Genomic DNA, 576,716 nt, shown 5'->3' on the forward strand with positions numbered 1-576,716 from the left:
CGCAAGGATACTAACCAACTCCAGTCAAAGAGAACATATCACACCCATTCTCAAGAATCTACATTGGATTCCCATCAATTTCAGAATCCTTCACAAATCCCTCACCATCATACACAAGACCATCCACAATCAGTCCTCACTCCAGCTAAAAATACCGCTCCACCTACACTCCTCCATGAAACCAATCAGAGCTGTCTACAAAGGGACTCTCCACGCTCCCCCCTCTAAGTCTACGCTCCACTCCTCCACAAGGAAACGCACCTTCTCTACAGCTGGAACTTCCCAGTGGAACGCATTACCCCCAGAGTTAAGCCAGGAACAATGCCCGCTTACCTTTAGAAAGAAATTGAAGACATGGCTATTCATACAAGCCTTTCCTTAATCTGCTTCGGCACAAATATTGACTCTTGATGCAGTTATCGCTCAAAACATGCTGTAATAATGCTGTAATTTCTTTCCCTCATCCCTTCCTTAGTTGCTTTATCTCCCCCCTACCTTGCATAGCTCCACTACCCTGGCAGCCCTGTCTTTCCTTAAGATCAGAGTTAAGCTCGGAGTTAAGTTCCAAGTTATCTAAATCTTTATACTAAGTTTTCCTGTATTTATCTTGACTACCCCTTGTTAGTTGTAATCTTCCCCAGACTTGGTTCGATGCAAACTTGTTATATATAACTTTTCCCAGGTTTGGTTAGATGTAAACTGGTGTGATAAGACTTTTCGTCCTGAACATCGGTATAGTAAAAAGATGTAAATAAATAAATAAACAAATAGAGAGAGGAATATCTAGTAAGAGAAAGGAAGTGATGATCCCCTTGTACAGGGCCTTGTGAGGCCTCACCTGGAGTACTGTGTTCAGTTCTGTAGACTGTATCTCCAAAGGGACAGAGACAGGATGGAGGCCATCCAGAGAAGGGTGACCCAAAAGGTGGATTGTCTTCATAGAATGACTTATGAGGAGAGATTGAATAACCTAAATATGTATACCCTGGAGGAGAGGAGGAGCAGGGGTAATATGATACAAACTTTCAGATACTTGAAAGGTTTTAATGATCCATGGTCAATAACAAACCTTTTCTGTTGGGAAAAAAATCAGTAAAACTAGGGTCACAATTTGAAACTCCAGGGAGGAAGACTCAGAACCAATGTCAGGAAGTATTTCTTCACGGAGGGTAGTGGATGCCTGGAATGCCCTTCCAGAGGAAGTGGTGAAGACTAAAACTGTGAAGGATTTCAAAGGGGCTTGGGATAAACACTGTGGATCCATAAAGGCTAGAAGATGAGAATGAAGAGAAGAGCCATGGGGGTGGCTTGCTGGAATGGAGGCTACTATCTGATAATTACTACCCTTACTCAAAAAGCCTTCACTAGGTTAATGCAACTCCAACATTGCTCTCTGCTTCAATGGCAAGGGGAAATGTGGAAAGAGGATTTGCATTCAGACAACAACCAACAAGGACTGAACTACACAGTCTAGGTAAACAAATAAGCATAGGGGTAGCTTGCTTATTGTGGCAGTTACTACCCTAAACCAATTAAGCCTGATACTTCACTTTGAATGCATATACAGCATTGCTCTCTGCTTCAATGGCAGGGTAAAATGTGGAAAAGAGGATTTACAATCAGATAACATCCAAGAAGGCATGGATCTATGCAGTCTGGGTACACAAACATCGGGGTAACTTGCTTGATGCGGCGGTTACTACCCATAACCATTAAGCCTTATGCTCACCTTTGATATAACTCCAACATTACTCTCTGCATCAATGGCAGGGGTTGGCAGGAAATTTGAATCAAACAGTTACCATCAAGGGCCCTGAACTTTGTGGTCAGTGAAACAGATAAGTATGGGAAAATAATTGTGGAAGCTTGCTGGGCAGACTGGATGGGCCGTTTGGTCTTTTTCTGCCGTCATTTCTATGTTTCTATATGTTTCTATGTTTCCAATATGAACTCCATAGAATAGTGACTTTGTAATGAAATTTCTTTCAGCAATGCTGTTCTTGTGCTTTTCTCCTTTACCAAAATATCCATGCATCAAGCTTTTTATCTGTTGGAATATGACTATCTGAGGTGATCACAACGTCTTCATTCTCTACTGAGTTGTGATCTCAGTGCTTTTCTGGTGCAATGAAGTTATAGTGTTTACTCAATTTCCAATGGTTGAGCCATGCTATCTTATTATTCCTTTCTCTATACAGATCTTCTGACATCAGTAGTTGGCATCCAGTGATGAGTTGTATAACCATTTCTAGTTCTGTTTTACAGAATATCCATATCTCACATTATTATTATAGATATCATAAAAAATAGACCAGCTTGTGGTTCTTGAGGACTGGAGTTGGCCATCCATGCACAGTCCTATGCTACAATTATCAATCTGTCATTCTGAGATTTAAGTTCACCTCTCTTTCACCATTCCTCAGTCAAGTTTTGATCCACTTGTGGTTTCTGATGTAACTATCTATATTTCCCATTATTCTGTATTTTTGCTATTTCCAATTGGTTTTCCTTTTTTGTTGAGATTTTTTCCCTTGTTTTGCAAATTCTGTTACGTCTTTCCCCTCACATGCTCACCTGTGCAGGGATAGCTGTATCTGGTAGAAAGATCTGGAAACAATGTTTTGCTCCACCTGAGCAAATGCAGTCTCTGCATCTTGAAAATTCTCTGATACAAATTTCCTGGCATAGAATATTTTTGAACTAAAAACAAGAGATTTTGGAACCCAGTCATAAACAAAATTTAAAAGGATAATTACAAAGCACACTCCCTGGATGAACTAGAATTCACAATTTCATGGCCAGGGACAGCTTGTGTAGTCAGGTTTGCCAGCTGCCAGCTGTTCGTTAAACAACTACTGGAAAGGTATGTAGAAAATATGAATCTTGTTAAAATCATTTCTGTTTTGGTATTTCCTCAGTTTGTAACATAGCTTAGAGTAGGCTTGTTGTGATATTTGTTCAAATTCTTTGAATGTAATGACTTACTTACTGATTGAGTTACTTAGCTAATCACTATGGTGATAAGGCAAGTTGTGATTTATTTTTATCTAAACACATTGGGGTAGATTTTGAAAGATGAGCATGCGGCTTCCATGTGTGCGTGCTACCCGGAGCGCCCATATGTACCCCTGATTTTATAACTTGCACGAGCAGGCGTGCGCAAGTTATAAAATCAGGGGTCAGCACGCACAAAGGGGTGCACAATTGTGCACCTTGTGTGCGCCAAGCCGCGCTGCCTTCCCTCATTCCCTTCCCCCTAACCTGACCTTCCCACCCCTTCCCCTAACTTTTCCCCCCAGCCCTACTCTAACCCCCCCCCCCCCCACAAATGTTTATCTTACCTTTTGTGCCTGCCTCTGGGCAGGCGCAAGTTGCGCACGCCAGCAGCCTGCCTGCACGTGATCCTCTGACAGAGCAGCAATGGCCGCTCTGTCGGAGGCCTCTGGCCCCGCACATGCCACACCCCCTCCCCACCCCTTTTTGCAAGCCCCAGGACTTACTCGCATCCTGGGGCTTTACACACATCGCTGGGCCTTTTAAAAATAGGCTCGGTGAGCGTAACCCTTTTAAAATCTGGCCCATTGGGTGTGCACTTGAGCACTTTGAGAATGTTGGTTATATATGTCTGTTTTTCATCTTTTATCTTCACATATAAGGTTTTATGACTAACATCACAAGCACTGAATGTTGCAACCGTCACTGCCTGATGTCTCCACTCTGCCCTCCTTACCTATTTGGCGACTCCCTCCTGGGTTGATGGAAGTTTGGCTGCCACGGCATCATCTTGCCGAACTCCTCCGGCATTCCCAGACCAGCTAGATGCTGCCTTCCTCAAGTACCAGCAGTGGCGAGAACCTTAGTGGCATCCCCCTGAGATGACGTCATCATCTTCGGATATTTAAAGGTCTTTCATTTCGCTAACTATTTATTTATTTATTTATTTATTTATTTATTTAAAAGTTTTTTATATACCGCACATGGGATCACTTACGTGTCCGTCTAAGCGGTTTACAAATTTACATACACAATAAAACAGAGTTTACATACTTAGTATAACCAAAATTTACATACATAGTAGAACAAAGTAATACCCAATAATAGCGGAAACAAAGGAGTATGAGAGAGTTCAGGGTGTTGATTTAGGTGCAGGTACTGTAATTGTATGCATCGTTAAATAAGAAGGTTTTAATCATCTTTTTGAAATCATTTCGATTGGGTGTCATCCGGATATGGTCTGGTATGGAGTTCCACAGGGATAGGCCAAAGACTGAGAAGGCTCTTTTTCTTGTTAGTGCTAGGCTGGTAGATCTAACTGATGGTATTTCTAATAGGCATTTGTCTGTTGATCGGAGTTGTCTTGTTGGTTTGTATGTGTGCAGCATAGAGCAGATCCATACGGAGTTGGAGTTGTAAAGCAGATTGTGAATGGTAGTTAAGATTTTGTATTTTATCCGATGAGTAATGGGGAGCCAGTGTAGATGTTGTAGTGTCGGGGAGATATGTTCTCTTTTTGGTAGGTTGAAAATCAGTCTGGCAGTAGCATTCTGGATAAGCTGAACTAATCGAGTTAGCAAAGGTTTTCCTACCTAGCTGCCTCCAGGTATTGTTGCGGATGGGATTCGCTCTCCACATACCTTGCTACTCTGCCTCCTCGGACTTTACCAGGGGTACCCGCTCCTCGGGGGCCTCGTTCTCTCTTTTACTTTTCAAGTCGCAGTCTGGAACCGGTACTCGCTCCTCGAGGGCCCACGTTCCCGGACCTGCTACTGAATACAACTTCTGCCAGGAAGTCACCGCTGCCTATAACACCAGTGAGTTACCATCTCTCTCTCAGAGCTTTCCCTGGAACCAGGTACTCGCTCCTCGAGGGCCTACTTCATTCCAGCTCCTGGGCTGTTCCAAGAGACTATTGTGTGAGTGTTACCATCAAGGTTCTGTTCCTGAACTCTGCATACTCTGCCTACTCACTATCTCAGTTTCTCTACAGCTCAGCCTTTCTGGGATCGCTGTTCCAGTGCCTGAGGGACTACAGCCCAGCCTGGCTCTTCCAGCTCACTACTGCCACCTCTGGTGGTTCTCAAGAACTGTTTAATAAAAGAACTTGTGTGTGTTTGTCTCCCAACTCTGAGCCTGACCGGTGGTCCCTCTCGGGTTCTTCCCCCGTGGGCGTGGTCATCTGCCACCGGCCCAAGGGTCCACCCATAACTAACACAAATAATAACACTGAAATTGTGCTTTTTATCTAAGCCAAGGAGTGTGTATAATGACTACATCTTCTTTGGCTTTTTCTTGCATGAATGGGAACTAAGATTTTTATACAGCATTCTGAGTACAAGAGATCATGATATCAGATGGCAGAAGCCTGGCGCAGGAAATAAGGAGATTGAAACAGGTGACTAGCATAGAAAGAAGGAGCAGGAGGAAGAGGATAGGGAGAAAGAGTATGGCATACATGCACAAGAATAATCAATACCATAAACTTCAATTTAAAACAGAAAATTATTTTTACTGGAATACTGGGAAAAGAATCATTCTCAGAATGGACAATCTTTGTAGGTCATAATATGCACAAAAATATAATAGACAACCAAAAGGAAACAAGTACATTCCACAACTTCAAAATTTGGTAGTGCTTGGGAAAAGCTGCATAGAAGAGAAACAGACTGTATGAATGCATAGAAAGTATAGGAAGTAGTAAAACAGTCCAGGATTTATAGGTTAAGTACCAAGCTTGACTCCTTATCCATCACCAACTATGACATGAATAATCACCTCAAGGTACACAAGAGCCACAGACATTATCCTTTGTCATTTCTGTTGGAAGTGTGACAACAGCAGCATATTCTTATCCAGACTGCAAAGGGTCAACTAATCTTCTGGCTACAAATGAAGCCTAACGTGAGTAAGTGGAACTGTAAGGGTTACCTAGTAACATTTTAATCTTCGTAAGCATGTGCATTCATTTGAAATGAATAGATAAAAGGCAATGAATGAGTCCATTTTTGTTTCATTTGTGGACCCCTAAACAAATTTAAATGAAAATGTAAACAAATTTAAATGAAAATTTTCATTTCATTTGTTTATGTTTCCTTTTCAAGTCTATGATCTATTCAAATATACAACTGCACTGAGCAAACAACAGGTACAGTCAGGGTCTAATTGGTACTATAGTAACAAACTCTCAGACGGCTTCGACCCCTGTGCCTCACCTTTTTCGCAGCTATCCCCGCTAGCCTTGCGAAGATGGCTACTGCCATGTCTGCAAGCCGCTCTCTCCAGCATCTCCGGAACAGCTACGGCGTTGCCTCCCACGATGTTCCTCCGAAGGGCCTCCTAGGGTGCACCTGTGCACGCTACCCACGTCATTATTCCAGCTATGGCATGAACCTCGGGGGCATTCCCCTCAAGTGACATCACGCCATCTGGGTATTTGGCCTATGCTTGTTTGCTAGCTCGTTGAGTTAGCAAGGATTGGATTTGTCCGGTCGACGCTACTCTGCTGCTTCCTGCTGCCGCTGGAAGCTCTACCTTGCCCTTCGGGGTATTCTCTAACCTGGGTATCCGCTCCTTGGGGGAACTCTGCTTTCCTTTCATGTGCCTTACTGGGATCAGGTACTTGCTCCTCGAGGGCCTGCTCTCCCTGCATCAGTGCCTGTTACCATCTACTTCAGCCTGGTGGAATCACCAACCTTACAGCTATCATCTAGTGAGTAATCTCTTTCTCAGTCTATCTCACCTACAGCTTTGCCATGCTGGGAAACCTACACCGGAATCACACTATACCAGCTTGGACGGGTCCCCTCTGCCGAGGGTCCCTGGACTGCTATCTCTGGATCACCTCACTACTGCCACCTTTGGTGGTATACTACAAGCTGTATAATAAAAAGATCTAACTCTGTGTTTGTGCATCTCAAGTCTAGCCCAGTACTGTGGCTCCCCGCGGGGCTCCTCCCTGCAGGCGTAGTCATCTGCCACAGTACCCAGGAATCCACCCAAACACGGCTAAACCATAACAGGTACGCAGCCTGAAATTTTTTTTCTGGTTTGGGAGGAGGGGTTGTTTATTTGGTGCTTTTTTCCCAATTTTCATATCATTAAATGTTTATTTTGTCTCTTTTCCTTAACAGTAATGAAATAAACATTTAGAAGCAAGAACAAACTAAACATGCCTCTCCTGACCCCATGCGCTCCTTTGCCCTCCTCAAAAAAGTCTCAGGGCTGGGAACCAACCCCACCTATCCCATCTGCAGGGTTCCCATCCAGAAGGGCAGATGGGGTGCCCCATTGCCTCCTGCCCAAGGTCACCCATTTAAAAAGCCTCCAGGCAGGACAGCCCTCCATCGACGCATTTGTAATACATTAAAAATGGTAATGGACAGCACCATAGAGTGATGTTCAAAATGGTGCCTTCACAGGACCTTCTGGTGCCATTTTTTTGTACAGCCCCTCTGGATGGGACCCTCATGGATGGAATCAGTGGGGGCCAGGGTGGTACATGGCCCTTAGGCTTTTTTTGAGAAGGGTGAGATGGTGCATGGGGGAATTGATTTTACTACTTTTAAAAAAAAAATTTCAATTTTCAAAACAAAACAGAAGTAAACTAACAAATAGAGATGTGAATCGTTTCTGGAATCGTTTCCGGTATCGGGTTCATAGAACCGTGGGAAATCTTCGTTTCCTGCGGTTCTGACCGCTATTTTTTTGCTGTCTTGAGCCAACCCCCCCCCCACCCCGACCCTTTAAATATAATTATTTAGAATCCCCCACCTTCCCGACCCCCCAAAAACTTTCCTAAAGTACCTGGTGGTCCAGCAGGGGTCCCGGGAAAGATCTCCTACTCTCGGGCCATCGGCTGCCAGTAAACAAAATGGCACCAATGGCCCTTTGCCCTTACCATGTGACAGGGGCTGTTGGTGCCATTGGCTGGCCCCTGTCACATGGTAGGAGCAATGGACAGCCGGTACCCCCCGATACTTGACGGAATAAAATATCGTACGATATTTTCATCCATCAGAAAAACGATGCACATCCCTACCAACAAAATTCCATCGGTTTTTCTTTTGTTTCATTTGGAAACATTATGAAATGAAATAGGAACTGTTGTTATTTCCTATTTTGTTTCCCTATTGGCAGCTATAATGGAGAAGCAGGAGTCTTCAGGCAAGTTGTATTGTGACAGACAGTGGGGAAAATATGATAAGGGCAATACAAGAATTGAGTTTTGGGGGGATTAGATGTTTTGTACAATTGCTGCACCTTGTGGTGAGGGATGGCCTGGTGCTGGGGCTCAAGGATCACAGGATTATAGTCCTGAAGGACCCGACAGAGACGTAAAGGAAAATAGCAGGATATTTTCATTGAAGTGAGAAGGGTAGACCACTTTTCCGTGAAAAGCAGGAAGAATTCAGAATGTCTCATAAGCGTCTGATTCAAAATGTTGTTGCCTACTGAAATTCCATCTGTACAATGCTACAGAAGTTAGTGGAGAAGCAGACATCTCTTCTTGATCTGTCTCTAGAAACTGAGTTGGGTGCAGTTGCCCCATGGGATATTGTAATTGGATAGTGATGAGGCAGCTCATACAAATCATGAAGATCTTTAAGAATACCACATGGGATTTGTGTGACAAAAGCACCAACCTGGGTTGGGTCATCCTCATAGCAATTATCATGGAAGAAATGTTAAAGAGTTTCTGTGAGTGAGAGAAAATGGAAGCAGAGTTGTTGCAGTTTGTGGACTCTTTGCAGCAGCAGGTGTAAATGAAACTAAAACCTCAAACAGAAAATAATACTTACATGCTTCCCACACTTTGTGATCCACAGGTGAAATAGAGACTTGCACTCTAGTCCCAGCATCTCATATATATGAAGGAGAGTCTGGTAGCTAGGGTGTGTGGATAGGAGTACCAGATAAGAGTGTGCAGATTTAAAAAAATGTGTTTTTGTTTTTCAGTTTGTTTTCTGGAGGTATTTTTCCCCACAATTTTCAGTTCACAGAATGCTCTATTCGTTTCATTCATGTAAAATAATGAATCAAACATTTTTAACAAACCCCCCCAAAAAGACACAAAAAAAGAAAATGGGATCTCCAAAGGCTACCCATCCTGTCCCCACTACTCATCACTCCCATCGGGAAAAATGCCAGGGCAAGGATCCCCTCTGCCTCCCACTCACCAGGACTAGTAGGGATCTGCCGGTGAGGTCTACGTCCAGGCTGAAGTCTCGGCCTTGTATAGGCCGTGGTCTTGGTAGGTTGCCATGACCTCTGCTAGGGCCTATGCAAGGCTGATGCCTGGGCCTTCGCCTAGGCTGGAGACCACGCCCAGGCCTGATGCTGTGGCCCAGACAGGAAGCTGGGTCCCAATGCCAGGGCCTGGCGCAAAAGCTGGGTACCAACATCTGAGCCACGTCCTAGGATGAGCCTGGGCCCAGGCCTGATGCTCTGGCCCATCCCAAAGGTTGGGTCTGTATGCCAAGGCCTTGGCTCAGATTACATACCCAATGCTGTGGCATGGCCCAGAGGTTGGGTCCTGATACCTTCGCCTCAGCCTAGGCCCTAGACAGGCCCAAGGCCCAATGCCATAGGCCAGTCTGGAGATTGGGTCCTGATGCTGGTGCCTCATTCCGAACACAGGCCCAACTCTGGGGCCTGGCCTGGAGACTGCATCCCAACACCTGGGCCTCAGCCAACGTCATCCCTAGGCCCAGAGCCTAGGCCTCCCAGCTTTGTTGATGTTATTCCCTTATTTCTTCTTTCTATTTTAAACTGAAGCCATGTGCTACAGTCACAGTGAAGTTAATTAATTTTGATGCTTTCACCACAGTGGATGGCACCATTTTTATGTAAGGCAATGCTGTACAATGCCATTCATCAATCTGGTAGATCCAGATTCCACACAGTAACAGAAGTTACTGCGCAGAAACTGTGAATTTAGGGGAAAACAACAAAAAAACCCTCCAAACCATTTTAAACAGAAAATACACTTAAAAATATCCTGAGTTGTGAATGATAAGAAAAAAAAAAACAAACAACCACATATCTATTCATTTTATATACTGGGTATTTTGTTCCCAAAATGAAAATGTGAAAAAAGAGAAAACAATTTTCTTCTCTCACACCATCTACTTTTTGGTTCACCACCTTACTGTTTTCTTTTATCCTTTTACAATATCTGTCTAATTATCCCCCTCTTTCTTTCTTGGTTATACTTATGTGTATCATCCTTAAAATGGACATCTGAAAAAAAACAATACAAGTTACTTGTCCCTTCTCCACCTTTCTTCTGGTTTTATGGCTTGGTATATAAGCCTGTCATTATTACTGCTCCACTTGCTCCTGGATCTCTCATAGTGCCTTGCTGAAAACCTGCCATTTTGGGTACAATTTTGCCACCATTGTTGGTACTATCCTTATTGCCTTGGCCTGTTCATACAACTACTATTGGTTCATTTTGTCCCTCTCATGTTTCCTTGGAGGTTTTGATAACTTTGTGCTGTCTGTGATTCCCCGCACTGCATGTCTTGGCGGTTTTCATGTCTTTTGGCTGATTGTGATTCCTCACATACTATGCCTTGGGGGTACTGATGCCTCTGTGCTCTTTCTGATTCCTTACACACTATACCTTGGAGGTTTTGATACCTTTGTATTGTTTGAGATTCCCCACACTCTACACCTTGGTGTAGACTAGGTTCTCTTTGTGATTCCCTGAAGCACACTCCATGTGGATTTTGATACCTATGTACTGTTTGCACTCTATTCCTTGGGTTGTTGGTGGCAATGTTTCCCTTGTGGTATTGGTACCTTTGTGCTGTTTGAGATGCTCTGTACTCTAAGCCTTTGTAATTTTTCAGTCCTTTGCTCTGTTTGAGATTCCCTGCATTGAATGCCTTGGAGGTTTTGATGCTATTGTAGAGTTTGTGATTCACTGCACAATATACTTTTGTGATTTTGATTCTTTTATGTTGTTTGTGATTCCCCACACTCTATTCACTGGGGTTTTCCTTGCCTTTTTTGCTCTTTGCAATTCCCTGCACTCTACACCTTGTGGGTTTTCAAACACTCTGCTAGTTAGTTCCTATGCCTCTGCTGCTGCACCTTAGGGATTTCCTTTCTGCCTTCCCACCATGTCCCTAATGTACTATCTTGGGAGACTTTATGCCATTTGGCCTTGCTACCATACCCCAGACTTTACATATTTGGTGGCATTCTGCCCCTCTGCCTTGTTGCTATACCCAGGTTTAAACCTTGGGGGTCTTGCTGTCATTCCATCTTGCTATACCCTAGACTATAATGTTGGGGTCTTGCTGCCACTCTTCCTTACTGCTTTAATCCACATGCTTTACCTTGGGGATCAATTTTATACTCAGCCTTGCTGCCAATCTAGATTTTACACCTTAGGGGGTTTTCTGCCACTCTGCCTTGCTTCCATACATCAAATTCTTATGCTTATGGTATTCTTGCCACTGTGGTTGGCTGCTTTGTCACTCTATCAGTATCTGGATTTTTTCTTCCACTTTTGCTGCTTTTATTCCCATTCATGATATTGGAGGATTTTTATACCACTCTTGGTGCCACTTTTCCTCTGGACTAGTGAGCTGATCCAGTGTTACGTTCTGTGTGTCTTGAACTAATAGTGGGCCCTTGGGTCGTGGTGAGTGAAGACTCCGCCCACAGAGAGGAGCCCTGAGGGCCCTTACCATAACAGGCAAGGTCTCAGCAGTGATGGGCAACAGAGGAAACTTTATTATACAGCCAATGATGATCTGAGGAGCAGATCAATAGAGTCAGTCCCGAGAGAGTGACCTGCAGCTGGTCAGTCTGAGTCGTAATCTCAGCTTGGAGTAGTCCGGTGAATATCTTCTCTAGGCATAGCTTGTCCTGGCAACTCGGTAGTGTTCCGCTGCGAGGGGTAGGCCGGAAGCTGATGGGAAGTTGCACAAGACTGGAGGGATCCTGTAGTGGCCCACAAGTGGGGTAACCCGAGGATCCATGCCACAAAGGTAGACGAGCAGGTTGTACTCTCGCCAGTACCATGGAAGTAGATGGAGGATCAGGCACTGAGGAGGTCCGAACAAGAACAGCAAGGGTTGTCTGAGGATGATGCAGGAACTCACTGGAACAGAGAAACAGAAAGTAATGGCTCTCTGAGGAGCAGATAGCCCTGAGTACAACAAGGCCCCTGAGGAGCAGGTACATAGGTCACCCAGTGGGATAGCGAGACAGAATCCCAGTGTGGTGGAAATAGCAGGACAGGAATCCTTGCTAACTCATCTTGCAAGAAGTTAGCTGAGTTTAAGTATGGTAAGCGGATGATGTCATGCGGTGGGAATGCCCACAAGGTTCCCGCCATGACACGTTTAAGAAGTGTCAGGTGTGCGCGCGTGCATGCCCTAGGTAACCCAGGATGTAAGATGGCTGCTGGGAGCACCCGTGCCGTCCCAGGCATGCCATGAGGGTTGGCGTGTGGAAGCAGTGGCTGCCATTCTCCCAGACTCGGAGCTGCATAGAGAAAGTAGGTGAGCAACAAAGGTCGCATGCGCCTGCGACCGACAGACACATCACTACCCCCATTCTTAGGGCCCCTTCCAGGGGGTTTCAGCTTCCTAGGATGAGCAAGGTGGAGGCGATGTAGAATCTCTTTGTCCAGTATGTTGGCAGTAGGTTCCCAGCTGTTTTATGCTGGTACGTACCCTTCCCAGGTGATGAGGTACTCCCAATGCTTTCCTCTTTTATGAACATCCAATATGTCATCCACCTTGCACGCAATGTCATCTTCAGCATTGGGTTGTGGATCAGGAGTCTTATGAGAAACCTCTGAGAGTATAAGTGGTTTCAGGAGTGAAATGTGGAAAGCGTTGTGTATTTTCATTGAGGGTGGCAACCTCAAGCTGTAAGGCAAAGGTCGCAAACATCGGAGGACGGTGAAGGGTCCAATGTACTGCGGAGCAAATCAAACTGAAGGTAGCTTGAGCCAGATATATTTGGTACTGAGCCATACCTTATCTCCTGGCTTAAACTGGGGAGCCGCTTGATGATGAGCATCATAGAATCTTTTTGCTCGTTTCCAGCCTTATGTAGAAGCTCCTTGGTCTGAGTCCAGAGTTGGTGAATCTTGTCAGCAGTAGCTTGGGCAGCCGGAGACGTACTAGTCAACGGTATGGGAAGTGCTGGAAGTGACTGATGGCCATACACAATCTGAAATGGCGTGGATCATGTGGTGGACACCGGATTCGAATTCAAGGCAAACTCAGCCCAGGGTAGTAAATCTGCCCAATATTTTGCCTAGAGTTGACATAGGCGCGGATGAACTGCTTAAGAGTCCTGTTCATTCTCTCCGTTTGTCCATTAGATTGGGGGTGATATGCAGACGTCAAATCCAGAGATATATCGAACTTTCGACCCAGTGCCCTCCAGAACTTGGTGGTGAACTGGACTCCTCGGTCCGATACAATGTGTTTCGGCATTCCATGTGAGTGAAAAATATGCCACACAAATAGCTTGGGTAATTATGGGGCAGATGGCAGTCCCAGTAGAGCAACAAAGTGCACCATTTTCGAAAACCGGTCCACAGTAACCCATATCGTATTGCTCCCATTAGAAGGAAGTAGATTGACTACGAAGTCGGTTACAATATGCATCCAGGGTTCATCAGGAATGGACAAAGTTTGGAGTATACCCCAGGGTTGACCCGCAGGAGGCTTTTGCCTGGTGCAGGAGATACAGGATTCCATGTACGCTTACACGTCTTTTCTCAAGATGGCCACCAATAGTATCGCTGTAGGGTAGTAAGGGTACGGGCTTGTCCTCGGTGGCCTGCTAACTTGAGTCATGAGCCCAATTCAACAGTTACTTCCTTAGAGGCAGTGGAACCACTGTTTTACCTGCGGGAACCAAATGGGTAGCAGCCAGCATTAACTTCTCAGGGTCAATGATGTAACATGGTTCTTCTGGGACATCATCAGGAGTGAAGGACCATGAGGGTTGGCATGTGGAAGCAGAGGCCGCCATTCTCCCCAGACTCTGAGCTGCATAGAGAAAGAAGGTGAGCAGCAAAGGTCGCTGCCGCCTGCGACCGACGGGTGCAACATCCAGATCAGTAGACTTCCAGAATGCACTGAGTGAGTTTTTACTCATTGTTATATGTCTACTTGTGGTGTATAATTGCAAAAGTGTCTATCTTGGTTATAGGAGGGGTAGTTTTCAAACTGAAGTGAAAAGGGGTGCTTTTTTCTAGGGCTGAGAGAATAAAAAAGCCTATTCTAGCAACTGATGAGTGTGGGGGAAGGGAGATCTGGTTGTGCCTGGACATAAGTCTCTGTCTGAAGAGAATCAAGGTCTTTGGACTTGGGCTGAGGAGACACAAGGTCTTTGGACTAGTGAGATACTCCAGATCAGTAGTCTTCCAGAACTCACTAATAGGGTCATTTATCAAATTGCTATAAGGCATTTTTGCATTCGTTAAGCCCCTTTAAAGCATGCAAAAATGCCTTAATGCATGGTGTGATGCAAATCAGAAAAAAGGGAGGAGTTTGGGGTATGATTTGTGACTGAGTTAACAATTTTGTGAAGCTGTATTGCATGGCTTTAATGTGTATTTGAACTACACCTTTTTCATTAGTGTTAAGGTGTGTAATAGGGCTTTATTGCACTTTGCTTGCAGATGCTGTTTTTAGCTCTTGGAGCCAGCCTAGCTGTCAGGGCCCTTCGGGGGGGGGGGGGGGAGGGAGGGAGAGGGAGAGGGAGAGAGAGAGAGAAAAGCCATAATGCCCTTACACTAGATAGGTATTTATTTTTCTATGGTAGGCCCACCTAGTAACTCGAGGTGAGGTTTAGGTATTAGTGTAGGGGTTAGGGGCCACTTTGACATTCAAAGTGAGACGTATGAACAGAACAGTGTTCTCTTGTGAAGATTTGATGACCTTTGGAGTGAGGAAACTCACCCAAAGATGAGATTTGTGCAATGTTCTCTCACCCTAGCTTGTTGTTACCCAGGTAGAGAGTCCATCAATCTAGGTTGAAAGAACATTGCACAAATCTCAGGTTTCAGTGAGTTTCCTCACTCTGAAGGTCAAATCTTCACAAGAGAGCACTGTTCTGTTTGTTCATCTCACCTTGAATGTCAAATGGGCCCCTAACCCCTACACTAATACCTAAACCTCACCTTGAGTTACTAGGTGGGGCTTTCCATAGAGATATAAATACCTATCTAGTGTGAGTGCATTATGGCTAGTCTCTCTCCCTCTCCCTCTCCCTCTCCTTCTCCTTCTCCTTCTCCCTCTCCCTCCCTCCCTCCCTCCCCCCACCCTTGATAGCTGGCGGGCTCTCTGGGAGCTTAGAACTACTAAATATGGTCTCCTCAGTGGTTGTATATAGGAAATGCAACAATTGTGGCACTTATCACAAAGTTTTTACTCATTGTTATATGTATACTTGTGGTGTATAATTGCAAAAGTATCTGTCTTGGTTATAGAAGGGGACAATTTTTCAAAATGAAATGAAAAAGGATGCTTTTCTCGAGGGTTGAGACGGAAAAAAGCCTATTCTTCTAGCAACTGATTAGGAAAGATGATAAAACACACTGTTAAGACTATTTCCTTTTCAGAAGTATTATTTGTTCATGGAAAGGGAAAAGAAAAGCTATGCCATATAGATAAATGAAATTCCTGGCTCAAAACCTGGTGTACAGAAAGTGGCTTTGGATACATTGGAGGTTTGGGTTGTGTATGGAGCAATAAAAAGCTTTATAGAAAGGATGTCCTGCATTTGTTTGTAGCAGTAAGGTGGATGCTAAGTGAGAAATTCAGATCATATATTAACAGACCTTTAAACTAATGAATGGCGGTGGCATGTTATGGTCAATTAAACTGATATATCCCCCCAAGCAATACAGATAGTGGGAGAAGAAAATAACAAAATCAATCAACTCAAAAAAGCAGAAAATGTGACTAGGAAATGCAACAAAACAAAAGAGAAAAAGTGGAAAATGATGACTACTAATGCTCACAGTTTGGGCAATAAAACCCCATACTTGCAGACCCTAATGATGGAGGCAGACTTGGACATTGTTGCGATCATGGAAAGATGGTTCACGGATTCTCTTGAGTGGGATACGGCCATACCAGGTTATAACTTGATAAGTATGGGCAGAGAGGTCAGAAAAGGAGGAGGAGTAGCTCTTTATGTCAAAAACAATATCCAAGTAACTGAACTGCAAGGAAAGTGGGGTAGAGAAGAAGCATTATGGGCCATCCTAAAAAAGAGGATGGTGCATTCATTTTTACTTGAGTGGTTTACAGGTCTCCATCTCAAATGGAAGAGCTAGACAGAGATTTGGTTGAAGACATCCAGAAGGTGGGAAAGAAGGGAGAAGTGTTGATTGTGGGAGATTTTAATCTGCCAGATGTAGATTGGAGAATCCCATCTATGGGATCTACCAGAAGTAGAGAGTTAGTGGATGCCCTGCAAGGGGCTTTCTTCAAACAAATGGTAATGGAACCCACGAGGAAAGATGCAATACTTGACTTGGGGACTCACAAATGGGGATAATGTCTCTAATGTTCTTTTGGGAGACCATCTCAGCATTAGTGATCATCAAACAGTATTGTTTGATATCACAAATAGGATGCAGAGAAGTCACACGAAAACCCAGGTTTTGAATTTCAAAAATGCAGATTTTGTTGAAATGGGGACATACCTGGAGGAAGAAATAGAAGACTGGGACAAAGTGGAAGAGCTGGGTCAACAGTGGGCCAAACTAAAAGGAGCAATTACAAAGGCATCAAATCTATATGTTACAAGAGTAAACAAAAGTAAGAGAAATAAGAAACTGATCTGGTTCTCAAAGGAAGTGTCAGATAAAAATCAAAGCAAAAAGAACAGCATTCAAGAAATTTAAAGGATCCCAAAAGGAGAAACACAGGGAAGAATATCTGGAGAAACTGAGGGAGACAAAGAAGGAAATCAAGAAAGCTGAAAGTGGAAGATAGGATTGCCAAAGAGGTAAAGAGAGATGAAAAATCATTTTTCAGATATATCAGAGAAAGATGAAAGGTCTGAAGTGGTATTATGAAATTGAAAGGTGTCAAAGATTAATATGTGTGGAGAGAGATGAAGTAATGCCAGAGATTTTAAACAAATACTTCAGATCAGTGTTCACTAAAGAAGACTCTGGAGTGGACCATAGGTGGAGATGGGGTAGATGAAAATCCATTTACAGAAGAGAATGTATGGGAACAGCTAGGAAAAGTGAAAGTGCACAAGGCCATATGGTCAGATGAGTTTCATCCCAGGATACCGAGGGATCTCAGAGATGTGCTGGCGGGTCCGCAGCATGGCCTGTTCAATAGATTTCTGGAAACTGGAGTGATGCTGACAGATTGGAGAAGAGCAGTGATGGTCCCGCTCCACAAGAGTGGTAGCAGAGAGGAAGCTGGAAAATACAGGCTGGTTAGCCTCACCTCGGTGGTGGGAAAATTATTGGAGGTTCTGCTGAAGGAAAGGATGGTGAACCATCTACATTAAAGGAGGATTGTTGGACCCCAGGCAATATGGATTCACTAGGGGAAGGCCCTATCAGACAAATTTGATAGATTTTTTTTATTGGGTGACTGTTATAAAATGTTATAAAATCCGGGGTCGGCGCGCACAAGGGGGTGCACACTTGTGCACCTTGCGCACACCTAGCCCTAGGGGAGCCCCGATGGCTTTCCCTATTTCCTCCGAGGCCACTCCGAAATCGGAGGGGGACTTTCCTTCCACCACCCCCCACCTTCCCCTCCCTTCCCTTACCTAACCCGCCCACCAGCCCTACCTAAACCCCCATCCTGACTTTAATCTTCAAGTTGCCTCTGGGCAGGCGAAGGTTGCACGCACCAGCCGAGTCTCTATTTCCTATTTCGTCACAAACAAATGCACATCCCTTGCATAACAACAACCTCAGTAAGGTTAAGCTGCACAAGTCTGCAAAGTTCTTGTTGTTTTATCGTGGTCCCAAGGAAGCTTCCCACCACCTGCATTCTTGAACCATTTACCTGGAATCCTCTTTTCCACTTGAGCCTGACATCCACACTGTCATTGATTCTGGGGGGGGGGGGGGGGGGGGTGTTTGATTTTAGTCATGGACTTTATCATAGTGGAGAAATATATGCATGGTCAAAGGATCTCAATGCTTTACTGCAAAAATGAACAGAATGCCATTTTTTTAAATTTTATTTTAGTGATGCTCAGATTTTAAAAAATTCCTGGTGAACATTTTTAAAAGCTCCCCTGCTTTTCTACCATCCACCATGTGCCTCACTGGATTGTTGCACTCCACTGGCTGGGAGAGCTAGGGGTGAGATGTGTGCCCCTTGTGGTAAGACGGACCTCGTCTAGGGTTGAAGCTGACCAGGCCCCTGCCGACCTGCATGCCTGGATGAGGCCAACCATGCAAGGTTGGTCTCTGAGTGGTCCTCTGACTACTCCCAGCCCTTTCGGACCTGCTGCAGGGAGCAGCACATGCGGCAGGCGGACAAGGGCTGAAGTTTGAAGGCTGAGACGAAGACATCACAGACGAGGCGAGAAGCTGGGAAGGAAGACATTGGCAGTGTCTCTCAGGGCACCCTACACACCCCACCTTCACGGGTGGACCACCCTGTCCCACTGCGTGCCCTACACAGCCTAAAGAGACTGGTCACCGACCACGTGGACAGCGGGACGAGTGCAGGAAAGGAATCCAGCTGACAAAGACTCCAGTGACCGGAAACAGGAACCGGACGGAACGGATTTACCCTCAGGGTGGCCACCTAGAGGACTAGGAGAGCTGGAACATTGCAGGAACAGACATCAGGAACAAAAGGACCTCTAGCCATCAAGGACATCAGGCCTTCAGGAACATCCAGAGGGCAGAGACAAAGGACATCCGGAACATCAGGATATCAGAGACTGGAATCAGGGTCAGCAGAGACAAAACGAAGAGGGATCCCTTGGAATACTGGAACACCAAGCAAGAGCAGGAACATGGAGTCCAAAAGGAAAGAGAAGCTCATCAAATGACTGGCTCAGGCTCAGGCTCAGGCTCAACTGGCTCATTGCAAAGGCAAAGCTGACTGGAAGTTGAAGTTCTTTTATAGGGCTGCAGACAGGCGACTCCCTGGGAGGAGTTTGGATGGGCCACACCTAGCTGGCCGTATAACTGAGGAGAAGTGCTGTGGGCTGGCCCCTAGGGAGAAGGACGTGACCCAAACCAGGAAGTCCATGCAGACCCAAGCAAGCCTTAGGCATGCCCCAAGGACATCGAGGCCTCCCAGGCCCTGGAGCAAATCCTGGATAGTTCGTAGGCAAGACCCCGGCTTCGGAGCGGCCTCTAGGAAGAGGTGAGGAGCCTCCCGTAGCACCATAACAGGAGGATTCATAACATGGATAGTCTTCCGTTTTGTTTTATTGGACCACTGGATAGTCTTACATTCCCCATAGTGCCCTGCTGTCTTATCTAGACTCCCCTTTCAAATACTTTAACCAGATAATCTCCTCTTGTTATGACTGCCCTGCAGGTGCCATTTATGATAATGGCACTAACCATTTGTCATTCAACAAATTAGCATAGCAGGGGCAAAGAGACACCTAACAAGGGCATAAGGGCATCTGATGTAATGGAACAGCTGTGTTCTTGAAGTCTACCAAAGCCATTTTGGAAAAGGTGCCACTTTACTAGGAAACCTTGGGAGTGCTCAGCCATCACTGCACCACTAGGAAATTGTAATAAGTGGATTGGGCTTAAAGGTGGGAAGGGTGGTTGAGGGTGTCCAGGGTGATGGAGTTAACGTTTTGCAAAACCAAGGGAAGGAGCTTGCAGAACTAAGGATTGAGCTAAACACCGGTCAATTATTTTTTCTATATTTGAAACATTTAGGGCCAGATTTTAAAAGGGTTACACGTGCCGGGCCTATTTTAAAAAGGCCCGGCAATGCTCGTAAAGCCCCAGGATGCATGTAAGTCCCAGGGCTTTACAAAATGGGCAGTCCAGGGGCAAGGCAGGGCAGGGGCGGGGCCAGAGGCCTCCGACAAAGCAGCCATTGCCTCCATGTTGGAGGATCGCGTGCCGGCAGGCTGCTGGCAGGCGCAAAAGGAAAGACAAGAGTCGAGGGGGGGGGGGGTTAGAGTAGGGCTGGGGGGGGGGAAGGTTAGGGGGAGGGGTGGGAAGGTTAGGTTAGGGGGAAGGAAACGGAGGAAGGCAGCGTGCCGACCCCAGATTTTATAACATGCGCGTGCCTGGTGTACATGTGCGTGCGCCGGGTAGCACACACACATGTACGCCCACGTGCACTTTTTTAATATCTGGTCCTTACTGTCTCAGGGAGGGCAGGAGGGTAGAAGAGGGAGTCTCACACACACAGATTTAAGTACTCAGAGCAGAGGACAGGACCAGGAGATGGATGACCACTTTAAGAACATAAGACCTTAAGAAATTGCCATGCTGGGTCAGACCAAGGGTCCATCAAGCCCAGCATCCTGTTTCCAACAGTGGCCAATCCAGGCCATAAGAACCTGCCAATTACCCAAACACTAAGAAGATCCCTTGCTACTGATGCAATTAATAGCAGAGGCTATTCCCTAAGTAAACTTGATTAATAGCCGTTCATGGACTTCTCCTCCAAGAACTTATCAAAACGTTTTTTGAAACATTTCTGGGAGGCTCAGGATGTTTCTTATCATCTAGGGAAAGTTAGCTACACCTCTTGAGACACAGCTTACTTTCCATAAAATAACATGGTTTGTGGACTTCACCACAAGCTGCATTGTTTATTTTCATATTAATGAGCTTATTTCCATGATTTGCATGCAAATCAGCTTGTTTTAATATGCACATTTTGACAGATTGCGAGGGGGGTGTTGGATAATGTAATTCATAATTCTATACATTATACCTATGGTATTATATTTACCATGCAGTAAATGCTGTGTACCACTCAGTTTAGGAAATGAGACCTTGGGACATTATGGGCAATATGTTGAAGTCCTCCTCAGCTCATTGTGTGGCATCAGTCAAAAAAGCAAATAAAATGTTAGGAATGATTTGGACATGAATGGAATATAAAATGTTTCATGTTACTTCTGTATTGCTCCATTGTCTGACCGCACCTTGAGTATTGTACAAAGTTCTGGTCGCTCCATCCCATAAAAGATAAAACAGAATTAGGAAAGATACAGAGAAGGGCAAGAAAAAATGGTAAAGGGAATGGAACATCTCCCTTAAGTTAAATAGTTAGTTCTGCTCTCTTATGAGGAAAGGCCAAAGAGGTAAGAACTGGAGATGTCTGAGGGGGGATATGATAGAGGTCTATAAAATCATGAGAGAACTAGAACAGGTAAATGTGAATCAGTTATTTACTCTTTCAAATAATAGAAGGACTAGGGGGTACTCCATGATGTTAGTGAGAAGCACATTTAAAACAAATCAGAGACAAATTATTTTTTACTCAATGCACAATTGAATTCTGGAACTCATTGCCCTAGAATGTGGTTAGGGAAGTTAGAATAACTGGGTTTGATAAAGTTTTGGATAAGCTCCTGGAGAAGAAATTCCTAAACTGCTATTAATCAAGCTGACTTAGAAAATAGTCACTGCTATTACTAGCATCAGTAGTGTGGGATCTAATTAGTTTTTGGGTACTTGCCAGGTACTTTAGCCTGGATTGGCCACTGTTGGAAACGGGATGCTGGGCTTTATGGACCCTTGATCTGACCCAGCATGGCAACTTCTTATGTTCAATTAAGCTGTGGAATTTGTTGTCGGAGGATGTGATTAATGCATCTACCTTAGCTGGGTTTAAAAATGGTTTGGACATATTCCTGAAGGAAATGCCTAATGTCCATAAACCATTATTAACTAAGATTTGGGAAAGCCACCACTTACCACTGGGTGTGAGCAATAAGAAATGGAGCTCCTCTATTTGGGATCTTCCAGGTACTTGGGGCCAAACTGGCCACTGTCAGAAACACTGTGATGGGCTCAGTGAGCCTTTGCTTTGACTCAGCATGGCATATTGTATATTCTTATGTTAAAATGAAATAGGATAGATGGAACTAAAAACATTCAGTTCCAAGTAGCAGTTTCTATCATGTCAGAACAGAATAAGTTGACTAAAAAAGAGAACAAATATAATTTTTAAAACGATAAGCAAGAAAAAAATTGCACAATTTAGAAAAAAGCTAGGCAGGTAAAAACCAGCAGGAGAAATTTCCAAAGATATAATCAGAATTGTTCAACTGCAGGACTTGGTTCTGTTCCTTTCCTAAAGTTAGTGGTAAATTTTTCACTATAAAGCTTGCAATAGCTATATATATCTTTATTAAGGAGAATGATGTGGCATCATTTCAGGGATATGAGTATGAAAAATGGTTCATGTACAGAGTATGGTAGTTAAAATGACTGAATGCATGGATGTTTTCAAGGAAGAGAAAGAAAAATGCAAAAATATATCTGAAATAAGTGAGATGGTGAATCTTGTATCTGTGGGAGAAATCTCAACTTGATACATTAGATTTTTCCACAGATTTGACAGATTAAGAGAATTTTGATGTCCTGGATTTACAAGTATGACATTCAACAAATGTGTGTTTTTCACTCAGGAGGGTTAAATCATTCATTAGCAAATAGCTGTAGCTCTGGGAATTCCACTCCAACCAATGTCTGTCCACTCAGACAAAAATAGTTATGGCTCAGCCTGGCAGGAATTAGTGTTTGTTGGGTGAGAGAGGAAAAGGGAAGGGATTTTGCTGTCACTGAGTTAAAGCCTCAGGCATTGTGGATCTAACTGTTGTGCATTGCCTCTGGCGATTTAACCAGTGGTCACACAATCATGCAGATTAGATCAGTATCTTCCACAATGCACGCCTGCTGCATAGGTTTGCAGGGAATAAATAACTTTGAATGAAAAAAATATATAGTTTAACAAATTTTAACAGGAAACCTGAGGCAATTTTAAAATATCTAATCAATTCCAACTAGTCTGTAATCTACCTGGTTCGAGTTTGACCTTAAATAGTTTATGCTGCATAACTGAAGGACAATGTCTTCACTAGTATCCCAAAGAGTTACAATAAAATACAGGAGCATGCTCCTTGCTGTATGCTATTGCACATTTCCTGTATGTATATTATCACTAGTTAATTCCTGTCTCAAATGTGGGTTCAGTTCATTGATTACCTTTCCATTCAAACAATCCCAGAAAATAAAACAATAATACAGTTTGCAATAGTCTAGCAAGTTTTGCATCAGGGCAAGGAAATGAACTTGATCTATGCTTGCCAGAAAGAAGCCATCAGCCTTTGTGTGTGTGTACGTGTGTGTGTGTGTGTGTGTATAGGTGATGCTCAGCTTTGAATGAATTTTCTTCAATTCAAATTCAGTTATTTCAATCCACTTTAATTTATCTTACCCAAACAGATTAGTGAAAGTAAGATTCAAAAATTGAATCACACAGATAAAACGAGAAACTATTTGTGCTGTTTACCCCAGAAGGCACTATAAAGGAGAATGAGTTAACTACCATCTAAAGATGGAGGCAAAATGTCTGTTCCACTACTTACTCAGATCCCTAAGAGTGTTTGCAGTAGGCAGTATTTATTTATTGAGTCACTTCAGTTTGTATATGGTAATCTCGCCCAGGGCACCATTCAACAATAAAACTAAACAGAAGTAATAGTGTTACAAAGTCAATGAGGAAGATGAATGATCATAACTATAAGGGGATGGAAAAGTCAGGCATCTGGGAATGCTTTTTTCAACAAATTGGATTTTAACTGGGATCTGAAAATGCATGTGTGGATTATAAACTTGATGCAGGAAATGGGTCCTCCATTCAACAAAGTTTTGCTATTAGCACATATTGGGCGAAACCCTTTAAAAAACAGAGGACAGTAAGCTTTTTGCCATTGTGCAATGTGCTGAAATGGATTATTTAGCTGATCCTCAGAACACTGTGGAGCCAATGTATTTATAAAGGAGTATATAGAAGGCAAGTTCAGAACACCTTAAGAGACCAGCTCCAGGTATCTGGCCTGGCCCACCTTAAGACATACCCCAGCAGGAAATCCTGTTCCCAAGGTGTTTCCCTTTGAAGGGGGATAAGTAGTCAGGCTCAGGAGAAGCAAGCTCAGGATATGTTAATACTACATACATTTGATTTTGCTGTGAGAGTTTTGCCAGACCACTGAGATAAGCAGAAGTGTTTTGCTTCTTTTTCTTTGGCCACATATAGTAAAATATTTTTGAAGAGATAGCTGGAGTCCAGTCACTCTGTCCTCTGGCAAATTCCCAAGCCATGGGCTGCTCCTAAGGTACCACAGTATTTATTTATTTAGACATTTTATATACCGTTGTTACATGTATAGATCACAATGTTTTGCAAAGTGACATTCATAGTTATAACAATGATTGGTTAAAGATGTAGTATTCATAGACAGGCATTAATATTTACCAAGTGAAATTTTCTAGTACAAATTAATAATTGATCTAGAATTTAAGGCAAAGAGTATTGAATAGTAAAACGAAATGATAGTTTTCACATCTTGGTCAGTGGGTTGTTTTGAGAATCTTATTTTCTCTCATTTGATTTATTCTTCATGATTCAATAATTATCTTTTCTCCTTCTTGTCTTTGTGGATCTGTATATTCTGATGTTTTAAGTTAATTTATATGTGTTTTTGAATAGCCATGTTTTTAGCTCACATTTAAATCTCTTTCTATCTGGTAAAATATGTAACATCTCAGGCATAGAATTCCAGAGCTTTGGACCCGCTATGGAAAACATATGATCTCTTATTTGTATGAAATGTGTGCTCCATATTGTGGGAATAGTGAATAGTCCTTTATTTTGAGATCTTGGTGTTCACTGTGGATTGTATGGTTGTAGTGTCACTCTTAACATGCTGGTGTTATTGGAATGAATGATGCTGAATATTAGTGTTAATGTTTTACTGTAGATTCTGGATTGTACTGGTAACCAATGCAGTGACATCAGTGAGAGTGTAATGTGATCATATTTCCTAGATTCTAATAAGAATCTTGCTGTGGCATTTTGTAATAGTTCTGGTGGTTTTAAGTGACATGCTGGAAGACCTAATAGTAGGGAGTTACAGTCGTCTAGGACTGAGAAGATTAGAGTTTGCAATACAGTACGGAAGTCCTCAAAACTTAAAAATGTGTTTAATGCACAAATAAATGGCTGATATTAATGAGATATAAATGAAGCATGCATTACCACATATGGTAATATATGTGCAGAACTGTATAAAAGTGCATGTGTTAATTCAGATGGCAATGCAAAACTTTAATACACATCACTGAGATGTAAATACACATTTTGAGATGTAATACAGTTTTTGTATTAATCTTTCTGTGTAACATTTTGTACATTTTAACATAAAATCTTTACTTCACTAAAAATGAATAAGCCCTATTGCATATTTTTGCATCTCATTACCTCATTAGCATAGTTCAGGGGTAGCCAAATCCAGTTCTCAAGAACCATAAACAGAACAGGTTTAAAGGATTTCCATGATGAACATGCATGAGATTGATTTGCATACAAGTGAGACAGTGCATGCAAATCCATCTCATGCATGTTCATTGTGGATCTCCTGCTTCCCAGGCCTATTTGTGGCTCTTGAGGATGAGAGTTGGCTACCCATGGCATAGATTGTGTAGACCGACATTAACAGAGATGTTACTGTGCATTAACCACTTGCATTTATTAATGCAGGCATAAAGGGATTCATTTTCATAATGTTTTAACTTGTAAGTTTGGAAGTTACAATTTTAAGCAGCATGTAGGGATGTGAGTTCATTTAAAAGGAAAGTACAAAATGTGATGAATAGGCTAATTTGTTTCATTCGGAGGGGCCCTGAAACAAATCAGGGGGCCCCCGAATAAAATAAATTGTATTTATTTGTTTCATTTTAAACAAATATATTGTGCCGAGGTTTAGGCACAGGCCTATGGCATAGGCTGAAGTCCAAAAGCAGGGGTCATGACATGTGCTCAGCAAGGCCCTGGCTTCAGGCCTAGGCCAAGGTGCCGGCATCACATTCGGACATAGGCCAAGGCCAGAGCAACAACCATGGCATAGGCCCAAGCATGATGCCTGGATCTTTACCAAGACCTGTGAAAATTAAAAAGGAAAAAAAACCTTACCTGATCTGGCAGGTATTTGTTGAAGCCCAGACCCAGGCCTGAAGCCATGACCCAACCTGGAGGCTGAGACCCGATTCTGGGGCCTTGGCATGGACCCAGGCCAAATGCCACAACCCGAACTGGAGGCCAGAAGCTCCTTTTCAGTCTTCCTTTTCTTTCTTCTTCTCAAAGCACAATGACGGCATCCGCTGGGGTCACGCAGGAGTTAATTAACTTTGGTTGATTCACCCCAGCAGATGGCACCATTTTGATGTATGGCAATTATAATTTTGAGGCTTCAGCCTATTCCAAACTGGTGGATCCCCACCGGACTGAGTAAATGGTAGCTGAGGGGATTCTGGCCCCAGAATTTTTATGGGAAGGTGTGAAGGAAGAGCTCTTTTTCATTTATTGGCCATTTTGGGAAGTTAATTGCTTGATTCTTTTTTTTTTTCCACATGAATGAAATGAATCAAGCAATCCATGAACCGAAATTCATGGGGAAAAAACCACCCAAAAACAAACCGAAAAATGAAACCAAATTTTTTTCATGCACATCCCTAGTAGCACGTATGCACATAAGTATTAGTTTGCAGAACCCAGAATTATGTAAGTATAAGCAGGGTCAAGTGTAAATGTTAAAGGGAAAAGAAAGTGGTGGTATTATAAGGACATTCTGAGGTGGAGTTTGAAGTTCATGCCCATTGTTCTAATTTGTAAATGATATAATGTATACGTTGCTAAACTTGTCATGCATTTTTAAATTTGCTAATTGAGTCATGTAAGGGTTGAAGGTGTGGGTTTAGTATTGGGGGCTCAGGGTGACGTGCTGGGGGGGTCTAGATTGAGTGGTGGAGTTCTGGATGAGCTATTGGAAGTATCGGCAAACTGGTGTTAAAAATATGTGCACAAGGAAATATTTTCATGAGAAGATTATGAATACATTTTAACACATATCTGTCTCCATGCAAAAACTGTGTTAATTATGTTGCTTCCATCGGTCTCAGATGGCTTCGACCTTTGTGCCTCACATTTTTCTCTGCTCTCCCCGCTAGCCTTGGGAAGATGGCTACCACCGCGTCTGCAAGTTGCGATCTCCAGCATCCTCGGAACGGCTATGGCAAAGCCTCACACCATATATCTCCTAAGGGCCTCCTAGGGTGCATGCGCACATGCCACCCACGTCATTATCCACTGCATGGCAGGAACCTTGGGGGCGTCCCCCTCAAGTGACATCACGCCATCCGGGTATTTAACCTATGCTTGTTTGCTAGCTCATCGAGTTAGCAAGGATTGGATTGGACACGTCCAGTCTAAGCTACTCTGCCGCTTCCGTGCTGTTGCTGGAACCTCTCTCTGCCCTTCGGGGTATTCTCTAACCTGGGTACCCACTCCTCGGGGGCCCTCTGCTTTCTTTCAGGTGTCTTACTGGGATCAGGTACTCGCTCCTCGAGGGCCTGCTCTCCCTGCCTCGGTGCCTGGTTGAATCGTCAACCTTACAGCTACCATCTAGTGAGTAATCTAATTCCCAGTCTGTCTCATCTATAGCTTTGCCGTGCTGGGAAACCTACACCTGGATCTCCCTATACCAACTTGGTGAGACGGGTTCCCTCTGCCGAGGGTCCCTGGACTGCTACCTCTCGATCAGCTCACTACTGCCACCTCTGGTGGTATACATCAGCTGTACAATAAAAGACATAATTCTGTGTTTGTGTGTCCTGAGTCTAGCCCAGTACTGTGGCTCCCCATGGGGCTCCTCCCCGTGGGCATGGTTGACATCTGCCACAGTACCCAAGAATTCACCCAAAAACCACTAAACCATAACAAATTGCATGCATATTTCAATTTTCATGCATAAAATATTTGTATGCACTTTTGTAAAATATATATATATATATATATATATATATAGTATGCATTAAAAATGTATGCATATTGAACATGCATTACTTCAGGGCAAAGAGAGAGAGAGTAAATTGCCACATAGTTTATAAAATTTAGGCAAAATTTAGTGCACCCTCTTAATGCATATTAACATTTGTGTTGCTAATAAAGCCGGTTAATATATTTTATTTATTTTATTTAATGAGTTTTATATACCGTCATTCGGAAACATCAAAATAACGCCATCATAACGGTTTACAAAATAAGGTTACAGGGACAATTAATATATTGTATTAACAATTATATTTTGGTCTTTATGATTCTTAAAACCTGAACTGCCTTTATAAAGGACTAAAATACAGGATTTCATTTTTGGTACAAATCAGCTACTCAATAAAAAGTACTTTGTGAAATTATCCACCCTCCTCTCTTCGGTCATTCTCCCATTGCCTTCCTACAAGCTGTTCTCTCACTCTTGTTGCCCCTTCTCACTCCTTCTAGGCATTTTCTTCTCCATCCCAGCATTCTCTCTCCTCTTCTTCCTTTAGATATTACCTCCTTCTTGCCTCTCTCCAGGCATTTTCCTTTCATATCCCGCCATCCATACCCTTCCCTCTCCTCTTCCATTGGCAATTTCTTTCCCTTTCTATACCACCCTTCCCTCCAGGCATGCTTTCTTTCTTCTTCCTTTCCATGCAGGCATTCTCTTCCTCCTTTCTCCTCCTTTCCATCCTCCAGGCATTCTGTCCTCCCTTCCTCAATATATTATACCAGCTTATTCCTGTGACTAGGCATTCTGTCCTCCATACTGACATTCTTTCCCCCTACTTTCTCCAAACATTCTTTCCTTCTCTCCTTCCTTAAGGCACTATTTCTCCCTTCACCCACCTTTCTTCTATACTGGCATTCTCCTTCCCATATCCCTCCTCACTACAGGTATTCTCAATCTCCTTACCCAACATTTCCACTCTACAGGAATTTGCTTCCTTTTTTGTCCATGTCTCTTCCCTCTTTTGTCTACATCTCCTACCCTATTTCAAGGCATTTCTCCAATAATAAGAACAAAAGAATAGTTATACTGGTTCAGTCCAAGGGTCCATCAAGCCCAGTATCCTGTTTCCAACAGTGGATAATCCAAGTCAGAAACATCTGGCAGGATTGCAACAAACAGCCCTAACCACTTTAGCATTTCCCCATAGAGGATCTGCTCCATCCCCTTTATCATTCTGGTCACCCTTCTCTGTAGCTTAAACAGCTGATCTATACCTTGTTAGAGATGTAGCAACCAGCATTGTACACAATACTCTAGATGCAGTCTCATCAAGGAGTAATACAGAGGTATTTTTATGTTCCATTCTTTTCTTAATAATGCCTGACATTCTGTTTGCTTTTTTTGATGGCCGCCGCACACTGAGAAGAAGATTTCAAAGTATTATCCATGATGATGACCATATCCTTTTCCTGGATAATCATCTCCTAATATAGAATCTAACATCATGTAACTAACTACAGTGTGGGTTACTTTTTCCTATGTGCATCACTTTGCACTTATCCACATTAGATTTCATCTGCCATTTGGATGCCCAATCACCCAGTCTCACAAGATCTTCCTGCAATTTCCTACAATAAACTTGTGATTCCACTATTCTGAATAATTTTTTGTCATCTGTATATTTTATTAAAAAGCACCAGTTTTAGTACAGATCCTGTTCCCATGCAGACTTCATACATTTCAAATTCAAACTGACCACCTTCCATTCTACTATTGCACTTGCCAAAAAAGACTACTATGTCCATCTGACAAACTCTCTTACATCCAACCCTCACTGTCTCTTTGCCATTCTCAATTCCCTCCTCAAACTGTCCTCACCTCCATCTTCCCCCCTCTCTCTCTGCCCAGACTATGGCTGACTACTTCCATGGCAAGATTCACAAAATTAGTTGTGAATTCTCAACTATTTCACCTTTAATTGCCTTTCTACTACTTTTTTCCTCTACTTTTCCCCTAGCCTCTGCCACTCTATTCTCCTTTCCTGAAGTCAAGGTGGAAGAAACTGCTCGTCTTCTCTCTTCCTCCAAACTCACTACTTGTTTCTCTGACCTTATCCCCACCCGATTCCTCAGCTCCATCTGCTTTGCAGTCATCCCTTTTATCTGTCACATCCTCAGTCTATCACTCTCCACTGCTACTGTTCCTGCTGTCTTCAAACAAGCTGTAAACATACCACTCCTTAAAAAATCCTCACTGGATCCTACCTCTCCTGCCAATTATCATCCCATCTCTCTTCTCCCTTTTGCCTCAAAACTAATTGAACATGCTGTTCACCACCACTGTCTTGACTTCCTTACATCTCAAACCATTCTTGATTCATTCCAGTCTGGTTTTCACCCTCTATATTCAACTGAAACAGCCCTTGCAAAAGTTCCCAATGACCTGTTTATGGCTAAAACGAAAGGTCTTTACTCTTTCCTTATTCTTATTGACTTGTCTGCTGCTTTTGACTAGGGATGTGAATCGTTTTTCTGATGGATGGAAATATCGTATATTTTCTCATCCGTCAGGAATTGGGGGAGTCCCTGAAAGTGATAGGAAAACCCCATGAAATTTCCGTGGGGTTCTCTTATCATTTTGGGGGGGACAGGAAGAAAGGGCACTCACAAACAACTCCCAAACCCACCCTGACCCTTTAAATTTAATTATTTAGAATCCCCCATCCTCGTGATCCCCCCAAAACTTTTCTATAGTACCTGGTGTTCCAGCGGCGGTCCCGGGCATGATCTCCTGCTCTTGGGTCATCGGCTGCCAGTAAACAAAATGGCGCTGATGGCCCTTTGCCCTTACCATGTGACAGGGGCTATCAGTGCCATTGGCAGGCCCCTGTCACATGGTAGGAGCAATGGACGGCTGGTGCCATCTTGTGACAGGGGTTGGTCAATGGCATCGATAGCCCCTGTCACATGGTAAGGGCAAAGGGCCATCAGCGCCATTTTGATTAATGGCAGCCGACGGCCTGAGAGTGGGAGATTGCTCTCAGGACCCCCGCTGGACCACCAGGTACATTAGAAAAGTTTTGGGGGGGTCGGGAGGGTGGAGGATTCTAAATAATGAGATTTAAAAGGTCATGGTGGTTTTTTTTTTTTTCTCGGCTCAGGACAGCTGAAAAAAACGCTCAGAACCATGTGAACGAAGATTTCCCGCAGTTCTAGTATGAACACTATTCCGGAAACTAATCTGGAACCGATTCACATCCCTACTTTTGACACTGTTGATCACCATTTACTCCTTGATACTTTGTCCTCGCTTGGATTTCTGGACTCTTTCCAGTCTTGGTTCTCTTCTTACCTCTCCAATCACACTTTTATAATTTCTCTGATGGTTCCTCCTCTACTGCCATTCCACTATCAATTGGTGTGCCTCAGGTCTCTGTTGTGGGCCCTCTTCTCTTCTAACTATATACTAATTTCCTTGGTGCTCTGATTTCCTCTCATGGCTTTCAATACCATTTTTATGCTGATGACTCCCAGATCTACCTTTGTACCCAAGAAATTTCACCAGAAATCCAGTGCTGTATATCGGCCTGCTTGTCTGATATTGCTGCTTGGATGTTCCGCCACTGCCTTAAACCCAACATGGCCAAGACAGAACTCCTTATCTTTCCCCAAGTCCACCTTCCCTCTTCCTCCTTCCTCTGTTTCTGTAGGTAACATGGTCGTCATTCCATTACCAACAGCCCATAACCTTGGATTCCTCTTTGACTTCTCTCTGTCCTTCTCTATGCAAATCCAAAATGCTGCTAAAATGTATTGTTTCTTTCTTTATAACATGGCCAAAATCTGTCCTTTCCTTTCTGAGCACAATACCAGAACTCTTATCTTCTCTTTCCCGCTTAGACTATTGCAACCTGCTCCTCACAAGTCTTCCATAAAGCCATCTCTCTCCACTGCAATCTGTCCTAAATTCAGCTGCATTCACCAAAGTCACTATGCTCACATACCCCTCTTCTGAAGTCACTACATTGGCTCCCTATCACTCCCTCATACAGTTCAAGCTCCTCTTTCTCACCTATAAATGCTTTTACTAGGGATGTGCAGAGGGACTCCATATGTTGCATTCGGAATTCGTATTCGTCGGGGGGCAGATACATTGCATTCGGCAAGGGGGGCCCCCGATATGTTAATGCATTCATTCTTATTCATTTCCCAGCTAAAATTGAATTAACTACAAACCCCCACCCTCCTGACCCCCCAAGACTTACCAAAACTCCCTGGTGGTCCAGCGGGGGGTCCAGGAGCCATCTCCTACACTCACGCCCTTGGCTGCCGGTATTCAAAATGGCGCCGATAGCCTTTGACCTTACTATGTAACAGGGGCTTTGACCTTACTATGTCACAGGGGCTACCGGTACCAATGGTCGTCCCCTGTCACATGGTAGGAGCAATGGATGGTAGGAACAAGATGGCGCCAGCCATCCATTGCTCCTACCATGTGATAGGGGCTGACCAATGGCACCGGTAGCCCCTGTGTCATAGTAAGGTCAAAGGCTATCGGCGCCATTTTGAATACCGGCAGCCGAGGGCGTGAGTGCAGGAGATGGCTCCTGGACCCCCCGCTGGACCACCAGGGAGTTTTGGTAAGTCTTGGGGGGGGGGTCAGGAGGGTGGGGGGGTTTGTTTAAATTCACTCCTTTAGACGGCCGAATAATTTGGTGAAGACTCATTGTATTCGTGGGGATTCGCAATACGTTTCGCTTCCCCACGAATACAACAAATATGGCCCTATACGTTGCAGATTACCAATACGTTAGAAATGAATGCACACCCCTAGCCTTTACTCTGCAGCACCTCACTACCTCTCCTCTCTTATATCCCTCTACACCCCTCCTTGTGCACTCTGCTCATCGGATAAGTCACTCCTATATGTGCCCTTCTCCTCTACTGCCAATTCCAGACTCCGTGCTTTCCACCTGTCTGTGCCATCAGCTTGGTATAGTCTTCCTTAACTGGTGCATCATGCTCCCTCTCTTGCCAAGTTTAAATCCCATCTAAAGACCACCTTTTTGAAACTACTTTTAAATTTTATGCCCAATTGCTTTTAGTCCTGTTAACTAACTTTCTTTTCTTTTTAAACATTGTCTTGCTTTATACCCCAAGTCTCTTGTCTTGTATGTTTGTCTTATTAGATTGTAAGTTCTAATGAGCAGGGACTGTCTTTTTGTATATTTGTACAGTGCTGTGTATGCCATGTACTGCTATAGAAATGTGTAGTAGTAGTAGTAGTATTAGGCACTCCTCTGTTTACCTAGAAATCCAGTGCTGTATATCGGCCTGCTTGTCTGATATTGCGTAAACTGACCATTTTTTCCTATTCTTTGAGTAAACTGACCATTTACTCAAAGTAAACTGACCATTTTTGAGTAAACTGACCATTTTTTCCTATTCTTTGTTTACTATTTTGTAACCAGTTTGAAATCCAGAATAGGACATTGCCTCCTTGCCCAAGATTTTTATTTTCCTCTGAAGTCTCACAAGGGGATCTTTGTCAAATGCTTTCTGAAAATCCAAATACACCATATTGACCGGATCATCATTATTAAAATGTTTATTAACCCCTTCAAAAAAATGTAGCAGATTATTGAGGCAAGACTTCCCTTGTGTAAATCCATGCTGGCTGTGAGTCATTAAACCATGACATTCTATATGTTCTGTGATTTTATTTTTTAGAATAGTTTCTATGATTTTTTCTCAGCACTGAATGCAGTTTCACTAGTCTATAGTATTCAGGATCACTCCTGGAGACATTTTTAAAGATCAGCATCACATTTACCATCCCCCAATCATCAGCTACAATAGATAATTTTAATGAAAGTTTTCAAAGTACTAATAATAGATCTGCAATTTCATTTTTTAGTCCTTTCAGAACTCTGAGATATTAACCATCTGGTCCAGGTAATTTTCTACTCTTTAGTTTGTCAATCTGCCCTAATACATCTTCCAGGTTCACCATGATTTGTTTCAGTTCTTCTGAATCATCACCATTAAATACTGTTTCTGGCATGGGTATCTCGCCAAAATCCTATTCAATAAACACTGAAACAAAGAATTTGTTTAAGCTTTCCACTATGGCCTTATATTCCCTAAATGCCCCTTCAACCTCTTGACCTTCAGTCCAATAGATTCCCTCACAGTGTTCCTATTTCGATATATTTTAAAAAGCTATGGCCAGCTTCTGTTCAAATTCTCTTTTTTTGTCCTGCCTTATCAATGTTTTACATTTAACTTGCCACTGCTTATGCTTTAACCTGTTTTCTTCAGTTAGATCATTTTTCCAATTTTTGAATTAAGTTATTCTGACTAAAATAGCCTCTTTCACCTCAACTTTTAACCATGCTAGCAGTTTGGTCTTTCTTCCACATTTTCTAATGAATAGAATACATCTGGTCTGGGCATCCAAGATGGTATTTTTAAACAATGTCCACTTAATGTAAACTCTTTACCTTTGTAGCTGATCTTTTAAATGTTTTCTAATTATTTTCAACATTTTATCCCTTTTGAAAGCTAAATGCTAGAGCAGTAGATTTAGTTAATGTCCTTCCTCCAATCATTAACTCTAATTTAATCACATTATGATCACTGTTTCCGAGAGGCTCTACTACCATTACTTTTCATACCAAATCTTGCAGTCCACTAAGAATTAGGTCTAAAATGGTTCTGCCTTTCTGTGGTTCCCATGCCAGCTGCTCCATGAAGCAGTCATTTATTTTATCTAGAACCTTTATCTCCCTAGCATGGGTAATTGAAATCTAAACACAACAGAGCACTGCTGCACTTAAACCAATAGCATCCAGAATAAGAGTGCAGATATAGATATTCAATCCCAATCAATTTCAATCCAGTTTTTGAGAAGCAAAGGTTGTTTATTATTTAAATGCGGCAACTCCACTGACTTAAAATACGAGCATCTTATAGGCATCCCCCGACACGGCCCGTGTTTCACCTCGGGCTGCATCGAGAGGGAGCACAAGCATTTCAAAGGACAGACTGTAAAAAACATATATACAAATCAGGACAAAAATAATGGACTTAGTACCGAACAAACTTATAGCATATCAAAAGTACATGGGTTCAGCCTACCTGAATGCAGAGTAATTTAACATTTGGCAGGGAGCGCGTTCATCCTAAATACAGACAGGTATTTAAACCCGGCAGAAAAGGCGCCAGATACAGGTGAACAATCAAAAGATTACATTTGACAGTGGGAACAAAAGACAAACCTTTCCCCAAGATCCCAAGTTCAGTGTTAGATAAAGTTCGTGATGACAAGTTAAACACTGCTGCTGGTTCTATTGCCACGGGTCTAATAACTGGCTGGTCGCTCTGGTGATTCGTTGAAAAGTCTGTGGGTTGCCACGGCCCCGGAGACGTGTGTTGCGGGTTTCCCTGGACGGTTGTCCCGAATCAGGTGGTTTCTGGCTGGAGTCCAAAAAAGAGGCAGCAATTGAGGCATATCGTGTAGAGGCAGATGAACTTGTAGACTGTCCTGAAGAATGTGCTATTGCAGGTTCTTCAGGGACGGGGACCAACATGATTGGCCCCCTGGAACCACATGACCTGTTCACCTGTATCTGGTGCCTTTTCTGCCGGGTTTAAATACCTGTTTGTATTTAGGGTGAACGCGCTCCCTGCCAAATGTTAAATTACTCTGCATTCAGGTAGGCTGAACCCATGTACTTTTGATATGCTATAAGTTTGTTCGGTACTAAGACCATTATTTTTGTCCTGATTTGTATATATGTTTTTTACAGTTTGTCCTTTGAAATGCTTGTGCTCCCTCCCGATGCAGCCCGAGGTGAAACACGGGACCGTGTCGGGGGACGCCTATAAGATGCTCGTATTTTAAGTCAGTGGAGTTGCCGCATTTAAATAATAAACAACCTTTGCTTCTCAAAAACTGGATTGAAATTGATTGGGATTGAATATCTATATCTGCACTCTTCTTCTGGATGGTAATTGAAATCTCCCATTATTAATGTGCTGCCAAATTTATTAGCTTCCTGAATTTCTGTTAGCATGTCATCATCAGTGTGTTCATTTTGTTCAGGCAGATGATAATATTCCCCCACCGCTATACTCTTCCCCATCACACATGGAATTGTAAAATTAAAAACAACAGACTTTGCATCAAAGCAATACTGGATAAAGAGAAACAGAAATATACTTTCTCATATAAATGACAAGAGGCGGGTGGCATTATTTAGACATCCAGATTATTGAGGTATGAACTGATAAAGTGGCCTCTGTCTTGAAAACTCATGCCTCAATAAGTAGGTTTGTAAGGTGCCATCTGCCTCTTGTCATTTTTGCTACACCAGAATAACACAGCAATTCCTTTGAAGATATTTCCTTTATACTATTTATATACATAAGACTTGTGTCATGTTAGTCAGTAAGTCACACTGTTGTGTCTGTTTGGCCACCAGGTAGTGCCTGGAACAGTGGAAAATGCACTGTGAAACTACAATATACTTATTCTGCAAAGCCCTGTCTGTCAAGATCCCCTCTCCCCCAAACTCACACAGGCACATGGGCACAGATATGTGCACACACATACATATACAGGCACACATGTGCACAAACACACACACATGGGAGCACACATACACAGGCACACACACACACACATACACAGGCACTTATATACATATACACAGGCACATGCACACACACACACACAGGAACACAGGCATCTACACCACATTTGGGCACAAACACGTAAACACACACGTAAACATACACTCTTAGACTCCCTGACACAGACACACAAGTTCCCAAACCCACACATAAGCACTCACATATGTATGTGTGCAAGAACACACACAAACCCAAGCTCACACACACACACACACACACACACACACACATACACAAACACAAACACACACACACACACACAGGCTCTCTGATATATACAGGCACATGCACGAGCAGGCACAGGCACACACATAGGCAGGCAAAGGCAGAGAGACACACACAGGCACAAAAGCCCACATTTGGACAGGTGCAGGCACCCATTTACATACAGGCACACACACATAGGTACAGTACAAGCAAGTATAGGCAGACAAACACAGGCCCAGACAGACAAACAGACACACACACATGTCAAAATAGTTACAAACATTTTTCTCTAAAACAGTGAAGCTGAAAACCTATTATTTCAGCAGTCGTCCTCCATGCAGTTTCATTACGTGACCCCTAGTTCTATTGATTTCTTTCCCATGGAAAAGGTTTGTTGTTGATTGTGCATCATTAAAGCCTTTCTGGTATCTGAAGGTCTGCATCATATCTCCCTTGCACCACCTCTCCTCTTGGGTATACATATTCAGGTCCTTCAACCTCTCCTCATAAGTCATTTAATCGAGACACCCCACATTTATTGTTGTCTTCTCTAGACTGCCTCAGTCCTGTCTCTGTCCCTTTTGAGATACTATCTCTAGAACTGAACACAGTACTCCAGGTGAGGCCACACCAAGGACCTGTACAAGGGGATTATCACCTCCTTTATCTTACTGGTCATTCCTCTCTCTATGCAGCCCAACATTCTTCTGGCTTTAGCTATCATCTTGTCATATTGCTTCACCATCTTCAGATTGCTAGACACTATCACCCGAAGGTCCCTCTCTTGCTCCGTGCACAACAGCCCTTCACCTCCTATCACATACAGCTCTTTCAGATTTCTACACTCCAGATACATGACTCTGCACTTCTTGGCATTAAATCCCAGCTGTCATATCTTCGCCCATTGTTCAAGCTTCCTTAAATCACTTCTCATTCTCTCTATTCATTCCAGTGTGTTCAATCTGTTGCAGATCTTAGTATCATCTGCAAATAGACAAACTTTATCTTCTATGCCTTCCAAAATGTCCTCACAAAGATATTGAACAGAACCTGTCTCAACACTGATCCTTGTGGCACTCCGCTTAACACTGCTCTCTCTTCAGAGAAGGTTCCATTTTTCAACACATGCTGTCTTCTGTCTGTCAACCAGTTTGTATCCACACACCATCTTGGCACTCCCTCCCAAGCTTCTCATTTTATTCACCAGTTTCCTCCTTGATCCAATACTTTAGTCACCCAATATGAAAAAATCAATAGAATTGTCTGACAGGACCTTCCCCTAGTGAATCCATGTTGCCTCAGATCTAGCAATCCTGACTGTAGATAGTTAACTATCCTTTCCTTCAGCATAGTCTCCATTAATTTTCCCACCACTGAGGTGAGGCTAACCAGCCTGTAGTTTTCAGCCTCCTCTCTGCTACCACTTGTGGAGTGGGACCACCACCACTCTTCTCCAATCACTTGGCACTCCCATTTCCAAGGATCTATTGAACAGGTTACTCATCGGACCTGCCAGAACATCTCTGAGTTCCCTCAGTATCCTGGGATGAACCTCATCTAGCGCATGGCCTTGTCCACTTAGAGTTTTCTAGCTCTTCCCATACATTCTTTTCTGTAAACTGAGTTTTATCTACCCCATCTCCACCTACGGTCTTGTCAACCAGCAAACGTCCTTTTCCAGGGTCTTCTTTAGTGAGCGATGAACTGATGTATTTGTTTAATATTTCTGCCTTTTCTTCATCTTTCTCCACAAATTGATCATTGTCACCTTTCAATTTCACTATACCACTTCAGACCTTTCTTCTTTCTCTGATATATCTGAAAAATGTTTTGTCACATCTCTTTATCTCTTTGGCTATCCTTTATTCTGCCTGACTTGATTTTCTTCTTCATCTCCCTCAGTTTCACCAGATAATCTTCCCTGTGTTCCTCTTTTTGGGATTCTTTATATTTCTTGAATGCTATTCTTTTTGCTTATATTATATCAGCTACCTCCTTTGAGAACCAGATCGGTTTTTTATTTCTCTTTTTTGTTTACTCTTCTAACATATAGATTTATTGCCTTTGTAATTGCTCTTTTGAGTTTGGCCAACTGTTGTTAAAGGTACTGCTTGGACAATACTGCTGAAATAATAGGTTTTCAACTTCAATGTTTTAGAATGTCCACAGTATATTTCTGATATTATTTGTATTATACTTGCTCATAGTGCATAACGTTGAATTCAGCTTATAAAAAGTTGAATCAAAGAAAATGTTTGTCTATGCAGCCTTTCCAAAATTAGAAGGCACATTGGCTATAGGGTCCCAAAAGGCCAGCAGTAGCTGGCCAAAATGTTGTATCTTTACTCCTACACTCATCAAGAGTTCTAAATAGCCTCCATATCTGCCACTTAATTATGTTACTATGATGATATTCAAAGTCTGTTGTGCATGGGAATAGAACCCTTGTGTTCCTATCTATATTTTCTATGGGGGCTGTTTTGCACTGAGCACCTTTCTGTGACATAATATTTTAGGGCTTTCTTAACACAAATACATTTTTTCTAACATTTTATGAAAACATGTGGGGCCTCCCCAATGCACCCATTACTTATGATGGCCCAGTATTAATTTTAATAATGTCCCCGGTGCTGACATATTAACTACACCACAAATTCACTTCTGGATTTGCCCAGGTGATGAAACATACAGCAGGTGCTTCCTAAAGTTCCCTTCCTGCTTGTCATGCCTTGCAATATCTTTATTTCATTTACATTTTTCTTTTCTACATGCAAGGACCACAACACAGTCCTTTTATAAGTCGTGAAGTCATCAATGATGTCATTGTCGGCCTAATCGCAACATTAACACAGCTAGTGTCAACTTCCACAAGGCTATGTATCCACAGTAGAATTGTAAACTGGATCCAGATTTTTAGGACAGATTGATCCCGTCCTGGTTTTACTCCACTGCATGCAGTATTTTGTAGTTTTGCTTTTCTAAAAGAATGCATAGGTAAGTCAGAACTACGAGTCCCTGAATACAATAGAGTAAAACTGTCATGAAAATCTGTCCTGTTCTGAAAATCTGGAGCCCGTTGACAACCCTATTCCACAGTGAGTTAAGAGTATGATACTCCACTGGACTGCTTCACATAATTGATTTCTTGATATTGTCAAAGGGTCATCAAAGCATGATTATTGTGTAAGGTTCTGGATCAAGCTTTGTTGGAGGTCATCACTGTTACTCATAATGTGCTACTACCACTTTTCTCTGACTTAGGTATCCTGTGGTATGAACCTTATATAGCATGGGTCTTGTTTCAGTGATTCCCTTCAGTAGGACACTATTAGTTCACAGTGGGGTGAGCCATCCCTTTCTTCCTATGCTTCTCCATTCCCTTCCAAAAGCAATTGGGGGAGAGGGGTCTCCAAAAAATCTTGCTTGATTGCTCAGTTAGTGGAGCATCAGTATTTTAATCTGAGGGACCATATTTCTTTTGTGTTCATGATAGAGGACATTGTCAGGAGCTTCCTAACTCCCCTCCTCATCACATCTCAGCTAGACATTTTCTTCACTGGTCCCGCATTTGAATAAGAGTGGCTTCATGATATTGCATATGGATTCTCAATGTGCTTATTCTTACACAATGCTAGTGTGATTTGGGCCTAATTTTCCTTTGTGCTGAGCATTTAAGTATATTTCTGCCCCTCCCCCATGTCACATGAATTAGCCACTCTGCCTAAGCCTAATACATTTGGGTTCAGGCAGATTCACATCTTCTTGTATCTTAAAGGGTCATTAGTACATAACCACACACCTCATGGCAAATGTTCTTTACAATATTGGCAGTGCAGGTGGGTGAACAAATGGCTAAGGCAGACTTCAAGTGACACAGACCTGTTTCGGGAATTGAAGAACTCAAGATAAGTTCAGATAAGATAAAGGCATTTTACTTGCAAATAAGAAAGCAATTGACAATTTTGGAGAGTTGAAGGTTACAAGATTTTTATTAGCAAAATAAAAAGACAACAAAATGACATTTGTAGACCTATGATTATACAATATATAAGGCAATTTGAAAGCCAAATGGCTGATAGTGTCTAGTATGAGTCAAAAACTATTATGATTTATATATCTAGTTTGTCATATGTTTGAGGTCTAGTTTGAGCTGTACTTTGATTCACATGGCTTCTTTATTCACATTGATTGACACTTGATTGTGAATTATAGACACTCTTGTTTTACCATAAGTGTGAATATTGAAATTTATCCAACTAATTAGCTCCTTTCTATTATGTTCCCATCCCATTCACCACTTAAATGGCTAACTACTTAGCCAGATTAGTAATTATCTAGCTAAGTGGTGATCACCAAATGGGGCCAGATAATGGCTAATTACTTAGCCAGATAAGTAGAAATTTAGCTAAATAGTGATCATTAAATAAGTCCCTATTTATGCAGCTAAGTGGCACTGAATATCAACCTCATAGTAATGTTGGCAGATGAAGATTAAAATGGTCCATCCAGTTTCTCCAGCAAGGTGTTTCAGATTGTAACTGCTGCTCTGTGTAGGTTACCCTAAGCATAAGGAGACACAATCCAAGCAGGTGGTAGCCAGACCTCTCTCCCAACTTTATTCATTCCTTCTTGAGGTACATGGAGAACCTGCCCCAGCCATAGAAGCAAAAGAGAAGACTACCCCTGCCCTACTGCCATCATAAGTAAACTTGGTCAAACTTTGTTGAAGCAATATAAACAGCAGGGAGTTGCTATATCATATATTTACTGAAAGATATGCCCAGATGGATCTCTTGAATGCACTACTGGTTGTTGTAACTGTTACTTCATGCAGGTTACCCCCATGCAGAAATGTTTCACCAAATGTTATCATAGATTAGCCAATGCATCATTTCCATCCTTTAGCTACTAGGAAACCTTTGTATTATTCCACTCTCTTTTGAATTCTGTTAACTTTCTTCTCTTCACCATCACTTCTGGGAGGGCATTCCAGGTGTAACTGGATGGTCACATAAAATGTTGAGATGTTCTGATACCTGTGTAGGCCACGTGCCAGTCTCTCAATTTTAGAGTTCAACAATGTGAGTCAAGCAGACAGTGTAATGGATTCCAGCTAGACATAGAAGGAATGCATTTTTTTCTTAAATTGGAACAGGAAAATCAACCCCTTAGTGAACCTCAGTCCCTCTCTTTCTGGATAGTTGTTGCTGGCAGTCATGATCCACACCAATTTATATTTCAAACAATTAAAATTTATTTCTGGAATTACCAGGATAGCAATTATTTGCAAGATGATTAAGCATTGTATAATATTTATTGAATTAATCAGAGTTCATAGACTGCACAGCCAAATATAGCTTCAAAAATCACTGTCACTATTATAAACAGATGTACAAAATTTCAAGTATTTTTCCCAAATCTCTATATTACTTTTTCTTCTTTCTCCTACTAGCAAATATTCTGCTCACATTTCTATTACCCCTCTTGAATCCTAAATTCATAATATCCTACCCTACAATCAGGAGGGGTACCTCAAGCTCCTCTGTACACATCAACATCTCCTTTGAATGAAACTAGTACTCACAGCTGCCTTTCCTTAGTTCCAATTTCTTTGTCCCTATTCAGTGTTCCTGGATTTCTTCAGCATCCCAGGTTAACTCCTCATTGTGAGTTGTTTCTCTACTTCCATACCTTATTCCCTTCTGGATGGGGACATACTGCACCTGATTCCTCCTCTTCTGGCAAAACCCAGACTATATCCCTGGTAATTCATCATGACAAGAATTCCTCTTCAGTCTGGGACCTTTCCCTTTGGGAGGGAATGCCTTTGATGGGCCCACTCCCCAAATGAAGGGTCCCTAGGCTCTCCACCCTTAGCTGGCTGTTCCCTCCACTCCTACTCCATGGTAGAGTCTCCTCTGGATTTCTTCTCCCAAACTTTGAACCCAGATTATGTACTATTTATTTATTTTGTAACATGTATAGCTGGCCAATCCACAGAACTTGGCAGGTTACAATAAACATACATAATAAAACAAGCTAATATTTAGTAGCTACGCGTGGGCATAGATTTGTGCACGCAACCAGTTGCGCACAAACCTACACCCGATTTTATAACATGCAGGTGCAGCCACGCACATGTTATAAAATCCAGTGTCGGCGTGCGCAAGGGGGTGCATGCCGAGCCCTAGGGGAGCCCCAATGGCTTTCCCTGTTCCCTCCGAGGCCGCTCTGAAATTGGAGCAGCCTCAGAGGGAACTTTCCTTTCGCCCCCCCCACCTTCCCCTCCCTTTCCTTACCTAATCTGCCCCCCAGCCCTATCTAAACTCCCTCCTAACCTTTGTTTACTAATTTGCGCCTGCCTCTGGGCAGGCGTAGGTTGCGCGCACCTGCCGAATGCCAGCACACGATCCCGAGCACAGCAGCAAATGGTCTCTGTGCCTGGAGGCTCCAGCCATGCCCCCTCCCCGCCCCCGGACCACCCTGCCCCACCCACACCCCACCCCTTTTTTTAAAGCCCCAGGACATATGTGGAACCCGGGGCTTTACGTGTGCCACCGGGCCTTTTGAAAATAGGCCCGACGCGTGTAGGCTTTGAAAATATCTTAAAACCCGCGCACGGGTATAGATTTGTTCACGCAACTCGGTGCAAACAAATCTACCCCTGATTTTATAACATGCGCACACAGTCGCACACATGTTATAAAATCCAGGGTTGGCATGCGCAATGGGGTGCACAATTGTGCAACTTGCGTGCGCCGAGCTGCGCAGCCTTCCTCCGTTCCCTCCGAGGCCGCTCTGAAATCAGAGCGGCCTTGGAGGGAACTTTCCTTCCGCCTTCCCCCACCTTCCCCTCCCTTCCCCTACCTAATCCGCCCCCAGCCCTACCTAAACCCCCCCTTACCTTTGTTCCAAACGTTTTGCCTGCCCGAGGCAGGCGTAATTTGCACGCACCAGCCGGCTGCCGGCGCGCCATGCCCCGGCACAGGCCGCTGTGTCAGAGCACTCGGCCCCCACCCCTGGACCGAGGCCTTGCCAACGGCCACACCCCCAGGCCGCCCCTTTTTCGAAGCCCCGGGACATACATGCATCCCAGGGCTTGCGCACACCGCCGAGCCTATGCAAGATAGGCTCGGCGCACGCAGAGGCAGCTTGGGGCAGCTTTTCAGGGGTTACACACGTAACCCTTTGAAAATCTGCCCCTAAGTGTTCTTCCCACACTTGCTTTTCTTCTTCATTTGTTATACTGTAGTGTTTTATCCCCAGAACAAATATTTGAAAAAAGTTAACAAAAAATGACACAGGTTTTTACTACCACAGCATGGCATCTATTCTATAGTCTCCAAACCCTCCACAATCTCAGCCTGGCTCTCCAACTCTATTTGCTGGTTGATTATAATGGGGCACTCTGTCCAAAAAAAGGTCCTCATTTAGAAGGAAGAAATATAGACGCAAGAGAAAAGTTGTTCAAGATTAACAATTTTGATATTCTGAATGTTAGAATAATGAGAAATCTCATTTAAAACCAGAATATCAGGAAACAGAACAGTCTGAGATCAGCTCAATAATATGGGGAACAATTTCTAAATAAAGTAGCCCTCACCACTTTCCAGTAAAACCACACCACACCCAATAGGGAAACTATTTAGATATTCTACAAGTGATAATATTCTCATTCATTTCTCAAGAACATCAAAATTCTACCCAGCAGTTTGGGTTTTTTTTGCCATTCATCCTTATTTCCATGCCCATACCTTAAACCTTAGAGTTCTTTTTGCCATTCTGCCTTGCTGTCATACCCCAAACCTTATACCTTCAGTTGTTCTTGCTAGTCTGGGGACAGTTTTGCACTTCTCATGTTGTTTTGGTGTCTTGAAGTCACTCTTTGTGCTGCTTGGCCCCTTTATCAGTGCTTGATTTGGAGGGTTTTCTTCCACCTTTCTGCTTCATATCCCCATCATGGAGCCTTAGGATGCTGATACCACTTTTGGAGCCAGGTTGCTACTCGAGATACCATCAGGGTTACATGCCACCTTTGCTTGTGCTCTCTTTTGAATCCTGGTGGTGTTCTTCCCACTTTTTCTGCTTTCCTGTTCTTCTCACAGTGGCATAGAGAACTCCTGTCAATGCTGGTATCCCCTTGCCTCTTAATGGAGCTTTAGACTATTCATGTCACTTTTGATGCCACTTTCCACAGTTTTTCTAGATACCTTGGAGTTCTCTCCCTCTTCTGATGATTTTTCCCCAAGTTCTAAGAAAATTGAATAGACCCAAATTGTGGAGCCCAAGTAGGCTGCAAAGCTTTCCCCATTAACTTTAATGACAAACATCAACAAATTTTGAAAGTAATGAAATGAATTTGGGTCCCAACAAAATAAATAAACAAACTGAAACATTTTTTTCTGTACATCCCTATTACATACTTAATTAATCACTTCCCTAGATGATCTTCTTTCTAACCCTCTTAAAGAACCAAAATCATTGGAATTCAATATTAACTTTATCTGGAACATTCTCATTGATCAACATACATGGATGTTGAACATTCTTATTGAATGTGTTAACAAACATGTGGACAAGGATTATTTGGTTGATATCATGCACCTAGATTTTCAGATGAGTTTTGGCAAAGGCCATCATGATAGACTAAATGGTAAATTAAAGTTTGGATCAAACTGATAGACACCAAGTAATGGGGCACAGCCAATGTGGATTTACTCAAGGGAAGTCTTGTTTTACAAATATGTTAGATTTTTTTGAAAGGGTTAACAAACATGTGGACAAGGGTGATATGGTTGACATAGTGCATCTGAATTTTCAGAAGGGTTTTGACAAAGTCCATCATGAGAGACTAATCAAGAAATAGTCATGGGATAGTAGTCAATGTCTTATTGTGGATTGCTAACTGTTTAAAGGATTGGCAACAGAGAGTGGGACTAAATGGTAATTTCTTTCATCAGAGAAAGGTAAATAGTATAATGACCCTTGTATCTGTACTGGGACAAGTGTTTTTCTATATATTTATTAATAGGGATGTACATTCATTTTGGATGAATTAGACAATTTCACTGAAATTGTCTAATTCATTCTGGTTTGGAGGACCCCAAAAATAAATGCAATTTTTCTGAAATTTTGGAAAAATTAGTTTTTCGGGTTAGTGCACCGGTTTGGGCAGGTCAAAACCGAAGCCCAAACCAAATGATTTTACAGCTGCACATCTCTATCAATGACATGGAAATGAGAGTGATGTGTGAGATGATCAAATTCACATATTAGACAAAATTATTCAAAGATGTCATATTACTAGCCGATTGTGAGGAATTGCATAAGACTTGCAAGACTGGGGGATCGGTCATCTAAATGGCAGATGAAGATTAATGTAGAGAAGGAAAGTAATGCAAATAGGGAAGAATAATCCAATCTAAAGTTACACAATGTTGATTTCCATATTAGGCAACATCACCTAGGAAAAGTATCTTGGAGTCATTTTGGAAAATACTTTGAAATCTTTGGCCCAGTGTGTGATGATGGTACAAAAAGCAAACAGATTGTTTGGTATTATAAAGAAAGTAATGGAAAATAGAGTATATCATAATGCCTCTGTTTTGATCCACTGCAGCTTTAGTATTGTGTGCAGTTCTGGCACCCCTTCTTTAAAAAAGATGTAGCAAAGCCATAAAAGATACAGAGAAGAGTCATCAAAATGCTAAAAGGAATGGAACAGCTCCCCTATAGTGTGAGGCTAAAGAGGAAAGAAGAGACAGCTGAAAGGAGATATGATAAAGGTCTACAAAATTATGAATGGGTGGAATGAGTAAACAAAAAACAATTATTTATCCTTTCAAATAGTACTAGGACTTCATTCCATGAAGATAATAGATAGCACATTTAAGCTAAATCAGATAAAGTATTTTTTCACTCAGTACACAGTTAAATTTGTTTCCAAAGGATGCGGTGAAAGCAGTTAACTTAGCTGGATTCAAAAAAGTATTTGGACAGGTTCCTGGAGGAAAATTGCATAAAATAATATTAGCCATGTAGGCTTTGGAAAGCTACTGCTTATTCCTGGTTATAATCATGAAGGATTGTTTATCCTTTGGGATCCTGCTGGATACTTGTGACCTAGACTGGCCACTGCTAGAGACAGGATGCTAGGCTCAATGGATCTTCGGTCTGACCAAGTATGACATGTGTTTATGCATTTCTTATGTGTTTATGTATTTCTGTAAAAAATAGAAATGCTTCATGTCATTAGATATATTAATACTCCTTCCACAAGACAACAGAAATAACTGCTCTGATCTCAATGGATATTCAAAGGAGCACTCCAAGAGGAAAGCCCCTTTGAATTTGTCCCTTCAGAAGACAAGTACCAGCAGCAAACTACAAACTTCCTTTTGCTCTCTTTTAATGCTCAGGTCCCTGTTGTCAATCTGAAGGCAGAACCACAGATACCAGTTCTTCCATAGTGAGAAGAGGGAGACTGGGAGACCAGAAACAGCTAGTTTAGCAGCAAGGGGGCTATAGAAAGTAATGCTTGCAAGTGTTCTTCCCTGCTTCTGCTGCCCATGTAGTTTTCACAGGGTTTCAAACAATTAAGTTCCTGTACTGTAGGCAGATCTACAAACTAGAGCTCTCTGAGTTGAAAATATAACATTATTTTTATTACTTTTTAAGTGTAAACTAAGTGATGTAAATAAGATATACAGTGGTCAATATTCAAATGGTTTGTTCAGCTATATTCAGGATAAAGTCAATCCATTGCTATTTATAATTTCTGTGCTCTAGCAGTCTCCAAGATTAATTTATCCTGATAACTTGGAGGGAGTCTGGGGGTTACTCCTACGTGTAGTTAGATTAGCTGGATTAGTCATACAGCCAACTCCTATATTCAGAGTTAGCTAACTAACTTACTCAAATAAGTCTCGTGAAGGACAGCAGATCTAAAATCAGCAGGTTAAGCTATTAGAGGTGCATATTAATTGTATTCCTTTTTGTTTATTGGTGCATATTCATTTTTAGTGTGAACTAAATTGAAATAGTGGATACTAAAAAACAAAAACAAAAAAATAATGAAATAAATAGAAAAAATCCCTAAATGAACCAAAAATCAAATTGATATTTTTTCTGGTTGTAAATCCATAAAGTGTATCTAGTCAATTAGGACTTATCCTGCTATATTGGTGACATAATTCTAGTGTCAAACATAACAATATAAAGCCTATACAATAAAACTCATGTTAAAAAATATAAAAAATATTAGTGTTGTCAAGGTCATGGGGACCACCTCAGATATTAATGACAAGTACCTTTTAAGAAAATACCTGTTAAATCATTACCAGTATAATGCAAAAGAATGCAGCCAGAAGCCTCTGAAATGAGACCTGGCTTAACTCCCATACAGAAATGTCTAATATAAATATAATAAAGTTTCTTATGGACACACTGCCAGACGGAACCAAAGTGACATTTCTTCTATTATAGTTCACTAGCTAAAAGATCTGGAAAACCCAGACAGCAAACCAAAATAGAATTTTTTGTGAACTGTTGATTAATTATGGGTTGCCAGAAAAGAAAAAGACTTTGGTTTATAAGCTAGTATTAATAACAGAAAAGCCCATATTATTTATGTTAGTACTTACAAACATAACTGCAATGAGGCAAGATATGTAGGACAGGATGACTATGCTTGCAGTCAGCTATGCATAACTAGAAAATGTAAGTAAATATGATTATATAAACACTAAGGAGTTGATTTTCAAAAATACACGTGGGCATCCATGTGTGCACAGTTTCCAGCACGTGCACATGGTCATGGCTAATTTATAACATGCACGCACATGCGCACTGGATTTTAATGCCCACGTATGCATGTGCAGACAGGTGGCCTCTCCCGTATGGAATGGGGGAATTTTAAAAAATACCCCCTAACTGCCCTTCCTACCTTTTTCCCTCTCCTCCCCAACCCCAACCCCTACCTAGCTAGCCCAAATTTGTTTTATTACTTATTGCTTCTTCTGAGCAGAAGTAACTTTAGCACACTGGCTGGCTGATGGCGTGCACTTCTCCGGGACAAGGCCTAATAGCTGCTGTCCCGGTCGGCCCCTGCCTTGCCCCTTCCTTCCCACACCCCATCCCACAGACTGCCCCTTTTTTATGCCCTGGCAGTTCTGCGCATACTGGGAGATACACATGTGGCCAGGCCATTTCTAAAATATGCTCAGTGCGCTTACAGCCCAGCTATGTGCATAACCCTTGGATTTTACGCACATGGGCTTTTCCAATTTGGGCTTAATCATATAAGCAAATGTAAACAGTAAACCAATAAACATAAACATCTCACTGTATAAGCTACTAAGCCAATAAATGTAAACATCTTACTTTACTTAGTAACATAGTAACGATGGCAGAAAAAGACCAAATGACCCATCCAGTCTGCCCAGCAAGCTTCCCATGGCAGTAAATGCTGCTCCATGCAGATTAATCCATGTTTATTTTTAAGGGTAGTAATTGCTGCTCCGTGCAAGTTGCCCCCATGACTCTGTTAAGGGTACAACTGCCACTCCATGCAGGGTACCCCGTGGCCCACTACCCCATGCTTTTTTCATTCTTTCCCATCCTCTAACCTTTAGGAATCCACAGTGTTTATCACATGCCTTTTGAAATCCATCACTTTATAAGCCACTAATCCAATAAATGTAAACATCTCATTTTATAAGACTATAAGTATATAAATTTAAACAAACTCATAAACATATGAATATGCTGATTATTGTTAGCCTTGAACTCTTGTCTTATCTTAGTTTCACCCAAGGATAGCAGACTATCCTTGGGTGATAGTAATATAGGTAATAGACTATATAGGTAAGTTAACAATTTATATTCATTTTTCTGTATCCATCTTACAAAAGATTTGATTCATTTTACTCATATATAATAAATAAAGCAAGTTCTTTTACTGAATATTTTTTGTCTGATTACTGAGTTCCTCTGTCTTTATAAATAATTATTACTTTCACTAATATATTATCTCTTAGGAGCAATGATGTGTTAAATATATACAACTCGGGATCCTGGAGAGAGAGAGTGACCTATAAAGGTGTTGCGATCCTGCCCGCAGCAGCGCTGCAAGCAGGCTCTTACCTCACGGCCCGGAGGCCACTCTGAAGCCTGGACCTCTCTTTCCTGCCTTGCTCCCATGGCACAGAGGCCGCGCCGCCAATTCTGCCATAGCGGCTGGAGCCACTGACGTCACTGTCTTGTGGCCAGAGGCCACTGCCGCCTTCTGTTCCCCTGCGGCCTGGAGGCAGCGGTCCTGGGATTCCCTTATGGCATGGAGCCGCTTTCGAAGGCCTCTTCTGCGGCATGTAGCTGCCTCCCATGCTGGGACCTGCCTGTGGCCTATCCAGCTCCTGCTCCAGTGAGCCAACATCCTGCAGGGCCACTTTCCGTGGTCCTGCAGTCCTCTGCCTGCTCTCCTTAGGCACGGGGCCTCCTCCCTGGAGTTAAAAGGCCAGCAGGGAGTGGTCCCTCTGGCTCCTCCTGCGAGCTCCACCTTGGGTGTTTCCTGCTTCACCCTATAAAAGGGTTCTTCAGTCATTCCTATGGGGCCTTTGCAAGGAGTAAGTCCTCCTTAGGACTCCATGTCTTCCAGCTCTTCCTAGGCACTCTGTTCCATGTAGGATCCCAAGTCTTCATCCAGATGTTCTTCGTTCCTTGGTCTCTTGTCTTCATCCTTGTTTTAGATGTTCTCCTGATGTCTTCTGTATCCTGATGATCTGTTCCAGTCCAGATGTATTGATGTTCCCTGATGTTCCCATCTCCAAGTTGTTCCAGATGTTCTCCTGATGTTCCGTTCCTATCCTGATGTCTCCACCTGTTCCAGGTGTCTGTCTGTTCCTAATATCTTCGCCCAGATGTCTTCAGCTCTGCTCTGACCCATCTCTCGTGGTCCATGACCAGCCCAGCTGGGTTGAGTAGGCCTACCAAAATGATAAGGGGAATGGAAAAACTCCGCTATGAGGAAAGACTAAAGAGGTTAGGACTTTTCAGCTTGGAGAAGAGATGACTGAGGGGGGATATGATAGAGGTGTTTAAAATCATGAGAGGTCTAGAACGGGTAGATGTGAATCGGTTATTTACTCTTTCAGATAGTAGAAAGACTAGGGGGCACTCCATGAAGTTAGCATGGGGCACATTTAAAAGTTCTTTTTTACTCAACGCACAATTAAACTCTGGAATTTGTTGCCAGAGGATGTGGTTAGTGCAGTTAGTGTAGCTGTGTTTAAAAAAGGATTGGATAAGTTCTTGGAGGAGAAGTCCATTACCTGCTATTAAGTTCACCTAGAGAATAGCCACTGCCATTAGCAATGGTAATATGGAATAGACTTAGTTTTTGGGTACTTGCCAGGTTCTTGTGGCCTGGATTGGCCACTTTTGGAAGCAGGATGCTGGGCTTGATGGACCCTTGGTCTGACCCACTATGGCATTTTATTATGTTCTTATGTTCTTATGTAGTGGTCCAGTGGTCTGTGACCACCCCACTGGGTTGTGTAAGGCGCTGGTGGGTCCTTCCATCAGATGGTGCTGAGGAGTCATCTCACCTTATCTGAGTCCCATCTCGGATCATCGTCCTCAACATCTGAGCCTTCGTCGTCCTCAACGTCTGAGCCTTTGTCATCTTCAACGTCTGAGCCTTTGGCGTCCTCTACGTCTGAGCCTTTGGCGTCCTCAATGTGTGAGCATTCATCTGTCTCCAAGCCCAAGTCTGCCTTTATCCTAGAATGAACTCTGTTTTGTCAGTCCAAGGTGAGGTCCATGCCTGGCCTTGGTTAGCTGTGGAGGGTACCCTTCAGTACTGGCCTTAGAGTCTTTGTCTACTTCCAAGTCTGAGTCTTCATCTACTTCCAAGCCTGAGTCTTCGTCTACTTCCTATTAGAGATGTGCTTCGTTTTTTTCTACCGGGTCGTTTTTTGACTCGGATACTTCGTGGTAAAATTCAGGTTTTCTCGTTTCGTTTTTTTGAAAAACGAAATGAGGAAACCCGAAACCGGGCCAAAAAACGAAGCGGGAAACTGTAATACAACCCCCCCCCCCTCATCCCGATCCCTCCCCAAGAGTTACGAACATCCCTGGTAGTCCAGCGGAGTCCCGGGTTCCATTTACCCTCCGTGCCCGGTGTGCTACTGCAAGCCGTGCTCCTCAAAATGGTCCCGAATAGCCTCTGAACTACCATGTCACAGGGGCTACCGGCTTGCCAATAATCCCTGGGGGTCCAGCGGTGGTCCGGGAGCGATTTCGTTGTCAGCTGCCAGTAATCAAAATGGCGCCGATAGCCTTTGCCCATACTATGTCACAGAAGCTTTCGGCACCATTGGTCAGCTCCTGTCACATGATAGGAGCACAAGATGGCGCCAATGGCCATGTGACAGGGGCTGACCTATGGTGCCGGTAGCCCCTGTGACATGGTAGTTCAGAGGCTATTCGGCACCATTTTGAGGAGCACGGCTTGTAGTAGCACACCGGGCACGGAGGGCAAATGGAACCCAGGACTCCGCTGGACCACCAGGGATGTTCGTAAGTCTTGGGGAGGGATCGGGATGGGGGGGGGGGGGTTGTATTATAGTTAATTTAAATGTTTGGGGTGGTTTGGGGTGATTTTTAATTTAAAAAAAAAATTGCGCCCCTCTCCCCATGCAAACCCGAAAAACGAAGTTTCCCCGAAGTTCGGGGAAAATCCTTTTCGGGTTACGGGGCCCCCGAACCACTACGAATTAGGCAATTTCGTTGTAATTGCCTAATTCATGATAAACGACTGCACATCTCTACTTCCTATGTCTGAGTCTTGTCCTGTGTCAAATGTCCTGTGTCTGACCTGCTGCTTCCCGCCGCTTCCCAACGGCAGTCCAAAAGGGCTTGGAATAGTCGGAGGACCATTCAGAGACCACCATTGCATTGGTGGTCTCAAGGAAGCATGCAGGTTCGGTCAAGGGTCAATGACGTCTTACCACTAGGGCACACATCTCTTGTCCCACACTGGGGAGTGCCATCTGGCACTCCCTTCCATCCACAGTGCAACAATAGGTACCCCTTGTTATTGATTTTCTCATTCAGTTCAACCTGACAGAGTATGAAACTGAGACAGTGTGCTCCAATAAGTAAATTTTAAAAGGCATGCACATGCACCCATAAACATATGCTCAATTTTATATTGTGTATGCAAGCATACATGTATCATTAAAAATGTCCCTATCATGTGTATGTGTGGAGCCTTTATGTGCATACTCACAAGTGACTGAGGAGATAGAGAGTGCGAGAGAGTGCTTCTTTTAGTGAGACAATCTGATATAATTATTTCCCACTGTAAGAGGTGCACTTTCAACTCAGGGTGTTTTTTTGTTTTTGTTTTGTTTTTTTTTTTTGGAGGGGGGGGTAGTGTCATAAGAGTCTACAGAACCTTGTGCCTTAGGCAGACCAATGTAACACTGTCTCCACCAAAACCCATCCTGAGTTGAAAGTGCCCCTCTTTCAGTAGGAGATATATAGAGTGTCAGATTCTTTTTTGCTCTCTCTCTCGCTCTCTCTCTCTCTCTCACCATCTCCCCTCCCCCAGTGTCCAAAATCTCCAGACTTGCTCCTCATCAGGACCAAGAGGTATAGTAAGAGTCTCTGGTGCCTGGGGGACAATTTATGTTTATTTATTAAAATCTTATATTTGCTACTTCCTTTCAGAAAGCATTCAGTGTTGTCTTCCCTGCAGAGGACCCTGTTTCTCCTCCCTCATCATCCGCCAGTGTATCAACACATGGCACCACCATGTGGAGTCTCTTCACTGGGGAGGGGTGGGAACCCTGCCAGTGCATCACCGCAGGGTGCTGCCATGCAGGAACAGTGCTAACTTTTCTGCACCCCTCTACAAACAATTACTGGAATGGCCCCCTCCTCATTCTTTTTTTTGTTTTGTAATATAATTTGTATTCTTTTACTAATCAGGTTCATTGTAAGAATAATTGGCACCCTAAGTCAATCTTATAGCTTTGTGCTCAGTCTTCCCTTACGAAGGTCCTCTCCACACACAATTTCAAGTTATGCTTTTATAATAAAAGATTTTGCATGAAAATCATGCTCAAAGTACAGTCTGAAGTAAAAATATCACAACAGCATGTATATTATATGTACTTCTATGGTGTCAATCAGAAAACCCTGCATGAAAGCCAAAAAGATACTTGTAACAAATATGGTATTAAAACTAATGTAACACATGTTGGGTGTAGGCTTGGTCTTTAGAAAGCCATGAGCAAACTAAATTTCAATTATAATATAATAAATCTCCCATTACAAAAACAGCACTAACCTCCAGCACTCAAACAGTTATAACCCTATGAAAAGGTGACCCTGCAAACCTTACACTTGGCCCTAAAACTTCAATATGCCTCCTATTTTGAAAACAGAAGAAACCAAGCTTCTATAGATCCCTATATAGAAACAACACATTAGCAGAATACTTAACCTCAATCACACATGCAGAACACAGACAGACCTTCACCAAATACAGAATATAGTGATCATAAAGTTATAATACAAATGTGCAGACAAAAACTGAACTATAAACCATAACAGATATATACATAATGCTGAATTATAGAACATGTTCTCACAGGGACGCTCTCGAGCAGCAACCAATATAGCTGCCTGAACTCACAGCTCCATGAGACCTCACCAGCTATTCGCAATGAAAACCTATCTACATGAATAATTATCGCTATCACAAGGACCTAATGACTTCTAGATATGGCTGCACCCAAGTTGGGGAAAACAGAGGTAGCTTACAGCTAATGAATCCCTTAAACTGCAACAACAATGGGTTGGCCAGGTTTATTTCAGACCAGCCATACAGAAAAAGCGGGGTACAGCCATACTGATCCTTAAGCGCCTGGGAGCACAGGTCATCACCAAGCAGCTGATCTGAATGGACGTTGGAATTTGATACAAATCATCATATCTTCTGAGAAGTTTACCCTTCTTAATGTATTCGCTCCAAATGCTGATGATCCGTACTTTTTTTCATTCCTCCTTTGCACAGCTTCTAATTTTTGATTCCTCTCAATGTATCATAAGGGGAGACTTTAACCAACCACTGGATCCCTTTCTGCATAAAAAAAACGTCAGTCAAAACAATGCTTTCTAAATCCACTACAGCTTTGCGACATCTGACTGCCTCTTTTGTACTGTCTGACCCTGGCGCATATTGCACCCCACGGATAAAGACTTCACATAAGAACATAAGAACATGCCATACTGGGTCAGATCAAGGGTCCATCAAGCCCAGCATCCTGTTTCCAACAGTGGCCAATCCCGGCCATAAGAACCTGGCAAGTACCCAAAAACTAAGTCACCATCTACTCTTTCCCACACTCATCCTATTCTAGGATTGATTTCTTTCTTAACCTCCCATACTCTGATACCAAGAATATTGGAGGCAAAAATCTGTCCCATCATTATCTCTGATCATGTGGCAATCACCCTTACTTGCACTTTATGGTCGACTATTTCCTCAGACCGCAGATGGCATTTCAACTCTAGTTTATTGGCGGAATGGGGCTTCTTTAATTTACTCCAATCCAAGATATTGGAATATTTTAAACTCAATACAACTACAGATGTCTCCACCCCCACTATATGGGTTGCCTTTAAAGCTTATATCAGGGGAGAAATAATTAGCTATTCCATCCATCATAAGAAGGCCCAAATAATTGCTTTGCAATCTTTGCATGATGATTATGGAACAAGTTCATATCAACAATCCTTCAGCCACCTCACTGCAGGACCTACTTAAGTTAAGATATCAATATAATCAAATGCTAAGCTCCCAAGTTAAAGTGGGCCTCTTCCAGACTAAAGCATTATATTATGTGGAAAATAACATGTGGTCACTTATTATCATCATATTTCAAAATAAAAAGTAGAGAAAAAACGGATTGTTAAAGTTCTATCTTTAACTCAATGCCCAGAGACATCGGATCCAGAGATACTTCAGGCCTTCTGAGACTTTTACACTTTATTATACCAGTTGGAAGTTACAATGGCTCCAGATCTCCTTCGCAAGTTTTTGTCTACTTTGTCACACCCTACACTGTCGGATCAACAAATGACTTTACTTGACCAGCCCATAATGGAAAATGAAATCAAGAATGCTATCACCTCACTTTCAGCGGGAAAAGCACCAGGGTCCAGATGGATTTCCTTCAGACTTTTATCAAGCCTTCCAAAAAGTACTTATTCCTCATCTGCACAACTATTTCTCTTCACTTCTCTCTCACCCTGCCGCTGCTGCAGCCTTTACTGAGACTTGCATTGTGGTACTTCCAAAGCCAGGAAAAGATGACACTGCTGTGGCAAACTATAGGCCCATATCCCTCTTGAATATGGACTATAAAATATTCACAAAAATTGTGGCTACTAGACTCTCCCAACCAGTATGTTCTATTATTCACCCAGACCAATCCGGTTTTATTAAACATTGGTTACTTGCAAATAATACTCGCCTTTTTTTACACATCCATAAACAAGCACTTTCCATTCCCGAACCTGTGGTAGCAATCTCATTAGATGCAGAGAAGGCCTTCTACCGTGTCAAATGGCCTTTTCTATTTGAAACGCTCCAGTGGTTCAGCATGGGCCCTACGTTCATTTCCTGGATTCAACTCCTTTACAAATCTCTGCTGTTTTATATATTAATAATTTGGCTTCCTCCTCCTTTTCTTTGTTTAGAGGGACACACCAAGGATGTCCCCTTTCTCTGCTTCTGTTCAATCTGGCTTTGGAACCACTACCTCTGGCCATTTGCCAAACCTCATCCATTAAAGGTATAGCTATTGGACCTGAAATGTATAAACTATCTGCTTATGTTGATGATGTTCTTCTTTTCTTAACTAATCCTACTATATCACTTTCCAATCTATTTGATCTGATCACTACATACTCCTCCCTCTCTGGATATAAGATTCATTGGCAAAAGACAGAACTCCTTCCCTTGAATTATTTGGGATCCATGATAGACCTCACCAGTTTCTCGGTAAAAAAAAGTAATGACTGGGCTTAAATATCTAGGGATTAAATTGTTCACTGATCCTATGCACACGATAACCAATTATGAAACAATTAAGGGAAGCTACTTTGCGGTGGTCCCCTCTGCACATTTCTTGGTGGGGAGACCATAAACCATTAAAATGGTTTTAGCACCCCAAATCTCCTATTTACTATCCATGATACCCATTTATTTCCCTAAAGATTTTTATAGACAACTCGATAGGATACTACAGAGATTCCTATGGTGCAATAAAATGCCCAAAATAGCTCTGGTCAAATTGAAAGCCACACGACAAAATGGGGGAGTGAATTTCCAAGATTTCTATGCTTACCATCAGGCATTCATCTTACAACAAAGTTATCACTTTTTCCAGGATACCTCTGACCCTTTGACTCAACCTAGATGGCTATCAATAGAAAAATATATCTTGGATCCATACCCCACTAACTGCTTTCCTGGAATGTCCCTATTTCCTAGGCAGGCCTCTAATCCCATTATACAAACCCTTCATCGTACCTTTATAGAACTTGAAGTTCTTCGACCGCCTAACACTCATACATGGCAGGCCTCTAAGATGGCCCCTATTTGGCACAACCCTCTTCTCAAGATTGGGGGGCATCTGATTAATTGGCCAATTTGGCAGTCTTCTGGAATATGGAACCTCTCTTCTCTTCTCCAAGAGAACATATTAATGTCATTCCAAGACCTCCAACACAAATTTGGGCTCCCAAAATCACAATTTTATGCGTGGTTGCAACTCCGAAGCTCTCTTACTCTTTTAACATGTCAGGAGCTATCTCTAGATAAGTCCCCTTATATTTTAGTTAAATACCTGGAGTATGGGACAAGAGGCCATCTTGCATCTCTTTTTTATAAATTGCTAAAGGAACTCTCTTAGATGCTCCCCAAAGCCTCTCCATCCATCCTCAGCATCCGACTTTATCCAGACTCCAACTACTGTTAATTGGGATTATATTTGGAATGTGTCTACTCGTATATCCCTATCCTCCAGCCTGACCCAGACCTCCTATTTCATATTGCATAGGGCAATTTGGACCCCTTGGAAGCTCTATCGAGCAGGTCTACTGGACTCCCATGCTTGTTGGTTTTACTCAGCTAATAATGCCTCCCTGAGTCATATGCTCTTTTATTGTCCTTTCATACATACCTTCTGGGAGCAGGTATGGGCAGTGATATCGGAAATCCTAAATTTACACAATCCAATTACTTACTCTCTGATTATACTCAAAGGGGCGGATCTTTCTCTGTCCCTTCCCTCTTCCCAATGTAAGTTAATAGATTTTTTTCACACTGTCAGCTTGCACAATGTTATGTCCAATTGTAAGAAGAGTGCTTTACTCTCTGAACACCTATGGTGGAATTCTGTATGCATATATTGTAAATATGAGAAAGCGGCTGCGATAAAATATAACAGATGCGCAATAGTCACAGGTGTGGAAACATTTGGATACATATACTGCCTCTAGGACCTAACTCGCACATACAGATTAATCCTTAACCATTATTAGGGATGCTCATACCTCTACCTCTCTTCTTTCTTCCTCTCTTCCTCTTATGATACCCTCTGTAGTTTTCTTCTTTTTTCTTTTACCCTTTATATTTCTCTCCTATTCTAGTGATATTCGTTGTCATATTGTTTCAATACAGAACAGTTATTCTTATGTTCATATGTATACCGCTATTGTACGTTATCTTAGCCCACTGTTTGTATTTCAGTTTTTTATGTAACATACTGTTCTCTTTTTCTCTTAAATAAAAAGATTTAAAACAAAAAAGAACATGTTCTCACATACACACAGACATGATCTCACAAACACACAGAGATAGATATGCTCTCTCACACACACAGATATACTCTCACACAGATACACAGAGACAGACATGCTCTAACACACACACACAGACATGCTCTCACACACATACATACATACACAGACAATCTCTCTCTCTCTCTCTCTTACACACAAATACAGCTATGCTCAGTTCCTCCCCCTTCCCCATCGGAACATTCACATCCTCCCATCAGAAGCAGAAGTCCAGCGGGCAGCCTACTCTTCTTGAGGTCATGGGGGTTGATGCTGCATTGTTGTTAGTGAAGAGAACTGTGCGTGCGGGGAGGAAGGGTGCGCCTGACACTGCCGCACTGTTATTACCACGGCCTTACAGGATCGACCCGTTTGTATGCACTGTTGCTCCTCCTGTGGTCCAACACTGTGCAGACTCAGATCTGATGTTACCTCTTCCTGCCATGGCATGGGGGACATGCTTTCTTTTCTCTAGCTGTAACTGCATGGCCTCTCCTTCTTTCCACCCGTGTAAACTCACCACTTCCTTTTCTGGGCTGCACAGGCAAGAAGGAAAGACCATGCTGTCACCACTAGGGCTGAGAAACGTTTTGAACCAGGACCTCCCCTTCCATCCATACAGTTTGTTGAGCCCCCCTCCCCCCGAATGAATGAAAAAAACAAACAAACATGGGGATAGTGGGCCTGGGGATAACCTGCATGGAGCGGCATTTATTATCCTTAACAGAATCATGAGGGTAACATGCAGAGCGGCAGTTACTACTATGGGAAGCTTGCTGGGCAGACTGGATGGACCATTTGGACTTTTTCTGCTGTCATTACTATGTTACTATGTAAACAGCACATATAATCAAATAACAAACAAAAATTAAAACTAATAAGGATAAAATAAAGCCCCTGCTGGCCATATCTGGGAACTCTTGATTTCCAGTCACCTTGAGATTGTTGAGGATTAGGGGGCTAGGGGGACACACAAACGTTGTCCTCTCTCTCTCATACACACTTGCATATTCATTGTCTTTCACACATACACTGTCACATACACATACATACATGCTCTTATACACCCACACACTATTATACACAGGCTCTAAGACAATCTTCTCCCCCCCACCCCCCCACACACACACAAAAGCTCTTATTTCCTCAGATTCCCACATACACACACAGCCTCTCACTCACACAGACCCCAGGCAGGCACCCATTCATTATCTCACACACAGACAGAAAAACTCCTAGGCAGGCATCCATTCAATCTCACACACAGACACACAGACAGAGCCCAGGCAGGCACCCATTCATAATCACACACACTCAGACCCCCAGGCAGGCACCCATTCATAATCACAAACACTCAGACCTTCAAGCAGGCACACATCATTCTCACACTCACAGACGATCCCAGGGAGGCACCCATTCATTCTATCCCCCTGCTCTAGGCAGTTGTGGGCCTCATCTTCTTGTGCCTGTTACGGCCCTGGGCCGTATCACGGGTCCCCTACCTACCCCGAGGTCGGTCCGGTCCGCAGAAGATTTGTCAAGGCCTGTTCAGGCCTCTGCCGTGGCTCTCCCTCCTCGAGGGAGACGCCGGCATTTTGCCGCGGCTAGCCCCACCTCCTAGGCGCGCGCAGGGGCTGGGGATTTAAAGGGGCCAGCGCGGGAAAACCTCTGGGCCGTCCCAGGATGACGTCAGATGCCCAGACTACTTCAGCCCTGCTTCCTGGTTCCTTCTTCGCCTTGCAACGAGGTTCCACAGGTCTCCTGTCTGCTAGTTGCTGCGTTCCTTGGACTGCTCTTCGTCTCCGACCCGGCTTGACTCCTGACTCTCCTCCGCCTCATCCCTTGGTTCCGGTCCCTTCTGGTTTTGACCCGGCTTCGCCCACGCTCCTTCTTCAGCTTCTGTCTTTGGCTTGTCGCCCTCCGACCTCTGGTTCTGACCCAGCTCTGTCCACGACTCCGTCTCCTGTCTCATCCCTGGCTTGGTTCCTCCTGCGACTCCTGGTTTCCGACTCGGCTTCGTTCCTGGACTCCGACTTTGGCCATCGTTGCTCCTCTGGTTCCTGGTTTTCGCCAGCCCCGAAGATTCGCCTAAGTCCCAGTGGCCGGGTCCCTACGGGCTTCTCCTGGGGGGGCTCCGGCTTCCAGGGTGAATCTCCAAAAGTCCCAGCAGCTGGACTCCTAAGGGCTCCTCCCGGGGGAGTACCGGTCTCCAGGGTGAAGACTCTTCAGTCACCAGGGCCCAACGTCGTCCGTCCTTCCTCTGGTTACCGAGTCCTTGGTCGCATAAGTCTCCACCTTAGTCCAGTGTCTCAGCTTGCTCCGAGTTCCCCGAACCGCCTCCTGGTTGGGACACTTGCTGTAGACCTCTTCAGCACTCCATCCTCTGTTCCAACCAGCCCAAGGGTCCACGATCAGAACAGTGCCGCCAGGCGGGATGAACTCCCCCAGCAGCCACAGGCCTCCTCTTCTTCTGCCCCTGGGCACCCCCTACTGCCTGGTACCCAGGAGCCTTGCCCCCCCCCCCCTAGTCCCTCCCCCTCACTACACCACTGTCAGGAACAGTAGTAAAGTTTCGCAAGGAATATGGCATGCATTGCCATGGTCAGCCTTTCAAAATTAATGGATTATGTGTGTAAGTCTTTGCCCCACCCTGAATGCTCATGCCCCAACCCTTTTCTGCCTCCTTATTCTTGACACACGTACTTCCTGGCTTTTTAAAATTTGCGTTGCTCGCGTGCAGCCCACATATGCATGTATGGGCCGTTTTTGCGCCAGTATTGCTTTAAAAATCTACCTTTAAGAGGATAATTCTCTAACTGCCCACATTGGTGCAAAGCCGTTGGATAGTATTTATACACAGATTTTGTTCCAATTTTCAAAATGAAATTATGTGCATCCTTTCATTTTGAAAATTATCTCAGAGAAACTACCAATACATATTTATACTTGCTAATTTATGAATGTAGTTTCCCTGGGAAAAATGATGTGCATACTTTTGAAAATTCAAAAGTATGTGCAAAAAATGCAAACCCTCCCTCACCTCAGACCTGGGAATGCCTCTGCTCACTGCAGGTACTTGGTACGTAGTGGCACTATGCATATAGGTTTATCTGCATACAATGAGGGCATTTAAAAAAAACAAAACATTTCAGCAGGTAAAACACTGGCTTTCAAAATTGCTCTCTAAAATGACACTTAACGTTGTGGTGTTTAGATGCTAAAATATTGCCCCCAGGGCTTTTACATCTTTATCTTTATTAAAATGTATGAATTGCTTATGCCTAAGGCCTATGTGATGTACATAAAACATGCAAATTCAAACATTACAAACATTACAAATTCAAACATTACAAAATAGAAAGTAGCACTGAAGTAGTATATTTGCACAAATTGACACAGACCTGTCTTCTCAAGGAATGCAATGTTTGCCTATTATTTCATGGTAATGGTGTGCACATTAATCTGAAAAGGTCTGACATGCATGTTTCTTGCCTCTGAAATCCCTTATGATAACCCTCCCAAAGTGAAAGTTTGGAGTTGCACAGGGATTTTTTTTTCTCACCCTATGCCCCTGCTTTAACAAGATCCTTCAAAGATCTTATGCTCCTCATTGACTGTCAGCTTTCCCCAACAGTCCAGATTTAAAATTTTCTCTTTTATTAACTGTCAATTATCAGCCATTTTGTTCCATTCTGGCTAATATAGAGCCCAACCAGTCAGTACAGGTGCCTCATTTCCAAAGTATTCCACCATTCCTAATGAGTCTAAACTCCTCCTTCCTGTACCATCATTTCATCCACTTATTGGGACTCTGAAGCTCAGCTTGTCTCGGAATACCGTCTGTGGAACCAAAAGCATTTTTAGAATGTTACCTTGGAATTTCTGGCCTCCAGAAACTCTTTCCTGCACCTTCCAACATCATTAATACCCACATGTACCATTACAGCTGGATTCTCCTCAACACTCTTTAAAATGCTATCTAGATGAGGATGTGAGCTCTACTACTTTTGCACCAAAGCTACTATTAATTCCTCTTAGCCATCAGAAACCCAACCATCTACAGTACTAATAGCTGAATCACCAATAACCATGGTTATCCTATTCCTATCCTCCTTGGCACACAGTCACACACCCCTTGAAACATATTCTTAACATGTAAGAATAACACATCATGTGGATGGCAGGTTCCAGTTATTAGATCATGCTCTATTATCCAAGTTGATGCTCTTCTTGGAAAATGGAGACTTTGCTTCTCCTAAGCAGCACAGAGGCTGCCTGAGTAAAGGTGCAAATACTCTTGTATTTCCCTGAAGGACTCCTCTATAAACTTCTCTGTCTGCCTTGACTCCTCCAACTCTGGCACTCTAGCTTTCAAACACTATTGATGTACTTCACTTTTAAAACCGCTTTTCAGATCCTATTGTACAACTTCCCAGAAAACTCCAGAAGACAGTGGAACTTTTAAACACAAGCACTGGTATTTATGCTTGCTGTGCCACTGAAACTGACTTTGCCAATAACATCAGCAGTTAAATAAAGGTGCCAGAGGGTGTTTGTTGTCTTGGAACAGGATGGGTTCAGACAGTAAATGACTGGAAATTTATCTCTATTTCATTCTCCTTATGGATGCTGCAAACAGTAATTACCACACTGAACACCTGTTGTTCCTGATAAAGAGTCAGAGTCTGGCAATTCTGCAACCCCAGATCATCAATTTAATATAGTTATCCTCCTATAAATGCAATATTCTGGATAATTCTGAAGATGTATAAGCACATTTTATCTGGGGTTTCACAGGCCCTCTACACTATTTGGATCATTTTTTCAGATTAAAAACCACTTGTAGCAGAATGAATAAAGCAATGTAGAAAGACTGATACCTTTTCATGATAAATGCTACATCAAGATAAAAATGATCTACCATTTTTGGATCTATCTGATCCCATTAACATTTCAGCTACTTTTCTCACCACATACAGATTACAACAAGTAATATTTAACTTTATTCTAAATCAAGGATAAAACTGTTTGAAATTATGTGATAACACTGGTAGAAATGAAACCGGAGGTGACAACAAATTTTTATTTTTATAAAAAATAATTCTGAAAAAAATATCACCAGGTGGTGCTTGAGCTGCCTAAAAAGGCCACCCTGAGTCATAGAAAGGTTATTAAAGTTGGTGACTACTTGATTGTACCACTAGCATAGTGAAGAGTAAACTTGTTAATTATACCAAAATCTACTCTAAATTACATCTGTATTAAAATATTTTTTAGAACAAAGTAGCATGAGGAATGGAAAATGTCTATTATAGGAAAACTAGAATCAGTCTTAAGAAAAAGTCTTTAAAAAATAGAAAGAGGGAAGACAAATCACTGGAATATCACAAAATTTATTGAGATCAAAACAGGCTGTAACAGTCCATACAGTTTAATAGAATTTAAATTAAAAATAAATTTCTATTACCAATGATTTAAAGAGGAAAGGATATCTCCTCCTCTTGTGGGAGCTCAAACCACCTGTAGAACAGACCAAGATGCTCAAAATCTTGGTAGTGTTGAATGCAATGTTGTTCCATTGGGGCTGTGAGGGTCTAGCAGCTGATTTTACTGTGATGTTCTCTGACTCTCACATATATAGTCAGAGTGGTCCTCCCAAAGTAGATGAGAGGACACGGACATTGTCTAACATAAATGTCATTCTTAGTTGTGAAATCTGAATAGGATTGATGAAAAATCTCCACTTTGGTTGTAGGATGTGTCCAAATATCACCTGTGATTGTAAGTGCATACGTCACAGTGGCCACATTGAAAATGCCCAGCCAAATCCATGGGGAGAGCTGGTTCCAGAGCTGGAACTGCTCTCACAATGTGTTCCATCAGGCTGCATCGTCCACTGAATGCAAACCTTGGTGATTGCTGAAAAACCAGATGCAAAGGTAAGACATGCCAATGTTTTTGAATGATAGATCTCACTTCGTGTGCGTGTCATAATGCCTCTGTATAAATGTCATAATGCCTCTGTATTGCTCCATGGTGAGACCGCACCTTGAATACTGTGTACAATTCTGGTCACCGCATCTCAAAAAAGATATAATTGCGATGGAGAAGGTACAGAGAAGGGCTACCAAAATGATTAGGGGAATGGAACAGCTCCCCTATGAGGAAAGACTAAAGAGGTTAGGACTTTTCAGCTTGGAGAAGAGAAGGCTGAGGGGGGATATGACAGAGATGTTTAAAATCATGAGAGGTCTAGAACGGGTAGATGTGAATCGGTTATTTACTCTTTCGGATAATAGAAAGACTAGGGGGCACTCCATGAAGTTAGCATGTGGCACATTTAAAACTAATCGGAGAAAGTTCTTTTTACTCAACGCACAATTAGACTCTGGAATTTGTTGCCAGAGGATGTGGTTAGTGCAGTTAGTATAGCTGTGTTTAAAAAAGGTTTGGATAAGTTCTTGGAGGAGAAGTCCATTACCTGCTATTAATTAAGTTGACTTAGAAAATAGCCACTGCTATTACTAGCATCGGTAACATGGATTAGACTTAGTTTTTGGGTACTTGCCAGGTTCTTATGGCCTGGATTGGCCACTGTTGGAAACAGGATGCTGGGCTTGATGGACCCTTGGTGTGACCCAGTATGGCATGTTCTTATGTTCTTATTTGTGTTTGATTGAAATTATGTGATGGCAACATACACAAAATACATTGACAATTAATTATGTCTGGCATTTTGTACTTAACTTAGGCCTGGATTTTCTAAAATCGCAGGCCTTAGTGAATCGCGCGGTACCCGGGGGTGGGCCAGCGAAAGTCGGCAGCAATTGCACCATTGTGGTGCTATCGCTGCCGGCTTTCACAAACCAATAGCACCACCGTGAAAGGTGGTGCTATTGGGCACATTACTGGCAGGTATAAGGGGTCTTACCTTTTCGCCGTCTGTGATGTCTTCGCTGCGTCCACCCCAGTGCCGCCCCGACTCCTCCCCTTCTGGTGCCGACTCCGGCCCGATCTAGCTATCACATGCAAAAGCTATAGAAAATGACCCCCTTAGCCTATCTGGAATTACAGTACTGAAATGCAATATATTACAGATCCCAGAGAAGATTACACTCTGCGCTGGAAATGCTCAATTACACTTGGCCCAACAGAGGTAGCAAGGGTCTTTCATCTGAAATACAGTGATCTGAATCTTTTTTTCCATTCTGTGTCTATGGGGAAAAGGGTAGTAAATCAGACCCTTTGTCAACTTTTATCCTATCTTTAGGAACATTTTGATTAGATAAGGCATGAATAATAAAGAAAGAATAATACATTTGAACAGTGAGTTATGCACTGTTTTACAAAATGGCAAAGACTCAAGAACACACACTGATTAATGCAATGAATTGCTCAATTATCAAATAATTTGTTCATCTATGAAATGCTATGAAACTTGTGAGTCACCTTGGATCTGTCAATTGACTAGAAGTCATTGGTTTTATCAGTTGTCAAGGCTGGCTTTTACCAACAACAAATATATTTGGAAGTTGCAGTCATTTATTTCAGTCAAGGAACTTCACATTGCCATATATCTTCTTGTCATCAAAGGACAATACCTTATATTTTACAACTGGTCCAGTTATACCTCTTTTAAAATTACTGACAGAAAGACTACTTTCTAAAAGTATAATCTCATGGCCACACTCTGCATATGCTGGCTATTATTCAACAGAGTCAAGTCAAAATATTAATGACACATTTCAAATTACTTTGGCATTTTTAAAAAGAATTGAAGTTGGCATATGTACCTTTATGGAGCTAAAGTTGACCAGAGAACATCTTCTATGCATCCAGTTTGATAATGGCCAGTCAAAGCTTCACACCTCTAGAATTTACTTCTTGGTGAGAGTCTTCAAGATCAAAGACTAACATTCTTCAGATTGGTAACATGGACATCCATGACCATTTCCATCACATCCTTTACTCCATACTAACAAACACATTCCTGCTTAGACAAATAAACACATCATATTTAATAGAAAATCAGCTGCAATTTTATTGCAAATATATCAGTTCTCAATTACAGACCAATGTCCTGTGGTTGTGTTTGATATCTTGAAACCAAACTTGGCTGTCATTTCTTCACACACACACACCCCCTTCCTTGACTGAACCGTGACGCCAAACAAGACTGAATCCAAAGGGAAACTGATCCAAGCACTTTACCAAGCTAGAGTGACTCAGTGCTATGTTCTGTAGGGTCTATACTCTATTCCATATTTACTCATAATGTATTCCTCAGTTATCAAAAAAAGAATACATATGTGGAAATTATTTAAGAATTGTCTCAAGCTTGCTGCTTTGTTGCCAACCTAGAGTGCCATATGTACGGAAGGAGCTTCACCCAACTCTCTTCCTGCTCATAGAATATGCCTCAGTGAGCGAATAGATACATGAGTAGGGATTATTTACCTGGCCCTTAAAGGAGCCTAACTAGTGATGATAAGAACTGTAAGCTATTCTTTCTCATAAACCCTACTCTGAAACTCAAGACTGAGGGGAATTCTATGCATATTCAGGCATGGATTAAGTCTAACTAAGTGGAAGGAAGAAATTGTCCTAAATGCACTTCAGTCAAGTTTTCTGTAATTGGAAAAATTAGCATGTGAAAATATCATTCTACCTGATGGTTGAATTTATATATAAGAAGCACTGAAATTTTACACATAGAGTAATAATGATTTGATTCGCTCTTAAACGTGTTGCTAAAAATTCTCCTTGATGTAGCCATGATTTAAGTCCTTTATTATGGTTTGTATTACAATACTACCTACATGTATGGGTGGAGTGATGTGATATAAAGATGATGGAGGTTTGACATTCAAAGAAGTCTTTTTTAGCATGGTTTTTGTCTAAATATGATTACAGGGGAGAGACTGCCACTTGCAGTTTGAACAAATATTTGGTATGAACTAGCTTTTTCACTCCATTTGATGTGAATTTTTAATAAAACCAGCAGGTTTGTATTACTTAAACCAATACTTTTGTATAAGATTTCAGTGAAGATGGGTATGGAGTGTTCTCCCTTTATAGATTTTCATTGAAAACACCGTCAGCAGAATTTACTGCCAGGTTATTATTTTTGTTTAACATTTCAAAAGCAATAATTAGCTAGGGTGGCAGAGAGTAGAGATGTGCAAAGAAGGTTCAGGCTTCGTTTCTGGCCCACCGCGGGAAATTTCATATTTTCCAAGGTTTGGGCCTTTGTAATTTGGGGGACCCAAATTTTGAGTTAGTGCGCACCAACTCTTGTTAGTGAGCATTAACTCCCATTAATGCGCCCTAACCCAAAAACCTAATTTTACTGAAATTTTGGGAAAAGTTGGCTCAGTTTTTGGGTTCCCTGAACCAGGATAAATTAGGCAATTTTGCTGAAATTGCCTAATTCATCCTAAACGATTGCACATTCCTAGCAGAGAGCACACTGGAGGGAGCTCAAGGTGAGAGAGAGCAAGAATATGGAAAGTTTTTCATGGAAAAAATGACTTGGAGATCAGGAACTCTCTGGGAAATGGATTCCAGAGAGATGGTAGAGCCAGAGAAAAGTTGAAATAAGAAAATTATAACCTGGAGGAATACCATGTGTGTATGGAGGCATAAGAAGCTAATTAAGACACAAATTTGACCTGGGAATGGGGGAAAGAGAAGTACAGATACACAGGGCTGGTGGATTTTCAGAAGGCATTTGACAAAGTCCCGCATGAGAGGCTTCTAAGAAAACTAAAAAGTCATGGGATAGGAGGTGATGTCCTTTTGTGGATTGCAAGTTGGTTAAAAGACAGAAAACAGAGAGTAGGATTAAATGGTCAGTTTTCACAGTGAAAAAATGTAAACAGTGGAGTGCCTCAGGGATCTGTACTTGGACTGGTGCTTTTAAATATATTTATAAATGATCTTGAAAGGGGTAAAATGAGTAAAGTGATCAAATTTATGGATGACACAAAATTATGCAGTGTAGTTAAATCTCAAGCAGATTGTGATGAATTGCAAGAGGATCTTGCAAGACTGGAAGATTTGGCTTCCAAATGGCAGATTACATTTAACATGGACAAGTGCAAAGTGATGCATATAGGGAAAAATAACCCTTGATGTAGTTACACATTGTTCGGTTCTATCTTAGGAGTTACCACCCAGGAAAGAGATCTAGGTGTCATAGTGGATAATAGATTGAAACTGATGGCCCAGTGTGCTGTGGTGATCAAAAAAATCAATCATAATGTTAGGAATTCTTAAGAAGGGAATGGCAAATAAAACAGAGGATGTCATAATGCCTCTGTATCACTCCCTTGTGAGACCGCACCTTGAATACTGTGTGCAGTTCTGGTCACTGCATCTCAAAAAGGATATAGCTACGCTGGAGAAAGTGCAGAGAAGAGCGACCAAAATGATAAGTCCACAGCTGCTCTATGAGGAAAGACTAAAGAAGTTAGGGCTGTTCAGCTTGGAGAAGAGACAACTGAGAGGGGATATGATAGAAGTCTACAAAATCATGAAAGGACTTGATTAATGTAAATTGGTTGTTTATTCTCTCAGGGGCGGATTTTAAAACCCCTGCGCGCCGGCGCGCCTATTTTGCATAGGCTGCCGGCATGCGTAAAGCCCCGGGACACGCGTAAGTCCCGGGGCCTTCGAAAAGGGGAGGGAGGGGGCGTGTCCGGGGGCATTCCCGAAATTACGCGGCATTTCGGGGGCATGCCGCCGGCCCGGAGGCGTGCTCGAGGCCTCCGGACCAGCCCCCGGGACCGGAGGACGGAGCGGGGCTGCCGGCGACAGGCGTAACTTTGCTGACAAAGGTAAGGGGGGGTTCAGATAGGTCCGGGGGGGTGGGTTAGGTAGGGGAAGGGAGGGAAAGGTGGGGGGAGGGCGAAAAAAAGTTCCCTCCGAGGCCGCTCCGAAATCAGAGCGGCCTCGGAGGGAACAGGCAGGCCGCGCTGGGCTCGGCGCGTGCAGGTTGCACAAATGTGCACCCCCTTGCGCGCGCCGACCCCGGATTTTATTACATACGTGCATATCTTATAAAATCCAGCGTACTTTTGTTCGCACCTGGTGCGCGAACAAAAGTACGCGCTCGCGTATTTTTTAAAAATCTGCCCCTCAGATAATAGAAGGACTCCATAAAGTTAGCAAGTAGCTCATTTAAAACAAATTGAAGAAAATTATTTTTTACTCAGGGGTAGATTTTAAAAAGCATTTACTCGAGCAAAACTGGTTTTTGCTCGAGTAAATACACTTTACTCAAGTAAGTGGGCTTTTCAAAATTGCTACAATATATGCCATTGAATTGTCCATAGGATTTACTCAAGTAAGTGCACTTTACTCGAGTAAATAGCTTTTGAAAATTGCTACGATAGTATGTCACATTTACATGCATAACTCCTTTGAAAATGACCACCATTGTGCATAGTTAAGATGTGGAATTATTTTCCAGAGGATGTGGTTACAGCAGTTAGTGTAACTGGGTTTAAAAAAGGTTTGAATAAGTTCCTAGAGGATAAATCCATAAGCTGTTATGACGGTAATTAATAAGCAATAGTAGCTTGTGATCTATCTAATATTTGGGTACTTGCCAGGTACTTGTGACTTGGATTGGCCACTGTTGGAAACAGAATACTGGGCTTGATGGACCTTTGGTCTGACCCGGTATGGCATTTCTTATGTTCTTATGCTCTTATCTAGAGTTTTTGCTGCCCTGTGTGAATAATTACTGTGCTGCCTATTCCCCCCCCCCCCCCCCCCCCCCAATTAATTCATTCATTCTCTGTCCCGGACCTACCAAAAAAAAGCCCAGCTCCCTTCAGTGATACAAAGTTTAAAAACTGACACACACACACACACACACACACTCACTCACACACACGTACCAATGGCTGGTGCAAGGGTATTAAGTGCTTCAGGTGAACCTTATAGCCTTACACAACGTATGACTCCTCTTCCCTCCATTCCACACACACAGTTAAGAGTTATGCATTTATATTTTACATGAAAAGTATCAAAGTACAATATTCTGAGATAAAAATATCACTTAGATTATATTATATTATATTTACATGCACTGCTGTGATGCCAACCAGAAATCCCTGCTAAAAAAAACCCCACCTGGAACCCATAAGGTATTAGGCCTATTGTGATGTGTGCTGAGTGTGGGCTTGACCCTCTGAAAGCCTGAATACACTAATATACTTCCTATTAGGAAAATGACTCACCTCAGTCACACATGCACATAGACAGACCTTCACCAAGTACAGAATAGAGCAACCATAAAGTAGAAATACAAACGCGCAGACAAAAACTGAACTGGAAACCACAAGAAGCCAGGCATTCTAAGCAGTCCAACAATGAAAAAACAGAACCATCACCATTCCTTAAACATCAAACAACAAAATCAAGAAATAAAATAAATATATAATAATACTAAAAACATACTAATATTATTTCAAAAAAAGCTAATGACTAAAAGATCAAATAATTAAAAGCTCATATACAAGTTTTTTTAAATGTTCCAAACACCAATAAAATATTTCAAAACTGCAGACACAGCAAATAACACCTGAAAAATAAAACTAAAAAGGTTTTTAAAAATTCACGCTTTCCATACCTGGGAACTTTTGATTTCCAGTGACCCTAGGATTGTCGTGGAGTAGCACACACACACATGCACACACACACACACACACCCTCAGACAAACCTGCAGGTGTCTCCAGTTCTTCTTTGGTTGGGATTTACCAGCAGCCATTTTAACTGCTGGTGGGTTGTAATCCACCTACACTTCCTATTTTTTATCTCTGTCACACACACTCACCCATCCCAGGCAGTCTCCCATTCACACACCCACTCATCACATTCAGCCTCCCATTCACTCACACACACACTCAAACACACATACATCCTCTACTGCTGCTGCTGCCTGTCTGTACCTTTTATTTTGTGGAGAGCAGCACTTCTACAGCTCCTCTTCCTGTGCTAGCACCATGATAATTCAACACTTGTGGTGCTAGCACTTCCTGTATTTTCATCTCACGAGAATTCATGAAGTTGTAGCACTGGGAGTGTTCAATATTAGGGATGTGAATCGTGTCCTCGATCGTCTTAACGATCGATTTCAGCTGGGAGGGGGAGGGAATCGTATTGTTGCCGTTTGGGGGGGTAAAATATCGTGAAAAATCGTGAAAAATCTAAAAATCTAAAAATCGCAAAACCGGCACATTAAAACCCCCTAAAACCCACCCCCGACCCTTTAAATTAAATCCCCCACCCTCCCGAACCCCCCCCAAATGAGTTAAATAACCTGCGGGTCCAGCGGCGGTCCGGAACGGCAGCGGTCCGGAACGGGCTCCTGCTCCTGAATCTTGTTGTCTTCAGCCGGCGCCATTTTCCAAAATGGCGCCGAAAAATGGCGGCGGCCATAGACGAACACGATTGGACGGCAGGAGGTCCTTCTGGACCCCCGCTGGACTTTTGGCAAGTCTTGTGGGGGTCAGAAGGCCCCCCACAAGCTGGCCAAAAGTTCCTGGAGGTCCAGCGGGGGTCAGGGAGCGATTTCCCGCCGCGAATCGTTTTCGTACGGAAAATGGCGCCGGCAGGAGATCGACTGCAGGAGGTCGTTCAGCGAGGGTTCCGGCGCCTCGCTGAACAACCTCCTGCAGTCGATCTCCTGCCGGCGCCATTTTCCGTACGAAAACGATTCGCGGCGGGAAATCGCTCCCTGACCCCCGCTGGACCTCCAGGAACTTTTGGCCAGCTTGTGGGGGGCCTCCTGACCCCCACGAGACTTGCCAAAAGTCCAGCGGGGGTCCGGAAGGACCTCCTGCCGTCCAATCGTGTTCGTCTATGGCCGCCGCCATTTTTCGGCACCATTTTGGAAAATGGCGCCGGCTGAAGACAACAAGATTCAGGAGCAGGAGCCCGTTCCGGACCGCTGCCGTTCCGGACCGCCGCTGGACCCGCAGGTTATTTAACTCATTTGGGGGGGGTTCGGGAGGTGGGGGATTTAATTTAAAGGGTCGGGGGTGGGTTTTAGGGGGTTTTAGTGTGCCGGCTCACGATTCTAACGATTTCTAATGATAAATCGTTAGAATCTCTATTGTATTGTGTTCCATAACGGTTTAAGACGATATTAAAATTATCGGACGATAATTTTAATCGTCCTAAAACGATTCACATCCCTATTCAATATCGCTCTACCAGCTCCGGGGAAGGGCTGCAGAAGGGCTTCCTCTGCTGTAGCCTCCTTTTCTTCTGCCGCCAGTGGGATAAAGTCCACTGGTGGCACCACGGAACTCCTTCCACCGCCAGGGGGATCAGGTCCACTGGTAGTACCACAGGCTTCTCTCTGCTTCCGACACCGCCCCACTGGGTGTGCCGCCTTGTGCAATTGCATTGTTTGCACAACCAGTGCTGCCTGGCCTGCACATACATAGAATATAGAGAGGGTTAAACTCAGTTCTGTCTCTGGAAATGGAAAGATAAGATAGCAATTTGCAGGAGTGGATTGCAGTTTGACTTGATATACTGCCAGGGTCATACAATGTCTCCAAGAACTGAGATGCTAACTGGAGTAGAAAGAGGAAGCCTGTTAAAGGGAGGCTGGTGACTGACAGTAAGTAGACAGAAAGGAGGCCAGCCCCTGTATGAAGTGGGAGCTAGGAGGATGTTGCTTCTTCTGTGGGATATTGCTTGACTGTAATGAGCAGTTAACCCTTGCTGTGGTGATAAAATAACTTGTAGGGTAGAGTGGGAGCAGGCTGAGTGAGGCCTCTCTACTTTGTAAATCAGGAAAGATTTTGATCCCTGTTGTAGAGTACTGTTTAAGTGTTGTGAGTTTTTTTCACAGAGGTTTGAGAATATCCAGCCACTTGCAGGTCTGTGAGGAACTAAAATCCAATTATCCTTTACAGTGTGCATTTATGCATTACCAATAGACTACGAACTGGCAAGTTAGAGGGAGGCAAGAAGGGTTGCCTCTGAGTTAAAACAATTTCACTGGAGATCTTGTAAAGAGAACAGCAAGGCACAACCACAATGGATAATTGAGAGGAATTGGATAAAACCAAATTCCTGCCCTGAAAAGTGAGTGAACTTACAAGTGACATAATGTTTGTTGATGTACCAGACACTTGGTTGTAAAACAAACCCTAGAAATCCAATGTATCTCTTTTAGGGAAAAGCAGATTGGAAAACAAAACAAGTTTGACTATTGATCACTGAACATACACTATCTAGGGTTGCCAACTGGCAATACATTTTCTGGAGAGGTTGATCAGCCTTCCTCTCTGTGTCATGTGTGATCTCACTACCTTGCAGAGCTAACTCAGGCATGTTGGTAAGGTAACCAAACACATGGCAATTTAGAGTGAAACTTTCCTATCACTTCCCTCTTCATCAAGTGATTCGGACCCATTCCAGCCCTGAGGTCTGAGGATTTGCAAGAAGTTGCTTATTCCTTCCTTGATTTTTGTCAGAGAAGGACATTGTAGTAGAAAGCTGTTATAGAGTTTAAAATCCATTTTTTTCTGGGCACTGGTACTGCTGCTAGTCTTCTCTGTGCTATAGGGGGCTTACGTATTGTGCCAGAGGAAGACATCCAGTAAATTTGCTGTTGTGATTATTCTCTTCACTGAGGAAGATGGCGGGTGGGAGGGAGACAGTGTGAAGAGTTGCAGCAGTGCTAGAAATATTTTTTGTCTTTGTCTGGGAATCAGTGAATAAGCAGTGCACACAGAGACTGAAGAGAATAGTGTTACCAGCATGCTAGTATTGTTTTGTGTGTGGCTGTGGAGTCTGTGTCAGCACTAGTGCAGACAGCAGAACTCACTGGGGTAGATTTTAAAAGGGTTACGCGCATAAGTTATGCGCGTAACCCTTTAAAACCCCCCTGCGCGTGCCAAGCCTATCTTGCATAGGCTCGGCTGTGTGCGCAAGCCCCGGGACGTGCGTAAGTCCCGGGACTTTGCTAGGGGGGCGTGTCGGGGGCGGCACGACATTCGGGGCGTACCAGGGGGCATGGCTGGGGCCTCCGAAATGGCTCCCGGGCCGGGGAATCACATGGCGGCGGCCGACCAGCGCGTGCAGGTTACGCCTGCCTTGGGCAGGCGTAACTTTCGCGATAAAGGTAGGGGGGTGTAGATAGGGCTGGGGGGGTGGGTTAGGTAGGGGAAGGGAGGGGAGGGGAATGTGGGGGAAGGCCGAAGGAAAGTTCCCTCATAGGCCGCTCTGATTTCGGAGCGGCTTCGGAGGGAACAGGCAGTGCACGCAGGGCTCGGCGCGCGCAAGATGCACAAATGTGAACCCCCTTGCGCGCGCCGACCCCGGATTTTATAAGATACTCACGGCTACGCGCGTATCTTATAAACTCCGGCGTACTATTGTTTGTGCCTGGTGCGTGAACAAAAGTACTCACGGGCGCACTTTTCTAAAATCTATCCTACTGCATACTGAACTCTGAGTCTGTGCATGTGTGTATGTGTGTGTAAGAGAGAGATAGGCAGCTCCCCACACACACACAGTAAAGTGGTCTGAGTGATGTCATGGTACAAAGGAAGAAAAAAACATTTGCAATATCTAAACCCCCAGTAGGCACTGAAAAATTCCATCATGTCAGAAAACGGCAGAGCAGAGAAAGGGAATGTTTGCAGGGCTGGAAGGGTAAGCAACAATAAGTCATATAGTCCTACACCTAAATAGAAGAAGCACTTCTTCAAGGCCGGAATGGCAGCTCAACCCAGCAGAATTTAAAATTTGGTGAGCATGCATCACTGCAGCCTACTAAGCCTGTTTTTCTCTCTCCTGTTTTGGAGAAGAGTGAAAAGGTAGGAGAGATATCTAAGGCAGAGAATAGCAAGGTAGCAGGGGTAGCAAAAGTGGAACACTCAAAGCAAGCAGCATTAGGGGTGTGCATTCGTATTGAACATAAATGTAAAACGCTACTTTTTTTTTTTTAACTTAAAAAAGTGATAAAACATAAACGATCGGATTTCCAACTTATTCAACATAGCTATGTTGAATAAGTTGGAAATCGCGATTGTTGATCCAAAATAAAAATTTAAGCCCCTCACCTTCCTTAATCCCCCCCCAAAGACTTACCACAACTCCCTGGTGATCCAGCGAGGAGTGAGGACGCCATTTCTGAAAGCCTTTCCGAGGAACACGTGACGTCGGCGCCACATCAGAGTGACGCGGCGTCACGTGATTCCCCGCGGGTTCGCGCCGGAACGCTCATTCGGCCCAAAAGGAACTTTTGGCCAGCTTGGGGGTGTCAGGAGGCCCCCCCAAGCTGGCCAAAAGTTCCTTTTGGGCCGAACGAGGGTGCCGGAGGGAACTCGCGGGGAATCACGTGACGCCGCGTCACGCCGACGTCACGTGATTCCCCGCGGGGTCGCTTCCGGGATCCTCGTTCGGCCCAAAAGGAACTTTTGGCCAGCTTGGGGGGGCCTCCTGACACCCCCAAGCTGGCCAAAAGTTCATTTTGGGCTGAACGAGGATCCCGGAAGCGACCCCGCGGGGAATCACGTGACGTCTGCGCCACGTCGCAGTAACGCGGCGTCACGTGATTCCCCGCGGGTTTGCGCCGGAACGCTCATTCGGCCCAAAAGGAACTTTTGGCCAGCTTGGGGGTGTCAGGAGGCCCCCCCAAGCTGGCCAAAAGTTCCTTTTGGGCCGAACGAGGGTGCCGGAGGGAACTCGCGGGGAATCACGTGACGCCGCGTCACGCCGACGTCACGTGATTCCCCGCGGGGTCGCTTCCGGGATCCTCGTTCGGCCCAAAAGGAACTTTTGGCCAGCTTGGGGGGGCCTCCTGACACCCCCAAGCTGGCCAAAAGTTCATTTTGGGCTGAACGAGGATCCCGGAAGCGACCCCGCGGGGAATCACGTGACGTCTGCGCCACGTCGCAGTAACGCGGCGTCACGTGATTCCCCGCGGGTTTGCGCCGGAACGCTCATTCGGCCCAAAAGGAACTTTTGGCCAGCTTGGGGGGTGTCAGGAGGCCCCCCCAAGCTGGCCAAAAGTTCCTTTTGGGCCGAACGAGCGTTCCGGCGCGAACCCGCGGGGAATCACGTGACGCCGCATCACTGCGACATGACGCCGACGTCACGTGCTCCTTGCAAAGTTGGTCAGCAATGGCGTCCTGACCCCGCTGGACCACCAGGGAGTTGTGGTAAGTCTTGGGGGGGGGGGATTAAGGAGGGTGAGGGGTTTAAATTTTTATTTGCACATATGGACATATACTCAACTCATTGAATTCTGTTTATGTCCATATTGACCACAAATGGGACCCCCTTTGGACATATGGACATATGAACTTAAACTTTTGCTCTGCACATCCCTAAGCAGCATGCTCTCCTTTACTTAGTACCTTTGAGGCTATGAAGACAGTATTTTTAACAATTGATTCAGAAGAAAAATCATGTCTTTGATGGCCTGAATCAGAAGTTATAAAAATAATTACCAGAAGAAGAAAATTTGAGAGGAATATATAATGGCATCTTAGCATGCAGTTCATTGTTAGAGGAGACAGAGGAAACTGAAGATGGTGAGGAAAAGAAGAAAGCATAGGTACAGAGAATGACTAATGCCTTTAGAATTGCTGCTCAGGATCCACTCTCTACCTCAACTCCGGTGCTAGGATCCTCCTCCAACGATGTAGACAAGGGATCATGGAAGAAATTCCTGATCAGGACACACTTCAAAGTGAGGGAGGCTCCATTTTCATGAAGTGTATTCAATTCAGAAAGGACATCAATTGAAGGAAGAAAGTTGGGCATCTCACAAACACTGGTATGCAGTATTACCTGCAGAATCAGTACCCTCTAGCATAGGCATCAGGGGAGGATGGCAGTTCTAGCTTGGTGGCCCCTTCTGCCACTCTAGGTAAAAGCCAGAGGAAAGGGGATGAAAAGGAAAAGTATCTTCCCCAAGCTGATCCTATCACCCCTTCCAGCAGTGAGGTGGCAGACTAGCAGCCCCTCAGCTGTGCATCCAAAGTGGCAACCCACCATGGAGGAAATAGGGTGGTATCTTCCCGGGGAAAAGACAGGCAGCATCAACAGTTGTAATGAAGAGCATCAGGGAAATTATTGCCCTGATGACCAGCCCCTGCCCTTGATGACCAGCCCCTGCAGGTAGTGGAAAATGTGAGTTTTAAATGTCTGCTGCAAGTGTTATCCCCGAATTGCAAAGTCCCCTCCAGGACTATATTTAGTAGGGAAGTCATCTCAGGCTGAATAACCAGTGCCATGGTTACATCCAAGTGCAGCTAGCTAAGGCAGAAGGGAGTACTTTGAATTTCTCCAGTGTTATCTGACTGCCATGAATGCTACACACTCTTACCTGTCCCTGACAACACACTGGTGGGATTCGACTGAGGAAGGGGCAGGCAGCAGCTCTAAGCGAGGACTGAGCATCAGGGTGAAGGTATGCTTTGCTGCACACCCAGTAGACAGATGGCCCCCATAGCTCATTGAATATTCTATTAGCCATAAAAGAGAGAGTTGGCAACTAGATTGGAAATCTAGGAGTAAAAATACAGGTTTAATTGTCACAGGAATGTTTAAAATATAGTAACGGCAATAAATGCTGGAAGTTTCAGGATATTCATTATTTTTCTCACTTGCTGCACCTGGCAGTAAAAGATGCCCTGGGGCTGGGGTCCAAGAACCACAGGAATGTATTCCTGCAGGAGCTGGTAAATAAGTGCAAGAAAATAGCAGGGCACTTCCATAAAAGCATGAAGGTGGGGCAGCTTCTCCGTGAAAGCTGGAAAAATTTGGCATGCCTCACATGCATCTCATTCAATATGGTGGCACCTGCTGGAGTGGAGTTCCACCTATATGATGCTGCAGAGGCTAGCACAGCAGCAGGCATGATGTCTCGGGAAATAGAGATAGGTGTGCGATGGCTCATGATTGGGCAGTTATGAGACAGCTGGTGCAAATACTAAAGCTGTTCAAAGATGCCATGGAGAACTTGATTTCAAGAAGTGCCTCCTTGAATGGGGTCATCCCTATAATAAATATATTGGAGGAAAAGTTGGAGGACTTCCATTAACAAGAATGGATGAGAATAGAGGTGTTGTGGTTTCTGCACTCTTTGCAGCACAAGGTGTAAGAGAAACTGAAACCTCTCAAAGAAGTTCTTATGTTCTTTGTCAGCTACTTGTGACTTCTATTGGCCACAATTGGAAACAGGATACTGGGCTTAATGGATGCTTGGTCTGACCCAGTATGGCATTCCTTCTGTTTTTATGAAAATATATATGTGCTTGCTATACTTTGTGATCCATGCTTAAAAGAGAATCTTGTCCTCCAGTACCAGCATTTCACATTCACGAAGGAGATTCTATTAACTAAGATTTGTGAAGGGGAGCACCAGAGGCAGAGAAGGGACAGAGCACAGAAAACAGTGACCACCTCAGAGAGTAACTTATTGGTTAGAGCAGTGGGCAGTGAACCAGGGAAACTAGGGTTTAAATCCCACTGCTGCTCCTTATGACTTTGGTAAGTTACCTCACCCTCCATTTCCTTAGGTACAAACTTAGATTTTAAGCTCTTCAGAGACAGGGAAATAGCTGCAGTACTTGAATGTGATCTACTTTGAAGTGTCTGAAAGTAGAATATAAATAAATAAATAAATAAATAAAAGAGTAGTGCAAGCAGAAGCAGCTATCATTTCCTACCCACCTCAATACACCAAACACATGTTGCCCACAAAGAACCATTGTTCTGACACAGGCCAAAGCTAAAGCAGCTGGCAAAAAAGGAGGCTCAAGGACAAATGTCTGTGACATTGCTATCTCATAGAGCCCATTGAGGAAATGGACATAGATGCACTGGAATGTTGGGAACACACGTTCACCATCTGGGAAGACCTAGCTAAAGAGGCTCAGTGAATTCTTTCCTGCCTACCAACCAGTGTGTACAGTGAATATATCTTCAGAATGACAGAGGACATTAAGAGCCCTCATTGTTCAAAGCTGGCACCACAGTTAATAGAAAAACTAATGTGTTTGAAAAGCAATCTACATGTGTTTGGGTTTCTACGTTTACCATAAGAATGTCAAGATGAAAGAAAGTACCTGGAAGGCATTGCTGCCACTCTGCCAACCTATCAGATATATCATTTTAGAGATATTGCTTCTATCACTCTGTCTGCAGGCCAAACCGCTTACAGCATCACAGGCTTCTTGATGCTACTTATCTACCTACCTGCCATGCTCCTTACACCATCATAGAAGTCTTACTACTATTACTCTGCCTGCCTGCCAATTCCCTTACACCAATATAGAGGCTGAATTTGGAGTTATCAGCCTGCTGCTAAACCATGGCTTGCCTCCAAGGTGACAGAGAACTCCAGCCATTCAAGAGGGTCTTAATATATATAACTGTGTCACAATCATACATGACTCTCTCCATCAACACTCTAGGACTCAGATTCCCCACCGCAAAACACAAGTGGGCCATCCGGGCTTGCTTGAGCTCCTACAAAATAGCTGTGGTTTGTAACTGAACACCCTGGTAGTTCTCATTTGCTCCCTTCTTTTTTTAAATAGAATCATCTGGGGCACATCTTTCTTTAAAGCACTGAGGATAAGAACATAAGAAGAACATAAGAAAATGCAATACTGGGACAGACCAAGTTTCCATCAAGCCCAGCATCCTGTTTCCAACAGTGGCCAATCCAGGCCATAAGAACCTGGCAAGTACCCAAAAACTAAGTCTATTCCATGTAACCATTGCTAATGGCAGTGGCTATTCTCTAAGTGAACTTAATAGCAGGTAATGGACTTCTCCTCCAAGAACTTATCCAATCCTTTTTTAAACACAGCTATACTAAATGTACTAACCACATCCTCTGGCAACAAATTCCAGAGTTTAATTGTGCGTTGAGTAAAAAAGAACTTTCTCCGATTAGTTTTAAATGTGCCCCATGCTAACTTCATGGAGTGCCCCCTAGTCTTTCTATTATTCGAAAGAGTAAATAACCGATTCACATCTACCCGTTCTAGACCTCTCATAATTTTAAACATCTCTATCATATCCCCCCTCAGCCATCTCTTCTCCAAACTGAAAAGTCCTAACCTCTTTAGTCTTTCCTCATAGGGGAGCTGTTCCATTCCCCTTATCATTTTGATAGCCCTTCTCTGTAACTTCCCCATCGCAATTATATCTTTTTTGAGATGCGGCGACCAGAATTGTACACAGTATTCAAGGTGCGGTCTCACCATGGAGCGATACAGAGGCATTATGACATTTTACGTTTTACTCACCATTCCCTTTCTAATAATTCCCAACATTCTGTTTGCTTTTTTGACTGCCGCAGCACACTGAACTGACGATTTCAATGTGTTATCCACTATGACGCCTAGATCTCTTTCTTGGGTTGTAGCACCTAATATGGAACCCAACATTGTGTAATTATAGCATGGGTTATTTTTCCCTGTATGCATCACCTTGCACTTATCCACATTAAATTTCATCTGCCATTTGGATGCCCAATTTTCCAGTCTCACAAGGTCTTCCTGCAATTTATCACAATCTGCTTGTGATTTATTTATTTATTTATTTATTTATAGATTCTTTTATACCGAGGTACGTATAGTTATACATCACTTCGGTTTACAGGGAAACAATAAATTAGCAACAGGCTTTACATATAACGGTTTAAACAGTATTTAACTACTCTGAACAATTTTGTGTCATCTGCAAATTTGATTATCTCACTCGTCGTATTTCTTTCCAGATCATTTATAAATATATTGAAAAGTAAGGGTCCCAATACAGATCCCTGAGGCACTCCACTGTCCACTCCCTTCCACTGAGAAAATTGTCCATTTAATCCTACTCTCTGTTTCCTGTCTTTTAGCCAGTTTGTAATCCATGAAAGGAAATCGCCACCTATCCCATGACTTTTTACTTTTCCTAGAAGCCTCTCATGAGGAACTTTGTCAAACGCCTTCTGAAAATCCAAGTATACTGCATCTACCGGTTCACCTTTATCCACATGTTTATTAACTCCTTCAAAAAAGTGAAGCAGATTTGTGAGGCAAGACTTGCCTTGTGTGATGGCTCACCGTCCGTGAAGCCTCGAACGCCGCTCTTCCGTCTCCAGTTCTGGGCCGCCAGCCGTTGCCCCGGTCCCTGGAGTTCGATGGGTTCACGAAACTCCCTGAGTCTGTGCCTCTGCTGGCCCCGGTTTTGCTAGGCTTCGGGGTTCTATTCGGGCAGGGTTGGGGGTAAACAGCCCCCCCAAGCCCCAGAGACAACACAGAGAGAGGGATAGTTCCTTCAAAGCAGTTTAATAAGTAACAACTGGCTGCATTACATGGAGTTTGTCCCCTCCCCCTCCAGCCCTCTGATTCCCTTACAAGCAGTGCTAGTGCAGAGCACTCATTTACCTCCTCTGTTCAGCACTATTACCAACCCCAACTCCACAGGCCCCTTTAGGGTAAAGCTTATACTTCTCCCCTCCACCTGAATTACTCTGTATCCATGCCTGAACAGGAGGACTCCTCTATCCCCGAACATACCTCCATCTCCCCCCCTCTGACTCCGAAGAGCTGGGTTTTTGTGGCCAGGCCCACCAAGGGGGCACGCCCTCTTCCTCCACCTCCATGGACTCATCGGTGTCTGCCTCATTAAGCTCTATGCCTGCCACCTGTTCACCTTCAGGCTTTCCTCCCCTGTCTGGTGGTGTTTCAGGGAAGCTGGGATTCGTAGTCCTTCTCTTCCCCTGCGCCCCCTGCTGTCTGGCTCATGCAGGGCACAGTTGTTTGTCTCTATCTTTCATTATGGGAGTGGGTTGGTGCCCCTCTCCCGGGCACTTTCGTACGGTCTGAAATAGGCCCTGCTGTCTGGCTCTGGTATTCTTGTTGCTCTTATAGTAGCTTGTCAGCTCCTGCCTGCGGCTGGGCTGCGCTACATCACACTTGGGTAAAACCATGCTGACCTTGTTCCATTAAACCATGTCTTTCTATATGTTCTGTGATTTTGATGTTTAGAACACTTTCCACTATTTTTCCTGGCACTGAAGTCAGGCTAACCTGTCTGTAGTTTCCCGGATCGCCCCTGGAGCCCTTTTTAAATATTGGAGTTACATTTGCTAACCTCCAGTCTTCAGGTACAATGGATGATTTTAATGATAGGTTACAATTTTTTACTAATAGGTCTGAAATTTCATTTTTTATTTCCTTCAGAACTCTGGGGTGTACACCATCCGGTCCAGGTGATTTACTACTCTTCAGTTTGTCAATAAGGCCTACCACATCTTCTAGGTTCACCGTGATTTGATTCAGTCCATCTGAATCATTACCCATGAAAACCTTCTCTATTACGGGTACCTCCCCAACATCCTCTTCAGTAAACACCGAAGCAAAGAAATCATTTAATCTTTCCGCAATTGCCTTATCTTCTCTAAGTGCCCCTTTAACCCCTCGATCATCTAACGGTCCAACTGACTCCCTTACAGGCTTTCTGCTTCGGATATATTTTAAAAAGTTTTTACTGTGAGTTTTTGCCTCTACAGCCAACTTCTTTTCAAATTCTCTCTTAGTCTGTCTTATCAATGTCTTACATTTGACTTGCCAACGTTTATGCTTTATCCTATTTTCTTCTGTTGGTTCCTTCTCCCAATTTTTGAATGAAGATCTTTTGGCTAAAATAGCTTCTTTCACCTCTCCTTTTAACCATGCCGGTAATCGTTTTGCCTTCTTTCCACCTTTCTTAATGTGTGGAATACATCCAGACTGTGCTTCTAGAATGGTATTTTTAACAATGACCACGCCTCTTGGACATTTTTTACTTTTGTAGCTGCTCCTTTCAGTTTTTTCTAACAATTTTTCTCATTTTATCAAAGTTTCCCTTTTGAAAGTTTAGCACGAGAGCCTTGGATTTGCACACTGTTCCTCTTCCAGTCATTAAATCAAATTTGATCATATTATGATCACTATTGCCAAGCGGCCCCACCACCGTTATCTCTCTCACCAAGTCCTGTGCTCCACTGAGAATTAGATCTAAAATTACTCCCTCTCTCATTGGTTCCTGAACCAATTGCTCCATAAAGCTATCATTTATTCCATCCAGGAACGTTATCTCTCTAGTGTGTCCCAATGATATATTTACCCAGTCAATATTGGGGTAATTGAAGTCTGTAAAAAACAAGGGCAACCAAATGAAATTTAAATTATAGCCTAAGTGACGGTGTCATCAAGCCAGATGTGATTTTAACCAAAACCCAACCGGTTCATCCAGAACTGCTGAGACTTCGTGTCCATCTTGAACTGGCAAATGCTCCAATGTGAATATTGTTACATGCCCCTGAGGAAGCTTTTCCTGCGAAACACCAGCCGTGTTGGGCTGTGCTTATATTTCGTATTGAGAGATTGCTTATTAACCATTCTTCACATTGTCAACGGAGTTGAATGTCTACCAAAGACTGTTTTTGAAAGTCTTTTTGACTGATTTTTTAACCCTATGTTAATAACAAAAAATTAAAAAATATATTTTTTCAGTTAATAAATTTAAACTTTTACAGTGATGGTGAATGATTAGAAGACTGGTTGGGTTTTGGTTAAAATCACAACGTCTGGCTTGATGACACCGTCACTTAGGCTATAATTTAAATTTCATTTGGTTGCCCTTGTTTTTTACAGTTTACCAATTGGGTTACTGTACTGACTCCCTTTGTTATAGATTGGTAATTGAAGTCTCCCATTATTATTGCACTACCAATTTGGTTAGCTTCCCTAATTTCTCTTACCATTTCACTGTCCGTTTCACCATCTTGATCAGGTGGACGGTAGTATACCCCTATCACTATAGTCTTCCCCGACACACAAGGGATTTCTACCCATAAAGATTCAATTTTGTATTTAGTCTCATGCAGGATGTTTATCCTGTTGGACTCTATGCCATCCCGGACATAAAGCGCCACACCTCCTCCCGGGTGCTCCTCTCTGTCATTGCGATATAATTTGTACCCCGGTATAGCACTGTCCCGTTGGTTATCCTCTTTCCACCATGTCTCTGAGATGCCAATTAAGTCTATGTCATCATTCACTGCTATACATTCTAATTCTCCCATCTTACTTCTTAGACTTCTGGCATTAGCATACAGACATTTCAAAGTTTGTTTTTTTGTCTGTATTTTCATTCTGCTTTTTAATTGATAGGGATAAGTTAGAATTTTTTAGCTCAGGTGAGTTTTTAGGTACAGGCACTTGGACTATTTTTCTAATTATTGGAACCTCACTGTCAGGATGCCCTAATTCTAATGCATCATTAGTATCTTTTGAAGATACCTCTCTCCGAACCATGCGCTGCTGAGCGACTTAGCCAAAGTCAGACAAATGAACTCCATCTGGTCGGTTTAGATTTTAACAGTCCATAGACATTGAATCATGCGTAATGTGGGACCTTTGGGGAGAATTACAAATGTTCCCATCTGTTGATTGATTTTGACTATTCCCCACTTCACAGGAGGGAATGAGTCCCATCAGCAGACAAGAACAATCTCAGACCACCTGAAATGGGTTCCAGGCAACCAGTAGGTAAGGAGTACGCGTGCCTAGGAAGGCCCAGAGTCGGTGTAGAGGGCTCATGCCGCAAGCAGGCCCGGAGAGGGAAGCAGGACAGTACAGGACGTGAGTAGACATGGTCGCAGCCGTCTGCGACTGACGGTCATAACAGTATCCCCCCTCTTAAGGCCCTCCCCGGGGGCTTGGGATTGCAAGGATGTGTGGCATGGAAATGCCGGATGAGGTCTTTGTCCAGGATATTGGTGGCAGGATCCCAGCTGTTCTCCTCAGGCCCAAAGCCCTCTGATGAAAAGGGATATTCCCACCTTTTACCACATTTTCTAACATCCAGGACATCTCAAACTTGATATGTGATGTCTGCTTCTCAGGACAGTGGTTGAGGTTCCAATGATTTCTTAGAAAATCCAGGTAGCACCAATGGTTTCAGTAGAGAAACGTGAAAAGCGTTCTGAATCTTAATTGAGGAAGGCAGCTGAAGTCTCTAAGACAACCCGGCATGAACAAATCTATGCCCGATTTTATAACATGCGCGTGCTGCCGCGCGCATGTTATAAAATCCAGGGTTGGCGCTCAGGGGGGTGCACAATTGTGCAACCTGCGTGTGCCGAGCCGAGCAGCCTGCCTCCGTTCCATCCGAGGCCGCTCTAAAATTGGAGTGGCCTCGGAGGGAACTTTTTTCCAGCCCCCCCCACCTTCCCCTCCCTTCCCCTCCCTAACCCACCCCCCAGCCCTAACTAAATCCCCCCTACCTTTGTTTAGAAAGCTATACCTGCCTGAGGCAGGTGTAACTTGCGCATGCTGGCCAGCTGCCGGCGCGCCATTCCCTGGCCCAGGGGCTGGTTCGGAGGCCTCGGCCCCACCCCCAGAATGCCCCTGAATGTCACGCCGCCCCCGACACTCCCCCGACACGCCCCCTAAGCAAATCCCCGGGACTTACGCGCGTCCCGGGGCTTTGCGCACGCCGGCATCCTATGCGCTTTAAGGTAGCATGGCATGGGAGATGCCAGTCATTCCACTGGTTTATAGAGATAACTATAGAGGGGAATGCCTCTTCCTGTTGAAGAATGGATGCACCGGGCTTATACACCAGTCCAGTAGGATATGTTTGTGTTATGGAATAAGCCATATACTTCTTAAGGAGGAAGAAGGTAGTCACCCAAGTGCACAGTACAGTGGAACTTCGAGTGGGCCATGAAATCAGTTACGGTTCATGGAGTGGTACCTCAAGTATACAAAAGAATGGATAGCCATGGCAAGAGCAAGAGATGACAAGATGGTGAGTACCATATATGAAGAATGGTATTAAATTCCTAAGGAGGGTTTCAGTAGGTTTACAAAGCAATGTATGGCTAGGGCATGACAAAAAGTTGGCAAGTACTGTAGGGAAAGGGGATTTGGCAAGAATCTTAAACACAGTTGGAATAGTAGGAAGGAAGCACCCTCAGGTACCAAGAATGGTTTGGAATTGCAGCGGCAGCAGTCATGCTGGTATATCTTAAACTTTGAATGGTAGGAGCAGAGCAATGCAGTGAGAAGGTTATCTGTATAATACCCCAAAAGCTGAGCATGAGATGCTGCAGCTAGAACTGTCATGCCACGGAGGTGATGGCTGCAGTAAGATAGGCTTATTCATGATACATCGGGCCTGAGTGGATATAGTGGAGCATGGGATGTTGAAGTGTCAGACCATGGAGGTCATGGCTGCAGCAAGAAAGGCTTATGTAGGATATGTCAGGCCTGAATGGATACAATGGAACATGGGATGTTGCATTTGGAAGTATCAGGCCACGGAGGTCATGGTTGCATGAAGAATATTTATGCAGGGTACGAAAAGCCTGAGTAGATATAATAAAGTATGGTATGCTGCACCTGTGTCAGCCCACAGTGTTTATGGTTTGAAAATGGTATGCCATAGCTGTGATAGGCCTCAGTGGTAATGGATGGAATATAGCATGCCACAGCTGTAAATGTCAGGCCACAAAGGTTATAGTTTGAAAATATCATGCCATAGCTGTAAGAGATAGGCCTCAGTGCTAATGGTTGTAGCATGGCATGCTGTAAGTGTCAGGCCACAGTGGTTAGGGTTGGAATGACTGAACTAAATTACTCTTACTCCTTTTCCACAAATGCAGCCTTCTAGGTGTGACTCCACTCAGTTCCTTGGCATCATTTTCCCCAAATACAACCTGTAAAGCATGACTCCACTCAGTTCCTCTACTTCCTTTACCCCAAGAGCCACCTCTGAGGCATGACTCCACTGATTCTGCCTACTTTTACTCAAATGCCACCACTTAGGAAGGATTCCACTAACCTCCCCTGCTTGCATTGCTCCAAATAGTTGTTGAGGCGAAAAGGGCAGGGAAGGTCAGTGGATATGTCAAGAGTAAGCAAGAGGAGTGCAGCCCCAGTGTTGTTGTTGGGGACATTTCAGGATGAAGTAAGCTAGGTCAGACCCAGAAAGGGGCATGTCAAGAGGAAGCAGGCGGATTGAAGTCCCAGTGTTGTTGTTGTGGACATGTCAAGTGGAAGTAATCTAGGTCAGACCCCATTGTTGCTGAAGGAGACCTATCAGGAGGAAGCAGTTGATTGAAGCCCCAGTGTTGATGTTGGGAATGTATCAGGATGAAGGAAGTCGAGTCAGACAACATTGTTGTTGAAGGGGATGTGTCAGAAGGAAACAGGAGGATTAAAGCCCCAGTTTTGAAGTTGGGGACGTGTCAGGAGGAAACAAGCTGAGTCAGACCCCAGTTTTTATTATGAGATCAAGCCAGGAAGCAGTAGGGTTTGACAGGCCCAAGTTTTCTGAGGGGCAAGTCATGAATCAGCAGAGTGAGACAAGCTCCAGTTTTCTGAATGGGGACATCATCAGGTAACATATTGTAACAGGACACAGTTTTCTGAGTGGGGACAAATCAGGAGGTAGAATGTTGTAACAGGCTCCAGTTTTGTGGATGGGGACAAGTCAGGAGGTAGCATGTTGTGACAGGCCCCAGTTTTGTGGATGGGAACAATTCACGAGGCAGCAGGGTGTAACAGGCCCTAGTTATCTGGATTGGAACTAGTCAAGTGGTAGAAAGTTGTCACAAGACACAGTTTTCTGGATGGGGACAAGTCAGTAAGAAACATGTTATGACAGGCCCCAAGTTTGTAGAATGGGATAAGACAGCAGGGTGTGACACCACCCAGTTTTCTGGGTGGGGATGACAGGAAGAAGTAAGCTGACTCAGACTCCAGTTTTCATCATGATGTCAAGTCAGGAGGTAGCAGGTTGTAACAGGCCCCAGTGTTCTGGGTTGAACAAGTCAGGAGGCAGAAGGGTGTGACAGGCCTGAGTTTTCTGGAGGGGACAAGTCAGGAAGCATTAAGTTGTAACAGTCCTCAGTTTTCTGGGTGGGGACAAGTCAGAAAGTAGCATGTTGTGACAAACCCAGTTTTCTGGATGGGAACAAGTTAAAGGGCAACAGAGTGTGGCGGCTCCAGTTTTGAGGATGGGGAAAAGCAGGGACAGCAAGGTATGACAGGCCCCTTTTTTTTTTTTATGGGAAATAGGAGATAGCAGGATTGTTCAGACCCTAGTGGGGTCAACACTAACAGGGCAAGGCAAGTAGATTGTGTCAGTGCATGTTGGACCCTGAGAAGTTGGTAAGGGCAAGGCAGGCAGATTGTGTCAGTGCATGTTGGCTCCTGTGATGTTTTTGGAGACAGGAAGAAGCAGGGAGTGTATGGCCCAACTGGCAGCATTGGGGACACAGCAGGATTCAGCGTTATTGTGTGATGACCCTTGGATTGGCTTCTTGGGCCAGAGAGGCAGCAGCTGTGTGGTGATTGAAGTGTGGCCCAACTGGCGGTGTTGGGTACACAGCAGGATTCAGCATTACATGTGTTCCAGCCCTGGACTGGCTTTTCAGGCCTGGGCAGCAGCATCAGCAGCAATGTTTCTGTAGAAGCATGGCCCAGCTGGCTGTGGTTGGGACATAGTAGGACTTAGCATTGTTGTGCTCATTGGGGTCACTGGGGGATGGGAAGAGGGGGGATTGCTCATTTTGGGGGCCGGGAGTCCAGGGGGAGGAGGGTTTGCTCATCTATGGGTGAGGGGAGGGGGGATTGCTTGTCAGGGGGCTGAGGTGCCAGGGGAAGAGGGAATTTTCATCAGGGAGACAGGAGGTTTTCTCATCAGAGGCCACCGTTGCGCATACACTACACTTTTCATTTTTTGGGAGTCGGGGATGCCTCAAATTGTGACCCCGAGATGAAATGGGGTTAACAATGACCCCCATTGAACCTCCCTATTTGGGCACGGGTAATTTTTAGGGTGGCTAGCAGCCCTTTACGATGATGGTGGTCCCATGAGATTGGAGCCACCATCATGTTAAAGTGCCGCATGCCGCGTTCTTTTCTGTCGCAGTGTTTGGCCATATAGCCGTGATGTGTTTTCAGGGGAGGGGGTCCCGCTATTGCGGCTACACATCCTGCGATAATGGGATGCCTCCTGGAGAGACACATCACAATTTGATGAATCTAGGGGTCGAATGGCTATGTTTGAATATCTACCCCAGGTGTACTATTTTTCTATCTCGTTTATTTGCATCTAAGTCCCAGTAGAAAAATAGCGTGCCTTAGATTGCCAATAGTGTGCAAAGATTTTATGTTTAGTACATGCCCTCCTAGTATGGGTGCACTTTCTTGATTTGGCCATGCGACCCCCTTAGACACAAATCGTATCCTAATCATGGGATATATATTGCAAGTCTTTATTGTATCTGGCCTGGTAGGAGAAAACTGCAAACCATTTTTTCTCTTAGCAAGACATCAAATCATGCTGCTCCAATACTGTATTACCATTGTTGGCAGAGTATTTAATATAAGAATTTACAGAAGTATTCTTCCTACCCTTTCAACCAAGAGGGGAAATAAGTAGTGCTTATATATTACAAACTATGCACAAAATGGATGCTCTGCTTCACTCTAGTTACAGAAAAATGAATATTCTAATAATTTAGCTGAAGGCTTTAGACATGTACTTAGACAACTTGGTTCCACAAGGAGAAAAACCTGAATACAGAAGTTATAACAATACAATTCAGAATCAAGGAAATGTGCAGGGGTACTTTGCTTCTCTGCTTTAGTTCTGTCCTCCCCTCCCCTCCCCCAACCCCTATCATCACCACCACCAGAATGCCTAGTTTTAGTATTGAGGAAAGTACCCACATTATAATAGGTAACAGATAACTTTTGAAAATGTAACTCCTAATCAACAATTAAAATATTTATGGATTTCAATGCAGGGCTACATTTCAATTAATATTCACAGCATGCTGTTTCTTTCTTCCATGAGAAAATCCCAAATTGTTAAAATGGGATGCAATCAACATGTCATTTCAAACAGTAATGGTCACATTCATATTTTGAAGCTCTTAGTTTCTTTGTCCTCAAAATGCCATTCTGATCAACATAATTACTTATCTTTACATGCAATTATGGAAGCAGTTCATCAGTTTAAATATTTCTGCAGAATTTGTTAAGCTTATTGTACTACCTTTAGCTTTAAGATAAGCTCCTCTTATTGCCTATCTTTTTAAAAACAACTCAAGATGACATTTACTGCCTTGTTTTTAAAGGCAAATGTCTATCGGTATTGTAACCTCCCCAGTAAATGATCATAGCACACTTGAATGTTCAGACTGTGATAATACTTACAGTTCCAGTAGATGGCTTTCTCTACTTTTGCAAAAATCAAACCCACAAGAGTGCATTTGACATCCACATTCATATTAGGGAAATTAGCTATTTTATTAGAACCTCCTTATCTCCCTTCTCTCCTGCTTGGTACAGAGATTCTAGATATAGTCAGGCATATAGATAACCATGGCATCCAGAAAGGAGTTGACATGCAGAGACAGAGGACTGATTAATGCCAGTCCTGTCTCCTGCCACAATCTGGATGGAACCAGTGGCCATATAACGTGAATGTGTCATTCCTTTAACCTCAAAGGACAAGCTGTAAGCATGCTAAATTAAAAAAAAAAAAAACCAAGGAGTTCAAAAAACAATTTGCACAGCTGTAAAATGAAAGGTTTAGTCAGGCAGAACTTTATCAGGTATTTTCTGTCAGTCAGTTCTTCCAAAGCTCTCCTGGATAGTAACTCAACAATGAAAACCGTAACCAAGTCATTTTTTTTGGGGGGTTAGGGATCGTCACGAGTTTCTTTAAAGATATTTACACACAGGTGTAGTCCCCACCCCATGTCCTGTGTGAGTAAAGAACTCTGTTTCCCTTTTCAGCTTTCTTTGGATCCAAACACTGGAACTGGTTTCCAATAATCTTGGGTAAAGGGAATAAGGCAGAGTTATTCACTAATGGAAGCTCTCCCAAAATATGTAATACAAAAATAGTGAGTGTTCCCAAATTTAGTCAATAAACTTTCCATCAACCATGATGTTCCATAATTCACTTTAAAAAGAGTAAAAGTGGCATATTCATTTGAAAAAACATTCATACTGCTAGCAGGCAGATTCTCAAATAGTGTAATTATGACATACCGTGGAAAACATTCCTAAGATAATGGTTTTTCCCAAATGTTTAATTCTATGTATGACTGAGGTTGCACCAAAATGGGTCTAGTTATGTACAGAATATGCAATTATATTAAATACCAGTGCCAACTTGAATCATTCTTGTTGGAATAATTCTACTACTGAAAATTCTGCCAAATTTTTCTCTCTTTATATTAAAAGTTCAAATATAAAAAATAATACAGCCAAAAACTCCAACAAAGGATCTTTGGTTTGCCGGTATTTGGCTTTCTCAAGGGGGTCAAATGGAGGAATCATCAAAAAAGAGAGGACTTGTAATTGTATTATTACCACTTATCTGTAAATACACTTTCATTAAACAAGGCTATATTTTGCAACATTTCAGCAATTTGAATGTTCTAAACTGCCATCTGTGGACTGCTTACAAACTTCATACAATAGCTTCATCTTAAAGGTTACAATTGGATCTTCATTTTTCACAGATGCCTTCAGTCCCATTGGTCATTAGAAAATGCTGTCTTCACTCTTTTGATACTTCGTGATTCATGGAAAGATTATTGACCAAATTTGGGAACACTTTCTATCAGTGGTGTAGCCTGAAATTAATTATTTTGGGAAGCCCACGGTTAACATGGGTGGGCAGTAGGCACAGGGGCCTAGGCTCCATTAGTTGTACTCTTATTGATAAATAATGCTGTACAGTGCAACTCCCACAGTGGATTTCTAAGTAGTCTGGAATAACCAGCATAGGGGGTCAGTTATCAAAATGCCCTTACTGCATGTGGGGGGGGGGGGAGAGAGAGAGAGAGAGAGAGAGAGAGAGAAAGACCAGCCACAATGTCATCTCCCTAGATAGGTATTTGTATCCCTATTGTAGGCCCACCTAGTAACTCGAGGTGAGGTTTAGGTATCAGTGTAGGGGGTAGGGACCCCTTTGACATTCAATGTTAGACGTACGAACAGAACAGTGGTCTCTTGTGAACATTTGATGACCCTCAGAGTGAGGAAACTCACTCCAAGATGAGATTTGGGCAATGAACTCTCTACCTGGGTAACTTCAAGCTAGGTGGAGAGAACTTTGTACAAATCTCATCTTGGAGTGAGTTTCCTCACTCCGAGGGTCATCAAATGTTCACAAGAGACCACTGTTCTTTTTGTACGTCTAACATTGAATGTCAAAGTGGCCCCTAACCCCCTACACTGATACCTAAACCTCACCTCGAGTTACTAGGTGGGCCTACCATAGGGATACAAATACCTATCTAGGGAGATGACATTGTGGCTGCTCTCTCCCTCTCTCTCTCTTTCTCTTTCTCTTTCTCTTTCTCTCCCCAGTGGTTATCTGTAGGAAATACAACAGGTCTGGCTCCTATCACAACTTAGCTCTTCACATAGGTAATAATTGCAATAAAATGAATATTTGCATAAACCACACCCCTTTTGCTATCACATGCAATAGTTACCGCATTTTGATAAATCTAGGTCATAGGGAGTTATTTTCCAAGCTGCATTATGGGCTTTTCGCATGCGAAAAGCACCATGACGATTGGTGTGATGCTAATTTAGAAAAGGGGTGGAGTTTCTGGCCAAGTGAGCTGGCTTCACAATGCCATATCGCACAATTTTAACACGGGAAATAAGTATACCTTTTTCATTTGCGTTAAGCTGTGCGACATGGCTTTATCACACTTTGCAATGTTTTCTCAGATAGTGTTTTTAGTCTTTTAAGCTGCTTAGAGGTGTAGTTATTTCCCATGTTAAAACTGTGTGATATGGCATTGTGAAGCCAGCCCACTAGGCCAAAAATCCTGCCCCAAACTCCACCCCTTTTCTAAATTAGCATCTCACCATGCGTTATGGTGCTTTTCGCATGCATTAAGGCATGTGAAAAGCCCATAACGTGGCTTGGAAAATAACCCCCAGTGATGGTAAAACAAAACCTCTGCCAAAAAAAAAAAAGAAACTCCTAGAATCAAGCCGTAACTCCCAGGATTGAAACAGCAGCAAACTTATCTATAAAAAAAACAGCAATGTAAATATTAGAGCAGGCCCTAGAACACTAATACATTATCTACTGGACAAACAACAAGACAGACCTTTACAAAACCCTACAGAGAAACAATATGCTATCTGAAATACTGCACCTCTGTCACACATGCGCATCGCTGACAGAAAAAGAGATTACAAATTAGAAACAGAAGCATGCAGACAAAATGAAATGGAAAGCCAGACTCTATGAACAGTGGAATACTGACAAAAATAACAAAATACAAATACATAAGAAATGGACATTCCCAAAAATGGCATATTCCCATCGCTGAAAGTCAAAATAATTTTTTACCTTTTTTATCTGATCTTATTTTTCTAAATGGTTAATCCCAGTCTCTTTTCCCCTTGTCTGTCTATTGCACCCCTCTCCTCCAGCATGCCTCCAGCACAGTGCTCACTTCTACATGCGTCAGTGGCTGTAGCATCTCTCCCTTCTTTGATGGTATTGGTTCTAATGCTAGTAGGATTTTTCTGTCCCCCAAATTTTGCATTCTAGGCACCGTCCTTGCAGGCTCTCACTCCTATACACATGTACACATGCACACATAGGCTTTCACTCACATTTATTCACATTCAGGCTGCCACTTTCCCCCACACAAATAGGCTTCCACTCACACATGCTCTCTCTCACTTGCAGGTTCCCACTCCCATATGCTTTCTCTCTCTCATACGCGCACACACACACACACACACAAGTTCTCACTCCCCCATGCTTTCTTTCTTTTACACCCACAGGCTTTCACACCCACAGGCTTTCTCTCAATATACACACACATGCTATCAGGGCATATTCCTATCTTCCAGGCCTCCTTGCTGCAAGGCATTCTTTTTTGGGGTTGCTGTGGGATGAGCTCCACGGCAGACCTGTGGCAGTATCTCCTCTTTTCTGGCTGTCACAGGATAAGCTCCACACCAGCCCTGTGATGAGTTTTCTCTTCTAAGGCCGTTGGGCAATGCTGATTTTGTAGGCCTGAGTGGGTGGACCATAGTCCATCTAGGAGTGAGTGGACTATAGTCCATCCAGTCCAAAGTGGGTAGAGCATAGTCCATCTAGGTCCATCCGTGGCTATGTCATTGCTTTCTATTTTTGTATTATTGCCAGTATTTTTTCTCACTAAAGCTAGGATTAATCCTTTTATGATCTCCCAGTACAGGTGGTTGAGAAAGGGACAGTGACAGGGAATGGGGACAAATACTGACAATGTCCGAGGGAAAGGAAGGGATTATAAAGCTACATAGGAGGTGTAAATGGGCAAACTGGATGGGCATTATGTCTTTATTTGCCATCATATTCATGTTTCTATGTAAATCCAGACTATTTCCTGGATGGAATCCAATCTGCAAATTTTGTCTTCCTAAGGATCATTAGAGAAGCAAACTGTGAGTAGTTCCCTTAAAAAAAAAAAATAAAACGTAGAAACTGCCTTAAGCTCTGTTGCCTGTGTTCCTATAAAAACCAGGAAAACCGTTGGTGCCGCAATACTACTTTCCCTCCCACAACCTAACTCTGCTCCTCCCTCCCCCACAGGTAAAAGTCTGCATGATATGTCTTACCGGCCTTGGCTCTGACAGTCACATTGGGAACATGTTTTTTCCTCATCCTCACAAAGTGCAGCAGTGAGGTTTGCAACTGGTCCCTCTTTTCTCCACCTCCATTAAACATGTGGCAGAGAAGTTTCAGGCTTCTAATGGGAACAAAAAGCTTCTTTCTCTCCTTCCTCCTCCTGGTCTTCAGCAATGCGAGGTGGAGATTTTGTGGTCATAATGGGCCCCAATCTTACTCTCCTGGTCTATGGCAGTAGCTCAGATAATCACAAATAGCAGCAGCATGTTCATTTTCTCCGTACCTAACTTTTCTTGCATCCCTTCTGGAGGTGCCCCTAGAATGGTCTTGTAGACCTCTGGGGGTCCATGGACCCCAGGTTGGGAACCACTGTTCCAGCCATCTAATAAGCTAGTCAGCTAGAATTTAGCCTGCTACGTTATGAGTGTTACTGGGAGCAGTTGAGTTAGCTAAGGGCAGGATTCATCATTCCTCGTGGAATGATGAATCCCGCGAAAAAGGGGATGGGGAGGCAAAGTGGGGGTGGGCCTGCGAAAGGCCGTAGCCGTTTGCACCACGGCGATGCAATTTTGCCGGCCGCAGTGCAGCCGGATGCAGCCTTTCACGCAAATAGTGCCACCGTAAAATGTGGTGTTATTCACTGCGCTACTGCCGGTGAGAATGTTCCTCACATTATTGCAAGAAGTGGTGCCGTGGCTGACTCCTCCTCCTCCCCCTCCCCGCCCTGACTCCTCCCCTCCCCACCCCGACTCCTCCCCTCCTGGTCATTTACATCCCATCGCATGCGAAAAGGCTCTAACGCACGCGATAAACCCCTATCTCACACGAAAAGGGCCTTTTCACATGTGATAGGATGTAAATGACCGGGAGGGGAGGAGTCGGGCCGGGGAGGGGGGATGAGTCGGCCATGGCACCGTTGCCAGCAATATTGTGAGGAAAATTCTCCCCGGCAGTAGCATGGCGAATAGCACCACCTTTTATGGTAGCGCTATTTGTGATAAAGGCTGCAGAAATGATGAATCCTGCCCTATGTTATCCAGCTAACTCCAATATTCAAAGTTAGTTGGCTTACTTACCCCTAAATTCATCAAGCCACGGTAAATATAGTAGAAATATGCATGCTAGTGTCCTGCAATAAAAAGATGGGTGTGGTTAGTGAAATTAATTAAATACCACAGTGCCTATGTAAGTATTGCATCATGTGATGCATTATTGTGCCACATGTCATTTTACACATCATTTTGCACATCATTTTATACATCATTTTTCGTATGGCACATTATTTGCTTTGTTTCTACAGTTGCCTATTTGAGGATCTGTCAGGAGTTGGAGAAAGGAGAGATGGTTGGAGGCTAGTTGGTGGTTAGTTGGAATTTTCGAGGAGAGTTATATTTATTACCTGAGTGAGTTGTCCTGTTTATTGTTTCTTATCTGTTTACCTCTACCTTTTTCTATTGTGTTTATCTGTGTGTGAAAGTTTTTGTGTACTTGTTTTGTCTCTCTGTAATTTTGTGTGGAGGACTGGTAGAGGAGTAGCAAGTAGAAGAGTAGAAGAAGAGTGGTGGAGGAGTGGCAAGGAGAGGAGTGGTGGGGGTGGCAAAGAATGGTGTGGAGAATGTTGCATTGGAGGTGGACCCTTGGGCCGAGGTGGGTTGATGCAACCCATAGGTGAGGACCTATGGGTCCCCACGTCAGCAGGTAGAGTGAGCTGAAGTTAGAGGCCATTGGAGCTTTACCTATACCAGCCGTTGTTCCCCGCGGGTTGAGCCTTTGGGTGCTGGAGTCAGCAGGACTTAGGTGGGCCTCGAGGTTGGTTAACAAGAAAGGTTAGTTCAGCCCAGAGAAAGCAGATGATAGGTGGCATAGTCCTATCCTGGACTTGGTACGGTACTGGAACTCGGGCACCGATGGAAAGGAGATTAGCTGAGGGTGCTTGAGCAAAGGTAGGCAAGAGCCTAATAAGTCCAAGTCCAGGGAGTAGGCTAGAGGAGGCGTCAATGACAAGCTTGGATCAGGGCCGGCGGCAAAGTGAAGGTCGTGGCAAGCAATGCTGAGTTCATATCTCAGAGAAAGTCAATAGCGTTAATCAATCAAGGAAATGGTCTGATCACAGAGAAGTCAATAACGTTAGTCAATCAAGGCAATGGTCTGATCACGGAGAAGTCAAATAGCGTTAGTCAGGCATAGCAGAGGTCTGGGTAAGGAGATAGGCTGAAGCGTAGTCAAACAAAGTAAACTCGATATCTGTAGAGTCAGTCCAACACATAGACAAGGCAGGAACGAAGAAGACAGGAACTGGGAACAACAGAGGTCAGGAACAAGGAGTAGAGATGATTATCTAGCAGCAACGAGTCCTCAGATAGTGAGGAGACCTGTTGCAAAGGCAATGCTATGGAGCGAGGCCTGAGCTTAAATACACTGAAGAGTTTGGTTTCATCATCCAGAGCCGCAGCCAGGTTCCCGCTGTGGGCCCTTCATAAGGATCAGGGATGCGCACGCACGTGCCTAGGAAGGGGCACAGAGCGGGTTGTGGCATCTCTCTGCAGACCATGTGGAGAGGCCCGACGAGCAATGGCATCTTGAGCTGCAGTACTGGGGATCAAGGCAGAGCCAGAGGCACCGGGGGAGGCCTGAGGTCAGAGCTGACAGCCAACTGCCGCTAGCGAGGAGGAACCAGGAGCTGGAATCTGTGTGAGAAGGTGAGGGGGCCGCGTCGCGGGTCTGCCGTGGACAGCACGCGTAACAGAGAAAAGTGGTTAAGAGTGATTAGGAACAGGAAAAGGCATGGTGAGAGAGGAAAGGAGAGGCATGAGGAGAAGAGGGAGAGGAGGAGGAAGAAAAGAAAGAAGGAGAGATGGGAGGAGGAGGTAAGGAGTGGTAAGAGGAGTAGGAGTAGGAATAGGGACAGGAAGAGTAGAGATAGGGAGAAGGGAAGGGATAATACAAGGCAGGAGGGTGAAGGGTCTAGGCAGGTGGGTGTGGAGAGAGAAGGATGCCTCCTTCTCACAAGTCTCTGCCTCGTTCTCAATATGTCCAAGACCGAACTGCTAATCATTTCCCCTAATGATAACAACATACTAGCCATCAATACTAACATACCTCTAGTAAATCAAGTGAGAGACCTTGGAGCCTTCCTAGACTCCAGAATGAACTTTAAAAAATTCATCAACAACACCACCAAAGAAGGCTTTTACAAACTACAGGTATTAAAACAACTAAGACCTCTCCTTCACTTTCATGACTTCCGTTCGGTCCTTCAAGCCATACTATTCTCAAAGATAGACTATTGTAATGCCCTGTTACTTAGTCTCCCGGCCTCTTCTACCAAACCTCTTCAAATGCTGCAAAATGCCGCAGCCAGGATCCTCACAAACTCCCGCCGCATGGACCACATCACCCCAATTTTAAAAATACTTCACTGGCTACCTATTCGCTACAGAATTCTCTTCAAGACACTTACTATTATCCACAAAACCTTATTTCAAGAATCCTCACTCCAACTTACCATACCCCTCAAACCACACTCCTCTGCAACACCCACCAGATCTGCATATAGAGATTCCCTCCAAGTTCCCCCCCAAAAATCCGTTTTTCACAGCTCTATTGAAAAACGGGCACTATCAATTGCTGGTCCGCATCACTGGAACTCCCTCCCGCCAGATCTCCGCCAGGAACATTGCCATATCACGTTCAGAAAAAAATTAAAAACTTGGCTGTTCGCCCAAGCTTACCCCTGAAAAAGCCTCAGGGTCACCCACATAGTCTCTTACCCCACGGATGCGTCCATTTCCACAACTCAAAGGAACTGTTGTCCGACCAATTGCACTATCTTATAATTTGCTAAACTTCATATACACTATGTAAATTTGTACATAATTCTTAACCTGTAAGCACCCTCTCCTCCTTTTGCCCTTCTCTCCAGTTAGAATTTGTTTAACCTATCTTTTCTCTAACAGCCTAGTTCCACATTCCCTGTTATAATGTAACTTTTTGTTTTTGTTTGCTCTGTTAACTGGTTCCCCCTAGTTTACTGTAAACCGGTACGATAAGACCTGGTCTTGAGCATCGGTATATTAAAAGAATTTAAATAAATAAATAAATAAATAGGTTAGGGTAGGGCTAGACAGAGAGGACAAAGGGTGGGGTAGTTGACAGGGCGGGTGCAGGAGGAGGAGGAGGAGGAAGAGAGGGGAGCAGGGAGCAAGTGTGAGAGTAAGTGGAAGTGGAAACCCGATCCTCCAGCAGTTGGGCAGCAGATTGTACATGTCTATGTGCCTACATTTTAGTGTGGAGAGCAATAAACAACTCATTGCCAGGGTCCTGGAAAATTACAATATGAAATTTGGCAACCAGAGCTACAAGGGCCAGATATGGCAGACCATCACACAGGCCATATCCTGACTCAGGCATTAAGAGGACCAGAGAGCAGGTGGCCCACCACTACAGGATATAAAGGCACAATTAAAGAATAAAGTGGTGAGCAAGAAAAAATGCATGCACCAGGCTAGAAGAGCAGCCCCTTGCCCAATCATCCTGATGCTGATGGAGGAGTGGCTCATTCAATGGCTAGAACAGGATGTCTTTGAGGGAATGGATGAGGCCCAGGATACAACAAGAGCCAATGCTGGTAAGACACATCAACTGCAAATGTGGTCTGCTACAGATGTACACACCTTTTGCATAGGATGCTCACATTGAACAATACACATCTTATGCAAACAGTATATCTGTGCTTCTTAGCATTCATGCTTCTATCTTCTTCTTTGTTTCCACAGATCTCACCCAGGAAACTCCCAGTCCCAGCCATGAAGCCCCAGGTAGCAGCGGTGCAGCCCCAGGTCTCAGCGGCCCCTTTCTCTTGGATGCTGAGACACAGTGGACAGAGGAAGAGGAGGAGGAAGAGCAGCAGCAGCAGCCAGTTCAACCCCCTTGGGTTACCCATACCCCTTGATACCAGCCTCAACCTCTCAAATTTTATGGAGGGCACTGCACTGCCATGGGAGTAACATGCCCAGTTGCCAGCTGCAACCAGAATGACAAGAAGACACCCAGACAGCTCATCCCATGAGCCCAACAATGCCAGCATTGAAGCCACAGATAGCACCTCAGCAACTAGCAACCCCACTACTAGTAGCAACAGCAGTGGATCCAACAGTGCAGGCCACACTAGACCACATCAAGAGGAGGCATGGGCTACAACTTCACTAAATATGGTCAGAGATGGTCTGCTTGAGAGGGGCTCAGATCAACTAAACCCAGGCCATGCAGCAGCAAACAGAAGCTCTTACACAGGGCTTAGCCACTGTGCCAACTTGTATCAATAATTTGACCACAGCAGTACTACAACTCCTTCAGCATTTGCCACAGCCTACACCTGTCTAGCTACAGTGTTGACACTTCCCTAGGAGGCGTTTGAACCTTCCTTGCCTGTTGTAGTACTTATAGTTGTTGTTGTTGTTCTTGAGCAGCCTGAAGTAGCCAGTATCTCACTACTAGTGCACATCAACCTAACACTGTAGCTTTAAGAAGACAGGACAGGTAACAAAAGGTGTATTTATTGGTTTACCAGGCTATGTAGCTATGTCAGAGGGAAGACCTCATTTTATCGCACACAATATTGCTGTTCTCTGTGGTAAAAGTTACCATGGTGTTCTAAAAACTTTTTTGCCACCCTATCTCAAATAACAGGTGTTGTTATGTTCCACATTAAATCCAGAATTAGAATGCATATTTTACGAAGAAATGTGGTAGAGGTCCTTCATTTGCATAATTTTCTTGATTTTGAATACTGATTTCATATTTAAATACTAACACACGTTGTGATAAACATCACACATTTATCGTACACTAGACCCCGACTAGCATGCTTTGAATCCCTAAAGTGGTTTGATGAATGACTCTATTAGTCACCTAAGTCTGACCAAGCCAATAAGGTGTCCTTAAGTTAGCGAGATAAAGTGTCCATCTATATTCAATAGTGTATAGTGATGTGAATTCGTTCAGGACGAACCACGCAATTTCAACAAAATTGCCTAATTTGTCCTGGTTCGGGGACCCCAAAACCCGAACAAATCGTTCCCGAAATTTCGGGAAAAATTCATTTTCGAGTTAGTGAGTGCTAATGTTAAAATGTTAGCGCATACTAATGGGAGTTAGTGCACACTAATAGGGAGTTAGTGTGCACTAACCCTGTTAGTGCGCATTAACCTGAAATTCGGGTCTCCAAACGGAACTTTTGGCCAGCTTGGGAAGGTCAGGAGGCCCCCCCAAGCTGGCCAAAAGTTCCGTTTATGTCCAACAAGGGGTCTGGGAGCGGAACCGCGGTGGACGATGTGACACGGATGTCACGTGCTCCTCGCAAAGGAATAGAGGAATGGCTTCCTGACTCCCCGTTGGACCACCAGGGAATTTTGGTAAGTCTTGGGGGGGGGGGATTAAGGAGGGTGAGGGGTTTAAATTTTTATTTAGGGAACCGGTGCACGTATGGACATAGACTCAACTTATGGAATTCTCCATATGTCCATATTGACCGAAATTGACCCCCCTTTTCGACTTATGGACTTATGAACATAAACTTTTTGTCTGCACATCCCTAGTTATTACTCTCCTTAAATCCAAAAAAGACTTCAGTTGCTTTGGGGTAAAAAAAAATATTTATAATTACTATTATATTTAATAATGCATGTTCATGGATATCTTAAAAGAAAAAATTCACCTAAAGCAATTACCTCCTGTCTAAGGGCTAAGAATATTTTTCTTCTTTCCAATGTTATCCCATTTAAATCAAAATAAATCCTAATAGCTTGACTGAGGAAAAGATGAATCATATTTCTAAAATACAATTTCATAACAGTACTAAGATATTGTTTTGTCTCAAAAGAAACTAGCAAAGTAGATCATTCAATTATTTCAGAACCAGAAGTTTCAAGAAATGTTGTCAAATTAAGCATATTTGTCGAAAGTTGTATATCCTAATTCTGCTGAATTCCAGAGCATTATGTAGGTAAAAAAAAATCCTTTATTAATAGGAGGAATCTCATTAGATGTATGCAGAACATCAAGAAAATATTTTTTAAGTCACTATTGTTATGCTGGAGGTGGACCCTTGGCCTGGCACAGGATTGGTATGGCAATTGGAACGATCACAGAGGGCGCCTGCTGCCAGGCAGTGAAGCAAACAAGAATATAATGGCAAGCTAGAGCTTCACCAATAATGGCCCGGGGGCTCCACGGGTTGAACCCTTGGATTCCCGGGCTACCTGGGCTTAGTTGGGCCTCTGGAAGTCTCCCAGAGAGATGGTGGAGAGGTGTGCCCACAAGGATTAGAGGTGCGCGGCTGATGGTGAACAGATGAGCTAGACCGGAACAGAGAATACCGGAGACCACGTGTACAACGCAGGACCTGAAGGTCCTCCGGGCAGGGTAGGCAGCGCCTAGTGGTCTAGCTCGAGGAAGGACACAGACACCATTAAGGCAGGTAGGCCTGGTGGTCTCAGGAGAAACAAAGAGAGTGTCCGAATGGAGCGATAGGGTCAAAGCCATGGTATCCATCCGAGGATGGTCAGCCAAAGCAAGGGTCAGTTCCAGGTATCACTCTGAGCGTGGCCAGGGGCAAGCAGAGGTCAGTTCCAGGTATCAGTCCAAGCGTGGTCAGAGGCAAGCAGAGGTCAGTTCCAGGTATCGGTCCAAGCATGGTTAGAGGCAAGCAGAGGTCAGTACCAGGTATCGGTTAAAGCGTGGTCAGAGGCAAGCAGAGGTCATTACCAGGTATCAGTTCGAGAAGGTACAACCTGGGAACGCAAGGGTCAAAGCCAGGGTATCCATCCGAGGATGGTCGGCCAAAGCAAGGGTCAGTTCCAGGTACCAGTCTGAGCGTGGTCAGGGGCAAGCAGAGGTCAGTTCCAGGTATCGGTCCAAGCATGGTCAGAGGCAAGCAGAGGTCAGTACCAGGTATCAGTCTAAGTGTGGTCAGGGGCAAGCAGAGGTCAGTACCAGGTATCAGTCCGAGAAGGTACAACCTGGGTTGCAGAACGTGGAACAAACTCAGGAACGAAGGAACACAGGAACAGGCGCTGGAACACAGGAAGGACTACTGGAACAAGAACAGGAACAAAGGAACAGACGCAGGAACACTGGAACAAGCACAGGAACTCAGGAACACTTTTAACAAGCAAAGGAACGCGGGAACACTGGAACAAGCACAAGAATGCAGGAAAGAGGACGGCAACTAGCTCACACAATGTGATGACCCATTTGCCAAGGAAAGGAATGGAGGGCTGAGCCCTGCCTTTTATGCAGGGCTCAGGTGATATCATCACTGGGCGCCGTGGAGCAGTTTCCCGCCGCAGCGCCTTTAAAGGTCGGCACTGTGTATGCGACTGCAGGAAGGCATGCCACGGGCCTCTCCTCGCCGTGAGAGAAGTGGAACACTGGAGCAGGAAGGAACCGAGTCCGGAGTCGAGGAGGCTGAGGAGCTAGGAATCTGAGGGCACAGATGGCTGGCTATGACCGCGGGAGAGACAAGGGGGGCAGTCGAGGCTGGTTCTGGAAGGTGAGCAGAGCCGGTCACAGCCCTAGCGCGGCCGGGGCACGCAACAGTACCCCCACTCTAGGCCTCCCCCTCATTGGCATAGGCTTCTCAGGGTGCACTTGATGGAAAATCTGCAGAAGCTCCTTTTCCAGAATGTTGTGAGAGGGTTCCCATGAGTTTTCTTCGGGTCCGAACCCCTCCCATGACAGAAGATACTCCCAGCACCTTCTCCTTCTACGGACATCTAAAACATCCTTTACTTGAAGGCAAGCTTCCGGTTCCGCGGAGACTTGAGTTGGAGATGGCGGTCGTCATGAGGGCCAAGACATGACAAGAGGCTTGAGGAGCAAGACGTGGAACGTATTGTGAATGCCTAAGCTGGCGGGTAGGTGAAGCTGATATGTGACGACCCCCAGTCGCCGCAAAACTGGGAAAGGGCCCACATATTTCCGAGCCAATGTCTGGGAAGATAAACAAAGTCGGATATATTTGGTGCTAAGCCATACCTTCTGGCCAGGAAGGAACGTGGGGGCAGCGCTGCGATGGGCATCAGCAATCTTTCTTGCCCACTTGGCGGCCTGGCTCAGTCTTTGTGTGACTTGCTCCCAGAGATGCTGAATTGACTGAGCTGTTGCTTGAGCTGCGGAGATGGCATATTCAGAGGGACTGGAAGTGGCAGACGGGGCTGCCGGCCATAGACGACATGGAACAGGGAGCTCCATGTGGTGGCTGCAACGTGGGTGTTATGCGCAAATTCTGCCCATGGGAGGAGATCTGCCCAGATGTACTGTTGGTCATTTACATAGGACCGAAGAAAGGCCTTTAGGGACTGGTTTGTTCATTTGTCCTGGCCGTTCGCCTGTGGGTGATAAGCAGTGGTCAAGTTTAGGGTGATGTTAAACTTGCGGCATAAGGACCTCCAATACTTCGCAGCGAATTGTGGGCCTCGGTCCAACACGATCTCCTGTGGGAGCCCATGGAGGCAAAAGACGTGGGTTAAGAAGAGGCTCCCCAGTTCAGGAGCGGAAGGCAGGTTAGGCAGAGGTATGAAATGGGCCATCTTGGAGAAACGGTCTTTGACGACCCAAATCACGGTGTTTCCCTTGGAAGGGGGTAATTCCACAATGAAGTCAGTAGCAAGGTTCATCCATGGTTCTGTAGGTGCCGGAAGAGGCTGGAGAAGACCCAATGGGCATCCAGTGGGCGTCTTCTGCTGGGCGCAGATGTGACAAGAATCTACGTAATCCCTGGAGTCCTTCACCATGCTGGGCCACCAGTAATGCCTGTGGAGCTTCTCCAGGGTCCGAGCCCGACCAGGGTGACCAGCAAGTCAAGAATCATGGGCCCAGCGTTGTACTCGCTCTCAGAGGTGACGAGGCACCACCGTCTTACTGGGTGGCATGGTGGTAGTAGCTGCGAGGGAGATTCATGCAGGATCAATGATGTGGGTCAGAGATTGGCGCAGAGATTTTTCGCAGCCAGGCAATAGCGCAACTCGAATTTGAACTGCGCAAAGAAGAGGGCCCTGCAAGCCTGCCGTGCGTTCAGTAGCTGGGCTTCTTTAAGGTGTTCTAGATTCTTGTGGTCCGTGTAGATGGTAAACTTGTGCTGAGCCCTCTCAAGCCAGGGGCACCACTCCTGGAGAGCCAGCTTCACGGCCAGGAGTCCATGATCCCCAATAGTATAGTTGCGTTCTGCGGGTGAGAACTTGTGGGAGTAAAAGTAGCACGGGATTAGGGCTCCCTTCATGGAGTACTGGCTGAGGACTGCCCCCGTGCCAATGGCGGATGCGTCAACCTCTATGATGAAGGGGCAGTTTGGGTCCGGATGGCGCAGACAGGGACCAGTACGGAATGTCACCTTAAGGGCCTGGAATGCAGACTGGGCTTTGGGACTCCACTCCCGGAGGTTACATCCTTTCCTAGACATGGCGGGGAATGGAGTGGCTAGCATGGAGTAGTTTGCGATAAAATGACAGTAATAGTTCATGAATCCCAAGAATCTTTGCAGGGCTTGTACACCAACAGGCTGGGGTCAGTCGCTTGGAGTTTGTCTGGGTCCATGGTGAATCCCTGGTTGGAGATGATGTAGCCCAGGAATTGGAGACTGGACTGTTCAAAAAGGCATTTCTCAAGTTTGGTGTAGAGATAGTAGTCCCTAAGCCACTGGAGGATGGTCCGGACATGAAAGTGATGGGATTCGAAGTCTTTAGAAAAGATCAAGATGTCATCCAAATAGACTACGACAAAGGAGTATAGGAGGTCTCAGAAGATCTCATTCATCATTCACTGAAAGATGGCAGGGGCGTTGCATAGTCCAAAAGGCATCACTACATAGTCGTAGTGTCCATCTCGTGTATTGAATGTCATCTTCCAGATGGCTTCAGGTTGAATGCGGACCAAATTTTAGGCCCCACGCAGATCCAACTTGGTAAAAATCCAGGCCCCCTGGAACCGATCGAATAGCTCACTGATGAGCGGAAGTGGGTACTGGTCTTTGCGGGTGATGGCGTTCAGGCCGTAGTAGTCAATACACAGCCTTAAGGTACCATCCTTCTTCTTGAAAAAAAGAATCCGGCGCCCACAGGGGATGTAGAGGGCCTGATGAATCCTTTAGCCTGGTTCTCTTTGATGTAAGCTGACATGGCCTGGATCTCGGAAAGCGAGAGTGGGTATGTTCTCCCTTTGGGAGGCGTGGTACTGGGTAACAGCTCGATTGGGCAGTTAAACTTTCAGAGAGGTGGTAAGATGTTGGCTTTTTGCTTTAAGAAGACATCTTGCTGGTCAGCATAGGGCATAGGTAGCCAGGAAGGGTCGTGGATGACAGGTAAGGACAGGGACACCTGCCATAAGCAATGTGTCTGGCACCGAGAATCCCATTAAATGAGCTGGAGTGACTCCCAGTCGAAGTGTGAGGAGTGTAGTTGTAGCCAGGGTAGGCCGAGGACGATAGGGTGTACTGACCATTTCAGGAACAAGAGAGGAATCTCTTCATCGTGGAGAGTACCTACGGTCAGCCGGATGGCTAGGGTGTAATGGGTGATGCGGTCAGGTAGGGGTTCTCCATGGATGGAGGCTATTTACAGCGGAACCTCATGGGGTTGAGTAGGAATCTGGAGTAATGTGGCTAACTCTTCAAGAATAAAATTCCCACCGGCCCCAGTATCCACGAGGGCAGTGGTGAAAAATGAATGTGCCTCGCTGAAGAGGGAGACGGGAAGCAGTAGTTGAGGGCCTGTAACTGTAGTGCTCAAGCTCAAGACCCCCACCGGGCTTAGGCTTTGGAGTTTCCCAGATATATAGGACAGATCTGGTTATGGTGACCTGGACCCCTACAGTAGAGGCAGAGACCAGACTTCCACCTTTGGAGGCGTTCTTCAGGAGTAAGATGACCGCTGTTGATCTGCATCAGTTCTTCCTTTGACGGGGATACCGCTGGTGGTGTCCTTGATCTGGGGCTAGCAGACTGAAGTGGTTCTGGGGCCGCTCGTCGTATGGATCTTATCTCCCGATGCCATTCCTAGAGGCGGTGATCAATCTGCCCGACCAAGAAGATGAGGTCCTCCAATGATACAGGAATCTCTCAGGGTGCCAGTTCATCTTTCAGAGCAGATGACAGTCCTTCGAGATAGAGTGCCCGCAGGTAGTCCTCCTGCCATCCCAATTCCATTACCATTCCACGGTGTATTCTGTGAGGGAATGGGTCCCCTGGTGGAGGTGGAGGAGATGGTGTCCGGCGACCGCCTGTCGGCCTGGGTCATTGAAGGTGCCTTGGAACGTAGAAATGAAATGAGGTAGCTGCTGTAGTAAAGAGTCAGAATGTTCCCAAAGTGAGGAGGCCCTTGCCAGGGCCTTCCCCTCCAAACGCGAAAGGATAAAAGTGATCTTTGTCACTTCGTCTGGAAAAAGAGAGGGTTGTAGCACAAACTGCATGTATCAGTGGTTAATGAAGTCTCGGCAGAGACGAGGGTCCCCCTTGAATCAGGGAGGAGCTGGGAGGGCCATCAGTGCCTGTGAGGGCGATGAACCAAAGGAAGCGCTATGAGCAAGAGTCCCAGGCTTGGCCATGGTGGACTCTTCGAGTTATGACGGTAGTTTCTCCACCGAGGTGGCCAATGCCTCGAGGTATTGCTGCTGCTCCCGGACACATATAGCCAGGCTCAGAATAGCCTGCAAGGCAGAAGACTCCGCCAAGTCCATGGCCTTGGCAACCTGTTGTGCTGGAGGTGTACCCTTGGCCTGGCGCAGGATTGGTATGGCCTTCTGAGGGATCCCAGAGGTGCCTGCTTCCAGGAGGCAGAGCACACAAGGAGACAGAGGCAAGTTGGAGCTTCACCAATAATGGCCCGGAGACTCCGCTGGTTGAGCTCTTGGATTCCTGGACTGCTTGGGCTTAGGTGGGCCTCTGGGGGTCTCCCAGAGAGATGGTGGAGAGGTGAGCCCACAAGGAGTAGAGCGTGCGTGGCTGATGGTGTATAGATGAGCTAGACCGGAACAGAGAGTACAGGAGACCACGGTTACAAGGCAGGAACTGAAGGTCCTCCAGGCATGGTAGGTAGCGCCTAGTGGTCTAGCTCAAGGAAGGCCACAGACAGCATCAAGGCAGGTGGGCCTGGTGGTCTCAGGGTAAGCAAAGAGAGGGTCTGATTGGAGTGCAAGGGTCAAAGCCAGGGTATCCATCTGAGGATGGTCAGCCAAACCAAGGGTCAGCTCCAGGTATCAGTCCAAGTGTGGTCAGAGGCAAGCAGAGGTCAGTTCCAGGTATCGGTCCAAGCGTGGTCAGAGGCATGTACAGGTTAGTACCAGGTATCGGTCCAAGCATAGTCAGAGGCAAGCAGAGGTCAGTACCAGGTATCAGTCCGAGAAGGTACAACCTGGGTTGCAGAATGTGGAACAAACTCAGGAATGAAGGAACACAGGAACAGGCACTGGAACACAGGATGGACCACTGGATCGAGAACAGGAACACAGGAACAGATGTGGGAACACTGGAACAAGCACAGGAACATGAGAACACTGGAACAAGCACAGGAACGCAGGAACGAGGATGGCAACTAGCTCACACAATGTGCCGACCCATTTGCCAAGGCAAGGAATGGAGGGCTGAGCCCTGCCTTTTATGCAGGGCAAAGGTGATGAGTACACAGTGAGAAATATACAGAGTCCCAGATAGAATAGGTGAAGCTCTGAGACAGGGAGAGCAGGCCCTCGAAGAGCGAGTACCTGATCCCTTAAAGCAGGGAGACTCAGTGGTATTGTACTCACACAGCGGTTCCACTAGACGAGAGGTCTGGCACTGGAACAGAGGGCAGGCCCTCGAGGAGCGAGTACCTGGTTCCAGGGAAGCAGTACTGTGGAATAGATGGTAATTGTACTCACAGATGAACATCCCACTGAATATACTAGTTTAAAGTGGACTGGCATATGCAACCTGATAACTTTAACTCTCCATGAATATGTTCAGGTAGACTTAAAACTATCCAGCTTTGTTTGGTCAGATAACTAGCTACTTAACCTGACATGTACACTTCCAGAGCTGTTACCAAAGAAATGCTGGAAGAGCTAGGGATCATATTGAACTGTGATCCTAGGTTTAGAAAGGAGGCCATGATTCAGGTACTGAGAGGGTGAAAAGGTTTCAGGAATAGGATGGCAGACTGGGGATGTGTTTCAGGGGCAAGAAGGCAATATTTTTGGAGGTGTTTAGTGGGGAGAGAGGAGGGATGGCTGGAGGGCTGAGCCTGACTGGCATAGATATATGATGTATTTTGAAATTTCAAGAGGTCTTGGCCAGTGAGAAGGTTCAGATTTGTCATGGGAGGTGAGATTCAGGCTGAGAGACCCACAACTCTGCTTTTTTTTTTTTTTTTCTAAAAGCATTGCTGCTTAACTGGTTATCCTTTTTTTAATTTAATGTTTATTAAGTTTAAGTCAATGATGACAAACTTACAAGCACTATTTGAACAGTGCTGAAATATAACTTAATAAAAAAGAAAAAAAAGGAAAAAAGAAAATAAAATCAAGCAAGTCACATACTAATCCCCATTATTAAACTTAGGATTATCATTGTAAAGAAAATTTTAAAAATGAAAAAAAATTGCTATCTATAAAAAACATGGGCAACACCAGTTATATTTATTATTAACAGAGCAGTTTGTCTGGTATAGGCAGTTAATATGGGCATTTCAATACATGAATCAGAAATTTGCACATAAATACTTATGCAATCCAATGCATGCCGAGGACCCCTGCTGTGTAACTTTACTTCTACTATGGATGACATGTAAGTTTAAAAAAAATAAAAATAAGAGCCATATCTGAGAGGTGTTAAGGATCTCAGGTAACTGGGAAGTGTACAGGCTATCAAACTAGGCAGGGATTGGAGGACCTATCTGTTAACTGGGCAGACTGGGAACTGCTAAAACAGATAATAGCTTTGTCATGCGTCTTTTTAAAATGTCCCCATTTACAGGGAAGTTGAGGCTTTAGCGCACATAAGTGTGCATCCACTTAAATTAGGTGCACTTGTGCATGCAGCCATGCTATTTTATAACATGGCTGCATATAAGCCTGAATGTTATAAAATAGCCACGTCCCTCAGTGCAGGCCAATGAACATATACACATGTGCTCCCATGTGCTGCCTTGAAAGTTGCCATCCCTATGAGACCAAAAATGTGACTCGGACAAGTATATTGTCTACTGAAGTGTCTAAAATTTTAGAAAAATTATGGGCTAGATTTTAAAAGCCCTGCGCACGTAAATCCTGCTGGATTTACGTGCGCAGGGCACTCGCGCGCCGGCAGCCTATTTTGCATAGGCTGCCAGCGTGCGCAAAGCCCCGGGACGCGCGTCCCGGGGCTTCATAAAAGGGGCAGGAGGGGGCGTGTCTGGGGGGGCGTGTCCAGGGTCTGGGGTGGGTCCAGGGTGTGGCGACGGTTTGGGGGCAGGCCGGAAGGGCGGTCCTGAGTCCCCCGGCACTGCGGCCTGTGCCGGGGGATGCCGAGGCAGCACGCGCAAGTTACGCCTGCTTCAAGCAGGCGTAACTTGCACAACAAAGGTAGGGGGGGGATTTAGGTAGGACTGGGGGGTGGGGTAGATAGGGGAAGGGAGGGGAAGGGAGGGGAAGGTGGGGGGATGCGGAAGGCTCCGAAGCCGCTCCGATTTCGGAGGGAACGGAGGCAGGCTGCGCGGCTCGACGAAATCGGTAGCCTTGCGCGTGCCGATCCAGGATTTTAGCGGATACCCGCGGCTACACGCGTATCTACTAAAATCCAGCGTACTTTTGTTTGTGCCTGATGCGCCAAGAAAAGTACGCGAAGGCGCGCTTTTTGAAAATCTACCCCTATGTGTAGTGCTAAGATAGCACAAATTGCGATAACTTTTTCGCACTTTACAATATGTGCCAGAATTGTTGTATTTCCTATATACAACCACTGGGGGGACCATGTTTAGTAGTTTTAAGCTCCTGGAGAGCCAGCCTTCTTGTCATGGCTGAGAGAGAGAGAAATAAAGAGAGAGAGAGAGAGCGCCTAGCCATAATGCCCTCATTCTAGGTAGGTATTTATATCTTTATAGGAGGTGAGGTTTAGGTATTAGTGTAGGAGTTAGGGGCCACTTTGACATTCATGTTGCATCGATTGGTGCTAGATGGCTTCGCCCCGTTTGCCTCACCTTATTCACGGCTCCTCCCGCTTACCTGGATAAGATGGCTACCGCAGCATCTACAAGCCAACCTTTCCGGAGTCCCCGGAATGGCAATGGTGCAGCCTCCTGCCATTGCTTCTTCTAGGTACCTAATAGGGTGTGCACGTGCACCCCACGTCTTTATGCCACCCTTGGCGCGAACCTCAAGGGCGTTCCCTCATGTTGACATCACGCCATCTGGGTATATTACCTTCACTAGTTTGCTAGCTAATTGAGTTAGTAAGGACTCAAATTTGTTCTTGTCTACGCTAATCTGCCTCATCCGTGCTGCCACTGGAAGCTCTCTTTCTGCCCTTCGGGGTACCTGATAACCTGGGTAACCGCTCCTCGAGGGCCCTCTGCTTTATTTCAGGTGCCTTACAAGGAACAGGCACTCACTCCTCGAAGGCCTGCTCTCCCTGCCTCGGTGCCTGTACCTTCTTCAACATATCTGGTGGAATTGCATACCAACAGCAAACACCTAGTGAGTACTCTAACTCTCAGTCTATCTCATCCACAGTCTCTTCTAGCTGGTAAACCTGCTGCAGAACCTCCTATCAAGGAGAGAAGGGCTCCCTCTGCCAAGGTTTCTGAGACTACAACTACCAGACTGCCTCACTACTGCCACCTCTGGTGGCGCTCTTCAAGCTGTTTAATAAAGAACTGTGTTTTGTGCACTATGAGTCTATCCCAGTGCTGTGGCTCCTCACGGGGCTCCTTCCCGTGGGTGTGGTCATCTCCCACAGCACCCAAGGATCCACCAAAACACACTCAACCACAACAATTCAAAGTGAGATGTACGAACAGAACCGTAATCTCTTGTGAAGATTTGATGACCTTTGGAGTGAGGAAACTCACCCAAAGATGAGATTTGTGCAATGTTCTCTCAACCTAGCTTGATGGACTCTCTACCTGGGTAACATCAAGCTAGGTTGAGAGAACATTGCACAAATCTCATCTTTGGGTGAGTTTCCTAACTCCAAAGGTCATCCAATCTTCACAAGAGAGCACTGTTCTGTTCGTACGTCTCACTTTGAATGTCAAAGTGGCCCCTAATCCCTACACTAATACCTAAACCTCACCTTGAGTTACTAGGTGGGCCTCCTATAGAGATATAAATACCTACATAAATACCTACTTAGGACAAGGGCATTATGACTAGGCACTCTTGTGCTCTCTCTCTCTCACTCTCACATACACACACACATGGATATAGAAGGGCCCTGACAACTAGGCTGGCTCTCCAGGAGCTTAAAACTATTAAAAACAGCATTTGCAAAAACATCACAAGGAATGATAAAACCCTGTCACATGGCTTTATGCAAATGAAAAAGGTGTAGTTAAAATTCAGGTTAAAGTTGTGCAATATGGCTTTGCAAAACTGTGATCCCAGCCCACAAATCCTTTGCATTGCACCATTCGTTATGGAGTTTTCACATGCAAAAATGCCATATAGCACTTTGATAAACAACTATGTTTATCAAAGTATTGCCTCAGTGTTTGTACCTGAGGCAATAGAGAGTAAAGTGACTTGTCCAAGGTCACAATGAGCAACACCAGGACTTGAACCCTGGTCTATAGCCCACTGTTCTCACCACTAGGCTACTCCTCCACTCCACTACTAATTCTAAAGTTTGGGGGATGTGAGAGGAGGTTGGAGATGGGGGATTGGGTGCCGGGGTTTGGGGGCTGGGGTCCTGGATCCATATGCAGCCAAATGTGTAATTTAGGTGTCATCACTGACTCTAAACTATCCATGTCCTTAAATATTTCATCCATTACAAAATCATCAGTCTATAAAAATTCATCTACACAAAAATCTCAAGCCTTTACTCTTTCCCAATGATTTTTATCTGTACTGCAGTTCCTAGTCTTAACTAGTCTCGATTACTGAAACTCACTATATATTGGTCTTACTCAATATATCATTCGACCCCTCCAACTGATTCAAAATTGTGCTGCTAGACTTCTTACCAATACTCCACATAAAGCTCACATAACTGCAATGCTAAGACAACTACACAGCTGCCCAATTGTCAACGAGTACAATACAAAATCCTGATGATAATTCACACCATATTACACAGTACCTCCTCAATATGGTTATGCTCCTCTCTTAGACTTTACCAACCACTGTAAAAACTGCCAGATTAGATATAATTTGTAACCAAGACTTTCTGTTGTGATCCTAAATTATGGAACTCCTTACCCAACTCCATCCATAAAGTCACTACTAAACATGATTTCAAAAAAGCCATAAAAACTTATCTATTTTCACTAGCAATTTTTAACCCACAACCTTAACCTTTTACTTTCAAAGGATTGCTGTAATTCTCTACCTCTTTGGGCCTCATTTTCCAATATCGCATTGAATACCAAAAAGGGGTGTAGCTTATGCTAATAAGCATGTGTATCGCAAATTGCACTATCAGCTATGCAAAAGGCTGTTATCACAAGTTGTGCTATTAGCCAATTTGGGCTACATTGCCAGTATATCACAGTCCATGATGTCTCCAACAGGCCTGAGAGAGAGAGAGAGAGAACCTTGTCATAGTGCTGCCTCCCTAGACAGGTATTTGTATCCCTATGGGAGGCCCACCTAGTAACTCGAGGTGAGGTTTAAGTATTAGTGTAGGGGGTTAGGGGCCACTTTGACATTCAAAGTGAGACGTACGAACAGAGCAGTGGTCTCTTGTGAAGATTTGATGACCTGTGGAGTGAGGAAACTCACTCCAAGATGAGATTTGTGCAATGTTCTCTCAACCTAGCTTGATGGACTCTCTACCTGGGTAACAACAAGTTAGGTGGAAAGAACATTGCACAAATCTCATCTTGGAGTGGGTTTCCTCACTCCGTAGGTCATCAAATCTTCACAAGAGACCACTGTTCTGTTCGTACGTCTCACGTTGAATGTCAAAGTGGCCCCTAACCCCCTACACTAATACTTAAACCTCACCTCGAGTTGCTAGGTGGGCCTCCCATAGGGATACAAATACCTGTCTAGGGAGGCAGCACTATGACAAGTGTGTCTCTCTCTCTCTCTCACTCATATACTGAAACAGGCCTGTCAGAGACATCATGAAGTACAATAAACCTGTAAGTTATTGACTTTGTGGCACAAGTGAGGCCCTTTATGTCTGTATTCCTTGACAAGTTTCAGCCATCACTCCGAACATAATTGTAACACTATGAACAGTGAATTTTACACATGAACAGTACCTCACTGGTACAATTGGTCATGACCTACTCCACTAAACAATTGATTGTCTTTAATGATATATTGTAACCGAACCTTTAGCGGCACCTGCTAGAATGTACTATTGTACGCCCTCATCTACATTAATTTATGTGCCTACATGTAAACCATTGCGATGATATATGACTTAGCGATGGTATAGAAAAGATTTTAAATAAACAAAAATAAATACATAAATAATAAAAACCTTGTACTAAATTGTACTTTACCATTATGTGTGTTTTTAAATTGTAAACCGTCTAGATCCACTATTGTGTGCATAAGTGGTATATAAAAAGCTTTTACATAAATAAAATAAATAAATCCTATTGCTTGTATTTGGAGCTTTTAGGGGGCCAGAAGCCTGAACCCTATTGTTGACTTGGGGGTGGGGAGGCTGGCGCCATCACCAAGCTGGCTCTTTTTTCTAATTTTTGACTTTGGGGAGTAAGGGCCACCTTGAATGGCAGCTCTTGGTTGAGCTGGGGGTCAGCACTGACCCCTGCTCAACTTTCCCATTTTAGCATGCAACTTTTTTGGGAGGGCCAATGGCCCTTTAAGGCCATGGTGGTCCCTTGAATTTGGGACTGCAATCGTGTTAAAGAGTTGCTAGGCATGTTCTTTTGCCCTGTGATGTTTGGTTGCGAGACAAATGATTATGCCAGAGAGCCGCAATTGTTTTTTTCAGGGAAGTGGCTGCACTATTGTGGTGACACCCCTCACAATAGTGGGACCCCCATGAAAAAACATCACAGCTTGAGGCATTTAATTTAGGATTTATTTATTTATTTATTTTATTTATTTATTTAATTTTATATACCGGCAATCGTTTGCACATCGTGCCGGTTTACAAGTAACTTACAACAAAAGATATATAGGCGTAGCCTTTACAGAGAACGGTGTATAACATAAACGCAGTAACAGAATAAATAACTAAATAACTAAAGGGAGGGATGGAGGGGGGTAGTCGAGACAAATGGGGGGGGCAGGGGGAGGGTGCAAACAGACACAGGGGGATAAGATATGAATTGGGATTCGAGGGAGAAATATGTACACTTGTTATATACAAAATTGTATGAATCATTAGAAGGGGAGGGTATTGGGTGTAGGACCTGAACGGGGGATGTTGGAGAGAGATGAGGGTTGGGCTAGCATGTTAGTTGGTGGAGCTGATGAGGAAAGGGGGTATGCTTGGAGGAAAAGCCAGGTTTTGAGTTTCTTTTTGAAAGTAGGTGTGGAGGTTTCGGTACGTAGGTCAAGAGGCATAGAGTTCCAGAGGGAGGGGCCTGCAAGGGAAAGGGCTCTATTGGTGGTGGAGATGAGTCTAGTGGATTTTATGGAGGGAGGGATAAGGGTTCCACGGAGGGAAGCACGGGTGGGTCTTGTGGAGGTACGAGGGAGGAAGGGTGGGTTTAGCCAGTTGTAGTGTTCGTTAGTAATACTTTTGTGGATGAGGGTGAGGGTCTTGTAAATAATTCGTGAGTGAATGGGAAGCCAGTGGAGATCAATGAGGGTGGGAGTGATGTGGTCTCTCTTATTGACATTGGTGAGGATGCGAGCAGTAGCGTTTTGGAGGAGTTGTAGAGGTTTGATGTGGGTAGAAGGGAGTCCAAGTAGGAGAGCATTACAGTAGTCAATCTTTGAAAAAATTATGGATTGGAGTACTGTACGGAAATCGGAAAAGTAGAGAAGGGGTTTGAGTTTTTTGAGGGTTTGTAGTTTGAAATAGCAGCTGCTAAGGATAGATTTGATATATGGTTTGAAGGTTAGTTGGTTATCAAGTATAACACCCAGGTTTCTTGTGTCAGAGAGAAGGTTGGGGGAATGTAGGGTGGAGAGAGTGGGTGTGGCTGCATGTCTAGAGGAGACGAGGAGGAGCTCAGTTTTTTGCGGATTGAGGGCTAGGTGCATGTCAGTGAGGAGCTGGTTTATTGAGGCGAGAATGGTGTTCCAGTTTTGGATAGCAGTGAGAACAGAGTTTTTGAAAGGGATGAGGATTTGCACATCATCCGCATAGATGAAATGTGTGATACCAAGGTTGGAGAGGAGGTTTGTAAGGGGGAGCATGTAAATATTAAATAAGGTGGAAGAGAGGGAGGATCCTTGGGGAACGCCACAGTCGAGATTAACAGGAGGGGATGTAAAATTGTCTGTGAGGACTGTGTAGGTACGGTTTTGGAGGAAGGACTTTATCCAAGAAAGAGCAGTACCTGAAATTCCTATACTGATGAGGGTGTTGATGAGAATGTTGTGATTTACGGTGTCGAAAGCGGCGGAAATATCTAGCATGGCAATGAGGTAGGAGTTACCGGCATCCATTCCTTTGATGATTGTATCTGTAAGGGAGAGGAGTAGGGATTCCGTACTAAGGTGTTTTCGGAAACCGTATTGTGTTGGTAGGAGTATATTGGATTGTTCTAGGTATTCAGAGAGACGGGAGTTTACTAGTTTCTCAATGACTTTGGAGAGGAAAGGGAGATTGGAGATAGGACGGAGGTTAGATAGATTGGAGGGATCAAGGGAGGGTTTTTTTAGAATGGGTTTGACCACAGCTTGTTTCAGTGAGTTAGGGACCAGGCCGTGTTCTAGGGAGCAGTTCACGATTTTGGAGAGTGTGGTGGCTATTGTTTTAGGAATAGCGAGGAGAAGTTTAGTTGGGATGGTTTCCGAGGGATGGGAGGAAGGTCTCATCTTTTTTAAGATGTTCTCTATTTCTAGAGTTGAGGAGGGTTCAAACGAAGGGAGGATGGTGGCTGTGTGTGGGGTGGGGGGGGGTTATGCTGTTGGTGTTAGGGGAGTTTTTGGTATTAGGGGTGAACTTGGCAGTGATGTTGGATATTTTGTTCTTAAAGAAGAGGGCAATTTCATTGCATCGGGTCTGTGTGGAGGGGACTTGGGGTGTAGACATGTTGGGTTTGGTGAGGTTTGAGACTAGGGTGAATAGTGCCTTTGGGTTGAATTGGAGGTGGTGAATTTTTTTAGCATAATATTCTTTTTTGGTTGTTTGAATGGCGTTTCTATATGTGTGCATGAGTTGGTAATAGGTGGTTTTTGTGGCAGGAGAGGGGTGTTTGCGCCAGTGTCTTTCAGCTGCTCTAAGCTGGATTTTTTGGGTTTTGAGCGTATGGGTGTACCAGGGTTTTTTGGATGCTTTGGTTTGTGTGATTGTTTTTCGAATGATTGGGCATAGGTTGTTGGCGATTTTTTGGGTAGTTTCTGTCCAGGAGGATATGGCACTATCTGCTGACTCCAGGTCAATGTGATTTGGGATGTTGGAGCAAGCCGTTGCTAGGGTGTCTAGGGGGCAGGTTTTACGAAGTTGGAAGGATTTAGGCTGAGGGGGAGAGGAGATGGATGGGGTTTGTAGAGAGAGGGTTGTATTGATAATGGAGTGGTCAGACCAGGGGACAGGGAGGCATGTGGGGGGGTGGATGACGTTGATGAGTGAGTTGGTGAAAATAAGGTCGAGGGTATGACCGGCTTTGTGGGTTGGGGAGTGGATAAGTTGGGTGAGGCCCATTGCGTCTAAGGATGAGATGAAGGCTTCGCATGGTGGGGATTGTGGAGTGGAATCGACATGGAGGTTAAAATCGCCAAGGATTATCGTGGGGATGTCGGGGGAGAGAGAGACGGTGAGGAATTCGATGAGGGGGGAGGGGTCTTTTTCTAGTAGACCAGGAGGGGTATAGATTAGGCAGATTTGTAGAGATTGCGATTTGAAAAAGCCTACTTCGTATTGATTGGGAATATTGCAGGTTTGTGGGGTGAGCTTGAATTCTCTTTTAGCTATGAGGAGTAGGCCCCCTCCTCTTTTCTTTTTGCGGGGAATAGAGAAAATGTCATAGGTTTCAGTAGGGAGTTGGTTAATGAGGGGGGGTGTCACAGGGTTTAAACCAGGTTTCAGTTACTGCAAAAATTTCTGGTTTGGAGTCAGTTAAAGTATCGTGGAGGAGGTGAGTTTTTTGCTTCAGGGATTGGGCGTTAATGAGAAGGAGAGAAATGAGGGAGAGGGTGAGGGCTTGAGAGTTAGGAGATATGGGGATGGGGGTTAGACGCCTTTTTTGAGTGTTGTGTTGGCTGTAGGGGGGGAGGGATAGCTTTGAGGGGTATCTGAATAGGTAATTGGGGGGACAGAGGTAGTCGTGTGGAGGCATTATTGGATGGGGGGCAAGTAGATGTGTGTTGGGGGAGAGAGACAGGTTGTGCGATGAGGGCACAGTAATGCTATTGAATAGATTAGTGCAATTGAGAACAGATGATTGCAAGTAGTTAAAGAGATGCAGTTTGGCAGATTAATGCAGTTGACAGCAGCTGGGTGCAAGTGAAGAGATAAATGCAATGGAACAGATGAATGCAATAGAACAGTTGAATGCAATAGAACAGTTGAATGCAATAGAACAGTTAAATGCAATTGAACAGATGAGTGCACTGGAAACAGATGAATGCAATTGAACAGATGAGTGCACTGGAAACAGATGAATGCAGGTAAGCTGATGAATGCAAGTGAACAGAGAAATGCAATAGTACAGGGAGGGTAGGCAATTAGGTAGAGTAGGTTATGAGATGCGGATACTGTAAAGTCATTTCCCCGAGACAGTCATTTGAAGGAGACACACTTACGTATTATACGCTTGAGGTGAAGGTAAAGTGTGTTGGAGGATTTATCTGGAGGAGCGGTCTATGTCCTGTCTTTCGTGAGCGTGGATTCTCTTGGGGCGTTTTCTTGTTTTCGAGATGACAGGTGCGGTGGCTCCAGGCTGGGTCCTCTTGGCTTTAGGATCTATGGCTTTAGGATCTTGGCTTTAGGATCTATGGCTTTAGGATCTATGTTTAGGTTCTCAGGTTTGGGGTTTTTTATATCAATCAACCTCCTAGTTCATATTTTCTGCTCTCCAAACACAGAATGACAGAGGGCAGCATATATATTTTATTTTATGCAAATTTCAATATTACAATAAATTTATATCAGATTTAATTGGATCTCAAAAGTTTCTGTAAACAAAACAAGAAAATCCTTGCTGGAGTTTTGAGTAGATCTAAGTAAAAATATGCTCAAACAGTGAAAGGGATGGCTTGAGCATGTGTAAATGGCACCTTCTACACGCCCCAGAACTCTCCCATACCAGTCACCAGACTAAAATGTAAAAAGGGCCACTTGAAGGAGACAAAGTTATGAATAATGCAGAAAAAGTTGAAGACTTTTGGTCTGACATAGGACACCATCGTGATGCAGGTCACTGATCTGTAGCAATGGTATTCTTTCTTGGTTACATCATATGCCATTTGAAGCACAAAGAGGACTGAAAGAATAAATGAATGAATGTTCCATTTCAATGTTTTACTACTGGTTGAATTTATCATCCCAGTTTAAAATGAAGCATCAGACAAGTCCAGTGCAGATGTAAAATTGCATAGCAATGACGTTACTCTATGATAAATGAACCGAAAGGGAATCAGCTGACATGCATTTTTTTCTGAGAATAAATGCAAAACACCTTAAGAATAATGAATGTATGAAGAACTGAATGAAAATTGCATGTATCTGCTGAACTAAAACACAACAACAAATCATTTCTGTAGTTAGTTATTTGAAAATAGGCAGCACGTTTTCAATATATACAGTATTTGCCATCAATTGTCAATTTGTAACATATCTGGAAATTATTGATGAAGAGAGGTAAAAATCAAAGTGAATTCAAGATGAGATGAAAAATTTCTAAAATGTAACCAATCAAAATTAGTCATTATTCTAGCAGCCTGGTTGCAATTTAATCATGTTTGCTTCCCTCCTGGCATTATTCTATTATTTTCTATTAATGTCCTGTGGTTTGGTTTCCCAGTTATGCATAGAATTAGGTCTAAATGGCAAAAGCAAAACTTGGTTTGTCAAAAAGGAGGAGAGCTGCAGGACAAATGAGATTTAATCTTATTCTGGTATTTCATAATGAATGAGATTTTAACTAACTTGTTTCTCATTCAAAACACTTCTCTGTTCACTTTATTTTATACCTAATTAATATTATATATTTTCTATTAATCAAGAAATTAGTTTCAGCTAATTATCATTTGTGGACTAAATGGATATTATAGTAATTATTGCATATATTTTAATGAAAATTTTCAAAGCCATTTTCCCTGGTAAATAGAAATATACCTGGGTAAATTGGCCTATCTGAAAATTGCTGTTTAGAATGGCTGAAAAATGTTAGGGTTTCACAATATGCATACATTTACTTGCATTAAAACCAATCCTGGATAAAGGAGTATTTAGATCAGAGGAATAAGGTACATGAACAAAATGGAATTTTCAAATTTTACACAAATATATTTGCTCCTTTTCTCTTCCTAAAGACAAAGCAGGTACAAGGTCTATAGGTCCTTTTGTCACGGGTAACTGCATACACAAATTTTCAAAAGAAAAACTACATAGATAATTTGCAAATAAAACTGTCTATCAGGTATATGGGTACAAAAATTTACATAAACATTGCTTCTTTGCCAGCATGATTAAAAGGTGAGGCGAATGAGGCCATTATAGTCAAAATAACTTATTTAACAAAATAGAAAGATAATCCAAATGAAAAATGTAGGAAAAAGCATTGATAAGGCAGACAAAAACAAAAGAATGTGAAAAGAAGCTTGCAGTAGAAGCAAAAACTCATATTAAATCTTTTTCAAATACATCCAAAGCAGAAAGCCTGTGATAGAGTTGGTTGAAATATTAGATCATGAAGGTCACATAGGAAAGACAAGCCGAAAGTGGAAAACGTAAATTAATTCTTTGTTTAGTGTTTACTGAGGAGTATGTTGTGGAGATATGCATGGTGATAATTCAGAAGAAGAGAAGCAAATTATGGTTAACCTAGAAGATGTAATAGGGCAAATTAACAAACTAATGAGTAGTAAATTACTTGGACCAGATGGTTAACACTCCAGAGTTCAGAAATAACTCAATTTATTTATTTTATTTATTTATTTAATTTTATATACCGGCAGCCGTTTGCACATCGTGCCGGTTTACAGATAACTTACAACAAGGATATATAGGCAAAGCCTTTACAAGAAACAGTGTAAAACATAAGCTCAGAAAACAGAGCAAAAAACTAGATAACTTGTGGAAGGTGGGGGAGGGGTGATAGAGACAGAGGGGGGGCAGGGGAGGGAGAAACTGGTACATAAGGAGAAAATATGTACAATAATAACTCAATAATGAAATATGTACAATAATAACTCAATAATGAAATTAATACCTAATACTAGTAATTTGTAAACTATCATTGGAGGGTGGCCAATGAAATAATTTTATATAGTATTCTGTGGAGATCTGGGAAACTATAGACCACCGAACCTGATGTCAGTGCTGGGAAAATCATGGAAACTATTCTAAAGAATAAAATTACAGAATATATAGATAAACATGGTTTGGGACACAATTAACATGGATTTACCCATGGGAAGTCATGCCTCACCAATCAGCTACATTTCTTGATGTGTTAATAACAATGTGAATAATAGTGAGTCAGAGAATATAATATATCTGGATTTTCAGAAGTTGTTTGATAAAGTCTCTCACTGGAGACTCCTCAGGAAATTAAAAAGTCATTGGATAGGAAGCAATGCCCTATTGTGGATTGCAAACTGATTAAAAGACAGGAAATAGAGTAGGATGTAATAGTTAGTTTTCACAATGGAGGAAGATAAATAGTGGAGTGCCCCAGAGGGATACTGCTGCTTTTTAACATATTTATAAATGATAAGTGAAAAAGAAATAAGTGAAGTGATCGAATTTGCAGATGATGGAAAATTATTCTGTGTTGTTAAATCACAAGTTGATTATGAGAAATTGCAGGAAGTTCTTATAAGACTAGGAGATTGGGCATACAAATGGCAATTGAAATTTAATGTAGATAAGTGCAAAGTGATGTACATAGGGAAAAATAATTATAATTGCAGTTATACAATATTAGGTTCCATATTAGGAGTCACCACCCTGAAAAAGGATTTGAGCATCATTGTAGACAATGCATTGAAATCCTCAGCTCAGTGTGCTGCAGCAATCATAAAAGCAAGCAGAATGTTAGGAAAAATTAGGAAAGGAATGGAGAATAAAATGGGGAATATCATAATACCTCCATGGAGTGACCACACCTAGAGTACACTGTGAAGTTCTGGTCCCTGCATCACAAAGAAGATATTGTGCAACTAGAAAAGGAGCAGAGAAAGGTGACCAGAATGCTAAAGGGGATGGAATGCTCCCCTTGAGGAAAGGCTAAAGAGGGCAAGGCTTAACATGCCCCACGCGCCTCCAAGGGCGCCATGCAATATTTAAATTAGGGGGTCGCATTAGTAAGGAGGCACTAAGGTTGATTGCACACTCCTAGCGCCTCCTTGCTAATGAGAACCCGATCGACGTCGGCAGTCCGCCGGTTAGAAAACCGACGCCGAGTTTATCCTAAATGCTGCACAGCCAGGGGGTTCAGGAAACAGACGCTTGTCATTTGAGCATCTGTTTCCTGCACCCGACTGTCACTGTTTTGTTTTTTTTAACTTTTTTTTAACTTTATTTCATTTTGTTTTTCCTCCTACTTAATATCACAATGATATTAAGTAGGAGGCAGTACAGAAAAGCAGTTTTTTCTGCTTTTCTGAACTGGTTTAAGGAGTGCTCAGCAATTAACGCCTGCTACAGGCAGGCGTTAATTGCTGAGCGCTAAATGTATGTCCTAGATGAACATTTTTTTTTTGCATCTGGAGTGAATGCTAATAGCCTCAATCACATGCATTTGCATGTGATTAGCGCTACTAGACTCTCTCCGCGTGGGATGTGCATTGAATAGGCGCTAATCCTCTTATTGTATTAGGGGATTCATTAGTGCCTATTCAACCCACGTCCGACTGCGGATTATACAGTGCGCTCGGCTGAGTGCACTGTATTGCATCAGCCCCCATGTTAGTTTTCCTGGGTCAGATTTAAGGTTCAAGTAAAATTAGAGCAAAATAGTGCAAAAAATCCAAGTACTTATATTTTGCCCTTAGAGATGGAAGATCTTCAGTTCTTTACTAATACATTTTCTGGAAATGTTCCTTCTTCTATTTTCAATAGGAGATTATATCCTTGAACAAAAAATACATTATTTCAAAATTGTGCATCAAAACAGACTTACAAGCTTGTTTCAATTATTTCATTGCAAGATTATACAATACATAATATATCTAATCCATCATATGATGAGCACAATGACATAACCAAAGGTACAGAAGAATACATCATTCTGAGAACCTATCCATGCTATATCTCTAGCATAGTAAATATGCCCAAAGTGATTTTAAAATGAGAAAACTAGTCTACTTCACCTAACCCAGTAATCTTTCCTCTTCCATTCTGCCTTTAAGGGTCTGATTCTCTAAGGAAGTAAATTGTTTTCTTGTATTTATCCATTTTTAATACATTATAAACCAAGACTTGCTTGATCAGAAATAAACAGTTAATCCACTTGACAAAACAAAGAAGTACCCCACTAAGCTTATGCAGAACTAGCTACAAAATTATTTACAGGGTGGCAGAAACAAGGGAGAATATTAAAAAAAAAAATACAAGAAAATAGCTTTAGCATGAAAAACCTCCTGCATTATAAATACAGTGATGAGTGTACAGTCCAAATCTAACCATGGGGCATCAACAATACTTTTTTAGAATTTACAAAGGATTTCAGTTTGTTCTAGTAGGAAAATATTGTAAGATTCATTTCGAAACTTAACAAAACATTTGCATAGATACCTAAGGAGGAAGGAGGCACCCACAGCAAGTATTTCAGGGCACAGGGCCAAAATCCTCTTTCTTCTCACCTGGTTTGCCCTAGCAAAATCTGGAAAATTGATAACCATTTGACCCACAAAGGAACTACTTAAATTCTGAAAGTAGCATTGATAATATAACTGAGTTCTTGATTAGAAAAGAAAGAAACAAGCAAATTGGCCTGCTCAGAAACTTTCAAAGCACAGGATTCTAGGAAATCTGTCAAGTTCATGTCGTGAATATGAATTTGATCAAGATTTTGCTTAGATGGCAAAAAGTAGACCTTATTGAAAGGTATTATATTCAGTCAAAAAATTCAAACATTTAGTCAGATATCTTCACAAAGTCTATTTGGGAATTTCTCCCACCACTCTTGGAAAATGTAAAAATCTTAAATTAAACCTTCTTTGATAATTTTCCACATATTCCAGGCAGCAATTACTTCCCACAAGGGAAGTAATTTTAAAATGAGTTACATGTGTAAATGTAAGCTATTATCATAACAATTTTAAAAAGCCTTTAATGTGCATAAAATGCACTTACACGTGTATAACCTATGAACAATTCAATGGCATATATTGCAGCAATATTCAAAAGCCCATTTACGTGGGTAAAGTGCATTTACACGTGTAAAACTCAAGTTTAAGATGGTAAGTTTAAATTGGGAGCACAGACATCCATACACACATCTATCTGGAGTATCTGGGCACTAGGCCAGATGCGCTGAAATTTTATATCACTCACATGTTATTAAATAGTCCAGGTGCATGTATGTGTGCTCCTAATTTTAAGAGAATATGTGCACAGCAAGAGAATATCAGCTTTGAGACATGCAAGTGAGAAAATTCTATAATAGGCATGCATCCAGAACATTAGTAGTTTCACCAGTTTGTCCAGCCTATAGCTAGGTCATTAGGACCTCCATAGTTCTTAAGTCTGCACTTCCCCTAGTTAATCCAGACCTCTCATCGGTTCATACGTGGCTAGAAACTGTTTCCTTCTCTCTTCCAGAGAGGTTCAAGGGGTACTTTAAAATTATTCACTTATATTCAACTGACTCACTTTTTAATTCACTTTCATTTTTTCTATTCATGGACCTTCATTTTAGGACGCTTCTCAATCCAGTAACACCCGAAACTGAACATCGGCACACATGTTATTTCACTATGAAAGCTATTAAAAGAAGTATCTTTCAAAATGCCTTTGGTTCCAACATTTTAAAAATGTCTACAGCATAGCTCTTTGATGTTCTAGAATTACTGGGGTGCACATAAAAACAACACTCATATAGAACAACAGGTGGAAAATGGCACATGTTACATGGATTTAACTAGGATATTTCAGGAAATGTTCATTATATTATTCTACTCCTCTTTACAACATCCTGGCATTATTTTCCCTGAAACAAAATTGCAGGTGGGAAGAAAAGAGTAAATGGTTTAAGAGACCTGGGGAGCCCCCTCCCGATCACCCTGATTGGGGTGAATTGTCAAAGAGTTATGCACATCAAAATTAGCATATATGATTTTAAGTAGCATCTACTCATGTATATGCTATCTTATAAACATCAAACATGCATGCATATTTTTCCTTTCCTGCACATCTAAATGCATGAAAATAATGGGACAATCTAGCAGCATTCCAGGGTAGGGCCGACATTTAAACACATAAGTTGCTATTTTAAAAGACACTCGTGGGAAAATTTTAAAAACCCAGTGTACGCCAAAGCCAGAAGATAAAGCAGAAGTCAGGCCAGCAAGTACCCCGTGGATTTTAGAAAGCACACAAGTATGTGTATGTCTCCCGGTATGCACACACAATTTTTTTTCCAGAAAAGGGGTAGGGTCTGGGTGTGGTCTAGGCAGGGCAAGGGCATGAACAAATGGCTATTCAAAAATGCAGTACTAAAGGCAAGGAAATTCACCAGCAATCAGTAAGTTTCCATAGTTACACGATGTTAAGTTCCATATTAGGAGCTACTACCCAGGAAAAAGATCTAGGCATCATAGTGGATAATGCTTTAAAATCGTCAGCTCAGTGTGCTGCAGCAGTAAAACAATCAAACAAGGTTAGGAATTATTAAGGGAATGGTTAATAAAAAGGAAAATGTCATAATACCTCTATATCGCTCCATGGTGAGACCATATCTTGAATTCTGTGTACAATTCTGGTCGCCGCATCTCAAAAAAGATTTAGTTGCAATGGAGAAGGTATAGAGAAGTGCAACTAAAATGATAAAGGGGATGAAATAGCTTCCTTATGAGGAAAGGCTGAAGAGGTTAGGGCTGTTCTGCCTGGAGAAGAGATGGCTGAGGTGGGATATGATAAAGGTCTTTAAGATCATGAGAGGTCTTGAACGAGTAGATGTGTATCGGTTATTTACACTTTCGAATAATAGAAGGACTAGGGGGCATTCCATGAAGTTAGAAAGTAGAAAATTCTATTTCACCCAACACACAATTAAGCTCTGGAATTTGTTGCCAGAGGATGAGGTTAGTGCAGTTAGTGTAGCTGGGTTCAAAGAAGGTTTGGATTAGTTCTTGGAAGAGAAGTCCATTAACGGCTAATAATCAAGTTTACTTAAGGAATAGCCATTGCTATTAATTGCATCAATAGCATGGGATCTTCTTAGTGTTTGGGTAATTGCCAGGTTCTTGTGGCCTGACTTGGCCTCTGTTAGAAACAGGATGCTGGGCTTGATGGACCCTTGGGCTGACCAAGCATGGCAATTTCTTATGTTCTTATGTAATAAATCAAATGGGAGAATTAGAGACTCTCAAAACAACCCAATATCTATGAGGCTTAAAACTATGATTTCATTGTAATTGTTTGTACTCTTTGCCATATTTACTAGAGATGTGAATCGGAACCGGAATCGGTTCGGTTCTGGTTCCGATTCAAATCTTATAATTTTTATCGTCCGGCCCGATTGGTTTTTTGTTTATCGGCTGCGCCCGATCCGATAAACAAAAAACCCATCCTGACCCTTTAAAACCAACCCCTTAGCCTCCCCCACCCTCCCGACCCCCCCCAAAAATATGTTTTAAAATTACCTGGTGGTCCAGTGGGGGCGCAGGGAGCAATCTCCCACTCTTGGGCTGTCAGCTGCGCTAATAAAAATGGTGCGGGCATGGCCGGCGCCATCTTTAAAAATGGCGCGGGCATGGCCGGCACCATCTTTAAAGATGGTGCCGGCCATCCAGTGCTCCTACCATGTGACAGGGGCCGGCCAATGGCATGGATACCCTGTCACATGGTAAGGGCAAAGGGCCATTGGCACCATTTTTATTAGTGGCAGTCAATGGCCTGAGAGCAGGAGATCACTCCCGGTGCCCCCACTGGACCACCAGGTAATTTTAAAACATTTTTTGGGGGGTTGGGAGGGTAAGGGAGGCTAAGGGGTTAGCTTTAAAGGGTTGGGGTGGGGTTTTTTTAATCAGGCCATCAGCGCCATTTTTATTAGTGGCAGCCGATGGCTTGAGGGTGGGCGATCAGTCCCGGGGCTTCCACTGGACCACCAGGTGATTTTAAAATGTTTTGGGGGGGTTTGGGAGGGTGGGGGAAGGTAAGGGATTAGTTTTAAAGGGTTGGGGTGGGTTTAGGGGTTGTTTTGCTGTGCCGGTTTTCCTGCCCTTCCCCCATATAACTCCCGTTAGTGGACACAACACAATTAATGATTTTTCACGATAAATCAGGGGAATTTCTATTGTATCGCACTCTTTAATGATTTTTGATGATTTAAAAAATATCGGACGATATTTTAAATCATCAAAAAACGATTCACATCCCTAATATTTACTAGATCAAGTTTTAACATGTAGTAGAACATTTAACTTGATAAATATTAATGCCTGCTTATGAATACCATCCCATCCTGTAACCAATCTTTTCCCTAGATTCCTTAAAATATGGATAGTATCACATGGTGTGGTAAACTCTTTGCACCCTTTGATAATTCCTATTTTTTGTATCTTATGGGGAGAGAGAGAGAAAGTGAGAGAGAGAAAGAAAGAGAAAGATTACCCAGAAGGCCTTCATATTACTCAAGTATTTATATCTCTATTAGAGTCCATGTAATTGTTATCTTTTTTGTAGGGCTTGGGTAGACCCTTGGACACTGTGGTAGCTAACCACGCCCACGGGTCAGGCTCATCTCCAGACACACAAACACAGATTATATCTTTTATTAGACATTTTATGAAGCCCCCAGAGGTGGTGGTAGGTAGTAGAAGATGGAGCCAGGCTGGGCTAGTATTCCTCAGGGCGCTGGAACAGCGGCTTCTCTGGTAGCAGTGCTGTAGGAAGAAGAACTTAGAAAATGAGTACACTGAAATATTCACAGAGTGCCCAGTATGGAGAAGCCCCGAGATAGAGAGAGCTGTCCCTCGAGGAGCGAGTACCAGATCCCTGGGCACAGAGACTCGTTGGCAAGTAGTCATGCAGAAGTTCTCCATGGAAGATGGCACTGGTGCTGGAACGGAGACAGGCACTTGAGGAGTGAGTACCTGGTTCCAGGGAAACAGCTCTGAGGAGTAGATGGTAGTTGTCCTCACAGATGGTGTCTGTAGTGAATTATTCCAAGTAGAAGAGGAGATGGACACAGGCAGTGAGTCAGAGAACATGGGCCCTTGAGGAGCGAGTACTGGTTCATGATAGCGACCTGAAAGAAGCAGAGAGGCCCCCGAGGAGCAGGTACCTCGTAACAGCAAAGAGTCTAAATAGAAGTTTGAGGCAGAGTAGCTGGGTACGGAGAGCGAATCCCATCTGTAGGACTTCCCCTTGCTAACTCAAAGGCTAGCAATAAACAACAGGATTAAATATCCGGGCAGCATCACAGGGGGATGCCCCTGAGGTTCGCGCCATAGAGGAAATAAGAATGAGGGCCGCGTGGCACATGTCCTAAGGTACCTGAGGAGCATGGCGGGAGGCAGCACCTAAGCCGGTCCAGGGACACCGGAGGGGATGGCGGGCAGACACCGCGGCATCCAGACATCCACAGGGAGCAGGAGGAGTCGCATAAAAAGAAAAGTAGGCAGAGTGAAGTCGTCGCGCAGTGACGGTTGCAACAGTAATAGCTGAAGGTGAAGTGTTGGTGTGGTTTAGGGTTTAGAGGCCAGTTTCTCATGTAGAGTGAGACATACAAACAGCACAGTACACTTTGGTGAAGATTTGACATCATTTGGAGTGAGGAAAGTCTCACAAAGATGCTATTTCTACTAAGTTCTCTCACCCTAGCTTTATGGACTCTATAACAGGGTACCATCAAGTTTGGGTGAGATAACATAGTACAAAATTTCATCTTTGTGAGACTCTCCTTACTCCAAATGATTTAAAATCTATATGAGTGGCCCAGCTATAGAGATATAAATAGTTGAACACTTTGAGGGCCACCCCAGAGGCTATTTCTCTCTCTCTCTCTCTCTCACTCTCTCTCTCTCCAGCCCAGAAATGCCCAAAATTCAATTCTAAAAATTTATCGCGAATTGCATTACGGCCATTTCTGGCATATCCCACAGCTTAATGCCAGGAGAAAAGGTGTGGTTATTTCCTGTGTTAAAACCATGCGATATTGACCCTCATTTTCCTAAATCATACGCAAACTCCTCCCTGATCCCACCCCTTCCAAAAACTTGCATTTTCGCCATGCGCTACTGTTATCACACTCATTAATGCCATAACGCATTTTGATGAATGACCCTGTTTGTTTGTCTGTTTAGTTAAAATTATGAATGTCACTTTGTAAACCGTTGTGATCTTTATATGGATCGAGGGTATACAAAATGTCTAAATAAACAAATAAATAAACATTCCAGGATTTCTCAATGAATCCAGCATGTAAATACTCAATGCACACAAGCATGTATCAAGGTCCTCCACTGCCTAACTTTATTTCTGCTATGGATGGCATATAAGTCAGGGTTTTAAGGGTTGGGGCCAATACAGTAAAAGGGAAGCTAAATAACAGGGGGGGGGGGGGTAGGAAGTCTGATCCCTTAACTGGGCGAACTGGGAGCCAACTGATATAATTGGTAATTGCGTCGGTGCATGTGTCTGCTGAAATCCCCCATTATGTTGTACAAACAGTATTTGCGTGCACATGCTCACATCCATATAAAATTGTGTGCACATGTACGCATGTATAGCCTATTTTATTCCATGCATGTATATACTTGCGTATGATATATTATGGCCACATCCTATGGCGCGAGCTGGCATACGCTCACATAGCTGTTTCAAAGTTATCATCTTATGCATGCTGATTTGTCAACTTACTCATGTAATTTTATACCTACTAATTATTTTGCATTAAGTGATATTAAATGTGTTTATTGTGCACTATTGGCCAGGTGGAAGATCTGGGTAAACTAGGGGGAGTTCAAGCTGAAGAACCAGGAAGATCTCGATGACCTGGAGATGAACTGAGTGAACAGATGGTATAATTAGTAAAAATGGTAATTTAATAATCCATGCATGTTTTAAAATATACTGACTTACACGTGTAAATTGGAATTTAGGAAAGTAAGTCCTGCTTTATTTTCAGCATAAAATGTATGCACATATGTTATTAAAATAGGAAGGAAAAGTATGCACGTTTAATGCATTGGAACACTTGCTTTCAATACATTGCACACATTTGTGTAAGCACAATACTTGCTTATGTTGCGGGGTAAAGATATGCATTTTTTAAATAATACATATGTAATATGCGTGGTTTATAAAATACTACCATAAATCTGTATATGGCCATATTCATGCATATATGACAGCAAGTGCAGTTGTTTGAACGTTATCTTCCCTGATTTTTGCAGTGTGCTCTATTAATCACCTTTCAGCTTGCAACTCATTAGTCCCTGCCATACCGCCCAGCTTGTGTCTTTTATGCAGAACATTTTTATAAAACCTTAATGAAGTCCAGGTAGGAAACATTTCCCATGCCTTGCTAATCCACCACTTTGGTCACCTTATTAAATAATTCAGTTTTGTATAGCAAGATCTTCCCTGCACAAACTTTTAGCAATGTTCACGTGGAATTGAGAGGGAGATAGAAAGGGAAACATAAACGAGAGAACAGAAAAACAAATTGGCTCTGAAATGGAGTTCTTATTATAACCTGGTGCTTTGCAGATTTAATAGGTCTGCTTCTGATTCCTCAGTCTCCCTGAACTGTTATAGATGAGCCTGTGCAAATGGAACTTTACAGGCTTCAGAAATGTTGCAAGGATAGAAAAAAAACATTCACCTGCTTTTGTTTTCTGGAAATGGCTCACCATGATCCCAAGTGTGGCTTTCATGTAAAGAAATATATGCTACAGTATAGATCTGTATGGAAGTGTTTGACTTGCAAACCTCAACTGACCTTTTATATACTAGCCATGTTAATGATGATTTGGATCATTTTTGTGGGCAAAAATCCTTGACAGATTTCTCAAGTGCCCAGTTTCTTTAATACCATTAACTGCTGCCTAAGTGTCATGCTGTGAAACAAGAATGAGGCCTAAGGGTGACTAATGATTTGCTACAAATTGTGTGTGCTGAAAAATAGTAGAGTACAGATCTAGGATGAATCAATTCTTCCTTTCAATGATATGCTTTCTTAATAAGATTAGCCCTTTTGTCAGCTTCTGAAAACAGCTGATAATGATTATTTGATTACAAATATTTTATTTGAAGAACATGGGATAATAAACTTGTGATTTTCAGCCAAATTTAATTCTGAAGCCATGTGACTAATGATGTAGTATTTTCTGTGATCAAAAGATGATGACAGTGTTCAATGATTCAATCCCAAATATTTTTTTCTAAATATTTAACTTGTTCTCAATAATATGCGCATGTTGCTGCGGGCATATTATAAAATCCGATACTCACGCACACATGCACACCCAATTTTATATCGGTGCGCGCAGGTATACGCAGGTGCCCACTCGCGCACTCAAGGGGGGGTGGGGATTTTATTTAAAAGCATGCAGCGATGTGATCGGGCCTTCCCCGGTTCCTTAAACCCCTATCTATCCTCCCTTTTCCCCTCTCCACCCCAACCCTTAACCCTTCCAACTCACCTACATTTTTTTGTTTTAAAACTTACCTGCTCTCAGGAGTAGAAGTAAGTTCCATGCACCTAATGGCGCTGTCCCAGATGGCCGCCGTCCTGCCCCCACTCTGTCTAGACCCTGCCCCCAGCCTGCCCCTTTTTAGGAACACAGCTCTTTTGCGCGTACCAGGAGATACGCGCTTGGTCGGGCCACTTGGAAAATGCACACATATCTACCGGTATTTGTGCATGCCAGAGATTTAAAATCGACCCATATATCTTTTAGAGGGAATTTTCACAAGGTTTACATACAAAAAAATGGGATATAGAAACTTGCTACTTTCACGTACATAAGTCCTTTGAAAATTCATTCCACAGGGCTGAATTATCACAAGGTTTTATGCGCGTGAATGGTTTTTTGAAAATTAATATGATACATGCTGCTTCAATATGTGTAACTCGTTTGAAAATTACCTCCATTATGCTAACCTTTTAACATAGTGTAAAAATGCTCCATGTCCAAACTCATTTTTTAATGAGGAATTAATTATGCAAATAAGCAAGTATACACACTACAATATGTTGTATGCTGTTCATTAAAGAAGATAAAAAACATATGTGGGCAGTTTTGATCCAAAATTGTACTCCACTTCAAGACAGGGAATAGGGATATGCATTCAATGGAAATGAAATAGGAAATGTCAACATTTCTTTCTTTGTTAAGTTATGTTTTCAAAATGAAATAAAAGAAAACCATAAAACTTCATTGATTTTACTTTTGTTTACTTTTGAAAAGACCCTCTGCTGCTGGTTTGCCATCGCCTACCCCCAAAAAAGTGGCCTGAGGCCTCCAACCCTAAAAAACATTGCTGGGCTTGAAGCTCCTCTAATCTCTCTCTCTCTATTGTAGACTGGGAAAAACTCAAATCCCCACTTGCCCCATTGGTTAGAGTCTTTTACAGTAAAAGGGATAGAAGGAATACCTATTTCCTTCCTATCCCTTTCAAATGGTAACAGTTGGCCCGGAGATTGATACTATAGTGATATCAAAATATCGCCAGTCTCAAGGTTAGCCATACAACATATGGCTGAAAAACAAAATGGTGCTGGCTGGTCTTGTGATTGGGTACTCAGATAGGGAGAGAACAAAGATTCCCTAATCTTTTACCAAATAAATGTATATATAGGGAATCTAGACACTTTTTTTTATATCCAATTATATTCAATCTAGCGTAAACAATATTTTCTTCAATGACATGAACTTACATCATAGAATATCATACTACATCTTTTTTATTCATAAATACAGTATCAAAAATACACTTTTTAATCAATAATACAATATCAGTACATACATGTGCAAAATACAAAAACCTGAGTAGGAACTTTTTAATCAAAACATCTCTATAACATAGATGTCCCAGAGAACATGGACGAATTATATCTATTCAGAAACAATATACTAAAACACCCCTTATACACACATACTCATTCATTCATCATACACACCCCCACCCAATATAAAATTATAATGTATCGGTTTTTTAGGCGGACCTAAAGACCACACTCTGCCTCATTAATATTTAACCCCTATCATTTTAATTCATATCAACATGATTATAACTAATCCCATGCTGATTCCTTCCCACCACCCTGTTTTCAATTATCCAAATACCCTATTATTAATTTCCCACACTGGATTCTGTCACTATATCAGCCAGGGTCTTCTCAACCCTATTATCAATTTCCCACACTGTGTTCTGCCACTATATCACCCAGGGTCTTCTCAATATATCTGTATCCATGCAGGATCCCTCCAATGCGTCCCTACAAGGATCCTTGTTTCACCTCAGCTTCTTCAGGGGACGGCTTAGACCCAAGCCAGAAAATAAATCAGCGCCTCCTTTCTCTCCAAGAACCTCAATTACAAAGACAAAATTGAAAAACAATTAAAAAAACAATAACTCCCCAAAATATCACAATACCCTTGTCCAGTCCATAACTTACTTCCTCCAATATTCTCAAAAAACAGCTTCCCTTCACCAACTTAGCTTCAATTCAACCTATAATAGAGACATTAGATTAAAGTTCTTTGTGCAAATATCACAATTCACAATTCTTATTCAAAATATCAATAAACTCTAACCTTCCATGATCTTTCAACATTTCTTAAAACATCTTCAGATAATGACTCCACATCATCCGTTTCAATATCCAACTCACGTGTACCTATTCAAACACAGGGTACACAAAGTAACTTCCACTACAAAACTTCCAAATAGCTCAAGTTGACACAAAATTCTAACAATCATTTATCCAGTCTTACCTTACATACAACGTCCCCAATTTCACATTCTGCTATACCAACCAGTATCTCACTCCAATCAGAACCCGTCTTTCAATACAGCAAACCGGAATTGTTTAACTCATGGCGTCAGTAACCTCATGGCATCTAGCTGCCTGTTTTAAGATAGCATTCATCAACCACACCCAATAGTTCCACCCCCACGACCAGCAAGCACACAGACAACCAATAAAAACTGAGACATCTCCACTACCTCACAACGTATATGGCTCCAAGACCCCTGCTGGACCACCAGGGACTTTTGGCAAGTCTTGGGGGGGACTCTTGGGGAGCACAAGATGGTGACGGCCGTCCATTGCTCCTACCATGTGACAGGGGCCAACCAATGGCACCGGTAGCCCCTGTGGCATAGTGAGGGCAAAGGCTATCAGCACCATTTTGAATACCAGCAGCCGACAGCCCGAGTGCAGGAGATCACGCCAGGACCCCCGCTGGTCCACCAGGGACTTTTGTTAAGTCTTGGGGGAGGGGGCAAGAGGGTGGGAGGTTGTAGGTAATTAAATTTAAAGGTTTGGAATGAGGTTTTTTTTTGGGAAACAAATATTTACGTAACTAATGAACAGATCGGGGTCCCCCGAGAACGGATGCAACGGATTTGGCTCCCCACGAATACGAATATCAAATGGGATGAATCTGTCCCTACTGCACATCCCTAGCAGCCACAGCCTCAAGGGAAGTGTGTGTGTGCGTGTATTGGGGGGGGGGGGAGTTAGTTTAGTACAGTTAGTGTGACTGGGTTTAAAAAAGGTTTGGATAGGTTCTTGGAGGAGAGGTCCTTTGACTGCTATTGATCGGGTAGACTTAGGGAATAGACACTGCTATCGTTATCAGCAGTAGCATAGGATCTACTTAGTGTCTAGGTACTTGCCAGGTACTTGTAGCCTGGATTGGCCACTGTTGGAAACAGGATGCTGGGCTTGATGGACCCTTGGTCTGACCCAGTATAGCAATTTCTTATGTTCTTATTGTGTTGATGATACCCAGTGTCTGGATTCGGACTGAATTACAGAATGCTGGCCAAGTCCATTCCTGCAATAGCTGGACCAAAATAAATTAGAGTGGATTCGAAATAGGGAGAAATAATCCCTGGGTAGTTGCAAATGAAGGCTCATGGCAACATTTGTCTGCTTTTGTTCCAATTGAACTCAAAGCCCAAGAAGCAGGAGGAAACTGCTAGGCCATAAAAATAAATAAAGAACATATAATTACATAGCAGTGTCAGGGAAAGATACAGGTCATACATTCAAAAGTTTTAGTCCTCTTGTAATAATGACTTTGTTGAGGTGTGTTGGGGGATTTATAGGGTACAAGTGTTTTTAACTAGGTACCTTTGATGAGCAATTGTATATTATTTTAGTTTATTATGTAGAGAAAGTGCTCTAACCTTTTTTCCTTGAGTTTGATACTTTTTTAAAATTTTGCTTAACTTTTTTTGTTTGTAAAATTAAATAAAAATCTTTGACTAAATTTCCCCAGCAAACCTGATGGTGGGAAGGGGTGTGTGAGTAAAAATCAGATGAACTTGAACCAGACTGAAATTTTCCTGGCTGGAGTTCAACCTTGAAATGTTCTCACATGTCTGCTCTTCTTCCTGGGCTCCAAAAGTGATCCTTTTAAAGCATCCACTGCTGTGCTGAAGAAATTGCTCTTGTTTTCAACGTGGGGGGAGGGGCATGGAGCTGCGAGAGTTCCATTGATTCACACAGAGGAAGAGCAGTAAACATCTGTGTCTCCAGCACAGCCCATTTTACTCTTGATGCATTTGTATACCATTTCTATCACAAATAAAAAGAATACTTTTCCATTGTTTGTGGTTTGAAATTATTCACAGAAATCATTTCTAGAATTTATGTATGTCTCTGTTGTTTGCTCTGATCTTGATGAAAATGTTAGTCGCCATGACCTGGAAATATATGATTATTAAAAAAAACTGTACTCTCCAGTTATACAATAGTTTTTATACTTATTACTTTCTTGTATATTAAGGAATACAACTAGAACTATTAAACTGTCACTTGTGATAAGTACAAGATGTCTACAAAATCTGTATCTCAAGATTCTGTCTTTTTCAATGATCTTAAAATAGTTGAGAGGATAAACACCACATTTTAAAAAATATTTAATATATTTTTCACACTGATAATCAAAAGCATTGTCAGGAAGCACAAAATAGCAGTCATGTCATATCGGTCAACTTTCTAGAAAGTAATAAGCAATACTATGAGTAAATTGCAGACAGAAATGTTTCATTAAAGCTGCAAGGTTAGATGGGGATTTATTTAGATTTTATATCTACAGAATTTTTATAGACTGTTTTTGCTTTAGGCCCAGAACCATTCCATCCCCCATGCTCACAGATGAGGCAGCTATCCAGCTTCTGGAAGTACATACAGCCTGGAATGTAATCCAATCTAAAGTGGCCAGAGAGAATATTTCATCAATGTAAAGAAAATGGAAAACATTGCGAAAAGAATTGGGAAAATGCCAAAAAATCATGAGGTCTGAAAATTGCAGTGTCTGCAATTTTATTTTGCCCAGAGTTTTCTAGTGACTTTGCCTATATGATTTTGTTGTATACTGCACAATGTAATTGTATAGCATTTATGTCATAGAAAAATATCTTGCATTTTCTGAAAATACTGCAGAGAAATTAATGTCAAATAACATATTGGTTTACACTAAAATAGTAATGCACAAACAATGGAACAAATGCTTCATTATAATTAAACAATAAAATTAGTTTCATTAAGACCATATAAATAACACAGTTCTATGTATTAATTCTAAATTATCATTGATATTTACTTCAGGAAAGAAAATCATGCAAAATATGTACAATAAGTATGTTTTATGTATTTTTTTTCCAAGGCAAGGAAGGTCGGTAGAGAACAATGATAACAACCAAGTTATCACTTTCATCATCAAGCAGAAGTTTTTGCCTGTTTCTCAGGCTAGAATAGTATAGTATCTTTGTTGCAGATGACTGGAAGGGAATATCAATCAATCGGTTTAAAGCAAAGTCTTCATCTTATGAGCAATGGCTCAAGAGAATATTGGATATTCAAGAAATGGAGAGTATTACAGCAATAAAAAGTGTGAATGGAATAAAAACACAAGCTAAAATGGAATTTCCTTGACCATTGGGTGGCAAGTTAGATAATTAGTTTATGATGGCATTTCATCAATATGTGTTGTCATTTCGTATTTCCTGCGGTTCGGGCCTTTAAAATTCGGGGAGATCCAAATTTTGTTTTAGTGCGCACTAACAGGGTTAGTGTGCACTAACTCCCCCTTACTGTGCACTAACACCGGCCGTCCATTGCTCCTAACATGTGACAGGGGCCGACCAATGGCACCGGTAGCCCCTGTGACACAGTAAGGGCAAAGGCTATCGGCACCATTTTGAATACCGGCAGCCAATGGCCCCAGTGCAGGAGAATGCTCCAGGACCCCCGTTGGACCACCATGGACTTTTGGCAAGTCTTGGGGGGGGGGGGGGGGTTCAGGAGGGTGACGGGTTGTAGTTAATTAAGTTTAAAGGGTTGGGATGGTTTTTTTTTTAACTTTAATGGGAAACAAATCCCATATGTAACTAATGGACGAATCAGGGTCCCCCGAAAATGGAAGTAACGGATTTGGGTCCCGACGAATACGAATACCAAATCGAACGTATCCGTCCCTGCTGCACATCCCCTAGTTATTATATACTTTTAGAACTCCACTTTAAGGGACATCCTGTACATTGGTGAGTTTCTTCTGATCCAAGAGAGAAATGTAACTGATCGGGGAAAAGAATTAGTGATGAGATCCTGGATACTTCACAATACATTTAAAAGCATATCTCAAAAGCAAAGTATCCCTGGCGCAATTCCAAAAATAATTTTCTCCTATCCTCTATAAATTTTGTAAAATCTGGGTAAATCAAAATCCTCTTGCCATAAAAGACAGTCTGGGCTTTATGAAAATAAATGTACAATATCATATTTAAATCTTGCTCAAACACAATAATAGCCAACAAAGTTCCCTCTCTTCTCCTGCACATGTCAAAGTCTGAAGCAAAGCAGAAACATCCAAATCCTTAGCTTGTACAGGAGAAGAAAGAGGGAAACTTGATGGAGATTTTGTTCTGTTCCCAACTGGTAAAAAGGAAACCTTAGTCAATGGAGGACAATTCTTCTCAGATATATCCAATGCCTATAAAATATGTGTTAAACAAATTTCTGAAAATGTCCAGGAATTTTAAGAAAGTTCAAAAATCTAAAAAGTAAGATGTTTAAAATAATTCTTCACCTGCTCCAATTTCCTGTGTACTAAATTCTCATCTTGAATCAAACTCTAATTAAGTTCTCAAATTTCTTTTTCAATAATAACCAGCCTACTGTCCACTTCCTGGGTCTTCCTGAATCTGAACTTTCACATCTCAGAAACTAACTTATTCTCTGGATTGGTCAGTATACGGTTGTTTGGAAAGAGTCATGACCAGTTTTTTATGGAAACGAAACCCCCCCAAGGATAGTGTTATGGATTTTTAAATTGCTAAAGGATTTGAGTGGAGTACACTTCCCTGACTTGGAACTCTATCATGTCGTATTTATTTTATAGCAAGGTAACCAATGGTTATTTGATGTAGAGTCTGAGGAATTTCCGATTTGTTTCTCATTAAAGAAGGTCCTGACTGCTCCAAAACCAATGTCCTCCCTACATGAGATTATTTTAATTACCCGAATGTGAGCACTGAATGAGAGAGATGCTTACAATTTATAAACAAATAGAATAACAATAAAATATATTTTTATTCCAAACTTCATTGGTTAGTACAAAAGCATACATAATCAAAAAATATCACCCAATGGATGGTTATTGAGATTACACTGAGAAACACTATTCAAACTAACCCACAGCTATGTTGAAAAAAGAAAAAAACAGGTGGGGAGACATGTTTAAAAGTCCAGATAGTTATGTTAATCCACTGTCTCAAGAAGAGATTCTGCCTATGCCTACTGCATAATTAACAAGCTATACTGAAGGAACCCACAAATTGAAGCAAGAAAGAAAGAAAGAGTGAGAGACTGAGTTCTAACACAGGGAACTGTTCTTTCATGAAAAAGAGCTAGGGTTATTTCAATTATTCTTTGGTTTTCTTCACTTGGAAATTATATAGTCACAATAAGATGGCAGAGACACATACACCCAAGAAGCATTCTGATTAATCTGCAGAAGATGAGTGAGAGTTTTTCATTGTTGACTTATTTAAAGTATAGTTTAGTAGGTTGAAGAGGAAGCCACAAAAGGAAAGAGAAAAAGTAGAAAGAAGAACTGGAGCACCAACAGCAGAAGATAGAAATTACAGATAAGTTTTTCATTATAAAGAAAAGAACAGTAGTATAGCCAGGCCTGAGCATATAAACACATCAAGTAGTTATTAGGCACAAAGGAAAGAAAAACAGAGAAAGTAAGAGTACAGGAAAGACCAAAAGAATAGAAAAGACTATACATAAAACATAAAAGTTACTTACCTGAATCCAAAAAGAACTTGTCTTGACATGAAAAACAAGAAAAAGAACTCAAAGAATCTATTCTTAATAGGCATAGGAATAAGACATTGAGAATTAACTTCTGAAAAGTCATATAGTAACAAAATAGTTTTACAATATAATACTTATTTGACAGAAGTGTATCCTGAAATCATTGCCAATTTTGTATTTTCTTGCTTGTTTACTACAGTAATTTATCTAAGAAAAACAATATATAAAAAATAATTATTAATGGAAATTATTTAAATTAGAGAAAATATATATGTATATGCACATTTTTATATCGCTGAACCACAGTATTGTTCCAAGTGTTTATTGCACTTCCTGGCCGCATTGGTGCCGTGGCCGGGCCTGCTCACCTGGCGTGCCCGTCTACCAGCTCCACACTTGCGTCCTCCACCATCGCTGCACGTCCGCGGCATCCCCGGGCATCTCCAGGGCCATCGGGGCCTTCCCTCTTGCAGCGCTCCTTGCGTCGGGGCTCACTGTCCTCCATGGTGTTGGCCTCGCCCCCCTAGTGCACTCGTGTAACTCACAGACATTTAAAAGGCCAAGCATAGGAAATCCATCCTTGGCGCACCCCGATGACATCATCTGAGCCCTGTATATAAGCAGGGCTCAGACTACAACTCTTTGCCTTTGCAATCAGGTCGACACCGTTGGTGTACTATTTTGCCTCTGTTCCAAGTATCTCCTGTTCCAGTGTCTCCTGTTCCAGTGTATCCTGTTTCAGTGTCTCCTGTTCCAGCATCTCCTTGTTCCCGTGTCCTTCCCAGGTAGTACCCATCTGGACTGACTTATTGGTATTGACCTCTGCCTGCCTGACCATTCTTCTGCCTGCCGCCTGGAACTGACCTTAGCTTGCCTCGACTATGCATGGACTGATACTAGTATTGACCCCCACTTTGTCAGACCTCTCTTGGACCGATACTCTTTCTCTGACCCTTGCGCTTTACTCAGACACTCTCTTCTGGCCTCCAGTGACCTCCGGGCCTATGTACTTGGATAACAACTGTGGCTTCCATGTGGCTAGACCTGCAGGCGCTGCCTGTCTCATTCGGAGGACCTCTCTGAACTGTTGCCTTTCCAAGGTCTCCGGAAGTTCCGGTTCAGGTCTAGCTTCTCCACTCTGCATCAGCCATGCACCCTTGCTCGTGGTGGGCACACCTCTCCGATACCTCTCCGGGAGACCACCGGAGGTCCACCTAAGTCCAGGCGGTCCGGGTACCCAAGGGCTCAACCTGCGGAAACCCCGGATTGTTATTGGTGAAGCTCCAGCTAGCCTCTGCCTCCTTCTGTGCTCTGCCTCCTGGTGGCAGGTGCTCTCTGGGTCTGACCAGAGGGCCGTAGCAATCCTGCATCAGGCCAAGAGTCTACCTCCAGCACAACAGTGTTTAAAATAAAATAGATAAGTTTGCGTATACTGAAAGTTTTTATGTTTTTATTTTTTTAATTTAATCTTTATTATAATTTTCATATATTTAAGTAAGATAGAACTTACAACAGAAAAGGGATAGAGCCAATAAAAGTTATACAAAATCAAATTCAATAATCAATATAATTGGCCAATTCCTTAAAAAGAAAATTGAGGAGATGAATTTTAGGAGTAAATTACACAAATTTTTCTATATCATCTTAGTGGAATCGACTGTCATAGTGCCTAATCTTTATCTAGATCCCACTTAGTGCTCGCTAGGGGATATTACAGAAATCACCCTAGCATTTACAAATGACTTGAGTTGCTCTGGATAAAAAAACACAAAACATTCATCCTTCCGTTTTACAATGCACTTGCTGGGATATCTTAAAGCAAAAGAAAAACCCAAACTCTTAACCTGTGCTCTTAGCATCAAAAATTCCCTTCTCCTTTGCTGTGTAACACGAGCAAGGTCCGGGAAAATTCTCACCCCAGCTCCATAAAATGGAGTTGAGATGTTTTTAAATAAATTTTTCATCACAATTCCCATATCTTGCACAGTAGCAAAAGTAACAAGGAGAGTTGCTCTATCACACAATTCTGTAGAGGAGTCCTCTAGATATCCAGTTAAATTTTCCATAATCTCAACCTGATTTTCAACATGATATTTTGACACCTGTGGAGACTTTAGAAAAGTTTGCTTTATGATACAAGGCAAACCCTGTTCATTCAGCTTTAAATTATCAAGGAAATATTTTTTTAGAGTCATATCTGTCGTTTGTCCCACAATTCTTGGGAAATTTATAAATCTAAGGTTGAGATGTTTGGAATAATTTTCAAGATACTCTATTCTACGTGAAGCTGAAGTAACATCTTTAACTAACTTTGATTGAACATTTAAGTTATTTTCTATTACAGCTTCCATCTTATTTATTCTAGATTCACTTTTTACTAATTTCTCTTCCATTTTTTCCATTTTATTGTTCAAAATTCCAACATTTGCATTCGTATCATTTAGAGCCTTACTCAAACCAGCCACTAAGTCCCATAATGAGTCAAGTGTCACAATTGCTGGCTTTGCTGGAATCACAAAATGGGTTATTCCACCCACTTTGTCAGCCAGATTTTCCTCCACCATCACCAGCTTTCCCTTTCTTTCTCCGACTCCCTGCTCAGGGGTTGATGTTGATACAACCGCTTCCAAACCACCACCTACTCCTACTGCGGTGCTTTCCGGAGATTCTGGTAGGCTGGGAAGCTCTCTCCCGAGTTCTACTCCTGCCAACATAGCTTTAGCACCTTCGGCTAACTGCTCATCGGCAAACACGGGGGAGCCAGTGGGGGACCTCATTATTAGGCGACGGGGATCAGGAGGAGACAGAGTCACTTCCCCAGATGGCGAGGAAGCTCCTACTTCTAACGCCGTAGCGGGGACATTCTCCTCTACTGCAGACACTAACACAGGAGTATATGATGTTATCAAACGCTGGCTTGTGATTGGGGGAAGGTCGGAGGGGTAGACCCTTTATTTTTATTATTCTTGCCTCCCCTCTTTACCTTGAGGGACTTGACTGGGTGGGTTATGGGCCCCTGTCCCTGTGGGAAATCTGATTGGGAGGGAACTGTATTGCACCCCTGAGGATCCATCTGAGAGCTTGCTGACCTGGTCACAAACACGACTACACTTTTACACCACCAACCTCGGGCAGGACAGCAGAATCTTTCACCCTCAGAAGCAAAGGTTTATGCATTGTATCAGATCTCACGGGATTAGCTTACAGGGTTAGGAGAGAGAATCTCATGTATGTAAGGTGGTGTGGGCCTCTACTAAGCAGGCTGCACCCTTTTACAAAATGATGAGAGATAAGGAGCAAAGCATGTTTGGGAAAGCAAACTAGGCACAGGTGGAGGAGCAACAGTGGGCCTTTTTCTGGTTGAAATCCTTGAGGGTTTCCTTAACTGCCTCTATTATACAGTCTCTGTGCTTTATAGCCTATTGGACTGTATGGATTCCAGTTCATGTGAGAAAATAATCTGGGGGTGAGGATAGTCTCTCTTGGTCCTGTAAGTTGGTAAAAGGAATCTTTTCTTACTTATTATTTCACTGTATAAACTTACAGGATTTCTGGGCACTAATGTGGAGATGCATTTGTGAAGTGCTTCCTATATAGGAGCCAGTAAAGCTCTCCCATGTTATTTAGAAATCCTTAACTCTATCTATTATCCAAATGGGATGTTGCCTTATTTTATTTCTTCATTTCTGTAGCCTTACACTTAATAATGTTGCATTGGAAGGATAAAATTGGACTACATTTATTTATTTATTTATTTAAGGCTTTTATATACCGGCATTAGTGTGCAAACATCATGTCGGTTTACATTGGAACTAAAAGGAAGGAAAGGAAATACAATGAACAGGGGTGTGGGGAGGGGACATAGCAAAGGCTGTAGAGGAGATAAGGCAAGGATGCAGAAGCAGTAAACGGTAAACGGTGGTGAACTATGTACAATATGGAGTAAAATATATATACACTATATACAGGGCCGAAAATCAATTGCAAATGTAATGGAAAACTGTGTCACAAGGTCTGGGTTTCACTGCTTCATTACATTTCTTCTGCTCACTGATGACTGTGATACATGACATAGATCCTTCAGCAATTGTTTGTTTATTGTTTTGTTTTTATCTCTTATTTTGTATATTACTTTCATGTATGCTGTTTCAAAAAATAATAAAAACATTTGAACTAAGAAACTGACTTTCCAAAGTGACCAATATCGGCTGCACAGTTAGAGATAGCTTTGTCTACATGCACCAGACGTGACCATACACTGTACAGAGTCACTTCCGAAAGTCTAGCCAGGGAAGTGTATACAATACGAGGCATTCTGGAACCTCTCTGCTAGTGTGCCCCCCTTTCTCCCTACAGACCAGTTCTTCCTATTACCTCCTATTACTACACACAATCTGAATCATTCAGGAATGACAACACGTTTTATCCACAGAATTAGACTTTTATTTGTCAGACTTTGCAAGCTTAGCATTTAGAAAAAGGTACACAGTACATATCTCTAACATCCTTGCTACTGAGCACCAATTTATGCTAAAGGAAGATCTGCACCATTAATGGCTTTAAATATGCCAGAAACCTTATCCTGCATAATATATATTAAGACTGATAGTTAACTTACTATCCCCAATAACATCAGGATATTCCCTCTATTTAACTCTGAGTGCCATCTCTGGCAGATCTCGGGGATTGTCTCGATCAACAGGCTTGCTTACTGGGTTCGGGTACTAGATGGATGAAGAAGCGACTCTCTCTGCTCTGAACTGTCTCAGACTTTGTGGCAGGGTTTCTGGTACCAAGGGAGGGCTTCCCTCTCATCAGTCTCCCAAACACTTTACCCACTGTCTGATACCAGGCACTCTCTCTTCAGTCTCTTGGTCACACTTGGTCCTCTCCTTCCTCCACACAGGGAGTTGCAGGGGATCCTTCATGTCGATTCACCCCTTTGGGTAGTCAGCTTCTTCGGGTACTCAACTCTCATTTTTTTCTCTTCCCTGTTTGCCCCTTCTTAAACTAGCCAGCCTATGATTATGCATAAGGTTCTTGCATAGTCATGCAGTGAGTAGAGGGTGTTTTTTCCGCATTGCAGGTCTATGCCCCACCTTAAGCTCTTGGGAGTGTCCTGCTATGTCTTTATCACGCCCGCAAATTCTTCCTTCATCACTGGATGGGTCTATCCCTGATCTAGGGACTGTCCTTGGGTGTTTATGACCTCTACTCTTAGGGAACAGTTGTTTTTCTCCTCTTTGCCTTGGTTTACTTACCCAACGGCTTATAGTCAACAGACAAACATGCAGATCTTGATATGGTGGTTAAAGTTCTTATTGAATTTTTTCTTTCTCTGCAGAGACCAGATCTTAGCTGGAAGATACCTATCAGTGTCCATCTTTTGCACTCTCTGTCTCTCTTTGGCTGAGTTTCATCTTTGGGGCTGCCAGTGGTAAAATATCAGGTAACCCCCTACAGAAGCAGAGGGCTTACTCATTCTTTAAGATTTTACTTCATTCTTCTGAAATACTTGAGTATCCTCAGAAGATTGTAGAATTTCTTCTCTAGCCCAAAAGAATCTTCCCACGGTGATTCATTCTAAACAGCAGCCCCTCCCATTGATATTCCTGATGCATCATCAATGTGTGCTTGGGAGCCACAGGTTGTCTCTGTGGTTGGAGTTTGGGGATCTTTAGTATGACCTCAAGGTCCAGTAGACCTGAGACTCCTTCCAAATGATCCACAATGGGAAACAGTCCAACGGATGCTTCCACAGACTCTTGGCTCATGATGGAATCCAGAGGGTGCTGACTAGTTAAAAAAGCAGCTAGTTCTGAGGGGTACATTCTTGCTTGCCTTTCATCTTAGGAGGTATCATGAGGAAAAAAGTTCAAGCAGCAAAATGTAAAATCCACCATCTTGACTCCTCCCCCACCCCATAACTCCTTTTTGTCCAGCAAATTTTAGCCAGTTAATGACTTGTCTAAAATTTAGCTGGATAAGTGACTCAATATTTTAAAAAATTGCTATTTAGTTGGAGAACTTGTGAGTTATTTGGATAAATGTCTTTAAATGTTGAAGCCAATATGACTAGTTTTGCATTTGATATTACATTAAAAATTGATTGCACTCTTCCCTCCCCCAAAAAATGTCAAGCAAAACTCCAAACATAATACAAAATATAAACAAGATATTATAATTCACAAAAGAAGCACCACAATGTTGGAATATAATTTTCTAAGATTTAATTAGATGGAAAGTGCAGGGAAAGTTAGAGAAAAATAAGTATACTAGCAACCAGCTGTCAAGTTTTGATGAAAAATATATTTTTAATTTTTTTTTCCATTAAAGTGAAGAGATGTGAGCCTTTCTGCTCCTACATTCACTTTCCTACAGTTTCTTCTGTGCCCAATCATTATTTTTAATGCTGCTTTCCTCTTCCTCTCCAAGAATGTTGTTTTTCCAAGGAGGACTCTATCCATTATCTTTTTCAGACTTCTGGCCCAGCAATTCACCAGGGATGCCAGCACTTAAACTTTTTAAACTAAAATTGTACTAAAGTACTTATTTAAAGAACCATTGGAGTAAAAGAAGGCGTTTATGTGCCATAATTTTCCATGTATACTATACTTTTTTCAAAATAAATGTTAAAAATGAGAGCGTGAGTGGGTGCATGTTATTATTAATAGCAAAAGAAAAATGGTACTACTTCACTATTTGTGCTTGTTTAATGTCTGCCTTAAATCAGTTTTTCTTAAATGTTCCTGATTCTGTCTGATTTTCCACACTGCTAGTTCTCCGATATGCAGCTACTGATGCTGGCACAGATCCTGTCCACTCAGCTTTCTTATGCTCCATCCATAGTGGTACTGGATAGTTGAAGGCTGCATTGCTGTCAGGTACCATGAGAAATGCTAATTAGAAGCCTATTGATGTATTCTCCAGCACTATAGAACCAACAAAAACAGTACATAGGAATGTCAGTGCATAATACTCAAGAGAGGAGAGGAGACCAGCAACAGTGGTGGGTCCAGTGATGGCTCAAATAAGTCTTCCAAGTGGGAGAAGTATCTGCATAGAGATGAGACATCTGAGTGGGAGAAGAATCTGCACTGGAAGGAAAAGCAGGAGAGTAGCCACTATCTCCATATATTGCAGCAATGAGTGATGATGCACCCACCTGCAGTAGGAAGGAGAAAAAAGTGGGAAATGAAAGTCTGAAGCCATCCAGTGCCCACAGGGGAACCAGCAAGAATAGTACCATGGAATGCTGGAGTGTAAAAACTCATGGGAAGAGAAGAGATGAGCATTGGTGGCAGAAGCAACAATGGCAGAGACAGGGTGTCCGAGTGGAAGAAGCAACTGTGCTGGAAGAAAGAGCAGGAGTGCAACCTTCATTTCCATATAATGCAGCAACGAACAATGACAATGCAATCATCTGCAAAAGAAAGGGACAAGAGAATAAACATGAGAAAAGCAATTATGAAGCCTTCCAGCATCCACAGGGGAACCTGCAAGAATTGTGCTGTAGAATGTTGGAGTGGAAATACTCATAGGAAGAGAAGTGACAAACATCGATGGTGGGTCCAGCAATAGCAGAGATAAGTGGGAGAAGCATCTGCATAGAGATGAGGTGTTTGAGTGAAAGAAGTATTTGTGTTGCGCTCGGGGGTAGACCCTTGTCCTGAGGCAGTGGAGAACCGTCTCCTGGTAGGGACCAGGAGGCAACTGCCCCCAGGGGGCAGAGCACTGGAGGAGACAGAGGCTAAGAACATAAGAACATGCCATACTGGGTCAGACCAAGGGTCCATCAAGCCCAGCATCCTGTTTCCAACAGTGGCCAATCCAGGTCATAAGAACCTGGCAAGTACCCAAAAATTAAGTCTATTCCATGTTACCGTTGCTAGTAATAGCAGTGGCTATTTTCTAAGTCAACTTAATTAATAGCAGGTAATGGACTTCTCCTCCAAGAACTTATCCAATCCTTTTTTAAACACAGCTATACTAACTGCACTAATTACATCCTCTGGCAACAAATTCCAGAGTTTAATTGTGCGTTGAGTAAAAAAGAACTTTCTCCGATTAGTTTTAAATGTGCCACATGCTAACTTCATGGAGTGCCCCCTAGTCTTTCTATTATCCGAAAGAGCAAATAACCGATTCACATCTACCCGTTCTAGACCTCTCATGATTTTAAACATCTCTATCATATCCCCCCTCAGCCGTCTCTTCTCCAAGCCGAAAAGTCCTAACCTCTTTAGTCTTTCCTCATAGGGGAGCTGTTCCATTCCCCTTATCATTTTGGTAGACCTTCTCTGTAACTTCTCCATCGCTAGGAAGAGCTTCACCACTGGAAGCCCCAGGTCCCCTTGGGAGGAGCCCATAGGGATCCAGGCCACTTGGACTTAGGTGGGCCTCGCAGGTTCTCCTGGGAGAGTGGAAGTATGTCATGCTCACAGACAGAGGGGGAGTGCTGTCAGGTTCAAGACTGGAGGTCAGGTGGAACAAGGAGGACCAGAATAGTGTCGGTGATGACAAGGCTAGGAACAGAGCCAGAATCTAGAGACGAGGTCAAGCAGGCAGAGGTCAAAGTCCGGGAGTCAGTTCGAGGAATGGTCAACAAAGCAGAGGTCAGATACCGGAGGTCAGATGAGGTCACAGGCAGGCTGAGGTCAGGAGGCAGGCAGCAGGCAGGTGAGTTGAGTAGCAGGCTGGAGTCAGAAGACAGGCGGCAGGCAGGCAGGTCAAGGAGTAAACCAAGGTCAGTACCAGAGAGTCAGACCGGAGGTACTACCTGGGAAGATGGACAGATGAACAGGAGGATGCTGGAACTAGGATGCAGGAACAGAACTGGAACAGAAGGATCCTGGAACGAGACTTGGATAAGATTCAAACGCAGTGACAATCTAGCAGAATGCCGACCGGATTGCCAAGGCAAGGAAGTACAAGCAGGGACTTCCTTATAACAAAGAATCAATCAGGAGGCGCCACCGAGCTAAGACCCGCCCTTGGCACTTCAAGAGACCGGGTGGTCCACGCGCACATAGGGGCATGGCCAACACAGCCGAGGATGCCGATCTACGGCGTGAGGCCTGATGCGCAGTGGAAGGCCCGGCGACCGCCGCCATGGGACTCTGAAGCCTGGAAGTGCTAGCAGCTGCGCTAGGGAAGCCGACCCGGGACCTGCCATGGAATCATGAAGGTGAGCAGGCCCGTGCGCGGGACGGGTGCGGATGGGATACGTAGCAATCTGTGCCAGAAAAAAAAACATTTCCTCATATATACATGATATACCATAGGAAAATAAAGTCTCTCCCACCATGCAGCCCTAAGAAAACAGTGCAGTGGAGTTCAGAGACAGTCATTGTTAGCCCAGCATGGCAGATGATAGTCAATGTCTTCTGTTCTCCATGGGAAATGGTTCCCGAGGCATTGGTGGTCTGGCATGGGCTGAATGGGGTTCAGCTCTGTCATTGCTGGTCAACGTGGCAACAGACTGCCAATGTTTTACTGTTTTCAAGGGGGGATGCACCCAGGAAACCTGACAACAGCTATGTGCTAGCCACTGGTCACAAAAGAGAGCTGAAAGCCATCAGTGGTCAGGCAAGGCAGTGAATATGGGAGAGACATTGGTGGTCTGGCATAGGGTCAGGTCCAGATAAACTCATGAATAGTTCAGTGCAGTCGTGGATACTGCTTCTCTACATGACCATCATCACTGGCTCTGTGTGAAGGGATGCTGTGCTCCATGTTTTCTGAAGATCTCACTCAATCTGCCAAAATATTGCCTGTGGTGGTGCTCTCCCTCACAGACATTCTGGACATTCTCTGCATCCATCACATCTCCTTCCTCAAGTGTTCCATCCACTGGTATATTGCCATCCATCCTGCCATCTGTTGTATTTGTGGACCCTTGGACCAAGGTGAAACTGACTCTACCTGCAGGGAGGAGTCCTGCAAGTTCTCACCACTGGCAGGCAAACCCAGATGAAACAGAGACCAGTTAGGACCTTCACCAGATCAGCCTACATTCCCCTCAGGTTGAGCCTTTGGGTGCCAGGGACAACAGGACATAGATGAGTTCTCTGTTGATAGTAGAAGAAAAGATCCATAATAGTTGGGAGTCATAGGCAAGCAGTGTTCGGGCATGTCAAGGGTCCAGACAGTAGTCAGAGGTGATCAGCAATCAGGCGTATTCGGGGTCTGAGCTGTGGTTAGGGTAGGCAGGCAAACACAAGAACAGGTGGGTAGCTTGGAAGTCTGGAACAAAGACAGAAGACAACCTGAAGACAGCAGAACAAAGACTAATGCAAGCTTATTGAGGACTGCAATGGGAAGTACATCCCATTCCTAGTGCCCCTTAGGGGAAAGAACCTGAGAAACGTAAAAGCAGGACAGGAAACTGTTGGGGAAGGAGAAACTGACAGCTCCCTGCAGTATGAATTGAACTGCAGGGTAGGAAGAGATGTAGAGCTGAACTCAGGTGTTGACCTGATTAAGGACAAAGAGGAACCACAGGGAAAAAGAAAGCGGAGGAACCAGAAGGAAGGAGGATGTGAGAAGAGAGAGTGGTTGAACAGAGGCTCCTCAGGTACCCAGGTAACCCAGAAACCTTGTGCCCATTGGGAATAAGGATTGCCAAGGGGAGGTGCAGGGACAGACTACCAAAAGCCAGAGGAACTTGTGGCAAGCTGACAGTTTGTGCATCCTGCAAGTCGGTGGTGGCAATTCTCCCCCAGCTACATAGTAGTGCTGGAGGGAGAGGGAACTTCAGAGTACCCAGGACAGAATTTAAATCCTGAAGTCAGACAGCTGGATTGGACTGTCTTTGGAAAAGCAGTTAAGTTGGGAAAAGGCCAAGTGTTACAATAGAGCGTTGGCTGTTACACACTGCTGTGCAGCAGCAGGCACAGCCTACTTGGACTGCCTTTCGAGAAGCAATGGTACTGGGAAAGAAAGCCAAGCTTGATTGAACTATGTTTGAGAGGCTTCTTCTTTCAAGTGCTGGGCTGGGGAAAGCAGCAGCTGGAGGAACCGAGGGGGAGCCCCCATTGTTAGCAGAGTTTTAACCATGATCGTCAGCTCTATTGAACTCTATGCTGGGTTGGAGTGCTAGCGGCAATATCTTCCTTCCAGGGATCCTTCAGATGGAATCAGGCAGGAGAAGCTTTAACACTGGAGTGCAGCAAATTGAAAAGTGTGCTGAGAATCGCCTAGCAGATGACCGGCAGAGACCAGGAGATGGAAGCCTTACAAAGATTGAAGACAAAGCTAGGATAGAGACTGAAGGTAAGACTGGAATGAAGACTGAAGGCAAAACTGGAACAAGGACAGGAACACTGGGAAGCAATACATTCTACTCAGAAGTAGCTGGAAGTGTTGCTGAGGCGAGTTGCTGCTGGGAAGCTACTCTTTTATAGGGTGGCACTTATGTCATCATCTCTAGGGGCCATGGGGACTTTCTGCCTTTGGTCCCTTTAAAAGTTGCAGAGTGATGTGTGGGCGCACCTAGGGAGAAGGGCAGTGTGTTGGAGTTGGTGGCGTCCTGCTGCATGAGGGGCCAGTGGCTTCTCATCGTGCCTAAGAGCGGCATCTCACCACATAGAGGGTCAGCGGCACTTCTCTATATTGTGGAATGCTGTGGCCTGCCCAGGACTGGAGGTGAGGGCTGCGTTCCATGGGGTTAGTCCGCAGACACCAAATATAACACCATCATATTGGCATCGACATGTTCCTGCCTTGCATGTAGTTCCACATCTACTTGTTCTGCCATTGCATCAAATCCAGAGACTGGGAGAATGTTGTGATGAGGAGCCCCACCACCAACTACAGTAACACCTGTGGAAACAACGTCCATGCTGATGCCAGGTATTGGTGGTTCATCCAGGATATCTGTCAAGGATGTATCTGGCCATGTGAATTGGAGCTCAACCATCTGGCCTAGCCCAGGTAACTGTTCAGTTTCCAGCTATGACCTGAATTACACAGAAAAAAAGGCCTCCTCAATACATGACTTTTTTATATATATCTTTATTCAAGCCATAATTAAATATCAATACTACAACAGCCATAATAAAAAAAACAGAAAACAATTTTCAATACATGACTGATTAATTACCTTTATGTAGTCTTGCTGGTTCGGGCCTGGTTTTCCAGCAGCAGAAGTGTCCACTTCAGTTGCTATGCTCTGAGCCAGGGGAGAAAGCCGCAATGTTCAGGGCCAGCAGTAGGACAACCTGAATCTGGGGGGGGGGGGGCGCGAGAGGAAGGACTATGGACATTGCAAGAGCTAATTCCAGCATTGAGGGAGAGATTGATGTTTTCTGTTCCCTTCCTCCACTGCTTTGCTTGGGGCAGGGGAGAGAGTCGAGTCGATGAGGACCAGCAGCACGAACAACTGAACCTGGAGGGCAGGGGGAGGACTGGGGTCAGTGGAGAGAGATAATTCCGGCATAGAGGGAGAGACTGAGAGGCTCCACCATTGCAGTGCACAGTCAACCACCCACCACGGCTGCGAAACATCCAAGGCAGGTGCCCAGTAGCGGGCAGCTGCAGAAACCAAAAGGAGGACAGCAAAAAACGTGAGTTCACAGCTCCTCGACTGGGGGTAAGGCTGGGACTTTTCTCAGGAGGACTTACTGTGCACAGCGCTGAAAATGCTGACTACAGAGTTGAGCACAGCCAAACTAACTTAAGGGAGGCAAACATGTTCTGTGAGGCTGGCTTGCATGTGCAGCAAGTGAAGTGCTATAGCCAACCTATCAGCACTGGCCTCATAGTAGGTGCTCTGGTGGCAACAATTTATTGCCTGCGCCATTCAAAGGAGGGGAGGATTAGACACAGGGGCTGGATAAAATAAAATGTATATGATAGAGGATGACAATCCAGAAGGGAGGGTTGGAACCAGAGAAGAAATAGCATTGTGTCAAAGTTGGTGGTCCACTGCACAATGGGGGAGGTGCCTGTGCAGCACTGTGCGCCAGAGACGCTATGGGCTAAATTTTAAAACAGCCACGCGCGCAAATACCGGCAGTTATTTGCGTGGTCGGGCCCTGCGCACGCACACAATTTTCAAAAGGGCCCAGCCATGCATGTAACTGCCAATACGCGCACAAGTGCTGGGCCCTGAAAAAGGGGTAGGGCAGGGGTGGGGTCTGGGTGGGGAGGGGCAGGGCTGGGTGGGACAGAGGTCGACCGGGACAGCGGCCATTGCTTCTTCTCCAATGGAGTAGTAATTAAAAAAATATCTTTTTTTTTTTTTTTTTTTACTTAGGTAGGGGGTAGGGGTCGGGGTGGAGAGGGGAAAGGGTAGGAAGGTTAGGCAGGCGGGTAGGGAAATTCCCTCCCAGTCCATTCCTTAATTGGAGCGAACTGGGAGAAAACTGGGGGAGCCCCGATTGCGTTGCCGTCTGTAATTTGGGAAAATTCAACCCCCCTGCGCACGCTGCCCGCACATACACATGCAGATTATAAAATCTGGCATACATGTGCACGCGGACCACGGATTTTATAACATGTGCATGCACCTTTTAAAATCTATCCCTATGCCCCTAACTTCAAGGAGTGCCCCCTATCTTTGCATTTTTTGAAATAATAAATACACAGCTTATCCATTCTATTCCACTCACGATTTTATAGATATCTATTATTTCAACCACCGCCCCCAACCATTTCTTTTCCAAGTTGAACAGCCCTAACCTCTTTAGCCTTTCCTCATAAGGGAATTGTTCCATCCCCTTTTCCAGTGCAACTAGATCTTTTCTAAGACGCGATGACTGCAACTGCACACAGTATTCCAGGTGTGGATTCACCATGGAGCGATATAAAGATATTACGACATTATCTGTTTTATTCTCCATTCCTGTCCTAATAATTCCTAACATTTTGTTTGCTTTATTGACTGCCACCACACAGTGAACCAAGGATTTCAAAGTATTGTCCAATATCACACCCAAATCCTTTTCCTGGGAGGTAACTCCTATCATACCTAATATGGTGCAGAATACTTTTCCCTATGTGCAATTTGTGCATCACTTTGCACATTAAATTTCATCTGCCATTTAAATGCCAAGTTTTCCAAGGGCCTCCTGCAATTTTTCACAATCCGCTTGTGCTTTAACAACTCGGAATAATTTTGTATCGTCTGCAAATTTGATCATCTCACTCATTGATCGTCTTTCCAAATCCATTTATAGATATATTAAAAAGCACAGGTCCCATTACAAATCCCTGAGATTCTCCACTGTTTAGCATTTTCAGCTGAGAAAAAGTTAGCATTAAGTCCTATGGTTTCCTGGATTACCTCTGGATCCCTCTTTAAAGATCAGGGTTAAATTGGCTACTCTCTAATCATCAGGTACAATGGATCATTTTAATGATAAGTTACACATTATTAGTAGGGATGTGAATCGTTTTTCAACGATTAAAATTATCGTCCGATAATGTTTATATCGTCTTAAATCGTTATAGAACACGATACAATAGAAATTCTAACGATTTATCGTTAAAAATCGTTAAATCGTGTTAGTGCGCACTAACTCGAGTTAGTGCGCACTAACTCCCCGTTAGTGCGCACTAACTCGATTTAGTGCGCACTAACTGAAAATGATACAAATAAACACTTTCCAGGTCACTGAAGGTCAGTTAGGAATGAATATGTGTTCCTATTGGCTGGCTGCCCTCTTATCTATTGATATTACCAAGGTTACCACTGAGGTGATGGTTGGGGGGATGGGAAATGGAACTGGAAACTAACGAACACCAACAGAAAATGAAACAAAGTGTTCACACTTCCCAGGTCAGTAAAGGTCACTTAGGAATGAATATGTATGTATGTATTCCTATTGGCTGGCTGTGCTCTTATCTATTGATGTTACCAATATGGTTGGGGGGATGTGAAATGGAAACAGTTGGAAGCTTGACAAAAAAAGTAATGTAATGATCAGCACTCACGTGACTAGAACTTGTTTGTTTATTATTTTTGTTAGCAGGCACCTGAAATGCTAGTGCATGTTGAATTTGCCAATCACTGTGCATTTTAGAAAGGTGGTCCTGGCTGGAACTGTACACAGTTCAAATATATGTAATTGATTGTTGGTAAGTGTATTTTTTAAGTAGCCACACTGGCACCAGTATGTTTACTTTTCCTCCTACTTAACTCACTAGCTCAGCTTTGTAAGAAGGGCTTCTCTGCTTGTGTGTTGTTTTTGTTTGGTGTGAGGAGAGCAGAAACATCAGATCTTTATTCAATCTACTACAGTCATCTCTTACAGTGCCCTATCCCTATTAATACCAGGAGTGTTGTGATCTTCCTGCACACAGTGCCCTAACCCTGATACCAGTCTGAGACAGCTCCCTCCCTGCATTACTAGTGAGAGACTGGCTTCACAGACAGGGGGGAGCTGCCTGACCCTCACTCCTGACTTCCCCCATGTCCCAGCTAGTGAATGGTGTGTGGGTGAGGGGGGGGGGGGAGGATGGTGAAGTCTGAGACAGCTCCCTCCCTGCATTACTAGTGAGAGGCTGGCTTCACAGACAGGGGGGAGCTGCCTGACCCTCACTCCTGACTTCCCCCATGTCCCAGCTAGTGAATGGTGTGTGGGTGAGGGGGGGGGGGGAGGATGGTGAAGTCTGAGACAGCTCCCTCCCTGCATTACTAGTGAGAGGCTGGCTTCACAGACAGGGGGGAGCTGCCTGACCCTCACTCCTGACTTCCCCCATGTCCCAGCTAGTGAATGGTGTGTGGGTGAGGGGGGGGGGGAGGATGGTGAAGTCTGAGACAGCTCCCTCCCTGCATTACTAGTGAGAGGCTGGCTTCACAGACAGGGGGGAGCTGCCTGACCCTCACTCCTGACTTCCCCCATGTCCCAGCTAGTGAATGGTGTGTGGGTGAGGGGGGGGGGGAGGATGGTGAAGTCTGAGACAGCTCCCTCCCTGCATTACTAGTGAGAGGCTGGCTTCACAGACAGGGGGGAGCTGCCTGACCCTCACTCCTGACTTCCCCCATGTCCCAGCTAGTGAATGGTGTGTGGGTGAGGGGGGGGGGGGGGGGATGGTGAAGTCTGAGACAGCTCCCTCCCTGCATTACTAGTGAGAGGCTGGCTTCACAGACAGGGGGGAGCTGCCTGACCCTCACTCCTGACTTCCCCCATGTCCCAGCTAGTGAATGGTGTGTGGGTGAGGGGGGGGGGAGGATGGTGAAGTCTGAGACAGCTCCCTCCCTGCATTACTAGTGAGAGGCTGGCTACGCAGACAGGGGGGAGCTGCCTGACCCTCACTCCTGACTTCCCCCATGTCCCAGCTAGTGAATGGTGTGTGGGTGAGGGGGGGGGGAGGATGGTGAAGTCTGAGACAGCTCCCTCCCTGCATTACTAGTGAGAGGCTGGCTTCACAGACAGGGGGGAGCTGCCTGACCCTCACTCCTGACTTCCCCCATGTCCCAGCTAGTGAATGGTGTGTGGGTGAGGGGGGGGGGGAGGATGGTGAAGTCTGAGACAGCTCCCTCCCTGCATTACTAGTGAGAGGCTGGCTTCACAGACAGGGGGGAGCTGCCTGACCCTCACTCCTCCGGGGTATTGTGATCTTCCTGCACACAGTGCCCTATCCCTGATACCAGGGGTGTTGTGATCTTCCTGCATGCAGTGTCCTATCCCTATTAATACCAGGAGTGTTGTGATCTTCCTGCATGCAGTGCCCTATCCCTGATATCGGGATGTGTGCAAGAAGATCACAACACCCCCGGTATCAGGAATAGGGCACTGTGTGCAGGAAGATCACAACACCCCCAGTATCAGGAATAGGGCACTGTGTGCAGGAAGATCACAACACCCCTGGTATTAGGGATAGGGCACTGTGTGCAGGAAGATCACAACACTCCTGGTATTAATAGGGATAGGGCACTGTGTGCAGGAAGATCACAATACCCCTGGTATCAGGGTTAGGGCACAAGTTCTAGTCACATTGACTGATCACATTACTTGTTTTGTCAAGCTACCAACTGTTTCCATTTCCCATCCCCCATATACTGTCAGTAGGAAACTTGGTAACATGAATAAATAAGAGGGCAGCCAATAGGAATACATATTCATTCCTAAACTGACCTTAACTGACCTGAAAAGTGTCAAATTGTATCATTTTCAGTTAGTGCGCACTAACTCCCAGTTAGTGCGCACTAACTCCCGTTAGTGCGCACTAACTCGAGTTAGTGCGCACTAACTCGAGTTGGTGCGCACTAATCGGAAAAAACGATTTTTAACGATTTTTTAACTAAAAAATCGTGCCTAAGACGATTTTCTTGCCCTGCCACACGATTTCTATCGTTAAGACGATATGGAAAACGATTCACATCCCTAATTATTAGTAATACATCTGCAATTTCTAGAGATGTGAATCGGAACCGGAATCGGTTTAGATTCCGGTTCCGATTCACATCGTATATTTTTTTTCGTCCGGCCCAATCACAGTTTTGTTTATCGGCTGCGCCCGAGCCGATAAACAAAAAACCCACCCCGACCCTTTAAAACTAATCCCTTAGCTTCCTCCACCCTCCCAACCCCCCCCCAAAAACATTTTACAGGTACCTGGTGGCACCAATGGCCTTTGCCCTTACCATGTGACAGGGTATCCGTGCCATTGGCGGCCCCTGTCACATGGTGGGAGCACTGGATGGCTGGCGCCATCTTTAAAAATGGCGCGGGCCAACCAGTGCTCCTACCCCTGTCACATGGTAAGGGCAAAGGGCCATTGGCGCCATTTTGATTAGTGGCAGCCGACGGCCTGGGAGCGGGAGATCGCTCCCGGGACCCCCACTGGACCACCAGGTACCTGTAGAAAGTTTTTGGGGGTGTCGGGAGGGTGGGGGAAGCTAAGGGATTAGTTTTAAAGGGTCGGGGTGGGTTCCTTGAAGTTTTTCAGGATCCATGGTAAAACCATGATTGGAGATAATGTAGCCCAGAAATGGGAGACAAGTCTATTCGAAGATACACTTCTCTAGTTTTGCATAAAGATGGTTGTCCCTGAGATGTTGAAGGACTGTCTGAACATGTGAACGGTGGGATTCAAGGTCCTTAGAAAAGATCAGTATATCGTCTAGATATACCACGACAAACGAGTATAGTAGATCCCGGAAGATCTCGTTCATCAAGTGTTGAAAGAGAGCAGGGGCATTACAAAGTCCAAAGGGTATCACTATGTACTCGTAGTGGCCATCCCTGGTATTGAAGGCAGTCTTCCAAATATCCTCTGGCTGAATCCTTACAAGATTGTATGCCCCTCGGAGATCTAGCTTCGTAAATATCTGAGCTCCTTGGAGGCGATCAAAGAGTTCGCTGATGAGTGGCAGAGGGTAGCGATCCTTGCAGGTTATGGCATTTAGCCCATGGTAGTCAATGCAAGGATGTAAACTGCCATCTTTCTTCTTTATGAAGAAGAATCCAGCTCCTGCTGGGGGATAGAGGGTCTTATGAATCCCTTGTCCAGATTCTCTTTAATGTACTCAGACATTGCTTTAGTTTCCGGTAGCGAGAGAGGATAGGTCCTGCCTTTGGGAGGCATGGTACCTGGTAGGAGCTCAATAGAACAATTAAACTCCTGGAGGTAGGATGTATTTAGAGAATACATCCTACCTCCACTCCAGAATACATCTTGGAAGTCTGCATGCAGAGCAGGTAACCCAGTCAGGGTTATAGAGTTCAGAACGGTGACTGCTGGAGAGACTTGACATAGGCACCAGTTTTGGCACTGGGGTCCCCACTGGATTAACTGTAGATATTGCCAGTTGAAGTGAGGTCTGTGCACCTGGAGCCATGAAAGTCCAAGGATTACTGGGGGCGAAGAACGCTTTAGGACATATAGTGAGATCTCTTCTTTATGGAGGGTTCCCACGGAGAGGCAGAAGGCTATGGTGCGATGCATGATACGTCCAGGAAGATGCTCTCCCTGGATAGACGCTATGCATAGAAGTATGTTCAGAGGTTGGAGTGGGATCTAAAGGTGTTTTTTTTGTACCCTCTACCCTTCCCCGGTTACTTGTAATTTCCGTTGCTTTTGTTCCATGTAAACCGAGGTGATGTTTCAACTAACATCGGTATAGAAGACTCTCTAAATAAATAAATAAATAAATAAATAAAGCAGAATGAAGTTGCCACTCACCTTGGTGTCCACGAGGGCTGTTGTGGCAAAGGACCATGACTCTCTGAAGAGAGACACAGGGAGTAGTAATTGGGGGCCAGTAACAGTAGTGCCCAAGCTCAGGACCCCCGCCAGGCTCAGGCTCTGCAGTTTCCCGGACAAACTGGACAGGCTTACAGGAGATGTCCGGAACCGCCACAGTACAGACAAAGATCTTCCTTCTTATGTCGAAGGCGCGCTTCAGGAGACAAGCGCCATGGTTGATCTGCTTCGGCTCCCCTGGTGATGGAGGAGGTGCTGGTAAGGCCTTTAACTGAGGACTGGTGTAACGAACTGGGCATAGGGCAGAAGGCCAAGAGACCTTTACCTCCTAATGTCGCTGGCGTAGGCAGTGATTGATCTTGCCAACCAAGGAGATGATATCATCTAGAGATGTAGGAAGCTCACGAGCAGCCAGTTCATTCTTGAGGGCAGGAGATAAGCCATCCAGATAGATTGCCCATAGGCAGTCCTCTTGCCATTCCAGTTCTGTGGCTAGTGTCCTGAATTCTACCATGAATTCAGTGAGCGAATGCGAGCCTTGACGGAGATGGAGAAGCTGGTGACCGACAACCGCCTGTCGGCTGGGGTCCTGGAAGGTCCGCTTGAACACGGAGATGAAGTGGGGGAGATGATGGAGGATGTCATCCAAATGTTCCCAAAGTGGGGAAGCCCATGCCAGGGCCTTCCCTTCAAGGCAGGAGAGGATGAAAGTGATCTTGGTATTTTCACTTGGAAACAACTCAGGCTGTGGAACAAATTGCATAACATTGGTTGATGAAACCTCAACAGAGGCATGGATCCCCATTGAAACGGGGTGGAGCAGGAAGGGCCAGAGATGCCCATGAGGGCACAGGTTGAATCCAGCCCCTCGAGTTGGCCTTATCAGAATCCTCAAGTTGAGACCGTAGTCTCTCCACAGACTAAGTTAATGTTTCTATGGTTTGCTGTTGTTCTTGGACATGAGCGGCTAGGCCAGGGATTAGGGATGTGAATCGTGTCCTCGATCGTCTTAACGATCGATTTCGGCTGGGAGGGGGAGGGAATCGTATTGTTGCCGTTTGGGGGGGTAAAATATCGTGAAAAATCGTTAAAAATCGTTAAAAATCGAAAAATCGAAAAATCGAAAAAACCGGCACATTAAAACCCCCTAAAACCCACCCCCGACCCTTTAAATTAAATCCCCCACCCTCCCGAACCCCCCCCCCCCCAAATAACTTAAATAACCTGCGGGTCCAGCGGCGGTCCGGAACGGCAGCGGTCTGGAACGGGCTCCTGCTCTGAATCTTGTCGTCTTCAGCCGGCGCCATTTTCCAAAATGGCGCCGAAAAATGGCGGCGGCCATAGACGAAAAAGATTGGACGGCAGGAGGTCCTTCCGGACCCCCGCTGGACTTTTGGCAAGTCTCGTGGGGGTCAGGAGGCCCCCCACAAGCTGGCCAAAAGTTCCTGGAGGTCCAGCGGGGGTCAGGGAGCGATTTCCCGCCGCGAATCGTTTTCGTACGGAAAATGGCGCCGGCAGGAGATCGACTGCAGGAGGTCGTTCAGCGAGGCGCCGGAACCCTCGCTGAATGACCTCCTGCAGTCGATCTCCTGCCGGCGCCATTTTCCGTACGAAAACGATTCGCGGCGGGAAATCGCTCCCTGACCCCCGCTGGACCTCCAGGAACTTTTGGCCAGCTTGTGGGGGGCCTCCTGACCCCCATGAGACTTGCCAAAAGTCCAGCGGGGGTCCGGAAGGACCTCCTGCCGTCCAATCTTTTTCGTCTATGGCCGCCGCCATTTTTCGGCGCCATTTTGGAAAATGGCGCCGGCTGAAGACGACAAGATTCAGAGCAGGAGCCCGTTCCGGACCGCTGCCGTTCCGGACCGCTGCTGGACCCGCAGGTTATTTAAGTTATTTGGGGGGGGTTCGGGAGGGTGGGGGATTTAATTTAAAGGGTCGGGGGTGGGTTTTAGGGGGTTTTAGTGTGCCGGCTCACGATTCTAACGATTTATAACGATAAATCGTTAGAATCTGTATTGTATTGTGTTCCATAACGGTTTAAGACGATATTAAAATTATCGGACGATAATTTTAATCGTCCTAAAACGATTCACATCCCTACCAGGGATGGCCTGCAAGATCGGAGACTCCGCCAAGTCCATGGCCTTGGCAACCTGTTGCACTGGAGGTGGACCCTTGGCCTGATGCAGGATTGGTACGGCCCTCCGGTCGGACCCGGAGAGAGTCTGCTACCAGGAGGCGGAGCACAGGAGGAGACAGAGGCTAGCTAAAGCTTCGCCAATAGCAAACCGGGGTTCCCTCAGGTTGAGCCCTTGGTTACCCTGGCTGCCTGGTCTTAGGTGGGCCTCACAGGATCTCTTTGAGAGAAAGTTCAAGGGCGTGCCCACCATGAACAAGGGTGTGCGGTAGGAATCCAAACAGGGAAGTCCAGAGGTCACAGGAGGCCAGAAAAGAGTGTTCGAGTATATAGCGAGGATCAAGGCCAGAGTAACAGTCCAGAGTAGTCAGCCAAAGCAGGGTCAGTAACAGTGGTCAATCCGGGCATAATCAGGTCAGGCAAAGGTCAAATTCCAGGCAGCGATCAAGAGTAGTCAGGTCTGGCAGAGGTCAAGTTCCAGGCAGCGATCAAGAGTAGTCGGAGTCCAGGCAGAGGTCAGGTCAGGCAGCAATCAAGAGTAGTCAAAAAACAGGTGAAGGTCAATACCGTGAGATCAGTCCGAAGAGTACTACCAGAATGGAGAGACAAAGGAACATGAGACGCTGTAACAGGAGACACAGGAGATGCTGGAACAGGAGACGTTGGAACAAAGATACTGGAACAGGAGCACAGGAGCAAGACACTGGAACACAGAAGGCAAACTAGAGACACCGGAGCGTACGACCCGATTGCCAAGGCACTGTTCAAGAGTACGGGCCTGGCCTTATATACACGGGAGCTGTGATGTCATCAGAGGGTGACGGGTTGGAGTTTCCCATGCTGGTGTCTTTAAATACTATGACGTCAGCCACGCGCGCCTAGGGGCGTGGCCGAGTAGCAGGACGACCCTGCAGGAGTTCCGCTGTGAGGCCAGCGTCGGAGACGGTGAGCGGGGGAGCCGGGAACGCTATGAACTCACTGCAGTGGCAGAGGGAGTTAGGCCGGAGCTGGTAGATGGACGGGAGAGGTGAGAAGGACTGGCCGTGGAGCGGACACAGCCAGGAAGCACAACAACTAATTGCCTTACAGCATTTCAGGCATATCACACAGCTTTACACCAAGAAAAAAGGTATAGTTATTTCCAGCATTAAAAGCATGCATTACACTATTGCACAGTATAATAATGCCCCTTATTTTCATTAATCCCACCCCTTTGAAAAATTTACATTCATGCCACATGTTACTGCGACTATCATATGCATTATGGCATTTACACATGCATTATAGTATTATCACACACATTAACGCCATAACGCATTTTGATGAATGATCCAATCAGCCAGGATATTTAGCAGTGCAACTGTGTTGCTGAATATATCCTACTAGCTTAAAGGTTAGCCCAATAAGTACATCTTGCCAATCTTAGACCTACTCAGTAGTAGATCTAACCTATCCATCTAATAAGGTCATTCATCAAAACACACGTTAATGCCATAGGGGTAGATTTTAAAAAAGTACGCCAGATTTTAATAGATACACAACGTAACCATGCGTATCTTTTAAAATCCGGGGTCGGCGTGCGCAAAGCTGCCCAAAATCGGCAGCCTGCATGCGCCGAGCCGTGCAGCCTGCATCCATTCCCTCCGAGGCCGCTCCGAAATGCCCCTGGGCCAGAACCACGCCCATGGCCCCACCCCCGGATGATGCACTGCTGCGACACGCCCCCGACACGCCCCGGCATGCCCCCCAGGAAAGCCCCGGGACTCAGGCGCGTCCCAGGGCTTGCACGCGCCGCCAAGCCTATTCAACATAGGCTCAGTGCGCACAGGGGGAGCTTGGGGCAGGTCTCGGGGGGTTCGCGAGTATCTTACGCCATACCCCTTTGAAAATCTGCCCCATAATGTATGCGATTCGAACAGTAATGCACGGTGTGAATGCAAATTTTTGGAAAGGATCAAGGAGTATTTTGGGTGGGATTTAGGAAAATGAGGGGCACTATGCAATAGCATAATGCATGTTTTAATGGTGGAAATAACTATACCTTCCTGGCATTAGGCTGTGCAATATGCCTGAAATGGCCATAATGCAATTCATAACATATTTTGGCCATTTCTGGGCTTGGGGAGAGAGAGAGAGAGAGAGAAAGACAGACAGACTGATTCTAGGGGAAGCTTTACAGTATGCAATTATTTATGTCTCTATAGGAGGACCATCTAATAGCTTGAGGTATGGTGTTGGTGGTGCTTTAGGGGCCAGTTTCTCATGTAGAGTGAGACATACGGACAGGACAGTACACCTTGGTGAAGATCTGACATCATTTGGAGCGAGTAAAGTCTCACAAAGATGAAATTTTGTACTATGTTATCTCACCCTAGCTTGATGGTACCCTGTTACAGAGTCCATCAAGTTAGGGTGGGAGAACATAGTAGAAATGGCATCTTTGTGAGACTTTACTCACTCCAAATGACATCAAATCTTCACCAAGGTGTTCTGTGCTGTTCGTACATCACACTCTACAGGAGAAACTGGCCCCTAAACCATAAAGCACCACCAACACCTCACTTCAAGCTATTAGATGGTCCTCCTATAGATATATAAATACTTGACTAATACAAACTCCTTATAGAGAGTCTCTCTCTCTCTCTGCAAGATGTAAAAATAGGAATTAAGGCCAGGAAAAATGGTGTAGTTATTTCCATGTGCTATGCTATCACATGGTGCAATATTGCCCCTTATTTTCCTAAATCCTTCCCAAACTCCTCCCTGATACCACCCAAAAATTTGCATTCATGCTATGCATTATTGTTATTATCGTATGTGTGATAGTGTTAACTCATACATAAATGTGTTATCACTTGCATTAACACCATAATGAATTTTGATGAATGACCCTATTAGATGGATAAGTTAGATCCTAAACCCTAAAGCACCACCAGCACCTCACCTCGAGCTAGTAGAGGGCCTTCCTATAGAAATATAAATAATTACATACTATGTGCCCTTCCCCAGAGGCTTTCTCTCTTTTTCTCTCACTCTCCCTCCCCTCTCCCTTTCACTCCCTTCCTTCTTTCTTATGGCCAAAATGTAGTTTAAAAAATGTATCACAAATTGTATTATGGTCATATCACTCAGCCTAATGCCAGGAAAAAAGGTGTTAGTTATTTCCAGTGATAAAACTGTGCAATAGCATGCATTATGCTATTGCATGGTCCAATATTGCCCCTCATTATCCTAAATCCCACCCAAACTCCTCCCTGATCCCTCCCAAAAATTTGCATTTGTGCCATATATTACTGTTCTTATTGCATAATACATGCATCAAAGTGTTATCGCGTGCATTAATGCCAGTTAGAGAGAATATTAACATAGTATATGTCAGCAGAAAAAGATTCAAGTACTCCATCCAGTCTGCTCAGCAAGATTTTTTAATTTTTTAAAGATTTTTGGGGTAAAACTGCTGCTCCATTGAAGTTATCCCATGCCTTCTTTTAAGGTTAGTAACTGCAGGTTCAAGCAGATTGCCCCATGCTGTTAATGATAGTAACTGTTTTTCAGAGTTTCCATTTAATTTGCAGGTCCCAGAGTACCAACACTCCCTGCAGAGTTTCCCTTTGAGGATGCACCTGCAAGCATGCCACAGATACAAAAGCATCCACGTTTGTATTTGTTTTGCAGTAGCTGCAAAGTACTTGCCAGAAAGCATCTGCTGGAATTTCAAAATAAAAGGGTGCATGGGGGTAACTTAAAAAGAGCATTTGATAGAATGCTTGGGGGTAACCAACACAGAGTGGCAGTTACAACCATAAGCAGTTTGCTGGGCAGACTGGATGGACCATTTAGTCTTTTATATGCCATCATTCCTATGTTACTATGTTACATACGTTTCCTCCACAAGCCTAATCATATCCCATCTCCCCTGTGCATAAAAGTATGTATGCAATGGAACAGCACATATATTTTTATGTGCACTGGAGAAGCGATTTTCAAAATCCGGTTTATACTCATAAACACGTTTACCCATGTAAAACTGGTAGAAATAAAAATTACCTACAGTATAGTGAATAATATGTAGATATGTAAAAATATAACTATTTGGTTTGATGATCTTTGCTTTTAAGCATCTTCTGAAATGACCAAAATTGTAGCTAAAGCCATCAGTTTGGATTTATCTGATAAAGAGTTATTCCAGGTAATACATTAAAGAGAAAGAGGGCATTGGGTTAACTGTACCTTTACAGATCCTTAGTATAAATTGATCCTCAACAGCTTCGTTTCATGGATTGCAGCCAAGATAGGTTACTCAAAATGCATTCTCTTTTAATAAAGAACATCAAAGTTAATCAGGACCAAATAAACGTATTGGGCATTTGTCTCTAGTAGATTAGTGTGTAAGAAAAGCAGTTTGAAGAGTGATTATCAGGAGTTTATTAGAGGAAAACATTGCTTTTTGTATGGATGTTAGTAATCCTGAATGCTTTTCTCTAAAATCATTTGCTTGTCTTACAAATGTTGTGTCTCTTTCCAACTGATTTGTTGGTTTCTTTTCTACTTTTTTTTTTTTTTTATGGTATGCAAAATTGAGGATCCCTTTCTTTTTCTGTCTATGATAATCCATCCAATTTTATGTGACTCTGCTGGAAGCTTTTGCATTGAGATTTTCTTTTGAATTTGAGGGGTTTTCAATTATTATTTTTATCCTTGCCATCTAGAGGATGTCAGAGATTTTGATGACTTTTCCAGCTGGCTCCAGTATGTGCAGCACTTGGCAAGCAATGTCTTTTTTTCTCACCAGTGCCACAGCAATTTTAGTATCAGCAAGTAAATGGTTTTTTAAAAGGACATTAACTCAAGAAGTTGATAGTAAAGATGTTCAAAAAGTAAAAAATTAATTTTGCAAATAGTTTTGAGAATATTCAGAAAAATGTGTATATTCATAAAATTATTTTGTTATGCCCGTCGGTCGCAGATGGCTGTGACCACGTGTACTTACTTCCTACACTGCTCTCCTGCCCTCCCCGGGGCTGCTCGCGGCTCAGTCCAGCCTTCACCGCTGCGCTCCCCAGGACTCCTCATGGTGGCCTGGACGCCGCTGCCATCTTTCTTGACTTTGGGCCTTCCTAGGCACGCGTGTGCGCCACTGGGCCCTCCTATGAAGCCTCATCGGCGGGAACCTCGGGGGCATCTCCAGTTGATGACATCATCAGTCTGCTGTATTTAAACTCCACCTTCACCTTCAGCTAGCCAACTTGGCAACAAGTTCCATATGTCTTTGACTACTGCCTACGTGTTCCTGAGACTCGCTTCGTGCCTTGGACTTGGACCCTGTCTGGTACCTGCTCCTCAGGGGCCAGTGCACGAATTGGGGACTTGCTCTTCTCGCCTACCCCGCTCCTTGGGCTGGCTCTGCGTCTCTTGGGTTCTAACCTGCAAGGCCTCCCATTTCTCGGGATTACCTCTGGGACATGCCAGCTTTCTTTGAGCTCTACAGAGGGACTTCCCCACTCCTCAGGGTTGTATCCACTACCTGAACAAGACTGACTGCGTCTCCCGCTCGTCGAGATAGTGCTCTCCGGCTTCTTGGGACTTTGAACGCCTCCCCACTCCTTGGGGTTGCGCCAACCTATTATATTGAGACTACTATCATTTCCACACTCCTCAGGGTAGTGCTATGTCATCACCAGAGGCTCAGCTTGGGCTTCACTGTCCTGGGGGTTGGCGTACGGCATTACATCATCATCCTACACTGCACAGCTCCTCCCCTTGGAGTTGCCCTCTGGAGTATCTCATGATTGGCCAAGTCTCACACTCCCTGCTCTGCGGTCTGTCTGGCACTCTTCCCCTTGTGGTCCCTGCCCAGGTATTGCCTCCAATCTCCCCTTCACGGGGGCTCTCTCCTGGCACTGCAGGACCTCTCCATTGTCTCACCCAGAGCTCTCCGCTGTCTCTGGCCTCGCCTCCCGACGGTGCAGACCTGTGGGATTCCTCCCCACAGGTAGTAACAACTTGCATCTCAGGCCAAGGGCCCACATATCCACAAATCATATCATATTTGGTATAGCCCATGGATGAATTTCCATGGGAAGGGCAGAAAATGTCTAAATCTATATATACGACTATTATATAAATGGCTAATTGTAACTGAATTTCAACCACAAGCCGTCCAGATAGATAATAGTTGAAAATTCACCTAAAATCATCCAGCTACAGAATAGGGATGTGAATCGTTTTCCATATCGTCTTAACGATAGAAATCGTGTGGCAGGGCAAGAAAATCGTGTTAGGCACGATTTTTTAGTTAAAAAATCGTTAAAAATCGTTTTTTCCGATTAGTGCGCACTAACGGGAGTTAGTGCGCACTAACTGGGAGTTAGTGCGCACTAACTGAAAATGATACAATTTGACACTTTTCAGGTCAGTTAAGGTCAGTTTAGGAATGAATATGTATTCCTATTGGCTGCCCTCTTATTTATTCATGTTACCAAGTTTCCCACTGACAGTATATGGGGGATGGGAAATGGAAACAGTTGGTAGCTTGACAAAACAAGTAATGTGATCAGTCAATGTGACTAGAACTTGTGCCCTAACCCTGATACCAGGGGTATTGTGATCTTCCTGCACACAGTGCCCTATCCCTATTAATACCAGGAGTGTTGTGATCTTCCTGCACACAGTGCCCTAACCCTGGCACCAGGGGTGTTGTGATCTTCCTGCACACAGTGCCCTATCCCTATTAATACCAGGAGTGTTGTGATCTTCCTGCACACAGTGCCCTAACCCTGGCACCAGGGGTGTTGTGATCTTCCTGCACACAGTGCCCTATCCCTATTCATACCAGGAGTGTTGTGATCTTCCTGCACACAGTGCCCTAACCCTGACACCAGGGGTGTTGTGATCTTCCTGCACACAGTGCCCTAACCCTGGCACCAGGGGTGTTGTGATCTTCCTGCACACAGTGCCCTAACCCTGGCACCAGGGGTGTTGTGATCTTCCTGCACACAGTGCCCTATCCCTATTCATACCAGGAGTGTTGTGATCTTCATGTACACAGTGCCCTATCCCTATTAATACCAGGGGTGTTGTGATCTTCCTGCACACAGTGCCCTATTCCTGATACCGGGGGTGTTGTGATCTTCTTGCACACATCCCGGTATCAGGGATAGGGCACTGCATGCAGGAAGATCACAACACTCCTGGTATTAATAGGGATAGGGCACTGCGTGCAGGAAGATCACAACACCCCTGGTATCAGGGATAGGGCACTGTGTGCAGGAAGATCACAATACCCCGGAGGAGTGAGGGTCAGGCAGCTCCCCCCTGTCTGTGAAGCCAGCCTCTCACTAGTAATGCAGGGGAGGGAGCTGTCTCAGACTTCACCATCCTCCCCCCCCCCCCCCCCCCCCCCTCACCCACACACCATTCACTAGCTGGGACATGGGGGAAGTCAGGAGTGAGGGTCAGGCAGCTCCCCCCTGTCTGTGAAGCCAGCCTCTCACTAGTAATGCAGGGAGGGAGCTGTCTCAGACTTCACCATCCTCCCCCCCCCTCACCCACACACCATTCACTAGCTGGGACATGGGGGAATTCAGGAGTGAGGGTCAGGCAGCTCCCCCCTGTCTGTGAAGCCAGCCTCTCACTAGTAATGCAGGGAGGGAGCTGTCTCAGACTTCACCATCCTCCCCCCCCCTCACCCACACACCATTCACTAGCTGGGACATGGGGGAAGTCAGGAGTGAGGGTCAGGCAGCTCCCCCCTGTCTGTGAAGCCAGCCTCTCACTAGTAATGCAGGGAGGGAGCTGTCTCAGACTTCACCATCCTCCCCCCCCTCACCCACACACCATTCACTAGCTGGGACATGGGGGAAGTCAGGAGTGAGGGTCAGGCAGCTCCCCCCTGTCTGTGAAGCCAGCCTCTCACTAGTAATGCAGGGAGGGAGCTGTCTCAGACTTCACCATCCTTCCCCCCCCCCCCCTCACCCACACACCATTCACTAGCTGGGACATGGGGGAAGTCAGGAGTGAGGGTCAGGCAGCTCCCCCCCTGTCTGTGAAGCCAGCCTCTCACTAGTAATGCAGGGAGGGAGCTGTCTCAGACTGGTATCAGGGATAGGGCACTGAGTGCAGGAAGATCACAACACCCCTGGTATCAGGAATAGGGCACAGGTTCTAGTCATATTGACTGATCACATTACTTTTTTTGTCAACTACCAACAGTTTTCATTTCCCATCCCCCCAACCATCACCTCAGTTGGATCCTTGGCAACATCAATAGATAAGAGGGCAGCCAGCCAATAGGAATACATATTCATTCCTAACTGACCTTTACTGACCTGGATAGTGTCAATAATTTGTATCATTTTCTGTTAGTGTTCCTGAGTTTTCATTCCATTTCCCATCCCCCCAACCATCACCTCAGTGGGAACCTGGTTAACATCAATAGATAAGAGGGCAGCCAGCCAATAGGAACACATATTCATTCCTAACTGACCTTTACTGACCTGGAAAGTGTCAATTTGTATCATTTTCAGTTAGTGCGCACTAACTCGAGTTAGTGCGCACTAACACGATTTAACGATTTTTAACGATAAATCGTTAGAATTTCTATTGTATTGTGTTCTATAACGATTTAAGACGATATTAAAATTATCGGACGATAATTTTAATCGTTGAAAAACGATTCACATCCCTACTACAGAATAGTTAGTTGGTTATCTATTTTTAGGCACTTATCTTTAACTATTATACTAAGTTAGTCCCCTATAGTTAGGCCACAAAGATAGACTCCTAAAGTTATCTGGTTGGTATAAGTCACTTATCTCTGAAAATTGGGATAGTTGGCTAACTTACCCCTAGATTCATCAAATAGTTATAAATATAGTGAAAATAGTGCCCACAATAAAAAAGGGGCATCGTTAGGGTAATTTTCCAGGTACTGCATCGCATAGCTATTTTATGCAACTTGTGGGGGAGGTGGCTAGTATAGGCTGAAAATCCTTCAGCCCTGTCTGAGTCTATCCTGATATCCTAGACTGCCCCTGTGGGGGTTTACCAGCCCTACCCAGTCCCACAGGCATAACAGCAAGTACTGCTAGTTTTAGTTTGACAGATTCATTCAGTATTGAGAGTGTGAGTTTGTCCAATTTGTTTTTGGTGCATTGTACTGATGAATTGTCCTGATTTTCCACCCTGAAGCAAAGGTTAGCGAAACATGGACCAACTCAGTATTTGCTGTTATGAGCCAAAGCTGAAGAAGTTTGGCAGATTGCAATTCTACGGAGAAGCAGCTAGCTTTCTAGAGCACTTTTTGGATGATAAATATTTTTGATGCAACATATTTTCCAAGGGCTTTCACATTTCATTATAACAATTTTGGTAATTTAAATTAAGCTAAGATTCATAGGACTTATAGTTTTTCAACTATGATGGCTATTTTTACCACAAGTTCATCACATGCAAACCAATGGTATGGATGTTGACAGGAAGTCTGAAGTTTTCCTTTATTGAATATTTGGTATATGGTGTTTCCTGTGACTTTCCTATTACTGACAAAAGCTAGTGATTTGACCCATTGCCCTCCATATCCAAAGCTTAAGATTCGATTTCCAACCCTTGAGATTTCTTTAATAAAAGTCATACCCAATTATTTTTCCTAGATGCGGCAAAAAAAACATTATTGCTATTTTATCTTTTTTATTTGTTTGCACACCACTTTTAATGGCTTGTTCGTGGAAGCTCTATAGAAAATTTTTAAATAAATAAACCACTTTTCAATTTCTGAACCTCATTGAACAATAGATGTTTTTCTTGTTACATGATTGCATTTGCATCCTTTTTTTTTTTTAAAGATAATAGCACCAAGGAGACACTTGATATAAGGTTGCAATGTTGTAAAATAAAAAGTCTTTACTAAAATAGTTCAGATTAGAGAGCCGCAAGTTGAAAATCCTGACAGCAGTTATTGAGATTTTACAATGGGGTTTTCTTATTCATGCTCTTATACTCTCTTGGGATTCTGTTCCTCCTTTTCCTAGGGCTCCCTGACTCCCAAGAATCCTTTTTGGCACCCGATTATCGAGTGCTTGAATCTGTTCTTTCCCACTTCCCTCCTTCCTCCTCTAGATTCCTTTGGACTCCTGGATGGGCAGCTCTATCCTTTCTTTTTTTTTTTTCCACATCGCTTATTACCTCTAGACAGGCACCTGAAGCTCACTTCTTGTTTGATCTTTGTTCACACACAGAACTCAGATCAGGGTCTTCTTGCCCCACAGAAAGACAAATCCAGGGTGAGAGTTTTACTCCCTCAATGCAGGGATACTCCCAGCCCCACTGCTGGATTCCTCAGGACAGCTACTTTATAGTGCAATGCCAGAAGCACCAGCCCAAGACTTTTCTGTGTGGCCCTCTATAATCACTAAAGTAATTGGAAAACACTGGTGACAGGTGGCTTTCCTTCTTTCCCAAACTCCTGCAGGGAGATGAGAGAAAATGGAATTCTCACCCTCTCAACTCCAAACGTTCTGAACAGAATTTTCCTTGGCTTCGTTCAACAACACCTTGGACTATACTATTGTGGACGATCATAGAGGGGAGGGCCATAGCAAATGGTTCAGTCCACTTACTACTCTGACAATCTCAATATGCACTCTGATGGGAGGAGCATAGTCCTTGGTGAAGGAACCACAGGCTTCTTTATAGAAAAAACATTGCACCATCTATACAGTGAAACTCAATCCCAAACCATTTGGGTCTCATATTCCCAGACACTATGATAGTGTAAAGTACCCACTTCTACCTTATTCTTCAATCATATCACTGCCACATTTCATCCCTCAATCCTATCATCCCCCTCTCATTACAACCATTCAAAAAAAAAAAAAAAAAGATTCCCTTGGTTATAATGATTGCAAACATCCACAACTTCTGTAGCAATAAACCCCCTTCTAAACAGCTATACCTGGAACATTCAAAACTCCCAAACTACCTCACAACCATATCCTATAACTCCCCTTCAAGTATACCACACAAAAAAAAACATTCAACTCTTAAGATTTTTATTAAAAACATTCTGGCATGGTCATCTAATCCCCTTTTCAGTTCTTTCAGTCTTTCTGAATACAGGATGCACCCACTCCCTGAAATACAAAAAAAGAAGAAAAACAAACAAACAACAAAACAGGTGCATATTGTCAAAACCTGTTATGGGTACATGTTTCCTTTCATAGGCAACCTCAAGATACAAAAACAAAAAAAAAAATCTTCATTGCAAGTGAATATGAAAAATCATTCAGAACCACAAGATTCAAACCGAATTCACTAAGATGAATCAAGTCATCTGGTCCGAATAGTCATACATTTCCTCTGGATTATCAAAAGATTTCTGGAGTCATTCAATGAAGCATAGGAATGTGCAGGCAAAAAGTTTTCGTTGCGTATGCGATCCATATGGCGCCGATCGCAGGGCAAAGGCGATCGGCGCCATTTTGAGTATTGGCGGGACGGCGATTTTGAGTCTCAAAATGGCGGCGATCGGCACCATTTTGAGTATTGGGATTGGACGGATGGCGTGAAAGGAGGTCGCTCCCGGAACCCGCTGGACTTTTGGCAAGTCTTGTGGGGGTCAGAAGGCCCCCCCAAGCTGGCCAGTAGTCTCTGTGGGTCCAACGGGGGTCCCAGAGCGACCTCCTTTCACGCCATCCGTCCAATCCCAATACTCAAAATGGTGCCGATCCCCGTCATTTTGAGACTCAAAATCGCCGTCCCGCCAATACTCAAAATGGCGCCGATCACCATCATAGTGAGGGCAAAGGCGATCGGCATCATTTTGAGTATTGGCGGGACGGCGATTTTGAGTCTCAAAATGGCGGCGATCGGCACCATTTTGAGTATTGGGATTGGACGGATGGCGTGAAAGGAGGTCGCTCCCGGACCCCCGCTGGACTTTTGGCAAGTCTTGTGGGGGTCAGGAGGCCCCCCCCAAGCTGGCCAAAAGTCCCTGTGGGTCCAACAGGGGTCCCGGAGCGATCTGCCATCCGACGCCAGGACTCAAAATGGCGCCGATAGCCTTTGCCCATACTATGTCACAGGGGCTACCGGTGCCATTGGTCAGCCCCTGTCACATGGTAGGAGCACAAGATGGCGCCGATGGCCATGTGACAGGGGCTGACCAATGGCACCGTAGCCCCTGTGACAAAGGCTATTGGCGCCATTATGAAACTAGCACCGAGGGTCTGAGTGAGTTCCCGGACCCCACCGCTGGACCACCAGGGAGTTTTGGTAAGTCGTGGGGGGGTCAGGAGGATGGGGGGGTTTAAATTTTTATTTAGGCCGAATAAAACAGAAATCTGTTAAATACGTGGGGAGTCGCGATGCGTTTCGCCTCCCCACGTATTTAACAGATAGCAAAAAATAAGTTGCGGATTTCAAATACGTGGAAAACGGATGCACATCCCTAGTGAAGCATGCATTGGGGCATGATACAGACGTACATACTTGGCTCCCATACTCTTTAATTGCAGACTCATTGCCAGAAAGTGCATAGCTACACCACTGATTTAGCTAAATCTGCCATTCTTAAGATCTTTTTTTCTTTATAAAATATCACAGCTTTGGCCTTTTTGTTAACAAAATCTCCATTGCCTGCAGATCCTGGAAGATTTTAGCTGCTGCTGGAATCAGAAATCCCATGTGATGCAGATGCTGCAAGATTACACAATTCTCCTGCTTCACCTTAAAAGCTTTTGAAAATTGAATATTTAGCATTTTGGGGATAAACTACCTGATGTAAGAGACCATATTCATGCCTTTTATTCCACTGAGCAATCAAAAGATTCTAATTTTGCTGTGCTGAACACAAACAAGTCTTCAATATCTCATGGTACTATATCTAGTAATTTCACTTTGATTTACAATTTCATTTCACATTCCTCCATAGTGCAGAGCTTCAGCTGTAGCTCTTCTATGCTTTTCCATCAACAAAAATGTTGTTACTGAGTACACATACTTTTTTCTTTTCACTGTGGGGAAAAGTCCATGCACTACTACACAGCATGTGTACTTTTACCTGCAGAAAAATCAGACTATTGTCAGAAGCACTGTTTGCACACATATTTAATCTATTTATTTACCAAAGTTATTTACCATCTCCCTGTTTTCCTAAGAAACCAGCTGCACATACGCATATACAGTATTGGCCAGATTTGAAATCCCCCCATGCATAAAATCCGGCCTTTACATGTGTGGCCGGGCCTTGCGCACGCCAAGCCTATTTTCAAAAAGGCTAGCCACACGCATAAAGGCCGGTATGCACATACGTGCCGGCCTTCCTGCAAGGGTTGGGCCCGGGGGCATGTTCTGGGTGTGGGCCAGGACAGCGGCATTGATCGCTGTCCCGGAGCCTCACACGCCGGCCGGCTCCCGGCGCGTACAACTTACTTCAGGTCAGGCCCTGAAGTAAGTTGGGAAAAAAAAGAAAAAAAACAAAAATGTAGGACTTAGGGGTTGGGGAGGCGAGGGGAAGGGGAAGGGGAAGAGGAAGGGAGGCTAGGGTAGGTGGTAGGGAAGTTCCCTCCCAGTCCGCTCCTTAATTGGAGCAGACTGGAAGGGAATTTGGGATGGTCGCGATGCGTCGGCATGCAAAACTAGCAAAAATGTAGCTCCCCTTGCACGTGCCGCATGCACATGCGCGCACGGATTACAAAATCGGCGCATCCATGTGTCTGCGCAGGGTAGCGCGCAAACATGGACGCACACACCTATTAAAATCTACCCCTAAGCATGCATATGGGTATGCATATATTTGCACATGATATGTGTGGATTTTATAAAATACGCATACTTCTACCACTCAACATACATAAGCTCATGCGTGAACACATGCAGTGCCTGAAGCCACATATATCAATGGATTGAATGCAAGTACTTTACCTACTTATATGAAAATAAACTAGAACCTACTCGCGTAAGTCACGATTTACACATGCAAATCAGCCAGTTTTAAAACATGCGCATGCCAAGAAAATTAACCAGTTTACCGATTAGTTCACCAGTTCATCCAGTCCTTCCCCAGCTCCTGGTTCTTCATCCTAAACTCCCTCCAAGTCCACCCTGACTTCTCACTATGTCAGTACTACACAATGAACTAGTTTATTATCACAGTAGGTATAAAAATTAGGGATGTGAATCGTTTTTTGACGATTTAAAATATCGTCCGATATATTTTAAATCGTCAAAAATCGTTAGGGCCACGATACAATACCAATTCCCCCGATTTATCGTCAAAAAATCGTAAATCGGGGGAAGGGGGAAGGGGGAGGGCAGGAAAACCGGCACACTAAAACCCCCTAAAACCCACCCCCGACCCTTTAAATTAAATCCCCCACCCTCCCGAACCCCCCCCCCCCAATGCCTTAAATTACCTGGGGGTCCAGCGGCGGTCCGTAGCTAAATCGGGGGAAGGGGGAGGGCAGGAAAACCGGCACACTAAAACCCCCTAAAACCCACCCCCGACCCTTTAAATTAAATCCCCCACCCTCCCGAACCCCCCCCCCCCAATGCCTTAAATTACCTGGGGGTCCAGCGGCGGTCCAGAACGGCCTCCTGGAATTGAATCGTGTTGTCTTCAGCCGGCGCCATTCTGCGCCGCCATTTTGCAAAATGGCGGCACAAAATGGCGGCGGCCATAGACCAACACGATTCGACTGCAGGAGGTCGTTCCGGACCCCCGCTGGACTTTTGGCAAGTCTTGTGGGGGTCAGGAGGCCCCCCCAAGCTGGCCAAAAGTCCCTGGGGGTCCAGCGGGGGTCCGGGAGCGATTTCCTGCCACAAATCGTTTTCCGTACGGAAAATGGCGCCGGCAGGAGATCGACTGCAGGAGGTTGTTCAGCGGGGGTTCCAGACCAGTCGTTCAGCGGGGGTTCCGGACCCCGGCTGAACGACCTCCTGCAGTCGATCTCCTGCCGGCGCCATTTTCCGTACGGAAAACGATTCGCGGCAGGAGATCGCTCCCAGACCACCGCTGGACCCCCAGGGACTTTTGGCCAGCTTGGGGGGGCCTCCTGACCCCCACAAGACTTGCCAAAAGTCCAGCGGGGGTCCGGAACGACCTCCTGCAGTCGAATCGTGTTGGTCTATGGCCACCGCCATTTTGTGCCGCCATTTTGCAAAATGGCGGCGCAGAATGGCGCCGGCTGAAGACAACACGATTCAATTGCAGGAGGCCGTTCTGGACCGCCGCTGGACCCCCAGGTAATTTAAGGCATTGGGGGGGGGGGTTCGGGAGGGTGGGGGATTTAATTTAAAGGGTTGGGGGTGGGTTTTAGGGTGTTTTAGTGTGCCGGTTTTCCTGCCCTCCCCCTTCCCCCGATTTAGCTACGGACCGCCGCTTGACCCCCAGGTACTTTAAGGCATTGGGGGGGGGGTTCGGGAGGGTGGGGGATTTAATTTAAAGGGTCAGGGTTGGTTTTAGGGGGTTTTAGTGTGCCGGTTCACGATTTTAACAATTTTCACGATACTCTAAACACCCAAACAGCGACGATACGATTCCCTCCCCCTCCCAGCCGAAATCGATCGTTAAGACGATCGAGGACACGATTCACCTCTCTAATAAAAATATGCAAATACATTGTAAAATGTCCAGTGTGTCTTTTAAAATAGCAACTTACATGTGTGTCCCTTAGCCCTGCTCCATTACACCCCAGCCTCTTTTTTATACATGCTCATGTGTGCAGGCAGGTGAACATACAGGTGTATTTTTGACATTTATAATCTATGGAATCTGTGAATAGAGGCTACTTACAATATTTCTGCGGTATTTTATGCATGTAACATTTTGAAAATTCACCTTTAAGGGTCTAATTTACTAAGAATTATTTTCCTCATTCTCTGTCTATGGGGAAAAAAGCTTGCTAAATAAAGTCATAGATTATAGCTTCTAAAGGACAATTTGAGTGGGGTATAAAGGCAGCACAAATATGCATTTGTTAGGGATGTGCAGACAAAAAGTTTGCGTTCATAAGTTGATAAGTTGAAGGTGAGGGTCGATTTCGTTCAATATGGACATATGGAGAATCCCATAAGTTGAGGGTCTGTCCATACGTTCACCGGTTCCCTAAATAAAAATTTAAACCCCTCACCCTCCTTAATCTCCCCCCAAGACTTACCGAAACTCCCTGGTGGTCCAGCGGGGAGTCAGGAAGCCATCGCTGTTTTCCTTTGCGAGGAGCACGTGACGTCAGCGTCACGTCGGAGTGACGCCGACGTCACGGGGCCAGCTTGGGGGGGTCAGGAGGCCCCCCCCCAAGCTGGCCAAAAGTTCCGGTTGGGTCCAACGGGGGTCCCGGAGCGGAGGCGCGGAGAAACACGTGACGTCGGCGTCACGTCGGAGTGACGCGGACGTCAAGTGCTCCTCGCAAAGGAAAACAGTGATGGCTTCCTGACTCCCCGCTGGACCTCCAGGGAGTTTTGGTAAGTCTTGGGGGGGTCAGGAGGGTGGGGGTTTAAGTGTTTATTTAGGTTCAACGTATTCAACGTAGCTATGTTGAATAAGTTGAAAATGCGATGCGTTGCACATCATCACTTTTTTTAAGTTAAAAAAAATAATAAGTTGCGATTTACATATGCGTTCAAAACGAATGCACACCCCTAGCATTTGTACGTGTGACTGAATGAGCATTCGGGCATAGTGAACTAGAGTTTTTTTCCCCCTTAGCCAAGGAATGGAAAAAAGGGTGTTAGTTAATAAGGCACTAACAATAACTCTCCAAAATGCATATTTGCACTGCCTTATTGGCCATTTGATGCTTGATTCTGGTTCTTTTGACTGTCTTCTGAATGCCCTCTTCCCAAAAAATCGTTCCTTAAGTAATGTAGTTAGCAACCTTAGGACTGGATTTATCAAAATGTGATAAGTATTGCAATTTGCACTAATTACCTATGGAAAGAGCTAAGTTAGTGCAAATTGTGATAATGCTTTCAGACTTTGTGATAAGTGCCAGACTTCTTGTATGAGTGAATATATGAGAGAGAGAGAGAGAGAATATGCCTAGCTGTAATGTCTTCACCCTAGATAGGTATTTCTATCCCTATGGGAGGCCCACCTAGTAACTCGAGGTGAGGTTTAGGTATTAGTGTAGGGGGTTAGGGGCCACTTTGACATTCAACGTGAGACATACGAACAGAACAGTGGTACTTGTGAAGATTTGATGACTTTTGCAGTGAGGAAACTCACTCCAAGATGATATTTGTGCAAGGTTCTCTCAACCTAGATTGATGGACACTCTACCTGGGTAACATCAAGCTTGGTTGAGAGAGCACTGCACAAATCTCATCTTGGGGTGAATTTCCTCTCTCTGTATGTCATCAAATCTTCACAAGAGACCACTGTTCTGTTCGTACATCTCATGTTGAATGTCAAAGTGACCCCTAACTCCCTACACTAATACCTAAACCTCACCTCCAGTTACTAGGTGGGCCTCCCATAGGGATACAAATAACTATCTAGGGAGAGGACATTATGGCTAGGTGTTCTCTCTCTCGCTCGCTCGCTCGCTCCCTCGCTCGCACTCACTCACTCACTCACTCTCATATCCCCCAACCCTACTAAAACAGGCCTTTCAGGAGACATCACAAAATACACTAACAGCTTAACATTACTGAAAAAGGTGTAGTTAAAATCAGCATTTAGCCTGTGCAATAGCACTTCACAGACTGGCAAACCCACCCCTAACTCCTCCTCTTTTTCGGATTTGCATCGAACCATACGATATAGTGCTATTGCATGCATTAAAGGCGTTTTCGCATCCATTAACGGGGCTTTTCACATGCGATAAGCCCTTAACGTATGTGAAAACGCCTTAGCGCATTTTGATAAATGACCCCCTTATTTACTAGGAGGCAGATGTAATAAAACCTGTGCAAAAACCAGTTAAATTTTACCACTGATTTTCTTACCATGCATGTTAATAGCACACGGCCCCACTCGATGCAGCAAACTAATGGTGTGCAGGTTGGATCGGTGTGGGAGAAGCTCTATATTCCAATGGTGTGATTCCAGGAAAGTCATATGATGACTTGGTGACAACCTATGTTCCTCAGCTGTTATCATATGCTTGGTAAGTATCAACAAGGTTTTTTTTCCCCTGTATGCATGTGTAATCTCTTACAGATCCCTGTGATACTGCTGGTAATTGCTATAACTTTTATTTTTCTGTCTTTGACATTTTCTTTCAGGTTCCTTGTCCTTACTGCCGGGAATGGTGCTTCCACCCCGTGCTTGCTGAAAATGAGCTTTGAAAGTAGTTCTTGCATATGTCTTGCTGGTCCATCTGTGTTCATCTGGGATGCACTGCTCAAGCTGTTGACTCTACTTTTTATGGCAGGCTCCTGGGTTGCTGTTACTGCTAACTGAGGATGTGGGTCACCCTTGATCTTCCTTCCAAAGCTGAAGCCTCTCTCAAACAGATGCTTTGCTTCGACACAGATGTTTCTTCTGCTTGAACCCCTAGTTTCTGCCATCGCCTGCTCCGACACCACACTTGTCTCCTCTTCTGTAAGCATTTATACACCAATATTCCAATATTCCTGTGCACTATTCTTGCAGGTTCGGGTCCATGATGGATGCTGGACTGGTCAATCTCCAGGCTTCTGATTTTCTATTCTCACGTTTGTTTTCCTTTTTCCTTATTTATTTTTTTTTGGCAGATGGGTGCATTGTCAGCACTTGTCACTACCATTTGTTCCTGCTCTTCTTGCTGACATGGATGCTTCTCCCATTCAGACACCTTGTTTCTGCCGTCACTTACCCCATTACAGATCCTAGTCTTCTCTCCTCCTGCTGTCACCAGGCATGCCATAGGCAGATACTTTATTGGCCCTCATCGCTGCTGATTTGCTAATACACTGGAGCATCTACAACTCTTCCTTCAGATGGGGAGGCTTGCTTTGTCCATTTTGTCAGGCTATCGGTGTAGGTTCTGAAATATTTCTCCAGTTTTTGCACTTTTGGTTTGCAGTTATGAACTTTTAATAGCAAACTGTTAATGGGAAATTCATTTTATGCAATTACTTTGAAGTTAAGTAAATTCTCTTAAAATGGTACTTAGGTTGTGGGTATTTTTTGGTTGGAAGTGGATCATGGGCATCATTCATTTTTTTGGCCCAGGATTTACAGGCTGATCTATAAACCTCAGGTCCATGATAAAAGGGATTCATGAGCCCAGCATCATTGGACCAGAGATTTCCAGGACCTTAGTCTGGAAACATCTGGCCCAGGGATGACAGGAATATGTTTAAAGGTTGTTACAGGTCCAGCGTTCTTGGGACAGAGATTTTCAGGATCCCAGTTCGAAAATCTCTGGCCCAAGGATGTCAGCTTTGTGATAAAATGGAATGAGACTATCCTGTCATTTAAAAGTTACTTTATTAAAATCACATTTAAAATCGGAACATATTAAAAAAAAACAACAGATACATGGTCTCAGTGCCTATGATACATATGTTGGCTCACAGGAGGGCCCTATGAGCTGCCTTCCCCCCGATGTGGCCAGACCCCTCCCATGGTCAGCACACAGTCTCCTGCTCTGAATACCACTTAGCACAACCTGAGACACCCCCAGCTGCTATTCTCACCACTGTCCCTTAGGTGTGTGCACCCACATATGCGTGCATTATATAAGCCCTGTGAAGGAAAACGCTAAGTGGCACCCACCGATAATGTCAGGCTGATTGGCTTACGTAAACAAGGGCAGTACTATCTCACCTCAGCAACGGGTCTCCTGCCTTAGCAGTACATGTTGCCTTTGAGTTCCAGGTTCCTATGTCCTGCGTTCCTGATACTTCATCCAGCCTTGCCTATCTAGCTTTGCCTCATATAACCTTGTCTTGTTCAACCTTCCTTGTCCAGCCTTGCCTTGAATTGCCCATCTCATCTAGTGTTCTCCATGTGTCCTCATCCACCCTTGGCCTGACTCCTGGATCTGAACTCTTGCCTGGACCTGGCCATGATTGCCTGCCTCCTGGACATAACCACCCTTGTCTTCTGCCTGCCCTGACCTTGGCCTGTCTCTGACACTGTTAGACTGCTGCCTGCACTGACCCCAGCATATCACTGGACCCTTGCTCTAGCCACTACCCTAGGGACCCACCTAGAACCCAAGGGCTCAACCTACTGGCATAGGCTTCTTAGGTTTGCCTTTGAGGCTGCTTCACCTACGCCGCAGCACAAAGGGCTCACACCCACGACACCCTTCACAGCCTTTTTCTTCCGCCATGTATATTCCTTGGGGTTTGTGCTGATCTGAGAAAAGACAAATGTGTGAGTTAGAGCATTATCTCTTCCACACAACTCTTCTTGCCCTTGTCAACTCATCCTCCCCCCATGTTGAAAAACATGCCTCTAAAATAATCCATTGTGACCTTGCAAAGGAGCTCATTCTCCCTTGCTGTACTATCTCTGTCTGCAGCAGGTATGCATATATTTAGCTCTGGTCACATGTTGGATCCATGTCTTGATGAATGCCTTGCCAAAGGGAGGTATTGCAGAGCATAGAGCACACTACGATGGTATCTCCAATCATCTCTGATGATTACTGTAGTGCTCCTCCAGAGTGGTCAAGGCAGAGGAACCAGCTTTTCAGAATGCCAAATGTATTTTCTGTGAGTGATCTTGTTCTCATGTGTGCCTTTTATACTGGATTTCTGCCTCTGTACATAGTGTAGACAGAGGAGGGAGCAGCCACACATTGCAGTACATCAAGCTAGGTTGAGAGAACATTGCACAAATCTCATCTTTGGGTGAGTTTCCTCACTCCGAGGGTCATCAAATGTTCAAAAGAGAATACTGTTCTGTTCGTACATCTAACATTGAATGTCAAAGTGGCCCCTAACCCCCTACACTAATACCTAAACCTCACCTCGAGTTACTAGGTGGGCCTCCCATAGAAATATAAATACCTATCTAGTGTGAGGGCATTATGGCTAGTCTCTCTCTCTCCCTCTCCCTCCCAGGTAGATGCTCTGGGAGCTTCAAACTACCAAAACCAGCATTCACATTGCAACAGGTGATCAGCCATAACACACACTATCACCCAGCTTAACACTCCTGAAAAAGCTGTGGGATAGTGCTTTGCAAAATGGAAAATCCACCCCTAACTCCTCATCTTTTCCAGATTTGCATCGCACCATGTATAGAATTTTCCCATTCATTCTTTCAGTTTATTTGCCAACTACTCTTAACACTCATTGGTAATATTTATATCAATATATTCTTATTATAATAGTAATTATCAGTCTTTTAATCTTGAATTTTTAAGAGATCACTAATTAGTATGAGTTACCCTCACATTCTGTCATAATTGATCTACTATTTCTATACTGATATTCTTGATCCCCTAGTACCCTACACCTCCTTGGAAGTATTGTTGAGTTTTATTGTGTATTATCCTAATGTATTAGTTACATTATTATTGTTTACAATCTTGTTTCGCCTTAACTTAATTTTGATTGTAAAGCTTGTTGCTAAGTTAATGTTCTCTGTAAACCGAAGTGATGTTTGCTAACGAACCGCGGTATATAAAAATCCGTAAATAAATAAATAAATAAATAAATAAATAAATAGTAGTAATAGCAGCCTCAGCTCTGCCTAGGAGAGGCATCCTCTACTCTAGCTGTGTCTATGAGGTTCCAGAGATCTGGCCTTATCCCTCTTAAGCCTGACAGCAAGGAATCCTGATCTGGGCAGAGGACCCTGTGGAGGTGTATGACTAGCTAGGCCCAGGAGGGAACAGGAGGTCCAGGTGAGAGATAAAAAGCCTAGAGAAAGAAGCACTGCTGAACTGTAAGTTGTAATATTACCTTTGTGTTGTTGAACTGCAAAGAATAGCAGAACTGCTTTTGTTTGTTTTCTTGTGACTAATACAGATGTTTATGCAAGATTTCTGCCAGAGGCCAGCCTGAATCTGCCCTTCAGCTATCTTAACACCACTCACAGTGCCACATGGTCACACATAAATAAATAATGGAAATTATGATTTATTCTTTTTTTCTTGGTGCCAATTTGAAATTTCAACAAGTGAACTCTATGGTGTGATTTGTTTACCCCACAGAAACAGTTTTAACCATGTCAAGCATGTGGGTCACCACATGTTTAACAGCTACAGCAATATGGGGGCAATTTTCAGACTGGTTGACTTTCTGCAAAGTCCATTCATACTTTTTACCCACAGACGGTGCAAATTTTCAAACTAAAAGTGCCTGCATGCTTTCAATTTGAAAACTGTCTAAAAATATTATCTGCACGTGCTGTTTTGTTGAGTAATTATCAGGCTAAAAATGCTCAAATACATTCTTATACCTCCTGGATATATAACGATGAAAATTAGACTTGCATGGGCCAGGGTTTTTTTTTGTTTTCTTGTTTCATTTTTAACTAGAATTACAAAGTCTCATTTGTTTTATTATGTCTGCTGGGCAGACTGGATGGACCGTTTGGTCCTTTTCTGCCATCATTTCTATGTTTCTATGAGTATAATATTTAAAAAAACACTGAGGCCTGGCATTTCTCCCAACCAGATCCCAATACTGCATCCCTCTCTGACCCCTGTACTCTCCCCAGCCAGACTCCAACATCCCTCCTCCGACCTCCAAGGCTGACTTTCTCCCTCTTTCAGCCCAGACATTTGCTACCACAGGTTGGCTCCACTTTCTGCCTACACAGCAGCTGCCTCCTCCTTCTTCCACCTACATGGCACCAGCTTTCCCTTTTATCTGCCTCTTTGGCGACGGCAGCAGCGTTAGCTTGCCTCCTTCAGCACAGCAGTTGGCTCCCCCTTCTTTTGTGTATCAACTGCCGCTTCTTCTGCCCAAGCAGAGGCTGCCTTTCTCTTCTGCTGCACATCTGTCTATTAAGGAGGGGCATTTGATTTGATTTTTTTTAAATGTGCACTAAAAAAATTAGCACACACTACCTGAAATAGCATGCCCTAAATAAGACTAAAACTAAAGTAAAAAAAAAAAAAAAGAAACAAATAGAAAAAAAAATCAAATGGACTGAAAAAAACACAAAGCTTTTGCTGACTGTACATTTCTATTGCCCATGTCCATGTGTTTCTGGTGCTACATATCTTTTTTCCCTTGCCATACACAGAATATACCTCACTTCCTGGACAGCTGGCTAATTCCCTCCCTTAATTTCTTGAACTTTCCTTTATCTACACTGATTCAGATCTTAGCTAATTAATTTGTCCCAAGTAGGCTAGGATATGACTCTCACCTTCCCTTCTTTGTATTCCAGAAGTCCTAAGAATGTTATCCTAAGATCTGTATAGTTGTTTAACCTTCATATCTCCCATTATTCCTGACCCCAGATTTATGTTTGAGGTGATACTCCAATACCAGTATGGTTTCCTCCTCTTCTGGCATCCTCTGAGTTTACATTTCAGTTATTTTTGGTGGGCCTCAAGCTTAACTCCATCTCCATATCAGATGCTTCTGCAGGCCAGGGACTTTTATTTATTGCTAATGCCATGAGGTGTTCTATAGCAGTATAATTATAGGAACACTCTTTGAGCCATAGCCCTGAATCCACATGAATCTATCTAATCTTTGGGGATTTTTTTCTCTCTTTGTTTCATCTCATCATGCAACAATTCACTGAATCCTTATTGCTGACTGCTAAACGTAAATGCAATGCATTACTGAGACCAGAAATGAAAAATGCATCATTTTCTTTTCTTTAATCTTTTCCTCTATTGATTTCTAGGGATAGGGTCATGTCATCCTTTTTGACATTTAACTGAGGCAACACACTGATTGAAATATGAGCATTTTTTGCTTTGTGTCTTTAGTCAAGCTTAAAACATGATGGGAATATGCTCAATGGGCTTTCTCCACTATATTCCAGATGTTGATGACATCAGGAGAGTGACTCAGCATATTAGGAAAGGGATAATGACAGCTCTGCATATTGTAATGAAGCAGATAATGTATTACACTATTGCAAGTAGAGTCTTGCCTAAAATGCTTTGACTGAGAAACTCAGGAACTCTGAACCACTTCATTTTAACACATTAATGCATAATTTTCTGCAGAATTTTTTTTTTAAATCACTAATTTGGAAAAATGAATCCAATAAGTTTAGATAAGACCATGAATGGAATAGCAGCTAGACTCATTTTTACACTGCAGCTCACGTACACTGGATTGTGCATAATTTAAACTGTACTGCTAGTCTCTGTCAGTACTGGATTTGTATTTGCTGTGTGGCAATCGCATGGGGCAGGTTTCAGATAAATCACCTAGATGACAAAAAACAAACAAACATTGGTTTAGGATGTAGAGAAGAAAAAGGTAGAAGCAGTTTTAGGATTGCTAGGCAAAGTTTCCTTTTAGCGTGAAAGGACTTAGGATTGTAGAGTGAATCACTTTAATCAGCCTAAGGAATTAGATCAGATTCTCTAGAAAGTTAGTTTACTGAACATAAAAGGATTTTTTTTTCTTATTTTACTATAGCCCTATTGTAATAGTGTTCCTTTATTTTAAATTAGCACTTTATTCGGTAATTGTACATTAATGGAATTCCTGATAGACTGCAGCACAATGACATATAAGTGAGACTGTAAATAATTTGGGTATGAGAGAGTTTATTGGCTGCAAAATAAATACTGAGTTATATCTTGGGATTAGTTACAAAAAAAACCCAATAGGAAGTCTGCTATTGTAGGCAAAATATTGGAATTTATCATTTATAATGGACAATATGACAAATCTACTGACTTCATTTCTAATATAGTGAGTAGAACGTTAAAGGCGAATTTTAAACTCGACGTGCACCAAAACCAGGAGATATGCGAATATGTCAGGCTGGTATGTGCCAAGCAGATTTTAAAAGCCGCCCAAGTATGTGTGTTTTTCAGCTGCACACACAAAAGAAATGTTCCAAAAAGAGGCTGGGCATGGGAGTGGTCTGGGTGGGGCATGGGCATTCCTAGCTTTCTCCTTGAAATTAGCGTGTAAATACGCGCACAGACAAGTGTTGGAGTCCCCTGCCACATAACTTTATTTCTGATTTGGAGAATGTGTAAATAATAAAATAAAGATAAACAGGTTGGCGGGGTTTTAAGGTTTGGAAATAACAGAGGAGAAAGGAGACTTTTTAACTCGAGGATTTTGGAAGACCTATTCCTTACCTGGGGGAACTGGGAATGAACTGGGAAAACTGGTAATGGCATCAGCATGCATATCTACTAAAATCTATCCACTTACGCAGTAGAAGTATCATTTTTGCGCATAGGCACGCGTCCACTTAAAACTGCACGCATATGTGCGCACATTCAGGCTATTTTATAACATGCACGCATATACCATATGGGTACCTAAAATGGTATATCTATCAGAGAACCCTAAAATAAGGTAAGTAACACCACTAGCGCGTTAAATGATTTGAAAGATGCTTAATGTTGAAAGCTTTATTACACAATAGCAAAGAATATGAAAACTATTCAAAAAAGAATTCAAAAAATAAAATTGGCACAATAACACATATATTTAGCAGTTACCCTATTCAATCATTCCTCATTCACACCACTTCTAAACTCTCTGTAATGTTTTGCATTTATAACATGTATAGATATTGACATAAAACATTGTCTAAATATATACAGAGTGCTTGTAATGAAACAATGACATACTTGCAATAGAGCAAGAATAGCTTCTACTCGGAGTTCCCAAGTGTCTTCTAAAAAAAAACTACAACTATTACAAAATGCCACAGCTAGATTCTTAACAGGTTCAAGGAAATTCAATCACATACCACATTCACTGATAGCTGCTCATTGGCTACCTGTACAATCCCACATCAACTACAAAGTCCTAACATTAATACACTCCACCATCCATTCTAACAACTCTGGTTTGGTAGATGTAGCTCTACAATTAAACAGGCCACAGAGATCATTAAGATCTCAAAACAAAGGACTATTAGCTTTGCCATCATTACAGAATACTCTCCTAACAAAAATAAGAGACCACATATCCTCAATAGCAGGCCCAGTGCTATGGAATTCTCTACCCGAATATCTAAGATTGACTCCAGACACAAACAAATTCAAACTTGGTTATTTCAAAATGCCTATGACTTAAAATCACCTGAACACAGAGCATGCATGCTCAAGGACAAAGATATTAAGAACCGGAACTAAATACTTTATCCCAAGAAAGTGTCAGTTTTTAAAATGTATGTTGTTTGACTTCATTAAGTCAATGTACTAGTCTATGTATAATATGTACGTCATGTTGTAAGCTGTTGTGATCTTTATTTGGAATGACAATATATAAAATGCCTAAATAAATAAACACAGAAAGGCACTGAGTACAAAAACTTGAGGCATTGGTTTGCTGTAGTTGTGTACATAGTCCTTCTGCTACTTGCATTAAAATTCAAGGTAATCCAGCAGAGGAAGTTTTATTTTAATAAAGATCAATTTTTCCACTAAAGTCTGGTCCCAGCCATGAACAATTTAGACTCATAATGACCTCTGCCACTGAGAATGCCTATTCACTAAGGGCCGGATTTTAAAAGGGTTACGCGCTTAAGTTAAGCGCGTAACCCTTAAAAAAAAAACCCCTGCACGTGCCAAGCCTATTTTGCATAGGCTCGGCGGCACGTGCAAGCCCTGGGACGCATATAGTCCCGGGGCTTTGCTAGGGGGCGTGTCGGGGGGCGGCGCGACGTTCGGGGCATTCCAGAGGTCATTCCGGGGGGGTGAGGTGCTGGCTTGGGGGCGTTCCAGGGGGCGGAGAGAGAGATACCATCATTGATGAAAATGAGGTCTAAGGTGTGACCCACTATGTGGGTAGGGCTGTTAACGATTTGAGAGAAGCCAAGGTAGCTGAGCGAGGAGAGTAGAGTTTTGCAATTATGAGATTGTGGGGAAGCGTCCACGTGCAGGTTAAAGTCTCCCAATATGAAAGCTGGTTTGTCTGCGTTGATGTGTTTCGTTATGAGTTCGATGATGGGAGAAGGGTTGGATTCCAGGGTTCCAGGTGGGGCATAGATTAAGCAGATTTGTAGGTGATTTGACTTAAAGAGGGCAACTTCTATGTTATAGGTAGAGTTGGTAAATTGTAGGATGAGGCCTAAACCTTTTTTTGCTGCTAAGAGAAGTCCTCTTAGCAGCAAAAAAAGGTTTAGGCCTCACCCTACAATTTACCAACTCTACCTACAATATAGAAGTTGCCCTCTTTAAGTCAAATCACCTACAAATCTGCTTAATCTACGCCCCACCTGGAACCCTGGAATCCAACCCTTCTCCCATCATCGAACTCATAACGAAACACATCAACGCAGACAAACCAACTTTCATATTGGGAGACTCCTCTTTTCTTAAGTCTAGGTATGGAGAAGAGATTGTAAAGATGTGTGGGAAGTTGATTTGTGATCACTGTATCCGTGGGTTTCAGCCATGTTTCCGTGATGGCACAGATATCTGGATTTAATTCTAAGAGGTAGTCACTAAGGATGCGTGTTTTTTTGGTGAGTGATTGGGCATTAAAAAGTGAGAGAGTGAAGAGTGAGGGACCAAGCAACTGTGTGATAGGAGAGATCATTATTGGTAATAGTCTCTGTTGGCGAATGAAGAGAGAAGAGGGGATTCTGGAGTGGTTTTTGCAGTTTCTCGGGTGATATTTGATCGAGGGGATGGTGGAGGTTCCCATCTATGTGATTGAGGTGGGGATCTCTCGAGAAGAAGAAGTGAGGCTGCTGTGGAACAGGTAGCAAGAGGAGGCCGAACTCGGCTAGAAGGGAGCCAGAAACTAGGGCTCTCTAGTTTTGGAGGAAGATATCCAACGGCTTGAACTCTGTAGATTTAAATTTAAAGGATTGGGGGCTGCACAAAGGGGCTGCACGAAGGGGCGCACAAAGGAGCGGGCCCCTTTGTCACGCGGCGCCGGTCAGGTTCCAAATTTGAAAGCCTCTGGGGCCTCGCTCAATTGGCTGTCGGGAGCGGACTCCTATTGGCTGGTCCCTGGAGGGCTGGCTTGGGGCGAAATTAACAGATCTGTGTTAATTTCCTTGAAGGGCTCTGCAAGATAGTACATGACAGAAATTTGTGCTGGGGGGATAGTCTGTAGTCAACTGCTGTATATGGTCTGTTGCCAACTGCTGTAGCTATGGCCTGTGTCAGGAACAAGAACAGTTCTATCATTAAGTAGGCTGAGGCAGTTGTAACAGCTGACAACATTTTAGGGTGGCAACAAGTACTCATTTTTTTAAATAATTCTTTTTTGTAAGATATCTTTCTTCTACTGATGGTCTTACAACAGTGAATACATCCTGTAAAATACTTATCTTCTCCAACTCTACAATGCCTCCACACCTCTGATTGTCTTGTGATATCCTTCTCCCTCTCAGGATCCTTGGGTGTTGTTGCTTGAGCTGGGATTAATAGTAAACTGGGAAAGAAAAATGCAGAGGCATCTATCACACTCTCCACTATGCTTCTTCTAGAAGACAAGCTTGCTCCGACCATATCACTTGCTGCCTCCCTGCTAATGACAACATAAGTAAAAATAACATTCATAAACTTCTGAGTATTCCAGTTTAAAGTTTTGTAAATTTGTATTTATTTAAATTGTTTTTTCTATACCACTCTTTTAATCTCAAGATCATTCTGAGTGATAAAGAGCATATACTCCAATACAATAAAGACGATAATAGATACAACATAATTGTTGCGATCCTGCCCGCGAGGAGCGTGGGCAGGCTCTTACCTTCTCGCGGCCAGTTGGGCCGCTGATGCTGCTGCCTCCGCGGCAAGCATGCCGCCGTCTCCAGGCTCCTCCCCGGCTGCCTCCAGTCCTGCGCAGCAGGGTCTGGCCACCGGGAGCTTTTCCATGTGGCTGGGACAGCTGCGTCTGCTCCTGTGCCTTCCGACATGCTGCACTCGATCCCGGGGTCTTCAGCCGGCAGGGAGCCTGTCCCTGCCGGTGCCTGCTTCAGTCCGGGTCTTTGCCCAGCAGGGAGGCCATTCCTGCAGGTGCCTGCAGCTCTCTGCTCCTCCTGCAGCCAATCCTTCTTCTCTTCCTGCTTCAGTCTTCGCGGCTGGGAGCCGCTCCAGCAGCCTGCCACCTCTCCAGCTTCAGGGCAGGGCTGTTCCACTGCCTGCCTGGCTTCCTTTGGCCCTCCACATGGCTGAGGATGCCACCAGCTTCCAGCACTCTTCTCTCCAGCTTCCTAGGGCGCAGGCGCGCGCCTCTCTCCTTCTCTTCAAGGGTCAGCCAGGTGTGGCCCTCTGCTGACCCCTCCCTGGGCGTTGTCGTCTTCAGCCCTACAAAAGGGCTCAGCGTTCATTCCAGCTTTGCCTTTGCAAGGAGTTGGTCACTCCTGGGATCTTGCTGTCCTTCGCTCCAGGAGTCGTCTTTGTTCCAGCACTTCTGCAAGGTCCTGTGTTTCTTGTTCTTTGTTGGAGCTCCTCGTCTCGTCCTGATGTCCGCCTGCTGTCCATGTTCCAGCCCTAAGGTCTGTCTTCTGATCCAGTATCCATGTTCCAGTCCAGATGTTGCCTCTCCTATCCTGATGTCTGAGTTCCTGTCCAGTTGTCCTGGTACCTTGTTCTTGAAAGTCTTGCACCTCGTTCCTGAATCTGAAAGCTAAATACCTCATTCCTGAATCTATGAAAGCCAAGTACCTTGTTCCTGAATCTTCTGTATGCTCGGTACCTCACGGCAAGCCATGTCGCAGTCTGCGACCAGCCCCACGGGTGGGCTGAGTAGGGCGCTTCATGATGCAAGCCTTGTACCTTGTTCCTGAGTCTTCTGAAAGCGTAGAACCTCATTCCTGAGTCTTCGTCTATGCCTGAGTCTTCGTCTGTGTATCCCAGAACCTCATTCCTGAGTCTACGCCTGTCCCTGAGTCTACGTCTGTACTTCCAAGTACCTCGTCCCTGAGTCTCGTCTGAATATCCAGGTTTTGGTCTCCGCTGCCCTGGCCTCCATCCGGCCTGCCGCTTCTTGCCATACCCTGCGGCAGGTCCGAAAGGGCTTGGAACGGTCAGAGGACTGTTCATAAGACCATCATTGCGTTGTTGGTCTTCCGAAGCATGCAGGTCCGGAGGAGGGTCAGTCTTCTCAGTCGTCACTCCAGTCTCGCTACTGTCCAGCCCATGCTCGGGCATGCCACGCCTACCGCGGCACCTCTTCAGAGTTCCTCTGGGGTCGAGCCGTGACCCAAGGACACACATCTCTTGGAAAGTGGGACCGCTCTCCTAGCGCTCCACAACAATAATAAATGCATCAAATAAATACAATAAATCCTCTAATATATACAGTAACAGCAAATCCCAAAATAAAACCAAAATCAATAAACAATTAAAAATGAAAAGCTTCACAACACAAATGTCACAGGTTTCCTACCAAAGAGCCTTTTTCATCATTTGCAAGACCTCTGGTAGAAATCTGGGAGATGAAGATTGCTTGACTCCTGCTGGAGTATTTTTTATGTAAGAAAAAAAATGGTTTCTAAAAGTGTGATATTCATTAGATGGCAAATCATTATGGAGAACCTGAATTGAAGCATTTACACTTATCACAGTGACTAAGGGGGTCATTTTTCAAACTGCATTAGGGCCTTACCATTGGTGGTATGAGGAGAGAGAGAGAGGGGGAGAGAGGAGAAACTCTAGAGTTGCACAGTCAGAAGTACAAACAGAACAGTAGACATCAATAAAGATTTGAAGTGATGAAAGATACACAAAGATGAGATTTGTACATTATACTCTCGACCTAGCTTGATATCAATTCGCCTATAGCCGAATTTAAAAATATTCAAAAAAGAGGTCAAAACCTGGCTTTTTATGAAGGCTTTTATTGATTCCCAATGAGACACTCACAAATCCCATCCTGTTACTTTTATGTCTTATTGTTTCCTTTTATAACACCCTTAAGAACCATTTCATTTTATTTCTTGAAATCAGATTCATTTTACCAACTACTGTTCTTCCTTCCTATTATGCTCTTAACTATAATCTTATTGTCATTTTATTTTATCTTAACAATTGTTTTCTTTTAGTATTTAATTTTATTTTGTATTAATGTGATTTGTTATTTTATTTTAATTTTATTACTGTTGTAAACAGTTGTGATGGCTACAATGAATGACAGCATATACAATCAGTAAAGAAAGAAAGAAAGAAATATATAAATCTCATCTTTGTGTACCTTTCATCACTCCAAATCACATACAATCTTTATTGATGTCTACTGTGCTGTTTGGACTTCTGACTGTGCATGTAAAACAGCCCCCCAAAACCTAGCCCACTACCAAAAGCTTATCCGAGTTGCTAGTGGCCCCTCTTAGATTGGTATAAATAGTTTACTTATATGAGACCCTTATAAAGAATCTCTCTATCTCCCTTTCTCCCTCTTTCTCTCCTCTCTTTCTCACTCTCTCTGTTTCTCTCTCTCCAGCAGGCCAAAATGCAATAAAAGCCTGTCTGTGCACTTCTCAGCTTGCAATGTGAAAATATTGTGGGTGTGATAAATTTAATATGCAATGCAGTATAAGGAAAATTATCCTAACTACATCGCTTTTTATTGCGGGCACTATTTTTTGCAATTTTATAGCAAAATGATAAATGTAAGGGTAAGTGTTTTAGTTTTAAGGGTATTTGGTCCTTTAAAATGTTTAGGGACCAGATCATGTAGAGGGGGTGTTGTTCCCCATTATAAAAGAAGTGATATGGGAAATTGGCAGGAGGTTACATCGTGCATTAATTGTCATTGGAGGGAACCAATCTGGAAAGTTGAGAGGGCCCAAAGAGGCTTTCCGCTGAAGGAGAAAGACCTGAGGCAGTAAGCTACTATCCTGTGGGAAGGTAGCCCAGGAGTGATGTGTTTCCTCAAGGAGGGACATTAGGGGGACATTAGAGGTGAATATGGAGTAGTGTGAAAAGACCACATTTGGGACCTCATTTTCTAAAGTATCGCAGGCCTGCGATAGTTTAGAAAATCGCGCTAACGGGAGGGCCGAAGCAGGGGGGCGGTCCGGCAGCTATCGCACCTCCACGATGCAATCGCTGCCGGCATCGCGCCCAATAACTACACCATAGAAGGTGTAGTTATTGGGCGCGAAATAGCCAGCGAAAAGGGCCTTACCTTTCCGCTGTGCACGCGGTCCTCGCAGAATTGGCCCCGGTGACGCCGCCGACTCCTCCTCTTCCGGGTCCGACTCCGCCCTGATTTCAGTAGCGCAGGCCTGCGCTACTTTCGCTAGCTATCGCAGGCTTGTGCTAACAGTGCAAGCCTGCGATAGCTTTGGAAAATGAGGCCCTTGGTAGGAAGAGAGATAAAGGAGAACCTCAAGAGGGAAAGAGTGAGGTTGCTGAGGATACTCCTGCCTATTGCCTGAATGGATGTTTGAGAAGGAGATTCTGAAGGGGACAGAGTCTAATGATTGTGGGAGAAAGATTACTTTGTGGCAAAGTTATGAGTACTGACACAGATTGATGATGTGAATTGAAGATAGAGAGCTGTACAGTGTCTAATCTATTGTAAGAAGAGGATATTGGGGAAGGAGACATGATAAATGTAAATGCCGGTAGACTGTTTTTTTTTCTCTTTATTAAATTTTTAAACAATTACAGACAGTATTTAGCACGCCTTAAATTTCAGGCCAAGCTTTTACAACCAAGTTCCAAAAAAGGAAAACATATTAATAAACAATTCTTTTTAGATAATAAGAAAAATATCTCCCTTAAACATATTATATTCTATCCAGGCAATATTACTTATTGCTCTAAAACCTGAGTTACCATGTAATTAGGGAGAACAAAAGTTTAGTGGGAGCAAATTTGCTTAACAAGAATACATTTCCAATTTTTCTTAATAAACATGAAAGAAGGAAATAGCAGGGTTATCATTTAATTGCCGATACCAGGCAATTACCAGACAAATCTTCCCTCAATTCAGTTCGTGAATTCAAAAATATTTCCAATTGGTCTGGTTCTATAAAGACATATCTATTATTTTCTATTTTTAATATACATTTACAAGGAAATCTTATCAATATTTCAGCTTCCAATTGGCAGGCTCTTGGACAGAGAGACAAAAATTCTTTCCTTCACAATTGTGTAGTTCTTACAATATCCGGGTTTATCCAAATCTTTTCCCCTAAATATAATTTATTTCTATTTTGGAAAAAGTACTTTAGTATGTTGTCCCTTGCATCAGGTAGCAAAAACTTCACCATTAAAGTACCTCTTCTCTCTACTTGCTCCTCTTGAGATTTTTCTAGGAAGCCGGAGAAATCCTCTAGAAGTGATAATGATTCTGGAATCCCTACACAATTTCTTTGAGCTGCTACTGGTAGGAAATGTTTTCAAAATCGTAGGCAATTCAGTACTAGGTAAAGACAATGCTTCTCTCATATACTTCTTAAACAGCTCCACAGGGGAAATCAACTTGCACTTTGGAAAATTAACTATTCTCAGATTATTGCACCTGAGATTATTCTCCAGATTTTCCTTTCTCTTGTTTGTCCTTAAATCCCCCTGAATTAGGCCAGTTTGAACCAACTGTATCTGGATTATTTTAGAGTCCAATTCCTGAATTTTAGTGGAATTAGCCAAAACCACTGGATTAACCCTATTAAGTTGTGCTTGAGAGTCTTTAATCACATTTGTCAGGGAGATAATGGTGTTTTCAAGTAATGAAACAGCATTCCATACAGATTCCAAAGTCACAATACTAGGTTTGTTTAATATCTTTGTAATAGGCATATTTACCGATAAATCCTGTGGTAAATCCTCCAACTCCATTAGATTTGTCTGGGTCCTTTCCGGAGTGACTAAAGCTGGTGAGGCCCCTCCAGCACCACTCAACGCCCCAATATTTGCTTCCCTCAAAGAGGTAAGAACTCCTCAGCTTTGAGCCTGTCCCATCGCTATCGCAGATGGGCCTCCCTCGAACACTTCCTCCTCTTCAGATGCCTTCCATCTTAGGGTTTCAGCCGACCCAAAAGCATTGACATGGGCTGGGGGGGGTAGGAGTAATCGGTGCTCCAGGGCTTAAGGAAATTTTGTCAAGCTGTACTGAGGTTCTCCTCCACAAGTACCACAGCTGACTCTCCTGGAGTTTCCCCCGCTGTGGGATAGAATTCCCAAATCAAAGTCTGTGCAAGGGTAGGTCTAAGGGGGTTGAGAATCCCTCCCTTACTTTACCCTTCCTTTTCATATGAGGCATAGCAGTTCAAATAGGTAATAAAGTTAAAAAAAATAACAGCGGGATCTCTGTCTCACTGTGTCTTTTTTTCACAGCGCCATTTTGTTCTCCCCTATGCTGGTAGATTGTTAAAGTGGGGAATAGAGGAGAGGGGAAAAAAATTGTTCCCCATTAAGGTGATAATTGTACATAGCACTTATATCAGTAACTTGCTTTGTATCTTTTGCAACTACCTTCACCTAGGAGTCCTGATTTAATCAGCGAATCCTTTCTACACTACTGATGGTTTCACCAGAACAATAAGAATTTGTTTAGTTTGGAGTAACCTATGGAGTGAGTCACAGCTTCTATAAATGAGGTCTGAAAAAGGGAAATATAGCAGTAAGAGGGGGGATCATAGAGGGGTACTCTATAGGTGAGAGCCCTATCCAGATAAGTACATTTATTGGTAGATCTTCATAGCCTCTGAGCCTGGATCCACAATACCATCTACTTGAACCAGACTCCATTTGTAACCTATCCCAAGAGAGTTAATCAGTAAGATGTCTGTAGTCAATTTGGGGACAATAGATGCAGCATTTTCTGTTGTTTCAGTGATAACGAGTACCAAGCATGATCCACCCTCCCCAGAGAAATCGTAGGCTGGGCAGGTCATGTCAGATCAAGACTCTATACTTCATGAGCTACAGCAGCTTAAAGATATGCTGCAACATAATACCGAGACTACCTGTGCTTTTAAATTGGAATTATCTCATATGATGACGAATATAACTGCCATTGCACCGTGCCTTGATTCCATGGAATGCAGACTTGATGCTTGAAAAGCAGCCGTCACTGACCTCTAGCTTGTCTTACAGCAGTTTGCAGCCCAGCAATGAGACTTTGAAGAACTTACTAATTGCAACGGCGCAAAACACTTTGCTTTCTTGGTGTACCAGAAGACTGCAAAGGTGTGGATACATTGCCCTTTTTATGAAAGCTCATTCCCACCAGCTTGGGCCTTCACTATGATCTCCCATTTGAAATTGAATGTGCCTATTGGATTCCTTCACAGCTCTCCTGTCATCCCTCCCACACGTGTCCTATCATCTTGAAGCTGCTGTGATATCAAAATGTTTTGAAGATTTTATCAGCTGCCAAATCTAAATCCCCAGTTGCCTTCAATGGTATGAGGCTCCTCTTTGTTCCCGATGTGCCCTAGACCACCGCAGCTCATTGATGGGACTTTTTGGGCTTGCTTCTGTGTCTTTGGCAGATCAGTGCAAATTATGGTCTGCTATACCCTGCTAGAATGTGGGTTACATACAATAACCACCAAATATTATGATGATCCTGCTGCGCTGATTACATATCTAGATGGACTACATCTACCATCTCCCATGGTTACATGAACATTCCATGGTATTGCGCTTTGTTCCTACTTTTGCTGGTTTAGCGCCTCAGCACTTGTGTCGCCATTTTGGGAGCGCCGGGCAGCAGCATGGAATTAACTTTCTTTTTAGGTGGATTGGATTTTTATGTTTTTATCTAGATCCACTTCTTCTTTGTCTCGCCACTATCTTGGCATTCTGAAGTCTGGGCAAATGACCTTTCTATTTATTTTGTACTCCTTTCCCATGACTGATGCTTGTTTCTTTTGTCTACACTGAAATGGGCAACAGTTTTTTACAGTTCCTTTTTTTTTTTTTTCTGTGGAGATGGGAGTGGCCTGTTTCCTTCACCCACCACTTCCTTCTCACCTTTTTCCCTGTGTTGGGGATTCTATAGCGCGCCATTAGGTGTGCTTTTTTCATTTCCTTCCTTCCTCCCCCCCCCCCCCCCTGCATTCCCTGGAGCTTCCTCTACTACTTTTTGTATTATGTTTTCCTTACTTACATGCTTTTCTCATGGTCTCAATGTTGTTTTCTTGGCTGAATGGCAAATAATTACTGTTATATGTGCTCTCATGGCAGCTGATCTAAAATACTTTACCCTGAATGTTAATGGCATGAATCATTGTATAAAGTGCAAGAAAGTTTTAACTCACTTAATGTGCTTGCATCCTGATATCATGTTTCTCCAAGAGACCCATTTGTTGCCTGGGGAATCACTTAAATTGTGCCAAGATTGGGTGGGTCAAGTTTTGTTTAGCCCAGCAGCTTGCAAGAAGCATGGTGTAGCGATTTTAGTGCATAAGGCTTTACCACTCCAACTTCTTTAACAAGAGTCTGTACAAGATAGTCACTGGTAGCTACCTTGGTCTCTATCCATGTCACTAGACTGCTCCTACTGAATGTCTAAGCGCCTAATACAGATGTTACTGCCTTTTATACTGATATATCTACATTGCTTTGTACAGATGTGGATATTCCCTTAATTGTTGGGGGGGACTTAAACCAACCCCAGGATTTGGTTATGGATTGTTAATCAGCTAGTCCAGCTAGATCTTCTCTGTCTCATGCTGTAGTCCACAACCTCATTACTACTTTTCTTTTAGTAGATCCCTGGAAACTTCTATATCCCATGGATAAGGGCTTTACCTTTTTTTCCTTTCCTCACCATTCTTAATCTCTCATTGATTGTTTTCTAATTTCTTATTCTTTGTTGCCTTCCGCTTATGCTTCTCAGATTTTCTCCATTCTCATTTCTGATCATGCCCTGGTTTCCTTCTCTGCTCATTGAAATCTCCCTCCTCCTGGTGTTTCCACCTGCCATTTTAATGCAGCGCTGTTAGAGAATTGTTTCAGACCAAAATATCATCCTTTATCACTGATTTTTTTTTCTTTGAATGCTACAGGTGATGTCTCCCCACAAATGGTTTGGAAGGCTTTTAAGACTTCTTGTGGACCGAAATTATCACCTATTCAGCACATGCTCACAAGTTGTCTTGGGCACAAATTCAAGTCATGGAGGCTCAGATAACTAGCATGGAAAAGGATCATATTACTTCCATGAATAACTTTCAGCTTTAAAAATCGAAATATCAATACAATTCTTTATTAAGCAATCAAGCGGGCAAAGCTTTATTTCTCCAGAAATCTCATTACTGTTCTGAGCAGAATAAATTTGGTAGGCTGTTGGCTGCCTATCTCTGCTCCCGTAAGCAGCATCATCAGATTGCTTCTATCCGATCTAATGCTGATACTATTATTTCTACACCAGATGGGATTCTCCAGGAGTTTTACACCTTTTACTCTTCTTTAGATACCTCTGAATCTCATCACGATTCTTCTCTTTTTTCTGATTTTCTTTCTAAACTTGAATACCCCACTCTTTCTCCTCTAGATAGGGATATGCTTGATAGGCCAATCACACCAGCCAAAATTAGGTTTGCCATTGCTTCCCTCCAGTCTAGGAAAGCACTTGGTTTGGATGGCATATTGGGAGAATTTTACAAATCCTTTGCTTCTACACTTCTCTCTCACCATACCTCTATGCATTCCTCAGGATCAATGTGTCCTTGCTTCAGTGATGCTAAGATTCATGCTAACCTACCCAACTTAATGTTACCAGTTACTTTTCATTGTTACCAATTGTTAACTGTTCCCTGTGAAGCACTTTTCACTTTGTTACTTGTTACAACTATTCATTGTTACCTATTGTTAATTACCTGTTAACCATATTACACTTTGTAACTTGTTCTCTGTAAAGCTCATTGTTGTATTTAGTTATCTGTGAACCGAGATGATGTTCCCAACGTATGCCGGCATATAAAATCACTTAAATAAATAAATAAATAAATAAATTGTGGCTTTTCCTAAACTTAATAGAGATCCTTTATTGGTTTCTAATTACAGACCAATTTCCATGTTTAATGTTGCTTACAAAATTCTTGATAAATTGTTGACTATGAGATTTAGCCAAATAGTCGGTTAAATATTACATACTTCCCAATCGGATTTTCTGATGGGATGTCTCATTACTGATAATGCAAGATTATTTATCTCTTGCACCTATCTGTGGATATCCTGGAACCACTCTATGCTGAAAAGGCTTTTGATCACGTGGAGTGGGATTATCTTTTTGAGGTTCTGCATTGGTTGAGTTGTGGTTTCTCTCCCTCACTGGCACGTCGATCCAGTATTGTCCGCTCGAGGATTGCCCGTCTGTAACGTGCTCGTAGTGCACAATTCGGGCGCGCAAGGCAATTCGGCGATACAGTCTCCAGTTTCACGCGTCCGTATCGCTTCTGAAAACAGACGCATAACCCTTTCCGCACCCGGCATGTAAATGAACGAAAAAGCTGTATAATGAAGGAATTAGCTATTCCCCTGCGATACTGTAACGGGCGCTGATATTATCTCCTCCGTAACCCGCTGTTCTGCCGCGGCCTTAACCTGCTAGTTTACCGCCTCCCCCTAGTAGGAGTTAGTGTAGTGTAGTGTAGAGTAAAAACATTGCTTACCCGCCCTGGTCCCGTCCGGTCTCCTGCAGCCCCGTCCGGACCGGACGGGGCTGCAGGAGACCGGATGGGACCAGGGCAAAAAAAACCAAACGAAAAAGTAGCAAGGCTCGGGCCTGCTATGGTAAGTGTAAAAAGTGTAAAAAACAAAAAACCTGTGTGTTATATAAAAAAATAAAACAATTTTAAATACCTGTTGGAGGGCCGTGGGTCCCGGTGGGCGGCGGGCAGCCATCAGCAGCATCCGGTAGTGCCTTCTCCCTTCCTCCCTCCCTCCCCTGCCTGGATGAGCGCCAAAATCGCACGGGCGGGTCGGCAGCGGGGGGGGGGGGGGGCGGCAGCGGGGGGGGCGGCACCAGGATCCGGGAGCGGCGGGTAGGCGGCAGCGGGGTCCGGGGGGGCAGCGGCAGCGGGGTCCGGGGGTGGCAGCGAGATCCGGGGAGCCAGCAGCGGCAGCATGTTCGATCGGAAAGGCAGCTAGGTGGCAAAGTAAAGATGGCCGCCTGCACGGGAAAATCGTGCAATTGGCCGCTGAAGACGTGACGTCACGACGTTTGGCGTCACGGGGTGTGACGTCACGTCTTCAGCGGCCAATTGCACGATTTTCCCGTGCAGGCAGCCATCTTTACTTTGCCACCTAGCTGCCTACCCGATCGAACATGCTGCCGCTGCTGGCTCCCCGGATCTCGCTGCCACCACCGGACCCCGCTGCCGCTGCCCCCCGGACCCCGCTGCCGCTGCCCCCCCGGACCCCGCTGCCGCCTACCCGCCGCTCCCGGATCCTGCTGCCGCCCCCCCCCGCTGCCGCCCCCCCCCTCCCCCGCTGCCGACCCGCCCGTGCGATTTTGGCGCTCATCCAGGCAGGGGAGGGAGGGAGGAAGGGAGAAGGGACTACCGGATGCCGCTGATGGCTGCCCGCCGCCCACCGGCCGCCTGGACCCACGGCCCTCCGACAGGTATTTAAAATTGTTTTATTTTTTTATATAACACACAGGTTTTTTGTTTTTTACACTTTTTAAACTTTTTTACACTTCCTGGTGCCTGTCATTTCAAATGTCATTTGAAATGACAGGTACCAGCGCACCCAGGTTACTGTATAGGCGCTGTTACAGCGCCTATACAGTAAAATGGGTTGCGCGGGCATAACCCTTCCCTAACGCTTCACAGCCGCGGCATGCATTTGCATGCGATTAGAGGAGAGTATCGGGGAGTTAGTGAAGAGAACTGTGCGTGCGGGGAGGAAGGGTGCGCCTGACACTACCTCACTGTTTTTACCGCGGCCTTACTGGATCGAGCCGTAAGTTACTGTATCACTCTCCAGTCTCTTTTCTATCCGGCAATGACACTCTACCCCAGCCAGTTCCCCTACAGAGAGGGATTTGCTCTGGTTGTCCTTTTTCCCAATTTCTGTTTAATGAATCCTTAAAGCCTCTTCTGCTCTCCCTCTAGCAAGACCCTGCTGTTATGGATATCTATCGTAGTCAGGAATTTAAACTGGCAGCATACATGGATAATATTCTCCTCTTTATATGGTGGCCTCTGGAGACTATCTCCCAAATTATGCATCATATTTCTTCGTTTGGTTGCATTTATGGTTATAATGTTAACTGGGGTAAATCTGAACTAATACCTTTTAATGGTTATGCAATTGGGTTGGCTCCTCAACTTTCCCAGTTTTGTTGGGTCTCGGATGAGTTGAAAAATCTAGGTATCTATTTCTATTCCTTCCCTTCTGTCACTTTGTCCAATGCTGGTGATCACATACTGTCTCTTATTGTGGACAATATACATCATTGGTCCCCTCTCTTCCTTTCTAGGTGGGGCCGCTTAGACACAGTTAAGATAATACTCACTCCCCAGATTAATTTTATAGTTAGTAAGTTGCCAATGTTGTTTCCTTCTCCCTTTTATCATAGACTTAATAGTTTATTGTCCCATTTTTGTGGGCAAGTAAGCCTTCTCATATCTTGTTCCACACACTTAAATTGCCCCGGCAGTTGGGTGGGGAGTTAAGTTTCCAGATTTTTGCTATTATCATTTATCCTTTATTTTGCAGCAGGGTCTTGTGTGGCTGCCTGAGTATATTTCTTTCTCCTCCCTTCCTCTGTGGCTTTCCTTGGTACAAGGTTTTGCTAACCCACTTCCTCTCTGTACTCTGCCTGGGCTAGCTAAAATGACTGCCTTTTGCTCACATCCCATCCTTATGGCTATCTATACTGCTTTCCATGCCTTTGAGTCCACAGTCCCTCAATTGTCGGTACTGTGACTTTCATCGGCCTTGGCACCGTTATGGCTTAATTCCAAATTTCAAATTTCTTGGAAGCTTTTAATTTGGCCCATTTGGCAAAAAGCTGGTATCAACTCTACTGATTTTCGAAGCTGTAAGTCCACTTTCCTCTACCCAATTCTCAGTTTCTCCAGTGGCCACAACTCCTTTTTTGTCTTTCTTTCTTAGATGGCCTTGGATGTTCAGATAAGAGGTTGCCCTCTTCAGGCTCTCATTGTGATTTGTCAGTTAACGATGAATGGTCACAGTGTCTCCTGTATTTCTGAGTATTTTAAACTACATACTTTTCCCAGCTGCAAGGGTTTGGAAGCAGTATGGGCTCACAATCTCTTCCTTTCGCCTAGTTTCCCATGGCCTCTCTTTTGGGATAAATCTCTTTGGATTTCTCCTTATTCTCATCTTACTCAATCTATGTACTTTTTGGTCCACCGAGTAGTTTGGATCCCCTGGAGCATCTTTAAAACTGGCCTATGTCCCACCTATGTTGGTCCTGTCAAGCACCCAAAGCTGCCCTGTCTCATCTTTTGTATTACTGTCCCACCACCAAATTTTATTGGCATGAGGTCTGTACCTTGATCTCTAGGATGTTACATTTGTCCTGCCTGATTTCCTATAATATTATTATTCTCAAATCCCTTGCTCTGCATCCAACCCTTCCTTTATCACAGAGGAAGCTACTGGATTTTTTGCCATCTATTGCTATTAAGCTAGTATTGTTAAATTGGAAGAACTCTGCCAGCCTCAATGTCACCTTTTGGTGGCATACTGAATGTCTTTATTATAGGTATGAAAAGGAGGCACCTAGACGCTATCATCGGACTCGCAGTTGGACGCTCATGTAGAGATTGGTGGATCATTACTTTACAACGATGGACCCTGGAAACTCAACCAACTAGATTCTGTACTTACTTGCTTTCCTACTCTTTCTTTTTTGTGTCATATCCTTTGATTGTTGAGGCCTCACTGCCCCTTCTATGCCCTTCCTCCCCCCCCCCCCCTTTTCATGCCCATTTACTTAGACATGTTTATTGGATGTATCTGTTTCTGCCACTTCTCTGGTAATCTGCAGAAACCACTGTACTCCACAGTTTGTTTTGATTGTATTTTATAATCAATAACAAGTTTTGAACTTAAAAAGATGGAGGTCAATAATCAGACATAGCCAGCTAAGGGGGTCATTTTTCAAATTGCGTTAGGGCCTTATCACAGGCGATAGGGTCCTAATGCCCATGGTAACTTTATAATGTATGCGATAAATAATGCATCATGAGATGCGTATGCAATTTTGAAAAATGTAGTCAAGCTGGAGAAGTTAATGAAATTGAGGGGTGCTTAACATTGCGTGCGATAACATAACACACACTATCATGGGATTTAACACTGGAAATAACTATACCTTTTTCCTGGTGTTATTACTGCGAGAGCTGTGCTTTACAGCCAAAATAGGATTTGTAATAAATATCACAAATCCTGCTTTAGGGAGAGAGAGAGAGAGAGAGAGACTCTAGAAAGGCACATATATTAGTCAAATTTTTATACCGCTGTAAGAGGGGGCATTCTGAACTTGGAGTAAGGTTTTGGTGGTGTGCTAAGTTTTGGGGGGCAGTTTTACATGCACAGAGGTACAATCAGCACAGTTACCATCAGTAAAAATTATATGTGATTTGGAGTGATGAAAGGTATAAAAAGATGAGATTGGTACAATGTACTCTTGACCTAGCTTAATGCACTCTCTACTCTTCACAAAAATTATAGCAAAATGATAAATCTAGGCCTAAGTAAGTTAGCTAGATATGTAAGTGAGCCAGACAAGGTAAGTTTTATCTGGCTTAGTTTAGATCTTGTTGCGTTGGGAGTGGACTCTTGGCTTGGTGCAGGATTGGTAAGGCCCTCCGGTCGGACCCGGAGAGTGCCTGCCACCAGGAGGCAGAGCACAGGAGAAGACAGAGGCTATCTGGCGCTTCACCAATAGCAACCCGGGGTTCCCTCAGGTTGAGCCCTTGGTTACCTGGACCACCTGGTCTTAGGTGGGCCTCTCAGGGTCTCCTAGAGAGAAAGTTTAAAGGAGTGCCCACCACGAACAAGGATGCACGGTCTGTGCTCAGACAAGGAAGTCCAGAGGTCGCAGGAGGCCAGAATAGAGTGTCCGAATGTAAAGCGAGGATTAAGGCCAGAGTCTTGGTACAGATGGTCAGCCAGGCAGGGTCGGTAGCAGAGGTCAGTCTGGTCAAGCAGGAGGTTGGGTCAAGCAGGAGGTCAGTCTGGTCAAGAAGTCAGGTCAAGCAGGAGGTCGGGTTCCAGGTGGCAGACAAGAGTAGTCGGTGTTCCAGGCAGAAGTCAGGTCAGGCAGTGATCAAAGAGTAGTCGGAGTTCCAGGCAGAGGTCAGGGCAAGCAGCGATCAAGGAATAGTCAAGAACAAGCAAAGGGCAGTACCGTGAGATCAGTCCGAAGGATACTACTAGGGATAGAGAGATGAAGGAGCAGGAGATGCTAGAACAGAGACACAGGAGATGCTGGGATTGGAGATACAGGAGACGCTGGAACAGGAGACACAAGAGACGCTGGAACTGGAGAGACAGGAGATGCTGGAACTGGAGACAGAGATGCTGGAACAGAGAGACTGGAACAGGAGACACAGGATATGCAGGACGGCAAACATGCTATCACTAAGTGATCAAACTGATTGCCAAGGCAAGAAAGTGAAGTGAACCACTTCCTTTTATACTAGACTCAATCTGGGTGCTCTGCGGAGCTAGGGCCCATCCTTGGCCCTTTAAGACGGCAGTCAGTCCGCGCACGTGTGCCTAGGGGCGGGGCCGACACCATGGAGGATGCTGAGTCCCACCGTGAGGCCTGCCTAGAGCTGGGAGGTGAGGCAATGGGGAATGCCGCCGTGGAACGCCATGGCCGTGAGGAGTTGGCGGCAGAGACGAGGGAGGCCAACCCGGGACTGGCTGATGTGGAGGAAGGGTAAGCGGGCCCAGGAGCGGGTCGGGTGTGAGCGGGACACGTAACAGATCTGCTATGGAGCAGGTCTAACTTTTCCAGTTAAGTTAACTGGATAAGTCTGAATGTCGCTACTTATCTGGCTAAATTAGCAGATAAGTAGCACTATCCAGTTATGTCCATTGCCAACCCACTGACTTATCCAGCTAATTGCAACCTCTGAATGTAGCCGGATAAGAATCACTTTTGAATATCAACCTCAGGAAGTCTAGTTTCATTCCATGCAGTGCACACTGAACTTCCTTTTCTCAAATAAACCCTAAAGCTATGACCTCACTACAACTCGTAAATTCCTTAACAAAGTCAGTAATTTTCTTGGCAGCAAAACTGGTTCATGTCCAGAAAGCAAAACTGATAAATCCATGTCTGTTATTTTTTTGTCACTGCAGATGTGAAAAACTGTTCTAATTTGATCAGTCTTTTGTAATTATTTCTAAATTTGGTTGTGCAATGTATACTAAGGTAACAAGGCAATGTTACTGAAGATGAGTTTGGAAGCAATGAGAACTGATTTTGATGAACACAAAATGTGATCAGCTTTGCTCAGAGAAAAAATAGCTCACAATCATTTGAATAGTCTTTAACTTCTGTGAGAAATTACATTATCTTCCAAAAGAGGATTAGTCTTATTAGCATGCAATACATGCAACATTATATTCAATAGCCTTAGAACACTTGAGGCATATGACATGTAAAATTGTACTGGCATTAAAGAAAAGCAATTTAGAAGTAGGTTAAATTTTGCAATATGCATGCCCTGTGTATTCAGTACTACATAGGAAAATGAAGAATGGCTGACCAATATAACTAATATCCCTTTTGTTATTACTTATATGAAGTGTGTATGCAATTGACTTCCGAAGGAGATTGCACTTAGCTTAGAGGAAAAAAAAATTATTGAGCATTACTAGACAAAATTAAAACCTACAGTCCCACTTCATAGTCAATCTTTTCAGCTTATCATGTGATTTTCTCCAATTTAATTCATGCTATGAATTTTTCTTAACCTATTATTGACCATAATAATGTATAACATGCACTGTTTCTGAACATTTTTCATATAATTTAAAACTGGATAGTGCAATAAGTTGTTACTCTACCTTTGATTTTCCTTATGAAAAAGATTACAGTTCCAAATATATATTTAACCTCAATTCAGATGCATAGATTGGAGGAATGTATAATTTAGGACTGAGCCCCTAGTTTCTTGCAACAGATTTTTCAAGTTTCTGCAGCAAGAGTTAGCAAATTCTGTGGCAGATTTTTCAAACTTATGCAGCAATTATATGGCAAATGTGCATAATGTTGCATAAAAACTCACACCTGATTATGCAAAAAATCATTTTTCAAAAAAACATTTTTATTTTCTTTTTATTTATCAAATTTTCTTTACCGTTATTCAGACAAGCCATCACAATAGTTTACATTTTTTTAAATACATAAGATAAATACATACATATATAAATAAATGAACCAGCTACAAAAAAATGATCAATTTAAGACATATAAGTATGGATATTCAGGAGGTATTTAACACTTTTTAGCTGGAAGAGAAAGAGAGAGAGAACCTACCTACAAAAGCATTGTAGTAGTTAGCTATTTATATCTCTATAGAAGGCCCATCTAGTAACTCGAGGTGAGGTTTAAGTATTTAGTGTAGGGGTTATGGGCCACTTTTACAGGCAGAGTGAGGCATACAAACAGAACAGTATACTCTTGTGAAAATTTGATGTCCTTCGGACTGAGGAAACTCACACAAAGATGAGATTTATACATTGTTCTCTCAACCTAGCTTGATGGACTCTCTACCTGGGTAACATCAAGCTAGGTTGAGAGAACACTGTATAAACCTCATCTTTGTGTGAGTTTCCTCACTCCAAAGGACATCAAATCTTCACATGAGTGTACTGTTCTATTTGTACATCTCACTCCGCCTGTAAAAATGGCCCCTAACTCTTACACTACTACCTAAACCTCACCTTGAGTTACTAGGGGGGCCTCCTATAGTAGCATATATAGCTGCTTACTATGATGCCACCCCCAGAGATATTCTCTCTCTTTCTCCCTCTCCCTCCCCTTCCCCTTCCCCAGCTTAAAAATGCCCAAAACAAAATTTATAAAGCCAGCCCACTTTTTCAGAAATCCCACCCCAGACTACTCCCTAATCCCTCCCCTTTTAAAAATTTGCATCGCAGCATGCGTTATGGCATTTTTGCATGTGTTAAGGTGTTTTTCGCATGCAAAAACATGTTAATAAATGTGAAAACGCCATAACGTGATTTGATAAATGACCCTATAAGTTACCTAGCCAGCTATGTTTGAATATTGACCTTTTGTTTTGAATTGAAATAATGCAAGCATCTTTTTTATCTTTTTTTTGAGAGAATCCTTGTTGTCTTTCAAATGTATGTGCATCTATATGCTAAAAAAAAATAAATGCCCTCAACATCAGTAGTTTGTCATGCTGTTAATTATACAGAAAGATGTGTGCATATATATTGGACACATGGTAACAGATACAAAAAGGGGTTGAATTGGAGGAAGTGACATCATCTTCTGGGATGGGAGCTTGAACTGATCACTCTGTCCAAATGCTTTTCAGCTTACTAATTTAAAATATATTTAGCAAACTTTTTTCAGTGTTCACCACATTTTAGTGATTGGATCCACTGGGTGGTGATGGCAAGTCATCGAAAACAGCAGATTTGCAGCAATTTCTTACTAGAAGCAGCACATCTGAAAATTGCACAAGCAGGTCACAGGCCATATGTGAAGAGGTCTCCTCTGATTGCAAGCTCAACAGCATGGTGGAGGAGAAAGAGAGTATGGCTGAGCAGGCAATCTCACAAGGTGAGATGAAAAGCTGGTTCTGCAATCTCAAAAAAGATATTCTGGCTATTAAAAAAATGATTTTTTGGAGTTCATGTTGGAACTGAAGGAAAAGGTGTCTGAACTGGGTCACCACATTGAAGAAATGGAGCAGAAACAGGAAAAGCAGGATCTTCAAATAACAGAGGTGGTGAGCGCTTCCTCCACTATATTGGATCATCAAGCTGAGATTCTTGAAAAGATTGAGGATCTGGAAAACAGATCTATGAGGCATAATATCCATATCAGAGGCCTATCCGAGGAAACTCAATTTGAAGACATGGTAGCTGTGTTGCAGTGCATTTGCTTTACTCTTTTATGGAGGAGCAATGCAGAGATGGATGAGCTGCTGTTAATTGATATTGAGGGGGCGCATCGGACTCTGGGCCCCAGACAGGGAAACCTCCCCCCAGGATATCATGGCATGCCTGTAAGACATTTTGGTGAAGGAACAAATTATGGCTCAGGCCAGGAATCAGGGAACTGTACTATGGGAGGGTCAGAAATTGACCCTGTACAATGATTTTGCCCCAGCAATGCTGCGCCAATAAGGGGAACTGAAAGATATTACCGGCAGATTGAGGAAAAAGAATATAAGATAACACTGGACTTTCCCTTTTGGTTTAAGCTGCACAGTCAATGGAATTTCCTACAAGATCAAATCAAGGGAAAAAATGTAGCAAACACTTCTACAAACTGAGTTGGATGTTACTGATATTCAACCAGGGGAATCAAAGAAGAAACCTGGAATTTATTTGGTGACCAGACTGGCCTTTTCACAATGGAAAAGAGTTTCCCCAGGAAAGCATTCTTCCAAATTCAGAAGGATTTCATATACTAGAGTTTATTTGCTAGATTCTATATGTTGATGATGTTTACAATGTGCTCCTCTTTGTTATTGCACAATACTGGTGCATAACTAGTTGAGCATACTGTTGCTTTGGACACTCATGGTTATCTTGTTAAGGTTTGCACTGTTTATTGCTGAATCTAATTATGTTTCTGCTATCTGTGATTATCTATGGAGAATCTTTCTTGGCATATGGGGGATAGGGTCATTCCTCCGTAGGGTTCTGTCGTTGAACGGGTAGAGGTAAGGGGAATATAGGAGTTAGAGGGAAGGTGTAGCGCTAATTGGAAGGGGTGGATTGGGAGGGAGAAGGAAGGGTTGGGGGGGGGAAAGGTTTGGAAAGAGAATCTGGCTGTACTACCTTGCGGGGAATGAGGTCCCTGAAGTCTTTTCGTAGGGCAAAAGAGAAGGAAAGAAGCTCCTCCCTAATCAATGGCTTCCAATAAGAAAATTATCTCTATCAATGTCCGGGGCTTGAATACACCTACTAAGCGCATACTGGGAGTCGGCCGGCATGTGTAACTAACTTCTGCTCTAAAAGAGCAGGTAAGTTAAGAAACAAAAAAAAAGCTACTTCTAGTTAGTATAGGGGTCAGAAAGGAGAGGGGAAGGGGATGGAAGATTAGGCAGGGGGTTAGGGAAGTTAATTGTAGCAGACTGGGAGGGAAGTGGGGAAGGACCGATTGTGTTGCCATGCGTCATTTGCAAAAATGTACCCCCCCCCCCTCGCGCCTGCTACTCCCACATGTATGTGTGAATTCTAAAATCTGGCACACATGTGCGTGCAGACATAAGATTTTATAACATGTGCGCACTAGCACGCACATGTTATAGAATCAATGCATCCATGTGCACGCATCTTTTAAAATCTACCTCTAAGTGGACTTTAGAGGTGTGGGATACTGTTAAAAGAAACTTGACTTTGTGGGAAAAATTTTCCACATTAAAGACTCTAAGATACAATACAGATTTCCTGGCTGGATTGGAAGAGGGACTCAGTTTCAAATGTGGGAAAAGAAGGGACTTATTCAAATAGGGCAGCGACTAGGTCCACAAGGTTAGGTACCTTTCTCAGATCTAGATGATAAATTTACTTAACTTCAGATGATCAATTTTCCTATTTACAATTATGATCATATTTACACCAGGCTTTAGGTTCAAGTTGGGAAGGTAGAGGTCCTTCTATATTTGAGAGATACAGCCTTAAAGGATTGCCACTTAAGGGGTTTATTACTAACATGCATAAGCAATTGGGAAATCCACCTGAGGGACTGCTTAAATATGAAAGGGATTAGCAAAGGGTTATGGGGTACAATGGGTCATATCTAGTGGTCTTGCCCAAGCCTTACCATATTTTTTATATGATATGCTTGCTTATAAAAGAATCAAGATATTACACAAGTTTCTCTGGACAGAGCCCCTTTGAGATTATTATTGTTTGTCCCAGTATGGGACTGTCTAAGAATATGGACAATTTGATTTCACAAATTTTGCTAGCAGCACGTTATGAAATTGCTGCTTATTGGTAAATGAAAAATCCTCCTAGCAAACTATCAGTGTATAAATGTCTTCTGAATATCTACCAGATGGAGAGATTGACCATGATTAAATGCATTACTTTTGGAAGATTTGAAGGACTTTGGCATGATTTCTAAATCTGGGACAGAGACACGAGTTCAACTTTCTTGGATTCTTGAAGACTAGATAACTAGTGCTGGGGTGGATTGGAGAGAGGGGTTGTTTGAGGGTTAAAATATTGTGTGATTGTGGAATTTTCTTTTTCTGCAATCTTATTCTTGCTGAAGCATATTTTTGTTTTATTCTCTTTTTCAATAAAAATTTAATTACAAAAAAAATGAAAAAAAAGGGTTTGAATTAGCAAAGTCTGAAACTTGTCAGCAGTAGTTTAATATCCTCTCTGCCAGCTGTGAGAAATCTGCAGTTGCTGACTTCCAAAAACACATCCAGGTCTCTGCAAATGGTGTATGTCTAGCCACATTTGCAAGTGCAATAATCTTTGAGTACACATTTATTATTTATAGATACATTTTTTATATTCCACCTTTTACTAAAGCTGGTCTCAAGGTGGATTACAATTAATTTAAATGAACAGAGACATTATTTATTTTTATTTTTTTTATTTAATAGAATTACTTACAAACAAATCAGAATTTGAAATTAATGTAGCATTGGGGATATCACTCCATCTAGGAATTATGTAAAAATAATATTTTGTTTGATTTAAGAAATCTTTGAGGGATTAATTATTCTGACTCTTTTCCCTGTCTACACCAACTTCATCTCTCCCCTCCTGTTCCCTTTAGGATAGGAGAAGGTGGTGATGGTGTAGTTGGATTGAGTGGGAAACAAAAGAAGAAAAAGGACTGGAAACAAGAGAAGAAAAAGGACTGGAATATAGAGTAGTTTGCCTCTTCTTTGAGCTGCTACAATCTCGGCCCCACCTGTGCCCCTCCAGACTCTGTTTATAAAGGAAGGGCTGGAAGAGGAGGAACACAGAGAGCTGTGACTGAAGTAAGGAATCCTGCAGATTTCTTTAAAAAATTAAATTAAGAGGTGGGAAAGCTTCATGTATGTTGATTCTGTGGCACATTGTCAATTATGTGGCAACAAATTAATAAAACACTTTTTCCCTTTGCTAGGAACACTTATTAAAGATGATCCTAATGGATTATCCATCAGGTGTAAGGGCAACATAGATAGGTAAGTGAGCAGCACTTCAGAGCAGCACTTTAGAGCAGCATTACTATTACATTAGGGTAAAATATCTATTTTATCTTCTGATCAGAAAGACAGGAATTTCAATGTCATTTTACGGGGAATATGAAGTTCAAGATAAATGTAATATCCCCAGAATAAGGGATGTTTATTCACTTTTTCATTCATACTAATAGGAAGAGATACAATATAGTTTTTTTTTTCTGTAGCTACAAAATGTGAGAAAAGTCTTAGGGACTTATTTACTAAACTGCAAAATGGCAATAATGGCATAAAAGAAAAAACAAACCCATGTGAGGTAAAATAATGAGTTTTATTGCATACAAAGTTGCTCATTACTTTGGAAATGAGTAGCACAGCACACAAAAAATTAGCATGTTTCAGTACTGTCAAAAAATTAGTTAAACCTTCCCACAGGAGTATCATCAGGATATGGTACCTGGTGATATTTCTTGAAGAAGCCACAAGGTCCTATAAGAGCTCCCTCCCCTAAATCTCATGCACAAAATTCCTGGTGGGACTTAGAGCACCTTGCCAAACTCCCCCTACACCCCTGTATGAGCCATACATTTTTTTAAAAGTTAGTGGCTCTTAAGCACTGCCCCCATTAGCAAAAAATTACATCATACCCAATACCCCATCATCCACAACCAGGCACTCCTCAGTTTTATCCTAAAACCCCTGATGGTCTAGAAGAGGTGATGCAATCCCTCCTTGCATCTAATATGCCAGTGCTATCTTTCAAAATGGTACCACTGACCCCAGGCAATCCTTTGCTTCTCACTTGCACAACAAGTCACCTGGTGCCATTTTGAAAGATGACACCAGTGTGGCAAAAGCAAGTATGGGTCACTGACTCCAGCCCCCTGTAGATCATCAGGAATTTTAGGGTAAGTCTGAGTAGGGTCCAGGATGGGGATGAGTATTAGGAAGGAGTTTTTTTTTTTGTTTTGCCAATGAAGGCCTGGGGTGGGGCTTATGTACTAGTAAATATATTTTTTAATTTATGATCTCTGAGAAGCTAGGCAAATTCTAGCTGTGAAAGGAGGGGGGGAGGGGATTGTTGCAAGGCTATGTGGCCCTTTTAAAAGATTGTGGTCCTGAGATGGGGGGCATCATAGTACTTTACCACAGCTAGAAATGTGGAGTTTGTCTGGCTACAGCAGCAACACATGTAAAGGAATCTGCAGGATTTTCTAAACTGTGTTTTCTGGGTACTACAGTTTAATGAATATTATGGGAAATTATTAGTGGTGAAATGGCATGGTGAAACACAATTTTACCAAAGCTTACTTAAACTGGACTCTCAGTGAATCAGACCCCAAGTGAAGGGTGGCCTTGTGAAAATCAGTGATTGTTCTTGTTACTGTAACCCCTGGGTGCGTGAACTCTATTAAAAGTCCCCAAGGATACACATTAATAAAATATAGATCCTATTTGCACCAGTTCTCCAGGATACCTGGGAGGAATCATAGCTTCAACAACCTTTTGCATTGCATAAAGTACACTGCTCTTTTCCAGTTCCTGTAAAGAACACTGATAATCTCCACAGTTAAGAACATAAGAACATGCCATACTGGGTCAGACCAAGGGTTCATCAAGCCCAGTATCCTGTTTCTAACAGTGGCCAATGCAGGATATAAGTAGCTGACAAGTACTCAAAAACTAAGTCTATTCCATGCTACTGAAGCTAGTAATCGCAGTGGCTAATTTCTAAGTCAATAATTATACTGAGAAGCAATGTGGTTTCCAACATCTTTACTGATAGTTGATAAATTGACTGAATATTTTTTTTACAGCACTTAGCTGTTAATTAAAGTTTTTGAATAAAAATAAAGAAAAACATTAATACATTTGTTACCTCACTCTTCTAGAAAAGTCTTGCTGGTCAACTGTAAAAGCCCTATGGGCTCCAGAGCCAGTAAATACGTGTGTGACTTGGCCCGGTGCATGCTACATGGATTTTAAAAACCACATGAGTATGCGCCTATCTCTGTTACACGCCCAAATAATTTTGCACAAAAAGGGGCAGGCCAGGTCTGTACCATGAAGTCTATGCATAAGTCTTTATGTGCAAAAGTGCATGCCATGGTCCCCTACCATGTAACTTTACTTCTGCTATGAACAGCATGTAAGGTGTAAAAAATAGGGTAGTCAGTGGGGTTTTAAGGGAAGGGGTTAATAGGGTAATAGGGAGGTGAGTTAGCTAGGAGAGTAAGGAAACCCTCTCCTTTACTGGAGTGAACTGGGAACAAACTGGGTAAAGCAGTAATTGCATCGGCACGTGAGTCCAGTAAAATCCCCCCACTTATGTGAGCAAGACAACATTTGCATGCACATGCACGTATCAATATGAAATTGTGCGCACTTGACTTGTACATACAAACAGCCAATTTTAAAACACGTGCATGTCTATGCATGGATACACATGTATATTTTAAAATTACCTCATCCATGTGGCGGCAACCGCGCACTTGTGCGCCCATGCGCAGATCTTAAAATTTATCTCTTTGAATTTATAGAAGCCAATTCCTCAGTAATTTATCTCCTTCTCCTTTTCAATTACTCCGATTGAAGAAAGTGTAATCCTTCTTCCAACTGCCAAATGTATCTGAAACTTCTCCCCACTGTAGAATGGTTAGAATTTAGTCTCAATTGCTTATTAAGCTACAACAAGTCCCAATTCTCATACCTCTCTTGCAGTCTTCTTGAATATCTTAGATTTCCTTCTGGAAGCACCAAGTTGACACTTTCCTCCCAAATGTAAAACACTTGGTTCAGAAGAAAAAAAATCTTGAACAATCACTTCAACTCCTTCCCTCTGGCAATGGATGGGTATCTATTCCTCACAGATGAAATCTCCACTCCTCAGGCTATTCCTTGCCAAAATACACCTCTTCTTTCCTATGATTTGGAAACTGGGACCTGATACCAAGGGCACTCAATTCCAAAAGAAACAAAACATAAAACTCTGACTCTACAGGGAAAACAAATAAGAGACAAGAAGGGTGGAAAAATGTCCTTATCTCCAAAAATGAGAGGATATAGACTAAAGCAATTCATCTCCAAAACTGAATCTCCTCTGCATTGGGTCACTGATTGATCTATTGATCTCTTACTGGAGGTAAGAGAGAGCAGCAGAGTCACCCCTACCCCTTATTCTAATCTTTCACAGTGACTCCCCAAATCCTCTGTGAAAAGGTACCAAGGATCTTGCAGAAAAGGTTTCAAAAAAATGGATCAAAATAATAAATAAGCTAATATACATCACACAGATAATTGGATCCACAAGAGGGAAACTCAGGCAATTAAAATGTAGAGTTCAGTTGAAATTTCAAACAAAAAATCCACAACTAAAACTCACATGAACTGAAGTCTAACTAAAAATCCAACAAAAATCCATGCCTTAATATGGCTTATATACTGCTAGAGCACACCATCTGCTGCTCCCACATGGGTTAGTCAAAATCTAAACCGCTTTTCACTTAAAGGTGAATTTTAAAAGCCCAGGGCGTGCAACAATAAGGGGATTTATGAAGAAGTTGCCTTATGCGTATCATCTGTATTTTAAAAAGCGTCCATATACGCACTTAAATGCCATGGTGCGTAGATCTCCAAAGTTTCCAAAAAGGAGCAAGGGATGCGTGTAGTCTGGGCAAGGTGTGGGCATTTTGGGGCTAGGCCAAGAGATGTCCACGTAAATATTTATGCACCATGGTGCACGCCAAGGTCCCCTGATGTTTAACTTTACTTCTGCTATGGATGTATTTTTTATTTATTTACTAGCTGTACCCGACCACACGTTGCCGTGGCTCAGTCTGGTTTAATTTCAAAATGCACATTAGCTCTGCTCCGGCCGTCCCAACTCCCTCCCCCCCCCCTTCCCCGGCGGTGGACGGACTGGCTCGGCGACTCTTTTACCCTTTCCTCCTCCTGTGTGTAACTGTCCAGCAGTCCCTACTCCCTCCCCCCTTCCCCAGTGGTGGAGGAACGGGCTGAGCTGTTTCTTGGAGCGGTGACTTGTCTGCCCTTTCCTCCTCCCCTCTGTGACACCCAGCACGTAGCGCAGAGCTCTATGGTCCGCACATGCGCAGTAGAGCTGCTCTCTACTGCGCATTTGCGGTCCATTGGTCAGAGCCCATTTATATTGTAGATAGCATGTGTTGCTTTTTCGTCCAACAGATGGCGCTGTTTTTCCAAAAAAGCATGTTTTTACCTGTCACAGGTGTGACATATATACAATGTAGGTCTATAAAAACATGCATATATTTGAATGCAATGTTGTGTCAAAATTTCAAAGCAATCGGTGAAGAACCTTCGGAGATTTAAGATTTTGAACAATCGAACATTTATATTTTTATTTATATAGATTTAAAAACTTTTCTATACCATCGTTAAGTTAAATCACTATCACAACGGTTTACAAAAAGGCACAAAAGGATATTCAAGGTTAATTGGTATAGATTACAAGATATACATGTGCCAGTATGGAACGGTAACATAATTCTAATAATAGAGCTATGTGATTATTAAGGCTTAAATGTTGGTTGAAACACTGCTAAAATGGTTCAGGTCTAGTGTTAATATGTATTTTGTGATGTTAAAGAAGAAACTTATTACTTGGTGCTTACTTGTTTTCCTCCTTCTCTTTGTCTTTATAAAAAGCTTGTTTGAAAAGCCAGTTTTTTAGATTAGTTTTAAATAGCTTCAGGTTACTTTGTAGTCTAAATTTGAGTGGCATGGAGTTCCACAGAACAGGTCCAGCCAGCGACAGGGCTCTCTCCCTTACTTGAGTAAGACGTGCTGATTTAACAGAGGGGACAGTTATTAGTGCTTTATTAGCCAATCTTAGGTTTCTGTGTGGTACATGTACTCGAAGTGCCGTGTTAAGCCAGTCTGCCTTTTCGTCATGGATTAGTTTATGGATTATACATAGTGTTTTGTATTGTATTCTTTGTTCGATAGGTAGCCAGTATAGGTCAGCAAGTGTTCCTGTGATGTGGTCTCTTTTTTTTTTTTTACTGTTAATATTCTCGCAGCGGAATTTTGAAGTATTTGGAGCGGTCTAATGGTAACTTGACGTAATCCTAATAGCAGGGAGTTACAGTAGTCTGTGATTGCAAATATCATTGCTTGTAGGACTGTGCGGAAATTGTTTAGAGTTAGTAAGGGTTTCAGTTTTCTGAGGACCATTAGTTTGGCGTTGCCTTCCTTTAGTTTCTGTGAAATGTGAATTTTCAAGTTTAGTTCTGGGTTAATTATTACTCCTAGATTATATACTTTCAGGGCTAAATCCACCATTTGGTTATTTTTAATTGTGATTGAAGGCTGGATAGGGTGAATATTTTTTTGTTCCAGGTGTATGAATTCTGTTTTGTCAATGTTTATTACTAGCTCCATTTTGTTTATTTATTTATTTGTTTATTTTATTTAGAAGCTTTTATATACCGATGAACGTTGGGAACATCTCATCGGTTCACATCAAACAAAAAGTAGCAAAACGAGCTTTACAATGAAACAATAGAAGAAGCGCAAAAAATTGATCAACAGTGAACAAGTTAACAAAATATACAAAATATACAAGGGAGAAAGCAACGAGACTTGGATCGGGTTCAGGTTCTGGTTTGCTTAATGGTTATTTTGACTTGGTTCTTTTGCTGAACCAAAATAAATATTTAAAAAATGAGTTAAAATGCTGCCTCCATGGTTCCTCTAGACCCCATTTACTGCCCACCCCCTGAAGAAGTTGTTGGTGCTGGGAACCTACTCAGCCTTCACTTATTCCTGCCATGCATGTCCTGGATAGAGAGAAGTGCAGGATTGATACCTAGTCACTCCTTTCCCATGTAAGGAAGATGGACCCTTTGTGCTGTGGTGTAGTTGGCACAGCCTAGAAGGCAAACCCCTTGGACCCACACCGACAGCTGGTAAATGTACCCTGGGATGAGACTGGTCAAGAGCTTCACCTTTCCTCGCAGGTTGAGCCCTTGGATTGCAAGGGCCAACAAGACATAGGCAGTAGTCCCTCAAGGTCAAGAGAAATAGAGAATCCAGGGCCAAGCTGGGTTGGGGCAGGCAGTAATCAATAAGGTTGGGGTCCAGGCAGGGGTCAGTGGCAGGAGGCAAGCAAAAGTAGTTAAGGTCCAGGCAAGGGTTAGTGGCAAGCAGCAAACAAGAGTAGTTAAGGTCCAGCTATTGCTAATTTATCTCTTGCAGAAGGAAATTACCCTGACTGTTTAAAATCAGCAGCAATTAAACCCATCATAAAAAAGGTCATCCACTCACAACTTGAACTCACCGATTATTTAGAAAGGAACAACATTTTATACCCTGCACAGTTTGGCTTCAGGAAACACCTGAGCACTGAAACACTACTTCTCTCACTAAACCGCCTAGACGGACACGTAAGTGACCCCATGTGCGGTATATAAAAAACTTTTAAATAAATAAATAAATAAACGACACCGTGCTCAGAGGCTTCAACAATGGCCAAAGCTACCTACTAATCCTACTAGATCTATCAGCAGTATTTGATACGGTGTACCACACAATTCTTCTTGACCGTCTGATTGAAATAGGATTAACTGAGAAAACTCTGCGCTGGTTTTCATCTTACCTGTCAAACAGAAGCTACCAGGTAATAATTAACAATACTCTTTCTAAGAAAATAAATCTAAACACCGGAGTTCCCTAAGGCTCCGCCCTATCCGCGACATTCTTTAACATTTACCTACTTCTGATATGTCATTTTCTAGCTGGACTTGGACTGACTCACTTCCTATATGCAGACGACATCCAAATACTAATCCCTACAAAACTAATCCCTACGAAACCTACAAAAAGACAGCTATGTATCATTCTGAAATAAAACAACTGTTAACTCACATGAAACTCATAATAAACATTGAAAAGACAGAAATAATAATCATGGAAGGAAAAACTAACCTATCGCTGCCACCACCTCTCAATCTTGAGAATCAAATGGCAGCAATTTCCCCGGTCACACATGCACGCAACGTAGGAGTCATCATTGACAGTGAATTATCCTTCAAGAATCACATCACTACTAAAATTAAGGAGGGATACCACAAATTACTAACACCAAGACGGTTAAAACCATTCCTAACCCCAGATGACTTCAGAACAGTGCTACAGCTACTCATGTTCTCCAACTTGTACTAGTGCAACTCCTTATTATTTGGCTTGCCACTTTCCATTATTTGTCCAGTCCAAATCTTACAAAATACAGCTGCCAGAATCCTAACAGGAACAAAAAAACACAAACATATAACTCATATTCTTATATCTCTACATTGGCTCCCAATAAAATTCCAAATACATTACAAAATACTGACCATACTACACAAACTAATACATGAAGAACAGACCGACTGGTTAGGTACAGCTAAGACTCCATGCACCACAGTGAAACCTCCGCTCAACCAACAAAGTCCTCCTGACAATTCCATCTGTTCGAACCACACAACTTATCTCAGTTTGAGAAAGAGCCATATCCCTCACTAGCCCCAAACTATGGAATATACTTCCAACCGAATTAAGATTACAACCCAACTTAAAAACTTTCAGGAAGGAATTGAAAACCTGGCTGTTCACCAAAGCCTACCAAAACACCCAATGACAGTTATGCATCCTCCTCACAATATATCTTGTTACTGGACCTCATATGGGCCTCATTTTCCATGCGATACCAAAATGGGGGCGGAGTCGGCCCTGGAAAAGGAGGAGTCGGGGCGTCACCGGGGCCGACTCTGTGAAGATGCTGCGGTCGACGAAAAGGTAAGGCCCTTTTCGTGTCCGAGTTCGCGCCCAATAGATACACCTTCTATGGTGGCGCTATTGGGTGAGAAACCGGCAGCGATCGCACCGCGACGGTGCGATCGCTGCCGGCTAGCGCAGGCCCACCCCCCGTTTTGGCCCCCCGTCCCTCATTCCCTAAAGTATTGCAGGCCTGCGATACTTTAGAAAATGAGGCCCTATGTCTATCTCTCTAAACCATGAAAACTTTTATATTTAATCTTATCATATCTTACCACAATATCATGCTTGTAATTGTAACTTTTATCTTATTCTTATCATAATGTTTATATTAACTCCTTAAAATGCTCTATTCCATCGAAACGTGTAAACCGTTATGATGGCGAAACTGAATGACGGTATATAAAACTCGATAAATAAATAAATAAATAAGGGTCAGTGGCAGGCAGCAAACAAGGGTAGTCAAGGACCAGGCAAGGGTCTGATCTAGAAATCAATCTGAGGAGAAGGCAGGAATGAAACTAGAGGAATTGACTAGGCAGGGCAGGGCAGGGATCAACAATATAAGGCAGTGCAGGCTGGAGAGATGAGGAAATGTTGGGCTGGACAGGAAGAGGCAGGGCAGGTTGGATAGACAAGGTAAGGCAAACAGAAATGCTGGCAACAGGAAATGCAAGGCAGGAGATTTGTTGTTGAGGTGCTGCTAGTTCAACCAAGGAGCCATAAATAGCAGGAGGCTGGTGATGTCATCAAGAAGTGCTAAGTGTCCTTTCCTGCTGCAAATGCTTTAAGTTACAGGAGGTTGGGTGCATGTATAGTGAGAGTCAGGGAAGATGCAGCATGGCAGTGGCGTGTATCTCTCTCGGCAGCGGTCTGCACCTCGTGGCATCCAGGCTGCAAAGTGATGCCAGCATCATCGAGTTGAGTGAGGTGGCTCATGGGGTCATCCAGCAAGTCACCAAGCATAACACCCCTCCATTGTCCTTTAAAAAATGTCACTGCCCATCCCTATGACTGGCACCACAGTGATGTCAAAAAGGTCTTAGGGACTGTTGGTGCCATTTTATGTCATTACAGTACGAGTCTCAGGGCTAGCTGGTGGCATTTTTTAAAGGGATGCCAGTAGAGTAGAAGTGAGTAGACATTATTTCTGCCCCTTTCTCTATTCATGAACTTCCTGCTCCTGGATAGGTGATCAGAGAGGCCCATAGACCCAGCAGCTTTTTCAGGGGATGGGAATGAAGGGGGAACTGGAGAGGCTGTGATTAAGGTTGGCTTAACCCATCCAGGGTAGATGCAGGCATCAGATTATTCACAGGGGTCCTGGGGATCCCTGGGAAGGCAAGCAAAGGCCCTAGGAAGTCCCAGAAAGCCTCATAGAGCCCTGGGAATCCCCCAAGAGGTGCATTTGGGACCAGGAAGGTAATTTAAAAAATGAACCACAGAAATTTTGGATATGTTTTATCAAGGACATTTTAAGCTTGGTTGTGAATTCTATTTATTTATTTATTTTATTTATTTATTAATTTATAAAAGTTATAACCTGCTAATCTGCACATTCATTTTAAATGAATGCACATCCCTAATAAAAATATGACCTGAGGTTCTTCATATGTTAGGAAAGCAGATTAAACCCCAGTTATCTTTGCTGTTTGAATCACAAAATTCATGATCAATTTCATTACAATATGTTTGGGACTCATTATCCCTCTTTGGATATGTAAAGACATTCTCCAAAGAGCACCATCTGGAACTGAGCCGAATAATCAAAATGAGCATGCTCCTAACATGGTCTCAAGCTGAGAGCAAGAAGCTATAAATGCTTGTTCACATTTCAATCACTGGACTGCCTCATTTAAAGATGCTTCAAAGCAATTGTGCTGCCTAATTTTACATGATTCAATGGGGGAAAAGAAATGAATAAAGCAAGAAGATAAATCTTTATGTTTTGCCATTACTAAAAGTAAGATATGGAGGTGCTAGGGAAGACAGATATTTGCCAATGTCAAAACATTTAAAATAAAATATGAACTTATCTTGCCTTCATGGTCTTATTAGCAGTACAATATTTCAAGAAGGAATAATTCCTGCATAGACACATATCTGCTTGTTACTACATTGAAACTTTAATCACCACTCTACCACTCTACTCCTAATAGGTAGAATACCTTGCAACCTAGAACTGACTATACAGAGCCAACTTGCAGAGAAATGGTTGATGAATAGGGAAAAGGATATTCAAGTGCTGAACGGAATAGAGATATACTCTGGTACCGTATAAATTTAAATTTAGAATATAAATTAGATAATTATAACATGCATATACATACCCCATAGCATGACTATGAAGAAGAGCCTATTGCCAGGGATTTTTGTTTATATTTTTTTTCTGCAAAGTAATCTTGATGTTTCGTATATTTCTCATGGCTGTTAGGTTCCATATTAGGAACTACCACCCAAGAAAAAAATCTAGGATAATACTTTAAAATCGTCGGCACAGTGTGCTGCAGGAGTCAAAAAAGCAAACAGAATTTTAGGAATTATTAGGAAGGGAATGGTTAATAAAACGGAAAAATGTCATAATGCTTCTATATCGCTCCATCGTGAGACCGCACCTTGAATACTGTGTACAATTCTGGTTGCCACATCTCAAAAATATATAGTTGTGATGGAGAAGTACAGAGAAGGGCAACCAAAATGATAAAGGGGATGGAACAGCTCCTATGAGGAAAGGCTGAAGAGGTTAGGGCTGTTCAGCTTGGAGAAGAGACGGCGGAGAGGGGATATGGTAGAGGTCTTTAAGATCATGAGAGGTCTTGAACGAGTAGATGTGAATCAGTTATTTACACTTTCGAATAACAGAAGGACTAGGGGGCATTCCATGAAGTTAGCAAGTAACACATTTAAGACTAATCAGAGAAAATTCTTTTTCACTCAACGCACAATAAAGCTCTGGAATTTGTTGCTAGAGGATGTGGTTAGTGTAGTTAGTGTAGCTGGGTTCAAAAAAGGTTTGGATAAGTTCTTGGAGGAGAAGTCCATTGATGGCTAGTAATCAAGTTTACTTAGGGAATAGCCATTGCTATTTATTGCATTAGTAGCATGGGATGTTCTTAGTGTTTGGGTAATTGCCAGGTTCTTGTGGCCTGGTTTGGCCTCTGTTGGAAACAGGATGCTGGGCTTGATGGACCCTTGGTCTGAACCAGCATGGCAATTTCTTATGTTCTTATGTTCTTATTTGCATGTCATTTATTCAGAAATGCTATACATGGCAGAAGCATTTCAGTTGTGAATTGTAAATGTAAGTATTGCATGAAAGAGGAGTACGGGTGATATATGCAGTATGTGCATTAATTCATGTACTTGAAAAGTGGTTGAATGTTATCACATTATATAGTGTTAAAATTAGTCTGCTCAATGGAAGTCACGCATATTTTGTAATATTGTTTTGTTGTATGCCAAGAGTACTTATGCCTGCTGATCATTTTAAAGTATTTAGAATCTATCGCGCCATGATTGATTTGTGCCAGCATGGTTAAAAGGTGAGGTGAGAAAGGCTATTCTAGCCAAAAACATATGTTTCAAAAAATGGAAAAGGGATTCAAATGAAGAAATCAGGAAACAGGATAAGCATTTGCAAGTTAGATGCAAAGCATTGACAAGGAAGGCAAAGACAGAATTTGAAAAGAAACTTGCTGTGGAAGCAAAAACTAATGAAATCTTTTTCAGGTACATTTAAAGCAAAACTGCATGTGAGGGAATCAGTTGGACCATTAGATTATTGAGGAATAAAAGGAGCACTAAGGGAGGGCAAGGCCATAACAAAGAGACTAAATAAATTATTTACTTTGCTTTTTACTAAGGACAATGTAAAGCAGATACCCACACCAGAAATGATATATTAAGGTGAAGATTCAGAGAAACTGAAACAAATCTTGGTGAACCTGTTGTGCCCGCCAGTCGCAGACGGCTGCAACCTTTGCTGCTCATCTCATTTTGCCCTGTAGCTCCAATTCTGGCTAACGTGGCCACCACTGCCTCTGTACGCCGACCTCCCTGGCGTTCTCGGAACGGCGTGGGCGATCCCGGTCGCCATCTTAATTGTGGTGTAACTTAGGGCAAGCGCGAACGTGCCTGCCTCCGTCTTATCCATGTCATGGTAGGAACCTCGGGGGCGTCCCTTCGCAAGACGTCACTGCCTATGTGTACTTAAGCCTACCGGACCTTCCTACCTACGAGTTAGCAAGGATTCCATCTTACTCAATTCCTTTTCTCAGAGATGCTTCGCCTCGCTGTTTCTGTGTTCCAGACAGAGTGACTCAGGTACCCGCTCCTCAGGGGCCTTGCTGCACTCAGGGCTATTGGCTCCTCGGAGAGCCTTCCCTGCAAGTCTCACTTTCACCAGCTTAGTGAGTACCTCTCGCTGCTTCTACGGGCAGCCCTTCAGTGTCCCTACTCCGGGTCTCCACTGCTGCTACAACGATATCTCTACTGCAACTCCACGGAGTGAGTACTAGACCTGATCTTCAGCTCTGCTTCTGTCTTGCTGTGTGGATCCTCGGGTTACCCCGCTCTGCGGACCACTACCAGATCCACGCTGTCTTGTGCCTGCTGCCAACATCTATCTCCGGCCTACCCCAAGCTGCGGACCACTACCAGAGCTACCACACACAAGAACTACCAAGAAGCAAGAATTTCCTGGGTTATCCCACTCTGCGGACCAGTACCGGAGAATCCATCTCAGGTCTTCCTCCTCAAGGACTGAGTTTTCAAACCCGCTCCTCGGGTTTCTCTTTGCTGTATAATAAATATATCTCTGACTCCTGTGTCCATCACTGCTGAGACCCCGCCTGTCATGGAGAGTCCCCACAGGGCTCTTCCCTGTGGATGGAGTCAGCTCTCTCCACGACCCAAGGGCCCACAAACCTAGTTCAAGTATAATAGAATCTAGAAGATGTAAATGGGCAAATTGACAAATTAAAGAGTGGCAAATCATCTGGACCAGATATACATTGCAGAATGCTGAAAGAACTAAAAAACAAACTTTTAGACCTACTATTAGTAATCTGTAAGCTATGATTACAGTCAAATATGATACCTGAAGATTGGAGGGTGGCCAATTTAACCCCAGTTTTTAAAAAAGGTTATGGGGTGATCCAGGAAATTATAGACAGTGCCAGAAAAAATGATTGAAAATATTATAAAAAACAAAATTACTTAACATATAGATAGTCATAGCTTAATGAGACAAAGCCAACATTTAATATAGCTAAGGGAAGCCTTGTTTTACCAATCTGCTACTATTTTTGAAGATGAGAATAGATATGTGAATAAAGGTGAACCAGTGTATTTGGATTTTCAGAAAGCATTAGATAAAGTACCTTATAAGGAAATTAAAAATTCATGGGATAGGAGACAATGTTCTATTGTGGACAGAGAACTGGTCAAAAGAAAGAAAACAGAGAGTAGGACTAAATGGTAAATTTTATCAATGGAGAGAGATGAATAGTGGAGTGTGCCAGGGATCTGTACTGGGATCACTGCTTTTTAACAAATTTATAAAAGGTCACATTGGGAACAGTGAGTGTGGTAATCAAATTTTCTGATGATACAAAATTATTCAGAGTTGTTAAATCACAAGATTGTGGGAAATTGCAGAAGGACCTTTCAAGACTGGGAGATGGGGCATCCAAATGGTAGATGACATTTAATGTGGAAAAGTGCAAGTAATACACTAGGGAAGAGCAACCCAAATTATAGCTATATGATGCATGGTTTCACTTTGGGAGTCACTATGCAGGAAAATGACTTAGGCGTCATTGTGGTTAATATGTTGAAATCCTTTGCCCAATGTGCTGCAGCAACCAAGAAAACAAATAGAATGCTAGAAATGATTAGGAAAGGAATAGAGAATGAAAGAGAGGGATTCATAATGCCTCTGTATCGCTCCATGGTGAGACTGCAGCTTAAGTATTTTGTGCAATTCTGGTGACTACATCTCAAAAGAATGATATAGCTGAGTTAGAAAAGGGACAGTGAAGAACAGCTAAAATGATAAAGGGATGAAATGATTTATTTACAATGAAAGCCTAAAGAGGTTAGGGCTCTTCAGACTGGAGAAGAGACTAGGGATGTGCAGAGCAAAATTTTATGTTCATATTTTTTATGTCCGAAAGGGGGTCCCACTTGCGGCCAATATGGACATAAAAAAAATCCAATGAGTTGGGTATATGTACATATGTGCAAAAAACAAATTTAAACCCCCTCACCCTCCTTAATCCCCCCCCCCAGACTTACCACAACTCCCTGGTGATCGAGCGAGGAGTGAGGACGTCATTTCTGCAATCCTTGGCGAGAAGCATGTGACGTCGGTGGCACGTCGAGTGACGCGGCGTCACGTGATTCCCGGCTCGTTCGCGCCGGACGGCTCGTTCGGCCCAAAAAGAACTTTTGGCCAGCTTGAGGGGGTCAGGAGGCCCCCCCAAGCTGGCCAAAAGTTCTTTTTGGGCCGAACGAGCCGTCCGGCGCGAACTTGCCGGGAATCACGTGACGCCGGCGTCACTCGACGTGCCGCCGACGTCACATGCTTCTCGCCAAGGATTGCAGAAATGGCGTCCTCACTCCTCGCTCCATCACCAGGGAGTTGTGGTAAGTCGGGGGGGGGGGGGGGATTAAGGAGGGTGAGGGGGTTTATATTTTTATTTTGGCTCAACAATCGCGATTTCCCACATATCGAACATATCTATGTTCGATATGTGGGAAATCCGATCGTTTATGTCGAATCAATTTTTTAAGTAAAAAAAAAATATGAGTTGCGTTTTACTAATGCGGTCAATCCGAATGCACACCCCTAGAAGAGACGGCTGAGGGGAGATATGATAGTGGTGTATACATGAGTGGAGTAGAATGGGTAAACATGAATCTGTTGTTTACTCTTTGAAAATGTACCAAAAATAGGGGACACACAATGAAGTTACTAGGTAATACATTTAAGACAAGTAGTAGAAAATATATTTTTTACTCAACACATAATTACTCAATTTTTACTCAACACATAATCTGGAATTTGATTCTTGACGATGTGGTAAAAGCTATTAGTGTAGCTGGGTTTAAAAAAGGTTTGCACAACTTCATAGAAGAAAATCCATAAACCATTATTAAGATGGAGTTGATGAAATCCTCTGCTTATCTCTGTGGTAAGCAGCATGCAATCTATGAACCTTTTGGGATCCTGCCAGGTACTTGTGACCTGGATTGGCCAGTGTTGGAAACAGGATACTGTGCTTGATGGACCTTTGCTCTTACCAGTATGACAAGTCTTCTGTTCTTATGTAAGGATGTATTTGTGAGAATGCAGTTGCATGCTTGTAAAGTGAGGGTGTAAAGTATAAATGAATTAGTGTGAGAGAAAAAGGAGTTAAAATTGAAAATAATAGGAAAAGTAGAAATATTAGGATAGAAGATATGATATGGATATTGCATTGAGTTTAAGATAGCTTTCTTTATGTTTAAAATCTTGAAGAAAATGTCTTCTCAGCCCTTAAAATCCCTCCTGTCAACTTATATTCCATACTGTGTTTAGAGATCTATATCTATCTAATGCTCACTTGGCAGTTTCTTCTTGCAGTGTTTGATCTGGCCACAACACACAAAAAAAGAATGTTCTTGCATAGTGGCAAACCTCTTGAATTCATTGCTTTTAGATCGTCAGCTAGAGAACTATTATTGTTAATTTAGAAAAGCTGTTAAAATCATGCTTTTTTAAGAAGGCCTTTAAATGGTTGTTATTAATTAAGACCGTATATTCAGCAAGGGATGAAATGGTGGCTATATTTAGGTGTTATTTCTTGTTTTCATTGTTGCTATTTTGTATTTTACTATTACCTAGGCATCATATTTACATGCCATTATTTTTTATTTAGATACTGTGACCCTTGTCTAGGGCTAGAAAAGAGCTATTGGTAAAATGTGGAACTTTCCAGTTAGTGGGAGATTCTGTATCAGAGGGAAAAAAGAGACATGATTGGTGGGTTTGCACCAAGGTCTGCCTGATTCAGGGCTGTGACTCTGTTCACTGAGCCATAGAATGGGTCAGACAAAGAAAATTCTGCACTAAAGATAGGAGACTATAATGTTTCACCCCTGAGGATTCCAATTGGTCCTCAGAAGACTCAGAAGGAGTGCTGGGACACCCCTGAAGTGTTACCAGCATTTAGATGGTGTGGAGCCCTAAAGAGAGTGTGAGATCTTGGAAGAGGCCTGTGAATTTTCCAAACTGTATATTAATGTGATACTGTTCTGTGAAGTTGATAAGTCTGTCCATATTTGTGTTGTGCTATTTCTGGAAGGATTCTATGGTGCAGAGACCTGGACTGAGAGTAAGTCTCATCACTACCTATTATATACCTTTTAAATTACGAGCAGTGCATAGGTCTGGAGTTCTCTTGTGTTTGCATATTGAAAAAAAAAAAATTTTTTTTTTACAACTTTAATCCTGTGTGCATGTGCTGCAGAGCCTTCAGTTTGACATACTGGTAGGTGTACTTAGAGTGATTGAAAAAAATAGAGCTCTTCCCCCTATGGGATCTGCTTGGGAGAAGGGCACTTAAGGTGCTTCCACAAGCACTGAAGAGGAGTAGCTTGTTAGAGATGATTGGAGCAGTTGGAGTAGTTTATAGAAGTGGTAGACTGAGAATCTCATGAGTCAGATGTTAGCTGCTGACCCCAGCCATTCCCCTGTGACAGCCGAAGATAGAAGCAGCCAGGATATGGAGCCTTGATGTCCCCACTAGATCTGGAAGCATTGCAGAGAGACAGTGGGGTGCTGGTGTGCAGATAGGGAAGAGCCGCTGCACTGCCACCTTTCAGGACCGAGGCTCAGCACAGGGGCTTGGGTTCCGAATAAGAAGATCTGTGGAGGTGAGACAGAGCACCTGTTGAGGCTCTCAGTGAAGAAAAGGAGTATCTGCGGGCTTCGGATATGGGGCATGATGACCAAGAAACAGGAGAAGGAGGAAAGAGCCGCTGGAGAGCCAGGCCTGCAGGATTAGAAAGGCTGGAGAGCTCAGTGGAGGGATTAACTCTGGAGCGGTGCTGATGCTGGAGCTACACTGTGGCAGTTCTGTCCTGTGCTGCAGATGTGAGCACCTGCGGAAGAGAGTGAGCAATGTTGGAGCAAGGCTGCTGCTGCTACGAATAAAGAAGCAGCAAGTTAAAATCACTCCAGTTTGGAGGAACAGTGTTGGATTGAAGCAAGGGAACATCAGTGCAGGATCATGGGAGAGACTTGCAGTGCAGCAACAGTAGGGATGTGCAAGCGTTTTTCCAGAATTAGGCAATTTCAATGAGATTGCCTAATTCGGAATGGTTCGTGAGAACCGAAAAACGATTGATAATGCACGCTAACCTGAAAATCGGAGCCCCCGAAAAAAAACCCCGAACCATGGGAAAAACAAAATTCCCGTGGGGGGGGGGGGGGGGGCCTGAAACAAAGCCCAACATGAAATTTTACCCAAAGCACATCTCTAAGCAACAGCAGCAGCAAAAATAGTGAGCTGACCTTAAAGGGCAACTCACAAATTTTAGGTTTCTTTTAAAGGGGCAGCTCACTGTTTAGTAAAGTTAGCAGAGGAAAGGAGAAGAGTGCCTGCTGATTAAAAGGAAGCCTCTGCTACCCCGATTGACGTGGCTGGTGCAAGACCTGTTGGCTGATCCAGAAGGAAATGGATCAGCTGTTGGTTCCAAAGAAGGCCCCAAAGAACTGCTATGGTAAAGTCAAGAATGGAAGAATTGGCCTCAGGCTGTTGGCTGTTAGTAGAAAACTTGCCACCAAAGTAGAAAGCTGGCTTTTACTGGTTTGCCCGAGAGGTTTCATGTAAGAACACAACATAAGAACATAAGATATGCCATACTGTACAAAGGATCCATCAAGCCCAGTATCCTGTGCCCAACAGTGGCCAACCAAGTCATAAGTACCTGGCAAGTATCCAAACATTAAATGAATAGATTCCATGCTACTTATCCTTATTGATTATGGACTTCTTCTCTAGGTACATATTCAAACCTTTTTTAAACCCAGCTACACTAACTTCCATAACCACATCCTCTGGCAATGAATTTCAGAGCTTAATTATGCGTTCAGTGAAAAAGAACTTTCTCTGATTTGTTGTAAATGAGCTACCTGCTAACTCTGGGGCGGATTTTAAAAGCCCTGCTCGCGTAAATCCGCCCGGATTTACGCGAGCAGGGCCTTGCGCGCCGGCGCGCCTATTTTCCATAGGCCTGCCGGCGCGCGCAGAGCCCCGGGACTCACGTAAGTCCCGGGGTTTTTTGTCAGGGGCATGTCGGGGGTGTGTCGAGGGCGGGGCCGATCGACGCGGCGTTTTGGGGGCGGGATGCAGCGTTTCGGCGGCGGGCCCGGGGGCGTGGTTTCAGCCCGGGGCAGTCCGGGGCATGGCCGCGCCCTCCGGAACCGCCCCCGGGTTGTGTCTCGGCGCGCCCGCTGGTGCGCGTGGATTTACTTCTCCCTCTGGGAGGCGTAAATCCGTGGACAAAGGTGGGGGGGTTAGATAGGGCCGAGGGGGGGGTGGGTTAGGTAGAGGAAGGGAGGGGAAGGTGAGGGGAGGGCGAAAGAGAGTTCCCTCCGAGGCCGCTCCGATTTCGGAGCGGCCTCGGAGGGAACGGAGGCAGGCTGCGTGGCTCGGCACGCGCCGGCTGCCCAAAATCGGCAGCCTTGCGCGCGCCGATCCTGGATTTTAGAAGATACGTGCGGCTACGCACGTATCTACTAAAATCCAGCGTACTTTTGTTTGCGACTGGTGCGCCAACAAAAGTACGCGAATGCGCATTTTTTAAAAATCTACCCCTCTATGTAGTAGAGATGTGAATCGGAACCGGAATCGGTTCGGATTCCGGTTCCGATTCACATCGTGTTTGTTTTTCATCCGGCACGATCGCAGTTTTATCGGCTGCGCCCGAGCCGATAAACAAAAAACCCACCCGACCCTTTAAAACTAATCCCTTAGCTTCCCCCACCCTCCCAACCCCCAAAAAACATTTTACAGGTACCTGGTGGTCCAGTGGGGGTCCCGGGAGTGATCTCCCGCTCTCGGGCCGTCGGCTGCCACTAATAAAAATGGCGCCGATGGCCTTTGCCCTTACCATGTGATAGGGTATCCATGCCATTGGCCGGCCCCTGTCACATGGAGGGAGCACTGGATGGCCGGTGCCATCTTTAAAAATGGTACATCCCTACTATGTAGGGATGTTTTCTATTGTATCGTGACTCTTAACGATTTTTGACGATTTAAAATATATCTGACGATTGTTTTAAATCGTCAAAAAACGATTCACATCCCTAATATTCTCCATTTCAAGTCCTTTCATAATATTTTAGACCTCGATCATATCCCTCTTCAGCTGTCTCCTCTCGAAGCTGAACAGCCCTAACCTCTTTAGCCTTTCCTAATAGCGGAGCCTTTCCAGCCCCTTTATCATTTTGGTCACCCTTCTCTGTACCTTCTCCAGTGCGACTATATCTTTTTTGAAATGCGGCAACCAGAACTGCACACAGTATTCAAGGTGTGGTCTTACCATGGAGCAATACAGAGGCATTATGACATCCACTATTTTATTTTCCATTCCATTCTTAGTAATTCCTAACATGCTGTTTGCTTTTTTTTGACCACCACAGCACATTGAGCTGATAATATCAATGTATTATCCACTATGACACCTACACTCCGAATGTAGAACTTAACATTGTATAACCACAGCAAAGGCTATTTTTTACTGTATGCATCACCTTGCACTTGTACACCTTAAATTTCAACTGCCATTTGGATGCCCAATCTTCCAGTCTCACAAGATCTTCCTACAATTTATCATCCACTTGAGATTTTTTTTTTTATTTAAACTTTTATTGATTATTAAATCATTTACAATGAAACAATAAAGAAATCCAGAAAATATGATACATCATTATATCAAGTTATCACATAATAATAAAATAAATAAATGGTTATCTAGCCCACATTTAGGAGGTGAGAAGATATAAATTGGTCATGCCCTTATTTATCTATATCAACCCCAACAAACAGCACTTCAATTTGTAGACAAAGTTTTATCCCTTAAGAAACGTTCCAAATGCAATAGATCAGTAAATATAAATTTGTTATTTTGAAATACTATCTGGCACTTGCAAGGGAATTTTAGGAAAAAGCTTGCGCCTATATCCAGAACTGATTGTTTATATGTTAAAAAATGTTTCCTACGTGCCTGGGTTACCTGTGACACGTCAGGAAAGACCTGAATCTTTTGACCACAAAAGTTCATGTCTTTCACTGAGAAATATTTAAAGAAAAATTGATCTTTTTCCTGTTTTAAAGAAAACTGTATAAGCAAAGTCGCTCTGGATAATATATTGTCCATCGAGTCTTCTAAAAAGGTAGAGACTCCTGGACTCTCCAACACATCTATATTCCCTGGTTGGGTAGATAGTATTTTCCCTCTAGGTAAATAATATAGCTTAGAGATCGTAGGGATTTTATCAATATCAAAGGATAAAATCTCAGCTGCATATTTTTTATATAATTCAAAAGCAGACATCAATCTTGAAAAAGGAAAGTTTAACAACCTTAAATTATTTGAACGTATTTCATTTTCAAGTAATTCTATCCTATTATGCAACATGAGGTTATCCTTAATGAAGGAAACATTGGAAGCCTGCAAATTTGTAACTAATGGATTTAAGTTCGTCACCACTTGCTCAATTTTCATTGTTCTACTATCCAAGTCTACAAACTTATCTCTGGTTTCCACAGAGAAAGTATGTATCTTAGTTATAGAATTAGTCAATTTTTTATCAGTTCTAACATTCAATTTCCACAAATCTGTTAAGGATACATTGTTTGGTTCTATTTCTATATCCGGTTCTTCACTAATAGATTCAAAAATTACAGCTGGGCATTGAATTATCTTACTGTTGGTGATAACATTATCCTTTGTATTATCCCTAGGATTTGTATTCCCCCCTATCAGATTCTCCCCAAATAACAACGGGGGGGGGGGGGGGGAGTCTACTAGGGGGTCTACAATAAGATTAGCTTCCCGATTCCCTTCCCCTGGCTGTTCTGGGGGTTGCGAGGACCTGGGACTCAAAGTGACTCCTAGCATGGAGCCACTTTCTAAATTGTCCCTAACACTGGACTCACCTATATATACTACATGTGAGTCCATGGGTCCAATCCTTCTCTCTCTCTCTCTCTCTCTCTCTCATCAGTTCCGCGAATGGCAATCCAATCCTTCTCTCTCTCTCTCTCTCTCATCAGTTCCGCGAATGGCAAAAACATTGCGTGCGGCGATGTTTCCCCACTGCATGAAAAATGCCTTATTTGCATAGGACACGCCCCCTCATGCGTTACCACTGCGATATTGGAAAATGAGGCCCTTAGTCTGTCCTATCAATTTATTTATTTAGAGATTTTATATACCATCACAATGGTTTACAAAGTTACATTCATAGTTATATCTCACAAAGATTGTATTTAGATGTGGTTTTCATAGGCAGGCATCATTTATTTATTTGTTTGTTTGTATATTTATTTATTTAAAGACTTTTCTATACCGACATTCATATAAAATATCACATTGGTTTACAGCGAACTTTGGTAAAAATGCAACAGAAGAAACAAAGTTATAAACAACAGGGGGTGGGGTAACTTGGAAGGGAAGAGAATTAGATATCAAAGAGGTAAGGCAGTCATGGTTAAATAGATAACTAAATAAAAGCGTAGTTGACTAACTGGTTAGTTAGAGGAGTGATGACTGGGATCCAGTGGTTTCTAAACTGTGGCTTGAATACAGTGGCTTATATACAGTGGGTAATATATGATGTATTCTGATATATGTTCTGGAATTTATATTAAGGCAATATGAAACGGTAATATACTAATGCAATATACTAAAGGCAGTATAAATATTGTATGTATACAATATACAATTCTAGACTTTGGAATTATATACAATGGGTTCTATACTGAAGGCAATATACAAAGGGTTCTATTAAAGACAATATACAGTACAATACATATATTGTATGTATACAATTCTAAACTATGGATTATATACAAAGGGTTCTAAACTAAAGGCAAAAAACATTAGTATCTATCTAGTGAAATTTTCTAGTACATGTTAATAATTGGTCTAGTACATAAGGCAGAGTATGGTTAATTAAAATGATATGATAATTTTCACATCTTAGATGGTGGGTTGTTTTGAGAATCTTGCATTCTCTCATTTGAATGTATTCTTCATGTATCCGTTATTATCTTTTGTCCTTTCTATCTTTGTGGCTCTGTATATTCTGATGTTTTTAAGTTACATTTATTTATTCATTTATTTATTTATTTAACATTTTTCTATACCGAACTTCATGACAAGCGTCATATCAGGCCGGTTTACATCAAACTTAGGGGTTAACTTAGCAAAAAACCATATAACAAGAAGGCCAAAAAGCAGGTACAAATAACAGGGAAAAGAACTTGAAGGCTAGAATAGCCAGGAAAAAACTGGAGAATAAACATGGATGAATATGCAGTTACTGGTTTGTACATTTAGTCTATTGAGCTAAATGAAAGCTCTGGTGCGATGTTATGCTTGAGGGAAGGCTTGGACAAAAAGCCAGGTCTTGAGTTTTTTCCAGAAGGTAATCAGGCAGGGTTCCAGTCTTAGATCAGTCGGCAGGTTGTTCCAGATGATGGGCCAGCTGTGGAAAGTGCCCGTTCTCTCGTAGAGGTTAGACGAGTGGATTTAGTTGGGGGAACTTGAAGGGTTCCTTTGTGTGCCGATCTGATGGGTCTAGCCGATGTGTATAATTTGAGTGGTAACTGAAGGTCTAAAGGAAGTTGGTTGTGTATGGATTTGTATGACAGATTCGTGGCATACGTTGCATCCCTTCGAAAGAGATTTTACCCATCTCTCTAGAGCGTATGCGACCCATTCCCGGATTGATTATTTTTTGGTAAGCATGCATTTCTTCTCTAAGGTCTCGGATGCAGGGATCGGAGATCTTGTTCTCTCTGACCATGCACCTATATGGCTGGATTTGACACTACTACCTACTGTGCTCTCAGGTTTCCACTGGCGCTATCCTTATTACTTGGCAGAGGACCCTTCTCTTCAAGAGTTTTTGTGAACCCGATGGAAAGATTTTGTGAACCCGATTTTGTGAACCCGATGGAAAGATTTTGTAACTTTCAATGCACAGCATAAGGACCCTGTTTTATATTGGAATACCGCCAAAGTGGTATTAAGGGGGGACATTATTTCCTATTTGGCACATAGGAGGAAAATGTTAGATAATAGATTACTGAGCTTAACCCAGCAATTGCGATCAGCTAAAACAGCTTTATTGAGATCTCATTCTGGGGTTAATAGAGAATCCTATTTAGCCTTGCAAACGGCAATTAATTCCCTTTTACAACAAACTCTTCTTAGCCCTTTAGAATGGTGAATCCAGGCATTAGTTAGTAAGTGCCTACCTATGTGATCTAGTCACAGATTGTACCTCATAGATTATATTATTAGGTTCATTGTACAATGGGATATTTTGGATATGGTTACAAGAAAAAATGAAAAAAATCCAATTGTAAAATTGTTTTAAAAAAACTATAAGATCCCCTATTGCTCAGTATATTAATTTGTAAGATTTGGTAACTATTTAATTATCCCCCTTTCTCCTTTTTTTATGTACAAATTATGGCCTTCAATTTTTTTAGGCGGAGGGACCTTGTTTTCTCAACCAGGAAGCTATCATAGTCTGGCTAGGAGTGTGAATTACCAACACATCTTTCCATGGAGATGCACAAGTGGGTTTAGTAATTGCTGAAGGTTTATATTGCTATCTTCTCATCAGGACTGAACAATTGTTTGGTGATATTTATATGGATATTCTTCCTTCTACTTCTCCCCCCAAGTGATACTTGTGGTTTGCTGCTCAAGTTGGTATTTTTCTGTAATGTTCCCTGCCTTGCTGGAATTGGGATTTGGTAGAAGGGGCCCAAGTGTACCCTTGGTTCTGCAGTATTTTTGTGTGGAAGCAGAGCTGTGAGCCTTGATAGTAATGTCTTCTTACAGCTGTGGGAAGATGGTGATGACCATTTTTCTGTGAGTTCTTCCTAAAGGATAGCTGTAAATGATAAAGGCTAATGGTATGGGGTAAAAAATTGGATATTCTATGTTGTCCTTCCCCAAGGAGAACCAGTATGTTATTGTTGATATTATTATGAATGAATATATGTGCATATATAAAATGCTTAGTAGGTTTCAAGTTGTGCTAGTCATAGTTTCACCTTAGGTCAGCCCCCTCAAGTGTCTATCCACTGAAATTACATCTGTATTTTCCATAATGTACAATGTGTTATGTATTCTGTCAATGTGTAAATAAAGATGATTTAACAGGAAAAAAAAATCTGAATAAGTCTCCTGATCCAAATTATTACTTTTATTTAATTGGAGAGGATATGACAATGGCTTTGCAACTGTGACTAAACATTTTTCCTTGTGTCAACTTTAGGGTATTTTTGCATATGTTGATTTCTCCCCATCAGCTAGCCATTCCACTTTTTAGGAGAGATTTTCGTCCTTTATATGCTGTGTGAGTATGCTCAGTGCAAGCTTTTGCAGAGAAGCTGTGGAGGAGAAGCTTTCTAAGAGAGACGATCTATTGAGTAGATCAAAATGTTGTCTGGTGAGCATCACTGTTTACCAACTGGTTTAGGTAGGTTTCGCAGTTTACTAGCTGAAGAGGATTGAAGAAGCTAAGTTGTGTGGATTTTTGTGGTTTTGACCAGTGTTCTAACACTCTTGAAGTTGTGATTTTGCTTTTTATGTTAATGTTTTTTTCCATCTTGGACTGGATTTTTATTTTTATGATAAAGTAAACCTATTTTGTTGAATACCACTATCGGACCACATCTGGATAAGTACTTATCTGTTAAAGTTTTTAACTTAATATGTGGTGGCGTCTAAACGCAGCCGGCTAAGAAGCACTGAATATTGACCTTACAATTGTTTCAAATTCTTGCTCACAAGATTAAACATAAATTTCAAAATTGTGCAAGGAAACTTGAAGGCTGTTTTTACTTTTTCCCCAACTTTGACTCAAATCTTTTTCAATATATGTATGTTGGTAAATTTTGTTAATATCTAGGAGTCTCTTATTGATTATTTGGCAGATTATAGATATTATTGTACAGTATCTTAAAGAATACAGTAAATATAAATCAATAAATAGGGAGGAGAACCAACTAATAACTATAGTAGTGATAATACAATAAATAAAACACAGTGGGGTCATCTCATGCTATAAAACTGTATTTGACATTGTCATGACAACTATGGTACCAATATTTCCTAGTTTCAATCTTCAACAATTACTTCAGTCTGATTCACACAACATTTAAATGTAACTTTTCTACAAAAATATCTCTAGTTGATTCTCTGTCTGCACTAAATCCCTTTTAATGAAGAATTATTTCATTCTTTTTCTCCTTCAAGTATTTTTCTTGTCAACTTGAATTATGAATAGAGCAAAAACATAAAGACATACCCTCTGGTAACAAAATCCATAGCTATATTTTGTGATTTGAATTAATCATATGTAATAATTGCAGTCCTAATTGGTAACACTTGTAACATAATCAACCTCATGGAAAATTAAAAAAATTCAGTACCACACTAGCTGGTAGTAAAAAAGAACAACGTGAATGAAATTAATGTTAGGGAAAACATAAATATACTCTTTGTGTTAGCATCCTCACTAGCCATCTTTTTTCACTGTTCATTGAACTTGATTTATTCTTATTCCAAACTAAGGGGATATACATGTGTGAAGAAGCAATGCAGCTTATTATGATATAAAGATTCATTCTGGCACAATAGATCTTCACGGTATGTAATTACACAAAGGGTATATTGAATACAACTCTCTATGAACTTGTCATAAAATTACACAAATTTAGAGAGCCAAATTATATATAGTAAACATACAAAATTTATTTAAATTCACCCACAACCTATGTAGACAATAAAAACTAAGCTAGCACACTCACACATTCATACCAACACATTAAAAAATATGTTCATTGAGATATCACATACAAAATGTAGTCTCTTGCCACGAATATATTACACATATGTATTTTCTTTACAAACAATCAACAATGTAAATCTTATCTATTGCCATAAGTTTCTTAAACTAAGATGTATAATTCCTGATGACTTTTCTTCATCCGAGGATTCCACAGATGAAGATATACAAAAAGAGAAAAATAAAGAGAAGCGACAGGTAAGGTTTGCAGAGGGGGAAAGTTCCAATGCTAGTCATGAGTCCCATCAACACACTGATTCTCATTTTTTAGAGCAGCGGGCCCGAGGAAACAGGGGAACACGGGGGTCCAGGTTTCAAAAAAACAGACCGTACAGTGCCAACTACAATCTGCGTCGATAGACCATGGCACAGGTGTTATGAGTGATACCTCCGTGTTTAATTTGTCTGATAAAGTTTTGACTAAACCTATGTTAGAGGTGTTAAATAAAGGTTTCTCATTTAGTCCTGCCTGTCGATATGATTCGTTTGTGACCCGGGTTGAACTCCAAAAATTTTTTAGACGCCTTCATATTAAGGAGTTTTTTAAGGATGAGGCAAGATTAAGCAATAGAGATGGGCTTTACAAACCTTCAAAATGGATTCCACCTATTCCCCCTAGCCACTTGCTTCAAACTTTTCAAAGTTTGGTACTTCGAGATTTAGATCAAATGGAAGGCCAGAGAGATTTTATTAAATACAATCTCTCGAAGGAACAATGGCAAGCTATGAAAATTTTGCGGGAAGATAGTTCTATACGGATAATGGCTGCGGATAAGGGGGGTGCTGTCGTAGTCATGAATCAGAGGGATTATGAAAATGAAGTGCATCGTCAATTATCTGACAGACAGGCATATAGAAAATTGGATGAAAATCCTACGCCTGTGTTGCATCAGCAAGTTATGGAAATTTTAGAAAAGGCGAATAAGGAAAAAATTATCACCAATAAAGAACATCGCTTTTTGCAGGTATCATTTCCTACTACGGCCCATCTGTACATTTTACCAAAGATCCATAAAACATTGATAAACCCGCCCGGGCGACCGATTGTGGCGGGAATAGGGACTGTTTTGGAGCCCCTTGCGCAGATGATTGATCATTATTTGAAACCTTTGGTACAGTGTGTACCTTCATATGTTAAAGATTCCACTGATTTTATTAATCAGTTGACAAGTTTGCCGGATATACAATCAAATTGGATTTTACTTACTGCGGATATATCCTCGTTATACACCAGTATACCCCAAAGGGAAGCTTTACAAGTAATTGAAGGGGAGTTAGTGAAGCTTGATATACCGCAAAGGAAAATACATTTTTTGATGACCATCGCAGAAGTTGCTTTAACCCAGAATTGTTTTAGTTTTCAGGCGGATTATTTTTTACAGACTCAAGGTATCCCCATGGGGTCGCCGATGGCTCCCAGTGTAGCGGGGCTATACGTGGCAAATTTTGAAAGTAAATGGGTCTATAAATCTGATTCATTTCGACATATAGTATGTTGGAAACGCTATATCGATGATTTATTTTTCATCTGGAGTGGTAATGGGGTACAGTTAGAAATATTTTTGAATTTATTGAACTCTTGGGATCAACATTTAAAATTCACTGTGGTTAAACATAAACATTCTGTGACGTTTTTGGACATGCAGGTTTTTGTTCATGGAAAGAAGTTGGACACTACGGTGTACAGGAAAAGTACGGATAGAAACACACTTTTACATTACTGTAGTTTTCATCCGAAACAATTGAAGGATAACATCCCTATAAGTCAATTCTTACGATATCGCCGTTTATGTACTTCCACTGCCGAGTTTAAAATTCAGGCAGCTCAGTTACAGGATAGATTTATAGCTAGAGGGTATTCTAAGTCTGTTATAAAAAAAGCCTACAAACGTGCATTATATTCAAACAGGGACAATTTGTTGATTTATAATCCAAAAGAGACTTTAAACCGGATGATTTGTACCATTCCATTTTCCATGAAGAGTACGCAGATAAAAGATATAGTGTTAAGCCATTGGCACATCCTGTCAACTATTCCTTGTTTCATGGAGAATCCTGTATTCGCCATGAAAAAACGTCAAACTTTGCATGATAAACTTAAGGGGGGTAAGATATTAGGTGATTCAGGTTTGATATATGGACAAGTGCCTTGTGGGTCGTGTTCGGTTTGTCCTTTGACGCTGCGGTGTCAAATGTTTTGTCATTCTCATTTGAAATTTCCCTATAAAATTCCAAGGCTGTTTGATTGCAATACTAGTGGAGTGGTATACGCTATCATTTGTCCGTGTAATTTAATCTACATAGGACAAACGACGCGCTCCATTCGTTGTCGTATTGTTGAGCATCGGAGCCGTATTAAGGCATCGCGGGAACACGCTCCTTTAGTAAGTCATTGGATTGAGAGAAGCCACACTGTGGAAGATATTCGTTTTTTTGTGATCAAGCAAGTAACCCTTCAACATGGGGGAGATTTATCCCTCATGTTAAGAAAGATTGAACAACAATTTATCTTTAGTTGGCAGACTGTGATCCCGTTAGGACTTAATGGTCCAATAGAATGGAATGCATTTTATTAAGAGGCGGGTAGTTGAATAGTTCCAGCAAGGTCTATTGGGTTCTGATTAGGATAAAAGTGGACTGGGGTGGTTTGTTATTTGCACATCATGTTTAGGCTGTGATCAGATAATTGGCAAGTGCGTCCAATTATCTGTGTTCGCTTCATATAAAGTTGTTTGAATCAGCATTACTTTCATTCATCAGTGAGTGACGACGTGGTACGTCACCTCCGGTCTGAACGTGAGTATTGGAAGGTTTCCTGTGCATTGCAGTAGTTGGTGATGAATGGTAAGCAAGTTCTTTAGGTATAAGAAACAATTTGTGGGTTATATCGTTGCAGGATATGTTCTTTGAGAGCACGGGTTGGTGTGTCTTATAAGATTCATGAAAAGGATTGAAGTCAGTATCAGTTTGTAACAATTAGCGGGAACACCGCGTGACATGCTGTGAAACAAGGAAGTGTTTGGATTGATGGCCCTAGAGGTATCGAAAACATTGTGAAGGATGGCGTTTATAAGAACTTAATGAAGTAAAACACTTGGATATTTATAACTCAAGGTAGGTGTGGTCGTGATATATATTTGACCTGAGTTTGTCAGGTGGTTCAGTATAGGCTAAGAGGAAAAAGAAGAAAAAATTGTGTTTTCATTGTTTTGATTGTAACGGGCATGGTTAAAGGATAAGGTTAAAAAAAAGGGAATTAGGAGATAATTTTGAAGTTCGGTGATGGTGAATTGGGCAGGGTTTTAATGGTTAAAGTTTGGAGTTGAAAAATTGAAGAGATATTTTCATTGGTTATGGGTGAAAAAGGTTTTTTGGATTAAGTTGGAGGTTAATCCCTGTTATATTGGTTTATTGCAGCGCGTCTGCATATGCAATATATGTGAATTACATTGGTCCCTGAGGAAGCCCCTCATGTGAGGAGTGAAACGAAGAGATCTTGTGATCTACTTTTGTCGGACATCAGGAATTATACATCTTAGTTTAAGAAACTTATGGCAATAGATAAGATTTACATTGTTGATTGTTTGTAAAGAAAATACATATGTGTAATATATTCGTGGCAAGAGACTACATTTTGTATGTGATATCTCAATGAACATATTTTTTAATGTGTTGGTATGAATGTGTGAGTGTGCTAGCTTAGTTTTTATTGTCTACATAGGTTGTGGGTGAATTTAAATAAATTTTGTATGTTTACAATAGATCTTCAGACAGAATTTGACACTTTTCATTTTTAGTTAGAAAGTCATAAATTATTTAATTGTAAATATAGGAAACCACTGGTTCTCAAAACTGGACTCAGAGAAAGCTTCCAGTCACAAAGTGTTTGTCAAATTTTGTGCCTATGGGGAAAATCTTTGATAAATTATTGCCACTATTTCCTATTTGAAGAGTTGTACGTTCATAAAACATAGTAAATATGTATGGTAGCTTGTCTTTCTTAGGGTATAGAGGACAATTTTCAAAATGACTTAAGTGTGAAAATAATTTTGCCTGCTTTAGATTTGCCAACTGTCTGGATTTTCTCTGGACCATACAGAATTTTAAGGCAGTGTCCAGAAACCAGATGGATAGCAAAATGTCTAGAAATTGTCTGAATTTTAAACTCCAGTTGAAAGCTGCAACTATGATGTTAGCATCCTCATAACTTCACCTAGCCTAAAGGAGCTATGGTTTAATTCCACAATTAACAATGGCACTACATAACCACGAGAGAAGTTGCCTGTACTTGCTCACTCCTTTTCCTCCTGAAGTTTCTAGTTTATCAGCAGCTGGCACAATCCTCCCACCTGCAGCCCAACTAGAAAATGCTCAGTGAGGCCACTAGCTCCTCCCCTCCCACCTGTTGCACAAGAAAATACCCTGAGGGGCTGTTGGCACTTCCCCTCCTGCCCACGGCAAAAAAAGTAAAGGTCATGAAGGGCCACTGGCATCTCCCCTCCTACCCAGGACTAAACAAGAAAAGGCCCAGCAGAGCCACTGACACTTCTCCACCCTCCTACTGCACATCAATTGGCCCAGGGGTCAATGGGTGTGCTGAAACAGAGGCTCGGAGTATGAGAGAGCCAGTGTGTGTGTGTGTATCACAGAGGGAGATCCAGTGAGTGTGAAATATGTCTGTGTTTGTGTGTGGGAGAGAGAGAGCCAATAAGTATTACGAAACCTGCATGTGTGTGTGTGTAAGAGAGAGAGAGAGAGAGCTAGTGAGTATGTGAGAGCCTGTGTAGGTGTGAGTAAGAAAAAAACAGTGAATGTGTGAGAGCCTGTGTATGTGTGAGGGAGATAACCTCTGTGTGGGTGTGTGTAGGGGGAGAGAGTCAGTGAGAGGGAGAAAGCCTGCGTATTTATGGGTTTGTGAGAGGGGAGAGGGTCAGTGAGAGTGAAAAAGTATGTATGTGTGTGTGTGTGTGTGTGTGTGTGTGTGTGTGTGAGGGGGAGAATGTCAAAGAATGAGAGAGAGCCTACATGTGTGTGTGTGTGTGTGTGTGTGTATGAAGGAAACAGAGCCAGAAAGCATGAAAGAGCCTGTGTGCGTTTGTGAGTGTGTGAGGGAGAGAGAAAGCTAATGAGTACAAGAAAGCCTGCATATAAATGTGTGTGTATGTGACTGAGAGGGCCAGTGTGTGTGTGAGAGAGAGAGAGTTAGTGAGTATGTGACAGCCTGTGGGGGTGAGGCTGGAATAAAGACAGTGAGAGAAGAGAACCAGTGTGTGTGTGTATGCGTGTTTATGTGTGGTAGAGAAAGCGAGTGGTGCTGAGAGACAGCCTGGTATATGTGTACATAAGTACATACGATTTGCCTGCTGGGTCAGACAAAAGGTCAATCAAGCTCAGTATATTGTTTCCAACAGTGGCTAATCCAGGTCACAAGTATCTGGAAGAATCCAAAAGGATAGATAGATTCCATGCTGCTTAACCCAGGGATAAGAAGTGGATTTCTGCAACTCCACCTTAATAATGTATTATGGACTTTTCCTCCAGGAACTTGTCCAAACCTGTGTTAAATGCAGCTACACTAAGGGGCAGATTTTCAAAGGCCCGCGCGCGTAAATCCTTCTGGATTTACGCGCGCAGGGCCCTCGCGCGCCGGCGCGCCTATTTTGCATAGGCCGCCGGCGCGCGTAAAGCCCCGGGACGCGCGTAAGTCCCGGGGCTTCCTGTCGGGGGCGTGTCGGGATGACGCGGCGTTTAGGGGGCGGGGCACAGCGTTTAGGGGGCGGCAACATGGGCGTGGTTTTGGCCCGGGGGCGTTCCGGGGGCATGGCCGCGGCCTACGGAACAGCCCCCGGGACTGGACCACGGAGCGGGGCACCCAGCCGACGCGCTCAAAGTTACGCCTGCTTTCAGCAGGCGTAACTTTGCCGACAAAGGTAAGGGGGGGTTTAGGTAGGGCCGGGGGGGGTGGGTTAGGTAGGGAAGGGAGGGGAAGGTGGGGGGAGGGTGAAGGAAAGTTCCCTCCGAGGCCGCTCCGAAATCGGAGCGGCCTCGGAGGGAACAGGCTCGGCGCGCGCAGGTTGCACAAATGTGCACCCCCTTGCGCGCGCCGACCCCGGATTTTATAAGATGCGCGCGGCTACACACGTATCTTATAAAATCCAGCGTACTTTTGTTCGCGCCTGCTGCGCGAACAAAAGTACGCGCTCGCGCAATTTTTTAAAATCTGCCCCTAATAGCTTTCACCACATACTCTGGCAATGAATTCCAGAGCTTAACTATGTATTAAGTAAAAAAGTATTTTCTCTTATTAGTTTTAAATGTATCACCTAGTGCAGGAGTGGCCAATTCTGGTTCTTACAAGCCACAAACAGGCCAGGTTATCAGGATATCCAAAATGAATATGCATGAGATAGATTTGCATGCACTGCCTCTATTCTATGGAAATCTATTTCTTGCATATTCATTGTGGATACCCTGAAAACCTTTCCTGTTTGTGGGTCTCGAGGACCAAATTTGGCCACCTCTGACTTCATTGTGTGCCTCCTAATCTTTGTTCTCCTTGGAAGAGTAAACAACTGATTAATGTTTACTCATTAAATTCCACTCTTTATTTTATAGATCTCTATCATTTCTCCCCTCAGCCATCTTTTCTCCAGGCTGAAGAGTCCTAACCTCTTTAGCCTTTCCTCATAAGGGAATCATTCTATTCCCTTTATCATTTCGGTTGCCTTTGTAACTTTTCTGCCAGGGCCATTGTTTTAGTATGTGACTGATAGAGAGAAACAGAGAGTAAGTAAGAGAGGGTTTGTGTTATGCCCGTCAGTCGCAGACAGCTGCGACCACTAATGCTCACCTCTTTCTTTGCTATTTTGACACCATTGGGGAAACTGGCAGCCTCCGCCCGCTACCGCCAACCTTCCTGGCATTCCCAGGACAGTCTGGGCGCTGCCGACCGCCATCTTGCCTTCAGGATCACTTAGGCGTGCGTGTGCACGGGCCAGTCAAGCACGTCTTGGTGGGAACCTAGGGGGCGTCCCCTCAGGACGATGTCATCACTCTGCTATACTTAAGCTGGCTGGCCCTGCCCATTGACGTGTTAGCAAGGAGTTCCCTCATTGCTGAAGTCACTTAAATCTTACGAACGTCCTGTTCCAGTTCCTGCACTTCGGCGTGAAACGCTCTGGGTACTCGCTCCTCGGGGGCCCTTCCTCATCTCTGGCTATCCACTCCTCGGAGGGCCTTCTTCCTTGGACTGCTGTCTGTTCCCGTTCCCGGGGACCTCTCCTGGAACTACCTCTCTGTGAGTACCTTGACTCCACGGACCTCTACTGTACCAGCCTTATTGTGGGATCCGCTCCGGTGTACCTGTGCCTCGGTTCACTACCGTGTCATCTCTAAGTGAGGAACCATTTCGGTATACCCTACGCTGCAGGCCATTACCGCATCATTGCTACTGGACCCTCACCGGTGTACCCCATACCTCGGGCCATTACCAAACCATCTCAGAGTGAGGAATCCTTCTGTGTACCCTGCACTGCAGGCCACTACCGCAACATCATTACAAAGAGACTTCTTCAGTGTACCCCGCCCTGCAGACCACTACCGGATCTCCACATCTGAGGTATTCTCCCTGGGTATACCCCTCAGCTCAGAGCTAGTTACTTTCTCCTGCACCCCCCGCTTTGCGGGTTGTGCTCTTCTATCTCTATAATAAAGACTCTATTCTACAGCTGTGTCTGACATCTGCTGAGACCTCGCCTCCCAATAGTGAGGCTCACAGGGCTCCTCCCTGTGGGCGGTACCATCTCTCACTTCAGCCCAGGGCCCGCATACCTACAAGTCATAACAGTTTGTGAGTGTGTGAGAGCCTGTTTGTTTGTGTATGAGTGAGTGTGTCAAAAAGAAATGGAGTATGTATTAAAGTTAATATGTGTTGAGTGTATTTGTGAGAGAGAAAATGAACATTTGTATGTGAATGTTTACATATCAGAGAAAGAGAAAGAGGATAACGTGTGCATCCTCTCTCTCTCCCACTAATCCATGAAAATCTAAGGGTGACTGGAAATCAAAAGTTCCCAGATATGGCAAGCAGAGGATATTTCTTACCCTTATTTGTTTGAAATATTGCATTTTATTTGATGTGTCTGTTGTTTTGAAATATTTTATTGATGTTAAGTCATTTTTACATGTTTTGATATGAGTTATTAATTATCGTATGCTATTCTATTTGTCAGCTTTTTTCTAATATTTATGAATCATATTGAAATATGGCTTTATTATTATGATGTGAGAGATTGTGATGTTTCTGTTTTCCATTCTCGCACTATGTACAGAGTATGGCTTGTTGTGGTTTCCAACTGTATGTTTTTATTTACACTTTATGGTCACTTTTTTCAGTATTTAGTAAGAATCTGTCTGTGTTTTACATATGTGACCAAGGTGAGGTATTTTGCTAGTGAATAGTTTCTGTGTAGGGATGTATAGCAGCCTGTCTTGTTCTGTTTTCCTTATAGGAGGTGTATTGGTGCTTTAGGGCCTGATGTAATATTTATGGTGTTGTCTTTTTTTAGGTGGGGGTTTTACTGTTTAAGTGCTGGCAGTTAGTGCTGTTTTGGTTTGGAAGTTTTACTACATTGTAATTGTAATTCAGTTTACTCATGGCTTTCTGATATTCAAACCCATACCCAACAAACATCAACAATAGTTTTAATACCAAGGATTTTCAAGTGTTGCTTTTGCAGGGTTTTCTGTTCGGTACCACAGCAATACATGTAAGTATAATATACATGTTGTAAGTGATATTTTTACCTTAGAAGATTGTACTTTGAATGTGCTTTTCCATATAAAATCTGTTATAACTGCATACTTTTGAATTGTGTGTGAGGAAGGGGGTCATGCAAAGCTATAAGCTTTGCCTAGGGCAATTAATATATTCTGGCAGTGGTAGGTAAAGGGGTATGATAGGTAAGAACATATGAACATAAGAACATAATAAATTGCCATGCTGGGTCAGACCAAGGGTCCATCAAGCCCAGCATCCTGTTTCCAACAGAGGACAAACCAGGCCACAAGAACCTGGCAAGTACCATCTGTATCTTACTATGAGACTGATCACTAGCTCAAGGGATAAACCCACCTGGATTTTCCAATAGGTACACCAGTCCTGTGCCTAGGGTGGCAAATATCTATGGGGGGAGGGCAGCAGGCTAACTGATGATTTACTTCCTTCCATTTCTATGTTCTTACTGCTCCAACCTCTCTTCTCCCAGTGCAGAGAACAAGAAGGAAGGAGTGAGATTGGAAGGGACAGAGCAAAGAAAAAATACTCTACTCCCTATTTCAGCCCTTCTCATCCTGTCCTGTGCAGGACACTGGAGGAGGGGACCCATAATACGAAGGAAAAATCCCAAAATGTTGTTGTAAATCCATATTTTGTTTTCCTGCATGGAAACCCTGTAATGGCGCAGTAACTAACATGTCCCTTGCAGTAAGTGAAAGTACATGCTCAGCAAGTTCATTTTTTTATTCACCAATCCCTGTTTTTTTTTAAGAAAGGGACCCTGGTATTTTGTGCATAATGACTGTAACTTTAATATGGGCATACAGGCGCATATGTGCAACCGTATTCCGGCTCACGTCCAAAGACGCTTCCATTTTATAACATACTAGCGGTACCCAGCCACGCGTTGCAGTGGCAGAGTCAGGTTCTTTACCCTCCCTCCCCCTTCCCCTTGCTCATTTACCTCAGTCACTCATCCTCCTCCCCCTTGGTCATTCACCCCCCCCTTCCCTCCCCTGTCCCCACTCCAACTCTCTCCCCTCACACTCACCTCTCCCCTCATTCTCCCTCCCCGACACTCACCTCCCCCCTCATTCTCCCTCCCCTCACTGTCACCTCCCCCAGCCTACTGCCTACCCTTCAGATCAGAAAACTTTGTCTTTCTATTTCTGTGGGAACCCCCCACCCCAACCCCCCCCAATCCCAACCCTTTAAATCAAATAATAACCCCCCACCCTCCTGCCCCCTCCCAAGACCTGGGAAATTAAAATTGTTGGTGCTACCTGTGGTCTGTCCCTGGGCATCTGTGTGTGTTATGTAGCCAAATAGGGGAGTGCCTAACCACATTTTTATTTCCAAATTTGTTTTGTGGTCTGGGGAGGGCTATTTTGGTGCGTTCCTGAGATTGTGCAAGTTTAGTGTATGTATTTGTGTTTGAACCTCCCCCTTCCCCCCAAAAAAAACCCTATGAGAAAAGTTCTCTTAAACTAACCACCCCACACTCTCCTGCCCCCCCTCCCCCAGCCATGCCAAAAACAGTAGCCTACCCCCTGCCCCCCCCCAGAGTTGCTGAATGAATGAAACCTGCCCCCCCTCGTGACCCCTCCCCAAGATGTTCGCAATAAATTCATCACCACCCCCCACCCTCCAGACCCTCCGAGACCTGATAAAAATGTCAGTCGGTGGAGCGGTCCGGGAGCGATGTATTGGCGTTGGTCCGTCGGCTGCGAGCACTGAAATGGGTTACGACGGCCCTTTGCCCTTACTATGTCAGTGGGGTGGAGCAATGGCAGCGGTAGGTCCTCTGACATAGTAAGGGCAAAGGTCCGCCGGCTGCCAGTCCTGAAAATGGCGCCGAGGGGCCCTCGCCCTTACTATGTCACATGAGCTACTGCCGCTATTGGTGTCCCCGAGTGGCATAGTAAGGGAAAGGGCCGTCGGCACCATGTTGATTGCTGGCAGCCGACGGCTGTAGTGCAGGAGATGTCTCCCGGACCGGTCCTGGCCCCCCGCTGGAGCTTCCCGGACTTCTGTCAGGTTTTGTGTGTGTTGTGAGGGCCTGGGAAGTAAATAAATTTGGCATGTGTGTGGGGGGTGTGAGGAGGGTGGTTTTGTGTGTGTTGGGAGGCTGTGGGAAGTAAATTAATTTGGCATGTGTGTGGGGGGCGTGAGGAGGGTGGTGGGTGTATTTTATCTGTAAAGGAAATAGTTATCTTCCGGCGAAAAAAGTGAGCGAATGTGTTAAAATTGAAGTGAAACGTGGACCTGGACTGGCAAAATGATTAGTGTAGCATGTGTTTGTGTAAGGTGTAACAGATGGCGCTTACGTCCAGCAGATGGCGCTGTTTTCTGGAAAAATGTTTAAACCTATTTTACCTGTCACAGGTGTGACATATCTGTAATGTAAGTACAGAAGAACCTTCCTGTATGCGAAATGAAGGTTGTGTCCAAATTTGAAAGCAATCGGTTGAGTGGTTTCTGAGATTAGCGATTTTGTCCAAACTATTTAACATTTTTATTTATATAGATGTGCATGCATGCATGGTATAAAATAACCTGGCCACATGTACGTGTGCGTACAATTATATATGGATGCGTACATGTACACGTAAATACGTGTAGATTTCAGGCTAAAGTCCCAGAATGCCCAAGTCCCATCCATAAGCCCTGTGCCATTGTCCCCTACCATATGACAGGGACTGCTTAATAGCATCGATAGCCCCTGTCACAAATAAAGGGCAAAGGGTGGCCGGCACCATTTTGAATAAGGGCAACTGCCAGCCTAGGAGTGACAAATTGCTCACGGACCCCCCTACTAGATCACTGGGTGTTTGTGGGGGAGTACTGGAGAGGGGGTCTTGAGGGTTGGTAGAGGGGTGGTAGAGGGTCCACTGGGGAAGGGGGCCTAAATTTTTATAACTTTTGTTTTAATGAAATGGCGCACTGAAATAAAAAACAATGATCCAGGGGTAGACTTGAAATGACCCACCCCCAGAATGAAAACAAAATAAGGCACAACATTTGTCAAGGCTCCCACCCCTAAAAATTATTGCTTTGCACTTTTCCATGTTAAATTAAAAACTGCCATTCAGGCTTTATTGTGCAGAGATGCCTTTTTAAGAATTGAAGCGAATTTGATTACTATTACCCCAGTTCCATCTTTTTTGCCCAAAGGTTTGGGGAAAAAACCTTTGGGCAAAATCAATCCATCCATTTTCCATCTTTCAAAAGGGAGGAATGCCAAGGGAAGGAAACATTCTTAAGATATCTAGACATAAATGACAGGCCTTTTCAAGTCCCTTGGTCTATCTGAGGAGGGGACTGCAATCTGAAACTTATACAAATGAAACAACGGTTCATTTTTTATTGGAACACCATATCACCACACGGTCTCAATAAAGAGATAGAATGGTCAGTGTTTTTCTGACCAACAATAAGATCATGATTACTGACACCAATATTTTTTCCATCAGCATAAATCCGACAGTGAATTGACAATCTAAGAGTGCACTTTTAGAAGTGCGGAAGTGACAGAAGGTCTATTATTTACATACATAGTATCATGTTGTTTTCAATTGACATATTGCATCTTTATATGGCTTCAAATAAGAGTCAGCATGGTCAATGGTGTTCTGACCGTTGATAAAACTTTTGTGTATGAATATCAATAGATATTTCAATCAGATTATTCAAAATGTTTTTCATTGGTGAAAAAATAAGGGACCTGAAAGAGAACTGATTATATAAGAGACAACCATTGGATTAAAGAGAGAAGTTGGTAAACCAGTTTCTCTGAAGTTCAGAAGTGACAGAAAGTTTATCATTTACATATATAGTACAATGTTATTTCCATTTGGCATATTGCATCTTTACATGGATTTGAACAAGAGTCTGAATGATTAGTGTTTTCCTGACTATCAATTTGATCATGTTTATGGATATTAATACACATTAAATTCAATGGTAACTGGTACAATTTTATATGCAATACAAATCATGAACCTTATGAACAATCTCCAAAAATCTTTTGTAGGACCTCTAAACTCGATGAGTCTGTCAGTCATTCAAACTCATACTTGGGTGAAATGGTCCAAATTACTTTATTAATCAAATATCAATTTTTAGTTTTATCATTTTTTAGACCCAACCGAGGTCATTACTAGTAAAATGCTACAGCAGTGCATCCATGAACTGAGAAACCGAAGTAAAGAAATGCAAACACTCTACTTTTAGAGACTCATCAAATTTGTTCTTCGAGACTTATAAACCCCTTAAACTTGAAAATAATATGGGAAGATACTCATCTGAATTGTTCAGCACCAAATTCCATGGCTAAGAATGTCCCCTCGTCTGAGTTATTCAGCAGTAAATTCCATTGTAAAGACTGACCCGACACGATTGTGTTTTGGACCACATCGGGTCCTGCTTCAGGGGCAACGGCTCATCCAAAAGGGTTCTTCAATAGCACACAAACTTCAATCCCACTGCGGTAACCAAACTCTCTCAAGGTTCCATTCGACAAGTGGAGGACGATTCAGAGAGTGACCACAGCAGCAATCCTTAGCCACCCTTAGCCACCAAAGCCCTTGGGCCCACATGGAAGGGGCAAGTCTGTCTTCTGGCTGCTACCAGAGGCCCTTTCCCCCCAAAAAAAAGAAAAAGAAATTGAATGGAACCGTGAGAGAGTTTGGTTACCGCAGTGGGATTGAAGTTTGTGTGCTGTTGAAGAACCCTTTTGGATGAGCCGTTGCCCCTGAAGCAGGACGTGGTATGGTCCAAAACATGATCGTGTCGGGTCAGTCTTTACAATGGAATTTACTGCTGAATAACTCAGTCGAGGGGACATTCTTAGCCATGGAATTTGGTGCTGAACAATTCAGATGAGTATCTTCCCATATTATTTTCAAGTTTAAGGGGTTTATAAGTCTCGAAGAACAAATTTGATGAGTCTCTAAAAGTAGAGTGTTTGCATTTCTTTACTTTGGTTTCTCTCAGTTCATGGATGCACTGCTGTAGCATTTTACTAGTAATGACCTCGGTTGGGTCTAAAAAATGATAAAACTAAAAACTGATATTTGATTAATAAAGTAATTTGGACCATTTCACCCAAGTATGAGTTTGAATGACTGACAGACCCATCGAGTTTAGAGGTCCTACAAAAAAATTTTTTGGAGATTGTTCATAAGGTTCATGATTTCTATTGCATATAAAATTGTACCAGTTACCATTGAATTTAATGTGTGTTCACAGTTTGGAGGTTTCTGGAATAGAGTTCAGGGCTCATTTTGTGTTATGGATATTAATAGACATTCTAATTGGACCATTTAACATTCACAAATTTAGTTGCCTCATTTTCACTGATGTATCAAATGGACCTGAAAGAGAATAGACAACACAAGAGCTAACTTGAGAGAGAACTAGCAAACCTCTTTTTTCTTTGTAAGTTGGATGTGACAGGAAAATATCTCCTCTCTGAGATTAGAAAGAGACTTTACTGACATCTGAATGTTTTTAGCCAATCCTTGTTAGATGAGGGTGGGACTTAGTCCCTTTGCAAGTTATCATTGGTCCCAGTTTTCTTTAAATATCCAGGAGGACAATATGGCCACCATCCGACATACAGCAGCAGCATCCATATCCCAGGTTGACTTCACAGTAAGTTTTGAAAATTTATTTGGGTTATAGACTCTTGTGTCAGTACTTATATTTATTCTTATATTGACAGCTGTCTCTCCAGCCCCTGAAGCAGGCATAGACTGCCGAAACACTGCCAGTGTTGGGTGGCTTCACAGCTCCTAGAGAAAATTATCAGCAATGCTGCGGACTGTTCATTGTTTATGACAAGTTAAGTCGGCAAGACTAGCAGTTCTAGAAATTTGATAAGGACGGCTTTATAACTATTTTGAGAAAACTATCTGCATGTCAGCCAGTTTAAAACATTTTAAGGCCTGTGGTTATTAAGGAGAGCTTATGTAAGATGGTTTTTAAAAGATTGAGAACACTATGAATATACACATATGGCCGGATTTTAAGACTTAGGCGTGGGTGCAGATTTGTGCGTGCAACCTGGCATGCACAAATCTACGCCCGATTTTATAACATGCACGCACAGCACAAGCAGTCATCCAATGTTCTTTTGCTATTTATTCGGGTTTTGATTTAATAAAGTACTCAGCAAAGCACAGTTTATCTTGTGGCTGTGCACACATTTTTTCTACTGATGTGCAAACTTTTTTAAACTTACAGCATTCAAAAAATGCATGCAGAACAATGTGTATACAGGTTAGCATCCTCACATGTAAATCCTATTTTAATGATGGCTTTAGTTATTACCCGCAGTGCAGATTGGGTCCATGGCTAAATTAATGTTTTCTTAGCACTGGAAACATCATGTCTGGTACTGGGAACTGTATTCGGGATTTATGTGCATAAAAAGTGATTAGTTTGAATAAATCTTCCCTTCCTCTCCTTTGTAAATATTTTTAAAATACTAGTGATCTAGGCCTATGCACTTGCAAAGCAGGTGCCATTTGCTGATCACTGCCACCTTGGGCACCTAGTATAGGCAGCCTAGCTTGCAGGAGGATGAGAGCAGAAATGGTGCCACTGCCAGAGGTCAGACCTTGCTTCCTTTCTCCATGGGAAAGGGCCTCTGATAGCAGCCAGAAGACAGACTTGCCCCTTCCATGTGGGCCCAAGGGCTTTGGTGGCTAAGGGTGGCTAAGGATTGCTGCTGTGGTCACTCTCTGAATCGTCCTCCACTTGTTGAAGCTGTGTCTGTTACGAGCGCAGAGGCGCGGTCATTTCCAGAACAGGTGATGTGAGCCCTTGGACCACAGCACGACTCAGGGAGGAGCCCAAGACACACCGCGGGAGGTGAGCTGGTGCGAGCATGGGTAACAAGGAGTGAAGTCAAGGAGATGAGAGGTCTGACCCTCTACCCGATCTGCATGCCCCAGGATGACCAACAATGCAATGTTGATCAATGAACAGTCCTCCGACCGTTCCAAGCCCTTTCGGACATGCCGCTGGGTAACAGCATGGGCGGCAGGCCAGACAGAGGATGAGGGCAAATGGAGTCCTTGGAACATGGAAGACTTTGGATGAAGACTCAGGCGAGGACACTGTAGATGGAGACTCAAGTGAGGACACTATAGACGAAGACTCAGGTGAGGGCACTGTAGACGAAGACTCAAGCAAGGACACTGTAGATGAAGGCAAAGGATCAAGGCACTGTAGACGTAGGCTCAAAGCATAGGATCAAGGCACTGTAGATGAAGAATCAAGGCATAGGATCAAAGTGCTGGGTCGAGACTGCGACGCAGCGCGCCCTACACAGTCCACCCGCTGGACTGGTCGTGGACCACGCTGGGCTCGAAGCAGACTCTAGGAGTGATAATGGAAGCTGATACTGGAACATGGCGAAGATACTGAAGAGGCCTGCACCGGGGCACGCCCTACACAGTCCACCCGAGGGACTGGTCGCGGGCCATGCTGGTGTGGAGCAGGTTCAAACAGAGTCTTTGGCATGGATGGACGCAAATGCAAGGAGCCCCGAAGACAGGGACAAGATTCAAGCACTGGAATCAAGATTCTCAAGGATTCAAAGACAACTCAGGATTCAAGACTTAGGATTCAAACAGAAGTCTTCCGGAGGCTTGCACTGTGCAGAAGAAGATGGCCTTGTACTGTGAGGCGCCATACACAGCCCGCCCATGGGCTGGTCATGGACCAGACAACAGCACGCCGGGAAACTGGACATCAAGGAACCAAGGCATGGAGGCAGAGGTGAAGGCAAAGGCATCAGGAAGGACATTGGACATCAGGAGGTATGGACGAATGACATCAGGAACATGAAGACATCAGGAAGCATGGACAAAGGACATCAGGAACACAAAGACATCTGGAGGCACTGAAGAAGGACGTCGGGAACATGAAGAGGAAGCCATCAAAGCAGGAGAAGACCATGGAGGACCTGGACCAGTCATGAAGCACAGACAACTGTGGAACCCGATCCGAAGGCCAGGAGTGACTGAAGAGAGGCCCTTATATAGGGCTGAACCAGGAAATGAAGACCAGCTGGACTCTGGTGGGGCCAGGAGCACATCCTGCTACAGGCCCTTTAAATACATTGAAGAGGTGAGCGCCGGCGCCTAGAGGAAAGCAGGAAACAGGAGGCAGAAGCAGCACCACGGACAGCAGCGCTCTCCTGCATGTCGACGCAGACAGGCAGGCTTCAGGGTGGCCTCCAGGCCGCGGGATGACGTCAGGGCAGGAGAGGCTTCCCCCTGCCGCTTGAGGAGATCCGGGGCGGCTCCATGCCGCGAAGAAAGAAGTGAGGACACGCAGGCTGGCTGCAGGCACTGGCAGGGACAGCCTCCCTGCCAGCCGAAGACCTCGGCAGCGGCGAGGATGGCTCCCTGCCATCTGAGGAACCCAGGAAGGAGTGTTGGGGAGTGCAGGAGCTACAGCGGTGGTCCCAGCTGCGTGGGAAGGCTCCCGGCTACTCAGCCCTGCCGAGCAGGGCCGAGGATGTCCGCGCAGGAGCCCGGAGGCAGTGGCAGGCTTGCCGCGAAGAAAAAGCGTCGGCAGCCCGACTGGCCGCCAACGGTAGGGAACCTGCCCGCGTTCCTCGCAGGCAGGTTCACAACAGTGTCTCTCACTGCCTCCCCTGAGCACAGTTCTTCCTTCTCAGCTTTATGATTTATATATACAAACAAGCACAAACTAAACTTGAATACATACAAAACATATAATTTGTGCTTATTTTTGTGAATTAACTCCCCTCCCCCAAGTTAAAGTATGCAACTATGCATCTCTTCTGTACAAAAGGCTGAACATACATTCTAACTCAAGTTCGCCTGCTTTTTTATTGCCCAATGCATTGGCATACCATTTGCTTACTGAAAGGGGAGATACATTTTTTTTTCTCACACAGGTTAAAGATCCTTGTGCTGAATTTCAGAGCACAGATTTACTGCACATCTCATTACAGCAGCCCCTCAGTGAGACCTGAACATCAGAAAACCTCAAGATAAGAACCCAGCCAGATACCTATTCATACATATATAGAACTATTACAAAAAAGATGTATTTAGATATAGCTATCTATCTATATATCTGTATCTATATTTATATATATTGTTGATATCTACCTATCCATAGGTTTATCTTTCTTCTCTCTCTCTCTCTCTCTCTATATATATATATACTGTTTATAAGGAGAAAGAGACATAAACAAGGGCTGTGCATTTGTTTGAAATAAAATGAGAAATTTAAAAAAATTGATGAATTCAAATTGATTGATTCAAATCAACTCTTTTTCATCAGTTATAAGGTCTAAAATTATTTAATGATGTCAGTTTTACAATGGATACCTCTGAATGTGTCTGTAACGCCCCCCGCCCTCCCATGGAGCTGTAGCAAAGTGGTATAACAAGGAGTTTCCTGTGTCAGTGCTGGATCTGCCTCTGACTGGAACATCTTTTTCTGGTAGATGGAAAAGTAGCCTACCCAGCTACTTAAAAAACTTGTAGCTCCCGCGCCGCTCACTTACACACGTATGTGGCTGTTTTTGCACGTGCAAGGCTTTTAAAATCTACCTCTAAGTATTTTGCATGGAATTTTGATGTGAAAATTCCCTTTGTAAAAGTTTCAGTTACATCTGAAAGTTTATTTAAATCTCTTTCCTCCATGAGCTTCTGTGATGCAAAATCATTCAAAGCAGCTCATTGGGGGAGGGGGAGGACATATAAAAGCAAGTGTATGAAAAAGGTTTTCTGGATCCATTTTTGAAAAAAAAAATGTTCATCTCAAAGAAATGCTAAGAGTTACAAGGCCTTAAAGGAGCTGTGCAGTCCTCATGAGGCTTCCTTTAAAACATAAGCAAAGTCACTGGTGGGCCAGTTTCACCCCTCCCCCCACTGAGACCAAAACTCTGAGCCCCTGGTCTCTCATGGGGCAAAAAATGCTAGATTCAAGGAAGTGAATGAGGTCATTCTATCAGCTGGTGCCATTTAGAAAAATGGTGGCTGCAGGGCAGGGGCATTGCTTTTGAATCTTGAAAACCCTTTCAAGAAAGTGTATAAGTTCGAAGGGGGCCAGAAGAGGGGAAGACTATTTTTTACTTTTTGTAAGTGTTGAGGAGGAAAGGAAGCAAGAATTGGGGGTGAGGCTCCTACCAGCCATGCTGCTAATTAATTTTTTTCACCCACAAAGTACTAGGGGCTCTGGCCTCAGGGATGCCACTGGTCTATAAAGGACTTTTTGCATTACCCTATGCAACATGATGGTCCCTGTGCAGAGCCTCCAGCCGGAGAAATATTTTGTATGCTGCTGCAGGCAGAAACTCGTAAAGTTCTCAGCTGTGGTAATGCATGAAACATTTCTGGCATAAGTTTGCTACGTATGCAAATGACCCCGTTAGCATCTGTAACAAAACTGAGTAAAACAGCCACTAATCTGTGGTACATCTGTCTCTAAGACAGTGAAAAAAAATAAATATTACGGTTCATAAAATGCACAGTACTAAAGATAAGGAAATTCCTTGTATCAAAATTCTTGTAATGTGGTGGGAGTAAAACAGAAACATGTACAACATGATATCAGGATGGAGGTAGATGCAAACACAATGTGGTGCTAAACATAAATAAAGAAACTGTCATTTTCTGATCATTTAAAAACCCAAACATCTGTGGTAGACGTGAAGTGAGTGAATATAGTTCATTTTTTAAAGGATGATTATATTATAAAGAGTTATGAAAGCTGCATGATTGGTCAGTAGCTAGGTCCAAAGCCTTCATGGCTGGCACTACTGCTCACAGGTGACAAACATTTGCTAATCCAATCCTGTGATGGTGTATATTGAATACAAATTGCAAAGAATGTGACAAATATATTGCGAAGACATTCTCTGGGCCTTTTTTTCTTTCTCCTTTTCTGTATTACATTTAAATGACATGCTTTCCAATCAGTTGCAGAATAAGTTATATGCTGCTGAAGAGGAGGGATAAAGATACCCCACAGGGGTTATAGCACTCATTGATTGAAACAGAAGAGATAAATACAGCAGTAATAGCCTGGAATCTAGGAGTTATGTGACACTCGTTGAACTCTATTTATTGTTTCGCCATTCTTTTTCCATTAGAAGTTACATTAGTTAGATGCACAAATGAAAATCTTATTATAAAATTTCTGATGATGCTAACGCAGCAGGTGAGCAGAAATCATTGTTCCTCAGGGGAAAATAAGCTTTGGGTTGCCATGGCTTGATGTTACATTTAAGATGATTTATTTCAGGAGATGGTATAGAATTTGAGTTTATGTATATAAGAGCGGATAATTTTTATTTTTACCAAGATCTATTATTTATTTTATTGAAGAAAGTCTAATTTCACCTACACATCCCTCGCAGTACCATTCTATTCAATCTGTAGACAGACTCTAGGGAGGATCCCATTCACATACCTTCTTCATTTACTTCTAATTTTTCTTAACTCTTTTGAACGCTCATGCCTCCAAATATAGATGGTAACTTTGAAACAGCCGCATGGGCTCGCATGTGCAAGCATTTGCTGGCTCGCACCCAGGGATGCAACCATTTTATAACATGTGCATGTATATGTGCACATGGTATAAAATAGACTGAACACATCCACATGTGTGTGTAATTTTAAGTAGTCACGCGCCTATGCACCAATGCGCGTTTGTCTACTAAATTCCCCCCATGTAAGTGGGGGGATTTTAGTAGACAAACCCGCTGACACAATTATCAATTCTCCCAGTTCGTGCCCAGTTCGCCCAGGCAAGGGATAGGACTTCCAAACCCCCCTAGTTTAATAACCTACACCCAACCCCTTTTACAGGAAAATTTATTTGTGCATATAGCGACAAGTTCGCATGTATACGGGCACATTTTAAAATCTGCTCGGCGCACTTATACATGTATCTCCTGCTTTTGTCACATGCAGGTCTTTTAAAATCTACCTGAAATTCTTTATTATTGTGTTTCCATGTTTCTGTCTGTTCCTATATTCTCACTCTATATAACCCTTTTCTTTCACAGCCAGACACATCTCAACATTCTAAAGCCAAGAAGAAAGTACACAGGAACTCTTCCATGACTAGTTTTTCTTTGATATCTTTACCTTCTAAGTCCGACTTTATCCTTCTCTCCTTCTCTGCTATATTTGAGTCTAAAATAGCACACCTCTTCTCTACCTTGTTAATGTTGTTTCCCCTGAGTAAGACATATTGATGGTGAAACACACTGGATCCTGATGTCGGGAATTGTATGGGTAAATGTATATGTATGCTACATAGGGGATGCTAATTGTATTGGGTTTGGGAGGGAATTTTTCATTAACAAAAGCGATTGTTAGTATGATGGTGCAAGTGGATGCAGTCCTTTTGACAAGCAAGAAGAACAAAGCCAGAAATAACTAGGTCATCCTGAACAGTCATTCCACCCAATGAGGTTTTGTGGGTTCACTCATTGGTACAGACAATAGGCTGACACTTTCAGCTATTTTATGAAGAGTGGAACCACATAACCACACATCAATCAGTTTTGGATATTATTCAGAATATTTGCACACTACAGCTAGCTAAACCAGTACCAAAGACCTTTATGATCTCACCATGTTTGTCACCAACAAAAAGAAGCAGCAGTACAAATGTACTAAACCATCTTCTACTACTGAAAACTATGAGGTCCATATTCAAAAGCCATTTAGGCCTAGATTCATCATTTTGCTATAAATTTCACATGAATAGCACCTGCGATAACGAAAGGGACATGGTTTTGGTAATTTTTGAGTTACCACAACATATGCTATACATACCTATTTTACTGTAATGCAGGGTCAGTGAAAGGGGATTAGACAACCTAGACACCTTCTACTACCTCCCCACCAACTCCTACCTCTTTTGAGTGGTGGCAAAAAGGAGGTGAGATTTGAATCCCCATTCCTATTTGCCACTGCTGCTTGTGTCCCCTAATGCTTCTGCTGCAATGCACATTAAATTTATCACACCCACAATATTTTTACTTTACAAAGGACCCAGACCCGGGGGGGGGGGGGGAGTGAGAGAGAGAGAGAAATAGAGAGAGAGAGAGAGACTCTTTATAAAGCTCCCATATTAGTCATCTATTTATACCACTACAGGATGGTCATCTAGTAACACGAGGTGAGGTTTTGGTGGTGGTCTAGGGTTAGGGCTCAAGTTTTACATGCACAGTCAGACATACGAACAGCACAATACACATCAGTGAAGATTTGATGGGATTTGGAATGAGGAAAGATACAGAAAGATGAGATTTATACAATGTACTCTCAGCCTAGCTTGCTGTACTCTCTACCTGGGTGCTATCAAGCTAGGGTGAGAGTATCTTGTAGAAATGTCATCTTTGTGTACCTTTCCACATTCCAAATCACACCAAATCTTCACTGCTGTGTATTGTGCTGTTTATACGTCTTACTGTTCATGCAAAACTGGCCTCCAAACCCTAGACCATCACCAAAACCTCAACTCGAGTTACTAGATGACCCTCCTAAGTGGTATAAATAGATGACTAATATTTATGCTAACCCAGAGGTTCTTTCTCTCAACATACTATCACATTAAATATCCCTCTTTTTTATTACCCCCACCCAAACTCCTCCCCTTTGAGTACATTTTTAGAATTTGCATATGCATCATGCGATGTGAAAATTAAAGCATTATCGTGAGTGTTAGGGCCCTAATGCATTTTGATGAATGACCCTATGAGATGGTTAACTTAAAAGTTATCCATCTAAATGCAAATGTGGCGCATTCAGCCACTTATATAGCTAAATTATAGGTAGATAAAAAAGGCGTATTCCAGGGACATGCTAGAAAGGGGCTAAGATATGCAGCTAAGCTAGCCAAATATTGGAGATATCCAGCTAAATTAGCTGGATAACTTTAGACATCCTCAACTTTAGAAATAGCCAGCTATATTCAAAAGAAAATAGACAGTTAAGCAGTACTGTTAAATAAATTAAAAAAAAAAAAGCTTATGGGCCTACAGGCCTTATCCAGACCCCCTATTTCCTTTTCTTTCAATTTCAAAGGCTTGGACCTGCAGGCCCAAGCCTGCTCCACCATTCCTTAAACTGGCAGAATTTCAATTTACTAACAAAACAGGGCCTTATCCTCTCCCCCACACCTGCTCTCGGTTACTGTTTTTTATTTAAATAGCCTTTTATCCATGGTCAGGTCCCCCCTCCTACTCCAACCCTATCCCTTCCACCTTCTTGAACCTGAAATAATAGTTTTCTTGTGGCCTAGATCATGGCAGCATCCTACTACAATCTGGGCCCAGCGTGTCTCCATCAGCAATGCCTACCGGTAGTTGCTGGGCAATGCAGATGCAGACACGCTGGACCCGAATTGTGATAGGATGCTGATGCTATAATAACTGGATATTCAAAAGAATATCTGATTATGTTTAAAGCTATGCAGCTACCATTAGCTGGATATGTTTAAACGGATATTCAGTGGGGTGTTTCTCCTGCTGAACATACAGGACAAGTTATCTGGCTAACCTTAGCTGGATAACTTGCCCACTAACTACTCTACTTAATATGGACCTCTATGTGTCTACTTCTATGACAAGAAAAGGATAAGGATATTTATCTAATTTGTGATTCTAAAAAAGAAAAAATGACAGGAGTTGAGTGGCACCTTATAGACTTACCAAATTATTAAAGCATGAGCTTTCTAGGACAGAGCCCGCTTTATCAGATGCAGACTCTGTCCTCAAAAGCTCATGTTTTAATAAATTGGTTAGTCTATAAGGTGCCACTTGACTCTTGTCAGTTTTGCTACACCAGACTAACAGAGCTATTCCTCTGAAGAGTTTTCATAAAAAGAAAGTTCATCCAAATCTATTGAATATTGCCCATTGCATTTAAATTCCATGTAAATGAAGACATTAGGTATTACCACACGAAGCACCCAACCCACATTTTTTTACTCTAGAAAATTAACTTCAGCACTCAAAAACATTTGGTCCTCTTTATTGCGATAAATGTACACGTTGTAGAGTAGGGTTGTTTAGAGACAGTATTAGAATTCATTATTTGGGGATAAAACAAAAAATAAAAAGATGTATATAGGGAATAGTGGAACAGAGCATGATGATTGGCTAAAGGACACCTTAAAAAATTGTGGGTGATTGCTTTTCTTTTGTTAAGAACACCTATTGCAGATTTCTGTAATTTCTTGTAAACATCATAACAATGCACTTTTGTTAGGAATGCACAATTCAGATGTCCATGCACCCGATTCAATAAATCTTTGAGTGCCAAAAACGCAAATTTCTCCTTAACACGCCTTTATTGTACACTGCTCCACTTTCTTTCTCATTTAAATATTGCAACAGGTGCACAGATGATGTGGATGTGCACAAGTTAGGAAAACAGGCCCTCAATATGAGCGCCTGTATTTTGTACACGTCTTATTGATCAGCCTGAGAAATTAGAAAAAGGTGTAAGTCTATAACCACCATTGTCGATATTAGTAACCACTGATGCAAGTTTAAAAGGATGGGGAGCACATTTGGCAAAAACAAATAGTTCAAGGAGTATAGTCTCAGAAAAATGCCACATAGTCAAACAACAGATAGGAAACCAGAGCAATAAGGTTAGCAATATATCTTTCTCCCACTAATAAAGGGAAAAGCTGTGAGAATTCTTTGCAATACTACAATGATAGTAACATATACAAACAAACAGGGGGAAACATGAAGTCAGGGGAAAATGTGAAGAGACAAACCTATTTTCCTGGGCAGAAAGAAATCTATTTGACAGGTCAGATTTCTACAATACATATTGCAGGTCAAGAAAACTTTCAAACATATTTACTCGGCAGAAATCTTCTGGATCCAGGCAAATGGAAACTCAGCCAAGAGGCATTTCAGAAGATAGTGAAATGATGGGGAACACCACGAATGGATTGAATGGCAAAAATGCCAAAATCAAATCATTTTAAAGTCAATGCAAAGAATATAAAAGCAAAGAAATAAATGCAGTAGTGCAGACATGGCCAAAAGGAGAGATAGCATATATTTTCCCACCAAGGCAATTGATAGTACCAGATTGGTCAAGAAGGCCATGGTATGCAGATTTAATGAGGTTACAAATCGATCATCCCACTACAATTTCCAGGATCCCACAACACCTCTACTATATGCACATGTATGGCATTTATTTAAGATATTTCACAAATAATTATTAATCTTACCCTCGTGAGCAGAATTTTCAAATATTTTAAATTTTCTACAAAAAGGTTTAGAAAAAGATTTAGCACTCAGTTCTTTAAAAGTTCAAGTAGCAGGAATTTCTTGTTACAGAGTTAGAAACAAAAGGAATACAGTAGCATCCTATCCAGATACCAGTCATTTTCTGCCTAGGGTAAAGAAATTACATCCACCATTTAGAGTGATCGTTCTTCAATGGAACCTAAACTTATTATTAAAGACTTTAGTAAAACCTCCATTCAAATCATTACAAAATACAACAATTAAGAATCTTTCATTGAAGACAGTTTTTATAATCACTATTTTATCAGTAAGATCTATTTCTGAGATACAAGCACTATCTTTTAAAGCCTCTTTCTTAAACTTTACATCAAATATGGTGACTATTCATCCAGTTCTTATTTATACCAAAGGTAAGCTCTAGTTTTTATCTAAATCAGACAATAATATTACCAACTTTCTCAAAAGAAGAATGTGAAACTGCTATTAATCAATAGGGAATAGCCAGTGCTTGTTGCTGGCATTAGTAGCATGGGATCTATTTAATGCTTGTGTACTTGCCAGGTACTTATGACTTGGATTAGCCACTACTGGAAACAGAATACTGAGCTTGATGGACCTTAGGTTTGACCCAGTATGGCATATTTTATATTCTTATGAGTATCTATACCTACAAAGTATTCTAAGATATTTAGAAGCAACAAAATCTATTAAAGAACAAATAAAGTATTTGTATTAATTGGAGGATCGCACAAAGGTTTAGCAGCTAAAGATGCTTTAGCAAGATAGATTAAAGAAACAATAAGTACAGCATATGTACTGAGGAGTAGTAAGGGTCCAAATATAATTAAAGACCATTTCACAAGAGCACAATCATCTTCATGGGCAGAAGCTGGGATTATACAACCTAAAGATATTTACAAAGCAGACACATGGTCAACTTTGCATTCTTTTATAAAGCATTATAGATTGGATGCTCTTGCAAAAGAAGATGCAGCTTTCGGAGCAAGCATACTAAAAGCAGATTTAGCATCCACCCTCCCATTATATTTGGGCTTTGATACTTTCCGATCATTCTGGACTAGTGTAGCAGGATGAGAATGAAAGATAAAATTTAAACTTACCTCTTAATTTATTTTACTTTAGTTCTGCTACACTAGTCCAGAAATCCAAATAGAAAGTTAAAACATAAAAGAAAATAGAGATTTTCTGGCAAATGAGAAGCTTATCATTTATATCGTTTCCATTTTTTAAAGTCTTTTTAACATAATTTCAAAGAGTATCTTCTTATCTTAAAAAAAAGTTGGAAATTTGTTATAAGTTTTAAAATTAGTAATATTTATGTAGTTTAAACTCTGCTTTGTCTTGGGAATCTGGCTTCAACTATCACTGCACCACAAGTAATACTGAAGTTGATGTCACAGAAAAAGGTAATGTGCTCTGCCTCCATCTGTTGGAAGGGGAACATAACCCAATCATCCTGGGCTGCTGTAGCAGGACTAAAGGAAAAGAAATCCACAGGTAAGTTAACATTTCTCCTTGTTGCCCCCCTTCTAGCCCTTTCACCACAGAACCTGAAAAACTTCACTGTTGACTTTAATCCCATGCCAGTCCTCACTGCAGCCATGGACTTCTTTCTCACTGCCATGCTTCTCAATTTGTCCTTATAAGCTTTCTCTGCGCCTATCCATTTCCTCTCTTTCTCCATACAACATGTGCCTTTCCTCAGACTCTTCAGAACCTTTTCAAATAGCTTTGTGTGGGCTGCCCATTTCTTTTAGCCTGTGTGAATTCCCTGCTCAGTGTAGGCTGTGTAGGCTTTTTTCTACCTCTTGTATTGAAGGTGCACAGTTTAAACATTTCTCCTCCTCCCACCGGAGGGGAACCACTTTTTCAGCCACTGTTTCACCTTAGGGCGCATTTGACTAACACCCCAGCAACCTCTAGAGCAACCTGGTGCTCCTCTAGAGCTGCCACTGCTCTTCTGACTAATCCAGCAACTCTAAGCAGCAGTGGGAGTCACATGCAGGGCTCCCATTGCTTTCTTTTGGGCTCTGGGGCACTCTCTAAAAGAGAATGGAAAAGAGAAGTCATATGTAATTCCACCCGCCGCCGGCTCAGACATTGCTGCTGTGTCTAACTCTACTTCTGGGACTGTCATGCTGAAAAGAATCTCAGTAACTCGTTTAGCATGTTTTTTTCTTCCAGGTTTCTGAATATATCTCCTGAAATGTAACTAAGAGTGCTACACTATACATACACATTGGTTATCAGTGGTTGAAGGGACCTCTGAACCTATGCAAGTAGTTTGGATAGTGGATTTATTATGACTACTGCATACATTGTCTTCTGTCCTTTACTTTTTACATTTTCATTTCCCATCCTATAGTTGTTTATTTGTATTTTGGAGTCAATCTTTTGTGTGAAAGTGTTTGTCCATTATGTCTAATCCTTGTCTAGAGTTGTAAAAGATTAGAACATGTGTGCATGGTAGGTGGGAGCACAGAGAGTGGTAGAGGGAGCACAAGTGTGGAAGTGGATGAGCATATGGAAGGTGAGTGGTAAACAAAAATTTAGGGTATGTGTGAAGAGGGTAACTTTGATACTTTTGTCTTCACCAGAGTTTTCTGTGATCTCCCTCAATGCTAGAGACATTTCTTAGCATACATTTCTATCATAAAGCAATCTTTGATAGTGCTGATCACCCTCTTGTCCTCCATATATTGCATTTTTTGGGCATCCATAACTGTCTCCTATTTTGATTATTAATTTTCTCTGATCATTCTTTCTCTCTATCCTTTGGGAATTCAGGTTGGGAAATGGGGAAGAGGGTGTGACAAATTGGCTGACTATAATCATCCCAGATTCTGAAATATTATACAGGTGATAGTGTAGGAAACTACCTAGGAAGCAGCTTAAGATGCTTTAGCATCAACAAAAAAAATTAGATTGCTATCCCTCATACATATTTTAATCTAGTGCCATAAATCATCCTACTAATTGGTTCAGCAAAGCTTCAGTGTTGTTGCATTTTAAGATATACAGAAGACATTTTAAAGTAGAACCTGTCCTAGTTTTAAATATTTAAATTTATTTTAATCTATGCAAAGTTTGCATAGATTGTGAAGATAAGTCTATCTGCCAAGGCACTTTAGCAGCTAATACTTTAGTCTACATATTATACTCATGGCATGTTTAATATTTGTTGAGAAATAAATGGCTACAGATTTGCATATGGAGAAATTAGTAAAGAACTCTGTTACTTCTTATTATGGAGACAAGATTCCAACTATTCACCTACATGCAAAGTCCATGTAGGCCTAATTTTCAAAAGGAAAGTATATGCATGCATCTTTTCCCTTTATAGATTTACACAGGTGCAAAATACTCACAGACCTTTGCATTTGCTATTTCTGCAGAAAAATGTGTGTAAATTTAAAAATATAATTTACACACATTATTTTCAAATCCTGTCCAAAACATTCTTTGGGGAATGATCCCCTTCACTATGGCTTGCCAGGCACGTGCGCTATGGAATCCTGGATCTGCACATGCTTTTATCTGGACTCCGTGAGGGCAATTTTCAGACAGTTAATATACCCAGCAATGGATGGCTGGTGCCATCTTTTGCTCCTACCATGTGACAGGGGCCAGTCAATGATACCAGTAGCCCCTGTGACATAGTAAGGTCAAAGGCTTCCGGCGCCATTTTGAATACCGGCAGCCAAGGTTGGGAGTGCAGGAGATGGCTCACGGACTCCCCGCTGGACCACCAGGGAGTTTTGGTAAGTCTTGGGGGGGGGGGGGGAAGTCAGGAGGGTGGGGAGTTGTAGTTAATTCAATCTTAAACAGGAAACAAATAAGAATTAACGCATGAACGTATCGGGGGCCCCCTTGCCGAATGCAATGTATCTGCCCCCCGACGAATACAAATCCCGAATGCAACATATGGTGTCCCTCTGCACATCCCTACCTCCCATAGAGATATAAATATCTATCTAGTGTTGGGGCATTATGGATAGATGCTCTCTCTCTCTCTCTCTCTCTCGCTCTCTCTCTCTCTCAGTAAACATGGTCCCCCCAGTGGTTGTATGTAGGAAATACCACACTTATCTCAAAGTGCAAAAAAGTTATCACAATTTGCGGTAATTTAGCTCTTCACATAAGAATTAGTGCAAATTGTGATAAACTGCCTATTTCCATAAAACACACCCCTTTTTCTATCACATGTGGTATTTAGCGCATTTTGATAAATCCAGGCCTAAGTATCGCTGTCATAAGCAAATGAAAAAAGAACCTCAAAAAATAAAGTGCCAGCAGGCTAATCCTCTCCCTCCCCTCAATACATCATGCAAAGGCCCTGTCAGGCCGTGCTGTCAACAGCTTCAAACCTATTTTAATTTGTTAGAAATCCTGGTATTATACTTGCCCGCAGTCCCAGTTTTTGAAAAATCATGTGGTTGCCTGCCCCCTCTCCCTTCCTCTCCACCCACCAGCCCACAAAGATACTAAGAGGTGCCAGCCTCCTTTCACACAGATTCTCCACATCCCCCTCCCATACCTTATTTTGGGTTGCCAGGAGCAAGGGTCCCATTGCCCTGCTGCCTAAGACTCACCTCTATTTTTCTGACATCCTCTTGAATTGCATGTGCATTATTTTTACTAGTATTGGGCTGGATTTTTGCTTGTTTGTTTGCTTCAATTTTGCTTCCTTGGTGGTGGCCTTTCATTTCATGTTCACATTTTGTTACTTTAGTTGGTTTTAGTACGTGCTATTTTAAAATGTAGTGCACTAAACTATTCTCAATAAGTAGCTTGTATCAAACCCCTCCCCTGCCAAAAATTCCCACCACCAAAATTTAAAACAAAGTCCCACAGGACCTTTTCCCATCTACCTATCTCTTACACTATCCATGGGCCCAAAGGGAGACGAGCAATCTCTGACTTGAGGCTGGCAAGGCAACAGTGACTAGGGCTCACTCCTGCCCTTTTGGACCCACTAATAGGGTTAGAGGTAAGAAGGAGGGCTCAAAGGGAAGTGGATGGGGACAGAGCCAGTGAGGCTTTATTTTCAATATTGGCAGCATGTTTTTTTTCAGCCTGGGGATAAAAGGAGGAAGATGTGAACCCATAGCTGATTGCTTAGTGTTTCTTTGGATTTCTTGTTTCCTGAAAATGAAAATTAAACCCAATTTTGTTGATTTTTCTTTCATTTTGTTTTCATAATGAAAGGAAATGAACTAAAGAATATTAGGGATGTGAACGAGAAAAAAATGTGTTTTTGTTTTTGAAAGGTCATTTTTTCCACAAATTTTGGTTTGTAGATTGTTTGATTTGTTTTAATTTGTGAGAAAAAATAAATCAAATAATTAGAAAAAAAAAACAAAGCCCTGCCAAAAAAGGAAAAAGAGGCCTCTCAGGGCCTGCCGCCTGCCTGCCTGAAAAAATGCTGAGGCCAAGATTCTCCCCAGTCCCCCATTTACCTGGTCCAGTGGGGATCCGCTGGCTTCAGCCTAGGCCCAGGCCAAACCCTCAGCCTTGTATAGGCCAAGGGCACAGTAGATTGCCACAAACTCGGCCTACTCAAAGGCAAGACTTCAGCCTGAACCAAAGGCTGGGTCCCAAAGCCAGGGCCTCAGCAAGGACCCAGGCCTGACACTGCGACCACACCCGGAGGCCGGGTCCTGACAGCAGGGCTTCGGCCTATGCTGAAACCCAGACTCAGGCCTGAAAACCGCGACACAGCCCGGAGGCCGGAGCCTTGGCACAGACCCAGGCCCAACGCTGAGCATGGATCCGGACCTGATGCCGGTACCTCGGTCCAGACTCAGCCTTGATGCTGCGACCCAACCCAGAGGCTGGGTCCTAATGCCAGGGTCTAGGCTTGGACCCAGACCTGTACAATAATGTACACATTGTTGTATATTCAAATGGTCCTGTCTGCTGGGCTGAATGCACTGGAGTTAGTTAACTCCGGAGTGATCCCAGTGGGTGGCATAATTTGACTTGCAAGAAAGAAGAGAACAAAGTAGAAGCTCCAAGGCCTGGGGTCCAAGGCCTGGGCCTGACCCTGGGTCAGGTCCGTGGGCCCAGCATCGGGACCCTGCCTCCTGCCAGGTCACAGCATCGAGATTTAGTCAGGGCCATGGCCTAGGCTTAGGCCCCAGTGTCTGGACCCAGCAGTCATCGGAATCTCGACGGATAAGGAAAGGTTTTTTTGTTGTTATTTAATTTTTGGGGGTCTCGACTGAGACCCCAGCGTTGCACTGAGGCCTATGCCATGGTCCCTGCTTTGGGCCTTGTCCTATGCCCTAAGCAAGGCCTGACTTCTGGCCTAGGTCGAGGCACCGACATCGCACTCGAGCATAGGTCCCGTCCACTCGTTGGGCTTCAGCCTATGCCCAAAACGAGGCCCAGGCTTCAGGTCTAAATCTAGGCTCGAATCATTAGTTTAAGATGAAAATGAACAAATAAGATTTGTGCACTACCAAATTAAGTATATTTGTTAAATGTGAAGACGGTTAGAAAATGGATAATTTACCCTTATTTAGCAATGGTAAAATTAATAACATGTTTTTTTTTTCCTGTGATGGCAGCTTGAAGTAGCTTGAAGTCGCTAATTGCACTGCAAGAAATTACAAATTATATTTTCTGGAGGTATGCTGTCAGGTTTTCCCTTTTTTCCATTGCTTTGAGTGGATGATGGTGCAAGAAATGGGCTCTTCTAAAGTTTTTTTAATTTAATTGAAGAAAGGGTTTGAAATGTGGAACACTGATTAATAAGAATTAAAATAAAATTTTTTTAAAAATTATTTCATTGAGAAGTATTAGGTGTATTTGATTAATTATATTTTGTGTGGGTTCAGCCTGAGTCAGTTTAGCAGTGGGAGTTTTTTTACTGCCAAAGTCATGAAGAAGTTGCATAGTGGAATTGGTTGAGAGATGTGTCTCTGACTTATTGCTTTTATCTTACAAGATCCTACTATAATCCATCTTCTGTATTGGGGATTTTCATTGGGAACAGGAACAGGCTTAGAGGATTCTGGATGTTAGGAAAGTGCCTTTAATTCTGAACTATTCCAATGTGAACTGATCAATTTTTACCCTAACTCTGTAAAATTGATGCTTCACAGTTATTCAATGCAGAATTTCCATCATTTCCATTATTTGTATTCTGTTTATTACACCAAATCTAAATATTTTCATAATGTTTCTTATTACTTGACCATTGTGAAGACTAGGATGGGGTATGCAATAAGTACTAGATCAAAGTGCAGTGCTGCTTCTGTGAACTGACTTTAATCTAATGTCTAGAGCGGATTCCAGGTATTCTACCTCCCAGTGAGAATGACTCACTTTTGAAATATTGATACTTGTGTGTAATCCAATTAAAAAACAGACACTTTAGTTGGGGTCCAAACCATCCTGTTTATTCACAATTAACACACTTGCATCACAACCACAGACAATAAAAGGGGTTGATGTTTGATGAATGAATGAGCTAATGAACGATTCTGAACTACTACATATTTCTTTGCAGATGAACCTAACTCTGGAACTTAACAACTATCTCCCACTGGATAATCTGTTTTAGCTGTTGAGCTATCCTCTGCTTTCTCAAAGATTGAAAGCACACTTTTGGATATTTGTATTATGACTTACAAATTAGGAGGATCTAGCCAGAGTTAATGATATCACCCTCTCTGGAGCACCAGCCATCCATTGCTCCTACCATGTGACAGGGACTGACCAATGGTACCGGTAGCCCCTGTGACATAGTAAGGTCAAAGGCTATCGGCGCCATTTTGAATACTGGCAGCTGAGGGCGTGAGTGCAGGAGATGGCTCCCGGACAACCAAGGAGTTTTGGTAAGTCTTGGGGGGTTCAGAAAGGTGGGGGGTTTGTTTACATTTTCTCCTTTAGACGGCCGAATAATTTGGCGAAGATCCGTTGTATTCGATACGTTTCACTTCCCCACGAATACAACAAATATGGCCCTATATGTTGCGGATTACCAATACGTAGGAAACGAATGCACACCCCTAATAGTTGCGATGGAGAAGGTACAGAGAAGGGCAACCAAAATGATAAAGAGGATGGAACAGCTCCCATATGAGGAAAGGCTGAAGAGGTTAGGGCTGTTCAGCTTGGAAAAGAGACGGCTGAGGGGGATATGATAGAGGTCTTTAAGATCATGAGAGGTCTTGAATGAGTAGATATGAATCGGTTATTTACACTTTCGGATAATAGAAGGACTAGGGGGCATTCCATGAAGTTAGCAAGTAGCACATTTAAGACTAATTGGAGAACATTCTTTTTCACTCAATGCACAATAAAGCGCTGAAATTTTTTGCCAGAGGATGTGGTTAGTGCAGTTAGTGTAGCTGGGTTCAAAAAAGGTTTGGATAAATTCTTGGAGGAGAAGTCCATTAACTGATATTAATCAAGTTTTCTTAGGGAATAGCCACTTTTATTAATTGCATCAGTAGCATGGGATCTTCTTAGTGTTTGGGTAATTGCCAGGTTTTTGTGGCCTGGTTTGGCCTCTGTTGGAAACAGGATGCTGGGCTTGATGGACCCAGCCCAGCAAGTTCTTATGTTCTTATACTCTAACTCTCCCATCTTACTTCTTAGACTTCTGGCATTGGCATACAGACATTTCAAAGTCTATTTTTTGTTTGTATTAACAGCTTGCTTTTCAGTTGATATGTATAATTTGGAAATCTTTAGCTCCGGTGATTTTTTTACATATAGGCACATGGACTATATGTAATTGCCAGGTTCTTGTGGCCTGGTTTGGCCTCTGTTGGAAACAGGATGCTGGGCTTGATGGACCCTTGGTCTGACCCAGCATGGCAATTTCTTATATTCTTATGTTCTTATGTTTGCTTTTATTGGAACCTCTCTATTAGGATGCCCTAACTCTCCTGTTTCATTAGTATCCTTCAAGGATACATTCCTCCAAACCATGCACTTCTGAGTGACTGTTGGCTTTCCCCCTTGTTCTAGATTAAAAGCTGCTCTATCTCCTTTTTAAAAGTTAGTGCCAGCAGCTTGGTTCCACTCTGGTTAAGGTAGAGCCCATCCTTTCGGAAAGGTCTCCCCCTTCCCCAAAGGCTTCCTCAGCTCCTTACAAAACTGAATCCCTCTTCCACGCACCATTGTCTCATCCATGCATTGAAACTCTGGAGCTCTGCCTGCCTCTGGGGACTTGCACATGGAACAGGAAGCATTTCGGAGAATGCTATGCTGGAGGTTCTGGATTTTAGCTTTCTACCTAAAACCTAAATTTGGCTTCCAGAACCTCTCTCCTTCATTTTCCTATATCATGGTTTGCTTTACAGCCAGAGAATAACACCATTTTACAATACAAGATTTATTTTAAATAAAGGCTTTTAGAAATGTTATACAAGACAAATAGTCATGTTCTTTACATGTTCATGTAAGGGTGTTTTAGTCCAATTTCCCTTTTCTGTCTTTCTGCTCTGTCTTTTTCTCTAACCTACCTTCACTCAAAACATAGAAAGAATGATCACCTCTGTAAGACCTGAAATGTTGTATTCCTCATCAGGAAGAGGAGCCAGAAGAGGGGGAGGATATACGGGGGTGTTACGACTATGGCTGCTGTGCAGCCTCCTCACCACCAGAGGCCCCTCATGAGCACGCTTTCTTGGCTGGCCAGTCTGGTCTACCTATCTGCTCCATGACCTGGACTTCCTATATAACCCTGCCTAGCCAGTGCCTCAGTGCTTCGGCATCGAGTTCCTTTGGACTCCCTGCTCTAGCCTCCTGTTTCCTTCAGTGAGTCTTCGGGCGTTTCGCTCCTGTCTTGTCCGTGGTCTGGGGCTCTCCCTTCTTGTTCTGCCTTGCTGCCTTCGGGCTCTGTGTCCTGGCTCCTTGCCTTGCTGCCTTCTGCTCTGTATCCTGGGTCCTTGCCTTGCTGCCTTCGGGCTCCCTGTCCTGTTTCCTTGCCTTGCTGCCTTCGGGCGTTTGTGTTTTCTGTTCAGTGTAAGTCTTGTCTTGGTTTTGTCTAGTCCAGTCATTGTCTGTCCTGCTGTCTTGGTTCCTTCAGTCCAGTTCACACATACCTACAGTCAGTCTCACACTTACCTGCACGCTATCCTGAGTCCATAAGAACATAAGAACATGCCTTACTGGGTCAGACCAAGGGTCCATCAAGCCCAGCATCCTGTTTCCAACAGTGGCCAATCCAAGCCATAAGAACCTGGCAAGTACCCAAAAACTAAGTCTATTCCATGTTACCATTACTGTTGCTAGTAATAGCAGTGGTTATTATCTAAGTCAACTTAATTAGTCCATGACCTGCACTCGGCTCCAGTATTCTGACCATGTCAACCGGCACTTACATCCACGCATACCCCCATGCTGTTCCAGTATATCACGAAGCTCACCCTTACCTCCACGCACCCTGTATCAGAGACTCCTCCAGCCTGCACCAGACTCCATCCAGCCAGCTCCCAGCACCACAGACACCTTCTAGTCAGCACCTGGTATCAGATACTCTTCCAGCAGCATCAGAGATTCCTCTCCAGCTGTTGTCAGAGACTTTACTGTGACTCCTGTCTCTCAAACTGAGTCACTCCTTCAGATGGTGTTCACCACACCTGGCGATCTCCCAATCGTAACAGGGGACAATAATGAGTAGGCCACCTAGGTACAAAATATGCATACTCTTCACTATGCAGGTACCTTATGTTATAATTTTGTAAGAATGTGAACCCTGGGCCAAGTTAAGAGATATCTCTGCCCACAGGGAGGAGCCCTGTGAGCCTCACCATTGGTAGGCGTGGTCTCAGTGGTATTAGACACAGCTGTGGAACAGAGTCTTTATTAATAAAAAATAAAAGCACAGCCCACAGAGCGGGAGGTGCAGAAGTACAATTCAGAGTAGAAGGGGATACCCCCGTGATGATACCTCCGATGAGAAGATCCGGTAGTGACCCGCAGAGCGGGGTACACCAGGAAGTCTCTCTGTAGTGAAGCTGTAGCTCAGACGAGTAGCTTTGGTAGTGGCCCGCAGAGCGGGGTACACCGAAGAGATGTCTATTAGGGGTGTGCATTCATTTGCAATGTATTGCGATTCCACAACGTATATGGCCAGATTCGTTGTATTCGTTGTGTCGCGAAACGTATCGTGATTTCCCACGAATACAACGAATCATGGCCGAATCATTCGGCCGTCAAAATGGCAATTTTAAACAATCCTCCCCACCCTCCTGACACCCCCCCCCCCCAAGACTTGCCTAAATTCCCTGGTGGTCCAGCAGGGGTCCCGGAATGTCTCCTACCCTCCCTCCGTCAGCTGCCGGCGCCATCTTGTGCTCCTTCCATGTGACAGGGGCTGACCAATGGCAGCGGTAGCCCCTGTGACATAGTAAGGGCAAAAGCTATCAGCACCATTTTGATTACTGGCAGCCCACGGCCCGAGTGCAGGAGATCACTCCCGGACCCTTGCTGGACCACCAGGGACTTTTGGCAAGTCTTGTGGTGGTCAGGAGGTGCTGGCATCCGACGGAGGGAGGGCAGGAGAAGCTCTGGGACCCCCGCTGGACCACCAGGGAATTTAGGCAAGTCTTGGGGGAGGTAAGGAGGGTGGGGGGTTGTAGTTAATTAAATTAAAAGGGAAACAAATAAGATTTGCATGTATCAATGGATTGGGGGGCTCCTTTGAACAGATACGTATCTGGCCCTGACGAATACGAATGCCGTATGAAACGTATGTGGCTCCTCTGCACATCCCTAATATCTGTGTTACAGTGAAGAGATGGTAGTCTGAGGTGCAGGGACCCCGAGGGAATCCTGTAACGATAGTATAGTAAGGGCCTGCAGAGCAGTGTATTCCGGAGTGACTCCCACTGGGGATGAAGCGGTAGTGGCCCGAGGCACGGAGTACATAAGATCCCACAAGGAGGTTGCGTATAGATGAAGTTTGTAGCAGAACGGTACTCACAGTAGACAGTTCCAGGAGAGATCCCGAGGGATAGGGTCGAAGAAGTCTAAGGCAGAAGGCCCTCCGAGGAGCGGATAGCCGTAAACAAGAAAGGGCCCCCGAGGAGCGGGTACCCGGAGCGTCTCACGCCAAGTGCAGAGTCTGGAACCAGAAATCCAAGAATGGAGCGGAATTCAGCAACGAGGGAACTCCTTGCTAACTCGTAGAAGCGTAGGGCCAATCAGCTTAGATGACGTCATCCGGAGGGGACGCCTCCGAGGTTCCCGCCATGGCGTGTACAAAGGTGGACCATGCGTATGTGTGACTAGGTAACTCCTGATCCAAGATGGCAGTCGGCAGCACCCACGCCATCCCGGGAATGCCAAGGTGGTTGGCGGTGGTTGGCAGAGGCTGCCAATCTTTCAGGAAACGAGAAGGCAAAGAAGAGAGAGGTGAGCATTGGTGTTTGCAGCCATCTGTGACCGACGGGCGTAACACCTTGCAGTTTATTTTCAAAGGGAAACTACCTGGGTGGTGGAACTGGGTGAAACAGCATGTGTACATTTGCAACTTCAACTGCACATGTGCTGTTTACAACCCCCACCTAAATACACTCCTAGGAAATCCTCTTTTTAATCCAGGTCAGTACAGTACATGCATTGTGTATTAGGGAAAGACCACACATACCTTTAGCTGCTCTGTGGAGGGCAATTTCCAGCCAGGGCAATCTACCCACATAAATACCCATGTCAATCTCCTTGAAAAGTATCCTCATAATGTTAGGTAAGGTAGGTGAGGAAATTTAAAAGATTGTCATTTAGGGTGGGGAAATTCTTTTGTAAAGATAAAGCTATAGTACTTTTTTCTGAAAGTGCTAAATTCAATAATTCACTAAAGTTTTCCCTACTATTTTTTGCAGAAGCTTGGATTTTTGGGGTTTTTTTTCCCTGTGAACTTGTTTCCTTTATGGAAGTTGCATGAAATGCAATCTCAGTCATAAGACATGCCACTTCAAAACTGTGCAAACTGGCTTTTGCAGGGTTTTGACTTTTTTTTTCTTACTTTTTCCAAAAGACCTCAGCCACTAAGCACTTTTATTTGTATAGTTATATTTAGCTTAAATAATGGGAAAAAAGTCAGAGTTAATCAAACCCTGAGTCTCTAGTAGTTACAGTAAAAACAACCTTCTTATTTATATTAACTTCTATTTAAAAAAGATGTAGTATAAAGATTTCCTGCACCTATCTTGCCCCAAGATATGCAGCAACCCAGTTAAATCAAATTTGAACTGCGTCTTCTCCATCCAAGCCACACACCCAAGACAGGATATAGCAGGTTTGCTTTTTGCTGTGACATTCAATTTTATTTTATTTTTTTTAGCAAAAACACAATGTAACATGCAATTTTATTTTTCAGTATGTACATGTGATCTTTTACTTTAGTAAAAGGAGTGACTTGACTCAGAGCAGCTGTACTAAAAACAATCCATAGCTTCATCCTCCAAAGGGACTCAGATGAAGACAGATGTTTTCCATCATTATAGCTGTTAGGTACTAATATTACTCCTTCATCAATCACAGACTCTAAGCAGTAACCATGCTTTGTCATCCTCTTTTCTGTCAGGCAATGAAGCATATAATAGACTGAATTCCACAGTGGTGGCACTTTGTGCTTCTTTTGTTGAGATGACAAGTTATTTCTTTGTTGAAATGTTATCTTCGTGGTTAGAATCAACTAACCCTACTTGAAATCTGAGTATAGAAGGTCATGTCAGTGTTGTCTGCCAAAAACTTATATTCAGTCTTTGCTAGTTTCTTGCTGCAATAAAAGAAGATAAAAATGTTCATTAAATCTATTGTATATTGTAAACATGGTCCTTAGTACCACAGAGGCAGAACTGGTAATCAGCCAGCGTATCAATTTGCCTAGGTTGGCAAACAAATACCGATCCCTTCCTTTGCCTCCACTTCTTAAACTCCCCCCTACACACACACACACACACATATGACTCCACTTCTAGCCTTCCATGTGTATCAATTTGAATGTCTTTCCATTCCCAAACCACATTCTGAAAATCATGATCTGCAATATAAGAATTCTTTACATATGAACGACTTGGATGCCTTCTCTATTCTACTTGAGTTGTTTTTGCTTTTGCCATTCTTAACCTGTGGATTCTTGGGTATGTATTAATTTATTTTCAAGTATATTAAATCATTTCCTGATTTTTATATTCTTATCCCAATCTGGACCCTGCAAATTATTATCCAATATCTTCTCTTCCATTTCTAACAAACAGCTCGATCCAGTAAAGTGTGCTCCGTCGGAGCGCACTGTCACCCTGCTCTGGACGCGTGTTTTCCCTTACCCCTTATTCAGTAAGGGGAGGAAAACACGCGGCCCGCCCGCGGCACCTAATAGCGCCCTCAACATGCAAATGCATGTTGATGGCCCTATTAGGTATTCCCTAGCGATCCAGTAAGTAAAATGTGCAGCCAAGCCGCACATTTTACTCTAAGAAATTAGCGCCGCCCAAAGGTCGGCGCTAATTTCTTCCGGCGCCAGGGAAGTGCACAGAAAAGCAGTAAAAACTGCTTTTCTGTGCACCCTCCGACTTAATATCATAGCGATATTAGTCGGAGGTCCCCAAAAGTAAAAAAAAGTAAAAAAAAAAAATAAAAAAAAATTTTGAATTCGGCCCGCGGCTGTCGGGCCGAAAACCGGACGCTCAATTTTGCCGGCGTCCGGTTTCCGAGCCCGTGGCTGTCAGCGGGCTCGAGAACCGACGCCGGCAAAATTGAGCGTCGGCTGTCAAACCCGCTGACAGCCGCCGCTCCAGGCCAAAAGGAGGCGCTAGGGACGCGCTAGTGTCCCTAGCGCCTCCTTTTCCCCGTTTGCACCGCGTCGCCTCATTTAAATACTGGATAGCGCGCACCGGCGAGGGGCCGGTGCGCGCGCCGGGAGAGCGGGCGTTCGTCCGCTCTCCCGCGGACTTTACTGGATCGAGCTGAAAGGTAGTAGAGGGAATGATGCTGAAATAACTGCAAAGCTTTTTAGATTAACAGTGACAATATTCTGGACCACTATCCATTTGTTTTCTGCCCAGAAAACAGTACTGAGAACCCGATACTATGAAGTCTAAATATGCTCAGATGAAGTTTTGATGTAGGCAATAAATACATACTAGTGCTACTGAGTAATCTGGGTATGTCAGCCAAAGTATAAGAATGGCTTGAATCCCACCTAGTAAAACCATAGGGATAGATTTTATAAAACTACGCCCACGCGTACTTTTGTTTGCGCACCAAGCGCAAACAAAAGTGCACCGGATTTATAAGATATGTGCGTAGCCAAGCATATCTTATAAAATCTGGGGTTGGTGCGCACAAGGGGGTGCACATTTGTGCACCTTGCGTGCGCCGAGCCCTGCACGTGCTGCCCATTCCCTCCGAGGCCGCTCTGAAATCGGAGCGGCCTCAGAGGGAACTTTCCTTCAACCTCCCCCCACCTTCCCCTCCTTTCCCCTACCTAACAGACCCCCCAGCCCTATCTACACACCCCCCTACCTTTATCGCAAAAGGTATGCCTGCCCCATGCAGGCGTAACTCGCGCGCGCTGGCCGGCCGCCGCCACGCGATTCCCCAACCCGGGAGCGATTTCGGAGGCTCGGCCATGCCCCTGAAACACCCCCGGGCTGGAACCACGCCCGCGGCCATGCCCCGGAATGCCCCCAAATGACACGCCGCTGCGACATGCCCCCCGACACGCCCCCCCAGGAAATCCCTGGGACTTACGCGCGTCCCAGGGGTTGCACGCGCCACTGAGCCTATGCAAAATAGGCTCAGCGCGCGCAGGGGGGTTTTGAAAGGGTTACGCGCATAACTTATGCGCGTAACCCTTTTAAAATCTACCCCATACTTAGCAGGTAAAAGTCGGATCTATGATATCCTATAGATACAGGTGTTCCTCAAGGCTCTGCATTAATGACTACTTTTTTAATATCTAGTCATATCTAGTTGTTCAGTTTGCAAATTCCTTGCGGGGTTTGTAGTCAAGTTGTTGCAGTCTGGGAAGCTGCAGTTCGAGAGTGGACCCTTGAGCCGAACCACCCTGGGTAGAGTAGCTCGGGAGGCGGAGCCACAGGCACAGATCTTCACCCGGGAACCAGGAACCCCCCAGGAGGAGCCCGTAGGGTCCTGGAGCCTTGGGACTTAGGAGACACACGTATGGATCTTCACCCAGGAACTGGGAACCCCCCCAGGAGGAGCCCGTAGGGTCCCAGAACCTTGGGACTTATGCACAGTGTCAGTCTCTATAGAAAGGCCCGGGCAAGGAGTAGGCACAGAGTCCTGCAGCAAGGGCCAATAGGCCAGGGAGCACAGAGCAAGCGGGAGCAGGGTCAGAGTCAGTAATGTCTTGAATGGAACTTGCAGGGTGCAATATGGGAGCCAGCAGCGAGTAGGCCTGAGCCTGGCAGGAAGTAGAAGGTAACAAGACCCAAGACAGTCTGGCAATAGTTCCAGCCCAGACCTGCATAGGACGCTGTCCGGAGGACAGGAGCGCAGCAGCTGCGTCAGAGAAGCCGTGGACTGAGGCTGGCGGCAGGCAGAAGCAGAGTCAGGAACGAGCAGAGGTCGGTGGCTGGCGGCAGGCAGAAGCAGAGTCAGGAACGAGCAGAGATCGGTGGCTGGCGGCAGGCAGAAGCAGAGTCAGGAACTAGCAGAGGTCGGTGGCTGGAGCAGTACAACGGAAGTGCAACTAAGAACTACACACTGTAGCGACCCTCGTTGCAAGGCCCCGAAGAGACGTCCGGACGCCGGTTATGAAGTCCTGGAGGCATGACGTCATCAGGGTAGGCGGGGCCTGCCTTCCGGGTCCTAGACGCTCAAGGAGAGCGTTCCTGCGCGCGCGCGAAGCCAGAAGGAGAGAGGGCAGCCATGCCGGGCGCCGCGTGGAGCGGCCCGCGCCACCGGGACCCCGACCACGTGGGACGCGGCGTCCCCAGCCGCGGAGGTAGGTCCGGCACGGCCCCAGGGAGGGGGAAGCGGCGGAGACCGCAACAGTACCCCCCCCTTTACGGCCCCTCTTGAGAGGCCCAGGTTGGTCTGGACGGTCCAGATGGAAATGCCGAAAGAGAGGGCTGCCGAGGAGGCAGCGGCTGAGTTCCCAGGTGGTATTCTTATCAACGCTCTCCTCCCATGCAACTGGACTCCTCCATCCTCGGTCGTGAGAGCTGCTGCCCAAGACCTTACGCATCCGGTGGGTGACATCGTCGTCGATGGTTAACGAGTCCGGGAGTACTTAGACCTCCTCCCGAGAGGGTGTTCGAAAGAGGGTCTTGGCTCGGCCCTCCTTGGCCCCCAGGGCTCTCGCAAAAGGACGAGTCAGGAAACAGAGTCCTGGGCGAGACCCCTTGTCTTGGAGGTGGCTTTGGGCAGAGACGGCGGGCACCCCCGTTCACGGGGAGACGTGGGTCTTGTTACCATGTCAATCGAACAACCAGGCGAGCCGTGTCGAGGAAGTATCTCCGTTAGGTTTTCAGAACAATTATCAGTGACATCGTGCCTAGACTCAAGCAGGAACTGCGATAAGCACGTGTACAAAGGGTCAGGTGAACGTGGGGACTGGATACAATGTCCAAAGCAGGCTGAACCCCAACGTACGAGCTGGGAGTCGTTCCATCGGATCGTGGGTGAATGTTGGCATAGCCAAGGAAGTCCCAGAATCAGGGGGTGTACGGCTTGCTCCAAGATAAGCAAGGAAATCTCCTCGGAGTGACACAGGCCGGTTTGCAAAGTCACAGGAGCCGTGGAGTGGGTAATGCCCCCAGGGAGTAGGGTGCCTCGGATAGAGGAGATCCGCAGAGGAGGAACCTCTTGGATAGTGGGAAGGGCAAGTTGAGTCACCAGTTTGGCCGAAATAAAATTTCCTTCGGCTCCAGAGTCTATGCAGGCATGGGTCTGGAACTCCCCCCCGGGGTATCTCAAGGTCACGAGTAGTGTGCAAGAAGGGACAGACCCAGCCGCGCCTAGGGGCCGCTGCTTAACGTAACCTAGGCACGGTCAGTTTTCGGGACGTTCCGGGCACCGGGCAAGGAAGTGACCCTTGGCTCCACAATAAAGACAGAGCCCCCCTGAGCGACGTTTGCTCCTTTCTTCGGGAGTCAAAGGAGACCGGTCCAACTGCATGGGTTCCTCATGATCAGCCAAACCTGAGGAGGTCTTGAGACCCGGTGTTCTGGGAGAGGAAAACAATTGTGCGGACTCTCTCCAATGGACGCGGATCTCTCTGTCCCACTGCTGGAGGCGGCGATCCACCCGGCCAGCGACGTCGATCAGGTCGTTTAAACCCCCCGGGAGGTCCCGGCCTGCCAGCTCATCCTTCATGTGGGGGGCAAGTACTTCGAGGAAGATTCCCTGCAGGCAGTCATCTTGCCAGCCCACCTTCAAGGCCAGCGTGCGGAACTCGAGGGTGTAGTCTGATACCGGGCGTGTTCCTTGTTGAAGGTGCAGGAGGTCAGAAGCAGCGACGGTCTGGTGTGCAGGGTCGTCGAAGGCCAGGCGGAAGTTGCGTGCAAAGTCTTGGAGGTTCTGCAGTAAGGGATCCCGACGCTCCCACAGGGAAGAAGCCCAGTCGAGGACCTTACCGTCCAGTAAGGAAACAATGAAGGCTACTTTCCCCGCGTCGGTGGGGAACTGTGTGGGCAGAAGCTCAAATCGCACGTAGCATTGCGTTAAGAAGCCGCGGCAGGACTTGGGGTCTCCGGCATACCGGGTAGGCGTAGGTAACTGCGTTATGGAGAGAGCAGGTGCTGGCAGCGCCTCCCGAGTGGAACCCTCCGAGTGAGAGACCAAACGTTCCACAGTGGCAGTAAGGGTGTCTAAGCAGCGCTGCTGTTGCTGGAGGCATTGAGCCATACCCGGGATGGCCTGCAAGCTGGGTGACGGTGCCGAAGAAAGAGTCTCTAGACAGGACACCAGCTGTTCCACGGTGGCAGCAAGCATATTGATGCAGTCCTGTTGCTGCTGAAAGCGTAGTTCCAGGTCATCCTGAAGTCCAGAGGCACCAGGAGCATCCATAGGGTAAGAACTGGTGTCGATGAGAGCCACGGCCTGTCACAAGGAACCAAGTAAAGCGTACGAGCTACGACCCTGGACCTCAGGAACAACCGCCGAGTCCATGGCCTTGCAAACTGTTGCAGTCTTGGAAGCTGCAGTTCGATAGTGGACCCTTGAGCCGAACCACCCTGGGTAGAGTAGCTCGGGAGGCGGAGCCACAGGCACAGATCTTCACCCGGGAACCAGGAACCCCCCAGGAGGAGCCCGTAGGGTCCTGGAGCCTTGGGACTTAGGAGACACACGTATGGATCTTCACCCGGGAACTGGGAACCCCCCCAGGAGGAGCCCGTAGGGTCCCAGAACCTTGGGACTTGAGAGTGCAGATAAGCTCTTCACCCGGGAACCGGAACCCCCCAGGAGGAGCCCGTAGGGTCCCAGTCCCTTGGGACTTATGCACAGTGTCAGTCTCTATAGAAAGGCCCGGGCAAGGAGTAGGCACAGAGTCCAGCAGCAAGGGCCAATAGGCCAGGGAGCACAGAGCAAGTGGGAGCAGGGTCAGAGTCAGTAATGTCTTGAATGGAACTTGCAGGGTGCAATATGGGAGCCAGCAGCGAGTAGGCCTGAGCCTGGCAGGAAGTAGAAGGTAACAAGACCCAAGACAGTCTGGCAGTAGTTCCAGCCCAGACCTGCGTAGGACGCTGTCCGGAGGACAGGAGCGCAGCAGCTGCGTCAGAGAAGCCGTGGACTGAGGCAGGCGGCAGGCAACAGCAGAGTCAGGAACGAGCAGAGGTCGGTGGCTGGCGGCAGGCAGAAGCAGAGTCAGGAACAAGCAGAGGTCGGTGGCTGGAGCAGTACAACGGAAGTGCAACTAAGAACTACACACTGTAGCGACCCTCGTTGCAAGGCCCCGAAGAGACGTCCGGACGCCGGTTATGAAGTCCTGGAGGCATGACGTCATCAGGGTAGGCGGGGCCTGCCTTCCGGGTCCTAGACGCTCAAGGAGAGCGTTCCTGCGCGCGCGCGAAGCCAGAAGGAGAGAGGGCAGCCATGCCGGTCGCCGCGTGGAGCGGCCCGCGCCACCAGGACCCCGACCACGTGGGACGCGGCATCCCCAGCCGCGGAGGTAGGTCCGGCACGGCCCCAGGGAGGGGGAAGCGGCAGAGACCGCAACACAAGTATCAAGTATATTCAAGTGATAGTCGGTTCTTTGTTCCAGTAATAACTACACTGTCTGAAACTCTAGCTTTTATATCAAGTTGCCTGCTATAAAGCACTGGATATTTAACAACAGATTAACGCTCAGTGTAGGAAAAAATTGAACTAATGGTGCTCAGTGGGTTTGACTTTGATGATATTCCTTCCTCTTTCAAATTTGAGGAATGGTCAATTCCTGTATCATCACACGTTAAGAATTTAATATAGTAATGATGGCAGAAAAAGACTAAATAGTTCGGTCACTATCCCCAGCAAGTTTCTTATGGTGGTAACTGCCGCTCCATACAGGTTACCTCCATGTTTCTGATAAGAGTAGTAACTTCCCCTCTGTACAGGTTACCACCATGTTTCTATTAAGAGTAGTAACTGCTGCTCCATGCAAGTGACCCCCAAGCCTTATGTTAAGGGATGTAACAAGCAACTATCAAACCAATAACCAAATTACTGGGGTGAACAGCTTTCTTGATAATTCAGACAATGTTGCTTGAAGTGTTTTGCTTTTGGACTTGGCCATAGAAGCAGTCCTGTGCTTTTTCTTTAATGTCTGTATATTAGTACCTAGACCGTAAAAGTCAGCTCCCAGCGTTGGCTGTTATCTAAATCCAATTCCCCTTTTTAGAAGTTATGCTGGACTCCAATCTTTCCTTACACTTGCAGATGAAGAGTGAATTTTTTAAATTGTATCTTATGCAGAAACTAAAGAACTATTTGAGTTTTAATGATTTTTGCACCATTTTGCAAGCCTTAGCTTTATCAAGCCTTGATTACTGTAATTCAGTTTATATTTGGTTATCAGCAATCATATTAATGGTGCTGCAGGTTCTGCAGAATGCCGTTGCAGGAGTTTTGAGAACACCCAACTCGATTACATTATACAAGTTTTGCAATTTCTGCATTGGTTACTAGTGGGAAATAAAATTAAAGATTCTTACTGTTATTTTTTTAACTTTATAATTTCAAATTTAATTTCACAATACAAGAATATCTTGCTTAAACAAACTGTTGTATCACAAAAGATACATGAACACTCTGTTAATCATCGAAACTTTGTAAACCGTTGTGATGGCGAAACCGAACGACGGTATATAAAACTCGAGAAATAAATAAATAAAATAAATAAGTAAAAAAGAAACAAAAACTTGTAAACAGGTAAACAATAATCAAATAAATCATCAATCAAAGACCATATCTAGGGGAGAGAAAATACAAAGAAAAAATAATTGAGGAAATTCACACACCAAATTAAAAAGGGCCTTCCTAATTTGGTGGCAAAGCAGTTTCCATTTTAACTGAAACAATCTTATTTTGAAGAAAAGCTTCTAATTGTATTTGATCTGTAAAGACATATTTAACTCCCAAAATATTGATCATACATTTATATGGAAACCGTAATAGAAAAGAAGCACCTAAGGCTAAAAACTTTGGCTTTTTAAGAAGAAAAATGTTCTTCCTAGCCTGTGCCTCCTTTCACCACTTCAGGAAATATAGAGATAGTCTACCCCATAAAGGAAATATTATTTAAGGGAATAATTATAATGTCCATTTCCTATCACTTTCTTTAACAAAAGTTACCAAAAGTGTAGACCTTTCCACACTCACAGCCTTAGAAGAAATTTGCTTCAAAAATGTGGAGTGGGCCACTCCAACAGATAAGCTCTGAACATGACTCTAGAGGAAGCTGTTGCACTGCGGTGGAAGGGAGCACTAGGGGGCTTTCCCAGTGCGGGGCGAGATGTGTGTGCCCTTGCGGTGAGACGAACTTCATCTAGGAATGGAGTCCAGAGGGGACAGAGGCTCGGAACTGAAGTTCAGAAGAGACGACTTGGCACTTGGAGCTGAAGACGAGGACTTGATACTTGGAACTGAAGACGAGGACGACACTTGGAGCTGAAGACAAGGACAAGAGCAAGAAGCTTCGAGGACCTGGACAAAGTTCAAGGGAAAGCTCGGAGGTGGGGCTCGGAGCCAGGTACCCAGAGACAGAACCCTGAGCCAGGAACCTCAGGAGACTTTCCCAGCCATGGAGACATCCAGAGATGAAGAATGAGAAGACGTCACGCTTACATAGCCATGGAGACATCCGGAGATGAAGGACAAGGAGACATCTCGGTAACAAGAACAAGGGATCCAAGATGGAAGATGCCAGGCAGGAACAGAAGATGGAAGTCCAAGTGGCGCAGACCACAGAGTCCAGGAAGGACTGCTCCCAGGAAGCAAGATGCTTGCCAAGGCAAGGTTGAAGAGTCCGCTGAGCCCTTTTGTAGGGCTGGAAGAGATTATGCCCAGGGAGGAGTCTAAGAGGGCCACACCTGCACTGTCCCTTTAAGAAGGGACAGAAGACGTGACCTCACCCCCTAGGAGGAAGGGTCAGGACCATGGACAGTGGCCATGCTGCTGCTGATGACGCTGAGGATTTAGGAGCAGGAGAAGGGCCGTGAAGAAGGCCTCGACACTGGAGGCGGCTCCCTACCACAGAAGAAGGCTTGAGGGCGGCTCCAGTCACCAGGAAATGCCAGCGGTGGCCAGCAGGCCGCAAAGAGGAGGTGCAAGTCTGCGACTCCCTGCCGCAGTGAAGAGGAGGTCCAGGAGTGGCTTCCACACCACAAGAAAGGCCCCGGCTTCAGCGGCCTCCAGGCCATGGGCCAGAATGTGGCAGCGGAGTGCCTCGGCATCGGGAGAGGTGGGAGGCCTTCCATGGCACTGGCTGCAGGAGGAAGCGTAACAGAAGCTCTCTCTATTGGAAGACAAATAATATACCTTTGTAAACTCTGGAACCATTTACTTGGTAACTTTCAGAAAGTCTAAATAGAATTTCTTCAACATGTCTTTAGGAAATATTTATGGGCACTGAAGAAAATTAAGAAACTTCAGGTTCAGGTGCTTAAGATAATTCCCGATATTGTCCAACTTATAATAGACAAATTGAGAACCTTTAATCAATGAAAAATCACATTCTGGTAGTTTTAAATATTAATTTTCCAAAGCCTTAATCTTCTCAGAGTGACCAATCATGAACAGAAATATTCTGAACAAATCCAAAAAGAGAATCAAATGTTACTGATATTAATTGATCCAGTTTGGCCACTGCTAGCCATTTCTAGATTTATTTCTGCAGGTTCTCCAATGGTTGTTGAGAAATATTCTCAAATCTGATGGGTTTAAGAGATGGTGTAGCCCCTATTTTCAAAGGGATCTTCCCATCCCCAGTAGAGATGGGTGAAAAGAATTACTCTCTCAGAATCACTAGGAGACCCATTTGACAAAACAGTACCAATGCTAGGAGGAACAGGCCCAGTGGGACTCAGAGAGGAGACTGTCACATCTTGAATAGGGCTATTTGCCCCTTGTTCACTAGAAGCTCTTGGCATATCTTATGCTTGAAAAAACTGTGGTATTAATGATTGAGAAGTTGGGACTGGAGATCTTGACTCTAATAGGAAAAATCTTACATTCTCCTTCCTATTCTTCCCCATCGATATGCCAAAGTATGGAGGAATAAAAAAAAAAACTATGAAGGGGAAAACCCCTTTGGCGTGCATCTCCGGTGCACTGCCCATTAAGCACTGGGCTGACTTGAGCAGTCAGGGATTCTTACTGTTATTCATAAGGCTCTAGGCAGTGATACCAGTTTGTGTATGCACAGTTTTGAAGATTTATAGATCACCTTATGAATTAAGGCAATAGTTCCCAACCCTGTCCTGGGGACCCCCCAGCCAGTCAGGTTTTCAGGATATCCACATGAATATGCATGAGAGAAAATTTGCATGTTATGGAGGCAGTATTTTTCTGACTATGCCTTATCTAATCATCAAGATATAGAAAAATCACATATATTAAATGTGAACTTATCAGAAAGGGTTCACCCTCATATATGAGCCACAGTACATTTACACTGAGGCAGTGTTTTAACACTTGTGCACTTCTTTCGAATGTGCCCGCTCACTGGTATTAATCATGGGGTAACCTTTTTTGTGTCACGTTGAAATGTGCCGCTTTTATAAGCAGAAAGGCATTTTTTTAAAAAAGAGGAAAATATTTTTGTTTAAAAACAACTTTTTTTCAAAAAGGGACGAAAATGACTATGCTACTAATAATGTTTACAAATGGCTTAACAAAGATGAACAATCAAAACCCCATCGAGTTACGTTTGAGGATTCAGGCAGTGATAATTCAGATGGTTCAGATGGTGACGGTGTGTATAAAACCTATAGGAAAGGTCAACACACCATTAATACCCAGCCTTTTTTAGGCCGAGGCCGGAGAGGGCGTTGGTAACAAAGGAACCCCCGATTTCAACGGAGGGACCTGATCTTACAAGCCCGTCAAGATTGGGAAGGCCCCCAAATGAGATCCAAATCAAAATTGGATCCAACATAGTAAATTTAGCAAATATACCACTCACTGAAGATGAGGAGAATGTTCTCAATTTGGGGTTATCATATGTGCCAAACAATAATCATGATCCGTTCAATAGTCGATTATCCCTATATGGCTTCATTAGGAAACTTCAAATAAAGCTGTTTTGCTCAGCGAATAACATTTTACAAGATGATGTGTCCATCGTTCGTCCAAAATCTAAATGGACCCCCCCCCCAGGTCCTTTGGACCATCTTATAGCCACATTTCGATACCTTATGCTGCATGATTTTGAAATGTTGGAATCTTCCATCTCAAATAATTTTATTAACTTTTCATCCCATATGAGATCAGCTTTGAAATCTCTTTCGGCAAACTGTGAGATAATAATAAAGCCTGCAGACAAGGGTGGCAGCACAGTTATCCAGAATAAAATGGAATACATTCAAGGTCTTCAGAGTCAATTGGATGATGCTAAGCCACTGGAAGAAGATCCCACAGCAGCACTGCAAGATGAGATCCAGACAATACTGACGGAAACCAGGACACCATTTCTAATGAAAAAGGAGCGGCAATTTTTAATTGTCTTTCACCCCTGAACTCCATTGTTATATGGAGTTCCGAAAGTCCACAAAACACTCAGGGGCAGATTTTAAGAGCCTGCTCGCGTAAATCCGCCCGGATGTACGCGAGCAGGGCTTGCGCGCCGGTGCGCCTATTTTACATAGGCCTGCCGGCGCACGCAGAGCCCCGGGACTCGCGTAAGTCCCGGGGTTTTCCGAGGGGGGCGTGTCGGGGGCGGGGCCAATCGGCACGGCGTTTTCGGGGCGTGTCGGCGGCGTTTCGTGGGCGGGCCCGGGGGCATGGTTTCGGCCCGGGGCGGTCCGGGGGCATGGCCGCACCCTCCGGAACCGCCCCTGGGTTGCGTCTAGGCGCGCCAGCGACCCGCTGGCGCACGGGGATTTACATCTCCCTCTGGGAGGCGTAAATCCCCCAACAAAGGTAGGGGGGGGGTTAGACAGGGCCGGGGGGTGGCTTAGGTAGAGGAAGGGAGGGGAAGGTGAGGGGAGGGCGTTAGGGAATTTCCTCCGAGGCCGCTCTGATTTTGGAGCGGCCTCGAAGGGAACGGAGGTAGGCTGCGCGGCTCGGCGCACGCCGGCTACACGAAATCGGTAGCCTTGCGCACGCCGATCCAGGATTTTAGCAGATACGCGCGGCTCCATGCGTATCTACTAAAATCCAGCGTACTTTTGTTTGCGCCTGATGCGCCTACAAAAGTACGCGAGGGCGCCCTGTATGAAAATCTACCCCTCAGTAATCCACTGTTAAGGCCTATTATTTCAGCAATGGCTCTCTTTAAGAGCCTCTAGCTATATTTCTGGACAAATTTCTCCAGCCGCATGTTAAAGCTATACGGTCTTTTGTTCAGGATACTGCACACGTCCTGAGAAAACTCTCTGAGATTGAATTACCATCAGATCAAACATATCTAGTTTCAATGGAAGTTATTTCATTATATACAAATGTGTCACATGCGGTGGCCATTGATGTGGTCCAAGAAGTTTTGTCCACTTTGGTCCATCGGATTCCCATATCATTTTTGCTGAAGCTGAGTTAGTTTTGAGGCATAATTATTTTTCTTTTGGGGATAAGTTTTTTCTTCAAACCTACGGTATAGCGATGGGGTCATCAGTTGCTCCTGCGGTCACCAATTTGGTGATGAATCATCTTGAAACATAGATAATCTATAAATCTCCTTTTTTTCAGAATGTGTGCCTATGGATTCGCTACATAGATGATCCTTTTTTTCTTCTGGACATCAGACAAACCATGTTTGCAACAATTTCTTTTGTGGTTAAACACGATAGACAGTGATTTGAAATTTACATCGAAGATTGATGACCAACAATTACCTTTTCTGGACATTATGATAATTAAAAACAGCAGTCAAATATGTACTACCCTTTATCGCAAGGATATTGACAAGAATAATTTCTTGAAATATCAAAGTTTTCATCCAAGGGCCTTTAAAAATGGCCTTCCAGTGGGTCAGTTTTTTTCGCTTATGACGTATCTGCTCTTCATTAAAAGATTTTAACCATCAGGTGTATGATTTGGCCAAGCGATTCTTTGACAGAGGCTACCCTTTCCATGTTATTAGAGTAGCCTATAAAAGGGCGTTATATTCTCCAAGAGAGTCACTTTTACTGTATCAAAAATGCAAAATCATTTCTCTGGATGTTTATGTATTGCAGTTTTACAAATCATGCATCAGATATTGTCAAGAGCATATACAAACACTGGCATGTTCTTCAACTCCACCCGATGTTTAAAGAACCACCTTTAATTTCATTCCAGAGAGGATATAATATCAGAAACCACCTTGTGAGAGCAGCACTGCCAATTCCTCCCCAATTATCTACAATTGGCCATCATGAAATTTGCGGTCATTGTAACATGTGTCACAACGCGATGACTGGTGAGATTTGGAAAGACCCGATTTCTAATCTTGAATATAAAAAGAAATTTTCCACTGATTGTGACTCCCATCATGTTGTATATCTAATACAGTGTGACTGTTCTCTACTGTACATTGGTCGAACATCGAGACCGATCAGGACGCATCTAAGACAGCATAGAAGCAGACTTAAGACAGGCAATGTTGAAGCGCCGATTGTGAAACATTGCCTTTCAGCAAACCATGATTTCTCAGATCTCCGGTGGACCATTTTAGATATAGTCCCAGCAAACACTAGAGGGGGAGATATGAAGACATTGTTAAACTACAGAGAGCAAAGATGGATCTTCAGACTCTCCATGGAATTTCCTCGAGGCATGAATGATGCCATTGAATGAACTTTATTGATTTAAAAGATTTTTCAATAAAATGCTTCAAGACCTCTGAATCTCAGCTCTGATTGGTTGTTTTTGAAACCATGCATAGCCTTTAAACACATCAGTTTTAAGATGGCGGGTCCTTTACTGTGCCGCACAAGACAGAAACCTGCTTTTTGACTCTGAATATGTAAGTTTATGTCGATAAACTGGACAATGGTCGGTGGTTTTGTGCTAAATATGTTCTTTTTCCATCTTTTTAGTGTTAAAGCCCCTAAAGAAGAAACTCTCGAAACACCAGCGGTGTCGGGCACTTGGGAGAGCAAAGCTGACAAGCTTTTTGCTCTAGATTGTTTCTCTGGAAAAGATAAGTTTTCTATTCCATTGATAAATATTCTTTTCGATTGGAGTCAAAATTCTAAACCATAGTATTGGTTTTCATATATATATTTGAAAAAATGTGATAAAGTACACCGACTTCTGCAAGTATCTTGCCTATGCCTTGTATATTCCTGTAAATAGTCCGTTGCAGTTTTTATTTATTGCTTTAATTCCTCCACCTCCTGCTCTTTGTATACTCCTCCTTGTTCGCCCTCCCTGTTCATTGTAATTTCTACCTTTAAAGTTACATTGTAAACCGGTATGATGTATGCATACTAATACCGGTATATAAAAGTTTTTAAATAAATAAATAAATAAATAAATAAATATATATTTATAAAATGCCTTTCTGCTTATAAAAGCGGTACATTTCAACGTGACACAAAAAAGGTTACCCCGTGATTAATACTAGTGAGCAGGCACATTCGAAAGAAGTGCACAAGTGTTAAAACACTGTTTCAGTGTAAATGTACTGTGGCTCATATATGAGGGTGAACCCTTTCTGATAAGTTCACGTTTAATATATGTGATTTTTCTATATCTTGTTTATATTTTCATCACATATTATACCAGTTTTTTTGATATTGGTTATCTAATCATCAGCCTATCTGCAAAATTTCAATAAAGAAAATTAGAGGGGAAAACATGTCACTGATGAACTGTATACCCTTGAACTAATTACTTAGCCACTTTGGCAGTTTGTACTGCCAGTGGAAAAACAAGAGCCAAAGTGCAATTCAGCTGGCATCAGTGAAATAATGTTTCTATGGTGTCTGGTCCCTCACAGACTCAACTAGGTTTAACCTTTCATGAGGCCCAAGAGGTAGTCAAAAGTATTCCAGCCGGCATATACTAAAGACATCGGTCTTTGTATATTATAAACTGCCCAACACAATTTCACAACAAAAGCTAGAACATTATTTGGTCTTTTGGCCAGCATTGCCTGCTGCAAGCTCTGCATTCAAAGCATTACACAATCCTCCTAGATACCATTCCATTAAAGTCAACATGGGCATTTCCTCTCCTACAGAACCCATTTTCCGTTTGTCTGTCCAGTCTATCACATTGTCTTCTTTCATTTTAAAAGCTTTAGCTGATATCTTTCTTTATTGAACTAAATACATTTGTGACTCACTTTTGAGAGTTGTGCTCCCTTACTATGTTAAAGTAAAACATATTTTTTTATTTGCACTGACACGATGGCGGGAGTGCATTTCTTGAAAACAAGTCACAAATGCATTAAGTTGGTAAAATAAAAACATTTTCACCCACAAATTGTTTGAGTTTCAATTTTATATATCTAATGAACTTGCATAGTAACCATATAACTTTATTCAAAGCTTTAACAGAATCCAGATAAACTATTCAAATTTTCTACTAACTTTATTGAGACAAAAAAAAATAATTAAGTTGAGACTGATAGACACTACTATTGCTTCTGAACCCATTCTGGTTATTGTTATTAATTATTTCAGTTTCCTTCAAGTGTCAGCCATCTCATTTACGATAGTTACGAGGTCAATTTTCAAAAGATTTAAGTGCCTAACAATTGGAGTTAGGCCCCTAAATCAGCCCCTTTGAAAACTGACTAGGACTGAGCACCTACATTTATGAGGAAAGTTTCACTAGAATCCTAAATTTAGGTGCCTGAAAAAGGATGGCTGCAGGGAAAAGTTAGAGCAGGGAAAAAAATGTTAAGAGGCTTAGCGCTGGTTTTCAGTACTAGGTGCCTAATTATGGGATCTATTTACTAAGTCATGGTATTAGCCCAACTGAGATGGGGGAAAACCCATATTTGGCTGACCAGACCATTTTTAAAATGGTGATTCCAGACACAGAGTACTGCGGAGGGGGGAGGGGATGACTTTTTCCACTCAGTTCTCCCTTCCAGTTTCAGAAGCCCTAGGATCTCTGGGCAAGCATTATGCAGTTTAGACTAAGACATGCTGCTACAAAAAATACTTAGAAGAGTTTGGCACAGGATTCACTATTACTAGGGATGTGCAGAGGGACGCCATACATTGCATTTGGAATTTGTATTCGTTGGGGGGAAGTACGTTACATTCGGCAAGGGGGGCCCCGATACATTTATATGTAAATTCTTATTTGTTTCCCTGCTAAAATGAAATGAACTACAACCCCCCCACCCTCCTGACCCCCCCCAAGACTTACCAAAACTCCCTGGTGCTCCAGCAGAGGGTCCAGGAGCCATCTCCTGCACGCACACCCTCGGCTGCCGGTTTCAAAATGGCGCCGATAGCCTTTGACCTACTATGTCACAGGGGCTATTGGTGCCATTGGTCAGCCCCTGTCACATGGTAGGAACTGTGCGGTCAGCCCCTGTGACATAGTAGAGCAAAGGCTATCGGTGCCATTTTGAATACTGGCAACCAACGGCCCGAGTGCAGGAGGTCACTCCTGGACCCCCGCTGGACTTTTGGCAAGTCTTGTGGGGGTCAGGAGGGTTCCCCAAGACTTGCCAAAAGTCCTTGGTGGTCCAGCGGGGGTCCGGGAGCGATCTCCTGCACTCACACCCTTGGCTGCCGGTTTCAAAATGGCGCCGATAGCCTTTGACCTACTATGTCACAGGGGCTACCGGTGCCATTGGTCAGCCCCTGTCACATGGTAGGAGCACAAGATGGCACCGGCCATCCATTGCGCTGGCCAACCATTGCTCCTACCATGTGACAGGGGCTGACCAATAGCACCAGTAGCCCCTGTGACATTGTAGGTCAAAGGCTTTTGGCGCCATTTTCAAACCAGCAGCTGAGGGTGTGAGTGCAGGAGATGGCTCCCGGACCCCCCACTAGACCACCAGGGAGTTTTGGTAAATCTTGGAGGGGTCAGGAGGGTGGGGGGTTTGTTTAAATTGGCTCCTTTAGACAGCCGAATAATTCAGCAAAGATTCGTTGTATTCGTGGGGAATCGCAATACATTTCCCTTCCCCACAAATACAATGAATATGGCCCTATACGTTACGGATTACCAATACGTTAGAAACGAATGCACACCCCTAACTATTACTGCTTACCCCACCAGCCTTGATAAGCAGTCTATCTATATATCTATCTATATATGACTGTACAAGTAGAAGGAGGTCTTTGGTGACCTTAAGAAGCAGTTATTTAAAATGTTAGCTTCATCAATGAGAACAAGATGGTGACAGCTCCTCAGCATTAAGACATTAACACTACTTAGAAGTCAGTAACCTGCTAGCTACATTAGAAGCAAGATGCTGACAGTGTTACTTCATTAAGCTAATGAGATTACAACTTCTTTGAATTTCTAAGTGAGGGCCAGCAGATTAGTCTGATGTTTTATTGTCTTTGTCAATGTTGAAAGCAATTGGTGCTTAGAAGTCAGTAAAATTCTGGCTGTATTATCAAAAGTAAGACTGCCAGTGCTATTTGATTAAGTCACTGAGATTGTAACTTCTTTTTAGTTTTCTAGCAATGGCCAGCTCAGCAGTTTAGTTATGCTAATGGTGAAAGAAATACAAACAAATAACACTTTTTTTTTTTTTAGTTCTTCAAGAAAAGCCTGAAGATAGGTTTGGCATATTGTTAACCCTGTCAATGCTGAAAGAAACAAACTTGCTGGTGTAACACCAGCTGCATATACTGTTGGTATTATAACATTAAGCTAATAAGATTATTTTTTACATATCAGCAGATATGTTTTAGCCATTTCAATCATTTTGCTGTGTCCCCTGAAAAAGCACCGACTTAGATGAAACAGAGACCCTTGTATGGGGTGGGGGGTTCTGGTTTTTTTCAAACACTCTAACTGAACTTTCAGGCTTTCAGTTAAACATTTTAGTCAACTTATAGTGTAATACGAAGGGATAAAAAAATGCTCTCAGGACAAACACGGTGTTGAACTTTGAAAATCTTTTTGATCAAGTGAAGAACAGTATCAGCAGGGCTTACGCAAGTGGTTGTGGGGGAGAGTAGCTTGTCTGTGCCTGGGACCTGACTCAACAGGAGGGGGAATGCGTGGCCAGCTGCCCTACCCTGTAGAGAAAGGTTCTCAGACCCAGGTGCTGGCTCATCTACACACACACACACACTTGTTTACTTAGGTAAAAAGGAGGTGGAGCCTTACCCGTGCACTGACGAGTGGCACAGGATCTTTCCTGTTGAAGCTGTGTGCTCCTGTTTTTCGGTCCACTGGGGTTCCCCGACCTGATGCTGTTTTTCGGTCACACTGGGGTTCCCCGACCTGATGAGTGGCAGGATGCTAATTTGCTGCTTGCTCCTGTTTTTCGGTCACACTGGGGTTCCCCTGACCTGATGCTGTTTTTCGGTGGCACTGGGGTTCCCCGACCTGATGAGTGGCAGGATGCTGATTGGGGTAGTATTATAGTCATGGGAAATAAATTATGTGTGCTGTAAATAAAGCTGTATTTTATTACTGTATACCTTGTATATTTTATTATAGTGTGTGTGTGTGTGGTCTGTAAATCTTTCATTCGGGCATCTTGTTACAATTAGAAGTCTTCTAAAGTGAATATGGTCTTCTATGAAGACATAAGTAAGGTCAGCTAACACACTCTTTAATTTTTCATAATTTTTAAAAATGTTTTGTTCACTTTATTATTGGCTGAATGTATAATTAAACCAGTTTTTAATATTGGGACAGTGCGTATTTGTTCTTTGATGATGTAAGTTTTTTTGTTTTAGCAAAAATAAGGTGTGCATATATATAAGTTTTGTCCAGGTTTGTTTTGCATAGTGGCTAGACAAGTAAATTGTTACATGTCACGTATATTTGTATTTTGATTTCACATCATTGAATTTCATATGGATATTTTTTGCAAGTAATGGTTACAATAATTCAGTCTGCTTATGTAGAAATGTCATAGAATGATATGACTGTAAAATAGCTATTATGGTAGTCCTATGAACAAGCTTTTTCACCCATAATAAGAGTTTGGATTAGCTGAATGATTTATTGTCATAATAAAGAAAACTTTTTAAATTATACATATTTAAACGCAGCACTGCAGCGTGCGTGAACGCAACCGATAAACTGGTGCCGCAGACGCCACCGATATACTGGCACCGCGAACGCCAGGGAGGGGGTGGGAGACGCAGCCTCTTTAGCCACGCAGCATCCGCACAGGCTGATGCCGCGGACTGTGCATGACATTGGCGCAGCTGATGACGAGGCCCCCGCGTGCTGACATCGGCCCCCTGCTGATGAGAGCCTGCCCGGTCTCAGCCGCAGGACCCTCGGACTACAAGCGGGGTTGGCGAAAGAGGCTCGGAGGAGGGCTCAGTTAGGGGGGGATGTGAACATTTTAGGGATGGCTTATTGGCCAATTCTGGCCCTTGGCCGTCCTATGGGGTGGGGGCAGCCACACGGAGGAAGGCAGTGCCCCAATCCCTTTTGCTTCCTGTCCTTCATGTGGCCACCTCGCTGGTGAAAACTGCTGCTGCTGCCCTGCAATTTGGCTAATTGGCAAAAAAAAAAAGAGGCAGCAGCATAGAAGAGCAGGGAGTAGCCTAGTGGTTAAAAGGGGCAGGGATCATATTGCTGCCTGTTTTTGGGACCACAGGCCAGTCTCTTCATCTCTGTTCCTCGCAAGGGTGGTAGCCAAGAAGGAGATCCAGCCATCCTGCAGCCAAACCTCGACGAGGAAGATCCCTTGGGAATAGCTGGTGAGTGTATCCATATCAGCTCTTCGCAGGGCACTTTAGGGGTTGTAGCACCTTTAGCTCAGCCGTGGCATGCAGTCACAGGTACAGGGCTGGAGTTTTGTTGTGCCATCCGGCCCAACAGGGGGATCTGGGGTGCCCAGTACCACCTGGGCAGGAGTCTCCAGGTGCTCCACCAGCCGGTAACCTCCAGGGGGTGCACGGGATTGGGTAGACACAGGGCGACCCAGCAAAGAGCCAGACGGAGACCTCAGCCCACCCCTGGGGACCCGGCGCCAAGCCCCAGTGACTTAGCAAACTGTGGTGTGATGCAGGGGACAGGAACTGGACAGCCTGGGGGAAGTTTCCCTGCTGGGTATGGTTGCATCCCCCTGCTCCCCCCACCAGCTCTCCAGCTGGTGGGTTGTGGAGCAGTACAATCAACCAATTACCCAGGCAGCTTCACCCCCTTGGGAACAGCGTGTTTTGCAGATGGGGAGCCCGGCCGCAAGGGTTCACTACATTCCCCTGCAGTCCACAGGCACCAGAATGGAGTACCACAGAGGCAGTTCCTCCACCATGGTCAGCCTGGCCATATCTAGGGTCTCCCAGTTTTTACCAAGGGGCCCAACCACATTGGCAACCAGGTATTCTTCCTGGTGCTGGCCATTGGAATTCTGGCTACACCACGGGCCTACAGCTCATGGGCTCCAGTGCACCAGAACCACAAGCGCCCATTGTGTTGGTTGCCCTGCTCTCTGCCCAAGTCTATCTTACACTCGAAAGCTCCAGCACCCTGACCTGGCTGAACCTACAGAGTGCCACAGATAAGAGTTGGGACCACGCCCCAAATGTTCAGCCTGCGGCACCTCTAACTGCTGCAAGTGAGTCCAGGGGGGTCATATCAGCGCATGGGGCTGGTGAATCCACTGAACAAATGCCAGGGGCAGAGAGGGTGTCCCACCCCCCAACAGAGGCCAGTAAGGCTCAGCCCCCTGCAGAGCATGACAAAAGTGAATAGAAGCATAAAAGGAAGAATAGGTGGCACTCTTGTTGTTCTGTCTCCTCTGGCAGCTGGAGTTCCTCACCAGCATCATCCCCCTAGCTCCTGGGGATCATCAGTAGCAAAGGGCTCACTGAGCACCATTGCCACTAACGCCAGACTGCTGGTGCAAAACACAATGAAGCAGTTGTAGCAGGGTGTGCCACGTTCACTCCGATGCCACATACACCATTGCCAGTTTGTTGATATTTTTAGCTTGCTGGAGGGGCGTAAGAAGGCAGAAGGGTCACGCAAGGATCACATACAGCATGAGGCTCCTTCAGGACCTAAGCGGGTCTCTAGGAACATTAGGGGTGTGCATTCGGATTGACCGCATTAGTAAAACGCAACTCATATTTTTTTTTTACTTAAAAAATTGATTCGACATAAACGATCGGATTTCCCACATATCGAACATAGATATGTTCGATATGTGGGAAATCGCGATTGTTGAGCCAAAATAAAAATATAAACCCCCTCACCCTCCTTAATCCCCCCCCCCGACTTACCACAACTCCCTGGTGATGGAGCGAGGAGTGAGGACGCCATTTCTGCAATCCTTGGCGAGAAGCATGTGACGTCGGCGGCACGTCGAGTGACGCCGGCGTCACGTGATTCCCGGCTCGTTCGCGCCGGACGGCTCGTTCGGCCCAAAAAGAACTTTTGGCCAGCTTGGGGGGGCCTCCTGACCCCCCCAAGCTGGCCAAAAGTTCTTTTTGGGCCGAACGAGCCGTCCGGCGCGAACGAGCCGGGAATCACGTGGCGCCGCGTCACTCAGACGCGACGTCACGTGATTCCCGGCAAGTTCGCGCCGGACGTTCGGCGCGAACAAGCCGGGAATCACGTGACGCCGACGTCACGTGATTCCCGGCAAGTTCGCGCCGGACGGCTCGTTCGGCCCAAAAAGAACTTTTGGCCAGCTTGAGGGGGTCAGGAGGCCCCCCCAAGCTGGCCAAAAGTTCTTTTTGGGCCGAACGAGCCGTCCGGCGCGAACTTGCCGGGAATCACGTGACGTCGCGTCTGAGTGACGCGGCGCCACGTGATTCCCGGCTCGTTCGCGCCGGACGGCTTGTTCGGCCCAAAAAGAACTTTTGGCCAGCTTGGGGGGGTCAGGAGGCCCCCCCAAGCTGGCCAAAAGTTCTTTTTGGGCCGAACGAGCCGTCCGGCGCGAACGAGCCGGGAATCACGTGACGCCGCGTCACTCGACGTGCCACCGACGTCACATGCTTCTCGCCAAGGATTGCAGAAATGACGTCCTCACTCCTCGCTCGATCACCAGGGAGTTGTGGTAAGTCTGGGGGGGGGATTAAGGAGGGTGAGGGGGTTTAATTTTTTTTTTTGCACATATGTACATATACCCAACTCATTGGATTTTTTTTATGTCCATATTGGCCGCAAGTGGGACCCCCTTTCGGACATAAAAAATATGAACATAAAATTTTGCTCTGCACATCCCTAAGGAACATCAACAACTAGGTGCGATCATTTGCACGCTTAGCGTCAATAGTCGGACGAGCCAATCCCTCGCAGCACTTAGATTTGTGGTCTTATTTAGACACCATTGTCAGTGCCCACTCCACCTAAGAGGGATTTGCCTAGTTGAATTATGATGAGCAATTCAGAGAAAGGATGGCTGATATACCATCCATGTCAAGGGGTGCGCAAGATGTTGAGTTGTGGCTGACACAGATGACGGCACGCAATTCAGAAACTGAAGCGCACAATTGCTTCTTTCGTGCTCAGGGAGGCTCCAAGGGGTGGGGCTGGGCAGTCGACCCCATAGTGTAAGCCTGCTGGTGGTAAAACAAAGTGGGTTGCACAGCACAAGATTGCAAGTACAAGCCCATCTGTTCCAGCTACGCTGCTAGTCACCCTGCCCCCAAGTTTACCAAAAAAGCACCAAGCAGCAGGGACGAGTAACCCTTATGTGAGCCCCGACTCCAGTCAACTAGGAGTGATTAGCATCGGGTCTTAGCCTCTATCCCAATAGACATGCAGCCTTTACTCTACACCAAGGTTTCAGGGAGGGCTTCAGAATCCCATATGAGGGTCCTCTGAACCCCATCTGAAATGCAAATGCACACTCTGCAACCAGGTTCACTGATGTAGTTAGAGAGAAGCTGTGGCTGGAAATCAGTTTAGGCAGAGTAGAAGGTCCCTTCAACTTCCTGCCCTTTGACAGGTTGATCCTGTCACCTCTAATAGTCTTCCTCCCCTCTAATATAACACCATTTTGAGAACAGACACCAATATGTTAGTTGATCATCGTACTAGGCATCATCAACCTGTGTAACTACTTATTGCTCAACTTTACATTTAATCATCAGTCAATGGTGCAGTCTATTTGTGATAACAAACGTGATCGCTATTTTTTAATATTAATTTTCTCGCAAATAAAATTTCAATTCATAACCCGACTTGCATCTATTATGTAAACATAATGAACTGTGCACGTATCTGCTTATCTTGCATATATCATTTTCATATATTTAGATGTAAATGATTGGTTGTTCGTGTGCTAAATACTAGAGATGTACATTAGTTTTTCACAAATTAGACAATTTCAACTAAATTGTCTAATTTGTCATGGTTCGGGGCACTGAAAAAACAAACTGAATTTTTCTGAAATTTCAGAGAAATTCATAGTTCATGTTAGTGTGCACTAATGGGATCATCACCACATACCCAAAGATGTTTCTGTCACTCAACAAGAATCACATCTTTACTAGCAGGGGTTCAACACATTGCTGACAGCATGCTGTTACTACCAGCCCATCTCATTTATTTATTTATTTATTTATTTATTTATTGTTTTTTGTTATACCGAGTTTCATGATAGGCATCACATCAACCCGGTTTACAAATAACAAGGAGTGTAAAGCATAACGTAACGTAAAAAACAATATTTTCAATAAGAACCTTGAACTTTAAATACAGTGAATCAGAAAAAGGAAGAGGGAAAGTTACAAAAAACAAGGAAAATAAACTTGGGATGGAAGGGGAGAAATTGAACAGCACAATATTTACATTTCAGCCTATTGATACATTAGAATAGCAAGTGAAAAAATAAGACTATGAAACGGTACATATGAAACGGTACATCTCATTGATAACCGCCCCATATCCACTACCCCTCACCAATGGCTATATAGTCCCAAGTCCACCCAAATTCCACCCCCTGAAATGCCTCTTTCCATATGTGCAAAAGTATACACATACAATTTGTATGTTTGTAATTCTATGTTCGTGTTAGTCACTTAGTATCCTAACAGACCATTTCTGCAGGTAAAGCACTACTTTACCCATAGAAGTACTTTGAAAATTATCCTCCCTGGCTTTAATACTATTATTTTTTAGAGTAAGTATGCTTGATCGTATAATAAAGTCCTTATTGCTTTTTGGTTTAGAACAAATACCAAACCTTTTTGGCTAGACTCCTTGTTGCGGCCCCGGTCGCGGCACTCGTGACCAGGACCTTACCTCGATCTTCCGGGTTTTGGACTCAGGCTCACTGCAGGGGTCCGCCAGGTCCTGGGCCTGTTCTTCGGCGGCGTTCCCACGGGGGCAATGCCGCTGGGATGCCAAAGCCAGCCGCCCTCCTCCTAGGCGTGCGCGCGCAAAGAGCCCGAACTTGTAGGCCCTTTCCTGCCACTCGATGCTTCGCCCGCCACAGTGACGTCAGACGCCGGCGGGTATGTAAGGCTGGCGCCTGTCTCGGTTAGACGCCTTGCAACGAGGTTACCTTGGGGTTCCTAATTGCTGTGTGCCTCGGAGTTCGCTAACGTCTGTTAGTATCTTGCTTCATTTCCAGCCTGGTTCCTGCTTCTGTGCTTGCTTCAGTTCCAGCCTGGTTCCTGCTTTTGTGCCTTGCTTCAGTTCCAGCCAGGTTCCAGCCTCAGTATCCTGCTTCAGTTCCAGCCTGGTTCCTGCTTCCATGACTTGCTTCAGTTCCGGCCTGGTTCCAGCTTCTGTGCCTTGCTTCAGTTCCAGCCTGGTTCCTGCTTCTGTGCCTTGCTTCAGTACCAGCCAGGTCCCTGTCCCAGTATCCTGCTTCAGTTCCAGCCTGGTGTCTGCCTTGACCCCGGATCATCATCTCTGCGTCCCCGCTCACCTAAACCCCAGCGGCTGGACTCCTATGGGCTCCTCCCGGGGGAGTCTCAGCTTCCAGGGTGAAGACTTCCTCCTTGTTCTCCAAAGTCCCAGCAGCCTGACTCCCACTGGCACCCCCTGGGGAGTACGTGTTTCCAGGGTGAAGGCCTACTCCTTCACGTGGTCCAGTGTCAGCCTCCCGGCCTGCACCTCTCTCCACGGAGACAGTGGTCCACCTTTCCCAGTCTCCGCCAGGTCAGCCCCAGAGTCCACTAAACACTCACAACAGATAGCAAGGCCATGGACTAGGCGGACATGTCGGACCATCAGGCCATTCCCGGAATGGCCCAAAGAATACAACAACAACAGCATTGTCTTGATGTGCTTGCAGCTACAGTGGAGCAACTGGCCGCTCGCCTGGACACAATGCCTCAGGACCCCCCGCCTGCTGCACCACCTGCCTCTGTGGTGAACACTAGTTCTGTTACCCCATTACTCGCACCTTCATGCTACGCTGGGGAGGCTAAGACCTGTCGAGGGTTTTTGAATCAATGCGTCATACAGTTCTCCCTGCTTCCCCAGCATTTTCCTACGGATGCGGTCAAGGTTGCTTATATTCTATCCTTGCTGAATGGGAAGGCGCTAGTATGGTATCCCCGCTCTGGGAACATAATGATCCCTCACTTGAGGACTTGTCACGGTTTATTTCCTCTTCAAACAAGCTTTCGATGAGCTGGCTCGGCTAGCCACCGCCACGTCTGAACTGCTACAGTTAAGCCAGGGAGGACGCTCCTTGGCAGACTACGCCATGGATTTTCGCACGCTTGCCCAAGAGGTGGGATGGCAGGACGACAGCCTCCGAGCAATCATTCCGGAGGGCCTGGCCGGACGTATCAAGGATGAGATAGCCGCTCGCGACCTCCCAGAGGACCTCAACGACCTTATAGAAATGGCGGGGTGAATCGACTGTCGCCTCCAGCAGAGGGCCAGAGAGCAACGACCTGTCAGATGGACACCCTCGTTGGCTCCTGCGTTCTCCAAACCATTATCCTCCTCCAAGGCGATTCGACCGGAGGTCATGACCAGTGAACCCATGCAAGTGGGGCGTACCCCACTCTCCGTTGAGGAGAGGCAACATCGCTGTGCCTTGGGCCTCTGCCTTTATTGCGGCCAGAAAGGCCATTTCCTGGCATGCTGCCAAGAGCGTTCAGAAAACGCCAGAACCTAGGAGGTCGTGAGGAGCTCCTCCTAGGTTGTGCAGCTGCTCCTCAATGTACTGTACCCATTACCCTGGAGTATCCGGGTGGGTCCCTGGAGACTCTCGCCTTCCTAGACTCTGGAGCAGGAGGTAACTTCATCCTGAAAGATTTGGTACACCAGTTACAGATCCCCTTGTAGTCTTGGGAGATGCCTCTATGGATTACCTCCATCCAGGGAACACTTCTTCCAGGCCGCATCACAGCCTCCACGACACCCATAACCGTACACACCGGGGCGATCTATTCGGAGGAGATAGCCTTCCTGGTTTTGGAGAAGGCCGTCCACCCCGTGGTGCTAGGGTTGCCGTGGCTACAGAAACACTCTCCCACCATCCAATGGGATACCCTGCAGATTACCAAGTGGAGCCCGTCCTGCTTTTCCAACTGTTTGAAGGTTCCAAAGGCTCCAGGTCTTCCTCTTCTGCACTCTGCCATCGGTCTTCCCGCGCCCTACGAAGACTTTACCGGTGTTCTCCAAATCTAAGGCGGAGATTCTATCTCAGCATCGCCCTTTCAATTGTGCCATTGAGCTATTACCCAGGACAACGCCTCCTCGGTGTAGAGTGTATCCCTTGTCCTTACGAGAGACCCGGGCCATGTCAGAATACATCTCTGAGAATCTGGCAAAGGGCTTTATCCATCCGTCCAAATCACCCGCTGGGACGGGTTTCTTTTTCGTTAGTAAAAAGGACGGCTCATTGAGGCCATGCATTGACTATCGGGGTCTCAATGCGATCATGAAGCGGGATCATTATCCACTCCCATTAATTCCCGAGCTCCTGGATAGGTTGCAGGGGGCTAAAGTGTTCACAAAACTAGATTTACGAGGTGCCTATAACTTAGTGTGGATCCATCCTGGGGACGAATGGAAGACCGTCTTTAATACCTGGGATGGGCACTATGAGTATCTCGTTATGCCCTTTGGACTATGCAACGCCCCGGCGGTGTTCCAACACCTAATGAATGAGATACTTTGAGACCTCCTGAATACTTCAGTCATCGTCTCCCTAGACGACGTGTTAATTTACTCCCACCATCTGCCTTCGCATCGCCAGCAAGTTCGTCAGGTTTTGCAGATTCTCAGGGACAATGGTCTATACGTAAAATTGGAGAAGTGTTGCTTTGAAAGAACTTCCCTGCCATTCCTGGGTTATATAGTCTCTGCCTCCAGATTCCAGATGGACCCTGAGAAAGTGGCCGCCATCAGAGACTGGCCTTGGCCGAGAGGGCTAAAAGCATTGCAATGCTTTCTCAGCTTTGCCAACTTTTATAGACACTTCATCCCTAACTACTCATATATTGTAGCTCTGCTCACTGCCCTTACTCGAAAGGGAGCCAATGCAGTGGACTGGCCCGTTCCCGCCTGCCAAGCCTTTGAAACCCTCAAGGAGGCCTTCCTGCAGGACACCTGCATTCGTCACCCAGACCCCCTCCGACCATTTGTGGTGGAGGTGGATGCCTCTAATGTCCCGGTAGGGGCTGTACTTAGCCAGTGCTCTGACTCCGGACAACTCCTCCCCTGCTCGTACTTTTCCAGTAGATTCTCAGTTGCCAAAAATAACTACAGCATTGGGGACAAGGAGTTAGCCATTCATCAAATCTATCATAAAGGAATGCTATTTTAAGCTGCAAACGATAAAAAAACTCAGACCCTGCTACATTACTCGGATTTCCGTACAGTGCTCCAGTCTATTATATTGTCTAAAATGGACTACTGTAATGCTCTACTCCTTGGCATCCCCACAACACACATCAAACCATTACAGCTATTACAAAATGCCGCCGCTCGTATTCTGACTAATGCTAAAAAAAGAGACCATATTACCCCCACCCTTATCGAACTACACTGGCTCCCAATACGCTCAAGAATTCTTTATAAAGTGCTCTCCCTCATCCACAAAAGTATGTTAAACTCCAACCTCAATTGGATCAACCCCCCCCCCCTCCTCCCACGTACCTCTAATAGACCCACTCGCCCTGCCCTTCAAGGAACCCTACGTACCCAACCTATCAAATCTTTCAAACTCTCCTCCACCATAAGCAGAGCCTTCTCTCTCGCCGGCCCCACTGTATGGAACTCCTTGCCCCATGACATACGCATGGAGACTTTCACGCCCAAATTCAAGAAAAAATTGAAAACCTGGCTTTTCCAGCAAGCCTACCCCTTGACACCGCCCAATTCATTAAACCCCTCTCTAATTGATTCAATGAACTATGATTAAGTAAGTGCTACGACTAAGAATGCCTTTTGACCACCAATGTATGCCTTGAGCTCTTATGACTACTGATGCCATGTATATATGTATATAGTTTTATATATGTTTATATTTACAGTTTTCAATATTTATTGATCTATTAATTTGCATCGCCTAATCCCCCTGTTATTCTGTACTATTATTTCGGTTTTATGTAAGGGCGCCGCCCAAAAGTTTTTGTTCTTTGTGAACCGATACGATGTGCGAACGGATATCGGTATATAAGAGACCTTAAATAAATAAATAAATAAATAAGCAAGCTAGCCTTTGAAGAATGGAGACAGTGGTTGGAAGGAGCCAACTACCCCATCACGGTATACACTGACCACAAAAACTTAGAGTTCTTGTGTCAGGCCCAACGCTTGCACCCAAGGCAGGCTCGCTGGTCCCTGTTCTTCAACCGCTTCAACTTCACGCTTTGTTACTGGCCTGCCTCTAAGAACGTCCGAGCAGACGCCTTGTCACGTTCCACTGAGCTGGAAGAGGCTGAGGATCCACCCCAGTACATTCTGGATCCCGCGAAGATTAACCTCTCTGTGACTGCAGTAAGCTCCCAAGGGAAGACAGTGGTTCCTCGATGCTCTCGGTCTTGCTCTGGGCCCACAACTCCCTCACAGGGGGCCATGCAGGCCGTGACAGAACTCTCGATCTGGCAAATAGGTTTTACTGTTGGCCAACGATGAAACAAGATATTTGCGCTTTGTGGATTTCTGCCCCACCTGTGCCTTGCAGAAGCCACGCACGGGGAAGCCGTGGGGCCTGCTGCAACCAATACCCATTCCAGTAGAACCTTGGACCCACATCTCCACTGATTTTGAGGTGGACCTCCCAGCCTCCGAAGGGAACACTATCATCTGGGTGACCGTGGACCGGTTCTCCAGAATGGCTCACTTCGTTCCTCTGCCTAAGTTACCATCAGCCCTGGAACTGGCTCAATTGTTCACACAACACATCTTCAAGATTCACGGTCTACCCCAAGACATAGTGTCCGAGCGAGGTTCTCAGTTCACCGCCCGGTATTGGAGAGCCCTATGTAAAAGATTCAATGTGCAACTCAGCTTATCGACTGCATTCCACCCCCAGAGCAACGGGCAGACAGAACACACCAACCGGACCTTAAAAACGTTCCTTCGCTCCTTCGTCAATGAGAGACAACATAATTGAGCCAAGCTACTGCCATGGGCGGAATTCTTATATAACAACCATACACATTCTGCCACAGGAAGCTCGCCCTTCCTTACAATCTATGGGAAACAGTTGCGACCGCCACTACTTCTGCCTCTTCCAAGCATGCTACCCGTGGTGCAACTCTACGCCCAGCAACTACAATCTCTGTGGACTTCCATTCAGAGAAAACTTGCCAAAGCGGCCAAGACCACCAAGAAATGGGCAGATCGGCATCGGCAGCCAGCGCCTATCTTTCTTCCTGGGGTCCGAGTTTGGCTCAGCACAAGAAACATCGAGCTTCGAATCCCGTCCTGAAGGTTGCCCCCAAGATACGGTGGGCCCTTCCGTATTGCTGAGCGTGTGGGATCAGTATCCTATCGTTTACGCCTACCTTCTTCCATGCACATACATAATGTGTTCCATGTCTCCTTGTTGAAGCCCTTTGTTCTCTCCAGGTATCACCGTCGAGTTCCTGATTCCACAGATCCTGCTGTACCTGATGAGCCAACCTATCAAGTTCGGGAGGTCCTAGACGTCCGGTTCCATCACAGACACTGGGAGTATTTGCTTGCCTGGGCGAACCCGAGGACAACACATGGGAATCAGCCCGCAACATCTCGGATAAAGAGCTTCTGCGGCAATTTCATCATCAACATCCAGGTAAACCCGGGCCTGCTAAGAGGGGGCGTAAGAGGAGAGGTACTGTTGCGGCCCCAGTCGCGGCACTCGTGACCGGGACCTTACCTCTATCTTCCGGGTTTGGGACTCGGGCTCACTGCAGGGGTCCACCGGGTCCTGGGCCTGTTCTTCGGCGGCATTCCCGTGGGGGCAACACCGCTGGAACGCCAAAGCCAGCCGCCCTCCTCCTAGGCGCTTGCGCACGCACAGGCAAAGAGCCCGAACTTGTAGGTCCTTTCCTGCCACTCGATGCTCCGCCCGCCTCAGTGACGTCAGAAGCCGGCGGGTATGTAAGGCTGGCACCTGCCTCGATTAGACACCTTGCAACGAGGTTACCTTGGGGTTGCTGTGTGCCTCGGAGTTCGCTAACGTCTGTTAGAATCTTGCTTCACTTCCAGGCTGGTTCCTGCTTCTGTGCTTGCTTCAGTTCCAGCCTGGTTCCTGTTTTTATGCCTTTCTTCAGTTCCAGCCAGGTTCCAGCTTCAGTATCCTGCTTCCGTTCCAGCCTGGTTCCTGCTTCTGTGCCTTGCTTCAGTTCCAGCCTTGTTCCTGCTTTTGTGCCTTGCTTCAGTTCCAGCCAGGTTCCTGCCTCAGTACCCTGCTTCCCCTGGTGCTAGCCTTAGTACCTTGCTTCAGTACCAGCCAGATCCCTGTCCCAGTATCCTGCTTCAGTTCCAGCCTGGTGTCTGCCTTGACCCCGGATCATCATCTCTGCGTCCCCGCTCGCCTAAGCCCCAGCGGCCGGGATCCTACGGGCTCCTCCCGGGGGAGTCTTGGCTTCCAGGATGAAGACCTCCTCCTTATTCTCCTATGTCCCAGCAGCCCGACTCCCACTGGCCCCCCCTGAGGAGTACGGGTTTCCAGGGTGAAGGCCTACTCCTTCACCTGGCCCAGCATCCGCCTCCCGGCCTGCACCTCTCTCCATGGAGACAGTGGTCCACCTTTCCCAGTCTCCGCCAGGCCGGCCCAACAGTCCACTAAACACTCACAACACTCCTGAATGAATAACTTTGTATTGATTTTTAGTTATGAGTATTGTTCTGATGAACTCTCCTTCCCTTTCCCAGGAGGTCACAATGATTCCTACAATATCAGCCTTCATCCCTTTATTTTCTAAGCTATACAATTAAGTTTTACAGATGTTATCGTAAGATTTCAGTCATTTCATGTAGGTTGACGGTGATAACAGTAACACAGTAGATGATGGTCAACAATGACCAATTGACCCACCCAATATATCCAGTTATCTTCCTCTTTAGAACTTTGGATAGATGAACATATACATTTTTATATTTAAACCAATACTGGTTCTCTGCTTTTACCCAGCTCTCAACCACTGTCCTATTTATGTTTAAATTCTGTTACAGGGCTGTCACCATCTTCACTGGTAAGCCATTCCAGGCATTGTTTTATTCTAAAGACTAGTTTGCCACCATTTTCACTGGTAAGCCATTCCAGTAGGGGTGTGCATTCGTTTGCAAAATATTGGCAATCCGCAACGTATATACCATATTTGTTGTATTTGTGGGGGTCACGAAACATATGGTGAACCCCCATGAATATAATGTATCACTACCGAATAAACCTCCTCCCTCCTGACCCCCCACCCCCGCAAGACTTGCCAAAAGTCCCTGATGGTCAAGGGGGGTCCTGGAGCGATCTCCTGCACTCGGGCTGTCGGCTGCCAGTATTCAAAATGGCGCCGATAGCCCCTGTGACATAGTAAAGGCAAAGGCTATTGGCATCAATTTAAATACTGGCAGCCGACGGCCCGAGTGCAAGAGATCGCTCCAGGACCCCCACTGGACCACCAGGGACTTTTGGCAGGTCACAAGAGCTACCGGTGCCATTGGTCGGCCCCTGTCACATGGTAGGAGCACAAGATAGCGCCAGCTGTCCATTGCTCCTATGATGTTACAGGGGCCGACCAATGGCACCGGTAGCCCCTGTGACATAGTAAGGGCAAAGGCTATCGGCGCCATTTTGAATACCGGCAGCTGACGGCCTGAGTGCAGGAGATCGCTCCAGGACCCCCGCTGGACCACCAGGGACTTTTGGCAAGTCTTGGGGGGGGGGGGTCAGGAGGGTGGGGGGTTGTAGTTAATTAAATTTAAAGGGTTGGGATGAGGTTTTTTTTTGGGAAACGAATACATATGTAACTAATGAACAGATCGAAGTCCCCCGAGAACGGATGCAACGGATTTGGGTCCCAACGAATACGAATACCGAATGGGACGAATCCACCCCTGCTGCACATCCCTATATTCCAGGCAATTCTCTTTGGTTTTTACAATTCCCATACTTAATCCAACACCTAGATCCTCTCTCATGTAAAAAAGGTATGAGCCTGTTTAATCTGCAGTAATGATTGCGTACATGTGAAGTCAATGTTAAAAGCATTACAGTACAAAAATACCCATTATAGGTTTGCCAGCTGTATCATAGTTCCTCTAACAAGTTTGTTTGTTAGTGTAACCAACCATTTGTTAAGATTTGAATTTAGTATGTTGTTTATTCCATACTTAGAGATTGTAGATACAGAAGGCCCCTAGAATTATTACGTCCAGCAATGTTCTCCAACTGGATATATTTGCCAACCATTGTTCCTAGTTGATGTGTTTTGCTTTTCAGATTACAATATCAAATTAAAGTATGGTTTAGATGACTTATAACTCATAATTTATTTTCAAAGTTTCCTTCCTTGGATCCACCGTGTTCTGGAGTACCAGGCCTATATCTTAAATGATATAGTTAGTTATTCACCCTTCACAGTGGTTCTTCAATATATAACAGTTATATATGATTTCATAAGTTTTTAGACTTAGGACATCAGTGCCAGGGAGAGACTATTTATTCCCTTTCTCCTAAAGGTCTATAAAATTGTATCACAAATATGATAGGGTAATTTGCTCAGATAATGAAAGTCTACATTTGTAAATAAAATTGCAGAGGATCTTTTTAACTAGAAATATATTGCTTTTATTCTTCTGGGAAGAAGTGTTTTTCCAGTTAATATTTCTGAAATGTAAAATGACCTTTAAATATGATAACCAACGTTGTAAGTACACTCAAATTTGTTGTATTCAAGTTCTCCTCCACTTGTTTTCCTAGACAGACCTGAAGTAGGTTTGTCACTGGAAATATGCTGTGCATTAATAAGGTTCTCCTATGCTCCTTTATGGCTCTGCTGAAAAGAACAGCCTTCTCAAAAAATATACTAAGGACCATTGACTATCAAGCACACTTACTAATAGATAAAGCAAAAAAAAATACTAGTATGGATTCCATGAGTATCATAGGGAATCCTTGCTATTTAAAGTAAAAAAAAAAAAAAAAAAAAAAAAAAAATATATATATATATATATATATATATATATATTTCTCTGCATGCCAAAACTACCAAATATCACAACAGCAGAACAATGAGGAAGAAATACTATATATCTAGTAATAGAAACTACATTTAACTGCTTGCCAGCTCTTATGACATACATACATCCCAATGACTGGCATTCATTAGTATTCATTAAGACATATTTGTCTTCAGTCTTTTTCCTGATGAATTCTTGCATTTTAGGAATGTGTACTCATTTAAACAGATACAAAAAAAAATGGACCTTCTGAAGCTCATAATCACCTTCTCTCCTGCAACAATTTAACTTGGGATACTGGCCTGCCTGGCTGGACCTCCCTGGGCCGTTCTGACACCTATGCCTAGCCTATAAAAGTAACTCAACTAGACCTCCTGTTGCGCTCGGTGGTGGACCCTTGTCCTGTGGCAGTGGAGTTGCGCCTCCTGGTAGGGACCAGAAGGCAACTGCCCCCAGGGAGTGAAGCACGAGAGGAGACAAAGGCTAGAGTGAGCTTCACCACTGGAAGCCCGAGGTCCCCCCCGGGAGGAGCCCGTAGGGACCCGGGCCGCTTGGTCTTAGGTGGGCCTTGCAGTGTTTCCTGAGAGACTGAAAGTCCGGCATGCCCACAGACAGGAGGAGAGCACAGTCAGGTTCGAGACTGGAGGTCAGATGGGACAAGGAGTACCAGAGGAGCGTAGGAGATGACAAGGCTAGGAACAAAGCCAGAATCTGGAGGCATGGTCAAGTAGTCAGAGGTCAGAGTCCAGGAGTCAGTCCAAGGAGTGGTCAACAAAGCTGAGGTCAGGTACCGGAGGTCAGGCAAGGTCACAAGCAGGCTGAGGTCAAGAGGCAGGCAGCAGGCAGACGAGTCGAGTAGCAGGCTGGAGTCAGGAGGCAGGCGGCAGGCAGGCAGGTCAAGGAACAGACTGGAGTCAGGAGGCAGGCAGCAGGCAGGCAGGTCAAGTAGCAAACCAAGGTCAGTACCAGAAAGACAGTCCAGAGGTACTACTTGGGGAGACAAACAGACAAACAGGAACAGGAGGACACTGGAACTAGGAAGCAGGAACAAGGCAGGAACAGAACTGGAACAGAAGGATCCTGGAACGAGACTTGGAACAAGACAGGAACAGGTACAAGCGTGGAGACAATCTAGCAACCGGCCAGATTGTCAAGGCAAGGAAGTGCAGGCAGGGACTTCCATATAACGGAGAATCAATCAGGGTGCGCCGCGGAGCTAACACCCACCCTTGGCCCTACAAGAGGCAGGGCGTTCTGCACACGTGCATAGGGGCATGGCCAGCAGTGCCGAAGATGCTGAGCTCTGGCGTGAGGCCTGGTTCGCAGTAGAAGGCCCGGCAACCGGGCCTTCTACTGCATCTCAGCATTTATCTTCAATTTTCACTATTCACTTCTCAGCATTTGCTTGCAGTATTCACATTCATTCTTTACCTTCAGTGTTCATCTTCTTACAGGAGTTGCCTTGTCCTGGAGACCTGGGGCATGCCTGTTCCCGGCTAAACCCAACCTATTCTTCCTGCTCTCTGGAGATCTGATCTCTGAGCTATCTGTGTCTCTAATTTTTAGGTGTACCAGCCTGATGCCTGATCCAGCACTGGTTAAGCAGAGTTTCTAGGGATGCTCCTTCACACCCTATGCTGTGTTATATGTCTTTTAACCAGTTAGCAATCCACAATAGGACTCATCCTCCTATTCGTAAAGAGTCTGTTATGAGGTCTTTGTCAAATACCTTCTGAAAATCCAAATACATTATCTCAACCGGCTCTTATTTACCTATATGTTTTTTTTACTCCTTCAAACAATCTAATAGGGTGAGGGGTAAGGCAGCCAGCACAAGATGTTCAAACTCCCAAGTCACAGAGTTATGGGTGAAGTAGTAAGCAAAGTGGCATCAAAACAACAAGATATAAAGTATGTGGTATGGCAAAAAGTAGAGTGGTATCAAAATCCCATCACAGCCCATTGATACTTTGCTGATCTGCCGCTGCTAAAGCCCCGGTATGACTCTTCATTGGCCAGATGCTATTATTCTCATCTGGATATCATTGATGAAATCTCAACAAATATCTCACAAGGCCAGATGCTATTATTCTCATCTGGATATCATTGATGAAATCTCAACAAATATCTCACAAGGAGTACAAGAAATGCAATAACCGTAAAGAGAGTACCTGGAAGGCTATGACCACAAATGCTCATAGTTTGGGAAATAAAATCCCAGATCTGCAGGCCCTAATGGCTGACGCAGAATTGGACATTGTTGCTATCACAGAAACATGGTTCACAGAATCTCATGAATGGGATACAACAATACCAGGCTACAACTTGTTAAGGAAGGACAGAGAGGATAGAAAAGGGGGAGGTGTGGCTCTTTATGTCAGAAACAACATCCAAGCAACTGAGCTACAAGGAAGTTGGGGTATTGAAGAAGCTCTTTGGGTCGACCTAAAAAAAGATGATGGAGCGTCCATTTATATTGGAGTGGTTTACAGGCCTCCAAACCAAAAGGAAGAGCTGGACAGAGATCTGGTTGAAGACATTCATAAGATAGGTAAGAAGGGAGAAGTGGTGATCGTGGGTGACTTTAATATGCCAGATGTAGACTGGAAAATCCCATCTGCAGAAACTAAAAATAGTAGAGCGATAGTGGATGCCATGCAAGTATCTTTGTTCAAACAAATGGTGTTGGAACCCACGAGAGAAGGAGCTTTACTCGACTTAGTGCTCACTAATGCAGATAATGTCTCAGATGTCCAGGTGGGCGCCCACCTCAGCAGCAGTGATCATCAAACGGTATGGTTTAATATCACTAAAAGAATAGGGAAAAGAACCACAAAGACCCGAGTTTTACAGTTCAAGAACACAGACTTTGAGGAAATGGGGAACTACCTGGAGGAAGAACTTAAAGGATGGGAGAACGAGAGAGATGTGGATCAGCAGTGGACCAATCTAAAAGGAGCAATCACCAAGGCAACTGCTCTATATGTTAGAAATGTAAAGAAAAGCAAAAGAAAACTGAAACCTATCTGGTTCTCAAAGGAGGTGGCTGATAGGGATGTGAATCGTGTCCTCGATCGTCTTAACGATCGATTTCGGCTGGGAGGGGGAGGGAATCGTATTGTTGCCGTTTGGGGGGGTAAAATATCGTGAAAAATCGTGAAAAATCGTGAAAAATCTAAAAATCTAAAAATCGCAAAACCGGCACATTAAAACCCCCTAAAACCCACCCCCGACCCTTTAAATTAAATCCCCCGCCCTCCCGAACCCCCCCAAATGAGTTAAATAACCTGCGGGTCCAGCGGCGGTCCGGAACGGCAGCGGTCCAGAACGGGCTCCTGCTCCTGAATCTTGTTGTCTTCAGCCGGCGCCATTTTCCAAAATGGCGCCGAAAAATGGCGGCGGCCATAGACGAACACGATTGGACGGCAGGAGGTCCTTCCGGACCCCCGCTGGACTTTTGGCAAGTCTCGTGGGGGTCAGGAGGCCCCCCACAAGCTGGCCAAAAGTTCCTGGAGGTCCAGCGGGGGTCAGGGAGCGATTTCCCGCCGCGAATCGTTTTCGTACGGAAAATGGCGCCGGCAGGAGATCGACTGCAGGAGGTCGTTCAGCGAGGGTTCCGGCGCCTCGCTGAACGACCTCCTGCAGTCGATCTCCTGCCGGCGCCATTTTCCGTACGGAAAATGGCGCCGGCCATATGCGTATGGCCGGCGCCATTTTCCGTACGAAAACGATTCGCGGCGGGAAATCGCTCCCTGACCCCCGCTGGACCTCCAGGAACTTTTGGCCAGCTTGTGGGGGGCCTCCTGACCCCCACGAGACTTGCCAAAAGTCCAGCGGGGGTCCGGAAGGACCTCCTGCCGTCCAATCGTGTTCGTCTATGGCCGCCGCCATTTTTCGGCGCCATTTTGGAAAATAGCGCCGGCTGAAGACAACAAGATTCAGGAGCAGGAGCCCGTTCCGGACCGCCGCTGGACCCGCAGGTTATTTAACTCATTTGGGGAGGGGTTCGGGAGGGTGGGGGATTTAATTTAAAGGGTCGGGGGTGGGTTTTAGGGGGTTTTAGTGTGCCGGCTCACGATTCTAACGATTTATAACGATAAATCGTTAGAATCTCTATTGTATTGTGTTCCATAACGGTTTAAGACGATATTAAAATTATCGGACGATAATTTTAATCGTCCTAAAACGATTCACATCCCTAGTGGCTGACAAAATTAAAGCTAAAAGAACAGCATTCAAGAAATATAAAGGATCCCAAAGGGAGGCGCACAAAGAAGAATATTTGTATCAACTGAGGGAGACAAAGAAATTAATCAAGTTGGCAAAGAGTCAAGCAGAAGAGAGGATTGCCAAGGAGATAAAAAATGGTGACAAAACATTTTTCAGATACATCAGCGAAAAGAGAAAGGTCCAAAGTGGTATAGTGAAATTGAAAGGTGGTAATGATCAATGTGTGGAGAGAGACGAAGAAGCGGCAGAAATATTAAATGAATACTTCAGCTCTGTGTTCACTAAAGAAGACCCTGGAGAAGGACCATCTCTAAACAACAAGAAACTGGAGGGAAGGGGAATAGATGAAAATCCTTTTACAGTAGAAAATGTGTGGGAAGAACTAAAGAACCTGAAAGTGGACAAAGCCATGAGGCCTGATGGGATTCATCCAAGGATATTGAGGGAGCTCAGAGATGTTCTGGCGGGTCCGCTGTGTGACCTGTTCAATAGATCCCTAGAAACAGGAGTGGTGCCGAGTGATTGGAGAAGAGCGGTGGTGGTCCCGCTTCACAAGAGTGGGAAGAGGCAGGCAACTACAGACCGGTTAGCCTCACTTCGGTGGTGGGAAAAGTAATGGAGTCACTGCTGAAAGAGAGAATAGTGAACTATCTACAGTCTGGAGAATTGATGGACCAGAGGCAGCATGGATTCACCAGGGGAAGATCCTGTCAGACAAATTTGATTGACTTTTTTGACTGGGTAACCAAGGAATTGGATCAAGGAAGAGCACTAGATGTCATCTACTTGGATTTCAGCAAAGCTTTTGATACGGTTCCGCACAGGAGACTGGTGAATAAAACGAGAAGCTTGGGAGTGAGTGCCGAGGTGGTGACCTGGATTGCAAATTGGTTGACGGACAGAAGACAATGTGTGATGGTAAATGGAGCCTTCTCTGAAGAGAGAGCGGTTTTAAGTGGTGTACCGCAAGGATCGGTGTTGGGACCGGTCCTGTTCAATATCTTTGTGAGCGACATTGCGGACGGGATAGAAGGTAAGGTTTGTCTTTTTGCGGATGACACTAAGATCTGCAACAGAGTGGACACGACGGAAGGAGTGGAGAGAATGAGATGGGATCTAAGGAAACTGGAAGAGTGGTCGAAGATATGGCAGCTGAGATTCAATGCCAAGAAGTGCAAAGTCATGCATATGGGGAGTGGAAATCCGAATGAACTGTACTCGATGGGGGGGGAAAGGCTGATGTGCACGGAGCAGGAGAGGGACCTTGGGGTGATAGTGTCTAATGATGTGAAGACAGCGAAACAATGCGACAAGGCGATAGCAAAAGCCAGAAGAATGCTGGGCTGCATAGAGAGAGGAATATCGAGTAAGAAAAGGGAAGCGATTATTCCCTTGTACAGGTCCTTGGTGAGGCCTCACCTGGAGTACTGTGTTCAGTTCTGGAGACCGTATCTACAAAAAGACAAAGACAAGATGGAAGCGTTACAGAGAAGGGCGACCAGGAAGGTGGAGGATCTTCCTCGGATGACGTACGAGGAGAGATTGAAGAATCTAAATATGTACACCCTGGAGGAAAGGAGGAGCAGAGGTGATATGATACAGACTTTCAGATACTTGAAAGGTTTTAATGATCCAAAAACAACGACAAACCTGGCTCTTCCAGCAAGCCTACTCCATCTCACCCCCTATCACATAATTTCCCCCTACAAATGTTTTTCTGATGTTTTTTCTGATATCCTGGTATGAACGCCTTTTTGCCTGCTGATTTGGTACTGTGCAATAACTTGTATATAGTTTCTGTTATAGTTCAATCCCATAGCATATCCCCATAGCATTTACTCATTGATGTTTGTATTTCTTGTAAGGGCTCCTCCCAAATATTATTTATATGTTGCCTAGTTTACTATGTTATCTGTTATTTGTAAGGGCTCCGCCCAATGGTTTTTTGTTCACTGTAAACCGATGCGATGTGCGAACGGTCATCGGTATAAAAGAAACGTTAAATAAATAAATAAAATAATAAACCTCTTCCGTAGGAAAATAATCAGCAGAACCAGGGGTCACGATTTGAGACTCCAGGGAGGAAGATTCAGAACCAATGTCAGGAAGTATTTCTTCACGGAGAGGGTGGTGGATGCCTGGAATGCCCTTCCGGAGGAAGTGGTGAAGACCAGAACTGTGAAAGACTTCAAAGGGGCGTGGGATAAACACTGCGGATCCATAAAGTCAAGAGGCCGCCAATGAAGAGTGGGTGACTCGCCAGAATGATGGCTATTGACACAATACCCTTATTAAATAAACATACACATGCTTACTGTGACTCCTACATCGCTCTAAGCTTCAACAGCAAGAGGTAATGGAAAAAAGGATTTGCACTCACAAAGAGGGGAGTAGCTGGCTTGTTACGGCGGTTACTACCCCAAACCAAATATGCCTGATACTTCACTTTCAATGCATATACAGCATAGCTCTCTGCTTCAATGACAGGGGAGAAGAATAACTGATACTTCACACATCCAGCAGAGCTCTCTGCTACAACGGCAAGGGAGAAGAAAAAGGGTTCGCACTCAAAAAGCGGAGAGTAGCTGGCTTGTTACGGCGGATACTACCCCAAACCAAATGTGCCTGATACTTCACTTTCCATGCATATCCAGCATGGTTCTCTGCTTCATCGGCATGGGAGAAAGACTGATACATCACGCATTTCCAGCATAGCTCTCTGCTTCAACGGCAGGGGAAAAAAAAAAACCAACCAAAAACAAAAACAAAAAACTGATGCTTCACGCATATCCTGCATAGCTTCAACGACAGGGGTGAAGAAAAAAAAAAGGATTTGCAATCACAAAGCGAGGAGTAGCTGGCTTGTTATGGCGGTTATTACCCCAAACCAAATGTGCCTGATACTTCACTTTCAATGCATATCCAGCATGGCTCTCTGCTTCAACGGCAGGGGAGAAAAAAAAAAAAAACCCAACAAGGGCTGTACAACATAGTCTAGGTAAAACAAATAAGCATGGGTGTAGCTTGCTTATCGCGGCGGTTACTGCCCCTACTACCCCTAACTAATCAAGCTAGATATTTCACTTGGATGCAACTCCATCACTGCTCTCTACATTAATGGTGGGGGTGGAAGGGGAATAGAACAAGGAGCTAAGAGAAACAGATAAGAATGAGAGAAAAAATGTGTGAGGCTTGCTGGGCAGACTGGATGGGCCATTCGGTCTTCTTCTGCCGTCATTTCTATGTTTCTGTGTATGCTCCCCCTCTCCACCCTGGTCAGCTGTGCCTGCATGTGAGCATGGCACTGAGTGCACAGTGACAGATTTAGGATTTTTCCACCCTTCAGCACTTTTGTGCTGTTGCCCCCTTTCACCAACTTCTTTATCTGCTCCAGGCTCACCTCCTCCCCTTATGTCCCTGAATGACACATGGAACAGGGCTGGATTAGGGAGAGGAATGACTTTTCTTTGCTCCCTGCTGTGTGTTCTGATATTATCTCCCTCTTCCTGTTTACAGCGTACAACAGGAAAGGAGGAATTGGAATAGGAGTAGAGCAGTTTTTCTTTGCTCTGTCTCTTCCACCCTCATGCCTCACTTCCTGTTCTCTGTACTAGGAGGAGAGAGGTTGGAACAGGAAGAAGAAGTAGGTTGTTCTCTACTGAGTGAGATCCAGCAAAACTGGGAGGTAGCAAATCTTAAACTGGCGTGCTGTCCCCCAGAGTTGTGTCTATTGGCAAATCCAGGCCTGTGAGTGTACAGGATGCGTGTAACCTGTCTACTTAAGGTTTTCTGAGAGGGAACATTTTAATAGGGGAGCTATGAGGTGCAACAGCCTCTTAAATTTCATGGTTCTCTGTGATCTGCAGGGGCTTTTCATTCAGGGCAATCGTTTCCCTGATGTAAGTTATCACCACCTTTGAAAATGCCTGCCTGCCTCTTACTGGGGAACAGTGATGTGGTAAAAATACCCCATCTGCTCCATGATGACTTGTTGCTCACATAGGGTTGGGGGCTGCTTGACTGTCACCTCACTAGAGGTAGGGGCTGGGGTGTTATCATAGAGTGTCTGCTGTTTTGAATAGTAGATGGGCTCCCTAGACATTCTCCTGAAATCAGTGCTAATGGGTTTGGGTTTTTTATTAATACTGCATGCTACTGTTTGAAAGATGGTCCAGTATCTTTTCTCTATTGATGGCCTTACAACAGCAAATGAATGCTACAAAATGCTAGTCCTCTAAAGTTTCTTCACACATTTGGATGCCCTGTAGGATCTTTCTCCCTCTCTGGATTCTAGACTACTGCTGCTGTGCCTGGAATTGAGGAGATATGGGAGGGAAAATATCAAAGGCATCTGTAACAGAATTGTACAAACAGCAGAACAGATAATATGGTCACCTTACCAGAAGACTATCTATTTGCTGATTATGGCTTTTTATTTATTTGATCTATATTCCACTTTTCAGGCATGTCAAAGCAAATTACATTCAAGTATTGTAGATATTTCCCTTTCTCAATAGAGTTTACAATATAAGGAATGAATTTTCATAGGATTTATGTCTGTAAAACTAGCATGTACATGAATAAATAGCTTATACTTGCATGCATGCATGGTATTTTATAATCATCAAAAATATGCACGTAATTTTGTTTTTGCATACATTTACCTGCTTAAAAAAGGGTGGTCTGGGGCATTCTGGAATAGGGCTAAGAATCATGGGGTAGATTTTCAAACGTGCACTCACGCGTCCATGTGCTTACGCTTCCCGACGCGCACACATGGTCGCACCGATTGTATAACCTTCATGCGCCGGTGCGCTCATGTTATAAAATACATGTCGGATTTTGTAATCTGCAGGCATATGTGCGGGCGGCGCGCACAAGGGGGGGGGGGGAGAACTTCTGCAAACTCCATGCGGTGACACATTTGGGCCTTCCCTACCCCCCTACCTAAACTGAAGTAAGTTGCGTGCGTCGGCAGCCGGCCGGCGCGTGAGTCTTCGGGACAGCGATCAATTGCACTGTCCCGGCCCACCCCTTTGAAGAGGCCTGGCAGTTATGCGTGTACCAGCGTTTACGAGCATGGACGGGCCTCTTTGAAAATTTGCCTGGTGCGTGCAAGTGTGTAAACTCTGGGATTTATGCGCACCGGGCATTTTAAGCCTACCCTTATGTGCATAAGTTGCTATTTTAAAAGAATTGTGCAAATGCATTTTGCAACCTACTTGCACAATTTTACACTTAGTTATCTTGTACAATTCATATCAAACTCATCTGTTGCCTGGCGCCTGCTATTGGATGGGTGGGAGGACTGGTGAACTGGAAGGAGTTCAGGGTGAAGAATTAGGAGGGTTTCAATGACCTGGAGAAAGACTGGGTGAATTGATGGAGGTATTGCCAAACTGGTGATTTCAATTACACATGCATATTTTAAAATATATTGACTTTCACCTCCGGCTGCCCCCAGGAGGCAGGGGGCCGCGGTCTGTCTCCAGGGGAGGGCTGAGGGAAAAGTAAGTTTAACTTTGCGTGTCGGGTCGCGAGGGGATCGCCGCCGGCTGCTCCCGGGAGGCAGGGGGCCGTGGTTCGTCTCAGGGGGAGGGCTGTGGGAAAAGTAAGTTTAACTTTGCGTGTCGGATCGCGAGGGGGATCACCGCCGGCTGCTTGAGCGCCCACATTTCGCTTTTTTCGCTTTTCGTTGCTTCGGGAGGAGTGTAGAGAGGACTGGGCTGCCCCGGAGACCGGCACCCATGGACGCGGCCAGGGCAGGTGAGCGAGGGCTGGGGGAAAGTTTGCCGCCTACCCTTACCCCTGCCTCTAACGCAGGGGTAGGGGTAGGCGGTAAATTAGCAGGTTAAACGTGCGGCTAAACTGCAGGTTAAAAAGGTGATAGTCGGGGCACGCGTTACTGAATGGGGGGGGAATAGCTAATCCAATCGTTTACATCTCATATACATGCCGCGGGTGGAAGGGGTTACTTGTTGATTTAAAGAGGCGGTAAGAATGGGTTAAAGGGGATAGTGAATCGCGGGTTGGACTAACGCAGCCAAATTGTGAGTAGAAGGCGGGTTAGAAGCAGGGTAACCGCGGCCACACTTTACTGTATTGGCCTGAAAGTGACTAACCTAAAGTCACATGGAGCATCAGCAGGATTTGAACACTAATTTACCTGTCTCACTGCCCACTGCTCTAACTACTAGGTTACTCTTCAACTCCTCTAGGACTGTGCACACATCTACTTGTAAATCACACAGCTTGTGGAAAAAGTCTTACATACACTGTAGTCAGTGTATATATATGGACTCTTTTACCACACAGAAAAAGTCAGAGAGAAAACAAAGAAAAAAAAGGTATGGTAAGTGTAACTGTTAAAAGCATCTCTTTCTGTCTCTCTCTCTCTCTCCCATCTCACTTGGGCCAATGTAATAATCTGAGCATTAAATAACTGTGCGCTTATCTGCCTATGCAATGGTGACCGCATCAGATAGCAGATAAGTACAGTTGTATCCAGATCTCTGGCAGCTCCTTCCCGCTGCCACATTGATGGATAAATCGGTACTTATCTGGCTAGGTGGTGGTGGTGGCTGCTGCCACTTACCCACTCGGACAATTTTTTTCCCTTTTTAATTATTTATTTTTATAGTGCTGGAAACTTAACCCCAGCCTTGGCCCAGGTTTTAAGTTTCCAGTGCTAAAGAAGGTGAGTCTGTCTGCATCGGGAAGTAATACTTAATGCACTCATATGCATGGAATTTCCATGTGAGGGTGAAAATATTACTCTCCTTGAGGTAAGCGCATTTTCTGCGTGCAAAAATCCTTCCTGCATTGGGAGTAAGTTTTGCCCCCAGAAAGGACGTGCACTTTTTCACTAATAGACTTAGGTTTTGGGTACTTGTCAGGTTCTTATGGCCTGGATTAGCCACTGTTGGAAACAGGATGCTGGGCTTGATGGACCCTTGGTCTGACCCAGTATAGCATGTTCTAAATGCAGGATAAAAGGTGTGATCCACTGAATGCACCTTTCTGCATCAGCCCTTCTGTGCTGTAAGTGCACACTGAGAAAGCATACTCTTACTCCTGCCTGTTCAGTGACACAGTAACTCTTTAACAGTGAACAGACAAAATAAATTGCAGTCTCCTCTCACTCAGTAACATTATCACAAGAGGCAAAAACCCAGCCCACCTTGCTTTAAAATTCTCCTTCTTTTTTTTCTAATTGTTTTTTTACATTGCATCTGAGAAAGAGCTTCGGAATCATAACATCTCTATATGAAATCCAGCAGAGAAATGGATTTCTCTGCTGGATTTCAAAGTTAGTTTTTTTTTCCGCTACTTTTCGTATTGCCATACATCAAAATGGTGCTATCTCCTGGGGTGAATCATTGGAGTTAATTAATTCTGGCAAGACTCCAGCGCATGGCATTAGTTTACAGAGAAAGAAGACTGAAGAGGATTGCTTCATTGGACCATCGAGTCCTGGGCCTGACCCTAGGAAAAGGCCCAGGCATCAGGACCTGGCTACCAGGCCAAGCCCAGGTGTTGGGCTGGTGTCCAGGCCAAGGGTCTGACATTGGAACCCAGCCTCTGGGTCAGGCCATGGCGTCGGGCATGGGCCCAGGCTCTGGCCAAAGCCTTTACCTAGGGTAGGCTGAGACTGAGGTCACGGGAACCTATGGTGACCTCTGCTTATGCAAGGTCAAGGCTTTTCCATGGTCTAGGCCTGGGCCATGGGCCTGGGCTCCAGCCTAGGCATCGACTGATGCCTTAGCCTTTTGTAGACTAAGGCTGAGGTCATGGTGTCCTACCAAGGCCTCAGCCTATGGAAGGTTGGCCTCACTGGCAGGAGAACCCCACTGGACTGGGTCAGGCCCCAGTATTTTTCTGGGTGGGTGGGGGGCCCTGTTTTTGGTCCAATTTTTTAAGTTTGATTCATTTTTTTTCACATGAATGAAACAAGTCAAACATTCCATGAAACGAAACAAAAACAAATTGTTTTTCTCTGCACACCATAAAATATGTATTTATCTACAATGCAACTTTAGGTGCAAATATATGCAGTGCATTGAAACCACATATATCAATGGATCGACTGTGTGTATTTTGTCCACCAGTTTTACTTTTAAATATATACCTGCTTATATTTTCTGTGTCAAAATAAACTAGGACTTAATCAATTTACAGGCGTAAATCAGACAATTTTAAAAGTAAATTATACAACTTGCAAACACTTTGTCAGTGAAGGGGTAAGAGTCCAACTGGATTCTATATGCAACCGAAGCTATCCCTTGAATGATAGCTCAAACTCTTAACGCTTTTCTATACTTTTTCACTAAGAATGTTCTTCTCACTGTTTATTTAAAAATAAACATACCACAGCATAAGTAAAATTATCAGAGCAGTTTACAATAAAAACATCCAGATTAATAAAAGCAGAAGGAAACAAAAACCAGTCGTCCTCTTTACTGCTAAGTCCTTTATGCCTTTACCCCACCCATTCAAGCACTAGGGAACCGCAAGGCCTTTACATGCTTCCAAAATATTTGATAGTTCAGTTGTGACTGCACTGCAAGTGGCAGCATATTCCATAGTTGGGGAGCCATGATAATAAAAGCTCCTTTACAAAAATGCATATTCCACTAAAGTTGACAATTGGAAACCCTGCGAGGACTGCAAGGTTTGACCTTTACGCCATTACAGCACAAACAGTGAAAAACCACTGTTAGTAATTTAAACTTTATTCTCTTCAACCCAGGTAAGCAATGGAGCAGCACTCCCATTTCCATTCTTTCTGCAATTTAAACTAGTCGCACTATTTTCAATAAGTTGATACTTCTTGATCACAGCAATTGGCATCCCTTTCAACAAAACATAACAATAATCTAAGGCCCCAACAATTAAAGATGAAACCACTGTCCAGAAAGCAAACTCATTCATATAGGGCTTCAGATATCTAACCATTTGTAATTACACGTAGGCATGCTAAGCCGCCTGAGAAACGTTTTTTTTTTTAATTTTTAATTTTTATATACCGGAATTCCTGTATACAATACAAATCAATCCGGTTTACAATGAACAAGTTACCCTGGTTGGGGCGGTCCGACCTGGGTTTATTACAAGGAACATTGAAAGTAACAATAACATTTAACAAATAACATTTGACATTATTCGTGTTTTGAAACAGTATGTGTGTTCAACTTTTTACAAGGGACTTTAGTAGCATATACAGTATACAAGTATACAGTTATATAGAATGTGATTAATGACTGTTAAATACACATTGCGAAAAAGCAAGTATATAAATTAAGTGTCAATGGTGTTAGTGACACGCTGCAATGATTGGATCTGAAAGTCAGGAGGAGGTGCCTAGTTACACTCTGGGGATTGGAACGCTTGCCTGAAGAGCCAGGTTTTTAACCTTTTTTTGAACTCTGGTAGACTGGGTTCGAGGCGTAGGTCTGGTGGGAGAGCATTCCATTGGTGTGGTCCCGCAGTTGAGAGTGCTCTTTTTCTTAGTGTTGATTTAGCTGGAGCTGCGACTAATGTGCCTTTGTAGGCACTTCTGATGGGTCTGGAGGATGTGTGGACGAAGTTGAGTTTGTAGTGATATAGGTGCGACGTTATGAATTGCTTTATGAATAATGGTTAAGGTTTTATATAGGATTCTCTGTTTGATGGGTAGCCAGTGGAGGTTGCTCAAGATGGGGGTGATATGGTCTCTTCTATTAGTGTTAGTTAGGATTCTGGCTGCAGCATTTTGTACCATCTGTAGAGGTTTAATGCTGTTGGAGGGGAGGCCAAGTAGGATTGAGTTGCAGTAATCGAGTTTAGAAAAAATAATGGATTGCAGAACGAGGCGAAAGTCATTGAAGTGAAGGAGTGGCTTTAGCTTCTTTAGGACCTGTAGTTTAAAGAAGCAGTCCCTGGTGGTTGTGTTTATGAATTTTTTTAGGTTAAGTTGGTTGTCAAGCCATGCTCCTAGATTCCTGACGTCTGCAGAGAGATCCATGTTTAAAGATGTGGGTTGTGCAAGGCTAGGTGGGTGGGTGTTTGGGTTGTGTGAAATCAGTAGCATCTCTGTTTTGCTGGAGTTTAGAATCAGGTTCAGGCTGGAGAGTAGTTGTTTAATTGGTTGAAGACAATTCTCCCAGTAGGCGAAGGTTTTTTGAATTGATTCTGTGATGGGGATGAGGATCTGGATGTCATCTGCATAGAGGTAATGAGTAAGCTTGAGTTGTGATAGCAGATGGCAGAGGGGGAGGAGGTAAATGTTGAACAGGGTGGGAGAGAGGGATGAACCTTGTGGTACGCCTTGGTCTGATAGGATGGGGTCAGATTCCTTGTTGTTAATTCTGACCTTGTAAAACCTGTTTGATAGGAACGACTTGAACCAACTGAGAGCTGTGCCTTTGATTCCTATGTTTGATAGTTGGTCTAGGAGTTGTGAGTGATTTACTGTGTCGAACGCTGAGGATAAATCTAACAGGACCAGTAAGAATGACTGTTTTTTCTCCAGGTTCAAAAGTAATGTATCAGTGAGAGAAAGCAAAAGGGACTCTGTGCTTAGTGATTTACGAAAACCGTATTGTGCAGTGGAGAGAATGTTGTGCTCCTCGAGATATTCGGAAAGTTGTTTATTTACAGCTTTTTCCATCAGTTTGGAGATCAGGGGCAGGTTTGCAATGGGTCTGAAGTTGGCTGGGTCCGTGGGTGAAGCAGTTGGTTTTTTCAGTAGTGGTTTGAGGATTGCTAGTTTTAGCTGATTAGGAACTGTGCCCAGGGCTAAGGAAGTATTAATGATTTCCGCAATGGGTTTTGCGACGGTGCTTGGGATGGCGGTGAGCAAATTAGTAGGAAGTGGGTCTGAGGGATGTGCAGATGGTTTAATTTTTTTAAGTAAGTTTTCAATCTCCATGGCAGATGTGGGCTCGAATGACTCTAGTCTAGCATTCAGAGTGAGTTGGTATGTGCTCGGAGGTGTTGGTAGAGTGTGGTGGGTTGTAAGGGAGCGAGTAAGGTTTGAGATTTTTGTCTTAAAGTAGGTGGCTAATTCATTGGCCTTGCTGAGCGCTAGTTGGTCTGGAATGGATGGGGGCGTTGGTTTGGTGAGAGATGAAACATAAGAGAATAAAGCTTTCGAGTCAAAGATGAAATTATGAATTCTTTTTGCATAGAAGTCCTTTTTTGTTTTGTGTATGGCATTTCTGTAGGTGTTGAGGGTGGCTTTGTAGTCCAGTCTGGATGTGGGTGAAGGGTTGTTTCTCCAGCTTTGTTCTTTGTTTCGTAGTTTTTGTTTTAGGGCTTTGAGTATGGTTCCAAAGAGAAGCTGGAGGTCCTTATTCAAATGCATTTAGCCACTTTCTAGCTAAATTCTATCCAGACAGCTAAATTCTAGTCAGACAAGTAGTTATTTAAGTGAAGGGCATTCCAGGGGCAGTACAGTGGCATTCAGAGGAGGAGCTGAGTTATCTGGAAAAGTTATACATTTATTCAGAGTTAGCCGGCTTTCTTATCCAGCTAATTCTGAGCATCCCATAGAGCTATCCTAAAGTTAGACAGAAAAACATATCCGGCTAACTTAAATAGTTAGGTGTATTCAGTGGCTACTGAATATAAAGTACTAGTTAGCCGGCTAAGTATTTCTGGTTAACTAGTAGAGCTGCACAGCAGCTGAATATAGGATCCTTAAAGTGTAACGTGACCTCCAAGCTTTCCACACTTTCCGAAATCTTTTTAACATAGCCATCCAATGCAGGCTGTACCATCCAGCTTGCCATGCCAGTAAACAGTCTCCCTATTCCAAGAATTTTGGTTTTGTCCTTATTCAAAACCAATTTTAAAAACATAATGTATGTAGACAGAGCCAGAAAATGCGAAAAAAAAAAAAATAGAAAAAGTATTAGCTTAGTAGTAGATAGTATAGTGAAATAAGAATTTCAATATTTAGATATCCTACTGAATAAATAATGTTACATCATTTCATAAAAAATGTGCTTTTGATATAGGAAATCAAATTCTTGAGCTATTTAGTATAATGGGAACAACAGACCATGCTTTATGTATGAACAGCAGCATTTTCTTCACATTGTATAAGGGTCTTGAGTGTTTTGTATTACTATTCAGATATAGAGGCATAAAAAATAGCTTATATAGGAAGCCACAGCTATGTTTGGCACATATATATTTTATTTATTTTATTGTATTTTATTCAGTTACTTTTATACCGCAAAGTCGCACGGTGTCAATGCAGTTTATAAACTTAAAATACAAACATAAAATTTAACTAAAATAAAAAAAGACAAACAACTCGAGATACCATTCCAAATTCCTCTGTATAATCGGGGCTTAATATCAATTCCATTCAATACTTCTGCCTATGATGTTATGATTCCAAAATAGTTCGAAATCAACCAGGTCTTTAAACTTTTCTTAAATGACTCCTTTTCTTTTTTTCACATTTTACCAGCTTGTGATTCTTAAGACTTTTTCTGGGAGGAAGTGTGAGGGGAAAGCTAACACAGATCAATTTATAGCCACATATAGAAGGGCATTTTTATTACCGTCTAAAGGTCCTGCCAAACCTCTATATAGTAGCCATCAGTTTTGTACCTGGTTTTAGGATATGGTAGCTAATTAATGAGTTGTGTCACAATCTTTAATAAACCTTCCTTGCATTTTATCTATGCCACACAAAGCACACTATTATCTCATTTTTATGAAGTCCATGTGTTTCAGAATGATTAGTATTATGCCAAGGTACCTTATTATTTACTCAACAAAAATTATACATCTACAAACCTGACTTTTGCATTAACTTTGGTTTTCTCAGCGGTTTGCAGATTATTGCATGATGTGATTAATGAGACTTCTTATGCTGGAAAGTATTTTTGTGTGCTGCACAGGCTCAGCAATATATGGTAATTGCTAGTCCTTAAATTTAATCTCAATGAGAAGACTTTATTTCATCAAAATGTTCAAAAACGTATAACATAGGAAGGCAGAAGTAATGCTTTTTAAAATGCAATTTTATAGTTTTAAAGATTTTTTTGCAAACTATTGACATAAATATATGAAAAATTGCTTCCATATTTAGATACATGTAGCTTTATAGCTTTCTGATGAGAATATTTAGTATTTACCACATTCCATTTTGCTAAGGGGAGTCTATTCTGAAACTTTGTGAATCTGAGGTCAAGTATACAATGAAATTGCTTGTGACACCTTTAATAGTAATTTAGTTATGGAGAAAAAAATTCTAAACTAAAAATAAAATAATCGATATTTGGAAGCACAGGTTTAGGTGTAAGTCAGAATTCATGGAACGATCTGAAATGAAAAGCAAACTGCAAGACCAGTATAAGTTAGTGTGCCAGTCACTTGAGGGGCAGTGAAAGAGTAAAAAGATGTAAAGTAGCTTTAAGACAGAAGTTGTTGGGAGATATATAGTCCAGGAAAGTAATGACCTCAAATTTGTCAGGAGGATCATAGAACTCATTGACCCATAAGCTGTCAGAGAGGCAGAAGCCGAGAGGCTGCAGTGCAGGGACAGACAAAAGGCCAAGAGACTGCCAATCAGGAAGGAGCCCAAGTAGATAAAACCTAAGGATATGCATTCTCAGGGGCAGATTTTAAAAGAAGCGCGTGCGCCTGTATAATGACGCGCGCTGCTGTGCACACAGTGGGCGACAAATTTTGCATAGTTTGTGCACTTGTGCGCTCACTATACAAAATCCGCGCATGTATTGACCATGACTTGTGCGCGTCTGTCATGCTGCGGCACACGCAAGTGTACTTACGCACGCAAGTACACATGTGTGCCTCCTGCAATCGTGGGTGCATGCCCATGCGCATGCGAACACGAGGGCGGGACTTGCTTCACCCACTCCCCAAGATGGCTAGCAGAGGCAGGTAGCCAAATTTCACCACCAGGGACGTCGAACTGTTGGCGTCCCTGGTGGTGGAGAAAGATCTCTCTTCTCAATAAGTGGCTGTAGGACGGACTTTCCCCACCTTCGGCAGGCCTGGAGGCGGGTGCAGGTGCGATTTAACCAACGTGCACCACACGCCCATAGAGTAAGTAGACAGTCTTTACTACAGCAGATGTGGGTACTGTGGGAGTGTGAATGTCAGGTTAGGCTTCAGAGGAGGAACCAGACAGAGTGATATAGTTTAGGGTATTGGATGGAGAGTGTAATGTTAAAAGATTATTGGCAAAGCTTATTACCTACATGAATATTTAAGCTTAGTATCATTGTTCTTCAAAGTTCATAAATGTTGTTATACCACTCAGTGTCACATTCAAGTATGCAGGTCCTATTATCACTATCAGAGTACACTCATGGTTCTCTCTTCCTTTTCTTCTAATAGATAGAGGATTTGAAGAAGAAGGCCCGGTGGCTGCTCCTAAAGAGTAGGAGTTGGCTGGAGTGGCTGCGGGTGGAGCGGGCTGGGCCTGGTGGTAAGTGATCCTTCCATGCTGCTGGAATTTTCTATCTTCTTTCTGAACCTGGTTAGGGGAAGAATAGAACAGAGTTCCTGATAAAGTTAATGCTGCACCGCTTGATTCTGAGCAGCTTAGTTTAATAGGCATAAGACTGGAACACATGTCTGAAAGAAAACTCATACACAGCGAGCAAAAGGAACAAATGAACTGTCTGGGCACAAATATCTCAGAGTCTGCCCTGCAAAAGTTATTTGATTAATGATTAGCTTACATATAAAAGTTGACCAGAAACAAAAGAAAGTGACAGTAACTTTCATCACATTCACATCCCTTCATGACAAACAACGTTGCCAAACTGAAATTTAAGGCAACAAAGGAACACTTGTCTGGGAGCAGTGAGATCATTAAATAGCAAAGTAATAACAACCCTGTAAGTTATAAGTGAAGATTTCAGTACTCAACATATGATGGTGTAAATGAGTGCAGATGCTGTTCCTTTTCACAGAATAGGGTACATTGATTATTATTATTTTTTTTATATAAAACTAATTAACACAGTTCACTAAGACATTGAGGAACCTTTCTAGGGTTGTCAACTGGCTTCAGATTTTCAGGACATATTGATCCTGGTTTTATTCCCCTGCATGCAGATATTTATAGTCTTGCTTTTGTTAGGGAATGCAATAGGGAAATCAGAATAAGTCCCAGCATGCAATGGGGTAAAACCAGGACTGGAACAACCTATCCTGAATATCTGGAGCCAGTTGGCAACCCTAAACCTTACACCTGGGCAACTCACCACTTAATTAGTCTGTGGAAGAAGTTCAGTGTATTGAGGTAGCCTCTTTTTTTGGTTTTGTATAAGCTAGGCTAGTAGGAAGAAGATATGAGGAGCCAGAAGGAAATGACAAGAAGAGCAGCGGAGCCTACAGAGAATTTCTACCTGTCTTGCAACAGTCTCAGGAAGCATAAAGTTAAGTGTACACTGGACATACCAAAATAGCCAAATCTGAACTTAAAGAATACAAAAGTCAAACAAATATAAGGAAGAGACAAAAGGTACAGAAAAGACCAAAAGACAAAGAAGGAAACAAACATAGAAAGAAGAAAACGGAAAGGAAACATACCAACATAAAACATAAATGTTATATACTTTCCTTAACAAGAACATAAGAAAGCTCTTGTTGACCTGAAAGAACTAAAAAAGTCTCAATTCTTTAAGGAAAAACATTAAGAGAAAAGTAAAGTTATTTTAATAAAGAAGATAGACCTAAGTACTTATCTAATAGTATTTGTTCTGTTATCTTGTTGATAAGCTTAGGTAGCAGTGGCATAGCCAGAACTGATTATTTTGGGGGACTCGAGTTTAACATGGGTGAGCATTAGGCATACAGGTTTCAGCCCTATTAGTTACTAGGGATGTGAATCGGTACCGGACTCATTTTCGGTATCGGGTTCAGGGGAAAAAACGCAGGAAATCTTTGTTCCCGTGGTTCTTAGCGTTTTTTGTTGGCTGTCTCATGCCAAAAAACCCCCCCATTCCGACCCTTTAAATTTAATCATTTCAAATCCCCACCCTCCCAACCCCCCAAAAACTTTTTCAAAGTACCTGGTGGTCCAGTAGGGGTCCTGGGAGCAATCACCCGTTTTCGGGCTGTGAGCTGCCAGTAAACAAAATGGCGCCATTGGCCCTTTGTCCTTACCATGTGACAGGGGCTATCAGTGCCATTGGCTGGCCCCTGTCACATGGTAGGAGCAATGGACGGCCGACGCCATTTTAAAAAATGGGAGCGGTCATAGGCCCTATGGATGCTCACCTGCGTCGTGGGGGCTGAAGCTCCGGGTCTGAGCTCGCTGGCTGATGATCAAAGGGGAGAGGAGTTCGTAGTCAGCCCTGAGCAATTGATTACATCTTCACCAGAGAGTAGACTGCTGCCCGTGAATCCTGCACTGAGAGGTGCTGGTCAGCTGCGGGAGGAACCAGAGGCACTGGAGTTGAATGCCTTGAGGGTTCCCCTTCCAGAGCCTGTGTTGCTGGGGGGAAGCATTTCAGCGGTGCACCAGCTGGAAAGGGAAGCTACATCTGAAATTGAGCTGCAGTCACTAAGAAGGGAGTTACCTGAACAAGTTTCTGGAGACCCCGGTAGTATTGAACAAATCTCTGAGCTGGTAAGGCCTTCAATCTTTTCGTTGGAAACTATTTGGGAAGTGATTAAGGAAACAAATAGTAATATTTCAAGGCAAATGTTACAGACTGTCAGTAAAGTAGAGAAATTGGAAAGCCGAGTGCTAAAGATTGAAAAAGATCAAGTTGCAAATCAACAACAATTACAATGCTTCGAGGTTAATATTGAAAGTGTAAAAAATCTACAGCATGAATTGATTAAAGAGAATCCAATTTTACAACAGAAATGTGAACATTTAGATAATCAAAGCCGGGCAAAAACCTCAGATGTATTAATTTTCCCAAGTTGCCATATATGGCACCAAAAGAACTTTGGAGAAAGTACATGTTGGAAATTTTAAAAATTCCAGAGGAAACCTTGCCTATCATTTCAAAAGTTTACTATATACCCCCGAAGAAGAAAACGCAGAGCGGCACAGATAATTTTCTAATATTGGAACCAAGGGAAACACCGGCTTTGGATATTTCAGCAATTCTTGAGCAGTCTGAGGAGAACACTGCGATACCATCAACTTTAATTGTTGTATTTCTACTTGAATCTGATAGGGAATGGGCATTTAAAAAGTATTTTTCCCATCATACAGTTTTGGGACCACAAGGTTCAGATTTTACCTGACCTCTCGAGGGCATCACAGAAACGGCATCAACAGTTTCTTATGTTGAAACCCCAAGTTTTGGAGTTGGGATGTATATTTTTACTAAAATTTCCTTGTAAGTGCCTAATAAAACATCTAGGCAATTCCTTTATATTCTTCCAACCATCCCAACTAATTTTTTTTATAGCTAGTAAAAAGAATGTAGTGGTTTCTTCATCACCAGTGACTTAAAGTTCAGTTTTATGTAGATGTAACTTCTGTCTATCATACAATTTAAGGCTATACCCCGTAATACCATGAAATTGTATAAATATATTCCTTAAGGTAGAGTTAATTTTGGACCCCGTTGAGGGCTTAATGATATGCTGTGTAGCTTATAGAGTTTGATGATTGGCTATATATACTTGTTGTATAATTTTAAAAGATAAAGATATCCTACTATTGTGTTGATTTCTGTAGAAGTTTATATTGTAGAGCTATATTGTAGAGCTATTAGCATGTTATTTCTGTTCAAGTTAGTGCTTGAAATAATTGTAAAATTTGATAAATAGGAAAAAAAAAGAAATAAAGATATCTACTAAAGGTAGGGCCTTCAAAGGGGTCAGGGAAGAGAGGGGAAGAGGAAGGGGGTAGGGGGGGGAGGAAATTTCCCCCCAGTCTGCTCCTTAATTGGAACAAGTTGTGCCTTATTGTAAACCATTATGATGGTACCTAACTGAATGACGGTATGGAAAAGTTTTTAAATAAATAAATAAATAAATAAAATAAGATAAGAACATTACATATGTCATGTTGAGTCTGACTAAAGATCAATTGAGTCCAGCATCTGGTCAATCCAAGTAACAAGTACCAGCATATTCTAAAAATAATTGATTCATTTCTTGTTGCTTAATCCCAGGTATAAGTGGTGACTTCACAAATGAGACTGGCTAATAATGGTTTATGGACTTTTCCTTCAGGATCTTCTTCAAATCCAGCTATGATATATTCCTTGATCATGTCTTCCAAGAAGAAATACACAGCTTGATTGTAGGGATGTGCATTCATTTGAAAATAATGGGTAAAATATGTGTGCCCACCTTTGTTTCATTTGTGGCCCCCAAAATGAATGGTGGGGTCCCACAAATGACACAAATATTCTTTATTCTATTTGTTTATAAGAACTTAAGAACATGCCATACTGGGTCAGACCAAGGGTCCATCAAGCCCAGTATCCTGTTTCCAAGAGTAGCCTATCCAGGCCATAAGAACCTGGCAAGTACCCAAAAAATAAGTCTATTCCATGTTACCGTTGCTAGTAATAGCAGTAGCTATTTTCTAAGTCAACTTAATTAATAGCAGGTAATGGACTTCTCCTCCAAGAACTTATCCAATCCTTTTTCAAACACAGCTATACTAACTGTACTAACCACATCTTCTGGCAACAAATTCCAGATTTTAATTGTGCATTGAGTAAAAAAGAACTTTCTCCGGAGAAAGTTCTTTTTTACTCAACGCACAATTAAACTCTGGAATTTGTTGCCAGAGAATGTGGTTCGTGCAGTTAGTATAGCTGTGTTTAAAAAAGGATTGGATAAGTTCTTGGAGGAGAAGTCCATTACCTGCTATTAAGTTCACTTAGAGAATAGCCACTGCCATTAGCAATGATTACATGGAATAGACTTAGTTTTTGGGTACTTGCCAGGTTCTTATGGCCTGGATTGGCCACTGTTGGAAACAGGATGCTGGGCTTGATGGACCCTTGGTCTGACCCAGTATGGAATTTTCTTATGTTCTTATGTTCTAGTTTTAAATGTGCCACATGCTAATTTCATGGAGTGCCCCATAGTCCTTCTATTATCCGAAAGAGTAAATAACCAATTCACATTTACCCATTCTAGACCTCTCATGATTTTAAACACCGCTATCATATCCCCCCTCAGCCTTCTCTTCCCCAAGCTGAAAAGTCCTAACCTCTTTAGTCTTTCCTCATAGGGGAAGTATGCAGGCTGTAGGAGAAGTGCATGTTGCACTGGTTCAAGAATCCACTACAGGACAAGAGGTCACCTGAAAAATGAACTGGTGCCAACAAGGGCACAGGTGGCCGGAATGGAGGTGTTTGTGCAATAGAGCTCAGTTTGGCAGTTGTCGAGGCCATGTCCAACCGATTATTTAAGATATTTATGGCGTTAGCCAAGTTCTCCAGAACCTTCTGCTGATCTGAAATTCGCTGGGCCAGGCCAGGGATGGCCTGGAGGGCCAAGAACTGGGTCGGGTCCATGGACTGGCAATCTGTTAGGATTTGTAAGTATGTGGACCCTTTGACCAAGGCGAGAGGTGGAACCGCCCAGGGGGAGGAGCCCCATTGAGCCTCACTGTTGGGAGGTGGAGTCTCGGCTGCAGTATGGGGTACAGCAGCGGGTAGAATGAGAGAGAGAGTGACCCCTCGAGGCAGGCCACGGAGCGGCAGCGCAGCTGCTGACATCATGTTGCGTCCGTCGCTGCTCTATGCCTTCACTCCACCCTCCTTACCACTGTGGCGACTCTCTCCGGGCCTGATGGATGGTTTGCTGCTGTGGTGTGTTCTTGCCGTCTTCCTCCGGCATCCCCGGAGCAGCATGACACTGTGGATCTGCCATGTTTCTGATGACGTAGGGCGCGCGCGCTCCAAAATGGGGCGGATTTTAAGAGCCCTGCTCGCCTAAATCCGCCCAAATCCGGGCGGATTTAGGCGAGCAGGGCCCTGCGCGCCGGTGAGCCTATTTTACATAGGCCTACCGGCGTGCGCAGAGCCCCGGGACTCGCGTAAGTCCCGGGGTTTTCTGAGGGGGCGTGTCAGGGGGCGGGCCCGAACCGCGCGGCGTTTTCGGGGCGTGTCGGGAGCGTTCCGGGGGCGAACCCGGGGGCATGGCTACGGCCGGGGGCGGTCCGGGGGCGTGGCCGCGCCCTCCGGACCCGCCCCCAGGTCGCGTCCCGACGCGCTAGCGGCCCGCTGGCGCGCGGGGATTTACATCTCCCTCCGGGAGGCGTAAATCCCCCGACAAAGGTAAGGGGAGGGTTTAGACAGGGCCGGGCGGGTGGGTTAGGTAGGGGAAGGGAGGGGAAGGTGAGGGGAGGGCAAAAGAAAGTTCCCTCTGAGGCCGCTCCGATTTCGGAGCGGCCTCGGAGGGAACGGGGGTAGGCTGCGCGGCTCGGCGCGCGCCGGCTATACGGAATTGATAGCCTTGCGCGCGCCGATCCAGGATTTTAGCGGATACGTGCGGCTACGCGCGTATCTACTAAAATCCCGCGTACTTTTGCTTGCGCCTGATGCGCCAGCAAAAGTACGCCAAATCGCGCGGTTTGAAAATCTACCCCAATATGTACCAGCAAGGGCACGAACCTCAGGGGTGTCACCCTGAACTGACGTCATCTGCTTCCAATATAAAAGGTCTCAGTATTTGTTAACGAATTGAGTTAGCAAGGATTTGTCCAAGCTACTCTGCCTCCTCGGACTTACCAGGGGTACCCGCTCCTCGGGGGCCTTGCTCTCTTTTCTCTATTTTAGATTGACGATAGGAACCAGTACTCGCTCCTCGAGGGTCCCATGTTCCTGAACACTCTGAAGATTCTCTACGGCTTGGAAGCTATCACAGATACAGACAATTGTGTATTACCATCGCTCTCTCAGAGCTTCCCCTGGAACCAGGTACTCGCTCCTCGAGGGCCTAACCCTTTCCAGCTACTGAGCTTTCTAAAGACCTTATGTGAGATCTGTCATCCAGTTCTGGCTATGAACACAGCATATCCTGTCTACTCACTATCTATAGTTTCTCTACAGCTCAGAAACCCTGGGATCGCTATTCCAGTACCTGAGGGACTTCAGCCCTGCCAGGCATATCAGCTCACTACTGCCACCTCTGGTGTTTCTACTAACCTGTCTAATAAAATAATTATCTGTGACTGTTTCTGTACTCAATCCGCCCTAAGAGGACTGCGCCCACAAAAGGCAGGACAGAGACCGCCCGCTAATCCCTGCCCTCCTCCAAATATATCCTCCAACACACTGTACCACATCAAGGGTACATTACGTAAGTGTGTCTGTTTCTCATGACTTACTCTGTTAAACTACATGACGGTGTCTGCATCTCATAACTTACTCTATTTAAATGCATTACGGTGTCTGCATCTCATAACTTACTCTGTTTATCTGCATTACGGTGTCTGCATCTCATAACTTACCCTGTTTATTCGCATTACAGTGTATGCATCTCATAATTTGTCTTTCTCCCCAAAATACCTCTGCCAGCCCTCTTCCCAACAATGCCGCCACACACTTACCTCTGTCCCCCCAATTATCTATTCAGACACCCCTCAAAACTATCCCTCCCCCTTTACAGCCCCCACAACGCTCAAAAAAGGCGTCTGACCCCCATCCCCACATCTCTCACCATGCAAGCCCTCACCCTCTCCCTCATTTCTCTTTTACTCATTAACGCCCAATCCCTGAAACAAAAAACACACCTTCTCCATGATATTTTAACCGACTCCAAACCAGAAATTTTTGCAGTAACTGAAACCTGGTTCAAACCCTGTGACACCCCCCTCATTAACCAACTGCCTTCTGAAACCTATGACATTTTCTCTATCCCCCGCAAAAAGAAAAGAGGAGGAGGCTTACTCCTCATAGCTAAAAAAGAATTCAAGCTCACCTCACAAACCTGCAATATTCCCAAACAATACGAAGTAGGACTCTTCAAATCGCAATCCTTACAAATCTGCCTTATCTATACCCCTCCTGGTCTTCTAGAAAAAGACCCCTCCCCCCTCATCGAATTCCTCACCATCTCCCTCTCTCCTGACATCCCCACGATACTCCTTGGCGATTTTAACCTTCACGTCGATTCCACACCACAATCCCCATCATGGGAAGCCTTCATCTCATCCTTAGACGCGATGGGTTTCACACAAATTATTCACTCCCCAACCCACAAAGCTGGTCATAGCCTGGACCTTATTTTCTCTAACTCACTCATCAACGTCATCCACTCCCCCACATGCCTCCCTGTCCCCTGGTCTGACCACTCCATCATCAATACAGCCCTCACACTACAAACCCCATCCCCCTCCTCTCTTTCCCAGCCTAAATCCTTCCAATTCCGCAAAACCTGCCCCCTAGACACCCTTGCAACAGCCTGCTCCAACATCCCAAATCACATTGACCTGGAGTCAGCAGATAGTGCTATATCCTCCTGGGCAGAAACCACCCTAAAAATTGCAAACAACTTATGTCCAATCATTCAAAAAACAATTACACAAACCAAATCATCCAAAAAACCCTGGTACACCCATACACTCAAAACCCAAAAAATCCAGCTTAGAGCAGCTGAAAGACACTGGCGCAAACACCCCACTCCTGCCACTAAAACCATCTACTATCAACTTATGCATGCATATAGAAACACCATTCAAAAAACTAAAAAAGAATACTATGCCAAAAAAATACACCACCTCCAATTCAACCCAAAGGCACTATTCACCTTGGTCTCAAATCTTACTAAACCCAACGTGTCTCCACCACAAGTCCCCTCCACACAGACCCGTTGTAATGAAATTGCCCTTTTCTTTAAAAACAAAATCTCCAACATCACTGCCAAATTTACCCCTAATACCAAAAATACCAAAAATACCCCCAATACCAACAGCATAACCCCCCCCCACCCCACACACACCCACCATCCTCTTCTTTTGAACCCTCCTCAACACTAGAAATAGAGAACATCTTAAAAAAGATGAGACCTTCTTCCCATCCCTCTGAAACTATCCCCACCAAACTTCTACTCGCTATTCCTAAAACCATAGCCACTTCACTCTCCAAAATCGTGAACTGTTCTCTTGAACACGGCTTGGTCCCGAACTTCCTGAAACAAGCTGTGGTCAAGCCCATCCTAAAAAAAACCCTCCCTTGATCCCTCCAATCTATCTAACCTCCGTCCCATCTCCAATCTCCCTTTCCTCTCCAAAGTCATTGAGAAACTAGTAAACTCCCGCCTCTCTGACCACCTAGAACAATCCAACATACTCCTACCTACACAATATGGTTTCCGAAAACATCTCAGTACGGAATCCCTACTCCTCTCCCTTACAGATACCATCATCAAAGGAATGGATGCTGGTAACTCCTATCTCATTGCCATGCTAGATATTTCCGCCGCTTTCGATACCGTAAATCATAACATCCTCATCAACACCCTCATCAGTATAGGAATCTCAGGCACCGCTCTTTCCTGGATTAAATCTTACCTCCAAAACCGTACCTACACAGTCCTCACTGACAATTTTACATCCCCCCCTGTTAATCTCGACTGTGGCGTTCCCCAAGGATCCTCCCTCTCTTCCACCCTATTTAACATTTATATGCTCCCCCTTACAAACCTCCTCTCCAACCTTGGTTTTACACACTTCATCTATGCAGATGATGTGCAAATCCTCATCCCCTTCACAAACTCCTTGCTCACCGCACTCCAAAACTGGAACACTATTCTTGCCTCCATAAACCAGCTCCTTACTGACATGCACCTAGCCTTCAATCCTCAAAAAACTGAACTCCTCCTCCTCTCCTCTAGACATGCGTCAATACCCATTCCGTCCACCCTCCATTCCTCCAACTTTCCCTCTGACACAAGAAACCTGGGTGTTATACTTGATAACCAACTCACTTTCAAACCATATATCAAATCTATCCTTAGCAGCTGCTACTTCAAATTACAAACCCTCAAAAAACTCAAACCCCTTCTCTATTTCTCTGACTTCCGTACAATACTCCAATCTATAATTTTTTCGAAGATTGATTACTGCAACGCTCTCCTACTTGGACTCCCTGCTACCCACATCAAACCTTTACAACTCCTACAAAACGCTACTGCACGCATCCTCACAAATGCTAATAAAAAAGGCCACATCACTCCCACCCTCATTGATCTCCATTGGCTCCCCATTCACTCTCGTATTATCTACAAGACCCTTACCCTCATTCACAAAAGTATTACAAATGAACATTACAACTGGATAAACCCACCTTTCCTCCCTTGTACCTCCACAAGGCCTACCCGTTCCTCACTCCGTGGAACTCTTATTTCTCCTTCCATAAAATCCACGAGACTCATCTCCACCACCAATAGAGCCCTTTCCCTCACAGGCCCAACCCTTTGGAACTCTATGCCTCTTGACCTACGCACCGAAACCTCCACACCCACTTTCAAAAAGAAACTCAAAACCTGGCTCTTCCTCCAAGCATACCCACAATCATCATCACTTACCAACACCCTAACCCTATCATCCTCACCTACCAATACCCCCCTCTCAGGACCTACATCCAACACCTACCCCCTCTAACCCCTCTAAGGAATTACAAATGTCTTATTTAACCTTTTGTATATAAAGAATGTTATGTTGTATAACCTCACATTTAACATCACTCAAACGCCTGTTGTCTCTGCGCTTATACAACTTTGTATATAACCAGTGTATATAACAAATGTTCCTCTAAACCCTGTACATACCATATCCCTCTGTGTCTTTGTTCACCCTCCCCCTGCCCCCTCCTTCGTCACGCCTAACCCGTATCCCTCCCTCTCCATGTTATCTAGTTATTCACTCTGTTACTGCGTTTATCTTATATACTGTTCCTTGTAAAGGCAATGCCTATATATTTACTGGTTGTAAGTTACTTGTAAACCGACACGATGTGCAAACGGCTGTCGGTATATAAAATCATTTAAATAAAAATAAATAAGCCTAGCCGGTGGTCCCTCTCAGGATATCCTCCTGGGGGCGCAGTCATTTATTTTTTATTTTATTTAACATTTTTTATATACCGAAATTCTAGCAACAATGTTGCTAATCATTTCGGTTTACATATAACATTGGAGTGACTTAACATGTGAGTCTTACATGGAACAGGAAAATGAACTTGGAGAAAATTGAATAAATACTAATAACCAATAACATTAAAACAGCAACAGTAGTAATAGACTTGTTATATACAGGCGATTAAAATGAATCAGTTATGAATAAGATATCTGCAAAATAGACAAGAGGGATAGGAAATTAATTCTTTAGTTGTTGAGCTAAGAGGTATTATATGGCATAGACCTGGAGAAGGGATTTGTGGAAAGTACTCAATCGTAGGCTTGAGAGAAAAGCCAAGTTTTAAGTCTTTTTTTTAAAAGTGAGGGGGCATTGTTCAAGCCTAAGATCCGAAGGTAGAGAGTTCCAGTGGATCGGACCTGCAGTGGAGAAGGCTCTTTTGTTTGACGAAATTTTGAGTGGAGGGATTTTCAGAGAGCCTTTTTGCGCAGTTCTCAGTGGACGGGATGAAGTATGTAGCTGAAATGGGATCCTGAGGTCTAGGTATGAGGCTTTGTAAATGGATTTATGAATGGATGAAAGGGTTTTGTAGGTGATTCTGTGTTTTATAGGGAGCCAATGTAAATTTTTTAATATTGGTGTTATGTGGTCCCTTTTTTTTGCTTTAGTTAAGATCCTGGCAGTGGCATTCTGGAGCATTTGTAGCGGTTTCAGGGAGATATCAGGGAGTCCAAGTAAAAGGGAGTTGCAGTAATCAATTTTAGAAAATATGATTGCTTGCAGAACTGATCTGAAATCCTGGGGATGCAATAAAGGTCTGAGTCTTTTTAGAACCTGGAGTTTGAAGAAGCATTCTTTCACTGTGTTACTGATAAAACTTTTGAAATTCAGTAGGTTATCCATGGTGACTCCTAGGTTTCTGACCTGGGTAGAAAGTGGAGGTGGTGCCGAAGAAAGAGTGTTGGAGAGTTGGTAGTTGCCTTCTTGGGTGATTAGGAGGTATTCCGTTTTGTTGGTATTCAGAACTAGACAGAGATCAGCCAGGAGATTGGATATGGAGAGGAAGCATGAATTCCAAAAGTGAAGTGTTTCTTGCAAGGATTTGGTGATAGGAATAAGTATTTGGTCATAAGTCATCTGCCATCGGCCCAAGGATTCACCTATATACATTCCTCTACAGCTGAGTGTCCTCTCCAAGCACTCCATTGGTAACAGATGGCTACTCCTTCCCCACCAGGAGTCTTCAGCAACAGATCCATTACAGTTTGTTACTACTCCCTCTACAGGAGCTGAGCATATCAGTATACTAACTTCTCCTTCCTCAGGAGTAGATTATAACAGATTGCTAACTCTGTACGGAGATTCATAACAGATTGTTAACTCCTCCTCTTGAGGTGTCATTCACAACTAGCTTGCTAACTCCTCCCCTTCATAGGAGTTTAACCATCACAGATAGCTAGCTCCTCCCTCCAGAGGAGCTCACTCATAACAAAGATCGCTAACTCCTCCTACGACAGGAGCAGATTTCTAACAGAATGCTAACTCCCTAGCAGGTCCTCAACACGTCAGACTCAGCTCGGGAACTGGAGTAGACAAATAGTAATGGCACTACCCGAAGAGCGGGGGTGCTGGTAGAAGTATAGTCACTAAAGTACACTGGATCCATAGAGATGGTATATGAGAGGGTCCCTCGGTGGGAGGTCATGGAAGTGGTCCGCAGAGCGGGGTACACCAGCAAGGTTCCTCTTCAGATGTCACGACAATGGTCTGCAGAGCAGGGTATACCAGAGAGAGTTCCCACGTACAGAATAACACATTTATATGGCCCACTAAAGTCTATAGCTCATTGAAGTACTGTGGAGGTGAAAAATACATGCTCTTGTCTACATGACTTAACCACTTTGTCAGAGCCAAGGCGGGACAAGTTGGCAAGTAGACTATTCAGAGAACAAATCAAATAAGTTGCAGCATCTTTTCAACTAGCCCTTAGCAACTATCTGGATCAAGTGACACTGACCTACCCCCATTGTAAAGTATGAGCATGTCTAATAACCTCTATAGTTTGTATCTAGCTTATGGCAGAGGACATGCTACTAGGAGTCTCATAGATTTTTTAAAAACTTACAAACTTTGGTATTTGGCACTTCTCTATGCTGCGGTGTTCTCACACTTTCACTGTGCTCATTTTGATTTTTCTCTTCACTGGGGGAGGGTCAGGTGGGAGATGGTATGGAGATTGCATTTGAAGCAGTGTTAGCGATGTTTTTTTTTACCCTTTCTGGACACCAATGACATGAGCAGTGCCCGCTCAGAGACTGAAGAATAGAAAGATTCTTACCAGACTGCTCTGTATTTTTATCTGTTAGTTTTTAACAGGTTTTTTTTACATGTGTAGAGTCAGTCAGCAGTAGTGCATACAGCATAGCACAGTAGTGATGTGCATTCATTTGTGATGAAATAGGAAATATCATCTATATTTCCTATTTTGTTGCGGTTTGGGGGGTCCTCGAAATGATAAGAAAAAACACACAAAACTTTTTGGGTTTTCCTATCATTTTCGGGAGGGGGGGGGAAGAAAGGGCTCATAAAAAAAAACAACTCCAAACCCACCCCAACCCTTCAGATTTAATTAATTATAATCCCCCACCCTCCCGACCCCCCAAAAAAAAACTTGTCTAAATTCCCTGATGGTCCAGTGGGAGTCCCGGAAGTGATCTCCTGCTCTAGGCCATTGGCTGCCAGTAAACAAAATGGTTCCAGTGGCCCTTTGCCCTTACCATGTGACAGGGGCTATTGGTGCCATTGGCCGGCCTCTGTCACATGGTAGGAGCAATGGATGGCCTGCGCCATTTTTAAATTCTCCATATAGCTAGTGGGTATGCAGTTACAGTATCATTAAATTCATTTGTAATATGCAAAACCTCAGTATGCAGTTCATTTCAATAAATGAAAAGAGAAAGGAGAGGATGTTGGCAGGATTGGCAAAGCTTTCAGCTTTGGCAGGGGCAGTAATAAAAAAGGCAGTCCTGCACCTACACTAAAGAGGAACTTTTAAAATCCAGAATGTCAGAAGAAGAAGGCAGCTTCATGCAGAAGAAATTAAAATTTGGAGAGCATGAACCACCACCACACCTTCTTCTCCCTCTTATCTTGGAGCAAAGGGAAAAGTTGGGAGAGTCACCCAAGACTGGCATTTATCAGTGAACACCTCTTAGGTTCCTCCTTCTGAAGCGGAGAATAGAAAGTATGCAGGATCACCAGCACACAGCACTGTTCTCAACATGTGCGTTGAAGTAGTTTATCTCACGGCTAACTTAATTGAATTAAACAGAGCAGGAGAATCATACCTGTAAAGAATAGGGATGTGAATCGTGTCCTCGATCGTCTTAACGATCGATTTCGGCTGGGAGGGGGAGGGAATCGTATTGTTGCCGTTTGGGGGGGTAAAATATCGTGAAAAATCGTTAAAAATCGTTAAAAATCGAAAAATCGAAAAATCGAAAAACCGGCACATTAAAACCCCCTAAAACCCACCCCCGACCCTTTAAATTAAATCCCCCACCCTCCTGAACCCCCCCCCCCCAAATAACTTAAATAACCTGTGGGTCCAGCGGCGGTCCGGAACGGCAGCGGTCCGGAACGGGCTCCTGCTCTGAATCTTGTCGTCTTCAGCCGGCGCCATTTTCCAAAATGGCGCCGAAAAATGGCGGCGGCCATAGACGAAAAAGATTGGACGGCAAGAGGTCCTTCCGGACCCCCGCTGGACTTTTGGCAAGTCTCGTGGGGGTCAGGAGGCCCCCCACAAGCTGGCCAAAAGTTCCTGGAGGTCCAGCGGGGGTCAGGGAGCGATTTCCCGCCGCGAATCGTTTTCGTACGGAAAATGGCGCCGGCAGGAGATCGACTGCAGGAGGTCGTTCAGCGAGGGTTCCGGCGCCTCGCTGAACGACCTCCTGCAGTCGATCTCCTGCCGGCGCCATTTTCCGTACGAAAACGATTCGCGGCGGGAAATCGCTCCCTGACCCCCGCTGGACCTCCAGGAACTTTTGGCCAGCTTGTGGGGGGCCTCCTGACCCCCACGAGACTTGCCAAAAGTCCAGCGGGGGTCCGGAAGGACCTCCTGCCATCCAATCTTTTTCGTCTATGGCCGCCGCCATTTTTCGGCGCCATTTTGGAAAATGGCGCCGGCTGAAGACGACAAGATTCAGAGCAGGAGCCCGTTCCGGACCGCTGCCGTTCCGGACCGCCGCTGGACCCGCAGGTTATTTAAGTTATTTGGGGGGGGTTCGGGAGGGTGGGGGATTTAATTTAAAGGGTCAGGGGTGGGTTTTAGGGGGTTTTAGTGTGCCGGCTCACGATTCTAACGATTTATAACGATAAATCGTTAGAATCTGTATTGTATTGTGTTCCATAACGGTTTAAGACGATATTAAAATTATCGGACGATAATTTTAATCGTCCTAAAACGATTCACATCCCTAGTAAAGAAGTAACTTACATGTATATATGGTCAAGACTTACCTCACTCAACAAGTAAGATTTATTATGACATGATGTAACCGAACTTTATTGGCACTTGTTAGAATGTACTACCGTATAGTACACATTTATCAAATTTAAGTTATGTGCCTGTATGTAAACTGTTGTGATGGTATATAACTTAACGACAGTATAGAAAAGATTTTAAATAAATAAAATAAATAAATAAGTCAGTAATTATACCAACTAATTCTGAGGCAGAATCTTGTCTGGGATCCTCTGAATCAGAAGATATTGAACAGCTAGTAGCCAAAGATAATGTGAGAAGTTCCGTCAGTAGCATATTGCCATCCAGTGATGTTATGGGGGATAGAGGTGATATTCATAATGTTAAGATCACCCCAAGAAAAGCAGGCAATGCAGAGCAAGTGTGAGTGATGACATTGATTTTTTTCATCAGTGTCCACATTCTACCTTAACTCCAGTGCCATCATTAGCCTTATTTATTTTATTTATTTATTTTTCTATACCAATATTTGATTTGACATATCACACCGGTTTACATACAACAGGATGTCTAAGGCCAGCCTTATGACATGATACAGTATAACAGATTAACTGAGTACATATAACTTGCTTTATGTAATAACTTTTCTAACAGTAATATGTTCTGGTATAACTTGCTATGTACTATGTATCTACTATGTACGTAAATACAGAGAAGGGATTGTGGAACAATTCTCTAATCTGGAGGCACTTTAAAGTGAGGGAGGACCAAAGTTTTTTTCAGTGTATTCACTGCAGGAAGAATATCAATAAAAGGAAGCAAGTGGGGCATCTGACAAACACTGGTATGTATGCAGCAGCACCCACTTGCACTGCAATTAGGGGAGGGTGACAGTAATAGCCTGGGGACCCCTTTTGCCATGCCAAATGAAAACTAGAGGAAAGGAGTTGAAAATGTGAAGACTTTTCTGCAAGCTGATCCCATGAATCTTCAGCAGTCATGTTGTAGGCCAGCAGTTGCCAGCCATATGTTTGAAGCGGCAACCCCCAAGTAGATGAACTAGGGAGGTGTTCTACAGTAGATGTAGGCATTCTGGTATGGGCATTCAAGAGAAACAAAATAGGAAATTAGATAAAATTTCCTTTTTTATTTCACTTCATTATCAAAGCAAAATGATTGAAAAATCCAACAAAATTTCATTGGTTTTCACGTTTCATTTTGAAAAAATAATTGATCTGTTGGACCTAGGCCCAGGCTTGAAGCCAGGACCTTGCCTATGGAATAGGCCAAAACCCAAAACAAGAGCCTCAGATAAGGCCAAAGTGTGATCCGGGCCTTGCCTAGGCATAGGCTATGGCCTGATACATGAAGCATGGCCTAGGCATGTAAGTCGAGACCCAGGCTTAACTTTGGGGATTTCACTGACCCAAAAAATACAAAAAATCGTACTTGCTCCAGAGGACATGTGTTGAATACAGGCCCAGCCCCATGCCTTACACCGCGACCCTGTCCAAAGACCAGGGGTCTCAGCCTGGACCCAGTCACAACGTTGGGATCTGACCCAGAGTTTGGGTCCCGACATCTGTGACCCAGTCTGGGGACCTTGTTTCAGTGCCAGGGCCTCAGCCTGGACACAGGCCCGATGCTGGGATCCAATTTGGAGGTTGGGTCCTGACACCATGACCCGGTCCAGAGAGGGGAATAGCAGCAAGGCAGAGTGACATGGGAGATGTCTGTCTTCCTGTTCAATCACTTGCCACTTGTCAGATTTAGTACACGTGAATGATCTGTCACAATCTGAGGAGAAAATCAGATTATAAGTATGCCCTGTAAAAGGATGAATGGAAACTGCTGTATGGCCAGAATGTAAATTAGAGAAGTCTGCCAGTACTGATTATGTGGAAGATGTAAGCAAATCATGCAAATGTCTGCAATGAAAAGCGAAATAAAGGCATTTCTGAAAAAATGGTATAGGATGAAGCATGACCAACCAATAGTAGAATATAATATTACATACAAAGGGGCAGGCAAGTGAGTATGGTAATACAAAGGTGACTATGTCTGGTTTGATGGCTCAAGTCTTGACAAATAATAAGTCAAGATTGATATAAATTGCTTGCTTAAAAGAGCAGTTAATTATACAATGTGGATAGTCCTGATGTTATACATGTGATAGGCTTATGAAATAAATTCTGCATGAGTGAAGCAAACTCTTCTCAGATGTAAGAATTGCCCTACTGGGATGTTACCCCATAGGTGATGGGGGTGACAACTCGTATAGGAAAGCAAGTTATTTGTATCCATTGTTTGTTTATTTTTTTAAATAGGAGTAAAAAAGAAGATATTCTTAAGATTGTCAAGAAATGAAACTTCACTCCAATCGATATGAGCTGAAAAACAAAGTTAGAATTGCCCGAATTAAGCCAATCAAGAAACTGATAAAATTGGATGGCTGTACCTGTCCAGAGCATAAAAGTATCATCAATATATCTATGCAAAAGATCACAAGCTGCCAAAAATGTGACAAGTAAAGAAAATCACTCTCAAATTTTGACATGTAGAAGTATGCAATGTTGGGAGCCATAGTGACCCCCATAGCCTTACCTTTCACTTCTTGATACATCAAGTTATTAAAGGAGAAGAAATTCCTGCAGCACTACTTGAGTTAGATCTACTAAAAAATTAATAGGTATCTTTAGGTCACCAGTGTGACTGTCAAAATATTCTTTGACAATATTAATAGCCTCAGACTGCAGCATATTGGTATTTAGTGCTTCAATGTCTAGTGTGACCAGAAAGATGGGAGAAGTAGGGAAAACAATCTGCTGTAATAACATGATAAAATGGCTTGAGTTGCAAATGTAAGAGAGAGCTTATGGGACTAATGGTTTTAGAAAAATATCTACAAAACATGACAGACATTCTAATATTGAGCTGATCCCATAGACAATGGGTCTCCCAGAAGGGTTCTGTAATGATTTATGTATCTTTGGGAGAATATAAAACAAAGGCATCTAGGGATGTGGTTCGATGAGGAAAGAAGCTTCTCATGACATGATCTAATTGTTATCAACAGCATTTTGTATAATGGCAAAATCAATGTTTTAAGTTCTGGTAAGGGATCATGATTGAATAGTTCATAATGATATCAGTCTGCAAGCTGTCATTCTATCTCTGTAACATAGGCTACGTGATCCATAACAACCAGGCTTTAAAATAATAGAAGAATGAATTGTAAGAGAATTAAGTGCTTTGTGATCAGATCTGGAAATGTTGGAAAAACATTGTTGATTGATACTGCATCTCAAATTGACAAATAACAAACATTATAAGAAGTTCAAAGCAATAATGGGTCAGTAATGCCATATGGGATCCTGGAGGATTTGCATGAGATAATAGAGGGATATGAAACACTGGAAATTATGAAGAAAAATAGTTTAATACATAGAAATCTAAAAAAATCATTGAAAATGAATTTGAAATTCAATGAGATCATAGTAGGAAGAGGGATCAAAGAACAACCATGGTTAATAAATGACAGTTCAGATGGTATAATGTCCTAGAGGAAAGGTTAACTACAAGTAAGGGAGAAGTTACTTCCAGGGATCTTTTGGAGCTTGGGACATTTGAAAACAAATAATCTATGTGGAGCAAGGTGGACTTATGGCAGTAGCAACTGCAGGAGCTTGGCAGTCTCTGTGTACGAGAGTCCTGTCGAAAGTCCAAAAAAGGCATAGCAGAGGACAAGATTCCAAAGGAAAGCTGGGAACAGAAGATGTAGTTGCAGTTGCTGAAGATCCAGTTAGGCCTTCATATCTGGAAAAGTCATCTAATGATGAAGAAGTGAAAGTGACTTTTTTGTGAGGATTGCAGTTTTGAGTCATCCATGGGTAGACATGACCTTGTGTGTAATTACGCTCATCCCATGTAAATTTCTTAAATTTGAGAACTTTGTTGTTAAAGTCTGTAAGCTGTGAGGTGTAAAACTGAGACAGAAGCTGTTGTTTTAAAATGTCTAAGTTCAGTCCTGAAAGGCAGAGGCAGATTCCTTGGTGGTTTTGACAAACAAGATCATCAATTCAAATGCACATTTATTAAGAATCTGATTTCAGTGAGTCAAAAACAAAGGATTTTCAGAATAAGGCTTAGGTTCCCTAAAAAATATGGAGTCTCAGAGGATCCAGCATTCTCTGCAATATTCAATCAAGGTGGCAGTTTGAAACTCAGCACAGATTGCACATCTCTGAATTGAAATAGTGTCACTCCAAGAGGCATTTGGATTGTCAACAAAGGAGTTTGCAAAATTTTGTAACTGGTTTTTGATTGGTTCCCTACCATCTATTATATGACTTGTTCCTGGCACGCTTTTATGTAACTTACTATTTAACTCTGGAGTGCCAAAAGTGTCTCTCTGATACACGGTTTATGTAAATCTTTGAACGTTGCTTGCAAGGTGAGTCATTTTTGGAATTGATTCAATACATTATAAAGTTATTTTTGATATGCTAAATGTGTTTATTCTTATTTGCCTTATATTGTCCTTCTTTATTGTTTGTTATTCTTTTGTTTGAGATTGATCCCTCCTAATGCAGTCTCTGAAACATGGCCCTGTTTAAGGGGACCATAGGTTCATTTGACTATATAAAGCTTTTGTTCTTTGGAATCATTAAATAATAATTTATTTATGAACAGTGTGAAACTGTTTGGACATTTAAGTTATATACCAAATCACATCATGCTCTTCTACTATTCGTTTTGTGACATGATCTTTTGTTTCATTCCCTACTTGAACTTGATCTTGCTACTGGATGATATATATACTTTTTTGTTAAATTTGTAACTTTATGTTGCGTCCCTCGGTCTCAGACCGCTTTGACCCTTGTGCCTCACCTTTTTCTCTGCTCTCCCTGCTAGCCTTGGGAAGATGGCTGCCGCTGCATCTGCAAGCTGCATTCTCCAGCGTCCCCGGAATGGCTATGGCAAAGCCTCACGCCATGTTTCTCCTAAGGGCCTCCTAGGGTGCGCACGCGCACGCCACCCACATCTTTATCCACGTCATGGCGGGAACCTCGGGGGCGTCCCCCTCGAGTGTCATCACGCCATCCGGGTATTTAGCCTACGCTTGTTTGCTAGCTCATTGAGTTAGCAAGGATCGTGATGCTGATCGAATGGATTGGACTCGTCCAGTCTAAGCTACTCTGCCACTTCCATGCTGCCGCTGGAAGATCTCTCTGCCCTTCGGGGTATCCTCTAACCTGGGTAACCGCTCCTCGGGGGCCCTCTGTTTTCTTTCAGGTGCCTTACTGGGATCAGGTACTCGCTCCTCGAGGGCCTGCTCTCCCTGCCTTGGTGCCTGTTACCATCTACTTCTGCCTGGTGGAATCATCAATCTTACAGCTACTATCTAGTGAGTAATCTATTTCTCAGTCTCATCTACAGCTCTGCCGTGCTGGGAAACCTTTACCTGGATATCCCTATACCATCTTGGTGAGACGGGTCTCCTCTGCAAGGGTCCCTGGACTGCTACCTCTGGATCACCTCACTACTGCCACCTCTGGTGGTATACATCAGCTGTACAATAAAAGACAAAACTCTATGTTTGTGCATCCTGAGTCTAGCCCAGTACTGTGGTGCCCCGTAAGGCTCCTCCCCGTGGGCGTGGTCATCTGCCACAGTACCCAAGAATCCACTCAAACACCTCAAACCATAACAGATTGCTAGCTCCATGAATTTGGCTCAGCTCACCACATTGCAGGCCATTCCAGGCCTGGCCCAGCGAATCGCCGAACATCAGAATGTGCTGGAGAATTTGACTGCTGCATTTAACCAGCTGCACGCACAGATTAATTCACCAACCACGTCAGGTAAAGAAGTTACACTGCCAGAAGTGACAGTCAAGACAATTGTACCTCTATCTGCTCTAACACGCTTCTCAGGGGAAGTTTGGAAATGTAGAGGATTTATCAACCAATGTTGCATGCACTTTTCCCTGCAACCTAATCATTTTTCTACAGCCTATGCCAAGACCGCCTACATCTTGTCTTATCTGGATGGAAGAGCATTGGCTTGGGTCTCTTCGCTGTGGTAGCATGATGATCCTATCCTACATGATCTTGCTGGGTTCCTTGAACTGTTCAGATCAGTTTTTGATGACCCTGCCCAACACACAACTGCAGGATCTTCGTTGGTTCACCTGAAGCAAGGTAATAAACCTTTATCAGACTTCGCCATAGAATTCAAGACACTGGCGTCTGAATTACATTGGGACCCTAAATGCCTGAGGACCCTCTTCTTTGAAGGACTGAACTCTTGTTTGAAAGATGAGCTGGCAGCTCGTGAGATGCCTGAGACCTTGGCTGAACTGGTGAAGTTGGCAACAAGGATTGATCGCCGACTTCGTGACAAGGTTCAAGAGTCCAAGACTCCCAGAATAACCCTTCAGAGCAAAACACGAGTTAAGTCTACACCCAGGCCTGCTCCCTCAGGTCCAGTTGTGGCGAAGAAGAACCAATGCAATTAGGCCGCAGTCACCTGATGTCTAAAGAGAGAAGAACGCTGAAGAGGTTGGGACTATGCATGTATCGTGGACAAGCTGCCATGCTGTACAAACATGCCCTATATGTCCGGGAAACTGGCAGACCTAAGACCTGCTGGAGGACTCTTCTTAGGTCTAACTGCACCCTCTCCTCCACTCTCTCTTCCTGTATCCTGCGTACCCTTAGAATACCAGACTCTTGCCCTAGTGGACTCAGGGGCAGGAGGCAACTTCATTTTGAAATGATTAGTGGAGCACTTGTGGATTCCCACTACCACCATGACGTCTCCACTACTCCTATCTTTAATTCACGGGGAGCCCTTACCGGGCAAAGTAACTCAGCTCACCAAACCAGTGAGTCTACAGACTGGTGCTCTCCATTCAGAGACTCTTTCCTTCTTTGTACTAGAAAAGGTCATGCACCCTGTAGTACTGGGGCTACCGTGACTGCAGCAGCATTTGCCTCAATTCAATTGGGCCGTTCTGGAGCTTTCCTGTGGGGTCCAGATTGCCATGGTAAATGTCTGATGGAGGTCGCTCCTATAACCTGCATGCCAACTACCCAATTGAGGCTTGGGTTGCCACCTCAGTATGCATCTTTTCAAGATGTATTTTGCAAAGATGCTGCAGACATACTACCTCCATACCGATCCTACGACTGCGCCATCAATTTGAAGCCTAACACTGAACCACCCAAAGGAAGGGTTTACCCTCTTGCCATGGTAGAAAATAAATCCATGTCTGAATACATACAGGAGAACCTTCAGAAAGGCTTCACAAGACCCTCCAAGTCTCCTGCCAGTGCAGGCTTCTTCTTTGTGGGAAAGAAGGATGGAACATTGCATCCATGCATTGACTACAGAGGTCTAAACAAGATCACTGTGAAAGACAGCTATCCGTTACCACTCATCTCAGAGCTATTTGATAGACTACAGGGAGCCAAGATATTCTCCAAGCTTGATCTCAAGGGAGCCTGCAATCTAGTTTGCATTTGCTCTGGTGATGAATGGAAGACAGCCTTCAATACCCGGGATGGGCACTTTGAATATCTAGTGATGCCCTTCAGCCTGTGTAATGCCCCGGCTCTCTTCCAAACCATAATGAATGACATTCTGCGTGATCTACTCTACAAATGTGTCGTCGTGTATTTGGATGACATCTTAATATTTTCCCAGGACATGAACATTCATCTGGAAGATGTCAAAAGAGTGCTACTAAGACTCCGCGAGAACCGCCTATACGCCAAGTTGTCAAAATGCAAGTTCCACAAGGAATCAGTGCCTTTCTTAGGGTACATTGTTTCCAACAAAGGTTTCCAGATGGACCCACAAAAGCTGGATAGCATTCAGAAATGGACACAAGCCACAGGTCTAAAGGCTCTTAGACAATTTCTGGGATTTACCAACTACTATAGAACATTCATTAAGAGCTACTCCTCACTAACTGTTCTGCTTACAGCGATGACCAAGAAAGGTGCCAATGTCGCCAATTGGTCAATGGAGGCAGTAACAGCATTCCAGAAACTGAAGGACGCCTTCTCGAGCAAGCCTTGCCTCCGACATCTGGATCCAACCTGGCCCTTTATCGTAGAGGTCGATGCCTCAGCTATAGGCATAGGGGCCATGCTAAGCCAGTCCGGTGACTCTAAGACCTTACACCCCTATTCTTTTTTCTCCTGATGCTTCTTTCCAGTGGAGAAGAACTATGGCATAGGGGATAAAGAACTCCTGGCAATAAAAATGGCAATCGAAGAGTGGCGCCCCTGGCTTGAAGGTGCACAACATCAGATCAAAGTTTTCACAGATCATAAAAATCTGGAGAACCTCCATTATGCTCAGTGCCTAAACCATAGGCAGGCGAGATGGTTCCTGCTCATCAACAGATTTGACTTTGTGCTGAGATACCGTCCTGGAGATAACACCGTTAGAGCAGATGCCCTATCCTGCTCATTCCTCTCTGAGGACATACCTGATGAACCCCAACATATCACCGACCCGAAAAGAGTTATCTTATCAGCTATTCACCCATTACCTGCGGTTATTTCATGCTACCTATTTTTTCCCTCTCTTCTCCTGTCTCCCTTACCCCTCTCCTCTTTCTGGCCTGCTCCCATCCCCTGCTCCCTGTTCATTGTAATTCCTCCTTTATTTGAGTTATTTGTAAACCGGCGTGATGTGCCATTCGAACGTCGGTATATTAAAAGTTGTTAAATAAATAAAATAAATTAATTAATTAATTAAGACCATTGTACTCAAGAACCTAAGGAAAAAGCTGTTAGCATGGGCTCACGATTCTAAACTGGCTGGACAACCTGGTCAACGCAGAACTCTGGCCAAACTACAGAAGTACTACTGGTGGCCCATCATGAAGAAAGACACGTTCTCCTACGTTGCTTCTTGTTCCAATAGTGCCAGACAGAAACCACCACCCGGTCATCCTTGGGGCCTTCTTCAACCCTTGCCAGTGACAGATGAGCCCTGGACTCACATTGCTACAGACTTTGTGGTAGACTTACCACTCTCGGGAGGCAACAACAACATCTGGGTTACAGTGGATCATTTCACGAAGATGGCTCACTTCATGGCTCTCCCTGGCTTACCCTCAGCCATGGAGCTTGCAAAGCTTTTCATCACGCACATCTTTTGCCTAACGGCATGCCAAAGTACATCTTCTCTGACAGAGGAGATCAATTTACAGCTAAGTTCTGGAAAGCATTGTGCAAGAAGTTTGATATCTCGCTCGACTTCACCTCTGCATACCATCCTCAGTCAAATGGGCAAACAGAGAGAATGAATAGGACACTCAAGCAGTTCATTCATGCCTATGTTGGCACACGTCAAAATGATTGGGCTGAACTGTTGCCCTGGGCTGAATTTGCCATCAACTCTCATCCAACAACATCAACTGGATCAACACTATTCAAAGTGGTCTACGGACGACTACCATTACCACCCTTACCACTTCCACTTTCAGTGTTTTCCCCAGCAGCTCAATCTACTGCCAAAGATATCCAACAACTTCCACCAGCAATGAAGATTCATAATGTGTTCCATGTCTCACTATTGAAACTGCTAGTCCTTAGCAAGTTCTCCTCCAAAACACCGGAACCAATACCTATAGATGCAGAAGAATACATCGAATACAAAGTAGATGCTATCCTTGATGTGAGAAAGAGAGGCAGAGTATGGGAATACCTCTTGTCATGGGAGGGTTATGGACCTGAAAAAAACTCTTGGGAACCTTTGGCAAATATCATGCATAAAGAGATGCTTCAGCAATTCCACAGAATCACCCTCAGAATCCAAGACCAGGTAGGAGGTCTGCAGGGGTTATTTGGATATCTTAACTCAGATAGAGATGTGCATTCATTTTTGCCGTATTGGCGATCCCCAACGTATATTGAACTTTTCATTGTATTCATGGGGAAGCGAAACGTATTGCGATTCCCCACGAATACAACGAATTTTCACCAAATTATTCGGCCGCCAATTTAAACAACCCCCCCCCACCCTCCAGATCCCCCCCAAGACTTACCAAAACTCCATGGTGGTCCAGCGGGGGGTCCGGGAATCATACACTGCACTCACACACCCTCGGTACCCGTATCAAAATGGTGCCGATAGCCTTTGACATACTATGTCACAGGGGCTATCGGTGCCATTGGTCAGCCCCTGTCACATGGCCATCGGCGCCATCTTGTGCTCCTACCATGTGACAGGGGCTGACCAATGGCACCGGTAGCTCCTGTGACATAGTAAGGGCAAGGCTATCGGCGCCATTTTGATTCCTGGCACCCAACGGCACGAGTGCAGGAGATCGCTCCCGGACCCCAGCTGGACCCCCAGGGACTTTTGGCCAGCTTGGGGGGGCCTCCTGACCCCCAATAGACTTGTCAAAAGTCCTACGGGGGTCCGGGAGTGACCTCCTGCACTTGGGCCATATTGCCAGTATTCAAAATGGCGCCGGCGCTACCTTTGCCCTCCCTATGTCACAGGGCCAACGGTCAGCCTCTGTGACATAGTGAGGGCAAAGGCTAGCGGTTGCCACCGGCGCTACCTTTGCCCTCACTATGTCACAGGGGCCGACGGTGGCCCCGTGACATGGGGAGGGCAAAGTAATCAAAATGGCACAGATAGCCTTTGCCCATACTATGTCACAGGGGCTACCGGTGCCATTGGTCAGCCCCTGTCACATGGTAGGAGCAATGGATGGCCGGTACCATCTTGTGCTCCTATCATACGACAGGGGTCGACCAAAGGCACCGGTAGCCCCTGTGACATAGTATGGGCAAAGGCTTTTGGCGCCATTTTTATTACTGGCGCCGTCGATCTGAGTGCAGGAGGTCACTCCCAGACCCCCGCTGTATTTTTGGCAAGTCTTGTGGGAGTCAGGAGGGTCCCCCATGACTTGCCAAAAGTCCCTGGTGGTCCAGCGGGGGTCTGGGAGTGACCTCCTGCACTCGGACCGTCGGCGCCAGTAATCAAAATGGCGCCGATAGCCTTTGCCCATACTATGTCACAGGGGCTATCGGTGCCATTGTTCAGCCCCTGTCACATGGTAGGAGCACAAGATGGCGCCAATGGCCATGTGACAGGGGCTGACCAATGGCACCGGTAGGCCCTGTGACATAGTATGGGCAAAGGCTATCGGCGCCATTTTGATCGAGGCAGGCCCGAAAGTCAGACAGCATGGAGGGACACATCCCTCGTGGGACCCCACTGGACCACCAGGGATGTTAGTAAGTCTTGGGGAGGGATCGAGATGGTGGGGGGGGGGGGGGTTGTATTACAATGAATTTTAATGCTTGGGGTGGTTTTTTGTACAAACCGAAAAAACTAATTTTCCTCGTAGTTCGGGAAAAATCAGTCTCGGGGTTCGGGGCCACTGACCCATGACAAATTAGGCAATTTGTTGAAATTGCCTAATTTGTCATGGGTCAGTGGCCTGAGGAGGACATCTTCGGGTTCAGTGGTGAGCTGGGAAGGAGCAGGAGAACTTCGAGAAGGCCAGGTCAAGACCAATGGTTTTAATAGGGAGACATGTAATGTATTGTGGATTCCCATGGATGTGGGAAGCTGCAGTTGGTATGTGACAGCTCCTATTCGACGAATGATCTGGAATGGTCCAATGAACCTGGGAGCCAATCGTTGCGAGGGTAGATGTAACTTAATGTGTTTTGTGCTGAGCCAAACTTTATGGCCTGGCGGGAACAGTGGTGCAGTGCAACGGTGAGCATCGGTGAAGCGTTTGGCTTTCTAGGCAGCCTGACCCAGTCTCTCCTTGACCTGATTCCAGAGATGGCGAATCGTCTGTGCCGTGGATTGGGCTGCAGGCGAGGGTATGGAAAGCGGCACTGGTAGAGGCAGGCTTGGCTGGTGACCGAATACTATGGAGAAAGGAGAGACGTCGGTGGCAGAGGCGACATGGGTATTGTGGGATAACTCGGCCCATGGCAAGCGGTCGGCCCAGTTATCCTGCTGATTATTAATGTAGGATCTTAGAAATGTCTTCAGAGAGTGGTTTGTCTTCTCGGCCTGGCCATTTGCTTGAGGACAGTAGGCCGAAGTCAAATTCAGGGTAAATCAAATGTTTTACACAGAGACTTCCAGTACTTGCAGCAAACTGTGGCCCATGATCAGAAATGATCTCCTCGGGTAATCTATGTATGCGGAACACATTATTCAGGAAGAGTTTTGCCAGTTCAGGAGCCGAAGGGAGGCTTTGTAGTGGAACGAAGTGGGCCATTTTTTAAAAGTGGTCAATAATAACCCAACCTTTGATGAGGGCAGATCAACTATGAAGTCAGTAGAGATGCTTGACCAGGGTTCAGTGGGAGCCGGAAGAGGCTGGAGGAGTCCCCAGGGGCGGCCAGTTAGAGGTTTCTGTTGTACACAGATGGGGCAGGAGTCCACATAACTGCGGGAATCCTTAACCATGTTAGGCCACCAGTAATGTCTTCTTAACATCTCATGGGTCTGAACCCGGCCGGGATGGCTGGCCAACTTCAAGTCATGGGCCCAGCAGAAGACAAGCTCTTGGAGATGGTGTGGGACCACAGTCTTCCCAGCTGGCACCGTGTTGGTGACTGCGAGGGTTATACACGCTGGGTTGATGATGTGTCGAGGAGTTTCAGGCATATCCTCAGGCTCGAGGGAGCGAGAAAGAACATCCTCTCAGGTGTTCTTTGCTGCAGGACAGTAGCGGAGTTCAAAGTTAAAACATTTGAAGAACAACACTCAGCAGGCCTATATGGGGTTCAATAGTTGAGCTTCCTTTAAGTGTTTGAGGTTCTTGTGGTCTATAAAGATCATGAATTTATGCTGTGCTCCTTCTAACCAGGGACGCTATTCTTGAAGGGCCAATTTCACCGCTAAGAGCTCGCGGTCCCCAATCATATAGTTTTGCTCTGCGGGAGAAAATTTGTGAGAGTAGAAAGAACAGGGTACTAAGACCCCCCTTGGAGGAATATTGGCACAGGACTGCCCTTGCTCCAAGGGCGAAGGCGTCAACTTCAATGACGAAGGGACTGTTAGGATCGGGATGACTTAGACAAGGTCCAATGCAGAAGGCCTCTTTCAAGGCTTGGAAAGCAGAATGAACCTTGGGGCTCTATACTTGAAGGTTACTACCTTTCCTAGTCATGGCCGTGAGTGGAGCAGCTAGAGTGGAGTAGTTAGCAATGAAGTTCCTGTAATAGTTTGTAAATCCAAGGAATCTTTGTAAGACACAGAGACCTTCTGATTGGGGCCAATCCCAAATTCCTTGGAGTTTCTAAGGGTCCATGGTGAAACCACAATTGGAGATAATGTAACCCAGAAATGGAAAATGAGTCTGTTCGAAGATACACTTCTCTAATTTTGCGTAGAGACGATTGTCTCTGAGACATTGGAGAACTGTTTGAACATGTGAGCGGTGGGACTTCAGGTTTTTGGAAAAGATTAGTATATCGTCTAGATATACCACAACAAATGAGTATAGTAGGTCCCGGAAGATCTCATTCATCAAGCACTGAAAGACCACAGGGGTGTTACAAAGTCTGAAAGGCATTACTATGTACTCGTAGTGGCCGTCCCTTGTATTGAAAGCGGTCTTCCAGATATCCTCTGGCTAGATCTATACAAGATTGTATGCCCCTCAAGATCTAGCTTTGTAAAGATCTGGGCTCCTTCTAGGCGATCAAAGAATTTGCTAATGAGTGGTAGAGGGTAGTGATCCTTGCGAGTCATGGCGTTTAGCCCACGGTAGTCAATGCAAGAACATAAACTGCCATCCTTCTTTTTCACGAAGAAGAATCCAGCTCCTGCCAGGGAATTGGATGGTCTTATGAATCCTTTATTCAGATTCTCCTTAATGTACTCAGACATTGCTTGAGTTTCTGATAGCAAAATAGGGTAGGATCTTCCCTTGGGAGGCATGGTACCTGGTAGGAGCTCAAAGGGACAATTAAATTCTCGGAGTGGAGGCAGGATGTCAGCATTTTGTTTGAAGAACACATCTTTGAAGTCAGAATACGGAGCAGGTAACCCGGTGAGGGTTGTAGAGTTCAGAATGGTGACGGCTAAAGATGCCTGTCACAGACAGCGGTCCTGGCACTGGGGTCCCCATTGGATTAACTGCAGGGATTGAAGTCAAAGTGAGCCTGTGGAGCCAAGGGAGTCCTAGGATTACCGGATGTGTAGAATGCTTCAAGACATACAGAGATATCTCTTCTTCATGGAGGGTTCCCATGGAAAGGCGGAAGGCTACAGTGCGATGAATAATGCATCGAGGAAGGTGCTCTTCCTGGATTGATACAATGTGGAAAGGTACTTCTAGAGGTTGAAGCGGGATCTGGAGTTGAAGGCCTTTATACAATATCGTCCAGAATAAAGTTGCCACTAACCCCAGTGTCCACAAGTGTGATGGTGGCAAAGGAGCGAGATTCCCTGAAGAGGAACACAGGGAATAATAATTGGGGGCCAGTAACAGTAGCACCCAAGCTTGGGACTCCCGCCAAACTCAGGCTCTGCAGTTTCCCGGATGTACTGGGCAGGATTGCAGGAGATGTCTGGAACCGCCACAGTATAAACAAAGGCCTTCCTTCTTACGTCGAAGACACTCTTCAGGAAACAAGCACCCGCAATTGATCTGTATGGGCTCCTCTGGTGATGGAGGTGGTGCTGGTAAGTCATTTAACTGAGGACTCAAAGCACGGACTGGGCGTAGGGCAGAAGGCCCGGAGATCTTTACCTCTTGGTGTCGCTGACGTAGGCAATGATCAATCTTAACAACCAGGGAAATCAGGACATCTACAGATGTGGGAATCTCACGAGTAGCCAGCTCATCCTTGAGGGCAGGAGACAAGCCGTCCAGATAGATTGCCCTAGGCAGTCCTCTTGCCACCCCAGTTCCGTGGCTAGTATCCTGAATTCTACTGTGAATTCAGTGAGCGAATGCGAGCCTTGATGGAGGTGGAGAAGGCCATGGACTTGGCCGGGATCCTCGAAGGTCCGCTTGAAAATGGAAATCAAGTGGGAGATGTGACGGAGGATGTCATCTGAACGTTCCCAAAGTGGAGAAGCCCATGCCAGGGCCTTCCCCTCAAGGTGAGAGAGGATAAAGGTGTTCTTGGTGGTTTCACTTGGAAACAACGCAGGCTGTAGTACGAATTGCATAAAGCATTGGTTGAGGAAGCCTCGGCAGAGGCACGGATCCCCATTAAAATGGGGTGGAGCTGGGAGGGCCACTGATGCTCGTGGAGGAGGGGTTTGAGTCCAACTCCTTGAGTTGGCCATAACAGAATCCTCTAGTTGAGACCATAGTCTTGCCACAGATGAAGTCAATGCTTCCAAAGCTTGTTGTTGTTCTTGGACATGAGCAGCTAGGCTAGGGATGGCCTGCAAGGCGGGAGATTCTGACGAGTCCATGGCTTTGGCAACCTGTTGCGCTGGAGGTGGACCCTTGGCCTGGTGCAGGATTGGTACGGCCCTCCAGTTGGACCCGGAGAGTGTCTGCCACCAGGAGGCGGAGCACAGCAGGAGACAGAGGCTAGCTGGAGCTTCACCAGTAGCAACCCAGGGTTCCCTCAGGTTGAGCCCTTGGCTACCCAGGCCACTTGGTCTTAGGTGGGCCTCACAGGGTCTCCTAGAGAGGAAGCACAGGGGAGTGCCCACCACAAACAAGGGTGCACGGTCGTTGTTCAGGCATGAGAGTTCAGAGGTCGCAGGAGGCCAGAAGAGAGTGAGAGGATAGTGAGGATCAAGGCCAGAGTATCAGTCCAGAATGGTCAGCTGAAGCAGGGGTCACTACCTGTAGTCAATCCAGGAGTAGTCAGGTCAGGTAGAGGTCAAGTTCCAGGCAGCGATCAAGAGTAGTCAGTGGACAGGCAGAAGTCGGTTCCAGGCAGTGATCAAGAGTAATCAGCGGACAGGCAGAGGTCGATTCCAAGCAACGATCAGGAGCAGTCAGAGAACAGGCAGAGGTCAAGTCCGGGCAGCAATCAGGAGTAGTCAGGAGCAAGCAAAGGTCAGTACCATGAAATCAGTCGAAAGGGTACTACCAGACAAGGAGAGACGAAGGAACAGGAAATGCTGGGAGACACAGGAGACCCTGGAACAGGAGAAACAGGAGACACTGGAACAGGCAAACTAGAGACACTGGAGTGTTAGACCCGATTGCCAAGGCAAGGAAGTGGTGTCTGACCATTTCCTTCAGTATTGCCTTCAATCAGGGTGCACCGCGGAGATGGGATCTGCCCCTTGCCCTTTAAGAGGTTGGGTGGTCCACATGCCCGTGCCTAGAGGCGGGGCTGATGCCATGGAGGACACCGAGCCCCACCGTGAGGCCTGGACAGGAGACGGAGAGCGGGCAAGACGTGGATGCCGCGAACTGACTGTGGCTGCAGAGGGGGAGAACCCGGAGTTTGTGGACGGCCAGGAAAGGTGAGCAGGCCCGGCCGCGGAGTGGATACGGCCCTGAAGTGCAACACCAACATTGATTCAAGAAGCCTCTATATTTGGTGGGATCACCATTGTACCTCAGAGGTGGAAATAATGAAGCATAAGAGTTGTAGGCCATATCGAAGGTGCTGGATCAGGTAACCATAGAAGCTGGATGGGCGGCCATACACTAAAGATAATTGGTCACCTTATTCAGTTAGTCTTGCTGCTATTGTAGCTGGTAAGCTAACCCAGCAATGGCGGAGACCTGGGATGAGCCCACCAAGTTAATGGCCTCAGCAAACTGTGATGATGGCATGAGTATGAGCCCTTTCTACTGTGGCATACTTGACACATCCTCGTAGGAAAACCTATGAGGCTTACGTTGATAGCTGGCAAATGCATCCTGTTGTAGGACAGACTGGAACTTCACATATACCAGCCATCTCCCCTCAGGTTGAGCCCTTGTGTTCTGATGACTGGCAGGACTTAGGTGGATCCCAGTAGCGGTATAGAGATCAAGAGTACAAGGGCACACAGAAGTCAGAAAAGGCAGCAGGAGATAAAAGATAGCGAGACAGGCCAAGGGTCAGGACCGGCAGCAAGTGAACATAGTCAGGTCCAAAGGAAGAGGTCACTATCAGGATGTCAAGCCAAGGATTGATAAAGACACACACGATACACTAGATGAGACAGACAGGGCAGGACAAGGCTGGATGAGGCAGGCTGGTCAAGGCTGGAATGCAGGAATGCAGAAACAAGGAATCATAAACTCAGGAGCAACACACACTGCTCTATACAGGAGAACTGTTGCCGAGGTGAAGCAATGCTGTGGGGCCTTCGCTTAAATAGCCCAATAGCCTCATCAATAGAAGGTGCTACTCTGAGTTTCCCACTGCGGGGCCTACATTATGCACCCACATGCATATGTGTCTGCCTAAGAGAGGTAGCATCTTGGCCAGGATGGCAGCATCAGCAATGTTCTGTGGCATTCAGTGATGGCAGCATTCTGCTGCGACTGGAGGCTTCCAGGAGCATCAGGCAGCAGCTGGGGTGAGTGTGGCATCTCACGGGGCAATCCTGTAGTTACCAAATTGTTGCGATTCCGGGCCGGCCCCGGAATCGCCACTCACCCGCGGCCCGGTCCCGGTCTCGCACGAGCTCCCCCCAGGCCGTGCAGGCCCCGAATACGGCGCTGCCACGCCGTAGCAGCACCCGGCGTCCTCCCGCGGCTGGCCCCGCCCCCTAGCTGCGCGCGCGCGCTGAGCCCCTGCATTTAAAGGGGCCAGCGCGGGAACAGGCCAGGAGCAGCTGATGACGTCAGATGCTGCAGGGCTACATAAGCCCTGCAGTTCCTTCACTCCCTGCCTTGCAACGAGGTTCCCAGGGTCTCCTGTTTCCAGTTGCTGCGTTCCTGGTCTCCGCTCGCTCGGATCCGGATTGCCTGCTGACCTCTCTTCTTCTTGACTCGGCTCCGTTCCTGACGCCGCTTCTGGACTTCCCTTCGGCTTTGTTACGACATCTGACTTCTGGCTTGACTCGGCTCCGTTCCTGACTCCGCTTCTGGACTTCCCTTTGGCTTTGGTACGACATCTGACTTCTGGCTTGACCCGGCTCCATCCCTGACCTCGACTAGCTTCTTTCCTGGACCTCATCTCGGACTTTCTTCGCTCCTCTGGCCCGAAGACTCTCCTAAGTCCCAGCGGCTGGGTCCCTACGGGCTCCTCCTGGGGGGGCTCCGGCTTCCAGGGCGAATCTCCAGAAGTCCCAGCGGCCGGGCTCCTACGAGCTCCTCTCGGGGGAGCACCGGTCTCCAGGGTGAAGAGTTCACTACTCCAGGGCCCAACGTTCTCCTGTCTTCAGGTCATCCTCGAGTCCTTGGTCGCATAGGGCTCCATCCAGTTCCAGCACCCAAAGCCATTACGTCCGTCCAGCCGCCTCCCGGTTGGGACCTGTACTGAGGCTCTCCACAGCTTCCTCTCTTGTCCCGACCGGCCCAAGGGTCCACAACCCCTAACACAAATATAACAAGACAATTATCAAACATCCTATTATAAAAGTAAACTCTCATTTTGTTTTTATTTTACCTAACAGGTCACCCATATCTTCTGAACTCTCATCAGGATAAGACATATTCTGCTGTTCTAATTTAGAATTGAGACGCTTTGGTATTTCAAGGTGAACTGGTTCATACTGTAAAATCCAAACAATTTTGGGACCTTTAATTAATACATTTTCCTGACCCTCATTTTACACTAAGAACTGAAATCCATTACTACATTATGTCACTATAGTTTCTTGACAGTGGTACTTTTTTGTCCTTTGAGATTAATATGGCTTCATCTTTTAAATTGTGAAAACTGTGGTGCTCTGCCATATCAATCATACACCCTGCTGCTTGTTCTAGGGAGAATATTATTATGGCTGGGTAGATTTTCAGCAAACAGATATTTGTAAAGCAGCATGGAAGATTATAGATGTATGAAATACTTTACTGCAAAAACAAAGTATGATAAGTGGAGCTTGGAAATAAAAATAGACTGGCAGAAATGATAAAGAAAAACAAATACTAAGAAGGCAGCCTGGCAAGATTCACGGCTGCCATAGATAGCGTAGCGCAGGACCCAGCATCTCCTGAGTCCCTGATATTGGGTGGAAAAGGAAGTCTCCTTGATTTGCCAATTCATCTACATGGTTAAATTACACAGTGGATGAATTGCTTCAGCTAGTTGGTTGTCAGCTATGTAGGAACTTGGTATGGGAGCAATGGTCTTGGGGATATAGGAGGTGGAGTCTGCAACTCTTTTTCTTTTTGCTCCCTCAGGTGGTTAGCAACCCTTCCACCAACTCTCTTATTTTACTTGTTGACTTAGGATTCTTTTCTTGCTATTGTTACAGGTCACAATTCTGTAAAAGGGGTGGGTTACCCAAGCTATTTCTTATCTGGAGCAGTGTGGATCTATGTTACTCAGTTGGCAGCAGACAATGCTATAAGAAGTTGGCTTGTCTCACTAGAACATTGCAAATAGGTCACTCGGGCATTGAGCGCAAGGGTACATACAATGATGGAAGAGGGTTTCCCTATTGTTTAAGGATCATCCCTTCCAAATTTGTTTAGTGGGTTCTAAAGTTTGGTCATGCAGATGGTGATGTGGACCTTAATGGTAACTGCAGGAGTTTTGTATGACTCCATTCTCTTCTTTGACTACCTGGACATGGAAAATATCCATCTGCTCCCTTCCATGAAATCTGAGCTTATGCCTCACTCCAGTGCTGGCCAACTAAGTGTAGTAGACAATAAGTTTCAAATTTCCCAACTGTTAACTTTATTTTCTGGATGAATCAGATAGCAACTATTTACATGAAAGTAAATCTGATTATAATATTACTCATTGAATACATCAGAAATTCATAGGCTTCCAACAGTCATAATCAACATAACATAACTGGCTTCTGAGAACGTAACAGTATGTTCCTTCCCCTTATCTCTTTTCTCACAAAACTACTTTTACCATATACTACCTTAAGGGTCATTCTGAACTCAATGATTACTCTTATATCATACCTCAGTCGTAACTCTTTTTAAGGAATGGGGATTACTCTATCATACTCATATCAAAATTCACATCCAATGAGGCCAAATGCAACTTCTCATTACATGATCTACTCACACTGCTACTGTTGTAGACCTTTTCTCTGGCTTCCACATCAGTATCTTCCCAATGCATTTTCCCTGGCTACTGCACTCCAGTAACACTCTTCATTTCCTGGGCATCATTCCTTAGAGGAACTGATGGCCTCTTCTACTTTTCACCACATAGTACATTCTTACTTCCACCTCTTGGTTAATTTCTCAAGAGGAAGAAGAAACCCTTTCCTTCATGTCCTCAGTCCTCTCCCCTTGAGGGGAAAAGCTCCTACAGGGTCCCACAGTCTCTGGGAGGGTCCCTGAGCCTACCAGCACGTAGGCTGGCTATCCCAGTTGGTCACATCTCTGGAGATCCCTGTTTCCCAACATACACTGGAAAAAAGGCAAAAACCTACCAAAAGTTCCCACTTATATAGATCCTGTTACTTTGATAAGTTATAACAGCCTAAATATTTAAGGGAACTTACACACTATTTCCCTATCATCACATTAAAAGCCAATGCTCACTCATATAAAATTCCATCCAGTAGTCTTTTAGTAGTACTACAACAATAGATGTATAAAACATTTTCAAACTTGGTTAACATGAACACACAAGGGGATATCTCCCACCCAGAGTCTCTTGTAAACCACTAGTCTATACCAGGAGTAGTCCAATGATTAGAGCAGTGGCTTATGAACACATGACAGGGACAAGGTTCAGGGACCTGGACCAAAACCATATGGCCATGTTACCCTGTAGAGTACATCAAGCTAGGTTGAGAGAACATTGTACAAATCTCAACTTTGTGTGAGTTGCCTCACTCCAAAGGTCATCAAATCTTCACAAGAGTGCACTGTTCTGTTCGTACATCTCTCTCTGTATCTCAAAGTGGCCCCTATCCCCTATACTACTACCTAAACCTCACCTCAAGTGACTAGGTGGACCTCCTATATAGGTATAAATACCTAACTATTAGAAGGGCCTAATAGATATGCTTGCTTTCTCTCTCTCTCTCTCTCTCTCTCCCCCCCCCCCAGTGGTTGTAGGTAGGAATTGCAACAATTGTGGTACTTACCGCAAAGTGCAAAGAAGTTATTGCACTCTGCGGTAATACCTATGCGAAGCGCTAAGATAGCGCACTTTGTGATAAATGGGCTATTACCATAAAACACGCCCCTCTTCCTATCGCATGTGATAGTTGATGAATCCTGGCCTTACATACATGTCCCTTTTCTATCATTTGGACACAAGGTTACAATTTTATTGGTATTCTGTCTGCCTTTATCAATATGTCATTATCAAAAGGGAGAGTTCCCTCCTCCTTTAAAATGGCCTTGGTACATTCAGGTTTTTTTTAAAAATTACTTGGAAGAGAATGATCCTCACAGTTATAGGCCCCTTTTAGAATTTAGTTACATTTGGTAAACTTTAGGAAAAAAAAACTTTTATGCAGAGTTAAATGATTATTTGACTGAAAACAAGTTCTTTCTTTGCTATCAGTACTGCTTCCGGCAGAAGCATAGCATGGAAACGTTGCTTGTTTCAAATTTGGATTTTGCTTTATTCCATCTAGATGGAGGCTATCCAGTCATAGCTAAGGGGCGGATTTTAAGAGCCCTGCTCGCGTAAATCCGCCCGGATTTACGCGAGCAGGGCCTTGCGCGCCGGTGTGCCTATTTTACATAGGCCTGCCGGCGCACGCAGAGCCCCAGGACTCACGTAAGTCCCGGGGTTTTTCGAGGGGGGCGTGTCGGGGGCGGGGCCGATCAGCGCGGCATTTTCGGGGCGGGACACGGCGTTTTGGGGGCGGGCCCGGGGGCGTGGTTTCGGCCCGGGGCGGTCCGGGGGCGTGGCCGCACCCTCCGGAACCGCCCCCGGGTCGCGTCTAGGCGCGCCAGCAGCCCGCTGGCACGCGCGGATTTACTTCTCCCTCTGGGATGCATAAATCCCCCGACAAAGGTAGGGGGGGTTTAGACAGGGCCGGGGGGGTGGGTTAGGTAGAGGAAGGGAGGGGAAGGTGAGGGGAGGGCGAAAGCGAATTCCCTCCGAGGCCGCTCCGATTTCAGAGCGGCCTCGGAGCGGCCTCGGATCGGCAGCCTTGCGCGCGCCGATCCGGGATTTTAGCAGATACGCACGGCTACGCGCGTATCTGCTAAAATCCAGCATACTTTTGTTTGCGCCTGATGCGCCTACAAAAGTACGCGAGGGCGCCCTTTTTTAAAATCTACCCCTATGCTTTTAGATATCACAGTGGCATATGATACAGTGGCATATGATGTTTTATTATTATGATTACAGCAATTAGGGGTTAAGGGAACAATACTTCAATGGTTTAAATCATATCTTACACCAAAGGCTAATAAGAGACCAAATGTTCTCCATAGCAGGCCCCAAGTTGTGGAACTCCCTTCCAGAGTCATAATGCCAAATAAAAGAAAGATTCTTCTCCCCATCAAAGAAAGCATACCAAACACCATCTCACTATGGGATTCCCTCTCCATCCAAATAAAAAACCTCCTCACTCAGTTATTGCTCACCCTCAACCACAAAAAAACAGAAATCCTACACATCTCAAACAAACCCTCAACAAAAACCATCCAAGACAACAGCCCTAATCAACCAAACACCATTCTCACCAATGAAGCTAGAGATCTTGGTATCACCCTCGACTCGGAACTCAACATGAAAAAACACATCAACCTAACAATCAAAGAGGGTTATTACAAACTCCAAGTCCTCAAAAAACTCAAACCACTACTATTCTACCATGATTACCGCACAGTACTCCAATCCCTCATACTCTCCAAGCTGGACTATTTTCTCCCTTTGTGCCTGCTGATCGAAAAATTGGGGATTAATTTGTATTTATATCAATGATTTGCAACTCCATTTCCCTCTAATACCTTTACAGTGGTGGTAGCTAATATTTCAAGATGTTTGACATTGATTAATTAATGAATGGAGAAAAATAACTTAGTGTATAATTTGACTAAAATGGACCATTTGCTTCATGTGCAAAATGAGACTTTCTCCTGATTTTACAACAAACCTCATCTTGGTGAAAGCCATTAGGATTGCAGTCAAAAATGAGGTGTGAAAACTGGGGGTTTTATTTGATCGACACCTAAGATTTTTACCTAATTGTATTTTAAAAACAGGTTTTTATAAGTTACGCCTATTGCTCCATATGAAATATATTTTGGATGAATCTGACTTCCACATTTTAGTGCTATCTTTATTATGACAATGATTGATTATTGTAACATTTATCTATGGGACTCCCTGCCTCAAGTACCAAGGTGCTGTATATTTTACAAAATGTCATAGCCCAACTGATAATGAAAGGACATTCATGGGATCATGTAACCCCTCCTTTAGTGGAATTGCATTGCTTGCAACCTGTTCACCATATCAAGTTTAAAGTATTGATGTTAGCATTTACGATGATCAAGATGGAAAGCCCTAACTATTTATCAAGGCTGTTGGTCTCATACACTCCAACCAGAATCTTATATTCTCAGGATATGGGCTATTTAGAAGTTCCATCTATATTTATTTATTTATTTATTTTATTTAAGTTTTTTTATATACCAACATTCAGGACGATAGTCCCATCATGCTGGTTCACAAGAAACAGGGGTGTAATAATAATAAAACTTTACAATTTGAACAATAGTGCAGAAAAAGCAGTTACATATAACAAGCTCCACCATTTAAAAGAAACAAGGAACAGGAGATTATCTGTGAATGGCCTGGTAATGTAGAATGCCTTGCCACCAACATGGTAGGTCATTAATGACATAAAAGTCTTTAGAAAGCAGGTAAAAGCTTTCCTTTTTATCAGCCAAAGCTTTTAGTGCTTTGGCTGATATTCACACATAGTTTCAAAGAATTGTAGAATGATTATAGTTTCCTTGTATAACTGCAATGCTCAGGTTCAAATGCAATGTGCTTTTTAAGACCCAAGGTTTTAGAATATTGTATTTTAATGTTTTGAAATAGATTTTAAAGTTTTTTATAGATGTTATTGTTGTAATCCACCTAGCTTCGCAGGATCATTGTAGGTGGACTATGAATGTTTCTAAATAAATAAATAAAATGAAACAAACATCAAATAAAACACATAATGAATTTAAAAAAAAATTGTTTCTCAACATATCCCTAGTACAAAGAAAAACATTACATTGCTAATTTTAACAGGTTGAATATAATAAATAATGAGTATAGCATTCGCAAAAGTTTGGTCACCCTTCCAGATGAATCATTAATACTTAAAAAAAATTGTTAATACAGTTGGGAACGTTGATTGACTCCTTAGGCCTTCAATTAGACAGGTGAAGACAATTCCACAATTTAACAAATATTCTTCCCTTTTTAGCCTCTCATATTTGATTGTTTTTCTATCTACTTTCATCCACTATGTTCTCTTCTAAGCAGTTATCTGAGAATATAAGAATTAATATTCAGTAATACACAGTTATAAAGTAGGGTAGGTCTATAAAACATTTTCTAAAGGCTTACAGCAAGCAATTTCAACTGTCAGAAACACTGTTAAAAAAATGAAAATTATGGTATCTTGTGTTCAATTTCATTTCATTAGTTGAAAGTACTTTGTTCCAAAAAGTTTCAGGGTTATCAAGCTTTTCCTTTACAAACTTTAGATTATGACTTTTGTGATAAGGTTGTAAAAAAGATTTTTTTTCTGACAATTTTCCCATGTAGATCATTGCTGTTTAAGCAACTCAGTTCTGTAGTCCTGTAGACCACAGGGCCAGAGTCAGCTAAACTTTCAGCAAGTTATTTGCCATGATCTGTTGGGGGTGGGGATGGGGTCTGTTTTGCAGTTCTGCCCTGTTTTTGTGCAGTTCTCCCAGATCTTGCCTTTACTTCAACAGAGATTTTTTTATAGCCTTCCCCTGCTTTATAAGAGTTAATTATTTTCATTTTGAAATGCTCAGACAGCTGCTACTTAGATGAACCTGTAGTTGTTGTAAGTTGACAGCACAACAATCAAAACTGAGAGATTAGAAGGGTCAGAGTATGTGTTCAAGCATGAAATTGTCTTCATCTGACTAAGGTTTAATGAATCAACATTTTGGGCCTTATTAACATTTTTTTTTTTTATAATAATGAATCAACTGGAAGGGTGCCTACTTTTTTGTGCATGCCGTATTCACTGTTTTCATATTTTAAATCTGGTAAAATCAGTCAATAGTAATGTTGTATTAAAATTTGCAGAAAGACGTTGTTTTATCTTGTACCATGTAGAAACTGTGTCAACTTCTGTTCACTTATCCATTGAAACATACAATTTGACTTGGGGTGCACAATCTTTTGCATAGAAATGTAGCATATTTTTGCACTAAATATGATATCGATCAATCTTTTAAGTCCTCATATACAATTTTATGTACATCTATACCATTCAGTTTCCATTTTAAACAACATTCTCTAATAATTCAACTTTATTGTAGAAAATCAAATTATCTTGGACAATAGCAACAATAAACACTTGGAGGGATGAAACTTGATCCTCCATTGTTGATATCTTAGGGGGTCAATTTGTAAAGCTTATCGAGTGCGATAGCTTGGTAGGGGCAGCGAGGGGAGGAGTCGGGGTGGCGTCGGGGCAGACTCTGTGATGTCTTTGCTGGCAGCGATAAGGTAAGCCATGTTATCATCGCCAGTAGCGCGCCCAATAGCACCACCTTTCACGGTGGCACTATTGGGTGCAAATGCAGGCAGTGATAACATTGCAGGCCCGCCCCCCTTTGCCCCCCGCCCCCCATTTTAGCTGGATTCACCATTCTGCAATAGAATGGTGAATCCAGGCTTTAAAAATGTGATCTTCCACCATCATATCCGGATTCTGTAACATGGATATTATGAGGTCCATATTCATCCACTGACCTGGTTGCAAATTTAGCCTATAAACTTATTCAGCTAAATTTGCTTAGATATTCAGTGGGGCAGCAATTCCGCAGAATATCCTTGGCTATTTCAAAATTATCTGAATATGTTTTGGATATTTTTAAGACTGCAGTCCTAAAGTTATTTGTAAAACATAGCCAGAAAATACTGAATATTGGTGTTTAGCTGGGCAAGTTAGTTGAATAGGTGGATCTTTCACTGAATGCCTCACCCTTCCTTGACTAATCTGGCTAACCTTTAAGCAGGATAAAAATATAGCTACTTAAGAACAGACTGTTTAGCATGGAAATTCAAATAGTTCCATTTATCAGGTGAAGTCCAAATTTATGGGCCTATTTACTAAAGATTTTCTTTTATTTTGTGTCTATGGGAAAAGTGCTTAGTAAATGAGCCCCTTAGACAAATGGTGATAAATATGGGCTTCTGTATCTATTGCGAAAGAAAATAACTGATGTAAAACATCTGGCAGGATTTCCTCGATGCAGGAGATGGCCTGACACATTTCCTCAAAGAATATGTTTTCTGTAGCAAAATATATTCTTCCAGAATGTCCATCCTCAAGGCTAGGAACTAGGGCTGCCATCAGAATACTCAAATAAAAGCATCTCAATGGTTTTATCTGATATAGACAGTGTAAACACAGATGAAAAAGAAAAAGATGTTGACTCATCAGGAATTCCACCAGGTTTACAAAATGCTGTCTCTGTTGCCACAACATTTCCCTCTATAGATGCACTGATTTTGATACCTGCAAAATCAAAAGCAGGTGCAAAAAATCAACCAATCATTATCACATCAGGAAGAGGGTCATCACTAGGGCAAAAGGTACTTTTCATGAAAATTATCAATAGCATTCCCCTATCTCCCTGACATTCTCTCCCTATTTTCCTCATCTCCCATATTCTCCCTTCCCCTCACTTTCTTCCTCCATCCAGACATTGTCCCTTTTTTCCTCCTTAGATTCTCTCCCCTCTCTCCCTCCTTCTAGATATCCTTTTCCTCTTTTCCCCTTTCAATCCAGATGTTCTCTCCCCTCCTCCCTCCTTCTGGACATTGTTTTACTCTTCTTCCCCTCCCTCCAGTCATTTACCTTTCTCTGCCTTCCCTCTAGGCATTCTCCCCCTTTTCCTGTACTTCATCCAGTATTTCTAATTATCTCCCTTCCTGACACTCTTTCTCCTTTCCTTTCTCCCTCCTCCCCTCCTTTCAGGCATTCACTCCTAGTTCTTCCCTATTTCTCCAAGCATTCTCTTCCTCCATCTTCCACATCCCCTTGTTTCATGAATTCTTCCATTCCTCCCTCCAGGCATGTATTCCTCCTCCATACATTCTCTTTCTATTGTTCCTCCAGAAGTTATATTCTTCTTCACTGTTTTATACCACCATTTATACTTTGCACACTCCATCTACTTTTGCTGAGGCCAATATTCAGTAGATGTTTAGAAGAGAAATTATCCAGCTACAGTTAGTTGCATAACTTGTCCAGTATATTCAGTGGGATAAATTTAGACTAAGTTATGCTGCAAGCAGCTGGGATTGCTGACAACAACAATCCCAGCACATAGAAGAGGCACCATTCGTGGAGGTAACGGGTGGGTGGGAAGATATCAGCTGGGGTAAGGGAAGGTGAATGATTGGATGGAGGAAGAGGGGGGACATTTTAAGTATTTTTAGCGGGGAGTGCCAGGCCAGCAGCAATGCCATTTGAAAGCTGTAAAGTTTCTGGCAGCTTGTTGGGATAATGGGGGGTAGGTTCATGTGGTGGTGGGGAGGTTGGCATCAGGCCTCCTAGTCTGACAACTTTTTTTTTTTCAAAAATGCGCTATTTACCTGAATATCTCTGAAGATAACCAGGCAAGTAGTGAGTTATCTGGCCACATGAGGCAGGATAACTTTAAGCCTGCTAAGAAACAGGTCTAAAGTTATCCGGCTAGCCTAGTCAGATATATCTGATATTCATCTAACCTAGCCTGATAACTCTACCCCTACCCAGAACACCCCTGAAATTATCCTTTTTTAGCCAGCTAAATTCTAGCTGTGTAACTAGACCTGGCTAGAATTTTGCCGGATAAGGGCTGAATGAAGCTGGGTAAGCATTTTAGGCCTGGATTTATCAAAATGCGATAAGTATCGCATGCGATAGCAAAAGGGGTGTGGTTTATGCTAATAGACAGTTTATCACAATTTGCACTAATTACCTATGTGAAGAGCTAAGTTAGTATAAATTGTGTTAACATTTTCAGACTTTATGATAAGTGCTAAACCTGTTGTATTTTCTACATATTGGGGGGAGAGAGAGAGGGAGAGAGAGCACAGCTGTAATGTTCTCTCCCTAGATAGGTATTTGTATCCCTATGGGAGGCCCACCTAGTAACTCGAGGTGAGGTTTAGGTATTAGTGTAGGGGGATAGGGGCCACTTTGACATTCAACGTGAGACGTATGAACAAAACAGTGGTCTCTTGTGAAGATTTGATGACCTACGGAGAGTGGAAACTCACCCAAAGATGAGATTTGTGCAATGTTCTCTCCACCTAGCTTGATGTTAACCAGATAGAGTGTCCATCAAGCTAGGGTGAGAGAACCTTGCACAAATATCATATCTCTCTCTCTCTCTCTCTCTCCTTCAAACGAACTAAAACAGGCCTTTCAGGAGACATCGCAAAATGCACTATCACCTTACCACCCTGTAATACAAGCTATTGCATGGCTTAACGCTACTGAAAAAGGTGTAGTTAAAATTGGCAAGTCTGTGCGATAGCACTTCGCAGACTAGCAAACCCAGTGCATTCCCGCCCCTAACTCCTCCTCTTTTTTGGATTTGCATCGCACCATACGATATGGTGCTATCACATGCGTTAAAGGCATTTTCGCATGCGTTAAGGGCCTATCGCATGCGTTAACGGGGCTTTTTGCATGTGATAAGCCCTTAACGCATGCGAAAACTCCTTAGCGCATTTTGATAAATGACCCCCTTAGATGGATACCTATTATATTATCCGTCTAAATGGCTTTTGAATATGGACTTCCCCCCTTTTTCCCTCCCTCCAAGCATTCTCTTCCCCTTCAGTCACCCCTCCCTCCAGTATTCTCATCCTCTACTCATGCAAATTTTCTCTAATCTTCACCCTACTCCTATTCCATATATGACTATTATTTCACAAAACTTAACATAACAAAAATAGAGTTTGTATTAAAATGGAATCCAGATACATCATCAAACTGTGATTTTTTTATTGAGCTATAAACAGATACAACAAGTAAAGATCAATGTACATAATATATAAATTCTTTAGCTACATCAGAAACCACAACAGAAACTCCCCTCTACCAGTCACTTTGGAAATAACATAAAACTCAACCCAAAATATATTTGGAACTTATATAGTAAACCTGCCATACCAAAATGGCTCTAAATCCCATGTTGCGATCCCGGGTCGGCCCCGGGATCGCCGCCTACCTGGTCGCGGCTCTGGCGCTAGCCCGTGTCCCCCAGGCCTCCGGGGACCCCTGCTGCCGCAGCCCCGACGTCAGGCAGCTTCACCCGGGCCTGCAGGGCCCTCTGCTGCCTCGTGTCTGCCTTGCCGGAGCAGCCGGCGTCCTTCGGTGTCTGGCCCCACCCCCTAGACGCACGCGCGCGTCTCTGCCTACAATTTAAAGGGGCCAGCGCGGGAAATTCGAAAGAGTGCCTCCGGTGACGTCAGACGCTGCAGGGCTACTTAAGCCCTGCAGTTGCTTCTCTCCAGTGCCTTGCAACGAGGTTCCCAGGATTTCCTGTCTCCAGTTGCTGCGTACCTCCTTCCTTATATTCTACTTGGCTCCTGACCCCGGATTGGCTTGCGTTGACTCTTGGCTCCTGACCTTGGACCGGCTTATGGTAATTCTCTGGCTTCTGACCCCGGACCGGCTTACGTTGACCCTCTAGCTTCTGACCCCGGACCGGCTTACGTTGATTCTCTGGCTTCTGACCTCGGACTGGCTTACGGTGATCCATTGGTTCCTGACTCTGGACTGGCGAGCGACGACCCTTCGGCACTCAACCTTGGACTTCGACTGACCAGGCCCCCGCGGGCCCTCCTAAGTCCCAGCGGCCGGGTTCCTACGGGCTCCTCCTGGGGGGACTCCGGCTTCCAGGGTGAATCTCCTAAGTCCCAGCGGCCGAACTCCTACGAGCTCCTCTCGGGGGAGGATTGGCTTCCAGGGCGAAGAACTTCTCCCAACAGTGCCAGCGCCACCATCTCCTTCTTCCTCGCCAAAGCCCTTGGTCGCATAGGGCTCGCAGAGTTCCACCACCGGCCAGCCACCAGTCTGTCCTTGCCGCCTCCCGGTCGGGGCCACTGCTGCAACCATCTTCAGCAATCCATCCTCTGGCTCCGGTCGGCCCAAGGGTCCACGAATCTAACATCCCAGGATTAAAACAGCAAAAATCTTACCAATGAAAGATAGCACTTCAAACATTACTATGTGTGCTAGTACATCAACACATCTCCTACTGGGAAGAAAAGCATAAGTCAAACTGGCACAGATCTCTATACAGAAACTAAACACTAGTAAAATATATTACCTTTCACACATGTGGAACACAGATTGACTCTTAACTAATAAGGAACCACAAATTAAAATTTGATATTTTTAAACAAAAAGTGAACTAAAAAACCAAGAAACTCAATTCCATGAAGTGCAGCACTAGAGAATAGGAAACAGAAATGTACTGGGTGTTGCGTAATCATTGCCTCCCCCAATGCAGCAGCAACCAGAAATCTGATAGAAATATGCAATATATCATTGTAATCAGAAATCAAAATTAAATTAAAAAACATATAATTAATAGTTGATGTGTTCACAGTTTGCTTTCACAATGGCTTTAAAATGAGCAAGATATGAACACAACAAATTTTGAAATAAATTAGTATCATTTTCCATATTTAATAAGACCAATTCCAAATTTCAATGCAAAGCTTTGGTGAGAAACATCCCTGACCACTTTCCTTTAACTTTAAACTCTCCACCTCATCCTTAAAAATGTTACCTATGATTTTGGCAGCATTCAAGTATGGAGATGTTCCTGGCCAAATGTTGTTCCCTAGAAAATCAATGCCATTTTATTTAAGCAGTAGGGGGTAGATTTTAAAAAAGAGCGCGGTCGCGTACTTTTGTTCGTGCAGCAGGTGCAAACAAAAGTACGCTGGATTTTATAAGATACGCGCATAGCCGTGCGTATCTTATAAAATCCTGGATCGGCGCGCGCAAGGCTGCCGATTTTGGGCAGCCTGCGCGCACCAAGCCACGCAGCCTGCCTCCGTTCCCTTCCCCTACCTAACCCACCCCCCCCTGGCCCTATCTAAACCCCCCCCCTTACCTTTGTCCCTCGATTTATGCCTGCTAGAAGCAGATGTAAATCTACGAGCGCCAGCCCTACGCCCCCGGTCCCCGCCCCCAAAACGCCGCATCCTGCCCCCGAAATGCCGTGTCATTCGGCCCCGCCCCCGACACGCCCCCTTAAAAATAGGCGCGCCGGCGCGCGAGGGCCCTGCTCACGTAAATCCGCGCAGATTTACGCGAGCAGGGCATTTAAAATCCGCCCGTAATTGTGTGGCATTGGCTTGCATGCATGGTGCCTTATGATAGACAAAAGTAGCTTCACTTACTACCAAAACATTTTCTGGATCACCCAAAAATGGAATAACATTTTTGGCTAAAATCATATTCCAAAAAAAGGTACCATCCTAAGGTTCCCATATTCTTTCATTACCAACAACATATTTTTCACTCTGAACATGACAAAAAGACCAAAGCAAGCAGGGTTTCTGACAGTTTGGTGATAATGTCCCTTATCACTAATTTCATTCAAAGCTTTTGACCAAATTCTATCATTTTGAAAATTTGGGTTTCGAATTGAACAAATTCCATAAAACACTCTTTGGCAGTTTTGCCTCATGTCTTCTGAACCCATCTTTTGCTTTGTCTTAGTTTTTTATCAATTTACTTTTTTGTAATAAAAGTTGCTTCAACATCATGTGCCTCATGAAATGAAATGCACTTAATAGGTTCAATCTGAAGCTATTTTTTGCTATCATATGTTCCGGCCATAAATAATACATTTAAGTAACATTTAATAAACGTTAAATTCCAAAGTGAATGTACAAAATACAAAGATATCAGAGATGCACATTCTCAGGGCAACATATTCTAATCACTAAACGTAAAAAAAAAATGTTTTCTACCTGTGGGCATTTATCATTTCCAGTTCAGTTGGTCTTTGCTTTTTTCTGTTTTATGTGCATTCTCTTCACCATTTTCCTTTTCCATCTTCTGTTTCTTCTCTCTTCTGTCTCCCTTACATTTGTCTGAGATTGATAATTTTCTTTCCTTTCATTTATCCATCTCTGTTTACTCATAACTAGATTTCACCCCTCCTTCTCTCCTTACAGATCCCACAGCCCCAGTTTTCTACATCTCTAATGCTCCCTTCCATTCCTCCTTTTAATCCTCTGTCTCCCCCTCACCTATCCCTTGGGATGTGCATTCATTTGAAATGAATAAGTAATCTAAAATTAAAAAGTATATTTTTGGTTCATTTAATTCCAAATGAAATTAATGGACAGGGACTGAGAAAATAACACAAATTTATTTTTCCATTCATTTTCAGATCCATTAATTTCTATGGAGCCATCAAACCTGCAGGAAGGAGCACAACTAATCAAGATGAAGCACTTTTTCATCCAATCTATCCCATGTCACGTCCTCATTTTTTAAATCTAAAACTGAAAGGAAAACTAAACTTTAGCAGTCACCATTTTCTTGTGAATCATTTATTAGATTTCAGACAGAGGAGAAAGTTTCCGATGCTCTTTGTGTGTAGGAATGAATGAAAAATTTTATAAAAAGATGTAAATAAGAGAAAAGATTGTGTGCTGTTGCTTCTTATCTGTATGTCAAAGGAGACACTATAAACATTCTTTTTAATGTTACAGGGTAACAGTTTCACTAACTACAGGGGGTAGAGAGCGGCAAACAAAAGATATATTGTCACTGCAGCATATAGTAGGAGAGATCTATGTGTTTCACTGTTACTCTGACAGGAAGGTTACAGAAGCCTTTCTTTTCACAATTATGGTTGAATTTTCATGACATATGCATGCTACAAAGCCAGAAATCATTTATACTACTTTTGATATATATATATATAAAGATTATTATTATTATTGTAGAACACATGCAAAAATAAAGCAACTTTTATTAGAGCTTATTCAAAAAATTCAAATCAGTATATAAAAATGCAAGATATCAAAACAGCACAATCTCCAATTCAAAAATGTTTAAAAGTCATAAAATGTTAGAGTCCAACTAAAACAATCCTTAGATGAACTATTTATAGCAGCCAATGTTGAAGATGCAGATATTATCCTGTCTTCACATGAGAATCAATCCTTAGCTGGCTTGTTACTGCAATCAGTGCAGTCTATAGCACACTTAAGATGTCTTCCATCTATCAGAAACCCCAACAGAGGCCAAATGTTTCACCCCCATGGGATTTATCGGGGTGAAATCACTGGAAAATGACAAACTTTGGCCTGGATTTTCCATTCTCGCAGAGAATGGTGAATCCAGCGGTAACGGGAGGCGGGGGGGCGAAGGGGGGGGCGGGCCTGCGAAAGCCGGCAGTGATCGCACCCCCGTGGTGTTATCGCTGCCGGCTTTCGCACCCAATAGCGCCACCATGAAAGGAGGTGCTATTGGGCGTGCTACTGGCGACGATAATGGTCCTTACCTTATCGCCGTGTCAGCCTCCTCACTGCCCCGACTCCTCCCCTCACAGCCCTGACTCCGCCCCCCCCCCGGCAAGCTATAGCACACGAAAAGGGACTTTTCTCATGCGATAGGCTTAAAAAATGACCCCATCGGTATATGAATGGTAAGCAAAAAAACATCCAATGTTCCAAATGGAGTATTTAAGACTTCAGAATACTACATTCCACATGACTACACAGAGCTTGAAAAAGTCTTCCTACTGCCCAGCTGAGAGCAGGAATCACAAAAAGGCAGCCTGCATATTCAACATTGGTTGTTATAAATAGTTCATCTAAGGATTATTTTAGTTGGACTCTAACCTTTTATGATTTTTAAACATGTTTGTATTGGAAATTGTGCTATTTTGACATCTTGCATTTTTATATACTGATTTGACTTTTTTGAATATGCTCTAATAAACGTTGCTTGATTTTTGCATACGTGTTCTACAATAATAATTTTTATTTTCATATGAATTTCTGAACACTTTAGGGGTTTTTTTTGCTAGTTTCTTTTGCGTTACTGTTTAGATATATTTCTATATAATCCAATAGAGCTCTTTTTTTTTTTATTTAGTATCTGATACATTTTGCATAGGGAAACATTTAAGATAAGATTGAGGATAAAATAAAAACATTCCTGGTTTTCTAAATGCCTTTCCCTTTTTTTCTCTGATACAAATTAAGTCATTAATCTAGGCAAGCATAGGGCAATTAAGCAAAAGAGATATCTCTTTTAGTCTGATCAGCAGGGGGAAAAAGCCAAACTGATGCAAGCAATGCTTTTCGGTAATAGAGTCTACATATTTCAGTAAAGCAAGCATAAATAAATAACTCATTTCTAATAATAAAGAACAGCATATTGACTTACTGACCAGTGATAAGCATGTATATTATGTTTTCTATTTTTGAGTTTGAAGTTTTGGTTACTCCGGTAGGAGCACTGAGAGCAGGCACCAAGAACAGCGCATACAACTGTCCCTCGTTTTTTTTTTTAACAAACAACACAATGAATTGCTTCTATTCCTGGGGGGGCAGGGTGTATATCTACAATTCAAGAACTATACAGGAAGCATTCTTGTCTTAAAACTTCACCATCCTAATGAGCACTCTTCTCAATAGTCTCTAAGAGGGGAAGATCCCCCAGCTCAAATATGCAAGGTGTATTGCAGATGGTGCTAGACTCCAGGAGAAGAGAGTGTGAGTGTGTGTGGGGGGGGAGGATACCAATGATGGAGCAGTAGATTGAGGGATAGTCTGCATTGCCACCAATTTAATCTGTTTAGTTCCAAATCCTTCTCTCCATTTTTGCCTCTGTCATCCTGTTGTTAAATCGCTGCCCCACTAATTATCTATTACCAGTCACAAAACTACAAATGAGAAGGAAAAAAAATAACATGACGCAACTGCAACTAGCCACTCAATGATACCTGACTACACAAATAAACTAGACCACCTAGAATCCCATCCTCCTTGACAAATTTGTTTTGAGTTCAGACCTCACATGGTCATGTTTACCCAAGAGGCTCACCTGCACGCCAACACAACTATGTAAGTTTACACACACACACACACACACACACACATACTAGAATTATACTCGGGGGCTTGAACCCAGGAGCTTATTCCCCATGCAAATGCTCACATACATACTCTGATTTAGTATATTATGGTTCCAGTTATGTGATGATAGAACAGAGAATAAATGAAATCAGTTAATACAAAAGAGTTAATTGCAGATAATACAACTACTACCCAATTAAATATAAATATATATATATATATATATATACAGTGTACATATTTATGATGTTATTAGAGGCTGCATTCATGCACTCATGTGGGTGATGTTGGCACATGAGGAAGCGAAACCACCATGATGGAACAAGACAGGGAGCTCCCAACAGGGCAGGTGGAACTCCAGCATAAGGAGGCACAATCCAGGGGGGTGGTGCTGCAAATGCTGATGCAACCTGGATTCAGGGACCTATCTGCTAGGGATGTGCAGAGCAAAATTTTATGTTCATATTTTTTATGTCCGAAAGGGGGTCCCACTTGTGGCCAATATGGACATAAAAAAAATCCAATGAGTTGGGTATATGTACATATGTGCAAAAAAAAAATTAAACCCCCTCACCCTCCTTAATCCCCCCCCCAGACTTACCACAACTCCCTGGTGATCGAGCGAGGAGTGAGGACGTCATTTCTGCAATCCTTGGCGAGAAGCATGTGACGTCGGTGGCACGTCGAGTGACGCGGCGTCACGTGATTCCCGGCAAGTTCGCGCCGGACGGCTCGTTCGGCCCAAAAAGAACTTTTGGCCAGCTTGGGGGGGCCTCCTGACCCCCTCAAGCTGGCCAAAAGTTCTTTTTGGGCCGAACGAGCCGTCTGGCGCGAACTTGCCGGGAATCACGTGACGTCGGCGTCACGTGATTCCCGGCTTGTTCGCGCCGAACGAGCCGTCCGGCGCGAACTTGCCGGGAATCACGTGACGTCGCGTCTGAGTGACGCGGCGCCACGTGATTCCCGGCTCGTTCGCGCCGGACGGCTCGTTCGGCCCAAAAAGAACTTTTGGCCAGCTTGGGGGGGTCAGGAGGCCCCCCCAAGCTGGCCAAAAGTTCTTTTTGGGCCGAACGAGCCGTCCGGCGCGAACGAGCCGGGAATCACGTGACGCCGGCGTCACTCGACGTGCCGCCGACGTCACATGCTTCTCACCAAGGATTGCAGAAATGGCGTCCTCACTCCTCGCTCCATCACCAGGGAGTTGTGGTAAGTCGGGGGGGGGGGGATTAAGGAGGGTGAGGGGGTTTATATTTTTATTTTGGCTCAACAATCGCGATTTCCCACATATCGAACATATCTATGTTCGATATGTGGGAAATCCGATCGTTTATGTCGAATCAATTTTTTAAGTAAAAAAAAAATATGAGTTGCGTTTTACTAATGCGGTCAATCCGAATGCACACCCCTACTATCTGCTACCAGGAAGCATTTTATGGTGGAGGCAGCTGGCAAGGTAGGATTCTCTGCAGCATCAACCTCCACACAGCTGTCTGGATATGCATTTCCTTACATATTTCCCTCAGCTCCAGACACATGCCTGCAATTCCTTCAGGACCACATCCTTCAGGACCTGCCTTAGGCTTGCTATCTCCTCTGCCACGCTGGCATTGATTTTCAGCATGCACCTTTCATCTGGAGTGGAAAGAACCTTTTCTTCTCAATCATAGAATATGTCTTCCTTCAATTGCCTGCTTTCCTCCTTATCAAATGCATGCTACCAGATGTCCAGATGGTGAGGCTGTGTATCAGTCCTCCTCCTCCATGACACTATGATGATGCTCTGCAGAGCTGCTCATCTGCTGGCCTAACCTCCTTCTCCTCCTCACTGTCTTCTTCAGAGTTTGTGGGCAGCACCCATGAATACCACCATGCCTGACTGAGACCACTAAATTCTGGTGTATTGGAGTCCTGGCCTGTATCCTTCCCTGAAAAAATAAAGTGTATATATATTCAATATACACCTTATGTGGGTTTTTCTCTTCACACTTACCAAACCTTTCTTTAGGCAAACAGAAAGTTCCATGGGCCCCAAAACAGGTCAGCTTTGTGGAAGTATTACTGTCCGGAAAAGTTGACCTGTTTTAGGGTAAAGAAGTGAAAAGATTATGTTAGATTTTTGTGACTTTTTTGATAGAGATACCATTGGAACACTATTTAGAAGTGCTTGTTGTTTAGACTTTTATGTATCTGCCATCAGTCAATAAGTAATTTTATTGTGAGCAATAGCACTGGTATGGAGATTGTCTTTTTGGAGAGCATGATTGTGAGAACTAAATCCAAAGGACCTTAAAAACACTCATCTTTACCCCAAGAGGTCATAAGGCCTTGCATGGTCTGTAGCCCTCCATGTGAGATCCTGTGCCCTGGATCTGAACAGAACATGGGCTACAGATATATATATATATATATGCAAATTATTAGACATTATTATTGTTATTATACACAAGCACATTATAAGATTTTTCTTTATAAACTGCTCACCTTGATGGCTTTCAGGACATGTATTTATTTATTTATTTATTTATTTATTTAAAGGCTTCTATATACCGATATTAGTGGGGACATCATATCGGTTTACAGCAGAACTACAGAGTGAAAATTACAATGAACGAGTATCAGGGGAGGGATCACATAAGAACAAATAAATAGCAAGGAAATAAAAGATGAGGTATCCAGTTCTCTCACACTTCTCACAGTTGCCTCCAATATGTAGCTGAAGACCATCTAATCTGTTGTGGAGACTGTGTTCTGATTTGCAGGCTCCTCTTCCCTCATCCTAGCTTGCTTTAACTTCACCTGGCATCAGAGGTCTCACCACTTGTGGCTCATGTCTTGCACACTCCAATTGTTGCAGAAGATGACATTGAACTGATAACAAATCTTCTCCCAAGTTCACTCTTTCCTGTATGAGCTCATTCTCTTAGACTCATTTCTATACAGGATATTCTTGACCTTCATGACGTCCACTTCTCTTGACTGGAAGGTAGGCTTCCTAAGCAGATCTCCCCACCTCCCAGACATGGTGCAATTAGGAAGACTAGAACTGGGAGCAAGCATTCTACATCCACATGTTATGTAAAAGGCATGCATTTGTGCATATAAAGAGGCATGATTTACATGCATAGAATTCATGCATGAAATTTTTAAAAATAGCAAAAAATTACATGTAAGTTATATTCACATATATTGATTGAAGATACGAACATTCTGTCATAGAATATTTGTGGTATATGCATATATTTTCCATATAAATGTATGTACAGTAGATCAATAATAGGTTAAGCTGCAGGTTCCAGGTCACCAGGGAATAGGATACTCAAAGCTAGTCCAGTTTTATCCCTATAGCTTTCACTGGGATAACCCCTAGACTAGCTCTGCCTGTCCCTGATAATATGGGTTCTGCTACTAACCTACATCCATAAGCTATATCTTGGATGTAAGGAAAGCAAGACATGTATGGATGATGAATTCATAATCTGAAGCTTGGAATTCTTTTATTATGGCCTTTTCTTTTATTCCTTATAGCTGGTATTTTATCCATAAGGAAGAGAACATTCAATTAGTAATGAACAATCCTTTTGGGAAGTATATGTGTCCTCTGTATTAGAAAATGTTAGGCAAAGAGTTTCTACTGGGTCTCAGTAGCTACATCTACCCTGCAAACATAAGTAGTATAATTGATGTCTAGATGGGAAGAAACTGAGGGAAATTACAATTCTTACCCAACCTCAGGTGATAGCCAAGCTCTGAAAGCTGTTGCTGTGATGGACCTTTCCAATTTTAGGTGGTGGAGCTAAGTGAGGAAACAACGAGGTCCTAGAAGCAGCAAGGAGTGCCTGAGAGCTCCATGCTACTGACTCCACCACTAATTCTCTTTTTATTACCAGCCAGGGGAGAGTCAACAACAACAGCAGTGGTAAAGGCCTGCCTTCTAGCTGCTACTCAAGCCAGGCAACTCCACACAAATTAAGGTCTCTTCCTAGGGCTTTCACCTGCTTGGTTTTTCTCTCCCTGCAAGCATTTCACTTCTCTATTGATTTTCCCTTTCACAGCAGGACCTTACTAAAGAAGAAGGGCTTAGTGCCTATTCCCTCAAAACACTAAAAGGTAGATTTTAAAAAATACACGCGTACGTCCATGTGCACGCGGCTCCCAGTGCATGCATATAGATGTGGCTATTTTATAACATGCACGCACCGGTCCCGTATGCACATATGCACCAAACTTTCATGTCCACGTGCACATGTGTGGGTGGGTGGCCTGCTTCGCACACAGGGGGGAGATTTTAGAAAATATGCACGGTGACGCAATTGGGCCTCCCCCAGTTCCTTCCCAGTCCAACCCACTGCCCATCCTGCCCCTCCCCTCGCAGGCAAATTTCTCTGTCCCAAGAAAACAGGTTAGCAGGGTCTTAGGGTGTATTTCTCACTAAGGGGTAGATTTTAAAAGGTGCGCACGCAGGGTCGGCACGCGCAATTGTGCACCTTGTGCATGTTGAGCCGTGCTGTCTTCCCCCGTTCCATCCCAGGCCACTCCAAAATCAGAGCGGCCTGTGAGGGAATTTCCCTTACCCCTAGCCGGACCTCCCCACCCCTTCCCCTAACCTTCCCCCCCCCCCCGCCCTACTCTAAACCCCCTGACCTTTGTCTTATCTTTTGCACCTGCTGGCAGCCTGCCGGAACATGATCCTCCGACACAGTGGCAAATGGCCGCTATGTTGGAGTCCTCAGGCCCTGCCCCCACTCTGCCCCACTCTGCCCCTGGACCGCCCTGCCCTGCCCCTGGACCACCCCTTTCTGCAAGCCCCAGGACTTACACACGTCCTGGGGCTTTATGCGCATCGCTGGGCCTTTTTAAAATAGGCCTGGAATGCATAACCCCCCCTACGTGTGTAAATCCTCTGGATTTATGAGCATAGGGCTTTTAAAATCCGGCCCTAAGGCGTTAATTTTCAATTGATTTACATGTGTAAATGTAACTACTATTCTAGCAATTTTCAAAAGCCATTTAATGATTAATGTGTATTTATGCAGGTAACTCCTATGGAAAATTCAATGGCATATATTGTAACAATTTTCAAAAGCCTACTTACATGGGTAGAATACAATGACATATGTAAAACCCAAATTTTAAGAAAATTGGATTAACCAATAATACATATGTGTCTTTGCAAACAAGAAAACTTCTCCCTTTATGTCAAAGTGGCCCAGGCGTTTCTAAGCGGATCCGCCATTTTAAAAGACTACATTTTTAAACGTACCCGCGACTCGTCATACAACCAATCAAAACTCTAAATTATATGCTAAGTAAGGGGAACACTAGGAGTGAAATCACTCCCCACCTGCAATCTGCCACAAGCAGTCTTTCCTTTACCCTTGCCTTCCATTAAATTTAAATACTCCTTCCTTTGTCTCACTCTTATATTGAACATTTCATGTTTTCATTTGTAGCTCATTCATAACCCCTCCCCCCTTTTTCACTATATGAATTTTCCTTATTATTTCTTCCCAAGTAGCCTTTCCCACTTATACTGTATAAATGGATCTGAAACTTTCAAGCAGCCAGGGACAAACCCTAGTTGCAGCCGAGGGACTTCCGGAGTCTCCTCCACTTAGAATAGATGCAACAAGCTGTTCTTCAGCACAGCCAGTGGAGGCAAGTAATTAACCCCAAGTCATCCCCTCTCTCCTTGAGCCACTATGGCCTCAAAACCAAGCTGCTGAATTAGATAATACCAGCAACCCTGGTAAGCCCGGCATTGTCCAGGGAGGAAATGCTGGTAGGAGCACAGGAGGGACCCCAGCCACTCTTACTTATGCCTTGGCTGGGGAGGGTGCGAGAGGTAAGGGAGGGAACATACCTTTATGCAGCCAGCACCCTTATCGCTATGAGAAAAGGGTTCAAAGGCTGGTGAGATGAAGGCCCCTCACTCAACACTGCGGTAATTAATATTAGTGAGGCCATCACCAGCTAGAAGATAGCCTAATGTGATATTCATGATGAGAAGGCTCCAGACATATCCCTTCTATTCTCTATTAGTACCAATAACAACCCAGGTGTCACTGGAAGAGCTGGGCCACCTGAATCAGGAGAGGAGGTGAAGCCAGAGAAAAAGTGGAAGGCAAAAACTAATTGCATCTTTCCCCCTTTCACCTTCCCCTGTGAAAGCTGGAAAGGAACAAGGCAATTCAGCTACAGGATGGCCCCTGCTATTGCCCCTTCCTTAGCAGATTTTCCAAGATAGACATACATGGTGTTGACAGCAGCAGATGCATTCCTGGCAACTGTCATTCCACAAGGATACCCATACCTATTCAACAGGATGTTGTTGGCTGAGGGAGGGGTCATGGGTCTTTCCATAAAGAGTGGAGTATGCTGCTCCCTCCTGGCTGCAAAAGACATCCAGCCTTAAGTAACAGCCTTGGCCAAGGTGATGGGGTTGAATGTCATTGTCTCGGCCTCTAAAATATACGGAAAGTCTGTGATTTTCTTGAAATTTTTGGCAAATAAACAGAATTCTAATACACAAAGTGGTGGAGGAGGTGTTCTTTCACCTTTTGGAGGTCCTGGAAAGGCTGGGCAATAGGGTGGTCATTTCTAACCCACTACCCTTCCTGGACATACCGATCTGCCGCAACTTGAGCACTCAAAGGAAATTTAAATCTCCAGTGATGGCAATACCCTGGGGCTTTTCAGCAAAAAACCCAAGGCACATAATGTTATTCAGGAGGAAGGCCTGGATCCTCCTCCCAAAGGGTCCAGAGAAAGTGTAGATCTGTGCCACAGTTCCCTGAGTCTACTATGCCACAGAAGAAGTGTACTACTTTGCTTGTTACCTGTTAGAGCGTACCAATAGGGAATGCCCAATAGCCCAGGCAAAATGTTGGGCTAAGGCAGTGCATCTGTCCCTCAGTGGAGATAAGCCCTTGCCTACCTTCAATACTTCAAAGCTTGCCTCCAGGCCGAGGGTCATTGCCTCATATCAAGCCAAAGCCAGGGCAACACGGGAGAGTGTACCATCCAGTACAGCCCAGAAAGAGTCTCCAAACAGCACCTCCACAGGGTCCACTGAGGCCACCTCCAAGACACCTGCAGGAGAACTTTCAGTCCAAAGTACTTAGGAAGGAATGGGATGAGGTATCTTGGCAAGAACTCACAGGAGTTGAGGGGATAAACCCTTGAAGTGACTCCTCTTCTCCAAAAGTGGAAAAATGGGAAGATAAGGGGAAACTTGGAGAGGGGCATGTGGGTGAAAAAGGAATGTGGCTCAAGTGGGTCATTTGGTAGGGAACCATCTGACCCAACCATCCCCCTGAATACTAGCCCTGAGGCTTTGGAAGAGCCAGCAAGTAAGGAAGGGGGTTTTCTACCTAGAACCATCCCCCACAACTGGTGAGTGGAAACAGGGAAGAGGCTCCAGAAATGGAGATGCATGAACCTCTTCTGATTCTAACAGCCTCTGACCTGAGTTCTATCCCAAACTCCTTCCAGGGAAGTAGAAGAGGATAAGAGTAGAGGTAGATTAACCCACATAACCCCTCATGAAAATGAAGCTGGCAACAGTCAAGCATAAAGCTGGGACCATGTAGACTGGCTGGCCCAAATTTCCCAGTACCTCGAGTCAACCAACTGTGACATACATTAAAGATGGGACTTTGAGCTGGTCCTGTTTTCCCCTCTTCCTTTAGTTAGTTATACCCCTTGCCCCAACACTACCACCCTAGAGGCACTTGGATCCCCTCTCCCTTGCCCAGGTCTGCCACTAACCAAGGAAGTGGCTGAGCCCAAGGAGTCTTGAGTAAGGAGAACTGTCCCCCCATACCTTGTCCAGGTGGGACCCAGATCAAACTCTGCGGTTAATTCTCTGGATTCCCTTCTAAATTACCTCATCCCAAGGCAGGGGACCCACTTGGGGACCAGCTAGAGGAGTTGGGGGAGAGCAAAGGATGGAGTCAACTTCCATATATTGATTGAGAGTACAACATAAGAAGTGATGCTGATGCTGGTGCTGCCATTGCGGCAACCTCCTCCTGTGATGCATGGCATCCTACCTGGAGGAATGTAATATTCCATCCTGGCTTCCATGATCTGATGTGTGGAAAGCTGTAACCCAGCCTACCCAACTTATCATTAACACCACCCTGCTGGTGGGTATTAAACCCATAGGGGAAGTGGGAGGGCTGCTGCATAGTAGGCTGGTGGGTGAGGTGTGTGGGAGTGGGGTGGGATCTTCCCCCATCCCAGCCCCAATCCCAGGAGGGCTCATAAAGGACACATTTCTCATCTCCAAATGCAGTGCCCCTCAAAATGAAGAGGAGGGAGGGATAAGTGAAACAGTGTGAGAGGGATAGATCAAGGAAAGGGGGCCAGGAGTGAGCAACCATAATCAGTAATTCAAATGACCCAAAATAGAGATTACGTGATGCCTCAGGGGAGAGCTCTGATGGGACAGCTGCATGACCGCTCTCATCTGGGGTTCTCCCCAAAAGAAGGACCATGAAGTTTTCTGGCAACTCTGTCATGCTAGACCAGATGCTGCACTTTCATGTGCAGCTGGAAGGCCATCCAATCAATTTGATGAATGTGAATAGTTCTATCATTGTGAGTGAAAGCCCAGCATATTTTGACTCTTGTCAGCCCACAGGGAGACCCTGGACCTCGAGGAATGGGTGCCACTCATGGAGACTTTAATGGCACCCTTGAGCCTCTCAAGTGGGATGGTTAGGAAGAACACCCCACTACTCAATGGCTTTCGGGGCTATTATCTGTCTGATCTCCTTGGTTTACTGTTGGCATTTGCAATACCCAGGAGCAGCAGTCAGATATACCCTTCAATGGTTACTGTGCAGGAGCCTCTCAGGGTTGGTGATGTGAGAACCTTAATTGCAGGTTACCGTCTTTACTTATGCTGAAACATCCTCCTTGTGGTACAAAATCCAGGTGATCTAGACTGAATGAGGACCTGAAAGCAAGTGTGCTCATCTGAGTCATCTGCAAAGATCAACTGCCAAATATTATGGTTTTCTGATAGGGCCACAGCCAGAGGATGCTTAGCTACCTTGCCAGTTTACTAACTTTTTCTAGGGCAGGACACATTCAAGTATTTTGGAGTTTACAATCACGGAGACAACTGCCTCTATAAAGAGCTGGAGCTGGAGGACAGAGTGGAAGTTCACCCGAGGTTGTGGAGCACTGGGTTTCTGCAGATACCCTGAGAATCCCCTTGTGGGAGGGCACACAAGATTTAGTATGTCTGAAGATTCAAGTACACACCTTCTGCTTGCAAGTGCTACAGACATTTCTGCATGGAGATCCTCCTTTGTGATGGTATGTACTGGTGGTCCATTTTTACTGCCAGCTGTGTGGAATAGGCTATGACTGGCAGCTTTCTGTCATCTACATGAGAGGGTAAGCTTGTGAACTCTCAAAACTCTCTGTCTTCTACTGGAAACTTTTTAAGGCTTGGAGCCTGTTGGCCATGGTCCTAGAACCAGCTGCATCTGAAGCAGACCTCCTGAAGGATTCTTTTCTCCACAACCCTGCTCTTGGTATGGAGGTGCTGGGGAAACCCTTGGTATACTGCTGTATGACCATGGCATGCATCACTAGAGGTGGTGACCTGCTTCAATATTCTCAGTGGTGGTAGGTAGAGCCATCAGAGCCGGCTCAGTATGTGGGCATTGCTTCACCCTACATTACCAAGTGGCTCCTCCATCATATTTAACAGTTGCTTCTTACCAACAAGTTTGCTCTAATAGAGGGGTTCTGTAGGCTAGGGGCAGCTGCCCCTCCAGTTCTGCACATAGAACAGATTGACACTGAACAAACCCCTTGTTTCATCCTTCTTGCACCTATAGCCATTCCCTTTATGCCACTCTGCATAGTGCGGTGGAGGTGTCTGTACCTGCTCATCATCCATAACATGGACCACCTTACTCTTACCTCCCAATCCAATCACTGTCCAGTGCGAGGTGTTGGGATGTGAGGGAGGTCCCTGCAGGGAGGCACTCTATTCAGTTGGCACTGAGATTCAGCAGAGAACTAGTGTGGAGATTGGTTGGTGGAGCATTGGTGGCAGGCAGGCAGGCTTTTAACTTAGTTGTGGGGCTCCTTCCACCTGTACTCATTCTGCAGAGACAAGGAGTCCCTAAGGCATTTGGTGGTGGAGTACACCCATTTGATATCATTTTTTGCTTTTCTTTCTTCATTATTTCTATATTCTTGCTTAATGCTGAGGGGCCCAACTCTAGCTTGGGATCATTTGGTCAATTGCCTCCTGCTGATAGCAATACAGTTATTCTGGTGGACTATGAGAGGGCTGAGCATTTCCTTCTCGAGTTTATGGTCCTGATAAAGGCAATTTTGTGCACCCAGTTCAGTGCAGAGCTCTTGACCACCTTGTCTGCCTGCAGAGTTGAAGAGTTCATTAGATAATGGGCAGTAGAGGGATGCTCTGCCTTTTCCCTGCCTCTCCTTCTTATGTCCCTGTTCTTTCCCTTTGAGTTCCCCTTCCCCTTCTACTTTATTTTTTCCCTCTAGTTTAGTTTAATTTCTGTTAGGACCTATATGCGGGAGGCGAGACTTCTCCATTCATTAGACCACAAGTCAAGGAACCACGAAGCCTCCCTGTCCAGGGTTACAGCACTCCCTACTCCATTCTAGGGGAATCCCAAATCCTCTCCTCACATTCTGTTTCTGGGGATCACCCCCTCAGATAATAGACAAGGGCTGACATATTGTTGTTTTGTGGAACCCTTCACCTTCAATAAAGAAAGAGCTGGTTATCTTCCTTGATTTCCTTCTTTTGCATATTTTGGGTGGGTCATAGTGTTTCATTCGCTCATTTTCGGTAGGGTTGATTGTTATATTTTGTATTTTAGAAGTCACTGCAAGATTAAGAAGATGCCCAAGACAAAGCCAATGTGATCTTCATGTTTCCATATTTTCAAGTGATAACTTGCAGATAAGTTTAATGTTCTGATTAATTTGTTTTCTCCCTTTGAAGAAGCCTTGTAAGGGATGGCGCAGAGGCCTTTTTTGGGGGGTTTGGGTTTCATTTGAACATTACATTATGCATTCAGTTTTTGATGATCTAAGGCATTCCAGTTGTTACAAGCCTATTATATACTTTTGCATAAACTCATCCTCTGAAGATGCAAGATAAACTAGCTGCTACATACCATATTTATTACATTTTTCATTGGCTTCACATAGAGTTGAATTTCATATTGATGGTTTTTTTTACTAGTGATGATTATAATCTTATGTCTGCTCATGTAGCAGTGCTGTAGAGTGATATCTATGCAAGGCAGCTACAGAGGTAGCATTATGATCTGACTTTATCATCCACAAAAGTTTTTCATTAATATCTAAAGATATTCATATTTATTTTTGTATTATTATATTTTATTCTATAAAAATATTGTTTTTTGACATATTCACAATATTTGCTTATACTCCACAATTTTTATTTGTATTACACACACACACACACACACTATCTGAGTTGCCTAGCATTATGCAGGAAATCCATATCTAATGTTGAGATTAGCAAACTGTCAAGCAAAATTAAACATACTTTATAAAACTATATATTAGATCTAATTTTTATTTCAAAACAGTAGGATATACAATGTTCTATGTTTTTATTTTAGATTTGGGGTGAACAGATACAATTTTATTTCAATTTTAGTTCTTAGGAAATCTACATAAAGATGCCCGTGAATAAAGCTACCTTAAATGGTTGTGTTTGAGCTTTATTGATAAACTTTGCAAAGGAAAGATGTACCAGAAACTGCAGATGTTTGAAATCAAAGGGCATGACAGTAGGAATGATCAGTATCCATGGTATGAATTCATCCTCAACCTTTGCATAGCCTTTCAAAATTTTAGCTTCATTCATTTAAGGCATCGGAATTTTTACACACTGTCTTGTGCTCTTTCATAGTCTTGACATATCCAAATTCCATGCAATTTCCTATCTTAAAGGAGATTGGAGAAGCCCCTAGCTCAGAGAAAGCAGAACATTTTGAGCTGAAAAGGTATTCCCTGCCAAGTTTAGTTGCATTTATTCAAACAGTGTCCAAATGCATAAAGAACAAACTTTCAAATATATATGCTGGATGCCAATACTGTAAAATGTATTGATTTGGAAATGCCATTCTTCCTCTGCAGCTCTTTTAAAAACAACTGAACTTCACTTCTGTTAGTTTCTCAGTTCCTCAAACTCTCATTTCAAACATTCAGACAGAATGTTAATTTAATTTAGAAACTGAGGACTAGGCATTTACACAAGCTAATCTAGCTGGATCACACTATTCCTGTCAGAGTAGAGCTGCAGACTGAAAATTCTGATGATAACTGAACACATTTAAGATCGTTTAATGGGGCAACTGAACAAATTTAAGCATAGTTCAATGGGACAAAGCCAACATGGATTTAGCCAAGGGAAGTCTTGCCTCAAAAATTTGCTATATTTTTATAAGGGCATAAATAAACATGTGGATAAAGGTGAGCCAGTTTTTATAGTGTATCTGGATTTTCAGAAAGCATTTGATAAGGTACCTCATGAGAGATTTCTTAGGAAATTAAAAAGTCATAGGATAGGGGGCAGTGTCCTATTGTGGATTGTCAACTGGTTAAAAGATAGAAAACAGAGAGCAGAGTTATATGGACATTTTTCCATTAAAAAAAGGTGAATAATGGAGTGCCCCAAGGATCTGACTGGGACCAATACTTTTAATATATTCTAAATGACCTGGAAATGGCAACAACAAGGAAGGTGATCAAATTTGCTGATGACTCAAAATTATTCAAAGTTGTTAAATTGCAAGAGGATTATGAGAAATTGAAAGAGGGCATTGCAAAACTGGGAGACGGCATGCAAATGGCAAATTAAATTCAATGTGGACAACTGCAAAGTGATGTTCTTAGGGAAGAGTAGCCCACATTATAGCTACAAAATGCAAGGTTCCACATTAGGAGTCACCACTCAGGAAAAGTATCTAGGTGTCATCATTGAAAATGTGTTGAAATCTACTGCTCAGTGTGCAGCAGCAGCCAAGAAAGCAAATAGAATGCTAAAGATCATTAGGAAAGGAATGGAGAATAAAACATAGAATACCATAATGCTTCTGTATCGCTCCATGGTATGACCTCATCTTGAGTATTTTGTGCAGTTCTGGTCACCACATCTTAAAAAAAATATAACAGAATTAGAAAAGGTACAGAGAAGGGTGACCAAAATGAAAAAGGGGATGGAACAATTCCCCTATGAAGAAAGGATAAAAAGGTTAGGACTAGAGATGTGAATCGTGTCCTCGATCGTCTTAACGATCGATTTCGGCTGGGAGGGGGAGGGAATCGTATTGTTGCCGTTTGGGGGGGTAAAATATCGTGAAAAATCGTAAAAAATCGAAAAAACGTAAAATCACAAAACCGGCACATTAAAACCCCCTAAAACCCACCCCCGACCCTTTAAATTAAATCCCCCACCCTCCCGAACCCCCCCCCAAATGACTTAAATAACCTGCAGGTCCAGCGGCGGTCCGGAACGGCAGCGGTCCGGAACGGGCTCCTGCTACTGAATCTTGTTGTCTTCGGCCGGCGCCATTTTCCAAAATGGCGCTGAAAAATGGCGGCGGCCATAGACGAACACGATTGGACGGCAGGAGGTCCTTCCGGACCCCCGCTGGACTTTTGGCAAGTCTTGTGGGGGTCAGGAGGCCCCCCCCAAGCTGGCCAAAAGTTCCTGGAGGTCCAGCGGGGGTCAGGGAGCGATTTCCCGCCGCGAATCGTTTTCGTACGGAAAATGGCGCCGGCAGGAGATCGACTGCAGGAGGTCGTTCACGGAGGCGCCGGAACCCTCGCTGAATGACCTCCTGCAGTCGATCTCCTGCCGGCGCCATTTTCCATACGGAAAATGGCGCCGGCCATACGCGTATGGCCGGCGCCATTTTCCGTACGAAAACGATTTGCGGCGGGAAATCGCTAACTGACCCCCGCTGGACCTCCAGGAACTTTTGGCCAGCTTGGGGGGGGCCTCCTGACCCCCACAAGACTTGCCAAAAGTCCAGCGGGGGTCCGGAAGGACCTCCTGCCGTCCAATCGTGTTCGTCTATGGCCGCCGCCATTTTTCGGCGCCATTTTGGAAAATGGCGCCGGCCGAAGACAACAAGATTCAGTAGCAGGAGCCCGTTCCGGACCGCTGCCGTTCCGGACCGCCGCTGGACCCGCAGGTTATTTAAGTCATTTGGGGGGGGGGGTTCGGGGGGGTGGGGGATTTAATTTAAAGGGTCGGGGGTGGGTTTTAGGGGGTTTTAGTGTGCCGGCTCACGATTCTAACGATTTATAACGATAAATCGTTAGAATCTCTATTGTATTGTGTTCCATAACGGTTTAAGACGATATTAAAATTATCGGACGATAATTTTAATCGTCCTAAAACGATTCACATCCCTAGTTAGGACTCTTCTCCTTGGAGAAGAGATGACTGAGAGGAAATGTAATAGAAGTCTATAAAATAATGAATGGAATGGAACAAGTAAGTGTTTGTTACAGTTGTGGACCCTTGGGCCGGTTGGAACAGAAGATGGTACACTGTGGAGAACCACAGCAAGCGTCCCAACCAGGAGGCGGCTCGGAAGGCTCAGAGAAGGCTTCGACCCTGAGACACGGTGGAGTCCTATGCGACCAAGGACTCGGCGAAGGCTGAAAGGACGGACGACTTTGGGCCCTGGTGACTGACAAGTCTTCACCCTGGAAGCCGGTATTCCCCCAGGAGGAGCCCGTAGGAGTCCAGCCTCTGGGACTTTTGGAGATTCGCCCTGGAAGCCAGAGACCCCCCAGGAGGCGCCCATAGGGGCCCGGCCGCTGGGACTTAGGTGAATCTTCTGGGCCAGCAAAGACCAGGAAGACAGCTGAGTCGGAAGCCAGGGGTCGGAGGAGAGACCAAACCAAGGATGAGGCAGAAGATGGAGTCGTGGACGGAGCCGGTTTGGAGCCAGAGGTCAGAGACAGTACCAAGCCAGGAACAGCAGCCGAAGACGAAGTCGGGGATGGAGCCAGAGGTCAGAAGCCAGAAGACGGACGTTGAAACCAGAACCAAGGGGTGGAGGCAGGAGATGGAGTCAGGAACAAGCCGGGTCGGAAACAGAAGCAATCCAAGAGCAGACAGCAACTAGCAAAACAGGAACTCCTGAGAACCTCGTTGCAAGGCAAGGATCTATCCCAGCTGCAGGGTAATATACCCTGCAGGGTCTGACGTCATCCTGGAGCTGTCCACAGTTTTCCCGTGCTGGCCCTTTTAAGAGGAGAGCCCCCTGCGTGTGCGCGTGCCTAGGGGGCGGGGCCAGCAAGGGGGAATCGACGGCGTCTCCCTCGCAGTGGAGACGCGGTGGCAGGCCGCGGAATGGGCCCGGGAGGCTGAAGACGAACTCGCACGGGCCGTGCCGGCCCCAAGGTGGGTGGAGGGACCGGAGCATGGCCCGGTCCCGCAACAGTGTTAATCAGTTGTTTACTCTTTTGAAAAGTGCAAAGACCGGAGGACACACAATGAAGTTACTAGGTAATACATTTAAAACTAATAAGAGAAAATATGTTTTTACTCAATACATACTTAGGTTCATTGCTAGAGGATGTGGTTAAAGATTTTAGTGCAGCTGCATTTAGAAAAGGTTTGGATAAGTTCTTGGAGGAAAAGTCTATTAATCATTATTAAGGTACAGTTGCAGAAATCCACTGCTAATTTGTCTGATTAGCAGCTTGGAATCTGTCTACCCCTTGGGATTCTGCCAGATAATTGTGACCTGCCTTGGCCGCTATTGAAAACAGAATACTGGGCTTGATGGACATTTGGTGTAACCCAGTATAGCAAGTCTTATGTTCTTATGTTCTAAGATTGCTGAGCATCAGGTACATCAGTTTCAGAGGTTTCAAGTGAACGTCTTAGTCAAAATCTATTACTTGCAATCTGGTTTACGTTTCTTCTAGGATAGAGCTTGTAAAAATATATTTTTTATTTTGGCCACAATTCTGCTCAGGTTTAACTTTTTTCTTTTTAATAAATGAATTGTCTCAGAAAAAAACAAAAGGAATTGTAACTTTAAAAGCATTAATAAATACAAGTCAGTAAACAGTCCACATTTACAAAAAGAGGGGAATATAAACCAAATAAATAAATCTAGATTTAACTTTAATTATTGTAATTGTTATCATTGTTATAGTACTCAGATACCATTTTCAGATGGTACCGCTGATAAATATTTCTTTGAAAGAGAGATTACTTTAAGGCACTTTAGTAATTATCTCATTTGGATTTACACACATGAATTCATGAAACAAAATGAACTTCAAGACCAAGGACAGTTGTACTCAGTTCCCTGTATGTCATTTCTCACCTGGTCATTCATCATTGTGCTATAGGCCTTTATTGGTCGTGACAGTGGCCTATCACAGATCACGTATGCAAATTAAAAATGTATTATTAAACAGGGATGAGTTTGGGCAGGGTTCAGAGAGGTTAGGGGCTGCCAGCGCTGTGTGCGAAAAACTATTGCACACTAGCTTGGGCAATTGCATGGGAAATAACACAACCTTTTCCCAGGGTGCTACGAGGGTGACAATGGCTAGCGGGGATATCACCATGTATGATAACACAATGCCGCATGCATTCCCATATGGTGTGATGCAGCCAGCTGCTCATTTTCCTCCCCACACCCCTTTTTTTACCGTGGGCAATCATTTTACTATAATTATAGCGAAATAATGAATCTAGGCCTCAGTTGGTGGTTTAAGTATGCCAGTGAATACACAAGTTATCTGGTTAAAGTATGCTGGATACCTTGTCCCAGATATTTAGCGGGATAAAAGTCCTTCTGAATATACTTACCTAAAGTTATCCTGTTAACTTTAGCTGGATATCTTTAAATCTGCCAGCTTTTGAATATTATGAGTTAGGTCTAAAGTTATCCAGCCTTGTGTGGCCATATAACCTGCCACTTAATTGAATATCTTCAAAACACATTGGGTTAAGTGACATTGGTATAGAAAAAAAACTTAATCACGGGCCTCCCGACCCAGTCCCAACCCATCCCCATCACCTAAAACAACTCCTGGCTGAAGACCCACCCCCTGCTCCAACTCCTCTGAATGTAAAAAATAATGATGGTATCCTGTTATAGAGTCTTTCAAGCTAGGGTGAGAGATCATAGTAGAAATTTCATTTTTGTGAGACATTCCTCTCTTCAAATGACGTCAAATCTTCACCGAGGTGTACTGTGTTGTTCGTACGCCTCACTCTACTTGTGAAACTGGCCCCTAAACCCTAAACCACCACTAACACCTCACCTCAACCTATCAGGTGGCCCTCCACAGAGGTTCTCTCTCTCTCTCTCTCTCTCTCCCCCTCTCCCCCAGCCCAGAAATGGCTACAATGCAATTCCACAAATGTATTGCAAATTGCATTATGGCCATTTTGGACACATCGCACAGCTTAATGCCAGGGGAAAAGCTGTAGTTATTTCCAGCGTTAAAACCATGCGACAGCATGTGCTTTGCTATCACACAGTGCAATATGGCTCCTAATTTAACTAAAACCTGCCCAAACTCCTCCCCTGATCTCACCCATCTCAAAAATTTGCATTTGTGCTACTATACTTTTTACATGCATTATGGTGTTAATGCGTGCGATAACGTATTAATGCCTTAATGCATTTTGATAAATGATCCTATAAATAATGGATAAAAAAAGTTCCCACTATCTGCAGACCTTTAATATTATGTTTTATTTATTGTAAACCACTTTGACTTATTTGAGAAAAGTGATCAAACAATAATTTATAAACTAATATTATTGCTATTTCCAAGACATGGTTCAATGAGTCCCTTGAATGGTTGCATCCCATTCACGGGACTCATTGAACCAGGAAAGGTATTTATTAAGTTCAGATACACACACATAAGAGTGTTGCCTCCCATGGTTGAAAATTCAGACTTGACTCTTAAGAATCCTCCACCTGCAATCAGTAATCCCACACATAGCAGAACACAGCTAAAGTTCTGCATTAGTTACTAAAACTCAGTCTCTTATGGCTACTGCCATTAATGATCTTTAAAGGAGCACGCCCACAATTAAATTAGAGCTGCTTCTTGAGTCACATAGGTCCAGATCTGGTACCTCTGAATCTACAAACTTGCCTGATCATTCATCAAGCTATGGGGGTCATTTTCCAAGAAGTTACCGCAGGAGATAATTCCGCAAATCGCGCTAACAGCCGTTAACGCGATTTGCGAATGCAAATTTTTAATTTTGTATTCAGGGGCGGAGTTGGGGCGGAGCATATGTAAAGTAGGAAAGAGTTATTGTGTGATGTAGCGTGAAATGGATGGTTGGGCTAAGTATGAGAATTGTGGCGGTCTAGGTTGTGGGAAAGGCTTGTTGAAACAGCCACATTTTGAGATTTTTTTTGTGTGAATAAATGTGACTATTTAAATATTGGACCAAGTGGCTAACTGGCTAATGAACATTTCAAATAGGTTTCTGACTAAAGAATTATGTGATTACAGAATTAGATGCTAGACCCAGAGAGAAGGCCCATTGTTTGTTCAGAGGTGACATATCTTCACAATGGAAAAGGCCAATGGTTTGTTATACAACCTATTGGTCACCAACAAAGTGAAGACATTTCTATATCACCTTTAGCCAAGGTTTTCTACATCTAGTCCACTTGACATTGTATGGAGGTAAACACTAGCTAGATAGTGCCAATATCACATACTTGCCCATATACCTAATATTTAGCAAAGAATATGCTCTCTGGAGAAGGCAAACACAAAACACTTATGAAACTCCACAGTAAGGAGTTTCATGTTTTGTTCTTGTTGCTCTTCCTTGGGAGCATACAATTAGCTTTCCTTTTAAGGTCTATGCCACATGGTCTTGCATATAAGAAATTTGCGTAGTTAGAATGACCATTTGTACTCTAGCATGCAAGGTCATGTGGGTCCCAAACCTCAAACCTAGTGAAACTTTAAGACAAAAAACATACAATAAAAAGACAGAACCAGAAGGTAAAGTTTCAAAATAATGCTACTTTATTAAACAAGATTTGGGGTCACAACATTAAAAGCATTTTTCTGGGTGGATGGGAGGGATGGCAGGCCCCATTTTTGGTTTTTTGTCCATTTCTGGTTCTAATTTTTTAATGTATGATTTGTTTTTTCACACAGATTAAACAAATCAAACATTCCATGATCTTAAATTTGTGGGAAATAGCTCCTGAAAACAAATCAAAAAATGAAAACTAATTTTTTTCCCTGTAAACCCTTAGTGCTTTCTAGGATTGTATTTCCTATGGAATAAATTAAAAATTGCAATTCTTTTCTCAAATTTTCAGGTTTTTAATTTAAAATAAGTAATTTCTCCCATATGCAAGCTTCTAAAATATGTAAATTATTTCACTGTATCACATAAAGGTAATTTGAAAAATAGATTTTTGTTGACAAATGCTTAGAAATTATGAAAATTAATAAACATACAAGATAAATATCTTGGATTAGAAAACTATTAAGGTATTAAAAAAACAAATTGCCCACATTAGTACAAACTATATTAATTTTACTTGCAGTGTTTGCACTAATAACCAAAGCAACATTACCCATGTATTGGACATGGGCACAAAATAGCCATGTTATTTGAACTTACATTTTGTGCAAACAAAAATTTAAAGGAAAATAACATGCATAGATTAGAAAATGCAAGCTGTGTGGGTTATTTTCCTCCTTAACCTAAACATGCCTTTGGGAACAATTCTTGACAATATGGGTAAAAGTATACATGTAGTAGAAATGCATGTACATTTTTACCTGCATTGAGGGTGGACAATTAAAAACAAAAACAATTTACGTGAAAAATTTACGTGAAAAAGTTTTTCATTTTGTTAATTTTTAATGCACACTAAGGGAGTCATTCACTAAAGCTTTATTGCATGCGTTAGGGCCCTAACGCACGCGATAAGGCCATATCGCATGCGAAAAGGGCCTTTTTGCATGCAATATAATGCAAATTAGGGGGAGGGGAGGAGTCGGGGTGGGGGAGGGAGGAGTCTGTGTTGTCTTCGCTGCCATTGATAATGTTACCAACATTATCGTCGGCAGTAGCGCGCCGAATAGCACCACCTTTCATAGTGGCATTATTCAGTGTGAAAGCCGGCAGTGAAGACACCGCGGTGGTGTGAAGGCTGTGGGCTTTCACAGGCCTGCCCCCCACCCCCATTTTTACTGGATTCATCATTCTGCGATGAATGATGAATCCAGGCCTAATTTCTGTTTAGTGTACACTAAGTTGAAATAATGTACAATAATTGAAATTTAGTATGCACTAAATCGTAATACTGTACATTAGTTTATAGTTTGTATTAACTAAAATGAAACTAAACAACTGTTACACATTATGGATTTGAGAAGCAAATTATGGGGAGGGGAGGAGTCGGGGCGGTAGGAGGGAGGAGTCTGCGGTGTCTTCGCTGCTATCGATAATGTTACCAATGTTTTCGGCCCATCGTGGGAAATTTCGTATTTCCCAGGGTTTGGGACTTTAAAATTCGGGGAGTCATTTTGGCACTTCAAAGCAGATTACATTCAAGTACTACGATTCTTTCCCTATTCCCAGAGGGGTTTACAATCTAACTGGGGAGATGAATCAAGCCTCGGTACTGTTCTAAAGCGCTTAAAACAGAGTATATTGTGTGATATTGCATGAAATACGTGATATTTTGCATGTCCCTGTCATGGTACCCTCCACTATTTCAATTACCTTCTTTGCAAGAATAATACAAATGCATGCAAAGAAGGTCATGAATAAGCAAATTGTTATTAATATTTTATTAAAGCTGACCGAGAAAGTGGTTGGCTGTGATAAAATAACAACACCTTTTTGAAACATGATAAATGTAATGCAAGAACCCCAGAACTCTAACGCGGGTCAAGAGGCTCCCACCTCACATTTAAATTGCTGGGGGAAAAAAAGACTTTTGGCTCAAGGAAAGGTTGAGTGGGGGTCAGGGCTGATCCCTGGCTCATCATGGGGCCACCATGTGAGGTGGCCCTGACTCCCCAAAAGAAAAAAATTTAAGAATGGGTCCATGCAGTAATGGTCCCTAATCCCTGCCTCCTCCCCCTAAAGGAAAATTAGCTTATTGGGGGTTCAGGGATCCCCAACCCCCACATACCCTGCCCCTTCACTCCCTTAAAAGGTGTGTCATAAAAAATGTCTGGTCCAGGCCTGCCCCCCCTCACACCCTCTCACACCCTCTCATACTTCCCAAACCTTATAAATCTACCTCTGGTCCCTTGTTAGGGTTGGGTTGGGTTGGGTCACCCCACCCCCCCCCACACACACACACACACACACACACCCAGCCCATTTGCTGCCATTTTTCAAAATGGTGCTGATCTGACCTTGCCCCAGCCATTTGCTTGGGGCAAGGTCTAGCGATTGGACTTCAGCCACATATCCTGGATCCAATCCCTGGACCTAGCCCCATTCACATGGCTGCTGGTAATCCGAAAGAACTTTGGGGTAGATTTTCAAAGGGTTACGCGTGTAAGATATGCGTGTAACCACCGAAAACTTACTCCTGTGTGTGCCGAGCCTATTTTGCATAGGCTTGGTGGTGAGTGCAAGGCCCAGAACGCGCATATGTCCCGGGGCTTTCCAAAATGGGCGGGCCAGCGGCAGGGCCGGGGGCATGGCGGCAGGGCCGGAGGCGGGGCCATGATGGCGGTCCGGGGGTGGTCCTGAGTGCTCTGGCACAGTGCGCCAGCAGCCGGCCAGCGCACACAAGTTACGCCTGCCCAAAGGTGGTGATCACGAGCCTTGTCTGGCAACGGAGACAGCATCAAATGGACAGATGAAGAACAAGTCAGATTTCCCAATCCAGATTCTAACAGCTCAGAAACTGTACAAAGGATACCAGAAAGATGAAGGCTGTGGGCTCTGGATTTCAAACAATTTGCCATGGTGAAATTAACGCAAAGAGACCAAACCAGGTGATATTTCAGGAACTTTTGGATGGAATTTGAAGCTGGACTTCCTACTTGTACAAAGCAGCATCAGGATGATAGCTGGAATTAGTCCCAAGACAAGCACAGAGTTGAGAGGAGCGTGGACTGAATTGGAATTGGAGGAACAAAGCCAGGTCTAGGGTGCAGGTGCCTCCTCATGAAAAAAAGGAAGGGGGGATTTAGTTAGGGCTGGGGGGTGGGTTAGATAGGGGAAGGGAGGGAAAAGTGGGGGGGATTGAAGAAAATGTTCCCTCCAGATTTCGGAGCATCCTTGGATGGAACGGGGAAAGCCATCGGGACTCCCCTTGGGCTTGGTATGTGCAAGGTGCACAAGTGGGCACCCACTTGTGTGCGCTGACCCCGGATTTTATAACATGCGCGCGGGAGCATGCACATGTTATAAAATTGGGTGTACATTTGTGTGCGCTGGGTAGCGCGCACAAATGTACCCTGAGCGCATAACATTTAAAATCTGCCCCTATATGTGCTAGGGGGTGAAGGGCTGATGTGCATGGAGCAGGAGAGAGACCTTGGGCTGATAGTGTCTGATGACCCAAAGTCGACAAAGCAGTGTGATACGGCGACAGCCAAAACCAGAAGAATGCTGGGCTGCCTAGAGAGAGGAATATCTAGTAAGAAAAGGGAAGTGATAATCCCCTTGTACAGGTCCTTGGTGAGGCCTCACCTTTAGTAGTGTGTTCAGTTCTGGAGACAGTATCTCAAAGAAGACAGAGACAGGATGGAGGTGGTCCAGAGAAGGGCGACCAAAATGGTGGGTGGTCTCCATTGAATGACTTATGAGGAGAGGCTGAAGAACCTGAATATGTATACCCTGGAGGAGAGGAGGAGCAGGGGTGATATGATTATAGACCTTCAGATACTTGAAAGGTTTTAATCATCCATGGTCGTCAACAAACCTTTTCCATTGGAAACAATTTAGTAGAACTAGGGGACATGTTTTGAAACTTCAGGGAGGAAGACTTAGAACCAAAATCAGGAAATATTTCTTCACTGAGAGGGTGGTGAATGCTTGGAATGCCCTTACTGAGGAAGTGGTGAAGGCTAAAACTGTGAAGGATTTCAAAGGGGCATGAGATAAGAACATAAGAAATTGCCATGCTGGGTCAGACCAAGGGTCCATCAAGCCCAGCATCCTGTTTCCAACAGAGGCCAAACCAGACCACAAGAACCTGGCAATTACCCAAACACTAAGAAGATCCCATGCCACTGATGCAATTAATAGCAGTGGCTATTCCCTAAGTAAATTTGATTAATAGCCATTAATGGACTTCTCCTCCAAGAACTTATCCAAACCTTTTTTGAACCCAGCTACACTAACTGCACTAACCACATCCTCTGGCAACAAATTCCAGAGCTTTATTGTGCCTTGAGTGAAAAAGTATTTTCTCCGATTAGTCTTAAATGTGCTACTTGCTAACTTCATGGAATGCCCCCTAGTCCTTCAATTATTCAAAAGTGTAAATAACCGATTCACATCTACTCATTCAAGACCTCTCATGATCCTAAAGACCTCTATCATATCCCCCATCAGCCGTCTCTTCTCCAAGCTGAACAGCCCTAACCTCTTCAGCCTTTCCTCATAGGGGAGCTGTTCCAACCCCTTTATCATTTTGGTTGCCCTTCTTTGTACCTTCTCTATCGTAACTATATCTTTTTTGAGATGCAGTGACCAGAATTGTACACATGGAGCGATATAGAGGCATTATGACATTTTCCATTTTATTGACCATTCCCATCCTAATAATTCCTAACATTCTGTTTGCTTTTCTGACTGCACTTTGGATCCCTAAAAGGCCAGAGGATGGGAATAAATAAAAATGCTTAACCAGCATGGTGCGGCAGTTACTTCCCTTAAGAGAAACATGGGGGTAAACTGCACAGAGCGGCAGTTACTACCTTGGGAAGCTTGCTGGGCAGACTAGATGGACCATTTTGGTCTTTTTCTGCCATCATTACTATGTTACTATGACTCCATTGCCTAATCTGCTTTAAGTTTACTATGCTCCTCATGAACACACTTTTCTGAAAATTGCTCAAGGATCTAACAAAGTCCATTCTTATTTGTGTTTGTATTATGTGTTTCTGCTTCCACAGTGAACATTGAACAGAAATATTTGTTAAACAATTTTGCTTTTTCTTCATCAGCCTCTATATATTCCTTTCCTTTACCTCTGAGTCTCATAATGCCACTTTTGCACTTCTTTCTTTCTATCACTAACATATCACAAAAAGTCTTGTCCCTCCACATTTAACCATTTTTTCCCTTCCATTTGCATTTTTTGCATTCCTGATTTCCTAGCTTCTCCTAGCTTTTTATATATTATTTCTTATCTTCTTATTTCTGAGATCTTTTGTAGTTTATGAACACTAATCTGTTTTCCCTTACCTGTTCAGCTACTTCTTTAGAAAATCATAGATGAATATTTTTCCTCTTTCCATTATTCACTTTCCTAATAAAAAGGTTAACTGTCCTTATAACATCTCTTTTTAGTTTTGCACACTGCTCTTCAACTTCCCCTAGATTATCTTATCCAGCTATCACTCCTTGAGGTTTTCCCCCCCATTTTAACAAAGTTAGTTTTCCTGAAGCCTAGTACCTCACCTTGGAATGAACATTTATCTTCTCTCTTCTAATACTGAACCACATTATCTGATCACTGAATTCAGGATGATTGTCCACTGCAGCATCAGAGATACTATCCCCATTGGTAAGCATCAGGTGTAGTATCACCCCCCACTCAAGTGAGTTCATTTACCAGTTGATAGAACAATTCTCCCTGCAGAGAATCTAGGATCACTATTCTTCTAGAAGACACCACAGTCAGGATATCCTAATCAATATCTAGCATATTGAAATACTCTAGCAATAGCACCTCCCCTTTCATAGAAATTTTATGAACATCCTCCATTAAATCTTTATCCATTTCTTCAGTCTGTAATGGGGGTTTGTATATTACATCAATATAAATAGATTCCATTCCCTATTTCCAGATTAACCCTCAGTGCCTCCTTACTTTGTAAGTCCTGCAATTATGTTGCTTTGATATTATTTGTTGTATCTAGTGCCATTCCTCCTCCCTTTATTCCTACCTGGTCTTTCCTGAAAAAATGTTGCCCTGTATATACACTAGAGATGTGAATCGGAACCGGAATCGGTTCGGATTCCGGTTCAGATTCACATGTGGGTTTTTTCCCATCGGGCCCGTTCGCGTTTTGTTTATCGGCTGCCCTTACCTTGTAACAGGGTATCCGTGCCATTGGCCGGATCCTGTCACATGGTAGGAGCACTGGATGGCCGGCGCCATCTTGTGCTCCTACCATGTGACAGGGGCTGACCAATGGCACCGGTAGCCCCTGTGACATAGTAAGGGCAAGGCTATCGGTGCCATTTTGGTTCCTGGCACCCGACGGCATGAGTGCAGGAGATCGCTCCTGGACCCCCGCTGGACCCCCAGGGACTTTTGGCCAGCTTGGGGGGGCCTCCTGACCCCCACAAGACTTGCCAGTATTCAAAATGGCGCCAGCGCTAGCCTTTGCTCTCATATGTTTGTGGATCTAGAGGACTGGAACTGGCCACCCCTGACCTACAGGAAAAGTGAGATAGGAGAGATATTATGGAGGCACATTTCTCAGAAGTATCAATTCATAGCAGGCGGGTCTCTTCCAACAGAAAGGAGAGTCTAGAATGAGCGATCATGGGGTGAGGATGAAAAGGGGTAGATTGAGGAGTAATCTAAAGAAGTATTTCTTTACAGAAAGGGTGATAGATGCATAGGACAGTCTTCTAGGAGATTGTGGAAAGGATAGTATATGAATTAAATATAAGGCACGGGAGAATCATAGGATAAGGGAGTGGCAGACATTGTGTGGATGGTCATAATAGACAGGCCATATGGTCTTTTTCTGCCATCAAATTTACATCATGACACAAGGATTGGGAGGAAGAGGATGGTGCTATGGTAACAATGGAAGAGGGAGAGAAAAATAGTTTCCTTCTTCTGGAAAGGCACCTATAAGTGAAAATCCCAGTAAATCTAGCACTAATAATATTACCAGCACCCCCTACTCAAGCTAAAAATAGATTTTTTTTTAACTTTATTTCAAAATATACAGACTGCAATAGCATGTCACAGAAAACACAAGAAAGGTATATAGTTACCATGATACTAGCAAAATCAGGCTACATATCAAACCATTTCTTGAATTACAATGAATTCAAAGGGAAATTCATTACAAAAAGAGAAATACATAACATTCAAAATAATATGTAGAAAGGGGGGATGCAGATTATATTTCAATCTACGGCTACTACTTAGTTGGCTTCACCAGGGGGTCAATAGGAATCCAAGAAAAAATCCAATTGAGAAGGTTAAAAAAATATATATCTGGCATTATCAATCTTCATCATACATTTGCAGGGAAATCAAATCGTACAGTTATCAGAGCACCCAACTGTTGTGCCCGAGGACATAAAGCCAGGAACTTTTTCCCAACGCTGCTATGTTGCTCTAGATATATCCGGATAGATCCAGACCTTTTGGCCCAGATATAAGGAATCTCTATTTTGAAGGAAAATTCTGAGAACCTTGTCTCGATCAGAGGGAAAAACAAAATTAACCAAAAGAGTTCCCCTTTTTTCAATCTGAGCCTCAGCAGATGTTTCTAAAAAATCAGAAAGATTTTCAGATGGAGGGACAAAAAGAGTACAAACAGAGGATTTACCCTCTTGCTTATTATTTGGAAGGAAATAAACCTTGGAGGTAGGTGATATCGCATCCATTGAAAGATGTAATATCTCTTGTAATAATTTCTAAATTGTTCCTGCAGGGAGATTAATTAACATTTTGGAAAATTTAACACTCTCAAGTTTAAGTATCTTGATGAATTCTCCAAATTTTCCACTCTTTTGGAAATAGAAAATGTCCCCTGAATTAAGCCATTCTGAGTAGATTGAATTTGGGACAGTTTAGAATCCAATTCTTCTAGCTTAGATATATGTGACGTAACAATTAGATTTAGAGAATTAAATTGGTTCTGAGAAACCTTCAAAACTGTTGTAAGAGATATAATAGAGCTTTCTAGCAGTGATATAGTGTTCCAAAGAGAGTCCAAATTCACAACAGAGGGTTTAACTAAAAAAGGTTTCGAGGAAAAAGTTACCAAAAGGAAGGAGTTTGTTGAGGATTTTCATCGCGGCTCTGGGAAGCCTTCAAAATTTCTCTCCTGACTAGGGTAGGCACCTCTGCGGATGACCCGCTGTGCTCTAACACTAGGCTTGATGATATTCCTTCTAACAGCAGAAATTGTCCAAACAGTATCGCTGGAAACCCAAAATACTGAATTAGCTGGGAGACCCACCTCAACAGCGGCCTATGTTGCAAATGCCTTCTGTCCAGGCGACACACCTGGTCTCTCATCCACATCATGTGTGGTGGGGATGGAGTCGCCGGGACTAAGCAATGTTTCATCCAGAAGCATCAGCATTTACTCTACACCAATGCATGCAGCGGATCCAACAACCGGAGCAGGAGAATGTGCAATGGAACAAAAGCCCTCTATACTCATCTGTATCAAGGTAGGTTGGAGGGGGGCCGAGGCTGCCTCCCTCACCCAACTTTTCCTTTTTGTGTGTGGCATTATCAGAGGGAATTGCAAAAGACGAGGTAAATCCAGAGCTTAAGCCACCGCGTTCACCCCTCGCGGTACCATCTTGATTCTCCCCAAAGATAGATTTTTTAATAGGGGGAAAGCACAGGAACAGGCAGTATCAATGAAGAAGAAGCTGAGGCTGGAAGAATATTTGCAACCTGCTACTGTTAGCTCTATTCCTAGGGTGCAAGGGCAGGATAAAGCAGTAAGTGGAGGGTGGAATTGGCACTGGCAGTGGAGGGACAAGGGCAAGGGCAGTACTAGGAGGGGAACAGATAAAAGTAATAGAGTTCAACTCCCCTATTCCTCCTGGAAATGTCTGAAGCATATCCTACAAGAAAGTACTGCTTCAGGGGAATCATGTCAGGACTTTTCAGAATCAGAAAATATTTATCTGATTTTTGTCATTTTAAAGCAGATTACATTCAGGTACAGTAGGTATTTCCCTTCTATTCTAAGTTTGTACCTGAGGCAACAGAGAGTAAAGTGACTTGCTCAATGTCAGAAGGAATGACAGTAGGATTTGAATCCCTGTTTCACTGGTGCAAAACAGGCTGCTCTTACCACTAGGCTACTCCTCCATTCCTAAGAAGTAGAACAGCTAGTAGCTTTGGAGAAGGTGTGTGTGCTGGGAAGTGGGAGGGAGCTCTATTTACTAGCATGCTATCCTCCATTGAGCAGGTAGAGGAGACAGGAAGCAATACTGCCAGGTCAAAGAGCACCCCCCCAGAAAGAAAAGAGCTTGAGTGATTCCCCTGGCCTTTTGCTTCTCAGTCTGCCCTACACCTAAGCCCCAGCAGCAGCACCCAAGCCTGAAAAGAGGAAGAGGAAGAGGAATTCACTGAAGAAATCGAGGTGTGTGGGTAATTTAGAATATAGGAGGACCCATGTTTTGCCAAGGGCTTTCACTGTTGTAAGTGTATCGTACAAAAAGTGTTAGGGCATCTTATAAACAGTGGTATACTTCATCACATGAAAAGAGAACACCTGTTAGCATGGCCTTCAGAGTTGGATATCAAAACTAGCCTGCAGACCCCTTCCTACAGCCAAAGTAGCAGGAAAGTACTAGAACAGTGGAAGTCAGTCTTTCAAGCCAACTCCCTGGCATCTTTCTCCAGTGATGTACAGGTAAGCAGCCCCTAACCCCAATTCAATGAGGAACCACCATGAAACAGATGAAGTGTGTCACTATCTCAATGTCCCATGGTAGGAGGCAGGCAGTGTCAAAGATGGTCACATGCTTCATTGGGGAAATTATTGTCCTGGATGACCAGACCTTACAGATTATAGACAAAGTGAGATTTAAGTAGATGTTTCACTTATTAACCTCTACTTGCTAAATGCCCTCTTTGACAACATTCAATAGGTATTTTCTCCCCAGCCTGTTCACTCAGGCAGCTAGTCAAGGTGGAGTGTGGAAGCATCCATTTCACTAGTGGCATCTGGATCAGCCAGAATACTATACACACTGAGGTCCATAATTCAAACCATTAGGACAGATAAAAGTTATCCATCTAAATAGCTAAACCAGCATATTAAAAGACTTGTGCACCTAGAATTTAGACACTCCAGAGGTGGGCGGGAGGTGTTTTGGGGAGAAGCGGAGTTAGTCACATAAGTTAAACTGCTAACTCTGATATTCGGAGTTAACTACTTAACTTATGTGGCTAACTCTGGTCATACCACTGACCTGTCCTAAAGTTAGCCGCATAAACATATGCAGCTAACTTTAAGATAGCCAGGTATATTCAGCAGCACAATCATACCACTGAATATACCCTGGTAGTTAACCAATTAGGTTTATCCAGTTAACTAGCCGAGCTGCTCAGTGGCTAAATATTGCCCCCACCAATTTTTCCTCTAATGGCAAATTAGTGGCAGTTTTATGAGTCAGGGATAGGCAGCAGCTCTAGCGGAATTGGAGCAGCAGGGTGCATGTGGGCTGTGCTTCACACCCACGTGATGGACATGAGCCATTCCTTAGTAGCAAAAAGGAATATGATTGAGTGCTGGAAGCTACAGTAGAGAGCAGGACCTTTCCTTTTGTATTTGTGACAGATAGTGGTAAAAATATGAAAGAGACAGTGGAAGATGCTGGCTCTGATGGGATCTATTGATTTGCACTCTTGTTGGGCTGGCAGCAAAGGATACCCTGGGAGCTAGGGGTGTGCATTCGTTTTGAACTTAAATGTAAAACGCAACTTTTTTTTTTTTTTAACTTAAAAAAGTGATGAGGCGAAAACGATCGGATTTCCAACTTATTCAACATAGCTATGTTGAATAAGTTGGAAATCGCGATTGTTGATACTAAATAAAAATTTAAACCCCTCACCCTCCTTAATCCCCCCCCCCCCCCAAGACTTACCAAAACTCCCTGGTGGTACAGCAGGGAGTCAGGACGCCATTTCTGAACTCCTTTGCGAGGAGCACGTGACGCCGCGTCACGTGATTCCCCGTGCGATCGCTCCGGGGGACCCTCGTTGCACCCAAAAGGAACTTTTGGGTGCAACGAGGGTCCCGGAGCGATCGCGCGGGGAATCACGTGACGCCGCGTCACTCCGACGTGACGCCGACGTCACGTGCTCCTCGCAAAGGAGTTCAGAAATGGCTTCCTGACTCCCTGCTGTACCACCAGGGAGTTTTGGTAAGTCTTGGGGGGGGGGGGATTAAGGAGGGTGAGGGGTTTAAATTTTTATTTGCACGTATGGACATAGACTCAACTTATGGAATTCTCCATATGTCCATATTGACCGCAAATGGGACCCCCTTTCGACTTATGGACTTATGAACATAAACTTTTGCTCTGCACATCCCTACTGGGAGCCAAGTAGCAACACAGTAGTTTAGTGCTGAAAGAAATAATCAACAACTGCAGGAAAATAGTCCTACATTTTTAGTTTAGGGTGAAAGGTGGGCAGTAGCCGCTTGAGAAGCAAGAAGCAGTCAGGGTGCCTGTAGACCTGAGTGAAGCTTGACCACCTGCCTACATCCTGAATGAGTCTATATCATTCTTGGCTGAAGTCAGAGATGGTAGAAAGTTATTTTTCTTTAAATGAACCGCTGTCTGTTGGGTTTCCTGCAATTTCCATGCAAGTGCCAGGAGTACAGCTACAGTGAAGCAATGCCCATATTATTGGCCCTCAGCACCTTGCTGTATAGTCAAGTGCCTTTCTTTTTGCTGCGGTTGTGCTGGTTGGCCCACTACTTGGTGTCTTTGTTTGTTTTGCTTCTGCTCCAGCTCTCTTCAAAGTTCTTTATCTATTCTTTGATGTCACTTGCTGCTTATTTGTTTTGTCATGCCAGTCCAATGCTGACCTAGTTTTCTTTAATGGTTTCACACACTTTTGAACTTTTTTTCCAAAATCCCTCCCTTATGTTTCCTGCTGATGTAATCCTTACTGAGGGGTGTTAAGGCCCAAGGACGTGTGTGTGTGTGTGTGTGTGTGTGTGTGTGTGTGTCTCTCTCTCTCTCTCTGCGTTTATCCAAGCATCTCAGGGGGTGAGATGCTTGGATAAACCAGGCAGGACAAGGTACTGGGTGTTAAATTAAATGTTTACAGATTTTTTAACAATTAAATTAAAGTCCACTTTCAATAAAGATGAATTTAGAGCTGACTGATGTACAAAAGGTGTTTTTTCTCTTCTGGGTAGATTTACTTTATCTCGGGTAACTGGGTAGAGCTTCCAATGGTGATTTTAAAGTGCACAAAGTTCTCCCAGTGGGTCAAATTGGAATCCTATTGGAGGGGTCCCATCAAAATGGAAAAGTCCTACATGAGTCCAGTTTATTCACAATTACCCAGTCTTTCCTGGTCCCATGGGGTAGAGATCCAATTGGGAAATTCCAAGATCTTGATCCTTCTCCTCGATGTTGGTAATGGTGACTTCTCTTGTGGCAAAAGTTTCTAGGATCAAGCTCTTAGGGGGGTCATTTATCAAAGGCTTATCGCACACGATACGGCCGTATCGCGTGCGGTAAAATGCAAATTAGGGGGAGGGAAGGAGTTGGGTCGGGGAGGGGTGGAGTCGGCGGTGTCTTCACTGCCGGAGATAACGTTACGAACATTATCGTCGGCAGTAGCACGCCGAATAGCACCACCTTTCACAGTGACGCTATTTGGCACAAAAGCTGGCAGCTGGTGCACCACCTTGGTGCGAAGGCTGCGGGCTTTTGCGGGACCGCCCTCCCCTTCACCCCCCCTGCCTTCCGTTTTCACAGGATTCATCATTCTGCGAGGAATGATGAATCCAGGCCTTAGTTACTTATTTTTACTGGTCATCTAATTTAACACAAACAGATGAACAAGTGAAATGTGAAGTATTACCACTGCAAGAGCCAAGTTCTGAATAAGTAGTATTTAAGCAGGAAAAAAACCTGGGCAAAAGTATTTCTGAAGCCGATCATGACAAATCTCAAGAGTTTGCAGGGGCCAAGACAAATGAAATTGTCTAATGTCTATCTAAAAAGACAGGTAAAAATGTCCTCCCACAGCACTTTCTCCACATGTTCTCATCCCAGCCTAACTCCAGCACTCTCCTTACCCCTCCACTGATGCCATAGATAGTCTATCTATATCATGACCACCACAGACTTCCTCTTGATTTTTTTCTGGCTTCTGCTCACCATTTAGAATGCTTTGCCCCACTCACAATGTCTTGGGGTATTCTTGCCACTGTGTGTGGCAGCTTAACCTTTCTCACTGTGCTTTGGACTGTTCATGCCACTGCTTGTGCTGCTTTGATCCTCTTTTGGGGCCTTAAGATATTTACTGCCTCTTTGGTGCTGCTTTTGTCCTCTGATAATGCCTTGGGCTGTTCATGCCATTGTTGTTAGGATTGCCAATAGAGTAAAACCAGGACTGGATCAACATGTCCTGAAAATCTGGAGCCTGTTGGCAACCCTAATTGTTGATGCTGTTTTCTCATTTTTTTGGACAATGTTGGTGCCCATTGCCTATCATTTGGAGCCTTGGGGTTGTCATGCCCCTCCTAGTGCTGCTTTACTCCTCTCATGGTGTTTTGGGATGGTGCTGCCTCTGTTTTAGGGCTACTTTGCTTTGTCATAATGGCTTCTGCTATTCATGCTGAGGTAGATCTTAAAAAAGTACGCGCGCGCGTACTATTGTTCGCGCAACCGGCGCAAACAAAAGTACGCCGGATTTTATAAGTTACACGCATAGCCGCACGTATCTTATAACAGCCGGGGTTGGCGTGCGCAAGGCTGCGCAAAATCGGCAGCCTGCGCACGCCGAGCTGCGCAACCTGCCTCCGTTCCCTCCGAGGCCACTCTGAAATCAGAGCGACCTTGGAGGGAACTTTCCTTCCGCGTCCCCCCACCTTCCCCTATCTAACCCACCCCCCAGCCCTACTTAAATCCCCCCCTACCTTTGTTGTGCAAGTTACGCCTGCTTGAGGCAGGCGTAACTTGCGTGCGCCGCCTCGGCATCCCCCGGCACAGGCCGTAGTGCCGGGGGACTCGGGACCACCCTCCCGGCCCGCCCCCGATCCGTCGCCATGCCCCTGGAGCCGCCCCGGACCGCCCCCTGACCCCAGACATGCCCCTGGACACACCCCCGGCCTGCTGACACGCCCCGGACATGCCCCCTCCCGCCCCTTTTATGAAGCCCTGGGACTTATGCACGTCCCGGGGTTTTGCGCGCGCCGGCGGCCTATGCAAAATAGGCATGCCGGCACTCGAGTGCCCTGGGCGCATAAATCCAGCAGGATTTACTCACGCAGGGCTTTTAAAATCTACCCCATAATTTGTGGTGCCACTTTATGCTCTTGATGCTTTGGAGTGCTATTCCCTCTTTTGATGATATCTGAGTTTCATTAGAAACGAATACAAAATCCCCTGATTTCAGAGCCCAAAATAGGATTCATTGTTTCCTCCATTGACTTTAATGAGAAATGAATAACATAAATACATGATTTATTTTTGTTTGAAAACAAATCACTGAGGTATACAAAATGATTTAACGAACCAAAACACATTTTTTCCATGCACATTCCTAATACCCACTGTACAGAACTTCCCTGACAGGCATAGTGCTATTTCATAGTTTTGTAGATTTTCTATTAACTGATCAAGTCTGTTCATTCAGCCAGCTATCATAATAATTCAATCTAAAACCTACAAATAAATCATGGGTCTCTTATAATACCACAAAGATCCTGCTCCATGGATCAGTGAATTGTACTTGCTTTCTTATTTCAGTGCAAGGCTGAACAGAAATTCTCTAAAGCTATCAGAACATCTGCCAATATCAGACCAATGAATGTGGCTTTTCTTCAGAAGAGCTACTTTACAAAACACAGCCTTGCTCCAGTACCTTGCATAGACTGAATTCTCTCAGACTTTACTTACTCAGGTCTGTATTTTTTAAACGACAACACAGGTAAGTGAAAAATTAATACTCCATTGATGCTTAATTTATCAGTGTTTATTTTAGTATAGAACTATGTATGATTTAGAGTAATGATTTTGACAATAAGTTGGTCTGATTTAATTTTTTTCATTGTTATGCTTTTTTTCACTTGCAATGTTTACAGTCCCTCTTAGGATATTAGGGAAAGAACACAGCAACAGAAACAATAACAGACATGGATAATGCCCTTATTTTTCAGACTTTCATAAAATTAATTTAATCATTTACAATTCAGGAATCTCTTGTAATTGTTTCTATGCCCTCTAACCAAATATAATAGGACATAGTCCAATATTAGATCTTTGAAGAGATAAGTCAATAGAATATATTTTCTTAGCTCTCGAGTGAACACTTGACTTAGAAGCTTATGTCATATTGTACAAGAAATACATTGCCTCCAGTAAAGAATGCTTTTACAATAAAGTTCATGCTAAAAGAACATTTATTTTTTAGCTGTAGGAAAAGTCTCTGCATGAATGGATTTTATTGGTCACATGTTTTACCACTGAGGTACAGTCCTCTATCCAATCTTATTCCTTTTCTGTACAGTGAATAATGTGCACTTGTAAAATCTCTTTCAGAATGTCTCCTTGGGGGAAATGTGAACGCACTATATGCCTTTTTAAGCTTCATGTTTCATCAGTAAGATCACATGTCAATAACCAGAACTGAAAATAGAGGCTGTCTAGTACTGTCCACTGCTTTATTTATTTATTTTAAAAGATTTATAAGCCCATGCTTTTCACAGTTACAATATGCTCTGAGACCTATTAGCTCATGTGTGTTTCAGGAAGGAAAACCAATAAATTTGGGGTAAATTCATCCAATCTGAGACCAGAAAGGAGTCTGATGTGAATAGCTATTTAGCCTGGCTGGTGAATAAAAAAATTGTTTTTCAAAGTTGCAGCAAAAGTTGACAAGATGCTGAATAGGCATGATTTGGGCAATTATGGACATATAATAAAGCATTTGGGGCCTGATCAATTCTGAGCAATAGAATGCATTAGCTGCTCCATTTCCCTATGCATGGACCTCATTATTCATTTTTGGACATGTACAATTTTTATGACCTATCTTGATCATTGAATTCCATCTGATTATATCTAATTATATGTTTGTTTATATTTCATCATATGGTCTGTTTCGTTAACAGATGTTAATGTTTTGTTTATTTACTTTTTGATGTTATTGTTTTGTTTGCTTGATATATCATTTTTTCTGATTTTATGAGTATTATTTTGTTAGCCACTAACAAGTACATTTTAAAAGGAGCATACATGCATCCATAAATGCGCGTATTGGGCACACAAGCAAAAATACGCTCAATTTTATATCATGCATGCAAGTACACATGTATCATTCAAAATATCCCTACTGTGCAAATGTGTGTAGCCTATACATGAGTACTCACAAGTGGCAAGAGAGAGAGAGAATCTGACACTCTATATATCTCCCACTGTAAGAGGGGCACTTTCAATTCAGGGTGGGTTTTGGGGAGCCAGTGTTACAAGGGTTTACGGACACTTATGCCCTAGGCATACCAATGTAACTCTGTCCCCCCCAAAAAAAAACCCACCCTGAGTTGAAAGTGCCCCTCTTACAGGGGGAGATATATATATAGAGTGTCAGATTGTCTCTCTAAAAGAGGGTCTTTCTCTCTCTCCCCCCCCCCCCCCCCTCCTCCATGCGTAGGATCCCCTCTAACCCAAAATCACCTCATGTGGACCAGTAGTAAATTTACACAGATAACATGGCATGTCCCCCAAAATTTGAGGGTTACATGTGTAGGTCTTGCCCTGCCTCCTTATTCTTAATGCACATTCTTCCCAGCTTCTTAAAATTTTCATGCAGCCCACATATACATGCATGGGGCCGTTTTTGTGTGAGCAATGCTTTTAAAATCTTACCTATTAGAGTGTTAGAAAATGTGGCATATAAATGAATTAAATAAATAATTAAAGTCATTTAGGTAGTCATTCTCTATAGAAAAGATCAGACAAACGTCACTAAGCATTCTTGGGTTATGATGCCAGTGTAATGTAAGGGTAAAAAGTCAAAAACATCTGCCCACACTTCTATCACTACAGCACCTCATTTGCATACTCTCTTAAACATTCATTCTCTCTAGCTCCATAGGATATAAAGGGAAAATCATAGCACTTGCACATGTAAAAAGTGCTTATAATAAAGCAAACATTGCTGTCAATAAATTGGATAGTATCAAGCATCATGAACAGCAGACTTTACAAGCAAGCATATATGCTAATCCCATTTCTACTATCATTGTATCTGATGAGGAATTGATCTAATCATAAAGGGTAATATGCCACACATAGGGGCCAATTTATTAAAGCAAACAGGAGAAAATATTTTATTACATCCACTTTTGAATTTGTTTTACAGTAGCTGCAGTACTTGCCAGACAATATCAGCTGTAATTTCAAAATAAAAGACTGCATGGGGGTAACCTAAGCAGAGGAGCAGTTGTTACCTTTGATAGAAAGCTTGGGGGTAACATGTATGGAGCAGCCTAATTAAACTCTGGAATTCACTGAAGGATGTAGGAAAAGCTGTTAGTATAACTGGGTTTAAAAAAAGTTCCTGGAAGTCCATAAACCATTATTAATGTGAACTTCAGAAATCCACTGCTAATCCCTGAAATAAGCAGCATGGAATCTATTAACCTTTGGGTTCCTGCCATGTACTTGTGACCTGGAATGGCCACTGTTGGAAACAGGATACTTGACTTGATGAGCCTCTGTTCTGACCCAGTATGGCAAATGTTATATTTTTTATGTTTTAAGAACGATTTAATTCCTACTTATCAGATTGAAAGCAGAAAGTACGGATTTATAAAGCATCCTCTGCTTGACACCCACTCATAAATTGTGTCCCCCTAGGGATTTGCTTGATCTGCTATGTTAGATAGATAGATAGATAGATAGATAGATAGATAGATAGATAATGTATAGACTTGTGTCATGTCTTGTGTCATGTCTGTCTATAGCAATCAAGTGGCATCTGTAACAGTGGACAATGTAATATGAAAAGACAATATACTCTGTCTGCAAAGATTATTGCAAACACACACACAGGCACAAACATTTGTGCACATACATATACACACACACACACACACACACACATTAATACCTACAGACACAGGCACACACAAGCAGGCAGACACACAGACAGGCATACACTCATACAGACACATAAACATACATAGGCTCCCCACACATACACACAATCAAATGCACCCTCCCCATACACATACATATAAGCACACATGCCCCATATACACATACACAAGCAGAGGCACCCACACCCACAAGCACATCACACATACACATACCCTTATTGGCCAGACAATTTGAACAATGCCAGGTAATGTTCATTAGTATGCTGTCTGTGAAGTTATGTTCTCACGTTCTTTCATGGAGAAACAGGCAGGCATATTTATTTATTTATTTGTATTTATGTATCGCCAATACTGAAACCCAGGGTGGTGAACAATTAAACATATATAGTTTATACAGAAGAAAAAAAATGAATTCCACTACCTCTTCATCCAGTCCAAATTCAGTCAAATGCTAACCTAAAAAGATGAGTCTTTAATAGGGATGTGCATTTGATTGAAATGATATAGATAATAGAGATGTGAATCGTGTGATCGATCGTCTTAACGATCGATTTCGGCTGGGGGGGGGAGGGAATCGGATCGTCGCAGTTTTGTTTTTTTAAATATTGTGTAAATCGTAAATCGGGGGAGGGAGGGAAAACCGGCACACTAAAACAACCCTAAAACCCACCCCGACCCTTTAAAATAAATCCCCCACCCTCCCGAACCCCCCCCCCCAAATGTCTTAAATAACCTGGGGTCCAGTGGGGGGGGTCCCGGTGTGATCTTCCACTCTCGGGCACACTAAAACAACCCTAAAACCCACCCCGACCCTTTAAAATAAATCCCCCACCCTCCCGAACCCCCCAAAATGTCTTAAATTACCTGGGGTCCAGTGGGGGGGTCCCGGTGTGATGTTCCACTCTCGGGCCACGGGTGCGTTGATAGAAATGGCGCCAGCGCTACCTTTGCCCTGTCATACTCGTTGCAAAATGGCGCCGCCCGTATGGCCATATTGCTGTACTGCAAAATGGCGCCGGCCATATGGCCGGCGCCATTTTGCATTACGGCAACACGATTCAAGTGCAGGAGGTCGTTCCCGGACCCCCGCTGGACATTTGGCAAGTCTTGTGGGGGTCAGGAGGCCCCCCCAAGCTGGCCAAAAGTCCCTGGGGGTCCAGCGGGGGTCCGGGAGAGATCTCCTAGGCTTGTGACGTCGGGGGACAGGAACCAAAATGGCGCCAGCGCTACCTTTGCCCTGTCATATGACAGGGCAAAGGTAGCGCCGGCGCCATTTCTATCAACGCACCCGTGACCCGAGAGTGGAACATCACACCGGGACCCCCCCACTGGACCCCAGGTAATTTAAAACATTTTGGGGGGGTTCGGGAGGGTGGGGGATTTATTTTAAAGGGTCGGGGTGGGTTTTAGGGTTGTTTTAGTGTGCCGGTTTTCCCGCCCTCCCCCTTCCCCTCCCCCTTCCCCCGATTTACGATTTTTGACGATAAATCGGGGGAATTCCTATTATATATCGCCTCTAATGATTTTTTACGATTTAAAATATATCTGACGATATTTTAAATCGTCAAAAAACGATTCACATCCCTAATAGACAATGTCTATGTTGTTTCTTGTCATTTTCAAATTAAATGATAAAAAACCCCACACTATTTCATGCCTTTTCTTCTATCATTTTAATGCTCACTAGCTCTGAATAGTGTGCACTATTAAACTGTGCACATTCTTTTAGAAATGTGAAAAACAAAATAAAAAATGCTTAAACATTATTGAAATGAAAATCTATCCCCAAATGATACAACATCACATGAAACAACATGTTTTGGCCTGCACACCCTTAGGGGCAAATCTTTAAACTTACGTGTCGGCGCAGATTTGTTCACGCAACCTGTCATGAACAAATCTACGCCCGATTTTATAACATGCGTGAGCTGCCACGCACATGTTATAAAATCCAGGGTCAGCACGTGCAGGGGGGTGCACAATTGTGCAAACTGCGCGCGCCAAGCCGAGCAGCCTGCCTCCGTTCCCTCCGAGGCCGCTCCAAAATCAGAGCGGCCTCAAAGGGAACTTTTTTTTCTGGCCCCCCCACCTTCCCCTCCCTTCCCCTACCTTCCCCCCCCCCCCCCCGTCCTAACTAAATCCCCCCCTACCTTTGTTACACCTGGCCAAGGCGGGCTGCCGGCACACCATTCCCTGGCCTGGGGGCTGGTTCGGAGGCCTCGGCCATGCCCCCGGAACGCCCCCGGGCCGGCACCACACCCACGGCCCCACCCCTGGAATGCCCCTGAATGCCGCGTCGCCCCAGGCACGCCCTCCAAGCAAAGCCCCTGGACTTACGTGCGTCCCGGGGCTTTGCGCACGCCGGCGGCCTATGCAATATAGACGCACCAGCATGCAGGGCTTTTAAAATCTGCCCCTTAGTCTTTAACATCCCTTTAAATGTCTTAGTAGATGTCATCAAACGTAGTTCTTGCAGGATCAAATTCTAAAAGGCTGGAGCCACAATGGAAAAGACACATTCCCAAGTCTCCATTATTCAGGTCTGACACAAAATTAGAACATCTAACTGCCCTGTTTGAGAGGACCATAAAACTCGAGAAGGATTGTCGATATAAAAGAGGACATTAGCCTATAGAAAAGAATCTAATAAAAGTAATTTATGGAGATCACGTGATGTGGTCGGCTCAGCAACAGCAGTGAAGCTGAGCTCCGACTACCACCCCAGGCAAATCCTTTCCCATCGCGGTCATCCTTCACGTCTGTCCTCCCTGTTCAGGGACATTTTCTCAGTGGAGCCGGGGAGCCTCTTTGGAAGGCGCCCGATCTTCGTATGGCATTGCGCATGCTTAAGAAAGATAAGGAGAAAGTGAAGGTTGAGGACCCCAAGATGGCTGCCGCTCACATGGCTGGTGACAGCCCGGGAGATGAAACCTTGGAGAAGATATTGCAGGCAGTGGTTTCTGTGTTAGATGCTCGTCTACACCAGCAATCAGAACAGATAGCGGACGTTTGGTCATCACTCATGGAAATTGACTCCCGAGTAGAAAAAGTGGAGGGATGAGTCGAGCTCACTGAAGACAACATCGGTGCCCTGGAATGGTGAGTTGACGAGCTGGAAAAAAATGTGAAGAGAAAATAGACAACCTAGAGAATTGCTCACGCCAGAACAACCTTAGGTTCGTCAGCTTCCCCGAATCTTTGCTGGAAGCTGATTTAGCACGTTCTTTGGAGGCTTGGCTGCTGAGTATTGTTCCCTCTCTCGCCTCATCATCGGGAGGCCTACTGGAACAAGCACATAGGCTTGGCCGCCAGATCAATGGAGCACAAGGGAACTGGCCAAGAGTGGTAATTGCCCGCTTTCTACACTTCGCCCACAAAACTCTAGTGCTGCAGCATTATCAGAAGGCAAGGGAGCTTTTTTATGAAACCAACCGCATATTGATTTTTCAGGATTTCTCCCCTCGGGTTACTACTATGCGGAAGGAATTCAGCAGCGTCTGTATGGATCTTTTTAACAAGAAAATCCGATTCACGCTCATGTTTCCTGCTCGCTTAAGGCTTTCCCACCAAGGCTCTACTAAGATCTTCACATCTTCTAGTGAGGTCCGGGATTATGTTCAGGGCCTGCCTGCAGGCGACCCTGGTTCATCTGCCTGAACTGTATAGGTTGCTTGCTGAAGGGAAGTTTTTTTTTCCTGGGTGCGTCTCACAAGCGGAGAGGTGTACGGTAATTACTCCCTTGATTATTGCCAGGTTCTCAGTGATGGTTCCCTCTATAGTGACTAGTTCTTTCATCACCTGCTCCTCAAATTTTACTCTCAGTTGAGTAGAACCTATAGTTTCTTGAGACTTTCAAATCTGGGGGATGTTATGTGTTATGTGCGTTGGATTGGGTTTTGTTCTTTTTTAATCCAAGCGCAGTACTGGGGTGGTGGTCGAGCACATTTACCATCTTCATGTTCTCTCTCCCCTCCTGGGGAGGTCTGTTGTTATATGGGAAGGGAAGGTTCTGTTGGTCTAGTCTGTGAAAGTTAGAAAGGGGAATGGGTTTGAAGCGGGTGAGGGGTTACCTACAGAGGATCTCATAACGATTACAATTTGGTGTATATGTGTTTACATTTTCTCCTTAGAGTCTGCATTTGTTAAGGTGTATTATATGTATGGGGAAGCTTTGGGAGTGGGTTTCCTGTCTGCAATGGGAGACGCCCTGATACTTATTACCTACTTTACCACCATGTGCCATGCCTTGCGGTCCTCACTATTATGGCTATGGAGATAGTAACCTGAAATGTGGCCGGTCTGGGCACCCCGATAAAAGGGAAAAGGTTCTCACCCGGCTTAGTCGGCTCCATGCCAAAATTGCCTTCCTTCAAGAAACTCACCTGCTTGTGGAGGAGGTGGAAAAATTGAAGAAAAAATGGGTTGTACAACTCTACTATGCCACGGGAACCTCAAAAAGTAGAGGGGTAGCAATTCTTATTCATAAGTCTGTTTCCTTTAAACTCCAGGAACTTCAAGCAGATCCGGAAGGGAGATATGCTATTGCTAGAGGACTCCTAAGGGGTTCTCCAATTGTATTAGCTTCCGTATATGCCCCAATTTCCTATGACCAATCTTTTTATACTAAGCTCCTCACTTTACTCACCAAAATGGGGGATTCTCCTGTCATAATTGGAGGGGACTTTAACTTTGTGGTAGATCTGACCCTGGATAGGCAGCCATCTACATGTAGGTCACAAATTAGCGTAAATAAGGGTCCACAATTTCTTTGTAGACATCTGCAAATGTTAGATTTATAGCAAACGATCTACCCAGGGGAACATGAATTCACTCACTTGGCGAGGGCACACCCACTAGTTCCTGCATTGATTACCTCTTAATATCTGAATCTCTATTTTCTAGATTTTCTGGATCTTCTATTGAACCCTTAATTATTTCAGACCATTCTCCTGTGGTGGGAATATTTGGTCAATGGGAGGGCTCTTCCCCAAGTCAATGGAGACTCCCTTCTCATTTAACATCGGACCCTGAGTTTCTGGCATTTCTGCAGAAGAAATGGGGAGATTTTATGCAACATAATTCACAACATAGCAATAACCCAGTTCTTTTATGGGAAACCGCAAAAGCAGTACTTTGTGGTGATATAATCAACTATGCTAGTTTCAAAAAAAGGACCTTAGACAAGGATATTCTTTCCCTAGAAAAAAAACTGCGGGGTATTAAACGCCAAATGCTGATACAGGGTGATGATATTTTGCTTCCACAATATAAGATGATGCAAGCGGTGCTCAATGCTCTGCTCCATTCTCGGGCAGCTAAAGCACTGCGCTATAGGCAATTTCAATTCTTTCACTTTGGGAACAAGGCAGAGAGCCTCCTTGCGAATTTGTTGAGGGCACAAGACTCTTCTAAATTTGTTGCCAACTTGAAAAGCTCCCAGGGATTGGTTAAGATAACTACCCCTGAGATAGCGCAGATATTTTCAGACTATTATCATAGACTATACTCTGCAGACCCGGTTGATGAATCTGCTGCAGCAGACTTTCTTCAGACAGTTTCTTTGCCCAGTCTGACTGAAGAGCAATTGATACGGCTTCAGAAGCCTATAGAATCGGAGGAAGTACTGGAGGCTATTAAATCCCTACCAGAACAAAAAGCCCCAGGTCCGGATGGGATGACAGTGACTTTCTATAAAGCTCTTTCAACCGAGATTGCCCCGCTGCTTCAGTCTGTATTTGAGGCTATGGCCGACCAACATATGATGCCAGCTACTATGAGAGTGGCCACTATAGTCGTCCTTCCCAAGGCTGGGAAGGATACCACCTCTCCATCTTCTTACCGTCCAATTTCCCTCCTTAACCTGGATATTAAAATTTATGTCAAAATTTTAGCAAATCGGTTGAAACTTTACATACCATTTTTGGAATCAAAGGACCAGGTTGGGTTTGAGGTCGGGAGAAGGTCTACGGTAAATATACATAAAGTACTTGTAGCCTTGGAGTCCTGTCATAAATCTGCGTTATTTGATCCCCTACTGGTAACGTGTGATGCCGAGAAGGCATTTGACTGGGTTGCGTGGCCTTTCTTAAAATTTGTTCTTCAAAAGATGGGGTTCTCTGGATGGATATATGAATATATCACTCTACTCTATTCCAACTCCACAGCGCGCATACTAGTTAACGAAGTTCTCTCTGAGGAATTTCAATTAGCCCGGGGTACTAGACAGGGTTACTCGCTTTCCCCGCTATTGTTTATATTGACTGTTGAGCCCCTAGTTTATAAATTAAACAATTCCCCAGGAGTCATAGGTATTCCTGTGGGATCTCAAATATATCTGACACTTTTATTTGCAGATGATATCCTGCTCTTACTGACCCAAGCCCGCACATCGCTTCCAAATGCTTTGTGAGTATTTGATGTTTACCAAACACTGTCTGATTTTAAATTGAATCTAGACAAAACCGAGAGCTTAGATCTGATTGGCTCTCTACGAGCCACATGGCCGGAGTTTCCAGTGAAATGGGCAGAGGCCACTATCAAATATCTGGGTATCATTATTCATGCCAATCCCCAGAAGTGGTATGCTGTCAATATCCCACCAGTGATAGCAAAAGTGGTTCAGAAGATGGAGCGATGGCAAACACTTCCACTCTCCCTACATGGTCGCATAGCATTAGTCAAAATGGTGATTGTGCCACAGTTGTACAAATTTTTAATGCTCCCTTTCATTCTTCTCTCTAAAGATCACCGAATTATTCAAAAGGCAGTGAGTAGGTTTTTGTGGAGGGGTAAACGGGCCCGCATCGCATATTCAACCCTGACCACCCCTAGATGTCACGGGGGTTATGATGTACCCAATTTTATGCTGTACTCCTGGGCAGCCAACTTGCGTTTTCTGGGAGACTGGGTTTTTGGTACCTCCGAATATACTGACTCACAGTTGATAAGGGAGATATGTAAATCATGAGATCCCTGCTACATTTTATATATTACTCCACAAGTTTTTCAAACATTACAACCCCACTTTTACTTAACACGCACTATAAGAAGGATCTGGGAACTAACACGCCAGCTTTTACATCTTCCAGTTCATGTGTCCTCCAGCTACCCTTTCCGAGGTTCCTTACCGGATTCAATAGCTATTTTACCAGAGAAGCACGCTTTTCATACTACATCGAATTGGCCTCTTCAGGATTTCTTGGATCCTGATACGGGGATGCTTTATACTTTTGAACAGTGCCGAGAGAAATTGGGCCTTCGACAACATCATTTTTTAATCTATGGATACTTGAAGGCCTCGATAAGGAACTTGTTGAGTGGGTCAGCTATGGTTTTTGATAATTCTTTATATACTGATTTAATTTAATGGAATGTTTCAGAGCTAAGCGGGGCTCTTTATCATGTCTTTACGCTTTCTCCAGCTCTGTGCGATAATATGGGGTGTTCCCTGCGCTGCTGGAGAAGTTGAGCAGGGATTGTGGAGAAGAGCTAACTGTTCCCATGCTCAAAAATGGTTATCTCACTATTTATAAGATGACTAATAATGTGGCACTCCGCGAATTACAACAGAGAATATTTCATCGAATTCCATGTTCCCCTGCTCGAGCACATACAATGGCGCTCATATCCTCACTGGCGTGTCCCAAATGCTCCCATTCTCCAGCAATCTTTTTTCATTGCCTGTGGGAGTGCCCAGTGATCCACTCCTTGTGGGAGCAGATCCGTGGTAAGATCTCCATTCTTTTTCGGACTGATGTCAATTGGTCTTGTTCCTTCTGTCTTTTGCGTATTGAGGTAAGAGACTCTAGTATCAATATAGATAATATAATGATTGCTTCTAAAGTTTGTCTGATTGTGAAAAAATGTATAATGATGAAGTGGATAGGGGCTGTTCCACCTACGGAAGAGATGTGGGGCCAGTTTTTGTTGGAATTATATCAGCTGTATGGTTCTCTGTACAAAAGATTTTCTTCTAACCAGAGACGTTTTTTCCAGGAGGTTTGGGAGCCATATTACTTATCACTTCCCCCTGATATCCAAAAATTGGCTTTGCTGCCTGTCTCTTCTGGGCGTCCCGCTGGCATAGAGCTCTGCGGGGTCCAGATGGGTCTGAGGAGATTGTGGATTTTATTGACAATTACGCATTTCCTCTAATTTTTTAGTATTTTTCCCAGCCCTGCAAGTTGGTCCTTTGCATTACCTTACTAACAGTTTGTGTATTTTTCTAATCTCTCCAGATCCTCTGTGGGGGGAGGTGGGAGGGGGTGCTTTAGATAATTTTAAAAAATGGTGGCTAAGTTAGTGATTCCATGTGCTTATATTTTGTTTTTCTATGTGTTGTAGTGATACCTTGCCTCAATAAAGATAATTGAAAAAAAAAGTAATTTATGTACTAAAATTAACACCTTGTAGGAAACTCTTGAACAGATTGGTAACCAATGAAGCTCTTTAAGAATTGGGGAAATATGATCTCTCATGGAATAGTCCAGTAAAACAGAATTAAGGCCTGTACAAAAGATGTAAAACATTTCAAGTCACATATTACATGTAATTTGTAAAAAACCTGTCTGAACTTAGGGGTAGATTTTAAGAGAAGCACACGCGGGGTACATTTGTGCACGTTACCCAGTGTGCACAAATGTAAACCCGATTTTATAACATACGCACGCTGCCGCGCGCATGTTATAAAATTCGGGGTCGGCGCGCAAGAGGTGCACACTTGTGCACCTTGCGCATGCCGAGCCCTAGGGGAGGCCCGATGGCTTTCCCCGTTCCCTCCAAGGCCGCTCCGAAATCGGCGTGGCCTCGGAGGGAACTTTTCTTCCGCTCCCCCACCTTCTCCTCCCTTCCCCTATCCTCCCTTCCCCAGCCCTACCTAAATCCCCCCCTACCTTGTTTAACTTTTTACGCCTGCCTCTGTCAGGAGTATCTTGCGTGTGTCGGCCTGCTGCCGGTGCACCAACCCCTGGCACAGCTGCTGTGCAGGAGGCCTCAGTCCCGCCCCCAGATTGCCCTGGATCGGCACCAAGCCCACGACCCTGTCCCTTTTTCAAAGCCCCGGGACATACGTGCGTCCCGGGACTTGCACGCACCACCGAGACTATGCAAAATAGGCTCGGCGCGTGCAGGGGCAAGTTTTTGAGGTTACGCGCGTAACCCTTTGAAAATCTACCCCAATGGATTTGATTTGACTGATAAAGGTAAGACTAGAATCAATCAACATCCCTAAGCTCTCCACACGAGTAGATACTGACATTCTGATGTTGTCAATTTGATTAAACTAGGGGGCACCCATACAGCTAAGGTTTCAGTCTTGGACAGATTCAAAGCCAAATTGTTATGTGTCAACCACTGCATAATAGCCGAAACACGAGATATCAGTGAGGACGTATTCTCCAATGAGGAGCCTACCTGAATATAAGATTGTATAGAAGCAATATCCTGTAGAAATACAAACAATAACCCAGAGTCCAGCCAGTAGCCTGCAAATTGGAGAAATATACCTGTTGAATACTAATGCGGACAAGTCTGAGCACTGTGGTTCTGTTAGTTATTATTTTTATTTTAATTGTAATTTATCTTTGTTTTTTATTCTCCTTGTTTTACAAATTCATGTAAACCATTGTGATGGTCCTCGAATGACGGTATATAAAAATTATTAAATAAATAAATAAATAAATAAATGCTGGGTAATCACAACACTGGAGCCTTAGGCAAGCCCTGGTGCAATGTGATTGCAGTGACTGAGGACCTGTGATGTTGTCATCAATGATGTCCACAGGTAGCCAAAAAAGTGTATGTAGGCACTATTTTAAATTAAATAAAAAGACATTTAAATGAATTTTAAATTAAAAAAACAGCATTTTTTATGGCAAGCCTGGGGGGGGGGGGGGGCTGTCACCTGAGTTTGAGAGCCTAAAGAATATTTATTTTATTCACTTGATGCCACAGACCTCAAAGCCCATAAATTTCAGTAAAAATTATATGTTTGCTTGTGGTAGACATAAAAGGAGGAATAAAAGATCAGATGAAAGAAAAAATTGTGACTGGAAAAGTGTTTTAAGGTGGATTTCTGTCTCAGTATATTTACAGCCACTTTACTTCCTTAGAATAGAGTAGAATGGCACAGTAAAGTGAAGAAATCACCAGGGAAATCACAGGAAAGAATAAAGAAGTTCTTAAGAGTTGTTTTAGAGGAAAAATATTTATAAAAAAATAGAATGTTGACACAGGGAAGTATAGGGACATTTTTATTAATAAAGAAGTAACCCTGAGGTATGTATGAGTGAGAATGAATATTTTTTTTTATTATATTGGGACAGAAAACATTTTATTGATTGATTTTGGTCATATTTTATTTCAAATTTCAAGGAATTGGTTTTAAAGGGTCGGGGTGGGTTTAGGGGTTGTTTTGGTGTGCCGGTTTTCCTGCCCTCCCCCAAATAATTCCCGTGCCCTATTTAACGATACAATACAAATGCCCCTGATGATAAATCGGGGGCATTTGTATTGTATCGTGCACTCTAATGATTTAGAACGATTATAAAATTATCTGACGATAATTTTAATCGTTCAAAAACGATTCACATCCCTACTAATAACATTGTGAGCTGGGAACTTACAATAAACTAGCACCTGAAGAATGAAGTCTCCTTTCTGGAACATACCAATGCAAACCTTTTTTAAAAGCTGTGTCTGAATGCAATAATGATCACCAGTAATCAAAATTTAGATCTTTACCAGTAGCCAATGGAGATTGTTTTAAAGCTGTAGTGATATCTTCGCAAATCCAACAATACTCTTGCAGCAGCATTCTGTATTAGTTATAACACTTTTGTTAATTTTTGTGGTAGACCAATCGATAAAATGCTGCAATAATCTAAGTGTCCCAAAACTAGGGGCTGCAAGCATCATGAAATCGCAGTAGAAACACCAAAATTGGGTGTACCCTATAATAGGGATGTGAATCGTTTTCCATATCGTCTTAACGATAGAAATCGTGTGGCAGGGCAAGAAAATCGTCTTAGGCACGATTTTTTAGTTAAAAAATCGTTAAAAATCGTTTTTTTCCGATTAGTGCGCACTAACTCGAGTTAGTGCGCACTAACGGGAGTTAGTGCGCACTAACTGGGAGTTAGTGCGCACTAACTGAAAATGATACAATTTGACACTTTTCAGGTCAGTTAAGGTCAGTTTAGGAATGAATATGTATTCCTATTGGCTGCCCTCTTATTTATTCATGTTACCAAGTTTCCTACTGACAGTATATGGGGGATGGGAAATGGAAACAGTTGGTAGCTTGACAAAACAAGTAATGTGATCAGTCAATGTGACTAGAACTTGTGCCCTAACCCTGATACCAGGGGTATTGTGATCTTCCTGCACACAGTGCCCTATCCCTATTAATACCAGGAGTGTTGTGATCTTCCTGCACACAGTGCCCTATTCCTGATACCGGGGTGTTGTGATCTTCTTGCACACATCCCGATATCAGGGATAGGGCACTGCATGCAGGAAGATCACAACACTCCTGGTATTAATAGGGATAGGGCACTGCATGCAGGAAGATCACAACACTCCTGGTATTAATAGGGATAGGGCACTGCATGCAGGAAGATCACAACACCCCTGGTATCAGGGATAGGGCACTGTGTGCAGGAAGATCACAATACCCCGGAGGAGTGAGGGTCAGGCAGCTCCCCCCTGTCTGTGAAGCCAGCCTCTCACTAGTAATGCAGGGAGGGAGCTGTCTCAGACTTCACCATCCTCCCCCCCCCCTTACCCACACACCATTCACTAGCTGGGACATGGGGGAAGTCAGGAGTGAGGGTCAGGCAGCTCCCCCCTATCTGTGAAGCCAGCCTCTCACTAGTAATGCAGGGAGGGAGCTGTCTCAGACTTCACCATCCACCCCCCCCCCCTCACCCACACACCATTCACTAGCTGGGACATGGGGGAAGTCAGGAGTGAGGGTCAGGCAGCTCCCCCCTGTCTGTGAAGCCAGCCTCTCACTAGTAATGCAGGGAGGGAGCTGTCTCAGACTTCACCATCCTCCCCCCCCCCCCCTCACCCACACACCATTCACTAGCTGGGACATGGGGGAAGTCAGGAGTGAGGGTCAGGCAGCTCCCCCCCTGTCTGCGAAGCCAGCCTCTCACTAGTAATGCAGGGAGGGGGCTGTCTCAGACTTCACCATCCTCCCCCCCCCCCCTCACCCACACACCATTCACTAGCTGGGACATGGGGGAAGTCAGGAGTGAGGGTCAGGCAGCTCCCCCCTGTCTGTGAAGCCAGCCTCTCACTAGTAATGCAGGGAGGGAGCTGTCTCAGACTTCACCATCCACCCCCCCCCCCCTCACCCACACACCATTCACTAGCTGGGACATGGGGGAAGTCAGGAGTGAGGGACAGGCAGCTCCCCCCTGTCTGTGAAGCCAGCCTCTCACTAGTAATGCAGGGAGGGAGCTGTCTCAGACTTCACCATCCTCCCCCCCCTCCTCACCCACACACCATTCACTAGCTGGGACATGGGGGAAGTCAGGAGTGAGGGTCAGGCAGCTCCCCCCTGTCTGTGAAGCCAGCCTCTCACTAGTAATGCAGGGAGGGAGCTGTCTCAGACTTCACCATCCACCCCCCCCCCCCTCACCCACACACCATGCACTAGCTGGGACATGGGGGAAGTCAGGAGTGAGGGTCAGGCAGCTCCCCCCTGTCTGCGAAGCCAGCCTCTCACTAGTAATGCAGGGAGGGAGCTGTCTCAGACTTCACCATCCTCCCCCCCCCCCCCTCACCCACACACCATTCACTAGCTGGGACATGGGGGAAGTCAGGAGTGAGGGTCAGGCAGCTCCCCCCTGTCTGTGAAGCCAGCCTCTCACTAGTAATGCAGGGAGGGAGCTGTCTCAGACTTCACCATCCACCCCCCCCCCCTCACCCACACACCATTCACTAGCTGGGACATGGGGGAAGTCAGGAGTGAGGGTCAGGCAGCTCCCCCCTGTCTGCGAAGCCAGCCTCTCACTAGTAATGCAGGGAGGGAGCTGTCTCAGACTTCACCATCCTCCCCCCCCCCCCCTCACCCACACACCATTCACTAGCTGGGACATGGGGGAAGTCAGGAGTGAGGGTCAGGCAGCTCCCCCCTGTCTGTGAAGCCAGCCTCTCACTAGTAATGCAGGGAGGGAGCTGTCTCAGACTTCACCATCCTCCCCCCCCCCCTCACCCCACACACCATTCACTAGCTGGGACATGGGGGAAGTCAGGAGTGAGGGTCAGGCAGCTCCCCCCTGTCTGTGAAGCCAGCCTCTCACTAGTAATGCAGGGAGGGAGCTGTCTCAGACTGGTATCAGGGTTAGGGCACTGTGTGCAGGAAGATCACAACACTCCTGGTATTAATAGGGATAGGGCACTGTAAGAGATGACTGTAGTAGATTGAATAAAGATCTGATGTTTCTGCTCTCCTCACACCAAACAAAAACAACACACAAGCAGAGAAGCCCTTCTTACAAAGCTGAGCTAGTGAGTTAAGTAGGAGGAAAAGTAAACATACTGGTGCCAGTGTGGCTACTTAAAAAATACACTTACCAACAATCAATTACATATATTTGAACTGTGTACAGTTCCAGCCAGGACCACCTTTCTAAAATGCACAGTGATTGGCAAATTCAACATGCACTAGCATTTCAGGTGCCTGCTAACAAAAATAATAAACAAACAAGTTCTAGTCACGTGAGTGCTGATCATTACATTACTTTTTTTGTCAAGCTTCCAACTGTTTCCATTTCACATCCCCCCAACCATATTGGTAACATCAATAGATAAGAGCACAGCCAGCCAATAGGAATACATACATACATATTCATTCCTAAGTGACCTTTACTGACCTGGGAAGTGTGAACACTTTGTTTCATTTTCTGTTGGTGTTCGTTAGTTTCCAGTTCCATTTTCCATCCCCCCAACCATCACCTCAGTGGTAACCTTGGTAATATCAATAGATAAGAGGGCAGCCAGCCAATAGGAACACATATTCATTCCTAACTGACCTTCAGTGACCTGGAAAGTGTTTATTTGTATCATTTTCAGTTAGTGCGCACTAAATCGAGTTAGTGCGCACTAACGGGGAGTTAGTGCGCACTAACACGATTTAACGATTTTTAACGATAAATCGTTAGAATTTCTATTGTATCGTGTTCTATAACGATTTAAGACGATATAAACATTATCGGACGATAATTTTAATCGTTGAAAAACGATTCACATCCCTACCCTATAATAATCACAAAAGCACAAACAACGAAGATTCAATATGTTACTGATGATGGTACCCCTACAAAGGGTCTGAACCGCTTTATAGTTTAAACTCCACAAGAGAGCAATACTGTTTTTATTCTATAGGTGTCTCCTAAATATGTGCCCATGTCATAAAAATTAATTTTTAAATGTTAATTTATTTTTTCTTTTAAACCAAAATACAGTGTAACCTTAAGATACTGTTCCATATCAACTCTCCTTGATGACCAGACCACTCTGCTCAACTTATGTGATCAGAAAACCCCATGCAATTTATCTTATTGCTCATAATCGGTGGTTTTGGGTGACTGAAACCTTCTAACCACCACCGATTTATGTCAGACAGCATTCATGCTGCTTTTTCTTGTTTTTAAAAGGCTGTGGGCCAATCATTGTACTCCTCAGAGGAGCACCCACTTACTTAATTTCCGATGTAATCACTTCAGGTACCTTTGCATGTGGAGTCACTCCTCTCTCTGCACCTCTATGAGCTCACTCAAATTATAGGAAGCCAGTTATACTGCATAAGTAAATTTTACCTTATATTATGATAAAATTCTGAGACTTAAGGGTATGTTAACATCATTTATTGTATTTTTCAGCAGCTCTCCAGCCTCTGAAGCAGATGCATTATGTCAAAACACTGGCAGAGTCAGATGGGCATGCAGTTCTACTCTTCAAAGAGGAACTTATGATTTCAGCCACCCAAACCACTGATTACGAGCAATAAGATAACCCCATCCAACTTTTCTGGTCACATAAGTTGAGTAGAGAGGTAATCAAGGAGAGTTGATATGGGACAGTATCTTAAGGTTACACTGTATTTTGGTTTAAAAGAAAAAAGAAATTAACAATTAAAAATTAATTTTGATGACATGGGCACATATTTAGGAGACATCTATAGAGTAAAAATGGTACCTGTCTTTTCAGGAGTTTAAACCATAAAGTGGTTCAGACCCTGTGCAGGGGTACTAGACACCAGAGTTTCATCAGTAACATATTGAATCCCCATTGTTTTTACTTTTGTGATTATTTGGGGGTTTCTGATAGAGGCTTGCATTTATTTTGGTGTATAACCAGCATGCACATTTTCGTGCACCTATGTTTTAGGCTCTATAATTGAAAAAAAAAACATATTTATACAAGAAATTGTTGCTCTGGAGTAAGTACAAACAAAAATTAAACATGTTGTCAAATTATTTCTAAGTTTTGATGGTATAGTCTGTGACAACAGTGACTTATTTACTGTATCATATAATTTTCAATAAAAACACATTGTAGTATTTTGGCTTGTTGATAGTAAATATAAACATATGTTAAACATAAAACTATATGTAAAAACCAACAAAATACTTAAAAACAAAATTCAAAATATTGACTGTTCATGTACAGTAAAGTCTAAAAATATACTGGGTGTAATAAACACCCTAGAACCGCCACGCTCACGTTTTTATGCACCTAAAGTTTAGGCTCTATAATTGAAAGAAAAACAAATATTTGTGTAAAAATGGATGCTTTATAATAAGTACAGACAATAATTAAGCAGTTCATCAAATTATTTCAAAGTTTTGACAGTATAGTCTGTGACAACAGTGGTTTCTTTACTGTTAGTATTATACAATTTCAATAAAAAACTCATTGCAGGGTTTTGGTTTGTTGATAGCAAATGTTTTTCAAATGAGCATAAAACTAGATGTAATAACCAACACAATTATTAAAAACAAAAGTCAAAACATGGATTGTGCTTGTACAGAAAAATCTAAACATGTGCTTCAAACCATTGGGTATGGCAAACATCTAGAACCATCACGAGCATGAAAATATGCAACTATGTTTTAGGCTTTATAATTGAAAGAAAACAAGATTTACTTACAATACAAATTAAAATATCTTTCTTTTGCATTTTATCAACTATTTTTCAGGTATTTGATGACATTTTTTACATCAAAGTTCAGTTTCACTAGAACTGCTTTTATACAATTGAGAAGTGTGAAGGCTCACACAATCAGTGTCCCTGAATTGCAGCAGGTTGCAGTTCTATCATTTATGACTCAGTATTGTGCATATCTGCAATGTAATTCAAGTTGGGCCTACATGAATTTCTATTTCTGACTGTACTTACCTGGAAAATACATTATTGCTATATCTGCCTTTATGCCTTCTACTGTACACACTCCCCTGATAAAGTGAACTCAGGCCCTTGCATTTCATCACTAATATTAACTAATATTATATGATGAACTTCTATGTCTAAACATTTTACCCCCACCCTATTCAGATTTGCTGAACATATGATCATACTCTAAAACAGGTGGCAGCACATGTGCCAGTGAATCTTTCCCTCTTTACATTCATCCTGATTCATCTTCTGAGGTACTTTGACTTCCATCTGTACTCTATTTCTACTTCTGGCTGTACTTACCTACATGTGTTGCAGTTCCACAATACTGAATAATAAATGATGGAACTGCAATCTGCTCCAATTAGGTACACTGATTGTATCAGTCTTCTCAATTGTACAACAATATGCCTGCAGCAGTTCTAGTGAAACTACTTTGATGTAAAAAATGTAATCAAATACCTGTAAAAATAGATGATAAAATGTGAAATAAAGGTATTTTAATGTGTATTGTAAGTAAATATTTATTTTTCTTTCAATTATGGAGCCTAAAACATTGTTGTATATTTTCATGCACATGATGGTTCTCGATGTTTGCCACATCCAGCAGTTTGAAGTACATTTTTAGATTTTACTGTATAATATACACCATGATATACAGTACACATACTCCTAATGTTATCTAATCAGGTCTGTAATGTAACTACATCATTCTCTTTATTATATAATTTAGTGCAAAATGCTTGTACATGTTTTTATTTATTCTGTTTATGGTTACATACACACAAGCAATTGTGTTCATTTGTCTGTAACTGAGGCAATAGAGGGTAAAGTGACTTGCCTAATGTCAGAAGGAGCACTGTCCTGATTTGAAGCATTCAGCTGCTGTAATTACCTCACAAAGATACATAAAGTCCTAATTACAGCCTTCGTCAAACAAAGGCTAAAACCAGCGAGAGTAATCAGAATTATATATTCTTCACTTGTACACTTGGCCATGACTTACTATAATAATCTCACACAATCCGGGGATAGAAAAAAAAAAAGACATAATTATAGCCTTTGCCCAACACTAAAATCAGCAAGAGCAATTACACTAGATAAAGCAGATAGAGAGAGAGAGAGAGAGGGAGGAGAGAAGGAAGAAGCTGTGCTGAGTCACATGTCAGATTTGAAAATGTTTGTAATCTTGAAATATACTTGCACATTTCAAATACAATATAACTGTAACTCTACTGTGCACACTCCCCTGGGAAACCTGGACTTTGAATGTCTTTCTGTAAGATAGCTGCATCATTTTATCTATAATATAACAGTTAAATTCTTGCCCATGTATTTATTTATTCTTCCTGTATATACATGGCTATGACTTATTGCAATAATCTCACACAATACAGGGACACAAAATGACCTAATTACAGCCTTTGCCAAAATAAAAAGGCTAAAAAATACCCCATTAGGAACAAACAGAACAAGGCACATACAAAGAGAGAGAGGAAAGGTGAGAAGGTCTGTAAAAGTTTGAACACTCTGTAATATTGAACTTTGTGCAACATGCTTGTACATTTATTTATGTATTTATTTATTTATTTAAAAGTTTTTATATACCGCACACTTGGGCAATTACATGTCCGTCTAGGTGGTTTACAAACATACATACATAATAAAACAAACTTGACATTCTTAACAGGTTATCAAATCAAGAGATTAGGTTAGGTAGCAGTATACATTACGCCTTATCTGCCTTGTTCCCTCTACTGTACACACTCCCCTGGAAAGTGAACTCAGGATGGTGCATGTCATCACTAATAATATATTTTATGATAAACTTCTATGTCTGAAAATTTTACCCCTTACCCAATTCAGATTTGCTCCACAAATGGTCATACCCTAGAACAGCTGGTGGCACATGCACCAGTGAATGTTTCCCTCTTTCTGCTCATCCTGGTTCATCTTCTGAGGAACTTTGACTTCTTTCTGTACTCTATTTCTATTTATGGCTGTACTTTACTGGCATAAGAGCCTTGAACTGAAACATTTGGCACCTGGATTTCATTGGGGAAAGCTGTCCGTCTACTGTACGATAAATGAATAAATAAATAATGAAAGTAAAAAGAATTGTAGGCCAGCTTTGTAGCAAATTTGTTTGTTGCTAAACAATGAGATGCCACAGGCTGACACAGGCTGTCCGCATAATATAGTTAATAGTATAGTACTAGCTCAAATACATGAAAATGGGCAAAAAACATGAATTTGGTGGTTGATAAAGTGGTTCAAAATGACTCAAAAGCATAATGACAATAAAAAAGGTGATCTGTATATGTAGTAGAGGCTCTAAGCCATGAGATACCACAAGCAGACACTGAAAATTAACATCATAAAAGAAATACATACAGTACAATTACACATGCATGAACAAGTACACTCGATGGTTCTAAGGTGTGTCAATTTTTTAGGAAAACTGAAGAGGTGGGTGGGGGTCAAATTATCAGAAATTGAAGGTTGGCATGAATGATTAAAAGTCAGGAAGGTTCAACATACTGCGATAATTTTTTACTGATTGTGCAAGCATTTATAGTTTGCAAATGCACAAAAACATACAATTGGTGGTTCTGGTTTAATGTTAATGTAGTTATACAAGTTGGTTGCACAGTGGTGAATTGAATAACTGGGCAGTTGGTTCCTGGAACTAAAGATATAACATTCCAAGAGCACTTTTCTTTAAGAATTCTAATACCCTTGGAATATCTCAATTATATTTTTCTATTTTCTTCTTCCTGCCACTGAAATCTATTATAACTTTTTATGGGATTGGTGCTTTCAACATGAAGCAGTAATGAAGAATTCACATCTAAAATGTTGTCGCTATGTCACAGGCCTTAATATAAGGACTTATATTTTGTAGTTACATCCTAGGTTGTGCACGTAGCTGGTTCATGACTCTGACTCATGATTTCTTGTTAAGGCTGACTAGGCATCACTATTTGTCATAAAGTGGATATTTCCAGAAATGTGAGGTTCCATGAATGTTGAGCTATTTTTGAGAGATAGTAGGTTCAGTTCCCTACTAGATGAATCAATGAATCATCTGTCCAACATCTATATAATTGACTCAGTGAGTTATTGGGAGGAGCAGCAAGTTCTGTAGATATCCAGACTTCTGGAGGAAGAAGGGTAGCTTGTTTTTCTTCCCTGTGGGAAAGAAGGCAACTCTCTAATCAGTTGGAGTGGGTCCCAGGAAGGATCAAACTATCAACAGTGATCTGAGAAGAATTTGTCCTTATTTCCTAGTCCCTGGGATAATGAAGTTGTCTGTAGGACTGAAGGCATCAACCAGTTATTTCTGTTTTGTAATAGAAGAGTGATTTTACTAAGTCTCTGATGGCTACTAAGGGAGAAAGGTCTGTTTGAGAAGAAGAGGTGGTCCTATATTCCATTCACATTCAATTTATGCATATTCATATATTTATTTATTTAAAAGTTCATATATATGCTTCTATTGTAAATACCATACTAAACAGTGAACAATAAAAGATGTATAATATAACAAACATAAAACAATAAAAAACATAATATAAACATAACAGTATTACATAAAAACAAAATTATCAGAACCATGTGCTGTGAAATATCTCAACAAAAAAGCCAACTGAAAGTAATGGCTTTCCAGCTTTTTTTCTATTATAGTCAGTGATAGCATGAATCTCAGTTGGTAGCTCATTCCATAGGATGGGGCTGATTATAGGAAAAGACAACTATGAGTAGCCTACAAACACTTTTAACAGTAGGCACATTCAAAATACATTTATCCACAGACTGCAAAGTACACAAAGGAGCAGTCATCCTTTAGGCCATCCTCCTAGAAAGTTTTATAAGACAAGCATTAAAACCTTGAAATTAATCCTTTGTTCAACAGGCAGCCAGTATAGTTCTTTCAACACTGGCATGATGTGTTCTCTTATATATACTTTATTGTATTTCTTTTTACTACTGAACTGTGGGTAAAATTTTTACTTATGTTTTTGTTCTTCTGTACTGCTTTTCTTATTTTACTGATTATATTTTGATCAGTAAAATCTATTTTTGCTGTGGAATAACACCATTTGTGTGAAGACCATGAGAGAGATACCTTGGGTCTTGCAGCTTCTCCTACCTCATTCCCCTGCCTCTGGAAAATCCTGATCCACAGTTTCAACCAGTTTTTTCCTACTCTGTATGGCTCGGCTTGCCCAAATTAAAAAAAAATAAAAAAATTATGTCTGGCATGACCCAAGCCCAAGGTCCCTGGCCCAAGTTTAAACAGTAAAACTATCTGCCATGGCCCAGCCTTCCTTCACTTTTCTAAAAATAGAGGGCGCCATCCCCTCATACCCCAACTCTCCAAAGCATCAGTGTGTTTCCATAGGAAGAGTAGGTAAGGGGGTAGGGTGGGGGTATTCTGCAACTACGGGCCAACCTGCTTTTTTATTATATTTGAATGGGGTGGATTGGAATAAAGGTCACTTCTGGCCTATGACTTTATTTTTTAAACTTTCCTGGCTTTATGCTGAATATAGCCACTAAGGTTTAAAGTTATCTGGGTAAGCCTACCTGGATAACTTAAGATTTGCTCTCCGCCATGATGCAGCTTACTCAGTACTACTCGGATAAGTTTAAGCCTTGCCCCCAGAACACCCCAATGCCACCTCTTTTTCGTCCAGGTAAATGACCTAGCTAAAACTTAACCAGTCAGTGAGGATAGATCTTTAAACCCCAGGGATTATCTAGCTAAGTCCAAAAGTTAGCTGGACAAGCCCTTTGAATATCAGCCTCTATGGGGAAAATGTTCAAATCTTCTGCAATGAGACAAAGCTCATGGATATATTGTACCCATAGACTTTGCAATACGTTTTGTAAGAAAAAAAAATATAACTGTTTTTTTGGTGAGTACATTTAATGGAAAATAATGCTGTGCTCATTCTTGCCCACCCCCCCCCCCCCCTTCCCCAGCAAACCAAAACATGTTCTCGGGAATGCCTTCCCTCAATGTAACTGTGTGTGTGTGTTGTGGAACAATTTGAACTTTAGCCACATTGGAGGAGGTGGGAACATTTCAGACAGTTAACTAATGCAGGTAACATTCTTTTTACCAGTTTTGAAAACTGCCCTGCTCATTGTTAATTATGAAGTGGAAGTGTATCACACCTCATACTTACATTCACAATAACAGAATGTGTTGTGATCTCTCATTTCCTGGTCATGCTACACAGTGTAAGAGAGTACGACTTAGAACTGGCATCACATTCCTTGTAGATTCAGGATGTATCATCCAGTATATGCTGATGTAAAGCTAGGGCTAGGGACAAGTAGAAAAGATGCTTAGTGGTGATCCTTTGGCTATTTCCACCTTCTCAATCTGTTGAAAAGATAAGGGTAATATATATGCTGAAAACAGAATCCAGATAGTCTTATTTGCTGGGAAAAAAACCGAAGGGCTCAGAATGTTGAGGAAAGACTGGAAGATGGCATGGCTTCATAATAATAATAAAAAAAGGCTGAATGTGAAAGAGGGTAAAGATCATAGGAAAAAGATTGTCATGAATAAAATTGGGGAGAAGGGGTAAAAGCATTCTGGTAAGGATTTAAACAATTGAATGGAAAGTGAATACCTTCCTCCTAACTACAATGTCAAAAATGAAAAAAAAACCCATTTCACAGCAACACACTATTAACATCTTTGTATTACATTCCCATTTTGAGATGCCTATTTTTACCATTTCATTTCAGAATCTGACCTTTTACCCTTTGCCTCCTCTGCATAAAAAGTGACCCTTTCAGAAATGTAACCTGCTGCAGTACCTGTCAGGCTACACTTGGCAAGATACAAGGCATGATTCAGAGGGAAAACTGTCAGGTTGCAAGCTGTGGGATGTGAAACACAGGTATCTTCTCATTCAGTCCAGGATTTATTCATAACATTCTTTCATGTGTTTATTTAAAATAGTTTATCTACACCCATACAAGCTGTTCAAGGCAGAGTACAGAAAACAATGTGCAAAATCTTCATGAAGACAATAAAAAAATGCAAAACATCAGGTGATGACAAAGTCAGCTTGCTTTACATTGTACATGCCTATCAGCTATTAACATTACCAATAATAATCTCTATACCCACTCTATTCAGTTCACTATACAGAACAAATACATTTTTGTGAATGTAAAGCGACAATTTCATATATTGACTCCAGTATCAACCATGAATGCTGTGTCTTAACTTTAATCATCAAAGCCATCAACCCACACTTTTTTTTTTTGTTTGCATAGAAAAAAATTCTATAAAAAAATTAATTTTTACAATATTGAGACTGCCAAGAATGTCTTTTCATAAAATTGTCTTTTCACTTTTTTTCTGACATAAGCCATCAAACAGCTATGGGAAAAACAACTTAATATATGTGTGTTCATAATCTAAACACGTCACTTATGTTTGGAGACTGCAGTTACATGACAAATGCTGTAATCAAGGTGCATGGGCATACTAAAAATCCTCTTTTGGCATTGCACAGAGTAACAAAAATGCTTTAATTAATTGCCTGTGTTCAAAACGCTTCTGCAAATGAAAATGTTTTTCAAGCCTTTTTGAAAGATTTCAAACATGCTATAGAATGTAAATGCTCAGGCAAAGGGTTTATTTATTTATTTATTTATTTATTTATTTGATGATTTTTATATACCGTCATTCGGTAAAGCCATCACAAGGTTTACAAAAGCTCAAAATGCAGGATTTTTAACAATTGAGCAAAAAGGGATAACAGGAAGTATATTAGACAAAGGAGAGATATTCAATTGCAAAGATATTAACTGGCACTTGCACTACAGGTTGCACTAAGGGGTGCACAAAGGGGAGGGCCCCTTTGTCGTGCCCCTTCAGCGTGCAACGCACGGCGCCTGGTGGCAGGGCGCCTTTCAACGGTCGGAGCTGCCCCTGGTGACGTCGGGGGGGGGGGGGAGGTGCAGGGCTTCCGATCGGGTCTCTCCCTCACATTGCAGTTCTGTTGTTTTTCCTTTTTCAGTTTCAGGTGATATTTCTTTCTTCTCTTCTGTTCCCATGGCGATGAAGAAGTGCCACAGGGTGCCCAAAGGTGGTGGGTGGGCTGCCAGTTCGAGGGCACCGGTGGCAGGGTGCCTTTCAACGGTCGGAGCTGCCCCTGGTGATGTCAGGGGGTGGGGCTTCTGAGTTCCATGATAGTGGAGGTTACGCCACTCACAAAGCTCACCTTCATTAACTTGAACATAATATATCACAGAGGATTCACGGGACTCACAGCCCAGCCAGATCAGAATACTCCAGTTAGCTTAAACATATACTCAGGTTCAGACAGGATGCAGAAACTCAGATTCAAACAAGGTTACTTCAAATGCACAGGTACTTGGTTCAGACAAGGTTATGGATCTTCTAGAATCAGGACCAACAACATGGTTCAGAGCTCTCAATTTCCTGGGAGCACTGGAATATTCCCAGTGATCCCTTATGAAGCCCATAGGACCAAGCCATGTACTCAGGTGTGAGGTTGCAAGTCTGGGCTAAAAGCATTATGACTCGAAAGCAACACCAACAGCACCTTCCTATAATGCCTATGCCCTTCATAGGTATTTGAATCCCTATGGGAGGGCTACCTACTAACTCGGGGTGGGGATTAGGTATGAGCGTCGGGGGTTGGGGGCCACTTTCGCATTCCACATGAGACCTACGGACAGAACAGTGGTCTCTAGTGCAGATTTGCTGGCCGTCGGAGTGAGGACGCTCACTCCAAGAAGAGATTTGGGCAACATTCCTCTCCACCTAGCATGTTGTTGCCCAGGTAGAGTGACCATCAAGCTAGGTAGAGAGAACGTTGCCCAAACCACTTCTTGGAGTGAGCGTCCTCACTCCGACGGCCAGCAAATCTGCACTAGAGACCACTGTTCTGTCCGTAGGTCTCATGTGGAATGCGAAAGTGGCCCCCAACCCCCGACGCTCATACCTAATCCCCACCCCGTTAGTAGGTAGCCCTCCCATAGGGATTCAAATACCTATGTAGGGCATAGTCTCTCTCTCTCTCTCTCTCTCTCTCTCTTCTCTCTCTCTCTCTCTCTCTCCCCGGAACTATCGGTGGATGGCGATAATCCTTTTCTGGCCCGTAGCGCAGTCCATAACGCAAATTTGTGAATTTATCGCACGCGGTAAAGTGCTTGGAAAATGAGGCCCTTAGTTTTTGGGTACTTGCCAGCTTCTTATGGCCTGGATTGGCCACTGTTGGAAACAGGATGCTGGGCTTGATGGACCCTTGGTCTGACCCAGTATGGCATTTTCTTATGTTCTTATATGGACAAGTCAGCATGTAATGTGGCAATAATAACCCAAGACACCGATGAGGTAATTTTCAAAGGAGTTACACATATAAAATGACATATTATCACAGCAATTTTCAAAAGTCTATTTACATGCTTAAAGTGCACTTCACATGTAAAACCTATTGACAATTCAATGGCATATTTTATATTAATTTTCTAAAGCACCACTTACATGTATAAAGTGGATTTACATGTGTAAAACCCAGTTTTAATCATGTCAATCCTTTTGGAAATTACCCCAGTGAGAGGCACAAAGCAGCAGAAACATTGAGCATATACAGCATTTTAAACAAAATATTTTAAACAAAACAGCAATATTTTCAAAAAGCAGCAACAGCAGTGGCATTGAGGGATAAAAGCTGCAGCAAGAGAGATTTTACTCATATTATTCGCTCAGTGTTATAAAAAAAAAAAAGTCACAGTCAAGCAGGAAAGGAGTCACATGAGGATAAAAGTCCTTGATTTAAAAAATGCAGGCTGTGGTAAAATGGCAACGTAGCTCGAGGAGGAGCTAGTAGGCTAGAAGGAGATGGGCAAATTGGAACAACAGTGGGCCAAATTAAAAGGAAATATAACAAAGGCCATAAACCTTTATGTAGAAAAAGAAAATAAAATTAAGAGAGAAGGAGAAAGAGAAAAGAAATCAATATGGTTTTCCAAGGAGATGGCTGAGAAAATAAAGGCAAAAAGATCAGCATTCAAAAAAGTACAAAAGAACTCAAAAAGATGAACAAAAGGAAGATGATCTGCTGAAGCTAAAGGAGATGAGGAAAGAAATCAGGATAGCAAAAGCCTGAGTGGAAGAAAAGTTTGTCAAAGAGGTAAATTATGATTTCAAAGTACTTTTCAGATATTTCAGAGAATGGAGGATGGCCAGAAGTGGCATTGTAAGATTGAAAGGAATCAAGGAGAAAAGTGAGGAAATAGCAGAAATATTAAACAAATAAACAATTCAGTTTGGTGTTCACTAAGAAAGACCTTAGAGAAGGACCATTGGTGGTTTTTAAGAGTATGGATAAGAGTGGATTAGACATATCCCCATTTACAGAGGGATGAGTTTGATTGGAACAATGCTATGGGGCTTGATGAGATACATCCCAGAATACTAAAGGAGCTCAGAGAAGTTTTGGTGGGTCTGTTTAAGGACATGTTCAATAGTTTGGAGACTGGAATAGTGCTGCAGGAATGAAGAAGGATAGTTGTGGTCCCCCTTTACAAAAGTGGTAGCAGGCAGGAGGCTAGAAACTACAGGTCAGTTAGCCTTACCTCAGTGGTTGGAAAATTGAAGGAGAAAGGAAAGGATAACAAACTCTCTACAATCCAATGGAATACAGGATCTGGGGCAACATGGTCTTATCAGAGGAAGGTCCTGGAAAACAAATCTATTATATTTTTTTGATAGGGTGATGAGAATTAGGTCAAGGAAGAACACTTGATGTGGTTTACTTGGATTTCAGCAAGGCTTTTGATATGGTCCTGCATAAGAGGTTCATCAATAAAATGAGAATCCTTGGAGTGGGTCCCAAGGTAGTGCACTAGATTAAAATTTGTTTGATGGACAGATGTCAGTAGGAAAATGTACCTATTCTGAAGAGGGAAAGTAGTAAATGGATTGTTTCTGGGACTAGTTCAGTTCAATAACTTTGTGAGCAATATAGCCAAGAGATTGGAAGAAAAAGTTTGTCTTTTAGCAGATAACACTAAGATCTGCAACAGAGCGAACATATCTGAAGGAGCTGAGAAAATGAGAATCGATCTAAGAAACTTGAAAAGTGGGCAAATGTTTGGTTGTTGGGATTCAATGCATTTAGTAGTGCAGTCATGCATTTGGGATATGGCAATCCAAAGAAGCTGTACATGATAGGGGTGAAAGATACAGCAGCGCTTTTGAATAAAGGTATAGATGACACCCGTAGAAAATAGAAATCAGGGCTTTCAGTGAAATACTTGCTGCAGCATTGAGATAAGTATTGTTGGAGTAAAGTATTGAGGGTTGTTACAAATAACAGTGAGGATGCTAACATACCAATAGGTAGATTCATCAAAATACATTAATTTTTGCATGAATAATGTCTGAGAGAAAGAAGGAGAGAGAGGAAGAAGGAGAGAGAGGAGAGAGAAAGAGAAACTCTTTAGAAGACTTTCATAGTAGTCAACTATTTATACTGCTATGAGTGCCAGCTGGTAACTTGAGGTGAGATTTTGATGATGATCTCGGGTTTTGGCATGATTCTCTTGCCCAATGTTCTCTCGCCCTATCTTGATAGTACCTTAGTAGAGAGAATACATCAAGATAGGGCGAGAGAACACTGAAGAAATGTCATCTTTGTATAACTTTCCTCACTCCAAATCATGTCAAATCATGTCAAATCTTCACTGATGTGTACTCTGCTGATTGTACATCTCACTGTGCATGTAAAACTGGTCCTAAAACCCTAGACCACCAGCAAAAATTCACCTTGATTTACTTGCTGGCTCTCTTATATCAGTAAAAATAGTTGACTGCTATGCGTGCCACCCCAGGGACTCTCTCTCTCTCTCTCCCTGCCAGGAAAAAAGGTGTAGTTATTACCAGCGTTAACATGTGCGATAACTTATCACACACTGCAATAATACCCCTCATTTTCATTGATCTTGCCCCCACGCACACCATGTCCCCACAGGTCACTCCATTTCCCTCAGCACTTCTGCTCGTACAGGGCTTTATGGGTGTGGCCGGGCCTTGTGCACACCGCGCATTTTACAACGGGTCTGGCTACATGCGTAAACCCCAGTATTCACAGAAGTGCCAGCCAAGGGAAAAGGGGCGACCCAGGGGGTGGGCTGGGACAGCACCATTAGCCGCTGTCCCGGGGAAACGCACGTCGGCAGCCAGCCAGTGTACGCAGATTACTTCTGCTCTGGAGGAGTATTAAGTATTAAAATAAAAAACTTAGGGATAGGTAGGGTAGGTTTAGGGGGCAGGGAAGAGGGAGGAAGGATAGAGTTAGGTGTAGGAAAGTTCCCTCCCAGTCCGTTCCTTAATTGGATTGGAATAGGAGGGAACTGGGGAAGGCCCGATTGTGTCGCCGCGCGTTGCTTTGTAAAATTCCCCCACACATGCATGCCAGGTTTTTAAATCCTTGACACGGATTGAAAATAGGAACTGTGAAATGTATGATGTATTGATAGACTATGTTTCATACAACATCATAAACACAAGCTGAAACAAAAATTTTTTTCAAAATATTTTTGGCAAGAATGTGATACCTCATATGTCAATTGAGCTTCTCAATGTTTATCAGAGAATGCTCACAGCCAATATGTCAAACTTGCACAAGTACTGTTCGCCAGTATGTTTGAGAGCTGTTTGACTAGATTAACCTTGATTTTAATCATTGGTATCCACATTCTATAGTTTGCATTTTTTTCTTTTTTATGTTTTGTTATTTTAAGAGAAGACACTTATTGTTTTGCGTAGCGTAGGTGGTGACAGCTTTTTGACAACACCGGCCTGACCCGACACAATACTTGTTTCGTAGGCTTCTTCAGGGGTAAGACATTGTTGCGGTGTATTTATAAAGTCTGTCCCATTGCATTACGCTGTAGCATGATCTCAGCTTTACAGTATCGTGTCGGGTCAGGCCGGTGTTGTCAAAAAGCTGTCACCACCTACGCTACGCAAAACGATAAGTGTCTTGTCTCTTAAAATAACAAAACATAAAAAAGAAAAAAATGCAAACTATAGAATGTGGATACCAATGATTAAAATCAAGGTTAATCTAGTCAAACAGCTCTCAAACATACTGGCGAACAGTACTTGTGCAAGTTTGACATATTCGCTGTGAGCATTCTCTGATAAACATTGAGAAGCTCAATTGACATATGAGGTATCACATTCTTGCCAAAAATATTTTGAAAAAAAATGTTGTTTCAGCTTGTGTTTATGATGTTGTATGAAACATAAGTTTTTAAATCCGGCATGCATGTGCGCATGTCTATTGGATTTTATAACATGTGTGCGCTGGCACATGCATGTTATAAAATCAGTGTGTCCATGTGCGTGCACCAGGAACCGTACACACATGAACGTGTGCATACTCCTTTTAAAATCGACCCCTTACAGATTTTAAGTTTAATGAAAAGATTGGATTGTTATATGGGACTTTCAGCATATCTCAAGATAAATGCTGTTATATGTTGTGTGAACAGTCAAGTGATTCCTGATTTCGGCTGAATGGTTTCATTTCTGGTGATTGCCCGCCGAAATCAGGAATCACTTGACTGTCAGGTGGATATTAAAAGCAACCGCATTTAAAATCAGACCGACCCGAGCCGCTCCACCGCTGAAAACTCTAAGCGGGGAGATGGCGTCGGGTTCGGTAAGTTAGACTTGTTTACCTGTTTTCCCATCTGCAAGTACACATCGTTAAACATTGCTTTTTAAAGAAGTGAAATCGCTGAATTCATTATTTTAACTGTAAGTTTTTATACTTTAGAAAAACTGACGGACCTGCAGCATCATTGAAGTTTTCTTGCATGAATTAACATTGCTTAAAGATCTGCTTGTATCCCCGCAAAAAAAGGGGGAGTGCTGGATCAGGAGAGCTTGAACGGATGTCTCTGAAGCAGCTTGTGTTGCGAAACGCGCGCGTCGGACGAGTGACCCCGACAGCTATGGGATGAGTGACCCCGACAACCCATGAATAAGGGAAGTTGATACTTTTTAAATATATAGAAAAAAACACATAAAAATTGAACTCTGTTGTCTTGGATGCTAGCTACTTGGACCAATTGATTAAACGTGACCCCAATGAAGTGCATGAAATGCAAGTCTAACTTGTGAGCACTGGGGGTGGTATGATGGTCCTTAAATTCATATGAAAATATTGATATGCACAGCATTGTAATTTTTCCAAATTTCTAAATACCACGTGTTTCAATTTAGTTCATTTCAATCGTGGGATTATCCATTAAGAGAATTTTTGTATTAGATTTCAATTACCCCAATATTGACTGGGTAAATGTATCATCAGGACATGCTGGAGAGATAAAGTTCCTGGATTGAATAAATGACAGCTTTATGGAGCAATTGGTTCAGGAACTGACAAGAGAGGGATCAATTTTAGATCTAATTCTCAATGGAGCACAGGATTTGGTGAGAGAGGTAACAGTGGTGGGGCCGCTTGACAATAGTGGTCATTATATGATCAAATTTGAATTAATAACTGGAAGGGGGACAGTAAGCAAATCCATGGCTCTTGTGCTAAACTTTCAAAAGGGAAACTTTGATAAAATGAGAAAAATAGTTAGAAAAAAACTGAAAGGAGCAGCTACAAAGGTAAAAATGTGCAAGAGGCGTGGTCATTGTTAAAAAAATACCATCCTATAAGCACAGTCCAGGTGTATTCCACACATTAAGAAAGGTGGAAAGAAGGCAAAACGATCACCAGCATGGTTAAAAGGGGAGGTGAAAGAAGCTATTTTAGCCAAAAGATCTTCATTCAAAAATTGGAAGAAGGATCCAACAGAAGATAATAGGATCTGTGGATCCTACCAATGTGACTCTCTCGGACTTGTGGAGGATTCTGGTAAAATTGGACTTGAACTTGACTCAAGTTAACTCGTCTCTCTCATCTTTAGATAATATTAATAGAGTTTCAATATTGGAGCAGGGTAAAAGATTGAGTACTGTAGAAATAATGATGAATGAAGTGTCTGGGAAAATCAGTAACATGCAAAATTTAGAAAATGTATTAATTAGAGATAATACCTTGTTACATACTGAATTGGAAAATGTAGAAAACTTATTAAGAATAAAAAACTTAAGATTGGTTAATTTTCCAATGACTAGACTATTATCTTCGAAGGAGATGCAAGTAAAATATTTAAAAGAAGTTTTAATGTATGAGGATAAAGATATTCCATCTTTTACAAAGATATATTATTTTCCATCTAGATATAACAAAAATGATAAGACGAGTGAAGCAAGTAGTATTGGAATTACTACTTTCTTAGAGGAATCAATAGACATCATTAACAATAGAGCAACTCTCTTTATATCCTTTATGGCTGAGAAAGATAAAGAGTGTTTGCTAGAGAAATTTTTCAGAAATAAAGACCTGCAATTTTGTGGTAAAAATGTTTTATGTTTCCAGATGTTTCAAGGCCTACACAGGCTCGCAGGAAACAGTTCTTGGCACTGAAAAGTAAGACCCTGGAAATCGGTGCAACATTTTATCTGAGATATCCTTCAAGATGTTTTATAAATTTCCAGGGAAAGAAATTTAGTTGCAATGAACCATTACAGCTAGAAAACTTTCTGAAAGATAAGTCAGGTCTAAAATGTAACCAAGAAATGACTCTAGGAGTAGCAACATAAATTAAGGAAGATGATGTCCCTTCACAAAATCAGTAACTTTGGAAGTATATATGTTATTAAATGGACCCCCTCCATTATTAGTATCTAACTTGGAAATAGTGAGATGAATGTACTGATTTTGTTTATGGAAATATTGAGATGTGTGTAAGTTAGAATTGCCTATTGAAATGTGAGTTATGTATGAATTTTGAAAAAAGCTGAATAAAGAGATAATTGAAAAAAACAGAAGAAAATAGGATAATGCATAAGCGTTGGCAAGTTAAATGTAAGACATTGATGAGACATGCTAAGAGAGAATTTGAAAAGAAGTTGGCCATAGAGGCAAAAACTCACAGTAAAAACTTTTTAAACTATATCTGAAGCAGAAAGCCTGTGAGGGAGTCAGTTGGACCGTTAGATGATTGAGGGGTTAAAGGGGCACTTAGAAAAGATAAGGTCATCGTGGAAAGATTAAATTATTTTTTTGCTTCGGTGTTTACTGAAGAGGATGTTGGGGAGATACCCGTATCAGAGAAGGTTTTCATGGGTAATGATTCAGATGGACTGAACCAAATCACGGTGAACCTAGAAGATGTGGTAGGCCTGATTGACAAACTGAAGAGTAGTAAATCACTTGGACTGGATGGTATACACCCCAGGGTTCTAAAGGAACTAAAAAATGAAATCTCAGACAAATTAGTAAAAATTTGTATCCTATCATTAAAATCATCCATTGTACCTGAAGACTGAAGGGTGGCTAATGTAACCCCAATATTTAAAAAGGGCTCCAGGGGCGATCCTGGAAACTACAGACAGTTAGCCTGACTTCAGTGCCAGGAAAAATAGTGGAAAGTGTTCTAAATATCAAAATCACAGAACATATAGAAAGACATGTCTTGCCTCACAAATCTGCTTCACTTTTTTGAAAGAGTTAATAAACATGTAGATAAAGGTGAACCAGAAGATGTAGTACATTTTTATATACCAACATTTGATCTGACACATCACATTGGTTTACATTGAGGTACTGTATGTATTTTCCCTATGCCCAGAGGGCTTAGAATCTGAGTTTGTACCTGAGGCATTGGAGGATAATGTGACTTGCCCAAGGTCACAAATCCTGGTTTCCTGGTTCATAGCCCACTGCTTTAACCACCAGGCTATTCCTCCTAGTGGTTGACAAAGTTCCTCATGAGAGGCTTCTAGGAAAAGTAAAAAGTCATGGGCTAATGGAACAGCTCGCCTATGAGGAAAGACTAAAGAGGTTAGGACTTTTTAGCTTGGAGAAGAGATGGCTGAGGGGGGATATGATAGAGGTGCTTAAAATCATGAGAGGTCTAGAATGAGTTCAAGTGAATCAGTTATTTCCTCTTTCGGATAATAGAAAGACTAGGGGGCACTCCATGAAGTTAGCATGTGGCACATTTAAAACTAATCAGAGAAAGTTCTTTTTCACTCAACACACAATTAAACTCTGGAATTTGTTGCCAGAGGATGTGGTTAGTGCAGCTGTGTTTAAAAAATGATTGGATAAGTTCTTGGAGGAGAAGTCCATTTCCTCCTATTAATTAAGTTGATTTAGAAAATAGTCACTTCTATTACTAGCAACAGTAACATGAAATAGACTTAGTTTTTGGGTAATTGCCAGGCTCTTATGACCTGGATTGGCCACTGTTGGAAACAGGATGCTGGGCTGGATGGACCCTTGGTCTGACCCAGAATGGAATGTTCTTATGTTCTTATGTTCATATCCCTTAAATCAGATGCTCTCAGATATAACTGTGAATCATCTGGGAAAAAAAACAAAGGAAGAAAGGGGTAAAAACAATGCACAACAAAAGGGTTCTAAAATGCCAGAAAACAATAATTATTGCTTACAGATATGAGTCTTCACTGTACTTATGAAGGGCAGCAGATATAAATATGCATAAGGGCAATGTCTGAGTGTATCGGTGCTGAAAAAAAAATGGGGACTTGAAGAAACGAAGCTAAAATAAACCAGAAATTCAAAAGTAAAACAAAAATATGCAGGAAAGACTTATCAAAAGACTAAACACAAATGGAGTTTGAAGAACATCAAATAACAGTGATATCCGATGAGCAAACACAAATGATATGAGTAACATGAACTTGGATGTGTGAACAAAGGCAAAGTGAGAGAGAGAGTGCACAGACCTTACACTGAATGCACGATGTATGTCCAGAGTATGACATGGGGTAAATAGCTGGTGGCTGGTATTTAGAGGTGATAAAGAGGTCATGGAGATTACATCCACGATGTAACATGAAACAAAGTTGTTTCTGTAAAATAGGTATGTGATATAAACAGGCCAAATGACGAAGGATAATATTACATACTGCATGACAGTCTGGGTAGTACACACATGTGACAGTATCCAATTCCACTGGGGTATTCTTCAGAAAAAGCAAGCCACGATTGACATAAAGTACATGTTTGAAAGCACATTTTATGACCTGGTAGGGGTAGCCACGATGTAGAAAATGATTAAACATCTGGCGAGCCTATAATAAAACGTTGGCTTGGATAGAGCAAAGTCTTCTCAAGGGGAAGAATGTCCCCACTGAGATGTTATCCCATAGAAGGCGTAGGTGGCAGCTGGTAGCTGGTATAGGCAAATAAAGTATTTTTGACTTTGGGTTTCTTAAAAATAGCAGTAAAAAAAGAACCTCTCTAATTCAAACTGAGATGTCAAGAAAATAAACTTCTTCTTATTCAATATGTGCAGAGAAACTTAAATTGGGATTACATGAATTAAGATAGTTAAGAAACAATAGGAATTGAATGTCAATACCAGACCAGAGCAAAAAAACATCAATGTATCTGTACCAAGAAAGGATGAAATGCCAGAAATGAGATGGATAAAGAAAAAGGCTTCAAATTTAGAAACACAGGCATGCAATATCGGGGTCTTAGTGGCCCCCATGACAGTCCCATTAACTAGTATGGCCATCCATCTGAACAGTGGCTTTCAATTTAGAGGATAAAGAAAAAATGGCAATAACATTCATTCTGTCAAAGAACAAAAGGCATTACTAAATAGGGATGAATTCATAAGGAGAGTTTTTCCAATCATTGACTGTCTTCTAGAAGTCAAGAAATCTCAGAATCTGAAAACCAGTTTTAATAATTGGGACAGGATGGAGCTTGTTGAGGTTCTGTTCTGTTGAATGAACTGACTATAGTGAGGATTAATTTCTTAAATCAGCTGGTCCTAATCTCCCAGTGCTCATCAAAAGAGCTGGAGAGAGAGAGATAAGGAACAATATCATTGAAGTGATCACATGCAGATTTTAATATTGTTATTGAAGTTGACAACTGGAAAATCCCCTTACTTCCTACCCAGTGACCAGAGTGAAGGAAAAACCCCAGAGTTTAAAAGTGAGGTAATGTACTTTGACCTAAAGAATTCACTTCAGTTAAATCCTCCCAGCTGACTGATGTACCTTGAAGGAGAGAGACCCTTTCTGTGTGGATGCAGTTATAAGACTACAGGGAATACAATCACCACTGTTATTAATGGTGAGAATTCAGTTATCAGTAATGCTGCCAAGTTACGATGCCTAAACAAGATAAGAAGTTATTAGTTATGACAACCATTACATTTCAATTGATAAAACTCTCAATAAAACCTTTAACATTAAGCAAACTGAATGAATTCTAATTGACACTAGTCTGAGTAATTAATACCCAATATATGTTCTATGACCACTTTACTTTGCCTCATTATACCAGATTTCTGCTGCCATGCATGGTGCAGACAGGGCCATGAGCAGTCATGCAACCAGTATCTCCTGCAAATAAATAACACCAGAAACTGAGTGATATTCTGCTTTCAGTATCCATACCAGAGAACTTACACTTACAAACACTTTTGGCACCATGCACCAGAAAGTGTGTGCTATTTCACTTTTGGTAGCCAAACCAAAGAGCCTACATTTTGATTGTAGAGTAGACTAGCATGCACTTTTGGCCATGCACCATAATGTGTGTGCACTTCTGCTTTTGGTATTCACCCCAAGAACTTACATTTTGACTTCTTGGCATACACTTTGGTTTGACTTCTATTTCACACTTATCCAGCAGCCGTCCTTCACTATAATCCTTTTCTGTGAAATTTCAAGCAAGTGCCAACTGTGCAAAGATGAGGGAGTCATGGCAGTGTATTAGGGGGTAGGTAAATAAATAAGGGTAATTAATAAAAAAATAAAATACAAATACCTGGGCTATGGACCTGGTCTGGAGGCAGAAGACTGAAATGAAGGCTGCGTTGTAAACGGGCCGATACAGTAAAAGTCGCGGGAGAGCTCTCCCAGCGCGCACTCTCCTGGCGCGCGCACAGGCCACTCTTCTGTGCACGCGATTCTGTATTCAAATGAGGGCCAGCGGCAAAAAGAGGCGCAAGGGACACTAGCGCATCCCTAGTGCCTCTTTTTGGACAGGAGAGGCGGCTGTCAGCGGGTTTGACAGACGACGCTCAATTTTGCTGGCGTCAGTTCTCAAACCTGCTGACAGTCAGGGGTTCGGAAACCAGACGCCTGCAAAATTGAGCATCCGGTTTTCAACACGCAAGCCGTGGGCCGATTTAATTTTTTTTAACTTTTGGGACCTCCGACTTAATATCGCCATGAAAGTAAAATGTGTGGCTTGGCTGCACATTTTGCTTTCTGAATCGCACGGGCATACCTAATAGGGCCATCAACATGCATTTGAATGTTGCGGGCGCTATTAGGTTCGGTGGGGGGGTTTGACGTGCGTTTTCGACGCGCTATTACCCCTTACTGAATAAGGGGTAAAGCTAGCGCATTGAAAACACGTGTCCAATCGCACGTTAACAGTGTGCTCCGCCGGAGCGCACTGTACTGTATCAGCCTGAAAGAGAGGCAAGGGGAAGTACAGGCACCAGAACTACTTAAAAAAAAAAAAAAAAAGAGAGAGAGCAGAATCGGGGCCATTTCCGAGGAGAACTGTGGTGGGGAAAGTGTGGCTGTTACAAGAAGATGAGCCACAAAAAAAGAAAAAAAATGATGGAGTAAGGGCCAGAAAAAAAGCAGTGTCAGAGCGCTGCCAAGTCCCAAGCCCACTTCTGCCACTGAATCTGCCATTACTCATTGCCAAGAGGGAACCCACCGAAGGAGCGCGCAAGAGAAGAGAGCAACATCACATTGCCAACAAAGCGGGGTTTTACATCCTGTTCTCGCTGTAGTGGAGCTGAGCAGTGAAGTGGCCTGGAGGAGGGACTGCTGTGGCTCATTGTCAAAGTGGTAGGGTCTGACAGAGAAAGAGGCTGCGAGCAAGAGAGGTGTCAGATCACCATTGATCCAGGGCCATGATTGCCGGACTACCACAATTTAAAAAAAAATTAAAGAAAAAGAGGAGGTGCCCAGAAGAGAAGAGCGGCATCACGGACTTGCTGGCTTTGCTGCCTCTGAAGATGCCGCTTCTATTCATTGCTGAGGGGAGTCCTGGGACCGAACCAGGAAAGAGATTATGGGAGGAAACAGCCAGTCAGCAGTGGTAGATGGTATGAGCGATCACCATTGCTGCTGGCGGCGTCTTCCTCCCATGTTAGGTTGAACTGCTGGGCCCAATCCTCCTGACATCCTGCTATCATTGCCTCCTGGCCTGATGTGAAGCTGCTACCTTCTCCTATTGCCACTGACAGTTCCAATCCTGCCTCCCAGCCTGACTTGCTGCTGCTCACCTCCGCTTCCTGATTCCTGCCTCCAGCGATCTGATAAGTGACTGATTCTCTGCTCACCACTGCCATGATTTTTAATTTAAAAAATGGAGAGATTGGCATCAGGGCCTTATGGAAGCTCAAATGCTGCAGTTAAGATGCCGGGACTGCTCGCTGACATCACTAATGATGTCAGTGGGACACTTGTTTCCCCAGGGGAGGCCCCTTATTTTAATAAAAAAAACATAGAAAATTGAAGTAAATTTGGGCAAAATAAAGGTGGTGGCCAGGAGAGGAGACCCTGGCCACTGAAGAACCCTACTTTGTGACCTCTGGGGTGATTTTAGGAAAGCTGCCAGCCCCTTTTGAGGAACCTGCTAATTAGGGGCTAAACTCCCCAAATCTTCTAGAAACCAGGGAACTTTGATAGTGTTCATCAGAAGAGACCCTGAAAACCTCAATCCAGGTGTTGTACAGAAAATTGTTATTGTTTGTAAGGTTTTGGTTGGACCCTTGGACACTGTGGCAAATGACCATGCCCACGGGGGGAAGTTCCGTGAGGGGCCACAGGTCAAGCTCAGCTTTAGGACAAACAACACAGAATTATCTTTTATTAAACAGAGTTGAGAAGCAACCAGAGGTGGCAGTAGTGAGTAGTAATGAAGCCCGGCTGGACTTGTAGTCCCTCAGGACACTAGAACAGCGATCCCTCAATAGCTGTGACAGCGGTTTCTCCCGGAAGGTAACACAGAAGCTGGAAGAGAGGCAGGCCCTCGACGAGTGAGTACCTGGTTCCAGGGAACAGCTCTGAGAGAGTATAGATGGTAACTCACTAATGATGTAGGCAGCAGTTTCTTTCAAGCAGAAGTGAGCTCAGGCAGCGAGTCCGGGAACATGGGCCCTCGAGGAGTGAATACCGGTTCCAAACAGCGACCTGAAAGAAAAGAGAGAGGTCCCCGAGGAGAAGGTACCCCGATAGAGTAAGTCCAATTAAGGAGAGGCAAGGTAGCTAGGTACGGAGAGCGAATCCTATCCGTAAGGAGTCCCATCACCAGGAGTCCCTTCACCTTGCTAACTCGATTAGTTAGAAAATAGAGTAGGCTTTTGTATCCAGGATGTGTGACATCATCACAGGGGGACGCCCCTGAGTTTCGCGTCAAAGAAGGAATAAGAAGCAGGACTGCGCGGCGCGCATGCCCTATGGCAGCTGAATAACATGGCGGGATGCAGCGCCCAAGCCGGACCGGGGATACCGGAGAGGACGGCAGGCAGATGCTGCGGCAGCCAGATGTCCATCAACTGCGGGAGGAATCGCCAAAGAGGTAAGGAGGGCGGAGTGGAGACGTCGGGCAGCGACAGTCTTAACAGTACCCCCTTCAAAGCGCAGTCTCCTCTGCGAGTGCCAGGTTTAGGCTTCAAAGGATGCGCGAGATGAAATTGACGGAGCATCTCTTTATCAAGGATGTTAGCCTGAGGCTCCCAAGAGTTTTCTTTGGGGCCAAAACCTTCCCAAGAAAGAAGGTATTCAAGTATTTTGCCTCATCTTCAGACATCAAGAATCTCTTCGACCTTAAATTCTAGGTCATCTTTTGCATTGATGCCAGATGGTTCCTGAGTCTTGGAAGAGAATTCACTGAGTATGAAAGGTTTCAAGAGTGAAACGTGAAAAGCATTGTGGATGTTTAGTCCGGGTAGTAGCTTCAGACTGTAAGTGATCTTGCCAAGACGTCGGAGGATTGGAAATGATCCAATGTAGCGAGGAGCAAAACGAGTGGAGAGTAACTTCAGTCTGAGATGTTTGGTAGATAACCAGACTTTGTCACCAGGTTTGAAGACTAGGGATATGAATCGGGCTTCGGACGATTGAAAATATCGTCAATATTTTCAAAATCATCAGAAATCAGGGGCTCCACTGAAACGATAGGAAAACCCCACGATATTGATTGTGGGGGTTCTCTTAATGTTTTGGGGGAGGTTGGGAAAAACGGCACACAAGAATAACCCCTAAACCCACCCCGACCCTTTAAAACTAATCCCTTTGCTTCCCCCACCCTCTCGACCTCCCCAAAAACATTTTACAGGTACCTGGTGGTCCAGTGGGGGTCCCAGGAGCGATCTCCCACTCCCAGGCCGTCAGCTGCCACTAATCAAAATGGTGCCGATGGCCCTTTGCCCTTACCATGTGACAGGGTATCCGTGCCATTGGCCGGCCCCTGTCACATGGTAGGAGCACTGGATGGCCCATGCCATTTTTAAAGATGGCGCCGGCCATCCAGTGCTCCCTCCATGTGACAGATCATTTATAAATATATGGAAAAGTAAGGGTCCCAATACAGATTCCTGAGGCACTCCACTGCCCACTCCCTTCCACTGAAAAAATTGTCCATTTAATCCTACTCTCTGTTTCCTGTGTTTTAGCCAGTTTGTAATCCATGAAAGGACATCGCCACCTATCCTATGACTTTTTACTTTTCCTAGAAGCCTCTCATGAGAAAATTTCTCAAATGCCTTCTGAAAATCCAAGTATACTACATCTACTGATTCACCTTTATCCACATGTTTATTAACTCCTTCAAAAAATTGAAGCAGATTTGTGAGGCAAGACTTGCCTTGGGAAAGCCATGCTGACTTTGTTCCATTAAACCATGTCTTTCTATATGTTCTGTGATTTTGATATTTAGAACACTTTCCACCGCTATAGAAACTGAGAGAATGCTATAGAAACCGAGAGAATTCCAAGGCTGTATCCAGGGGATACATAGTTAAGACTTGGTGACAAGTGAGCAGGTCAGCGTAATACTGACGGAACTGGGAAAAGCACAAATTCATTAGAAAAATTCAGACATCCCTGAATTAAAATAAAATAGAAAAATTATTTTATATATATATATATATATGCAAAAGAATATATTTGTTATTATTTGATCACTTTGACAAAAATACATTTTAAATTAATTTTCAATGGTGATTCCATCTTACTTACACGTATTTAAAACCTCTGCCTTTTCCCTCTACCTCTGTTAAGGTGCCCCAATAGAAAGGAGAACATTTCTCTTAGCTGCCCTCTTTGTGCAGACATCTAGTGATGCCCAATTGAAAATAACAGAAAAATTGTTATTGTTGCATCTCAGCAACCAACAGCAGGAGAGTAGTCATGCCACAAAGGAAGGAGATTAAAGAAGCATCCAGAAAAATTGGAGACCATACTGAGGTTCTTCATGTGTACATTGCACATTACTTGTTCATTTAGGGAGTGGAAATGCTTCCTGTTTCAGTATGCCATTTCTTTCTCATATGGGGGGGGAGGGGGGAGGTGAATCAACATGGATGCAATTGATTGTACCCATTAATACTGGCATGCCAGCTGTATCGAAAAAAAAGCATGCTTCATCTCCTGCTACTCTGTAAGCTATGGTGGGTACTTGATGTACTCCCTGACTGTTATGAATCGCCCTGCCCATGGGTCCCCCCGCGAGCAGGCACTCACCGTTGCTGCTTTCCTTCTTCCCCGACACGGCACGGATGCCACCGTCGGGCCTGTCCACGCGGCCGGAGCCGCGGACTTTTCTGCTCTCTTGCAGCCCGGAGGCCCCTGTTGTCATCTTCACCGTGGCCGGTGCTGCGGACTTTCCAGCATCCTCTTCGTGGCCGGAGCCGCCACCGACATCAGCTCCTCTTCACGGCATGGAGGCCGCAAGCCCTGGGCTCGAGTAGCGGCTGGAGCCGCTGCCGTCATCGGGCCTGCTCTCCAGGCCCAGCCCTGCCTTCTGACACTGTACGTCGGTGCAGGCCACTGTCCGCGGTCCTGCACAAGCTCCTGGTGCTTCCTTAGGTGCCTGCGTGCACCTCTCTGCTTCATTTAAAGGACCAGACACAGGAAGTGGGCTGGCCCCACCTTTAATGGGTCTTCCTGTACCAGCCCTATAAAAGGGCTGCTTCGTCAGTCAGTCTTTGCCTTTCATCGGAGTTGCTTCACTCTGGAGGCTCCTGCCTGCCAGAGCTCCGTCAGGTCTTCTTCGCCTTCTCCATGGAGTTCTTGTTGTCACGCTATGTCAAGTTATGTCTTCGTTGCCTGAGGTCCCTGTCCAGGTGTCCTGGTGTCTCGCTTTTATCCTCTGTTTCCTGATGTTCCAGGTTCCTTGATGTCCTGCTCCTGTGTCTTCGTCTTCAGCGCTCTTGAGCCTTCTGGTACCTGTTAGGCCGGGGTCCCTCGGATGGTGTCTTGCCCAAGCATGGACTAGCCTACAGGTGGACTGGTGTCCTGTGCTCCTGAGCCGTCATGTCCTGCCAGCCGTTGGTGGAGCTTCAGACAACATTGGCTCCGTCGTTGGAGTTCTGCTTTGACTGGATCCTTCCCTGCACTTGTCCCGCTCCCAGCGTGGTCCGTGACCAGCCTCCTCAGGCTGTGTAGGGCGCACAGTGGGACAGGGTGGTCCGCAACTCAGTCCCGTGGGTGGGCTGAGTATCGCGCCCTGAGAGACAGTGCCAATATCCTTCCGCCCAGCTTCTCATCTTGTCTGGACTTCGTCAGTTCCTCGTCTCGTCCTGGATGCCGTTGCATCACTCTTGGTATCATGTCTTGTTCCTGATGTCGACGCATCGACCCTGGTCCGGGATGCCATCACATCGACTACTGGTCCGTGATGTCGTCGCATCAGCTTTGGTGTCAAGTCTTCCTCCGCGATGCCATTGCATTGATCCTGGTGTCATGTCTTCATCCGTGATGCCATTGCATCAACCCTGGTGTCATGTCTTCAGCTACCTTGGTGTCTTGTCTAGTGCCAGCCTTCATCTCTGATGCCGTCTGCATCAGCCTTGGTGTCATGTCCTCGTCCGTGATGCCGTTGCATCGATCCTGCTGTCATGTCTTTGTGTCAAGGCCCGTCTGCCCTCAACTTCAGGCCAGGCCTGCTGCTCCATGCTGTTCCATACAGCAGGTCCGAAAGGGCTCGAAATGGTCAGAGGACCATTCACATTCCAACATCATCCTGTTGTTGGCCTTGGGAGCTTGCCGGCCTGGCAGAGGGTAAGAACGTCAGCCATGGTGGAACATGCCGTCAACCCTCGGTTCGGTCCTGGATCCGTCTGGGGTCAGGCCGAGGCCCATGGGCACACTAAAACACACGATATCTAACAAAATGCAAGGCCTTTCGAGGCCGTCTCAACACTGAACATAGGCCTCAGTACCTGGCTGAAGTACCTTAAAAGCAATGACTGTCCATAACAGCCACTATAGCCACTATATTCTGGAATGAGCCAGTGGCAAGAAAGTAAAAGGAACTGAGAAGCTTGACTAAATTTGGAATGGCAAGTCCACAATTGTTTACAGAATCCATATCATCTCTAATTGCTGCATAGAAAGAAAGAATTGCACTGAAGCTCAGTTTATATATCCGGACCACATCTGTCTCTGGTAACCCCAGCAGAGTTGACCTTGGGTGAAATATCTACTGCTTGCTTGCCATTCTGTGAAAAGCTCCTTTTAGACCCTTCTTTCTTCTTCAGCAGTAAACCATCTTCCTTCTCTCTTTTCCTCTCTCTTATTTGTTCTTTGGCATCTTCCATTCTAATTCTTTGGCTCACCCACAAAATAGCACTGCAGGGGCATCCAATAGACTAAAATAGCCACCAGAAGTGTGACTTAATGTTTACTCCTGTCCTTATACAGGCATTAAGTTTTCCTCATTAGAAAACACAAGCTAAAATGTTTCCTAGCTAATGCCTTCATTTACATGAAATTTGCATGCACTCAATCTAATCATACCATAAGTTTTTCAGCATGGGTATTTTTGGATCTAAGAGCCTATATTACAGGGATGGGTAAATTATGTCACACGGGCCAAATCCGGTCCAAGGCAGATTTTTTTCTGGCCCTCCTCCACTTCAATTTGCCCCAATAGATCTAGCCCACTGGCACCTTCTAAATCATCAACAATGGCCTGACATCGCAGGCCTTTATTGACTTTGCACTGGATTTCAGCAGCCAGAGGTGACATCCCCTCAGAGGGATCAGCAGGGAAGAAAGAGAAGGAGCAATGGGCCAGTAAAAGGAGGAGCATCTACCAGCCATAGAGAGGCCCATACAGTCATTGGTGGACCCAATCTCACTGGCAGCAAAGAAAAGAGGCTGCCAGTGGACTCCATGCCACCGGCGGTGAAGAGAAGAGGCCCATGCAGCTGCTGATGGATCCCAACCTACCAGCGGTGAAGACAGGAAAAGGTCCATCTCTTCACTTCACCTGGTGGTGCAGAAGCTGCTCGAGTGTATTGTCAGGCACACAGAGCCCAACTCGTAGTCTATGCAGGCCTCGCAGTATTAAAAGCTCACATGGGCAGCACTTTCTATGTGCTGATCTTGTAGGGTGATATCTCCTGTTTACCAATGATGCACCAATTATGAATTATAAAAGCCATGTACAGGATAAAATTCTGACAGGCCCAAACCCTGCTACAGCAAGAGAAGGAATTTTACCCAGGTGAACTTTAAAATCCATTGCATCAGTGGAAACTAGAGGCCTTGTTCTAATGCAGAGAAGGATGCCTTATCAGATGTGCAAATAAAGGAACGAGACAGAAGAGACAATACGACTTAAGATCCTTTGCAAGTATCAGGGACATTCAAACAAGCATGACCCCCACCTTTGCCTGAGACAATGCTGATACACTGACACAGCTTGATATGCCAACATGGCAGTTTCTCCCTCAAAGAAATGGGAGGGGGGAAAGGACCTGCAACATGGCAGGACCCCTCCCGAAGTAATGGGGAGGGAGAGAAAAAGACCTGCAATATGGCAAGAGACCCTCCAACCACCACAAGGGTATGCATGAGCTTATACATATTTATCAGCTGGGAGACAGGGGTGCAAGGAGGAGAAGAGAAAGGCTGGAAAAGAAAAAGAAAAGAACCGCCTAGCAGAGTGACCCAGAAGTCAAAAAGGAGTAGGGAGGCAAGGCACAGGCCCCCAGAGGAAGAGGAGTCCCAAATCCTGAACGCAAACCCGGGGAGAAAACCCTGAGAGCGAGTACCTGTGCTGAGGTGTCCCTGGAAGCAAGAAGAGGGTCCAAGACTGACCAGATCTTCCTGTTACCAGTCCAGCAGGTGTGTTGCACAGTAAGTAACAATGGTCCATAAGAGAATCCCAAAACAAATTAGATAACAAAGATTCAAACATTCCAGGTTGCCAAATGTTTATTTCACAGACTACATGCAACACACCGACTGGACTGATTAGTTTATAGTGTGTTTGCTCATCGGTCCACACTCTGTTGTAGATGTTTTGTTACCACCCATGATAGAGAATTTTCTTTAGGGAAAACTGGTGCTTAGTAGCCAGGATGTCAAAGATAGGAGTTATTGTTATTTTCTAAATGCTATGTCCTGCCAAATCTGATAAATAAAAGTCTATTTTTGAGGAGCATTCACGTAGACCTTTCCCTGACTTAGGATTGCAAAGAAGGTGGGAGGGCAGCTAGCAGTGTCTTGAAGCAGACAGACCCCTGCACCCCCCCCCCCCCCAACCTGCCTACAATCTTATGATTGAGATCGGCATTGAGGTAGTACTATACCCATGAATTTTCAATAGCCTGCAGAGAGGAGCAGCAGAGTGGGCTTGGATGATTGATCAGCTCCTCCTGGCACCGGTGGCAGTGACAGTGGCAGTGGAGGAACATGAGAGGCTCCAAGGCTGCCATGTGTGAGTATGTGTGTGTTGTGTGAGTGAAAGAGAAAGAGAATGAATGGGTGCCTGCCTGGGGTTCTGTGTGTGTGTGTGTGTGTGTGTATTTTAATTATTGGGTCTTTGATATGTCTCCCAAACACCCCCAAAACATTTCTTAACAGTAAATTAAAAAAAATGTTTTAAATTATTTTATATTCTATCTGCTATTTTTAAGTATTTGTTCTTTGGTTTAATATGGTTTTACTATTATGTTTTATATTTCTTGGTTTTATTGTTTGATGTTTTATGAAGAATAGTAATGTTTCTGTTTTTTGTATAGAGTGTTTGGCTTGTTGCATTTCCAGATCAGTTTTGTTTATATATCTCTATTTATACTTTATGGTCTATTTATCCCATATTTGAAGGTTTGTCTCTATTCTGCCTGTGTCAGATTGAACTAAGGTATTTGGTTAAGGTATAGTTTCTGTTTTGGAATATATATATAGCAGCTTGTCTTGTGTTTTCCTAATAGGAGGTATGTTAGTGTTTTAGTGCTTGGTGTAATATTTGCAGTGTTGCCTTTTCATTTACTGCTTGAGTGCTGGCAGTTAGTGCTGTTTGGTATATGAGCTGGGAGACAGGTCTTAGGTATCTTGCCACTCCTCTCGGAATTGTGACCTTGCTTTCCCCCTTCTGTGGCATTTGAAATCACCATAAGGGCTAGACTACAAAGACACCACTCTTTTGCATCATTTTTGTCACAAATAAAACAAAGTGAGTAAAGTGAGAATGATTGCTGAGAGACCCTTAGTGAACTGTTACACAGATCTTTTACAAGGAGAAAGCTGCAAGAAACAGACAAGTTCTCTGTCTCTCTCTTTTTTGCAGCCACTGGTACAGTGTCAGCTGTGGTTGTAGTATTACCCTGATTTTACATACTGTAAGCCTTTTTTTACAGATTTTCTAGACTTTCTACTGCTACTAAGGAGCACCCTAACCACAGCTAGGCAGAGTGTCAATGAACGATTCAAACGGTGCACTTTGATTTCTACATATGAACATAAGATTTGCCATACTGGGTCAGACTAAAGGTCCATCAAGCCCAGTATTTAGCCCATCTAAGACATAAGTACCTGACAAAATCCCAAAAGATTGATTGATTCCATGCTGCTTATTCCAGTGATAAGAGGTAGATTTTCCCCAAAATCTACCTTATTAATGGTTTATAGACTTTTCTTCTAAGAACTTGTCCAAAACTTTTTAAATTCAATTACACTAACTACTTTTACCACATCCCCCAGCAATGCATTCCAGAGTTTAATTATACATAAAGGGGTAGATTTTATAAATGTACGCCCGCGCGTACTTTTGTTCGCACACCAGGCGCAAACAAACGTACGCTGGATTTTATAAGATACGCACATAGTCGCGCGTATCTTATAAAATCCGGAGTTGGCACGCGCAAGGGGGTGCACATTTGTGCACCTTGCGCGCTCCGAGCCCTGCGCGCGTTGCCCGTTCCCTCCGAGGCCGCTCCGAAATCGGAGTGGCCTCGGAAGGAACTTTCCTTCGGCCTCCCCCCACATCCGCTCCCTTCCCCTACCTAACCCACCCCCCCAGCCCTATCTACACCCACACTACCTTTATTGTGAAAGTTACGCCTGCTCCAGGCAGGCGTAACTCGCACGTGTCGATCGGCCGCCGCCACGCAATTCCCCGGCCCGGGAGCGATTTCGGAGGCCTTGGCCACGCCCCTGAAACGCTCCCGGGCCGACACCAGGCCCCCGACACGCCCCTCAGAATGCCCCAAAAGTCGCGCCACCCCCCGACACGCCCCCCAACATGCCCCCTAGCAAAGCCCCGGGACTTACGTGCGTCCCGGGGCTTGCGCACACCGCCGAGCCTATGCAAAATAGGCTCAACGCGCACAGGGGGGTCTTGAAAGTGTTACGCGCATAACTTATGCGCGTAACCCTTTTAAAATCTACCTCAAAGTCAAAATATTTTCTGGTATTTGTCTTAAATGTGTATCCCTAGTTTTTGTACTTTTTAAAAGAGTAGGCGGCATAGTGGGTCAGATGAACGCCAGCCACCTCTTTCTAAAAAGTATTTTCTTTTAAACTGAAATGCCATCGAAGAGGAAGGGAAAAGTAAGGGTTTTCCCTCCAGAGCCCTTACCTGGCCCAAGTCAGCTGGATATCATTTGTTTCTTATCCCAGGCAGTGAATAATGAGGGAGTCGAGGAAACCATTGCGAACGCGGCAGCAGGAGAGCAGCAAATTTCGCCGGCAGAGACGTCCCTCAGCCCGGACCTGCGTGTACCCCCGGCACAACGCGACCACACAAGGGAACCTGCTTTGTTGCAGACGGATGACGTCTTACCGCCGGAGCTGGAGGAAGAAGTCCCTGAGGGAGTGGAAGGCGAGGAACTGGGCCAAATGCAAACTGTCCCAGAAACAGATGGAGAGAGACCGGAGACATCGAGGGAGGCTCAGTTGGAGGAGGTGGGAGCTCCCATGGCCGGAGAGAACACCCAACAGCCAGAAGCTCCTGGTGAGTCGATGTCAGGGACAGCGAGGCCAGGGGCGGTGACCCTCGAAGCGATTTGGGACTTAGTAGCAGGCCAGTGGCAATCTTTAAAACGGCTTGAAAAAAAGTGGACTCCCTAAACTATAACTTGCAAGGAAAGATATTAGGAATTCAAGAACAGGAAACTGTCTTGATGAATAAAGTGTCTGAGATGGAGAAAAAAGTACAAACAAATGCCGCAGTAAACTCAGCAATAATAAAAGAACAACTTTTATCTTCACAGCGTTTGGAATTACTGGAAAATGGACTGAGATGGTTGAACATAAGAATCCTAAATTTTCCCCAAATATTGGGAGAATTACCATATATAATTTTTGACTACTTCCCTAGGCTTTTCTGAACAAAATATTCCTTTGATAAATTCTTGTAGATTTCTTATTAATAAGGTAGATGCCAGAAATGAAAATGAAAATCTTTTATCTAACTTGACGGGTTTTCTTGAATCCTCAAATTTAGATATAATTGATAGGAAAGTTCTTATAGTTTCACTTATCTTAGCCCAAGATGTAACGAATGTAATGAGAAATTATTTTTAAAAATTTCCTGTGAGTTTCTGTGATCAAGAGGTTAGGTTGTATCCTGACATGGCTCCAATTACTCAGTATCGCAGAAAAGAATTTCTATCTTTTTGACAAAACGCCATCTCAGAGGGTTTCACATTTACACTACGATACCCCTGTAAATGTATCTTAAAGAAAGGGGAAGAAACTTTTGTGTTCTTTCAAACTGACCAATAGCGGCAGTTTATTGAAGTCCGAAGGCCTGTAACATCATCTCCCAACATCTAAGAGGTAGTAGGTCTATTTATTAATGTCACTGTGATACTGTGCAAACCCTTTTTCTTTGTGTTTTTGATTTCTTGACACTCCTGTTAAACGTTTCCGTTTGCCTTCATTTTTTAGATATTTCTTGAATTAATATACTTTGAATATCCTTTAATATAAACGTATGGGGTAATGGGTAAATATAAATTTTGTGTTATATATTTGAAATGCTGAAAATTATGAAGTATAATGTTTATTACTTTGGAAGGATTATCAAGTGTAAAATTGAAAAATGATAAATAAAAAAAAAAAAAAAAAGAGTAAACAACCAATTCACATTTACCCATTTTATTCCACTCATTACTTTATAGGCTTCTATCATATCTCCCCTCAGTTGTCTTGTTCTCAAAGGTGAAGAGCCCTAACCTCTTTAGCCTTTCCTCATAGGAGAATCATTCCATCTCCTTTATCATTTTTGTCTCCCTTCTCTGTACCTTTTTCAATGCAACTATATTGTTTTTGAGATGCAGTGTCCAGACCTGCACACAATATTCAAGGTGTCTCACCATGGAGCAATACAGAGGCATTATGACATCCTCAGTTTTATTTTCCATTCCTTCCCTAACAATTCCTAGCATTCTACTTGCTTTCTTGGCTGCCTCCACATACTGAGCAGAGGATTTAAACATATTATCTAAGATGACCCCTAAATCCTTTTCTTTGGTGGTGACTCCCAATTTGGAACCTTACATTGTATAGCTATAATTTGAGTCATTCTGTCCTACATGCATCACTTTGTACTTGTCTGCATTAAATATCCATTATCATTTGGATGCCCTGTCCCCCCTTCTCGCAATATCCTCCTGCAATTTCTTATGATCCTCTTGTGATTTAACAACTTTGAATTATCATCAGCAGAATCATTGTTCCCATCTCTAGAACATTTATAAATATGATTTAAAAAAAAACAGCAATCCCCAGCATACTCCACTATACACCATTCTCCATTGAGGAAATTGATCTTTTAACCCTACTCTCTGTTTTCTGTCTTTTAACCAGTGGCCAAGGAAGCATTAATTTTGTGCTCCTTTATTCACATGCAGTACTGTTTGTAAATAAATGCACATTCACCTTTGAAAGTGCATTTGAATCAGTGTTCCTTTCCTGTCTAGCCTGTCATTGACTCATGCACTATATCTCAAGCACTTTATCTCCTGCAATTCTGCATCACTCAGCTACTGTTCCTCCTTTTCATCTGTATTCTCTTCAAGTCCCTTTGGAAGAGTAGGCATCTGGTTTTGGACAGGTTATGTAGCATATAGATGGCTAGAAGGGTCTCTCAGATTTTAGATGGGTTGTAGAGAAGGTACACCCCAGATCTGTCCAAAGAGCAGAATAGTCCCAAGGTTCTTTTGATGACTGCCCTGTTCTACCAGTGAGCCCTGTTGTAGCAAGCCTTTGCAGTGGCCTATGGGTAAACCATGGGGATGAGAAGCCAGGTTTTGAGTGGATATTATTGTTCTCTATCACTTGTATAGGAGAAGACAGATAAAAGCAGAGTTATAAATAGCATTTGGTTTGACAGTGAGCAGGGCAATTGACAGGTGAAGGTCAGAGTGGTCCTGCAGGGCAATTGCTGTCAGCTCACCTAGATATAAAGGAGAAAATTAAAAAAAAAGTTGGTGTGTGGTGGTAGTGATAAGTACATTCTTACTTAAAAGTCAGCCCCGGTGATGTATCTTTCCTGGAATTGGTCATTTTCAGGCTGCAACAGGAAGTAAGCATCATGAGTGGATCCCAGAAACCTGGGCACTATGTCCAGGATGATGCCCTTGGCATCACAGACCACATACATATTGAGGTAATTGAAGCTCTTGTGGTTCAGGGAGGTGGGCTTGTCTCTCCCTGGTGCCCTTATTGGGATGTGAGTGCAATCAATAGCCCCCAAGACAGAGGGGAAACATGCTATTTGTGATTCTATAGGCTCTGAGTACAGACTGTCTGTTCCATTGTTTGCAAAAAGAGTTTGTCAAGAGGATGTGAGGTGACTGTATTGGTTTGGGAAGAAAACGTTTTCATTGGTTGCAGCTATGTCAACCAACTTTGCAGATACAACATAAGAGCTTTGGGTTCGTAGGCTCTGAACATAGAATGTCTGTTTCATTGTTTGCAAATGAGAAACACCCCCTCCCCCTCCGATTTTAAATCTCCTGCTAAAGTGGGAGAGTTGAGTCAGCAAGAGAAAGTTTAATCTCTGTAGTCATGTATTGCACAGATGATACCGAGCTATTCAGGAAAAACAGGATATGAACTAAGAGAGGAGGAGTGAAGATGAAAGGAATATAAAAATGAATGGGCAGACTGCCATTTTGTTCTATGATTCATAAAATAATATTAAAACAACAGAACTCCAGTGCTTGTGAGGTAAGGAGGATGCACTTCGGGTTCATTTGTAACAATGGAATGCATCAGCAAGAAAATTAGAGAAGCCTAGGCTTTAAATATTCTAGACAATCATGCACTCTTGGATCAATGAGAGCCTTTCCTTTCCTCTTACCAGGAGTGTGGTGTCCTGCTGGGCAAGCGCCCTGGCTCTGAATCTCTGGGGCCTCCATTTCAAGCCAGACTGGGCCTGACAATAGTCCCCCCTTTTCCAGATTGCCCCTCTTGGAACTTTTAGGCCTGATTTCTGTGACTGTCTTTGATGAAAACACCTCACCAAGTCTTTCTCGTGGACATTGCTTTGGGCTAGGTGTTATTAACAGTGGTAGGCATTTGTAAGCAATATTGCAGTAGGGCTATCAGGAAAGATTTGCCTTTTTGAGGATGACTTTAAAATCTGCATCAGATAAACTTTTCAGAAGGTATGGAAAACATGAGGAGGAAATTAGTGAAATTTGAGGAATGGTTTAGAGTCTGGCAAGTGGCAACTAAGATTTACTTCTAAAAGTGCTATCAGATGGTGATCATACCTGATGATCTTAAAGTGACCAAACAGGTTGATAACGCAACAGCCAAAGCCAGTACGTTGCTTGGAAGCATAGGAAAATAAATAGCTAGCACAGGGAAGGCCAACTCCAGTCCCCAAAAGCCATAAACAGGCCAGGTTTTCAGGATATCCACAATGAATATGCATGAGATAGATTTGATACAATGGACGCAATGCCTGCAAATCAGTATCTCATGTGTATTCATTCAGGATATGCTGAAAACCAGGCCTGATTGTGGCTCTTGAAGATCGGATTAGGCCACCCCTGAGCTAGCAGGAAAAGGAAGGTGATATTGCTTCTGCATAAATCTCTGGTAAGATCTCATTTGGAATATAGTGTTCAATTCTAGAGACCACACTTTCAAAAGGATATAAACCAAATATAGTTGATCCAGAAGGCAAGCAGACTTCGTCATGAAGCTTATGGGGATAGAATTAAAGACCTAAGCATGTATACCCTGGAGGAATGGAAGGAAAGGAATAATAAGAGATAATTTAAATACCATCAAAGAATAAATATACAGGAGGTGGGTCTCTTTCAACAGCAAGGAGGCTCTGGAACAAAAAGTCATGAGATCATGAGGAAAGGGTGAAGACTCAGGAATAATCTAAGTGTATGCCAGTGATTTATTAAACTGTTCTTCCCTGCCTGACAGGAATAAATTAAATTACAAAGGAGATAGCCCCTGGTCACTGTCTTTTAACTCATATTACGTAATATTTGTTGTGCTAGTAATTTGAGAAGTAACTTGATGTTGATTGGATACATCGAGAGGTTATTATTCAAAGCTGGCCATTTAAGTAATTTGGCTAGATATAACTTATCTGGCTAAGTTACATGGTATATTCAGCAGCACAACTATGTTGCTGAATATATGCATATATATTTTCGCTTAGCTGCACAAGTCATAACTGGTTAACTAGACCTGCTCTATGGCAGGTCTAACTTATAGGGTCATTCATCAAAGTTTGTTAGGGTCCGAACATGCATTAAATGAGGTCTGACAAGTGTTGGGTATGCAATTAATAGCACAATACAAGCTAGCATGCAAATTTTAAATATAGTATGAATATGGGAGGAGTTAATACAAATTAAAATGTCATACCACATTCCACGATAGAATAGCACACACTAACATGGGATTTAACAACAGAAATAACTACATCTTTTTTTTTTTTTTGCAGTACCAGGGGAAAAAAAATTTTTATTGTGCGTCCACGGCCGTTATCGCAACTATTATCAAGGCGATTTTCAAGCGCAATAAAAAGAGGTATTCTATCAGACACACCTATCAGACCCTCCTAGGCCAATAAAAATGCCAACTCTTACCTGGCCTGACTTTCTAAACCCATAGGGGTAGATTTTAAGAGGTAAGCATGGGTGTACATGTGTGTGCGCTTCCCGGTGCGCATACACATATTCCCGATTTTATAACATGTGCGCGTAAGTGTGTGCCTGTTATAAAATTGGGGGTTGGTGTGCAAGGGGGTGCACAATTGTGCACCTTCCACATGCTGAGCCACGCTGCCTTCCCCCGTTCCCTCCCAAGCCGCTCCGAAATTGGAGCGGCATCAGAGGGAACTTCCTTTCCCCTTCACCCCACCTTCCCTTCCCTTCCCCTACCTCCCAACCCTTTTCCCCCCTACCTTTTCCTTTTGTGTTCTTTTATTTCCAAACTTACTTCAGCCCTGGGGCTGAAGTAATTTGCTCGCGCCGGCCAACTGCCGGCACGTGATCCCCAGCACAGTGGCAAATGGCCGCTGTGCTGGAGGCCTCTGGCCCTGCCCCCACCACACCCCACCCCGCCAGCTCCCTGCCCCCAGACCACCCCTTTTTGCAAGCCCTGGGACTTACACGCGTCCCGGGGCTTTATGCTCGTCGCCGGGCCTTTTGAAAATAGGCCTGGCACGCGTAACCTTTTGAAAATCTGGCCCATAATGTTTGTGGCAAGTTTATTTGGGGGATATTGGATGCTACAGGAGGCTAGGTGCAGACAACAACAAGAGGAACAACTACCACAAGAACCCCTCCTAGAGAAGTCCCTGCACTGGAGGCTGAGCCACTGGCCCTGCAGGGAGAGGGTCATGAGCCACGGCACAACTTGGCACACAAGCGAGCATGGCAGAGAAGATACAGGATGTGCAATCTTTCTTACAAGCATCTTATTGCTGGTCATGCCAGAGGATTGTGTGGTTATCAGGTATCGGCTCAGCTCTCGGGCTATCCCAGATTTATATGAAAAAATCAGAGGGGATCTGGATCCGGTTACAGAAAGGTCCCACACTATGCCAGGCCTCACCAAACTATTGGCCACCCTGCATTTCATGGCAAGCGGCTCCTTCCAAACAACAGTAGGAGTTGTGGGGGGAACGTTCAAAACCACTTTTTCCTGCTGTCTGGACCAGATCATAACAGCTGTATTTGACCAAATGAATTGCTACATAGCATTTCTTCAGGACAGGCAGGACTTGATGGAATTGAAAAGAGGCTTTTATGCCATCGCTAACTTTAACAGTGTTCTGGGAGTTATCGACTGCACTCATGTAGCCATCATCCCACCCTGTAACAGAAAACTCTTCTACTCCATCAACTTGCAAGTGGTTTGTGACATTCAAATGCACATCATCGACATGGTGGGAGCAGCGCATGATTCCTTTATACTTAAGCAATCGGGCCTATTTTAAAATTTTGATGATGGCCTCTTTGGTGATGGTTGGCTCATAGGTAAAACAGATGCTTCTTTCTTTATTCTATCTCTGGCTATGTGTTTTCAGCAAATGGTACAGACATGGGGGGGGGTTGCAGGGGGAACTGTGAGGATTGTAAAGTATCGCTGACATGACAAGTGGCTTGTACAGTTAGATCTGCACGCCATAGCACCAGGACCTGGCTTTCTCTCCCCATGCTCAAGAGGCCTGCAAATCTTGTGAGGCCAAGCAATGCACTTGCCATAAAGCTTGGTGTATGAGCAGCCACTACACACTTTTTTTGGGTTCACTGTAAAAAGTGCCTTTTCCAATCCTCCCATTTGGACCAGTAGAAATCTCACAGATGAATCACAACCTTTAAGTGTTCACACTGCTGGTTCTTGCAGATCAGGTGTGGGCTGTTAGTGATGGGTCAGCCGGGATGTGAGGCACAGTTTCTTTCCCATCACACAGGTAAACCAGAAGCAGTGGCCGATGCATTTTTGGGCCTAGCATATTCCCTGTGTTAGGGCTGAAAAATGTGTATCTGTGAAGGACATACTACAGAGCAGCCAGGAACTTGCAATTTCAGACCACAAGGTAGAGGTTTTTCTGCTATGACAGGTGTAACACCTCTGATGTACTGCTTTAGGGTTTGATGACTGCTACGGACAAGTAGCCTTAGCTTGGTTATGAGAGGCTGCCACACATTTGGTGGACTCCCCAGATGCAGTTAATTGGAAGATGTGACCTAGAGCCAGAAAAAGGTGGCATGCACTTAGGATACAGAAATAGGCTTTTAAGGCTGAGCCTAAGCTGCAGGCTAGCTTTTACTGTCTTATAGTATGCTGTGCTTTGGCAGCAAGATCACAAAGTGACTGTGGTGTGATTGATGTCCCCATTCTGTCTTTGCCAGAGGAGATTCGGGATATGATTGCAGGACCTGGTTTCTCACTCTCGTTGCTTTTCCCAACATGTAGGCAGAGAGGAGGTGCAATGAGGATTAATGTTTTACCCGCTGTGTCATAGAATGCACCTTCAGAGTTCTCAAAAGTAGATTTCGAGGTTTTAACAAAATGGGTGGAACTTTAATATAAGGCTGCTATGCTTTGTATTCCATAATCTCGCTCTATGCCATCAGATTCCAATGGAGGTACTTCTGGATCTACCCCCAGATCCCCTATGTGAATCCGCACAAGCCAAGGACACCTTGCTGAGTGGTTGCAAAACCTCATACAATGCTACTTTGCCTTTTAGGCCTCAACTACCTCTTCCCCTTCCATGGAAGGGAGGGTAATAGAGTGTTTGCAGCTGCTCTCTTATCATCGTTCTTTCACTCACTGCTCCTTTGGGTCAGTGTGTAATAGAAAACACATAGGCTTTATCTCGTCAATGTAGCAGTACACTGTACCTGAAAGATTGTGGTCAAATTAACAGTAACACCAAATGCATGTGGCTGGCCAAATGTTTTCTGACTGATAGTGAGTCTAAAAGAGGCATGTGCCACAAGAGATTTTATGTATGACTGCCAACACAGTATATACTAGGGATGTGAATCGTTTTTCAACGATTAAAATTATCGTCCGATAATGTTTATATCGTCTTAAATCGTTATAGAACAAGATACAATAGAAATTCTAACGATTTATCGTTAAAAATCGTTAAATCGTGTTAGTGCGCACTAACTCGAGTTAGTGCGCACTAACTCCCCGTTAGTGCGCACTAACTCGATTTAGTGCGCACTAACTGAAAATGATACAAATAAACACTTTCCAGGTCACTGAAGGTCAGTTAGGAATGAATATGTGTTCCTATTGGCTGGCTGCCCTCTTATCTATTGATGTTACCACTGAGGTGATGGTTGGGGGGATGGGAAATGGAACTGGAAACTAACGAACACCAACAGAAAATGAAACAAAGTGTTCACACTTCCCAGGTCAGTAAAGGTCACTTAGGAATGAATATGTATGTATGTATTCCTATTGGCTGGCTGTGCTCTTATCTATTGATGTTACCAATATGGTTGGGGGGATGTGAAATGGAAACAGTTGGAAGCTTGACAAAAAAAGTAATGTAATGATCAGCACTCACTTGACTAGAACTTGTTTGTTTATTATTTTTGTTAGCAGGCACCTGAAATGCTAGTGCATGTTGAATTTGCCAATCACTGTGCATTTTAGAAAGGTGGTCCTGGCTGGAACTGTACACAGTTCAAATATATGTAATTGATTGTTGGTAAGTGTATTTTTTAAGTAGCCACACTGGCACCAGTATGTTTACTTTTCCTCCTACTTAACTCACTAGCTCAGCTTTGTAAGAAGGGCTTCTCTGCTTGTGTGTTGTTTTTGTTTGGTGTGAGGAGAGCAGAAACATCAGATCTTTATTCAATCTACTACAGTCATCTCTTACAGTGCCCTATCCCTATTAATACCAGGAGTGTTGTGATCTTCCTGCACACAGTGCCCTAACCCTGATACCAGTCTGAGACAGCTCCCTCCCTGCATTACTAGTGAGAGGCTGGCTTCACAGACAGGGGGGAGCTGCCTGACCCTCACTCCTGACTTCCCCCATGTCCCAGCTAGTGAATGGTGTGTGGGTGAGGGGGGGGGGGAGGATGGTGAAGTCTGAGACAGCTCCCTCCCTGCATTACTAGTGAGAGGCTGGCTTCACAGACAGGGGGGAGCTGCCTGACCCTCACTCCTGACTTCCCCCATGGCCCAGCTAGTGAATGGTGTGTGGGTGAGGGGGGGGGAGGATGGTGAAGTCTGAGACAGCTCCCTCCCTGCATTACTAGTGAGAGGCTGGCTTCACAGACAGGGGGGAGCTGCCTGACCCTCACTCCTGACTTCCCCCATGTCCCAGCTAGTGAATGGTGTGGGGGTGAGGGGGGGGGGAGGATGGTGAAGTCTGAGACAGCTCCCTCCCTGCATTACTAGTGAGAGGCTGGCTTCACAGACAGGGGGGAGCTGCCTGACCCTAACTCCTGACTTCCCCCATGTCCCAGCTAGTGAATGGTGTGTGGGTGAGGGGGGGGGGGAGGATGGTGAAGTCTGAGACAGCTCCCTCCCTGCATTACTAGTGAGAGGCTGGCTTCACAGACAGGGGGGAGCTGCCTGACCATCACTCCTGACTTCCCCCATGTCCCAGCTAGTGAATGGTGTGTGGGTGAGGGGGGGGGGGGGAGGATGGTGAAGTCTGAGACAGCTCCCTCCCTGCATTACTAGTGAGAGGCTGGCTTCACAGACAGGGGGGAGCTGCCTGACCCTCACTCCTGACTTCCCCCATGTCCCAGCTAGTGAATGGTGTGTGGGTGAGGGGGGGGGGGGAGGATGGTGAAGTCTGAGACAGCTCCCTCCCTGCATTACTAGTGAGAGGCTGGCTTCGCAGACAGGGGGGAGCTGCCTGACCCTCACTCCTGCCTTCCCCCATGTCCCAGCTAGTGAATGGTGTGTGGGTGAGGGGGGGGGGAGGATGGTGAAGTCTGAGACAGCTCCCTCCCTGCATTACTAGTGAGAGGCTGGCTTCACAGACAGGGGGGAGCTGCCTGACCCTCACTCCTGACTTCCCCCATGTCCCAACTAGTGAATGGTGTGTGGGTGAGGGGGGGGGGGAAGGATGGTGAAGTCTGAGACAGCTCCCTCCCTGCATTACTAGTGAGAGGCTGGCTTCACAGACAGGGGGGAGCTGCCTGACCCTCACTCCTGACTTCCCCCATGTCCCAGCTAGTGAATGGTGTGTGGGTGAGGGGGGGGGGGAGGATGGTGAAGTCTGAGACAGCTCCCTCCCTGCATTACTAGTGAGAGGCTGGCTTCGCAGACAGGGGGGAGCTGCCTGACCCTCACTCCTGACTTCCCCCATGTCCCAGCTAGTGAATGGTGTGTGGGTGAGGGGGGGGGGGGGAGGATGGTGAAGTCTGAGACAGCTCCCTCCCTGCATTACTAGTGAGAGGCTGGCTTCACAGACAGGGGGGAGCTGCCTGTCCCTCACTCCTGACTTCCCCCATGTCCCAGCTAGTGAATGGTGTGTGGGTGAGGGGGGGGGGTGGATGGTGAAGTCTGAGACAGCTCCCTCCCTGCATTACTAGTGAGAGGCTGGCTTCACAGACAGGGGGGAGCTGCCTGACCCTCCCTCCTGACTTCCCCCATGTCCCAGCTAGTGAATGGTGTGTGGGTAAGGGGGGGGGGGGAGGATGGTGAAGTCTGAGACAGCTCCCTCCCTGCATTACTAGTGAGAGGCTGGCTTCACAGACAGGGGGGAGCTGCCTGACCCTCCCTCCTGACTTCCCCCATGTCCCAGCTAGTGAATGGTGTGTGGGTGAGGGGGGGGGGGAGGATGGTGAAGTCTGAGACAGCTCCCTCCCTGCATTACTAGTGAGAGGCTGGCTTCACAGACAGGGGGGAGCTGCCTGACCCTCACTCCTGACTTCCCCATGTCCCAGCTAGTGAATGGTGTGTGGGTGAGGGGGGGGGAGGATGGTGAAGTCTGAGACAGCTCCCTCCCTGCATTACTAGTGAGAGGCTGGCTTCGCAGACAGGGGGGAGCTGCCTGACCCTCACTCCTGACTTCCCCCATGTCCCAGCTAGTGAATGGTGTGTGGGTGAGGGGGGGGGGAGGATGGTGAAGTCTGAGACAGCTCCCTCCCTGCATTACTAGTGAGAGGCTGGCTTCACAGACAGGGGGGAGCTGCCTGACCCTCACTCCTCCGGGGTATTGTGATCTTCCTGCACACAGTGCCCTATCCCTGATACCAGGGGTGTTGTGATCTTCCTGCATGCAGTGCCCTATCCCTATTAATACCAGGAGTGTTGTGATCTTCCTGCATGCAGTGCCCTATCCCTATTAATACCAGGAGTGTTGTGATCTTCCTGCATGCAGTGCCCTATCCCTGATACCGGGATGTGTGCAAGAAGATCACAACACCCCCGGTATCAGGAATAGGGCACTGTGTGCAGGAAGATCACAACACCCCCAGTATCAGGAATAGGGCACTGTGTGCAGGAAGATCACAACACCCCTGGTATTAGGGATAGGGCACTGTGTGCAGGAAGATCACAACACTCCTGGTATTAATAGGGATAGGGCACTGTGTGCAGGAAGATCACAATACCCCTGGTATCAGGGTTAGGGCACAAGTTCTAGTCACATTGACTGATCACATTACTTGTTTTGTCAAGCTACCAACTGTTTCCATTTCCCATCCCCCATATACTGTCAGTAGGAAACTTGGTAACATGAATAAATAAGAGGGCAGCCAATAGGAATACATATTCATTCCTAAACTGACCTTAACTGACCTGAAAAGTGTCAAATTGTATCATTTTCAGTTAGTGCGCACTAACTCCCAGTTAGTGCGCACTAACTCCCGTTAGTGCGCACTAACTTGAGTTAGTGCGCACTAATCGGAAAAAACGATTTTTAACGATTTTTTAACTAAAAAATCGTGCCTAAGACGATTTTCTTGCCCTGCCACACGATTTCTATCGTTAAGACGATATGGAAAACGATTCACATCCCTAGTATATACAGCTTGGCCTAGCTGATCCCCCCAGGATCCTGTCTTAGCCCTCACATGTGGGTGAGATAGTGGCATAGGTGTGTTGGGACTCCAACTGGGCCTTGAACATGGAAAGCAACAGCTCTAGAAATCCTATAAATCACAAGTAGCTTTGAAGCTTGAAGGTACAGCCTAAAGCTAAGCTATAGGTAGACAGTTTAAAGTATCAATCACAGAGTTCCCATGTTTCAGCCTCATCCCATAGCTGACAAATGTGTGCCTCATCCCATAGCTAACAAACATGTGCATGTGAAATTATGCATCTGTACTTGGGATGCTTTGTGTCACATGGGGCTGCAAAGACACTGCTGACTAGGGATGTGCAGACCAAAAGTTTAAGTTCATAAGTCCATAAGTCGAAAGGGGGTCCCATTTGCAGTCAATATGGACATATGGAGAATTCCATAAGTTGAGTCTATGTCCATATGTGCAAATAAAAATTTAAACCCCTCACCCGCCTTAATCCCCCCCCCCCCCCCCAAGACTTACTACAACTCCCTGGTGGTCCAGCGGGGTCAGGACGCCATTCCTGAACTCCTTTGCAAGGAGCACGTGACGTCGGCGTCACGTCGGAGTGACGCGGCGTCACGTGATTCCCCTCAGGTTCGCTCCCGGACCCCTCGTTGGGCTCAAAAGGCACTTTTGGCCAGCTTGGGGGGGTCAGGAGGCCCCCCCAAGCTGGCCAAAAGTTCCTTTTGAGCCCAACATTCTCCCAGGTCTATTTTTTTTTTTGGGGGGGGAGGGGATTGGGGGAAGACTATGCATGGATATCTTAAAAGATAGGTCCTCTGCAGTTGTAGTTTCCAGTTCTTGGCAGCTTGTTCAAATTTAAGAATTTTAGAGATGTACAGAGAGGTTTGCATCCCTCTAGTAGGGATTATGCTTTGACATGGCTCACATAGTCATACTGATTATTTTTTATGCTCATCAAAAGTTATGGCCTACTTAAGCAATTGAGATATATTATCTTGTTGTATCTCAGCTCACCATTCTATTTCTAGAGAGTTCATTGGTGATGGTTCTCCCAAGTGATGGCTACTTAATTTACCTCTGCACTTTTACCTCTGCACTTTTGGCCAGCTTGGGGGGGGGGTCAGGAGGCCCCCCCAAGCTGGCCAAAAGTTCCTTTTGAGCCCAACGAGGGGTCCGGGAGCGAACCCGAGGGGAATCACGTGACGCCGCGTCACTCCGACGTGACACGGACGTCACGTGATTCCCCACGCATCCGCTCCCGGACCCTCACGGAACTTTTGGCCAGCTTTGGTAAGTCTTGGGGGGGGGGGATTAAGGAGGGTGAGGGGTTTAAATTTTTATTTAGATCAACAATCGCGATTTCCAACGTATTCAACATAGCTATGTTGAATAATTTGGAAATCCGATCGTTTAAGCCTCATCTTTTTTTTAAGTTAAAAAAAAAAAAAAAGTTGCGTTTTCCATTTAAGTTCAAAACGAATGCACACCCCTACTGCTGACAGCATTGCCTCAGGAGTTTCAGAGCCACTGCTAACATAAGAGTGCTCACCTTGCAAGGCCTTCAGTTACAGCCTTTAGTCAAGCAACTGTGCAACATTGTATCATTCCCACAAGGCTCACAGGGCATTGCAAACTAGCATACCTCTTTGTGGTTGCATGTACCCATACACAGAAGCTCCCTGCTACACCTACCTAGGCAAAAAGGCAACTATCATGTCCAGTTAGTAAGGGTCTTGGTCATTGGGATGTCATGTTGGTTAGGTTAGCTTCTCAGGGAGGCGGCACAAGGATGCTGGTCAGACTGTGTGAAGGCAGGATTGGGAATCGGATGCAATATAGGGAATCGGATGCATATATGGAACTACCACCCAGGAAAAAGATCTAGGCATCATAGGGAAGGCACTGGTGGAAGCATCAGTATTCTTTAGAGAAGCTGGGTGAGGACGCTGATGAGGTTATTTATTGATATAACCACTATGGTAAGCGCTTGTGTGTGGGCTGCTGTCTAGTTATGCAGGGCCTGGGTCTGACCATTGACAGATCTCCTGAGGTGCACTACCTCTGCCCTTATGTGGTGGAGGTGGACACAATGGCTTCTTTCCAGCCAGTCCAGTTACTTTTACATTAAGGCTTTGCTCAGTGCCAGAGCTGGTGCTGGTGCTGTGTTGGTCATGGGCAAAGTGGAGGTTTGAGCCTCTAGAAGTGGCATGCCCTTGAACACATCCGGTCCCAGCCATTGGACAAGGCACTCCTCAATGGGCATCAGCACAATTTGACAAGGGACTCCTCTGCTGAGCCCCTTGGTCTTTAACTGGGCCTTTATGTCCCAGTACCTGTGGGCCACCTGTTCCCCACTACATCTCCTGCCCTTGTGCCTTGAGATTGCCTGGATGATGATGTGCCTGATCTAGTCCTTGGCTGCCCTCGAGGTCCTGGCTGCATGGTTGCTGAACAGCATGGCATAATGTTCCAGGACCACAGCGATTATCATCTCATTGTCCTCCTGGCTAAACTTCACTGCCCTGAGATAAATGCACCCTACTGTTTTTTTGTACCTGAAGGGGGTGCCACGTTTATTTCCAGAGAAGTGTCCTCCCTTTTCTCACTCTATCTCTCCCTCTCCTCGCTCCCCTCCCTTCCTCCCACCATCCTGCTCCTGCTCTACTGATTCCCCTCCCCTCTGCCCTCTGTCTATCCCTAGCCTGTCGCCTTCTTCTCACTGATTTACCTTCCTATCCCTTTCCCCCTCCCACCTCCTCCTATCCATTGCCCCCTCCCTATCTCCACTCCTATCCCTACCCTACTCCTACTCCTCCTCTTTACCTTAGCCTTCATCCTCCCTCCTCCTGTCCTCCCTCCTCCCCTTCCTCTCCTCATTCCTCTCTCGCTCCATCTTCTACATTCAACACCCCAACACCTCACTACCACACTTCACCACTTCTCCTCACCACTCATCCTTCTCCTCACTACCATGCCTCACACCACACCTCACCACTCCTCCTCCTCTTCACTACCATGCATCACCATATGCCTTATTCTTCCTCCTCACCCTCCACCTCCACCTCACTACACATCCCCACCATGCCTCCCCACTCCTCCTCCACCTCACCACCAATCCTCCTGACACAAACACAGACAAACAGGACAAACTGACAAAAACTTTCACTCAGTGAAAGAAGAAGGAAGTCCTAGGTAAAGGGAAATAGATGAAAACAGTAGACAAGGCAATGCACTCAGGAAATCGCAATGTATAAACTCCTATTCCCACTTATGCACTCACCAACTCTCTTCTCCTTTCTTCTCTCCCTTGCCTGACTCACTCTCAAAGAGGCAGCTGCAGGAAGCCGATATATATAAATTAAAAAAATTAATGCGGCATGCACAAATCAGCGTATGCCACATAAAATGACGTGCGACAAGCTGACACAATGCATGACGTGCTTACGAAGCACGCAACACTCTGATGCAACGTGAGATACGATAATTTCCTCTGCAATGCAATACACTGGAAATTACCCTAACCACGGTCATTTTTTTTTTATCGCAGACACTATTTCTGCTCTATTTATAGCAATTTGATGAATCTATGCCTCGGGTTGTTAGCTTATGTGACTTCAACCAAATATTGCTACTTAGCTGCGTAAGATATGCAGCTAAGTTGCTCCACCCCGATCTTCCTAATGCCTGCCCATAACTTATGTGGCCAAAATGTCAGCCACATAAGTGATATAAGCTGCTATGGTGCACGGTTGAATGTAGGCACATATTCAGTGACCTGCCATTTAGTCACATAAGTTACATTTATGCAACTAAATAGCAGTGAACATACTTTAATTATTGACTTTCTAGAATTTTAGATGGGTGGGCTGGAAATCTTTTAAATACATAAATAAATAAATGCCCAATAGTAACTTAAAGCAGTTCCTTGAAATTTCTTTTGCCAATTACATAGGCACGCAAACACCAATTGCACTTTGAAAGCTGACAGAAAGAGTCATTATCATTTCAGCGTGACGGTGATTGCATTCTCTTTGATGGCTCAGAGAAATCCCATGTCACAATAGGTGTTGGGGGGGGGGGGGGGGGGGGCAGTGGCACCTTTTGGCTGGAAACCTGTGCAGTAGTATTTGCTAGACTACACTGATACCAATTTGACATCACTGGAATAAGAAGATATTAGAATTTGTTATAATTAGCTATTATTGTTCAGCCTATGAAGCACAAAGTTTTATTGAAATGAAAAATGTATACTAGAACATAGTGATGATGGCAAATAAAGACCAAATGGTTCATCATAAGAACATGCCGTACTGGGTCAGACCAAGGGTCCATCAAGCCCAGCATCCTGTTTCCAACAGTGGCCAATCCAGGCCATGAGAACCTGGCGAGTACCCAAAAACTAAGTCTATTTCATGTTACCGTTGCTAGTAATAGCAGTGGCTGTTTTCTAAGTTAACTTAATTAATAGCAGGTAATGGTTCTCCTCCAATAACTTATACAATCCTTTTTTAAACACAGCTATACTAACTAAGGATGTGAATCGTTTTTGAACGATTAAAATTATCGTCAGATAATTTTAAAATCGTCCTAAATCGTCAGAGTGCACGATACAATACAAATGCCCCGGATTTATCGTCATAAATTGTCCTAAATCGTTAAATAGGGCACGGGAATTATTTGGGGGAGGGCGGGAAAACCGGCACACCAAAACAACCCCTAAACCCACCCCGACCCTTTAAAACCAATTCCTTAACCTCCCCCACCCTCCCGAACTTTCCCAAAATGTTAAATTACCTGGTGGTCCAATGGGGGGGGGGGTCCCAGCGCGATCTCCCGCTCTTGGGCCATTGGCGCCATTTTGGCTGCCACTAATTAAAATGGCGCCGATGGCCCAATAAAAAAAAACCCACCCGACCCTTTAAATCGACCCCCCTTAGCCTCCCCTACCCTCCCGACCCCCCCCCAAAACCTTTTAACATTACCTGGTGGTCCAGGGGGGCCTCGGGGGACGATTTCCTGTTCCCAGGCATCAGCTGCGCTAAAAACAAAATGGCGCCGATGCCCCTTTGCCCTTACCATGTGACAGGGTATCCGTGCCACTGGCCGGCCCCTGTCACATGGTAGGAGCACTAGATGGCCGGCACCATCTTTAAAGATGGCGCCGGCCATCTTTACTCATCAGCCCCTATTATAGAGTATAGTATAATATCTCATAGTCAAAAATCCCTTACGTCTCTCCTGAGTAATCTTAGAAATGTCAGGAAACATTCGAACCTTACTGCCATGGAATAAGAAATTTAAACGTTTAAAGTAAGAAGACATTAATTTACTTATATCTTGTTCTTGTATTAATATTACCATCAAAGTTGAACATTCAATTATTTCTATGGTAGAAGATTCTAAGAAAGCAGTTAAATTTTGAAAATCAATTGGCGGAGCTGCTGAATCATTTATACGATTTGGAGCATTTCTAGCAGGCAAAAAATAAACCATATTAATCAGAGGAAATTGCAATTCAGTCAGTTGAAGAGTCTCAGTTAGGAATCTTTTAAAGGTAACTATGGGCAGCTCTCCTATTATTTGTGGAAAGTTTATAAACCTCAAGTTCAGGCAACGATTCCAATTCTCAATCATTTCCAAACGATGAGACAGTGCAGCTCTATCTTTTACAGTTGCCACATTAAAGTTCTTAATTTATAGAAAATCTAACTCTGCTTTAGCTACTGAATTCTGGACCAAAGATAGAGCATTTTCTTGGACCTGTATTTTCTGATTCATTTGTAAAGTAAATGAGTCCAATTTACTGTTGCATTCCTTTACAGCCATCGAAAGTCCAGCTGTTAGCTCCCATAAGGAGTCCAGGGTTACAACTGCCGGCTTAACTGGAACCTCAGAACACTCACCCGATGTTAAGGAGTTAACTCCAGAGTACGCTGGTAGTGTTGACGTCGGCCTGCCTGACCACTTTCTTTGTCTGCTGTCTGGAACTGACCACTGCCTGCCTGACTACTCTCTTCGTCTGCTGCCTGGAACTGACCCTCGCTTGCCTTGACTACGCTCTGACTGACCTTGGTATTGACCCCTACTTTGGCAGACCACTTCTGGATGGATACTCTGGATTTGACCCTTGCGCTTCACTCGGACACCCTTTTCTAGCCTTCCATGACTACCAGACCTACCTGCTTAGATTCTACCCGTGGCCTTCACCCGACTAGACCCGCAGGCGCTGCCTGCCTCGCCCAGAGAGCCTTCCAGAACTGTTACCTCCCTGAGGTCTCCGGAGCTTCCAGTTCGGGTCTGGTCCATCATCTCTGCATCAGCCACACACCCTTGCTCGTGGTGGGCACACCCCTCCGCTATCTCTCCGGGAGACCATCTGAAGCCCACCTAAGTCCAGGCGGTTCGGGTACCCAAGGGCTCAACCTGCGGAAACCCCGGACTGTTATTGGTGAAGCTCCAGCTAGCCTCTGTCTCCTCATGTGCTCTGCCTCCTGGTGGCAGGCGCTCTCTGGGTCCAACCAGAGGGCCGTACCAATCCTGCACCAGGTCAAGAGTCCACCTCCAGAGCAACACTTATGCGTTGTTTGTGCAGCACTGCATACGTTGAGTAGAGCTATAGATATGTTAAGAGTAGTAGTAGTAGAAATATTACAGAAATCTGTTGGTTTGCACAATTTTGTTAGTACCTTGTTATGAATTGGAGCGTGGACCCCTGTTCCGAGGTATAGTCAGTACAGCCAAGAAGGAAGTTAACCCTTGTCGGTCTCTACCGTCGGATGGCAAGGCCTGTTGGAGAGAAGACTTCACCCTGGAAGCTTATGAACCCCCCAGGAGGAGCCCGTAGGGACATGGCCGCTGGGACTTAGGAGACTCCCTGAAGAATGAAGATGGTCTGGATCCAGGCACCTCCTGCAGGTCGTGGTTTCCAGATGGCTGGCGCCTCCAGCAGGTCGTGAGAAGTCCGGGAGTATACTTGAAGAATAGTCCCAGTCTAGTCCAAGGGTCGAAGTCCAGAGAGAGGTTGAGAGCCGGTCCAGGAGCAATCCAATCCAGGAATAGGAAGGAGAAGGGTCCAGAGCCAGTCCAAGGCAAAGCCATAAAATCACCACCTCCAGTCCAAGGGTCAGGAGCCAAAGAATCAGTCCAACGAGGAGAAGAGCAGAAGGGGGGCCAGAAGCGGATCTGGAACACCAAACAGGAAACCAAGTACTGAGCCTCAATACCAAGGCAAGGTCTGAGGAGCAGACCTTGCCTTAAATACCTGGAAGAAGGGAGGAGTCTTCAGGAGGGAGCCACGACATTTCCTGTCGTGGCCCCTTTAAATTTATTCTTCAGCCGCGCGCACGGCCCTATACAGCCAGGAAGAGGAAGGAGTCATCTCAGCCCCGCTGGGCTCCATGGCTGGCCCGGGCAGCGGCCAAGGCCATAAGAAGAATGCCGGAGGAGGCTCCCTGCGCCTGCATGAGCCTTCGGGCCCACCTGGCATTGCGGGTGAGTGCTTGGTCCCGGCCGTGGACAGCCGCGGCCGGCGGCCATGACGGTAGACCTCGGTCGCGGTTTGCTGCGGCCGGTGGCCATAACAGTACCCCCTCCTTTAGGCCTCCCTCTAGAAGGCTTGGGCTTATCGGGGTGTTCGGTATGAAAGTTCTGGAGAAGTGTTTTATCCAGGATGTTCTTTGCAGGTTCCCAGGAATTCTCTTCTGGTCCGAAGCCCTCCCAAGACAGCAAGTACTCCCATGTGCAACCTCGTTTGCGGACATCAAGAACTTAATTCACCTGGTAAATTGTTTCTTCTTCTGCCTTAGGCAGTAAGGCTTTGGGAAGCTTTCGAGTAGGCCAAGTGAGAACCAATGGTTTCAGAAGGGACACATGGAATGAGTTATGAATTCTCAAGGTGGATGGTAAACGGAGTTGGTAAGTTACAGGACCCAGCTGACATAGTACAGGAAAAGGTCCAAAATAATGTGGGGCCAACCGCATGGAAGGAACTCGCAACCGGATATGGCGTGTGCTGAGCCATACTCTCTCTCCTGGATGGAACCATGGAGCTGCTCGTCGATGCTTGTCAGCGAATGTCTTGGCGGAATAAGCAGCTTTCCAGAGCATGCACTGAGTGTGAATCCAGAGCCGACGTAACTGTACTGCGGTAAGCTGAGCTGCTGGTGATGGTACTGGTAAAGACAATGGTAGATGCAGCCTGGGGTGTCGTCCAAATATAATCTGGAACGGAGATGTCCCAGTTGCGGAGCAAACATTCGTGTTATGAGAAAACTCAGCCCATGATAGGAGTGTAGCCTAATCATCCTGGCGGGAGTTGACATACATCCAAAGAAATTGCTTCAATGCACGATTAGTGTGTTCTACCTGTCCATTAGCCTGCGGATGAAACGCTGTGGTGTAATACAGGGAAATGTTAAATTTTTTGCAAAGATTGAGCCAGTAACGAGCCGTGAACAAAGGGCCACAATCAGATACGATGTGCTGTGGAAGGCCATGGAGATGAAAAATATGAAGCATAAACAGTTGGGCCAGGCGAGGAGCTGCTGGGAGGGAGGGAAGTGGGATAAAGTGTGCCATTTTAGAAAATCGATCCACAACCACCCAAATTACTGTATTGCCCTCAGAAGGTGGAAGGTCCACAATAAAGTCCGTGGAAATATGTGTCCAGGGTTTCTGGGGAATAGGTAGTGGTTGTAAAAGTCCCCAAGTCTTCCCAGTAGGACTCTTGTGTTGTCCACAAGTTGGGCAAGAATCCACATATGCACGAATAATCTTGTGCATGTCGGGCCACCAGTAATATTGTTGTAGAAGCGAATGAGTCCGAGCTCTGCCCGGATGTCTGGCTAGCTGAGAATCGTGTCCCCATTGTAAGAGTTTAGTATGAAGTCTCTTAGGTACCACAGTCTTGCCCAGTGGGACTGTGAATGTTGCAGAGAGGATAATGCGAGCAGGATCAATAATATTTTGAATTGGCTCCTCAATGTCCACATTGGAGAAAGATCGAGACAGTGCATCAGCCTTGATGTTTTTTGTAGCAGGTCAATATCAAAGCTCAAAATCGAAATGTGAGAAGAAAAGCACCCAGCGAGCTTGACGAGGGTTCAGACGTTGAGCTTGTTGAAGATACACCAAGTTTTTGTGGTCAGTGAAGACAGTGATACGGTGCTGTGCCCCCTCCAACCACTGTCACCATTCTTCGAACGCAAGCTTGATAGCAAGAAGTTCTTTGTTGCCAATAGCATAATTGCGTTCTGCTGGAGAAAATTTCTTAGAGAAATATGACTATGGATGAGATTTTCCCGATGTACTGCTTTGACTCAGTACAGCTCCCACTCCTTCAGCGGAGGTATCAACCTCCACTCTAAATGGACGTCTGGGATCTGGATGTCGCAGACAAGGTTGATGAATGAAGGATTCTTTGAGAGCCTGAAAGGCTTCTACAGCCTCAATGGGCCAGGCCTTGATGTTTGCCCCCTTACAAGTAAGTGCCGTAAGAGGTGCAGCCAGCTTAGAAAAGTTCTGTATAAAACTACGGTAGTAGTTTGCAAATCCGAGGAATCGTTGAAGGGCCCGTAAACAACTAGGTTGAGGCCATTCTTGGATGCATTTTAGTTTAGTGGTGTCCATTTGAAATCCTTGCTTAGAAATGATATACCCCCAAAAAGATAAAGCTTCTCTTTCAAAGATGCATTTTTCCAATTTAGCATAGAGTCGATTTTCTCTCAGACGTTGTAACACTTGCACAACATGTTGACGATGTGTCTGTAAATCACAGGAAAAAATCAAAATATCATCTAAGTAGACTACCACGCAGATATAGAGCAAGTCTCTAAATATTTCGTTAACAAAATGCTGGAAGACGGCAGGAGCATTGGTCAATCCAAAAGGCATAACAAGATATTCATAATGTCCATCTCTGGTGTTAAAAGCCGTCTTCCATTCATCTCCCTCGCGAATCCTAACTAGATTGTATGCTCCTCGAAGGTCCAATTTTGAAAACACCTTGGCCCCATGTAGACGGTCGAATAGTTCAGCTATAAGCGGCAATGGGTACTAGTCCTTGATGGTAATGGCATTGAGCCCACGATAGTCTATACATGGACGCAAAGTCCCATCCTTTTTTTTAACAAAGAAAAACCCGGCCCCGGCTGGAGATTTAGAGCGCCTGATGAATCCTTTCTGCAGGTTGTCTCGAATATATTCAGACATAGCTTGGGTCTCCAAGGCAGACAATGGGTAGACCCTACTCCGAAGCGGGATGGTGCCAGGAATCAAATTGATACCACAATCGAATTCTCGATGTGGAGGTAAAATGTCCGCAGCTTTTTTGGAAAAAACGTCCGAAAACTGCTTGTACTGTGACTGCAGACCATCCAGCTGAGAAATACAGATGAAGCTGCTGGAGGAACTTGATATGTGAATGCAGGTCTCCAGGCATCTTGATCCCCAATGGATTAGTTTTAAAGAAGTCCAGTTGAACTGGGGATTGTGTAGCTGTAACCATGGAATGCCAAGAACTATAGGATGGATTGCTCTTTGGATGATATAAAAAGAAATACTTTCGGTGTGTTTCAGTGAAATGTGACATGCCATCGGAACTGTATGATGAGTTATCTTCCCCAGCAGGGAATCTCCATGGTTAGAGGATATAATTAACGGCTTTGGACATAAACAAGTGGGAATGTGTAGTTGCTCTACCAAATCTTGTAGAATAAAATTTCCACCAGCTCCAGAATCTACTAAAGCCAGAGTGGTGAACCGGTGATCTTCGAAATCCAGGGTGACCTGCAGAGTGAGTGGGGGAGCCAGAGAGGTGATGCCTAGGGTTACTTCCCCAATGGAGTCTAGGCATTGAAGTTTCCCGGACGTGTAGGACAACGGGCAATGAGATGACCCGCTCCTCCACAATATAGACAGAGGCCTGCCTTGTGGCATCTTTGCCGTTCTTCTGGCGAAAGAGGACCTCGTCCCAATTGCATTGGTTCCTCCATAGTTGCTTCGGATGTAGGTGCCGTTTGGGAGGTGGGAATCAAACGGGAAGATGTGGCTCCTAATACGTGCCTTCTTGTACTTGATCCCTCCTGCGCTCGTTCCTGTAGTCTTCGATCAATTTGGGTGACCAAATCCACGATAGCATCCAAGGATTGAGGTAATTCTCGGGCTGCCATTTCAACTTTTATTCTGGGTGACAGGCCCTCTAAGAATATAGACTGAAGACAGTTCTCCTTCCAGTGGAGTTCGGACGCCAAAGTTCTGAATTCAATAGTATAGTTGGCCAGTGGTTGTCCACCTTGCCGGAGTTGTAAAATCTTGGAACCTGCGACCACTTGTTTCCCGGGGTCATCAAACACCGCTTGAAATAGTTCCAAGACTTTAGGCAGATTTTGGAGGATAGGATCTGACCGTCGCCAGAAAGGGGAAGCCCAGGCTAGGGCCTTACCCTCCAACAATGATAGGATATATGTTGTTTTGGTGAGATCATCTGGAAAGATGGAGGCTTGAAGATGAAAGTGCATGCTGCACTGGTCTAGAAATCCTTGACACAGGCGAGGGTCTCCGGCATAATGTGGAGGAGTTGGTAGTGGAATCACTGACCGGGGATTAATCTGCCCCACCAAGGGTAGTGGTGGCGGAATGGCTTGAGTTGCGGCTACAGAATCTAGCCGGGCGTTAAGTCGCTCCAAGGAAGCCGCCATGGATTCTAGTATTCGTTGCTGCTCCATGACCTTCTGGGCCAATCCAGGAATGGCCTGGTGAGCTGAGGCCTCTGCTGGGTCCATGGCCTTTGTATTCTGTTATGAATGGGAGCGTGGACCCCTGTTCCGAGGTAGAGTCAGTACAGCCGAGAAGGAAGTTAACCCTTGTCGGTCTCTACCGTTGGATGGCAAGGCCTGTTGGAGAGGTAGAACTGAAGACTTCACCCTGGAAGCTCGTGAACCCCCAGGAGGAGCCCATAGGGACATGGCCGCTGGGACTTAGGAGACTCCCTGAAGAATGAAGATGGTCTGGATGCAGGCGCCTCCTGCAGGTCGTGGTTTCCAGATGGCTGGCACCTCCAGCAGGTCGTGAGAAGTCCGGGAGTATACTTGAAGAATAGTCCCAGTCCAGTCCTAGGGTCGAAGTCCAGAGAGAGGTCAAGAGCCGGTCCAGGAGCAGATGGGATAATGGTCCAAAGCCAATCCAGGAATAAGAAGAAGGGTCCAGAGCCAGTCCAAGTCAAAGCCAGAAAATCACCACCTCCAGTCCAAGGGTCAGGATCCAAAGAATCAGTCCAACGAGGAGAAGAGCAGAAGCGGGGCAAGAAGCGGATCCGGAACACCAAACAGGAAACCAAGTACTGAGCCTCAATACCAAGGCAAGGTCTGAGGAGCAGACCTTGCCTTAAATACCTGGAAGAAGGGAGGAGTCTTCAGGAGGGAGCCACGACATTTCCTGTCGTGGCCCCTTTAAATCTATTCTTCAGCCGCGCGCGCAGCCCTATGCAGCCAGGAAGAGGAAGGAGTCATCTCAGCCCCTCTGGGCTCCGCAGCAGCCAAGGCCGCAAAAAGAACGCCGGAGGAAGCTCCCTGCGCCTGCAGGAGCCTTCGGGCCCACATGGCGTTGCGGGTGAGTGCTTGGTCCCGGCCACGGACCGCCGCGGCCGGCAGCCATGACAGTCGACCCCGGTCACGGTTTGCCACAGCCGGCGACCATAACATACATAACAAAATGTGTAGAAAATATTTTCCAAACCCTCAACAATGCACAAACAGCACTTCAGGACTTTTTCCAATCCTTAAATTAATTTGACCCATAAAAACTATAATGCAGAATTTCAAAGAAAGGTGTATATTATCATACTCTTTTTCAAAAAATAGCTTTGAACAGATGCACTTCCTTCCTGCAATTTTTCAAGACACAAAATTCCCTAAAGAAAACATGATGTTACCTTTCTCTGATCCTAAAAATGTTAATAATTATCTTTCAGTGTTCAAGCACCAGATTGCAACTAACTGCTCATTAACATTCAGAGAGATAGTTGCTCACTAAATCCCCATGGATATTCTCCATTGTTTGGCCTTGCTTATTCTTCAATTGTCAACATTAATAAACCTTATATAGGTGTGTCACAGAGTGCCCCAAGGGTCCAGATCATTTTCCTTTTTAATAGCTACATTAAACTATGTTATTTAGCATGACTAACTATTTTCCCACAGATGAAAATGCCTTATGCATGTATGAACCAGTCTAATAATTACCATGGGTTTTTTTCACGCTGTGTTTTTTCTTTCAAATACTAAATTGAAAATGTAATCTCTCTCTTATGTTTCATTTTGTTAGCAATATTGATCTGGTGCATATTGTTTTTTGAAGGAACCATTCACCACAGAGGAGTTTGCATCTCTAGAGTTAAAAGTATATATAATTAGGGTTTCTGTCTTAAGGCTTTAACGAAACATCAATAAACACCTCCTCCCCCCATTGAAAAGAAAAGTACTTATTGGATAAACACTGGAAAAGCATTACTACCCCTAGTACTGTCTCACCTCATCCCTTGTCTGTCTTGAATACGTCACTCAATTTTTGTGCCTTTTCAAGGCTTATGATTTCTCAGCTGCTCACATTTTTGGTAATTGATGGGCCTCCATTCTCCTTTCCTCTTGTCAGTTCAGCTGCACAGCTTCCCAATAGCAAGCAGCAGAGCTGGTGGTAAGAGGACAGAAGGAGCAAGGGTGAGAAGTTTGAGAGTGGTAGGGAAACGGGTGAAAGAAAAGTTGAGAACAGGCTGGCAAGGAGACAGCATGGTAGTGTGGGGTTGGGGTTACATAAGACAAGAGGGCTGGGTCTGTGAGAGGGTGGTGAGAGCTAAGTGGGGGGGAGATGCTGGTGGCTGGGGGAATGTGAATATTGATTTTGTTATAGCAGTACAATGAATAGAAATGTATGCATTCATTCAACCAGAAAAATGCACTCAGCAATAGCACCTGTGCCACTAACACTGATTTTTGTACTCTTAAAGAGCCTGTAATTAGCTGGTAAATGAACACCTAAAAATAAAAGCCGAATATAATCATCCATTCTTGCCAGCATTTGGTAGAGCATAGTATAAAAGAGAGGTGTACTGCAGCTGCACATGAGGATGTTTCTCCATGTAAACTACAATGCACCTAGATTTTTTTTTTCCAGAGAACTGAGATAGCATTGACCTTCATAACCTATAAATAGAGCATGTTAAAACTTCCATTATGAAACAGGGCTAAAGCCTCTTACAATATGTGCGCAATACCAATTCCTACAACATATCAGTCATAGTAAAAAATAAAATAAAAAAGATTCCATTGCACACAACAGCAACATTATAGTAAATCAGTTATAGAATTCCAGAGATTATTTATCCATTTCACTGCTAAGTAAAGCAGATTATCATCATGCAAAGGTTCATAGTTAACAATATTAAGTTGTGCTATATAAACCCAGTAAAGTTTCTTTGCAAATCAGGAATACATCATTTCCACCTTGCGTTAAGTGCAAAGCTAGATACTAGAGGGGTGTGTGAGAAAATGTTTTGTTTCATTTATTTTTTATGTCATTGTTTTATTTGTTTTGTTTCTCTGGCCATCATTTCTAAAAGAACCCCAGGCTTTCTCCCACCTCTCTGGTGGGCCCCCTGAACACTCTGACACTCACCATGGGTCTTAACCATCCCCCTCTCCCAAGACTTCCTCTAACCAAACTTGAAACTGGTAATCTCCCCCAGAGGCAGGAGCAATTTCCTGTCAGTCTTGCCTTTCTGATGCCATTTCTCATAATTACATCAGCCTTTGCCATACAACACAATGACACAGCTCTATTGCAAGAAATGTCACTCTTTAAAGTCATATTTTTGGGGGCTCGAGGGAGCACATAGCAGGGCCAGCCTTGCTTCTATTGGGGTAAGGGTGGGATATCGGACTGGAAAGTCAGATTGTGCATTTTTTTTTCTTTTAAAGCTAGAACTGCATAAATGGCAATATTCTTTGAATATTGCCACTTAAGTTAAAATTGGGTACATTTACCCAGATAACTTTACTCCTAACCGGTGGTAATCAAAGATAACTTTATTCAGGGATATTTGGGGACAGCCAGATAACTTTACTCAGGGATATTCAGCAGAACATTTATTGTGCTGAATATCCCAGATAACCTGTCCAGCTAATTTTAGCTGGATAAGTTATTCATTTTAGTGCTTTTTAAAAATTGTCCTCACCATGTTTAGAGGTGTTCATGACAATGTACTTCCTGTCTTACTCCTCACTATGTGCCTTGGGGTGTTGAAACCTCTGTGTTTGCACCTCATGCCTTGGCATTTCAATGCCACTCTTCTTGCTGCTTTAGTCTTCAATCACTGTCCTTAGGTGCTGATGCCAGAGCTCCTGCTGCCAGTGCTTTGTATCTCTCTTAGTGCTTTTGCATATTTGTAATTCTGCTCCTGCCGTTTTCAAAGTTCTTTTCAAATTCTCTTATTGTATTTACTATTAGTCATGTCTGTTATTTAATATTCCATGGAGTGTAGCACCCATTTTTAGGGTTCCAGTGACCAGTATAAAAGAAATCCAAACCTCACAGAACATAATGTGAATAGGGATTAAAATAAAATAATTACTTGGGGTGTTGCTGAAGCCCTGGAGAGAATGTGGGCAGCCCTGTGGTCGCTGGTGAGTGGCACTGAAACAGAATGGCACAGTGCTCTGGTGTAGGCCTGAGAAGCAGGGCCGGGAACTGAGGAAACCTACTGTGGAGTCATAGGATCTCCTGGCTAGAGCAGAAGCCTGGGTCAGAAAGGGTACTGTAGGGGAGAGAAAGAGGCAGCATCTGGCTGCTGGTGGCAAAAGCCATATGAGACAGTGAGGCCTGAGGTGACAGTGAGCCACAATGCTAGCTGGAGTAGCGGGGGCAGTGGGGAGCTCCCTGCAGTATGGAAAAGCTGGTGTATTTTTGTTGATGGTGGGGCCAGAGAGTCAATGCAGTCAACATTCCCGGTGAGTATGGTAGTTACGTAACTGAGTTACAATGTGAGGTCCCTGTTTCCCCTGATAAAAATGTAAAAAGATTCAAATCAGACAGTCCATCTCATAGCGGTTAAATAACTACCCTTTATTCAAGATGTGTGCACATAGAGGCTCGCTGACAAAAGTCAGGTAATAATGTCTGTCTATGCAGATACAATTCAAGCTTAAAAATACCTACTGAGAGTCACGTGATGTGGTGATCTGGGCTGGTCGCAACTAGCTCGGCTCCAGGTGGCAGGCCGCTGAATCTGCTCAAATCAACCTTCATCAGCACACTTTTTGAACTTACGACCGGCTACAGAGACGGGGCTTATGAATATCGATCGATATATGCATAAATCGCCTGTAACAATGCCTGCTAAACTGGCCAAAAAAGACAAAGAAAAAACGAAACCTGCTGAAGACAAGATGGCCGCCGGCACTGACAAAGGGCCTTCAGTATTAACAGATGAATCGGCTTTGACTGCAATAACAGCAGCGGTGACCTCTGCAGTGAATGAAGCTTTGGCGATTAAACTTGATAAGATTTCGGAACAGCTGAATACCATGCAAACAGCGCTTCTGGAACTCCCTCCTCGTGTGGACCACTTGGAACTCCGAATGTCTGCAGCTGAAGATGGGGCCTTGGCGGCAGAAGGTAAAATTCATAAGATGGAGCAATTAATTCGCTCTCAGGAGGATAAGCTCGATGAGCTTGAAAACCGCTCACGTCGTAATAATTTACGCTTTGTCGGTGTCCCCGAATCGGTTGCTGATAACGATTTAGCTGCCTATCTGGTGAAATGGATCCCGGAGGCCTTAAAAGACCAGGAGCTGTCGTCGTTACAAATTGAGAGGGCCCACCGCCTTGGGGCGCGTTCGACGCAAAATAGCCGACCTCGGGTAGTCATTGCCCGAATCTTCAATTATGCTGATAAACAGCGAATTTGGCAACTATCTCGCAAAACCTCGACTTTGCAATTGCAAAACACGCCGGTGCGTATTTTCCAGGACTTCTCCGCTCGCGTAGCCGCCAAGCGTAAAGAATTTAGCCCTCTTTGTTCAAGGCTGGCTGAGAAGCAGATTCGTTTTTCATTGCAATATCCTGCAAAGCTCCGTATCTGGAACAACGGGCAAGCTCAGGTTTTTGAAAATTTGCCGGAAGCACAAACATTTGTTCAAAACCTTCTACCCCCTGATCCGGAATGAAAGACAGCGGGAATTGATGTTTCAGATGGAGGTTTTCTTTATGCAGACCTAGCAATTTTTTCTTTCTTGTGGCTGACTATACAAGCGATTTTTATTTTTTATTTTTGATGCTGGGACATGAAGGCATTTGTTCTGACCATCCAGTGTGGTACTCTAATTTTCATTTGGGCCTGCCACCGGAACACTCACAATAATGGCTCCTGCTCTATTTATAGAGCGTACCTTGATTACTGATGGAAGGGTAGGGTATATCTGTAAGGGGGGGAGGGGGTGGCGGGAAGGGAGGGACGGTCAGCACCTTATTGTGGGGATTATTATTTACTTGTTGTTTCTGTTAACATTACTGCTGGCTGGTTTGCGGAATGTCATCAGTTTATGTTTAGGGCTCATCTCTTTTTGGATAGTGGGATATATTATATTTTTGTCCCGGGTTCACTTTCGTCTTGGGTCTATTATATTGTATATGAATACGGGTCACTTTCACCAATTGATATTCCCTCATGATTCCTAAGACTAAATATTTGACTTGGAATGTGGCAGGTATGGGCTCGCCTATCAAGCGGGAAAAAGTACTGGCACACTGTCATAAGTCTAAGGGTGATATTATTTTCTTACAAGAAACCCATATGTTAGACAAGGAACACCTCAAGCTCAATCATAAAAAAGGGTTCAATCAAATTTATTTTTCTTCAGGCACACATAAGCGTAATGGCGTGGCCATTTTGATTCATAAATCTATTCCTTTCCAATTGACATCTCAATGGAAGGATGAGGAGGGACGTATTGTGATTATTCAGGGTTATCTTTTTGGGAACTTAATCACACTGGCCTCAATTTATGGTCCTAATAAGTATCAACATTCCTTTTTCACCACTTTAGTTACTAAACTTCTTGAATTTGGTCCTCAGTCTTTGATAGTTGCAGGAGATTTTAACTGTCTCCTAGATGTTACACTAGATAGAAATTCCACTAGTCCAATTTCAGATATGGGCCCTGATAAAGGTCTGTCCTTTTTGTGTTCCAATTTACATTTAGTGGATGGATGGAGAGCCCTCCATCCTCTGGAAAGGGATTACACCCATTACGCTAGGGCACATTCTACCAAGACCAGAATAGACTATATTTTACTTTCTGAATCCTTGTTTTCTTTGATAGATAGTTCGGAAATTTGCCCACTAGTGATATCAGATCATTGTCCGGTCAGCTGTATTTTAGGATCTTCTTCCTCTTTACCCTCCCTCTTTCAGTGGAGAATGCCTGAATGGCTGGCCACAGATAAAGATTTTGCGCGATTTTTAGAGAAACAGTGGCTACAATATGAAGAGTTTAATCATATCCACAAAGATCAGCCGCAGCTCTTTTGGGAGGCTGCTAAAGCAGTCCTCCGAGGAGACATTTTAAAGTATGTCATCCAATACAAAAGGAATCAAAACAAACAAATATTAGATTTAGAATCCAAACTTGATTATTGTAAAAAACAGTGGAACACACATAATAATCTCGTGTGGCGTGACAGGTTCCGACAAACGCAGAAGCTTCTTAATGATTTAATCCACAAAAAGGCGACAGGCAGTATGTTTGCTTTTAAACATAGATTATTTGAACATGGGGACAAACCGGGACGATTATTGGCTCGCTTGACAAAAGCTAAACAGACATCAAAATATATAACTTCAATTAAACGCTCTGATGGCACTCTGGCAGTCTCCACTCCTGAAATAGGTCAGATATTCCATGATTACTATAGGTCTCTATACTCGGCTGATGAGCCAAATATAGATAATCAGGCAAAATTTTTGGAGAACCTATCCTTGCCCCAGATTTCGAACCAGCAACGGGATAGCTTGAATAGACCTATAACCCATATTGAAATTTCTAAGGTAATAGCTGATCTCAAATTGCACAAATCTCCTGGACCAGATGGTATAAATTCATTGTTTTATAAATCCATAGTGACTCATATTGTACCTTCTCTCGCTGATTTGTTTAATCATATGATTTCCCAAACTGTGATCCCTGACACAATGAAGGTGGCGGCTATCACCATCTTACCCAAACCTGGACGGGACCCTACAGATCCTGGTTCCTACCGCCCAATTTCGCTCCTGAATCAGGACGTAAAAATTTTTGCAAAAATTCTAGCAAATCGACTCAAGTTTATATTGCCTGACTTAATTTCACCTGAACAGACTGGGTTTGTACAGGGACGACGACCGCTTTCCAATATCCGAAGACTGTTGGTAGCGTTGGGCAGCTGTAGACATCAAAACACGCCTGATCCCTTGCTGGTCAGCTTCGACGCTGAAAAAGCGTTTGACCGAGTAGCGTGGTCATACTTATTCACTGCATTACAGCAGTTTGGGATCACTGGCTCGTTTCTTAATGCCATCATGATACTCTATAAAGACCCCAAGGCGTTTATTTGTCTTAATAATTCTACTTCTTCCATTTTCTCGCTGGGAAGGGGAACACGACAGGGGTGCCCCCTGTCCCCCCTTCTCTATATTCTTTCCTTGGAGCCCCTTATTCATACGATCAAAACCTCGGTAGATGTACCAGGTGTGACTACTGGAAATATAGAGCAGAAAATGATGCTTTTTGCAGACGATATGTTAATGTTGGTATCCAATGCTAAGTCCTCTTTACCTGCCTTATTACACATTATCCAGTCCTTTGGATCATTTTCTGGGTTAAAATTAAATCTCACTAAATCTGAGGCCTTAGATATCACTGGCACTCTCAAACCTACGTGGCCTGACTTCCCCTTGCTCTGGGCCTCAGACACTATAAAATACTTGGGGATTAGGATCCATCAAGACCCCCGACGTTGGTATTCTTGTAACATCACTCCTCTCCTTCACACCTTTCGATCTAAGGTAGACAGTTGGAATGCTTTCCCTCTTTCCCTTTCAGGAAGAATAGCTCTGGTACAAATGATTTTACTTCCTAAATTGTTATATGTTTTACAAATGCTTCCGGTGTTTTTAACAACTAAAGATGTGAAAGTGTTACAAAAAATGTTTAGTAAGTTTTATTGGAGAGCGAAGAAAGCCAGAATGCTTTATTCTAAATTGATGGTACCTAAACTGGAGGGAGGATTGGGAGTGGCGAACCTTCGTTTTTATAACATGGCCTGTCTGCTCCCTATCCTACGAGAGTGGCTGGGGTATGGACATAATCCAGTTCTTAGTTCGCTGGAAGCGGCGTTGTTGCAACCTACTAATTTAGCATTTTTGCTCCATGCACCGGGCCACTTGATACCTGCTCCTATGGGGCATAATGTTTTACTTCGGTCAATGAGAAGTTGTTGGCGTTTTTTGAGACACCACTTGCAATTACCATGGCAAGTATCTTATTGTCTCCCATTAACGGGAAACCCAGATTTTCCCGCGGGATCCAGTGGTGGCTTGTTGCAACGACCATGGTTTGTTTCTACATGTAATTCTTTAACTCCTTTTATGAACTTGCAAACAGTGGTGATTTATCCCTTTACTTACTGTTGTCAACATTTGCATTTTACAGCAGCTGATTATTTGTTTTATTTACAAATTCGTAGTTACCTTACTAAAATCTCTTCTTCCTCAAGCAGCAGCCTAACTAATGGACCTTTTCAACGGTTTCTTCATTTATGTTCCAAGACAAGTATCTCCATTTCATCTTGTTATCATTTTCTACATGATACCACCACATATAGGTTGAATGCAGCGGTAGCTGCTCACTGGTCTCTTTGTTTTCACCAATCCATTACCACTTCAGATGTAAAGAAGAGCTGGACATTTCTCAGAATTATCGCAAGGAGCACTTATCTTCGTGAATTGCAATTTCGGATTTTTCATTGCCTTATTATATGGCCAAGGAAAGCCTTTCTGGCTGGAATTTCTAATACCCATGCTTGCCATAAATGCAATCAACCCAATGCTACTTTTTTACACTGTCTGTGGACTTGCGATCATATACACAAGTTTTGGGACTCCATTTTCCAGTGGTTTGGAAAAGATCAATACACTACTGGGAAACTGGGAGCATCCTTCTGTGTCTTGGGGATCCCTATTCGACCTGGCGGAGTCACAGGTTTACATCCTCATCTGCTACATAAAAGCCGTTTAGTTACATTACGGGTTATTCTCCGCCACTGGATATCGTCTTCGGCTCCATCACTAAAGGAATGGCTGGATGCTATGTTGGATCTATACCTCCTAGAACGGAAATCTATCTCATTACTTTCTAAGAACAAACAGCTGTTGTTTACTACTATCTGGAACCCATTTTTGAAATTATTACCACAGAGTCTTCGCCAACATACGGGACTGCGTACCACTGACTGAAATCTATTCTATAATTGGCCATATTATTATTTTACTATCCTATACTCTATACAGGCCCTGTGCTGGTTTTATATGGGGTTTGGATTACCGGGGCAAGAGTTTGGTTATGTGACGTTCCTGTCAACTGTCCTACCACGATTCTGTAAGATTTGGTATGCCTCTATTTCGGTTTTAATGTAATGTATACTGATATGTTTTCTTTGTACGCATAAGGTGCTGACGAGGGGGGTGGGTGGGGGGCTGGCAAGGGAAGGGATGACAGATGGAGACATTACGTTGAGATAACTAGATGTTATTATGTTGGTCTATCTATCTTTTGCTTGTTGCATAGCGGATAGGCCGCTTGTTATTTATGTTATTTACGTTCTCCATGTATAAAGAACGACCACTTATGCACATAGCTTGATATTAATGTGTATAATTCTTGTTTATGTAATATTTGGTTGTATCTGAATAAAAAAGCATTACAAACAAAAAAAATACCTACTGACGTCTGCTTTTTATATATAAGGTAAAGAATTGAGAATTAACCTATAAGGTAAGGAATTGAAAATTGTTTTATAAATATCAGTTTCTATACTATCTTATTAGATAATTTCTATTCATTGGCTAAGAAAAAGCAGAATTGCAGTACTTTGCTTATCAATATTCATTAATCACAGGTGCATTAAGGCTTATGCAATCCCTACAGTCTTCTAAGCAGTAAACAACTTCTAGTTATCTGGTTACTCCTTACTTATGCCTACGTGCTTGCTGCATAGTCTTCTTTTCACATGTTCAGCCTTGAGCAGTTTCTGCATTATTTAATTATATAGCAAAATGAGGAACTTAAGCTCTATTTCTAATGGCATAGGTTTTGCCTTGTCAGCCTCAATACATCAATTCAATTGGGATCTTAACCATAGATTCCCTCTAGATCTGACAACTCCCTTTTAATGCATTCAGGTTGACAAAGGCCCTAAATGTCTATGGATGGAGCCATTTGCAACCATTGTACTGCAGGAATATCAGAAAGGCAAGGTGTAAGTTAGGTGTTTCTCAACAGGATGAACAGTGAATTTGGGAAGGACATAATCAAAAGTGAAGCGTGAGTGCATATTAGCATACAGTCTTTTATAGGCCATATTTCCAGTTACATAAAAGACACCAAGATACTGCCACTGTGTTGTCCAACCCTCCCAGACTCTAGAGTACATTGCCTTTACTCCATATCCAACTCGTCCTTTCTCCTTTGGATTGAGAGGGATTGATGGGTGACCCATTATTCAAGCCCACAAACCTAGAAAAGATGACAGAGGCTGAAGAGATATGTTAGCTGGTATAGTATAATTCTGGAAAGTCGTAGTTGTGTTAGGCATAAATAGATATTTGGGATAGTTCTTTCCAGGCAGGTGGAAGTTTTCAAAAGTAGAATTCTGGTAAATGCAAATTGGGGTATGGGCTGCAAAATTATAATGGTATCCTTTAATTGGCCACTGGGGAAAGCACATCATGTAAGTAGTAGCCTTAGTCCATAACCATAAACAGTGTAAAGGCAGGATGGATAATCAAACCCAAAATGTCACTACACTGACAGGAGCTATAAACACTCTTACCAATGTCTGACACAAATTTTACAACAGATGCCAGAACCTCCATCTGAGTCCTCAGTGCCATCAGTGGAATCGACACCATGGATCACCAACAGGCTGCCCAGTATAGTCAGGTGGCCTCTAAGGTCATACAACCACATGTATACAACAAGCCTGGCCTGGGCTTTGCACAGAGTTCCTGTGCCAGCTAGATGGAAGAAGCCTGTTGGGCCTGTCCTCACTACAGAGTTCCTGTGCTGGAATGAAGAAGGCAGTTTCAACTGTGCTTTTTAGGTCTTCCAGCCCTACAATACAGCTCTCCTCCATGCTCTGCCTGTATTAGATCTTCCTTAAAGTATTATTCTGTGTTGCAGCTGCTGCCTCTTCTCATCATGTCTCATCTCCTGCTTTGGATGCTGATATCTCCTCTCATCTCAACACCTAATGATGCTCCTCTCTCCATGCTGCAGCATCTTCACCTGGGGCTCCTCTCTCCATGCTACTGCATCTTCACCTGGGGCTCCTCTCTCTATGCTGCTGTGCTCTACTGTCCTGTTCCAGCTGCCTTTACTTGAACTTTGCTACCATGGCCCTTAGGCTGTCCCCCTTGAGTATACTCTTTCAACATGGACTGTATGGGGCCTTTAATTGAACTTTGCTGCTGTGGCTCTTAGGCTCTCTTCTTTGAGTGCACTCTTTCAACATGGACTGTCTGGGGACTCTGGGTTCACAGCACATAGTAGTGATGAATATAGCTATATCATTACCGTACTACTATATTTTTAGGAGTGCTACTTCCTCTTTCTAGTGCGTAAAGGATAAAATGCAATGCCTGTATATGTCATTATGCCATTTCACTCTATTAATGTACAGATGTACAAGGAATGTGCAGTTCAGGAAATGTGCAATGTGTTTTAATATTTGCTAAATAGTCCTTGCACAATGTGATTGCCTAAGAAATTGCCTTTATTTCAAAGTCTGCCCTAAATGGGTTTGCTAATAAAGTGTTGACTGTGCATTCTTCATAGAAACCCAGTATTAAGCCCACACACAGGGAATATGGCAACCCAACAACATGCACAAGAAATTGGGGGTGGAACTGGTGTGTCAGGCTGTACAGAAACAATGTGCATCTGTCTCCTAGATGTATCCGTAAGGGCCCAGACGTGATTGTGCTGTGGAGGTGGTGTGGATGGGTGAAGCTAGAGATTTACCAGTGACATTGTAAAACATTGCAAGGGAAGGACAGGAAAGGGTCCTTTTGGAAAATGTAGATATTCTAAGTGTATAATGTTTCCTCACTCAGCAACCTTTATGTCACATGCATTGTTTGCCCTAACTTGTTTTATCACCCTGTGAAACAAGGTGACCAAACTGCATTCGCGAATACAAGGCACTTGACAAGGCACCAATCGTGTCCTCCTCCACAAGCACCCCCCATTTTGGTGCCGTTTTGCACATATACATTGGCAGACAGGTAACTTACAAAGAAAAGTGTGTCTTACCTACAAGCCAACCATCTCCATACAGGCTAGCCTCAAAATTATCAAAGAGGCCCTATTGCCTAAGTGTAAAGGAATCATGTGTGGCTCCAGGATACCTGGCCACCTCATCCTGGATGTGCATTCCAGCATCACACACCAATTGCACGTTGATGGGGTGGAAGAGCTTTCTGTTTTGGTATGTCTCCTCCCTCTGACGGGGTGGAATGATGGCTCAACAACATTTGGAAAGTGTGCAAAGGCATAGAAACCTCACTTCAAGTCCATCAACTCCTGATGGTCACAGGGAAATTTGATGTAGCAATTAATGCAGTCACTGTCTGCTTCAATGACCTGGTTGAGACAGCGTGAGAAAGTAGTTTGGGACATCCCCCCACGACCCCTACTGTGGTTTGGAAGGAGCCGCTTGCCATGAAATGGAGGGCGGCCAAGAGTTTGGTGAGGCCAGGGACAGCTTTGGACCTTTGGGTGATCGGATTCAGATCCCCTCGGAGGTCTTCATAAAATTCCTGGATTGCTCGAGAGCTGTGGCAATACCTGCTAACCACAAAGTCCTCTGGCATGCCCAGCAAGGCGGTGTGTGGTGGAAATATATGCTCCCTGTATCTCCAGCACTGTGGCAGCCTGCGGGCTGGACTCTCAAGCAGGCCCTGAGCCGGTGGGACCACATCCTCTGCCTCCGGTGCTGGTACTTCCATAAAATATCTTGGAAGTGGCCTTGGCTGTTGTTCACATGTTCTGCTTCCATGTGTTCTTGTCTGCAGCGAGTCTGGTGATGCATCGTGTATGCCTCTACAAGTATACTTGACACAAAAAAAATGGCTTTAGTAGAGGTGACCTGGTAAAAACAAGCACTTTTATTGGTTCAGGAAGGCATGGTAGATGTGTGTATTATGTTTGGAGTTTTATTCATGCACAATTCGCGCTGCGATAATACCGCACTGAGCAATAACGGGTGCGATAATTATTTTTTGGGCCGCAACGCCAAGGAAAAAGCTGTAGTTATTTCCTGCGAAAAAAGCCCGTGATATATATCACATGCTGTGCTACCACCCCCTATTTTACATTTATGTTGCCCACACTCCGCCCACATTAATGTAAATGCACAATTTGCATGTACAATTTGTAATGCGCTGTTTATCACTTGCGTTATGGCATTATCACATGTGATAAGCGATAACAACCTATCACAAAATAATGAATGACCTTGTTAGTTCTGAAGAATTTTTTAAGTCATTAACATTTTCTCTATAACATCCATATCTGTAACAGACAGCTGAGAAATTGGATAATTATTGGTTTATAGAGTATCTGATAAGGGTACGAACTATTTCTACCTCTGACATCATTAAAATAAGTATTTTACTTTCAAAGAAAGACTGTAACAGTTTTAGAATATTGTGAAGAAGCATCATGAGTGAATCACAGAGCAGGGACTGTTTCTAAGTTCTGTTTGAGGTTTAGTTCACTCTTTTGAATGAGAAAATTAGCAAAAACATATTTTAGTGTGAATGTGTGTAATGTATAAATGTGATGTAAGAAAAGATTTTCCTGAAAAGGTAAAGATTGAGGATAAAGAAAAATTTACAGCTTATTCGTGGTGATATGAATCAGCTTATTCAGATAGTTTGTGGAAGAGAAGCAAGTATGTAGAAAGGAAAATAGAAAATTCAACTCAGTCATACATAAATGGGTTCATACTGTGTTGTTAAAACCCTGATTATAAAGCCTGAAGCTGAGGTGACCCTATGCCTAGGGAAGCTATAGTTTGATATGTTTAATTCTAAATAGGAAAATAGGACCATAGCTCTTGGTCATTTACCAGAGAGTGGATTCAAAAACAAAAGTTGTGCACATCCCTATTGATTTCTATCTCCTAAAGCTTCTCATCAATTAAGAAGAGTAGCAAATTTTTTAACCCAAGCCTCAAACCTTAGCCTCATTCACAATCTACTATGCCCATGAAATAAGTGACAAGTGTGCACACCAGTGGCGTAGCCAGAATTGATTTTTTGGGTGGGCACAAGGTTAACATGGGTGGGCTGTAGGCATGCAGGTCTACTAGTTGTTTTTTTTACTGATAAATAATGCCAAATTATGCAGCATAGCATTCACATCTACGCCTAAGTATGAGGTTTACTTAATGATACAAACATAATTCAAGGTGATTTGTGGTACTTTAGCCTTCTTATTATTACGATTTTATACACGGCTCCTACCTGTCCATAAATTTTGAGAGAGCGGTTGTGTTGCTAATATTTAAATTGCTAACATCTCAAAATATAGATATATATTTTTACCTTTGTTGTCTGATCTTTGTATTTTTCTAATCAGTTGGTCCTGGTCTCTTTTTCCCATTTTTTCCCACCCACAAACCCATGCTCCCAGTCTCACCCACACATATTCAAGCTCCCATTCTCATCCATACATATACACATTTAAGGTCCTATTCTCACCCACACATACACACATTCAAGCACCCATTCTTATCCACATATTCAAGCTTCCATTCTCACCCACCCACACAAACCCAGGCTCTCATTCTCACCCATATATACACACATTCAAGCTCCCATTCTCACCTACCCACAAATCCAGACTCCCATTCTCAACCACACATACACACATTTGAGCTCCCATTCACCCACATACACACCCAGGCTCCAGTTTTCACCCACACACACTCCCATTCTCATCCACACATACACATTCAAGCACGTGCACAGCTTCCGCTTTCTCCCCCAGAGCAGGAAGATCAGCTGCCTCTCCTGCTGCCACTGGACTCCTGCTATCTTCGGGCGTCGGGCCGTACGGCCCGCCGAACTTCCTGTCGGGGGGGGGGGGAGCGGAAGCGCAGCGCACAACGTCCGCTTCCTCCCTCCCCCCCCCCAAGCAGGAAGATCGGCGGACCGTACGGCCCGACGCCCGAAGATAGCAGGAGGCCGGTGGCAGCAGGAGAGGCAGCTGATCTTCCTGCTCTGGGGGAGAAAGCGGAAGCTGTGCGCGGCACTTCCGCTCCCCCACCCCACCCCCAAACAGGAAGTTCGGCGGGCCGTTTGGCCTGAAGATAGCAGGAGAACGGGTGGCAGCAGGAGAGGCCAGCTGATCTTCCTGCATTGGGGGGAGGAAGCGGAAGCTGCGCGCGGCACTTCCGCTCCCCCCCCCCCAAACAGGAAGACTGGTTGGCCATACGGCCGCAGCAGCGCTTCCCCATGTGTGCCGTGATGGCGCGCGAGGCGTGGGTTCTCTTGTTCGCTGTCGCGGGGATGGGATCTCGCAACAGCCTTGCAGTTCCGGTGCCAGTTGGGTGGGCCTGGGTCTAAGTTGGGTGGGCAGCTGCCCACCCAGGCCCACCCGTGGCTACGCCACTGGTGCAAACAAGTGACTTTTTTTAAACTTTATTTTACAATACAAACACAAGAATCACTTCTACCAGAAATATATGAAAAATGTGTCATATCATTACACAATATAATATCATATTAGCATAGTAATAAAAGAAAAATATCTTCACACATATTTCGCTAACATAGTGGAGAAAGGGGGAGACCAAGAAAGGAAAAAAGAAAAAGAGCAAATAAATGTTATAATGAAGAAAAAGGGAAAGATAAGGTCAAAACACCATAATTTCAGAATAGCTTTCATTCTTAAAGAGCTACTTAGGTGTGCATATCTTTAAACAAGCTCTTTAAACAAGCTTTCTTTTGGCTCTTTAAACAAGCTTTCTTTTGGCTCTTTAAACAAGCTTTCCCGGACTCCAGCTAATGTCCCTCAATTTCAAGTTCTATAACACAACCAGCTCATTTAACTGTTCGTTGTAAATATTTAAAATGCTATTAACCTTTTCTTTTTCCTTCCTCTCCCAGTTTAAGCATCCCTGTTTTTTGTAACTGCTTTCTTCCGCACTACAGTTCCAGTTTGTTTTTTCTTTTTATGCACCACTGTTTTAATGTAAACCAGCATGATGTGATTTTGTCATGAATGCCGGTATATAAAAACCTTAAATAAATAAAATAAATAAATAAATCCAAGAATAATCTCAGTTGAGAAGGTTCAAAGTAAACATAGTTAACATTGAGATGCTTTACATGGATATCTCAATGTAAACTGTGCACCTTATGACAAGACCTCTATCGCATAGAAAGAAATTTCTTCCTGCGATCTTGGGTTACTCTAATAATATCAGGAAATATCCATATCTTCTGACCATGAAAGGACAAAGACCTATTACAGAAGAAAAATCTAAGAACTGAATTTCTATGATTCAAAAAAGTGAAAGAAACTAGTAAAGTTCCCCTTTTTATGCTTCCTGTGATGATTCAAGAAGGCCCATTAGATTTAAAGAGGAATCTTGCACTTGATCTTCGCTAATTCCCATCAAGTGTTGTGGCAAATAATATGTCTTAGATCTTGAGAAATATAATACTTAAAAAGATCCAAGTGTAAAATCAATTTTATAACAGGAAAATTAAGAACTCTCAAGTTCAAACTTCTCATAGCATTTTCAATGTTCTCTAACTTCTTAGATTGGATCAAGTCAGATTGAATCAAACCGTGTTGAATCTTCTCTACTGTAGACACTCTGGAATCAAAAGCTTCAATTTTTGTCTCATGTGAGGTTACCAACTTATCAGGAGCTACCACATGCTGATTAGTGTCCAAGGAAATTTCTGTTACAACTTCCTCATGCATTATGATGAATGGAGGAGGTGGTGTTGTAGGTGCGCCAGGATTCAGAGAAGTTTATTCAGCCAGCAGCACCGGCGTTCGATCAGTGTCAGCATCAACATTGTACTGACTAGGAGTAAGGGTCCTACAAAATTTGCAGTTTGAAGGTGGATGGCTTTATAATACATGTATAAAATACATACCAGTTTACCCACACATTGGATATCGTTGGTTTCGACTAAGGTTACTGGAATACACATTTTGTGTTTGTGGGTGTGTTGTGTGAGTGCAAGGGTCAAAGCCAGGGTATCCATCAGAGGATAGTCAGCCAAAGCAAGGGTCAGTTCCAAGTATCAGCCCAAGCATGGTCAGTGGCAAGCAGAGGTCAGTTCCAGGTATCGGTCCAAGTGTGGTCAGAGGCAAGCAGAGGTCAGTTCCAGGTATCAGTCCAAGCGTGGTCAGAGGCAAGCCGAGGTCAGTACCGGGTATCAGTCCAAGAAGGTACAACCTGGGATGTAGAACGTGGAACAAACTCAGGAAGGAAGGCACACAGGAACAGATGCTGGAACACAGGAAGGACCACGGGAACACAGGAACAACACAGGAACACTGGAACGAGAACAGGAACACAGGAACAAATGCGGGAACATTAGAACAAGCACAGGAACTCAGGAACAAGAACGGCAACTAGCTCACACAATGTGATGACCCATTTGCCAAGGCCAGGAATGGAGGGCTGAGCCCTGCCTTTTATGCAGGGCTTAGGTGACATCATCGCTGGGCGCCGCAGAGCGGTTTCCCGCTGCAGCACCTTTAAAGGTCAGCCCTGTGCTCACGCTCTCGCCTAGGGGCCGACTGCAGGAAGGCGTGGCGCGGGCCTCTCCACGCCGCGGGGGACGCGGAGCACTGGAGCAGGAGGGAACCGGGTTTGGAGTTGAGGTGGAGTTGAGGTGGTCCAAGCCCTGGCATTGAGCCTGGGCTTGGACCCTAGCCTAAACTGAGGCCCCAGTGTTTAGACCCAAGCCTCAGAGTCAGCCTAGGTCTGGGTTGAGGCCCAAGTGTTGGGACACAGCCTGGCAGCTTCGTGAGATGCCCGACAAATCAGGTATGTGAAATATTTGGGGGTCTCATTTCTCGGCCAAGGCCAAGTCATCATGCTTGGGTGTAGGCCATGCCCCTGTTTTGGTCTTCATCTTATGCCTTAAGTGAGGCCCCGACCTTGGGCCTAAGCTTAGGCCTTATGCATTCTTTTAAAGAATGCAATGAATAAAGTTTATTTCATTTGAAGGGTCCTCAATTCATTTTGGTGCCTCCCAAATGAAAGAATTGACCTTATTCATCATGTTTTGCACATTTGTTTAAAATAAATGCACATCCATAGTTTTTGGTGGAACCTCTGCTCCATGCATATTACTTCAGTGTTTAGATTACATCTTTTTAGCAAAAAGGGATCCTCTAAGTTTATCTCACACTTTCTTGAATTCTGCTACAGTCTTTGTTTTCACTGCCTCCTCCAGGAGGGCATCCCAAAAATCCACTACCCTTTCTGTAAAAAAATATTTTTTAATGTTGCTCCTGAGTTCACATCTTTGCAGCCTCAGACTCTGACCCCTATTCTCTGACCCCTATTCTTACAGCTTCCTTTGGAAAAGTTTAATTATGCATTAATGTCTTTCGGGTATTTAAATGCATGAATCACATCCCCTATCTCTCTTTTCCTCTAGTATGCTCATGTCATTTTTCCTTCCCACATTTTCAAACCTGAAATAAAAGCTGTATTTAACTTTTTTCTATGCAAGACATTTGATATTCCACTTTTTTCAAGAATGGCCTTGAAGGAGATTACAATAGATTTAAATAAAAGACAGAGAATATCTCATTTGAATTAGCTGTACAATTAGAATCTGATGTTGCGTCTGTCGGTCTCAGATGGCTTCGACCCTTGTGCCTCACCTTTTTCTCTGCTCTCCCCGCTAGCCTTGGGAAGATGGCCACCGCCGCATCTGCAAGCCTTTCTCTCAGGAGTCCCCGGAACGGCTATAGCGTTGCCTCACGCCATGTTTCCTAGGGTGCACGCACTTGTGCTACCCACGTCTTTATTTCAAATATGGCGCGAACCTCGGGGGCGTCCCCCTCGAGTGACATCACGCCATCTGGGTATTTTCGCCTGCCCTTACTTGCTAGCTAATTGAGTTAGCAAAGACTGGTTTCGAACTGGAACACGGATTGGATTCGTCCGGTCTACGCTACTCTGCCGCTTCCTAGCTGCCGCTGGAAGCCCACTCTCTGCCCTTCAGGGTATTCTCTAACCTGGGTACCCGCTCCTCGGGGGGCCCTCTGCTTTCTTTCAGGTGCCTTCTGCGATCAGGTACTCGCTCCTCGAGGGCCTGCTCTCCCTGCCTCGGTGCCTGTTACCATCTACTTCTGCCTGGTGGAATTGCCAACCTTACAGCTACCATCTAGTGAGTAATCTAATTCTCAGTCTGTCTCATCTACAGCTTGCTGTGCTGGGAAACCTTCACCGGATCTCCCTATACTATCATGGTGAGACAGGTTCCTCTGTTGAGGGTCCCTGGACTGCTACCTCTGGATCACCTCACTACTGCCACCTCTGGTGGAACACATCAGCTGTACAATAAAAGACAAAACTGTGTGTTTGTGCATCCTGAGTCTAGCCCAGTGCTGTGGCTCCTCACAGGGCTCCACCCCGTGGTCATGGTCATCTTCTACAGCACCCAAGAATTCACCCAAACACCTCAAAACCATAACATCTGATTCACAGTTGGCATCTTGACAGTTGTCATAATTATAAAAACACTATATTACAAAAAAGGGGCTAAAGTGCCTGACTGGCTGTCTCTCGTATCATAATGTGGTTTTTGCCACCAAAACAGCTGTAACCAACCACTCTGGTTGTGAAAACTACATCATATGATACCAAAGACAGCCAGTCAGGCACTTTAGCCCCTTTTTTGTATTATAATGATTTTATAATTATGCCAACTGTCAAGATGCCAACTGTGAATCAGAGGAGGGGCAAATTTGTCAAGGCTACTTGGTGTTTTTATAGTTATAAGAATCCCAAGATGGGTCACATTGAAGACATTTTTTAAGTAAGGTATTTAGTAGGGATGTGAATCGTGTGCCCGATCATTTTAACGATTGGGTTCGGCTGGGGGGGGGGGAATCTGATCGTTAGAGATGTGAATTGGGATCAGTTCCGATTCCAATTCACATCACTAATTTTTTTTAGTGAGGCCTGCGCCGATAAAAAAAAAACCCACCCCGACCCTTTAAAATTACCCCCTTAGCCTCCCCCACTCTCCCGACCCCACCCAAAATTTTTTACACATACCTGGTGGTCCAGGGGGGCCGCGGAGAGCAATCTCCCGTTCCCAGGCCATCAGCTGCGCTAAAATAAAATGGTGCCGATGGCCCTTTGCCCTTACCATGTGACAGGGTATCCGTGCCATTGGCCGGCCCCTGTCACATGGTAGGAGCACTGGATGGCCATCTTTAAAGAACCTCACCATGGGGGAGAGAAATTTGGGAAATGCATATTGTTTTGAACTTTATCCTGTTTTCAACTAGAAGCCAGTATAGTTGATCTGGTATAGGTTTTATGTGGTCTGTTGCTTTGGATCCTAGCAGAATTCTCATGGCTGTACTCTTTAGGACCTGGAGATGCTTCATACTGTAGTGTCAGATGTCATTGAATAGAGCATTGCAGTAGTCAGTTCTGCTGGTGATTAGAGCATGGATCACTGTAGCCAGATTACATTCATTGAGGTAATTGCATAATTGGCAAATCCAGCAAAAATGTATGAATGAGGTTCCTACCACCTTGGTGATGTGTGTTTCCTGGATGAGGTTCTTATCGAGTTGAACTCCTAGATTCCTCGGGATGTAGAGATGTACCTGGGAGGGAAGATGCTGATCATAAGAGGTGAAAGTAAACAGAAGATAACTTGTGGGTTGTCATTATCAGAAGATTAGGGTTGTGTTTTGAGTTTGGTATTTTGGATTATTATATAGTTAGGGGGAGGAGTCAAGATGGTCGCACGGAGTGATCCATGAGTTGGTAGCTCTTTGAGGAATTTTTGTTTTTCCTGTGAAATGCCAGCTAAGAGGAAGGGAAAAGTACAGACCTACCCATCCGTGACGATTCCCTCAACAAGTTTTCAGCCCGAGATCACCAACTTCATGAATCTGTCAGCACAGATGCAGAGAACTGAAGAAACTGATGTGTGGGTCGGCGTGGGAGAGCTGACTCCACCTGCAGGGGAGGTGTCTCTAAGCCCTGAGCAGAGGCAACTGCCGGCTGAGAGGGCAGGCGTGAAGACGCTGAATGCTGAACCGGTAGTGCTTCAAGCCGATTCAAATTCAGAAGAATCTTCATGGACTCCTGCTGGTATAGAGTCCGGACCATCTACATAGAGTCCAGTTGAAGAACAATTGTCTGCGGGGACACCAGGTATTATTGAGCAGGTGGAAGGAGATATGAACGCAGAAAGGGCTCGCAGCAGAGAGATAATTATAATTCCAACTCGCCCTAAGCAAGTGACACTTGACTCTCTATGGGACTTTATGGCTGGGATGGCTACGGCTATAAACTCTTTAAATGAAAAAATGGATCACTCCAGTACACAATGTTTACTAAAAACAACTAATTTACAAAACCGAGTTGACTTCTTAAAAGAAAAAGTTACTGGATTGCAGGAGAAGGGGAAAGATTTCCAGCATTTCAAGATAGCAGCAAGTAAAGACTGTGAGGTCTTATCAAGACGCATGGAATTTTTTGAAAATAAATTGAGACATTTAAACCTGCGCTTGATAAATTTTCCTAGAATAGCTGGAGATATACCCTATACTACATTTAAAAAAATGTTCTCGAAAAGCTGGAATCAAATGAAGGAAATTTTCCATCAATTAACTCATGTTTCTTCCTCCCTCCTTCAAGAAGATCAGCGAATACCAGTAATGTTCCTTTTCAAGGAAATTTGACACATTTTTTAGAGAATTGTACCTTAGAAGTGATTGATAGAGGAACACTATTGGTTTTGTTTATTACTACTAAGGATATCAACATGGTTATGAAATCTTATTTTAGGAAATATCCTATTAATTTTCATGAAGCTTTTGTAAAAATATTTCCTGATCTTGCCCCAGCCACACAAGCCAGGCGTCATGGTTTTTTAAACCTAAGACAAGAGGTAGTTGGTCTGGGATATACCTTTAAACTTTTTTTTCCTTGTAAGTGTTATATAACTAAAGGAGTTGTTCATTTTGTTTTCTTTACCTCTGATCAATTGAAAGAGTTTATAGATGCTAGAAAGTTAAACATTCTAACCCAGTAAGAAATGGAATTGTGCTGTAACGTGCTTTAGCTTAAACAAATAATTATTTTCCTTTATAGCTCCCTAAAAATGTCAATCTCCTCCTCACTGTATTCTGCTAGGTGTGGGGCTTAATATTGTTTAAATCTTAGAGTTTATGGTTATTATGCAATTCCAACTAAGATATGTTTTATTATTGTGAAATATTTTCCTATGTGATATATAAATGATTTTTGTTGGAAAAGGAATATAAGAATTAAGGTCCCACAGTATTTCTGTATAAGCAAATGTTATTTTGTTTATTTATTTTGAAAATGGATAAATAAAGAATTTTAAAAAATTATAATAAAAAATTATATAGTTATTCTGACCAGGCTGCTACTGAAATTCTCACTGGGTTTAGATTGCTTGAAGTATCCTTAGAGCACACTGTAGAGGAAGATTGGAATGGGCTAATGAAAATTAAGAAAAAAATGATTAGAATGGAATAGCATGCAACTACATTAGCGGAATACTGTCATGAAAAGTGGATCCCTAGGAGATTACAGATATTGAAGGAGCCATTTATGTCTGCTAATGATGAGGAATGTTTGGTGTAATGGAATGCAGTTTTAAACAAATGTGCATGCGACTTGATGCTGCTTATGTCGACCACCAAAATGCACATGAAAATGATCAAGGAAGAGATTGATAAAGGCTTTCGCATTACAACATGCCTTTCCAAAAGAGGTGTATGATGCCTGTTAGAATGTCAGAAGCAGTTAGATTTGTTTAAAACAGAGACTAGAAAAATGAAATTGAATACATTTTATAGTGCTGAAAAGGATTACAGTAAAGGATTTGTCTATCCCTGAATGTGAAAGAATTGAAAGGGTGGCCAGAAATTGAGGGAAGCATTTTCCTCATTGGACAATTCTCCTGATGAGGAGAATTCCAATGTACATAGTATGAGTGACCCTAAGAAAGTTTTGTTCAACATCCCAGGCAATGACAGTACATTTGAGTCAGGAATGGATGGTGGAGATGATAATATACCTTTTTTACATTCATGAGGCAGGAAAGTAAGGGGAAATTACAATCATTGGGTAAGACAGGCAACCTCATCCTGAGTACAATACAATCTCCGCAGATGAGTCAGTTAATGGTGCCTCCCTTTACAGTAATGGTAAGATAGTGCAACAAGGAGTTGTATTTAATTTATCCTCTGAGTTTTTCTGAGGAAATGATGTCTATGCTTAATAAACATTTGTCATCTCTTCCCACTACCAGATATGATGCCTTTTTTGACACTGGTTGAGTTGCAGAAATGTATTAGATAGATTAGATAACTAGATTATTTTGTAGTACAGGAGAATAAACTAGTATATACTCCTGTATTTAGTTCTTCTGGGTGGATTCCGATCAGACCATCTAATCCACTTATTGTAGCATTTGAAACATGAGCATTGCAAGATTTGACCCAGTTGGAATGACAAGGGAAATGTATTAGACATAACCTCATTAAAGATGAGTCATTGGCTATTTGGCAATTGAGGGACAACACTTAGTGATCATCAGAGTTGTTGATGTGGGTTGTGGTAGTGCTGTTAGATAGGCTTGGGTATGAACAAGAAACATTATGACAATTGAATGACTCTTGTTTTTATTGAATATTATCTAAGTACCCAACGATTGAGTTAAATGGACAAGTTAGGAGTATTTTGGAACAAACCTTAAATAGTAAATTAATCTCCCCTGAAGAATTTAGATATTTGCTTCAACCTCAACTGTCAATTCCATATTTTTACACTGTCTCCAAGATTCATGTTTTTACCATGCCTTAGTATGAAGACTGGGAGCACTGTGTTTCTTCATTGACTCTAAGGTGTGCTTTATATCTATTGACTGCTGAGAGATGAGGAGACAAGCAAAAAAATAAAAATAAAATATCTTTTTCTATTACATCTCCTTGAATACTTTGTTAAGGAGGAGATTCCCCCCCCCCCCCCCCCAAAGAGCCCATGAGACTGGAGCACTAACGTTTCTGATACCACTACCTATTGGTGTTGGAATTTTGTGTAGAATAAAGATTTATGAGTCTATATATTCTGCTAGTTTGCAGTTTTTCCTCAAGTTTTTTTTTTTTGTTTGAGATTTTGGATTAATTTGAGGAATTGAGCCATTGTTTCTTGAAATTTATATTGTACATTTTTTATACATTCTGCACTTTATGATAATTATAATAAAATTTATATAAGAATGTTTTGATATGGCTCATGTAATTCCCTTACATATATTTGTGTGTGAACATAAGAGGTGACCTTGATGGTTGATCCAGAGGACTTCTCATTTGAAAGGGATTTAGTTTGAGTTTCTGGTCACTAAGCCATTGTACTACTGCTGTGAGTTGGTTATTGAGCTTAGCAAAGGAGGAGGTTTGATTGGATCCAATTTTGACACAGAGTTGAATGTCATCCACAAAAAGGTACCAAAACTCAAAAGCACCAACATTTCTGGGGAATTTATGCTGTACTATCAAATCAAAAATCAATACCCCATTGATGTATTTTATCCACGTAATCAAAACTCACTATGTGTGCTCAAAACAATGAGTCATATAATGATTGGAATAATTTCACAATAGGCTCTGGAGTCTCTTCTGACTCCTAGTGCCCACCTTTTTAACAAGAAAATATTTTTTGAAAGGACAGAGGAAGGGTTTCATATATTAGAGTATTAAACCCCCATGGGTGAACTCATTCCATGCATAATCATTAACCAAACCTCCTCCATCCAATATTTTAATCAATTATCACATACACCATAGGTGAAACTGCATATTTTAAATATTTTTTGTGCCAAAAATGGTTTTTCAACCATACCAGATAAGTCGGGATATTGAATAAGCATGCTTTTTTTAAACAATTTTTGGCACAAAAAATATTTAAAACAATGAGCTATCACTCCTTTAGCCACATATTGCAGCACTCAAGTGTGATTTCCAAATACTGACTGTTCTGAAGTTTGACAGGGAGATGTTATCTGAAAGGAATAGCACACTTAGTTCCAATGGCAGGGCATTCCACAAGGAAGGGCATTCCACAAGGAAGGGCCAGCTATTGTAAATATACACCTGCACGTAAACTGCAAATGAACCTAACCATAGGAGGGAATAGCCAACAATTGCTGATCTGCTGAACATAGTGCATGGCGAAGAACATAAAGGTCCCTTTTGTGGACTACCTGTCTATATAATCTTAAAAACTAAAAGACCTTAAAGGAAATTTTGTAAGCAACAGGAAACCAGTGCAACTTTTGCAAAATTGGAGAAATATGCTCCTGAAAACAACAAGAAATAATTAGATACACAGCAGCATTTTGAGACGTTGCAAGGCATAAGGGTTAAAATATTTTTTTGTTATTACTTTTTTAATACAGTAGACTTGGATCATTTCAATAGTACATCTCAATAGCAGTGAATGCATAAGGTCTTTCTGTCTCCTCCCACTAGTGGGTTAGCAACAAAACAACAGAACATAAAATAAGAAATCCTCTGCTGGGTCAGACATATAGTCCATCGAAACCAGAATCCTGTTTCCGACCATGGCCAATCTGGTTCGCCTAAAAGTACTGGCAAATCCCAATACAAAAGTCTGTTTTTACAGGGCATCCCTGATTATACCACTCTTCAGTTTTTGAAAAAGATAAAATCAGTAAGTGTCTACATTTTGTTTTTCCAATATTTAGGGGAAAAACAGTATTATTGAATATTCAAAGATAGCTGAACTGTTTCAAGTCCTCTGCAGTGGCGTAGCCAGAACTGATTTTTTGGGTGGGCACAAGGTTAACATGGGTGGGCTGTAGGCATGCAGGTCTACTAGTTGTTTTTTTTACTGATAAATAATGCCAAATTATGCAGCATAGCATTCACATCTACGCCTAAGTATGAGGTTTACTTAATGATACAAACATAATTCAAGGTGATTTGTGGTACTTTAGCCTTCTTATTATTACGATTTTATACACGGCTCCTACCTGTCCATAAATTTTGAGAGAGCGGTTGTGTTGCTAATATTTAAATTGCTAACATCTCAAAATATAGATATATATTTTTACCTTTGTTGTCTGATCTTTGTATTTTTCTAATCAGTTGGTCCTGGTCTCTTTTTCCCATTATTTCCCTTATAGCTCATTTCCTAATTCCTTTTCAGTGTCTTTCTTCTATTACTGTCTTCTTCCCTTCCACACACACACACACACACATACACGCTTTCTCTCACAGACTCCCTCTCACACACTCAAGCTCTCACTCTCATATGCTCTCCCCCCCCCCCCCAACAAGCTCACATTCTCTGCAGACACACATACAAGTTCTCACTTTCTCACCCCTCCCCAGGCTTATATTCTTATGCACACACAGACGCACATCCAGGCACCCATTCTCACCCACACACATAAACCCAGACTCCCATTCTCACCCACAAACCCATGCTCCCAGTCTCACCCACACATATTCAAGCTCCCATTCTCATCCATACATATACACATTTAAGGTCCTATTCTCACCCACACATACACACATTCAAGCACCCATTCTTATCCACATATTCAAGCTTCCATTCTCACCCACCCACACAAACCCAGGCTCTCATTCTCACCCATATATACACACATTCAAGCTCCCATTCTCACCTACCTACAAATCCAGACTCCCATTCTCAACCACACATACACACATTTGAGCTCCCATTCACCCACATACACACCCAGGCTCCAGGTTTCACCCACACACAGTCCCATTCTCATCCACACATACACATTCAAGCACGTGCACAGCTTCCTCTTTCTCCCCCAGAGCAGGTAGATCAGCTGCCTCTCCTGCTGCCACTGGACTCCTGCTATCTTCGGGCGTCGGGCCGTACGGCCCGCCGAACTTCCTGTCGGGGGGGGGGGAGCGGAAGCGCAGCGCACAACGTCCGCTTCCTCCCTCCCCCCCCCAAGCAGGAAGATCGGCGGGCCGTACGGCCCGACGCCCGAAGATAGCAGGAGGCCGGTGGCAGCAGGAGAGGCAGCTGATCTTCCTGCTCTGGGGGAGAAAGCGGAAGCTGTGCACGGCGCTTCCGCTCCCCCACCCCCAAACAGGAAGTTCGGCGGGCCGTTTGGCCCGAAGATAGCAGGAGAACGGGTGGCAGCAGGAGAGGCCAGCTGATCTTCCTGCATTGGGGGGAGGAAGCGGAAGCTGCGCGCGGCGCTTCCGCTCCCCCCCCCAAACAGGAAGACCGGTTGGCCATACGGCCGCAGCAGCGCTTCCCCATGTGTGCCGTGATGGCGCGCGAGGCGTGGGTTCTCTTGTTCGCTGTCGCGGGGATGGGATCCCGCGACAGCCTTGCAGTTCCGGTGCCAGTTGGGTGGGCCTGGGTCTAAGTTGGGTAGGCAGCTGCCCACCCAGGCCCACCCGTGGCTACGCCACTGGTCCTCTGATGTGTCAGAATGAGCATTTTAGGTCATATAATGATCATTTGAAATAAAATGAATGATATTTTTTTGCTTGTTTTTATACTTTTTTATTTTTTAGCTGTTTTTTCTGTTTTAGATATTTATTATATGATTGTGATGTTATTGTTTATTCTATTATGTATTATTGTAACCCATGGGATATAAATTTATACATAGATTTCATGGAAAGATTGTTTCTATCTAATGGTACCTCTGAATCCCAGGATCAACATCACTCCCTGTTCAGTTTTGTTGTCTCCACCAGATTGCAAACTCCATGGAGCAAGGATTCTCTCTTATATGTATCTGTACAGCACACCATACATTTAGTAACACTATAGAAATGATAATTTGTTCTTCCTGGGATATTGGAAACATTCAGATTCAACTAGTTAATTTTGATCATTTCATCTTGCTGAGACTTCCTATATATCAAATTGTAAAAAACATATATTTGTCATTCAAATGTAAATTATTTTTCTATGTTATAGTCATGAATTCTTGTTATATATCTCATGCAGAGTACATATTAATCACAGCCTATATGCAGGAATTGCTATATACATGCCATGGTATGAATATTATGTAATGCATTTGCATCATGTTTTTTTTCTGCAGCATCATACAGTTAATAAGGGTGCTGGCAGTGCTAGCAGTTTTAAAGTGCCAGTCATCCATGGTCATCTTGCAAAAATGCTGTGAGTTACCAGGGAAACCCAGTGAGGCTCCATTAAAGTCAATGGAGCAGATCGCTAGCAGTTTTATTATGCAGATACTGTACATTATAAAACTGAGACAGAATCTTTTTCCAAACGTAACCAGGCTGTTTCTACAAGGAGCCTTCTGCAGGTCAGAGTCTAAAATATATTTTGGAGTTTAGCCATGATATTCGAATTAATAACTTTGGTCTTGCAAAAAATGCTATGACATTTTTAATGTCCAGAATGTTGGTAGGACCTTGATTCAAAATAATCTCACCTGGTCAGATTGGTCACATAAACCTATACGAAAAAGAATATTTCACAATGTAAACTTGGGGGGGGGGGGGGATCTCTTTAACAAAGTATTCAAGGAGATGTAATAGAAAAAGATATTTTCTTTTTTTTTTTGGCTTGTCTCCTCATCTCTCAGCAGTCCATAGATATAAAGCTCCCCTTAGAGTCAATGAAGAAACACAGTGCTCCCAGTCTTCATACTAAGGCATGGTAAAACCATCTTCCAATGAGCTATCACTCCTTTAGCCACATATTGCAGCACCCAGGTGTGATTTCCAAATACTGACTAGGCCCAATTCCATTGTTCTCAGAGTCTTTATGGGATCAGAACTCAAACTGGTATGACTGCAGTTCACTTTGAAGGAAGCACATGCAACAATGTGCGTGCACAATATAATGCCATCAAAATAAATATTTGTAAATTCATATATAGTCCCTGTCCTGATCCAGTCCTGGGCACACGAGCTCATGGGAAATTTCACAACCAAAGAAAGGCTCCAGGAATTTCCAGGGTTCCCCCATGGTAGAAAAAGAATTAACTCTTCAAGGCTTTTAGGGTTTTCTCTTTACTGGGATTCTTCCACTCATCAGTCCAGGCCAAGCATCAAAGACATCACTCTGATTCCAAGTGTGGCAGGACTCTCAGGTCTCTCACTATATGCCCTTATTTCCATTTCCTGATATTATTTAACACCTTTTGAGCTATCCATCCCTTCTTGCCCTCCTCCCATCAAGAAGAGGTGAGATTAGTTGCTCCTAGCTTTATAACCAGCCATTTTGTGAGATAAGGTGTGGCTAGAATCAGATCAGTGCAGACACCAAGAGGCAAAGATGTATATTTCCCCCTCCCTATTGAGGCCTCCTGTCTCATCTTTTTTTTTTTTTTTTCATTTGAAGGGGGAATTTTTCTGGGCCAGAGGGTCTCTAGGAGTTTAGTTTCAGTAAGGACCTCTTTGTGCTGGAATCCTGTGGGACCAGGACTGAAGACCAGTGAGCTCTTTCACTCCCTGAATGAGGCAAGCTTGGCTGTGTGAGGCGCTTGAAGGCTAGAAGAATCCTATTTTTGGAAAGGTCTGTGCTATTAATCCATACAGTGCGGTTAATTAATAAGCAATAGTAGCTTGAAATTTATATAATGTTTGGGTACTTGCCAGGTACTTGTGACTCGAATTGGCCACTGTTGGAAACAGGATACTGGGCTTCATGGATCCTTGCTCTGACCCAGTATGGCATATCTTATGTTCTAACCTCTGCTCCTCTGGGGAAGGTCATCCTTGCTGGCTGTACTCAGAGGACAGGGGCTGAAGACCAGTGAGCCCATCCCCCCCCCCCCCCCCCCATAAATGTGGCAAGCACCTGTGACAGCATGAGCACCAGTCTAGGAAGACTTTGACTAGAAATTATTTCTCTTTTTGTTGTGAGGAGGCTTTTTTAAGCCACCCATCCTCACTGGAAACTTGACTGGATGAGCAGGTTCCTGCCCACAGACTTTTCAACCTGAGGAGTTACCTTTTTGGAACAACTAGAAGGAATTAAGTAAGAGCCAGAAGACCCCCATCCAAAAAGTATGGGACCAGGATACAGGGCTGGGAGATCAGTGATAGGTTGAAGACTAAGAAAGGATAATTTTTGCTATGTTAAAAGGAGATCCCTGATAGGAATCCCAGATAAGCTGCTGGAAGAGCTTTGAGTGCACAATTTCCATCACCATGGAAAACTCTACCAGTTTTCTGAAAGAAAAAGACACTTATCCAGAATGACACATCCCAACTCTACCAAGAATATCTGTATCTACACACTTATTCAGAGATGGACTTTAATTTGCCTTCAACTAATCAGTAAATTAGTATTTAATACCCAGTGCCTGGTCCTACCCGTTTATTCACAGCAGCTCCCTCCAGAAATTGCCACTACAGCTACACACACAAGGGAAATATCACACCACTGCCTGGCCAATAGACAAGAAAGAGTCTCCCCCATAAAATGAAACCACCTCTGGGATAAAGAGCTTAAGAGAAGGGAGAAGTGCTAGCTGGGAGAAGCCCTGAAGAGTATAAATTAGATTGTGTGCCCTTGGGACTTAAAACACTCGCTAAGGGTTACACAAGACTTTTGTTAAAAATAAAATGTCTCTACTGGCTCTGATGAGCAGGCAAAATAAAGTTAAAAAAATCAAGATATACCAGTTGATAGTGCACTAAACAGCAGCAAAAGTCCAAACAGCAAGGTAGATCTTAGGGGTAGGAATTCCACCTCCCTTGGGTCTCCTAGGACCTATTCTGTAGGTCAGCTAGTCTCTCTTCTCTCAGACACTTCTTTCACTCTGGTGAGTTTCTTTCTGATTCTCCTCTGAGACAGGAACTCTAACAGTACCAGTCCCCAGAGGGCAGTTCTTCATCTTGCATACTTCCACCAAGAACCGATCCTCTCTGGAACATACTTCTTCAAAACTTTCTCAGGAGTAAGAGGATGTATATTCCTTAACCCCTCCTCTCAAGAATTCTTCCTTCCAGACAAAGGGCCTCAACTATCTTTCCTGGACAGAATCTCTTCCTCTTCCACATCTCTTTTGAAGGTCTGAATACCCTGGCTTTAGGACCCAGCTACTTTCTTAAAATGAGAGTATTTCAACTTCTCAGCAATCCTCCATTGAGAGAAAGCACTCTTGGACTTACAGTTTCTTTGTAAAAAAAAAAAAAAAAAACCCAAAACAAATAACAATCATAAATCACCATCATTGAACTTTTCATAGTTATTGGAGATAGTGCTCTAACTGATTTTAAATGCAAAAAAAAAACTATCTTAAAAAATAATGTAGTGCAATGAATGCCTCTCCAAGAGATTAGGAGGGTTGGTGGCAGTTGATGATTACAAATTTCAGCCACCGAATGGTACCCAGTTTGAGCCATATATGAAACTGCCACCTCGCTCCAATAATTTGATAGTATATATAGTCCATCGGATGTTGTTTGGGGTGTGTTGGATTACATTGATATTATCACTTTCATACCCTATTAGTGGAGATTGTCATTTTTTGGTGTGATAGAAAAGATTTTGACAGAACAGAAAATTATGTTTTGACTTCGGTGAATAAAAGTAATCACATTGGGTCAGATTTTAAATTGTACGCGCAGGGGGTACATTTGTGCGCGCTACCCGGCATGCACAAATGTACACCCGATTTTATAACATGCGGGCGCTGCCGCACGCATGTTATAAAATCCAGGGTCAGCACACGCAAGGGGATGCACACTTGTGCACCTTGGGTGGGCCGAGCCAGAGGGGAGCCCCGATGGCTTTCCCCATTCCCTCCAAGGCTGCTCTGAAATTGGCCTTGGAGGGAACTTTTTTTTTGGTCCCGTCCCCCCCCACCTTCCCTTCCCTTCCCCTATCTAACCCACCCCCCAGCCCTACCTAAATCCCCCCCTACCTTATTTTATTTTTTACGCCTGATTCTTGCAGGCGCATATTGCGCGCGCCTGCCAGCTGCCGGCGTGTGAACCTCCGGCACAACAGCTCCCGGACCACCCCTTGATTGGCACCCCGGCCCCGCCTCCTTCCCGCCCCTTTTTCAAAGCCCTGGGACATACGCTTGTCCCGGGGCTTGCTCGCGCCACCGAGCCTATGCAAAATAGGCTCGGCGCATGCAGGGGTAGATTTTTGGGGGTTACGCGCGTATATTACGCGCATAACCCTTTAAAAATCTACCCCATTCTATCTTACCCAGAGGTCCGGCACATCTCAGGAAATCTGATTGAACCTTCTTTACATGGACTTAGCAGCCACTCTTTTTTTTTTTTATGATCCAGCATTTTCCTCCTGCTCATTTGGGCCTCCAGCCCAGTCAGAACAAAGGCTGGGATCCTAGCACCATCAACCTTTATTCAAAAATCCCCAGGGATTTTTGTCCTTTATTTTACATTCTTTTCAATATACTTCCTCTGGCCATATTAGCAATGATCCTGGGCTGGGGGTCATTTACTAAGGCTTCTTCTGGAACCCTACAATCATAAGTGCTGATTATAGCTACTAGATATCACCTTTGACCAATGCACATAGAGTGCCAGATTTAGACTTAAGCTACCTAAATCACAGCTAGAGCCTCAAATTATGAAGGGCCTCTAAATACAAAAAAAGTACTAACATTTGCTGTTTTGCATTTTTTTTGGTAATGCTATGGGGTCTCTTAAACTCAATAGAGTTTAGGACCGCCACATATCTTAATCTGGCCCTGCACATGACTCAATCCTCTCGCCCCCACCCCCCAACCCTCCAGTGGCTGTGAACACTGCCTTTGCAGCATCCTCAGACCCAGTCAACCCAGACAGTAAAAGAGCCAACTCAAGGCTTGAATTTGGAACCTTCCCCATGGCAGTGAATCCCCACTGAATCCCCTCATTGAAAGACCTGTGCCTTCAAGAAACCTAACTAGGAGCTTTTTCAGCTGTTGGGGGTCTGTTTTATGGAATTCACTCCCTGCTGACCTCTGACTTACACATAATGCTCTGCTTTTCAGGAAAAAGTTAAAGGCACTGCTTTTTGTGAGGTCTTTTCCCAGTTAAGAATGCAGTGTAGGGATTATTTGCTAAGCAGTTTGTTCTGTCATTTTAATGTTTGTTATTTTAATGTTTGTAATTGTTTTGTATCTGCTATAATTTGTTCTTGATTGAATTATATATGCTTGAGTGGGATCTGCTTAGCACGGTTGTTATAATGTAATATGGAATACAAGATGTTTTAAATAACTCACTGGGTCATCCCATCAATCAGCCACTCTTAAAATCAAAGCCACTTGCCTGAATAAATTGGTCTGGCTTAAGAAATGCATGGGCTTCATAGCATGCATACTTTTAGCAGCAGGTAAAAGTGGCATTTGTGCGGGTGTGTTTGGGTTGGTAGAGGGATAGAGCTCAAGCCAGGGGAAGCAGTCTGCAGCTTGGGAGTCCAGTTGGACTACCAGTTAACACTGGAAAGCAAGTGTCATCAGTTATTCAAACTGTTTTTTTCTTCCTGACTTGCGTTAGACATTATCCATGCCCTTTTCACAAATAGAACTGATTATTTCAATTTTTTATATCAGAGTTTACCTTTGGGTTTGATAATATACCTGTGAACTTTGATTCCCACAGGTATCCATTCACACCAGTTCTAAAGAATTTACACTGGTTGCTTGTCCTTTGGAAAAGCAAATTTAAAATCGTACTGATGGTCTTTTAGTGCCTCCATGAGATAGACGCTAAAATTATGGCTGCAATACACACCCGCAAAAGATCTTCATTTGCCTAAGCAGGCCCTACTTTCTCCTCCTTTTCAGTCAAATTAAGTCATGAGACACGTTTCATTCACACATTATGCACCTGCATTGTAGACAAAATCTTATCTTTCATTTTGCAAGAATTTGAAAATGTGGCTTTTTGTTCAAGCCTATCCCTAATTTACTTAAATAGTTAGGAGGAAAAATTGAGTATTCAGTGAATATCAGATTCATGCTTCCACAATGATATCAGACTGAACTACAGACAAAAAGCCAAAATATTTGCCCATATATCAGTTATCATATTATCTCATCTAAATATGCCCAAAACACTAATACAACCCAAAACTATAGGAATCAACCAGGAAAAAGGCAAAATAAAAGAAAATATATATATATTGTTCCATTCTTTGAGAAAAATAACACTGGCTGCCATGAAGTAGTCATGCTATGACTGCTTTGTGTTCCCCAAATTGCATTTTTGTCTAAAGTTCCTTTGATTCTGTTATCTATTTTTAAAATATTTACCTTTATGTTGCGGCCCTGATCGCAGCACTCGTGACCGGGACCTTACCTCGTGTCACCAGGCTCCGGGCTGGGGGGCTCCACGGCGGGTCGCCAGGTCCCGGTCCCAATTTCGGGCAGCAGCCGTGCGCCGCTGGCAGGCTGACAAGGCCCATCTTCGGCGGCGTCTCCACGAGGGAGACGCCATCGGCTCGCTGAGGCTGGCCCCTCCCATTCTAGGCGCACATGCGCGAGAAAGGCTGAGATTTAAAGGGCCTTTCCCGCCTTCCAACAGGCAAAGAGGGAGTCGCCAAAGTGGAAAGGTGGGCGTAGTGGAGATGTCGGGCAGCGACGGTCGCAACAGTACCCCCTTCAAAGGGCAATTTCCTCTGCGGGTACCAGGTTTGGGTTTTGAAGGATTCGCAAGGTGGAACTGATGAAGCATCTCTTTGTCCAGAATATTGATCTGAGGCTCCCAAAAGTTTTCTTCGGAGCCAAAACCTTCCCACTTCAGAAGGTATTCAAAAGTATTGCCTCTTTTATGAACATCCAGGACCTCTTCGACTTTGTATTCTAAGTTGTCTTCTGCATTGATGACAGGTGGATCTTGAGGTTTGGATGAAAATTCACTGAAAATGAGTGGTTTCAGAAGCGAAACGTGGAAAGCATTATGAATGTTGAGCCCCAGGCGGTAGCTTCAGATGGTAGGTGACATTGCCAATATGTTGAAGGACTGGGAATGGTCCCACGTAGCGAGGAGAAAACCGAGAGGAGGGTAGTTTAAGCCTGAGGTGCTTGGTTGACAACCAGACCTTGTCTCCTGGCTTGAAGACTGGAGCTTGTGAATGGCGCGCATCGTAATATTTATTTATTTATTTAAAAACTTTTCTATACTGTCGCTAAGTTATATACCATCACAACGGTTTACAAATAGGCACATAGACTAAGGTATGTAAATGTAGGTTATCGTACATTCTAACAGGTGCCAATAAAGTTCGGTTATAATTTCATCAATAAAATCAATATTTGATTAATGTTTGTCTAGTCCAGGTATATTATTGAGTTGCTATCTCTTTGAAGTATTACTTCTTAGATGTAGGATTGAATAAATTCATTCTCATCTGCGTTTCCCTGTACTTTCATTCTCTACCCTCCAGACTCTTTAGTGAAGCCTTTTTTAAAGAGCCATGCTTTTAAATTTTTCTTAAAAGTTTTGAGATCACTCTGTAATCTGATTTCAGGGGGCATCGTGTTCCATAGTATGGGCCCAGCCAATGATAAAGCCCTTTCTCTCACTTGGGTTAGTTTTGCTGACTTTACTGAAGGGATTGTTAGTTGTGCTTTGTTTGCTGAGCAAAGGTTTCTTTGTGGGACGTGTACTCAAAAGGCTGTATTTAGCCAGTCTGCTTCTTTATCATATATTAGTTTGTGTATGGTACATAAGGCCTTGTATTTTATCCTGTATTCGATGGGCAACCAATGTACGTCTGCTAGAATTTCAGTTATATGGTCCCTCCTCTTTTTTCCCATCAGTATTCTGGCTGCAGTATTTTGAAGTATCTGGAGTGGTCTTATTGATGTGCTTGGGAGTGCTAGTAAAAGTGCATTGCAGTAGTCAGTGCTGGAAAAAAAAAAGTGTTTGTAATACTGTTCTGAAGTGGGCAGGTGTGAGTAATGGTTTCAGTCTTCTGAGGATCATAAATTTTGCGTAGCCTTCCCTTACTTTTATAGAAATGTGTTGCTTCAGGTTGATTTCTGGGTCCATTATTACTCCCAGATTACTTACTTTTTCGGCTAGCTCAATTGTCTGGTTATTTCTTAGAGTTATCTGGGTTTGAATGATTTCAGTATGTTTTCTCTCAAGGTGAAGGAATTCAGTTTTGTCAATGTTAATAACCAGTTCCATTTGGTTTAGTAGTTTAATTATGTCTAGGTACATGTTAGCTAGACTTAATGTTTTTTCAATTGTGTCGTCTATTGGTAGAATTAATTGAATGTTGTCTGCGTAAATGTAATGTATTATCCCTAGGCCTGCCAGCAGATGACATAAAGGTAGCATATATATGTTAAAGAGGGTAGCAGACAGAGCTGAACCCTGAGGTACTCCTGTTTCGAGTTTAAATTTTTCTGATAATGTGTTTTTTATCTGGACTTGAAAGAACCTATTGGTGAGGTAGGATCTGAACCAGTTTATTGTTTTATCACGTAATCCAATTTCTTCAAGTCTTTTTAGTAGTATTTTGTGGTTTACTGTATCAAAGGCTGTGGATAAGTCAAGCATTATAAGGGTGTATTGTTTACTGTTATCAAAACCTCTTAGGATGTTGTCTGTTAGTGAGAGAAGTAATGTCTCGGTGCTGTAGTGTTTTCGGAAGCCATGTTGTGAAGGGTACAGTATGCTATTATTGTCTAGGTGTTCAGATAGCTGTTTCTGTACTGTTTTCTCTATTAATTCAGCTATTAAAGGCAGGTTTGAGACTGGGCGGTAGTTATTGAGGCTTAGTGGGTCACTGTTTTTCTTTTGATGATTGGTTTTATGATTGCCTCTTTCAGTGTATCTGGCATTAATCCTTCAGTTAGGGATAGGTTTATGATATTAGTTAGTGTTGGGGCTACTACATTGGTAATCTTTTTTATCTCAGTTGTTGATATTGTATCAATTTTGTGTGGAGCTGGGTTTATACTTTTTATCATTGATTCTACTTCTTGTTCTGATATTTCTATAAATGAGGACCATAGATTAATATCCCTTTTTTGCATTATGATTGCTTGTTTGCTGTTTTTTGGGAGTTTGTTTCTTAAGTTTAATATTTTGTCACTAAAGAATTTGGCTAATTCATTACATTTTGTTTCAGGAAAACTTTGAGGTGATTCTTGTTTGTCGTTTGTGAGATTTGTTACTATGGAGAATAAGGTTCTTGGGTTATTGGCAAACTTTTCTATTTTATTGGAATAGTATTCTTTTTTAGTATTAAGGATCAGTTGTTTGTAGAAAGCTAGATGTTTCCTGAATTTGGTTAGGTTTTCGGTTGTTTTGTGTTTTCTCCAGTTTTTTTCAAATTTTCTGAGCTTTCTTTTTGCATCTTTTCTTTTTGCATTATTTTATTTATTTAACACTTTTTTATACCGACCTTCATAGTAATAACCATATCGGATCGGTTTACATAGAACAAGGGTATAACTGAAGCAATAAATAAAGTAATTAACAATAGAGGTGAATAAGGCAAAGTTACATTTAACAAGGAGTAAAAACTTGGAAGCTTAAATAGCTGGAAGAAAGGTAAAGGCAGGAGGTAATTATAACATAATACAATAAAGAATATGGGTTAAAGCTTAAGGTGCTTTAACCTGGAAGTGCCAGAGTCCATCGTTCGAGAGGATAGAAGACCATACGTCTAGGTGAGAATAATGCAGACTAGTGATTGTCAGTGGTTATTTTGTTTTGTTTATTTGATAAGTATTGTTTTGATGGGGTTTATTTCATCGGCTATCTTTTTGGCTGAGTCTAACCAGAGTTCCATAGCCGAGTTACAATCATTAAGTATTATGTCTTTTAGTTCTTCTTCTAATTTGTCTTTTAGTTCATCATTGTTATAGGGTGGTTGATATTTAAATTCTATGGGATTATGATTTTGTATGGTCTGAGGATTGAGAATATTAATAGTGGACTGAATAAGGAGGTGGTCAGACCAAGGAATTTGTGTATAGCTATTTGCTAAGTGTTCTAAGTAGTTGTTGTTTATGAATGTTAGATCAAGTGAGTGTCCGGCTCTGTTGTTGGTTTATCGGTAATTAGTGAAAACCCTAGTGCTGTTGTGGCATCCATTAGTGTCTGGCATGTGTTAGAAAGAGGTTGGATGTCCATGTGTAGATTAAAATCACCTAACACTATGGTAGGTTTAGAGGTGTTTAGATGTGTTGTCAGAAACTCAATTAGTGGTGAAATATTTAGATCTAGTAAACTAGGAGGGCAGTATATAAGTCATATTTGTATATTGTTGGTATTGAAGATGGCAATTTCATGGTTAGGTGGTGGTATTATTGGGATTAGTTTACATTTAAAAGCTTCTTATCATGGTCTTGCTCTTTGATTAGCATGTCCTTTGTCTGAACCCACAGATTATGGATATCATCAGCAGTGGATTGAGCTGCTGGGGACGTCACTGAGAGTTTCAGTGGAAGTGGTGGTGTTGGGAAATGTCCATAAACCACTTCAAATGGTGACAATCCAGTAGATGTTGCTGGATGAGAGTTGATTGTGAATTCAGCCCATGGAAGCAATTTGGCGCAGTTGTTCTGTCATGACATGACATAGGCTCAAATAAACTGCTTCATTGTATGATTCATCCATTCCATCTGGCCATTCGACTGCGGATGGTAGGCTGAAGTGTAGTCTAGAGTGATGTCGAACAACTTGTACAAGGCCCTCCAGAATCGTGCCGTGAACTGGGACCCACGGTTGGATATGATGTGCGAAGGTAGGCCATGGAGGCAGAATATGTGCTTTACGAAGAGCTTTGCAAGCTCCAAGGCTGAAGGTATGCCAGGGAGCACCACGAAGTGTGCCATCTTGCTAAATCAATCCACAGTCACCCATATGGTGTTCATTCCTCCGGATATAGGTAAATCGACTACAAAGTCAGTAGCAATGTGCGACCAGGGCTGATCTGGAACTGGCAACGTTTGCATCTGACCTCATGGTTGTCCAGAAGCAGGTTTGTTCTTAGCACAATTGGTGCAGGATGCCACGAAGGAATAGGTATCCTTTTTGATAGTAGGCCACCAATACAGCTCCTGTATCTTGAGCAGGGTACGGTGTTGGCCAGGATGGTCAGCCAGCTTATAATTGTGTGCCCAAAAGAGCACTTTCTTCCGGAGTCTCTTTGGAATGATAGTTTTTCCAGTGGGCACAGACTATGTGGATGCCAAAAAGATTTTCTACGGGTCAATTATGTGCTGTGGCTCATCAGGCACATCCTCTGAATGGAAAGAGCATGTCAGAACATCTGCTCTGGTGTTTCGATCTCCAGGGCGAAACTTGAGCACAAAATCGAAACGATTAAAGAATAATGACCATCTGGCCTGTCTGTAATTCAGACGTTGTGCGTAACGGAGATACTCTAAGTTTTCATGATCCATGAATACGGTTATTTGATGTTGAGCGCCTTCGAGCCAAGGCCGCCATTCCTCGAATGCAAGCTTTATTGCCAAGAGCTCTTTATCACTGATCCCATAGTTTTTCTTTGCTGGAGAGAATCTTCGTGAGAAGAATGAACAGGGACGTAAGGCTTTCAAGTCTCCAGATTGGCTCAACACAGCCTCTACCCCCACATCTGAAGCATCAACTTCGACGATAAAGGGCTTGTTTGGTTCTGGATACCGCAAGCACGGTTCTATGGAGAAGGCAGTCTTCAATTTCTCAAATGCGGAAATGGCCTCCGCTGACCATTTTGAAGCGTTGGCACCCTTGCAGGTCATCACAGTCAAGGATACGGTTAAAGAAGAATAGTTCTTTATAAAGCTTCGATAATAGTTGGTGAACCCCAGGAATCTCCTTAAAGCCTTCAGGCTGGTAGGTTGGGACCAATTCTTGATACTTTCAAGTTTGTGAGGGTCCATTTGGAAGCCATCCTTTGACACTATGTAGCCTAGAAAAGGCACAGAGTCTTTGTGAAATTCACACTTAGAGAGTTTGGCGTACAGCCGGTGTCCGCGGAGACGGTGGAGTACTTGCTTGACGTCTGCAATGTGGGTGTCCAAATCCTGGGAGAAGATTAGAATATCATCCAGGTAGACCACAACGTTCTTGTACAGCAGATCCCGCAAGATGTCGTTTATCATATTTTGGAAAATGGCGGGTGCATTGCACAACCCAAACAGCATTACAAGATACTCGAAGTGGTCGTCTCGCGTATTAAAGGCTGTTTTCCATTCATCATTGCTCCGAATACGAATGAGGTTGTAGACCCCCTTCAGGTCAAGCTTTGAAAATATCTTGGCCCCTTGCAGCCAGTCAAACAGTTCCAAGATTAACGGCAAGGAGTAACGGTCTTTGATCGTGATTTCATTTAGACCTCGGTAATCGATACATGGATGTAGGGTACCGTCCTTCTTCCTCACAAAAAAAAAAATCCTGCGCCGGCCGGTGACTTCGATGGTCGGATAAAGCCCTTCTGGAGATTTTCTTCAATGTATTCTGACATTGCTTTATTCTCAAGAGCTGAGAGAGGGTACACCCTACCCTTCAGTGGCTCAGTGTTGGGCTTCATTCTTATGGCACAGTCATAGGGCCTATGTGGAGGAAGAATAGCAGCCGCTTCTTTGGAGAATACATCCTGGAAGGATACGTATTGGGGCGGCAGCCCTGGCATCACTGGAGTCGTAGGCATGCACATGATGGGCGACATCTCCTGAAGACACTTCCCATGACATTCTGGGCCCCAGTGGGAGAGGTCCAAGGATGCCCAGTCAAATTGGGGTTGGTGCACTTGTAGCCAGGGTAACGCCAGGATGATAGGGTGCATGGCTTTTTCCAGTACAAAGAAGGAGAGCGATTCTGTATGGAGAGCTCCAGTGCGAAGAGTAACTGGTATGGTTTGGCAAGTCACGTCACCCGGTAAGGACTCTCCATGAATGGATGATAACAATAGTGGATCTTTCAACTTGATGAGGGGAATCTTCAAGTATTCCACTAGACATCTGAGAATGAAGTTGCCTCCTGCCTCTGAATCCACCAGGGCAAGAGTCTGAACCATGACCGGTCCATAAATCAAAGAGACTGGAAGAGACAGCGAAGGAGAGGACGCGGTATGGCCTAAGAACAGTCCTCCTGCAGGACTTAGGCCCGTCCATTTTCCAGACAAATGGAGCATGTAGAGACATTATGGCCGGGCTGACCACAGTACATGCAAAGGCCGCGCTTCTTCCGAAGTCTTCTTTCTCTGGAATTCAAATATCCATGACCAAGTTGCATCAGTTCATCTTTATCAGCAGCAAGAATTACTGGAACCATCCGAGTTGCAGATATAGCACTCGCCTGTTTCAACCCAGGTAACAACTTAGGCGGGAGTTCCTTCACTTTGTCCCGGAGCCGGTGATCAATCCGAGTGGCCAAAGTTATTAATTCATCCAGCGAGTCAGGTGTTTCGTCAGCAGCCAGCTCATCCTTTAAGCGGGTATCCAGGCCTCTGAAAAAGAGTGTCTTGAGACATTTGGGGTCCCAGCAAAGTTCTGCCGCAAGAGTTTTGAACTCGATGGCAAATTCAGCCAATGATCTACTGCCTTGCTTCAATTCCACCAGAGCAGAACCAGCTACAGCAATTCGAGCAGGGTCATTGAAGACGGATATAAACAAGTCCATAAATCCTTCTATATCCTGAAAAATGGGGTCTTTGTGCTCCCACAAGGTAGATGCCCAAGACAAGGCCCTACCATCCAGGTATAAAAGGATGTAGGTGGTCTTGGAATGAGCCGTAGGAAATAAAGATGGCTGTAAGGCAAAGTGCATGCAGCACTGGTTTAAGAAGCCCTGGGCCTTCTGAATTTCACCGGAAAAGCGGATAGGAGCCGCCAGTGGAACAGCAGTTTTTAAAGTTACCTCCTGTAACTGACCTTCTTGGTTGGAAGCTGTGCCTTGAACCTTCTGTGTGTGTAGCTGATGAAACGCTGAAGTAAGTTTGTCCAAGGGATCTTGCTGCTCTACAATGCACTGGGCCAGGCCCGGTATGGCCTGCAAGGCATTGAGTTTTGCCAGATCCATGGAGTTAGCAATCTGTTAGTGTTTGAGGTAGTTGTGGGTGGATCCTTGGGCCAGTAGCAGATGACCACACCCCCGGGGGAAGATCCCGAGAGGGACCACCAGTCAGGCTCAGAGTATGGAGACAGACACACACTAGTTCTTTTATTAAACAGTATACTGAACCACCAGAGGTGGCAATAGTGAGCTGGAAATGCCCGTCTGGGCTGTAGTCCCTCAGATACTGGAACAGCGATCCTGGATAACTGAGCTATAGAGAAACTGAATTTAGTGAGTAGGCAGAGTATGCAGAGTTCAGGAACAGAATCTTGATGGTAACACTCACACAATAGTTCCTTGGAAGCAGCCCAGGACCTGGAAAGAAGTAGGCCCTCGAGGAACGAGTACCTGGTTCCAGGGAACACTCTGAGAGAGAGAGAGAAGGTAACTCACTGATGTTTGTAGACAGTGATGACTTCCTGGCAGAAGTGATATTCAGTAGCAAGTCCGGGAACGAGGGCCCTCGAGGAGCAAGTACCGGTTCCAGACTGCGATCTGAAAAGTAAAGAGAAAGCGAGGCCCCCAAGGAGCAGGTACCCCTGGTAAGTCCGAGGAGGCAGAGTAGCTTAGGTAGAGTAACCATTGCTAACTTGATTAGTTAGTGATTTCAGAGACCTTAAATATCTGGTGCGGATGATGTCACCTCAGGGGGACACCCCTGAGGTTCGTGCCACTGTGGGTACTTCTGTCGGGGCCGCACCATGCACGCGACCTTAGACTCTGGGGAAACATGGTGGTGTGCAGTGTCTAGCTGGTCCGGGGACACCGGAAGAGGATGGCAAGAGGACGCCGCGGCAGCCAAATGTCCAACAGGCAAAGAGGGAGTCGCCAAAGCGGTAAGGTGGGTGTAGTGGAGATGTCAGACAGCGACGGTCGCAACAACGGCCAAGACGTGTATAATAAAACAAGGGTCTAATGGGGAAGATAGGGCCTGGATCAACTAGGGGTCTGTATACTTTGAAGTACCCAAGATCCATTCCCCCATAAAGTGAAAATTGGCTGCCCAAGAGTACACCTGGAAGTTTGGAAGACCATATCCCCCTTGAGGTCTTGGGGCCATCATAGTGGAATAGGTGAGTCGAGCTTTCTTATCCCTCTAAATAAATTGTCTCACTGCTTTTTGGATACTTCAATTATCTTTAGTAAGAAGTATAAATGGAAGCATAGATAATTTATATAACAATTGTGGTGCAATGACCATTTTAATCACTGTAATGCGCCCTTGTATAGATAACGGAAGAGATCGCCAGCCCGCCAATTATTTTGTCGCCTTAACAATCGCAGGGGGCACAATGAGGGCGTACCATTTTTGGGGGTCAGAGTGGATAAGAATATCCAGGTATTTAATAGTAGATTCCGCCCATTCACTGCGAAGTCCAATCAGTTCTTTTTCAAGGACCCTGTAAGATCCAAGGTCTCCGTTTTGTCTAAGTTTAATTTAAACACACATGGCCATTTTTAAATCACATCCTACACAAGATGGGGTTCATAGGGAGAATGTTTGAATATATTACATTACTTTATACTAATCCATCGGCATGGATTCTTGTTAACGGTCATCTCTCAGAAGAATTTTACTTGCAGCTGGGGACCCGCCAGGGCTGCCCCCTTTCTCCCCTTCTGTTCATTTTCACTGTAGAACCTCTTGTGAGCAAGTTAAAGGCAGCTCCGGAAGTCACGGGTATTCCTGTGGACAGTCACAAGTACCTGACCCTCTTGTTGCCTCTTCATATGATGCATCATGCCAAAATTAGATAGATGTCCCATTTGCTTGCCTCTGCTAATAACCCTGGCACAGTAATTACACTGAGCAAATGCGGGTCCTCCATCACTTTAAAGTGGCTCCAGATCACAGATTTATTTCGTGATCTCTTCTCTATAGCCTTCGGGGTGGATGCTGGCACTGGAACTGAAGTAGTGGGTGCACCCTGAAAAGCAATGCCAGGGGCATCAGTAACACTCTGTGCCTGCGCTGACTGATCTTCCTCCTCCTCATCATCAGTTTCATGTCTCCCCTGCTGCACTGGAGGCTAAGACAGGACTAACTAATCCTCCTCAACCTTCTTCAGCTATTACTTCTTCCATTTCTGATGATGAGAATCCCACACAAGATGATTCTTCATCGGAATCAGAAGCAAACAGTGCCTGTGCTACATTGTCAATGCTAAGTTGAGTCTGCTGTCGCACTGCTGCTTTTGGGTGTCGCCATTTTGTCTGGCATGATTCAGCCTCCCCTTCCCTCACCTCCAAAACTACAGGGTCAGAAACAGGTGGTGGTGATGCATCATCTTTAAATTTTATTTTTTTCCTGATGGAACTGCCTGCCCCTCCAGAGATTTTAGATTGGAACAGGTCCCTTTTTAACTTTAATGGGGGACTGGCACTGCTTTTTAAAGTGCCTCCCCTGCCAATCCCAATCACTCGACCACGTCTCGCTTTCCCTGACATTATGGATTTAATGTCACTGCCTCTAGGGATTTCAATTAAAAGAATTATTTCCAAAAGAGGCCCACTGTGGATTTGGCTTCAGAGAGCACTGCTGTCCCAATATACGTGAGTCTGCAAAAGTGCCCACTGGCCCACGAGGCTGGGCCTGTATGTACACTAAAACTGGGACTGCTGTATGCACACACCAAGCTTGTAACTACAAAAGAGGCCCATTGGGGATTTGGCTTCAGAGAGCACCACTGTCCCAATATACGTGAGTCTGCAATAGTGCCCCAGGCCCACAAGGCTGTGCCTGGATGTACACTAAAACTGAAACCGCTGTATGGGTGCACACACCAAGCTTGTAACTACAAAAGAGGCCATCTGGGGATTTGGCTTCAGAAAGCACCCCTGTCCCAATATATGTGAGTCTGTAAAAGTGCCCCCAGGCTCACGAGGCTGTGCTTGGATGTACACTAAAACTGGGACCGCTGTATGCACACACCAAGCTTGTAACTACAAAAGAGGCCCACTGGAGATTTGGCTTCAGAGATCACCCCTGTTCCAATAAACGTGAGTTTGCAAAAGTGCCCACTGGCCCATGAGACTGAGCCTGGGTGTACACTAAAACTGGGACCGCTGTATGTGTGCATACACCAAGCTTGTAACTACAAAAGAGACCCACCGGGGATTTGGCTTCAGAGACACCGCTGTCCCAATATACGTGAGTCTGCAAAAGTGCCCACTGGCCCACAAGGCTGTGCCTGGATGTAAACTAATATTGGGACCTCTATATGCACACACCAAGCTTATAACTACAAAAGAGGCCCACTGGGGATTTGGCTTCAGAGAGCATCATTGTCCCAATATACGTGAGTCTTCAAAAGTGCCCACTGGTCCACGAGGCTGTGCCTGGATGTACACTGAAACTGGGATCGCTGTATGCACACACCAAGCTTGTAACTACAAAAGAGGCCCACTGGGGATTTGGCTTCAGAGAGCACCCCGTCCCTATATATGTGAGTCTGCAAAAGTGCCCCCAAGGCCACGAGGCTGTGCCTGGATGTACACTAAAACTGGGACCACAGTGTATTGTGCTCACACCAATCTTGTAACTACAAAAGAGACCCACTAGGGATTTGGCTTCAGAGAGCACTGCTGTTCCAATAATATATATGTGAATCTGCAAAATTGCCCAGTAGCCACTGATGCCCAGTGAGGGCACTGTCTTCTTGGCTTAAAAGAGCACAAAGAGACAGCCTGAGTTCAATTAAAAAAAACTGCAATTAAATAAAAAGGATGGCTTGCTTGGCACAGTAGCAAAAATGAAGAAATATCTTTTTCAATGGAAAATTCTATCAAAGTAGCTAGCAATTTAATATATCTCCCACCCACAATACCCAAATCCTGCTTGCAACCTACCCCAAGGGGTAAAATAAGTAGAAAAATGCCACTGCTAGCAGCTTCTCTCAGTGGCACAGACAGAGAGACCGTCTCAGATCAATCAGGAATAGCATCACAGAGCACTGAGTGAGAGTGGCGAATGGCTGCATTACAAAAAATGCTTAGCTCTGATAGGTTGCATTCTGGTCTCCTTGCCAACCTGACTGACCCATTCTATGACAGGGCTGTGAGATCACTTATGACTCACAGGAAAGGGCTGGTTTTTGCTACCTCCTATTTCAAATGGCCACTAAGAAATCACTGTGAGCCAAAAGAATGAAACTGCCAATCGAACAAAGAGTACAATTTAAAACACTTTACACAATCCACAAGTTAATTAATGAAGAAAATACTGATTGGTTAAACACTGCATTAAGACTACATGTTCCCCAAAGAAATCTCAGATCAGCAAATAAAGCTTTACTAACCATACCCTCTGTAAAGACAGCTAAACTGTCATTAGCCAGCCCTATATTATGGAACTCAATGCCACCCGAAATAAGACTAATGAGGGATCAAAAACTTTTCAAAAAAAGCTTAAAAACATGGCTTTTCAAAAAGGCTTTTCAAAGTGAGAATGGGAAATAGGTGGTACTAAGAAACAAGAAAAGGACTTATACACACAGACAAAAGTCACCTGAGAACATATGTGTTTTTTTATTTTTATTTTATCACACTTAAGTATTAAGTTAAAGAATTACAGTATACCACATCTACGGTTAGCTCATAAAGAGAACTTTAATACACTTTACATATAGCTTATAATATCGAATCATGTATCTGAACAACTACGGCACCCTCTGGTTAAAGTAAAATCCATTTCGAACTTATTTATGTGCCTATTTGTAAACCGTTGTGATGGTATATCACTAAATGATGGTATAGAAAAGTTTTTAAATAAATAAATAAATAATATGATATGTTGTATTCGTGGGGGATCGCGATGCTTTTCGCAAACCCATGAATACAACGAATAGGGACATGCGTTGCAGATTGCCAATGCGTTGAAAACGAATGCACATCCCTATACTCCTCCACTACACACTGCTGGTCATCTAGCATACTAGGGAACATAAGGAATGGCTCTTGTGGTAGGTTTTGGTCATTCTGTTCATGTTTTCTGTGTCTTAATGTTGGAGGGGGATGTGTTTGTTGTGGTCAATGTTGTGCATGCTCACACTCAACACTTTCTCCCAAACAGTTCAAATAGCTTTTCTTCAGACTATGACAAATATTTTAGCCTTTCAATTAATGTTTTCTGAATATCAGCTTTTATGACATTTGTTGTTTGCATTTCTTCCACTATTTAACCTCCAGAGGCCAATCAGAATCTAAGTCAATTGAATCGTTTTATCTTTGAAATAAAAAAAAACTGGTGTTGACTGCTTTTCCTAAGGATTATTGGTGTGGAAACAGTGCTGATGAAAATTAGACAAAGTTCCTTAGGTTTCCAGGTTTCTGGACGCATTTTCACAATATAGAATAATAGCTAGATTTCTACAACAGAACATTACGTCATGCCTATTCAGTCTTCCATGAAGAGAAAAATATTTGATTTCCGGTTTCTTTACCTTGCTTTAGCCAATTATAAATAAAAACATGAAATCCTGATTAGAATTTTGAAGCTGTTGTTTTAAAACACACCTGAGACCCTTCATCTTGATGGAGATTTCAAGCTGATGTATCTCTGCAACACTGTGCAGTAATTTCAACTTATTGTCCTATATCCTGCACAACACACAGAGCCACTCTCAGGTGCTTCAGAAATTGCAGTTGAAAGTAATATTTATTTATTCACTAGCAGAAGGGCCCATCCAAAATGCTGGGCAAAAAAAAAGCGAAAATGTGCATAGATTCACTCCCTCAAGCTTCCCCCTGCTACCAGGAGCTATTTTTCAACCACTGATTAAATATCCAGGTCAATTTTCAAAGACGTTATGTATGTACATATTAACATATTGTTGTAGCAATATTCAAAAAGCATTTACCCATGTAAGTGAACTTGACGTGGGTAAATCCTATGAACAATTCAATGGCATATATTGTAGCAATTTTCAAAAGCCCACTTACATGGGTAAAGTGGATTTGCACATGGAAAACCACATTTTAAGCATGTAAATGCGCTATATGTCTAGTTTTAAACATGGAAAGGTCAGACAACATTCTGAAGATGAATTATGCACACACATCCTTATCTATGTGAAATGCCCAGAAAAATGCAGTCTTTGCAACCCATCAGAAGATTATTTTTATTCTGCTTCTTCTTCAATTAAAGTTACTCAAGCTCAGTTTTGCTTGGGTTAGCTAAAGGATACCCTAAAGCAACAAAACCAATCATAAAATTTCCCAAAATGTGTAGCAAACACACACTGTGACCAACACACAAATGTAACAAACTATAAAGAGAGATAATGGGCTTGTTGCTATTCACAAGATATTGTAATCTGGATTTCTTGATGTTTGTGCTTTTAAAAATGAAGTTTATTTTTAGATCAGCCATGATAGAGCACATTCTGCACTGAAGGATAACATGCTAACCAGATGGCCCTCTCCAATAGGCTGTGACTGTACTTTAAACCAGCTATTAATCAATTAAGTGTGTTGCAATTAGATAATTAATATAAGGAAAAGTACTTCACCAAAAGGATGGGTTCTAAATTTTTAATGATGCATCATGAAATAGCTTGCAGAATTTTAATGAGATGCTCAGCTTCTTCCCCTCTTTATTTTCTGAAAGAAAAGCTAATAATCTAAATGTTCTGTGCAGCTGTTAGGAATCGGTAAATTACAGTTTCCTGGTTTGTTTGATGTTTTGTTTTTTAATTTTGACAGTCATGAAATCTCAGAATGCCGTATCTAACAAAATGCATATAGGAAAAGTCCATCTGGATAGAAAGCGCTGTCTTTGGCAAAATGAACCTGTAGCCTGATATGCACAAGTGTCTGCCCAAGTATTTTAAAATGGTATGTGGGCCAGAACACAAAAAGGTCAGGGTTTCCAGTTTCATTTCTCTCCTGTCTTTTCTCTCCACCCATCTACCACTGCTCCCTTTTAATTTTAACACTTTTAATGGAGACAATAGAAGTTAAAACTGTGTTCCTTGATTCATGCAGAAGAGAGCAAAGGGATGAGAGGGGGACCCGTTGACTAGGAACATAGAAAGAGTTAAATGGGAGTGGTTCATTGTTTGCACTGTACCCAATGAACTAAATATATGGAGTTTGCCCTTCAGTTCAGTTTGGTGAAGGACGGTAATTATCAGAAAACTAGGGTTCGTAATTTGCCTCCTTGACAGGAGCAGCAATAGCATTTGGAAGGAAAACTGGTATCCCCACTATATGGATTGCAGCTGGGCAGCTAAGAGCCAAGGTCCTTGGTGCAATTGGTTGAGGGTGAAGACTGAGAAGTCAATTAAATTAGTACTTAGCCCTGGTAGTATGAAAATAGCAGGAAATCACCTGGGGGAATGAGGGAGAGAAAATGAGCCCAAGGCAATGATGCTGTATTGAAGCTGAAATTAATGGAAGACATTTCCTTTTGCCTTCTGAAAGCTACAATACTTCTGTGGCCATAGACAGAAATGTACCCTCCTTCCCTTCCACCCATTGCAAGACTGTGACAGATCTATCTAAATTTATTGGAAGGGTTTGATGAAATCATACTGTGCCACCAGCTCATGAGACTCATCTAGCATGGAGGAGTGTGTTACTGGCACCTCACTTCAAATATCTGCTCTTGCCCCCGGCGGCCACACACTCAATATCTCCTCCTCTAGTTGGGAAACTGCCACTTGACCCCCGAAGAAAAGCTCCATCACAGACAGCAGGGCCTCTATTTCTGTTGTGCAGCCTGAGGCAATCTCTTAGCCCAATGTCCACAGAGGGCAAGAAACCGAAAAGCACAGATAAGCAGCATCTATGCACAGCAACACAATAGATTTAAATGGTCACGAGAAATATGACATGTTTTACTCCTGCCCTGACCCTGTTCCTGGCTTTACATTTTCTGCATTAAAAAAACATGTACTTAAATGCTGCCTGCTAGCATGTCTCCAATAGCTAATATTTTCACACACCCACGCTAAGCATACCATGGATTTCTTAGTGCAGGTTTTACCGCACGCGATAAATTCACGATAACAGCTGTTATCACGATTTGCAAATGCGTCAGGGGGCAGAGCATATGCAAAGCTATCATGTGGAGAGAGAGAGAGAGAGAGAGAGAGAGAGAGAGAGAGAGAGAGAGAGAGAGAGAGAGAGAGAGAGAGAGAGAGAGAGAGAGAGAGAGAGAGAGAGAGAGAGAGCACCTTACAATAGTGCCTATGCCCTAGACAGGTATTTGAATCCCTGTGGGAGGGCCACCTACTAACTCGGGGTGGGGATTAGGCATGAGTGTCGGGGGTTGGGGGCCACTTTCGCATTCCACATGAGACGTACGGACAGAACAGTGGTCTCTAGTGCAGATTTGTTGGCCGTCGGAGTGAGGACGCTCACTCCAAGAAGTGGTTTGGGCAACGTTCTCTCCACCTAGCTTGATGGACACTCTACCTGGGCAACAACAAGCTAGGTGGAGAGAATGTTGCCCAAATCTCTTCTTGGAGTGAGTTTCCTCACTCCGACGGCCAGCAAATCTGCACTAGAGACCACTGTTCTGTCCGTACGGCTCATGTGGAATGCGAAAGTGGCCCCCAACCCCCGACACTCATGCCTAATCCCCACCCCGAGTTAGTAGGTGGCCCTCCCACAGGGATTCAAATACCTGTCTAGGGCATAGGCACTATTGTAAGGTGCTCTCTCTCTCTCTCTCTCTCTCTCTCTCTCTCTCTCTCTCTCTCTCTCTCTCTCTCTCTCTCTCTCTCTCTCTCTCTCTCTCTCTCTCTCTCTCTCTCATAGCTTTGCATATGCTCTGCCCCCTGATGCATTTGAAAATTGCGATAACAGCTGTTATTGTGAATTTATTGCGTGCGGTAAACTCCTTTGAAAATGAGGCCCTATAACAGGGTACCATCAAGCTAGGGCAAGATATTACATAGTAGAAATCTCATGTTTGTGAGACTTTCTTCACTCCAAATGACATCAAATCTTCACCGAGGTGTAGTTCTGTTTGTATGTCTTAGTCTGCATGTAAAACTGAACCCTAAACTACCACCTCACCTCACCTCAAGCTATTAGCTGACCCTCCTATTCGCATATATATATTTAAGCCCTCCCTAGAATCTCTCTCATACTTATTCTTTCCAGTGTTAAAAACTTGTGATATTGGCCTTCATTTTAATTAATCCTGCCGAAACCTCTCCCCAATCCCGCCCCTTCAAAAAATTTGCATTTGTGCCATGTAGTAACATTATTATGTGTGTTAATGCCATAATTCATTTTAATGAATGACCCTATTAATTTCTTAACAAAGACTAACACAAAAGAAAGTCTAGCTCAAAGAGGTATGCAATAGTCTACAGATGTGGCTCGCCAGAGAATGGTAGTAGAGACCATTATGAAGGCAGAAATGGAGAAGAAGTTTATAAAAGACAATATGGCACAATACTCTAGTGCTCCTAGTCATACATCAAGGTCTTCCAGAACCATCAAGGTAAGATAAAACAGGCCACATGGGTGAATGCCAGTTGATGTTCCTCCAGCAGCCAGAGTTTGCGATGGTCAGTTATTCACCGAGACTGATGGGGTCCCAGCTGTAATCAGAGCATGGGAATATTGTTCTGTCATATGTGGTTTGGAAAGTGGCCCTTCGGTGTCATACAGGCCACTTTTCTGACAGTTTTCCCATTTGGCATTTATTCAGAGTTGGTCAGTGTCTTGCAGGGACAGTATAGTGGACTCATTCAAATTAGAGGATGGTAATGATACACTACGAATGAAACTTTTGCATGAAAGGAAAGTCTCAAATGGGAGGACTGGATATGAGACTCCAAGATGGTAGATTCAGGATTATTATCAGAAAGTGTTTCAAAGAAAGGGTGTTTGCATTCATGAAAAGAGTAGCATGACCAAGTGGCCTAAGGCACTGGAGTAAGGCTCCAGTCTCTTCGGGATCATGGGAGAATATCCCACTGCTGCTAATCTTCCTATTCCACTCTCCTGAGGCAGGAAACAGAGGCTAAAACAGCAACCAATCTCATGAGAAATGCAGAAGATTCTTATTTTTAATAAAGCTTGTATGCAGCAAATAAGTTTGTATGCAGCAAACTCTTCTGAGGGTGGTGCAACAGTTGCTGGTGACGGGGCACCTCCAAAGAGCAGAAAGGTGAACCCGAGCAGCAGGCCCACAGAAACTAACTGGAATTCTGTGCCATTTCTTCATGTTCAGGGCAGGAATTGAGTGTAAAGAATAGATAGAAAGAGCCTTAGGGTGAATATGCACCAGATGGGAATATAGTAGAATGAAACGGGACAAATTGCCTATGGGTTGCTAGGGCTCTTGTGTCTATTTTGAACCATGCGGCTCTTTTTCTGCATTGGTCATTGGTTCAATGTTCCGGGGTCAATAACATCATATAGTACTCGGACAACTCTTAAACGCTGGCATTAGCAAGCCCAACTGTTTTTCACAATCCCTCCACAATTTGAGAAGAAGATCAAAGGTCACACCAATTGCATCCATTTTTCCGGCATCAAGTTCAACTCCAAGGGGATGACATCTGGATTATGGGAGGATAAAGTTGCAAAGTTGTAGGATAGATTGAGTGAAGCAGCAAGGGTAAAGAAGTTGACTCTCCAAGTTTGACAACCCATTGTGGACAGCCCGAATTTTACATGTAGCGTGATACCCATGGGAAGGGTCTTCCTCAGAAGACTGCCCATGGCAACCGCAGATGCACAAAAACCTTATCATTTCATTAGGATATGGCAACCCATGTGCAACAACATCCCTATTTGGGTATACTTCCTGGCCAACTTCGACAGTATCTCGGTGGCAGGAGCTTCTTCTTTCCAGCAGGGATTTATATATACCCTCTGACACCTTCAGAGGATGCATTTTTGAGTGGTATTGCCTGGATGCATGTCCACCACATCTGGGCTGGATACTTGGGGGGAGGTAGGATTAACTCAGAACGTCACATCCTCGAGTTATTTCTCAAGTTGCTCTAGTCCTTCAGAAAATGAAGTTGCAGAATAAGCAAATTATATTCTATGCAACAGAATAAGTAAATCATAATCTGGTGCAACAATCAACCGTCAATACACTAAGGGGTAGATTTTAAAAGCTGTGGGGTAGATGTTAAAAAATTGCGTGATCGCTTACTTTTGTTCGTGCACCAGGCGCGAACAAAAGTACGCTGGATTTTATAAGATACGCGCATAGCCACGCGTATCTTATAAAATCCGAGGTCGGCACGCGCAAGGGGGTGCACATTTGTGCAACCTGCGCGCGCCGAGCCCAGCGCACGCTGCCTGTTCCCTCCGAGGCCGCTCCGATTTTGGAGCGGCCTCGGAGGGAACTTTCCTTCGCCCTCCCCCCACCTTCCCCTCCCTTCCCCTACCTAACCCACCCCCCCGGCCCTATCTAAACACCCCCCCTTACCTTTGTTGGCAGATTTACGCCTGCTAAAGCAGACGTAAATCTGCGCGTGCCAGCGGGCGGCTGGTGTGCTGTCACCCGATCCGGGGGCTGGTCCGGAGGCCTCGACCACGCCCCCGGGCCGGCGCCATGCCCCCGGGCACGCCCCCGAAACGCTGCGTCATTTCGGGAATGCCCCCGACACGCCCCCTCCCCATCCCTTTACAAAGCCCCGGGACTTACGCGCGTCCCGGGGCTCTGCGCGCGCCGGCAGCCTATGCACAATAGGCGCGCCGGCACGCGAGAGCCCTGCGCGCATAAATCCGGAAGGATTTACGCGCGCGGGCTTTTAAAATCTGCCCCTGTGTGCGCGCATCCATGTGCGCATGTTTCCCGGCATGTACACATGGACGCGCCGATTTTATAAGATGCACGCGCTGGCGTACGCATATTGTAAAATGTGAGGGCTGTGCGCACACGCATGCTGGATTTTATAATCTGTGCATGCATATGCAGGTGGCACGCACAAGGGTGGAGAGACTTCCTCAATTTTCATACGGCCACGAATCCCAGCCTTTCCTAGGCCCCTCCCAGTCTGCTTTTTATGCATGTGGCCTATTAAAAATTCAGCTGTAAGTGTTCACGCTCAGCAAAACTGCCAAGAGAGGTGCCATGGGCCAGTTTATGTCTGTTGCACATAATGCTTTGTCCATTTTTTCTTAAATTTTTTTTAAATCGTTTTTCAGAATTATATTTATATTTTTTGGAACCTATTTTTTTTAGAAGTTTTTTTGAATTAGTTTTTTCAGAATTATATTTATATTTTTTAGAACCTATTTTTTTGTGTGGTACTTATATTTGAAGTTCTTGCTCATTTTTGTTTATGGAAGCACTAGATGACAGCAACAAGTCAAATTTTACTTATGCTCATCAAATCTCACCAGATACCCAACAACACGGATGAAATTCCCATACCAGAAGTTGCTCAACACTATACTCATTTAAAGCTTATATTCAACAAGTTCAACCTTTGGATCCAGATGCTGAAATTTGACTGCTACTTGGTAGAGATGTACCAGCATTAAGTAGAGTTCAGGAGTCCTGAGCTGGTCTACACAATGCTTATTATGCCTATCAACTTGCCTAAGGATGGATGATAGTAGCCTCCGTCTGCCTCAACAGAATAAAGAGACAAAACAGTGAAAAGCCATGAGTCTTGGTGAATGGGCACAGTTATTTATCTGGCCATGTCCTAATCACCTATGTAGTAAGGAGGCTCCTAGTTATGAGGAACTGAGCACTGACTTAACCACCTGCTGGACTACCTCCCTAGCAGACTTGGAAGAACACCTGAGAAACTCAGTGTTCCAGGTTACAAAGGATGATGACAAAGCTACTCTTTCTATAGAAGACAAAGAGTTCTTAAGAATCATGGACAAAGAATTCTTTAAAGATGAGTCACAGTTGGGTGGCTTCTCTACCATTTTGGACGCCCAGCCCTCATCCCCCTAACAATAAATATCAAGTTCTTTCATGACTTGCTTCGCTACAGAAGATCTTAAAGAGAAAACCAGAAACAAAGCAACACTTTGTAACCTTCATGCAAGGCATCTTGGCCAATCATCATGTAAAGCCCACTCCATCTTTAAAAAGGATGAAGAGTGCTGGTACCTACCTACTTTGGGGGTGTATCACCTTCAGAAATAGGGTCAGATTTGAATCGCATTTAACTCCAGCACTCAATTCCAAGGGGTCTAATGTAACAATATACTCCTTTCCAAGCCTGATATGATCAACAGTATATTGTGGGTCTTAATTCACTTCAGAAAAGAGCCCATTGCCATAGCAAATGACATCCAGCAGATGTTCTATAGTTTCATCGTTCACCCAGAATGTTATTATTATTTCATCATACACCCAAAATGTTGTTATTGCAATACCACAAGATTCCTTGTGGTATTGCATTAACAACATTGACAAAAAGATTGTGGCATATAGAATGTGAGTCTATATCTTTGGTAATAGTCCATTGCCTGCAGTGGCCAACTATGGGCTCAGAAGGACACCCGAAGAAGGAGGAAAGGAGTATGGCAAAGATGCCAGACATTTTGTAGAAAGAAACTTTTATGTGGATGATGGATTGAAGTCCTTATCCACTGAGAAGGAAGCCATTGACTTGTTCAGAAGAATACAAGAAATGCTATAGAGGCCAACTTGTGACTCCACAAAATAGCCTCCATCAGTGTGGAATTGATGACATAATTTCCTTCAGTGGACCATGCAAAAGAACTAAATAATTTAGACATGAGAATAGACACAGACACACCTCCATTTCATTGTAGCCTCAGATTAAGTTGGGAATTTAAGAGAGATGTCTTTACTTTCCAAGTCTCAACTCAAGAGAAGCCATACACTCATTGAGTTATCTTGACCATAGACAACAGTCTCTATGATCCATTGGGGTTTGTGACTGCAGTCACTATCCAAGGCAGATCTCTGCTAAGAGAATTTTCATTAGGTACAGATTGTTATGATTTTGCCTGTTATGCAGCCTCATCCTACCCTGTTGACTCCTGCAATGATGCCTCTACACCAACAGAGACCTCTAATGAGCTCTACTTCCAGCCATCAAAGCCATCTCCACACTGTTGGCCTGACTATGCCTGTGGTACAGCGTCCTAGCTTCCAGAAGCCCTCAGTGAGCTTGGCCACCTGCCTTGCCAAGCTCATCATCCCTTCCTGCACCATACCCAGACTCCAGCCCTACATAACCCTTGCCTTAAGAAACCAAAGATGTTTTCACAGCGAGTTGCCCTTTGCTCCTTGCCCTAACCACTGTTGCCTTGTACCTACCTAGGTCTATCCTTGTCTTGCCATGTAACCTAAGGGCCTTCTCACTCCTTGCCTTGCCTTATGTCCTAAGCACCTTCTTGTTCCTTGCCATGCCTTTGGCCTATGAGCCTTCCTGCTCCTTGCCTTGCCTTGTGGTCAACTGGCCTTCTCATTCCTTGCTTTGCCTAGTGACCTCTGGGCCTGCTCACTCCTTGCCCTGTTTATGGGCCTTCCTGCTCCTTGGCTTGCCTTGTGGCTTAAGGGTCTTCTTTCTCCTTGCCTTATCTTCTGGCCTATTTAGGCCTTCTCTTGCTCTGTGGCCCATCTAGGCCTTTCTTTTATCTTAACCCTCAGGGCCTTCCCTGCCTAAAGCTTCCTTTGGGCCTTTATGTCCATGTTCTATGTCATCATTATCTCACCCTGTCCTGTCTTGTCTTAGTCAATTCCAGTTCCAGTCTTTGCCTGCACTCAGCCTCCAATTCCAGTCTTTTCCTGCACTCAGTCTCCAGTTCCAATCCTTGCCTGCACTCTGTTCCTGTCCAAGCCTAAGTTCCATCCTTTACCTATAGTCTGTTCATGTCCAAATCTTGCTCCAGCCTTACCAGCCTGTCCACACCTTGCTCTAGACTCATCATGATGTACTACCACTGTTAGCCCCCAGAACCTAAGGGCTCAATCTGCAAGGGAGGGGGATGTTTATGTAAAAGACTGGCCCAAGCCTTGGCCTGCAGTCCTGCACCACAATGAGGGTGATGTTCCCTACTTCCAACCAGGACCAGAGCTATAACAATTACCATGAGCAAGTCAAACATCAAGGTCGACATTTCACAGTGGGAGCAACATTTCACAGAGGGAGCTATTATAGCTGCAGGATTATGGATTATTGGAGAAAAATGATGCATTGTTTCTGTAATCTTCAAATATGTTAGGTGCCATAAACTATGTGGCAAGCATCTAGGACAGAAGCTGGCAGATTTGCCAGTACACTGAGCCACCAGACTTATGTGGGTTTAGACATATTTGGACCATGGCCAGTCATCGCAAGATGAACCAGAAGAGTATTTTCAAACAGCAAACGATGAGTAGCAATGTTCACATGTATGAGCATCCAAGCGATCCACATTGAAGAAATTGAGTCTATGAACATGTCAAGTGTCATTAACACCCTTAGAAGATTATTCTCGTTCTATGGCCCAGCCAAGCAAATATGTTCTGATTGTGGAACAAACTTCTGGCTGGATTTTCAAAACTTACGTGCGTAAAACCCAGAGGTTTACGCATGTGGCCAGGCCTTACGCGTACTGTGCCAATTTTCAAAGGGCCCAACCATGCGTGTAAACCCCTGGGACGCGTGTAAGTCCCGGGGCTAACCAAAGAGGCGGTCCAGGGGGGTGGGGCGGGGCTAGAGGTGCCCAGCACAGCACCATGATATTAAATCGGAGGGTGCACAGAAAAGCAGTATTATCTGATTTTCTGTACAACTTTCTGAGTGTAAAAATGTGCGGGTTGGGCGTACATTTTCTTTTTTAGATCTGGGGTGAATAAATAACTAATAGCCTCATCAACATGCATTTGCATGTGATGAGCACTATTAGTTTCACCGGCGGTTGGACACACGTTTTGGATATTCTAATCCCCTGATAGCATCAGGAGCTGTGGACACGCGTCCAAATCGCCTGTCCAACTATGGGTTAAACAGTGTGCTTGGCTAAGTGCACTGTTTTGCATTGGTCCCAATTTGCATTCTTAAATCTCCAGTTAATTCCTACAAAACTATTTCAACTCTAGTCAGTGATCTGAACCTGAGATCAACCTCTTCTCATCTCTACCCTCCCCCTCAAGATCACAACCAGTAAGTTATATGTTTTGATTACCTTTTGGAATAAAACACTGTTGAACTTTAGACAAGGAGAATCATATCTGGTTTAGCTGAATGATTAGCAGTGCATGAGGGCTGTGAGATCAGACCAATAACTTCTTTTTGAAAAGATACATTTTCAGACACTGCAGGTAGAAACATATGCATGGATTTTGCATACCTACGTCACAATAGATGCAAAATATGTGCAATAAAATGTGGGCAGTGAGGTAAAAATGAAATCATTGTATGTAATTTTCTATGACTGATCTAACTCTGACCCCTGTCCCTTCAGGTAAAAAAAACCATGCGCTGTGAGCAGTATAATTTACCCCACTGAATAGATAAATTTCAAAAGGCATTTTTATGTGGGTAAACTTATACTCATGGAAAACATTTTGAAATTTGCCATCATCATGTTCATTATCACCAAATTTGCCATTATTAGACAAGTGAATACATTTGAAATAAATAAGGAATCAAAATCAAAAATGGCCATTTTCAGTTCAGATTATTTCAAATGAAAAAAAAAATCCCACCTGCCTATGAAAAACCCGTTTCAGGAAATACTGTGCACTATTAGCACATAGCATGCACTATTTTTCAAGAAGAAACAAAAACACATGATCCCCCCACCACTAAGCCTTGAACAGCCATAAGTTTGTACAGCTGTATAAGAAAATGGCACCAGCCAGCCTTGAAAGCAGTGCCATTTTGATGACACTTTGCACCAGTCTCAGGGCTGGTTGGCATGATTTTTAAAGATAACAGGGCAGGGAAGGAGCAAGTAGGCATCACGCCTGCCCCTTTATTGCTGCAGGATCCCCATGGAAGGGGGTTAGTGGGGGCTGGGGAAGAACCCACACCTGGCTCATTTAAGGATGTTAGGATGAGGGTCAGAGGGGTCTGTGGAGGTCCTGACTGGCTTGATTCAACCTTGCCAGGTAGGCCTGGATGCAATCTTATTGACTGGTGTGTGTCTATGGGGAGGGGGGGGGAATGAGGTCAGAGAGGTCCAGGGAGGGTCCAGTAGGCAGTGGCAGAGGCTCACATGACCTCCATTTTGGTTTTATTTTATTTTATTAGTTTAAGTTTTATTTTGGTTTAGCAAACAAACTGAACAAAAACAAACACTCAAACAAATAAATAAAACATACCATCCTCACAAAGAACCCAAATTCATTGGTCTGCACATTCTTAGCTATTGTTCAGCTTCCTGTACAAGCTCTGTTCACACTTTCAACAATGTTTTTTTAATTTATCAACCTTCTCAAATACCTATTTTCCTTTGTCTTCTTTCTAACATCAATTTGGGTGAACTGAGCTCTTGATGTGTATTTATTGATGAATTGATCTGGTAATAAACTAATTTTGTATCTTGCATCTGTGCACCAGTTCAGTTCGTTACCAAATCCTAATTATAACAAATTCCTTAGATGATAACTTCTAGTCATTTAGTTCCAGTTTTTTCCTGGGGGTATCTACACCAACTCATAATAGAAGACAGATATATTTGTCCCTCATTGCTCCTGTGATGAGGGGGTTACCTCACATACTCTACAATATTACCAGTTTTGGTAGTTAGAGGTAGTACTAAAGACCAATCAAAATCAGTCCACAGATGGATGCTCTATGCAGAAATGCAGTGGTATTCATTTGTGTACAGAATTTTCAGAAGCTAAGAGACATATTTAAGGCTTCAAATAGCATTGTATCCCTTTAAACAAACAAACCAAAACAGAAAATAAAAATCCAAGCTGCAACCAGAATCTTCTTCATTTGTGACTGCCTTCAGCTCACCTTAGTACAATAAATCTCTTTGTACATTAAGCTGCAGACCTAAAAAAAAAAAAAGCTGTGCAAAACAAACTTTTGGTGTTTTGTTGTCTGATTTTAGCGACAGCACAAAATCCCTCAGAACAAATGCCACATTAATGCCAGTGCCCGAGGGGAACAGGCTGAGGGACCTTGACTGAAGGGGAGGCCTTACCAAGAGAAAAAAGGAAGATTAATCATCCCTGAAAGCCCAAAGATCTTCTTGTTTACAAATCAAGCCATGTCTTTTAATACAGCTATATTGAAAGATGTTCCACAGTAACAGAAAGAAATCTGTACTAGTGTCAGGCACAGTCAACTAAAATTGGTACAAAGACCAGAGTTGAAAAGTGCCTGCAGACTAGACTCTGAAACATTGTGGACAGTTTGAAATTTGATCCCTTATTGTTTAGGCCAATCAAAATGTAGGCATGCCTTATTAAAAACACCTATTCAGTACTGCATCTGTGCGAGAAACATCCTATTATTATAATTCCTCTACTTGTCAATTAGTTTATAAATCTTTTTTGGGTGAGCAAAACTAATTATGCACTCTTGCTGAATGACAGTGTGACAGATTCTGTGTGGAATGAGAATGCTACCTACGAAATTGTGATAAAAAAGGACTGCATTAACAGGACATCACTATGACAGGTATTGGACTATAAAACAACTTGAAAGGTTGCTGTAAGAATTAATACAAAGATAAGATATAGCTGAAAGAGAAAATAAATTACTTCCCACATAAAAATGTGCATAAAAGTCTCTATATAATTCTTAGATATCAGGACTAACAGCAGTTACAGAAACAAATATGGTGTATGGTACTCGCTGTAGAGATGTACATTTCCTGGAAAATTTTAATTAAGAGAAAATGGGAAGAAAAGAAAACATGGGAAAACTAGGATATAAATATAAATAATTTTACTTGAGTACCTATTTATTAAAAGGTGTACAATACATTTATTATATATAGAAACAAAGGGAACATGATGGCTGAAAAAGACCAAATGGCTCATTCATTCTGCCCATCTGCCCAATTAATTTAGCATTAGAATTCTCATCATTTCCTTATAGATCTCCTGTATTTATTCCATGCTTTCCTGAATTCAGATTAGTGTCAATTTTAAAAGACCCGCAAGGGCTTCCATGTGTGCGCAGTTCCCAGCACGCGCACACGGGCACGGTTATTTAATAACATGCGTGCGTGTTAAAAGATTTTAAAATCCACACATGCACGTGCGGACGGGTCGGGACACGCGCACGCGGGGGGGGGGGGGTTATAAACTATGAGCGGCGACGCGATTGGCCGGTTCCCAGTTCCATCCCAGTCCGCTCCACTTAAGGAGCAGACTGGGAGGGAACTACCCTATACCACTTCCTACTCTGCCTCCTGTTCCCCCTCCCCTCCCCTCCTCTCCCCAACCTCTAAACCCCTTTCCCTACCTATTTTTTCTTTATTTCAGAACTTACTTCATCTGAATAGATGAAGTAGGTTCCGCCCGCCAGCTGGCTGCTGGCGCACGCTTTCCCAGGACAGGGCCTAATATCCGCTGTCCCCTCCCTGGCCCTCCCGCTGCCCAGCCTGCCCCTTTTCAATCTGCCGGCACTTCTGTACAAACCGGCAGATACGCACGTGGCCGGGCCTTTCTAAAATGCGCTCGACATGCACAGGGTCCAGCCATGAGTGTATCTGCCGGATTTTATGTGCGTGCATGTTTTAAAATTCGGCCGATACTGTTTTTGTCTCCACCACTTCTCCTGGGAGGCTGTTGCACATATCCACCACCCTCTCTGTAAAGAAATATTTCTTAAGATTATTCCTGAGTCTACCTCCTCCCCCCCTCAACTTCATTGCCTGACTTCATTGTAGAGCATCTTTTCCATTGAAAGCGGCTCACTTCCTGTGCATGGAAACTGTTAAGATATTTAAATGTCTCCATCTCCCCTCTCTTGCCTTTCCTCTATGGTCTGCACGTTTAGATTTTTAAGTCTATCTCCATATCCTTTAAAATGAAGACCACTGACCATTTTATTAGCCACTCCCTGGACCAACTCCATCCTGTTCATATCCTTTTGAAGGTGCGGTCTCCAGAATTGGGCACAGCATTCCAAATGAGGTCTCTCCAGGGACCTATACAGGGACAACATAACTTCCCTTTTTCTGCTGACTATTCCTCTCCCTATGCAGCCAAGCATTTTTCTGGCTTTTACCACTACTTTATACACCTGTTTATACAATCATCACCCCCACATCCCACTCTTCCCTTGTGCTTAGAATTTCACTTCCAATAGTGTACCTCTCTCTTGGGTATTTTTCTCCCTAAATGCATTACTCTGCGTTTTTAGCATTAAATCTTAGCTGCCAGACCTTAGACCATTCCTCAAGTTGAACAATTTCAAATTAATCTGACATGCATAATTATCAACAACAATTTTAAAAAATGAATCAGCAGACATGCTTATGTAAAATGGGCCATATATGCTGGCTGTACATTGTCATAACTTAAGCATATGGCAAGCCATATGTTTGATGTGGTTAAAGCTGTTTCATTAAAGTAAATAAATCACACCATATAGTTTGCAACTGGATGAGGTTACAAAGCAGAGAAGAGATATAAGAAAGATACAGAATTCTGGTGACATTCAGTATTGTCTCTGCACAATACTTAGAGGTGGAGAAACACACACCAAGTCAGCTAAATCCCAAAAAGAGAGATATAGATAAAAAGAGATGGACTTTCTACAAATGAATCAAATCAATGAAGGATCTACTAATGGCAATAAATGCTTCAAGTCTTTTTTACAAATGGTGGTTTGCGAAGTCTGCATCCAGAGCGACAAATACCTATAAAACAGAAAATAATTAAACAGGACAAGTCCAAGTTACACTCTTGATAAAACAGGCACAACTTAATGGTGGGTTTGTGCATGCACTCAAGCACTCATATGCCTAAGTTTGCTTAGAAAAATTCAGAGCTAAGTCTGCATGCAGATATGCACAGATCTTACCCCGCCATTATAACATTACCCTCTGGATGTGTAAAAAAAAGTGGTTTATCTTTTCAGATGAACAGATGTAAGCTGTAAGTAAGAAAACGGCATCATGTAGTTAGTCTCTGGGTCTCATATTTACACAGTGACACCTATTGCTGGATGGTACTTTGAGTATTACAATAAAATAAAATACCATGCTGCTTTTTGAGTGCCTGCAATGGGTCAGCTTTCCCCCACTGCAGAAGATCTAGCAGCTCCTTCAGCGTAACATCTGAAACTAGGCAGCTTCTTCTCCTTTGGTATGGCTATGGCAAGTAATGGCAGAAAACATACAAATTAATTAAAGTTGTATGTTGAGGTTGATTTACTCAACGCACAATTAAACTCTGGAATTTGTTGCCAGAGAATGTGGTTCGTGCGGTTAGTATAGCTGTGTTTAAAAAAGGATTGGATAAGTTCTTGGAGGAAAAGTCCATTACCTGCTATTAAGTTCACTTAGAGAATAGCCACTGCCATTAGCAATGGTTACATGGAATAGACTTAGTTTTTGGGTACTTGCCAGGTTCTTATGGCCTGGATTGGTCACTGTTGGAAACAGGATGCTGGGCTTGATGGACCCTTGGTCTGACCCAATATGGCATTTTCTTATGTTCTTATGATATCCAGGCTAGCTCAGCAGATTTTATTGGTTGTTGTAGTTTGTGATGTATTTTTTCTTATGTAGTTTTATTGTGCATAATATTCTATGAAGTATTGTTATCCATATTATGATGCATTTTTTATTATGTGATTGTATTATTTTGTGAATTGATGTAAACCACTTTGAGTTGTCCTTTGGTGAACTAGAAAGGCAAGATATAAGCCCAAAATAGAAAAAAGAAATGCACAGAAGCCAGGAAACAAGTACTCACACTGTTTTCTCCAAAGATCACTCGCCAGCAAAAGCAACCATTTATACAGCAGAACATGAGTGAAAGCAGCGAAACTTTCCTCACAGCTCCAAAACAACAGGACTCCAATGAGAGGCTCTGCAGTAGCTAATTGTCATTATCTTTGAATGCCTTCAAACCAAAACTGCTGTGGATTTTATACTGTTAAAAAGGACCCAGAATATGAGTTGATATTGCATCACTGCTGATACCTATGCAATGAACCATTTTTTGCTTTTTTTGCTTTTTTTTCTCATCTATTATTAGGTGCTGCAAAATACACTAATTAATTTGCATTTAAGCTTTGAGAATGATTGCTATCTGCTATGTGACTGTGACACATATCATTATACACCAACTTCGTATTATAAACTGCAATAGAATCGCCTAGCTTTATGATTGGCCAGAATATTGTTCTACTCCTTTTTACTGAATGGTAACTATCTGAAAATATTTCCTGGCAGACTCATTTTAATATAATAGTCATTTTGGTTCTAGGGGGTAATTATAGTCTTATTTTTGCATATTATTATTCACATAACTCTTATAATTCTCCTTGTTACACTCATTGATTTTATATTACTATCTCGTTGTAAAATCTAGACAATTAGGGGATAATTTTCAGACTGCCTACATTAATGCAGAGTCCACGGGTATATTTTACCTGTAGACTTTTCACCAGTTCTCAAAGGAAAAGTATGTGAATAACCTCTCTTTGAAAATTAGACTGGGGAAAAAGAACCTTCACATTTGACTCCATTAGCAGTCCTGTGTCAATCCTCTCTTCAATGAACACTGAACAGAAAAGTATGTGTTCAGCATGTCTACTTTTTCCTTATGCCTCTCTATTCCTCATCTCCTCTCAATCTTACGATTCCATCTTTGGTCTTTTTCCTTAGTTAACATACCTGAAAGCAGGGGCGAACTGATTATTCGTGCTATAAGGCAGAGCCCGAGCCTCGGATGGGTGGTTAGGGGCCAATGACCCTTATTTCCCGGTGAAACAGATTACTGTTAGTCCACCCCTGCCTGAAAGGGGTTTTTTCCCTCACTTTACCTATGTAGCTAGTTCTCCTCCACTTACACTTTTGCATTCTGACGTCTCTTCCTGCTTCTTTCAGTTTAACTAGATATTGTTCCCATTTTCAGATCCTTTGTACTTTTCAAATGCTAATCTCGTATTTTTCAGCCACCTCTTTTGAAAACCATAGCAGTTTTCTTTTCCTCTTCCTTTTCTTCCCTTTGCTGACATAAACATGAGTTACGTTTACTATAGTGCCTATGAGTTTAATCCACTGTTCTCCTAATCCACCTAACTCCTCCTACCCCATTAGCATCTCTTTAAGGTTCTTTCTCACTTTACTAAAGTTGGTATTGATTTGCCTTTGCTATTATATCAAACCATGCAATCTGATGATTACAGGTGCTCAAGTTGGCACCTACCCAAATATTTGAGATGTTTTCTCTATTCATAAGTGACCGGTCCAGTATCTACAGAGGACAGGGCCATTGCCATACCCTTCACACTATTTCACACATTTTGTATAGTAGTCTCTAAACTGCATAGCCTATACTGCCTAATGCTTTCAGAGAGAGACTTATGCTAGCACTGACTAATAGCAATGTTTTGCTGTGGCGATAGGTCATTATAGCACACCTACCAATTGCCTGTCTGCTGGCAGGCAGAAACAAACTGGCAAAGTAACCAGTTGCTGGAGGCTGAGCTTTTTGAAAGCAGAGGTTTAGCAGTGAAATGCTAATGCCAGTTGGGGTAGGAAGGCCCAGAATCAGACTCTTTAAAAGACTGCAACAGGGTGCAGTCACTGAATCTGAACTGGCCTTTATTCTCCCACTGCTATAGGCTACAGCAAGCAAATCTTGGGTGGTTGAAAACAGGGACAGTCTTACTTGTATGAGGGAAAGCACACAGGAATGGTATATATGTATGGCAAGAAAGAAAGAAAGAATTTCAACAAATTGAACCGACCTTGTGTCCCTTCTCAGAAGGAAGTATCTTGCTGGTTGACACCAGACATTTTTGCTTCATCCATGGTATTCAAAACCTAGTGTTCAATGGCAGATAAGCAGAGCTGAGGTGCAGGTCCTTGGCATGGATAGCAGCTTTTTTGGCTTTGAGCAGAGGTCCCTCCATTTTTCATACGTCCTCTGTATTGTGAAAATTAAGTTGAGTTCAGAATTTTGTTTCTGCTAGGAATTCATTGTAGTAGATACCTGGCCATATAAATGGTTTTAGGCCTTCAGAATTTAATTATTTAACATGGACACTTCCTCCAGCAGGAAACTGTAAGAAAGAAGGAGACTGGGAACTACAGGCTGCTTAATCTGATCTTTGTGGTAAGTAAATTAATGGATTCACTGCTATAATAGAGGATATTGCAGTTGTTGGAATCCAGTGGATTATATTTCAGGTTCACAGACAGGCATTCATTTAATGGTTTTATAGACTTCAGCATTGATTTGTGGATCAACAATGATATAGTCATCCCATACAATATCAACTAAACAATTGTAACCCCCTTTCTTAGGACACTCCCTATAGAAGGTGACAAATTAGCATATTGTTGCAGAAAACTGGCTGCATAGAAGGCCCAAGAGGAACACACTGTTTCAGTAAACAAGTCTACACATCAAGTGTTGTATTCAAAAACAAAATATTTTACTATAGTAAAAATCAAGTAAAGTAGTGCAACAGAAGGAAAATGTACGTTGGTGTAGTATGTTTTTTCACGATTGAGTTTATAATTGATAGTATTGTCAACAGAATGACTTGCATCTAGTTTGCTACTCTACTTTGCTTCTATACCTCTCTGTTCTATACCCTGAGGGTCTTTGCGCCACTCAGCCTTTTTTCCATGCCCAGATCTTACACTTTGGCGTTGTCCTTGCTTCTGTGCCTTGCTATCATAACCCAGACATTACACCTTGAGTTGTCCTTGTCGGCTGAAGTGTTGCTTTGACCCTCTTATGTTATTTTGGTATCTTGAAGCCACTGTTTGTGTGGCTTGGCTTCTTTATCAGCACCTGCCTTAGGGATTTTTCAGCCACCTTCTCTGCTTTGTTCCCCCCCCCCCCACCGTCATGGTACCTTATGATGCTGATGCCACTTTGGGAGCCAGTTTGGCACTCATAATGCCATCAAGGGTTTATGACACTGTTTCTGGTGCCCGATTGGAGCCTTGGAGTGTTATTCCCACTTTTGCTGCTTCTTTCCTCCTCTCACAGCAGAGGAAAACTGGATTGGGAACAGGTTAAAAGATTGAAAACAGAGAGTAGGTCTAAATGGTAAATTTTCTCAATGAAGAAACCTGAATAGTGGATCTGATCTGGGGCTACTGCTTTTTAACATATTTATGAACAACCTGGAAATAGAAACAATAAGTGAGGTGATGACATTTGCTGATAACACAAAATTATTCAGAGTTATTGAAACACAAGAAGATTGCGAGAAATTGCAAGAGCATCTTGCAAAACTGTGAGCCTGGACAAGCAAATGAGAAATAAAATTATAGTTACAAAATGCAAGGTTCCACATTAGGAGTCACTATTCAGGAAAAGGATCTAGGTGTCATCATTCAAAATACATTGACATTTTCTGTTGAGTTTGAGGCAGCAGCCAAGAAAGCAAATAGAATGCTAGGAATTATTAGGAAAGGAATGGAGAATAAACCAGGGAATATCATAATAGGGGTGTGCATTCGTTTTCACCGTATTGGCAATCCGCAACGTATATGCCACTTTTCGTTATATTCTTGGGGAGGCGAAATGCATCGCGACTCCCCACGAATATAACTTATCATCCGTTTAATACGTTGCGAGGCGCGCATGCTTTTCTTCGCCACCATTTGCAATCATTTCACAAAATGTCAGCACTCATACCCTGCATTCCAGTATCCGTGCCAACCTGTCTGGGTCGGACAGGTTGGCACGGATACGAGAATGCAGCATATCAGTGCTGACATTTTGTGAAATGCACTGAATGCAGCAAATCGTGCTGTCATTCAGTGCTCTCTGTGGATTTTACTGATGAGCCAGCACTATATATACATCAGCATGAGGCGTGCCACACACTTTCTTTGCAGGGGTGGTGTGGGGAGATGGGCTTTGTGGAAGGAGGCTGCACTAAGAGCAATTTTGGCTAGTTAGGAAAGAGAAAAAAAGATTTTTATTCTTAATTTGGCTGCAGTGTCTGTGCCAGCTAGCCCTGTTTCTGTTTGTTTGAAGCAGTTTATTATTTAGGTGATCTGAGACGGTCTCTCTGTGCCAGGGAGAGAAGCTGCTAGCGGTGCCATTTTTTTTTCATTCACCCTCTGGGCTAGGCTGCAAGCAAGCACCATTTGGGTGTTGTAGCTGGGAGAGATATATTCAATTTTGCTAGAATTTGCATTGGAAAATATATTTCATCCATTTTCCTGGTGTGCCAACAATTCCAGCTTTTTTAAACTGAGTTTGTTTAATTCAAGTCACTCAGTCTCTCTGTGCACTGGGATTCAGTGGGCAGTGGGTAGTTAAACAGACTGAACTTTATTATTGGGACGATCTGTGCAGTCAAGTCACCAATCTGCCTCTTTTGTGCTTACAAGCAAGCTGTGTGTGTGTGCACACAACACACATTACATTAGTACATAGCAAGGCACCATGACAGTGGGCAGTGGGTAGTTGAACAGACTGAACTTTATTATTGGTACGGTCTCTGCAGTCAAGTCCCCAGTCTGCCTCTTTTTTGCTTACAAGCAAGCTGCGTGTGTGTGCACACCACACACGTTACATTAGTGCATAGCAAGGCACCGTGACAGTGGGCAGTGGGTAGGCACTAGGCAGTGACATTAAATCCATAATGCCAGGGAAAGCTAGATGTAGTCAAATGACCGGGATTGGCAGAGGAGGCACTTCAAAAGACACTAGTGCCACTCCCCCATTAAAGTTAAAAAGGCACCTGTCACAATCTAAAATCTTTGTAGGGGCAGGTGGTTCCATCCAGAAAAAAATGAAATCTGACCATGATGCATCGCCATCGCCACCAACTGTTTCTGGCCCTGTAGTTTTGGAGGTGAGGGAAGAAGAGGCTGAGTCATGCCAGACAAAATGTCGACACCCAAAAGCAGCAGGGGGACAGAAGTCTCGACTAACACTTAGCGTTGACAATGTAGCGCAGTCACTGTTTGCTTCTGATTCAGGTGAAGAATCATCTTGTGTGGGATTCTCATCTGAAACAGCAGAAGTAATAGGTGATGAATCTTTGGGAGGATCAGTTAGTCCTGTCTTAGCCTCCACTTCAGTGCAGCAGGGGAGAGAAGAAACTGAGGAGGAGGAGAAAGAGCAGTCAGCGCAGGCAAAAAGGGTGACTGAGGCCCCTGGCATTGCTTCTCAGGGTGCACCCACTACCTCAACTCCAGTGCCAGCATCCACCCCCAAGGCTTTAGAGAAGGGAGGATCATAAAAGACATCTGTGATCTGGAGCCACTTTAAAGTGACGGATGACCTGCGTTTTGCTCGGTGTAATTACTGTGCCAGGGATATTAGCAGAGGCAAGCAAATGGGACATCTATCTAATTTTGGCAAGATGCATCATATGAAGAGGCAACACCCAACAAGATTACTGCCATCTGGGGATGGTGGCAATACCAGTCAGGGGACCCCTTCCAAGCAGAGTAAAGTGGTTGAAAAGCAGCAGAGTCAGCCCACGCCCTCATCCTCTTCTAGCAGTCAGGTGGCAGGCCAGCTACCCCCTGACATGTGGCAGAAGTGACAACCCATCATGGAGGAAATGGGGTGGAGTGCGGTAACGCTATCCCGGGGTAGGAGGCAGGCAGCCTCAAAAGTTGTAACCAGGAGCATTGGGGAAATGATTGCCCTTGATGGCCAGCCCTTGCAGTTAGTGGAGAATGTGGGTTTCAAGTGTTTTCTGAAGGTCGTAGTTCCAAATAACAAAGTCCCCTCCAGAACCACATTTAACAGAAAGGTCATCCCCAGCCTGTATAAGCAGTGTCGCAGTCGCATGCAAGTGCTGCTAGCTAAGGCAGAGGGGAGAGTGCATTTCACCTGCGATATCTGGACCACCATGAATGCTGCATACTCTTACCTCTCCCTGAAAGCACACTGGTGTGACCTGGCTAAGGCAGGGCCAGCCAGCAGCTCTATTACTGAACAAGTATCAGGGTGGAGGTAGGCTTTACTGCACACCCACCTGACGAACCAGGCCCATACTGCAGCCAATATTCTAGCATGCATCAGACAGATGCTGGAGGGCTGGCAACTACACCAGCGAGACAAGAATCCTCAGGCAGGGTTCTTTGTCACAGACAATGGTGTAAACATGGTAAAGGCAATATCCGACGGGGGCTTTCAGAACATCCGATGTTTTGCACACACTCTGCACCTGGTAGAGAAGACAGCTCTGGGGTTGGAGTCCAATGACAAAGAAAATGAATACCTGCATAGGTTAATACAGAAGTGCAGGAACATAGCAGCGCAGTTCCACAGAAGTGTGAAGGCAGGACAGGTTCTCCGACAAAAACAGACTGATTTGGAGATGCCTCACAAGCGTCTCATTCAAGACATTGCCACCCAGTGGAATTCCACCTTTATGATGCTGGAGAGGTTAGTGGAGCTGCAGACACCCCTTCATGAACTTTCTGGTACAATGGATATAGGTGTGTGGAATCCCCTAGGGCATCATGATTGGCTAGTCATGAGTCAGCTGGTAAAAATCCTGCAGCCCTTCAACGATGTCACGGAGGAGCTGAGTTCCAGAAGTGCCACCTTGGCTGATAACATCCCAATAGTTAATCTCCTGGATGAACATTTGGAGACCTTTAAACAGGAATAGGGAATGAGAGTTGAGGTGCTGCATTGTCTGGACATTTTGCAGCAGCAGGTGGGAGACAGATTAAGGCCTTTAACAGAAGACCGCACATAAATGCTTGCCACAGTCTGTGATCCCCGTGTGAAAGGGAAACTCGCCCTACAGTACGATTGTCTTTTATTGGTGAAGGACCTGCAGCTAGCAAAAGTCCGTGAACAGGAGCGCCATAGGCAGAGACAGATTAGGCGTGAAGCAGAGGTGGAAACATGGGCACTTCAGAGAGTTGTTCTGCTAGCCCAAGCAGGAGCAGCACTGTGTCAGCGACAGATAGTACCTCCTCCTTCACTTCAGAATGCCAATGGTATGTTGCCCATAAAGATTCATCTGTTGTGCGATGCGCGAGAGAGAAAGCAGCTGGCATGAGAGACTCTCAGCCCGCCCAAGCAAAAGAGACACCAGCACAGCTATCAGTGACATGGTATCTCTCAGAGCCGATAGAGAACATGCAGACAGATCCGCTGGCATATTGGGCACACAAGTCCACAGTCTGGCCACAACTAGCCAAAGTGGCTCAGCGATATCTGTCATGTCCACCAACCAGTGTGCCCAGTGAACGTGTCTTTTCAATGACAGGGGATATCATGAGCCCTCACCGCTCAAGGCTGGCACCAGAGTTGATGGAAATGCTAGTGTTTTTGAAAGTAAACCTGCCTTTCCTTGGGTTTCCAAATTTTCCCTGTGAATGGCAAGATGAATAAAAGCAATTGAAAGCTTTGCAGCAGCTCCAACTGCCTCCTATGCTCCAGATAATATAAGCACTGCAGCACATGTACCTGACCTGAAATGCTGTGCCTGACAGTCCACTGTCCAGGCCCTTATGTCCCTACAAGGGCCTGACCTGAAACGCTGTGCCTGTCCATCCACTGTCTAAGCCTTATGTCCCTAAGTGGGATTCACCTCTGTCCTCGACTGCTGTGAATGTTTGACTTAGAATGTAAGCCCTCTGGGGATAGGGAAATACCTACAGTACTTGAGTGTAATCCACTATGATGTGCTGGAAAAGTGTGAAAAGCAGAATATAAATAAATTTAAAAAAAATTGCTTTGCCTGTTCGTCCAGGCCTTATGTCCCTACAAGGGTTTGACCTCGATTGCTGTGCCTGTCTGTCCAGGCCTTATGTCCCTATGTGGAATTGACCTCGATTGTTTTGCCTGTTCATCCAGGCCTTATGTCCCTGCGTGGGATTGACCTCGATTGCTTTGACTGTTCATCCAGGCCTTATGTCCCTACAAGTGTTTGACCTCGAATGATGTGCCTGTTCATCCAGGCTTTATGTCCCTACGTGGGATTGACCTTGATTGCTTTGCCTGTTCGTCCAGGCCTTATGTCCCTACAAGTGTTTGACCTCGATTGCTTTGCCTGTTCATCCAGGCCTTATGTCCTTAGAAGGGTTTGACCTCAATTGCTGTGTCTGTCAGTCCAGGCCTTATGTCCCTAGGTGGGATATAACTCTGTCCTCGACTGCTGTGTCTGTCAGTCCAGACCTTATGTCCCTAGGTGGGATAAACCTCTGTCCTCGAATGCTGTGCCTGTCAGTCCAGGCCTTATGTCCCTAGGTGGGATACACCTCTGTCCTTGACTGCTGTGCCTGTTTGTCCAGGCCTTATGTCCCTACAAGGGGTTGACTTAGATTGTAAGCCCTCTGGGGAAAGGGAAATACCTACAGTACCTGAGTGTAATCCACTATGAAGTGCTGGAAAAGCGTGAAAAGTGGAATATAAATAAGTAAAAAAAAAAATTGCTGTGCCTGTTCGTCCAGGCCTTATGTTCCTACAAGGGTTAGACTTCAATTGCTGTGCCTGTATGTCCAGGACTTATGTCCCGAGGTGGGATTGACTCTGTCCTCAATTGCTGTGCCTGTTCGTAGTGGCCTTATGTCCCTATGTGGGATTGACTCTGTCCTCGATTGCTGTGCCCTGGATGACCAGCCCTTGCAGTTAGTGGAGAATGGGGGTTTCAAGCGTTTTATGAAGGTTGTAGTTCCAAATTACAAAGTCCCCTCCAGAACCACATTTAGCAGAAAGGTCATCCCCAGCCTGTACAAACAGTGTCGCAGTTGCACGCAAATGCTGCTACGACATGGCAGAGGGAGGAGTGCATTTCACCTGTGATATCTGGACCACCATGAATGCTGCACACTCTTACCTCTCCCTGACAGCACACAGATGGGACCTGACTGAGGCAGGGGCAGCCAGCAGCTCTATTACTGAACAAATATCAGGGTGGAGGTGGGCTTTACTACACACCCACCTGAGGGACCAGGCCCATACCGCAGCCAATATTCTAGCATGCATCACACAGATGCTGGAAGGCTGGCAACTACTTACTTATGTCCTTATGTGGGCTTGACCTCTGTCTTCAAATGCTGTGCCTGTCCGTCCAGGCCTTATGTCCATACGTGGGATTGACTTCAATTGCTTTGCCTGTCCATCCAAGCCTTATGTCCCTACTTGGGATTGACCTCGATTGCTGTGCCTGTATGTCCATGCCTTATGTCCCTAGGTGGGATTGACTCTGTCCTCGATTGCTGAGCCTGTTTGTCCAGGCCTTATGTCCCTATAAGGGTTTGACCTCGATTGCTGTGCCTGTCTGTCCAGGCCTTATGTCCCTAGGTGGGATTGACTCTGTCCTCGATTGCTGAGTTTGTTCATCCGGGCCTTATGTCCCTACAAGGGTTTGACCTCGATTGCTTTGCCTGCTCGTCCAGGCCTTATGTTCCTACAAATGTTTGACCTTGATTGCTGTGCCTGTCTGTCCAGGATTTATGTCCCTAGGTGGGATACTCCTCTGTCCTCGAATGCTGTGCCTGTTCGTCCAGACCTTATGTCCATACGTGGGATTGACCTCGATTGCTGTGCCTGTCTGTCCAGGCCTTATGTCCCTAGGAGGGATTGAGTCTGTCCTCGATTACTGTGCCTGTTTGTTCAGGCCTTATATCCCTACATGGGATACACTTCAGTCCTCGACTGCTTTGCCTGTTCATCCAGGCCTTATGTTCCTACAAGTGTTTGACCTCGATTGCTTTGCCTGTTCGTCCAGGCCTTATGTTCCTACAAGTGTTTAACCTCGATTGCTGTGCCTGTCAGTCCAGGCCTTATGTCCCTAGGTGGGATTGACTCTGGCCTGTATTGCGGTGCCTGTTTGTCCAGGCCTTATGTCCCTACGTGGGATTGACATTGATTGCTGTGACTGTCCGTCCAGGCCTTATGTCCCTAGATGGGATTGACTCTGTCCTGTATTGCTGTGCCTGTTCATCCAGGCCTTATTTCCCTACGTGGGATTGACCTCGATTGCTTAGCCTGTTTGTCCAGGCCTTATATCCCTACAAGGATTTGACCTCGATTGCTGTGCATGTCAGTCCAGGCCTTATGTTCCTACAAGTGTTTGACATAAGAACATAAGAAAATGCCATACTGGGTCAGACCAAGGTTCCATCAAGCCCAGCATCCTGTTTTCAACAGTGGCCAATCCAGGCCATAAGAACCTGGCAAGTACCCAAAAGCTAAGTCCATTCCATGTTACCATTGCTAATGGCAGTGTCTATTCTCTAAGTGAACCTAATAGCAGGTAATGGACTTCTCCTCCAAGAACTTATCCAATCCTTTTTTAAACACAGCTATACTAACTGCACTAACCACATCCTCTGGCAACAAATTCCAGAGTTTAATTGTGCGTTGAGTAAAAAAGAACTTTCTCCGATTAGTTTTAAATGTGCCCCATGCTAACTTCATGGAGTGCCCCCTAGTCTTTCTATTATCCGAAAGAGTAAATAACCTATTCACATCTACTCGTTCTAGACCTCTCATAATTTTAAACATCTCTATCATATCCCCCCTCAGCCGTCTCTTCTCCAAGCTGAAAAGTCCTAACCTCTTTAGTCTTTCCTCATAGGGGAGCTGTTCCATTCCCCTTATTTTGGTAGCCCTTATCTGTACCTTCTCCATCGCAATTATATCTTTTTTGAGATGCGGCGACCAGAATTCTACACAGTATTCAAGGTGCAGTCTCACCATGACCTTGATTGCTGTGCCTGTCAGTCCAGGCCTTATGTTCCTACAAGTGTTTGACCTCGACTGCTTGCATGTTCATCCAGGCCTTAGTCCCTTGATGGGATTGACTCTGTCCTGTATTGCTCTGCTTGTCCGTCAACGCCTTATGTCCCTAGATGCGATTGACTCTGTCCTGTATTTCTGTGCCTGTTCGTCCGAGCCTTATGTCCCTATAAGGATTTGACCTCAATTGCTGTGCATGTCAGTCCAGGCCTTATGTTCCTACAAGTGTTTGACCTCGATTGGTGTGCCTGTCAGTCCAGGCTTATGTTCCTACAAGTGTTTGACCTTGACTGCTTTGCCTGTTCGTCTAGGCCTTATGTCCCTAGGTGGGATTGACTCTGTCCTGTATTGCTGTGCCTGTCCTTCCAGGCCTTATTTCCCTAGGTGGGATTGTCTCTGTCCTGTATTGCTGTGCCTGTCCGTCCAGGCCTTATGTCCCTACGTGGGAATGACTCTGTCCTCGATTGCTGTGCCTGTCTGTCCAGATCTTATGTCCCCACAAGGGTTTGACTTAGATTGTAAGCCCTCTGGGATAGGGAAATACCTACAGTACCTGAGTGTATTCCACTATGAAGTGCTGGAAAAGCTTGAAAAGTGGAATATATATACATTAAAAAAAAAATTGTTGTGCCTGTCTGTCCAGGCCTTATGTGCCTACGTGGGCTTGACCTCTGTCCTCGACAGCTTTGCCTGTTCGTCCAGGCCTTATGTCTCTACAAGTGTTTGACCTCAATTGCTGTGCCTGTCAGTCCAGGTCTTATGTCCCTTCGTGGGCTTGACTCTGTCCTGTATTGCTCTGCCTGTCTGTCAAGGCCTTATATCCCTAGATGGGATTGACTCTGTCCTGTATTGCTGTGCCTGTTCGTCCAGGCCTTATGATCCTACAAGTGTTTGACCTCGATTGTTGTTCCTGTCCATCCAGGCCTTATGTCCCTAGGTGGGATTGACTCTGTTCTGTATTGCTGTGCCTGTTTGTCCAGGCCTTATGTCTCTACAAGGGTTTGACCTCAATTGCTGTGCATGTCAGTCCAGACCTTATGTTCCTATAAGTATTTGACCTCAATTGCTATGCCTGTCCGTCCAGGCCTTATGTCCCTACGTGGGATTGACCTCTGTCCTCGACTGCTTTGCCTGTTCATCCAGGCCTTATGTTCCTACAAGTGTTTGACCTCGATTGCTGTGCCTGTCAGTCCAGGCCTTATGTCCCTATGTGGGCTTGACTCTGTCCTGTATTGCTGTGCCTGTCCATCCAGGCCTTATGTTCCTACAAGGGTTTGATCTTGATTGCTTTGCCTGTTTGTCCAGGCCTTATGTCCCCATGTGGGATTGAGTCTGTCCTGTATTGCTGTGCCTGTCCATCCAGGCCTTATGACCCTACGCGGGATTGACTCTGTCCTCGATTGCTGTGCCTGATCATCCAGGCCTTATGTTCCTACAAGTGTTTGACCTCAATTGCTGTGCCTCTCCGTCCCTACGTGGGATTGACCTCTGTCCTCAACTGCTTTCCCTGTATGTCCAGGCCTTATGTCCCTACTTGGGATTGACTCTGTCCTCGACTGCTGTGCCTGTCCATCCAGGCCTTATGTCCCTAGGTGTATTGACTCTGTCCTGTACTGCTGTGCCTGTCCGTCCAGGCCTTATGTCCCTACTTGGGATTGACCTCTGTCCTCGACTGCTGTGCCTGTCCATCCATGCCTTATGTCCCTACGTGGGCTTGACCTCTGTCCTCGACTGCTGTGCCTGTCTATCCAAGCTTTATGTCCCTACATGGGATTGACTCTGTCCTCGACTGCTGTGCCTGTCCAACCAGGCCTTATGTCCCTAGGTGGATTGACTCTGTCCTGTATTGCTGTGCCTGTCCATCCAGGCCTTATGTCCCTACTTGGGATTGACCTCTGTCCTCGACTGCTGTGCCTGTCCATCCACACTTTATGTCCCTACGTGGGATTGACCTCTGTCCTCGACTGCTGTGCCTGTTCGTCCATGCCTTATGTCCAGTCCTAATGGCTGAACCCTCGTTGCAAAGGGAAACCACAGTCTCTGGCAATTCAAGCTAGTAATCCTTCACAGCATGGATCCTTAAATAAAACAGTTTTCTTTAGTTTCAGGGCAGAGAAGAGAACTTCCTCCGTCTTGCTTATGAAGTCATGATCTGTTTGCAAATGCTTAAATCCTAACAATTTGTACCATTATACACTCTATGGGCCAACCCATTCCAGGGAGCCCTTTCCTGTTCAAAGGAATGCAAACTCTCCCAGTTGTTGCAGCCTATCTCTTACCACCTGTTGACCCATGTTCAGAGCAAGAAAAGATCTCCAAGGTACTTAGACTGTGGCAAACACAACACAGTGAGACCATGCTCACAGTGAGACCTTGCTCCAGGTCGCCACACTTTAAAGGCTCGTGCTCCACTCTAAGGGCCAACCCATTCCAGGGAGCCCTTCCCGGCTCAAAGGAAAGGGAAATCTCCCCGGGTGTAGCCAGCCTGTATCTACCTTCTGACCCATGTTGAACCGCTGTTTACATGGTAACCTCCTCCGCCTCGGCCTTGAAAATTCTCTTTTGTATATCTGCTAACTCTACCAGATTTTAAAAGACCAGCGAGAGTTCACTAGACACCAATGGAAACACCCCACTCTAGGGGCGAACCCATTCTAGGGAGCCATTTCCTGCACAAAGGAAAGGGAACTCTCCCCGGGTGTAGCCAGCCTGTATCTACCCTCTGCCTCTGTACCTTGCTACCATACACCAGATGACTCACTCAACTCCTTGTGGTGTTCTGGCCACTATCATGGTTGCTCAGTGTGTTGGTGCTAGTCTTTCTGCTTGCTATGTATGCTCCTCCTTCATTGTGCTGTAGGAAGTCGATGCCACTTGTCTTGCCGCTTTGCCTGTCGTGCTGCCTTCGAGGGTTCATGCATCTCTATCGGTGCTCTCTTTTGAAGCTGTGGTGTGTTTTTGACACTTTCGCTGCTGCTTTGTGCCTCTATTAAAGCACTCTTCTTGCCATTCCTGGTACCCCTCTGCCCCTTTAAAGTACCTTAGGCTATTCATGCCACTTTGGTGCCACTTTGCCACAGTCTAAGTACCTTGGAGCTGTTTTGTTGTTCTGATGATTGCTCCCCAGAAGTTTCATCAAAATTGATAATAAAACCCCAATTCTGCAGCCAAAAATAGGCTGCTAATACTTCCCCCATTGACTTTAATGGGAACCGGAAAATGAATGCAAGTATCAACGTATTTGGGTGCCATTGTACGAATGCAATGAATATGCCCCCCGACGAATACGTATCCCGAATGCAACGAATACTTTCTGGCTGCACATCCCTATATCATAATGCCTCTGTATTGCTCCATGGTGCGACCACATCTTGAGTATTCTTTGCAGTTCTGGTCACCATATTCAAGAAAGATCTAGCAGGATTAGAAAAGGTATAGAGGAAAGCAACCAAAATGAAAAAGGTGATGGAACATTCCTGTATGAGAAAAGACTAAAGAGATTAGGACTTGCAGATGACTGAGGGGAGATATTATAGAGGTCTATAAAACAATTAGTGGAGTAGAACAAGTAAATATGAATCAATTGTTTACTCTTTCATAAAAGTACAAAGTCTAGGGGACACACAATGATGTTAAGTTATACCTTTACAACTAATAAGAGAAATTATTTTTTATTCAAGACATAGTTAAGCTATGGAATTCGCTGCCAGAAGATTTGGTGAAATCTCATAGTGTAGCTGGTTTAAAAAAAAAGTTTGGACAATTTCCTTGTGGAAAAGTTCATAAACCATTATTAAGGTGGAATTGCAGCATGGAATCTGTTTACCCTTTTGTATCCTGCCAGGTCCTTGTGACCTGGATTGGCTGCTGCAAGAAACAAGTAGGGATGTGAATCGTTTTTTGACGATTTAAAATATCGTCCGAAATATTTTAAAACGTCAAAAATCTTTAGGGCCACGATACAATACCAATTCCCCCGATTTATCGTCAAAAAATCGTAAATCGGGGGAAGGGGGAGGGCAGGAAAACCGGCACATTAAAACCCCCTAAAACCCACCCCCGACCATTTAAATTAAATCCCCCACCCTCCCGAACCCCCCCTAAATGCCTTAAATTACCTGGGGGTCCAGCGGCGGTCCGGAACGGCAGCGGTCCGGAACGGCCTCCTGCAATTGAATTGTGTTGTCTTCAGCCGGCGCCATTTTTCAAAATGGCAGCACAAAATGGCGGCGGCCATAGACCAACACGATTCGACTGCAGGAGGTCGTTCTGGACCCCCGCTGGACTTTTGGCTAGTCTTGTGGGGGTCAGGAGGTCCCCCCAAGCTGGCCAAAAGTCCCTGGGGGTCCAGCGGGGGTCCGGAAAACGATCTCCTGCCGCGAATCGTTTTCCGTACGGAAAATGGCGCCGGCAGGAGATCGACTGCAGGAGGTCGTTCAGCGGGGGTTCGCCGCTGAACCTTGGAGTTCTCTCTCACTTCTGATGATTTTTTCCCACAAGTTTGAGCAATGGACGGCCGGCGCCATCTTGTGCTCCTACCATGTGACAGGGGCCGACCAACGTTAAGGATACATTGCATTTGTGGGGGTTCACCATACGTTTCAGAACCCAATGAATGCAACGAATAGGGACCTATATGTTGCGGATTGCGTATTCGTTCAAAACGAATGCGCATCCCTAACAATTTGTAAGAGACTGGGGATTCTGCTCTTGAAAGCAGGAGACCAATATCTTCCCTAACTTGTTTAATCACTAGAGATGTGCATTCGTTTATTACGAATTAGGCAATTTCAACAAAATTGCCTAATTTGTCCTGGTTCGGGGAACCCGAACCCCGAAATGGATTTTTCCCGAACTTCGGGAAAAATTCATTTTTTGGGTTTGTGTGTGTATGGGGGGGGGGGGGGGGGGGGGGGCACATTTATTATAAAAAAAAAAAAAACAAAACCACTCCAACCCTTCAAATTTAATAACCCCCCACCATCCCGATTCCTCCCCAGACTTATTAAAAGCCCTGGTGATCCAGCGGGGTCCTGCGAGTGATCTCTCCCTCTTGGGCCATCTGGCCATTGGGCCTGCCAGGAATCAAAATGGCGCTGTGGCCCTTTGCCCTTACGATGGGACAGGGGCTACCGGTGCCATTAGTCTGCCCCTGTCACATGGGAGGAGCAATGGATGGCCGGTGCCATCTAAGAAAATGGCACGGGCCATCCATTGCTCCTTCCATGTGACAAGGGCCAACCAATGGCACCGGTAGCCCCTGTCACATGGTAAGGGCATAGGGTCACTGGTGCCATTTTGATTCCTGGCAGGCCCGATGGCCCGAGAGGGAGACATCGCTTGCGGGTCCCCGCTGGACCACCAGGGCTTTTAGTAAGTCTTGCGGAGGGATCAGGATGGTGGGGGGTTATAATAAAGTAAATTTAAAGGGTTGGAGTGGGGGTTTTTTTATTCATTTTTTTCCCATTTTGTTTTTCCCGTTTCGTTTTTTCCGATCCGTTTCGCCGAAAAATTACCCGCAGGAAAACCAATTTTTCCCACGAAGCGCCCGAACCAAAACCCAACCCAACATAGAAAAACAAAGCTCATCTCTATTAATCACAGACTTTCATTAGTCTGCCCACAATAACTGAAGGAACTGAACTCAGCCTTTTCTCCGTTTTAAAAAAGTCTGACAGCATTTCCATTTCATTTATAAAAAAGATTAAATCTTTTAAAGAAACTGTGTCCTTGATAAAAGTTTAAAGAAACAATTCGGAAATACATCCAATATTGCAAATAACGACCAAAAGAAGAAGATCGGTAAACACCAAGGATACTTTATTAGCCGACTCAGGCCGAGCTTTTTTTGATGATTTGTGCTAATAAAGTATCTTTGGTGTTTACCGATCTTCTTTTGGTCACTACTTGATAAAAGTTTGAAATAGTTCAGACATAGTCCCTAAAAAAAAAAAAAAGAAATCAGTGGAGTTAAAACTAAATACCTTATGAAAATAACTGTTTCTAATAAAGGAACACAGAAAACAACAAAACCTGTAGGTTGTCTCACAGTGAAACTAAGAAACTCTTATGAAAATAATGAGAAGCTGAAATAACATTAAGATACCAGCTGTGAGTGATATGTGAGAAATACAGTGCTTGTAACTCTTTCCCCTATGCTGAAAAGTCATGAAAATCTAATTATCTATTTATTGCTAATTAATTTGTTCTTAAGTTCAATTAGATATCAGACACACATAACAGAGTACATTTTTAATTCTCAGAAGATTGGTGGTCCTAGGGAGTTACTCTCTCTTATTATCCTGCAGAGAGAGAAAGATGGATCTGACAATGAAACGAGGAGAGCAGACAATGTGCACAAGCCATGCACAACAAACTCATGCTGCACACTCAGAAATACACTCCAACCACAAGAACTAAAACTATAAATATTAAATAGAGTCTGGCCAGAATAGAAGTCTGTTAACGTCAATATAACATACCAAGAAACATATAATTAAACCTGCCAAGTGTGTCATATTGTGCAGGATAAAAGTATTTTTTTAAATTAAATTATATTAAATTACATTACATTTCTTAGTGAAGAACCTGAAATCCTGGAGAGAAAAAAATTAAGCCATCAAATTCTCATCACTACATACTAGACAAGTTCAATTTAATTTTTAAAGACTAAAACAATTAGCAAAAATACTTAACTGACTAGCTTACAAGTGTAACTTAGGGGGTCATTTATCAAAGTGTTATATGGTGTTTTTGCATGTGTTAAGCACCATAACGCATGGTGTGATACAAATGAGAAAAAATAGGAGGAGTGGCCTGGGCTCACAATTTTGTGGCAAATGCTGTGTTTAGTAGTTTGAAGCTCCTGGAGAGTCAGCCTAGCTGTCAGGGCCCTTCTACAATGTGTGAGAGAGAGAGAGAGAGACTAGCCATAATGCCCTCATCCTAGGTAGGTATTTATATCTATATTGGTGTTGCGTCTGTCAGTCGCAGATGGCTGCGACCGCTTTGCCTCACCTTTCTTTTACCTTTCTCCTCCTCCTTCGGAAGGATGGCTGCCTCCGCTGCTGTTTGCCGAAACCTTCAGCATCTCTGAGCCAGCATGGACGTCCCTGTCTGCCATGCTTCTTCCTGAGGCCTCCGAGGGCGTGCGCGTGCATACTGCCCACGTTCTTAAACACATCATGGCGGGAATCTCGGGGGGCAGCCCCACCACATTACGTCAGTACCTCTGGGTATATAAACCTCCGCTCTGCTCCAATACAACGAGTTAGCAAGGACTTCGGTTTTTCTACTCTGACCACTTCTAAGCTGCTCGCTTGGATTTCTCACTACCCTCCGGGGTATTTTGCTACCTACTGAAGTTCTGGGTACCCGCTCCTTGGGGGCCCCTCACTTCTACTTGCCCTCTGGGATTATTCAGCCTAACCATCAGGACACCTGCCCCTCAGAGGTCTTGTCTGCTTTATTCCAGGTACCCTCGGTGCTCCTAGGTACTCGCTCCTCGAGGGCCTATCCTGCTCTGGGTATCCTGCACCTCGAACCACGGGTCCTTCTCTTCACTCGACTACCAAAGGAAACTATCATCGCTGCTACCCAGTGAGTACTACTACGCTCCAAGCTCTCCTTGCTCCACCCATCAGGTTCACAGCCTATCCCATGCTGCGGAACACTACTGGACTTTCGCTACATCTGGGTGAGATCATCAACTACATTACTACTGAGACTATCTGGAGCCTTACTGTGATATTGCTGGACTACAGCACTGTCCGTTCCTCGGACAAGGATCATCTTCATCACAGCAGTATAATAAAGCTTCCTTTCCTCTGTGTCCGCTTGCTATTGAGTCTAGCCTATCGTTGTGGTTCCCCACAGGGCCCCTCCCTGTGGGAGGAGTCATCACCACTTCAACCAAGAGTCCACAATATGCCAAAAACCCAACAATAGAAGGCCCACCTAGAAACTCGAGGTGAGGTTTAGGTATTAGTGTAGGGGTTAGGGGCCACTTTGACATTCAAAGTGAAATGTACAAACAGAACAGTGCTCTCTTGTGAAGATTTGATGACCTTCGGAGTGAGGAAACTCACCCAAAGATGAGATTTGTGCAGTGTTCTCTCAACCTAGCTTGATGTTACCCAGGTAGAGAGTCAATTAAGCTAGGTTGAGAGAACATTACACAAATCTCATCTTTGGGTGAGTTTCCTCACTCCGAAGGTCATCAAATCTTCACAAGAGAGCACTGTTCTGTTTGTACATCTCACTTTGAATGTCAAAGTGGCCCCTAACCCCTACACTAATACCTAAACCTCACCTCGAGTGACTAGGTGGGCCTCCCATAGAGCTATAAATACCTATCTAGTGTGAGGGCATTACAGCTAGTCTCTCTCTCTCTCTCTCTCTCTCTCTCTCTCTCTCTCTCTCTCTCTCTCTCATTGCAATTTGCACTAAGATAGTGCTTTACATAGGTATTAGCACAAATTGCAATAAACTGCCTATTACCATAAAAACACACCCCTTTTCCTATCACATGTGATATTTAGTGCATTTTGATAAATCCAGGCCTGAATTAGTTACATTATTTTTTGGTTAGCTTAATTTTAATTCAGTTAACATTCTTTGGCTGTCATTTTCTATTGTCCTTATTTTTCCTAATGTGCCACTGCTTGCTGAATTCCTGAATGAAGTCTCTTTGCCCATTAAAACCCTATTGTGCAACAGTGGCATTGTTCCTCCATATTGTCTCTCCTGTAACAGTCAGGAGTAGGGAAGGTTTGGGTAAGCTATTTATGGATATTTGCCTCTTTTTTGTGTTTAATTTTTTGAGTATCATTTTCAATATCGTATCACTAATAAAATTATTTAAGATTTGTTTTTGCTAATGTATTTTAGATACTGAAGTTGTTATGATATATTCACTTTACTGGCAGCCATGCAGAGGTAGTTTAAATCCCTTTAATGTTTGACATTTGTTGTTCTCTGATGTAAGTATACATTTATATGCATTTTAATAAATCAACCCTTTCAGTTATTTGTTAGTCTTTTGTAAGGTATGGTATGTGTACTAGGGATGTGCATTCATTGAAATTGCCTAATTTGTCCTGGTTTGGGGACCCCACTAACCCGAAATTCGGGTCCCCCCCCCTCCGAATTTCAAAGGCCAGAACCGTGGGAAATACGATATCAAAAGGTTAGGGCTTTGCACATCCCTAATGTGTACATGTTTTATGATGTGCATTTTATTTATTTATTTAAAATTTTTATATACCGACATTCATCCAGGATATCACATCGGTTTACAGTGTAACACAAACAAACGCCAGGCATGGCGCTTTACATTGAACAAATAAAACAAGTTAACAAATGAATAAATGAGGGTGTGAATAACAAGGGGAAATTTGCATTAAGTAATCAACGAGGTTTGTAAATATATACATATGTATATATGCATGCCCTCTCCATTTAAAAACAATATGTAAATGTGTGTGGACTTTCAAACCACACCCAGGAATACTCTCAATATAACCTTCTTGTACACACATAGTTTTCCACATTTGCCTTCTGAAAATTCACTTACCCCACACAGAGGCTACTTCTACATGTATATATCAATTTTATGCACACAATCCTTTTATAAGTCTTTGAAACTAAACCCTGAGGGGCGGATTTTAAGAGCCCTGCTCGCCTAAATCCGCCCAAATCCAGGCTGATTTAGGCGAGCAGGGCCCTGCGCGCCGGTAAGCCTATTTTACATAGGCCTACCGGCGCGCGCGCAGAGCCCCGGGACTCGCGTAAGTCCCGGGGTTTTCGGAGGGGGCGTGTCGGGGGGGCGTGTCGGGGGCGGGCCCGAACCGCGCGGCGTTTTCGGGGTGTGTCGGGAGCGTTCCGGGGGCGGGCCCGGGGGCGTGGCTACGGCCCAGGGCGGCCCGGGGGCGTGGCCGCGCCCTCCGGACCCGCCCCAGATCGCGTCCCGGCGCGCTAGCAGCCCACTGGCGCGCTGGGATTTACTTCTCCCTCCGGGAGGCGTAAATCCCCCAACAAAGGTAAGGGGGGTGTTTAGACAGGGCCGGGCGGGTGGGTTAGGTAGGGGAAGGGAGGGGAAGGTGAGGGGAGGGCAAAAGAAAGTTCCCTCCGTGGCCGCTCCGATTTCGGAGCTGCCTCGGAGGGAAAGGGGGTAGGCTGCGCGGCTCAGCGCACGCCGGCTATACGAAATCGATAGCCTTGCGCGCGCCGATCCCGGATTTCAGCGGCTACGCGCGTATCTACTGAAATCCAGCGTACTTTTGTTTGCGCCTGGAGCGCCAACAAAAGTACGCCTATTCGCGGTTTTTGAAAATCTACCCCTGAATGTCTTAGGATAATAGGTTATTTCTCAGTGCACAGCATTATTCTGTTGCATCCCAGCCTGAACACAGGACTGCAATTATAAAATAAAGAATTAATATAAATATTTCTAAATGTATACACGCTTGTCCCAGAATTTAAAAATAAAATAATGCAGGCAGATGTCCAGCAGTGAAATCAAGGCTATCCATTCTTTTGCAATGAGTGCCATATGCATGATTATCTTCCAGTTGGGGAGAGATTGTATGTGTGCAATCAGTACAAGGAGCTCCTAGCACTCAGGGAATGATTGTGGTCTCTTGAGGCTAGAGTGGCTGACTTGGAGGAGCTAAGATCGACAACGAAGTACAGCAGTCCCACCTCCACACTGCCAGCTCCTGTGCTTTGTTGGAGGACCAAGTTCACAGGGAACTGAGGGATACAGAGAGGTAAATAGATGAGATACTCTGGGATATAGTAGAGTTGTCCATCTCCTTTCTGGCAGTTTTTCTGCTGCTTTGGAGAGGCAAGAACACCAAAAAGCTGAACCACCTTTCAGCGGCAAGAAGTTTTCCTGTAGCTGGGACCTGCCCTCCAGAAGCAGTGTTAAATTTTTGCATTGAGGAAGCATCTTCACAGCAGTATGTACAGGAGGACAGGAATAGCACAGCTTTAGCTACATGTGATTTGATCATTAGGAATATAGATAGCTGGGTAGCTGGTGGCTGAGAGGATTGCTTGATAACTTGCTTGTCTTGTGCAAAGGTAGCATACCTCACACATTGCCTAGGCAGGATTTTAGAGCATGCTGAGCAGCAGCCACCTTTTGTGGTCCATGTGGGTACCAATGACAGATGGAGATGCAGGAGGGAGGTTCTGGAGGCTAAATTCTAAAAAAATAAGCTGGAGGTGTTAGAGTGTATGACTCTAGAGGAAGACATTGATATAATAAGCATCTCAGAGACCTGGTGGGAAAAGGACAACCAGTGGGACATGATGATACAAGAATACAAAATATATTGAAATGCCAAGGCAGACAGAAGTGGTGGTCATGTGCCATTATATGTCAAGGATTCGATAGAAAACTATTATAAAGATGCTGCAAGAAACAAACTGCAACCTGGAATCTTTATGGATAGTCATTCCATGCACAAAACGAAGAAATATAGTATCGGGGGTTTACTACTGCCCACCTGACCAGGATGGTAAAACAGACAATGAAATGCTAGGAGAGATTTAAATTATCCTAGCATTGATTGGGTAAATGTCTCATTCAGGCAAGACAAGGAGATTACGTTTCTCGACACAATGAATGACTGCTTCAAGGTCTTAGAACCAACATGGGGAGGGTGGGGGTTACCTTAGATCTAGCTCTCACCAGAATGCAGGATCTGATGCAAGAGGTAGCAGTGGTTGTGCCGCTTGGCAACAGTGAACAACATGCAATCAAATTTGAGATAGCTACGGGAGAAAAAGACAGAAAAAATACTAACACAATAGCATGTAACTTTAAAAGGGGAGACTATGATAAAATGAGGAAACTAATTAAAACAAAACTAAAAAGAGCAGTTACAAGGGTTAAGTGTCTACCAAGGGCATGGACACCATTTTAGAAACACTATTTTGGAATCCCAGACAAAATGTATGCCACAAATTAAGAAATCCCCAAAGAAAAAGAAACATAAACACTCATCAGCAAGGATAAATGATGCAGTAAAGAGTCCATCAAAGACAAAAATGTATCCCTTAATAAATGGAAAACAGGACCTAATTAAGAACATAGAATGTGCATTTCTTCAGAGTACATACATATGTGCATACTGCTGCACTAAGAACATAAGAACATGCCATACTGGGTCAGACCAAGGGTCCATCAAGCCCAGCATCCTGTTTCCAACAGTGGCCAATCCAGGCCATAAGAACCTGGCAAGTACCCAAAAACTAAGTCTATTTCATGCTACCATTGCTAGTAATATCAGTGGCTATTTTCTAAGTCAACTTAATTAATAGCAGGTAATGAACTTCTCCAAGAACTTATCCAATCCTTTTTTAAATACAGCTATACTAACTGCACTAACCACATCCTCTGACAACAAATTCCAGAGTTTAATTGTGTGTTGAGTGAAGAAGAACTTTCTCTGATTAGTTTTAAATGTGCCCCATGCTAACTTCATGGAGTGCCCCCTAGTCTTTCTATTATCTGAAAGACTAAATAACCGATCGCTGAAACACTAACCAGCCCTATTTTACATTTGTCCTGCCCTTACTCTGCCCACTTTAATATTAATGTGAAATTTGCATCTGCAATTTGTGTTACGTCATTTGTCTCGTGCGTTACAGTGCTATCGCACCATTATTGTGAGCCATCTGGGGACAGAGAAATACCTACAGTACCTGAATGTAATCTACTTTGAAAGTGTCTAAAAAGTGGAATATAAATAGGAATTCTTTAGACTGAGGCTTACAGATTTGCATAGGGACTAGATTGATTCTGCGTTGGAGAGTGATTTGGCTTGTTGAAGAAGTCAAGGAAAGTTTCCAAGGAGATATGGGATCCCTTAGTCATCTGGGATATTTGTATCTGCCTTGGCAAACCCACCACTTGAGACAGGAATCCTTGCAAGAAGAGAGATGTTTTCAGTGCTGCATTTGAGGCTCTACAGGAGTAAGAGGCTTAGATGGGGTTAGATTGAGAAAGCCTCCTAAAATTTTGCAAGTCTTGAAATAAATAGAACTGTGAGTACATCTGTAAAAGATTTGATGATTAGAAATGAGAAGCCATTTAGGTATGGACCTCAATTTTTTATGATTGTGTGCAAGTCTCCCCTTGGGTCTTGCAGCTTTGCTGTCTCCCACTGGACAAACTTCTGGTGTTTCAAAGCTGCAGAACAATTTTCTGCCACCCC

Source organism: Rhinatrema bivittatum, chromosome 3 (genome assembly GCF_901001135.1).
Source record: "Rhinatrema bivittatum chromosome 3, aRhiBiv1.1, whole genome shotgun sequence".
Taxonomy (NCBI): Eukaryota; Metazoa; Chordata; class Amphibia; order Gymnophiona; family Rhinatrematidae; genus Rhinatrema; species Rhinatrema bivittatum.